Source organism: Pleurodeles waltl, chromosome 5 (genome assembly GCF_031143425.1).
Source record: "Pleurodeles waltl isolate 20211129_DDA chromosome 5, aPleWal1.hap1.20221129, whole genome shotgun sequence".
Taxonomy (NCBI): domain Eukaryota; kingdom Metazoa; phylum Chordata; class Amphibia; order Caudata; family Salamandridae; genus Pleurodeles; species Pleurodeles waltl.
The window spans coordinates 203,238,457-203,737,254 of record NC_090444.1 but is presented as its reverse complement, the minus strand read 5'-3'; the positions used below and the strand labels follow the sequence as shown (position 1 = coordinate 203,737,254).

The 498,798-nt window shown below is 43.7% G+C and overlaps 1 protein-coding gene across 1 annotated transcript; it reads right to left on the bottom strand.

Annotated features, from left to right (window-relative positions):
• Window positions 1-69,330: 69,330 nt before the first annotated feature.
• On the bottom strand, window positions 69,331-464,568 carry PTPN14 (protein tyrosine phosphatase non-receptor type 14). Its single transcript, XM_069233899.1, has 19 exons — window positions 464,241-464,568; window positions 372,567-372,889; window positions 312,031-312,200; window positions 256,000-256,097; window positions 244,630-244,697; window positions 210,876-210,946; window positions 206,409-206,496; window positions 204,287-204,375; window positions 198,669-198,756; window positions 195,735-195,817; window positions 167,689-167,746; window positions 145,235-145,313; window positions 142,329-143,818; window positions 126,518-126,655; window positions 105,496-105,714; window positions 91,215-91,343; window positions 82,877-83,111; window positions 80,454-80,617; window positions 69,331-70,514 (listed from the first exon to the last, which is right to left on the bottom strand). The coding sequence occupies exons 2-19, from the start codon at window positions 372,741-372,743 to the stop codon at window positions 70,386-70,388; spliced, it is 3,573 nt and encodes a 1,190-aa protein (XP_069090000.1). The 5' UTR covers window positions 372,744-372,889; window positions 464,241-464,568; the 3' UTR covers window positions 69,331-70,385.
• Window positions 464,569-498,798: the final 34,230 nt, after the last annotated feature.

Genomic DNA, 498,798 nt, shown 5'->3' with positions numbered 1-498,798 from the left:
CATATCTATTAATCAGTGAACGAAACAATGTACACCTGAACGTGCTGTTTATAGGTACTGAATTAAAAAAATCTCCAACCGCATTTAGTAGGCAAAGAAGGATAACGAAATACTGTATTTCAGGAGAGAGTTTACACACTGGGTCATAAGTGTACTAAAGGATCGTAAAATGTATACTGCTCGGTGACAAATAGTTTTGCGGGTGTTATAAAAAAAAATATGAAGTCACAGTTTCACCATCTTCAGTGGCAGTGCTGCTTAGAATGTCCCTACTGTGGTCCATGTGCCAGAAGCTAATACTGATTTTCACGCAGTGCAGCAACTCACAAATTGTAGAAGTCACAGTTTGTGAATCACACAACTGGTGTGCCCTTAACATCAGTATGCCTCTCCTCAAACAACGGCCTGCAGAACCGCACAAATAGGCTTGCTGTCACAAAGCTGGTGGGGCTGGGGTAAGACCACCCAGGTGGCAACACTGTAATGGGGAGGGAATCGCACACTGGGTGGCAAACCTGTCCTTCCAAGGAAGAGCAAACAAAAAAACTGTAAGCTCAAAAAGACGAGTCTGCTATAGGGCGTATTGGAACTCTCCCCCGCCCCCCAAAAACTGTAAAAATGGTCGAGATCAAGATTTCATGGAGTACCAAATTTGGTACTTCATGTAAGTATTTTTATAGTTCATGACTGTCCGTCACATTGTTTTTCTTATATGCACAATTTGGCCTCATTCTTTTACAAAATGTTCTCGAGCATATTTCCAAATGCATCACTCTCCACCTTCACTGACTGAAGTATGGCTTCCTAACGTATGCAATTTAGAGTGGACATATACCCATCACCAATTTGAAATGGTGGTCACTTGATGCCGCTTGTGTGTAGAACACTCCAGTTAGTTTAATTTATTAGCTGGCAGCCAGAACTCCCTTCACAATCGAAGGCTTTCAGAGCTGCCTTTAAAATACAGGGCTTCCTGGCAACCTGTTTGAAAAACTGTACTTTAAAATGCTTTCTCATAGCTTATATTTTTCCAGACTTTTTATGGGGCAACCTACTCTCTCAAAACCTGCTAATTACAATTATCAACAGAACTCAGAGAACAGACATGGGATAGAGACAGCAGGAGGCGTTCACTACAGAAAAGAAAACAGCTAAAAGACTTGCAAAATAGTACAGATTTAGGCAACTCTGATTTTAAGGGGCAAGTTATTACAAAGGTCAGGCGAGAAGGTGCTGGGGTGGCCTGTCCCGAAATCCCGTTATGACAAAATTTGAGAACGATACTCAAAGGTTTAGGGGTAACCAGTAAAGAAAGTGAAGAACTGGAGTGATGTAATCACATTTCCTTGCTTCTGAGATGAGACTTAGGCACAATGGAGAACACGCATTGGAGGGGAGAGCAAGGATGTTGGAGGGGAAGATTGCATTACAGTTACCCAGCCTAGATTGAACAGTTGATTGATGGCGATGCAAATTTCAGATAGTTTTTGGTTTTATTCTGCTGAGTTACAGAAGTGGGAGAACAAGTGCAAAGACAAGTCTGCTAATGTCAAATCAAAGTTGTGTGGAGTCCAGAGTAAATTCAAGAGATTTCACAGAAGAGGGAAAAGCCAGCGTGCTAACCAGTGTGATCCAGGGAGCGACAGAAAATACTTTGAAAGCTGGGGCGATCAGTCAGTTTTGGAAGGATTACGTTTAAGAAGGTAAGAAGGTAACAAGCTACTCAGTTATCCATTTCATCCTATATCTTAGAAGATGTATGTTGATCAGCAACTGCACTTGGATGCTCAACTTTGTGTACAGGTGAACGGAGATGCCTTTGCCATGCATATGCTCTCCAAGATACTCCAAAATGTTATTTAAAAAATGAGTTCCAAGATCGAGCCCTAGAGCAAACCCTAAAGGATGATGATAATAGCCGGCCAAGAGGTTTCCATTTTCACAAACTGGAAACAATGAGAACAATGCCAGGTCCAAGCCCCACAGGCCCAAGCTGGTAGCCATAATGAACAACAGCCTCTTGATCGATGCGGCTGAGAGATTGAGCAGCACAAGCAAACAGGCAACTCTCATGTAGTAGGTGCAGGCTTCCTCTCTACCCAGATGGTGTCAGACTCTTCTTCACCAAGGTAGGACGACAGATTGATAGAACTGAAGAAGAGAATAGGAAGAAAGGTGGTACTGAAGTTGGAGTTCTGCTCATCTTTCAATGAACTACAGAAGGCCAACAGGGTTAGAACCTAATTAGATTTGAGGCAAAAAAGTAAGCTTGACCAGACCTATGATGAGCTTACCATAGTGTGTTTTGTACGGACAGGCCATGACCAGATTTGAAGAATTCACAAACAGTACAAGTGATTCAAAGAGTGGCTAATTTATAATGCCATGGTATATAAAAAGAATATAGTTTTGAATATTTCTGAAAATGTGAAATTGTTTAATGTGTGATGGTTTAACTTGTGTCGTATGATGTCTGGGTAAAATGTTCTATTTCACATGTTCTGCGTTTAGTTCTGGTATTTTATTGTGGGTACTGACATTGCTAGCTATAAGGCATATGTGGGGATTATTGCCCGTTTGTTTGGAATGTGTGTTGGTTGAAATGTTCTGTTTGTGTGTATATGTGACATATGGTGGGAAGTGAGGTTTGGAGCAAAAAGTGATAGCCAACTATATGGCATAAATGGTATGTTGGATGTATGAGCTGTGATGTGTGTGGTGTGTTCTGTAGGCTGTGTGTGGGGTATACTGGTAAAGGGGCTTCTGAAAAACAGGTGATATCTGACAATATGCCATGTGGGCTGTAATGGGTGTTTGAAGGTGTTCTGTCTCATCTTTTCTGTTGATGTTTGTGTCATGAAGCTGCTGCTCTAGCAGTTGTAGAGTGAAAAATAAAGATGGGACAGTATAAAAAGAGAAGAAGTAAAAAATAGGAGAAAGTGAAGAAATGAAAAACGGAAGAAGAAATTATGAAATGACAAGAAACAAAATAATGAAATATAAAAGGAAAGCAGAAACCGGGTTAGATGAAAAACTGAGGAATTAAGAAAAGAATGAAGAAAGGAAAAAGAAAGGAAAGGTAAAGATGAAACAAGAAACCAATGGTGAAGAAGAGAAAGGTAGGAAATAAATGGAAGCCAAACATTTCTTTCAGCATGCAGGGTACCACTGCATTGGCGATTGAGAAATACTTCTGTGCTCCAGAGTTTCGATATTGACATGAAACCTGGCAAGTTGTAGAAGCATGCTAGAAGAAGCTGTCTTGGGGCTTATTTTGAAGGAAGGAACAGACCAATTGCTCAAGAGTGGCATTGGAGGTGTCCTTGCATGAGAATGATTGCCTCGAAGAGCGGGCCAACAAAAAGAGCTGAGGCAGGATGAACTTTCCCTGGGTCACCGCTGTGACCCTGGGAAGGCATGCGTTGCTCAGGCAGAAGGTGAAGTCTGTGAGACACAAATATCCCTAGTGTGTGAACTGCAGCTTAAGTGCCTGTGGGCACTCAGGAAAATCAACTGCATTCTATTTGGACCTTCTCTCTAAAACATTAGAGCACATGCATGTGTGAGGGCCTAAAAGCACCATGGCCACATTTGCCAGTCTCAACTGATGAACCACAGGGCAAGAGGAAGTGCTGTGCCACGAATGGGACATATCCTTCTGATTGGAGAAGACATCGATCTGCCCGAGAAGCAGAGTATGAGAGAGGAGATAAACATATTAAGAAAGTATTAGAGGTGGATGGAAGCCAAAGTGTATGGTGATAGAGAAAAGGAAGAGATAACAGGGAACCTTTGGTGAGAGAGAAACTGAGGTAATGAAGGTGAGATGAACTGAACAATGTAGGTGACTGAATGCATGAGAAGTGAAGATGTGAGGGAATCTGGATGATTTGGGTGACGTGAACACCAGAGGAGATTGTCATGGTATTCTGCACATTATGCTAGCTTTAGTGTACAATGGTCCCATCAAGCGAATTGTACACATTCTAGGCATTATAATGACTCTAGGTCTAAGGGGATCCTCATTGGCATATTGTGGACATTCTAAGCATCAGGATGACCATTTTAGCATATTTCAAAAATTCAAGACATTATGGTGCCACTGGTATATAGTTGTCCTTCTAGACATAGTGTGGACATTCAAAGTATTATGAAGGCCCTGGCATAAGGTAGAATATTTTGACATTTTGTGCGCATGATAATTGCTGTAGTATGAAGTGGCTTATTATGATATGCCAGATCCCACGCATAGTGGTGGCCACCGCATTGTGGCTGGTGTGTGATACATATAAACATATTCTGAAGACGTAGGGTAGTAATATATATGATTACACAATGAAAATCACAAGCTGATATCTAGGGATACACTGGATGTAATGAAAATAAAAAGCTAAAGCTTGGTCGAGAAAACATTATTCTAAAACATTTAGCAGTTTTTGTGTTTTGTGGCAGTAGACAAAATAATCAGTGGTATTAGGGAACAAAATGTATGTTTTTAAGGACATTGGAGGCAAAATCGTTGCCTTTTCAAAATATAAAGTGGATATTCAACCGATCATTTATGATACATAGAAGAAATGTATTGCTGTTGCTATTTCCTTGGTGCCACTGGGCATTTGCTGCTATGACCGTCTTTTCATTGTTCATGTGGAAGGATTTCATCATCTATACTAAACAGTTTTTATGACATCATCAGTTATATGACCTAAGAAATAGCCTGCAGACCGGAAATATAAGACTGTTGCAGCTTCTTATTTAAGTCCTGCCTCATAAAAGTAGATTCTCAGTCACAATATGAGTGAAAATCTATTTTGGAGTGCAGAACGGAAAAATTAAGAGTTGGAAGCTAGGAGTCAAGAAGGATGCTCAAAATGATATTAGACCATGTCAAGCTACATACATAGATTCTTTGAATTGTCTTAGAGACAGATTGCTTTTAGCCAATGTTACATAAATAGAACAGATAAAATATTCTACTGGTTTTCAGCTAGGTTCACTCTAATCAATTACCATATACATACATACAACAGTGTATCTGGAAGTGACTTTTTGTGGGAGGCATAATGAGAGCTAGATAAAACTGGCAACCAGCAACCGCCAAGCATGTGTGCATACATCCCTTTATATGTGCCAATATCATTAACATACCATTGGAAAAACACAGTGAGTTATGGTTCTAGCTCAAACTCAACAAACTACAGGAATTTGCAAATTATTTTTTGAAATGCAGGTCATTACTCGGACCACCCAATGTGCTACGTATGCTATCACATGTGACATCAGTGATGACATCACCACTACCATCAATGATGGAATCACTGCTTGATTGTTTAATGTTGTTGTGTTTTTTTTTTTTTTTACATGTAGTGTTGTTTACTGCTTGTCCTGTCTCTTTTATCTCTTTTTCTATTTTATTATTGATGTTGTTATTATTTGTAATACGCGTTTAACCTCTCTTCTGCGATCCTGCATATGAGAAATTACCTCAATGTTTCTTGTGTTTTCATAGACGGATTTTGTGAAATTATTTTTATTTTTATTTTGTGTCGGTGATTTAAGTCTACTATTTTTGTGCTGTTTGTGTTTCTCTTTTGCCGTTGTTGTACATTGTTTTCCCCAGTGATTTCTTTTTAGTCTGAATTTAAAATTTTGTGTTTTTTATGAGGTGCTTAACAGGTTTTGGCTGTGTGCATAGGAGCCTCAGCAACTAATCCCTCTAGCCAGGCTGTACAACCAACCTGGTCAGGATGGCCAATCCTTTATGCATAAAGCCTTTGGCCATGTGCACTCATGGCTGTCCGCGGGGCCTGGCCCGTGGCCCTGGCCATGCATGCCACTCACTGCTGGTAGGCAACTACTGATTTGTGCGGCTTTTGATAATGCCCAACAGGATGTGGGCTTTGAGCCAAGTCTCCTGTGACCTCCTTTGTCCACCCGCTGCACCCTGCCAACACCGCTGTACATGCTCTTCGCTTGTGTGCAGCAGGGGTTGCCCACATTGACTTTGTTGCAGCCCAATTTGTATTTAGCTCTGTTTTTGTGTTTCATAATTTATTTTGCTAGATATAGTGATATCAAAATTATGTCATCAGTGATGTCATCAATTGCGTCATGTAAAATGTCATAGTGCAAGGAGGCGGCATACGTTTGTCCAGTAGTAGAGTGAGAATCATAACTCACTTTCTGTATTTTTTCAGTAAATGTAATTTTTTTTTAAACTTGCGCCTTATTACCGACTCCCACTCTGTATGGCCGAAGGCTGTGTATAGCAGGCCATGCATGCACAAGCTTGCATACAGCCGGGCCCTGCACCAGAATTGGTGTGGAGAACCAACCTCTACAGTGCATGGACTTTGGCCATGCGATGTATGGGTTGGGTGCAGTGTGTCACCTCCATCCATGTCTTTTGCCCAGCTCACACCAGCCAGCCCACTCCTCCTGTCCAAGGTTATCAGCTGTGCACAGAGGGGATTGTCCATAGGGCCTGGCCTGTTGCCAGGTCCTGCTTCCAACGATGTTCAAGGAGGCAACCTACACAATGCATGGCCTGAGGCCATGGGGGTGGCAGAGGTTGTCCATAGTACCTGGCCCGCAAACCTCCATGGGCAGCTAACCCTCCTGCACACGACCTTCGGTTGTGCATATTGGGTGTTTGGCCTCTGACTAGGTCCTGGGCCTGTCCATGCAAGGGCAGACAGCCCTAGTTCGAATTTTTTTTTTTTTTTTTTTGTAAGATTCTTAAAGCGGACCCTTTTCATTTGATGATGTTTTGTGTAAAACCTTTTTTTTAAACTTTTTTTTATACTTTTGGTAAACTTTTAAAAACTATTTTACTCTTTAGTAGAAAGCCCCCTCCTTTTTCAGGTGCTAGTTCATGGCATGGGAGATGATACTATGAGCCATTTCTCTGGGACCTACATTTTATTTTCCATTTAATGAAGTACGTAGAAAATATCTGTAATCTTGGATCTAGTGCTGGTTTGGGGGTTGTCCGACTGGTACAGTCATACCGTGTGAAGATCAAGGGGCACCCTCTGCATGACAAGCTAAACTGAGAAGAGATATTTGTGTGCCTGCCATTTTTCATGATGGTGGTGTGTGAAAAAAATGTCGACGTTAGCTGTTCTCATCCACCTTTGTTAGAGTCTTAGTACCATGAATCAGAACCGCATTGAAAGTGTGTCCTCAGTCCAACCATGCCTATTCTGTAGACTCTGCAAAGGATCTACAAATGCTTGTAAACCATTGAAGAGGTGTGATTGCTGCTGGAGAATGTATAGTTTTATAGTCCAATATTTATTGACTCATTTTCACACATTATTACACTTCTTTCCACATATTATACTCCTTTATATTGGAGTGCTCTGCATAGTTTTTTGCTATGTTTACCTTTTTAGGATCCAATCCTTTTTACTTCTTTACAGTGACGTTTGGACAGGAAGAACTGGAAAAGGGTTACCCAGAGAGACATTCTCAAGACATAATGAAGAAATGAAAGACGTTAACACTGAGCTTTCAAGATTGGCACCAGCATCAACCCGATTTTTTTTTTTTAAGTGTTCCACCTGGAGAAAAAAATGCCCTCAAAGTATGTGAAACGCTCTGTTTGTGATCAGAAGCTGAGCAGGGGTAATTGAAGTACTTTTTTGGGCCATCTTTGATGGACAAGCATCTTAATGCTTAGCATACATAGCAATTCAATGTCAAACGAATGAAGCGGAATGCAGAAGGTGCAAGTACGTCTGCTTCATCACTGTAACACCGCATCCCTCCTGGATAGAGTTTGCTGGAAGATGTCCTGCAGCAGGAAAAAGATTAGACCAACCCTGCTTGGTGACTGTCCGCTTCTAGTGCTTGGTGTGTGGCAAGGCCATCTTTATGGAGAGCAAAATTGGAGAGAACGTTAAAATCGAGACGAAGGCATGCAAAAAAATAATTTTACCCTAGTTCTTATCCCCTTGTTCCACTTCCATTTTTCTTTTCCCAAAAAAAGCAAAGCTCAAAATACTAAAACCATTTTTAAAAGACAAACAAAGGTTCTTTTAAAAATCAACTTTAATAAGTTAAATAAATATAATGTTTGCTATTTGTTTTGTATGAGAGTGAATCCAAATGAGAGTCAGAGCTATTGATGAACACGAGGAGAGATGTGTGAGTGAAACGGTGGTCAAGAAAGTGCGAGGCTTTGCACAGTGTGGTTTGGGCACAGGGCCTGGCCTACCATAGGCAGCCAAGCTGTGGCGTGTGTGGCCTTCGGGATGTGCAACAGTGGTCGCCCCCAGGCTAAATCGCCATGGACAGCCAACACAAACCCTGCTGCTCACTGTGTTTGTGCACAGAGCTTGGATCATACAACCTGGCCTTTGACTTGGCCATTTTTATTTGTTTTTTTAATTCTTGGTTCCTTCTTCAGAACCACCGCAGATCCAGGACAAGTTTCCTGCCCAAGTGCCATGAACCCAGGGTGCACTTCAAGAGGTTATGCCAGCTGAAGCTGATCTTCATTTTGTGCTACCTGCCCAAAAAGCTTTCTGGAACCACATTACCTTTGTGGAACCCCACCACAGCTTATGTCGGCCATGGAATATGGTACCCTGGGTGGTACTGCAGGCCATTACTGCAGTTTTGTGGGTGTTGCAGATCTGTGGTTCCTCAAACAGTCCCACGAGTTCTGTGACTTGTTGAAATTATTTTTAAATTGACCTTCAGGGGGTGTCCTTTTCAGGTTCTCATTTCAATAGCATGCAAGTCAGGGTGTACGCACCCTGCCCCCTTACATGGCTTTTTTATTTATTTAATTATTAGATAGGACGCAGGGATCTTGCCCCGAATCTCGAACAGGTCCCTGCAAGAGAAATGTGTCTCCTGCAGCAGCTTATCAGATAACTCCTATTCGTGGTACTAAGAATGGAACCACAGGTTCAAAAATGACTATGGTAGAAAAAGCTCCCTCATCCAATGGGATTCCTTTATTTTCTAGAATTCCAGCCTCGTGGAGGATTCGGAAATCCCAAACGCCCAAGACATACCCTTTAAAGCCAAAATGCTTATATGTCAAAAACTGCTCGATAGTTTTACACCAAACCAAAAAAATACATTTTTTTCTGAGTAAAGGTCTAATTTGATGCACTGTTCGGTGTACAATCCGTACAGTGGTTTGGCAGTAAGCAGGGGCAAAATTCCTGTAAAAGCTAAAATGAGAAAACAACTTTTTAACCGCTCCGCCTTAACTGTTTCCCCTGCATAAATTTGAACAAAAATCATCATTGGGCACCTTAGTTGGCAACACCAAGTGACAGACATATTATATGCATATCTGTTAATGGGGTCAAAAGTTCTAGGCAAATCAAAAACGTGACATGAAGCTGCATTCAGCAGCTGTGGTGGTAAGGCCCCAGGGGTGCACCAGGATAAATGGAGCTGGGGCATGGCCCCCATCTACTTCTCCCCTAATGCCATGCTGCCATGCTTGTGTCTGCCCACACCTGTGAGACACGGAATGGGAGCCGGAGCCGCTGAAGCGGTCGAAAGCTAAACACTAGAGCCATTCATGAGAGTTCACCGGGGTATGTAGCGCATAAAGCTTCGAATGGCGTCAAACGGAGGGCATCTGGCCAGGGCCGACATACAGATTGGGCGCCATGTGACTTTCTGGGTGGTAACAGCCCCTGGCCAGTGTCCTACTCCCTTGGAGGTACGGCAGGTGGGGAGCAGCCAAGTGACCCAGGTGCTTGTCGCTTCGGGTGCTCCCGATGGGAACAGCACTCTTACCTGTTGACAATTCAACGACGTAACCATGCCAGCAGCCACAGCTATCACTGCATGGACCTTGATACTTCAGTCTGAGCCCTGTATCCCGCTTGTGTTTACAACAGTACAGAATCGCATTGGTATCCAAGGGTCTAGGGTGGAGGCAGCCGAAGCCTCCCAGGCAGCAGATCAACAAAGGAGGAGGTAAGTGGCGTTTCCATTCTTTTTTTAAGCCACTCTAGGTGTCAAAGTTCCTTCAGAGGTTACCTACGATTGCTGGTAAGAAGCACAATATAACAGCTACTACCTCCTAGGGGATCTCTGCACGCGTATCCCAGTCATAGCATCTCCAGCCCTAGTATACCATTATGGAACTTTCATCTACCCTTTCATCACCGATCTTACTCTCCAAGCGGAGACAATGGGAGACCTTGTAAAAAGAGGAGGCATTAGATAAGGAAGTCAAAGATAAAGCACCGATGATCTCTGGAGGAAGGAAAACACAAGTTTGTCTACCTTAACTAAATCAATACGAAAGTGTGCTACTAAGCATGTTAATCTCACTTCTAATCCATCATCTGAACAAAATAATGGTACCCCAAGGCATCTCTGAGTTGGAAGTAGATGTCGGGCCAAAGAAATATATTGAGGGTTTATTTTCTACCAATCTGGAGAAGGGCCCAAAACACTCGTCCTCACCTTGCCTCGGCTTTTTGATAAAATCTTCGGAGAGGTGGGCCTCAGGTAATCAGGTCTCCCAGATCAGTCTGGACTCCTTGGGACTATCACCCCAGCTTCCCTGTTGAAAGGCCCATTGGTATATGGCAGAGTTACATCAGGCATCTGTAACTTTGCCTATAGACATTTAGCCCTCATCATCCTCTTCCCTTTTGGATGTAATTCTGTTGTTGCAGAAGACTGTAAGGAATCCTGGAGACTTTAGTGATGGTCAGTTCCAACCAATAACCCTATTCCAACCATCGGAAAGAAATTCATACTGAGCTACCTAAAGATTTTAGCGGTTTTCCTACGTTAAGGGGCCCCATTAGGGTAAAATCCCTGGCAGAAAGTCAGCACAATATAGGTTAGAAGAACCAGGAGAGCGGCCTGCAAGGTTTTGCCGGTACTTCTAGCCCATCGTTAAATAGGAAGGGACATTACACCCATGGATGTGTCAAATTATCAAATTATTGCCTTTTCCATGTTTGGAGAGCAAGAAAAAAAACCTGGGCTAAAGTAGGGAAGAAGGCCCAAAAGAAAAGCGAGAAGGTGGAATCCGTTGAGTCCCCACAGAAGTGCTTGAAGCATACACAAGAGCGAAATCCTAACACTCTCCCTAGCAGCGTGTCAGTAGTGCCAGGTTTAGAAGAAGTACTACACCATGGAGGAAGACAATCTATTAGGAAGGACCAGAGCGCAAAAAATCAACAAATAAAGTATGATAAAAGTTTCACCCTGGGTGGCGTGGAAGCCTAAAATCCCACTAGTGCTGAGATAAAGAGAATCAGTCATCCCCCTCAAAGAGAAGGTTCTTGCACAGAAACCTGGGACCCACTCTTTGCTGTTTGATATAATACGCAGGGAAAAAAAGCCATAAAAATGTGTCCATTGAACAGCTCTCTGCTGTCTCTCTTCCAACAAATTCCTGCACTTTCTGGGTTCTCTTCTGGAGACATAGAGACATATTTATCAGCTCCTTTGCGTCGCTGTTGCACCAGTCAACGCGGTGCAAGAGCAACGCATTTGGAAAATGAGATTATGAAGCCACCTTTTGTGGCCCTGAGTGGCTTCATAAATCTAAAGTAATGCAAAGCAGTGATTTTCACTGCGTTACATTACTTGAGATTTATGAGCCCAGGAAGGCATTTCCATGGGTGGTGCGTGGGTGTTCCCACGCAACATCCATAGATTTTAACTCATTCCCAGACTTACAAGAACAGGTAAACCTGTTAATGCGCCAAAAAGATGCACCTCCCAGAGAAATGTTTCTCTCCTCGTTTTTGCCTCTTTCTGCATTCTGCAGCACACAGAAAGAGGAAAAAGCTCTGGGATTGTTTTTGTGGAGGAAGGTGCCCCCTGCTGCACAAAAACAATCCTGCAGGTAACGCATACACCCTTGCACCATTGTGTAAGGGTGCTTGCATTGGTGCTATGGAGCACATTGTGCGCTAGCGACAGGAAAAGGCCATGAATGTGCCGTAGTGCCTTAAATATGGCACATTCCTGCACTTTCCCTGTCACGTAGTGCAGTGCAGCAAGGTGGCTGTGCTGCATTGCATGACTTTGTCATAAACATGGCCATAAGTTAATGTGGGTTTTCAGGTCAGGAAGGTGGGGTAGGGGACAGACAAAAATAGAATTCACATCACGTCTGTTTGTGAATACGGTGCTTTGTGCCAAAAAGGAACTCTGTGGTACCAGGTGTGGTGTAAAGTTCCCAGCGGACCTCCACCTATATATGAGAAGCGCCAGCCCTATCCTTAGCTACCATGGAGGGTTAACCCTAAAGCAGATGGAATCTATTGTAACATCCCACACAAGGTGCTATACCAAGGTGTGACCAGCTTTGCTATGCGACGGATCCACATCCCCTTGTGAACCTGATAGTTATAGCAAACAATAGGGCACTGGATTATAGAAGGTCACTTAATAGATATGAGCAGAAAGATCAGTACACCCCATTGATGCATGTCCAGGGCTTCCAAGATTGAGATGATTGGATAAATATGAGCTATAGAGAGTGGTGTGCTCTTGCAACCTGATCATCCTAAAATGGAACATCCATAGGTATGAGAGAATAAAAAGGAGAGGGTATATTGATTAACTATTACGTTTATATCATATTGTGTTCCTGTAGCAATTCTGGTTGTGAGAGTACAAAGTTATCAAGGGTGTTGTAGCTGTCAACTGTTTAGTTAGTAAGCGAGGGAAGGGTAGAGCTTTGGCAGGGATTCTGACATTAATCTCCACCAAGATAATTAATAGGATTATTGATGGAATCCAATCGTCTAGTGGAGTGCAAATCTCAATAGTGTAGGTTTGGGTGAATATGAAAGAATGTAAGAAGTTCATGTTAATAAATATATACATTCACAAGGAAGAGTCACAGAGAACAAATAAATGGATAGTTGATTTTGATCAAGCATCAAGAAAATTCCCAGATGGAATCTTAATTATGGCATGCAATTTTAATGCACTACTGTATCTGAGGCACTCAGATAAATCATTGCATGGTGATGTTAGACCATTATAATCTACCATCAGCCACATTCCCAGCAGATGTGGTCAATATGTAGGGGGAGGTGCTTGGTCAATGGTTGGCAAACAAGGGCTTCTCTGTTTGAATGGCCGCTTTGACAATGATACCCCTGCAGCACAGACCTTTTGTTCAGTTCGCTATGACTGCCCTATTGACTATATCTTTGTTCCAGCTTGGCCTCTACATAGACTTTAAAGTAATGGATTACCAGGGAAGCTATCATTATGCAATTTTTGGCCACTCTTTGGTTTGAGTAGTCTGAGGAGGTTGATAGAGTTTTGTCTTTGGGAGTTAGGCCCATATTTATACTTTTTGACACAAAACTGCGTTTGCGCAGTTTTATGTCAAAAAGTATAGCGCCGGCTTGCAGGACTCCAGGATGCCAGCCAGGTGCCAAGTTTATTGAATGGCGCAATCCGGCACAAAGACTGGGCTAAGGTCAATGAAAATGACATTAGCCGGGTGGGGGTGTCAGTATGGGGGGAAGGGGTTTTTGCACCAAAAAATGACGTTTAGCTGGTTAGAGGCAAAATAAAATGCCTCTAACCAGCCTAGCGTAATTTCCTGATGCAAAACCATCCATACCACATGGCTCCTGTCTTAGAAAAGACAGGAGTCATGCCCACCACCCCAATGGCCAGCACAGGGGACAAGGGTCCCCTGGGCATGGCCATTGCACGAGTGCCATGTAGAGGGGCCCATTTCAGGGCCCCCAATGGCACTTAAAAAAACTTTGGAAAAATACTTACCTGTACTTACCCTACTTACCTGGGATGAGGACCCCCCATCCTCCGGTGTCCCTCTGGTAGGCGAGTTCCTGTGGCTTTGGGAGGGCAGCTGTGGACCCATTCCATGGTGTCTGATAATGGAAACGGCTCCACAGGTCCCCTAACGCCTGCCCTGACCCAGGGATTAAATAATGGCACTAAGCAGGCCTAGCGCCATTATCTAGGCCTAGTGCCATTATCTAGGCCTGCCTCCCCCTGTGCATCATTTTTGCACTGGAGGATAAATAAGACGCTAATAATAAGAGTAATTTTTTGGGTGGGAACACCCACCTTGCATCTCATTGACGCAAGGTGGTTTCACGCATCCAAAAAATGACTTTAACTCCAATATTTTGGTGCTAGACGGGACTAGCATCAAAATATAAATATGGAGTTAAGTGTGCGCTGAATTAGAGTAAAAAAAATGACACTATTTCAGCGCACACTGAGTATATATATGGGGCTTAGTTTTTCTCTGAAACTTACAATGTGCCTAGGCCTATGACATCTTCAGCAGCTGACATCATATCAAGCTTTATAATGTATTGACATTGATCCTGTGGAAAATGAGAATAGAATATCTTTGGTTCAACAGGATGATGGAAATCTGTTGTAAACATGTGAATCGCAGTAGTCATACATCATGGATGAAGGGGCCAGAAAGGGCTCAATGGTGGTTTGACTTGTCTTGTTAAAAAATGAAAAACCATTTGAGGAAGGTATCTAAATAATACAGGCAAGGTCCCTTAACACTGCAAAAGAGGAAGTGAAGTGTTTGACCAATCAGTAGAAGGCAGCTAAATAATGCAAATACACCTGTGTTTTTCCTTTACAAACATTGGAACTAATTTATAGCTGTGATTTCAGTTAGGCGATCAAAGATCATTTTGGCAGAAAGTTAATAACTCTAGTAATTGTCATTTGAAGACGCTCACTTGTATGACTGCTGGGGATACCTGGGTATCATAATTGGATGATTTATATTAGCCAACAGTCTGGTCCTACCATTGGTCCAGACCCCAACTGGTTCTCGGTTAGAGAGATTAAGTTGATAACCGAATGTCTTGATCTAAGCTAGGGCAGCAGGGCCAGATAATATATCAGCAGTAATAAGACAAATAGCACCTTGTGGGCAAGGATTTATGCACACCTGTTTGGATGGATAATTCTGGGGTCTGTCTCCTCACATAGAAAGGCTCAGTGGTCTATCCCATTTTAAAAAAGGCAATGGGAAATTACCCGTGCATTATAGATTATTTAGCGTTTTGGATATTTCAGAGAAAGGTTTCTCAACAATCTGTGGAACGGCAGCACAGCCACTGATTTGTGCCAAACCTTTTATTTCTTTGGAAATGAAATGCAAGGCATTGTCATTTACAATGCATTTTGGAGCTCCTTCCACTTTAAAAACACTTTTAAATAAATGAATGGCATCCACAAAAGAAAAATAAATAAACTTTAAAAAAAAATAGTTGATCAGAAGAATGAGGAATCTCTTATCCGATGACAACAAGTGGAATGGCCCAGCAAAGTCCAGGGCTACTTTATCCCAAGCATTGGAAGGCAAATGAACTGGAGACAATGGTTCGGTAATTTTCTTCCAAGGTTTGTCTGAAACTAAGCATTGTGGACACATTGATATGGGAAGCCACTCGCTTATCCACAGCCACCACCAGTAGTTCCGTCATATCTTCTTGCATGTGGCAGGTATACCCAGGTATTCATCTTAACCTAACCTCACAAAAAGATCACGGATACCTGCAGGTGGAATAAATAGCCCATTCCTCATACATACTCTGTTCTCACTTGAAAGTTCAGGTGATATTTGTTGAAACACTTTCAATTCTCCAAATAAACTCTTTTCCCTGGCCAACCTTTTTTTTGAATGAACTTAACCACTTTAGATAAAACCTGGCCTTTCTCCATAACCTCCTGCCATTCCTTCTCTGATATAGAACCAGCACACCCCTGGGTGGCATCAGTGATTGCAACAACACATTCATTCTCCAAGTCATCATCCAAAGGTTCATAAACAGGCAGCGGGAGACACGACAGGGAGTCTGCACAGAGGTTCTTCCCTCCCTGGATGTGTTTCACTGTCACGTCATATTCCGGCAGTTTGAATAGAAGTCCTACCAGGCGAGCAGATGCTTAAAAGTAATAAGTAAACTGCAGCTTCCCAGATGTAGGTTTTAAACTTTTGCACTGCCCAAACACGTGAGGGCTTCATGTTCTATAGTACTATAGTTAACTCTTCTGTTCCATGGTTTTCATGAAAATGAGGATGTCATCTTGGAAAGGCTGCACATTAGGTATAGCTCCAAACAATGCATCGATAATTTTCTGGAAAACGCTGGCCACAGAGGCCAGGGCAAACGGCATGCATAAGGACTTAAATGCCCCGAAGGATGTAACAAAAGTTGTAAGTTCTTTAGGGTCATGACTCAGGGCAATCTGGTGGTACACAGAGCGAAAATCTATAGTGGAGAAATATTCAGCATTACCCACATTTGCGAACATCTTCTGAATGAGTAGTAAAGGGTGGCAGATCACCAAAATGTTCTGGTTGAAAGATCTTAGGTCCCCACAGAGTCTGAGGTCTGCTGAACATTTTTTAGTTAAAACAATTGGTAAACCCAATCAGAACAGTCAGTAAGCTGAGTTACCCCTTCAACACATAAAGAATCCAAAAGAGCTTTCAGGCCACTCCTGATAGTCAAGGGTATTGGGAGTACTTGACACACTACGGGCAAGGCATTTTCCCTAAGTTTAATTTTATATTTGAAACCCCTAACAGTCCGAATCTCATCCTTGAAAACATCAGGAAACTGTCAAATCATTGTTTCAAAAACATCATCAAAATCCGAACAAATAGACATTATGGGCAAATCTCCCACCACAACAGGCGGATTACATCCTGGTCTGAGATGAATACTTAGCTTGGCTAAGTCCAACCAACCCACAATGTTGCATCCTTTGATTGCCACATACACCTTAGTCCACATTTGTATACCCAGACATTTTGAATTGCATGAAAGTAGCCTAACAATTCTATGTCTTGCTCCCCTAATCTCTTAGGTCTGATGTCAGGTTTAATCAGTTTGACCAAATCCAACAATTTGCATGGAAACTAGTGTTACTAAAATTGTGACAGATGCACCAGAGTCAGCCATCATCAATATATCTTAACCATTATTGGTGTCTTGGCATAGAGGTCCTTTGATTTTTTTTTCCACTTCCTCCCAGACCAGGGGTATCTACTGTGAGGCACACATTGGTAAATTTCTCAACAGATTCTTGTACATTTTCATCTTCATGCAAATAAATTTAAGCAATTTTGACTATATCACCACTTCTCAGGCTTTTAGAAACTGCTTGAAAATGACCTGTCTTCCTACACCGATTGCATTTCTTTCCCAGTGCTGGACAAGAAGTATTTTTCCCAAATGCCCCATACATCCACATGTAAACAGTTGTACTGATTCTTCCTTGGTCTAGCATTGTGGTGATTAACAGCACAAATCTATGTTACCCTTGAGACAAAGATAATAGGAGATAAACCCTGTTGACGAGATCAAACTTGAGCTGGTACAATAGATCTTTCTATACTCTTGGCAATGTCTATTGTTTCTAACAAGGAAGGATTTCGACAAGTCAGCAGGCGCTCCTGGATTTTCTTTAGACAAGCAATTGAAAGCAAATTGGTGCCTTACATATATTCCTACATTGTTTTTGAGTTCACAGATTTCAGCGAACACCCTAAGTAGCTGCTGTATATTGCTCCACAGTCTCTTCACTCAACTGTTTACATTTAAGGAAGTTGTGCCTCTCTAAAAGAATGCTTAATTGTTCTTCAGACTGTTTCGCAAGACTTGTCTTAGCTTCCAGATACACATTCCGTATTACTCTCTCTTGAACTGGTGCTGGGATAACAGGTAAGGTGTCAAAACCCCTCTTCTCTGCTGTTCCCAGATGATTAAAAAGCAATGGCAATTTTGTGGTTGAGTTATACCTACTGCCATCAATTGCTGCAAGATACTTTTCAAAATTCGGATCCATTATTTCCACTTGATATCTGGTTTGCCTGCTCTTTGAAGAAAAGAAGGTGACTCTATAGCTACTTGCACAGTTGCGGTACTAAATTAAACTAAATGCACCCACTTGACACTCAGAGCAGCTCTTGCAGTGCGGATAACAGGTACATATTGCCGATAACAACGGCTTTGTAAAGCTGTACAAAACAATTAGGGTAAAGCAAGCATGGCAACTGAAATTATGAGAACAGTTCAATCCAAAAAAGAAAATGTGATATGTTTCTTGGAAATAGCTCTGCTTCAAAATTCAGACAACATAATAATCCCAATCCAAAATGGCGCTTTGCAAAGTATTATGCAGTGCTCCAAATTGCAAGGAATGCTGGGAAAACAATATTTGTCATAGCGCTAATTCTGGGGACCTCAGTGAGGTGAGACAATGAAACGATCTGAGCGTGGCTGCTTGAGTCTTTACATATGGCAGAAACAACATGTTTACACTCTGCACTGCTGCTGATAGATACCTTGCTCTTCAGTGCACTCTTCTTTCATGCTCCAAATTATTCTCCCTTTGTATTGTTTAGTGTAATGATGAGTTGGGGAGTCAAAATATGGAGAGCAGTGTGACATGGGAGTCACAGCACGCTGTCCTCGCGGCAGGGTTCTTACTCTTCACTGCGGGGTGTGCGGTCAGCGCAAATTCCAACGGCTGACCAAATTGAATAGTCTAAATTAAACGGTTAAAATGCCCTAAAATAGCGGAGCGACACTTCCAAATGCAACAAACTGACCTTCCAGGATGTAACTGTCCTTAATACCAGTTAGTCTTGTCCTCAGAGGTGTGTCTGAAAAATAACAACCCACTCCTGGTGCCAATATGTAGTATGGATCACTGTTAGAAATGGGGTCTCTGATTGGCAGTCAGTTTGCATTCTGTCCAAGAATGGACCCTCACTCTAGTCAGGGCAATGGAGATACACACTTAAGATAACCCCTGCTCACCCCCCTGGTTGTTTGGCATAAGTAGTCAGGCTCATCTCAAAGGCTGTGTGTAAAGTATCTGTACCAAAACACACACACAGTAAGACGGTGAAAACACTACAAAATGGACACCACACCAGTTTAGAAAAATAGCCAATATTTATCTAACTCAAACAAGACCAAATCCAAAATACACAAGTAAAGTTATGAATTTGTAACAATGGAAACGTTGTTGTTACACAAAGTACCTGGTTTGCGCCAAAAATAAAGCTGCATGTGTGAGCGTGCATTGGAAAAGTCAGAGATGCGTCGACTCCTTACTCGCAAGTGAGACCGTTCATTGTTTCTTCTCCGGTAGGCGATGCGTCATTTTTCACTCCTGCAAGAGAGGGATGCGTCAATTTCCGGACGGGGCCCCTCGAATCCGCACAGGTTCGTGATGATTCTCACGCCCAGCGACGATGAGTGTGAAATCCGGCCACACAGTGATGGAAAAAATGTGTTGCAATGGGTTGCGTTTTTTTAACGCTGTGTTGCAGGTGGTGCATCAAAAATTTCCACGCACAGCTTCCTGGGTGTGTATTTCAGTCCTTTGTCCACCAGCTTCACCTTTCAAGGGCCCAGGGACTGGATAGGGCACCACTTGGCAGGGCAGGAGTCTCAGCAGAGAGTCAAAATGATGGCAGAGGAAGTGTTTGGTGGGCCTGAGACTTCAGAACAGAGGCAAGCTCAGTCCAAGCACTTGGAGACACTTCACAAACAGAAATTTACCACAAAGCCCAGTCTGTCCTTTTTCAGGCAGAAGCAGCAACCACAGACCAACTCAGAAAAGCACAGTCACAGGCAAAGGGGCAGTACTCCTCCTCCTCCAGCTCTTCAGCTCTTCTCCTTGGCAGAGGTTCCTCTTGGTTCCAGAAGTAATCTGAAAACCTGGGCTTTTGGGCCCACTACTTATACCCCTTTCTGCCTTAGAAGTACGCAAACTTCAAAGGAAAGTCTCTGTTGTTCACAAGATTCTGCTTTGCCCAGGCCTGGCTCCAGACTCACACCAGGGTGTTGTAGACTGCATTATGTGAGGACAGGCACAGCCCATTCAGGTGTAAGTGACCACTTCTCCCTCTACTCTAGCCCAGATGCCCATCAGGAAATGCAGGCTACACCCGAGCTCCCTTTGTGTCACTGTCTAGGGGAGATTCTCAAACAGCCCAACTGTCAGTCTGACCCAGATAGGGAATTCACAAGCAGGCATAGGCACAGAATGGTTTAAGCAAGAAAATGCCCACTTTCTAAACGTGGCATTTTCAAACTGACAATCTAAAAAACAACTTTACCAAAAGATGTATTTTTAAATTGTGAGTTCAAAGACCCCAAACCCCAATTATCTATCTGCTCCCAAAGGGAAACTGCACTTACAAGATATTTAAAGGCAGCCCCCATGTTAACCTATGAGAGTAATAGGCCTTGCAACAGTAAAAAACCAAATTTGGCACTATTTCACTGTTAGGACATGTAAAACACACCAGTACATGTCCCACCTTTAACATACACTGCACCCTGTCCATGGGGCTACCTTAGGGGTACCTTATATATACAAAAAGGGAAGGTTTGGGCCTGGCAAGTGGGTGCACTTGCCACTTCGAATTGATAGTTTAAAATTGCACACAGACACTATAGTGGCAGGCCTGAGCCCTGTTTACAGGGCTACTCATGGGTGGCACAACCAGTGATGCAGGCCCACTAGCAGCATTTTATATACAGTCACTGGGCACTTCTAGTGGTGCACTTTACTAGGGACTTACTAGTAAATCAAATGTGCTAATCATGGAAAAGGCAATTACACATACATTTTACACAGGGAGCACTCACACTTTAGCACTGGTCAACAGTGGTAAAGTAACCAGAGTAACAAAACCAGCAAAAAAAGTTCAGCACACAGTCAAAATATGGGAAGCAGAGGCAAATAAGACAGGGAAGACCACGCCAAGGATGCCAGTCTACCAGTCACAGCGTAGAAACACCAAAACGCAGACTGTGATCAAAATAGAAGTTAATTGCTACATCAGACCCACAGCCTCTTGAGCATCCAGTCAGCTTGCAATCCACAGGCAACTGCCATCACCCCTGAATTCCAGAACTCACCTTCAAATACCAAGGATGCATACATAAACAATGAGATAAGGTAATTACCACATCGAATGTAAAAGAGGGTAACAATACTGCATATACAGTAAATGCAGGTAATAGTGAATGAAACATAAATACAAAGGAATGAAGATGAAAGTATCAACTAGCCTCTATAGGAACCAGGTTACATACTACACTCATTTGCCCGATCCCAAGATACATAGGGAATTTCTGAAAGTGAGCCTGGGCTGCAATCCAATGTTTTTCAGACCTGGGTGGCATATGGGTGTGTGGGAAGAAAATTGCGTGTGTGTTCTTTTTTAAATCTTAAATGTTCATTGTGTCATGTTTTTAAAGAATGTCCTTTTTTATAAGGCTGTTCTATTTAAGTTTTTAAGACACTTATTTCTAAAATATCAGATACGATTCAGGCTTTATGCAATTGCACTTCTGCCCAATATGCGATTTAGTGATGTAGCAGTAATAGTTACACATTTTATATTCTTTATTAAATAGGGCTTTTAATACCAGATGGTTTTCCGAATTGCTTTAAGAAACATGTATTAACTTGTTTTTTTAATGTTTTATTGGACAGATGTCCCAATAAATGTATGGTTACTACTACTTTCTTCACCATCCTGCACATGACCCAAGGTATGCCAGTGCATAAATACTACAGCTATGTTTACTTGATACATTTTTGTAAAACTCTTCAGAGGAAAATGTTTTTGAGAAATGCTAAAATCCATAGGCAGTCCTTGATTTGTTTAATTATTTCACAAGTAGATATTCAGAATTGCCTGGAAAGCGTGTATCTTTTTAGCCAATTTCTTTGACTATTTTGTTTTAGAACATTGGAATGTTGAGAGTTCCATTTCATACAGTTCATGAGACAGTACAGTAAATGTCAGGAAATTAGGAAGAATAAAATCCAAAACAAAAAATTGAAAGTGTGAGCGCGTCTGGCCTTATTTGGTCTTTTATAATTTATTTATAAGGGGACGCATTAGAGGTTTAATGGACATTTTGACTGTGCTTAGAGTGATTCCACCATCTTGCCTTCAATACTCATGATCAAATAAACCACAATATCATAGGCAACAATCAATTTATCAGAAAACTTGAGTCAGTAAACTTCAAGCACCATGACCCATGTGTCCATGAATAACCACACCTTTAGTAAAAGTTGAAAGTTTGTTTTCTCAAATGAACAATGCTAACATCACGTAAATTAGTCTCAATACCAAATGATACACATTTTTGAATAACACTGGCTGACCAAATCGTCAAAAGAATCTCAATTTAACTAAAGCATTGGCAATTAAGCATTCAAGAGTCACAGTACAAATCAATAACAACAACTGAGCAGCAGAAATAGCATACATCTACATTCAACAGGTGAACAAAATCAATCCTTGATTAATAACATTGGTTAACATTTGGGCTTACTAACTAACCTTCCAATTAGAATAGCATGTTTGGACTTCATGCAAAACAAATTTTAGTCAAAGTTGATTTGGAAAACATCTAACTAAGGCTCTAACAAAATAGCAGTTGGTACCTAAAAGAAAAGAACAAAAAATCTAAAGCAAAGACAATAACATTATTTTATAACTCTCCTCAAATGGATCGGCAAGTTGTGATTTCCCTTTGTCATTTGGAAATCCGTCTGGTCATTATCAGCAATGGGCAGGGTAAAAGAATGGCTCAGCCACGGGTGGGCTATAAGTTAACTGAACCACATCAGGGACATCAAACTAAAAATCAACATACCACAATTACTCAACGAGGATGGTTATTTAGCTATGGAACATTATTAACAAAACTTCTCTACAAGGATGGTTAGGGGAACAAAGAAATATCAGTAACTTCTCAGCTCCTTGAACAGTACCGCCACAGGGTAAAGATGGCATGAAGTGGGCTCCCTCCACAAAGTGTTGTTCCGGATATATTAAACTCTCTAAAGCATTTTCTCACATCGCCATTGGTCAGAACATCGCATGTTCACAGTGGATCCAATAAAATTAAAAACCTAGTTCTAGGATATAACTAAACAGTCTTTCACAGTCGATGATTGGCTCTTCTCCTCCTGTTCCCATCGTCAGGCTCGTCGGGTAACCATTTTGTTGCAATCCTTGCTTCAGTCAGTGCATCCATTATTGGATCCTGAGAACATCTTCTCACGCACCAAGTTAACATAGTAACATTTTCTAGCGCAGTATGTCTCCACAAACAGTTCTCATGAGAAAGTTTAAGATATTTACAAATCGCTTGGTCAGCACAGTGTGAGCAGTGAGAAATACTAATTCTCTACATTCACGAAACATTTACGAACATTTTATTAAAACAATGCAGCTTGACATGAGGTTTTGTTGACTAGGCCTACACCTCTAAATTAGTCAACGCCTATTGTCATTAAAACAAATACATAACATTAATATGATCTTCTCATTTTATTCTACATGTACATTTATTTAACCAAAAATGTGAGCTCATTACTAATCATTACACATGTCACGGTGTGGCCACTCCAGTGGGCACATTTTCCAAGACGCACATTATTTTCTATGTTAGCTAAATTTATGTAAATTCTTAGCTAGATAATAAATGCAAACTCATTAGTGATAAATTCAGCTTTCACAAAAGATAATCCGAAAGACTGACCAATGTGATGAAAAAAAGAGAATGTTTGTACTGATAAATATATCAATGATATATTTCGCTATTGAAAAATGTCAACGTCTAAATCTCCTCAAAATGAGGAGTGGAGAGGCAGTGGTCGATGATATGTTGCCATCAGATAGCAGAGCTACCTCCATCTGCAGACGCAGGGTCAGTGTCCTGGTAACCAAGAATCATTTAAATGAAGAAATGGTACCCCAGCTGATGGAGCCAGTGCCATGTCTGTCATGGAACACATCTGATGCCGATGGGACTGTACTGCCTTTGGAGTACCACTGAATTGTAGGCACTTCTGGTGGAATTGTTTCACCAGGGAACTGATAGCCATTAAAGGGCATGTCCCTGAAGGTTGCTTGTGACATGTGAGAAGCCAGTGGACGCATTCAAGCGTAGCAGGATAAATTGGAAACCATGGCCATGAATCGTACCTCTATCTCTGCAGAATCCAGGCCAAACATCAGAATTTGTTTGAAAGTGTCAAAACCATGATTGACCAAATCAGAGTCATCAGATCATGTGTTCAGGTAGACTGAAAATAGTCATTCTCGCCACCTCCCACAGAACATGGACACAGTGGCCAAGATAGCACATAGGGGCATATTTATGAGAAAGTGGTGCATTGGTCCTGATGCATCACTTCTTTTGCGATGCCCTTGTCCCTCCTAATGACACCATGGTTGCGCTGTATTTACAATATGGCACACCATGGCAGTCATTACCACAACAGCAAATGAATGTTTGATGCTGTTGTGGTGCTTTGCTGCACTAGCTTAAAAAATGTTGACACTGGTGCAGCAAAGCACAGGGAGGTCCATTGATGTTAACAGGTGTGTCATTTTAACACCTGCCTTGAGCAGGCATTAAAAATGCTGGAACAAATGGTGCAATGAAATCCAGTAAATTTCTCTGTGCCATGTTTTCAGGCATCCCTGCGTCAGAATGCCCCCCCCTGGCATACATTATGCCTGGCACAGGGGTTGCTCCACTTTGTAAATCTGGCGTGGGGGAAAGCTCACCTGAGCTCCAACTTAGCGTAAAAAAAAATGATGCTATGGCAGCGCTAAGGCAGCGCAAGGGGCATGTAAATATGCCCCATAGTTTGCAGAGAGAAGGGTTAGGCTGCCAGAGGCAAAAACGTTTTGGCCAGTATAGTCCGGTTCTTAGACTCAAGATCTAGAGGAGACATAGGAAAGGCATTGGGTTCAACTTAGCAGAAGACTTTTGGATCAGTACATGCTTGAGAGAGTGGTATTATTACATAAAATTTCGGTTACAAGGTGCAGGCTTATGAAAAGCTTTTCATAGGAAAGGCTTTTCTCAAGCAGGAAGTACAGGTTCCAAAAGAGCCACAGAGAAAGGGAACAGGTGGTTTGAAAACTGGAGTGTTAGGTTGCAAGGCGTTTCTTACAATGACAGATTTAGCCTCAGAGATGGGCACACTTATGCCCAGATTTAAGAAGCTCTAGTGTCACATTAGCGCACCATATTTACAAAAGTGGCGCGCGACTTTGTAACCCCTTGCGCCACATTATGCCTTCACCAGGCATAAGGTATGCAAGGGCAGCGTTCCCCCATGAGGGTCAGGGAGAAACAATGGCGCAATGAAGTCTAAAAGATTTCTTAATGCCATTTTTTAATGCCTGCTCTGAGCAGGCGTTAAAAAGAAGCACAGCATTTATTAAAATGGGCCTCTATGTACTTTGCAGGACCAGCGCCAACATTTTCGGCGCTAGTCCTGCAAAGAACATCGATAGTGTCAAAAATGTTGACGCTATTGCCCCTACCCTGCACCATGGTGTGCCGTATATTAAATATGGCGCACTCATGGTGGCAGTAGGGGGGGCTCTAGAAGAGTAGCACTGAATTGGGCGCAGCACCACTTTTCTTAAATATGCCCCTTAATTCCAATGCATTTGCTCCTTTTTGTACCAGAAAAGTTAATTAAGAGACGGCTTTTGGAGGATACCCAGAGGGGTAAGGAATGTCTCCTTCTAGAGATGTATCCAGACAACTTGTATTTTGAATGCCCAGGTAGAGGCCATCATCTGTATTAGAAGAGTGCAGGAGATTGTCAGTCTGAGTAATAGTCCTCTGTATTTATATAGGGGCATATTTATACTCCGTTTGCGCCGAAATTGCGTCGTTTTTTTTTACGCAATTTCGACGCAAAACTAACTCCATATTTATACTTTGGCGTTAGACGCGTCTAGCGCCAAAGTCCATGGAGTTAGCGTCATTTTTTAGCGTGGACACCTACTTTGCGTTAATTATATGCAAGGTAGGCGTTCCAGTCTAAAAAATCGACTCCGAGGCATGTGCGTGGGATTTATACTCCCAGGCAAAATTCACGCCCGGGAGTGGGCGGGTCAAAAAAAACCGCATTAGCACCGGATTTTAGCGCCTGGGTCAGGGCAGGCGTTAAGGGACCTGTGGGCTCAGAATGAGCCCAGAGGTGCCCTCCCCTGCCCTCAGGGACACCCCCTGTCACCCTTGCCCACCCAAGGAGGACACCCAAGGATGGAGGGACCCACCCCAGGGACATTAAGGTAAGTTCAGGTAAGTATTTGTGCGCAGCACCACTTTTCTTAAATATGCCCCTTAATTCCAATGCATTTGCTCCTTTTTGTACCAGAAAAGTTAATTAAGAGACGGCTTTTGGAGGATACCCAGAGGGGTAAGGAATGTCTCCTTCTAGAGATGTATCCAGACAACTTGTATTTTGAATGCCCAGGTAGAGGCCATCATCTGTATTAGAAGAGTGCAGGAGATTGTCAGTCTGAGTAATAGTCCTCTGTATTTATATAGGGGCATATTTATACTCCGTTTGCGCCGAAATTGCGTCGTTTTTTTTGACGCAATTTCGACGCAAAACTAACTCCATATTTATACTTTGGCGTTAGACGCGTCTAGCGCCAAAGTCCATGGAGTTAGCGTCATTTTTTAGCGTGGACACCTACTTTGCGTTAATTATATGCAAGGTAGGCGTTCCAGTCTAAAAAATCGACTCCGAGGCATGTGCGTGGGATTTATACTCCCGGGCAAAATTCACGCCCGGGAGTGGGCGGGTCAAAAAAACCCGCATTAGCACCGGATTTTAGCGCCTGGGTCAGGGCAGGCGTTAAGGGACCTGTGGGCTCAGAATGAGCCCAGAGGTGCCCTCCCCTGCCCTCAGGGACACCCCCTGTCACCCTTGCCCACCCAAGGAGGACACCCAAGGATGGAGGGACCCACCCCAGGGACATTAAGGTAAGTTCAGGTAAGTATTTGTTTTGAATTTTTTTTGTGGCATAGGGGGGCCTGATTTGTGACCCCTACATGCCACTATGCCCAATGACCATGCACAGGGGACAGAAGTCCCCTGGGCATGGCCATTGGGCAAGGGGGCATGACTCCTGTCTTTGCTAAGACAGGAGTCATTTCAATGGGGGTTGGGCATCGTAAAAAAATGGCGCAAATCGGGTTGAGGCGATTTTTTTGCCTCAGCCTGACTTGCACCATTTGTGGACGCCCATACGCCATTTTCCCCCTACGCCAGCGCTGCCTGGTGTACGTCGTTTTTTTTAACGCACACCAGACGGCGACGGCGGCTAACGCCGGCTAACGTCATTCAATAAATACGGCGCCCGCATGGTGCTTCAGAATGGCGTTAGCCGGAGCTCATTTTTTTGGCGCAAAACTGCGTTAGCGCAGTTTTGCGTCATAGTCTTTATCAGGCACTGGAAGAACATCAGAAGTGGATCTAAACTGTCCTTCTTATGGGTACATCTCTAGAACCTACAAAGTATTTGTGCCAAGGGGTTCTCTTCAAAACAGGCCAGAATATTTTCTTTTGCTACTCAGATAATGCCAGCTAATTTCGAAGGTCTATCAAAATGGGCTTTTGAAGGCAGTGCGGATGTAGGTATTGTAGGTGGCATCTAGAGCAAAAAGGTCAGAAACTTGGAGGGCACCGGCTTCATTGGAAGCAGCATCAATTTCAGACCTGTAAAGGCAGGGAGTTGGTGGTGGTGGAAAATCCATTAATCCAAGTGAGCAACCCGGTGTGCAAAGAGCACTTAGCTTTTGTGGGGAGACTGTCTGCTGGTATCTTGAGCCCTGTTTATCTGTCTAAAAAAAAAACTTGGTGAAAGAAAGGCGACTTGTTCATGAATACATCTTCCGCAGCATTACAAGTATGTGTTGGGGCAGTCTATACCTATAGCCCTTAAAGCTTGGCTATACGAGCATTAATCAGAACACAGCATGGTCATAAGCTTGCCTTTATCCACACAAGAATAAGTGGCAGGAGCCTAAGTACAGCACAAGCATTAGTGCCTCCCTTAGATAAGAAGTACTAGAGAAAAAAACACAGTTTATTATGTAATTTGGGATGCTCGCCAGTGACTATAGAGTGAGAATACTCCTCATACACCATTAGTACTTTCTAGTGAGAATTGTACTTTACTCTGGAGAAAAGTGACTGCCCCTCGTACTCTGGTTGAAACAGAAGCATCTGCAGTTGTTCTGAGAGTTAAGGAGATTATTTAATTGAATAACATATATTCCAACTTTGCCGCTACCCTGCTTGTGCCTGCCACCTGCGTCTTTATGTCCCTCGAGCCTCTGTGTGACTGCATTACGATCCCGACGCTGAGCTCTGTTGGAAGCCGTAGAAAACACAGAATCTGTGAAGTAGCAGGAGCAGCAGCTGAAATTGTGGAACTGTGTTGGGTCAGAGTATTAGAGACGGAACTCAGAGTTCTTGTTGTGGAGTAAGTTTGTTACTGGTTTGTTGGCAGATAAAAAACACAGTGGCCCTCATTCTGACCCTGGCGGTGTCTCACCGCCAGGGCAGAGGGCAGAGGAAGCACCGCCAACAGGCTGGCGGTGCTTCCGGGGCATTCTGACCGCGGCGGTAAAGCCGCGGTCAGAAAAGGGGAACCGGCGGTTTCCCGCTGGTTTTCCCCTGCCCCAGGGAATCCTCCATGGCGGCGCTGCATGCAGTGCCGCCATGGGGATTCCGACCCCCTTCCCGCCAGCCTGGTTCTGGCTGTTTTCACCGCCAGAACCAGGCTGGCGGGAACGGGTGTCATGGGGCCCCTGGGGGCCCCTGCAGTGCCCATGCCAGTGGCATGGGCACTGCAGGGGCCCCCTAACAGGGCCCCAACAGGATTTTCAGTGTCTGCCAAGCAGACACTGAAAATCGCGACGGGTGCAACTGCACCCGTCGCACCCCTTCCACTCCACCGGCTCCATTCGGAGCCGGCATCCTCATGGAAGGGGGTTTCCCGCTGGGCTGGCGGGCGGCCTTCTGGCGGTCGCCCGCCAGCCCAGCGGGAAACTCAGAATTACCCTTCCCACGAGGAAGCCGGCTCAGAATGGAGCCGGCGGAGTGGGAAGGTGCGACGGGTGCAGTTGCACCCGTCGCGAATTTCAGTGTCTGCAAAGCAGACACTGAAATTCTTTGTGGGGCCCTCTTACGGGGGCCCCTGCAGTGCCCATGCCATTGGCATGGGCACTGCAGGTGCCCCCAGGGGCCCCACGACACCCCATACCGCCATCCTGTTCCTGGCAGGTGAACCGCCAGGAACTGGATGGCGGTATGGGGTGCCAGAATCCCCATGGCGGCGCAGCAAGCTGCGCCGCCATGGCGGATTCCCATGGGCAGCGGAAAGTCGGCGGTACACCGCCGGCTTTCCGCTTCTGGCCGCGGCTGTACCGCTGCGGTCAGAATGCCCGGCGGTGCACCGCCAGCCTATTGGCGGTGCTACCGCCGACCCCGGCCCTGGCGGTATTTACCGCCAGGGTCAGAATGACCCCCAAAATCTTTAAAAGTTGATCAGAGAGAAGATGAACGGATTGTAGTAAGTGAGTCTATTATTTTGGATTCCCTACAGAATTAGGATCTACCTTTAGGGGAAAGGATGGATAAGAATATAGGGGCGGGGGTGCTGTTACCGGAGCCTAGGTTAGCTTCATCGCCTTCCCTCTTCCCCCCTGGGATGAATAATTACATGATGGATGAAAGACCCCTGTTTTATACTACATTAGAGAAAGAGGGGTTAGAAGGGGAAGGTAGAGGTATACCCAGAATGAATACTTCCTCTCCCATTCCTAGGCTGTCTGTTTTAGGTTTAGATACCACCACAATCCCAGTAGCATCCTTATTAGAATTATTGTTTTGAATGCAGAAATCCCTACAGGCCATTTTAGAAGTATTGACAGTGAATAATGGGCTAAAAAACAACTACAGGAAATTACGGAAGAGTTGAAACAAATAAACAGCTGTATGCCGGTACTGGTGAGGCCAGTGCCAGAGAAAAGGGACCAGGAGGTGGGTACGCCTGTAGAAAGTAGTGAAGGAGGATACAACAAATACAACCAATCTACCATCAGAATATATCTCTAAACAGCCCATGCTGGTGATAAAAAGGGGTTGAGGTTGGGGAGTAAGGGGTAACATACCCTACTTTAATATATAAAGAAGTAAACAGAGGAATATTAATAGGAAAAAGCCCATGAAAAGAGGGGGAGGATTGATCAGCATAAGAAATTAGGAATAGCCCTATGACGGAGGCATGAAGTGGGCATCTCCAAGAAGGGTAGTGCGACTTAAAGGAGACCTAGAGTTGTAGACACAGAAGACATGCAGTTAGCAAAGAAGAATAGGTAGCCCCATAGGGTCATAAAGAAGGAAAATAAGGAAGTTACTGGCATCAAAAGAAAGGTAATTAGTGAAAAAAACAGGGGGAAAGAAAGTTCAAAACAACAGGCAAAGGATTTCCCCTTATTATTATCTAGGGGTCATGGAAATATGAGGAAGGTTAAGGGTTGTAATGGAAGTGAGAGTTTGTGGGTATACTTGGTACCCTGGGGAAGGGAGATTGGGAGGAAGAGGCGGAGGAAGCTTAAGCCCTTGAATCGCTCTTGCCCCTTAGAAGTTATGGGCAAATGTCCCAGCCTATATGGGATCAGGTCAGAGGATGTAAGGTAAATAGCATTTCTGACAAATCTTGTAGGGAATGAGGTGACAAAGGGCCGTGACAAAGGGCCTCTTTTATTCAGGATGTGTTAGACAATTGGTATTGTGAGCGGAGAAAGAATTAGAGAAGGAGGGCATAAGACTGGTCCAAGTGAGGGAATTGGAGAATGTAGAGAGGAATTATAGAGCCCTCAACTGTCATGCAGGGCTTCTCCCAGATCAAGTACAATATCGTCTAGTAGGTTCTCAAAATTCAAGAACATGTGTGGAAGGAAGCAAGGGCAAGCTAAGTGTAACCATAGTAGCTGACCCTAAAGGCCCAATGTTGAGGAACCGTTTCAAGCCACTTTTAAACCCCCTTGAAGATTATAACGGGGCAGTCAAGTGATTTGGACTAGGGATCAGCTACTTCGCACAGCCTTTTGATTTTTTCCTTGAACTTAGGAGGAAATAAGAAACATTTAAAACAAGATTTATTTAAAGAGGTTGGAAAAGTACAATATAGTGTGTTTCCAGGAAAGTTGGATTTGCGAAGAACCTGAACCAGTAGATGGCTTTTTGAAACTCTTTAAGGAAGCCACCCGTTTAGGCCCAGGACGACCATCAGGGGTCTTGATTACTTTGATCTCGACTAGAATAGCCAACAGATTAACAAAGATAAAAACTAAAAGCCATTGGCCGACCTTTATAATGATATTGGAGGGTCAAGGGAGCTCACTGTAATTAATGTATATATCCAGCCTGGGATGACAGAAGATTATGATACCCAGCTGTGTCTGCTTGAGGAAGACTTGGAGGCAATATGTATAAATAAAGCAGAGCAGTTGTTATTGATTTTAGGAGATTTTAATCATAAATTAGATCCAACAATTGGTGATAAATTGCATAAACAGTTGCTGGCCGCTGCACACATGTCGCAAGCTATTTTCTCTAGATTAGAGGGTACGGCATGGATTGTTTTGCGTCAATGGATGCATGAACCCAGACTGCCCTGTAAAGCAGACCCTTCGAATAGGTAATCAGGTTTGCCCTATTGACTATGACTTTGTAAATGTTTGGCATTTCAAGATAGTGGTGGGATTTGAAGTCATGCACCTAGAGGGTAGTGATCACTGGTCACTACAGTTAACACTCAGGGCAGGGAATAAAGATTTAATAGAAAGAGTGGTTGCATTCCAGGTAGAGTACCCGCGTCGGATAATCACCTGCATCACAGAGAATAGCTTAAAAGTACTCAATGATCTGATGATAAATTATAGGGGTCTCAGTGTGACTGAGATCCGAAGGATGTGTTTATGGGATATGAAAGGGTAATCGAACAAGTGGTAGATTGCCCAAAAGTAAAATTACAAATAATGCATGTTAGGGACAAGTTAGATGGGATTATAAAAATACTTTGTATAATCAAGAGTGTAGGATTCAGAAGTTGAAGGTGCAGACTTTGGAAGAGGGAATTCAGGAAATGCGCACTAAGGGACTAGAACATAAGCTCCGCATAGTAAAGCTAGGCTATAAAAATATTATGAGAAAAAAGAAACAGGAGTACATAAATATGAATTGGCATGATATGTTAGATGTGATAGGAACCCACAATATTAGGAGGTTTTGGCAGTTGGTGAGGGAGGGGAAAGCCTCTGGGAATATGCGGTGTTTGTGGGAGAAGGAGATTGGAATAAGCATTTGAGCAATTTATATGGAGGGAAGGATGTCGAATTAGAACAGGAGAATAAAGTTGAGGTAGGTGAAGACATAAGGTCATATTTTTCCCTTCAAAAGATAAAAGAAATAATTGTGGTTCTTAAGTTAACTAAAGCTGGCCCAGACAACCTCCCAGCGATAATAATAAAAAATAACATTGATTGGTGGGCAAGAGTTTAGACAAAAGTTTAGTGCCCAACATATTTTATTGTGGCTCTTAGATGAACAGAAAACGTTTTTAAGCCAATTTTTAGGGAATATAATGTTATTAACCGGGATCAAGCTCTTAACCTAGTGCTAGATATGAGATTTTTGAATGTGTCATGTGTAGGAAAGTACCATCTTGCCTGGCATGTTACCCCCATATTTCACTGTACAGTATATATGTTGTTTTAGTTGTATGTGTCACTGGGACCCTGCCAGCCAGGGCCCCAGTGCTCATAAGTGTGCCCTGTATGTGTTACCTGTGTGATGACTAACTGTCTCACTGAGGCTCTGCTAACCAGAACCTCAGTGGTTATGCTCTCTCATTTCTTTCCAAATTGTCACAGACTAGTGACCAATTTCACCAATTTACATTGGCATACTGGAACACCCTTATAATTCCCTAATATAAGGTACTGAGGTACCCAGGGTATTGGGGTTCCAGGAGATCCGTATGGGCTGCAGCATTTCTTTTGCCACCCATAGGGAGCTCTGACAATTCTTACACAGGCCTGCCACTGCAGCCTGAGTGAAATAACGTCCACGTTATTTCACAGCCATTTACCACTGCACTTAACTAACTTATAAGTCACCTATATGTCTAACCTTTACCTGGTAAAGGTTGGGTGCTAAGTTACTTAGTGTGTGGGCACCCTGGCACTAGCCAAGGTGCCCCCACATAGTTCAGGGCAAATTCCCTGGACTTTGTTAGTACGGGGACACCATTACACGTGTGCACTATACATAGGTCACTACCTATGTATAGCGTCACAATGGTAACTCCGAACATGGCCATGTAACATGTCTAAGATCATGGAATTGTCACCCCAATGCCATCCTGGCATTGGGGAGACAATTCCATGATCCCCCGGGTCTCTAGCACAGACCCGGGTACTGCCAAACTGCCTTTCCCGGGGTTTCACTGCAGCTGCTGCCAACCCCTCAGACAGGTTTCTGCCCTCCTGGGGTCCAGCCAGGCCTGGCCCAGGAAGGCAGAACAAAGGACTTCCTCAGAGAGAGAGTGTTACACCCTCTCCCTTTGGAAAAAAGTGTCAGGGCTGGGGAGGAGTAGCCTCCCCCAGCCTCTGGAAATGCTTTGATGGGCACAGATGGTGCCCATCTCTGCATAAGCCAGTCTACACCGGTTCAGGGATCCCCCAGCCCTGCTCTGGCGCGAAACTGGACAAAGGAAAGGGGAGTGACCACTCCCCTGACCTGCACCTCCCCTGGGAGGTGCCCAGAGCTCCTCCAGTGTGCTCCAGACCTCTGCCATCTTGGAAACAGAGGTGCTGCTGGCACACTGGACTGCTCTGAGTGGCCAGTGCCAGCAGGTGACGTCAGAGACTCCTTCTGATAAGCTCTTACCTGTGTTGCTAGCCTATCCTCCTTCCTAGGTAGCCAAACCTCCTTTTCTGGCTATTTAGGGTCTCTGCTTTGGGGAATTCTTTAGATAACGAATGCAAGAGCTCATCAGAGTTCCTCTGCATCTCTCTCTTCACCTTCTGCCAAGGAATTGACCGCTGACTGTGCTGGAAGCCTGCAAAACCGCATCAAAGTAGCAAAGATGACTACTGCAACCTTGTATCGCTGATCCTGCCGCCTTCTCGACTGCTTTCCTGGTGGTGCATGCTGTGGGGGTAGTCTGCCTCCTCTCTGCACTAGAAGCTCCGAAGAAATCTCCCGTGGGTCGACGGAATCTTCCCCCTGCAACCGCAGGCACCAAAAGACTGCATCACCGGTCCTCTGGGTCCCCTCTCAGCACGACGAGCGTGGTCCCTGGAACTCAGCAACTCTGTCCAAGTGACTCCCACAGTCCAGTGACTCTTCAGTCCAAGTTTGGTGGAGGTAAGTCCTTGCCTCCCCCACGCCAGACTGCATTGCTGGGTACCGCGTGATTTGCAGCTGCTCCGGCTCCTGTGCACTCTTCCAGGATTTCCTTTGTGCACAGCCAAGCCTGGGTCCCCGACACTCTAACCTGCAGTGCACGACCTCCTGAGTTGTCCTCCGACGTCGTGGGACCTTCTTTTGTGACTTTGGGTGAGCTCCGGTTCACTCTTCTTCGTAGTGCCTGTTCCGGCACTTCTGCGGGTGCTGCCTGCTTCTCAGTGGGCTCCTTGTCTTGCTGGGCGCCCCCTCTGTCTCCTCACGCAATTGGCAACATCCTGGTCCCTCCTGGGCCACAGCAGCATCCAAAAACCCTAACCACGACTCTTGCAGCTAGCAAGGCTTGTTTGTGGTCTTCCTGCACGGAAACACCTCTGCAAGCTTCTTCACGACGTGGGACATCCATCCTCCAAAGGGGAAGTTCCTAGTCCTCTTCGTTCTTGCAGAATCCACAGCTTCTACCATCCGGTGGCAGCTTCTTTGCACCCACAGCTGGCATTTCCTGGGCATCTGCCCACTCCCGACTTGAGTGTGACTCTTGGACTTGGTCCCCTTGTTCCACAGGTACTCTCATCTGGAAATCCATCGTTGTTGCATTGCTGGTGTTGGTCTTCCTTGCAGAATTCCCCTATCACGACTCATGTGCTCTCTGGGGAACTTGGGTGCACTTTGCACCCACTTTTCAGGGTCTTGGGTTGGGCTATTTTTCTAACCCTCACTGTTTTCTTACAGTCCCAGCGACCCTCTACAAGCTCACATAGGTTTGGGGTCCATTCGTGGTTCGCATTCCACTTCTAGAGTATATGGTTTGTGTTGCCCCTATACCTATGTGCTCCCATTGCAATCTATTGTGACTGTACATTGCTTGCACTGTTTTCTATTGCTATTACTGCATAATTTTGGTATTGTGTACATATATCTTGTGTATATTTGGCATCCTCATACTGAGGATACTCACTGAGATACTTTTGGCATATTGTCATAAAAATAAAGTACCTTTATTTTTAGTATATCTGTGTATTGTGTTTTCTTATGATATTGTGCATATGACACCAGTGGTATAGTGGGAGCTTTGCATGTCTCCTAGTTCAGCCTAAGCTGCTCTGCTAAGCTACCATTTTCTATCAGCCTAAGCTGCTAGACACCTCTTCTACACTAATAAGGGATACCTGGACCTGGTGCAGAGTGTAAGTACCCCTTGGTACCCACTACAAACCAGGCCAGCCTCCTACATCATGTGCCTTAGGTCGATTTTTAAATGATTTTTAAATGAAATACGAGGTTCCTTAATGGGGCTCGCTGGTGCTCTTTAAGGGATGAGAGAGCAAGTATGCGAGGTATAATTAATTAAAGGTAATTTTATAAGGATTCAATTATTTTTAATAATTGACCATATGGTAAGGAATACACAAATGTTAACCAATATGCATTTAGGATTAGGTAGATTTGCATCCCCAAGAAATGTAATTAGTTGCATCTTAGGGAATTGCGCAAATTGCAGTAATATTGTATAATGCTGCCTTGTATGATTTGTATGTATGGATGTATGTATATAAATTCTTTAGTTGGCTTAAAAGTATAAAACACAATAAACTGGACAATAGTTCATTAAAATGATCTATTAAATGATACATTCCCATACAGTGTTCTTGGTTCATTCCAGTTAATATTTACCATAACCTCATTACATAATTCCAATAATTACTCTAACCTCAAATACAAATTTCATTTTCCTACTAATTTTACAAAGTGCACTATCCTGCTTATAATTCTAATGAGCCTTTGGTTCTTATAATTTCCATGGGGGCAAATTCTAAATAAAGTAACATTGAATGAGGTTCAATGTTTTGAACCTCATTATAACCAAACAAATGTCCTATATTACAATCAATCAATATAATTTTTAAAACAATCAGTTTATAGACTCTTCACCTAAAAAAGTGCCATCTCTTGTTCAACTTCATTTCCTACATTTTATGGGACTCTATAAGACCAGTTAAAACCTCTTGTAATCCTATTAAAAATCGGCCTAGCACACGTTACATTCAAAAATCTCATATCTGCTAGTAATTTAAGCGCTTGATCCCGATTTATAATATTATATTCCTTAAAAATTGGTTGTAAAAACTTCCTACTCACTTCTTAAAGCCACTGACAATCCAAAAGTATATGTTGAGTGCTACATTTCTATTGTAAGTTACATGTTCAGAGGCCCTGGACATCCTTAAGAATAGCTTTTGCTTTAGGGTCTCTATAACCTGGGGTTAACCGGATTCTAAACTGTAACACTGCGTCCCTTAATCTTGGGTTGGGTAGGGCATCTATATAGGGGAAACTATCGGGATTCCTCCATCCACCTACCATAAACTGGGTGGAAATTTTACATTCCAGGTACTTCAGATCTACTTCTCTTGCCCTCTCCTTTACCATTATACGTAGAGTCTGCTTCTAAATTTGATCTCCGCACCACTGGGTGGCAGATAAAAACTAAGAGGACGCAAATCTTTTCTAACCGTCCTCTCACTTGTGATGCCCAGTGTAACTCACTTGTTATTATTTCTTTTTTACACATTCTTGTGATCTTAGAGATTCCCTCATCTCTTATGCTTAACCAAAATTTCAACGAGGCTTGCAATCCCTGGTCTGTCCATGCCGTAATTTGACATTCTGCTGTTATAGCATGTTTCATGCTTGAAGGAGGCAACAATAGCATATGCTTTACACATGTGCTTTCTTCTGTCTCCCAATTTAATTTCCCAGAGAATGTTAAAACTTCAACCCCATATTGAAATTGAGGATGTACCATAGCGTTGAAGGCAGAGACAACCGTCTGAAGGGATGGTCCCCCATATTTACTGCTAAACTGTTTCAATCCCCAAACCGATGTTAGAGCACTATTCTTTAGAGCTTCAATATGATCTTTCCATCTCAGTTCTGAGTCAAACCACATGCCTAAATATATATTTATTTAACCTTCTCTACTTTTTCTCCTCCCAGAAAGTAGGTAAATACACTCTTCTTTGTCTCTATTGACATTATTTTTGTTTTATCCATATATACTACCATTTTTTTTCCTTTGACAGTGGTCGATCGTTGAGTGGCCTTGTTTAAAACCACCTTGCGCTACTGGTATCAAATCATTTTCCTCTGCCCATGATTTAATTAACCCCAGTAATAACTTTGTAAATTACTTTTCGTCTTCGTCTAATAAACTTATTAGGCGATAGTTTTTTGGTTGTGTAGGGTCATCCTTTTTATAAATTGGTCTTGTAATGGCACCCTTCCAATTCTCAGGGAAACAGCAACAATCAAAGATTTTATAAAACGTAGCATGAAAGAATTTAGTCCACCAATCAATTTATTTTTCATTATTATTGCTGGAAGATTGTCTGGGCCCGCAGCTTTGGTTAGTTTAAGTGCTACAATAATTTATTTGATCATTGTAGGGCAAAAGCTGATCTCATGTCCCTACCAATCATCCTAGTAACTCCATATTCTTCCTCTGTATCGGTTCCTTTATATACATTACACAGATGTTTATTCCAGTCCTGTTCTCCAGCTAAACACTGCATGGTTCCTGTAGTTTTCCCCTCCCTTATCAGCTGCCAAAAACCCCTAATGTTCTGTGTTCTTATCACCTCAGTCATCGTCTCACAATTCATATTTATATATGCCCATTTCCTCTGTCTTATTATTGTTTTATGAATTCACTTTGCTTGGCAAAGCTTCTCTTCTATATCAGTAGTGTTTCTTTTCTTATATTCCCTTTCTAATTTCCGCACCTTCCACTTCTGGCTTCTACAATCCTGGTTAAACCATATATTATTATTATTGGTCTTACATGCTTCTCCCTTCATCTTTTCCTCTTGCCTTGTTTTTAACTTTACTTTTAAACAGTAAAATATTAGCACAATTCCCCTGTTATAAGCCTTAAACATGTATTTCAGATCTTCCTCCATTCTGATGTTTGTATAATTTACTATCAATTCATTAAGTGCTTTTCAGATACTTTCTGTAATTCGGGTAGTTGTCCTACGAGGGTAATCTACCTGCACTATCAGCGCTTTTTCTCTTTCTTTTTGGGCGTTATTTGCTGACTGGATTGTTAACCGTGAGGGCCAATGATCGCTGCCCTCTATATGCTTAATTCCGAAGTCCAATACTTCTCCAAAATGCTAAGTATTTATGAAGGCATAGTCAATAGGGCATGCCTGATTGCCTATATGGAAGGTCTGTTTTGCTGGACTATCCGTATTCATACTTCCATTTATACAAAATATGCCTAGGGATCCTAGAGTTCTTACAAGGGACAAGTGAATAGAGATGCATTAGGAAATACTGAATTTTATGAAGAATGCATTACAATTTAGAATTGATATGAATTAATAACAACTATGAGGTTATAAGCTATGCTCCATGTCAGTTTCATGAATTATTATATTGTGTGTTATGTTTTATGCTTTTATGGCTTCTTATGCCGAATAAAGAATTTATTGACTGACAAGGCCACATAAGGTGGCCTTGCCTGGCTTGATAAATCTGCCGTAAGAGTTACGTGGTGTAAGACCAATGCAACTATTTGATAAATATGGCCCAGTGGGTCAGAAATCCTTTTAGGGTGTGGGAGGGGTTGTTATTTGGTAAGGTTAATGTCATGGAATGTGTACTACCCAGAAACCCATAGCACAGGCAGTGGAAACCCATTTTAATGTGTGCAGATAAGAGGTAAAATCCATGTACATAATAGACATGGATGCCCAAACATAGATATTCACAATATATTCCTCCTGAATTAGGGGTTAGTTTACAAAGTTGAATACTGCTGGGGGGCGGGGGCAGATATTTGGCTAATTGGACAAAGACTGCATGATAGCTCATGGTTACCTATCAAGGTTCAGAGGACCCTCAGAGATGTGTGCTCATCATCACCATCTATGCAGGAGGCCACTACTGCATGTAAGGTACAGTAATTTAAATTTATAAAGTGCAGCTACTAACTAAAAAGGTGCCCTAACTCTTACATAAAATTACAGCTAAAACCTTGCCGAATGACAATAGCTGTTGAAACTTGCACTGCAATAGAAGCAGAGAATGCCATGTCTCTGCTGCCTTCACTGAAAAGGCACGGCCACCCAGTCTCACACACTTAAACATAGGAAATTAACAAAAGATGGACTTGGGCAGATCTCAGCTTATGAATTTAAAGATAGCAATGAAACTTCCTTTGTAAATAGCGAGGACCCTTTCCATGGAAGGTACAATGGACAATACAAAGTGATCTAGAAGATACTCTTGCAAACTGGCAACTAATGAAGTGTGTTCAATGCTGTGCTGCTCTATGCCGAGTATGCCTGGGGATGAGGCCTGACTATGCATGTGGCGCAAAACGCGCATTCAATGAACTATATGCACTCCTAATGCACATTATGGGACTAACCACAAGCAGTTAAGTTCCCCTTTATTTATTGGCTCAGCCGTGCCCAGCCGAGCTGTGTTGTGCTGACATCATCAGTAACATGATGGGGCTGAGTGGCTTACTTCATCCCATCCAACCTTAGATGATTGGGGTCAGTTCTAACTGGATGCAAGCAAAATTTGTGCAGTCTCTTGCTAGGTGCTAGGTTGGGTCTCAGTTGATACCTCTGTCCAGTATGCTCTTAGGAGACCACTGTTTCGTCGTGACCTTCCCCTTGAGGTGCGGGTTCTCCATAAACTAGATCCTGCTCCTGGCTGGATGGGTAACATTCTTCACTCCGTTTTTCTGGAGAGGTCAAGCTCTCCTCATCTGGGAGTGGTGGCATGAAGGGTGCAAATGTTTCTTCTTCTTCATAGCCCCCTCTTGATGACCTAAGCCTCATGCGTTCCGGAACCATGAAATATTCCTCGTCACCACTTCTTGGCCTCTTCAAGTGCTGACCATGGTCCCCTTCACTGCTGTTACAGTCCATGGCCCCCTCTCATTGAGGGTGTGAAACTTTCACCTGGGGTGTTGATCACCAATCTAGTCATCAACCCTATAAGAACGTATATGAACCTGGTCACCAACCCTCAGGTGCCTATTGGCAGCTCCCCTGGTCTTGCTGGCCTGGTTGCTGGTTTTCTCTCTTCTGGTTTGCACTTATTGAGTGATGGGGGTTGCCACCCTGGTGCCATTGGGATGCTATCCCGGGTGGGTCCCTGGAACATCAGGTGCAACGGAGTGCATTTTGTTGTGGAGAGGGGCATGTTGCGATAGGCTTGTAGAAAAACATTGTAGCTCCCATTCGCAGTCCTAGCCTCTACCAACTGTGGCTCGCAGCGTTCAAAGTCCTTATCAACCTCCCTACGGTGTTTTTTGCCTGAGGCAATTGTGGTGTTATTTTCTGATTTTTGGTGCCTAATGTTGACAGGTATTGGCTGAATTCAGCTCCCTGAAAAGGGGGTCCAATGTCAGTCTTGATAGTGGTAGGTAGCTCGTAGGCTACAAAAGTCTTTTTAAGTAGTGGCTTGACATATGAGAATACAGTGGTAGCCACTAACTCCACTATCGGGTATTTGGATCGATCATCAGCAATCACCATGGTCAGTCCCTCATAAGGGAAGCTGCCAAAGTCTATACTCACTCTCTCCCATGTGGTCTGTGGTGCCACGTCTGTCAATATGGGGGGCCGGTGCTGCTGCGCTTCCGAGGAGCTGACATGTTGGGCAGGCGCGCACGGCCTCCTCTATTTTGCAATCCATCCGAGGAAACCAAACTTTGCTCTGGAGTCGAGCTTTGTTTTTTACCACGCCTTGATGTCCTTCAAGTGCTAGGGCGATGGTGTGATCTTCTAACTCGCTGGGGATGACAATGTGCTGGTCCCTCATTATGATTCATTCTGCCATCAGACTGAGCTTGTCCCTCACCTTCCAGAGTTTGGAGAGTCTGGCCTTTTCACCTGGTTCCCACTGATTCACGTCCTTCAGGAATAATCTCCATGCATTGCTCATTATGGCTTCCTCCACGTGCTTCAGTCTGTCGTCACTAGTTGCTGCTTGCTTGATTTCTTCAACTGTCAATGCCTTTGGGCATGCTGCCATGGTTATCATGTGAACAAACTCTTCCACCCCAACATCACCCTCTCACTCCACTGACAGTTGTCTCAATAGAAAGTCTGTGGGATTGCCCACTCCCACCCTGTAGACTACGGTGAGGAGGTATGGTAACAGTTGCCCCGTCCAGCGCTCAATCCGTGGGAGATGGTGAGGAGCAGTCCCCCGCAAACAGACTCAGCAATGGCTTGTGATTGCTGCTGGCACACCCACTTTATGGCCAATGCCTCCCACTCGATCTGTGCATAGAGATCTTCAGTGGCTGTGAGTGCCCAACTCACAAACAGGAGTTCTTGCGTCAGGACAGCACCTAGTCCCACTGGGCTGGCATCAACCACTACTTTGGTAGCCTTTTCCGGATCATAATAAGCCATTGTGGCATCTGCTAGGAGAGCGTTCTTGATGTTGAAAGCTTCCTGTTCCACCTGTCCCCAGGACCGCTTGGCTCCAGCCTCGGTGAGTGCCCTGACAGGCTCTGACAAATTGATGAGGTTTGGGACAAACCAATCACAGTAAATTGCCATGCCCAAAAAACTGCAGACCTCAGTCAGGTTCTCCCAGGCTGAGATTTCCTTGATGGCAATCGACTTTCGGGAACCACTTGGTGGCCCTCCCATGAGAATACAAATCCAAAGAACTCCATCTTCGGCTCGCAGAAAGATCACTTTTCTTTGTGTAGGGTCAGCCCATTTTCCTTCAACTGCTGTAAGGTTGCCTTCAGTCGCTTGTCATGATTCACCAGAGTGGATGAGAAGATTAGAACATCGCCACTGATATTTAACACTCCCTCAAGGCTTTAAAGGGTCTTCTTTATTGTATTCTGGAAAACTTAATCCATTGACAAAATGCTAAAGTTCAATCTTTTGTAGCGGCGCCGCTTCAGGTGTGGTGAAAAGGTGGTTATATATCGACTGTCAGGGTGAAGTACTAACTGATGATATCCTGAGTTTAGGTCCAGCTTGGAGAACCATTTGGCCCCGTTGAGGCCTGCAATGATGTCGTCCATCGTTGGTGTTATGTGCTGCTCTCAGCGAATTGCCTTATCGGGTAGCCTCATGTCTATAAACGCCTGATGGATATGTTTGGATTTTTTGGTGCTCACCACTGGGGACACCCACGGGGTGGGCCCCCGACACCTTTTCAATCACATCCATTTTTTCCAGCTGTTTCTACTTACTGACGCAAATGGAATGGTATATGCTGGTGTCTTAGTGCAGTGGGTTGGATTGTCTTACTTATGTATAGCTTAACAGGAGGGCTCTTCCGATGCCCTGTCCTGTGAACAGTTCTGGAATTGTTCAAATGTGCCATCCACTTGCAGGACATGGATTTCCTTTGCAAAGAGCACAATGCCCAAATCTTCAGTTGTGTGACATCCTATCAATGTGCCTTCTCCTTCTTCTGTGACATGAAATCTTGCCTTCACTTATCGTTCTCCATGTCATACCAGGGCCTCCATGGCCACTACTAAAAGTGGTTCTTTTCCTCCATAAGCATATATCGGAGTCTACCTTGTAATGAGAGGCAGGCAGGGCTATAGCAACAAGTATTGTCGGTGTTTTCATCACTTCCACTGAGGCTCCTGTATCGATCAAGGCTGGCACTGTGGTGCCTATGACCATTATATTTTAGCGGGGCTGTGGCCTCCTGTCCTTACTGGAGGAAGCACTGGAGGAGATGAGGAACACTTCTTCCTCTTCATCCACTTTGTCCCCAGCCACATCGTCAGGTTACTACTCTTGGCTTCTGGTGCATGTCCCTGGTGGACTTGTCAGTGAATGATAGCTGTCAGAGTGCTCTGGTTGGTGGTTGTCGACCCTGACCTCTGCATCCTCCTTCACTGACTCTGCAAGCCTTCACAAAGTGGTTTGGTTTGTTGAACGCCAAGCATGTGCTGCCATCTGCCGGATATCTCTCCAAAGGGTGGTTTTCTAGGCTACAGTTCCTGCATGATGCTTTGAAGTTACTGGTTGCCCTTCCTCTGTGGCTCATGGATCTAATGTGGATTGCATCTACCACCTCGGTCTTGACTGTGGTCTTCTTATGTGTCACCCCTCCTTTCAATCCTTTGTTGAGGGCCACCTCCACTTCCTTTGCCCTGGCACTGGATAAGCCATATGTGTGGGCTAAAATCATGCCCTCTACCGTGATCCCTTGTTGACATAGTGTTAAGCACCTGAGGTGTGCAGACCGGCACCGCTGTGTTAGTTGGGCCTGGACTTCCTTAGACTGGTCGTCATCTGTGCACGTACTTATTAAAGTCCTTATGCGAGCATAGAATGTGTCTATTGAACTCCCTTATTTCTGACTAGCCTTGCATAGTTTAAATCTCTCGAAGTCTAGGTTAAGTTGGGGATCGAAATGGGCATTGAGGGCTGTGATAGCCGCGATGAAGGGAAGTTGCTGAAACAGTGTGTACATTTTGTCACCCCAAAAGTGTAGCAACAGGGATCTTTTGTCTTCAGCATTTGTTTCCCAGTTCACTGACAATGATGCTAGAGAGCCTATGGCGGTGTGCACTGGCAGTGGATGCACACCTCGTGCTCCCACTGCTAGTGCATTATCTAGCTTGTTGGTTGTTTGACTATCTGGGCCTTGTGTCTTCCTCCGTTGCTAATGTGGAATTTTACGTATTTATTTTGGGTTGTGATGTGGCAGAAGGTTCTCTTTTGGACTCCATCTAGTTTCATCTCATGTTCCTTCTTCCCTTTTTTTTTCTTTCTTTGGTTTGTCCTCTGAGTTGGTGTTTGAGCTATGGGGCCTAGGCTCCTGCAGAGTGCTGAATGCTTTTATGTCCTCCCATTCTTCTTCGTGTTGCGAAGACTCAGGTATGTCAGTGGCCAGGCTGGAGGCTGTGGTGTGATTTCTGGGGAGGAGCATCGGAGTTGGCTGCGGTGACGCACCACTTCCACCAGAGGTTTGCAGATCTGGGCAGTGTGACCGACTTTGCCCTGCATCTTCCTGGGCTTCAGCTGCGTGGGCAGGTGTTCAACTAAATCTGGGGCGGAGCTCTGCACGGATGTGGGCCTCAGCAGCCGCTCTTTCCTTGTCATCTTCACCTTCATCACCAGTGTGCTGTTCTACACCGAGTATACCTGAGAGTGAGGCTTGGTTGCACTTGCAGCACGTAGTATGCATTCAATGAAATATACACACTCAGGGATTCACATTATGGGACTAACCACGAGCAGGTAGATTCCCCTTTATTTATGAGCTTGGCCGCACTTGGCCGAGTTGTGTTGTACTGGCATCGTCAGTATCACGATGGAGCGGGATGGCTCCATAAAAAAAATCCAACAATGCTTAAAAATTTCAAGGCCATTGTAGTATGTCTGGAAGCAGCATTCAGGATTATTTGTAATAGTTTCAACAAACCAATCAGGGGTAGCATGCATCACTCTCATAAGCCACCGATGATCTCCATATATCAACCAATGAAAGCCCTTGTTGCTCTCATTGATAACTGGACACTTCTTCATACCTTTTAGTGGTGAACATTGTCACGCAGAAGGCAAGGAGTAACCAGGGCTACATTTATACCAGAAGATATTACATAGCAAAACTTTTACTCCTGTCTATTGTCAATGGGCAGTGCTGAATTCCATAAAACAGGGTCAATGTTCCATGCTTACAACATGTGCAGCAGTATAATGGACAGAAATTGAGGCACTCTTTTGCGGAGGCAGAAAATGTGAACCATAAATCCACTTCCTGGCACATGGTCCACCTCTGTAATACCCATTCCATGGCGTACCCCTAGTGTAGCCAAGCAGAACGTAGCTAAAAGTAAAAATGTGCTTGCAAGGGATTGAGTTAAATAGCATTGAGCTGGGGTGAAAGTATGAACTGTTCCACTTGTGCTATTGTAGCTGCAGGCGAAAACACACTCTTTGCACTTGGAAGCAGGGCTTTTACCACAGCCCCCTACCAAATACAATAACTACAGATTCGACCAAAGACTGCTAATCACACATATTCATGCGAAATAAGTAACACACCAGCAGCGACTTGTAAATTCAACGGTCATACATTTCTCAAGAGAGGAATAAAAATATAATTTCCTAAACTGGAATAGCAATCTGCTCTTGGTGTGATTCCTCATTTCCTAATGTTTTCCTGCAATTGTTTGGATTCGTGAGTATTTGGAAAACATACTATAAAATATCAGTAAATGTGGCAAAATTGCTTCGGAACTGCATTGCAATAGCGTAATCACTCAAACGAAATGGCAATAAAACGATTTAATCATAAATGTTATTAAACTGATGTTTACACAGTTTACCAATAGGTTGTTGTAATATGAGCACTAGCACAGTGCTGGCTGGGTTTTATATGTTCCCGGCCGCCTAAGCAGCCAGGATTCAGATTCATCTCTTCTGCCAGCAGGAGGCTGCACCATTAAAGTGCACTGGTCACGTGCTCTGCACATTAGAACCACATCCTCCAGAACACTTCCACTGTTAGTGAACAAGGCATCATAGGCTCTCTTTTTCTATTGAAATCACATACTACACAACATTAATTGATATATAGCTTTTAATTCAACATTTGTGAGTTCAGTTTCATAGGGTGGGCTGTACTGGCAGCAGGTAAGGGTGACGTTTCTCACGCACCTTCAGCAGCAGATGGCGCACGGATACACTTCAAAGAGTGCCAGGACAAAATACTAACTAGAGCACACTCGAGCCCTGGGCAGGCTGGCCGGGCTAGCGAAGGAGTGCAGGGCAACTTGTTCTCATGAGTCTCTTAAGAGACTGCTGTCCTATAAAAAATGAGTCATCAAGTCAGATGAGCACCTACGATGAAGCAACATTTTGTATTCACAAGCATGAATTCACACTGGCAATGCAAATTCTTCACAGGTAACGCTATACAACTTTGGTGTAATACTGTGTGTAAATCAGTGCTTAGTTTGAGCAAGTCATTTACAGTACTCGGCACCCACACGTTCTTCTCAATACGGAATCTAATGACAGTCTACCACATGTTGACACTATCACATTTTGAAATTAGACAAACACTGTGTAATAATTCAATTTACAGTAAAAATTAATAGTAGCTTTCATCAGTGCCATTTTTATAGCTTTGGATGGCCTGGAGTAGTCAGAATTGTCACACTTGTGAAAGAGAAATTGCTGTTAGTTATGCTGGTACTGTCTTTAGCAGTGCTAGCGAGGGCAATGGGTGGGTGCGGGCCTCCCCAGAAGGGTCCTGACACTTACATCTTTTCAGGGTCTTTTTTTGTGTTTATTTTTTTTAACAAACTAAGCACTGGAGCAAATCTTTTCACAAGGGCAGCAAATGGTCGTTCTAGGACAGACGCACCTTCAAGCTTGTGTCTATTAATGAACTTTTGCAAGGCACTTTGCTACACTGGATATGATTGGATATTTACTCCTAAAGGCAGAAGTAAATCTGTACCCATGGTGGGGCTAGAGATGTAATCCACCAAAATGTAATCAGTGCATGCAGGGCATGAGATTCCTTAACAGGAAAACAATAGACCCAGTTTACACTCTGGCTGTCTGTAGTCTGTTAATCAGGGCAGTAGAGGACATTACGTCCGCCTCTCTGATGGACCCCTGTGTTAGTTGGGCCTCGACCAATCTGGGGCCCACTGGCATTCTTTTCAGGTGACCAGAACTTATTTTTGCTCATCGGATATTTCCGACATTTCCAGGGAGCAAGAGAGGGAAAAAGAAACAAAAGGGAAATAATGGGAAAAAGAAAGATAGAAAATCATACACAAGGAGAGAGGAAGCAGGAACCTGCAGGAGTGAGCTAAAGGGCCAGGGTTTGCCTGGTAGTCGGTTAAAGAGGCACGAGTTGGGGTCCAGGTGGTGCATCCTTGGTATTTAGCGTGTTGACATGTAACAGCGGCTGCCATGGGCTTCTGAACAGAACTTCGGTCACCAACACTCATTCTTTTACAAATTAAGCACTGGGACTACCACATGCCAAATTTAGAGTTCACTGCCAACCTAGGGTGATCTCTGTAATTTCAGAAGAGCGGCTGACATGGCTGTTTCTCTGAAGGTACCTAGAGTTTGGTGGACTGCTGCTGTCGATTTAAACACCCTTTTATCAAACATTTTGTTTTTGAAAACAATATTCTGCCACTCACAGTCAGGGAGTCTTTTTCCTAGGTGTTAGGGGTGATCTTTTTTATTTTTTGACCCCTATGTTCTCAATTAAGGAATGCAAAAGTTCTACGTGCAATTTCACTTTTGCATTGCATGAATGCATGGCTAAGTGAACACTACAACATTTACACATGGATACATATGTGAGGTGCAAGGAATTACAAAAAGGAATTCCTTAACATCTAGGAGAAGCCATAGATTCCTTTTAGAATACTACAGTGGTCAGACATTTACCACAAGCATAGGAGGGAACCGGTGGGGGGGGGCACATTTCGGACTACTTTTGTGACTCCGGGGCTTTCTTTTCATCCTGGCAATCGCATGTTAGTTGAAGACGGGGCGGGGAGAGATTGAGGCAGGTAATGGCGTATGGGGTGGGAGTGTAATGAAGTATTTGTGGGGTGGCATATTTTGGAAACGGCAGACTGCTCAGGGGGTCAAGCACTGCTGTAAGGCAAGGGAGGCAGGAGGGTGTGCAAAATTGGAAAAGGTATCCGCCGCCCTTACGTCTCATTCTAATTAGAATTTCGACTGCTTTATTACATGGGCTCAATTAATACACATTTAATATTTAGAAATGTAACGTTTGAAAAGGTTTAAGCTCTTACATTTCTACACAGTTCTTATCCATTCTCTGTTTCTTTGCAACAACTGATGATTTTTATTGAAACATTTTTCTGCAGAGTTTACTTCCTGCATCAATTGTCCATGAATCTGCTTCGACTCTAAAAATACAGAGATGCTCTTCACGGGTGCAGTGAACTCCTCATCCTCCCTGTGTGCCTAGACTGTCTAATGCAGCCTTCCACTGAGACCGCCTGTGGAGAAAGTTGGCAAAATGGGCGTTTCGATCAATTCCACCCTCTCCATAAACTCACCATCGAACACATTGAATGTCCTGGGACGTCTTAAGCCTAAATCTAGTCCGAAAACTGTTATTCTCCAACGCCTTGTTTAAAACTTTGCGATTACTTCATATATGCTTCCGTTTATCCAGATAACGAAAAATGGCAACACCGTAATCAGAATCTACTAAAACTGCAGAGTTTGGTAAAAAAAGTACACGGAGTATAAACATACTGTTTCTGTTGATATGAGCTCCTTTTCACCTAAGCTTAAAAAAACAATAACAACTTGAGATTCAGAATTAGGCTTTTATTGTAGGGTTGGGGTTGCTTTGTCATTCTCCTTAGTCTCCATCTACCTACTCACCTGCAGTGCAAAATCTCTGTAAGCACATTTGTCTTAACTTACACACATGGAAGGTTTAAGTCCAACACCTCTGCTGCACGTCTTCACACCGTAGTAGAAGAAGCAGTGTCTTCTGTTGATGGTCCAGTGGGGAAACCAACCCAGTGTCAGGGGAAATGTCCTACCTCCTGTAAAGCAATGTACAGATTGTTATCATCGTAATGTTGGGGTAAACAATCCCCATCATCTTCATAGATATTTTCGAAGGCCGGCTGACTTGGGGGGCTGAAGACAAACCAGAGGGAGCCAAAAAAGTGCCAACGATTCTCAACATAGCCTTCGTAAAGGCCTTGATCTGCTGTGATATCACCGATGACCCAGGGAGCTCTGGGTTCATTGGCATCGTTGCATAACCAGGTCCTCGGAAGGAGTTTGTAGCTAGACTGAATGGCACCTTAATCTCCTTGCAGTTTCTCAGGTGGAGAGTGGTGGAATGGGGATAGGTCTGCTTGGCCTTCTTGTGCTTCCGCTTCTAGTTACACTCACCCAAAGACTTTGACCTCTAAGATAGCCTGTGGCAGGGGCCCATGCCACTGACTTCGAGCAGCAGTGTCACTTGTGCAGTTTCTTCTTCCGGTGTTTGGCAATGGACAGCTTCGCTTCCAGATCGCCTTTTGTTTTAGGAGGGTGCATTCATATCGCGACTAGGAGTTGTGCCCTGAACACAAACACCAGAGGCACACTTCTTGCAGGTCTGTCATTGACTGTTTTTTATGCAGTCCCTACAAGATTTAACACTTCAAAAATGTTTTTGAAGAAAAACACTAGTCCATAGATGAGAAAGAAGCGGGAGCGGAGCTCCGGATTCACTTGAAAGGCTGGAGCGAAAGGAATGCACATCGGTGCACAGACGAGGTGCTTATACTGTATGCAGCTCTGTTCATCACTTCGGGGGTGGAACGAAGTCTATGCAAGGCCAGAGGACACCACCTATAAGTGCGTTGGAGCAATGATGTTTAGGGCTTCTTATTCAACCTGGCATCTGGGCATATTCAAAAGGTGAGGAACCTCCAGTTAGATGCTTCTGTCAGAAAGTAGCAATACATCAGCCGCTTCTCTGCAGTCTTCTTGACTTACAAGCTACAATTCTGTACTAAGATGAAAAGGTACTCTATTATGTGCAATATCATTAGGAAGATTCTTTAGTTAAAAGCAAATTCAAAGCGGAGCTTGGTGGGTGCTGGAGCAGACTAAAAGAGTGACTTGTTATTGAAAGATACATACAGGCTGTACTGTGTGTCCATGAATGCGACCAACAAAGATGACAAGCTAGTTTGTGATCAAATAGTTATGAATACTAAAACAAAGCTATACAGGAAAGGCTGTGGGTGGAAGGTGAGGCTAATCTTAAGGACATTATTGCTATGGTAAAGAAAGCTGAACTATCAGAACGATGCACAAAGCCACAATGGCACAGGCCAAAAAGATGGTTGAAGTGGTCAGCAAAGTGAGTGATGGAAAACAGAAGAAAGGATCTACAGGAAGACGATATAAGGAAGGGGAAAAAAAAAAAGAATGGACGTTAGATCGAACAAGAAATTTGTGTTTTCGTTGTAGAAGTGTGTTCCATTCTGCGAAGTTTGAAGGATGTCCAGCTAAAAATGTGAAATATTTAGATTGTGGAATAGTAGGTAATTTTGCGAGAGTCGACAGAAAGAAAGAAATTCAGCAGTAACTAAAAGAATTATCAGAGGAGAGTGCAGAGGATGCAGACAGTACTACGCAGTTGAGGCAAGAAAGTGTGGTGCTGAATATTGCTAGGAATTGTTGCAACAAACCTATGTGTTGGGTATCTTTTGGTGGGGTCAGGCTACAAGTTGCGCCTGACTCAGATTCCCCATACACTATTATATCAGAAAGTACATGGCAGGAATATTTTGTGACTAGTATTGAGAATCAACTGGAACCTCCAGACATAACTCCAGAGAGCTACACAAGAGACAGAAAAGATATGGTTGGATTGACTTTCCGTTTTTAAGTTTAAACAAAGGTAGGCAATGTGTAAATTATATGTAGCCAAGGATGGACCATCAGGTTTGGGTTGGAAGGATCAAAAGAAGTTACATATAGTTTTAGATCCTGATAGTGTAGAGCAGGTGTTAGTGATGTGTGATGAAGAAGATAAAAAAAAATGGGTGTTACATGAATTTCCTGGAGTTTTTTAAGGGAGTATTTGTCAGTTGAAAGGATTCACACTTCGTAGTTGACTTAAAGAAGGAGCAAAACTTAAAATTCATAAAGTACGTAACATCCCGTTTAGTGTACGAGAGGAGGTGAAGAGGCCATTGGAAAAATTACGAGATTCTCAAATTATAGAACCGGTAGAAACATCAGAATGGGTTTCACCATTGGGTGTGGCACATAAAGCTAATGTCTAAGTGCGTTTATGTGTTGATTTGAGGGGTTTGAATGATAATATCATTGTGGATCAATTTCCTTTACCCAAATTGATGCGATGTTGTCCTCAACCAGAGAAGCCAAGTGGTTTATCACTTTGGATTTGTCATCTGTGTATCATCAAGTGGTGTTGGATTATCATAGTAGGCATTTAACAACGTTCTGTACACCATGGGGTTGTTTCCGTTTCAAGCGCATGCTGTTTGGTTTGGCGTCAGCGGTTTTTCAAAGATTAATGACCCAATTATTTGGACATTTACCATATGTTCCATTTTTTCAGGATGATGTTTTAGTTATGGGGAAGAGCAGAAAACATCATGATGAAATGTTGATGAAAGTTTTAAGCATTTTGGAAAAAAACAGGTTGACAGCAGAGAGTAGCAAGTGTAGGTTTGCACAAAGAAAGGTTACCTATTTGGGACATGAGATAAATCAGGAGTGGATTAAACCTAAAAAGAAATTAGTGGAGGCTATTGTGAATGCTCCTTCACCTAAGTGCAAAGAGATCCTTTTCGGGTTTGGCTGAGTTCTATGTGAATAGAACTCATCAAATGAGAAAGCTACTTAAGAACAAAGTCAAATTTGAATGGAGTGATAGTTATCAAAAAAAACTTTTCGAAATGTAAAGAATGCAATTGCCAATGCCCCGGTGTTACAAGGTTTTGATCCAAAAGCATGCTCTATTGTTACCACTGATGCTAGTATTAAGGGACTAGGAAGCATGTTAACGGGTGAAAGTGGTGAAGAGTATGCTGTTGCGTTTGCTTCCCACTCATTATCTCCCACAGAGGAAAAGGTATTCAGTAATCGAGAGAGACACTTTGTAATGTGTGTGGGCTTTAAGGTATTTAAAAAAATGATTTGGGGACAAAAATGCATTTTAAGGTCTGACCATAAACCTCTCACAAAATTGTTAACCACTGAAGGTTTATGTAGGACATCTGCTAAAATAGCAATGTTCTCTATGAGACTGCAGGATTTTTTGTATGAAGTGCAATATGTACCCTGAGTTAAAAAATTTACGGCTGATTTTTTTTTAGCAGAATGCCAATGCCTTTGAGGGAATTGGATCAAGATCCTTGGAATGAATGGTGTGTGCCTGGGATATTTACTTATGATATTGGAGGTTTGATACAAAAAGAATGGATGCTGGAGTACGATAAAGATGAAGTGTTGAAAGAAGTAAAGACTAAAATAATGCATGGATGGAGTGAGGATAAGAAAGTTAAGAATGACTTGAGAGCATTTTGGGAAGTTTGAGATGAATTAAGTGTGGATGATGAGTTTTTCTGTAAAGGTGGTAAGATCGTTCCTCTATATGGAATCAGACAGAAACTCATCTCTATTGGTCATGAAAGTTATTCAGGCATTGCTTGCACTAAAAGGGGCATCAAAGTACTCTATTGGTGGCCAAAAATAGATTTGGAAATTGAAAGGTTTGTATGTGAATGTATGGATTGTGTTCTGAACTGCCATGGGTTAAATTGCATTGGACATTTTGGGTCAAGTTACAAGGAATGAAGATACATGTCGATATATAGTGGTTTTGGTGGATTTGTTTTCAAGATGGATTGAATTTTCAATAATTCAGAGGAAGAATGCCAGGACAGTGATAGAATTCTTAGAAGAAGTATTTTTCAGGGCAGGATTGCCAAGGGTCATCTTGACGGACAATGGCGTTCAATTTAAGTCAGAAGAAATGACATTTTTGTTAGGTTGGCTAGTATAGAGCAGAGGTTTACAGCTTTATATCACCCCAGGGGGAATACTCTAGTTGAACGTGTAAATAGAGTATTCAACGGTATTATTCAAATGGCCAGTAAAAGAAGTAAAAATTTGGAAAATGAGCTTAAAAGGACATTATGGGTGTAAAGGGTGACACCTCATGAGATTATTGGTCAGAGCCCATTCGTTTTGATGGGCCAGAGTTCCTTTTGCAAGGATTAATCCGGGATGGAAGCAAACAAATGGTTTGAAATACGGAAAATGTAAGGCAATGCATCATGGATACGCAAGAAAAGAACAAAAGATATTTTGATAGCAAATATGGTACCAAGGAAGTGCATTTGAAAGTGGGAAAGTAGGTGCGGATTAAGTCTGTCAGAAAAGTAGGCAAGGGTGAGAGTAGGTTTAGCAAACCTACAAGAATCAGGAAAGTTATGAAAAATACTGTGGAACTGGAAGATGGCAGCATTTGTCATATGAGTGTCATTGCTATTGCGATGTCTGGAATGAAAGTGATTGACTTGTGCAAGATGCTGTGCATGATAAGAATAGTAGTAGGTATTGGTGGTTGAATGTCACAGTGTGAGAGTAATAAGATTAGTGATGTGCTGGAGGATGATGCTGATCGGGACAGTGGACAGTTTACGATAAATGTGAATGAAGATGGAAATAATGTTAGGAATGGAAGTATGATGAAGGAGATGGTGAAAAGTGGTGATGAAATGAAAAGTTTCTTTGGGAGGGTTGTAAGAAAACCTAGAGTCTTCGAAAGTTTTGTATGTGATTAAAGTGCCTGGTATTATGTTAGGTTGTAGGTAAAGTTTTGTTTTATTTTAGTTTTGTTTTTAAATAGTTTTTGGTGCCTTTTGTTTTATTAAAGGAAGAGGGATGTGTAGTAATGATAGTAGAATATTCATAGGAGCGGGTGGAGTGGAATCCTCTACACGGAGAATACGTGGAGATTGGAATGTAGGTGTGGAATTCGAGGGAAGGGAGCTAATGGTGCTGGATGTACTTTTTGTATCTCTGCTATACTGTGTATCTTATATTTACTTCAATAAACTTGGAGTTGAAGAAGTGAAGTATTGGAGATCATCTCTACAGTTTCCCAGAGACCTTACTGGATAGACTGTTGGTGGTGTTTGCTGAGGCAATTGACAAAGGAAAGCTTCTGCACTCAATGAGGGAAGGATTAATAACAAAAATCCCTAAGCCTAGTAAGGACCCCTTGGAGACAGGCTCCTACCAATCCATCTCTATGTTGAATGTTGGTCTTAAACTCCTTAGCCATGTACTGGTGCAGCGCCTAGTCCCATATCTACCGCGGCTGATCCATGACGATCAATCAGATTTTATCCCACACAGAAATACCCTTCGTAATTTGCATCATTTCACGCACGTTTTGCACCCTCCGGGACTACAAGATGATCCATATGCACTTGCCTTTTTAAATATTGAACAGGCATTTGATTCAGTGAAGTGGGAGCACAACTGGCAGGTGCTGGCCAGGCTGGGACTTGGCCTGTGCTATATTAGATGGGTTAACGTACTTTATATGAATCCACGGGCGAGGGTCCATGCTGGATGATATTTATCGGCTGAGATATTATTGCAGTGTGGCACAAGGCAGGGCTGACCCCAATCCCCTTGATTTTTGCCATGGCAGTTGAGCCATTAGCATGTAGACTCCCTCAGACGCTCTGGTGTTGGGGAATAACTGTGGGAAATACTGAACACACAGTCTCATTGTATGCAACTATGCCATGATCTAACTGCGACAACCGGGCATATCAGTCCCAATATTATTAAACATAATGACTGAATTCTGGGAGATGTCAGAAATAGCTGTCCTGTTTCTGCTTGTACAACTAGTAGGTCTGCCACTGGAACATCTCCCCAATTCAGGATTGCCATAGACGGTTGATAAGTTTAAAATACTTGGGTACCTACATTACACATGATCAGAACTAGTTCTATTACTACAATATGGGCCATGTTCTGGCAAACATGCGACCCTCTATCCAGTTCTGGAACACATGACACCTTTTGCTGATGGGGAAAAGAGCACTAATAAAAATGGTGGTGTTTCCCCAGTGTCTAGATGTTATGCAGAATGCTTTTTTATGAACTACCCTGTGCAGTGTTCAGAGAGCTAGACACATTGTTATTGGAGCTCCTAAGGCAGGGCAAGCGTTGTTCAGTAGGTCTGTCCACCCTTAGATGTGAATGGGATAAGGGGAGCATAGAGGTTCCAGACCGAGAATGGTATTACCTGACAGCTCCATTGCAGGATGCATTTCATTGTTTGGATGAGGAACCTAATTGGGAACGATCCCTTCAGGCGGGCACCCACGCTAACCACCAGTTCAGGGCCCCTATGATATGGGTTGGGGGATTGCCTTTGGAACTCCCAGATGTAATTTTTTCGGTGGGTAGTGTTAGACCCGACATCCTTGGCGTGGTCTCCCCTAACCTTTTGCCTCTGCTTCCTAGGTTGCTGCTAGGTGCTGGACTCTGTTTTTGCTGTTTTTGTTACTCTGGGCACTTTACCACTGCTGACCAGTGCTGAAGTGCAAGTGCGCCCTATGTGAAATTGTATTTGTAATTGGCTTTTTCATGATCGGCATATTTGATTTACTAGTAAGTCTCTAGTAAAGTGCACTAGAGGTGCCCAGGGCCTGTAAATCAAATGCTACTAGGGGGCTTGCAGCACTGATTGTGCCACTCACATGAGTAGCCCTGTAAACATGGCTCAGACCTGCCACTGCAGTGTCTGTGTGTGCAGTTTTAAACTGCCAATTGGACTTGTCAAGTATACCCATTTGCCAGGACTAAACCTTCCCTTTTTATACATGTAAGGCACCCCTATGGTACGCCCTAGTTAGCCCCATAGGCAGGGTGCAGTGTATGTTAAAGGTAGGACATGTACTGATGTGTTTTATATGTCCTAACAATGGAATATTGCCAAATTCGGTTTTCACTGTTGCAAGGCCTCTTTCTCTCATAGGTTAACAATGGGGCTGCCTTTAAGTATCTTTTAAGTGCAGTTTCCTAGGGAGAGAAGATTGAGATCTGGAGTTTGGGGTCTCCGAACTCACAATTTAAAAATAGATATTTTAGTGAAGGTGGTTTTTAGATTGTTAGTTTGAAAATGCCACTTTTAGAAAGTAGGCATTTTCTTGCTTAAAACATTCTGTGACTCTGCCTGTTTGTGGATCCCCTGTCTGGGGCAGACTGACAGTTGGGCTGTTTGTGAATCTCCTCTAGACAGTGACTCAAAGAGAGCTGGGGTTTAGTCTGCATATCCTCATGAGCCATCTGGGCTAGAGTGGAGGAAGGAGTGGTCACTTACACCTGAATGGGCTGTGCCTGCCCTCAAACAATACAGTCTCCAACCCCCTAGTGTGTGTCTGGGGCATGGCCGGGGAAAGGGAGGATCTTGTAAACAACAAAGACTTTTCTTTGAAGTTGGGCAACTTCACAAGCAGAAAGAGGTACAAATATTGGACCCAAAACCCAAGACTATATTTCCTCAAGATTTGCTTCTGGAACCAAGAGGAGCCTCTGCCAAGGAGAAGAGCTGAGGAGAAGTGCTGTCCCTGCCTGTGACAGTGCTTTGTTGGGCTATCCTGCAGTTGCTGCTTCTGCCTGTGAAATGGGAAAAGACAGGACTTTGTGGTATATTCCTTCTTGAGAAGACTACCCAAGGGCTTGGACTGAGCTTGCCCCCTGTTCTGAAGTCTCGGGACATCAAATACTTCCTATGCCAGCACCTGGACTATCTGCTGAGAGTCCTGCCCTGCTAAAGGGGAGCCTAATCCAGTCTCTGGGCCCTTGAAAGGAGAAGCGTGTGGAAAACCAAAGAAAACCAAGTGAACCGACTTTGGACGACTCTGGACTGACGCCACTGCTGAATCCCGTGACGCCATTTGCAACCAAAGCTGTGGTCCTCGCTGGAGTGAGACGACCCCGCAGGCCTGACGCAGCTGAAGTCCGTGACTCCGTGACCGCCGGATACCGACTCCACCGGAAGTGCGCGGATCCAACGCTTTGCACCAACCCCGCCTCACCTACACCACTCTGCAAGGACACAACGCCTCTTCGTGACGCCTCTGCTCCACAGCACTGGAACTGATGCCGCCTCTGATCCAGCAACACCGCAATCCCCGATTCCATGCACTAGCTTGTTTACTCGTTTTCACAAGGTACTGCACCTGGGGGTCCATGTGACTCCGTGACCAGAGCTATTAGCGTCGGATTGTTGGGAACGACTCAGTCACTACGCCGTGATATCACCTAATCGAAGCATTTATGTTTCTAGGTGCTATTTGTGTGTTTAATCTTTGGAAAATCATAACTTGACTTGTGTATGTGGATTTTTGTCGTTTTGGTCTTGTTTTGCTTATATAAATATTGGCTAATTTTCTAACCTGGTGTTTTGACTGTATTACTGTGTGTGTTAGTACAAATATTTTCACACTGTCTCTGGGTTAAGCCTTTCTGCTCGTGCCAAGCTACCAAGGAGGTAAGCAGGGGTTAACTGGGTGTGATTCTCCTTTGCCCTGAATGGAGTGAGGGTCCTTGCTTGGACAGGGGCCAACCAAAGACCCCATTTCTAACAGGTAAGATTTGGGTGCAATCGGTGAGGTAGGTTTTGAGAAGGGAACCATATGCAGACGACCTCAACTAGATTGCTAGATTGATGTCTGTTGACAAATGGCAGGAGGGAGGGTGTCTCATGTTATCAGATCTTTATCCAGAGGAGTGCTTTATTTCTCTACCAGATGCCATAAACATATTTAACCTGGGCCCTGGCCAGATCCTCCATTACCCACAGCTCAACAGTAGCCACCAACACACACACTGGTAACTCTATTGTCAATGGCAGGTGGCCGCAAGCTCGTTATTCATTTACATCATGCATTGCACTCCGATAGAAAGCTAAAGCCGCTTCGCATGGAGGAAACATGGCAACAATTCACCAAGGAACCCCTTACGAGAGATTGGTCCAAAATACATACAGGAGTTCACAGAGTGGCAGTGAGCACTAGGTTTAAGCAAATTCAATGCAACATAGTCAACATGACGTACTTATCCCCAAAAAGGCTACATTCTATATACCCCTCAAAAGGGCATGTCCTAAATGTGAGGTTGGGGGGCTGATTATACTCATATGATTGGGCACTGTCCACTACTGGTCTCCTTTTGGCTCCAGATATTAGCCCAGCTAGAGAGTGACGGGCTGGGACATTCCCCACACAAGTAATAAATGTTTATTGGGGCTCATCCACGAGAATCCAAAAAAGAAGCTCAGCAGACGCTATGCAATACTTGGCCACAAAGTGGCAGAGATATATAGAAATACATTGGATGGGTTTATGACCCTCAACAAGGGAAGCCTGGGAGAAAGATTTAGTGGAATGGGCAGGTGCAGGTGCACTTGATTAAGATGAGACCGGATGAGAGAGCGCAGGATGTCCTGATGGCCTTGGCTATAATGACACAGGCCCTGTTGGAACCACCAGATCCAGTCCCACACACTACAACAACAGTGCATGAGCAGGGCAGAGAGCACAGGGGCGTAATCAAGAATTCAAGGGCTCAGTCCAATATACTACATATTCAAGAGAGTAAAGCTAATTCCATGGAAGCTACGGGGTGGGTAAAGAAGGAGTGGGGGAGCATCAGGATGTTAGATGGTTACATGCAATGGACAAGAGAAGAATTACAGTATTTTTATTTTCATGTCCAAGGTGGTGTGATACCTGCTATACAGGACCTGATATGTATCATATTAAACTGTCAAAGAAATATTTAAAAACAAACGGTTGCTATGTGGGAAAACTTAAATGTTTGTGAATCCAGATGCTGCCCAGGGCTCAAGGAGAAGCAGTACTGCCCAGCCAGAGAGGGGTTGAGGAACTATATTGCGCTTCTGATGTTCAATTATATAGGAGTTATGGATCCGGCAGTGTATTTTATTCCTATACCGAAGTGGCCATTTATTTGCTCTGCCTGCATGAGATAAAAAGACAACTAAATGAGAGATTGTGGTTCCAGTGAAATTGTTGATATTGTGATTCCCTCTCAGTCCCACCCCTCCACAGAGTTCCTGGGCGTTGTGCTAGGAGCACAGTAGCCAGTGTTGATTATCCTAATATTGTCGCCTCCAAAGCTTGTGATAGGCTATACTCATTGACGGTTTGCTGGATTTGAGCTGCGTTCGTAATAAAAAGATGTAATCCTCGGAGACCCACGTAATACCTTGCCAGCTATTTACAGAAAAACAACCAATGCAACTCCTCTCAAACGATTGGGATAATTTAGATATTCACTTTTCTGTTTAAAGTCAACATAAGTAGTAAACCCACTCCTTAGCTTAAGCGAGGCCGGCAAATCTTTAAACCACTTCTAGAAGACTATTAGAATGTGATGCAAGAGAGGTCTACAATAACTACAACCAGTACTTAGGGCGAACAAAGCAGTTAATTCTAAAACCAGGCGATGGAGGCAGCTAATAAATAGGACAACTATTCTAAAGCAATGCTATAATAAGTGCTGTGTGTGCTACCTCCAAAACGATCTTATGCATTAATCATTATCTTTTTTAGAAGGGTGGCGTGATTCAGAAGCACATGGAAATGGCGAGTGTTGCAGCTCTTCTCTCTGTCAACAAACGTGTCCCCTGCTGAAGACAGGGTGGCCACTTGAGATTCTAGCTTAGTAAAATATTTCACAGATTTTGTATTATGCGTACCTTTTGTATGGAGCTGAGTTACAGAAGGCACATTTGACCCCCATTACATACGCATCTCGTTTAAATTTAGAGTGCATGGCCCTCATTCCAACATTGACGGGCGGCGGAGGCCGCCCGTCAATGTTGCGCGTCAGGAATACCGCACCGCGGTCCAGAGACCGCGGAGGGTATTCCAAGTTTTCCCCTGGGCTGGCGGGCGGCCGCCGAAAGGCCGCCCGCCAGCCCAGGGGAAAACGACCTTCCCACCATGAAGCCGGCTCGTAATCGAGCCGGCGGAGTGGGAAGGTGCGACGGGTGCTACTGCACCCGTCGCGTATTTCACTGTCTGCTATGCAGACAGTGAAATACATTTTGGGGCCCTCTTACGGGGGCCCATGCAGGGCCCATGCCGTTGGCATGGGCACTGCAGGGGCCCCCAGGGGCCCCGCGACTCCCCCTCCCGCCATCTGGTTCCCGGCGGGAGAACCGCCAGGAACTGGATGGCGGGAGGGGGAGTCGGAATCCCCAAGCCGGCGCAGCAAGCTGCGCCGGCTTGGAGGATTCCTTGGGGGCAGCGGGAAACCGGCGGGAGACCGCCGGTTTCCCTTCTCTGACCGCGGCTAAGCCGCCGCGGTCAGAATGCCCCGCGGGGCACCGCCGGCCTGTCGGCGGTGCCACCGCGTCCCGCGGCCCTGGCGGAAGTAATCCGCCAGGGTCGTAATGACCACCCATGTCTTTTCACACACTAAGAGTGCTACAAATTCTAGAATACTATTTACACAGTACCAATACATATGAGTGTAGTAACCACGTTGTCCACAAGGGGTTTTAGTAGAAGACCGTTTTAGTTGGACAGAAGAGACTGCACATAAGGACACCCGAGGACCGCGACATCGAACACTCCCCTGCCATTCCTCCGTTCAACATTTTCCACATTCCAATACTGAACATTATCATATCACAAACACATGCTGATCCTAGCACATATGCAATGAGATAGCCAGTGCAGAGACGTAGCACTGACTACTACATTATTCTCTTTCTTTAATAATATAAAATACCATGTTTGAACATACAGCAAAAAATAAGAAAAGCAAAGTAAACTGCATACGTAAAATGGGCATGTCTCTTAATATAAAATAACTAGCAACATAAAACAAAGAGTAACAAAAATGTAAAGTCAGACCTATACATATGATAAATTATAAATGTTAAATTCTTAACATAAAAACATTACTATAAGTGGAATAGTAACTACTAGCACCCAACTATACATAAACAAAACCACGGTCATGAAATTTATGAGATAAGAACAACATACAAATACCCACATGGACACCTGTAGACATCAACGATTTCTAATAGGAACCTTCCTCTGACGACTGCACTTTTGAGCACTAAATGGATTCCGCACTACATTGTTTTAATTGGTTGTGTTTTTATTTGTAGTAACCATGTTGTACACCAGTGGTTTTAGTTGAAGATTTATTCGACAGAGGAGATTGCGCTTAAGGACATCGGAGGACCGCGACAGCAAACATTCAACTGCTGTTCTTCCATTCAACATTTTCCACGTTTTAATACAGAACATCATCACATCACAAACCCATGATGGCCCTAAGAGATATGTAATGAGATAGCCAGTGCAAAGACGTAGCACTGACTACTACAATTAGTTACAGAAAAAAATAAATTTATAAAGGGGAGGGAGGAGAGCATACTGCCCGGCATACTAGTACACAATTCGCCAAGATGGATTGTGGAAAATACAGTGCACAATATTGTTCAGTTTAGCTCAAAGACTTTCGTATTCACCATTGTTAGCGTAGCCACTGCTGCGTGTCTCCAATCATATGTTTAAGGATACTTGTCTTTCGTCATTTGAGGGCAGCAGCTTAAATTTGGGGGAGCTGGTAATGCTGCTCTTAGTCTTCTCAGGTTTGTGCGGTCCCAGAGTGCAGGTGCATGCCAATGAGCTTGTCAGCCCATCAAGTCAAAGAAGCCAATCACAAAACGGGGGAGGGAAAACACTGCCCGACACACCAGCACGCAATCCACCCAGATGCACTGTGCTAAATGCAGTGCATGATAACATTTTCTTTTGTTGAAAGTCTTTAGTATTCAACATTGTTGATGCAGCCAGTGCTGAGTATGTCTAGACCCATGTTTCAGGATATTTGTCCTTCTTCCGTAAAGAGTAACACCTTACCTTGGTGGGTGCTGGCTATGCTGTTCACAATCTTCTCCTTCGCCCAATCACAGAAGGGTAGGCGGTGCACAATAATCATTCAACCAAAGTGAGTGTTATCATGCACTGCATTTACCACACTGCATCAGTACCTCCCAACTTTTGTAATTGGCGACTTTGAGTTTGGTCATGCCTGCTGAATAGCGAGTATTAAATAATGTGCCAAACCAATGAGCGAGATGTCCGACCTGCAAACCTGTCAAAGTAATAGGCAGCTATTTTAGTGAATTCGCAAATTATATTAGGATTCCACACAAGAACTATTAAATAAGAAATTCTTTTGAAATTTTCTTTAAAAAAAACTTTATTATATATTGTAAATACAATGAATAGCATTATTTTACAAAATGGTTTAATACAAAGATTTCATAGTTATGGGTGTGAATATAAAACTATTTACAAGACAAGGCAGTGAACTGTATACATATAAAAGGCACAATCAGTGCTTTAACAGTGTTCTGCTGCAGAAAAAACGAGACAATGTTCATATAAGAACATGATATACATAACAAAACAATATATGTGCTTTGTTGATTAATCAAGAACAGTTTCGTTTTAAAAAATAGAAACAAGTGCAAAAAATACTGTCAGATGAGTCACAGCCTTACAAATAATATACAACTGAAAAGGTATAAGCTTATTAATTGCTATGAATAACACATGTTGCTATTTTGATATCACATGCATAGTTTGAAAAACAGTGTCTAGGTCTAAACATTTAAGTTGTTCCTTTCAAGGCACCAGGACACCATGGCAGCATGACAGACCCCTTTTCATTTGGGACAATCTCTCTCACATCTAGGGGTGGCCACACCTAGTACACCAATGGAACTTCAACATGACATTGCACAGATACAAATCAAATCACATAAACAAACGAGGGAAAGAAAGAATAGACAATTATAATCAAATGTTTAAATCTAATAGCACATTCTGTATTATATATCTTCTGCATCCCAATTTGAGAAATTTTCTAATGCAAGGTAATATGGCACAGAACCAACCAAGGGGAGTTTGGCTAGAATGTTAAAGCCATAGATAAATTACAGCCTCAAGGTACCTGCTGTGCTTATCTTTTATCTGATTCATTTCTGGACCTTACACAGCTGCAAATTTACCTTGGCTTAGTGCTTATTTATTTGGACGTTTTATGTAGTACTGCATGCTGCCTCGCAGACTTCAGAGCACTGTAAAAAATCTAGGATGGAGGGCAGCAAGCGTCCAGTCGCCTAAAGGACAAGGCTTCTATCAGCTAGTACTCACTACTATTAATACTGTGCTCTACTCAAAAGCTCATCAGAGTAGTTCTGTTTTGGGGAGTTAACTGAAGTACAGGTAAAGTTTTGGTCCTTACTGTTGCCTTAGTGTGTTCTGCGGCTTATCTGGTGATTAAGTACATTCTGAGTTGCAACAATCTGCCTTTAGAAAATCTAAATGAATAGAGCACTTTTGTGCCAATACTTTCCTCAAGTAGCAAAACAAAATCTTCAGCACATTGTTAACAGTTTGAGACAGACTAAGGAGAAAATTGACTAAACAGCCAGGAGGGTTCAATTTTAGCAAACACAAAGGCTTAGATTAGTTTAAAATTAAATAATTGTAAGGGTGCAGTGTGTTGAGATTTGCATAGTTACGTGGCAATTGAAATTTAGTTGTGGTCTATTAATTTTGGATATTGCCCAAGGTAAATCAAGCCTCTCAGTGGAATTTTATACATATCTAGGGGCTTATCTTGGTCAGTAAGATTACGGGGATGTGAACTTCAGATTTCCCAACAATCATGGTGGTATATCTGTGAAAATACACTGGGGGCTTCAGGGGCAGTGCATATTAATAGGAGTGCTTAAAACACAATATTTTTCAAACTCACCAACATTTTTTAGACTTTAAAAACAGAGATGAGTGTGTGTGACTGTGTGCATTTGTGTCTTTGTGTATGTAAAACTCCTGGGTGAAATATGACAGACATCTGACTGTACACGACTGAAAGCACATGTATTCTGCAGTATATAGTTAGGGTAAAGTTTGTAAGGGGGTGGAAAATCCCAAACAACGCCCCTCAAGCGATATCCCTGTACCTATCCCAGAAGGTTGAGAAAGCTGGCTTAATTTACACATTTGTATTTTACCCTCACAATGTATACATTTCAGTAATACGTTCTGCTATTGGCAAGACTACAGAGCCTGTGTAATACAAACAATGCAGTCAGGTATTTAGTGGTAGAAGGTGAGCCCTGAATGCTCTGATGTAAAGAACTAAATTCTGAGATTTACAACAGTACGTTGTCATCAGGTAAGATTTACTGTAAGCAACCCTTGCTCAACTGATACTTTTAACAGGGCCGGCGGTACTTTGTGACCACTCCCAAAGTTATGAAACACTAATAATTTACTAACAATCTGAAAACAAGGCTTTCTTATCTAAGATACAGGGCAATACACCCTTAGAAGAAAGCGAACAATTCCTTCCTTAGCCGTTGTGATGCATGTGCATTTTATTGACAGAATTCACAAGGCGCACAACCTTGTGTTGCAAGTCAGTCGAGATCTCCCAAGAAATCTAGTATTCCAGGAAAGAAACCCCAGTTCAATGCAAGGAAAATGGGTTCTTGTTTTATTCAATAATATCTTCCACTCTCCCTCTGGCACTGGCCAAGTATTCAATGCAATCCGCTTTGTTGAGCAGAGACTATTCACAATGCTACCAGCAATTGTATAGAAGCAAGGCTTCCACAAAAACATGCTTTCTTTTGTACTGTAGGAAATCACATCATGAGACCCAGTTGTAAAATATCTATGCTGATTGATTCTGTCCTTGAAACAATGTGACTGTTGGTTGTTCTAGGTGCATGAAATGTATCTGGTGTCACTCACCAGTTTCCTTATTTGTGTAAGATACTTACCTCATTGTCTAGTGGATACTCACAGTGCCATGGAGGAATCGAAAGAGATTAGAATTTAGCAAAAGCTATGATGGAATACATTGTAGCAATAATGCCACCTAGCATCCCGGAATTCTTTCAACAATATGTTCAGCCTCACAAGACAAGGTGGCCCTCTTAAGGCACGAATCTCCTTCCAGTGGCCAGAGGGAAGTGTCACCTACTTAATGTTCCAGATTGCTCCAATTCCGGACCATTGATACAGGCAAACTACATTCTCCTCCAGATCACAATAAAACAGGACAGCAAACTGGGGAGCTGTCCTGGTGTTGAAGGACTGCAGAGCATCCAGAGTTCTGTACCTCTAACATGCACTTCCAATAAGAGTATCTCTGCTGGGGAAGATCCCTGATGAATTTGTCTAAGCTTGGAAAAACAAGATTAGCCAGGCACCTTATGCATAGATCCTATAAATGAAGGGGACGTAGTTTCAACAACATTAAACAATAGTACCAGGCTGTCCAACTCAGGTTTCTGATAAAATTGGTATTCACAGAAACCAAGAAACACAGGTTCTTTATGTACCAACAGTCACAGGTATCAACATATGGAAATCAGATTGGCTAGAAAAGGGACACGTCCTGGAGACTATACTCTTCACCAGTGATAAAGGTAATGCTGGCAAGTCTGAGATGTGGTGGCCCGGCAGGGGTTGACAAAGTTCATTTTATACCTTCACTCCAGTTCTGGAAAATCCGGCTATTACCCCAGCTCAAGAGCTGGGAGCACTTGTTGACTGGAGGGCAAAGGGCTGCTAGAGAGTTACAGAAAATTTTCAAAGCAGGCATAAGATCCCGTGAAGGAGAATAAAAGTGAACTGAGTGATACTTAATGAATGCCAAAATTAGACCCTAGGTTAGATGAGTGTTGACCTCATTCGAAAAATTCCACTCAAAGACTTTCATTGTGGAGTGCACCATGATTACTCCCCTGACCAGTAACATCAAGTGAGTTGAACTGATTTACTGATTCATAACATGACGTTAAAAGTGTGGCTACCCTGACAATGTTTACAGCAGAGTGTACAGTCAACTTCCTTCAATGACAAAGTTGCCACAACTCCAAAGATTAACAATTGCATTTCAATAGTGTTTAGGAACTAGGCAGATTTTCTACACCTATGTGTATATAATGGACAGTGCTAGGGTTGTTTAGGAAGCAGTATTACAGAAGCATTTCACATTAATGTAATCCATATACCACTGAACACTGTGGCGCACAAACATGGTAGCAATTATGAATTCACTCAACGCAAATACAGTTCTGCCAATGCAGAGTTATTTGTAGACTGTTGTGCACTAGAGACACCCAACAATGAAGTCAGATATGTTCTCTCTCCATATAACATTAACACAAAGCTGTGTTATTGAAAATGCAAACACTTTGGCTGCCTTTAAATGTCAATCGCGGAGATGCAAAGAAATGTTAAATGCCGTGCTAGCCCAGGTAAAAATCATGAAACTATTTGTTCTGGGTACTTAGATCTCCAAACAATAATCTTAGAAAAATAAGAGCAACGAGGCTGGAGCTGTACACTTCAATTACGCACATTATGTAGCTCTCACAACTACAATAATTTATTCAGAAGTACCTCAAGGAACTGGTGTGCCTTACTTTGCCAAATGCATTCTCCAAAACTCACATTTCCACATTTGTAGTTGCTACTGTTTTTTTTTATTTCACCTATAAGGTGAAAGGATACAGCTGGACAAAAAGGCATCTCTTATTACTCTGGTCGGGTATCAACAGTATACTCCAGAAACCCTGTGCAATATCTTTTGCATGTGCACTTGTATACAAAACTTCCTATTCTGATAAACAGGAAGCTAGGGAATTTTCAGTGTTGCACACAGTGTCACCCATTTTGCACACAAGGTGCTGCTGTACTGTTTAGGTGAGAACTTTGAGTACACCAGTGTGGGGAGTCCAAGTATGAAATTAACTTGATATCAGACAGAAACTTCCACGTTTTTACAACTAGAGGCACAATTTAAAAAAAATTGATTATAGTGTTTACAAAAAAATGGGTGGCATCTTGATAAAACGATAGTTCTTAAAAGTCTAAAAAAACGACTGAACTGTAAGCATTCTATGTTTGGAAGTTGACAAGATGTGAAAGCTCAGCAACACAAAAGGTTTAGCAGGAACTCTCACCATCACTGGTACCAACACCAAAACTGGTACACTATAATAAAAGTAATGGCAGGCACACCAATTGCAGAAACAACTTGCACATTATTTTGATTTAGAAGACAATGTAAATACCAAAGCAAATAGTTTTAAAGCGAAAACACAAAATGCTATACATATTCTAGTATTTTGTATAAATCCGTTTAGAAGAGGTTGTGCTAAAATTTTCATGTTTTTATTAAAACCTTTATTTATAAATATGTCTCTGATGCTTTAATTTATTTGTTTATTAAGGAATATTTAATTTCTTTCTCTGGTAGTCTTATTGCAGAATTCTGCTAAGGTGCACTGGAAAATGATGGGAGGTCATGAGATGACAATATGTCACCAAAATTAGGAATAAAGCTCAGTACATATCAAATGGAAGTTGAATATTCTGTGCTTTTCAACATGCAGACTGCCAGTTAAATTATTAAATAAACTAAAAATATGTGAATTTAAAATGTTCCTACATGAAAGCTGTGAACACAAAATAGACTGTGAACCAATAAAGCACTATATGTTTAGATTTGTAAGGCATTTTAGTTGAACTGTTGTATACTGTTCACAGATAAAAACAAGAGGACTGGTATTTTACAAAGTCATTTGGAAGACATTATACAGGACCTCGGTTGCTAAGGCAAGATTACTTAACAGCACAAAAATGCCCTGCAAGAGAATATGAAATAAAGCATCTCACAGGAAATCCAAAAGGATATTTAAACTCAATGCACACATACAGTTTGGCACAAAAAACATAATTCTTACCGATGACTCACTATACAGATGTGTTTACATGTATTTATACACAATTCTTAAAACTATCCTTTATTCTATTAAAAATATCAAAACGTGCATTTAAAACACTCTTGTCCATTGGAAAGAGTACCATAGCACTACTGTCCAGATATCTTTTATATATTTTGAACAAACAGTAAGATTAAAAAAATGGTCCTGTTGCCAGAACTATGTTTTGGTTGGCAAACTAGTTCCATTCTGGAAAGTTCTCAGCTGCTATCATTCCCTACAAATGGTAGAAGCAAGCTATAAAATGCTGATAACATCAACATTTCATACCTCTGATACTGCCTTTAATCGAGGTGGCACAGTCCACACTTCACTGGTGTTGGAAAAGATAATAAAGCAAAGAGATAGCAGGTGAGAATAAAAGGAACAGTTTAAAGAATTACTGTTTACAGCTGCTCAAGTGAAAACAGAGCATCTTTAAAAAACAAAAAACAAAAAACACACTAAAATCCAAGTGATGGGATTAAATAAACTTTCAGGAAGTAATTCCATTATGCAGAAGGCACTATAACGTAGCAATAACTACAAAAACAGGCATAGGTTTTATTGTGAGGCCCCTAAAATAGAATTTCTAGATGTGCAGGAATTACCAAAGAAGTAGAAACAAAAACCACCGGTGCTAGCTGAACTTTTGGGCCAATGCCTTTTGCTGATGCTAAACAGTATCAGCAACAAGAAAAGAAAAATGAGCCATAAAAACAAAGCTCATTTGCCAATGTATACAAATATGTGGTTCCATTCTTTAGGCAACATCTTTTTTGCACTATGTAAATATGGATGAAGGAGCATTTGTTTGAAAAGGTTTGATTGCAGTTTAGGGAATACAGATGCATAAGGCATCTTAATTATCCTACCTTTTACTTGCACTTTTACAAATAGACTGATTTGGAGTTTGCACAATGCATTTGTTTTAATACACTGAAATATGAAACCTCAGGGTTTGAAGGAATGTTTCGAAATGAAACACTTTTAACACTCAACCACCACTCAGTCAGCCTGAGAAATGCCCTAGATTAAGGCAGTACCACGTGAAACATTGCTGCTTTGGCTAGAAAAACATATTTTTGACAATAAACTATGTACTTTGCTTTCTTTATGACTTAAGTGGTGTACTGCACATGCTTCAAAAACACACAGTGAAGTATGTAATGTTAAACAGCATTTCAAAAATGTAGCAGAGCAGGTTACTGCCACACACACCAGCATTATAGTGTATTTACAAAACATTTTAAGGATGAAGGCCTCAAACAGAGGGAACAGGAATACAAATATTACAGAAGCACTGCCTACTCTTTTGTTTTGAAGCATCATGAAAAACTCAAACTATAATGGTGCTCACGCAAAGCATCGCAGCCATCATAGAGAGCACCACTTAAACAATGTTTTTTCTATACATGTAAGAGGATGTTAATCCAATTCAACATTTGAGAACACTTTTCATCCACAAAGAGCGCACTACTATGATGGAGGTAGCATGCTCTGATGATTTTGAAAATGATAAAAGAGAACATCCAACAACTTTAGAGTTATAACAAGTTGAACAAAACGAAAAACAATTTGAAGAGATAAGATATATTTGTTGATTCATCCATGTACAAACTAACAAAGAAAGATAGTTCTGCCTCAAAGAGCATAACTGCACTGATTCAAGGAAAGTTGGGCGGAGCAAGAACATTGACCATAGAGTTACAAGAGACGTAGCTACTCAGATAGCGACATCCCTACCTGGATCCATTAACAGGTGCATCATTCTCCAGGCTCCAGCTTTAATTCAGACTACTTGTAAATGCACCACGCATTAAAAAACAAGTTGAGACTATACTGACGTTTCCAACAGGACTGCATTGTTTTCCAGTGCTGAAGTCCACCCCATATACAATCTGTGATGCTGCACTTTAAACCATGTAGTGGTTTCTTTCTGATTCATTACAGCAACTGCTGTTCTACCTCTTCCCTCATGCAAACAATTCACATTTTTGTTTCTGACAAACATTTAGTATGTGTGTGTGGTTTCGCCTTACAAAGTAGCCTTTTCGTTTAGTTGTGTTTACAATCAAGTACACAAGGTGAAGGCTTTCCTATCGGTAATGCAGTAAAAGACCTGGATAAAATAGCAAAGTTATGTTCGAGGTTCAGGCAGTTTCTTCTGGGATTACACCTTTTGGCCTAAACCAGCAAAACTCAATTCCCTGAAACAGATTTAGTTTAAGCTCAGTGTCTATAAAAACAACGTTGGAAAAAACACTAACATGAAGCACAGCATACATATATTACTTCTTATATGGATAGTAGATGCATCAATCAACCCAGTTGTGGTTTGATATAGAAATCCTCACTTAAAATATTTCATAAGTTACTAAATTAGAGAAAGAAAATAAATTAACTTGTTTGTTAGACTTTTTAAAATAGCATTCCTTTGCTTTGTGGCATCCTAAATGATATTCCATTGTCTATCGCACAGTGTTAATTATAGGATGCTCCAGATGAGATACCATTCTTTCCAAGATATCTCCATTAAGGTGTCCATCAGATTTTTCAATTAGTTGAGTGGGTTAAATGAGTCTGGAATTTTGTAGGAACTGAATAAGGACATGATAGACAAAATTGTACTGAGCAATAGTCTGAACAAGAAACATCCTCTGTTCTCTCAGGTACCTCAGCATAACGGGCACATCCACGTTCTGTAAACACAAGAAAGAAAAGATGAACACACGTTGGACATGTGCAAGTCCTAAACCAACAAAACAAAGCCTCACATTTTACTATAGCTGCAAGACTCAAATTCTTGGCCCTCAATGTACAAAAATGTAATAACTAGACTTTACTGCCTTAATCCAACACCATAAACGTCTTGCATTACCCAGCTTTCAGAGAGTAGTTTACAACCTTTGCTTAGCACATTCTTAAAGTTGATCTGTTTAGCTTCTTTGGTTCTGCATAATTTCCATTAATCATGTAAGGAACGTTAAACTCATTTTTACATCTCCTATTCAAATCTACCAACTTTTCTAGTTTAATATGTACCTCATTTTTCTGCTAGGAGACAATATAAAAAGCAATTAAGAGGCCGAAACAAATAATTTTGCTTTGGTTAACATAAAACAGATACATCATAATTCCATGCAGTCATGTGTATCAAAACTACATGAATTAAAGGTAAACCAGGCTGTATCTCATTTCAGTAGCAGTCTAGTAGCTTCCATTGGCCACAGTAGGAAGCTCATTTTCTCAGAAGCAAATCTGTTTGGTACTTCTCTATATGAGCAAAGAACACCTTCCCAAAACACTCCTACTATGAGGCTTGATTTGGGTCAATTAGAAGATGCACAAAATTCAGGGAAGAGTACAGATACATAGTTATAGTGAGGGTAACAATAAGGAAAGATTTGAAAATAATGTAGGACAATAAAAAAAAATAAAAAAAAGGAAGGGTGAGGGGTTCGTCCCCCCCACTCCTGAGGTCTAGATTCTGTTTATATCTGCTTCATACACCTTTTTAGGTCTTGCCTGTGTGAGTGTATGTGTGCTAGTGCATGCACTCCCACTTGTGAGAGATATTGGGTTGAATAAGGGTCTTGGAGCCCACCCGTTGCTTTCCATTCACTGGTTGCATGGTCACTTTTCTGCTTCCTAATTGGCCAGCGCATGCCCACTTTATTTCCACTTCTTTCCTGTGCAGCATGGAACTACTGATTGATTTAACTTGATTAGTGACCTTATGCTGTCCATCCGCTGCTCATGCTAAGATTCAGATACTATTTTCTTTATCTGCTTCCCCTCCCAGCCCCTACCCGTTATACGTGTTGCTTCTTCCCCTCTCACCACCCCTGTGCTCCTATTGCTTGTGGTGTTTGTCCGACATTGTCGACAATGAACAAGGACATCCCGTTGAGGTGGTTGACTGGGTACGGTATGTCTGGCTGTGCCTTATCAGTCCGATGCGGGCTCGGAAAGCTCTGCCGCACGTCGGGCACAAGTAGTCTGCTGGGTTGGTTGGCAAAGAGTTGGCTATGAATTTGCACAGCTCACGCTTTTTCTGTGCCTCTGCAATCCTGCTCTACTCATAGGAGAAAGCGTCTTTGCTGATACAGCTTCGCCAGGCAGGGCGGTCTTACGGTAGGATTTCCCAGGAGTCCGGGTCAATGCCAAAGCTCTTCAGAGAGACTTTCAGCGTGTCTGAAGCGATTTTTCTGCCCACCTTGTGTGGGTTTGCCTTCCGCCAGTTCACCATAGAACAGTCTCTTGGGGAGGCGAATGTCTGACATATGTACAAGGTGGCCTGCCCACCTGACTTGGGCCCTCAGCAAGGTGTAGATACTTGGCAGACCAGCTTGAGAGAGGACATCTGTGTCTGGAACTTTGTCCTGCCAGGTAGTTTTCAGGAGCCATCTTAAGCAGATCATGTAGAAGCGATTCAGCTTTTTAGCATGGTGCTCGTACACAGTCCATGTCTCACAGGCATACAGTAGTGTGGGCAGTATGAGTGCCTTATACATCTTCAGCTTTGTGGACAGTTTGATGCCTCTGCTTTCCCACACTAATTCCCGCAACTGTCCAAATGCAAAGCTTGCCTTGGCGATGCATGTTTCTACCTCATCGTCAATGTTCAGAGATCTGGAGAGTGTGCTGCTGAGTTATGTAAACTTGTCAACAGCCTTCAGGATTTCTCCTTCAGCGGTGACAGTCGGTTCTGTATATGTCTTCTGCGGTGCAGGCTAATGCAAGGCCTCAGTCTACTTGGTACTGATTGCGAGGCTGAAACCCCTGCAGGTAGTGGAAAAACAGTTCAAGCTCTGCTGCATCTGGACCGAACAGGAAATAGTACACAGAATTCTCAACCTTGGTCTTGGCTTGTAGCCTCCGCAGGCTGAAGAGCCTGCCATCAGTCCTATATCTGATCTTGATGCTGGTTTTTCGTCATCGCAGAAGTCATCATACAGCATGGCAGAAAACATCATTCTGAACAGCATGGGTGCCACTACACAGCCTTGCTTGACTCCGTTGGTGACGGGGAAGGCATCGGAGGAGTCTCCATCATCCAGTACTGAAGCAAGCATGCAGTCGTGGAACTGGGGCACCATACTGATGAAATTGCATGGGCAGCCAAACTTCTCCATGATCCGCCATAGGCCCTCACGACGGTCTGTGTCAAAGGCTTTGGTCAGGTCCACGAAGTTCGCATAAAGGTCCCTGGTTGTTCCTGGCACTTCTCCTGTGGTTGACATGCTGCAAATATCATGTCCACTGTCCCTTGGCCCTCTCTGAAGCTGCACTGACTCTGGCAGGTGCCATCTTCCAGGTGTTGAGTAACGCAGTTGAGGAGGACTCTAGCAAGGATTTTGCTAGCAATGACCAGGAGAGAGAGTCCTCTATGGTTGTCACAAGACTGCCTGTTTCTCTTTCTCTTGTAGAGATAGATGATGGAGGCATCCTTGAGCTCCTGAGGGATAACTACCTGTTGTCACATGGTCTGAAAGAGCTCGGTGAGCTTCTGTAACAAGACTGGTCCCTCTGCCTTGTAAATTTCATCTGGGATGGAGTCAGAGCCCGGTGATTTACCATTGGAGAGAAGCTTAATTTCTTCCTTAACCTCTGATTGCTTTGGAGGTTCTGCCAGGGAGGTGTCTTGCGGCATGCGGTCAATGGCTTCAGCATTGATAGAGGAAGGCCTGTTCAGGACACTGTTGAAGTGCTCAGCCCATCTTTTCAGGATGGCGTTTTTGTCAGTGAGCAGGGTGGGCCCGTCGGCACTAAAAAGTGGTGATGTTCCTAAGGACTGTGGCACGTAGATGGTCTTCAGGGCATCATAGAAACGCTTGGAGTTGTTGCTGTCAGCCTACTTCTGGATCTTATCTGCCTTTCTGCCAAGCCAGGAGTCTTGCATCTCTCCGAGCTTTGCTTCCACCTTGTTTTGATGTAGTTATAGGCTGCCTTCTTGGAGGCATATGTAGTATCTTGCTGGAGGGATCTGAAGGCTTCACGCTTCTCATCCAGCAGCTTCTGAATGTCTTCATCATTGTCGTCAAACCAGCCTTAGTCTTTGCGTGTGTTCTGGTCCAAGTGAGTGATAGCGGTGTTGTAGACTACATCTCTTAAAGCTGCCCAGTCCTCTTCTGCACTGTTTGTGCTAAAGCTGAGTTGGTCAAGCTTACTATCAAGGTCCTAACTGAGGTTGTGGTGCACAGAGTGCTGTTGTAACTTGCTCACATTCAGTCGCCTATTGGTCTTTTTCCCCTCCGGGTGCCACTTGGGCTGGATGTGCATGTTGAGTTTTGAGAAGATGAGTCTGTGGTCTTGTCTAGCAGTCTGCCCCACACATGGCCTTAGTCACTAACATCCTGCCTGTTCCTTCTCCTTACTATTACGTAATCAATGAGATGCCAGTGCTTGTTGTGTGGGTGCATCCAGGATGTCTGGTTACGGTTGGGTAGGCGGAAGACTGTTTGTGATCAACATGTCATGAGCTGCGCAGGTCTTCAAAGGTAGATGACCATTGCTGTTTCTTTTGCCGACTCCATTCCCCCCAATGACTCCCTCTTCATGTCTGGTAGTCTGCACCAACTCTGGCATTGAAGTCGCCTAAGATGACGAGCTTGTCCTTCTGGGCCACAGATGCAATGAGGGACTCCATGTCTTCATAAAATGTGTCTTTGATTTCCTCTGGGTTTGTCATGGTGAGGGCATATGCACTGATGAAGGTGGGGTGGTGCTTTCCTTTGAGGGGGAGCTGCATAGACATGAGTCGATCGGTGAATTCTTTTAGGCGGCTGGCTAATTTGCTGGATTAGATCAGATCTGATGGCAAAACCCACTCCTGCTTCACAACGTTCATAGCTGCTACGGCCACTCCAGAAAAAGATATAACCGGCTTGAACTTCTGTCAGCTGGCCTTTGTCTGCGAACCTGGTCTCGCTGAGGACTGCAATCTGGATGTTGTACACCTACCGAGTTCTCTTGCGACAAGTGCTGTTCACCTCTCAGGTCTGTCTGTTTTAGAGCTATCCATGAGCGTGCACACATTCCATGTGCCAATGGTGAGCGGAGTCACCAATATTTTCTTCTTAGTGATGAGAACGCATAGTTGGGATCCCCGCCTGCCACGGCAAGCAGGCCAGGGGTAGGGTGAAGCAGGCTATGTTTAGGGCACCTTTTCTAGCCCCTTCCTCAGATCATGGGGGTGAGCAGAGTGATCCTAAATAGGGCTGCTCAGACACCCAGGGAGCTGCCAAACTCCACTGCTGCTTCGGTCCAGTAGAAAGTGACCCATTACCTGGGGTGCCTGTGTGTGGGGTTGTGGCTTCCAGTGTATCCGCAACTGCTGCTTCGTCACTCACCCATCACCACAGGACTTGATGGAGGGGATGGGGGGGGTGATGTTTTGACTTGCACGTGGATTTTAGTGAGGGAGAGTTGCGCAGCTCGTCATCCTCACTGCCTCGTCCCCCACCTATCTTGATCCAGTGGCGGGACATAGCTGAGATGATTGGAGATGGGTCGGGTGCAGTGGATGGCCAGCAGTGTCCTAATGTGCCTCACTGCACCCTATATGCGCTCCATAGCACTCTGCTGAGTCCACCTTCCTGCCCATTGAACCAATCTAGTGATTTTCTCCGCGCAGTCAGTCAGATCTAGTCTTCGCATGCATAGGTAGACAAGCCCTAACTCACCGAGGGTTTCAGAACTGTCGGCTACCTTTACCTGGTTTTGCCAGCCAGTCGAAGCCATTGCCCGGGGTGTGGCCGATGTTGCATGCTAACAACTACGAGGAGCCACAGGTGAGAGCTGAGTGTCAGGTGAGGAACACGGTGGATGAACTACTCCGAAGAGCACGACGTGTTCCCCCTCAACAGAGGTACTAGCTCCCCTTAACACCACATAATCAGCTTTTGGCGGCCTAGCTGCAGCGTTACTGCACCTCACCCCGCGTCCAATAGGTTCAGTGAAATTTCCTTCACTTTGACAGATTCCTACACTACACTAGCTGCAAACAGTGCCTTCTTGTCGCACTGAGCCACTTCTGCATTGGTGAACCACTAGTGTCTTCCAATTGCTGATTTCCTCAGAGAGGCATTCATTCACCAATGAGCCGTTCGCGCTGGTGAACAACAGCTTCTCTCTCTTGTAAGGTGTCTGCTGCGTGGACTCAGAGCTCTATCTCCCTTTTTGTAATCCTAAGCCTCGGGCTGTTCTGTATTGTGCTCCATTTGTTGAGGAATTTTACTGGTATGTTGTCGGAGTTTTGCAAAACCTGACTGTTTCACCCCTGTGGACATGTAACTTGATTTGTCTCTCTCCCTTCAGACCTCTTCTTGAAGCAACACCACCACCTACTGGATGACCGCTAGTTAGTCTTGCAATCATTAATTATGGGAACTTTGCCTCATTAATTTATGGAGATAGATAGTGTGAAACAACACTGCATACTATAGTGCCATACATACCTCACATTGGCTACTATTTACTTCGGCAGTATTATTTAGTTCATGTTTTGTAGTTTTAATTCATTTTATCCTTTTTTGCTCTTTTCTTACTCACAATAGTGGCTGCAACTAGGTCAGAGAACTACTCTCATTTTTAGGTCTCATCTGTCAACAGCGCATGCAAGGGGTATTATTTACTACAAGGGGGCTAGGAACCCACCCACTGCTGTTGCCTCATCCCTCCTACACTCTCCCATTGTCTGTCTGCCTGCCTTCCCCCAACTCGCTATAACAAAAAAAAGTTCCCCGCCATAACACAAAAAGCAATATGGCATGGCCAGCACTGACAGTATCATAAAGATGTTTTTTTTTAAATTTCCCATTCCCTACCTTGCCCTCCCTTACACCCCTTGTCCATCTTGCCAACCCCCACAGGCCAGAAGAAGAAACAACCGCTAGGATGCACCCAGAGCTTGCTGTGCCATAGCACTTTTTCTCAACCTTTACTTTTTGTCAGGTTGCACAGCCGTTCTGCTGTACAGCACGGCTAAAAATCATTGGCAAAGCCAACAGCTGTCGTACATGCAAAACCTATTGGCTTTGTCAATGACTAACTGTTGGGTAGGAGAAGTGGACTCAATTTTTCAAGTTTACTCCAAATGCGAACTAGGAGGGTCCCTTTTGTGTCTGCTGATCTAACTGATATTCTTGATAAGAATGGATTTTATTGAATTGCGTCTTTGCGCATATGTGCTGGTGCAAATGGTAAAACAAAGGCAAATTCCTCAGAATCAGTTTTACATCAGATCTGCTCCCAACCCCTCCTCTAGCTTAGGTGATTAGACATAAGGGGTAAGTCAGCTGTCACTGCTTAGCTGAGAAGACATCTCTTTTGCTGCAGCCTCTGCGTTTTAATCTGGTATTGCCCCCAAAGAAGAGCCATCTCTGTTTTAGGTAATATCTGAAGTCATTAGATGGACTGTGGCGGCCCATAAATAAGATTGTGCATATGGTTGTGCATATTTCAGAAAGTGTGTTTGCTGCAGTAAAGCGTGCCTCCATATCAAAGTTTCAGCCTCTTTTTCGATGATTTTCTGAAGCACCTCAAATGTAACTTGGTAAAATAAATGCTTTCTATCAGAAGGCATGCTGAATCCCTCTGCCTATATTGCTAGTATAAAGCCAGACACTCTGAGCCATGATTGGTCTTTTATAGAGAACTGATTTCTATAAGTGTATGCAGTATCATAATATGCCTGAAGTTTTCCAGAATTTGCAATCCTCCAAAACTGCAGCACTGAATTCCTTTATTTACTTTCACCATCTATTCTCTTTCCTGCGGGGGAAACTGAGGTAAGAAAGCACATTCTAGCTGTAGACAATATCTTCACATCTGATTAAACATGCCCTCTTTCACACAGACACACTTGTGGAGATGGTTTTATTTACGTCCTATTCTAAGTCTGAATTGTGTAATGTAGCAGGCCGGTGCGTTTTTCCTCTCTGGCTGTTTAATCTTGTCAAGCACCTGAAGGTCCTCTAAGGAAATAATGTTTGAACAAGGATGACATCCTTGTTTTCTACCACCTTCACATCATACAGATAACATGCTCTTTGAATCATAGCATTTTATGAAGTACCCTCATTTGGTAAACTTTCTTTAAAGGAGTATTTGTTCTGCAGTCATTTCAGGCTCTCTCAAACTTATCTGCCCTCCTTAGCTGCTTATCTGGGGCAGATTGTGGTTCGGAAATAAGATCATACCAGGAGTCACTTGGAAGTGGATTTTGCTTAAGTGGTCTTTGCAATGGAGTAGCCAACATCCTTCTCTAATGTCCATATATTTTTCCTTGCTAAATTTTTCAAAGAAGGATTGGTCTTGAAAACACTTCACACTTCATATTTGAGGCCTGTGATGATTTTTCGGTGCTAAATTGTGTATATTTTTGACCCAAGTTTGATGCAAGTTTTTCAGGGAGAATAGTATAGACTTTTGTGAAGGCTCTGTAATTGACATCATCCTGATGCCATTGTGAGCTGTGTAATTTAATATGCTTTTCTAGGCACTAAGCCTTTCTCTGTAAAGATGGCTCAGGGTGGTGTTTTGTGTGGGATTTAAGATCATTTTAAGTATGTGTCATCCATTGCCTCTGTTTTCATATCGTCTAAATAAAACTATTATTGAGGTCCATGGGCTTTGCTTCATCAGAGTCAAAGTGCATGGCTCTAGAGCAAGAAACACAGTCTAGGATGTCTTCGAGAACAATTACCAAGCTGTTCTTTGTCTGGATGCCAGCAACTATGCAGCCCTGTATTTCTCTTTACAAGTGTATATGCTGTAAATATACAAGAACCCTGTGCACTAAAAACTGAGATATTCTCACATGACCTTAGGAAGAAAGGAGGTTTATCCTTGAAAATGACCATCACCCACTGCTTGGTTAAGAAAATGCACTGGTCCACAAAAAGCACACCTGATAATGTGAATTACCAAGGCAAGGGAAATGGTTAAATAGTCTTTCTTTAGCATATAGGTTACAAAGGATAAATATTTTTCCTACTGTGGTGCCATGCCCTACAGTCTTCCCTTAGCTGACGCCAAGAGGTTCTGCTCTTAAAGAGCAAGCTTTCTTCAGTTACATGCAAAATGTCAGTCTTGCACAACTTCCTAGAACTACTGGTGACCAAAGGCGTGATCGCCTACCCTGGAGAAGGGTTTCAGTCCCTGGGCATATAGCTACAAATGGCTGTCAGAAGCTAAATCTACGACATGAGTGAACAGCACAGATATACAAAAGGCCGGTATAACCTCAACTTTAGCTACCAGTCATTGATGAGAAATGCATGTGATAATTATCTACAACATTCATACTACACATCCTTAGCAGCTAACTGTGTAACAGAGAACCTAATTGGAATATAGCACACTTCACACACTAACTAGGAATACATTTAAAAAAAAAACACACACACACACAAAAAAACCTAGGAATACATACAGAACTGAATTTTTCTTCTAGACACATAAGGAACCCTCCTGTGTAGGTTTGTAAATTATTCAGTACGAATATTTTGATCCACCTTTGGACAATATACACAGTAAGTTGTACTTGTGTAAAAACATTGTTTAAGTCTGAATATTCACTCTTGCGCCTAAGTGGATGCATATAGTACTGTTTAGAACAAAATTTGTGGGTGTAAGAAAAATGGAAAGTGGCACTGATGTAGGAAAAGTTAGAGGGGTGTAAGGCTTATTTGATGATGATTGTGAGTGAATTAACAGTGATGATTTGCCTAACTGTGAAGTTAGGTCATCTTAAGAGGTACTGCAAAACACCCGTCTGCTGCTTAAGAATCAACACATCAAATAAATGGAATATAACAGGCTTAGTGGTGGACACCTTAAAAACATCATGAATGTAGGTAAAGAAAATAATTAAGTCGTATGGCATGCTGCCTCTAACTATCCGCTTTCTATAAGCTCTTGGAGATGTACAGTAAAGTGAAAATGTTCAAAAAGAAAATGGAAGTTGATAATTCCCCATACAAAGTGCACTAATTATCACTATGTGACTAAAATATAACAAAAAGCAGATGTTTGTATTAAGGTGACTAGGCTGGGCCACAATAAGATGAGAACCTAAGAAACTATTGTCCGTTTTTACTTTCTACATTACACACATTTTTTTCACCACAACTTTCTCCTGCTGGCCTTCTTTTTTTAGTATAATTCCACGCTCCACCCCCTTTGAGTTCTATTCTCAACTTCTACATGATGAACTCAATTTACTTAATTAAGTGTCTGTAGTTTGGCTGATTGAAGCATTTGTTCAGGTCATCACCATTTGTCGAGTAACTAGTTTCTCATTGGGTTATTCAGAATTAGGTTTCTGGTTTTGAAATTTACCATTATTAAACTACGGTACAGAATTTTCAGGACCATTTCGGTAAAAGGCACACCCGTTTGCCATTAGATCCGCTAAACATTTGATGTGGTGCCTTCAGCTGTTTCACAGGTAGATATTGATAAGCTGGGTGACATCCAGAGATCGACAAGGGTACTCCAGGCTGGGCTACTAGATTCTACATGAACAATTAATTCATTAATGAAGGAACTAGCATAGTTCTGTTACCTAAGTCATGTCACCAAGTTACTTATCTCTATCAGGCAGCAAAAATATGTCTGAAGCAACAACTTACCTCATTGTGCTCCAGAGAGCGAATCATAAGTTCCGTCAGTATGACCACGCCAGTCCGCCCCACACCAGCACTGCAATGCACCACAATCGGTGGGCTGCAAGTCTTGCTACTGTCCAACATGATGTTCGTATGACGTCGTACTGACTGTATTTCATCCAAATAAGCTGTGGATCAGAAATTGTAAGCATGTGATTTCATCTACAGTCTCAAGTGGTTCCACCAATGTCTAATTCATCAAACTAAATTGAGCCTTTATGGCTGCCTACATAACCTGATAAAATTCTGCTGTTGCACATTAAGAATAAGTTTAGTAGCAAAATAACACTGAGGTGGCAAGGGTAATATTGGCAATGTTGACTCCTTGACCCTCTTTCCCATTGCTTGTCTGCCCTGTACCACTCCTCCGTTTCAGCATAGCAAATAATCCCAATAATGGCTCAAACCTGTTCATAGAAGATAATAAAGCGGTGTTCAACACACATCTATCTATCAACCACTGAACACTAGAATATCTTCATAGCCCTGGGTGTGGTTACGCCACTCCAGCACAGAAAGCAAACTATCTATCCCCAAATCACCCAGCCAGAATCTGATAAACTTGACTAAAGTGGGCCACAAAATAGAAAACATTTGGTGCAAATCTAGAAGAGGGAGACACATTATAAATCCATGGAAGGATAACAAAGAGCTGTAATACAAACCATGATGCCCGCATCAGTGAAGAATAAAACAAATCTATTTAAGATCTCCCAGGTTATTTATGTACCTAAGAGCCTGTAGAGACAATAGTCCGCCCTTACAATTTTGTGAAAACCTCGATTTCTTCACTGTGAAAACTAACAGTGAAACATCAGTGACCAAAGACCTGAAAGGAACATCCAAAATCAAAGATTTCGGCCTTCCAATGCGCTTGTTTTCAGAAGCGAAAACTCATCTCAACATTTGGCTCCAGACAATTGATTAATACAACGTTTTTCATGCTGTACTGCCCCCACATGGTAAATCATGCAGCGCAAACTCTGGTTATCTCTTCTAGAGGCACCCGACAGACCCTAAGGACTTCACTGACTCCCCCTATTGCAACCAACTATGCCATCACCCCTAAGTGGACTTCAGGCACTTAACCAAGGGTAACTAAATTCACCTTTCCAAGCATTTAATAAAAAGTCCTAACCAACCCTAAAACAAAGAGCAACCCTAATTCTACTGGCTGAGCCACAATCGATAAAGTATCCCCTGCCAACCATTAAAAGGATATTGCAAGTAACAGAGAAATTCCAAGATCATATTAAGCAACAAGGGTGAAGACCGTGTTCCTTTATAAGGTTATGGAACTCCGAAGTGACTTGCAATGCCCTTATCATGTACCGCAGGGGGTACTTCATGCCTTATAATACCTGAGCATTCGATCACCTTCCCGAAGACCATTAAATCTTTGGTGCATGGTTCATTTGAAGAGATAGCATGCTTCCTAACACGAAGAATAAAAGTAGAATCTCTAGTGCAAAACTGGAGACATCAAAAAAAGCTGTCAGATATTTGTTAAAAAAAATATTTGAATCACTTTAATACAAGTCACTTTTTCCAAAAATGCAAAGTAGATCAGAATTTGTAAAAAATATGCAGAAATATTTTAACTTTTCTATAATTGTCTAGGGAGTGCTAAAAAATATACATGATGAAATAAATATCTCCTTTCTGCTTGTCACTATACAACTAGAAAAACAGAGCAGAAGAAAGAAAAGCAGCATTTTGTTTTTCTCCTTAAACAGCTGCTTTAATTATGCTCCGTGACATGACCTGCCTTTCAACTTGGGTGCTGTCTCTAGCAGCAGGCATTATGATGTCAGAACTCAACTGTAATAAGTTATTACAGTTGAGTTCTGACGTCCTTTCTTTATAATAGGTGACTGGGTGTATCACAAGTTGGCAATTATCAAGAAATTAGAGTCAGTTATATTTATACAATGATTGCAGCATCCCATGTATTATAAGTTTGATTATGACCCATTTCTCCAAGAATTACCTTCTAACTTGAAAAGACTGAACTGGCTACTGAAAGAAATCCAACTCTTCTGATCACCTTAGTAGCAGAGGGGAGTGAATCAATCCATCATCTGCTGGAACCCATTGAGCCTGATCCTACATTGTCACACCTAAGACAGAAAGCTATCCCAGGCAGCAAGTCTAAATTCGTATATGGGTTTAATATTGGCAAAAGTAATTATTTCTGCAGGACAAGCTGCTGCAATCCAATAATTAAACAGTACAGCAATACCAGCAAGTATGATGATGTATGCCGGGAGGGCTAACTGTACACAACAACTTCGAGTCACCTAATGATGCGGCAGGAACACTGGTCAACAGCCTCACATGTAACGCCTGTGAAATCAAAACAGAGCTTAGGAAGAAATGTAACTTACACAGGAAGCCCAGGATGTCTTCTGGACAGCCTTGATCTGGCCAATCTGTGTACTGTAAGTGCCAGACTGTCCTCTCCTGAAGAGAGACCAGATGCTTAACTTTCAGGCCGGTAGTTGCATGGCATCCAGAGTCGGTACGGAACTTCGTTGTCACCTTAAACTTCCCATACGTAGCCGAGCTGTGCCGGGAGCCCAGTTTAGGCCAATAGCGGTGGCTCTTGCATCGACCTCCCTCCTGCAGAAGAAACACACTTATTCTGATAGATGCAACATAAATCTTCCTGTAGGAACCAAAAAACTCTGCTTGATTTGAAGAATGTGTCTAAAGTAGATATCTTTCACTTTCGCTCTTTACAATTTGCCATCATACAGAAAATAATTCTCTCAAAAATCCCCATAACTATTAATCCAATAATTTTGTAGGAAACTGGCTCCTTATATAGTGGACCAAAACGAGGTACACCGGGTAAAGACTTCAAGCAAACCCCTATTGGCTTACAGAGGCAAAAAAATGCTAACACTAAATGCTCTCTTTTGTGGTAGTGCGAGCAAGCAATTTAGGCTTATCAGAGGGTAGTACAAAACATTTGTTGTACTCACAGAGGCAATAAATGAGACACACATTCAAAAATAAACCTAAGACCAATTTAGAAAAATAATACATTTTTATGTAACTTTTGATACCAAGTACTTCATTATCAAGTAAGTACTTTTTTAAATATCGATTTTAACAGGTAAATAAAATGTTCACTCAAATGTGTCTTCATGCAGCCATGCTTTCCTATGGGGAAAAAGGCATATGTTGCATACAGTTATTTATAGTCGCTTTCTGGGTGTCTCCTTTAGGACTTAGGGTCCTAGGAGGCCAAGCTCCAAAGTACCACCAGCAATTACTTGATACCTGCTCTGAGGTATCTGAGTGCAGTGGTGCTGGTCGAGTTGGTAGCTTTGCATACTATGCCGTACATGTACCTCTTACTGGTTGACTGTGGCGTCAGGCTGGCCAGACAGCTGCAAGACATTGGAACGGACTTTGCTGCTCTGCTGCCTGTGGACTGGAGGGGGGGAAGGTCCTCTACTCCAAGGGAGATTGCTGGCAATTTGCACAGGGCTGGCAGTTTACCAGGGTTATTGGCAGATGCTCAGCTGCAGGACCAGTCACTTTGTCGCAATGGGTAAGACTGGTGCAGATAGACAGGGTTTGGTGCCAAAAGTCCACAGCAGGTCTTCTGTTCTTGCTTTCTTGAGGCTCTTCTTTGTCCTTTTCTTCTGGATCCATCGAATCTGAGTTGCTGGCATCAGGGGTGCCTCCTAAATACTCAATTAAGGGGTACCAATGGTAGTGACAGGTAGTAGCCAATGGGCTGCTTATCTTGAGGGTGACTTCTGTCAAAATTGCATCGGATACCAGGCAAAAAAAAGGGGTGACCATGTCAAAAAGGGGCTCTTTCCTACAAATGTAACAAAATCAAATGAGGCCAATGGGACAGTAATGTCGACACCAGTGACTTCTGCTGACCAAATCATATAATAAATATTTTGAGACTTCTACCAGCCTGCACTGGAACTCCTCAGCAGTCCAGCTCCAGTGCGATACTAGACATGCCACAAGAAAGTCTCTTTAGCAGCATGGAGCATTTTCACATTTTATACCCCTGCAGACATTTATTTAATTTTCTCACGGACAAAACTGGAACTGGCCTTTGGTATTTTAGTCTCAACCCTTTGAACTAGCAATCACCGACTGCCTGTGACTGGAGACTGATTATTGTTCTTTCACTAAAGCAAAATAAACAGCATTTTAGCTTTAAACACGTTTCCATGTACAATGTTTCTGTACAAAATAATAAATGGAAATGCATATGTAGTTGAACTTCAGTCAAAGCTTAGAAAATATGGGACATTTTGACAAGTTGTTAGAGGCTATGTAGGACACAGACTCCGGACCACATCAGGAAGGGCGCTAGTTTTAGGTGTCAATGCTTACTCCTCTTTAAAAAGATTCTGATGCAACCTATCAATTGACCATTTGCAATAGAGAAAGTCCATCGACTTCACTGATGGACTGAAAAACGTGTTGGTTGTGGCTGTGTATATATATATATATATATATATATATATATATATATATACACAGAGAGAGAGAGAGAGATATATGACTGACTGAAATTAAAAAAACATAAGCTAATGAATTCTTGAGCATTTGCTTTTAGATCATAATTGGTGTAATACCAAAATACCTTAAAGGGCTAAGGATCTTATCCAGTAACTATCACGAGAACATATCCCTAAAGGGATACATGAAAGCTATGCTGCTCCTACCATCAGATCAGACCATTACAATAGTCTACAGGAAACAAGATGGCATCTGGCATAAAATCTATTCACAATCTGCCTAGGTAGCAACCATGCAGTTCTCTGTTTAGTATCTATACCTCGCACTGATGAGTACCTCATTCTAAGGATGCCTGGTCCAAAACTACACTAAAACTAATTCGGCTTCACCTACCCCCCTACACTGTTTCTAACACTCCCAATGGTCTTTAATGTATTTTCTTTCCTACAACTGGAAAAATTAGCTGCATAGAAATGGATTTTGGTGAGGTCATTAAACAAACCACATAAGAATCACACTCTCGCCACAGAAGGCGGACAACTTCAAATGTGTGATCCAAATATTCTTAGTTTATTTCTTAGTAAAGAAGGTTTACACTTCCCCTAAGAATTGCAGTTGGAAAACAAAGCGGAATCCATTTTAAAACTCCCACTCTCAATTAATTTTGGCTCTTTCCTCCTTCGTGTTTCCTGATAAAATCGTTAAAGTTAATTGCAAATTCCCAACAACAAATTGCAAGACATATTTTATTCAGAGCTCTCTCTGGACCAAGTGGGAAGACAAAAAAAAGGAGCTCATCTTTGTTTTCAGGATCAGTCTAATTTCATGTGATTGTCAAATACTTCATGTGTTTTTTAAACACTTTGGGGGTCATTATGAGTTTGGCAGACAGAAAAAGGCTGTCCACCAAACTCCCACGATCAGGTTACCACCAGTGTGGTCCCCTTCCCGCGGGCCCCATTAAGAGTTTCCAATTGGCCCACGGGGAAACGGCCTGCAACACTGATGCCGGCTCATAATTGAGTTGGATGCAATTTTGTAGTGAGTAGGGTGCAGGAGCATCCGTACCGTCAGGGCTGGCCAGGGGGGGGGCCTGCACTGCCCATGCCAAGTTCATGGGCAGTGCAGGGGCCCCGTTTCCACCACTCTTTACATGGCGGGCTACCGCCATGTAATCACCAGTTGAGAAGGGACTCAATTCCCAGACAGGGCTGCTTGCGGATTAGGACCCCCAGCCTGATGAAAAGTCGTGACCTGGCATTGCTGGCGTTGCGACCGTGGCATGACCGCCATGGATGTAATGCGGCTGCTGGACTGCCACATTGGCAGCGGTTCGACAGCCACCGCGACACTGGCGGTCTCAAGACCACCAGGGTCATAATGGTGCCCTTTATGTGCAAATGCTGGAAAAGCAAGAAGCTCATAATAGATAAATCTGGCACTGGCATGTTTGCATTGTATGATAAACGTAGAAGAATAAATAATGAGTTACAGGCTCACCCTTTCTCACATTAATTTCATATTGTACAGAAGTATTTCGATAAGAAATGGTAGATGTAAAGAGCAGCAGTACACAGCACTCAATACATAAGTAGTCCGCAGCTTATGGTGACAATGTACTGAAAAGGGTCAGGACTGGACGAGTGGTGAATGTTCAACATAGGCATGACACTACTTCACTCATCTTCATGTTTCGCACTGGTAACTGCACTTACACACTGTAGACCAGGTGAGGCCACCAATCAAAGTATTTTGGTGGAAAGGGATGCAAAATTCCACACACTGACATATCACCCCAGTGGTCAGATGCTTACACATGGGCCTCAATTATGAGTGCCTCGGTATTGGTGTGTTATTTATCACATCTGATAACTATACCTTGAGCACAGTGTTTATTGGATGCAACAAATGGCGGCAATTAAGAGGTTTCCAGCAATAAGATACATATTTTGGTACCTACCACAGCAAAATACTCATTTCCCAACGTATTTTGGGCACCTTTCCACAGACAATATTGTGAGCTTTGACCTTCCAATAGTGGCAGATGGCAGAAAACTAAAATGCAGAAAACGTGAACCCACTCATAGTTGCAAAACTCGTTTAACAGTTGTTACCATGGGTGCCACAAATGAACACAGCACTTGTACACAAGGCAATACAGTCTGCCAAATGACCAACTAGTGAGTTATATTTATAAAGTACATTCTGCAAAATCAATAGCCTTTAAGCACTGGTCATCCAAAAACTGGGGTAAACCTAGGAAAAAAATGTGTAATCCAGTGCAAATTAAAGCATCTTGAGAGCCTTACAGAGCATTCAATGTTCATTCATGTTTGGAAAGGAAAGCAGTTCAAAATGTTAAGTCTCAGAGACTGAGACCTGCCCTTTTGAGATGTACGTGTGCACGATACTACAAAGTTCAGATATTTTAAAAAATGGGTTTTGAGGGTGAAGTGTTGAATAAATTAGCAAGGTCACTGGTGGGACACTGCACACAGTATTTGCTAACAGAGATCTAAAAAATCGAGTACTGATAAAATTATTTGGTGTAGCTAAAATATGATGGCATTTTATAAATCCAACCTAATGGGTTTCTATCCTCGTCTTTCTTCACTTCACTTGGTTATTTAATCCCCTGTTATGCGTTTTTGTCATTTATAAATTGCAAATAATTTGAAATTCCGTGCTTTGCAATTATATTTATTTATTTATTTAATCCTCCTTTGTGCGTTGTCATTTATAATTCGTAAATAATTCAAAATTCCATAATGTTTTGGAAATATTTTTTTCAGTAATGAAAATAATTGCAAAACATTATGGAATTCCGAATTATTTACAATTTATAAATGACAAAAACCCATAATTTATGATTACATAAACAAAAAGTGAAGAAAGACAAGGATATCAGCCTATTAGCGTGAATCAGTAGTGCTGGAGGGAGACACTAACATGAGAGAGGAATAGTGCTGAAAAACAGCACGAAATTACACCGATGATCAGAAGGTGACACCCAACTAGCATGCTAACTATGAGGCATAAAGGGATACCAGCGAGAATTAAGGTTGAAGTGAGAGTTTCACAATAACCATTTTCTAAATCCAGCCACAAATATGGAATATTCCAGGTTCTTAACAGCACGTTTATTGCTTCTGGAATCCAAAAAGGTGCAGATTAGTGCAGTAGTCCATTTGGGGGTGAAAAATGCCCCCTGCGGGAAGAAAGTACATCATTTCGGCTGGAAAGCACCAATTCTCCTAAATATGTATAGATGAAATAAGGCCAGTCTTGACCAACTTCTGATGGTGACACTAACAAAAAGTTGGCATCAAATCCAACTCCCAGGCTTTTTCTCCTCCTACTTTGGTGATGTGTTCTGCAAAGTAGTAACAGAAGAACACAAGTCAGCCTTGGTATTCATTCCCTGAGAGCCATTGTGTCTTTGTTTAGCAGGAATTGGCTAAGATGCATCCATCTTCCTACATCACATGGGCAATTGAACCCTGGAGATACTGACAGCTAAATATAGTTGTTTTTTTTGTTGTTTCACTGTAGATCCAGTCAGAGGTTCTAACTTAAACTAACAAGGTGGTTAGACAGGACGGCAAAAGCGGTGAGCCCTGGAGAATCACAGTGCTTCTCGGTCACACATTTGAACATTACAATGCTCGCTTGTAGTTTTCTCAGGTCCAAGAACATAACTGGAAACAATTCTACAGGGTCCTCTTGTGGTGGTTGCTCTGGCTGAAAGAAGAGCATGGCCTACCTGTCAAAGCTGACAGACCAGTTTGGATATAGAAAGCGGGCTAAGAATGTGTCTTTTTATACGTTTAATAAATCAGTCCCATGCTATGGGAGGGTGAAGAAGGAAGTGGAAACTGAGATGATAGCTTTTTAGAAACGTATTGTTTTATACAGAGTCTTCACTTCCTGATGGCACTTTCCATGGACATAAGTCTGCCTGGAGCGTGAGGACCTACTCTGGCAGCCAAGTTCGTTGCATGAGATAGTTTACTCCTCGTACAGGAAGCTGTTGAGAACACAAGTAGTTTAACATTGGGGAACAGAAAGAGTAAATAACCTTTCTGGATTCAGACTCATGGAAAACTAGTGGCTATGCGATGCCTTAACTCTACAAGTCCTGCCAGAGCCCACTTTTAATGCATTATACTTCATTGTACAGGATGGGCATAAAGTAAAACTATGCAGAACCAAAATCGTATCCGGCATCAAAAAAATGTGATCAACCTTTGAGGTATACAGGAACAAACGCAACCGTGTGCTATCAGGGATGAATGTAATCAGCACATGTTATGGACCAGACATATTTCTCCAGTGTTGTCCCAGTAAGACATTTATCTCGGTTGCTGTAACCAGTGCAGACCAAGGTTTGGTTTCTAGCTTTCTGTCCCTGACTGGTCACAGAACATTCATATCATTGCAATCCGCAATCAGCACAGACTAGAGGATGCATCTATTTATTCATGTAGCCACCCTCAACACCTCTAATCTCAGTGACAGGTAGGAGGACATACATCCAATGCATGAAGAGATCTACCATCTGACACATCCATTGGACACCTTAAAACATCATAAACTGTCTTCTCAATAAAACCCTGGATAAAAGATGACTTTAACATAGTCCCTTCCCTGCAGGTCCTTCTCTCTTGTCCCTAAGTGGTCTCTCCTATACACAGATATGTAGGCAGAGAATCGTCCATTAGCACTTTATCCAGCACAGGACACAGGTTGGTGGTCACCCTAAAATCCTTTAAGGGATCTGCAGAATAGCCTAAGGCATATGACTGATTTGATCTGCATGCATCCCGTCTCTCACTCATCTTTCCACCACAACACTATTTATCGACGAGACCCAAGACAGGATCAGAGAAACACTTGTCTACTACACCAACAACCTTTGCCGTTCCTGCACAGTGGAGCGATACAGCCACCTGACAACATGCTTTGGGTTCTCATCAGATTATGAAGCTCTATACAAATGAACTACAATACAACAGAACTGTAGACATGCATGGAACATGAATGGCAACACCAGAGCTTTCAGAACATATTTCTGCAATTTTCTATGTAAATTTCTGTTGCACTTGGGAGAAGTTCCAGATATGAGTCTAGCAGTGAGTGTAAAGTCTTGAAATGTTTGAGTTGCAGAACTGTAATGTGCATACACACCCAAAACCCTCTTTCAAGAGATACCACTAGCACATGCTGCACAACCCTTGGTAAAACAAACCACTGTTAATATGCCTGAAGTATCTCCCTTATTGGCTACAAAAAGTGAATTAGGGTCAGAGGCTAATGGTAGGTGTGGTGGATCCATCTCTACTCCAAACTGGCCAGGAGCCACCAGACTAACTTCAGCTAACCAACAAGTCACCAGTCAGTGTGAACGTCTCTCCAACTCTATCATAGGCTTCAGGCCACTCAGTAGACCATCCTTTTAATATCAGCCCTAACTGCTTGTAACTGGGGGTAGGGCATGCCGGAAATTCATCATGCTTGTTTTCTGGTACAAACATGTTTGATACACATTGAATGTCTTTCAGTGCATTCTTGAAAGAGAATTAATCAGGATGTATAGAACTGAGGGATATGATTAATTCATGTATTCTATGCCCTTTGAAGAGCAGAAACATCTACTAAAACATGATGAAGCGAACAATATATAGAAAAGGAAATATTTACCTGTGACACTGTTAAAGGATGTTCTTGTTTCATCAGACTGAGTTGATGTAACAGTTTATTATGTGCCAATTCTCACAAAGATGAAGCATTGCTCTGCTATTATTAGTGGAAATGTTTCTCTGTTTTCCTTGGCAACAGATTCAAAAGATTTCAAGAAAGCACATTTCAGCAGGAACATCTGCTCCGTGCACCATGGTGGCTGATAAGAAGAGTGGGACGCCGATCTGGCTGTGTCTGAGCTTAGAAGCACATCTGACCAAGCATGCCACACGGTTCTCAGATTCCAGTGGAAATATCTATGCTTTGTTTGGCACACAGAATCCATAAACTGAAGGAACAGCCTGCCACAATACAATTCCAGCAATAAACCACTTCTAAAAAGACAGGAAAGTGATCAGAGGAAAGGAAAGCGTATAATAAAGGAGACACAAAAAGAAAACATATCTTTCTACTACAGGTCTTGAGAATGGTGGGGTTCCCACAGTCACACTGCAAAGCACTGTGCGTGGCAGTTTCACTTACCTCTTCAGCAGTGACCATGGCTATCACGTTCACGCCTTGTTCCCACACCATCTGCCAGAAGTCATGACACGTTTGTGGCAGTGGTCCCTGAGTGCCTATGTAGTGCCACTCTTCTCCGGATATTGACACCTAGGAAGAGGAACAATTGAAATTCACTTTACATTAGAACTTAATTTGTAACAAAATAAGTGTCAAGGTACTTGTCAGGAGACCATTGTAGCTTGCACCACCCATCGCACTCCGAATGAGAACTTAGACTACTTATACATTAAAAATGACCAACACCTGCCCCCATGAAGCTATTTTTATAGCTTTGGATGGCATGTAGTAGTCATTTTAATGTATACATAATTATTAAACAACTGTTGCGTTCATCACAAAATCAGACAAACAGCGCCACTAAGTAGCTGGCTGGCATACGTCCCGCTGTTAACAATTAAGTACCGGTGCTGAGCAGTGGAAACCACCGGCTCAAAGTAAGCACTGCTTCACAGTTCCATCTGTCATGACAGGCTGATAACATTCTATCTCATGGCAGATGTAATGGCATCAAAGCTAAATATTATCTTGAACTGACACACACATTAAGAAGTCGTGCATTATTTTATCATATGTGTTTTATGATGCAGGAATGATAGGCCAAGTGGATTCCTCTGTTGTATTTCCTATGTTTGTATCACTTGATCTTTTGGCTGGAAGTCCTCACCAGACAGTGGCCTTTATGCACAATGAGAAAGATGCCGAGCCACGGGTTTCACATAAGTATGCTATATGTTTTTTAAATATGTGGCATTCAGGAATTCTGGAACATGCCCATGCACTATACGATTTCAGAGATGTATCACTGTGCTGTGACTAACTGCCAGATTATGACAGTGGCTCCCAAAGCTAGGAGACCTGATTTCCACACATATAAAGCCGTAGTCACCAGAGGTACAGACAGAAGCAGCATTACCGATTATTCATAACTAGCTCCGAGGTGTGTCAGAACACTGAGCACAACAGCATAGCGGAAGGAAGTAACAAAGCAGAAGTCCTACCCAGACATGACTTGCAGGTGTTAACAAGATGGAGGTGTTTTTACTCTGTGCAGCTGCACAAGGGAACTTGCACTTGAGATAACTACCTTCCAAACTGGCACCTATAGCAATGTTGAATTCAAAATGCATATTCCTTATGGGAATTATATGTGGCAGTGCACGTATGTAGGAAGTTGGCTCTGTATGCACTATTTCAAAGTAAGGAATAGTATGCCCAGAGTCCAAGGGTTCCCCTTAGAGGTAAGATAGTGGCAAAAAGAGATAATTCTAATGCTCTATTTTGTGGTAGTGTGGTCGAGCAGTAGGCTTATCAAAGGAGTAGTGTTAAGCATTTGTTGTACATACACAAGCAATAAATGAGGAACACACACTCAAAGACAATTCCAGGACAATAGGTTTTTGTATAGAAAAATATGTTCAAGATTTACATGTAATACTTTAAATGAAAGGTATTGCAGGCAGGTACTTTAGGAACTTTGAATTAGCAAAATAGCATATACAGTTTTCACATAAATCACATATAGCTATTTTAAAACTAGACACAGTGCAAATTTCAACAGTTCCTGGGGGGAGTGAGAGTTTGTTAGTTTTTGCAGGTAAGTAAACCACCTACGGGGTTCAAGTTTGGGTCCAAGGTAGCCCACCGTTGGGGGTTCAGAGCAACCCCAAAGTTACCACACCAGCAGCTCAGGGCCGGTCAGGTGCAGAGGTCAAAGTGGTGCCCAAATCGCATAGGCTTCAATGGAGAAGGGGGTGCCCCGGTTCCAGTCTGCCAGCAGGTAAGTACCCGCGTCTTCGGAGGGCAGACCAGGGGGTTTTTGTAGGGCACCGGGGGGGGGGGGGACACAAGTCAGCACAGAAAGTACACCCTCAGCGGCACGGGGGCGGCCGGGTGCAGTGTGCAAACAAGCGTCAGGTTCGCAATAGGAATCAATGGGAGACCAAGGGGTCTTTTCAGCGATGCAGGCAGGCAAGGGGGGAGGCTCCTCGGGGTAGCCACCACCTGGGCAAGGGAGAGGGCCACCTGGGGGTCGCTCCTGCACTGGAGGTCGGATCCTTCAGGTCCTGGGGGCTGCGGGTGCAGTGTCTTTACCAGGCATTGGGTCTTTGAAGCAGGCAGTTGCGGTCAGGGGGAGCCTTGGGATTCCCTCTGCAGGCGTCGCTGTGGGGCCTCAGGGGGGTCAACTCTGGCTACTCACGGTCTCGTAGTCGCCAGGGAGTCCTCCCTGTGGTGTTTGTTCTCCACAAGTGGAGCCGGGGGCGTCGGGTGCAGAGTGCAAAGTCTCACGCTTCCGGCGGGAAACGTGTGTTGGTTCAAAGTTGCTTCTTTGTTGCAAAGTTGCAGTCTTTGTGGAACAGAGCCGCTGTCCTCGGAAGTTCTTGGTCCTTCTAGATGCAGGGCAGTCCTCTGAGGCTTCAGAGGTCGCTGGTCCCTGTGGAACGCGTTGCTGGTGCAGTGTCTTTAGAAGTGGGGAGACAGGCCGGTAGAGCTGGGGCCAAAGCAGTTGGTGTCTCCGTCTTCTCTGCAGGGTTTTTCAGTTCAGCAGTCCTCTTCTTCTTAGGTTGCAGAAATCTAGTTTCCTAGGTTCTGGGGAGCCCCTAAATACTGAATTTAGGGGTGTGTTTAGGTCTGGGAGGGCAGTAGCCAATGGCTACTGTCCTGGAGGGTGGCTACACCCTCTTTGTGCCTCCTCCCTGAGGGGAGGGGGGGAACAACCCTATTCCTATTGGGGGAATCCTCCAAAATCAAGATGGAGGATTTCTAAAGGCAGGGGTCACCTCAGCTCAGGACACCTTAGGGGCTGTCCTGACTGGTGGGTGACTCCTCCTTGTTTTTCTCATTATCTCTCCTGGACTTGCCGCCAAAAGTGGGTGCTGTGTCCAGGGGGCGGGCATCTCCACTAGCTGGAGTGCCCTGGGGGTAACACGAAGCCTGAGCCTTTGAGGCTCACTGCTAGGTGTTACAGTTCCTGCAGGGGGGAGGTGTTAAGCACCTCCACCCAGAGCAGGCTTTTGTTTCTGTCCTCAGAGAGCACAAAGGCCCTCACCACATGGGGTCAGAAACTCATCTCTAAGCAGCAGGCTGGCACAGACCAGTCAGTCCTGCACTGAACAATTGGGTAAAATACAGGGGGCATCTCTAAGATGCCCTCTGTGTGCATTTGTTAATAAATCCAACACTGGCATCAGTGTGGGTTTATTATTATGAGAAGTTTGATACCAAACTTCCCAGTATTCAGTGTAGCCATTATGGAGCTGTGGAGTTCGTTTTTGACAGACTCCCAGACCATATACTCTTATGGCTACCCTGCACTTACAATGTCTAAGGTTTTGCTTAGACACTGTAGGGGCATAGTGCTCATGCACCTATGCCCTCACCTGTGGTATAGTGCACCCTGCCTTAGGGCTGTAAGGCCTGTTAGAGGGGTGACTTACCTATGCCATAGGCAGAGTGAGATTGGCATGGCACCCTGAGGGGAGTGCCATGTTGACTTAGTAATTTTCTCCCCACCAGCACACACAAGCTGGCAAGCAGTGTGTCTGTGCTGAGTGAGGGGTCCCTAGGGTGGCATAAGACATGCTGCAGCCCTTTGAGACCTTCCCTGGCATCAGGGCCCTTGGTACCAGGGGTACCAGTTACAAGGGACTTACCTGGGTGCCAGGGTTGTGCCAATTGTGGAGACAATGGTACATTTTAGGTGAAAGAACACTGGTGCTGGGGTCTCGTTAGCAGGGTCCCAGCACACTTCTCAGTGAAGTCAGCATCAGTATCAGGCAAAAGGTGGGGGGAACTGCAACAGGGAGCCATTTCTTTACAACGTACAAAAAAAGTAGTCGTCTAGGTGTGATGCAAATGCTGCAAGAAGACATGCCCCTTCACAATCATCCGGGGCCAGACTTAAAAAGGACATTAATTGCCAAACTGGTGTAGATAGACATCCGACTACTTTTCCCCAGTTCAGCCAGGCGCCAGGAAACACTGTGATGAGATTTAAAGTGGTCCTAAATTTCCATGTAATCTAACATCACACCACCTTCTCCGGACTGCTACAGACATTATGACGTGAGCAACAGATTGGGCTCACATACAAAATATCCACTCAACAATGTGTACACTATTCTATATAGTGCCACCGATGCCAAATAATATGTGGGGTCAGGGGCGTAAAAAGTGCCCCAGAGCCCCCCTGGTGCGAGGTCCCCCCCCCCCCTCCCCAGCACAGCTCCTGGCCTGACTGAGTCTTTGTAGCGGGCCCCCTCTAGTTTCGTTATGACACTGTGTGTGGGGTGCTCCTCCCTCCCATAACAGAGCCCTAAAGCTACTTTTGACTCTCCTAAAGAACTAGAACTTCCCCGGGACACAGTAGTGTATTCAGCAGCTATACAGGAATTTAGGCAAGGAGATATATTTAACAAGCATTTTCAATGCAACGGGTCTCGCATTTGTTCCAGTTAGAGCTATTAGCTTTGTAAAGCAAAACAAAACGCAGCTCGATCGCGCTACGTAAAATGCAGCGCAGCGTAACAAACAGATAAAGTAGTCCGAACTCCAGGCTGAAAACATCGAGCCTCGTATGTTTTTGGTAGTTTACCGGTGCTGTGTAGGTGGGCTAAACACCGAAAAAGGCATGACGTATGCATGCCTTTCACAAATGAAAGTAAGCGGATTTTAAAAGGCAAGTCTATGAACCAATGTAAGTGACTGACGTGGCATGGGCGTGGTTTTAAACCCAAAGAGATTACCGAATGCACGGAGAACTTTGTGCTCGCCATAAAAAGGACAGCAAGTCCTAGCAGAGAAAGGGGGTTCGTCTGACACTCCTGTGCATCCGCCTGTAATTCAGAACGGGCTGCTTCTGGGCTCCTTGTAAAGCATTTTTCTCAAGTCCTATTCATTTTTTCCTCAAAACACAGCAGCCATGAATAAGTAAAAACACAGGATGCAAAAACTGAAAATCAAAAAGTTGAAAATGTTTCACGAAATTGTAATTTGTTCCAACCACGAGATGCGCCCGCTCAAACCTCCAATAATATATTCATAAGGCATGATACCAAAACATAGGGAACATGACTAATCAAAGTAATCTTTTCATATTTGATCTTGCAATCTATTCCTTCCGTTAAAGCGTTTACATACATATGTGGACAGGACACATTAAATTAAATCTTTTTTAATTGCAGGACATCTGTAATCGCAAATGAATCCCCCTTCACGGAAAGCTATGCTGTGACATCGTTTTTACAATAATTGCAAACTATTTTCCATAAAGACCATTATTCTAGATAAAAGTAAACTAAAGCAAAAAAAAAAACAACCCTAGTAGTTCCAGCTTTGAAATATTTCTGTTCAGAGGTTTTCATTTCCTCTTAATTTACTGAGCTGGAACATTATGGTTTCTCCACTGGGTGGAGCTAACGATCTGTCTTTGGCGTCTACATTCAGAAACCATAGTTTGGCACAAGTCCTACATTGTTATGCTTCTTCTAGTTCTATTTTAAATTGTCGCATGAAACAGATCTTCAGCGCGAAAACATGTTTACGTATTTATTGTATTATGTTTTTCAAAAAGCCCCACACACCTTACGAACGATAGGTCGCACAAGTTGTTTATGTATTTTAGGAACATCTATCAGATTTAACAACAGTTCTCAATATTGTGATTTACATTCAGTATGTTTGGGCTTTATACACACACTTTGTTTCGAATGCAAGTAGAAACAAGCATTTGCAATGCAACGGGTCTCGCGTTTTCTCATGTTATAGCTGATAGCGTTGTAAACTCCTAACCCGACTTTTCACCTATCGGCAAAAGTGCATTTATGTACCTAACCCGAAAAAGTGCAATTAACTGTGTAAAGCGCTCGACTTCTGCCAAGCGAAATCGCGCTAGTAAAAAGTAGTCCACGAGCCGGACAGAAAACAGCGAGCCTTGCATGTTTTCTGTACTTGGTCGCTGCGCTGGAGGAGGACTAGCCACCGGAAAAGGTATGATGTGTGCATGCCTTCCACTAATGAAAGCAAGCAGATTTAAATATGCAAGCCCACGAACCAATGAGAAAAACAGACGTGAGGTCGACAGGGCTCCGAGCCCTTTTCTAAACCCTAAAGCGTCTCGCTGCGATACGCATGCGCGAGCACATGCAATGCAGACTCGACCCTAATAATACAATGCACAGAAATGCACAAGTCATGCGATTTCCAATTACTGAACCACTTGTCACCACAGACAAGTTTTATATTAATCTTTGAAGGACTAAAAGCCATCATTATTTGATTGACATCAGTTGTTTTTCATTTTTTACATTTCTTTGTTTATTTTCAAACTATATTATGCGGATCGGTCCCAAACCACAATTGTGACATTTAAGAACGCCGAAAGGGCCGTCTCTCGTGAAAGTTGTCTGTCCAATAGCGCGCTCTCAGAAAAAAGACAGCTCTGAATAGTTCCATTTAAACAAAAGCCAGGATTGCCAAAGTAAAGCATTGACTACCTCGGTCTGCTTTTATCAAGCAGTCGGAGAAAAAGAAAAAAAAGTTAAAAAAATAAAATAAAATAAATAGGGTTAGGATCCGTAGTTAATGAATTGAATGGGAAATAGCAAGTATAATTTTAATTTCTATGATTTAACATTTTAAACAGGTAAGAAAATGGCATTAACTGTTTGCGACATTTAACACTACTGCAAGTATAGCTGCAGATAAGTTGTAAAGTCAAAACTACAGAGCTATTGAACTGCCTTACTTACACACGGTGCTTTTAAAAAAAACTCCCCATATCATTTAAAAACAAGCATTGGCAACCCCATTGGGTTTAGCTTCTACTTAAATGGCAGTGATTTACGATTGTTGATTTTGATTGTGTTATTATATTAACTGATTTAGCAAATGGTAACCCTTTGCCCTTAATCCTATAATTCAGTCATTCCAATCATACACTACGTAACTGATCCAAAACACCAACAAACTCCACAGTTCTTGTTCTCACAGAAGCTCTGCAAATATTGGACTGGCTTCAGCCCAAAACATATCCGAGAGTCCTCCATGCACTTCATATATGTAAGACAGAATGCCATTCTCAGGCATTCTTCCAATGACTTCAGTCCCTGAGTACTAACTAACCATCTCAGGAGTAGGAGGCAGGCTTTCTCCGTAGTATGCAAAACCAGGCACACTGTGCGAAAGAGTCCAGGCAAGCACACATTGGTTTATATGGATAAAAACTAGACCACCTAATGCTCTAATTTTTATGGTAGCTTGGTGGAGCAGTTAGGCCAATCTTGGAGAAGTGCAAAGCATTTGTTGTACTCGCAGTATCAATAAATATGGACACACACTCCAAGAAAGAACTTGAGACCAATTTACAAAATAACTTTAGATTTTATAACATTTGTAAGACCAAGATCATCAAAATCAGGTACGCACTTTTTAAGTTATGATTTTTCAAAGTTTAGAAAACGTCTTGCTTTTATACATAATTACACACAATGGGAATCAATGGGAGAAAACGTAAAAAATACATGTAAAATCAGGCAAAGCGTTTACCAATGTCTCCTTTTGCTTTTAGGTCGAGGTCGTCAAGACGTCCTGTAGGCCAGCCGGAGGAGTCCAGGCAGTTTCCGGTTTTGGTGGCAGGAGCTGTTGATAAGTCCTTGGAGCTGGTGCAGGACTAGTGAGGGAGACCACTTAGAAAAGCAATGCACAGGTGGACTTCAAGGTGAGTCTGGTGGGTCCCCTTGGAGTGTAGAGGTCGCAAGGGGTGGGGGATCCTTAGAGCACAGCTGGTTCTCCGGTGCATGGCCCATGGAGGCCGGGTGCAGAGCAGACAGGTGAGCAAAGAGCTGTGCGCAAAGGTGTACTTGGAAGCAGGTGACAGGTCAAATTGAGAGGGGAATGCATGCCAGCAGGGCTAATCTGGGGGGTGGTTCTTACGTATCCTGAAGTCCCTCAAATGGGGCTTGGTCCTGGTCCTTTTGGAGTCCGGAATGGACTTTTCTTCTTGGTGTCCCGCACCCCGTGCTATTGCATGGTTCAGCCCCTAGAGGTCGCAGTGCCACCAAACCTGGCATATTTGCAGGATTTGTCCTCCGGGTTAGTCGGTGAAATTTGGTCTGGCTCACAACAAGGTCGTAGCGAAATCTGATCTACCTAAGGGAGGATCCCTGGGACACAGAACACGAGTACCCTAGACAAGGGTGAAGGAGAGTGAACACATTTCTCAGGCTTGCATCTTCACATTTACTGTTTGCCATCCTTATGTGCGGGTTATGTGGGAAGAAACTACTGGTGTGCAGGGACTTCACCTCACTATTGCACCTAATACGAGCACCAGGTACACCCCTTTAACTTGACCCTTAGGGTAGTGAAGTCATGCAGACCAATGCTTACTTAGGAAGGAGGTATGGGATTAGACACTTAGTAAATCAACCAATATAAATAAATATACAGCCAGTATACAATTGTTGAAAGAAGTACTTTACTCACAACATTTATAACTCAATACAACACATAATTTTAGAGATAGCAGCAAAATATTACTGGGGATGGATAACGTACACTGATTACTATAAAAACAGTCATGGCTATTGAACTGGGACAAATCCCTTTGTATATCTCATTCAACAGTCTTGTAATCTGTCTTTGGGGCTTCCCATGCAAGGGTTGGTATTTCAGTAGTCTCTAGGAAAGAATGAACTGGTTGTGCGGCAGTATTTCATGAAAGTCCTTCCCCACTAAATAGGGACATTGTCTCCACCTCCCAATGTGTCCATGTTCCATAATCTTGTGACAACTGAGAATAATACATAACTAAGAAACTCTCTACACCTGCAATGATATGCAAGACTGACTGAACAGTACTATACCGTTGCCACTTCTCCACAGGCTGGGGACATAGAATGCAGCCCATGCAACATTGCTTAGGCTATGCAGGCCAGCAACCCTAAAAAATGTGATGGCAAAAGAATGAAAGAACAAATCCTAAACTTGGCAAAGAATCATAGAACATGATATCCTTAGCTTGGAATTTAGGAAAAATAATGCACTCTCCGCATTGGGATAATTTGTGATTAAAAACAATGATTTCCCACTCCAACAGAAGCAAAATCGTACCTCTCAAACAATAAGGCACCAAATGAAAATAAATGGCACGAGACCTCATGCCAACCCATCGGAATGCCTAAACCACTACAAAATCCTGAACTCAACACAGACTGCAAAAGCTGTCTAAACCATCACAGCTAGGTTTTTCCTTCTTGCCACATAGTTACTAGAGTAGTGAACACCACCACTGCTGATGGTAAGATCTGTGAGGCATACATCATTAAGAAGTGACAAGTAAAGCACAACTGACCTGGCTTAGGCAGAAGGCTACGAGATCTGAACCAGTATTGTGAACCAGCGGTGAATGACAACCCACTGCACATTATTCACTCGCACATAACAGTTTGGAAGCTTGCAAAAATTGTCCCACACACTCATGCCCACACAAACAAAACCCTTCACTGGGTGTAAGCTACACCTTTCTGGAGGTAGGGGAACCAAGACTTCCCCAACTCTGAAGGACCTTGGAGGGGAAAATCCACAACTAGAAATCCAAGCCTCCATGTGAAAGTGCCAGGACACCAAGTAAAAGGTGAGCACAGCACTACACAAGTATTCTGCAAAATAATAATACCCATCATAATTATGCTTATAGGGATAAATTAAGTTTCTACCTCGGGGTAAATTAAGTTGTCTCAGGTTAAATTAAGTACTATCCCTAAAGGGGATCGAACTTCTCATCTTTCGGGACCTATTTGCAGCAACAGAAAATGGGTGATTGTGCCATATTCCTGTCAACTCTGTCAAGCTTAGGTTTTAGTGGCTCAGCATTGTTTTGGCACATTCTTATTCCCAAAAAACAATTATAATCAGCTCCTCTTTGAGAACATGGTGGTAATCTCTGAAACTCAGAAAAATTGCAATTACCAACATAAATTACAAATTCCGGGTGATTATAGCTTATTAGTATTGTGCGATACGTGTAGTAATCCACTTGGAAAAACTGATGGGAACATCACTAAAGTATCACCACCCAAAAGAAAGATGAACATTTACTGCTCTCAGTCATCCAAGTGGAAGGACGAACACAGTGCATTAGAATGCTTCAGATGGCTAAGGTCACTACTTGTGCAGCTCCTGTACAATTCCACTGGTAGAAAACAGAGTTTTCGTTTATTTTAATAAATGAGCATTAAAAATCTTTTTGACAGTACTGTAGGCCAGCACTCCCAAACAAAATACTAACATTAACGCTCTATTATACAGAACCCTATGGATATAAGCGCAACTCTCGAATGTAAATGGGGACGGTTCATACCGTACTGTGACAGTATCCCAATGGCAATAATCAATGTAGGATAGCGAGAAAAGATTTTGTTGTCTTTAAAAAGGAACTGAACAGGTATATTGTTTCTTAGTTTCCACTAGTAGGTATTCTAAATGTGAAAACAATGCATTTAAATAATTAAAGAATGTTATAGTTAAATAAGAATGTAGTGGCCAAAACACGGCTGCATCTGCCAGCCCATTGAGCCTTGTGTATTTAAGCATCTTGTGCATAATGTACGGACCAGAGTGTGTATTTTTATACCTGGTGTTAGATTTATACATATCAAGTCATGTTTGTGTAATGAGAAAAACAGCAATAAAACGCAAATTTAATACACAGATGTCATACAAAATACATATGATATTTAGAAAGCCACAATGTATCCAAAGTGCAGTGTAAATTATTATACCGAGTGTACACCAAGCACTTGTATCAGGAACAAAATATTCATCATACCCTCCTTATGTATTACCCCAACCTTACACGCCGTACAGTTCTAATGGCTTGGTTTTGTATTTCCAGTAAATAGATAACAAACAGTCAGAGGAAATAAAGACACGTGTTGCCACTATTGAGTCCCCTCCTCACTGCCCTCAAACAGCAAATCCACCTAGCTTTCAATTGTATTCATGCCATCTCTATCCCCACAACTCGGATTTTTGAGGGACATGGTCAATGTAAAGAAATTTAATGCTGTGAGTATTCATATGGTGTTTGCAGTAGTGACTCACAGGAAGACAAGTGGCATCATTATTTCTTACTGCTCTGATGTGTTCTTGAATCCTACATTTAACTGTTGACTCATAGTGCAAACATATGTAAAATGATGCAAACATCGATGACAACGTACACAACATGTGTGCTATTGCAAGTAATAAAATGGGTAATTCTGTATTTACGTATTGTGTTGTAACAGAACTAAACAATATGTGGTCGTCTGTTTACTTTAAAAACATTTTGTTTATCAATGTAAGTGGCAGTGCGCTTTTCCCAGTTGTTTAATTTGCTTGGCATTCATGCTTGTGATGGCTACACATTGCGTTTTTGACAGCAAAAGTAGCGGGAGAGAGACTACCCATTTGAACTAAGGAGAGGGTGCAATGTTTTAACCAGTTGCTGTCATTGCTGGTTAAGTTTGTATCAAAGTGAGTTTATCAGCATTCGTTCATCCAAATATTAAATATGGCATACTTTCACAGGGAGAAATTGGCAGAGGATCTGTTTAACACAGGTTTTAGTTCTACACTAGTATTATTATAGACAGGAAAGCCTGTAAGAAGGGTATCACAGATAGATAATTCTTGATTCTTTAATTTTTCCAATAATTCTAAGTGGTGGGATGGGATTACGCTAAAAGAAATATCTAAAGAATAGGAAAGTCCCTAGAGAATTAAGAATAATAACATTCTTCACATTTGATGACTTGGATGAGGATTTGCTACAGAAATGGGAAAAACCTACACAATACGTCTTATGTAATGATGGGAATTCTGATTAAACATGCAGAACACAAAGCTAAAAGGCTCAAATAGGAGACTGAAAAGTTGGAGAAGAAAATTAGAGAAATGAAGAGGGCTGCTGAAAAAAACTACTATATACTCAAATGCATGGACACCAGATGGTGGTCAAAGAGAGAAAACTTAGAAAGATTTGGCTAGATAAGGATTACTTGGAGGGCAGAATTTTGACCTCTGCCTGTAAACGTGACAATATCAACAGTACTTGTGAAAAAATGCTGTCTAAAACACTGGCAAACTAAAATGTAAGTGGAGAGAGTAGTCTTGAGTTATTCTCAATAGAAGAAGCAGAACCTAATTATTTAAATGTCCAAATATGAAACCCAGGAGTGGTTCTTTTTTTTTCTTGCAAGTAATTGGCTAATGTAATTTGACATTATTTTTGCACATTTATGCTCAGGACTAACATTTATGAAATAAGTTTACAACAGGAATGAAATGCAAATAGAAATAATTGAGATGCATTTTATAAGCACCCTCTACATGGATCATTGCCCTTGTGATATGAATATGATAAGAACCATTGAGGTACGAAAGTTGCACATATGTCCACAGAGTTCTCTTCAGGAGAGTCTTTAGAGTACTCTAAAATAAGCATTTACTTTAGTTTCAGAAGAAATATTTGAATCATACATCATTTATATTACAACACAAATGAAAGAAGTCACACAGCCCGATAATGTTATTTGTACACTATTGAATATCACAATACTGAAGTATGCCGGTCACTAATATGTGCATGTCATTAATTATCAACTGAAAACCGAAAATCAAAGCTATGGATTAGGAAAATACATACTTCAATGCACGTTATTATTTATTGTTTCTCTTTTCCTCTGCCATTTGATCAATAAGGTACCAGGATCAAGATATATGTATCAGATATGTATTGTACATTACATTAGTGAAACAGATGTATGGATATTTATGCAATTATGATGCCTCTTTGATACTGTGTTCCTATTGTGAACAAATGTTTAGTCTTATCTCAGAGTTTAGAATAGAGGCCTTCTTAACTTTATATGTCTTTTTGTATGTTAATTACATTTGTAACATTTGTAAAGAGTGTGTGCATTTGTTTTACAAAACAAATATGTATATGCTCTTTTCAGGCCTGAAGAAGTTCCAGGTGGTGGTGGACCGAAATGTGTTGAGTGATGTTTTATATTCGCCAAAATTAATTTTTGAATAAAGAAAGATTTAAGAAGAACATTGTGTAACTGGACTCCTGTATCTATTCCTAGGCTGACATTCATGCTTGTGCAGGATACCTAATGAGTTTTGACAGCAAAACTCAGGCGAGAGGACACCTCAACAAATTGCCTTTTGAACTAAGAAAAGGGTACATTGTTGTAATCCATTGCTTTCATTGCCGGTTAATTTTGAAAAATTTACATTAAGCTATATAGTGGTAAGTACTAGGACACTGACTTCTACGAATGCTATTCCATCACTGGGGTTATTGAAGGTCAGTGCAATTTATCAATCAGGTAGACATAAAATGTGTCTTAAAACAAAGAGTCATATAAAGGTCTATGTGAAATTCGAACCAGAAATACAGTTGCAGAGTTCTGGTATATCTCTTGTTCCACAAACACACTAAAAGTGGTCTTTAACCAAGGCTCTGTCTCTGCCCTCTCCTTTCTTTCTATGCACACTTTTGAAGATATCTTGTTGTTTAATTCCTTTACTATCTCTTTGGTGATGAGATTAAAATCTTAATTTGATCCCCTTCCTTTACAGACATTGTGAACTGCACCACAGCTCTTCTACGTTAAGATTTACGCTAAAATGTACGCAAAGATCAAACCCATTGGATTCTCATTGTTCAGTATACAAACATTTTCAATCTTATCTGCTTTCCACTAGACTCCTTTCTTCCCTTCCCTAATATTGAGAAGTGCACCTCGTCAGTGAAATAAGACTTAACACATTAATCGTAGCAACAGTCATGTCTGATCACTGCAGCCTACTATTCATCCATAAAAAGCACCTAAACATCAGTATTCATGCTTCCTCTTCAAATATACTGATCATTGTCCCAGCCTGAGTTAATTCCTGGTAGATCTTCATTACTCCTCCTTCAAAACCTGTGAAAAACTCATCAACTGTCTTATATGGATCCTGTTCGTAAGAGCCACGCTCTGTTATTTTTATGCTGGACCACAGAGATACTATGCCTCACCCACTCTAACCTCTTTTGAAGGTACTTGGTTTTCCCAATGGTTTCCAAACTAACAAAAGCTCAATGAAAACATGCTAAGCCCCAAAACAGACAAATTGATAGACACTGTGTATTTTGTTGGTGGGAAAGAACAACACCTATAGCTATGTGGTACCAAAATATGTTTACCTTTATGTGGGAGGCATTGATGTAGCCAGTATTATTTTCTTTGGATGGCACCAACTCAACTCGATTTTCCTCATATGGAACAACCTCCCTGATGCGATTGCGCTCAATGTTTTCTGGAAGATTTGCTGTGGTGAAAACTCCATCTGGCTTTTTCTTTGGAATCTGTTCATATTCAGTAAACACCATGCCCTCCTCCAGCCGTGAACGCAAGATTTTACACTGTAATTAAACCACAAGAACACCAAATGTGATCATCATCCAGTTCAAGGGACAGTCACTTACACAGCAGTAAACAAAGATGCCCTTCACTTTGACCTTACGGTATAGCAGTTGAAGTGTCATTAAAAGTTCCAGGTTGAATATCCTGATGCACATTTGTGCCAATCAGGTCATCTTTTCATCCTAAAGAGGCTGATTTAATATGGAAACGTAACAGTTGAGTTCTAGAGGTCTATATCTTTATCAAAAATGCACAATTCTTCGCCAAACAATGTAACTTGCAAAGATATACATCTGTAGTAATGGGGGATGTGGACTGCAACACATGACTGGTCTGCCACTTCCCATCCTGCTACAATGTAGCAAACTCCAATCTGTCCTCGGCTTTGGTTGCCACTGCAAAATACTTATTGTCTCTGTCTGCACCACCTTTTTTGGGATCTTAACAAAAGAGGGTACAGTCCATCTAGCCCCTTTCCTCTTATGTGTAGGATTTATTCCCCTAACAAGGAGCTAGACCATGCATTATAATGGTGAGAACAATGAGACTGACTGTTAGCATAAGGGACCACACTCTTTCTCAAGCCTTTGCATCATTCACTCTTCAATTCATGTCCTCTCTTATTCACCTATAAAACATGTAGTCTGTACAGAAAAGAAAGATGAAACTGTCATGCACGTATTACAATACCAAAGGTTAATAATTTTGAGAGCACAGCAGTAATCGTAGGTTCAAAGCTTCATTCTAAGATGGCTTTCAGCATATCTCGGCCAATGTGAGCATGGATACAAAACCAGGTATGCACAGTGCTTAAAGTAAATCTGTGGAGTAGACAAAGTGAGTGTTAGAACGTGCTAGTGAAAATTAACTCGCATTTCCTTACGTCTCACTGCAGGAACAAGTACGTCTAGAAATGAAGTAAGTTTCCATGGCGAGTGACATTCCATAATGTGGAATGTCACCCAACTACTCCACCTCTCCATCTCTCTCTTTTTCTTTTTTCTTTAACATGCCCACTGATGGGCATAAGGTTATTCATGCTTATTATGTCAGCCAGTCCTAGGCTGCTTGTGTTCCACTTCAGAGAGGGCCTGGCCTGGCAGTTCGGGCTGGACTGTCCCCACTGGAGCAGGGTCAAGAGTGATTTGCAGCATCTTCTGCAGAATAACAATGGACTGGATGCTGCCCCAAATAATTACCAGTGGTTGAGATTATTTCAACTATTCCATGTATCGCTTTTTTGTATAATTCAGTGTGTCACCCTGACTAAGATGGGCATGTCCAGATATGGGTCCTCTGCACACTGTCACTGGAACCAAGCTCTACATGGCTGATGAGCCCTAGTCAGGGTGAAACCAGTCCTAGGTTGCTTGTGTTTCGGTTCAGCGATAACCCGGTCTGGCAGTTTGAGGCTGGACTGTTCTCACTGGAGCAGGGTCAAGACTGGATTGTAAATGAATGGGGCCAAACTGAGATGACATGGAGTGCAAAATAATGATGGACTGGGATACAGCCCGACAAATTGCCAGTGGCTGAGAATAATGCAAGCATTCCCTCCATCACTTTTTGTATACTTTAAAATAAAATATGGTGCTGTACAGGAACCAAACAGGATGGAATAAAGAATCTGCTCCACATGTGATTCCCTTATATACCGCACACCAAATTCCAGCTCAATACTCATTAAAACCAGAAGCAAAGAGTCATAAAAAGGCCATCATAGATCAACTAAAGTGTCACAGCATCATATTACCATGTTATTCAACCATGAGTACTTTTAGATTAGAGAAAGTAAAATGCATACACACAAGTGGTGCAAAATGCTCACAGTACGGGGCTGATGACAAACAGAAACAAATAGGAAACACATTAAGATATTTCGAATGGGTTCTCTAGTAAAACAGCGCCTGGATTACAGTATCTAACCACTTTCTTGTTTGTAAAATTTCAGTGCACCTATATGAGACTGCACCAGGGGTATAAGGATAGTCCTGGACTCTGTGTGGCAAGAATATTAGATAATCAAAAAACAATTCATCTGATTCTGTTTCACAATTGCATAAAAAAAATTAAAAAGACTCTGCCCTACTGAAGATAAAGCTGCTAAAGGATGGCTTTTCAAGGTGAGAGCTAGTTCAGGAATGCATTCCTTAAGTCTTCCCCTCATCATACAAGTCGCTAGTTCAGTTCTTGGGGGAGAAGGAACAAGTACATAAGTAATGATCTGTGCATGTTGCAAGCCTCTTATTCACGAGAACATGCTGCTGCCATGTCCACAATTGCCACCTCTCCAACTGCAACCCCACAGAATTAATATCACATAAAATGATACCTATGCAAGAAATGGCATTGTCTGGAAATGAGCCCCCATCCATATTGTTAAACTAGAAAAGGTTTCCTTTCGTCTCCTCAAGAAAAACACGAAATTACCATCCCTATAACTAGTCAATGCAACTGGTAGCTTTTTGCCTATTGCTGGTTTCACAATAGATACATCTACCCACAATGGTGGTACATTTGTGTCTCTCGTGCCACAGTGTCACTCCTTTTGTGAAGTGCAATAATGATTAAAGCTTTGTTGCTAGTCCATGAGTGCCATCTTCCTGAAAATCTGAGAGACTCCTGTGGTTCAGGAACTGCAGCTGCATTCTTCTTCTCACAGAGCTTAAGTGATTACCATGCTGTTATCATCAATGCCCTGTTGCTTGATAGTGTTATTTGAGAAAAGGTTTCTTAGCAGATTTTGGACCCTACAGAAATGATTGCGATTCCTTATGTTTTAAGAATTTCATTGGATGACCCCATCAGTCCAGTTCCTTTTGCAAGTTCATAGGATAAAATACTATCAAAGAACTAATGTCAGGCTAGAGTTTGTCCGATTTATCAGACAATGAAGAGCCATATCTCTATGTGGAAAAGCACAAGGAACTGTTCTATTTCCATCATTGTGGACATCACTACATTCGTCAATCTAGCAGTCAAAGAGAAGTATACAACTTTACACAATGGGAACACTGCAAAATTCCATCCTCCATGATAAACAATCCTAAAAGTTTTCCGAGAAAGTTTTCATACTTTTAAAGTGATGAAGGATCTTAGTCATCCGTGGTTTATTATTTTCAAGAGCTTGAAAAAAGATTCAAATTACTTATCCTAGATTTATCTATTCACCACAGTTCATTGATTTGATTTTTCAACCAAGGTTATGCATATTGTAAGAAAAATGGTAATGAAAAAAGTGTTTGGCAAACTAAATTTTGGCAAATTCAGGGCACTGATAACTTGTTCAGAGCATGCCTTATTTCTACACATATTATAATTTTAATTAAGATTGTGCAAAAAAACAACTTGCATGAGCGTTGTGCCTCTTGAAGGCTTAAGAACATCATCAATTGTAATAATTGCTTCGAATGGAACATACAATTTAACAGCATTTTATTAAGATGGTATAGCCTTATGGTCAACAAATGCTGATATCACTATACACATTATTTTGCATCAGAACAGGACGTTCATTTCAATCAAATTATAAAATATATCCATGGTGCGTATTCTTGAATGTGCCTATTCATGGTGAAAGGAGATTTAGAAACCACTAACAGCAGGTACACTTTTGAGTCTCATAGGACTGATTACTGTCCAGGATGGACTATCCTAATGTAATGCACAAGTGGTTTGTATGTTACCGTTCACAAGGTTTCCTGTCACAAGTTGGTAAGTTGGCATTGAACCTGCACTGTGTCAGAGGGCCCAAGATAACCTAATTCTGAGCCACATTTTACTTAAAATTGCATAAAATTATCAATGGAAAGAGGCAAATTATTGTAAAAGTTTTTTCTGGCCACCTGTCTGGAACTGTTTGAGGTGTCTTGATGCCTTTAGTGGATTGGGACTGAAGAACAAAGCCAGGCAAGACCTCTGGCGAAGGAAAAAGCTGCACTAAAGGGCCATGCTTGAGCTCAGGCTACCTGCATGTTTTCACTACTATAGGTGGCGGATTCTTGTGCCTTTTCCTTCTGAAACAGAGCATCAATGTCAAGCGAAATGTAGGGAAGCTCTGATTTGGTGAGCCAAGATAGTCTTTGGTTTGCAGTAAGACAAGGACACAAATGAGGATTTGTTTCATCTCTTGAAACAACTGCATAGGTCTATAATGAGAAGGGTGAGATTTAACAGTAAATGCAAGAAAAATGTTTTCCACGTGCTATACGAGTGAGAAAGGGCAGTAACTTGGCCCCTATCCTACTTAATGTTCTCATTAGTGAGTTGCATCAACGTCTATTAAAGTACATGACCTTCTCAAACTGTTATGACATGAGTTTGAGATCTTCAGTATGAAACAGAACTAACAGTAACTGAATTTTATGGCAAGACCGGAGTCTCCTATTATGCATTTTCTTTTCTTGTTTATTTAATAGCAGCAGTCAAGAAAAAACAACTCCCAGAAGGCCAAACAGGCCAATGGGAGACAAACAGTAGTCAGTAATATCCACCAATCACAGGGCATTAAACCCCTAAATACCCATCCTGACTGTGAACAGCCCTCTTTTCTTGCTGCTCGCAGTCAAGATAAGTATTCAACAATTCTGCTCATTTTCATTATTTATTATATGTACTGTTATTGTGGTATATTATAATTGTCTCTTTGCGCGCAGTGCATGATTTAGTATTTGTTTTCCTCTCAAGTCGACTTGTAGCCGCATTTCTTTCAAAACGCGTCTTCCCTCACGCGTGCGATGTTAATTATGCTGCCGGCATTCTAAACTGCCGTTTTCTCTCACCGTGACTCCATTTGTCATCGGCGCTTGAAAGAAACGGCGGTTTGCGGATATTTCCCCGTCTGAAGAGAATTTTTCAACCTTACCTGCTTGCTTCCACTCCTGCTGTCTGCCTTCGTCTTACTGAATATCCTCACCGGGGCCTGCCCTTTTCTCCACCCCTAGGCGGAGCCAAGTTGGTCTTTCCTCCGGTTGAGGAAACTTTAACCCCTTATTGCCCTGTTTTTCTCCTAATTCCAGTTTTATTTATCTATAATGGAAATGGAGGGCTCCCCATTGAAAAAGAATGTCTCTGAGGAGGATGAACAAATGAATGAACCACTGAGTGATTTTATTCAATGCTCTGCAGAGCAGGCTGTTTCAGACTCTATCAATAAATTATCAAACTTTTTGAAAATTCTATACTAAACTTGGTTTCTAAGACGATTTTGGCCCATTCTGCAGGGGAAAGCAGAAAACGCTCTATCTCAAAAAATATTCCTAAAATGGCGATAGTTAGTGAGGTTTCCTCACAAAAGACAGAGGACGGAGCTCCTCACATGGCTCCTTTAAAGGAGGGTTCTTCAAACATAAAATCTAAATCGTCTCTTAAATGCTCTAGAAAATCCAAGCATATTACTGGACCTATTGTGATTTCCAGTATCCTGGATACTGATGAGGATGGTCCGGATTCTGTCTCTGATGCAGACAAATCTGATGATGCAGACTCTGAGTTTCCTCCTCCAAAGAAGCGAAGCTTACGGTGCAAGAGGCTGGTCAACCTATGGTAATATCTGATGCGGAAGGGGTTCCTATGTTTAACCCAAATTATATTCACCACCCTAATGCAACATAATGGTTTCCTGCGGATCACGTGGGGAATTATGCTGCATCCAGACTACGCACGTCTTTGGACATGCAAACCAGGGCTAAACTCCGTTCTGAATGCCCTCGACCGTATTTACCTTCCAAGATTACATCTACCCCAGCCATTGACCCTTCTCTTATTACTTTCTTTACCAAGTTTAGCAAAGACCCACGTAAGGGTGTGGGCAAAGCATGGTCCACATGCCAGTATAAGCTTTTGGATGTGGTGGGTCCTCTCACCTGCATATTCCACTTGTCTGAAGCTGCTCGTCAAGACAATTGTCCCATCGATCCAGTGGACTTGTTGTTAAGGGTCCGGAGACCCTTTTGTTTGCTAGGCAATTCTAATGCTGCAATTACCCATGAACGAAGGAAAGGCCTTCTTCTTAAACTGGATCCTAAACTAGTCAATCTGTCAGTATCAGACCCAGGCATCAAGGCAGAGGGGCTTCTTTTTGGGGATTCCTTCATCAAGGAGTCAAGTAAATATGTGTAAACCTTTGCCTCAATGGACAAGGCTCAACAGTCCCTCAAAAAGATGTTTTAACAGTCTGGTTTTTGCCAGGACTGGCAGAGGCAGGAACCGCTTTGCCAGCTGTTCCTACAACAACTAGGGTTCCCGTGGTGCCTTCAATGCCTCCAATAAGGAATACAGACAGCAATTTTATCCACAGAGGGGACGCGGTTTCCGCAACAAAGGCAAACAAGCTTCCAGACTTGCATCCCAAACCGGTAAGTCCTTTTTCTGGCCTTCCTATCATAGGGGGTCGTCTTCTTTTGTTTCTTCCAAAATGGCAGTCGATAACATCAGATCCATGGGTTATAAACACTGTTCAAGGTTACACTATCGAGCTCTACTCAGAGCCTATTCAGCTTCAATTTCCTCAGCCTCCCACATTCTCCCAAGAGATGACGTTTGCGATATCGGTGGAAATCCAGGCTCTCCTTCAGAAACACGCCATTGTTCCTTGCCAGTTAGACCCCACAGGTTAAATCAGTTCAGTTTTTCTTGTTCAAAAGAAGAACAAAAAGATGCGGCCAGTCATCAACTTGAAACATTTCAACCAATTTTTCGTTTATCGTCACTTCAAAATGCAGACAATTCTCCATCTCAGAGATTCTCTTCTTCAAGACGATTGGATGGTTCGTTTGGACCTCCAGGATGCCTACCTGTCGGTTCCTATGCATCCAAATTCCAGGAAATTCCTGCAGTTCGAATGGGCAAACCAATCTTATCATTTTTCCTCCCTACCTTTCGGTCCCTCTTCAGCTCCCTGGTGTTTCACAAAACTCCTGAGGCCGGTCGTAGCTTTCCTCAGAGTACAAGGTGTCAGACTAATCATTTATCTAGACGATGTTCTTATTATGAATCAGAACCGTTCTTTACTCCAATCTCCTCTTCTCTTGACTTGCACTCTTCTCACCGATCTAAGCTTCCTCATAAACAACGAAAAGTCTCCTCTAGTTCCAGTCCAACGCATAGAGTTTTTAGGTTTTCTCGTGGATTCTGTCTCAGCTACACTTTATCTTCCTCCTGCAATAGTAAAATCCATAAAGTCTGAGATTCTTCAAACCTTACGCAAGTCCCTTATAACCCTCAGATCTTTAGCAAGGATTGTAGCCCTTCTTTCCTCTTCCATTCAGGCCATTTGTCCGGGTCCTCTTCATTACAGAGCCCTTCAAAGACTCAAAACACGTCATCTTCAAAAGGGTCTGGCTTATACGGACAACGTCGTCTTAGATCACGATTCTCGCGCAGAACTCCAATGGTGGATAGACCATTTAGACGCCTGGAACGGCAGGACTATAATTGCATCAGCCCCAGATCTAGTATTAGAATCCGATGCAAGCCTCTCCGGTTGGGGAGCCCAGTGTGGTCCAATCTCGACTGGAGCCACATGGTCTCTTCAGGAGTCACAGTTGCACATCAATTGTTTAGAGATGCTTGCCGGCTCCTTTGCGGTCAAAAGCCTGGCAAGAGACCGGGTTTGTTGTTCAGTTCTTCTCAGGATGGACAACATATCAGCGGTCAGATATATCAACCGTCTGGGAGGCACAAGATCCAAACCTTTAGCGGAATTAGCAAAAGCGGTTTGGGAGTTTTGTCTTCAAAGAAGGATTTCGGTCCAGGCAGAATATATCCCAGACAATCTCAATACGGTAACGGACTGGCATTCTCGTCACCTTCAAGATTCCAGTGACTGGAAACTTAATCTCGCAATTTTTCAGGCTATTTCTTGCAAATGGGGTCCATTCCAGGCAGACCTTTGTGTGTCACATCTCAATACTCAGTTACCCCAATTCTTCAGCTGGCGTCCAGATCCGTTAGCTCTAGCCTTCAATGCTTTCTCTCAGGATTGGTCACTATCTCTGAACTACGCCTTTCCTCCTTTCATCATGATAAGCAGGCTTTTAGCGTACATCAGACGTCAGCGAGCAGTAGTAGGCCTCATAGCTCCCTTTTGGCAATCCCAAATGTAGTTCCCTTCTCTTCTAGAGTTGGCAATAGATCCCCTTTTTCCTCCCTCCCTCCTTTCCGGACCTTCTCCCCAACCCCCTTGGTCTTCCTCACAACTTCATTCTAGACAACCTTCTCTCCCTTTCAGCATGGAAATTGTCGGGGATTCCCAACCAGTCCCTGCTATTTCGGCAGAAGGTTCAAACTTCATCGAACATTCCTGGGCAACAGGCACAAAAAAGGCCTATAGCTCAGCATTGTCCATATGGCATAGCTGGTGCGTGGGAAAAAGTATCAATCCCCTTTCAGCAGATGTAACTTTTATAGTTAAAGTCCTTGCAGCTGAAGCTAGTAAGGGTAAGTCATAACGTACTATTAATCTTTACAGGTCGGCGATTTCTTCGTATCACCCTTACATTAACGGTAAGCCTGTTGGGGAACATCCTCTGGTTTGTCGTCTGCTGAAGGGAGTAAAGTTTTCCAATCCTCCTTTACCTAAATACAGTTTGTTGTGGATGTTAATGTTATTTTTAATCTATTTTTATCTTGGCCTGATAACACCATGCTTTCATTGAAAAAACTGCCCAGGGAGTTAGCTATGTTACTATGTCTAGTCTCATTTGAACGTCTTTCTGATGTTAGAGCTCTCGACATCATTACCGGTCATCTTACCCCTTCCGTGGTTCTATTTAATGTTCATAGACGTACAAAATCTAATTTGACAACAGTATTTTACCCCTACTTTCCTGACCACCCTAAACTTTGTGTAGGTCAATGTTTAAAGATAAATGAACAACAAACAGCCGATTTGAGATCTTCCTCAGCATCCCAATTCCTCATTTCCTTAAAAAAAACATTCAAACCTGTTTCCTCCCCAACTCTAGCCCGTTGGGTTAAATGGGTTATGTTCTTAGCGGGTATCGACACTTCCTCTTTTGGTGCTTATTCTGCTAGAGGTGCCATGGCTTCCAAAGTTTTTTGGTCTGGCTCTCGTTTGGAGGACATTCTCAAATCGTCTGACTGGTCTAATGATAATGTGTTTAAAGTGTTTTATTGCAAACCTGTACAACATGCTGGTTTAGACGTTATTCATTTGCTTTAAACTAGCATAATATGAGCCTCCGGTCTTGCCATAAAATGTAGATTTTCCTAGGAAATGCATAATACTCGCCTCTGTGTCTTTAATAAAATAATAAAGACTTTCCTTCATAAATTACTAGGAAAATCTACATTAAATAGCATCTGTGATTTGTTGGGCACAAATCTGTTATAAAACTGAAGGAATGTTTAAGAAAACAATTACAGGACCTGATAGGTTTAGCAAAAATATGGTCTGTTCTGTAGTTAAGATGATATTAAAAACTGGAGGAACCCTCACAATACTTCTGATTAAAAAGTGAGAATATAGATGAGAAAAGTAAACAGTAGTGGCCTCCTGTATTGAACCGTTATAGTGGGAAAATTACACAATGCATGAAAATACATTTGGTAATAGTAGAGTAATATTTTCAAGTTGTATGTTTGTAGTATTTGTGCAGTAACCCTAAAGAAAGAAATACTGTTTTGGAGTGACAGCATTAAACAGGACCATGCATTCCATTTTACTGCAGTCTTTAGTTATAATATTGGAGTTTTTAGCAAACGCTAGCAGTAGGTATGATAGTAGTGGTGTGGTAGCACTGTAGGGTTTAGAGTAGGTAAATGAGGGGGAAAAGACCCTCCTCTTAACCATGAGATTTTTTTGCCCAAAAAGCCTGTGATTTTGAAGCAAAGGGAGAAAAACTGAAATTAAAAAATAGTAGTTTTCCCCACATATAATTCTCAGTGGAAAGTGATAATTCCTTTCTTATAGTGTGATAGAAACCGTTGATTATTATTGGCGTACATTGTATCAGTAGTATAAATGTGCACTATGTCATGATTTGTGATGTACTTTTTTCGATGGTTACTAAATAATGTGACATTACAAAAAAGGCCTAGAACAAAGGAACTTCCACAGGATGGATGAGGAAAAAGGATTTTTCTTTTAGAAAAACCCTCACCCACCAGGTTTACCCATTGGTGGCATGGTTCATCATTGGGTTTCTTCCCGTTCCGATACGGAACAGGGCGTGCTGCGTTGAACAGAATAGGTGGGAGCACTGTTGTAGTCACGTCAATGTGAATCAAATGAGTAATAGGAGTGGTGGGGTCTTGGATAAGTTAAAATAAGTTAAAAATACCTGCCTCCTAGTGATTCCAATGGTTCAATACACCTCCTGGAGATGGTATGGTTAAAAAGGGGCCGTGGTCACTGTGCCACTGGATTCAAGCTTGTCTGCCTGATGAAGGGTGATACCGTGAAACCCTTGGCAGTTCGGGCTGGACTGTTCCCATGAGGAACAGGGTCAAGACTGATTTGCATATGGCTGGGTCCAATTTGGGGTGGCATGGTGATCAAAAGAACGATAGATTAAACCCAGATCTGTGACTGGGGGTGAGCGTTTGCATTGTTCAGCACCCCGTCCATCATCCTTTTGTGTTGTTAAAGGATCAGCTGCATGCGGCACGGAGTTAATTTCTTTTTTTAAATATTATTAAGTCCCCATCCACCCCCCTCCCACGCGCCGCCCCGCCCCCAGTAATCCGCGACTGGTTCAGAATAGATAGAGGCCCCCCACGCACATGGCCCCCTACTATCCCAAACATACCCTCCTCAGTTCAAACACTCAGAACGTCAAGGAGATCAATTCTCACAATACCGCCCCCATTTTATAGGACCAGGCTAGAGACACCCAAGGGCAAGACAAAAAGACAATCCCAAATTCAATGTACATCCGAACAAGATCAAGGGAGGATGACAAGGAGAATGAAGAATACAGAGAGTCAGGAAAACCAAGCAGGCCCAAGCAGCCGCACAGTCTAATAGTAAATCTAGGTGGCATACCACTAATTGATCCACAGAAAAGCATCCTTGAGAAGGGTTTAGGTTTCGTCCCAACTGCCCCTCTGGACAAATTCAGATTGTGCATAGAAGTGAATGATATTAATAGGAAAATTAAGATAAGATCTTTTTTTCGAAGGTCAACCTGCGGGTACTTCAACCCAGGGGGACATAGGCATACGCAATTAATCATCCCTCACCCCCGTTAACACATCTATCTCAGTAGAAATTCTTGCTTTTGAAAAAGCAGTCCTGAACAATATCAGTGAGATAAACCCAAGCACTTAGAGGGTGTTCCATAACACAACGAAGGATGAGAAAAAAGCCTTAGAAGGAATTGGCTAACAATGCTAACATAGTGATAAAACCAGCAGACAAGGGGGGGTGCCATTGTGATCCAAACCACAGAGATTTATTGAAAATAATTTCTGAGACTGTTGGGCGATGAATGCAACTACGAAAAACTTAAGGAGGACCCAACTGAATTTCTAAAGACTGGGATTAGTAGTGTGGTGGAGCAAGCTCTAGCACACAACTGGATCTCCCAGAAAGAAGGGGATTTCCTAATCAATAGGAATCAGGTAACTCCATACTTCTACACTATCCCTAAAGTCGATAAAAACCTTGAGACACCCCCTGATAGACCTATAGTATCACCAATCAACTCCATCTTGGAACCCCCGTCCCGTTTTGCAGATGCCTTTTTGAGACCCATAGTCCAAAACCCTGACACCGCACCTACCTCAAAGATATGAAAGACGTACTATGTCTCTTAAAAGACAGACTCATCAATCCAGAAACTGAGATACTGATAGGACTGGATATGGAGAGCCTACACACGAGACTCCCTCACTATAAAACATTATGTATAATTGAGGAGGTTATCTTTGACATAGACTGGGACTACCAAACGCCACAGAAGGTGGTTAGTGAATGTTGTTTTTGGGCTCTAACGGAAAAAAAACATTTTGATTTTGAAGGAACTCTGTACCTTCAGAAACATGGGACCAGCACATGAAGCACCTTCGCTCAGAGCTTGCCGGGCCTTTATGTCCACTATCTCGAGAAACAGAGAATTCTAAACCCTGCTAACCCATACAGAGAGAACATAGTATTGTGGAAAAGATATATTGATAATATACTGGTTATCTGGAAAGGGGAAGCTGCACAGGTCGTGATATTCCTAGAATGGCTAAACAGACAGGAAGAGTTCCTGAGATTTACTCACACAATGAGCAAGGAACAATTGGTCTTCTTGGATTTAAATATTATAGCCACCCATGGAGCTCTCAAGACAATCACTCATGAAAAACCAACAGCCAAGAACTGTCTACTTCTTTATGATAGGGCCCACCCCCCGCCACTTGAGAGAGAGAACCTCCCATTTGGACAATTCCTACAATTGAGAAGGAACTGCTCAGAGATATCAGATTACAAGAACCAAGCTCAAAATTTGGCATCGAAGCTGGAGGCAAGGAAATACCCCAACAGGAAAATCAATCGAGACATGAAACAAGCTTGCAATAACAACAAAGAAGCTCTGTTGGATACCCCCCTCAAAAGGAAAAGGAAGAAAGCCCAATATGCATTACAACATACAACATAGCCTCCAATCATGTAAGCAAGATTATCAACAAACACTGGCATATCCTCAATAGTGGCTCATTGAATATCCCCAAACCCATGTTCTCAAATAAATGGGGGAAACGTCTTAGAGACATGCTTGTGCACACCTGTCCATGTAATTTCTGTAAGAAACAGGACGGAACCAACTACTTACCACCACCCACAGGACACTACCCATGTGGGGATTGCAATGTGTGCCATCTAACGAAAGTCACCAAAAAGGTTAACTCCAATGACAATACTTCATGGGACATCGGAGACTTCACCAACTGAAACACTCAGCGAGTAGTATACATGATCACTTGCCCATGTAACCTACACTATATCGGGATGACCACCCACAAAGTAAGGACTTGCATCTGTGAACATCGTAGTAACCTGAGATGTAGACGGGCTACTACTAAATTGTCCACTCACTGCATAGAGAAAGCACACACACTACCAGTGGGTTTTCCTGGAACATTAAAGAGACATTAATTGTGAGCCCATACTGTTGGAAAGAGAACAACAGTGGGTCTATAAATTACACACACACACACACACCTCATAGGACTTAATGAGCACATCCCATAGAGCCAGCTGATGAAGCACTAACATCACAACGGCTATCACTCAGTTATACACCTCTGATAAGGATATGTACACCCTAAAGGCTTGGTAAGAATTTACCCATTGTCTATTGATTTCTTTTTGCCAAATGCACTTTTGCAGCGCCTTTTACAAAGTGCCACAACATGTAGCTATTTCCTCCCTTCCCTTTCCATAATAAGTAAGAAAAGTAATTTCTGGAAAGCATAGAAACCTTAAAACAAGTATTATTTATTTAAAAATAAGTAAAGCCTTTTTTCTGTAGTCACATGCACCATGACTGTGCCCTTATAGACCTAGGTGCCAAAACAGGCACTCCCAGGGACACCTAACTTCCAGGGCCCTCGCTTACCTCCCTTTTGACCATGAGAGGCTGCCATCTTGGAAGGTTAGCGCTCTAGTGATGCGATGTGTCATAACGTTGCAGGTATTTTTAACTTATCCAGGACCTCACCACTTGTATCCCTCCTTTGATTCACACTGACGTGACTACATCAGTGCTCCCACGTGTTTCGTCAGTCATGCCCCCTTCCATAGCGGAACGGGAAGAAACCGAATGATGAAGCATGCCACCAAGTGATAACCCTGGTGGGTGATGGTTTTTCTAAAAGGAAAAACCTTTTTTCTCGTCCATCCTGCGGGAGTTCCTTTTGGCTGGGCCTTTTTTGTAATGTCACTTGGGCCATAAGGAGGGCAGGCCCAGCTAGACAACCTTCTTCTCCCAGTTTGTTTTTCGAACTACGTACTGTGACCTGTTCTTGCTATTTGCTTTGGAAGGCTTTGTGCAAGAAGCACAGGACCTCAATTGCAGTTCACATTTTCTCTGGAAGGTAGTGGAGGACTTTTTATAATATGGTATAAAAGATGGAATTTCCATCCATATCAAGACAAGCGAAAGAGGGCGAATAGCATTACTGAAGTACAATTAAACCTGCTTCCTCCAACACCTAGTCATTTAGCAACAAGCGGCATCAATTTCAAAGTCACACTTTCTAATGTATTAAAGACAGCTATTCGCTTCAGACAGAAGTTCACAGTGACGCCAGAAAGCATGGTCTTGGAGAGTCACACCAGTGTTGGGTGATCCCACCAACAAAATGTCCTGAACTAGTACTCAACTTAGAAGTGAGCCCAGGGAGGAAAGTAGTATGAGCTGCCTTCAGATTTACCCGATGTGAAGTTGTCTGACGTCCTCCATTGAGAGCACAAAATTACAGCCATGTGTTCCACACAAACTGGTGAAACCTAAAAAGCACTGGTGCACAGCCCTCGTCTTCAACTGATCTCCAGAAAAGCAAGTACAAAAAGCTATTAAAACCTCCTTAAGTCTTTGGCGAGGAAGCTGGACTGGAGAAACTCACAAAATCTTTCAACCCTCTTATAGTCAAATCCCACAGTGTGCATTACGTCATCGTACTTGCCTAATAATATTATGAGAGTTGGCAGTACTTTAAAGACTTTATTAGTGGAATGAAAGAATTTTAAAAAAGCATAATAAATAAAAGCAAAGCAAAAAAGAACACAAAATGAGTGAGAGAAAATAATTCCAGAATGAATGCTTTTTCCACATATTATATGGTCATACAGTCTTCTCTCTGCTGAGAAGAGATATTGCAGGTGGTAAACATCACCTAACTTCTCAGTTGTTTATGAGGGGAGGAGTGTTTAAGCCTGAAGTAATCAGTATACAATTACAGCAATAGCCAAAAAGTGACAAAATCATAGGAATTTAACTTTCACAAATTGTGGTTTTGCATAGTTTGTAACAATGAGTTTAATGCTTCAAATAATTTAGCAGTTTTGCTTTAATTTACAGCTGCTGCAAATGAGGTGCTTAGGCTCCAGAACTGAAAACATATACTAACAAAAAGATTAGGTTCAAACAAAAAGCTCTGGGGTAAATGGATTGAAAAAATGGCAAAATAGTAACCCCTACTACATGCTTAAAAACGCACAAAAGCAGTTGGATTTTATTAACTCTAACCTATTGTCGTAGCCCAAATGTCCCCTTTTCTGAGAAAACTTGATTTGTTCCCTTCACCCACTAGTAGCCTGTTCTGGAACTTGTTTGACCTGCCTCCCCAATCCTATCTTTAAAAACATACCATGGCTACCTTCAGCAAGCCTTGCATCTTGGTGATCAGATACTTTTCCCTGACTCAATCGGGACTCCATCCACAGAGACTCTCTTTTACTTATTTTGATGTTTTGAATCACCCCAACATGTACCCTGTAAGCCACGTCTTTGCACCATGCATACTTCAGTATAATGGTGTGATGTGTAACAGGGTAACTTTACCCAACTTGTGAATTTATGATAGCTCGGAAGTAATAAAGTTAACTCTATTGCAAATAAATTATCCGATCTAGTCAAAAACCTCATTAATAACTTCAGTGCAATCTTTAACATGGGTTAATGTGGTCCACCACATCACATGCTGTGGATAGCTTCAAGATAATAGTGGTCATAATCTAGCTAGATGCAGAGGTTAGATGTCCCAGTCTTCTTTCCCGCACTGGTCTGAAGCCTAATTAGTGGTCATACAGTGCCTTGTTTTGTTCCATATACTCTCGATGCTACCTTGAGATTTCCCTCCCTTCTGCAAATTTTATTTGTCAGAGTAGAGTGGAGTAAACTGAGGTGCAGTGGCATACAAAGAGTTGTGTACAGTGTTGTATAGTGGACTACAGTATCGTAGAGTGTAGTGTTTACAGTGGCATACAGTGTAGGACAGTGTTATACAGTGGAGGGAAAGGATACAGGGCCAAATGTACTAAAGCATTTTCCCATAGACACAGAATGGGTAAAACCCTTTGATACATCTGGCCCATAGACATGAGTAAAGTGTCAGAGAGTGGCATACAGTGTTGTAGAGTGGAGTTCCACAGAGTACACTAGTGTGTGAAACAGTGGAGTGGATTGTTGTTTAGCAGTGTAGTGAAAGGTAAGGTCACGTACAGTGGAGTAGAGTTGAGTGAATTGGTGTAATGTTGTGTGGAGTAAAGTACAACAGAGTGTACTGGTGTGTCGTAGAGTGGCATGGATTGGAGTGTACTGGTGCAACATAGGTAGTAAAATGTTATAAAATGGAGTGTGGTCTCTTACCTTAGAGTGGAGTTCTGTGTCATATAGAAAAGTGTTGAATAGTCGAATAAAGAGTTCTACATTGGAGTGTACAGGCATACAGTGAGTATAGAGCTGGACATTGGAGTGCCATGATGTGTGGTAGACTTTTATAGAGTGGAGTTATATAGAATGAAGAGGAGTGTCATACACTGGAGCGGCGTAGAGTGGATTACAATAAAGTGGAATAGCATACAGTGGAATATTCTAGAGTGGAGTGGCATAGAGTGGAGTACTGTACAGTGGAGTGGAGTGGCGCAGAGAGCAGCAGGCTATAGTGGATTAGCGTACAGTGGAGTGGCATACATTGAAGTGGTGTTGCTTAGAGTCGAATAAACTGTTATAAACTAGAGTGGCATCTCATACAGTAGAGTGGAGTGCTGTGTCGTACAGTGTCTGAAACCGCCGTAGAGTGGGGCAGATTGTACAGGCATAGAGTTGAGTGAAAATTTGGACTGTGGAGTGTACGGCACTAGAGTAGCGCTTAGTAGAGAGGAGTTATAGAGAGTTGAGGAGAGTACCCTGGAGTGGTGTGGAGTGAAGTAGCACACAGTGGAGTAGAATTAATTGGAATAGCGTAGAGTGGAGTGGAGTAGCGTGGAGTGGAGTACTGTGGAGTGATGTAGAGTGTAAGAGCGTACAGTGTAGTACTGTACAGTGGAATGGCATGAAGTGTAATAACATATAGTGTAGTAGCATACAGTGGAGTGGCGTACAGAGAAGTGGTTTAAACTGGAGTTGTGTAATGTGGGGTGTGCAAAGGATAATAGTACACAGTGGAGTGGGGTAGAGAGGGATACCATACAGTAGATGGGCAAAGACTGAAGTTGTGTGCAGTATAGAGTAGGATGGAGAGGCGGAGAGTGGAATGGCGGAGAGTGGAGTACTGTGGAGTGGCGTAGAGAGGAACAGTGTAGAGGCATACACTGGAGTGGTGTACACTGGAGTAGTGTACAGTGGAGTGGGGTACAGTGGAGTGGGGTACAGTGAAACAGCATATAGGGAAGTGGCGTCCAATGGACTAGTGTAGAATGGAGTGGCACAGAGTGGACTGGTGTACACTGGAGTGGTGCAGAATGCAGTAGCATATACTGAAGTAGCATACAGTGGAACAGCATAGACTGGAGAAGTGTACAATAAAGTGGCGTAGACTGGAATAGCGTACCTTGGAGTATTATTTAGTGCAGTGGCGTACAGTGAAGTGGTGTAGTCTGGAGGGATGTACACTGGAATGGGGTAGAGTTTAATAATAGAGTGGACTGGAGGCCAATGGATTAACGTAGAATGGAGTGAGGTGGACATATACTTGTGTGGTATAGAGTGGAGTAGCATAAAGTAGAGTGGCATGCAGTGGAAAAGCATATAGTGGATGGGCATACAGTGGAATGGCATACTCTGAAGAGGCATAGAGTGGAGATGCATACAGTGTAATAGCGTACAGTGTAGTGGCATAGAGCGGAGTGTTGTACAGTTGAGTGGCGTAAAGTGTGATAGAGTATGGTGGAGTAGCATACAGCAGATTACCATATAATGTAGTGGTGTAGACTGGGGTGGCACACATTGGAGTGGGGTCCAATCGAATAGCGTGGAATGAAGTGGTGTAAAATGGAGTGCCATACAATGGAGTGGCAGAGTGGAGTAGCATGCAGTGGAGTGGCACACAGTGGAATAGCATGGGTTGGAGTGGCATACAGTGGAATGGCGTAGAGTGGTATAGCATACACTTGGGTAACATGTAGCGGCGTGACACACAGTGGAGTGGCGTATGCTAAAGCGCCGTACCGCAGAGTTGCATACAATGTAATAGCATAGTGTGGACTGGTAGAGTGGTGTTGTGTGTAGTGTAATAGCACAGAGTGGAGTGGTGCAGAGCAGAGTGTTGTACAGTGGAATGGTGTAAAGTGTAAAAGTATATATTGGAGTAGCGTACAGTGGAGTATAATAGAGTGGTGTAGACTGGAGTAGCGTACAGTGGGGTGGGGTAGAGTAACAGCATACAATGGAACAGCGTACACTGGAAGGGGGCCCAAATGAACAGCGTAGAACGAAGTGGCGTAGAGTGGAGTGCCATACAATGGAATGGTAGAGTGCAGTGTCTTACAGTAGAATGGGATAGAGTGGAATAGAGTATAGAAGTAGCATCCATTGGAGTGCACACAGTGGAGTGACGTAGCCTGGAGTGTTGCACCTTGGCATTGCATACAGTTTAACAGAATAGAGAGGAGTGGCATAGAGTGGAGTCCAGTAGAGTGGAAGTGGCATAGATTGGAATAGCATATAGTGGAGTGGCAGACTGATGTATGTGAAATTTAGCAGCAATATAGGTTATGGTGTGCAGAGTGATGTAAAACAGCAAATTGCACTGCTTTGCGTTTCTTCAGATTTACTAATAAACGAAGGGCCACGCTTGGTGGCATCCTTTGTAAATCTGACTTAAGTATTTCATTGCCTATGCAACAATATGTGTGATGCAAGGGTACCACAATCCAATAATACAGCTAGACCTTAGTTATAATATGGGCCATTGTATACCATGATAACTTTGCAGTATACTGTGGTACATGGCGATGACAATCCAGTATATAATTGGGTAATGGCTGTTTTTTTAGAATGAAAAGGCAGCCATATTGTTTTTACTACACTTTGGCTGTGTTTAGTGTTAGAGCCTTGGATACAGATAAGTACTAAGTCCCTACCAATTACTATTTTATAAAAGTGGTAATAGGGTATTTCATTTATCTTTTTTAATATATTTTAAAATAAATTTACAGTCATGTGGTGCCATGGTAGTTTCACAAAATTTAGTGAAATTTTGCACAAGTGCTGAGGTGACAGATGTCACTAAGTTGAAATGCCTTATAACTTAAAAGATACTTACCCTGCAATCCCCAAAATACATAATCTCTGCACCCTAATATATAGTCATGACAAACTTCACATAAATCCGTTCATGTTTTCGTGCAACATCAAATACAATAGTCTATGGAAAATGCATTGGTGTAAAAAACGTGTTTTGGGGCCCATTATCTTAGCATCCTCTTAATGATTCACCACAAAAATGTACATCATCCAAAAATGTAGAAAATGCCATAGGTCTGGAAAGTTTTGTGGTGATTCATTAAACAGGCGGAAAGCTATAAGGGAGGTAATAGCTGAGGAATTCCTATATTTGGAGATACTAACTATAACTACACAGTGGCAATCAGATTTATTTATTTTTTTCTATTGTATGTGTTGTTTTTTTTTTTTACTGGTTTACATAACAATGTGACCATTAATGTGTCTTTTAGTTGTTCATGTAGTATATTTGAAACTTTACATATGCAGTCTAGTTTATTTTTTGGGTTTCCTTGCTATATTTAATAGGATTGTGCTACAAGATATCAATAAGTTGAAAAACCTTATAAATTAACAATTACTCTACTCGCACAGAATCATCTACGCCACCTATGTAATACTGCAAAATTTCATATAAATTCAGCTGACGTTTTTGTGCTACGCGAAATACATAAGTCTATGGAAATGCATTGGATTTGAAGCCTGTTTTAGGACCCCCTTTGCATCCCCTTGACCAAATGCAGTGAAACTTTCAGTCAGGTAGCAGATACACGGACATTCCTCAAACAGGTGCAAAGTTATAGAGGGACAAACTCATAAAATCCCTATCTCTGATTACCCTAACTAGAACTACAGAATGGCTGAGCCATAATATTACATATGTTCAACTTATCTTAACTATACTTACTTTGCATGTTAAAGGCATGCACAATAAAGGTATATGTGTGGTAAGGGCATATGCATGGTACACACGTGTTGTAAAGTCATACATATATATATATTTATTTATAAACATAGAATCACCACTGCACACGCACGTCGGTTAGAAGACTCAGAAGTGTCTACTCACTATCACATGGACTACTGCTCTATTCCTCCTCACCCACCATCCACTGCTCCGTTTCGATTTTGTTTTCAGCAATGTTTGCGCCACGGCTTTGAAGTGTGCCTATTGGTTTAGCACACTTTATGTTTCAGCCCAAAAATGAAAACCTATTTCTTGTCCTATACATTGTGCCACCCAATATCCTTTTATTTCTTGTTTTCTTGTATTTTTCTTTTAGACTGATGATTAAGTTGCCATGTAATTGTTTTTGCACCACTCCTTAACAGAGACGCGTATAAAATGCTATTGCTTTACTCATTTTACTAATACGATACCTATTTTTTTGCTGAGCTTATGATCCTTTGAAATATTAATGACAGAACTGAATTTTCTAGAACTTGAACCCATAAACCGGAAGCAAAAATTCACAACCACATATAAAAAGATGCAAATATGTTCAGAAGTCTTAAAAGTGATACACAAAGAAGCCTATTTGTTAAACCTTAAATCAGTGCAGGTGATGCACAGCTAACAGAAGAGAGACAATAAACAACGTTTAAGAAGAAACAATCTTACCATCTCATCCGTTGGCATCTTGGCAGTGTCATCCTGGTTATCCTCAGGCACTGGGACTCGGGCCACTGAGAGCCCATTCAAGGCTGCCCGCATCAAAGGCCGCTTCTGTGTCTCAAGGGTTGCCATTTTCTCCTTACTCTAAATAGTTGTGACAAGAAAAGGCATGTTTTTCTCTCAGAGTGATTATTTATAATCACACCAAAATGCAGGAATGTGTGTATAATCTTCAGAATCTGCACCCGCCACACAAAAGTATGCTTGCTAACACCAGAAGCAGAAACTTCAAGTACAACCTTTGTTCTTCATTAAATGCCCAAGGAGCAGCTGCCTATAAAAGCATATTTCGAATCAGACTAGAAGCCATAAGAATATATTTAAAGCAAATATAATTCTTGAAAACAGCGACTATCTTTGAATCATGGTACAATGAACAATCATGAATGCCCGTAGTGACAATATTGTAGTGTAATTATATGTGGAGAAAATCAGTGCCTTCCCACATTGCCACAACATCTTTTTGAGGATGCCATTAAAGGAACTCATTGGACTGCCAGCCCTCCCCAAATTTAGAAAAATCAAAAGGCAAAACTTTATAAATTCAGAAGTTTGAAATTTTACAGCAGAAATATAGAAGAGAGGATTTCTTAAAACCAGATTTGTAAAACATCTTCAAAATAATCGAAACTTTGAAAGGAGTTTCTAAATATATTCTCCATTGTACTGTTTAGACACTACCTTAAGGTTTGCAGATATCGATTTCTAGATATAAAAAACAAGCAAGCGGTTGGAAATGGACAAATACATATATACATCAACAGACACGCAGAGTACTGCTGGGAAGTTAAAAGGGAGGTTCCATACAAGTAAGTCCCAGCCAACGATCACTCTCAGGAACATTCTTTTGGGTGCAGATGAGGACGAGCGGTTAAGACTGTACCCAAGTTTGCTCTCTTTGGGCTTAGATTCCCATCTTGAAATGACCTGGTATAGTGGATTCTAAAACAGTAATAAATTCCATAGAGTAATTAAGGCCTTCTTTTACAAAGATGCTTAGAAAATAAGAGGAAGCCAGACAGTTTTAAGGCCTCCGATACATCAAGATATTCGAAAACCCTGCCTAGTATTTGGCTGTCACAAAAGAACTTATACAATTGCCAATTAGGAAATCTAAATTAGATGTTGTGTACCAAAAAAGTAATTTATGAGGAGCCCGGGCTTGTTGATTTGGCTCAACAAATAAACTGAATCATCCCAGTTATAAGAAAAGGGTCCTCTGTGTTACTATGACAAAACAGTTCTTTTACAGGAGGGTGATTGTTGTATTTTCTTTTTTTTTTTTTTTTTTTTTTTTAGGGAGCAAGAGTTGGAGGTGGGGTGTTGAGTAACAGACAGTAGGGGAACACTTGCAACTGATGTTAATATGTTTCAGACCCTGCTATAGAACTCTCTGACAACACACAAGTTTGACCCACTTTATAATTAGGTCGGACCATGAAGAAGAATTTTAAGTGTTTTTAGAATTCACCCATTGACTTGGTTAAGTCAGAATCTCTCATTTTATTTTGTATGTACTGTGTGCGCATTGACACTTCAAATTCATTTTGGCATTGGCACTATGCACTTTTTTTTTCTGAAATACCCATGACAGGTTCAGTCATGTTTTGATCTTTGAGCACTTTTGAGACTAAGCTTATTATACTGAAAAAATGTCTTCTGCATAAAAGCCTCCTAGGATGTAAAGTGATATATATACTGAACAAAAGGTGCAAAAACGTAGAAGGAGTCAAGATACAGGAATCCTGACCCCATATGCCACATGGAGGGACCCCTCTTGGGCGAAAAACTGCCCTTTTTTATCTGATTCGCGGATTTGAGGATCCTCCTCAGATCCTAGGAAAAAGCAAGGCCCTGATTGGCTTGCTGCAACCGGACACAAATATTAACGTGTTTAAAAAAAACATAGAAATTCACTGAAAAAAACAAAGGGTACAGGGATGTTTTAGTTAGGCTGACGTTTCATTCATACAAAGCCATAGAAATTCTGCAGTTATAGTTCTACAAGGGTGGAGGGAACACACTTCCTCTCATCCCAGCACAGTTCACACCACTGCATCCCGGTAAATGCAAGACGCTTACTTCAACGTTGCTGTAGTTTTTCAACTAAGTTGGTGCAGGCAGTGTGGTTCTCTCTAGACACTTGTTTCTGGGTATAGCCATTCAACAGTAGAGAGCAGAAGTAGCAGGGAGCAGGGAAAAGTCATCTGGGGTTGCTGGCATCCTGCCCAAGTCTTCACAGGCCACAGTACCACTCCACAGGCACACAGGTGCATCCCAGGTGAGCTTGTCAGCTCATTGGCTCAGGGGAGCCTTTTAAACACATGTGGGGAGGCAGTACACTTCACCCCATTGCATCCTAGTAAATACGGTATACTTACTTCAACGTTGCTGTAATTTTTCACCTAAGTTGTTGCAGGTAGTGCTGTTATCTCTAGACGTGTTTTAGGGTTTAGCCTGTCATCAGTAGAGAGCAAAAGTAGCAGAGAGCAGAAAAAAAGTCATCGGAGGTTGCTGGTATGCTGCCCAAGTCTTCACAGGTCACAGTACCACTCCACAGGCACACATGTGCATCCCATGTGAGCTTGTCAGCTCATTGGCTCAAGGGGGCCTTTTTAAACAAAATGGGTTGGGGCGGGGAGGAGTACACTGCCTCTCATCCCAGCACAGTTCACTCTATTTTCTGTAAATTCACACTATTTTTCTCGGCCATAGGAGAAGTCGGACATTCTGAGTAAAACATGTACTCCCAACAGGAGCAACCTGTCAGTTGGTTCCCTTTTGCTCTACTGCAGCCTCCCAGAGTGTTTGAAAGAACAACTAGAGTGCCAACAGCCTTACTTATGACAAAAGTGTGGCACACCTGAAGTCATCTTGATTGACTCAAACTGGTAAAACTTAAAACATTTAATTTAGAAAGGAACAATATGAGGGGGTGAAATTATGGTCTGTGCTGTAGAAAGAAAAATTAGGACACTTTTTAAGTGAGTTCTCAAATATCTTCCACTTCTATTTCATTAAAACATTCTGACATGAAAACTGAAACATGCACTTTCAACATGAGCAGCAGTTTGCCAGTTACCTCCCTGGTAATCAGCAGCTTTACTACAGTGTTCTAATGAACAACGAGAGTGCTGCCATTCTTAATTTATGCCAAAAGTGTGAACACCACCTTGATGGAATCAAAGTGGAAAACTGAAAGCATTTTCTGCTAAGGATACTGCTGTAAATGAGGAAATTAGGAAACCATGTGACAAATAAGTCCCCTAAGATGGACACCAGAGAAAAAAAGAGCCCAAATGTAGCACAAATATCACCTAAATGTAGGCCAAGTATAGTCCAATGACAGAAGTGTGCAAAACACAGTTGTTTTGTTTTTTTTGACACTTTTATTTAGCACAGACTTGACCCACATTTACTGGAATGCTTTACATGAGCATCAGTTATATTACAAAAGGGCATATTTATTTTGGTTTTAGGCATCAGGAGATGAAGTGATTTGCCCAGAATCACATGATGTCGAGTTGACTCCGCAACTCAACCCAGATTTCCCAGTTGCAAAGTCTGCAGCTCTGGCCGTAAAACCACATCCTCTCCCCAAAGCACAATGTATAATCAAGTGATAAATTGGATAAAGTGTTTTAGAGCACTAATCATAATTTCTATGGGGAAAGGACCCTTTCATTTTTATATATTCTAAAGGAAATGCTTTAAGTATTACAGTTTTGAATACATCAAGTTGACGTAAGGCATGCCACAATTTTGTAATAAATATAGAATGTTAACAATATAGTTGTTTGTTAAAATACTGTGGGGAGGCAGATGTCAGGGGCACAGAGTCAGATAACTGTGGGCATGGAGGAGAGTGCAGAGAGGAAAAGTTGACCATGCTGGGGAGATGGGAGGGAGAGTGACTGCACAACGGACCATGAGGGCAGGGGAAAAGGGAGGGGGAAGGGGCAAAAAAGCAACCATGTAGGATTGGCAAGAGAGGCTGTGGCAATATATCAGACCACTGAGGGCAGAAGGAAGAAGCAGTGGCAGTATAACCATACATGCCAACAGACCCGATTCAGGCAGGAGACTTCTGATGTTTTTAAGCCCAAAAGGGATTTATTTTGTCTGTCTCCTGCCTATTACCTCATCTTTTTCAATGGTAGTCAATGGGGAAATCTATTCCCTGGGGCTTTTTGTCAAAATCTCCCTCTTACCAAGTGAAAAATGTTGGCAAATAATGAACATTGGATCAGGAGGAATGGGGTTGGGGTATGGACTCGGATAACAGAGGGCAAGAGGGAGATGGGAAGGTGCACCAAACTGACCTTTTAGGGCAGGGGTTGCATAAGCACAATACACCACACAAGGCATGCAGGACAGCAGTGCGGCACAACAGACTATGGAAAGCAATAAGGAGGGGACAGTGCCATTCACATGGACAACAGAGAGCAGAGGGGAAAGAGGCAAGGGAAGCAAGCTTACCATACTGAACAGACAGGAGGCACAGTTGCATCATAATGGACAATGAATGGCAAGAGGTAGGAAGCAGGGACACTACTGCGGACCAGACAAAACAAGAGGGAGGAAATATGGCCTGCACATGGAAAATAGAGGGCAGGGGGCAAGGGGAAAGGGCAGGAGCAGCAAGCTGACCATGGAGGGCAAGCGGGATGGGTACTGAAAACACAACAGGGCAACAGTGAGACTATAATGGCACACACACAGACAACGGAAGGAAGGTAGAAGGGGTTCAGGGGCAGCAAGATGATCACACTGGGTAGATGGGAGAGGAGGGGCTGTGGCAGCACAACCACCTTGGTGGGCAAGAGGGAGGGGCAGGGACATGCACAAAGAACCATGAGGGACAGAAGGGAGGGGTAGGGGCTGGATACAGACGAGAGGGCAAGGGAAGGGGCTTCACAACAGACCATGCAGGGTAGGCAGGAGGAGGAGTTGCAGAACAATAGAGCATAGAGGACAGAAGTGAGGTAGGCATCAAAATGAACCATGGATGACAGGCGGAAGGGGATAGGGCATGGAAACTGGACAGGCAGGGTGGACGATGCAGAGACAGGCAGCAGCCATATGACCATCTGACCATGCTAGGCAGGTGGGAGGCTCAGTGGCAGTTCAACAGAACCCTTGGAGTAAATAAGAGGGACAGTGACAGATCCATGGAACACGGTGGGCAAAAAAGACGGGAGCAGGATGGCACTAGGTCATAACAAATGGTGGGAGGACATGGACAGATGCTATATACTTGAAAAGGAAATATATAGAGATCGAGGCAAAGAAAAGAAATACGAGAAGATATGGGGGTGGGAGGTGGGCGACGGGATAGGCATAAAACTGAACCTGTGGGAAAAACCTAGGCCCCGGAGTATACTGCCAGTAAAGGAAGGAGAGATGAGAGCCAGGACAACACTCCAGAGTCACAAAAGGGTTAATGGAAACAGAAGAGTGTAGGAATAGAATGCCCTATATTGTTAGAACTCCACAGGAAGGAGGGGGGAAAAATTCATAAACTGAGAAATGTACCGGGGGGGTGGTATGGGGAGTTTCAGTTCTCATTATATATGTCTTACATAACTGTTTTGTTTCTAGAGGTGCATGCAAAGCACTGTTACATTCTGATGTATAACACAAAACTAATAATAAAATGTGTTTAAAAAAAAAAAAAGAAGGAAGCAGGGGCATGCACACAGACATCAGAGGACAGGGGAAGTAGGGTAGGGCCAGAAAGTTAAGCACAAAGGCTAAGCAGACGAGCAATAATGGGCCATAGAATAGTGCAACAGCGGGCAAAAGGAGTGGGCAAACACAACAAGCTAAATGGAGGGTAGTGGCGGCACATTGGACCATGCAGGGCAGGAGTGAGAGAGCTGGTGTATGGACTCGGATAACAGAGGGTAGAGAGGAGGTGGATGGGGCCGCAAGCTAACTGTTCAGAGCAGGAGGGAAGGGCAGTGGCAGAACAACAGCCACACAGGACTGTAATGAGTGAGCGGGGCATGGACTTGGACAATGGATGGCAAGGAGGAGGCGGAGCAGGAGCAGCAAGCCTGGTTGGGGGCAGCACATTGCCAGGCTAGGCCCTGTATCCAATCCCAACCACCGTCCCCCACCGTGCATTGTGATGGGCACCTTACTTAACGTTAAAAAAACATAGAAATGCACTAAAAAAACAAAGGCTAAAGCAACGTTATAGATAGGAAATAGAATAAAAGAAAAGCTTAGAAATTCACTAAAAAAACTAAGGTTAAAGGGCCGTTATAGTTAGGTTCGGATTTTACACACACAAAACTACAAAAACTGGCTATATATATCTATCTATCTATCTATCTATCTATATATATATATATATATATATATATATATATATATATATATATATATATATATATATATATATATATATATATATAAGGCCGGTGCAGAGCAGTGGGGGCAGAACCCACCATAAATCCCAAGCAATGCTGTGTCACCATCACCAAAACAATACTCACACTCCCAGGGATGAAAAAGTTTATTCAAAAGGCTGACGCGTTTCAACTTGTGTGAGACTATGTCAAGTGAATTTATATGTTTTTAAAAGATTTTATTTCCTAACTATAACGTCCCTGTAAGCTTTGTCTTTTTTCAATGAATACATAGTTATAGTCAGCGTTATCTCAAATAACTATAATTAGTGTCCTATGGTAACTATAGCTTGCGCCCTCCCCCATACACAGTTTTTTCGTCAAATATTTTACTGCAAATATTACATTTATATTATCAATAATGTAATCAAAGACGTTATAAGTGCCATCATTTGTGGGTAATAACCAGTGCATGGCGAGGGCGTGAGTTGTAGCTGCCTTAGGGTACGAGTTATAGTTAGATGAGTTAACTATCACTGACAAATTTATAATGTTTTCCACGTTTAAAATGTGAGCCTAACTGTAATGACCCTGTAACCTTTGTTTTTTTCAGTGAATTTCTATGGTTTTTTTAACGTATAGTAATTTTCATTACTATATGTTAATCCAACCACCGCCAAGCACAGCCTTAGACCGTGCACAGCGGCAGTTAGCCAAAGGGTCTGTGGCCAAACCCCTATATAAAAACTCTGCTTTTTGACAGCAGGACCTGCTTTAATGGTTCCGCTGTCAAACAGCAGAATGTTTGCTGTGGCTTGGCTGCAGCTGCAGCACTACAGCCAAGCCACAGCAAACAGCTATATCCCATGGGTTGGCACCCCCGGAACATACGGCCCTGGGGGGTGACAGTCCACAGGGCCATCAGTGGCTCCAAGAGGGGGGCCGCGCAGCCACCCCTCCAATGAGAATAGCCCCGGGATGGTGGTCCCTGGGGCATGGGGGTCCCATAGGGACCCTCTTTCTTTTTTTAAAGATTTGCACCTGGGGTGGTGGTCCCCAGGGCAGCGGGTGGCCACGCGGCTCCCCCTCCAAATAAAGTGTAGCCCTGGAGGGGAGGAGGTGGTCCCCAGGGCACGGGGGCACAGGCCCCCCCACATTAATTAAATGGATAGCCCTGGGGAGGTGGTGGTCCACGGGGCTGTGTGGGAGGCCATTATGCATCTCCTACTTACTTTAAAACATTTTTGCCCCGGGGTGGTGGTCCCCCCTCCCTACTCTTATTTGCACATTTGCCCCGGGGAGGTGGCAGTCTCTGGGGCTTATTAAAGCCCAAGGAGGGGGCGGGGGCAGGTGCCTCCCTCCTCTATAATGCCCCCAGGACCTGGCCCACACACAGCAAAATAAAAAATAAAAAAAGCATGGACACCAGATTTTTTTACATCTTGGAAAAACTTGCTGATCCATCCGTTGATTTTTCTGATTTAAAAAAAAAAAAAAATGATTTTTAACCCCTTGCGGGGTCCCTCAGGTACCACAGCACTAGAGCTAAGGGGTCAGGGTGACCCTGCCCTGACCCCTTTTCTTCATTTTTCTGGGACTCGGCTTCAGTGTTGCCAGCCAATCAGATATCAGCACGGGGACAGTTGGACCAGAGTCCCTGTATATCTATATTTGTTTGCCTTAAATTTCTCTAAAACTACTGAACGGATTTGCACCAAATCACAATAAGTGTGATCTGCATAACAGAACCTAGCTTTGTGCCAAATTTGGTGTAATTCCATTCAGTGGTTCAGGCTGTAGGCATGTCCAAAGGTCCTATAGAAAAATAAATGGGGAAAATGCGTTTTGGGACCTCCCTTTTTTCTCAGCCCCCACTTGACAGATCACCCCAAAACTTTCAAGACAGAAGCTGAACTTAGCAAAGTGTATGTTTTGAAAACTTTGTGTAAATTTGTCAAGCAGCGTTAAAGTTATAGGCAGTAACTAGGTCCTAGCAATAACTACCTAGTGGAGACCTCCACTAGGTAATGTACATATACATATACAGGGAGTGCAGAATTATTAGGCAAATGAGTATTTTGACCACATCATCCTCTTTATGCATGTTGTCTTACTCCAAGCTGTATAGGCTCGAAAGCCTACTACCAATTAAGCATATTAGGTGATGTGCATCTCTGTAATGAGAAGGGGTGTGGTCTAATGACATCAACACCCTATATCAGGTGTGCATAATTATTAGGCAACTTCCTTTCCTTTGGCAAAATGGGTCAAAAGAAGGACTTGACAGGCTCAGAAAAGTCAAAAATAGTGAGATATCTTGCAGAGGGATGCAGCACTCTTAAAATTGCAAAGCTTCTGAAGCGTGATCATCGAACAATCAAGCGTTTCATTCAAAATAGTCAACAGGGTCGCAAGACGCGTGTGGAAAAACCAAGGCGCAAAATAACTGCCCATGAACTGAGAAAAGTCAAGCGTGCAGCTGCCACGATGCCACTTGCCACCAGTTTGGCCATATTTCAGAGCTGCAACATCACTGGAGTGCTCAAAAGCACAAGGTGTGCAATACTCAGAGACATGGCCAAGGTAAGAAAGGCTGAAAGACGACCACCACTGAACAAGACACACAAGCTGAAACGTCAAGACTGGGCCAATAAATATCTCAAGACTGATTTTTCTAAGGTTCTATGGACTGATGAAATGAGAGTGAGTCTTGATGGGCCAGATGGATGGGCCCGTGGCTGGATTGGTAAAGGGCAGTGAGCTCCAGTCCGACTCAGACGCCAGCAAGGTGGAGGTGGAGTACTGGTTTGGGCTGGTATCATCAAAGATGAGCTTGTGGGGCCTTTTCAGGTTGAGGTTGGAGTCAAGCTCAACTCCCAGTCCTACTGCCAGTTCCTGGAAGACACCTTCTTCAAGCAGTGGTACAGGAAGAAGTCTGCATCCTTCAAGAAAAACATGATTTTCATGCAGGACAATGCTCCATCACACGCGTCCAAGTACTCCACAGCGTGGCTGGCAAGAAAGGGTATAAAAGAAGGAAATCTAATGACATGGCCTCCTTGTTCACCTGATCTGAACCCCATTGAGAACCTGTGGTCCATCATCAAATGTGAGATTTACAAGGAGGGAAAACAGTACACCTCTCTGAACAGTGTCTGGGAAGCTGTGGTTGCTGCTGCACGCAATGTTGATGGTGAACAGATCAAAACACTGACAGAATCCATGGATGGCAGGCTTTTGAGTGTCCTTGCAAAGAAAGGTGGCTATATTGGTCACTGATTTGTTTTTGTTTTGTTTTTGAATGTCAGAAATGTATATTTGTGAATGTTGAGATGTTATATTGGTTTCACTGGTAATAATAAATAATTGAAATGGGTATATATATTTTTTTTGTTAAGTTGCCTAATAATTATGCACAGTAATAGTCACCTGCACACACAGATATCCCCCTAACATAGCTAAAACTAAAAACAAACTAAAAACTACTTCCAAAAATATTCAGCTTTGATATTAATTAGTTTTTTGGGTTCATTGAGAACATGGTTGTTGTTCAATAATAAAATTAATCCTCAAAAATACAACTTGCCTAATAATTCTGCACTCCCTGTAGATAGAAAGATAGATAGATAGATAGATAGATAGATAGATAGATAGATAGATAGATAGATAGATAGATAGATAGATAGATATTGTTTTGCAGACCCACACACCAGCAGCAATGCCGTGATCGGCTGGCCACTACCTGAGGGGAAAGCAGCAGCTGACATTTTGTGCATTGGAACTTGGTACCAGGAGGAAGGAGCCCTGACCCAATGGGACTGATGGAGGAGTCTGTGAGGGACCCCTGCATGGGAAAGAAATATTTTGTTTTTGAGGTGCAGGAAGATCCGCCTATCCGCCTAAATACAAACCCACTCAAATCCTCACAAAACCACTACCACACCCACAGACCCATACCGCAACTCACACCCCACTACCACATCCATTCACGCACAGACTCACAGACCCACGCAGCCACTCATACATCCACTAGCACCCATTCACACACACACTCACAGACCCACAAAACCACTACCAAGCAGTCACAGACCCACACTGCCACTCACACTCATTCACACACTTATACACCCACCCACAGATCCACAAAACATCTGCCAAACCCACTCACAGACCCACAACACCACTCATACACCCACTCAGACCACAAACCTTCCCCCATTCCCACTCGCAGACCCAAAGAGCCACTCACACACACATTCACACAAACATACCCACAGACCCGCAAAACCACTACCACGCCCACTCACTGACCCACACAGCCAATCACACACCACTAAGACCCACACAGCCACTCGCACACCTATTCACACTCACTCACTCACAGACCCACAAAACTGCTACCACACTCACTCACAGATCCACACAGCCACTCACACACCCATTAATAAAACACACAATTAGACCCACACAGCCAATTACACACCCATTTACACACTCGTACACCCACAAAACCACTACCACACCCACTCAGAGACCAACACAGCCACTAACAAGCAATCCCACTCTGAGACACACAAAACCTCTACCACACCCACTCACATACCCACAAAGCCACTCATACCCACTCACACATCTATTCACACAATCAAAAACAAAAAAAACACAACACCCACTTGCAAACCCACAAAGCCACTCACAGACCCATTAACACTCACAAACCCACAAAACCACTCACACAATCACTCACACGCCCATTCACACACCCATACAGCCACTCACACACCCACTTGCACATTGTAGTAAAATTTATATTAAAGAACAGTGAAATTCACTAAAAAAACAAAGGTTGCAGGGGCATTATAGTTAGGTAATAGCATTAAAAAACCTTAGACATTCACTAAGAAAAACAAAAGTTACAGGGATGCACACAAAACCATAGAAATTCAGCAGGTATAGTTATCTGAAGTTACTATAACTCATGCCTATGGTAACTATAACTCGCACTCTCACCATGCACTGATAATTACGCCATATATTACATCAATCATGAATTCTTCTATGAAATCACTGATAATATCACTGCAACAGTTGCAGTGAAATTAGTGATGAGAAAACTGCACGGCAGGAGCGTGAGTTACTTCAGATAACTATAACTGCTGAATTTCTATGGTCTTGTGCATTTTTAGTGATATATATACACACACACACCCTGCAACACTCTCACTCAACTCTAATTGCCCCGGTAGAGCTGGCTCCTCTCCAATAGTTGCCTCGGTTTAAGGTGGAGTTGCAACTTGGATTTCAATTTCTTATCCCTTGCATGCTGAACGCTGTATTCGCATGCTTTAATAAATATAACTAACATCAACGGAGCTTCTGAGAAACAGCTACACAATCATAGCCAGAATAAAAACTCTTAGTCTTGTAATGTAGGCAAAATATGTTACTCCTCATGAAAATCTCAACTCAAGTCCTTTTGGGCAGGTCTGTTTATGCATCTGAAACTTGATGTTTTTGGCAAACCATTTTGAAAGTATAATGGATGTAGGAAAATACCACTGTTGGCATGGTTACCCCATAACTTTTTGGCTTTTGTTGATGCTAGTTATGATTGAAAGTGTGCTGGGACCCTGCTAACCAGGCTCCAGCACCAGTGTTCTTTACCTAAACTGTACCTTTGTCTCCATAATTGGCACAGCCCTGGCACAGAGATAAGTCCCTTGTAAAGGGTACCACTGGTACCAAGGGCCCTGTGGCCAAGGAAGGTCTCTAAGGGCTGCAGCATGTATTATGCCACCCTGGGGACCCCTCACTCAGCACATGTACACTGCTTCATAGCTTATGTGTGCTGGTGGGGAGAAAAAGACTAAGTCGACATGGCACTCTCCTCAGAGTGCCATGCCCACAACCCACTGCCTGTGGCATAGGTAAGTCACCCCTCTAGCAGGCCTTACAGCCCTAAGGCAGGGTGCACTATACCACAGGTGAGGGCATAGTTGCATGAGCACTATGCCCCTACAGTGTATAAGCCAATTCCTAGACATTGTAAGTCCAGGGTAGCCATAAAGAGTATATGGTCTGGGAGTTTGTCAAATACAAACTCCACAGTTCCATAATGGCTACACTGAATACTGGGAAGTTTGGTATCAAACTTCTCAGCACAATAAATCCACACTGATGCCAGTGTGGGATTTATTGAGAAATGCACACAGAGGGCATCTTAGAGATGCCCACTGTATACCAGTCCAACTACTAGTGCTAGGCTGACCAGTTTCTGCTAGCCTGCCACACCCAGACGGGTTTCTGGCCACATGGGGTGAGTGCCTTTGTCACTCTGTGGCCAGGAACAAAGCCTGTACTGGGTGGAGGTGCTTCACACCTGCCCCTGCAGGAACTGTAACACCTGGCGGTGAGCCTCAAAGGCTCAAGCCTGGTGTTACAGCGCCCCAGGGCACTCCATCTAGTGGAGATGCCCGACCCCCGGACACAGCCCCCACTTTTGGTGGCAAGTCCGGAGGAGATAATAAGAAAAACAAGGAGGAGTAACCCTCCAGCCAGGACAGCCCCTAAGGTGTCCTGAGCTGAGGTGACCCCTGCCTTAGGAAATCCTCCATCTTGCTTTGGAAGATTCCCCCCACTAGGATTAGGGATATGCACAAAGAGGGTGTAGCCACACTCAAGGACAGTAGCCATTGGCTACTGCCCCCCAAACCTAAACACACCCCTAAATTGAGTATTTAGGGGTGACCCTGAACCCAGGAAATCAGATTCCTGACGACCTACAACAAGAAGGACTGGTGACCTGAAAGCCCCGCAGAGACGACGGAGACGACAACTGACTTGATCCCAGCCCTATTGGCCTGTCTCCAGACTCAAAGAACCTGCGCAGCGACGCATCCAGCAGGACCAGCGTCCTCTGAAGACTCAGAGGACTGACCTGCACCCAAAGGACCAAGAACCTCCTGTAGACAGCGGCTCTGTCCAAAACAGCAACAAAGAAACCATCTTTAAAAGGTCTCCAGCCTCACTCCGGAAGCGTGAGTCTCCAACACTCTGCACCCGACGCCCCTGGCTCGTGTACAGAAGAACCAACACTGCAGGCTGGACCCCCAGGTAACTTCATCGACGTGAACACCCTGAGTCGACCTCCCTGCACCCCCACAGCGACGACTGCATAGAGGATCCAGAGGCTCCCCCTGACCGCGACTGCCAGAAACAAAGGAACCTGACACCCGGAAGAAGCACTGCACCCGTAGCCCCAAGGCCCGAGAGAAACCAACTACTGGTGCAGGAGCGACCTGCAGGCAGCCCTCACACTTGCCCAGATGGTGGCTGGCCCGAGAAGCCCCCCTGTGCCCTGCCTGCATTGCCAGAGTGACCCCCGGGTCTCTCCATTGATTTCTACCTAAAACCCGACACCTACTTCACACCCTGCACCCGGACTCCCCTGTGCCGCTGAGGGTGTATGTTGTGTGGCTGTTTGTGACCCCCCCACCCCTCTAGTGCTCTACAAACCCCCCACCTGGTCTGTTCCCCAAGGACGCAGGTACTTCCCTGCTTGCAGACTGGAACCAGAGCACCCCTGGTCTCCATAGGCGCCTATGCTATTTTGGGTCCTACTTTGACCGCTGCACCTGACTGGCCCTGTGTTGCTGGTGCTAGGTGTTTGGGTTGACTTGAACCCCCAACGGTGGGCTGCCTATGCCCAGGAGACTGAACTTGTAAGTGCTTTAATTACCTGAAAAACTAACTATTACTTACCTCCCCAAGGAACTGTTGGTTTTTGCAGTGCCCACTTTTAAAATAGCTTATTATCATTTTTGCCAAAAGTGTGTACATTATTGTTTTAATTCAAAGTTCCATACTTGCCTATGCCAAGTACCTTACAATTTATGTACTTACTTGAATTCTGAATCTTGTGGTTCTAAAATAAATTAAAAAAATAAAATGTTTCTATATAAAAACCTATTGGCCTGGAGTTAAGTCTTTGAGTGTGTATTCTCATTTATTGCCTGTGTGTGTGCACCAAATGCTTAACACTACCCTCTGATAAGCCTACTACTCGACCACACTACCACAAAATAGAGCATTGGATTTACCTATTATTGCCACTATCAACCTCTAAGGGGAACCCTTGGACTCTGTGCACACTATCTCTCACTTTGAGATAGTATACACAGAGCCAACTTCCTACAATGGAGTACTACAAATACTGAAATACAATTAGATGTTCTGTCTACATATTTCATAAAGCAAAAGTAGCCAGGGTTATCAAGCTCAATGGCAAGTACCTTAGGCATTTTGAAAAATGAACAGTTTCATATAAAAAATTATTTGAATGCTAGTTCACGTCAACTCAAGGGTTTTCTGGAATAATAATGTTTCATAAATTGTGACTTTTGGGGTCTTGAAAAATTAGATTTGACCTTTCGTATATAAGATAATGGGTGACTGGCTATATGGTTGTATGGAAATTTGGTTTAATGGAGGGGACGTATTACAGGATCACAAATGGTAGGGTCCTAAAAATGTTAATGTCTGTGTTGAATATTAGCAGGCTTACTCAAAGACGGTTAGTTTAGAACATGATGTCTTTAATGTATGCTCTGAAATTACATTAGATGTGTAATTTCTTGACCTAGATAACGTGCTTGTCTGCCCTAAAGATAGATCCCCTGCTACATAACACACTTGGAAATAATAAAACCAAAATACATTTGCCAAAAAAGGCTCAATCTTTACAGACCTCGCAGAATTCCTTATGAATGTGTTACTCAAGAAGCCATTTTATTTCACAAACAACAAAATCTCCTAGATGTGAAATTTTCACACCCTTTGAATTGTTCAAGTTGTGCATGTCAGCAGGGATTTCCCAGGGTACTGTCCTGCATACACCTTCACAAAGAAGATCCATCGACCTCCAATCCACAAAACATATGGCATGGGGGAAAAGAAAGCAAAATTTTACTACGATTTAGTTAACTTTTGCCAACTTTATAAGCAACCAAGTAAGGGGATTGGATACTGGAATTCCAAGGCAGCTTCAACCACAAAGCCAAACGGTAGCAGCTATATGATGCATATATCACTCCTCTTTTCAGGCTACTAAGGCTTACCAGTGTAAGAGACAACCCATAAGTAATCCTTGATACAGTCCTATGCTCAACCCTTTATTTCAACTGGTACTGAAAAAATGTAAACAGTGCATAACCAAACTTTCATAACACAAAACATATAAATGGTAAATTTGCTAACATTTGCAATTAATTAATAATCAAAGTATACACAAAACCAAAATAAAACAAGTCCAATCAAACCATACTCAGCCTTAAAGGGCAGGGTGAGTTCAATTTGAAATATTGAATTAAAAGGTGTACCTCTGGCACAGCAAATACACTTACTCTAAGACGAATCTCTCTTTCTACGAAACTATCTTCCAGGGAAAACATTTCCGAAACAGGTCTTTCTTTTACTGGTTCTTTTTTGACCCGCTCTTTAACACTTGTGAGGTCTGGTTCGGAAAGTGATGGCCCAAGGGAGGGCCCATTTGCTGTTACTTGCTCAGGTCGAGTCACACCAATGGCATGGGATGGACCCGGACTCCTGGCCTCCGCCCTTATCAGTGCCATCATTATCCTATCTTGTTCATTCATTAAAGGTCCATTGCTAATACTTTTTCTTGGTCCGGGATAATCAGGAGGGGGTTTGTTTGGTATTCTAGCCAATGCCGCTTTTAACTGAGCACTGTATTCCATAGTCTGGCCATGGGTGGCAGGTATCTCAGAAACAAGCTCTGTACTTTCCTCCTCCCCTTCACTTCCGCTACTGTGTATTACCATGGTAGCATCTGAAAAAGTTTTTTTGTGATTGCAGGGAGGAAGCTGCTGGATCACATGGGGCTTTGGCATTGCGTCTACTGGCTGCAATTGATCTCGCAATGTATTCCTGCGTGGCAGAGGTGCATTTAAAGTCTTTAATGTCATTGCCTCTATCCCACGTACCATGCTGCTGATGACTTCCAAGCTGTGCCTTTTGTTGACAGATTGGTGATGCTTGGCTGTCATGAGTGGCTCACTCACCTCTTGCAGGGACTGATGAACAACAGGCGAGCTATCCTCCTGGAATGTCTTAACGGATAGCTGAACTTTGCGGGTCACAAGATCTGGGCTACTGCCACTGACATACCTTTGACAGTGGCTTGCTAGGTCAGGCGTGCTGGTGGCAGGGCGAGGACGTGGATATTGAGTCAGTGGCCTAGGAACAAAGGCCCTTAACAAAGGTGCTGTACTTTGGCACTGATTACTGTGCACCTGCATGTTTGTGAGTTCCGGGGTACTAACTGTATGGGATATGGAATTAGCAGCTGTCTTGTCTGTCATAGCATTACTCTGATTCACTTGCTCAAACTGAGGTGCAGCTGAGATATAACCACCCTGGTGGTTATATTGTGCCGTATATGGCTGCCTTTCTTGCATCTCTGGTTGACTGTAGACCATGTCCCCATGTTGCTTATATGCATTTGTGTTTCCAATGTTGAGATTCCTCAAAGACTGGCTGTTGCTTTCCATGTAAATAACTCCTCTTTTCATATGCCTCATAACAGTGTCGTAATCCGGCGTGGGTCTATAGGAAGGAACAATGATTGCACTATGCCTATGGCTGGGGATATAGTCTGGTCTCATGATGTCACTTCCTGGGATGCTGAGGTTGGAAGACATTGGTGAAGCCTGAATGAAGTTTTGTGATCGGTTGAGTGAGTTCATGCTGTGGGTGCTGCACACGCTTCCATTTGGCACTGTTCCGTTAACATAGTTGAATTCAAGGGCACACCTGTCCAAGCTTGACTGAGATCTGAAGTAGAAAGCGTCCTCATTTCCATGAGAAATGTTATCTGAATATCAAAACAAAAATAAAAGAATTGATTATTAAGTGCAATAAACCAATACCACAACATTTCACTGAAGAGGCAGAGGGTACAAGGAACATATAAAAATTTAGAAATGAAACATAAGGAAAATCAAATAACCATGCAAATAAGGAACTGTAAACAGCTAGGCACAGGGTAATCACCATCTATATGTTATAGCTTTTGCCCGATATAGATCAGATCATCAAAAAGCATTATGTTATATGCCTATGGGTCAGAAAAAAATGCCAAGGGAACACGCCAAACCATGGGAATGACTTCAAAGCTCAGCTAGACACCCCACTAAAGGTGAATGTAAAAGCAGCTGACCTTCTGTGCCTGTTAATCTGTAAAAACACAGCACAAAGTCTATATTCAGTTCTGGGTCATCATCACTTAACACTGATTTAAAAAACACACAGTTTTGCACTGTTCATTCCTATGTGGAGGGCATTCTAAACTCTTTCACTTTCTTGCTTCGATTACTTATTTCTATTGAATCACACCAACCACTCGTGTTTTAATTATTACACCAGATGGACAATATTTCCCTTGCCTGTTTCTTGTGCAGTAGTTCAGGAGACAAGGCCATGCAAGGTTTTTTAAATCACTATTATGAGCAATATTGTAAAACACTGTAAACATACTTCTCAATTCTTAATGGTTTTTGCCTTTAGAACGACCACATACCATTCAATGTGGCCTCTTCATTATAGCAGGCTAAAGGGAGGGAGGCAAGTGATAAAGGGCTACATAATAGCACTCATGCTACTTTAATGAGGGCTGCACTATATTGAACTCCTGCTCTCTCAAACCTACAGAAGTCCTATAAGTATTGTGGATGTGGACCCATAGGGATCAGGCCAGCTTCTAGGGGCTTCAACATTTTTGGCAAATTCATAGGCTTTTCTCCAAGACATTATTATCATAATCATTAGATATAAACCTCAATCTTACTGGGAGTCAGTGTCTATGTTGTATTTGATTTATGTTGCCCACTGACTGAAACATTAAGTGGCAGAAAAAATATTCTAATAAAATAAAAATAGGGCCCGCTGAAATTTATCAACTATACAAGAAACACAAAACAATATACGAGATTGCCTTTATCAAGAATTATGTCACATGTAACGTAAAGATATTTCTAAATATTCTAAAACAATATTTCACATAACATTACAAAGTTACAGAGCCGGAAAGGAATGCAAACCAAGGAGAAGAAATGGAGCAAGAGGAAGCAAACAGAACAGGAGAAGAAACTCAGTCAGTATTAAATGACATCAAAACTAGGAGTCTGCACATAAAAGGCAGGAGGACTGGGAGATAGTTCAAAGGACACCCCAAGAGCTATAGACGATGAGGCAGAATGATATCTGTACATGTAGGTTAAGTTTTAAATACCTTGTGATGTGTGTGGATCGGAGTAATGGTCTCCAGACGGGGGATGCATAGGAGGGAGAATAAATGGCTGCTGTCTAGCCTGAAATTAATGCAAGAAAGACAAAATACAACAGAGTAAGTGAGACACTGGAAATACAAAGCAGCTTCAACCACATAGCCAATGGGTAGCAGCTATAGGATGCATGCAGCATTCTGCTAAAGTCCCAATGTCATCCTAAATCAAGAAAAATGTGAACAGTGACTTGTGGCTCAGATTTAGTGCTAATATTTCCATGCAAAAACCAGCAGTTGTTTGGTAGGTTTCTAGTTTAGAAAAATAAAAAAGTAATGTCACTCATGTTTTGTTCAACAGAAAATTACATGAAATAGACTACTCGGTAATTTAAAACTAAGCTGAAATTAGCAGAAAACATAGGCTCTGACCTTTTTGTGCTGCACTTCAAGTTGCTTACCTGTAATAATAGCACCCTGGATACTCAGGCCTTTTTTTTTTTACCTACGTGTAGTGCTGTGCTGGAAGTTGATACCTGTAACGGTGGTGCCCTAGACGCTATGATGTTTTTAACCTATGCAATCGTATTGCACCTGAAGCTGGTACCTGTAACAGCGGTGCTGGATGCTAAGACCTTTTTCACTTATACTTAGTATTGCACCTGAAGTTGGTACCTGTAATAGTGGGACCCTTTATGCCCAGACCTTTTTCACCTATGCTATAGTGTTGCACTGATACCTGTACTATTGCTATAGTGTTGTACTGACCCCTGTAGCAACTGTGCCCTGGATGCTTAAAAGCTTTTCGGTATAGTGCTGCTCTTGAAGTTGCTTTCTGTAACATTGGTGCCCTGGATGTTTACACCTTTTTCACCTCTCTCGTGCTGCCCTTAAAGTTGCTAATTGTAACGAGGTGGGGGCCGGATCATCAGATTCAAGCGCCTCCACCACAACCAGGATCAGGACCACTTGTGTGTCAATGTGGTTTCCACAACAGTTTTTAAAGGGTTTCCTAACTACAGGATTAGTAGCTGCATGAACTATAAGAACCAGACTGGAGTGAGTATCGATCGACCCTGATGTATGCTTGCTTAGAGCCAAGTAGAGTTAAAGAGAACCATAAAACGTTCATGCTTAGACCAGATATGTACTTTCTCCTCCTTTACATATCTCATTAACAATCATTTCATTGTGATGGCCTCTGCATGCTAGATACTTCTGTCACTCGAGGTTTTCCTCCCAGTGAATGAATGGATTGGTGCTCTCAAGACTCACCTACTGCATCTCTCTACTGACTGGTCTCCCCAGGACCAGTCTCTCTCCTCTTAAATCTATCCTACATTCAAAGAAATGATCATATCTCACTGATCCTGCTTACTCTCAGTTGACTGCCCATCGAAGCAAGGGTTTTATACAAGACTGCCCTCCATACATCCATTCCACACTACCTGGAGCCCCCCTGCCCCCCCCTCCGGGATCACTTAGGCCGGATGCTGTGCTGAGGGGCCCCTGCACTGGGGGAGGTGGGGGGGCATGTTATGCCACTGGATCTGCAGGGACACCAGACCATCGCAAGATGCTGAAACACTGCTACCTGAACCCCCAACCTCTAAAAAGGAGCTACTCATGGCACAATCATTCTCAGGAAGCACGGCCAGGACATGGAACTCCTCACCTCTGTACCTACGCACCACTACTCCGACGGCTGTCTTCAAATAAGAACTGAAAGCCCTCCTCCTCTAAAGACAGTTTGTGTAGTCTCAACAATGTCCCTTATCATGGATTTATCTACTCGTCTCGATGTGAGCATCTCTAGGCAAGCTGCTGCTTCCAGTGATGTAGACAGCCCACAAATATATAAGCTGTGCATTTGTAAGACTTGTTAGTTTGTGTTTGTAATCATGTATCTCTGCACCATTGTTTATTGTAAAGCGCTTTTGTGCCTTTATGTAACGTCCGTGCTATATAAAAATCATGAATAAATAATCCAGTGGCTGGATCGTCCTGCGGGCACCCTGATGTACCGTTCAGACATGCGCAGGTCCTCTAGCACTAGAACAGGCGTCTCTCCCGGAGGGCCACCCTCGACACTGTCGAGTGCACTTGTGGTTACACTGGTGTTAAGATACTGTTATGATGCAGAATGTTCAGCAATGAGCCCGTGTCCAGCACAGCAACAGAAACTGTGGAGGACTCACAGACTCTCACCGAGCTCATGGTCACACAGGCGTGCAATAACATGGCCGTGGCGTCCGCTAAGTGCCCTCATCAGCACCAGAGACTCACTTCCTCTTTTTTTCACAGGACTGTGTTGCGAAAATAAAGTAACTATCCACTTAGCGAGTCAACTGGAGTAAAACCCTGAACAGCAGAGCACTGAAAGAGGAGCAGGAAAATGCAGCAGTCTTTGTTTTACAATTATGAGCATGACCTCTGACCTGGCGCCACTCTGCGACAGGAACCAGGCACAGCTCCTCTCAGTCCTAACTCGAAGTGGTAAAACATTTCATCACCTGTGTTTTGCCTCCAATGTAATTAGACAATTCAATGACTGGAATACCCTTGCTCCTTGTGCAGGGGTATTTCACAAGATGAGGAGTGCACTTTCAGCGGTAATTCTGGAGGCAGGGCGCGGGGGGAGCGTAACACCTCTGCTGCACTCATCAGCCCATTTACAACAAGCAATGGTAAAGCCAATGGGTCTCGCCTTTGGGACCTATTGACTTTGCCAATAGATTCTGGCAATGGTGTATAGCATCCGAAGAAAAATAAAATGATTTTCCCCAATCGGTGTCGCATCTGCGAAAACATTTTTAAGAAAGTAAAAAGATTCAATGACGCAACCTCTGCTAGTGGCAGCTTCATTTTGATAGCTGCACGTATGCATGAAAGACATAACAGAGAGCAAGCGTACGAAGTGGATAAGACAACTGGGAATTCCAAAGAGAACAGAAGGCACAAAAGGAGACCGGGTAAGATCCTAGTAGAAAAAGCTATAGCGTGCGCGCGCACACCGAAAAAGAGAGATCAAACCAAACGAAGGCATGTCATTTGAAAAAACAAACAAACAAGATATTAAACAAAAAATAAATAAATCACTAGTACTTATTAACAGCAGTAAACATGTATGCGTAACAACACCCATGCGCCCACCGTATGCCCTTTAAACACAGGACACAACATCGAAAATCTTCAATGAGGGCCGGCAGCCCTTTCCTTTTGAGTTTACATTTTCCGATGCTTCACAGGTCTATCCGCTAGAGGGCAGGCTGCTCAAGCATGAGCGGATCAAGGCAGCCAGGAATGTACTGTATCCATCATGGTACCGCTACTTGCATCTCCTTTGATTTTGCTAAACTGTACTGATGACTTATTTTCAAATCGAAACCCGGGATGCCATAGGTTACAACTGCTACATTAATGCAATTCACACTCAATAAAATACATTATTTTTAAGAGGCTTAATTGAAAAAGAGACGAACAATCTAAAAAAAAAAAGCTGCTTTGAAGAAATTAAAACCCATATCGGCTAATGGAAATGGGCTTTGATGCTGTTTATAGCTCCAGGGCACTAGCTAACAAATCAGTGTGGTTATGTTTTGGAAAGATTCTGAGTGTGTGCCGCTTCCAAGTTCCAAAACCAATGTGGGTGAACACAGTACTTTTTAAGATTTATATTAAATACAATAGATTTCACAAGCACGGCGCAAGAGCTGTGCATGCGAAACCTATAAATGAGCTAGTCATGTGCCACACTGAGTGCGCGCCACCAACTTAATGTCAATAACACACATGGAACTTGTATTAAAGACTGCTTCAACAGACGAAGGAAGAGAGCTGTGAGTGAAACACAGGGCCATCTCTAAACAATATTTATGGTGTGAGGCACCTAACAAAATGCATGATTTTAAAGTGTCTCACAGGCATGATATGCTAAAAAGGCTTGAAAAGTAACCATTTTGATTGGGAGGCCAGTATAAAAGAGCAGATGGATTTAGCTTGCTGACATTTGTGCAATGTGCAGGTTACAAACTGGCATTTTATTAATGCAGGTTCAGAATTTCAACATTCCGAGGACAATAAAATGAATACAATTACACTATTTAACAATAGCATCTATATAGGGCTTAGAAACCTGAAGTACTAAGCATCGTATAAACACAATTTGTTGTAATAACAATTATCATTAGAACTAACAATATTACTAATGTTTTTTGTGATGCTTTATTTTCTTCTTCAAAATGAGCTAGAGGCCAGCTTAGCGTGGCAGGAGTTGAAACAGGTGAGATTGCTATGGCTGTACTCGTCCACCTAACGAAGAGTAAGATATGTTCAGGTTCTTGATGGAAATGTGTGCTGATTATTTGCTTACAATGGATTTCGGTGGCGGAAGTCTGTAAGCGGTCATCCAGGAACCCTGGCTGCATTTTACTATTCAAGCAGCCAAAGGATTGTCGGACTAAAGAATCGGAAGGCTGAGTGGGTCAGGAAAACATTGTAAGATCAGCTGTGAAAATAACTGGAACTTTTATAAAGACTTTCCCTTCATGTAAACAAGCAAGCAATCGAATGCAGGCAAAAAGAAAAGCAGGTGAAAGGAAAGCACTGGCATTTTGAATGTTATGTAGTGAAAAAAAAAATCCCAGGCTCCAATAAAAGTAAACAAGCATTTGCAATGCAACGGGTCTCGCGTTTGCTCATGTTACAGCTGATCGCGTTGTAAACTCCTAACCGGACTTTTCATCTATCGGCAAAAGTGCTTTTATGTACCTAACCCGAAAAAGTGAAATTAACTGTGTAAAACGCTCGACTTCTGCCAAGCGAAATCGCGCTGGGAAAATAGAGAAAAAGTAGTCCACGAGCCGGACAGAAAACAGCGAGCCTCGCATGTTTTCTGTACTTGGTCGATGCGCTCGAGGAGGGCTAGCCACCGGAAAAGGCATGACCTGTGCATGCCTTCCACTAATGAAAGCAAGCAGATTTTGATAGGCAAGCCCACGAACCAATGAAACACACTGACGTGACGTCGACAGGGCTCCAAGCCCTTTTCTAATAACTAAAGCGTCTCGCTGCGATACGCATGCGCGATCGCATGCAACGCAGGCTCGACCCTAAAAGGGTGCCAAACGGGCAGCACCAGTGAAAAATTCCCTCGGGATTTGTCATCTTGAGAAGCTGGTACTGAATGGTCCTCAAGTGGGGATGTCAATGCTAGCTGATTCAAAGGGGGGCTGATGCATACACTTTTAAAGCATATGGCGGGTGAGGAAATGGGCCCAGATGACAAACATAAAAACATTTTGAGGACATTCAACAAAAGGCAGCAGTGCGGTGTGTAGTTTCTCCTAGGGAATGAGTATTTTCCACCACATTAGAGTGCAGTGTACATTGTACTCCATTACGTGTATTAAACATGTTCTTGAGACATTGCTTCCGCCCCTCTTCCGAGCTTCAAATCCTCTGTTCGCACGTCAGATACATTAGAATGACGAACGGAACAAAGTGCATTTGTCTGCTTGCTGCAATTCTCTGAGAATTGGTGGCCTTTGGGTGATTGTATCACTTTTAACAGTGCCAGTGTCTTGAGCCATGAGTTTTATAAAAAAAAAACAGAAAACTGTTTTTCCCGGTGACAATTTGCATACTCACTAAGTTTTTATGTTCCCTGATTCAGTGGTGAAACCCCAATTGTGGACTCGAATGAATGAAACGCATTTATTAAGAGTGAACAGCTCCCTAAAAAAGCATTACGTCACTATCATCACAGTTATTTAAAAACACAGTTTATAACCCCTTCCGGAATCATGTATGCTTGCCTTCCAGCCACAGAAGGTTGACAAGACAGCTCCATAACTTTGGTGCTAGAAAGGAAAAGGCTCCGTCCCTGCCTAGAATATTGTATTTTTGGGATCAGAGCCAAGCTATTTCCAGCTGAACTTAGGGCATGGCTTGGAAAGTACTGCCAAATTTTTTCTTGAATAAATATCAGTGCAGTCTATCAACTCAGCCACATTACCAGACACCTGGAAATCTGCCACGTCATGCGCCCCTGCTCAAGAAACAATCTGCTGACCCAGCCATGCTTTCAAACTAAAGACCCATCTCCCTCCTCCAGTACTGGGCTATACTTTGCAAAGGTCTTAGAGAAACTAATCAACTCACACCTCACCAAACACCTCAGCAACTACCAGTTCCTCGATGTCAAGCAGGCCCAAACACAGTACAGAAACAGCACTCATTGCTGCCAGAAACAACATATGTATGATCGCTGACAGAGAAAATAGAGCAGTCCTCATTCTCCTGGACCTCATTTGACATTGTTTCACTCCCCACCCTCCGCAGGGGTCTGCATGAAATTGGCATCCAATGACCTGCTCTCCGCTGCATCTGCTCCTTCTAAACAAATCGTACACAAGCTGTCAGCCTGATACCTAGTGGCTCAAGGCTCATCGTTCAGCCCCATCCTGTTCAACACATGTGAGCCCCCTGCCTAACATCTGCGCACCTATCAACATCCTATCCTGTGCCGACAATATGCAATTTATACTCTACCCTATCGGACAAGACCCTCAACACACGAAACAAGGCCTGTGTGATTAAAGTTGCTAACTGGATGAAAGCCAACTCTCTTGGACTCAATGACAAGGCAAAAGTAGTGACCTTGGCACTAAACTCTCACAGAAGATTCCAACTGGTGGCTGGCAGAGCTTGAACCCACACCCACACCCAGACACCACCCCGGGAACTCCAGAATCCTCATCAAAAGTAAACTGGACAAGACAGCACAAGTCAATGCAGTCACTCCATCCTGCTTCACGTCCCTGAAGATGCTGAGGAAGATCCACAAATGGATCCCAAGCAACACTAGAAAAACAGTCACTCACACACACCATAGTCACCAACAAGTTGAACTACAGAAGTACCCTCTGCACAGGGATCACCAGGCAACTCACCAGTAGACTACAAACCCTCCAGAACCTGACACCCATCCATAACCTCCCACACATAACTTACATCACACCTCCAGAAGCTCCACTGGCTCCAGACACACAAACACACTCATTTCGAACTCCTAATACACACATGCAAGCCATTACAGAACTTAGGCCCCTAATACCTGAAAAGCTGCATTTCCTACTACCAACTACCCAGTCACCTCTGCTCTGCATGATTCCTACTCGCACACATCCCACGCATACAAAGAACCAGGAGAATGGGCATTATGTTTCATCGCTCAAAAAGCGTGGCACGACCTCCCATTCAACATCAGAACCTCCTCCTCTCTTCTAGAATTCTGCAAGAAGCTGAATATCTGGCTTTTCAATTAACCAATGAGAGAGCGTAGTTTAAATATTACATATTATAGACGTGAAATGCTTATGTCTAACAATGCTGTATTAATAAAATATTCATTGAAGCGTATTCATAAATATGGAGAATTGTTCATATGTATAAACTAATGTCGACTGTAAGAAATAATCGTTTATAGTTTGCCTAACTGAGCACATTAACACGTATAAAACTGCATTCATTGGAACCATATATCCTAAGTTAGCGTGAGTCGAGAACTAGCTGTGTAACTCTCATATTAAAGCATATTTTTCTGTTTCTCCAGTGTGCTGACTTGCAAAAGACCATGACCCAGCGATTGTTCTTTTCCCTTATTAGTTTGCAACATCACCCAACTCTCCCATCCGCATGCTAGTAGCTTTCATATAGAATTATGCGCTTTGAAACATTATTGGACACTTCCAAGGACAACGAGACGAGGGAAAGAGAACTTTTAACCTGAGACGTGTGCCAAGATGGTGAAGTAACCCCGGATATGCCACCTACGAAATGTCGATTATGAAGACCAATCAAAAGACGAATTAATATCAAGAAATGACAAATGCATTACTTAATGTATAATTTGATAGGTTGACAATGGTAGGGTGTATTGACTGACCAATAGAATTTTGGGGGAATGAATTACGAAAAAGGGATAAAAACCCATGACACAGGAAATAGAACACATTAGGTAGGGAATGATATCGATTGCATCTCGAAACTCTGTCACTCTATTTGGTGACCTGAGACTTAGAGAAAACCATCCTTGCCCATTAGACTGCCCCTACACTTTTTTCCTTATGAGGAGAGTGTCTTTGCTTTAAAACTTAGATAGACTGACGGCGATCTAACTGATGTCCTGAAGACGAAGACTAATCCTGAATGCTGACCTAATCAGAGGAGGGTAATTATATGTTGCTAATGAAAAAATTCTTTATTTGCCTTTCTTTCTAGGTACCAACTGCTGTATGTTTTTTTTATTTAGAAACCTTAGTTAGATGTTTCCAAATTGGTGTTCAAAATTGTTTTGCATGACGCCCAACATGCTAATGCTAATTAGAGGTTAGACGAGGTATTCATTTTGACTGACAAACTGACGTGACTGACATGATGCTATGCTGAACTTGTATCTTAGAACATTTAATGTATTGTGATCTGGTTATACTCATCTGATTATCTATGCTTCTGATTTCTGCACTATCGAAAGCTTACTGTGGCTGTCATCTTGTAATTGTGCTTATATGCTTCTTGACTTTGAGATTTATACCTTTGCTACTAGATTGTAATCAAAAGGGAATAAAACTCATAAAACTTCATTAAGGTGTGGTTATTCATGACTGAAAGGTCATGGGTGCGCCGAATGTTTATTAATGCCTAAAACAAGATATATCTTGGTGTTAAATATTGACAATGTTATTGACATATTGATTGGTGTTTTGATTAGTTATCTCGTCCTACGGTGTCTCACCACTGGGTCCAAAGATTCATTGGCCTAAAACGAGTCCTGATGTGTATAGATTAACATAGACAGACGCGTTAACAGTTCTGGTAGCAGAGTACGGTTTGGCCCTTGGGGCCCCTAGGACGGAGTTTTTTTGTTTAATTTGTTTTCTTGTGAAAATACAATTTGGAAAGATGATGAGTTGCTAGATTCGCCATGGGCTTTCCCGGGATCTCGGAGCCTGCCTAAATGAGTTGGGAATGTTCTCAGCGCCATAGTATGTGTGGTTAGGGTCTTTTGCGCTTATTAAATCTTATGCACTTTGCAGGTGATTGTGAATATTTGAGTGTGATTAGGCCAAATTAAGTGTTGTTTAGAAGGAGTGGGCGTACTCCACAGTATGAGAGTAGGGAAGTCGGCATACTTCATGTGAATGCAGCGCTTGTTGCTCAAAATTATCCACGTGGTTGGTTGTTGTATACGGACCTATTGAGGTCTAAGACTCCGGAGTATGATGTTAAAATGGTTTATGTCGTAATCTGTGCGGTTTAATAGGTCAATCGGGCGTGGTTGACAAGTCGAGTTTCGAGTTATGATGCATGTGTGTAACCTTCGATGGAGATTTGACAAGTTCTAAAGTGCACTAGAAGGAGTCATTGACAAGTCGAGAGTAGGATTTGCAGGTCGAATTCTGCTTGCGTATGAGGGAACTGAGAAGGAGAGAGTAGCGGCCGAGGCTTCAAGTGAAATCTCTGTAAAGTTATGAAGCGAATGTGTTACCTTTCCTGTAGTAAACCGGCAGATTTGTGTTGTCATTTAAGTGCTAGCAATAATTCGCATTAGTTTGTATGAGTTGTAAGGAATTAGCGAGGTGTGGACAAGCCGCAAGACTTTGTCAGATGCAGTGTGTGTGACGTCAGTGGTGCCGCGCTGAGATAGGTCAGATGCTGAGAGGGGTCGCGCACGGATTGGCTGCCGTTCGTGAGAGGCAATAGGTTGAGTAAAGGGTAGGTGAAGAGTGTCCTGGGAACAAAGCCGTTTTCTGGCTAAATATCAAATAAAAATGAATTTTGTTAAGGCATTTAAAAGCGCTTTGAAAGGAGATGTGTATATTGTTGCAACTGATGGGGAACCTACACCACCTGAGGGTACACCAGCTTACACGGTTATGGAGGAATAGGGTGTTGCACCATGTTTATGGATAAAACAATGGCGCAAATTAACTGAAAAAGAGGGGTGTCTAGCGTTTCGGGAACATGGAACGTTCAATCAAAAGGTGTTAGAAAATCTGAGGTGGATGTTAAGTACGCAGAAACCACCTCCTCGACCAGCACAATATGAGGCTTTGGCAATTTGGGACCTGATGGCTCTTAAACATAGACAAGAAAGGTTTCACAGAAGATTGACAAGAGCAGAAAAGTCCTATGCAGAGGCTAGATGGGACAATGAGAACAAAATGTGGAGACGAGGAATAGTGGATGGGTTGAAACTGTTTCCGGCAATAACCCAGGGAGAGGAGACACAGGGAAAGAAAGCTTCCTGCAAAACTGACAAAGAATTAGGCAAACACAAAGAGAATAAAAAATCCTGGGAAGAGGAGGATGATTCAGATGATGAGGCGTTCATGGATAGATTGTTACATGATCGTCCGCCACCATACGCGGTGAACGACAGTGCTCCAAGTACTAGCTTGGATCCTGGGAACCAGATGAAGGAGAAGGGTGTTACTGATACAGTGCAGACTAGCGATATAGCTTTGATACAGAATGGTGTCAGTGTACCCACTGCACCAGACTCGCCGATACAGTTACAGCCTCCACCACAGATAAAAAGAATTTATCCCGATGTTCCAGTACTCGAAACTACTACAAACTTGGTGGTGCCGCCAGACCCGATACATACAAAGCCAAGGTTAGTACAGATCGAGTCAACTTCACAGTTAGTGTCACAACCGCCACAACTGATACCTGGGTATAACCCAGTAGCGGGTCCTTTGAAAGAACCTGCACCTGGATTATTAGAGCAGACTTATGGTGTTGAAGCTCCAAGAAGCTTGGGAGCAGGCCAGACACCTGCCGCTATATCACTACCCATTACGGTTGGTCCCCCGGTGCCGTTATATGCACAGGAGAAAACAAGGACGTGTGAACAGGGAGTTATGACTCATGAAATGATAAGAGGAGGGCCTATTAGAACTCCACAAATAATGGCCCAGGGAGGACAGGTTTGCGAACAATCAAGACCCTTAATGGACCTTAGTCCAATAGGGGCACCTCTTGAGGCAATGCGACAAGCAGGGTTGGGAGTCCTGACTCCCCAAACTATGAGTACAAATACCTCATACACTCCAATGATACATGCAGGAAATATTTCACTGCAGGGTTTTACAGTACAACAGTTAAATGAGTGGTTAGAGAAAACTTGCACATCACAAAAGACTACAGCGATTACAATCGAACCTGAAAAAGAAAAACAAGATGAATACCTAAATCTAGTACGACTAGGAGCAGAAGCTGCTAAGTTGGTGGATGGAACAATGGGAGTAAATAGGTTGGAGTCTTACACTGAGGCAGAATTAAGATACTTATGCCCTAAAATTACCAAAGAGGTAGGCAAAGTACACCAGAAATTAACGAATTTGGCAGACAAATACAATATCGACATTGGAAACACGAAACATTTGAAATGAAGTTATAGATTAGATTTTGACACAAAAGACTTCGAACACGAGATCTGCATGCATGAAGACACATTTGAAAGAGTTGCTGCAAAGCGCACAAATTTGGGGAGCACTAGAGAAATGGGAAGGCCGATGGATGAAGAAAAGAGATAAGGAGAAAAGAGATAGTTCGAGATCTAATGAAACAACAGTCACACCTAATTTAGATACAGTAAAGATCCTACCTATGAGAGAAACAGCTGGTGGTGTTTTGGTGCATGTGCCTTGGTCCAGGGGAGACATTTTGTCTTTTACGAATGACTATCCTAGGTTAAGGGAAAAAACGATCGAGTGGTATCAACAGACAGATAGATTCGTGAAGCTTGCAAAACGTCTCTGGGAAGATTTAAATACATTGTTTGAGATTATTATTTTTCCGCCAGACTTGTGGCTTGAGTGCAAAAGAGGGGTAGATTGGCCCACAAAGGAACTGGCAAGGGATAAGGTGACTGGAGCACCTTCTGAAGAGGTGATGAAATATTATCATAAAGTAATTGAGTTTTTGAAACAAAAGGTGTCGCCGAAGGTGACCGATTGGCAGAAAATCGACCGGACCTCTCAAGAGGTTAAATAGTCAATACATGCGTATTGTGAAAGGTTGTTGAAAGCATTCAAACATTACAGTGGTACTGAAACAATTGAACCGAAGGACATGAACCATCTTGTGTTCAGATTCGTCGAAGGGCTGAGACCGGAGGTCAGCCAAATGATTAAAAATCATCTGATTTGTTGGCAAGCTAAACCGATTGATGAAGTATTACAGTATGCGAAATACTGTAGTGACGAAATTGAGTTGAAGCAGAAAAAGTTGAAGGAGAAAGTGATGGTGATGCAGATAAGGGCTGCACAAGCTGGAATACAGGGAAATGGTGTTCAGCAAGTGATACAGCAACAACCGCAATTGAATGGTGTGTTTCAAGCACAGCCGAGAGGTAGAGGTCGAGGGTTTGTGAACCGTGGTTTGGACATGAATAATGTTGTTAATCAAAATGATGGTCAAGGAGTGAAAAGGATGTCACCATGTCATGCGTGCGGGGGCGTGGGACATTGGAAACGGGATTGTCTGAATATAATGCAGGATGGTACGGTTCAGCAGAGTATCAATGCCGGTACACTACAAAATTCACGAGGTCCAAGAATGAGACACCAGAATCAGAACTATCAAAATAATTTGGTGCAAATGTCAGGGGTGCAACCCATGCAGCAAATACAGATGCCGCGTTTCCAAACAGTGCCAGTACAACCAATACAACAGCAGATCCCTATGGTGCCTAGACAGCAAATGCAGTTACCCCTAGCTCCGATGGGACAGCAACAGGTGACGCTTCCTCAGCAGGTCACAAATCAGGTAACAAATCAAAACAACACTGTACAACAATTCCCATTACGAGGTGAAGATGATATGAATGAGGATTGGTCAGATGACTGTTCAGACAGTGAAGAGTGCAGACTCGCAGCATCCCTAGAGGTAGACCAGAGAGGCCCATATGTGGAGGGAAAAGTAATGGGCTATAAGGTCTCATTTTTAGTTGATACGGGAGCTACACGCTCTACGGTTCGCAGTGCAGAGGTACCAAGATTACCTCTCTCGGGGCGCACCATACGAGTGGTCGGTGTGGCTAACCAGTACCTGACTAATCCAATAACTGACCCAGTGCAGGTTGAAATCGGTAATTTCCAGGGCCTGCATAGATTTGTTGTATGTGATTCAAGTCCAGTATCCTTATTAGGAAGAGACTTATTGTGCAAAACCAAATGTTCAATTACCTGTTCCAATGGTGGAATAGAGGTTCAGACAAACAGTGATGATGAGGCAGATGAGGGTCAACTCATAGAAGAAGGAGGAGAGATGAATGAAGATTACCCTCTAATTACTTTATTCCCAGTGTTTACCCTGATCGATCTACCTGCTGACCTGCAAGGATCAGTAACAGAGAAAGTATGGGATTTGACTGGAAAGGAAGTTGGATTAATCAAGGGGGTAGGTCCAGTCAAAGTGCAGATAAAGCAGGATGCAGTGTTCCCACAAGTACCACAATATCACATGACTCAGGATGTCCTTATTGAAGTGACACAGATAATTGCGGATTTTCTCAGACAGGGAGTTCTGAAAGAGGTCTTGAGCAGTCCATGTACCTCTCCTATTATGGGTTTGAGAAAACCCTGTGGGAAAGTTCGAATTGTGCAGGATTTGAGAAAAATAAATGAAATTGTGATAAAATGCTGCCCTGTGGTTCCCAACCCAGCGGTAATAATGTTCCAGGTTCCTTGTGATGCTGAATGGTTTACCGTAGTAGACCTATCACAAGCGTTTTTCTCGATACCACTTCACGAAGACAGCCAGTTTTTGTTCAGTTTCAAATTCCTGGATAAGGTATACAGTTGGTGCAGAATTCCTCAGGGGTTTTCTGAGTCACCATCCATCTTCAATCAGATATTGAAGAAGGATCTGGAACCTCTCGTGTTACCTTACAATTCGACTCTTATACAGTACATTGATGATGTGTTGATTGCATCCAAAACCAGAGACAGCTGCAAATATGATACCATTGCATTATTGAATAATTTAGGGAAAAACGGACATAAGGTGTCACCTAAAAAGCTGCAGTACTGTCAAAAAGAAGTGAAGTATTTGGGGCATCTGCTTGAAAAAGGGTCCCGAAGAATATCAAAAGAGAGAATAACAGCTGTTTTACAAATGAATCCTCCAACAACAAAGAGAGATGTCAGGATGTTCTTGGGAATGGTGGGCTACTGTCGCCAGTGGATACCCAACTTCTCGATTATTTCAAAACCATTAATAAAACTGACAGGAAAAGAAGTTAAGGATGAACCGTACACAATCACATTAACAAAAGAAGAGCTTGAGTCATTTTTAGAGCTGAAAGAATGCATGTGCAGGGCTACAGCATTAGGAATGCCTGATTATGAGAAACCATTTCTGTTGTTCTGTCATGAACGTGATGCTTGTTCTTTGTCTGTTTTAACACAGGTCCATGGAGATGCAAATCGCCCTGTAGCATATTTTTCAGCTACTTTGGACCCTGTCGCAGCAGCCTTACCAGGTTGTTTGCGAGCAGTCGCAGCAGTTGGTCAAAGCCTTTCACAATGTGAGGGCATAGTCATGGGATACCCTTTGACAGTTTTGGTTCCACATTCTGTTGAAATTCTGCTGACACGAACTAAGACACAACATATGACAAATGCACGACTTACCAAATATGAGACGATTATTCTGGGGTCACCCAATGTTACGTTGAAAAGGTGCACTGTGCTGAACCCGGCAACTCTACTTCCCAATGAGAATACAGAAATAAAAGATGGGGAAGAGTTTGAGCATGATTGTCTGGAGGTGACTGAGCTTAGTACCAAACCTCGCTCAGATATACAGGATACCCAGTTAAAGGAAAACGATTACATTATGTTCGTTGATGGGTCCTGTCTAAGAGATTCAACAGGAACCTTGAGAGCTGGTTATGCAGTATGTACCATATCTGGTATAGTCGAGGCCTCCTGGCTCGAGAAAGTGTTTTCTGCACAAGTGGCAGAATTGATAGCTCTCACAAAAGCCTGCCATGCTGCTGTAAATCTGAAAGTCACAATCTATACAGACAGCAGATACGGATTTGGAATTGTACACGATTTTGGTCAACTCTGGTTACAGAGAGGGTTTATGACATCCTCTGGTTCACCAGTGAAAAATGGAGAACAAATAAGAGATTTGTTACATGCGATTCAGTTGCCTCTTGAAATTGCTGTGGTGAAGTGCAGTGCTCACACCAGATCACAAGATTTTGTGTCAATGGGGAATGGTTATGCAGACCAAGTTGCCAGATTTTGTGCATTAAACTGTATATCTTTTAAGGAGCAGTGGGAACTGTTACCACAACCTGAGAATGACACAACCTTAAGCCTAGCATTACAAGTGGTTGATACCTTAGACGAATTAAAAACATTACAAAGCCACGTTGGTAGAGAAGAAAAACGTTCCTGGCAGAAGATGCAGTGTGTACAAAGAGCAGATGATATTTGGGTGTCAGAAGAGGGAAAACTGGTTTTGCCAAACAGTCTTCTGTCACAATTTGCCTGACTGTACCATGGACAGGCACATTTAGGAAGAGATGCCATGATCAGATCCTTTAAGATTGATTGGTTCAATCCAAAATTCAGACATGCCGCAGAAATTACTTGTCACAGGTGCGTCATTTGTCAACAGATGAACGCTCGAAAAGGAACCGTGGTAACTTTGAGCCACATTGGGAGAGCTGGTGGTCCCTTTAATAAGATACAAATGGATTTCATTGAAATGACTGTTTGCGGAGGTTTGAGGTACGTGTTGGTGATTGTATGTGTTTTTAGTCATTGGATTGAGGCATATCCCACATGTAGGAATGACAGTCTTACGGTTGCAAAACTACTACTCAGAGAATTAATACCCAGGTTCGGGTTTCCGGTTTCTATAGAATCAGATAGGGGAAGACACTTCGACAATGAGGTGATTAAACTTCTGTGTGCCGCACTCAACACTGAACAAAAGCTGCATTGTAGCTATCGCCCTGAAGCTTCAGGACTAGTCGAGCAGATGAATGGTACTCTGAAATCAAGAATAGCAAAAATGTGTGCAGCAACAAACATGAAGTGGCCAGATGCATTACCTCTACTGCTGATGTCTATGAGAAACACGCCAGATAAGAAAACAGGATTGTCCCCACATGAAATACTGATGGGCAGAGCAATGAGGTTACCAGCAGTACCTGCAAACGCACTTGTGAATATTACAGATGATATGGTGTTGGATTACTGCAAGAGTTCCACCAATCAGCGAACCAGGACACTCTCTGCAAGCTGGAGATTGGGTGGTTGTCAAGAAACATGTGAGGAAATCGTGTCTTGAGCTGCGTTGGAAAGGGCCATATCAAGTAATACTAACAACAACTACTGCTGTAAAGTGTGCCGGGGTTCCCAACTGGATACATGCCAGCCATACAAAAAGGGTAACGTGTCCTGTTGAAGAGGAACTTGAAAATTCCGGTACAGCAACTTCAAGAGAAGAAGTCTCAGAGTCAGAGATCAGTCAAGAAAGATCTGAGACTGCAGGAGAGCCCGCTGAGAACAGCCGTGTCCCTCAAACTATCAGTGAGTTCGAGAGAGGTGACAGAGTGCCAATCTCAGTGGAGGCAGCTGGAGAACAAAGACAAGAAGAAGTTCTCCCAGAAGCAGACGATTACAATTCAGAATCTGAATACAGTGTCGAACAAGAAGGAGAAAGAGACGGAGAAGTGGTAAATTTGAATCAGAACGAATCAGAATCTCCCGAACAAATCCCAAGCCTATCAGGAGAAAACACCATATCACCAGAGGAGGGTGCTGTCCAAAGTACTGAAGGGAAACGCCGAAGTAAGACAAATAGAGGTGACCATTGGCCAGACAAATCACACTTTAGAATAAGAGAAATAGCAAACGAAACAATAATAGAGGAAAGCGATACCTCACGAGCAGACGATCTGAGTGAAGGAGAACAGCAAGGAGAACGAAAATTAAAAAGAAAAAGAATAGCAAACAGAAGATATACTGGTCCTGAATGGGCATATGCTACAACCTCTGAATGGCAACAAGAATTCTTAGCGTTCTGTTTTGATCGAGAAATACCTGGCCAGTACTACGGTACCTGAAGAATATACAACAAGAAAGCTGAGATAAAGATTGAATTTGTAAAAGCTGAAAAATAATAATTAAAGAGTCTTAAGAAAAAGAAACTACCGGAAAGTGACATTAAACCTGGATTTGACTTATAGAAACCTGATTACGACAAGCTGCGAACCTGAATTGACGAAAAGGGTCCTGGAGTGAGTGAAGACGCTGTAAATTACACAGAAAGAGTTTGCTGCTCAGAGTTGATTGTTGATCTGCTATCCTGATTCTATACAAACATGGCTTATAGTAACAAAGGGAGTAAAGTGTGTGGTTGGTTAGGACTTATGATAGGTGTCGTATGTGCAATAATGATTGTGGGAGTGATTGTAGGAATGCCATGGAGAGAGAGTGAAACCATTAATGCAACTTTAAAACCTGAGACTACTACTACAACTAATAAACTATCACCATGGGAGAAATTTGAGCAAGACGCAAGACATCTGCATGAGGGAACTAATACAAAAGGGGAACTTTCTACTAATGTTTTCTATCGCTTACTAAATGAGTATGTGGAAACTATGGATGCGAAAGACTTATGTATGTACTAAAATTCCTTCATCTGTGCAGGAGGGAGTTACTTATCATAGCCTCCCTCTTACGTATGGGATCAGCTGTAGCTTGCTACTAACAAGATTTTATGATCAAGAGCATGTGCAATATTTTTATTCAAACTTAGATGTTGTGTTTTCTTTTGTGCCTGTTATTGAATTCTTAAATAAGCTAGCTAAAGAGCATGATATAAAATTAGTGAGAGGATTCTTTGAGCCAACACTAACATTTGGAACTGCTTATGCACATCGCAACAATTTAACATGCTTACTGTCTCCTGTGGAGAAAAGCTTTTTAGATCATACAGATGATAGACGCAAAGCATTAAAAGAAAAATTAGAAAAAGGTTTAGAAAAACGCACTTATGCAAATGATTACGCTTATACTGCAATTAAAACACAAGGCAAGTTAGCTATAGATGCATTACACGTAGGTAGACTCTGTATACATAGACCAAAATCTGATCAAGATAATTTGTTTGTGGGAACGAGTGAATGTAGGCATGTGTTTTTGTTCCAGAGCAAATGGACCTTTATGTTAAATGGACAAGACCCAGCAATTCCTGGAATCTACTACGTTTGTGGGTTAAATGCATATTACCGTCTCCCTAAGGGATGGTATGGGACATGTTATTTGGGAATAGTATTCCCAAAGATTTACCAGACTGATGACTTAAAACAACTACCTAAAACGTCTGAATTACAACATGCCAGACAAAAACGAGAATAAGTGGCGGCTGTCATTGGTGACATATTTGGAGCTATAATCCCTTCAGTAGGGGTTATCCTAAATTCTATGAAAATTCAAAAGTTGTCTACTATTGTGGACAAAATGCTGACAAATTTTACAGGAGCCATACTCCTGATGGATACTGAACTTGCTGCAGAAAGAGCTATGACTCTTCAAAAGCGGCTTGCTTTAGACATTCTTTTAGCAAAGAGTGGAGGTGTGTGCAAAATGCTTAATGAACGTCATTGCTGCTCATACATACCTGATAACAGTAAGAAAATTAGAAACATGCTCACTAACCTGACTAAAGATAGTACAGATTTGAAGGATCTAAAAGAAACTGGTGTTTGGGAGAAATTTGGGAAGGGAATTGCCCGAGTGGGAAGCTGGTTTACCAACATTTGGAATGGGGTACTTGCAAAAATTATGATGGGATTATTAATTGTTCTGTTTTGTTTATTGGGATTTTGGGGAATATGCAAAATTAATGACAAGGTAAAAAGAAATTGGACTAAAAGAACAAAAAGAAATGAAGAAAGTGAAAGAGAGAAAATGAAATATGGGAAAGCTCACATAAAGGAAAAGATGTTGAAATGCGTATTATGCGCAAGGTGAAAAATTAAGATCTAAAGATTGTGTGATGACGAGCGTCATCAGAGGAGGGACTGAGAGAGCGTAGTTTAAATATTACATATTATAGACGTGAAATGCTTATGTCTAACAATGCTGTATTAATAAAATATTCATTGAAGCGTATTCATAAATATGGAGAATTGTTCATATGTATAAACTAATGTCGACTGTAAGAAATAATCGTTTATAGTTTGCCTAACTGAGCACCTTAACACGTATAAAACTGCATTCATTGGAACCATATATCCTAAGTTAGCGTGAGTCGAGAACTAGCTGTGTAACTCTCATATTAAAGCATATTTTTCTGTTTCTCCAGTGTGCTGACTTGCAAAAGACCATGACCCAGCGATTGTTCTTTTCCCTTATTAGTTTGCAACATCACCCAACTCTCCCATCCGCATGCTAGTAGCTTTCATATAGAATTATGCGCTTTGAAACATTATTGAACACTTCCAAGGACAACGAGACGAGGGAAAGAGAACTTTTAACCTGAGACGTGTGCCAAGATGGTGAAGTAACCCCGGATATGCCACCTACAAAATGTCGATTATGAAGACCAATCAAAAGACGAATTAATATCAAGAAATGACAAATGCATTACTTAATGTATAATTTGATAGGTTGACAATGGTAGGGTGTATTGACTGACCAATAGAATTTTGGGGGAATGAATTACGAAAAAGGGATAAAAACCCATGACACAGGAAATAGAACACATTAGGTAGGGAATGATATCGATTGCATCTCGAAACTCTGTCACTCTATTTGGTGACCTGAGACTTAGAGAAAACCATCCTTGCCCATTAGACTGCCCCTACACTTTTCTCCTTATGAGGAGAGTGTCTTTGCTTTAAAACTTAGATAGACTGACGGCGATCTAACTGATGTCCTGAAGACGAAGACTAATCCTGAATGCTGACCTAATCAGAGGAGGGTAATTATATGTTGCTAATGAAAAAATTCTTTATTTGCCTTTCTTTCTAGGTACCAACTGCTGTATGTTTTTTTTATTTAGAGACCTTAGTTAGATGTTTCCAAATTGGTGTTCAAAATTGTTTTGCATGACGCCCAACATGCTAATGCTAATTAGAGGTTAGACGAGGTATTCATTTTGACTGACAAACTGACGTGACTGACATGATGCTATGCTGAACTTGTATCTTAGAACATTTAATGTATTGTGATCTGGTTATACTCATCTGATTATCTATGCTTCTGATTTCTGCACTATCGAAAGCTTACTGTGGCTGTCATCTTGTAATTGTGCTTATATGCTTCTTGACTTTGAGATTGATACCTTTGCTACTAGATTGTAATCAATAGGGAATAAAACTCATAAAACTTCATTAAGGTGTGGTTATTCATGACTGAAAGGTCATGGGTGCGCCGAATGTTTATTAATGCCTAAAACAAGATATATCTTGGTGTTAAATATTGACAATGTTATTGACATATTGATTGGTGTTTTGATCAGTTATCTCGTCCTACGGTGTCTCACCACTGGGTCCAAAGATTCATTGGCCTAAAACGAGTCCTGATGTCTATAGATTAACATAGACGGACGCGTTAACACCAACATACCACAGGAAAGACTAGACACACATACCTGCTCAGAATCAGGAAACCCTTGCGGGTGATAGTACGCTTTACAAATAAATATACCATTATATAATTTAACATTGAGGCCACCCATTACCCCTATGTTTTCTGTTTGTTGTACTTGTGAAACAACCATGAATCAAGCGAAGAATGTCAACTTAATTTGTAGCCTCCAATTTCAGATTCCTCCACATTTACAGAACATTTTAAAATTTTCAATTCTGCTTTATTTTTAATTAATTTGATAATAATTTTATAAACAGTTGTGGAACCCCAGAGTAGTTTTTGCAGATCCCAAAAGGTCCACAGACCACAAGATAAAAACTGCCGCTATAAAGAGTTTGTTAATACCACTTTCCTTCCTTGAGTGCACTCTGAGATCCTGTGTTCTTTTCCCATCCTGTGGAGCTCCCTTTACAGGCAATTAAATTCTGGGAGTGCCTGTACGAAAGTTCTAGATCATCAATTAAGGAACTCCAGAGAGAACCTCATCTATTCATGAGAAAACCTTTACCTGAACTGGTGGATAAATTAAACATTGTTTAAATCACAAATGGGGAGCAGGAAGGCACCACCACTCCCAGCAGGATCTTCACCAATATGCACAAACATCAAAAACTATCTGAACTCGCTATTAATGAGAGGTACCAGGACTCAGTTTAGGAAGACAGGATTCAAGCTAGGTTTTCAAGTTACCTACATAAGACGCATAATAATGAACTTAAATAGAATTAATTATCATAACAGTTTAAATTTAAACTGACCTAAGTAATGACTTTATAAAAGAGAGAGAGAGGGTAAAAGTTTGGAACTGTGGCATTCCAAAACTGGTCTAGAAAAAAAGATGTGATCTGTCCATCCACGAGTCACAATATTGGTCCAATTGAGAACAGGTCTGACCAAAAGTGTGCAGCAATTTCTACTGGAAGGATGCACATTAAAAATATAGTTCTAGAAATTTCAATAAGCTGGCAAATAGGTACACTTTAACAGATCACTCGACAAATTGGATTTTTCTGAGAATGCGTCTTAGCTCAGTCTTCTATTTCTATAAGCACCATAAATACACTTAATGGTATACATAAATTTTATGGCTGTATCCAGATATACATATGTTTAATAGACCATGATTACCTACCTGCTGGTAACTGCAGAGTGGAAAAATGTTTGGTAATTGGGTTACAGGATATTTGTCCCACACTGCAGCAGTACTGACACATTCTGTTAGTGCTTCGAGATGCAGTGGTAATACACAAGCTAAACTGGTAATATCACATAACTTTCTGGAATTTTCAGCTTTTTGTTGTCAGAGAAACATAGGAGAACAACCAGAGGAAACATTGCTTCCATCACATACTTTACATTACTGGAGTCAGAGGTATATACTGCAGTTAATGGTATTACTGGCTTAGTCCTTTACAACCTATTTATCAGCCAAGGTTGTAACTGGTCATAAAGTGTCATTACACATTTTCTCTGAAATACATTTGTTGGTGTAGTACCCTTTCAGTGGTTTTTACAAAAAGAAATGCTGTTAAGCTCCAACACTAAGTCTACTGTATCTATGTCTGGACCAGAAACATGCCCTTTGAATACATTGTAACATAAAACAACTACAAACAGGCTCAGTTGCCCTGTGCATCTATCAACAAATTCAACACTGGTAACCAGTTCAATTATATTTCATTGTGTTTGCTTGTTGTGATCTCTCCTTCAAACCATTTGCTCTGAAAGATCTGCTCCTCTGCTACAAAAGTACAATCAACCTACCAGGGATGTTGCACTCCTGTTGGGCCAACGTCTGGTAATTGGAGGAGAACTTGACTGTCTGGATTAAAAAAAGGAATAAATTACGTATATGCTTAAAAGTGTGATGAAAAGCTCATTTTGGTAGCAAAATATGAAAGGTTTTATCTTGCGGCGTACAAGCTGAACAGATGGAAGCATTTTACTTTGACTTTATCAGGTGTTACGTTGCTTGTGAGTCACCAGCCTTAACGTCAAGAAAATAAGTAGTACATACCAGTGAGAATACCGGAGAATAAGGATATAGCCATCAAAACCACTGATGAATGGGTCTGAAAAAATGACCTAAATTGTGCTTTTTCCTAAACAAACGTGACTGAAAAATAATGTGACTGACAATGGGAACCCATACATCCACGAATTGTGAACAGTTTTTGCCTACTCATCGCTCAATAGTGCTTACCAGTACTCTCCAGCCAGCCCCTTAGATACTAGGTATCTGGATACTATGTTTATCCCTGTTCCTGGGAAAGGTTCTCCCACATAAAGACTACACCTCCAAATATAAGAACCAGAAATCAAGGATATGGAATTAAACATTTTGGGGGGAAAAGTCTGATACCTTTAGCTTTCAAATATAAATGGCATTTGGGGAAACTGTATTAGAATAGTAATGGTTTCTTTCTAGATTAGTTTATTGTTGTTTGTTAGACAATCTGTTCTACGGAGTATAAAGTGTGGATATTTACAAAGCCATGCAGCTGTCTGTGAATTAATGAGTACACCAATTTATGTGGAGTGAACTTTTGTTCCATCGCCTGTAGACCTAATTACAGGCAGAAACAGATATGGCCAGGGTGTCACTGATGTTCCAGAGGTACCCCACCATACCTGCCCCACATCGATAAAATGTCAATGACAAGGCCGGAGGCCCCTATTCTTTTGGATTAGCGTTCGTCAGACCCCCAGCCATATTTATTTACATACACACGAAACATTTAAACTGCATAAAAATGTGCACAGTAACCACATCATTTACATAATATTTACATCCTGCTTACAAAAGAGACCTAACCTTGACAGAGAGACTAATACATGGGAAACACCTAACCATAACCCAGTTTCTTGTTCCTGTGCAACCAACAAACCTAACTGTTCTGAGTGAGATTATGACCGGTTCTGTGACCATTCTTCTTAAAATCCCTCTATTCAGAGGATGGGTCCCTCCTTGTAGGAGAACCCAACATCCCTCTCCCCTACCATGAGCTCTCCTGCCTCGGGGGCTCTTGTGGAGGGGACCCAATTGCCCTTAGGATATCTACCTCAGGCACCCCCTACTCTCCAGTTCCTCACCTCCCCCAAGGATCTTGCGCCAAACTGCGATTGCGCGGGGGGTTGGATAGGAAAGGACCACATGTCACTGACCACCCCGTGCCACTGCTACCTCCTTCTGACTTGCTGTCAGCACACCCCTGGAGGGTCCAGTGATGCAGATGTTAATTTGGCATAAAAAGGAATGTTGTAAAGAGACCTAAAGTGTCCCCACTGATCACAACCTCACCCGCTAAACTGAATAAATACGACAGATCAACATCAATTGACTACTAGAAAAGAAAAGATGTTAAGCATGACTGTACAACCACACATTTTCTGCAATGTCCTAATCATACCTGGAAAAGAAGAAAAAAGTTTAATGTATGCTCTCCATGACCAGTCTCGTACGCTTTGCCCCATACGCCCCGGGGCCCCTTGCTCTGGGGATGGTGGGTGGGGAAAACAGAGCTCAGCCTGTGCAGCTCCCGGAGGGCAGAAGCGTTTTGTTGGGGGCGGAGCTGCAGGCAGCGCTGTGTGAGGCTCGTCACTGCAGTGGGGCATTGGGATACCTGTAGCTTCCAAGTGTGTGTGGCAATGGGCAAGATCCAAAAGAGCAGCTCACCACCGTGCAGCCCTTTTTAAAGGGAAAGGGTTGACCTGAGCAACCCAGAAGCACTCTAATGCTTCCGGGGATGCTCATGGCAATCAATCATTGTCTGCGCCCTGCCGCCCAGCTCGAGGCTAAACGCTGCAACCCAGGAAATGGTCCCTGGCTCCCCCGCCATATCGTCCGCTCTCCTGAGTTGGGAGAGTCTCTGGAATTGTTTTATGTACATAAATCATTTTTAATATCTTTAATTGCTGTATTTTTAATTCTGAATAATTCATAATACGTTCTTTGATTATAGTGAGACAGAGAATGATTTCATAAGGATTTTAGAAGTTTAATAGGATTAATATGAAGTTATGCTTTGATTCTTTAAAGAACGATTTATGAAGATGTGAAGCACAAGAAGGAAATATATTTTTCTTGTTTGTCAATTGTTCTTCAATGTACTAAAAAGAAAATCCCAATTGAACAGTACAAAAACAATTTTGCAAATATTGTAGTGCCAGTAGTTATTCTTGTGGCTTAAAGTTTGTGTGCTACTGATTTATATCTCGTTCAGCCTTCAATGGGAAGTTCTCAGTGTGTCTGGTTTGGTGAGCAGTGACATATGAAATTGTATTCCTTTGCGTAGATTTCAGAAAATTGGATGTAAATTTCATAAAATTCTGCTTTCACAGTAAAATTTCTGGTTTGTCAGTATCTCTTGTGAGTTTTTTCATGGAAGCGTAAACCACAAGTAAAAAAAAAAGTCTGCGAGATTCCGATATGACACTTAACAAACAGAAAACGTCTCTGTGCGAACCACCTTACTGCTGAAATCTTGTGAGACTTTTTTAACTAAAGGTGTTTTCTCACTTAAAAAGTTACAATAACTTCAATAATGCCCAGTGTCACGAAAATTCAAGATTTTGGCCACATAATTCAAATTTCGCTGAGGCCTAATCAGTTGCTTCGAAGCTATTGCCCAGTAAGTGGTTGACTGACTAGTCATTTGAAATCTGTTTTAGATCTTTGGCCAATATTGCTTGACGTCAGTGTTGTACACTTGCACTGCACAATGTAAAGATGTGTCAGCAGACAATGATCTAACAGCTTGTTTGTTAGCTTGAGATTGGCGAACCAAAAATCAGCTCACATTTCTCTAAAAGCTTCTAATAAGTCTGCCAGCAGCCTTCTCTGCAATACAGTTGCCAACATTCGCATGACACAGTGTGTGCATTCAGAAAAGGCAACATGTTTCCAGTTACCTTTTTATTTCCAAACTTAAAACTTTCTTGCACTCTTTTGTTGGTAACTTTACTCTACTGCATTACTGCCTTTCTCTTCAGTAGTTTTGCCCGTTGTGCGGCTGTGTACTTCTGTCACCATACCCTTGTTCTGTTCATTTCCCTGACTGCACTGGTGCATGCTCGTTGTGTGATTCTGTAGGCGCCTTTAAGTGGTGCCCCGCTAGTATATGTTTAAGGTTGTCAGCGCAGCATCAACGCTGGCGCGTCACGGCCTGAAGGCGTAATTAATGTCAGGAGCGGATGCGTTTTTGAAAAGCTGTTAAAAAGCCCGAGCTGTCTTCACAGCTTGTACTACCATCACAGGTTCACTCGGGCAGTCGGACGTCCCCGTCTGTGGTGTTTGATGTTACCATCTGTTGGTACATGCCATGCCTCGGCATCTGCAAGAGCACGTCCAAGTTGTGGCCGCATCCTCGAGTCACTGCAGCTAAAAAAGCGCGCATGGTGAGAACCCAGCCATAAAGACGCCTTTGTGTAAGGCACACATTTACAGCATTCTAGCTTTCACTCCTTAGAAGTCAAACTTTTATTTTATTTTAAGATCAAATGAAAGCGTTATTTTTAGCCCACTTACATTGCCTTAGGGGTACAGTCAGTAACGGTTAGTTCGGAACTGTCTTGGACAATTCAGTTTTGAAATCTCCGGCCGAGAACAAGAGGTTCTCCTATCAGTGCTGCCCATGAAGGGACCCGCGGTGAGAGAGACACAGTCTAGTCTCTCCGCGGGGGATTCGGGACAGGGGAAGTGGCGCACTAGGCGCCTGATTGGTTAAGGATAAGTGGGGGTGGGGGTTAGAGTAGTTTATAAGGGGGGTGGAGGGTGGGGTCGGGCCTCTTTGCGCGCCGACTTAGGAGAGGGAAGGATTTATTTTAGGAAGGCGAGGTAAGGAGTATTTAGAAGCCAGGTTAGGCCTTCTTTTCAGGGAAAGGTTCTCACCCGGTTGTCAGGACACCGGGACGCGGGCAGGGGTAGCGAGGCAGGCAGAGGAGGGAAGGGAGGGTGGCCCCGGGGCAAGTGACGCAAGCAAAGGCGTGTGGAGCGAGAGGCCGGGGAAGCCCATAAGGGCGGCGCCGCGCTAGTGGAGCCGGCCCCGCGGGCATTTGTAATTTTGACAGCGCGCGGAGCCGCGCGCACAGAGAAGCAAGCCGGCTCCCCAGATCGCGGACAACAGGGAGCGTCGGGTTTTATTAGGGTCAATTACGGCGGGCGGCGAGCACATTTCCCCGCGGGGGGGGGGCGCAAAGATCAACGGTGAACCGCACGGGGCGGCGAGGGCCCCCTGGGTAGAAAAAAAATAAATTTTCATCACAATTGTGTATTTGGCATTTTGAGATCGGGGTAATTTTTGCCGGCAGTTCCCGCCACCCCCCAATTCATATATAGTCAACAAAAAAACAAAAAAATACATTGCCAGCAGGTTAAGTGCACTCCCAGGCCCCAGATATAGATAGACATACAGGCACCCAGAGCCAGGCAAAAGGGGACCGAGTGTGGCATCGGACAGGCAACTGATAGGGCAGGCCGGCAGTATGGCCACAGGCCACGACGCTGAGGCGGTGAGGGCCGCACTGCGCGTTTTGGGCGAAGCGGGCAGGGCAGATCTGCTCAGGCCAGGGGTTTTAGACCAGGCTTGGGTCGGGATGACACGCCCCACCAGGGCGGCATCTGGCCGGGTCGCGGCCGCAGTAGCGGCCTGCGAGTCGCAGGAGTCTGACGGGGAAAAGGATGAGGGGCCCATTCCCCCTGGGCAAGGCACTGCGGCCCAATTAAGGTACGGGGCTCAGAGCCCTCTGATGTTCGGCGAGGAGACACAAGCCTCTCAGGGCAGGGGCACAGATAGCGCACAGGCGGGTCCCGACCCCGCAGGCACGGGCGGCCAGGCGGCGGGGGAGGCCGGGGGGGAAGGACTAGGCAAGGAAACAGAGCAACACGCACCGGGGACTAGCGGGGTTTGCGCCCCCCTAGATTTGTCATATCACAGAGGGGAGGCACCCAATCCAAGTTGGTTGGGGTCGCCACTGAAGAAAAGAGGCAAGTACGTCGGGAAGAACAGGGGGGGGACAGGGAGGGCCAAGGCGGCGCCCCGCCAGGCCAGGGGGGGGAAGTCAAGACACCGCAAGAAACAAGGGCTGGGACGAGCCAGGTTTCGCACACACAGGGGAACTGGGAACAGGCAGATACATGGGATTTGGAGGCTAGAATCAAGGAACAGCGCAGGGTGGTATTAGAGACGGAGGCCAGGTGGGCACAGCTGTGCAGAGACAGGGAAGAGGCGAGCACACACAGCGAAGCAACGCCTATAATCAGAGAGGCCAGAGGGCAACCAGGGACACAACAGGCAGGTCAAGAGAACGGATCCTGGGTATGGGTACCACGGGTAAGAGGAGGGCAGGGACAAGAGGCTAGAGCGGCCGAGGGGTTAGTCGGCGCAGGGAGACCCAGTGACGCAGACGGTCATGGGGACAACAGGGCGACAATGTCAACAACAGAGGTTGGCAAGAGGCGGTGCACGCCGACTGGGCGCAAGACGGCCCAAACACGTTGGCACGAAGCACTGGAGGGGTCTATGGCGGCCCTCTCCACACCAAGGACGCCGTCACAAGGACCTGCCTTACGCGGGCAGGGATGCCAACGAGGGTACATCAACCAATGTGAGAGATGTGGGCCAACACAAGGGCCAGTGGGAAGGAGATGATGTCTTGGAATTGGATTATGAGGAGGAAGGGGACGAATGGGAGGATGGCGAAGTACGCGATTGGGAGGTGAGCGCTGTGAAAAAGGGTGGGGGACGAGGGCGCAAGAGCGGCGCAACCTCTTCTTCGTGCTCTGTGTTACAGGTTACAGCACCTTTGGAAGGCCCCACGGGGAGTAGACAAAGCATGCAGCGTGGCAGGAGCTGGAAAGGAGTACCAAGGAACCTGGGGGACACCGCTGGAGGTAAGAAATGGTGGTCAGTGTGGGGCGAGGGGGGACAATACAGGAGGCTACCACCAGTAGGTCCATCGGAGTAGGCGAAGGGTCAGTGCTGGAGATAACAGGCAATAACATTACGCAAAAGGTGTGCGAGAACAAAGAGAAAGAGGGTACCGCCTCGATAGATACGGCAACAGCAGGAAAGGAGGATAAAGGGGACAAGGTGGTAGAAGACAAGGAGGGGGGAAGTCACGAGAAAAGGCTGCCGTACATGGGTTTGGCCATGCCGCTGGGTTCACATGTGGCCGAGAAGACAAAGAGTAAGATATGGAAACACGAATACGTGGATGTGTTTAAACTATTACATAGAGACATACAGGCGAAGGAAGGGTCTAAGGAGGAAGAATGGGAGTTGGCACGCAGGCCCAGGGTACCCATAACAATGGATAACTGGACGTCGGCCTTTTTGATATTCACAAGCATATACTGCGAAAAATACCCAGACAGGGCTATCGCCCTTTTTAAATACATGGATATAATTAGAAAGGCTCAAATGCATTTTGGGGGTTTCGCGTGGTTAAGTTACGATGAAGAATTCAGGGCCAGGGTAAGTGTTAACCCAGAAAAACCATGGGGCGATGTAGACTCAGAACTGTGGATGCAATGGATGGCATCAGCACAGACAGCGGCGTCCACTCATACGGCGAGCGGATTGCCGGTGACCTACAGGCCCTTTCAAGCGCGCCCCGCCCATGGAGGGGCGGGCACTGCAACTAAAACAGCGGGGGCAAACACGGGGGCTTGCTGGAACTTTAACAAAGGTTTTTGTTCCAGAGCGCAATGTAGGTTCAAGCATGACTGCTCCAAGTGCGGGGGCCGTCATCCAGTCACACAATGTTTCTCATTATCCAGCCCAGCGGAACAGTGGAGGGCCTCTAGGGGGAGAGGGGCTCATGGCGCGCCTGCGCCAAAAGGGGCCTACACCAGTTAAACTGGAATTTCTGCGGCCATGGTTGCGCTTATACCCGGATAGGGATAAGGCACGGCTTTTGGAATGGGGCTTTAGAGAAGGTTTTAGATTAGGCTACCAAGGCCCACGACAAAGGAGATGGGCTGACAATTTGCGGTCAGCCAAGGAGCACCCGCAGATTGTGCGCAATAAAATAACAAAGGAGGTAGCTTTAGGCAGAATAGCAGGCCCATTTTACGAGTGGACAAGTGATGCGCTGATGATATCACCATTGGGAGTAGTGCCCAAGAAAGCGCAGGGAGAATTTCGTTTGATTCACCACCTGTCATGGCCGGAAGGGACGTCAGTAAATGATTTTATTGCCCAAGAGGACTCTAAAGTAGTTTACGCGTCAGTAGATGATGCGATAAGGCTGGTTTTAAGGTGCGGTAGGATGGCGGAAATGGCGAAATGTGATATTCAATCAGCTTTTAGATTGCTTCCTATCCATCCAGCAGATTTCGACCTCTTGGGCATGCAGTTAGAGGGCAACATCTATGTGGATAGAGTTCTGCCCATGGGTTGCTCGATATCATGCGCACTATTTGAGACATTCAGCACCTTTTTGCAGTGGGTTTTTGTGAAGACAAGCGGGCATAGATGGGTGACACATTACTTGGACGACTTTTTATTCGTAGGAACGGCGGCAACGGGGGCCTGTGGGCGGGCACTGGACGCGTTTCAGAAGCTCGCACAGCAGGCGGGAGTGCCTCTGGCCCCAGAAAAAACAGAGGGCCCCGCGCGGATCCTAACATTCTTAGGCATCGAACTAGACACAAGGATGCTGGTCGCCAGGTTGCCAGCGGCGAAAGTGAGGGAGATACTGGAGTTCTTGGCAATGGTGCGCACTCTGCGCAGGATGGAGTTGCGAACAGCTCAAAAGCTTTTAGGTTACCTCAATTTTGCTTGTAGGGTAGTTAGGGTAGGTAGGACCTTTTGCAGGCGTTTAGGACTTTCCATGTCAGGTGCCGTACTTCCGCACCACAGGATACGAGTGTCATTGGCATTACGAGAAGACATTAGAATATGGGAGATTTTTCTGACAAAGTTCAACGGAGTACCGATGTCTTTTGGAGAGTCAGACACAATATGGCAAGTACAAATTTTCTCGGATGCGGCAGGAGCGTCAGGGTTTGGTTTATACTGGGATGGGAGGTGGTGTGCGGAATCCTGGCCAACATCCTGGAGACAGCAAGGGAGAAGCATAGCGTTCTTGGAGTTTTTTCCCCTTTTAGTGGCACTAGCAGTGTGGGGACAGGAATTAGCCAACAGGACAGTGATTTTTCAAATAGACAACATGGCGGTGGTAGAGTTGGTGAATAGACAGAGAGCTAAGGACATCAGAGTTTTGCGCTTGTTGCGGCAGTTTATGCTTCTATGCTTATCCTTGAATGTCGTATTTAAAGCTACACATATACCAGGGATTTACAACGAGATTGCAGACTCCCTATCTCGTTCACAGTGGCAGCGTTTCCACGAGTTGGCCCCAGGAGCAGAGCAGAACAAGACTGTGGTCCCGGCAGACATCTGGGATTGGGGGGCATGACGATCACAGGGCTGGTGGAGATGTCGTTAGCGGTATCCATGCGGCGTAATTACAGACTGGCATGGTTGGAGTTTCAATCTTTTGAACAGTTTGTGGGCAATTTTTGGGAGCAAAGCTTGTCGGTATTGGAGGCACGGACCAGACGTTTCGTGCTGTTTCTGATCAGGGAGGGTTTATCTCCGGCAACAATTGGCGGAAAGCTGGCTGGAGTGTCTTTTTACGGGAAACTGTTTTTCGGTTATGATCCAGCACATAGTGATTTATTGGGAAAAATGCTGAAAGGATGGAGCAGGGTCAGAACGAGTGGGGACAGACCAGCAAGAGAGCCCATCACTTTCGAAATGTTAGTTGAGATGATACAGGTGTTACCAAGTTGTTGTAGGGATCAAGACGAGGTGGGTTTATTTCGTTTATGCATGTTGTGGATGTTTTTTGGGGCGTTCAGAGTATCGGAGTTGTTGGGAGTGGGTAAGGATGTTGGAGTAAGGAGAAAAGAGGTGTGTATACACAAAGAAAGGTTGGGAATATGGCTAAGACGGTCCAAAACGGATCAGCTGGGTAAGGGAAAATGGATATGGCTAGAGAAAGGGGGCGTGGAAGAGGCTTGCCCGGTAAAGGAATGGGTCAGTTTCAAGGCGAGGTGGCCAGGAGCAGGAGAATCAGGGGTTTTTATGCATGCGTCGGGGAAAAAGTTAACTAGTTACCAGTTGCTACAAGTGATGAGGATGACTCTTATAAGGATAGGGCGGCGCGCAGGAGATTATGGAACACACTCATTCAGAATTGGCGCAGCGACAGAGGCAGCACATATCGGTTGGGATTGGGCTAAGATCAAATCCATAGGGAGATGGAAGTCTAGATGCTGTGAGCGTTATGTCAGGCCGTGATAAAGGCAGAACAATCAGGGGGGGGGGGGTGAGTGACAGTGAGTTTACCAAGGCAGAGGTTACAATGTTTTTTCTTTGCAGGCTGTGTGGCCGGGCCAGAGAAGGAAAAGATGACGACGTGGTTGGTCGGCCATTCGTTCGTCCATTGGGCGGCTAAATTTGCGGAGAAGCAAATTTACGGCAGATCGTTGGGACTGCCCAGCAGAAGCCATGAAGTGCGTTGGTGGGGCAAGAGTGGTATGAGGTGGGGGAGCCTGCTCCCTTTTATCACGGGTAACTTGCCGCAATGGGGATGCCCAGATCTCTTATTGATTCACTTGGGAGAGAATGACTTAGTGAAGCTATCGGGACTCACTCTGATACAATTGATGCAGAGGGATCTGGAGCTCCTGAAACGGAAGCTATGCGGGACAAGTTTGGTTTGGACAGAATTTGTGCCAAGAAGGGCATGGAGAGGGGCGATCAACCATGGAGCCATTGAGCGGGCTAGAAAGAAATTGAACAGAGCCATGAGAGTGTTTTGTTGGGCTCAAGGGATCAAGGTTTTAAGACACGGGGACATAAAAGAGCAGGAGCAAGCCTTATTCCGCGATGACGGGGTGCATCTGTCACAGATAGGTAACGCGTTCTATATCACAGAACTGAGATTAATGCTGGAAAGCATATGGGGTACGAACTTGTGTACCCGAAAATGAAAGGGGTGGGGCAGCGAAACGCCTCACGGGTTTCCCTGGGTGGCAGGAGATGGGGGAGGGTGGAGAGCCAGGTGCGGGTTTGTCCACCCTTCCAGGGGGAAAACAAGGAGGTGAAGCATCCGAGCAGGGAGGGGTAGGCTACAGGCAAGGAAGGCATGGGCGGAATAGGGGAGCATATACGGCAGGAAAATTGAAGGGAGACATTTGTGGAGAAAATGAAGGAGAGGGAGTTCTAAAAAGTTAAAGTTTGCTTTAAAAGATATACAGTTAATGTTTTGAAATATTGTTGTGTTAAATCCAGTTCTAATAAATGACCTTTTACACCAACAAGAGTGTCACGTATGTATGTCCCGATGAAGGGACCCGCGGTGAGAGAGACACAGTCTAGTCTCTCCGCGGGGGGATTCGGGACAGGGGAAGTGGCGCACTAGGCGCCTGATTGGTTAAGGATAAGTGGGGGTGGGGGTGGGGGTTAGAGTAGTTTATAAGGGGGGTGGAGGGTGGGGTCGGGCCTCTTTGCGCGCCGACTTAGGAGAGGGAAGGATTTATTTTAGGACCACCCACCCACCCAGCTTAGGAAGACAGGGGGAGGAAAGGTTTATTCAGGTAGGGTAGATAGGTCAGGTAGGTTTGGGGTCAACAGTCATTTAGGACAGGTGAGTTGTGAAGAGGTAGCAGGAGATGGGGGAGGGTGGAGAGCCAGGTGCGGGTTTGTCCACCCTTCCAGGGGGAAAACAAGGAGGTGAAGCATCCGAGCAGGGAGGGGTAGGCTACAGGCAAGGAAGGCATGGGCGGAATAGGGGAGCATATACGGCAGGAAAATTGAAGGGAGACATTTGTGGAGAAAATGAAGGAGAGGGAGTTCTAAAAAGTTAAAGTTTGCTTTAAAAGATATACAGTTAATGTTTTGAAATATTGTTGTGTTAAATCCTGTTCTAATAAATGACCTTTTACACCAACAAGAGTGTCACGTATGTATGTCCCGATGCACTGTAACATGGGTCACAACTCGCGGGGCAGCGGGGGAGGGGTGTCTTCAGCATCAGTAGTTATTAAAACACATTGAAAAAAGGCCCTGCCGGTGTCTATAATTACCTCCTTAAGTTTACTAGAAAAAAAAAAAACACTGGTATATTTTTTGGACAATCTGTACAAGAACCGCTAGGGTAATCAAAATCAGTGACGGAGTCTCTGTTACATTTCAGAAGTTTTAGTTCAAGATGCATAGTAAATATATCCTTATATGCTATTAGTACGACCTCATATGTTTTTTGTCATTTTCTTGCAAAATATGAGTCTTGTATAGGTCATACTGAAAAATGAGTTGCCTCTAGGTGTCTGTGTGGTGAAAAGGTGATCGCAATGGGGTTCAATTGAGGCTAAAGGCAAGTCCAGTTTCTTAACTTTGCCCACCAGTAGCCTCAAGTAGGGGTTCCTTCTAGAGAGTATACGCCAGACCTCCACGAACACATCCTGTGATCTTTTGCCGTACAATGACAAAGTGTGAGGATCCATGAGAAATCAATGACTTTCTACTGAGTTGCCCATCTGTATGTGCATTATGTAAAAAATAAAACTAATACACAAACACAGATCAATCCAAACTATCCGACATTTTTGTGCTTTCTCACTGGCACGTGCATTTCACCCATTCTAATACCTTTAGCGCCTTGAAATTCTCTGCAAAGGCTCGACAATGATAACTCATTGGAAAACACAGGAAAGCTTCCTATTTACTTTACTTTATGTACATTAGGGAGATCTGTCTGGTGTGTGGACAGATGAATGACCAGCCATGACTTACAAGACATTACTGATTTTCTTGACCTCAATGCCCTCTCCATATGGCAATTTTATTGTATTTATTTTACTCTACATATTATAAATAGTGGTTACCCTCCCTAAAATAGTGGAGCACTGTACTGAAAGCATCATGATGTAGCAGAAGCATACCGAACACGATGAACTGTATGTAGGGCAGGTTGGTGTGAGTTAGGGCAGTTCCAGACTGGATTATAGAAACCAAGATGTTTTGATATGTAAGTGTGACAGCACAACACAGCACAGTGCAACTTTTACAGTTCTTATTTACACCTTTACATTTTTTACATCACAGCAATTTCTGTGTATATTTGTGTTGCGACTATATCATAAAACAAGCATTTGCAATGCAACGGGTCTCGCGTTTGCTCGTGTTAGAGCTATTAGCGTTGTAAACTCCTAACCTGACTTTTCACTGGTAATGAAACCTATCGGCAAAAGTGCATTTATGTACTAACTGGAAAAAGTGCAATTAACCGTGTAACAGTGTCCATATTATGTAAAGCGCTCAACTTCTGCCAAGCGAGATCACGCTGGGAAAATAGAGAAAAAGTAGTCCACGAGCCAGACAAAAAACAGCGAGCCTCGCATGTTTTCTGTACTTGGTTGATGAGCTCAAGGAGGGCTATCCACCGGAAAAGGCATGACATATGCATGCCTTCCACTAATGAAATCAAGCAGATTCTAATAGGCAAGCCCACAAGCCAATGACAAACACTGACGTGACGTGGACAGGGCTCCGAGCCCTTTTTAATTACTAAAGCGTCTCGCTTAGCGAAACGCATGTGCAAGCGACACAGGCTCGACCCTAAAAAGTCCCTCTATAAGCCTACTGAAATAACCACGGCCCAATTTTATTGAAGCACAAGCCGAACTCAAGGCTTAACTGCAATATATTTAGAAAATAATGCATTTATGGATCAAACAGATAAAAAGTATCAATAAGAAGGTCTATGATTGAAAGGTAGATAGTTCGAATCAGCAGGAGTTTAGGTGGGGGAGAGGGGACACTACAACGTCCACTTGTCTCAGGTAGAAAGGTGTTCTGTGATCGATGTGATGGCCTGTCCCAGTCTGTTCTTTTGTTATGATCTAAGCTCTAGAGCAAGATGGTATTTGAGCAAATCCAAAGTAACTCTGTATTCAACTGTAATGACTGGGTTGCTCTGGCTCGCATTTCTAATTTTCTAAAAAACAATTTAGATTTCGTTTTGGACTCCACTTTGAAATAACAGAACGCTGAGATAACGTTTGCCTGCTGCCAACGTGTTAGCACTGTGCTAGCCACTAACTGGATGTGGTGCTTTGAAGCAACAGTTCTGAGCTTTTAGGAACAATTCTGCTTCTTCTGACCCATCTTATCTTGCTTGATAGGGTGCCATGGCTAGTAAGCTCTGTTCACATAGATTCTAAGCACAGGGTAGAAAGTAACAAGAAACACTCAAGCTTTAAACAGTATGCCAGATATATCCACTGCTTTCCAGTCCAGGAACTAATCTTACATCTTGTAGGAACTCAGGCAAGTAAGAAAGTTCTTTAGCTTGGCAAAGGCATGTCTTACCTCCAACAATGGTCAATGAGGTTGGTATAGTAAAGGAAATTTAGCTCAGTAATAGATAGTTTCCACCACAGTATTTACCACACCTTGCATATCAGGAATGCCCACAGACATGCAAAACGTATCACGTCTTGAAGAAAGCATCATGCAGTCATCACGTTGGATTTCCTAAAGCACTGAGACACTCATATCCTAGGTAGCTTTGAATATTTTATGAGTCAAGCATTTGGTCTTCACAAGCAATTGAGTTCTTATTCACATCATTACACTCCCTGGGGCATATGCTGTCTTGGGCTTCAGGGGTTGTAGTCCCCTAGAACTGCATGTGTACGTGCCACATGTGTCTTTTTCTCTGTTGCTTGCAGCTCATCTCCAGCTTCAAGATTTAAAGTATAGCCCTTATGATCTGGGCATGAGGTATAGTCAATTCTCAAAGCTGTGTAATAAGGAGTTCCCTTTGGACCACCTATCTAAATTAGGATACTCTAGTTACAAGATTCCATATCATGCCTCGGCTCACACCAAAACTGGAAGACAGAAGTTTAAGGATGATGTCCAGAAACTCAACCCAGAAACAATGACAGCAGGACCACACAGAAACATACCTTTTATACAACTAAACTAGCCTCATGAAATTCCACACATAATATGTCTTCTCCCTTGGTCATTCCTTAAAGATTTCAGGAGATCATGGAAATTACTTTCTCAGCACCCACCACTTCCTCTCCAGCAACCTCTACAGTAACAGTAAGAAGGTGGTACATAGAAACTTGTCAACTATCAATGTTTCATTCGACTCACTCCAGGGTATCGCATAAATCAATGATTCAGATATCATCACACCCTGAGTCGATAACGCATATGTTCCCCCTTTATCTACCATCATTCCCTTCTCTCTTTTAATTAATCTATACTGCTTTCATTGTCTAGAGTTAAATGCTTTTATAGCAATGCTTTCAAATGTGTCTAGAAGAAAAAACACAAACAATAGCAGTCTACAATGCCTTGCACCTCTCAATTCACATTGTGCCTCTCCACCCCCATCTTTTCGCAGAAGTACCGTCCTCAACAGTATATTTGCTGTTAAGCATGCTATTAATACTCACATCATCATTGATCATGTTCCTCACCTAATCATGCTTACAGAAAATGGCTCTCCAATTACAAAGGTAATCCTCTTAAACATGCTCACAGATGGTTACAAAATCGTCTTTAAAAAGAAAAAAACCCAGGCACTTGCAAAGGTGCAGGGTCATCATGTATCCACAAGATCAACATTGTGTGCAGCAAACTTAATAGCCCATGTTATCTGTATATGGTCCATTACCTTACATCACCTACCTAATAATCAATCATCCACACAAAATCTAATTGAATCTTTCTAATCTGACCTTCTGGACCTTTCACAGTTCAGGATATCCTCCTTATACCATCCTTTCATGCAGAAAGCTTCCAGAATTGTAATGCAAAAGATTGTAAGATGGAAAAGGAAAATGTTACTTCCCCAGTAAGCATCTGTTTGTGGTAATTAGTGCTGTAGATTCACATGCTTAGCATAATCATGTCATCTAGTGTTGGGCTCTAAGCGAGTAAGTTATTTTTCTTTGAATAAAGACTTTCGAGTCACAAGGTAGAGTGACTCCTCCTTCTGCTGGTTATGTGCATGGGCATCAACTTCATTGTTAGACTGTTTTCCCGCTAGGCAGGTGAGGATGGAATGGAAGCACAGTGTAGTATATTAAGATCTCCATGCTAAATGAATGTGTGATAACTTGTAAAAGTAACTCTAACATGCATATATGTGTCCAATGTGGGGCAAGGGGGGGGGGGGGGGGGGACGCATGTGAATCTACAGCATTACATGCCACAAACATGCTTACTGGGTAAGTAACATTTTCCATTCGAGGCACGTGTGCCTGTAGATATACATGCTAAGCACAGATTGAAAAACAATCGTCTTCAAAAAGCGGTGGCTAATCTGTGGTGGTTACAGTTGTTTAAAATAATGTACGTAGAACCGCTTGGCCAACATTAGCTTGTTTACAGGCCAGCACATCTACAGAATAATGTTTGGTAAATGTATGTGGTGTAGACAATGTAGCCGTTTTAAATATATATATATATATATATATATATATATATATATATATATATATATATATATATATATATATATATATATATTATATATATATATATATGGAAAATGTCACTTACCCAGTGTACATTTGTTCGTGGCATGAGACGCTGCAGATTCACATGCTGTGCATTATCCTGCCATCTAGTGTTGGGCTCGGAGTGTTACAAGTTGTTTTTCTTCGAAGAAGTCTTTTCGAGTCACGAGACCGAGGAATTCCTTCCTTTCGGCTCCATTGCGCATGGGCGTCGACTCCATCTTAGATTGTTTTCCCCGCAGAGGGTGAGGTAGGAGTTGTGAGTATACTAGATGTGCCCATGCAATGGAGTAGGTATGTATGTACATAATGTGTAGTAAAATAATATCTATTTACAAATTTACAATTTTCATTCAACTAATAACGGCTACAGGCTCCAGGGGAGGTGGGAGGGCGCATGTGAATCTGCAGCGTCTCATGCCACGAACAGATGTACACTGGGTAAGTGACATTTTCCGTTCGGTGGCATGTGTAGCTGCAGATACACATGCTGTGCATAGGCTAATAAGCAGTAATCTCCCCAAAATGCGGTGGTTTAGCCTGTAGGAGTTGAAGTTGTCTGAAACAATGTTCTTAATACAGCCTGTCCTACTGTGGCTTGTTGCGTTGCTAACACATCCACACAGTAATGCTTAGTGAATGTATGAGGGGTAGACCAGGTGGCTGCCTTACAAATTTCCGTCATAGGTATATTTCCAAGAAAGGCCATTGTGGCGCTTTTCTTCCTAGTGGAATGTGCTCTTGGTGTAATGGGTAGATCTCTTTTTGCTTTAATAAAGCAAGTTTGAATACATTTAACTATCCATCTGGCGATGCCTTGTTTGGATATAGAATTACCTGCATGAGGTTTTTGGAAGGCTACAAACAATTGTTTTGTTTTACGAAATTGTTTTGTTCTGTCAATGTAATACATTAGTGCTCTCTTTATGTCTAATGTATGTAAGGGTCTTTCGGCTACTGAGTCTGGTTGCGGAAAGAAGACTGGGAGTTCCACTGTTTGGTTTAGGTGGAATGGTAATATGACCTTTGTTAGGAATTTGGGATTTGTACGGAGAACCAATTTATGTCTATGTATTTGTATAAAGGGTTCTTGAATAGTAAATGCTTGTATCTCACTTACTCTTCTAAGTGATGTGATAGCTATTAGGAAGGCTACTTTCCAAGTTAAGTATTGTATTTCACAAGAGTGCATGGGTTCGAAAGGTGGTCCCATGAGTCGTGTTAATACAATATTAAGATTCCACGAAGGTACTGGTGGTGTCTTTGGGGGTATGATTCTTTTTAGTCCCTCCATAAATGCTTTGATGACTGGGATTCTAAAAAGCAATGTTGTATGTGTAATCTGCAGATAGGCAGATATTGCAGTGAGATGTATTTTAATGGAAGAGAATGCTAGATTAGAGTTTTGTAAGTGTAATAAGTAACTTACAATGTCCTTTGTGGAGGCATGCAATGGTTGAATCTGATTAGTGTGGCAGTAGCAAACAAATCTTTTCCATTTGTTTGCGTAACAATGTCTTGTTGTAGGTTTTCTAGCTTGTTTAATGACCTCCATACACTCTTGTGTAAGGTTTAAATGTCTGAATTCTAAGACTTCAGGAGCCAGATTGCTAGATTGAGCGATGCTGGATTCGGGTGTCTGATCGGTTGTTTGTGTTGTGTTAACAGATCTGGTATGTTTGGTAACTTGATGTGAGGTACTACTGATAAGTCCAACTGTGTTGTGTACCACAGTTGGAGAGCCCAGGTTGGTGCTATGAGTATTAGTTTGAGTTTGTTTTGACTTAGTTTGTTGACCAGATAAGGAATGAGTGGGAGAGGGGGAAAAGCGTAAGCAAATATCCCTGACCAACTGATCCATAGTGCATTGCCCTTGGATTGAGGGTGTGGATACCTGGACGCGAAGTTTTGGCATTTTGCGTTTTCTTTTGTTGCGAATAGGTCTATGTTTGGTGTTCCCCAGTGGAGGAAGTGATCCTGTAGGATCTGGGGATGAATTTCCCATTCGTGAGTTTGCTGGTGATCTCGACTGAGATTGTCGGCTAAATGGTTCTGAATGCCTGGAATGTATTGTGCTATCAGGCGAATGTGATTGTGAATTGCCCAATGCCAAATTTTTTGTGCTAAGAGACACAGTTGTGACGAGTGTGTCCCTCCTTGTTTGTTGAGATAATACATTGTTGTCATGTTGTCGGTTTTGACAAGAATGTGTTTGTGGGCTCCCAGTGGCTGAAATGCTTTTAATGCTAGAAACACTGCTAGCAGTTCCAAGTGATTTATGTGAAGTTGTTTTTGTTGATTGTCCCATTGACCCCGTATGCTGTGCTTGTTGAGGTGTGCTCCCCACCCAATCATGGAAGCATCTGTTGTGATCACATCTCGAGGCACTGGGTCCTGAATGGCCGCCCTTGGTTTAAATTTATAGGGTTCCACCATTGAAGCAAGAAGTCTGTTTGGCGGTCTATCAACACTAGATCTTGGAGTTGACCCTGTGCTTGTGTCCACTGTCTTGCTAGGCACTGTTGTAAGGGCCGCATGTGTAATCTTGCATTTTGGACAATGGCTATGCATGAAGACATCATGCCTAGAAGTTTCATTACAAACCTTACTGGGTAGTGTTGGTTTGGTTGTATGCTTGATGTTACATTTTGGAACGCTTGGACTCTTTGTGGACTTGGAGTGGCAATCGCTTTTTGTGTGTTGAATGTTGCTCCCAAGTATTGTTGTATTTGGGATGGCTGTAGATGTGATTTCTGGCAATTTATAGAAAACCCTAGTTTGGGTAGAGTTTCTATAACGTATTGCGTGTGAAGAAGACACTGTTGTTGAGTGTTGGTTTTTATTAGCCAGTCGTCTAAGTATGGGAATACGTGCATGTGCTGTCTCCTTATGTGAGCGGCTACTACTGCAAGGCATTTTGTGAATACCCTTGGGGCTGTTGTTATCCCGAGCGGTAACACTTTGAATTGATAGTGTACGCCGTGTATTACAAACCTTAAGTATTTTCTGTGAGAAGGATGGATGGGTATGTGAAAGTAGGCATCCTTGAGATCTAATGTTGACATGTAGTCCCCCTTTTTTAGTAAGGGAACCACGTCTTGAAGTGTTACCATATGGAAGTGATCCGACTTGATGAAGAGATTCAGTGTTCTGAGGTCTAATATAGGTCTTAACGTTTTGTCCTTCTTTGGAATTAGGAAATATAGTGAGTATACGCCTGTTCCTTTTTGATGGTTGGGTACTAACTATATTGCTTGTTTTTGTAATAATGCTTGGACCTCTATTTGTAATAGGTCTAAGTGTTGTTTGGACATATTGTGTGCCCTGGGGAGCACATCTGGCGGGAAATTTGTGAATTCTATGCAATAACCATGTTGGATAATGGGTAGGACCCATGCGTCCGTAGCAATGTGTGTCCAGTTTTGATAGTATGCGGTAAGTCTCCCCCCTACTGGTGTTAGGTGTTGGGGTTTTGTGACATTGAAGTCCCTGTTTGGTTTGGCCTGTTTTAGGTGGCTGGAACTTCCCCCTTTCTCTTGGGAATTGTCCACCTCTACAGGGAGTGCAGAATTATTAGGCAAATGAGTATTTTGACCACATCATCCTCTTCATGCATGTTGTCTTACTCCAAGCTGTATAGGCTCGAAAGCCTACTACCAATTAAGCATATTAGGTGATGTGCATCTCTGTAATGAGAAGGGTTGTGGTCTAATGACATCAACACCCTATATCAGGTGTGCATAATTATTAGGCAACTTCCTTTCCTTTGGCAAAATGGGTCAAAAGAAGGACTTGACAGGCTCAGAAAAGTCAAAAATAGAGAGATATCTTGCAGAGGGATGCAGCACTCTTAAAATTGCATAGCTTCTGAAGCGTGATCATCGAACAATCAAGCGTTTCATTCAAAATAGTCAACAGGGTCGCAAGAAGCGTGTGGAAAAACCAAGGCGCAAAATAACTGCCCATGAACTGAGAAAAGTCAAGCGTGCAGCTGCCACGATGCCACTTGCCACCAGTTTGGCCATATTTCAGAGCTGCAACATCACTGGAGTGCCCAAAAGCACAAGGTGTGCAATACTCAGAGACATGGCCAAGGTAAGAAAGGCTGAAAGACGACCACCACTGAACAAGACACACAAGCTGAAACGTCAAGACTGGGCCAAGAAATATCTCAAGACTGATTTTTCTAAGGTTTTATGGACTGATGAAATGAGAGTGAGTCTTGATGGGCCAGATGGATGGGCCCGTGGCTGGATTGGTAAAGGGCAGAGAGCTCCAGTCCGACTCAGACGCCAGCAAGGTGGAGGTGGAGTACTGGTTTGGGCTGGTATCATCAAAGATGAGCTTGTGGGGCCTTTTCGGGTTGGGGATGGAGTCAAGCTCAACTCCCAGTCCTACTGCCAGTTCCTGGAAGACACCTTCTTCAAGCAGTGGTACAGGAAGAAGTCTGCATCCTTCAAGAAAAACATGATTTTCATGCAGGACAATGCTCCATCACACGCGTCCAAGTACTCCACAGCGTGGCTGGCAAGAAAGGGTATAAAAGAAGGAAATCTAATGACATGGCCTCCTTGTTCACCTGATCTGAACCCCATTGAGAACCTGTGGTCCATCATCAAATGTGAGATTTACAAGGAGGGAAAACAGTACACCTCTCTGAACAGTGTCTGGGAGGCTGTGGTTGCTGCTGCACCCAATGTTGATGGTGAACAGATCAAAACACTGACAGAATCCATGGATGGCAGGCTTTTGAGTGTCCTTGCAAAGAAAGGTGGCTATATTGGTCACTGATTTGTTTTTGTTTTGTTTTTGAATGTCAGAAATGTATATTTGTGAATGTTGAGATGTTATATTGGTTTCACTGGTAATAATAAATAATTGAAATGGGTATATATTAGTTTTTTGTTAAGTTGCCTAATAATTATGCACAGTAATAGTCACCTGCACACACAGCTATCCCCCTAACATAGCTAAAACTAAAAACAAACTAAAAACTACTTCCAAAAATATTCAGCTTTGATATTTATGAGTTTTTTGGGTTCATTGAGAACATGGTTGTTGTTCAATAATAAAATTAATCCTCAAAAATACAACTTGCCTAATAATTCTGCACTCCCTGTATATGAACCACAAAACCCTCCCCTCTGGTATTGTGACTGATAGGTGGGTCTGCTTTGCGAGGTGGAAGGCTCTGGTGATGGCATTCGAACCCCCCCTTTAAATTGTGGCTTTCTAAAAGTGCCTCTGCTCTGTGGGGAGTAGAGCACGCCCATGGCTTTGGCCGTGTCCGTGTCCTTCTTTAGTTTTTCAATTGCTGTGTCCACTTCCGGGCCAAACAATTGTTCCTGGTTAAAAGGCATGTTTAACACTGCTTGTTGGATTTCTGGCTTGAACCCAGAGCTTCGTAACCATGCATGCCTGCGAATGGTTACTGCAGTGTTGACTGTTCATGCTGCTGTGTCTGCCGAGTCTAATGAGGACCTTATTTGGTTGTTGGATATTGCTTGTCCTTCTTCCACAACCTGTTGGGCACGTTTCTGGTGTTCTTTGGGCAAGTGCTGTATAATGTGTTGCATCTCATCCCAGTGTGCCCTGTCGTAGCGAGCAAGTAAGGCTTGTGAGTTTGCGATTCGCCATTGATTGGCTGCCTGTGCTGCCACTCGTTTGCTCGCTGCTTCAAACTTCCTACTCTCTTTGTCAGGCGGTGGAGCGTCTCCTGACGATTGCGTGTTTGCCCTCTTTCTCGCTGCTCCTTCAACCACCGAGTCTGGTGTAAGTTGCTGTGTTATAAACACAAGATCCGTTGGGGGAGGCTTGTATTTTTTTCTCCACCCTAGGCGTGATAGCCCTTCTTTTAACTGGCTCCCGGAATACCTGTTTCGCATGTTTGAGCATGCCCGGGAGACTTTGTCAGACTTTGGTAGGAAGTGTGGGAGGATGCCAAGGTGTTGAACAGGAAATCATCCTCTATTGGCTCAGAGTGCATTACTACATTGTGGAATGTATCTGCCCTTGATAGTACCTGCGTATATGCAGTACTGTCCTCTGGAGGTGGCGGCTTTGTTGGGTAACAGTCTGGACTGTTATCTGACACTGGTGCATCATACAAGTCCCATGCATCTTGATCATCCTGCGTCATCCCTATATGCGTAGGTGATTGCATAAGAGGTGTTCCCCCCGGAGACAACTGTGGTGAGTGTAGTGGGAAAGGTGGTGGAGAAAAACTTGGTGGTGGTGTTTTGTCTCTGGCCACCTTCGCCGTTGGTTGCATTTCTGACCCTTGAAATGCCAGTTTTCTCTTTGTATTAATTGGAGGAAGAGTTTGTATTTTTCCAGTCTCTTTCTGGATATGCAACCTTCTTTGCGTATGGTCTGGCTCACAAATACTTATTTCCTGCTCAAATCTGTGTTTTTCATGCATTTGGCTGGTAAGTCCTTGCTCTTCTGTGTAAGAGCTTCTTTTCGGCTCCGAAGCAGATTTTTTCGGTACCGATGTCTCGGATAAAGTCTTTCTCGGTTCCGACGTGACTTTTCTCACCTTGGGTGAGTCGAACTCTTGGTGTCGAGATTTTTTGGTGCCGGAATCTCGACCGGAGTCGGAAGTCTTCGGCAAATCTCTGGCCTTTTTTTTTCGGTGCCGATGCTTGGTCACCTTCTTTTCGATGGGTTAAGCCATGGCCTGCTGGCGGTGGCATCCCCTTGGCCTTAACGATCTTTGTGTGAGTCTTGGACGGGGCAGTTTTACTCACTGTTTTCTGCATTGTCGCGGTTCGCTCACTTTCGGAATCGTCAGAGTCCGTCCCCTGGATGGAAATTCTTTCCTCCTCCTCTGCGTCAAGTTGTTCTCTTGGTGTCGACGCCATTTGTAGTCTTCTCGTTCTTCGATCACAAAGGGTCTTTTTTGATCAAAACCCTCGACAGGCCTCACAAGTATCCTCTCTGTGTTCTGGTGATAAACACAGATTACAGACCAGATGTTGGTCTGTATAAGGATACTTCGAGTGGCACTTCGGACAGAAGCGGAAGGGGTTCCGAACCATTAGTCTTCGTCGATGGATGCGTTCGGGCTGACCAGGCCCCGCTGAAGAGCGGAAGCCCCGAAGGGCCGCCGGAGCGCCTCTGCGATCGGTGCCGATACGATAACACTAACCCGGTACCGAGCGAGAACAATACCGTAGAATTTTCGATATTTAGCTAACTTTCCCGATTCGAAATACGGAGCGAAGAGGAACATGTCTGAACCCAATGGCGGAAAGAAAACAATCTAAGATGGAGTCGACGCCCATGCGCAATGGAGCCGAAAGGGAGGAATCCCTCGGTCTCGTGACTCGAAAAGACTTCTTCGAAGAAAAACAACTTGTAACACTCCGAGCCCAACACTAGATGGCAGGATAATGCACAGCATGTGTATCTGCAGCTACACATGCCACCGAACATATATCAGCTATAGGCATATTTACTAGAAAGCCCATTGAGCTCTAGGAGGGATTGGTTTAGCTTTAGCATAACATGTTTGGATGCATTTGACAAACCAGTGTGCCGTGCCTGACTTAGAAATGGCTGCCTTTACTTTGTGTGGTTTTCAAAACGCAAGGAAGAGTTGTGTTTTTCTAAATGATTTGGTTCTATCAACATAATGCATAGAGGCTTGTTTTACATCTCGGGTATGTAAAGCCCTTTCCGCAACTGAGTCTGGTTGGAGAAAAACATTGACCATTCAATAGATTTATTAAGGAGCAATTGAAAAACCACCTTTGGAACAAATTTAGGATTGGCATGTAGCACCACCCTATTGCTATGTAGTTGGAAGAGGGGTTCTTCTAACGTTAATTTCTAAATCTCACTGACACATCTGAGTGAAGTTATTGGAATTACAAATGATACATTCCAGGACAAAATCTGAGGCGGGCGAGGAGTGGAGGGGGGTCAAATGGAGTGCCTATCAATCTTGTTAGTACAATATTTGATTCAAAGTACGGGCAGGTGGCATTGTAGGAGGAATAAGTCTTTTAAGGCCTTTTGGGAAGGCTTTAATAACATGAATCCTGAATAGAGAAGTGTGTTGTCTATTTTTTAAATAAGCGGCAACCACCGCCAGGTATGGATGTAAAACCTAGACCAAACAGAATAATCAACAGACAATGTCCTGAACACTGGGTTTTAGAGGGTCAATTTGTTTGGAATGACAGAAGTGGACAAATCTTTTCTACTTTGCAGCATTACAAGCGCAGGTAGCTGGTCTGCGGGCTTCCTTAAGCATGTCCATACTGGATTGTGGTGGGTTTAAATAACCAAACTCTAGGACTTCAGGAGCCAGATCACAAGGTTGAGGGATCTGAGTGCCTGATGTTTACGTGATTCTGCATGACAAGGTCCTGACTGTTCAGTAGTACTTCGTGGGGACCTGGTGAGAGCTCTACCAGTGTGGTGAACCATGGTTGCCTTCCCACATGGGAGCTACTAGGATGAACGAGAGAGGTGTCTGCTGAAGTTTGCAAACCACAAGTGGGAGAGGTGAAAAAGAGTAGGCAAATATCCCTGACCAACTCATCCATAGTGCATTGCCCTTGGACTGTGGGTGTGGGAACATAGAGGCGAAGTTTGGGCATTTTGCACTTTCTGCTATGGCAAAAGGTCTATTTCTGGGTGACCTCAACACTAGTATGGGAGTAGAACTTACAGAAAGAGCTCCAATTTGTGGACTTGTTGACACCTCTTGCTGAGGAGATCTGCACAGTTGTTGTCCGTTCCTCAAAGATACTCAGCCAACAGGAGGATGTTGCATCTGAGAGCCCATCTCCAAAAGATCTGGCATAGGTGAGAGAGCTGTGAAGATCTGGTGCCCCCTGCTCTTGGAGATAGTACATGGCAGTCATGTTGTCTGTTTTCAATAAAGTGAGGGAGAAAGGCTGTTCGCACTAGAGGAACAGCTAGCAACTCCAGGTGATTGATGTGGAGATGCTTCTGACTGAACATCCAGTGTCACTGGCTAGTGAGATCTTGTGAATGTGCTTAAGCCCGTGAGGGAGGCATCCGTTGTAATGGTTCTCTGAGGAACCAGGTCCAGGGAAGGCCGTCCTTTTAGGAGATTGTTGGTGGTCCACCACTGGGGAGACTGGCAAGCTTGACAGCTGACCAAAACTAGATCCTCCAACTGACCCTGTGCTTGAGACCATTGGTCCGCTAAACACTCTGGCAACAGACCATGTTGAGTCTGGCATGAGCTTCTATGGCAATGCATGAAGCCATCATAACTTGGACACGTTAGGACTACCCTCAGTGTTATCTGCTGGAGAGGTTGAAACAGTGGAATAAGAGTTTGGAGGGATTAAATCCTGGCTGCATTTGGGTAAGCTGTACCTCATTGTAAATCGGGGATGCCTACTAGGTAGTGTTTTAGCCATAGAGGCTGGAGATGGGATTTGACTGCATTGATGGTGAAACTGTAAAGATGATACTTCAGCCAAGATGATTTCTTGTTCTTCTTTATTTCTTATGAGCCTTGTACATGACACCTCCAGCACAGCTCTTTCCTCTAGCTACCTTCCACCTCTTCTCTCCCTCATCTGCTCATCCCCCTACATTCCATCTTTTACATCATAGACCTTAGACATTCCACCCCACAGCCTGCTTCATAAGACAACTTCAAAGAAACCTAGTTGCTGAAGTAAAGTTATGGTGGTAAGGAGTGTTGGAAACACTGATAATGAGTAGCGCTTTTGATAAGCCAGTCGTCTAAGTATAGGAAAACATGAACGTTCTGCCTGCGCATGTGGGCTGCTACCACTGCAAGACATTTTGTGAAGACCCTGGCAGTGGTTGTGATCCAGAAGGGTAGCACCTTGAGGTGGAAATGTTGGATGTTTATTAGGAACCTGAGGTATCACCGTTGCGTTGGGTGAATAGGGATGTGGAAATAGGTGTCTTTCAGGTCGATTGCTTCCATGAAGTCACCTTGTTGTAGTAAAGGGATGACATCTTGAAGAGTGAGCTTGTGACATTCTCTAAGAGGATGTTTTGGTTAGGGGTCTGAGGTCGAAGACTGGTCTCAGGGTCCTGTTCTTTTTGGGAATAGGGAAGTAGAGTGAATAGACCCCTGTGCCTTGCTGGTGTATTAGCACTGGTTCTATGGGCCCTTTTGTAAAAGTGCTTGAACTTCTTCCTTGAACAACTGTTTATGTTCTAACAAACGTTTGTGATGTGGAATGTTTGGAGGTGTGGAAGTGAGCTCCAGATAATAACCATGTTGGATAATATACAATACCCACTGCTCAGAAGTGACAGTCTTCCGGGCAGCAGGAAACCTTTGTAATAGTTCCCCAACAGGTGTTGTGTGGTTGGGGAAATTCTGAGCCAGTCAGGGATTTGTTGTGGAAGCAGAGGGCTTGGTGAAGCCCGATTTTCTTCTGCCCCTAAAATTGTTGCCCCTGTAGGTGCCTCTCCAGTAACCCCTGGCAGAGGTGGTTTGGGTCTGAGGACGTTGGTAAGATATGGTTGTATCTGTGGAGATCGTTTTAGCTGCACCATGGTAAGGTGAGCAGCGAAAACAGCCTCTTTGGGATGATGTTTTTAATGCTCCCATGGCTTTGGCCATTTTATTGTCTTTATTTTTTTGAGCACGGTGTCCACCTGAGGGCCGAAAAATGTTTCAACACAAATGGAAGTGCCAGTATCTTTTTCTGTGCTTCAGGCTTGAAACCTAAGACCATGAGCCAGGCGTGACCCCTGAGTAGCATGCTGGAATTAATGCCTCTTGCTGCTGTGTAGGCTGCATCCGAGGAGCAGTGGATTGAGGTGGTGGCAATTAACTTGCCCTCAGAGGTGATCTTGCATGCTCTCTTTTTGTATTCATCTGGAAGATACTGGAGGAGCCCGTCCATCTCATCCCAATGTGCTCTATCATAGCTCAAGAGGAAGCCAAAGGAGTTAGCAATTCTCCATTTGTTGGCAAAATTGGCAGCCATCCTCTTACCTGCTGCAGCTATCTTTTTACTTTCTTTATTTGGTGTGGCGCCCCACCAGATGTTCGTGAGTTCACCTTTCTTTCTTGACGTAGGTACTACCAGTGAGTTGGAAGGCAGTTGGCCTTTAATACATGTGGGGTCAGATGGAGATAGTTTGTATTTTTTATCTTCCCTCGGAGTTCTAACACATGCTTTGACACATTATTGAAGATGTCTGGTGTGTGTCTAAGCATCCCCTTAAGCATTGGTAGATACTGTGCTGGACCCTTTCTAGAGGCGAGGGTTTCCAATAAAAAATCATCCCTATAGGGGCGCTGTGGACCTCGACCTTGTGGTATGCAGCTGTTCCACCTATGAAATCATAGTATGTAGTGGTATCATCTGGAGGAGAGGACTTGGTTGAGTATAGATCAGAGTCTGTATCAACCAACAAACCAATGTTTCCATGTTTTAACGGACAGAGCACAAGCACTTCAGCACTGGTTAGCAATGGTAAAGAGTACAGAATCCCAAAGCCAACAAAAACAGACTTAGCAAAAAGTGGGGGGAAAGGCTAAAAGTCTGAGGATGTCCATGCAGAAAGGTCCAGGTCTAGAAGGCTGAATGAAAATTCAGTAATCAAGAAAAGGCATCAAATCAAACTTTGTGTCTTCAAATTGTGATGTACTTTGATTCAGCAGCTCCTAAAATTGGATTCTGAACATACATGTGATACTCCACTGCTTGCTCAATTTGTGAAGTGCACGAAGGTATTTAACACTCCTACAAGAACTATGTTCACTGTCTTATGCAAAACACAGTAGAACATAAATGTTACAGGTCTTTTGACTGTTCATGCTGATGATAGACATAAAAACCATATGAGGTTCTATTGTCTTCGTAGTATGCACACAATTTGTTTTAAACAATGACTCACTCCCTACCATGGCATTTAGCTGTCAGTTTACCAACTTGCTAGGTCAAGATTGCCATTGGTTTGTAGGGAGCAAGAAACAATGAGAAACAATTACACAGATTAGATAGGCCAATTCAGAGTGTACCCACATTTTAGCATTCTTAGACAGACATAGCTTTATAAATGGATAGCAAACCTCTGCTTTTCACCCCACTTAATAACAGAACGACCAAACTTGAGTCTGCTTCTATTGTTTTTTCCACTACTGTTTGCTGAAATTCTTAAATATTAAAACAAATAAATCTGCTTATTTACATTGTAGATCAGAAATGTCAAAGCATACAATTTAAATACCACAGATTAAAGAATCATTAACACACGATTGGCTACTTACTCAGTAAAAATATTATTTTCCTTGTAGAAGGCATGCCTTGCAGAAAACAACCTCGAAATATACTTTGCATTTTCAATATCATCCTGAAATATAAAACAAGAAGCAATGTGTATAGTGATATTAACTGTCACACGTTCGACAGAGCTGTAAAACTTGAATGAAGTGATAATGTCTGCTACAACCCAGGGCAGCTGCCACTGGCACAAGGATTATGCCAATACCCTCACAGCCTCAATCATCACCAATTCTTCATCCAGCAGATTCCACTCTAGTCCTAGTCAGAGCATGGAATGCCTTGGGTGTTCTGAAAGAAATGTCAAATCTCTCCAATAACACTAGTTATCAACTTCGCAGTGACTGACTATCTGTTTTTCAACTGTTCTTTCAAGAATCCTCTACAGGCACCAGTAGCATATCTGGAATCTCATACTAGGCATTATATTGCTCTTTACCCCACTTTTAGCACTTTGGAGACACTAGATTTAAAACTGAAGCTGTATATGAATTGAAGTAAATGATGAAATGGAGGGTATCAGACAACCAAGACAGCAAAGAAACTAACCAACATTTTTTGCACCTGAACTGCTTTTTGAGGGTTTTTTGCTGCCCATATAGACATGCTGACCTCATGCTTGGAAAAGGACGCCTCCTGTTGCCCCTGGATGATTGATGTGGCTGGTGCATTTTTCGCTATTCATTTCTTGGAAATGTAATATTGCTGATTGTGCTGATAGTCCAACTTGCTTTCTTGGATCCCTTTATAGTAACTCCTCTTCCTGCACTTGTCACTTACAGGAAGAACTAATGAACTAATCTTGGATCTTCGCCCAATGAATCGTGGTTGCAATTTCAAATCAGTTATATAGAAGTGCAGGTTTCGAGACAACAGACCTACACATCATAAAAGAAGGACACTGGTTACAATGGAGTTTAAAGGCCTGATTTAGATACTGACGGATGGGTTACTCCATCACCACGGTGACTGATATCCCGTCCACCAAATTCTAAATCCCATAGGAAATATGTAAATCGGACCCTACGTCTTCATGCTTAGATGACTGGATAATGTAAGGTGACAACGGTTTGTGTTTAGATCCCCATTAGGTTTTCTTAGTGGATTACAGATTACAATGGCAAGCACTGTTCAAGGGAGACCATCAGTTCATTACAAGAAAGGGAAGTGCTGAAACAGCTTGAATGAAAGGAGTGGCAGCCATCAAATTACCATTCATACAGGTATTGACGTTATGCATCAAGGTCAGCCATCTAGCACCTTACACGAATACAAAAACTAAAAAGCCTATTTAGCTTTTTGACGGACTGGGTACTGTACCAAAAATGTGGGCAAGCACACCGTTAACCAGGCTCTTGGTACAACATGCTCTATTTAGAATTGAGGCAACCACCATGTTTTTGAAAGTGGAGCATACAATGGCTGCTGAGGTGGAAACCTTTCACCGACAGATCAACAGATATCGGACCACTGGTCAATGAATATCAGACAGTCCATCCTACTGGGTTGTGTTGTCATTATGTCCTGCTTAGGACCCCCTGGCGGTCCTACACAGGGAAAAAGGAATGACCCAACACAGATGGGGAGAAAGCTTCCAGTATCTCAGGGTCATTCATTTGTTTGTATTTCTGTAAGAAGCACCCGCTTTGAAAGTTTGCTTTTGAAAAACAAACAATTGCTGTGTTGATGCACTGAGCATGGCAGCCACTCAGGAATGTTTCAGTGCCTTCAGCAAAGCCACCGTGATGGTGGCTCTGAAGCCACAGAGATCTCCAATTGCATGCCAGAGAACTCTAAATATGGTAGCTTGTACTCTGCCAGTGCAGCACAGTGCATCCATCTCCTGAAAGAACAGTGCCCAAACAACCAAACAATAAATAAACACCAAGTGTAGTCCACTTTGATACTATTCCCTCAAATACCTGAACCCAAAACAACATGCTAGCAGGAACAATATTCCACCTTCCCATAGCAATTGATATCAAACATTCACCCAATATTTTATGTACAGCATATTTCTTACTGTGCGATAGTTATAACCGAGCCACTCACAAAAAGTGATAGGATATTTCTGTTACAACTTGTTGGCTATGAAATAGCAAACAACTAATGTCCAATAGAAAACCACATGATTAGATTGAGACCAGCGATATTTGGTATTATCAGGCAAAGTAACACAGACTTAGCAGAAAGGTTACATTTTTCATCAATCGCTAGCTATATAAATGTATGCACTTGAAACATTTAAACATCATATGCACCAGATTCTCTGACTCATGAGACATCTATTACAGGTCAAACTATCTAGTGTAAACCAGCAACTTTATTTTGACTGGGGTGTAATGTAACCAGAAGGATGAGAAATAAAGTGTTAACCGGAAGCACATGAATTTTGGTATAGGCTGAACCAGGTAGATCCTGTCTACCCCCACTTAATATTCCCACAAATATTTCATAAGCAGGATATTCCAATATTGTGTATAACGTTTTGAGACTTTTTAAGCTGCTCAACCTCAGTTTTCACTCTAATTGTTAATAGATGGAGAGCAAAACAAACTGCAAGTGTAATTTGTTGTAAGTTTTTAGTAGTGTGCTAAACATCACTTCAGTCTACTTCACTTAGCATTTAATTGTGTACATATCCATAAGACAGCTCTAGGCACCAGAGACATCATGCACATAGGCTTAAGGTTGAATATTGTTGTTTATATTGATGGATAGCATGGAACAAAATCAGACAGTAGTTGTATGAGGCAGTATGACAGGAAGATTTTGTAGAGTTCTATTTGGTTAGTGTGATTCTTCATCATCTTGTGTGTCTGGTCAATTTAGTAATGTTATAAACCTAAATCAGTAAAGTTCAAGATAATGAAACTAAAAAGACAAACAAATAATATAATTAAGTTATAAGAGATGCTAACCGTGTGATAAAGAACGCTCTCCTCCTTTTTGATCACCTCAATGACAACTGTCGATTTGTTATGAGTTATGTTCCCAATATCATTCCACCTGCATAGAAAAAAAAACTTTGTTAGGCTCTCAAAGATAACAATGTGCATCAAGACAACAGGCAATTACTCATAGAACCCTGCTCACAAGCAAACACTGACAGTTACCAATTAATTTCTGTCAAGATCTAATAACTGGACCTGGGCTCATATTACAGAGGTGCTCTGGGAGTGCAACAGGCATTCCCATCGGCTTTGTGCACCCCGGAAGCATTCTGGTATTACAGAAGGGGGCGCATACACTTGTGTGGCTCCTTCTGTAGTACAAATAGCGCTGGCGCATATGTAGGACCAGTGCCATCAAGAGTGTTTTTCATCATTTGCATGGGGGCGTGGCCTCATGTAAATGATGGAATCTCCTTACCTCTGCACCCACACCATTTTACCAACGTGGGTGCAGAACCAAACATGCTTTTAGGCAGCACACTGATAGCGTGTGACGAAAAGGTGGTGCACTTTTAGTGCGCCTCATTAAGGCAGCCCTCTGGAGGTGACAAAGTGGGTCCCATAGAACACCCAGACATCCCCTTGCAGGCGGGTGTAATCACTCACTGCACCTGCCTGCAAGGGGATCTCTTTCCCCACTCTCAAAAGTGTAAGCAGGTTGCTGCCTCCACAGAGAAACACAAATCAGCTTATAAACAGCTGCTCCATATTTCTCTTGAATGCACTGCCCTGAGGGCAGAGCATTCTTTCTTATAGGCCGCACTTTCTCTGTTAAGGTTCACCAGGGTGCAAACAGGACAAGTGCACCCTATCTGTAATAGGGATGTCAATGATTACTTGTCTCAACATAGGCTGCCTGTCACTTATGAAACACTGTATCAGTACCTCCTTATCATTCTCTCTGCTTGTGGCGGGACAGCCACTTGTCTCCTCATAACGGGGTTTCTGAGGATCCAGCACCTGAGGATAAAGGAGGCCCACTAACTGTTCTTCTTTTGAACCAATTGGTTATGCTGTAACTTTGATTTCCTCTGGCTCTTTGAGAACTGCAACGTCCTATTTGGTACTAGGTTCTCTGGCCCTTCTCGGCTAAATGCCACAAGACTCTCATTTCTATAAGTGCTTTGGTCTGTTCTTGTACCTGCTATTGTTGACTGAGATGGGTATGTTGGGGTATATTCATGGGGCGTTTGGGCTATGTGTGGGTGGAGGAATGTGGGGGAATTTGTTATTGGTTTACATCATGCTTGCTTGTAGGCACTAACGGAGTATACTTTGCTTATGTCTGTTTGCTTACGCTAAAACATCCTAGCGGGTGATGTCTCTGCCCTACACAGATCCAGGTTTCCCGCTTCCCTGCATGGCCCTAAACTGTGCCACCTGGAATATTAGAGGCTTTGGTAACCCACATAAGTGACACCACTTTTGTAGCTTATCTAACTTGTCATAATGTTACCATGGCCTTTCCTAAAGAAACACATTTGGCCCCTGGTTTGACTACGCCTCTAGCTGGGGTTCTGGGTTAACTACAAATACTTTGCCTCTTGCTCGACCTATTCATGCTGGGTGGCAATATTGATTCACAGGCCAATTTATTTTGCTCATCTCTACACATTTTTTGACCCAGAGGTTTGATATATATTAGTTCAAGGGATGGTTGGCCCTGCACATTTTTCTTTGGTGAACGCCTACGCTCCCAATGTCATTGTTTCGGATATTTTCACACTCAAAATCGTGCACATTCATTGTTTAAACACTCCGGTCGTACTTTGGGTAGGAAACTAGAACGCTGTACTAGATCCACTAGATTAGACTAGGGGTTTGCTGTACACAGAACAAGGCTGGAGTGCTGTGGCTGCCCTACTCCATGCTGTTGATATGGTAGATATGAGGAGGGCAATACATCCACAGACTAGTGCGTACATGTTTCACTCTTCAGTAGATGACTCCTCCTTCAGGTTAAGTTTGATGCATGGTTTACTACCAAAGACATACTCAAGTGGCTCACATATTGCACTCACATGGCACACAGGCTCGCAGACCACTCCCAGATTATGCTAGTTCTGGAGCCTCCTGTGGATGCTCATGCCACTAGCCTTTGGTGGCTTCATCTTGACAACTTGTTGGACAGTACATTTAGGGAAGAAATTCAGCAGGACACTAGAAATTATTTTAGTGAAAATAATGGCATTGAATCCTCTTTTTTGTCTCTTTGGGAGCTCTATAAAGCAGTAATTAGAGGGGAATGCATCAGTAAAAGCTGTGGTTTCCTCAAGTCACTCAGGAGTGAGCTGCGACAGCTCAAACGTGATATTACGGCACTAGAGGAGTTATATGATCAAGATGGGGGAACTCATACTTTAGAACAAATGCAACTCAAAATTCAGGAATATAAGGAAGTAGCTGATAGGGAGATTCACTTCTGTGGCAAGTATCAAGCAACCCATAACTAAGAGGACAGAGAATGACCCAGACACACGCTTGCATCAATGATTCACCCCAAATGGACGGCGTATCATGTTACAGAACTTGTGGGGGAAGATGGGCGGATGTTATAGGTCTTGAAAGCTATTCTGGAGTGCTTCATTGTTTACTATAAACAATTGTATTGCTCTTGTACTGAGGATTCCTTCTCAGATATGCATGTGTTTTTGGTGATGCCCGGCTGGCATGGCTGTCCTCTTCTCAGAGGGAGCCAAATTGTCAACTGATCATCGTAAAGGAGATTAAGGGAGTTATTACCCAATTTAAGAATGGTAGTGACCCCGGGAGTAATGGTCTCCCAGCTGAAATTTATAAAGCTTATGCTGAAGACCTCGCCCGATACCCCTTCTGATTTATGAAGAGGCCTTTCAGATTGGCCCCCTCCCGGATTCTGTGGTGGAAGCAATCATCATTGTGTTATTAAAACTTGGTAAATCCCGACCCAATGTAGCTTTTACCAGCCCTTGTCCCTCATCAATGTGAATGGTAAAACCTTTACGAAGTTGCTGGCCAGTTGACTTTTACCCCTGATGCCTGCCTTGGTCCAGCAGGATAAGTCGGGATTTATACCCAGCCGCTCTGCAGCAGACTTATGCATCCTTTTTTACTATTACATACCAACTGGACCTCCACCTTGAGGTAGTTGGGGCCTTTTTTAGACACTGCAAAAGCATTTGATTCAGTTGAATGGTGCTTTATTCTCACGGTCCTTGTTCGGATAGGGGTGGATAGGGACTATTTGCAGCTGGTCAGGCTCCTTTATAGCACACCGCAGGCTCGGATATGAGTTAATGGCTTAACGGTGGAGCCGTTTTTGATTGAGCAGAGTACAAAGCAGGGGTGTCCTTTGTCAACCCTCCTCTTTACCTTTATTATAGAAACACAGGCCTGCTTTTTGCGGAATGATCATCATAATAGGGGTATAAGATTTGGCAGACGGAACATCCTTATCTTTGTATGCAGGCAATGTCCTCCTTGTTATGAATCCTGCTGACAGTTTGCATCCCATTATCCGAGAGCACTGCTTAAGGACGCAGGCCTGTGCTCTAAATTAATTGGAATACATTACTCCTAGTCCCTCTTCAAAGATGCCACCACCAGACTAGAGCTGGACTTCCCTCTCTGCTGGACAATGACGCCAATAGGATATCTGAGCAATATATGTCACAGGCATTTAGATACTATCGTAAGGGCGAACTATGGAACATGCATTTCTTGGATTACTGATTCGATACAGTGGTGCTTTTGTTGGTAGCTGGTAGGAAAGCCCTAATGGAAATGGTAGTACTTCCAAAACTACTGTAATTGTTACACAAAACATCCCTAGCCACCTTCACAGGGCATTCTTCTCCCAAGTATGCTCCCTAATGATTATGATATCGGTGGGTTTGAGGCGCCCAGTTTTGAGTAAAACTATTTACTTGCCCAGGCTCAGTTTGTCCATCACTGGATCCACAATATCCATTGGGCGTCTCAAGTGGATCTAGAATGTGGCCTAGCAGACCCAGCCCTCATTCAGGTACATTTCTACTGACAGATTTCTTGTCCAGACAGGGAGATTTACAAGGTTAAAAGCTTGAGCTAGGGGCTTACTCGGCTGTTGGACTCCAGTAGCTGGATTGTACCAGTTTGCTGAGCAGGCTGAGATTGCTCATTTTATATATCACCATACTGATCCTAACTCGGTGCTCCTTTCTGTTTTAAAACATAAAAAGCTTAAATATATGGAAGATGTATTCCCTAATTGTACGTTCCTCCCTTTGTAGGACTTTGTTGACTTGACTTCCTCTCCCATGGTAGATTTGCTCTGCTATTACAACCTCAAGCATGTCTAAACAGGTTCTCCCCACTTTCCTGATGCTCTGGTAGATTGGGAGCCTTTGTCTTTTCTATTGACAAACCCTTCAACTAAGCACATGGTTGCCCACACGTTCACCATGCTGAGTTGGGCGTCCTCGGAGTCAGAATAACATGCGCGTATGTTATGGTCCGCAGTTGCCTGAAGATGTGGCTCCAGTAGCCGGCCAGGTATTGTCTGTTTTATAAAACTTAATTACCATCTGATCGCTTTACAAATAGTGGCAATTATAGTGAACCACCTAGAATTAAACAGGCAAAAACAAACAATAGTTGTGCACAAGTATGGCGCTCTACACGTATTAACTTCTGCACAGTGAGGTACAAACCAGTACCACTTTAACTAGCCTATTCTAACAGACTCTGCTTCTTTCTCTCCCAAATCCTTTCCCCAGACATGCTCTCTTTTTTTCCAGTCTTCCCTTCTCGGTCTCTGCACTGACACTTTTTTGCCACAAAGTTAAAGAAAAAAATAAAACCAGCTGATGAAGGAAAAATTATTATACTATTATATTGCTTCGAACCATGTGCCAATGGCTTGAAAAAAAACCCAAGCCAATTAAAACCTCAGTGCACATTGTTCGAGCTGATTCAAATCAACTAAGAAGGAATCAGACAGTTTAAAGTTTGGTTCAAATGCCCCACGGTCAGCCTAAGGGTAGGTCTTACTCAATCAAACTTGAATGACTTGACCCATAATTAAAGTGCAGCTTTCCACAGCTCGCCAGTCCTCAACTAGGGAACTCTTGGGATTCTCTAGCAAATTACATTTCTACAAACTGCACTTCTCACTTTCAAGTGAGAAGGTCAACTGGAACCTAGCACTTCTCTTAAAAACACATGCTAGCTCCTACCTGAGTCTACACAAAAAATTTCAGATGCCGTAAGCAATTTGGTGTAAAGTTAGAATTTTACAAATTCAAATAACATAAAGCGAAACGTAAAGCAAGTTAACAATGGTTATTACAAATGTGAACCAAGGTCAAAATCTGATGAAAATGAATCAGTGTCTTTGTAATGTCTTACATATTGTGGGACAATTCTCCTATCCAATTTCCAACAAGAGACATTACTAAGATATTCCAAAAGGGTGCTGCTGAAGCCAAATGTTTACAACACAATAACTTGCATCTTGTTAGTCCAGTCCACTGCTTCTTGTGTGATGCATAGTTTTTCATGAAATACCCTTAACCAACACATCCCTGAAGGATGGACCAATCCAGTACTAAAGCTGTCAACCTTACCGGTAAATTACTGCAGATCGCTGCACACGGTCTTTAATGAAAATCCCCCTGAAGAAGACGCTGAGAGTGATATCATTTCCGTGATTGTCCTGTATAAAAAAACAATAGATAAAGGATTCAGTATTTGGCCAAAGGATGCAAAAGAATGGCTTTATGTTTGCAAACTATACGTTCACGTTGCTTACTGGACAAGGTCACCAGTGATTTACTGGAAATACTCATATGGATTGTTGGATGCCAATTAAACTTAACTATGTCAACTTCTAAAATGCTGTGCATGGTAACAGAAAACAAATGCTAATTTTTCACAAAAACATGAAAGATAACAACATAAATAAAAAAAATAAAAAAAGCTGGGAAGGGTGACCTCTATTGACTGACATTTCCTTTCCCATCATGAGATCCCAGTAGAAGTTAGATCTAATGACCATTACACTAAAACATAAATACTACACAAATAGTTTCAAGAAAACAAAAGTATTATACAAAAAACAGCACATTGCTGAATCCACAAACCACCATCCCCACTCTTGTCAAAACTTTAACACACTTGGAACATACAACACATACACTGTTCCTTTGTACCAATTCACTCCTGTACCAGAACAATCACACAAAGATCCCAACCAACGATTTTAACAATGCCATCGTAGCAACCTATTAAAATGACTTTTAACTCGTAATTAACCTGTACATTTACAAATAGTTGAAAGCAGACCGCGTACAAAGAAAAGGCAAATACCACGTCTTCTTAAAGCCAACAATGGCAAAGCCAATTTGTCTGGCCTTGGCAGGCCTGTTGCGAAGGTTATTTATGTTTTACATTTTAAATGATTTGCCACAAAAATTAAAAAAATAAAATGCTCGCCACCTAAACATGGGGGTCATATAAGTTTGTCAGAATCTTTTATTTTTATTTTTTAAACAAATAACCAGTGCATATAACTATAACAGAACAGGACAGGTGCTTCTTAGCTGACAGCTACGCCTATAAGAGTTATAAAAATAAAAATAAAAAATAAAATTGTTTCAGTTCTAATGCAGCTTACAGGGAAATACGATTCTTCTTTTCGTCACTCACGGTGCAAGACAGCCAATAGTGGAAAGCAGGCTAACAAACTGACACAAGCTGCGGTGGGTGGAAGCAAAATGTGATTAATCGAACAAGACCAATGGACGAAGAGGGCAAAGCCAAGTTCCCTGCATGTAAACTTCTATCCAAGCTTTTTATTTTTTATTACACGAGGATGACGAACAAGCAAAAATTGTCACCTAGGCCAGAACAAAAAACAAAACAAAAATAAACCTGACTTCGAAAACTGACCAACAATACATCAGGCTATGCTTTTCAGAGACACCTTTCATTGTCCAGTGTTTCTTCTGAGCCTCCCACCCACCAAGATCACGGCAATATGATTGGTGGTAGTATCAGAAAAGCAGCTGTTTTTTTGGCCAGCTCACCTGCTATTGGAAGATAGAGGAACAGCACAGGAGCAAGTGGGGAACTGGATGCAAACCCTCTGCACCGAAAATCTTAGAAGAGGATATGAATAAAATAATAATGAAATACGCACATAAACACCTATGAAGTGAGTAGTGTCCACTGACATATTGCTTAGTATAAAATTGCAGTCCGGGAAGTCTGGCTGTGGGTACCAAAAGGGTGACCAAGGCCAGTAAACATTGTGGCTAGGAAAGGAGCTGGGTTTGGGGGTGGGCCTGTGCATATGAAGCAGAAGGAAGGATTGGCATTCCACTACATGCAGCAGGTTCAAATGGGGGATTTAAAAGGGATTTGCTTGGATATCTTCTGTCTTCACTAGGTTTGGTCTCTTAATCCGGAAAATGATTTGAAAACCTTTTGTATTGCACAAGGCTAAATGTTTTGAATTAATATGAATTCTACTCATTGAGGGATGATAAGCTATCATTGATTGCTTTGTGTCTGAGCAGCCAGGCTGTAAGCCGCTGATACAGTAAAACACTACCCTCCTGCCTTGCCGACTCACAACCTCAGTGTGGCTGGTTGTGCACTGAAGCCAACACAGGACAAGTGCCTCAAAAGGAATGAGAGTCTCTTATTGTCAATGTTAAGAGAGTCCTTACTACTTCATCACGTTACCTTAACTGGGAAACTTTCTTGCCCAAATCCGTCTAACTGTTCAGCTTCCTTGATGTACTGCAATTCAGCATCAGCTTGCGACAGTCCACTACAATGCAATAAACAAAACAAAAAATATCATCAGGAAAGAGTGTAAAGTCAGGTTGGTGATAAATCCAGAAACAAGAGGTTTCCTCGCTGCATTCACTCATGTTAAACTGTGATCGTATTTACTCAGAACCTTCACAGATTAGATCATCTTAAACTGGCCACTATATTTATAATTGTGGACGAGAAATAAAAAAAATCTACAAATGGTCCAATCTGGAAGAGTTCCTTGACTCTGTACAAATGTACAAATGTCAGCCATAGTACTTCAAAACCACAAGAGAATGTTGTCTCTGAGGGACCGGCATGCTTCCAACCAACCAAGAGAAATCTGTCAGACCAACCCATCAACATAGCTAAAAGAATCTCCAGACAATCACTGATGACCTACTTTTTCCACAGTTCAAGTAACTCATGTACTGCACTCAAGAGCCTCCTGATATGCAACAGAAGCCTGTGCTGGCTTTGACAAACCCGTACTCTCCTCACGCGGACTCAACATTGTTGTGCCCTATCTGGACCCACTTTCTGTCCTCCTCCCTAGAGATGGGAGAGATGTCTCTACTTGAGTCATTTCCTCTGGGTTTTCTTTTAATCTGCTCAACAGAGCCCCTATTTAGTATATTGAACCTTGTTGCACAACTTGGCTGCCTGGGTTGTCCACGCACCCTGTAGATTTCCACGGTTATTCCACACCTCTATACCCATCTACACAGACTCCCTTACACATTTGGGTCCTGCTGTCAGCTCTAGATATGCACTCCCCATTCTTTTATATATTTCTCCTGCAACAGCTTCTGCCTTCCCATTCAGTCAGACGGTCACTCTCTACCTAATGCTGCACGTTGGTGGTGTGGATTACAAATTAGTGTTTGTTTAGCCAACCCTCTAAACTCTGCAGCACTCCAGGCAGTGAAAAAGTCCTTATTTATCTCTGCGTTCTCCTCCATCTCCTTTTCTGGCATGACCTTTATACACATCCTCCCTGCTTTGTCTCTAGCACCTCAGACTTTTCATAATCTGTTGCTTCTTTCTGCAGCGTCTGACCGTGCAGTACCTTCCACTCGCCCTTTGTGCTCCTATTCTAGCCCTCGACACTCTTTCACCGGGAGCCATATTTCCCTAGCCTTCTCTGTGGATAGCACAATGGGTGCTGTCGTTCACAGATTGAATTTCACTTCCAAGCCTCGGGTACATTTTCTATTCCAGTGGTTTTTAATCTGTGGTCCCAGGACCCCTGGGGGTCCACGAGTTCTACACAGGATATCCACAACTGTTTTATAAAATTAAATACTATTAAACCAGTACATTAAAAAGAATAAAGTATATACACAGAAAAGGCAAACCTGAAAATATGAAAACATTTTCTATATTTGTGAACAGGACAAAATATAACAATATTTGAGCGCTTGTCTGATGTAGTTTCTGTATTTTTATGTATTTTTTTTAGGTTCAAATCATAGAAAGTGCTTAAGCTCGGGGTGCTCGGCTTCCAATAATGATTCACCGCGGGTGAAGTCAATAGGTTAAGAACTGCTGTTCTATCCCACATACTACAAACGTATAGGCAACTTAAATAAATCAGTGATGTGCCTATTTAACCATGTTTAACTTGAGTACAGGCACTTTACTCCTGTTTCGCAGGTAACTGAGTTCAATTTTGCACAAATAGGGTCCAGAAAAAGGCAGAAATTCTGGAGTGACCACTCGGAGAAAGCATATTTCCTACAACCACTTTAAGTTCAGTTATATTAAGATTATGCATTATTGACAATGCCTTTCAGTACGCCTCTGCCATGCTGGCCTCAGTCCCAAATCTCTTTACTGGGGAAACAAATTGCCAGACTGTAGCACTGTAAATGTACTCCGGTCCTTCCTGAAACTGGAATGTAACAATGACATGAAGTATGTTTTGGGCTGATGGTAAGTCAAAGGAAAAATGTACTCCAACTATAAGCATCTCTAAGATGGGCAAGCCACTTCATTGTGCCCTTTTCAATGCAGGCTGAGACCTCTTGCTTCTACATGGTAAGTAATGAGCACCCGTGAAGACTAGCGCTATTCTAATTATGCATTCTTGATGAAACCCTATACTGTAGGTTATGCTTACTGACAATACCAATGTAGACATCAGTTTCAGGAAGCACAGTACTACTATAAAATTACATGTGTCATGACATAGGAATTAGTTGTATTGGGCCATGAAGGGAAATCCAGATCTGCTCACTTCAGCTCTCCACGGGATTGGCAGGTGGGGCAGTAGGGGTTAAGATGCTAGTGAAGAATGCTTCCAACTCCTACACTTTACAAACAATCTATGAATCATCTGCATAAAATGGTGACGTGGGAGTGGACATCTAACCTTTCCCACTCAGGAGACAAACCTGTACAATGGGAGTCGGGTATGGAAAAAGCAAGGGCTGGGGCTTTGGGAATACTTAGATCCAAGATACTTTTTAAAAAGATAAGACATACCTAATGCCCAAAGTCACTTACTCCACAAAGAAGGTACCAAAGAGGCAATTCATAGTTCTCTAGCGAGTCCTCTGCTGATGACCGGCAGGATGATAGTCTGTAAGCTGTGATTACTTCTATTAATTCCTCCTCTAAATTCAGCAATATACATGAAGGATTCGAGATAAGCACTGGTAGGGGAAGGGCTAGGACTCTTGAGAAATATAGTGTTCTATTTTGTTTTTTGTATGTGATTGCCCAAAACACCCTACTCCTCAAACCATTTGGCCGCCAAATCAAAACGAAAGGAATATACTACTGTAGGTGGGAAAAATACTGGATTGCAATTTTTTCTCCAGGGTCCATGGCATTTTCTCCAAAGAAACAAAGGACCTAAAAGTATGTGCAAAAAACATGAAGGGAGAAAAGTCCCCTTGCACCATCCCTACAAACCCCACATTGAGGGTATCAGGGGATAAGTAGCCGAGCTTAGACTCTCATACATGAAAATATTAAAAGCTAACAGAAAAGGTCACGATTATGGAAAAGCAGTGTGGACTCTCTAGCAAATGGGAGTAACATGGCTTCCACTGATGGATTTCATATGGAAAATAACATCACAAATCTATGTTTTGTCTTGGTTTCCCCATGATCCCAGGAAGATGGACAGAGTCTACGGAGAAGCAATGACAATTCTAACAGACAATGATAATAAGTAGCTGGACACCATGATCACTATGCACACCGAAGCATGCTTGGAACACCAACCCTCTACAACTCCAGGGGAGCTGCAGATATATTTTCAAATAAACATGGTCCAGTGCAAAAGCATTTTCTTTAAAAAGGCCATGAAAAATATCAGAACAGCTTAAGAGATCTCCTGCCCAGTCAATCAGGAGTTTGTTAGTCACCTATAGAGGGATGGGTTCCTTACAACCTGTGGTTTACGAAAATGTATGGTTTTGTGAAGTATCCATACATTAGGGCAGTGTTTAATATCTATGCCCAAAGGAAAGGATTCAGAAACTAGCTTTGTTTCAAGATCTTTCTGAAAACGCTCACCAGTGCAGACTCCAAACATCAGGAGAAGGGAAGCTACATAACGTTTTCCTGCAGCCTAATGAGTGACCATGACTCACCACAATTGCCCAATAACTAGTTTAGGGATATATCCAACATAGGGTATATTAAAACCTATGCAGGGTAACCCGTCTAAAATAGCTTTCTGTAATATTATATTTGTCTGAGAAACACAATTTTGCTGAAAACCAAAAAAAATATCTACACATTTGTCTTTACATGCGTGAATAGATACCAATATCTGTGTTGAACCAGTAGATAGCCCTACAAACCATATCATGCAATGCCACAACTCCACAGCTCCCAAGCCTTTAAAACGAAGAAACCTGCATACATAACCAACAACTCTGGCATTTTACTCCCAGTTTAAAATGCAGGTGAAGAACCGGAAGGTATGCTGTACCTTAAAGCTATCCACAAACTTCTACACAAATTAGGGAGTGAATGGCAACATGAATCATGAAAAGACTTTAAAGAGTCAAGTTTTCTACAAAAGCAGAGCAACCTAACCAACTAACGAAAACACTGTCAGTCAAATAGAGATCATGTGTTTTGCCCTGCCTCTCGAAGTGTTTAGGTAGCAGATGGTTAAAATCTTTGCTATTAGGCTAATCATGCCATGGGCTGCTATGAGAAGGTTACCACTGAGGTCATCTCTTGGTATGCTTGTGTTTGCCATCTACCCAAGAACAATCAACGGTGAGGTTAACACCAGAGAGAGCCTGATGTACCAAACCATGGCATGAGATATGTGGTGCAGCAACATTTTGACATTATCAAGCGCCACGGCCTTATTCTTAATCACAAGTCCTTCCACCAGAAACAAAATACATGGCTTTACTTTACCTGTGAGCTTTGTATTCCAGGGCTACCTTCTGTGTCAGCTCCTCCAGGACAGTTTCATCCTGAGCCCAGTCCTAGAGAGAAACAAAAAGATTTAAAATGGAGGAAACCGATAATCCAAACACTGATGAAGGAATATCAAAACATCGATGTCACAGATTTGAATCCCAAAGTTGATTTTTTTTTTTAAATCAGGGCACGTCAGAACTATTAAAATATTTTGATATGCAACACCTAATAGTTAACAATTCCATTCAAAGGTGAAAAGGAAACAACAGCATGGATAGGCAGCTGTCCCACTGTTAAAATTGTAAAAGTCGAACTATGAACCCTGAGGACAGAAGCTTCTTCAGGAGTCCCTCTCTAACATCATATGTAGTCTCTGGGACTGAACTAAAAGCATAAAATCTGTGGATAACTAACGGATCCTTCCTCCTCCAGTCTGTATCTGCTCCAGGAATCCAGAGGCCAGGGCTATAGCAATTTCACCCATCAGTGGCATAGTCAGCCGTGCCCCACAGTGAAGAAGCTGCATGTGGTCTATCAGTCCTAGTATCTCAGTCTGAGATCTCTTGCCCGGCAACTACGACAAGGAGGCGAGCACGTCAGGAGGAACTTTTCAACCCCATAAGTAAGCTAAGAGTCATCTGGTGCAAGGTGTACTTTTGTAGGTTGGCAAAGGTCTACAGTTAGAACGGATAAACTGAGCAGGGTGAAGTTCAAAAAAAAAAATTAAAAAAAAAAAGAACTGTGTTTTTTGCCCGAGCACCACCAACTAACAGTATTCAGAAGCATACACTACCCTAGATATTTTAGCTAGTATTCCAATATGTCAAACGTTAACCAGATTTGTGGACCACTCAACACTAATTCCGAGACCAGAAGGCGGGAGAGGATGTACCTTTAGAGCATACAGATTGTCGGCCAAAGCTCGAGAGATGCAAGTAATGTCAATTAAACTGTGTTTAGTTGAGGGTCAACATCTTGATCTAGTACATAACCTTATTTATCAGTGCTGACAATGGTTTACACAGAATGGCGCTTAACTACACAAAGATTAACTAGCCAGGTCTTTGTTTCCAAATGGGGATTGTAAAGTCCCTAGGCAAACTGAAGAAAAGCCCCAAAAGCGTTATCACAGTGCAATAGCAGACCTGACAAATTATCATTACAATACCGAGCATGCAGGGGAGCACCATCATTACTTATAATACTATTGCTTCACTGGCAGTTCAAGCATTAGCGATCAGATTTACAGTTTTACTGTATAAAGAAAATGTTAGGGCTAAATATTTGTATTTATGTGTTTCTGGTACAGGTTTCGTTTAACAAAGCCTCCTGCCATTCTGCTCACTGAACTCAATCTTTCCCACTACGCTAGTCATGGGCAAATATGGCTTTTCGCCAGAAGTCAACTGGACTGGGATACAACATTATAACATTAATTTCTCCAAATCATCTTCACAATTTAGATGCGCAGCAAACAGCATAGCTCTTTGACAATGAGGCTTAGTCAGACCCTACATACTCCTACACAAGTCGCACAACACATCAGACTTTTCAGAAGGACACATCATGTAGAAATGAGAAAAGAGTTCACTGCAAGAGGGCTATGATTCAAAAGAGGCTAACACATGAAGCTCAAGGTGACATCTTGTAATAGGCCGCCAAAACCACCCAGGCCATGTGCAGCATCAGATGGCAAATAGTGTGCTCCCTGTGGAGGTCCACAAGTGAGGTTTGTTGACCTACGAGCAGTATTTAACCTGCCAAAGTGGACTGTTGGTCTCATGTTAAGTTCACTGCCAACATGGAGACTTTAGGAAGAATCAAGTAAGGGGTTAACTTTGACAGAATTAAATGGCACCAAACTGGCATCTAACAGAGGGCATATGAAGAGGGTTTGATAGTAGGGTATATTAGCCTGGCCAGATTTTTAATTTTTGATGCAATGTCACACTCGGTTGAACAGGTTCAAGGAGGATGTGAATGCTGTTGAATCATGCAAGGTTTCAATTGTGTCACTAGTGACGTTAATAGGTTTCTAATGATTTCCACCGTTGTGAGGTAACTGCAGATTTTTGTATTAACATTTATATCATGGGTGCGAGAAGGGTGACCAGGAGGATGCTCCACTGGCACTATGGGAGGCTGCAATGCTTGGAGGTCCTCAGGCTTCATGGCCTTTCTTCTAGCAGTATGGGTATGACCTTTCCCAGTGTGGTTCTGGGATGGCACTCTTTTTCCTCGGGAGACAATACCATCTACTAGTAAAGGGGGCAGCAACTTGGCGAGGACTCCTGATAGGTATCAGGAAAGGAGAGCAGACAGGTCCCATGAGTGAGATCATTTCATACAGCACACTCCTATACACCTATTTAAAAATATCTCCTGTAAATATAACAGGAGTGCATTGATAGTTTTTTCCAGACAGACTGTAAAGGCCAGCCCTTTCCTTAGCAAGGGCTTGTTACTGGTCCATGTCACCACAGCTTTAAGGAGTCAGATCGTGCAATGGTAATGCGTGTGCTTACTATAGAACATTACAAGGTGAAGGCAAAAATGCCCTGGCACACATGTTCATCAGGCTTATGCAGAGACTAGGAACAATGGTTCAATGCTCAAAGGATTGTCACTTGCATACAGAGGTCATGCATGACGGTTTGATGCTCTCATGACACTAATGTCTAACCTCATGTCCTACACTCCCAGTGCCTCATATTAAGAGGGTTGTTGGAATCACTGGATGTAGTGGTAATGCACGTACCAAGTTCTATGAAACGCTTGTGCCCGACTCCGCAGAGCCTTCACGGCTGCTATTTTTGCTTCCTGTCGCTGGTGTTGGGAAGAAAGGCCTTGTCAGGTGTCAGAAGAGCTTCAATGACTTGCTGTTGTTTACTGGGATGAACCTCTGATAGTGTTGCCTCTAAGCCCCCTTTCAAAGGCATGAGCAGAGGGTATCGGGCCAGGAGGTACTGGTTTCTTGTGATTCCTGCGCAGTCTGCTTCCTGGGAGGACAATCCAAAGCGTAATGGGGAGGGAACTAAAAGTGCAGCAATGGGTCTCCAGGGTGCCTTGTAGGCCACTTCTTGTATTCGCTGGGATATAAGAGGCTAGACGCAGCAAATTTTATGTATGGAGACTGGTCCTTATATCATGTTAGGTGCTGCATCTGGGATCCAGTGAAGTAATAAGCTGTTTATTCACCCTGAATAGTAACCACAGCAGCAGGCATGATATTGTGCAAAATATCTGTCAGAGTGCATTAAATTGTTTGTTTTGTTCCAAGATTTATTGTTTTAGCACACACAACACTCTTGAAACGTTATGTTTTTTACGTATTGTTGTCTGCACTAACTGAAACCTAAAAACCACAAAAAACAATATTTATATTAAAATATGCAATCCCTCCATCGCCATTATGCAACAGATTGATCGCTGATATGCACCTGCATAAAAATCACAGGTTTCAAAAATCATTTGATAAATTATTCACATTGTTCACAGTAGCAAATGTTTCTACATGATGTCTCTGAAAATGATGCATAATAACACATAAATGGTGTCCCATATTCAGTAGGTGCTTCCCTCAGTGAGTATAAAAGCCTGACATTGATTTATGATGTGCCCGAAGCACCTTTTGGGCCTGTCTCATCTTTGGTTTGCAACTTCAAAAACGCCTCTGTAAAGAAATGGCTCCCTGTTGCAGTTACCCCCCACTTTTTGCCTGATACTGATGCTGACTTGACTGAGAAGTGTGCTGGGACCCTGCTAACCAGGCCCCAGCACCAGTGTTCTTTCACCTAAAATGTACCATTGTTTCCACAATTGGCACAACCCTGGCACCTAGGTAAGTCCCTTGTAACTGGTACCCCTGGTACCAAGGGCCCTGATGCCAGGGAAGGTCTCTAAGGGCTGCAGCATGTATTATGCCACCCTAGAGACCTCTCACTCAGCACAGACACACTGCTTGCCAGCTTGTGTGTGCTAGTGAGAACAAAACGAGTAAGTCGACATGGCACTCCCCTCAGGGTGCCATGCCAGCCTCTCACTGCCTATGCAAGTATAGGTCAGTCACCCCTCTAGCAGGCCTTACAGCCCTAAGGCAGGGTGCACTATACCATAGGTGAGGGTACCAGTGCATGAGCATGGTACCCCTACCGTGTCTAAACAAAACCTTAGACATTGTAAGTGCAGGGTAGCCATAAGAGTATATGGTCTGGGGGTTTGTCAAACACGAACTCCACAGCACCATAATGGCTACACTGAAAACTGGGAAGTTTGGTATCAAACTTCTCAGCACAATAAATGCACACTGATGCCAGTGTACATTTTATTGCAAAATACACCCCAGAGGGCACCTTAGAGGTGCCCCCTGAAACTTAACCGACTGTCTGTGTAGGCTGACTAGTTCCAGCAGCCTGCCACACTAGAGACATGTTGCTGGCCCCATGGGGAGAGTGCCTTTGTCACTCTGAGGCCAGTAACAAAGCCTGCACTGGGTGGAGATGCTAACACCTCCCCCAGGCAGGAGCTGTAACACCTGGCTCACCCCTTTGTCACAGCCCAGCAGGGCACTCCAGCTTAGTGGAGTTGCCCGCCCCCTCCGGCCACGGCCCCCACTTTTGGCGGCAAGGCTGGAGGGAACAAAGAAAGCAACAAGGAGGAGTCACTGGCCAGTCAGGACAGCCCCTAAGGTGTCCTGAGCTGAGGTGACTCTAACTTTTAGAAATCCTCCATCTTGCAGATGGAGGATTCCCCCAATAGGGTTAGGATTGTGACCCCCTCCCCTTGGGAGGAGGCACAAAGAGGGTGTACCCACCCTCAGGGCTCGTAGCCATTGGCTACTAACCCCCCAGACCTAAACACGCCCTTAAATTTAGTATTTAAGGGCTACCCTGAACCCTAGAAAATTAGATTCCTGCAACAACAAGAAGAAGGACTGCCTAGCTGAAAACCCCTGCAGAGGAAGACCAGAAGACAACAACTGCCATGGCTCCAGAAACTCACCGGCCTGTCTCCTGCCTTCCAAAGAACTCTGCTCCAGCGACGCCTTCCAAAGGGACCAGCGACCTCTGCATCCTCTGAGGACTGCCCTGCTTCGACGACGACAAGAAACTCCCGAGGACAGCGGACCTGCTCCAAAAAGACTGCAACTTTATCCAAAGGAGCAGCTTTAAAGAACCCTGCAATCTCCCCGCAAGAAGCGTGAAACTTGCAACACTGCACCCGGCGACCCCGACTCGGCTGGTGGAGAACCAACACCTCAGGGAGGACCCCCGGACTACTCTACGACTGTGAGTACCAAAACCTGTCCCCCCTGAGCCCCCACAGCGCCGCCTGCAGAGGGAATCCCGAGGCTTCCCCTGACCGCGACTCTCTGAAACCTAAGTCCCGACGCCTGGAAAAGACCCTGCACCCGCAGCCCCCAGGACCTGAAGGACCGGACTTTCACTGCAGAAGTGACCCCCAGGAGTCCCTCTCCCTTGCCCAAGTGGAGGTTTCCCCGTGGAAGCCCCCCCTTGCCTGCCTGCAGCGCTGAAGAGATCCCTTGATCACTCATTGACTTCCATTGCGAACCCGACGCTTGTTCTAACACTGCACCCGGCCGCCCCCGCGCCGCTGAGGGTGAAATTTCTGTGTGGGCTTGTGTCCCCCCCGGTGCCCTACAAAACCCCCCTGGTCTGCCCTCCGAAGACGCGGGTACTTACCTGCTGGCAGACTGGAACCGGGGCACCCCCTTCTCTCCATTGAAGCCTATGCGTTTTGGGCACCACTTTGAACTCTGCACCTGACCGGCCCTGAGCTGCTGGTGTGGTAACTTTGGGGTTGCTCTGAACCCCCAACGGTGGGCTACCTTGGACCAAGAACTGAACCCTATAAGTGTCTTACTTACCTGGTACAACTAACAAATACTTACCTCCCCCAGGAACTGTGAAAATTGCAGTGTCCACTTTTGAAATAGCTATTTGTAAATAACTTGAAAAGTATACATGCAATTGAAATGATTCAAAGTTCCTAATGTACTTACCTGCAATACCTTTCAAACAAGATATTACATGTTAAATTTGAACCTGTGGTTCTTAAAATAAACTAAGAAAAGATATTTTTCTATAACAAAACCTATTGGCTGGATTTGTCTCTGAGTGTGTGTACCTCATTTATTGTCTATGTGTATGTACAACAAATGCTTAACACTACTCCTTTGATAAGCCTACTGCTCGACCACACTACCACAAAATAGAGCATTAGTATTATCTCTTTTTACCACTATTTTACCTCTAAGGGGAACCCTTGGACTCTGTGCATGCTATTCCTTACTTTGAAATAGCACATACAGAGCCAACTTCCTACATTGGTGGATCAGCGGTGGGGTACAAGACTTTGCATTTGCTGGACTACTCAGCCAATACCTGATCACACGACAAATTCCAAAATGGTCATTAGAAATTGATTTTTTGCAATTTGAAAAGTTTTCTAAATTCTTTAAAAGTCCTGCTAGGGCCTTGTGTTAGTCCCTGTTAGCATTCCTTTTTAGAGTTTAAAAGTTTGTTAAAAGTTTGAATTAGATTCTAGAACCAGTTTTAGTTTCTTAAAAAGTATTCCAACTTTTAGAAGCATAATGTCTAGCACAGATGTGAGTGTGGTGGAACTCGACACCACACCTTACCTCCATCTACAGATGAGAGAGCTAAGGTCACTCTGTAAACTAAAGAAATAAGCAATGGGCTCCAAACCTACCAAAGTACAGCTCCAGGAGCTTTTGGCAGGGTTTGAAAAGGCCAACCCCTCTGAGGATGGCAACACAGAGGATGAAGATAGTGACTTGGAGGGAAATTCCCCCCCTCCAGTCCTACTTAGGGAGAGCAGGGCTTCTCAAGCCCTGACTCCACAAATAATAGTCAGAGATGCTGGTTCCCTCACAGGAGGGACCAACAACTCTGAAATCACTGAGGATAACTCCAGTGAAGAGGACATCCAGTTAGCCAGGATGGCCAAAAGATTGGCTTTGGAAAGACAGATCCTAGCCATAGAAAGGGAAAGACAAGAGATGGGCCTAGGACCCATCAATGGTGGCAGCAACATAAATAGGGTCAGAGATTCTCCTGACATGTTGAAAATCCCTAAAGGGATTGTAACTAAATATGAAGATGGTGATGACATCACCAAATGGTTCACAGCTTTTGAGAGGGCTTGTGTAACCAGAAAAGTAAGCAAATCTCACTGGGGTGCTCTCCTTTGGGAAATGTTCACTGGAAAGTGTAGGGATAGACTCCTCACACTCTCTGGAAAAGATGCAGAATCTTATGACCTCATGAAGGGTACCCTGATTGAGGGCTTTGGATTCTCCACTGAGGAGTATAGAATTAGATTCAGGGGGGCTCAAAAATCCTCGAGCCAGACCTGGGTTGATTATGTTGACTACTCAGTGAAAACACTGGATGGTTGGGTAACTGGAAATGAAGTGTATGACTATGTTGGGCTTTATAATTTGTTTATGAAAGAACACATTTTAAGTAACTGCTTCAATGAAAAGTTGCATCAGTATCTGGTAGACCTAGGTCCAATTTCTCCCCAAGAATTGGGAAAGAAGGCAGACCACTGGGTCAAGACTAGGGTAACCAAAACTTCCACTGGGGGTGACCAAAAGAAAGGGGTTACAAAGCCTCCCCAGGAGAAAGTGGGTGACACTAGAAACAAAGAAAAAGAGTCCCCTGTAGGCCCCCAAAAACCAGACCAGGTGGGTGGGCCCAGAGAGACAACCCAAAACAAAGGTGGGTACCAGGGTAAGAGCTGGGATGCCACTAAGGCATGGTGCCATAACTGTAAACAGACAGGGCACCACACGAAGGACACTTCTTGTCCCAAAAACAAACCCCCTAGCAAAATCCCAGGGGTGACCAGTGTAGCCATTGGGGATGACTCCTCAGATGAGGAGGTCTTCATAGCCTTCAACTGGAAAAAGGGCCCAACAGGTGAGTTGGAGATTCCAGAGGGAAGTAGACACTTCCACCACCTACTGGTGAATGGAATCCCAGCCACTGCCCTGAGAGACACTTGTGCCAGTCACACTATGGTGCATGACAGGCTGGTGTTCTCAAACCAGTACATCCCAGGTGAGACTGCCAGAGTAAGAGTTAGCCCAGACAGGGTCACTTGTAGGCCAGTGGCTTTTGTGCCCATAGAAGTGGGTGGGACTTTTAGCTGGAGAAGGGTGGTAGTCAGTACAGACCTCCCCCTTGATTGTCTCCTTGGAAATGACTACCCAGAAGTTAGTCAGAGCCCAAGAGAGGAACTGGTCCAGTGCCAGTCCTCTCCCAAGGATTCTGGAGTGCCTACCTCTGCAGTAAATGCAAGTAGGCCCCAGAAGAAAAAGAAAAGGAAACAGAGTAGGAAAGGTGGACAACCTTTAGCCAAGGTTCCAGCAAGCCAAGGAGATTCTGCTCCAGTAGGGGAGAACTCCAAAAGTGGCTCTGATAAAGTCCAACCTGACCCACAAGAAGTCCTAGCTAGTCAGGCAACTGTTAAGCCTGAGTGGGTGGCTCCTCAGCTAACAGAAGAAAGAGTGGAAGAAGGGTGTTCACTACAAGATGTGGTAACCCCCCACTCTAATACAGCAGACAGGCACCCTGAACCCAAAGAAGCCTGTAACTTAGCCCCTTCCCTTGTAGGTGAAGAGCTAAAGGTGTGGTTCTGGGCACTGACAGCTGTCAGTGGCCTCTGCTGGGTGTTAGCCTTTATGGCTGCACTATCCTTGGCATGGTGGTCTGACCCCATGCCAAATAGCAAGTTAGGCCCCCTGACCCTGTTGGTCATGGTGGGGTTACTCCATCTCTGGGTAACCTCTTTGGGTAAGCTAGGGGTGACCCTGGCTAAGATAAGATTAGCAGAGGTGGATACCTCTAACCCCAAAATAGAGAGAATGGGTGAAGACATAAAAAGCACAGACAAGTGGCAGTTCAGACTAGGTCCTATCACTGTGGAAGTGGGTCAGTTCCCCAGAGGGAATGACCTAAACAGGAGGATGTAAGGCAGAGTAGGCCCTGCAACAAACCAGCCTATTTCCTCTACTCTTCCTCGCCTGACAGACTAGGAAGACTCTCCCAGCTTTGGCTGAGTCTCCTGGCCTGTGGGCTGGGGGGGCTTGTGTAAAGAAATGGCTCCCTGTTGCAGTTACCCCCCACTTTTTGCCTGATACTGATTCTGACTTGACTGAGAAGTGTGCTGGGACCCTGCTAACCAGGCCCCAGCACCAGTGTTCTTTCACCTAAAATGTACCATTGTTTCCACAATTGGCACAACCCTGGCACCTAGGTAAGTCCCTTGTAACTGGTACCCCTGGTACCAAGGGCCCTGATGCCAGGGAAGGTCTCTAAGGGCTGCAGCATGTATTATGCCACCTTAGAGACCTCTCACTCAGCACAGACACACTGCTTGCCAGCTTGTGTGTGCTAGTGAGAACAAAACAAGTAAGTCGACATGGCACTCCCCTCAGGGTGCCATGCCAGCCTCTCACTGCCTATGCAAGTATAGGTCAGTCACCCCTCTAGCAGGCCTTACAGCCCTAAGGCAGGGTGCACTATACCATAGGTGAGGGTACCAGTGCATGAGCATGGTACCCCTACCGTGTCTAAACAAAACCTTAGACATTGTAAGTGCAGGGTAGCCATAAGAGTATATGGTCTGGGGGTTTGTCAAACACGAACTCCACAGCACCATAATGGCTACACTGAAAACTGGGAAGTTTGGTATCAAACTTCTCAGCACAATAAATGCACACTGATGCCAGTGTACATTTTATTGCAAAATACACCCCAGAGGGCACCTTAGAGGTGCCCCCTGAAACTTAACCGACTGTCTGTGTAGGCTGACTAGTTCCAGCAGCCTGCCACACTAGAGACATGTTGCTGGCCCCATGGGGAGAGTGCCTTTGTCACTCTGAGGCCAGTAACAAAGCCTGCACTGGGTGGAGATGCTAACACCTCCCCCAGGCAGGAGCTGTAACACCTGGCGGTGAGCCTCAAAGGCTCACCCCTTTGTCACAGCCCAGCAGGGCACTCCAGCTTAGTGGAGTTGCCCGCCCCCTCCGGCCACGGCCCCCACTTTTGGCGGCAAGGCTGGAGGGAACAAAGAAAGCAACAAGGAGGAGTCACTGGCCAGTCAGGACAGCCCCTAAGGTGTCCTGAGCTGAGGTGACTAACTTTTAGAAATCCTCCATCTTGCAGATGGAGGATTCCCCCAATAGGGTTAGGATTGTGACCCCCTCCCCTTGGGAGGAGGCACAAAGAGGGTGTACCCACCCTCAGGGCTCGTAGCCATTGGCTACTAACCTCCCAGACCTAAACACGCCCTTAAATTTAGTATTTAAGGGCTACCCTGAACCCTAGAAAATTAGATTCCTGCAACAACAAGAAGAAGGACTGCCTAGCTGAAAACCCCTGCAGAGGAAGACCAGAAGACAACAACTGCCTTGGCTCCAGAAACTCACCGGCCTGTCTCCTGCCTTCCAAAGAACTCTGCTCCAGCGACGCCTTCCAAAGGGACCAGCGACCTCTGCATCCTCTGAGGACTGCCCTGCTTCGACGACGACAAGAAACTCCAGAGGACAGCGGACCTGCTCCAAAAAGACTGCAACTTTATCCAAAGGAGCAGCTTTAAAGAACCCTGCAATCTCCCCGCAAGAAGCGTGAGACTTGCAACACTGCACCCGGCGACCCCGACTCGGCTGGTGGAGAACCAACACCTCAGGGAGGACCCCCGGACTACTCTACGACTGTGAGTACCAAAACCTGTCCCCCCTGAGCCCCCACAGCGCCGCCTGCAGAGGGAATCCCGAGGTTTCCCCTGACCGCGACTCTCTGAAACCTAAGTCCCGACGCCTGGAAAAGACCCTGCACCCGCAGCCCCCAGGACCTGAAGGACCGGACTTTCACTGCAGAAGTGACCCCCAGGAGTCCCTCTCCCTTGCCCAAGTGGAGGTTTCCCCGTGGAAGCCCCCCCTTGCCTGCCTGCAGCGCTGAAGAGATCCCTTGATCACTCATTGACTTCCATTGCGAACCCGACGCTTGTTCTAACACTGCACCCGGCCGCCCCGCGCCGCTGAGGGTGAAATTTCTGTGTGGGCTTGTGTCCCCCCCGGTGCCCTACAAAACCCCCCTGGTCTGCACTCCGAAGACGCGGGTACTTACCTGCTGGCAGACTGGAACCGGGGCACCCCCTTCTCTCCATTGAAGCCTATGCGTTTTGGGCACCACTTTGAACTATGCACCTGACCGGCCCTGAGCTGCTGGTGTGGTAACTTTGGGGTTGCTCTGAACCCCCAACGGTGGGCTACCTTGGACCAAGAACTGAACCCTGTAAGTGTCTTACTTACCTGGTACAACTAACAAATACTTACCTCCCCCAGGAACTGTGAAAATTGCACTGTGTCCACTTTTGAAATAGCTATTTGTGAATAACTTGAAAAGTATACATGCAATTGAAATGATTCAAAGTTCCTAATGTACTTACCTGCAATACCTTTCAAACAAGATATTACATGTTAAATTTGAACCTGTGGTTCTTAAAATAAACTAAGAAAATATATTTTTCTATAACAAAACCTAATGGCTGGATTTGTCTCTGAGTGTGAGTACCTCATTTATTGTCTATGTGTATGTACAACAAATGCTTAACACTACTCCTTGGATAAGCCTACTGCTCGACCACACTACCACAAAATAGAGCATTAGTATTATCTCTTTTTACCACTATTTTACCTCTAAGGGGAACCCTTGGACTCTGTGCATGCTATTCCTTACTTTAAAATAGCACATACAGAGCCAACTTCCTACAGCCTCCTTGCTCGGAGGACCATGCATGAAAGCGAACAAAATAAAAATACTTCAAAACCACAAACGATTATAGCTCTGAGGAAACCACGCTCCAGGCTACGGTACTGTGTTTATTCTGCGAGCCTTGCCTTGTGCGCTCCTCACTTTGCCAGGAAAAGTCTGTCAGAGAGGAAGGTGCTGAACATGGCAGCGCACATGTCTGCACAGTGGTACACCTGTGGGGGCTCGTGATCGGCCGACTGCTTAGTTCAGCCGAATGAACACACACAAAACAAAACTTTCCCACACCAAACCAGCTGTCCTGTCTCACATCAAAACACATTCCACCCTCCGCCTTCCCGACGTTCCCTTGCATTCTTTTCATAAAACTGCTTATCGCGACGAATATTAGTAATTTGGTGGATCGGCAATATGAATAATTTGTGCAAAAAGGTACACACTTTCCAAAGATTTGTCATACACTTTCAATGTTTTCTTGAAAAATGAAACAACCATAGGCAACAACACAGTGTATCTCACCATACAGTAACAAACAATTTAAGTATACCTTGAACAACCATTGGCACAGCCAATAGGTCTCGCCTATGCAAGTTCTCTTGCCTTTGCCAATGTGTTTTAGACATGCTGTACACCAGCATGGCTTTTGCCCAGCATGGCTGAAAGTAACGTAGACGAGAGCCAGGTGGAGTGTTGTAGAGTGGAATGGGGAAGAGTGGACTAGAGTACTGTAGAATGGAGTGGCAGAGTGTGTCAAGTATTGTAGTGGCATAGTGTGGAGCTGCATAGAGTGGCATACACTGGTGTGGAATAGAGTAGAGTGGACTGGTGTAGAGTGCATTGGTATAGAGTGTTTCAGAGTACAGCTGCATAAAGTGCAATGACTGAGTGCAGAGGCACTGAATTCAGCAGCATACAAAGCACCGTCCTAGAATGCAGTGGCATAGATTAGAGTGGTGCATAGTAGAGTAGAATGGTGCAGAGCAGAGTGGCACAGAGCAGAGTAGTGCAGAGTGGAGCACTGCACAGTAGAGTGTCATGGAGTTCAGTAGTGAAGAGTGCAGTGTCAGATTGCAGTGAAGTAGCACGCCATAGACAGCACCAGCACAGAGTATAGAGTTGCAGAGTAGAGTGCAGTGGCATAGAGTGCAGTGACGAGAGCAGTTGTGTAGAGTGCACTGGCGTAGAATGCAGTGGTTATGAGTAGAGCGCAGTGGCACAGAGTGGAGTAGAGTGGTGTAGTGCGCAGTGGAGAGGCGCAGAGTTTAGTGGCAGAGGGTGTGGTTTTGCAGAGCAGAATGTCAGTGTTCAGTACCGAGGAGTCGAGTGGCATAGAGAGCAGTGGCGTAGAGTAATTAAAATATGCAATCTCTTCATCTCCAATATGCAACAGATTGATCTCTGATAATACACCTGCATAAAACGTGAGTTTCGGGACAGAAAATCACAGGAGGTTTCAAAATTCATTTTATAAATTATTCACATCGGTCATAATAGCAAATGTTTCTTACATGATGTCTCAGAAGTTAGAAAGTGGTGCATAATAACACATAAATGGTGTCCCATATTCAGTAGGTGCTTCCCTCAGTAAGTATAAAAGCCTGACATTGAGTTATGATGTGCCCGAAGCACCTTTTGGGTCCGTCTCATCTTTGGTTTGCAACTTCAAAAACGCCTCCTTGCTCGGAGAACCATGCATGAAAGCGAACAAAATAAAAATACTTCAAAACCACAAACGATTATAGCTCTGAGGAAACCACGCTCCAGGCTACGGTACTGTGTTTATTCTGCGAGCCTTGCCTTGTGCGCTCCTCACTTTGCCAGTCTGTCAGAGAGGAAGGTGCTGAACATGGCAGCGCACATGTCTGCACAGTGGTACACCTGTGGGAGCTCGTGATCCACCGACTGCTTAATTCAGCCGAATGAACACACACAAAACAAAACTTTCTCACACCAAACCAGCTGTCCTGTCTCACATCAAAACACATTCCACACCCTCAGCAATGAGTTATTTATGCAAAAAGGAACACACTTTCCACAGATGTTTCATACACTTTCAATGTTTTCTTGAACAAATGATACAAACATTGCTAACAACACAGTATGATCTCCCAATACCTTAACAAATAATATCTGTACACTTTGAACAAGCATTGATACAGCTGATAGGTCTCGCCTATGTAAGAGCTATTGCCTTTGCCAATGTGTTTCAGACATGCTGTACACCAGCATGGCTTCTGTTCAGCATGGCTAAAAGTTAGTAACATAGACATGGAGTGTCGTAGAGTGGAATGGCAAACAGTGGAGTAGAGTGTTGTAGAGTGGAGTGGCAGAGAGTGTCCTGTATTGAAGTGGCATAGCGTGGAGTCACGTATAGTGGCATAATCTGGAATAAAGTGGACTGGCGTAGAGTTCAGTGGCACTGAATTCAGCAGCATAAACTGCAGCGTTGTAGAATGCAGTGGCACAGAGTAGCGCAGAGTGGAGCAGAGCAGAGTGGAATGGCATAGAGCTGAGTAATGCAAAGGGCAGTGATGTTGAGTGCAGAGTTGAGTGGCATAAAGAGCACTGACATGGAGTGATGCAGAGTAGACTAGCAAATAATGGTGCAGAGTAGAGTACAGTGCTGTAGAGTGCAGTGGTGCAGAGTGGAGTAGTGTGGAGTGACACAATGTTCAGTGGCGGAGAGTGAAGTATTGCAGAGTGGAATGTCAGTGTGGAGTGAAGTGAAGTAGAGTGCCGTAGAAAGCACTGGCATAGAGTATAATGATGCAGGGCACAGTGCAGTGGCATATACTGCAGTGAGAGTGCAGAGTGCTTTGTCGTAGAGTGCAGTGGTTAAGACTAGAATGGCGTAGAGTGCAGTGGCATGGCACAGAGTGGAGTAAAGTGGCGTAGAGTGCAGTGGCATGGCACAGAGTGGAGTAAAGTGGCGTAGAGTGCAGTGGTTAAGTCTAGAATGGCATAGAGTGCAGTGGCATATAATGGAAAGGCACAGAGTGGAGTAGAGTGGCGTAGAGTGCAGTAGCATAGAGTGCAGCAGTGCAGAGAATATTACAGTGGAGTACAGTGGATTGGCCTAGAGTGCAGGGGCATTAGAGTTGAGTGTTACACAGTAAAGTGCATTAGCATAGGGTATACTGGCATAGAGTGAAGTGGCATTAAGTGCAGTGTTGCAAAGTGGTGTAGAGTGAAGCTGTGCAGAGTAGAATGGTCTGGCCTAGTCTGTAGTGGTGAAGAGTGCAGTGGTGTAGCGTAGAGTGACAGAGTGCACTGGCATTCAGCAGAGCGGTACATAGTAGAGAGGCGTAGCGTAAAGTGGCAGAGTGCAGTAGCGTGGAGTGGTGCAGAGTGCAGTGGTGTGTAGTGGTATAAAGAGGAGTGCAGAGTAGAGTGGCGTGGAGTGGTGCAGAGTAGAGTGGAGTGGTACAGAGTGGAGTATGCATGATATGGTAGCGCATTGCCATTAAAGACAACACATTTTCAATTGAAATGAACATTACATTTGCACAGTCTTACAGTTTTACTAATAAAACGATACTAATAAAACTATACAATGCACAAATCAAAATGTGTGAACATTGCATCACTAAGTGTAATGACTTGTTTTGATCATATTAAAATATTTATTTCCAACACACTTCGGAAATAACCAAAAATGTGCTTCCTTTGTGCTACTAACTCTGATATATTCTGAAATACTTATACATTTAATTTAAATGTTGTCATGTTCTAAAAAAAATACTCTTTCCTAACAGTAACCAGCAACATTGTCACATAAATCCTCTCACCTTGAAGTCAGAGAACGAAAAGCAGTCAAGCGCCCTCAGAAGAAGCACCTGACATTTTAACTTGGCCGTGGAATGTACAGCAAATGTGACAAGATAAGAAGATTTACAGGCCTGTTTACAGAAAGGGAGATTTCATAGGAGGATACAGTAATCTCGGTTTAGAAATGGGAAGGACAAACTACACCGGGAAAGCCTAAAGCAAATAAAGCCAGCAAACAGAAAGCCATAAAATATGATTTACAAATCACAAAGCCAATGGTAATCAACAGGCGGATTTGCATTCCTAGGTCAAATTTCTGAAAGTCCCCAAGATGTTTTTGATAACTAGACAGCTGTGTTGTCTGGTAGGCTGTGACCTAAAAATTGGATTTGGACCCATCACTAAGCTATATAAAAAGCATAACCTTGAAGAAACATTTAGTAATTTTACATTCCACTGCCATATAGTATACATGTAGAGCAGTGCTTCCCAAACCTTTTACAATCACGACCCAATTTTTAAACTGAAACTTTCACAACCCGCCTAGCTTTAATGGACATGAGGTGGTCAATTTTCGAATGTAAGTAAAGCATCATGCAGTAGTGCACTGTCTAAAATGGTCACTAAATTTGCATAGACATACTGTTTTACTGCTAAAACAATATGTACAGTTTCAGTGAATATTTATTATCTGCGCATCAGCAAGTATCTTGATTTGTTTTTATCCTAATAAAATTTTTGATTCCATAACACTTCTGAATTACAAAAAATGTGCTTATTTTTGCTTTCCTACCTGCTGAATGTCTACATGTAATTTACAGGTATTTAGATTTTGTTGTGTTACAAAAATGACATCCTATAGCCTTTCCTTTTGCAATCCCTGTAACAACACCAGGGCAGTGCGCGCTCTACGGGCGGCTAGAATGCAAAAACCCAGCACTCTCCAGATAATGTAATTTATGTATTGTGCGGATATGTTGTTGTTTAACCTTTTGCATTGCAGAGTTCAATCCTGAAGACTTATTTTTAAGGTGCTTATAAATACTGTTCATTTGCAATGTATTACTGCAGGCTTTCAGAGTGTGTCAGGGTGTGGTCCCTTTCCACGGCCTTCTAGAAGCTTTCCCTGCAGCATGCCTGGGTGTGGTCGTGGGCTGGGCCAAGACTCTATAAAAGGGAGCCAGCCCAGCTCCACGTGCTCACTATTCAGAGGTCCCGGTGCAGAGCAGCAGCAACTTCCTGAGCTCCTGTTCCGGTGGCCTATTCTGATCTTCCAGGCCTCTGCCTTCATTCTTCTTTGGTGATCCTTGTTCAGGGAGGGAAGACGGAGGTTGGGCTGGGCCCCCGACTCCGTTATCGAGGACGCTCGAATTCTTGGGCCTAATTCTTGCATGATTAAAAAATTACTCTTGTGCGTGTGAAGTTGCGCTTGGGCGTTTTGCGGCATTTGCATGTTGTTACTCGAATCGGCAAGACGCGCGATTCTTTCTCTGTGTTTAATTCATGTTAATCATTGTGCGTTACCACTTCTTGACAAATACATGGTGGCCTTCGAATCGGCAAGACTCGCGATTCGTTTTCTTGTGCTTAACCCTTGATATTCATTGTGCGCTACCATTTCTTGACAGTTACATGGTGGCCTTCGAATCGGCAAGACTCACAATTTGTTCTCTAGTGATTTAACCCTTTGTATTCATTGCACGCTACCATTCCTTGGCTTTTACATGGTGGCATTCGAATCGGCAAGACGCACAATTCTTTCCTCGTGTTTAATTCATGTTATTCATTGTCCGCTACCATTCCTTGGCAGTTACATGGTGGCATTTGAATCAGCAAGATGCGCGATTCTTTCCTCGTGCTTAATTCATGTTATTCATTGTGCGCTACCATTCCTTGGCAGTTACATGGTGGCATTCGAATCAGCATGACGCTCGATTCGTTCTCTAGTGATTTAACCCTTGGTATTCATTGTGCGCTACCATTCCTTGACAGTTACATGGTGGCCTACGAATCGTCAAGACGCGCAATTCGTTTTCTTGTGCTTAACCCTTGATATTCATTGTCCGCTACCATTTCTTGACAGTTACATGGTGGTCTTCGAAACGGCAAGACGCACAATTTGTTCTCTAGTGATTTAACCCTTTGTATTCATTGCACGCTACCATTCCTTGGTTTTTACATGGTGGCATTCGAATCGGCAAGACGCACGATTCTTTCCTCGTGCTTAATTCATGTTATTCATTGTGCGCTACCATTTCTTGGCATTTACATGGTGGCATTCGAATCGGCAAGACGCGCGATTCTTTCCTCGTGCTTAATTCATGTTGTTCATTGTGCGCTACCATTCTAAGGCATTTACTTGGTAGTACCCGAGTTGACAAGTCGTGTGATTTATTTCTGAATCTATGTTGTGTTATTCATGGTGCACAATCCTTCTATGGTGTTCACTACCTATGTAATAATCTGCAATGTGCGCAATTCATGTTCCAATATTTTGAGAGAACAAAAAAGGCCAGAGTTTTAGATGTAATGTTGTGTGTTCCTAGTATGTGTTCTCAAAAAGGATTCATGTGATGGTTCAGAACTTATTAAGATTGTTTTCCTGATTCTCATTGCAAGAGAAAGTACTTGAATTTGAAAGTTTCATTTAACCCCTCTTGATTCCCTCACAGGTATCCAGTTATCTTGAAGCCTAGTCATTTTAAGTCTAATTCTTAGGTTGCTCATGTTTTTAGAATGACGATGCTTAGAGTCATAGCCTAGTATTGATTTTATGAGATGTAATTTTGTTGTTGTGTGTTTTAACCTTTTGCTTCATACAGGTCTCCTTCCCAGCTGTTCCCTTCCTAATCCCCTTTTCCCCACTTGGACTCTCTTAGACTCTGTAACAAATCTAATCAGAGTATTGGAGCTGTCTTGTGGTGGAAGTGTTGGGAACTTGCACAGACCCAGAGGATCTGGTGACTCTGACATCCAGCAAGACTGTTGCATAGTTTACTTAACTTTTCTTTCTCTGACTGGAAAGCAAGAGATGTTTGTAAACCCCTATCTCCATGTTAAAAAAAACACAAGCACCAACTTACAGAAAACATAATTTGACACCTGACCTTTGTTTTTCTTTTTTTTTTTTTTATTAATTTCTATATTGGCATTTCAACAATCGCAAACATATAAAAAAAATACATTTCAGTTTAGTATAAACATTTGTGAATTAATATCAAGCTGAGCAGTCGTGGACATACACTACAAAGTGGCATTCTCATATCTGTCGTTGGTTATCAAGTTCCAAGCAAAATCATAACAAACAATGTGAAATTCAAGTTACTGCCCCCCGCCCCACCACCACCTCTCTTATTTAAAAAAAATTTTTTTTAATAGCCTATACCTCTCAGTATAGGTACTAGAGGTACATCTTCAGGCCCAGTGAGAGTACTAGCAGTATACCCGTGACCACTGATCATCCTATCTAGTGGGAATGTTCTCGCCAATGCCAGACTTAACAGTCCCAGAGTCCCATATCCAATGTTTTGCTATAATAGGTCATCCCCCAAAAGCGATGTTGACTCCTGTGCCATTATACCCCAGGAGAGCAGGTCTTCTGCTACCTTCTCATCCCACCTTGTCCTTCTCATGATCTGACCTCAGATTTTGAAGAGCAACAAATGTGACAAGATCAATACAGATTTTAAAGGCCTCTTTATTTATCGCCTGGACCTTTGAGACCCATCAAAAATTAGCTCAATGTAGAAACATCAAATCTGAGGGATAGTCTAGTAGGTTAAAGCAAGCACTGCATATAGTACGATGGGACACATCATGTGAGGTGGGGTCTCAAAACATGTTTTCTTCATTAATTGTTCCATAGAAAAATTAGACACAGCTTCAACCCAAACAACTGAACAGAATTACAACAAATTTAGTAGAAGGCTACCTCTTTGTACAGAAAGCATGTGTTTTGTGATTTGGTGTAAATTCATTCAGTAGTTTTTGAGAAATGAATGGTCAAAAATGATGTAGATTTGACGCCACAGAGGATCAGTGGGGTCAAGATATTTCAAGATGAGATCTGATTGGCTGCCACAACATCAAAAAAGATGTGGCAGCAGCATTTTAGGACTTGGAACTTGTCCCCTGTCCCAAAACAAAGCACAGAAAAAAACTAATAAGCAGGCATGGGAAGGATACCCTGTGCCCCAAGCCTGGTGGGGAGGGGATACCAAGGGGGGGGGGGAGAGGTTATGTTTTTAAAAGAATATGACTGCAAATTTGTGGTTGATCTACAAATCTGCAGTACAATGGGAAAAAATGTAAAAAGCTCTATAAAAAAAAAGAAACCCGGGTTGGTCCAGGGCCCGTTGCATTGTAATTAATAGGGGAGGGTGGGTTATGTTTCCTTACCCGAGCATCCCTAGGCCCCGGGGACCCCATCCCCAGTGCCATATTAAATTGAGGGGCAGGGGTGCACAGACCCCAACCCGAGCCTCTGCGAGGCACCAGGGACCCCATCCTATGGGGCCCATAAACTTAATTGGGGAGGTGGGGACGGCACCATCCTCAAACCTGCTTGAGGCCCTGGCAACTCCTTCCAGTGGGGCCATCTCCATTGCTGTGCCCCAGGGACCTTATCCCCTAGGACATCATAGATTCCCTGCCTGTAAGAGCACAGGCAAGAAAATATAATGTGCTCCCACTTGATGGGAGCAAATAGCTGCTCCAGTCTGGTCAGAGCACAAACGTTTCTCCTGGCCCACGTTCTCGCAGGCATGGAAACAAAGAATTGCTCCCACCCGGCTTGAGCAAAATAAAAAAAATAAAGACAAACAATTGTCAGCTCAGGCGCAGGCCCATGGATTAGGGTCACTTGCAGGGAACTAGAAGGGCATAGGGGCACTGAGATTCCCCCTGCAGCACTCTTTGAAAACTAAATGTGTGGGACTGGATCACCTACAAAAACTGAAAAAGTGAACAATCAATAAGCCGCTCATTGATTTCACTGTTCCTAGCCAGGACCCCCCAATAACGCCCTAGGGCTTTATGAAAGTACCTATTGTCTTGCTGTCGGTGCCCGTAGAAGAGGCAGGGGCACCACCATTTTTTTTTAATGTTGTGGAGAGTTGCAGCATGTATAGCTTGCCCCCAGCAACATTAAACAAACCAAAAAAAAAAGAAACGTTAAGTCTCCTGGGTCAATTTATCCATGACCCCAGGAGAAATTACAATATTTTGCTCTCTTCTCTTCAATTGGAGTGCTGGTACTTCTAGTAGTTGGTTTTATGGTTGATTGTTGTGCCTTGAAAAATGTTTAAAAACGACTAAAAGATATGTTATTATTATTTTTTTTAAAGGCTTTATTCAAAATATTTTATGATAATCACTTTTAGTAAGCATTGCAATTAGCGAATTCATGAAATACACATTTAATTAGAGATATTGGTGATTTTTTTTTTTTAAAAGCCAGAATGTCTGCCTTACATACAAATACAACCATGATATTGCTACACAGTCAGCCATGTCCACACGATTGGACCACAGGCCGTGCACAGCACGGGGTTAGTCATCAGCAAGGAGTGGGGTGCATGGCCTGGACATAGTCCAATCACAGGATGGAGAAGATGGGAAGGTCCGTGAGGAATCTGGGTTAGACAGCCCCTACAATAAAGAGTGTCGCCGTGTATGGGTAAACTGTTCTTTGCATGAAACCTTCTATCTTTCCCAAAATGCTCGACTCAAACTGATCAATCTATACATGCTCCACAGAGCATACCTAAGCCCCGCAAAGATAGCCTCTATTTACACCGGTGCAAACAGTCTCTGTCCTCGTTGCACAGCACCAGAAGCAGGCCTACTCCACATGCTATGGACTTGCAGCACAGTGAAACACTATTGGGAAGAAATATTGAATACCCTCACAACAATATCAAACAGAAGACTCTCACCTACTCCAACAGCAATAATACCAGGGGGTTTCTCTAGACCACATAAGAAAAAAAACGTGAACAAGTTTATAGATCTAACACTGATACTGGCCAAACGAGAGATCACAATGCACTGGAAAGACCCCAAGGGCCCACAAACTCTAAGATGGAAAGAGGCAATGATTAAATGGGCTGGAGCTGAGGGAGAGATATTGCACCAGGAAGTGGCAAGGGGGGTGGGAAACCCAGAGGGTGCTCAGGGGTGGGATGATTTGCTCGATTGCCTGAAAAACCCATGTGAGGACAAAGAGGACCAAAGTTCAACATCGGACACAGACTAAGTGGAAGACTAAACACAGAAACGCAAACACACACTGATCACACCAACCTAACCAAGCTGGAAACATGTGGGGAAACGACCAAGGGGTTATGTAACAACATCCAAGAAAAGGCATTGTGAGGGAAAACAAACTAATTAATAAAGCCGGAGTGGGGACAAAGGGGAGTTCAGGGGTGGGGGGAAAATAGGGACAAGTTGTAAACGTTTTTTCTACTTGCAAGAAAACAAATAAAAAAATAATTAAAAATAAATAAATAAATAAAGCCTTCTATCACAGATTTCTCACCTTTTGAATAGATACCAAAGCAGTACCTATTTGGAGGTGGGCTTGTGAATGGACTCAAACCAGAAAGTCCTGTATGTCTGAGTAGGTGAAACAATCCTCACAGCCAACCTGGCTATCCAGACAGTAGTGCTTTGTGAACGTATAATGCCCATGTAGCGGCTTGGTAGGTGTCCACGACATAAACTAAGCATACCAATGTAGTGGTGGCATCTTTGGCCCTGGTGGAATGAGCTCACAGTCCTTCCAGAGGCTACTTTTCGGTCAATACCTAGCAAATAGTAATGCAGAGCACAATCCAGTGGAAGGTGGCCCTCTTCTACACAACCTTGTCTGTTCTTCGCTCCAGCAAACCCCACAAAGAGCTGATAGTCCACCTGGTGTTTTTTGGTATGATCAATGTAAAACCTCATAGCTTTTTTAGGGTCTGAATGATGGAGTCTCTTCTCCTTTTTAGAGGGGTGAGGTGGAGCCAAGAACGTCGGTAGGGTGGTAGTATGACCAACGCTGAACAGCATCACAACTTGGGATGGTGGTATGACCAATGTGGAACAACATCACAACTTGTGGAAGGAAGGATGCTTGCATCAGCAGAACCAGTCTGTCAGGGAAGCAAGTGGTGCACAGCAGATTGATACATAGTCTGAAGATTACTTATCTGCTGTGCTGAGGTTAGGGCAACAAGGAGCATTATCTTGAGGTTTGGAAGAGCAGGGGACAGCTCAAAGGGAGCACACATTAAATATGTGGGGCTCAAGATATGGTCCAACTGCAGGAGGAAGGGACGGGAGAAATAAATATTGTATACCTTTCAAAAGACGCATCACAACAGGTGATTTAAACAACAGGGGCTGGTTCTGCAACTGTAAAAAGGCAGATACACCAAAAGTTACCTATTAACTGTGACCAAAGCAAAACCTTACCAGGCAACAGATGAAACAAACACCAGAACGTTCGCCAACTTGGCCTGAAGGGGTCCATTTGGAATGTGCTGCATCAACCCACAAATGTGTCCCAATGACAGGCATACAAAGTTTTTAATCGAGGGCAACCAAGATGACAATTAACCACCTCCAGAGCAAGGTCAAAGGCTTCAGCTGATGCCACTCACTCTCCCAAGCATGAAGGTTGAGATTGCAAAGGTCCGGGTGCAGAACCCTACCCTGTTGCTGCAACAGAAGGTCCTCCCGGAAGGGCCACCTAATCACAGAGCAGATGCTCAAGCCCAGGAGTTCTGGATGCCATACTCTTTGCGCTGAATTCGAGGCCACATGGTAAGGCTTCCTCTTTTATTCAGAACAGAAAATAATGCATGTTTGAATAGAGAAATGAATGGGGCCGGGTCAGACTCTGCTAAAAATTGCTTAGCACCCTACAGAACATAGACATAATTCTATATCAATAAACACATATTTGAACAAGTGCGATTTATTTTGCTGCCTAAACCCTCCTACGTGTTTACAGAGATTACTAAGACTTGGAATTCTAAACTGAGTTCTGTGTCCAAGGATGAAACAAACAAGCAAAGGACTGATATTTCATGACAGATAACGATGGGCTACATGATTTTGTGTAAGAAAAAGAATCTCATCTGGCATTGGAAAAGCTATATATTTCATTTTGCTCCTCAGACTAGGTGATAACTATTGAACAATCCTAGAATGATTGCATATGTTGGTGCAGATGCCTGTATCTGTTGAAAAGAGTTACGTCCTGGGATGGAAGACATCAATCCTTCTGAAAACAGGCCTGCATGAGGTGACCCTGACTCAAGAGAAGAGTGTTCATATTTCTGCTTATATTTATAGCTGTTTCTTTGTGGTGGAGTCATACAAAAGCTACACAAAAATGTAGTGTAAAAGAAAAAGGTCTACATCTAAAGCTTTTCTTCCAAACAGAGGAGTCTACAGTACATTTATCAAACAGTGATCATGACATATGTTGCTTAAATTAATACAAGTTCAAACTGGGAAATCAACTACGCTGTCATACTGTAAAAAGAAAATTGTGTTCACCCAGCCAGAGCACTTTACTATGTTCAGACACTGAACACATTTTCTTCAGTAGTTACGAGGCAATATCAATGGTACGCACTGTCTCTACTGTTGCACATCTAACTAGCCAAGTGTTCTTTCTGTATACAAGACTCTTCAGGGATTTCTTTAAATTAAAAAAAATAATCTATGAAAGTGTGAACTTAACTCTGCAGGCTTCATAGCCTGCCCACTTATATAAAGGAGGTGGAAATACACTGTGAACAAATTTGAGTAAAGGGTTTCATAGACAAAGTAGTCTACAGCAGAGGTGGAAAATACACTGTGATCAGTAAGATAGGATGGTTTAAACACTGAGGTTAGATTACATAGCGATGGACGTCAGTTAAAGACATAGTTGTACAGAGATGAAAGAACCTAAAGACAAACAGCTTAGTGAGAAAATATAAATTTTACATTTCAGGTTTAAGTAATGGTTGTAGTTTGAAGTGCAAACTCAGCCTCAGCAGGCTTCAGGGTGCTATACACTTGAAGAATAGGAGTATTATTTGTTGAACGGTAACAATGCTAAATGGAGCTCATATGTGGCTGTATGGATAACTGTGTAAAGGGAAAGTGGTTATAGCAGTAAACAACTCCTCCTGACCCTTTAGGTTTATGAGGGAGTTGTCTTAATTATCCTGACAGTGGGTTACATATTATAAGCATGTCCTTAGTGTTTTTTAAGTTTCAAATATGTTTTATTATTATGGTTGCAAAGTAAACAAAGAGGCCTATTTGCAAACTGCATTTTATGGTATTTAGTACTTAAAAAAGTACTACTAATTACTATTCACAAGCCCTCAAGTGTAAATCTCCACCTCTCTACCTTTCCTTTAGGGAGATCCTCACACACGTAAGTTTACTATGTATTACGTAAGTAGTAGTAGTAGTAAATGTGGAAGGACACGGGGAGAGGCTGGAAAAGGGGGCATACTTGGCAATAAATGGGAGGGGTTTAAGGAGAATTATATGGGGTTTTACAAATAAGGAGGGGTTTAAGAAAGAACATGGACCCATCCACAAGAGTAAGCCTATTGCTATTCACAAACTGCGCTTCTAAAGCTAATACAGGAAAAAGGGGACCCACACAATAGCAGATTAGTCCAGCCAACCACTGGTACTGCAATGGCCTCCCACAGAAATAACAAGCATTTGCAATAGACTTTTCTTGCCACATAAATTGGTCAACCCTGCCTTATAATTTGGTCTTTTAATGCCACGTAATTCTAGTGCCCCTGCACATAACGAAACCCATTGCCCTAGGACCACCACAGGCTGAGTTATGAGCAAACATGTTTTGCAAAAGTAATGCCCTGCAAAGCATTATGGGTTGAGTTTTCGTGCTGCGAATATTGTACTATGCTGACTGTAATGCTCAGAACAACCCCTAGAAGACACCACAATAAAAATAGCACTTCTAAGAAACATGGTCATGGACCCCTATATTTAGCCCCTAGAGGACAAAACCACATGAAGAGAATTGCAGAAAGTAATGCACTGTAACCATATATTTAGCCCCTAGAGGGCATAGTGCATTACACAGGCTAGCAGGCCTCCTGCAATAAAATAACAAACAAGGCCCTTAAAACGAAATCAGTGCCAACTGCAAAACAAAAGTTCCAATCATGAAAGAACTTAAAAAGACACTGAATGGTAGGAGGAGTTATTATTTTGTGGTCCCCACTAACCCAGTGTGGGGATCCAGAGATGATGTAGAATAAACAGCACATTGTGGTGAATGCTTTGAAGGTGGTCCCATTGTCATGCTATCATGTTATGCTGTCATGTAATGCTAAAAACTGTTACGTAAAACTAACCATGCAAAGCATTATGGGGCGAATTTTCATGCAGGGAATATTGTACTATGTCGATATGTTGATTGTAATGCTTAGAACAGCCAGCCCCTAAAAGACATCACAATTAAAATAGCATTTGTGAGAAACATGGTCATCTAACAAAGTTAGCCCCTAAAGAGCATAACCATATGAAAAGAATATGGCAGAAAGTAATGCAGTGTGAGCATATATTTAGCCCCTAGAGGGCAGAGTGCCTTACAAATTTTCTGAGCTAACAGGCCTACTGCAATGATATTACAAACAAGGCCATTAAAACACAAACGCCTCCCAGCTATAAAATAAAAGTTCCAACCATAAGAGAGCTTAAAAAAAAACTGTGGTGGGAGGGGTCATTATTTTGGGGTCCCCACTAACATAGGCCCTCATTATGTACATGGCGGGATGCCCCTCCGCCAACCGTGCCGGCGGTCAGAATCCCCGCCAAATAATGACGCATGGTGCCTCACCGCCAGTGACCGCGGCAAGGCTCGCCATGCGCCATGCTAGCGGTCGTTTAGTGGGGGTAGATGCTGCTCAACCCTCACCGCCACGCCTATAAGGAAGCAGTTATAGGCGTGGCGGTGTATGGAGAGGCGGCAATGGCAGCGGAGCAGCATCCAGGGAGCCCGTTCCCTCCTGAAGCAGTGCGATGGAAAAGGTAAGTGCTGTCCAAGAGGGAAGGAGGGAGGGGGTGTGTCTGTGTGTGTGTGTGAGTCCATGGGGGGGGGGGGTGCGTGGGTGTCTGTGGGGGGAGGAGATGTGTGTCTGAGTGCATGTATGCATGTGTGCATGTCCGTGAATGGGTGAATGTGGAAGCGGGGGTATAGGGGGGCCTGTATGTAGGGGTGGGGAATGATGATGGTCGGGTGAGGGGACCTGCATGGGGTTTTGGGGAAGGAGGTGTGGGGGCGATTTTTGGAGTTCAGATGTGGGGGCTGTTATAGGGGATTGGAGAATGAGGGGGGGAGGGGTCAGGCATGTCACATACAGGTGACAGGAATGATTATTCCTGTCACCCGTATGCTTTCCAACAGGGATTACCTGGCGGGGTAACTCGCCAGGGAATCCCTGGCAGAAATGGGATAATAATCCCACTGCTTGCCTTGACTCCACCGCTAGGCCGAATGTGCTCACAGTCGGCCTGGGGGTGGACTGTGGCCTGGCGCTGGATGGTAGATGGTAGCCGGTCTAGTTTAGTTTCGAGGATTTGTAGAGCACATGGCTACCCGAAGGCCTCCCGGCGCTGAGGAAGATCACACGGTAAGAGGAACAGACCTAAACAGGGAAAAATCCAGTTTTCAATTTTCTACAAAAAGAAGATTCTAACATGTTATGGTGAAGTTCCAAGGGAAGGGAGTTCCAGATCTTAGCTGTTCTACAGGCGAAGGATATACCTCTCCATCTAACTTTCTTAGCACAAATGGAGTTACTTAAAAAAGCTGAAGAAAATCTGAGTATTCTCCAGGGGGTATAGGGAGTGCTCATTCATCTTAGGAAGACTGGACCCTTGTTTCGAAGGGCTCAGTAAATAAAACACATAGCTTTAAAAATAATGCGTTGTTCAATCGGAAGCCAATGGAGGGAAGTCAAGGCTGGAGTGGCAGATGAATGTCTGGGGATGTCTGAGTAGGTGAGCAGCAGCGTTCTGCACCACCTTAAGTCACTTTACAACATGCGAAGGAGAGCTCAGGAGCAGTACGTTCCCATAATCGAGACGTGAAAGTATCAGAGCATGAGTAAGAAGTCTTTTGGCTGAAAATGGAAGTAATTTAAAGATTTTCCTAAGGGTCCTAAGCCAGTTCACTACTATGTTCATAATATGGCGGTCTGAACTGCCATGCCGTTGGCGGTAATGACCGCCACCGCCGGCGTGGCGGGCCAGACCACCATGCTCATAATGAGGGCCATAGTGTGGGGACCCAGAGATGATGTAGACAGAACGAGCATGTAGTTGTAAACCTTTTGGTGGTTGTCCTATTGTCCTAGGACCACCACAGACTTAGTATTGAGCAAAAATGTTTCTTAAAAGTAATGGCCTGCAAAGCATTATGGGGCGAGTTTCCAGAGTCCTGTGATTATTATAGTATCGGCTCTCCCGCTGTTTCGGGAGCGCCACATTGAGGATTTCTGTTTTTTTTTTAACGTAAAGCATTTATCAATTACAAGAGTTTTTGTGAAAGCTATGGAGTTTGAAGGGGAGAGACAAAAGACATGACTCTGATTAGGTAACTGTAGGAAAGTGCACTCTTTCTTGGCATGGTTACCCCCATTTTCAGCCTGTTGTCAGTGTGGTTGACTGTCTCCACTGGGATCCTGCTAACCAGGACACCAGTGGTTATGCTCTCTCCCTTCTAACTTGGTAACTGTACCTTTTTCTTCCCACAATTGGCATACTGGTCCCTCCCATGTAAGTCCCTAGTGTATGTTACCTAAGTACCCAGGGCACTGGGGTTCCAGGGGATCCCTGTGGGCTGCAGCAGTTATCCTGCCACCCACACGGAGCCCATGCAAAGGGTTTTGCAGGCCTGCCATTGCAGTGTGCGTGAAACGGGTGCATGCACCCGTTTTCACTACAGGTCACTGCTCAAGGTCATTGTAAGTCACCCCTATGGTAGCCACTAACAGGGGTGCCCCCACAAACTCCAGATCCATTTTCCTGGACTTTGTGAGTGCGGGGATGCCATTTTACACATGTACTGGACATAGGTCACTACCTATGTCCAGCTACAGAATGGTAACTCCGAACCTGGGCATGTTTGGTATCAAATATGTTGGAATCATACCCCAATACTGTTGTAGGTATTGGAAGTAAGATTCCATGCACTCTGGGGGCTCCTTAGAGGACCCCAGCATTACTACCACCAGTCTTACAGGGTTTTCCGGACAGCCCAAGCTGCAGCCACCCCCTCAGACAGGTTTATGCCCTCCTGCTTGATCTGATCAAGCCCAGGAAGGCAGAACAAAGGATTTTCTTTGTGAGAGGGAGGTAAAACCCTCTCCCTTTGGACATAGGTGTAACTGACCTGGGAGAGGTAGCCTCCCCAAGCCACTGGTATGCTGTGAAGGGCACATTTAGTGCCCTCCATGCATAAACCAGTCCACACCGGTTCAGGGACCTCCAGTCCCTGCTCTGGTGCGAAACTGGACAATGGAAAAGGGAGTGGCCACTCCCCCATCCATCACCACCCTGGGGGTGGTGCTCAGAACTCCTCCAGAGAGTCCCTGGGTTCTGCCATCTTGTTTCCAAGGTTGGCAGGGAACTCTGGGAGCATCTGAGTGGCCAGGCCAGGCAGGTGAAGTCAAGAGCCTCTTCCTGATAGGTGCTTACCTGGCTACGTGACCAATCCCCCTTTCAGGGCTATTAAGGGGCACTCTCTTGGGTGGGTCCTCAGATTCGGCTTGCAAGATTCCAGCAGGACTCCTCTGCAACCTCCACTTTGACTTCTGGCCACTGAAACCGCGACATGACCCTCCAGGAACCAACAGTGCTGCAATCCACAAGGAAGACTCTTCAGCAACATTGTTTCCACGGTCCCAGCCAGCTTTGCAACATTTTCCCAGCTGTGCATTCGCAGACGGCAGACACTCTTCAGCCTGCACAAGAAGAAAGAGGCAAACTCCCGTGGAGTGAAGGAGTCACTCCCCTGCATTAGCAGGCACCTACTACAATGATGACCGGCTGCATGGATCCCCTCTCCTGCTAAGCTGCGTGAATCCTGCATCACGGGTGGTGGTCTGGAGTGGTCCCCTTGGTCCTCTCCACCAGATGTCCAACTTTGGTGGAGGTAAGCCTTTGCCTTCCCACGCAGGATAGTACCCCGGTGCACCGCGTGTCTTGCAGCTGCCAAGGCTTGCTGACATCTCCTCCAGGGTTTTTGAATCAGAGACTACCCTCAATGCTGCCTCAGGATCAGGAGACAGGCTTAGTTTTTGGCATGGCTTCTGCACTGGATAGAAACAGTGGGCAGTTGGTGCCAAGGTCAACTGTGGCTTGTGTTAGGCCTTTGGCGCAGGAGGAGGAAGCGGTATTGTCTCCAAGACCTCTTGTTGGTGCTAACGATGGCCCGAAGGCAGTGGTGACCGGAGGCCTCTTTATTAGCCTTTGGGTCCCACACCTGATCCCGCTGCGGTGGTGCTCACCATGTGCACAGTGTTGGTGTGCAGCTGTGGCTGCGAGACTGTACTCATGGTTGATGTCTGTGGGTGCTGCCTTGACTCTGAGTCCTGTTGCTTCACAGACTTCGATTTGGATTGTGAGCTGGCCTCAGGACTGAACTGGGCTAGTGGTCTCCTGAAGCACCGGCCTCCAATTCTTCCTCAACATCTTATTGGGGGTGTCGTCTCCTTCCTGTCACTGCATCCTCCGGCAAGCCAAACTCCAGTCACATTGGTATTGCAAACTTTACTTGGAACGGAAGGCGGAGCAGGCCCGACAAGCACTCTTGCCGTATTCCAGAGAGAAGCACATGTTACAGACCTTGTCGTGGTCAGTCCAATGGTACTTACAGTGGCACTGAGGACAGTATTGAAAGAGTGTCCTTTTCATCACAGCTCTCACATTTTTGTTGAGAAGGCACAGAAGATGAGGACGTGAGGACCCACAAAAGGGAAAAATATATATACTCATGTATATGTGTATGTATATATGTTTCTAAATATATATACATATATATATATATATATATATATAGGATTTCACTTATCTTATATATACTTACCTTGCATTGAAAAGGCATGAGTGGTAAAGGCATTTATGTAGTAAAGGCATTGCATGTTAATGGATGCGTGGTAAAGGCATTCTTTGCAAACGCATGAGTTAAGACATACAACTGGTTACCATAGCTATGGGTACATACTGAATGCAAACAAGCATTGGAAAAGCCAATAGCTTTCGCCTATCCAAGGTCTATTGATTTTGACAATGTTTTTAGACATGTTGCACAGCAGATCGGGGAACTGTGCAACATAGTTGAAAGTAAAGAAAATAATAGTGCTGTGAGGGAGCCAGAGCTTGCTGCATTGGAGTTATGTTTTTTCTTTAATTCAAGCCACATTGAGAGTTGAGGAAACGTAGTATTTGGAGACATAAACCACATTCAAAGGAGAAAATTGTTTTCATATTTGCATGGCATTTGTTACCAGTTAATGTGCCTAATCTGTTACACTTGAAGAAGGGTTCAAAAGTTGTTCAAAGCAAGATCTTTGTGTTTTAAGAGTATGGACGGATTTATGAGTGGAGATCATGGTAGACAGTTCTATGAGATTAAGTGGCAATAAGCCAAAGAGGCGTAGGACAATGTAACTATAGCTCCCACCCTAGCCATGCACTGCTAATTACCCCAGATATTACAGCACTCATGACAACTTTTTGGGCAAATTATTGAAGAAAAAACTGTGCATGGCGGGGCCACGAATTATAGTTACTTGAAATAAATAAATATAACTGCTGAATTTCTCTGGTTTTGTGCAAGTAAATTCAATACTTAACTATAATGTCTCTGTAACCTCAGGAAAGCCGGGTCGTAAGGCGCAGGCCTATGGTGGCTATTGTCCTATTAACAGGAGCCCCTATGCTGGGTTTGGACCAGGTCCACAGCAGGACATCCATAAGGTCTTCATTGAAGGGCAAAAGGGGCTCTAACGTAGAAGCCTCAGGCTGGAGCACCTTAGTCAGGAACTTGGTTCTGACAGCCACCGAAGGCAGCTCAAGGCCCAAGACCTCAGCTGTTCTCTGCACCATCATGGATTAAGAAGCCACCTACTCCGTGGCCACAGTAGGGAGAGCAAGCATACCAGTGTCAGGGGAGGTATCCAGACCGTTTGCTTCACCCAGTTCTTGAGCCCATTCCATAGGGTCTTCTAGCTGGTTTCCTAAAGGGTCCAGCGACCCTTCCATACTCTCACTGATCTCATACCTATAGGAATAAGGGTCAGGATGCGATCTAGGGCTCAAGATCCTTGCAGAGTCTGAATCGGCATTAAGCAACGCTGCTTTGTCTCTGTGTCGGAGTCGGCGATGAGTATAGGATCGATGTGCCCTTGGGTCCGGACACCATCAGGAGCATTGATGCCGGAAACGACAGCGGGGAAGGTCGCAATGGTATGAAAGATGCATGTTCGGATCCGGAAGTGTATCCTTGGATGTCCCTTGCAGCTGAGGTTGAAGCCGCTGGAACGGAACTCGAATTGGCCCCACAGGGCCGGACTGCCCAAAGATGAGGCGCATGGCCTTAAAAAAATTCCTTTAATTGGGCAGGGGTGGTTCCAGCTCCAGAAAACTCAGGAAGGCGCAGAGCCGAAGATGGAGGCCTAGAGCGAGGACATTCCTTCTCTACCTGTCGCACCGGCCAACCGAGGGTGTGAAAGTCGAAGAATGCTTCTGCTACTTTGATTTCTACTTGTGCTTACCCGAATGTCCAGCAAATTTTGAATGGGACGAGGAGGAGTGGCGATGACTCCACGAACGGCCTCAGGGCCTTCCTATCGACCAAGACTGGGAGCGATGCGGAGCCGGACACTGAGCCGCAAGCAGCTCTAGGGACTGCTTTCTTAAAGCCTTCGGATTCATGGCCCGCCAGATGGAGCACAACTTTGGATCGTGGTTATGCTCCAAGCACCAGAGACACACCAGGTGCGGATCAGTCACCTACATCATGCAGGGACAGGAGATGCAGGGCTTGAAGCCGGTCTTCCTTAAGGAAATCTTGACAAACCAGAAGTCAAAAAACTTCGACAAAAAGTCAAAAAAAACTGTCAGAAAGCCACTGTAAGAATAGCTCTCTGCGGATCTGCGTGTATGCTGGTGTGGAAAGAAAAGAACTGATGTCACCGGGGTGGCGTCTATATACGACCTCCAGCATCAAATCCGGCGACCACGATGCCAACGACGGATGCAGAGACAACCGACGCCACCTATTAGCGTGCAGGGGTACAGCTCGAAGAAAAATCTCTGGATCCAAACTGACACCTGGGGGAAATTCTAAGGTAAGGAATCTGCAACTACAAGTCTCTATCAGATAAAACATTTACCTATTTTCCACTAAGGCCATTGCTAACATATTTGCTTATAGAAAACGTACTGCGGCCCTCTCCAACAACTGATGTACCACATACAGAGCAATAAACTGCACTTGGTGTCATTTGTACCCTAAATGACATTCAAATCTATGATCAATACCTGTTTTTATTATATCTATATGTTATCACAATAATCATAAGCCACTCACATATCGATGTGAGTGATGGGAGTACATAATTACTCAGGAGAGACTTATGATCTGCTAAGAGACAAAACAAAAACCCTGAACACCCACCCTGGATCACTGATGCCATGTTCACTGGGTGTAGGCATGGAAACCTGTTCAGACCAAGAGAGAAAAGTAAACATGGACATGGGGCACAGCCACAGAGGACATCCGTAGCAGTGCAACTTTTTTTGTAATGCAATTATTTACAGCGAATAGCACTGAGCACTCTATGGTAGCAACATAAAGACTTGAGATGACTGGCATTTAACAATATGACCTACGCATACATAGCTACTGTTCTGAGTAAAGCTATTTATCAATCTAAAGGATCGATCACAATGCTTATATTCTGACAAATGGTGCCATGGAAAGAAGAAAAAATAAATAAAAGTACAACTTAAGTTTATTCTCAAACTGCATTCGATGTAAGGTCATTCATTAAAGTTGCTAAACTTTTTGCACATTGTCTGTATTGTGTAAAGAAAAGAAAACTCCTTACCATTGGAAACAAAACATATTCCCGGAGAAAGTCTTGGGATTGAAAGTTACTGTAATTTCCAAAGTCAGCTAAAAGAAAAAGAAAATGTTTCAACTCACATCCGATTCTGCAAAATTCACAAAATTACACTTCACAGCAAAAGTCGGCATGATAATAAATGTGACAATACAAATCTGGGCACACTAAGTAAAGGTAATGGTCTTCACAAAACAATATTCTTTTTTATTTCAATGTTCATTCTGAAGCATGTCATAGCAGAGTGAAAACATTCAAATATCAATTATTTTTCAATATTTAACATTGTGGTGTGAAGCTTTTACGTAGTATCGAAATTGCTTAATTTCTATTGTTAGCCGGAGTATTACAATGAATTATTTATTTTACAATATGTGCCTTTGGATAGTTTGTAATGCTCTTCCTTTGCATTATTATTATTATTGCATTATCACGCCTGTAAATTACTAAACATTTCCTCTGCCACTTAGACCCTCATTATGAGTGACCCGGTAAAGGGCCTGTTTTTTTTTATTATATATATATATATATATATATTTTTTTTTAATACCAACCCAGATACCAGTGGAACTGGTACTCCAGTCGACTACGAGATGGACCTCCAGGGTCCACTAACAAATCAGGAATTTCCAAGAACAACCGATAATTGTGGGTCCTGTTTCTCCAATAACCATTCACTTTGTGCTGTGCTGGACTTTAACCCAAAGCAGCCAAAATCTGTGTGCGAAAGTCGAGAGATGCGATACTTCCAAGACACATTTGCGTTCCAGGCTACCGTTGATACATCATCTAGTCAAGATATATAACTAATGTTGTCAGAAATATTTTTTTTAGCTCTAATCCATGTAGTTGCAATCCTGCCAACCAACAGTGGGCTGCTGGCAAGATAAATTAGTTTTGAACAGATATTATGTATGTCAGTAATTTGAGCAAGTTTGTTTTAGAGCAGCAGAGTTCTATGGCAGTGGTTCCCAACCTGTGGTCCGGGCACCCCCCGGTGTCCCCAAAGCATTCTCAGGGGGTCCGTGACTGCTAAGAAAATTAACTACTATTGACAGATTAATAAAGTGTAAATAAACAAAGCGGCCTAATGTACAATTGAAAATTTTAAAACGTACTGTAAATGCCAAGAAATTTGCAATTGGAAGCTAAAAAATAAATTAGCATCCTCAGATGTATTCGTGGGGGCAGTGCAAGGGCATCAAACAGAAAATTGAATTTAGAAAAGCTCCAACCTTACTATTAAAATTAGATTTTTTTATTTTATTTGTTTGCAAATTAAATAAAATATGTTATAATTTGTGTATGTGTTTGATGTAATGCATGTTTACGTATTTTTTGTGTATTGTTTTGCGGTTTAAATGTTCGACAGTGTTTAGGCTGGAGTGCCTGCCTTCCAGTAACGACTCAGTGGTGGGTCCCTGGATTCCAATAATGATTCAGTGGGGGTCCCCGGTTTCCAGTAATGATAAAGTGGGAGTACACAGAAGTAAAAAGGTTGAAAACCACTGTACTATGGTCCTATTGCGAGTCTTGACATTTTGCAGCCCCCCTAGTTTTGTTGTGATCGCAAAACATTGTAAGCACAAATTATCTAACAAATGGCCAAAAACAAACTCATTATTGTCTGGTCCTTATCAAACTCAGCAGTTTACCCTTTTAGAACAGCGCAGTTTATACATTACTAAATTAGTTTAATTTCTAGGGCCCACCTGCTTTGGATTTTCCAATCTGGGGATACTGTGAAATGTAACTAAATGTTTCTGCTCAGTTTTAGAAATCACAGGCTAAAACTGTTCAATTGTTTAAAAAAATATATTTTGCTGACTGAAGATCGATGCGGGATATCTAGGACCATTGGCAATAGTTACTTGTACTTTATATTGATATGCATATCGAGACTCTTGTTTTTAGCACTGGGCGAAACATACATTTTTTTTAGCCCCACATCAGATTCAACACTTTGATATCTCAGAGTATAGCACCTTATACACTATTGTACCAGTCTGTAAAATCTTGGGCTCACTTGCACCGTTGTAGTATTCTGGAAATGCTGAGAAATTTAATTAAGTGCTTCTATTCAGCCTCCGAATCCTGTCATGCACTGTCATGATTTAAAATCTTGGTAAAAGGTGAAAGAGGTGGCAGACAGATGTGGTTCTTGAGGTTGTGTTTTAAACATACTCAAATGTTGTCATGAACTCCAAATTGAATTGTGAAGCCTTGCTAGAGAAAAAGAGGAACTGAGCATTACTTATGATTAAGGCATAAACAAATTGAATCATATGTATAGTGTTAATACTCGTATCCACATTTAAAATACCAATGATGCCAAATCAGTTCCCAATTCTGGTCTATCCATAAGGGCCTGAATGTGTCCTAGTCGGGTGTGAAGGAGGATTCATAGTGGAAAAAGCTTTCTAGATTTATAAGCTTTGAACTGATTTTCTACTGACGAATAGATTTGCACTTTATTTCAACTAAGTTTAGAGCTGCCTGTGCAGTACTATGATGGCTATAGATGGGTGTTGCATCCGCCAAAGGAGGTGTACATTTCTGACATGCAAAGTAAACCCGGGGCAAGACCTGGTACTTGCCATGAATTATGGAGCAAGAAGGAGGGCTGGTCTCATTTGGATCCAAAGAAGAACACTTTGAGGGAATACAAGAAGAAAATCAATAGACAACTAGGTCAAATGAATTCATGATAAAACTATGCCCCTGTTAAGTGAAAGGTCATTCCAGTAATGACTACCATTCTAACTTTTATAAATTTATCTCACATAGATGTGTGTATTTGAGGGCGCTGGTGTGGTTTAGAGGGATCAACTGCATTTATCATCAGAGAATACGTATGGTAAGGTATAGACAAAAAGATCATTATCCTACCTTTCTGCAATCTGGATCTCAGTTATTGTCAACTGTGGCTCATTCAACATGACTTCGCCATGTTGCTGGGAGTTCATCAAGAGGTACTGAGTCAACAGTTTGGAGTGGCCTTGCACTGTCTATCAGTATGAGCATTCAAGAGCTAGTCGAAGGCAGCACTGAACATTTCTGTTTCCTGGAGTTACATGGATCAACGACACTTTGGTTCTTATTTAGATATGGTGTTCAACAAATGACCTTGTTTTGGGGTTTGTATTCCCAAAGACCTGCTCTTCTTTCTTCTTTGAATTTTGCTTGGCAGTTTGAGTTGAATTTAACTCATCTGAGGGATCTGGATGGCCTGTACTGCAGCATCAATTTTATGGAGCTTATCTGCACCTTTGCTTCAGTAGCCTAGTGCTTGGTGAAGAGAATAAGAAACAGGACAATGGCCTCCACTCGAGCCAAATCGAAACTTTTTAGAGTTACCTTTAATATGAGCCTGCTTTTTACAATTAAGGCTTACCCTGGTACTGCGCCTAACTTCCTTAAATCTTGCTGACAATCATTTTCTACAATTTATCCATGTTGATAAATTGTTTGCATTTAATGGGGACTCTTACCAAACTAGCTAATCTTTGCAAAGTTTAGTTATTTTTGATCAATTTATCTAGAAATCTTAAGCAAAGGTGCTGCACAATCAATGTCTAAATAAGTAGGAGTTGTGGCTGCTGTAATATTTTTGCTGTACTGATGCACATGCCTTGGGTTTTTCCAAATCAGAGGTTTTCCTTGAAGCGGTTAAGTAATCTGTAATTGTGTAAAGGGAATCTATAATTATGTTGTGCATTCATTATAACACTGACACACTGGTGCCGATCTGTAAAGTAATGCAAGACAACGGACATCATTGTGATTACACTTTAGCCCTATATGCTAAGCAGTCCAACGAGCACACAAACACAAAGCCTTTCAGTTGTAACAGGGCAAAACTAATTAAGACTATTGCCGGAAACAGTGATGCCAAAAAACAGGAGACTGTAAGCCCCTAACCCAAGGAAAGGTGGTAACTCCATCTATACTCAACAGATATTTTGTGTTTTATCTTAATTATGACCGGCAGGCCTTAAAGAAGGATTGGTACAAATTCACATGACAGTTCCCAGAGAAGCTTAAAGCTGCAGATTGTGTGATATAAGAGGTCTTACTTGTAAAAATGCTTCTTAGTTTAATTTAATATTTTCTTCAGAGTGCTAAGATCAGTTTTGGAAAAACATAACTAAAGTCCCATTTCATGAAAAACATTGATAATACACATGATGGCTTACCCACGGGTTGAATATGACAATTCTGTAGTATAATTATATTTTGTTTGTAGGACTACGTTTTCTGTAACAAGAGCATTGGTCTCCAGCATAGTATCTGAATTCACGATTATCAAATCAGCTTGCTCTCTGAATGAGATGTCCTAACAGGGCAATGATCCAAGTCTGGATTTCCCGAGTGAACGGCGTCGTAATTGTTCCATAGGTCCTCTGTAGGCCCCTGGTCAAAAGGTGCCTCACCACGGTCGACACCACCAACAGAGTAACCTTCCTCATAGGTGTGGGGGGAACCCACTGATGAGTGTGGTGGCATGGATGTTGTGACATAGAAGGTGTTGGCAGTAGTGGAGGTGGTGGTAGAAGTGCAGGAAGTGGAAAATAGGGGGGATGGCTGCTGCCGCTGTCCTTGCATTTCTTAGCCTTAGGAGCTGCAAGAGGTTATAAAGCTGACTGCTCCTCAAAAGTTAGTTTCCTCTTCTGAGGCAAAGTGTTCGAAGGTCGCTTATACCATGTTCTCAACTCCTCCTGCTGCCTCTCCTGCAGCCTCTGTAAGATAGGTTGCTTCAAATCCTCAGAGCCCATAGTTGATGGGCTTTTCAACAATGGTTGTGGCTTTTCCCAGAGGTCTCAGAGCCGAGGGTAGCCTTGCCATGGGCATATAGGTGTGTTCGGCTTTAAAGATGCTGGAGGCTTGTGAATCATCTTGTGCCTAGATGGCTGAAGAGGGTTAATGTTGGAAGTTGGGAGCAAAGTTGGCTCAGCAGCCCTTGGCTGGTGCCACCCAGAGCGTGAAGGTGTGGAGGGTACCGAAGGCTGTGTGCTCTAAAGATTGGAGGACTCAATACTCAACCCCAAGAGAGTGGTACTTTGATTCTACTTGAGGCCTCCTGGGTAGGTGTGTGCGTGTGTGCAGACCATACTTACAACCTTTGCACAGGTATTAGTTCCATGGCAGGAGGTGGCTGAGGTGAGAAGAATTTCTTGCTCTTTCTTCTCCTGGTCCAATTCTGGGTAAAAGACCTCCTCTGCACTGGCAATAGCTGATGAGGTGGAATGGCCTTAGGGCAGGCATCCTCACCTTTCTCGACGTAAACCTTTTCTTTGATAATGTGGTGTCCTCAGAGCCTTGCGCCTGCATCTTCTGATGTGCCCATCTTCTTTTTCGTTAAGACCAGAGGATTTCTAAGTGGAAGGTGAGGCAGGCCTGGCACACGGTGTCGTCATGGTTGAGGGAGAGGCGGAGGATGAAAAACCTTGTTGTGATTGGACCACGGGTATTTGGAGAGCCAGAGAGACAGTATTGATATGGATTAGATTTGGTTTCTCACTGCTGCGAGTGCTGCCTTCTCATAGGATTGCATTGGAAAAGCCCTACCTTATATCTGTATGGTATTGCCTGATCTATGATGGGTAGCATAGGCATGTTTGGTATGGTTGTGATGGTAGTGAGAAAAGCTGCTTACTGGTGTAGATGGATTTTTTTTACCATTATAGAAATGCCACTTCTAGAAAGTGGACATTTCTCTGTGCTTATGACTCTGGTGTTTTACAGCTTGACTCCAATCCACGTCTGGGGCAGAGTGACAGCTGGGCTTTGTGCATACTTTTTAGGCATCCTGTAAACATGGAGGGTTGAGGTGTCAGAGAGGTGCATCTGCATACTGAATGGTCTTCCTGGGGTGAGAAGGCTGTGCCCTAGCCTCACACAAAGGGCTTGTTTACCCCCCACTGATGTCTGGAGTCTGTGCTGGAGGAGAGGGGGACACACCTAGAACCAGTTAGGACTGGTTGGAACCTCTTCTCCCCACTTTGAACAGTTGTGCAAAATGAGTATAGATACAGGGGGCTTTCCCAATGTTAGAGAGCACTTTTGGAACTGGGACCAAAGCTCTGCCAGAGAGGCTACTGTATTGTGCAAAGGACTCATCTGGGCTGCCCTGCTGCCTGGTTTCTGCTACGTGTCACAAAGGACCCATCAGGATCGTTGTTCTGCTTGTTGCCCTGCTGACCATCTGCTCCCCATAGGTTTGGGCTGGACTGGTATTACTGGACTGATTGAAGGTGTCGCCCCTGCCTCCCTGTTTGGTGTTGGTCGCCATGTTCGCTACTGCCTATCCTTGTGTGTCAGAGTGCCCCAGGGAGCCCAGCGCCTGAAGAGTGCTGCTTTTCTGCCCCCCCCGGAATCTTCTGGTTCCAGCGCGTGAAGGGCGCTTCATCTCTGCTGCTGGACGAAGCGCGTGAGGAGCAGTGTGGACATCCCCTATCATTGTTCCGATCACTATGAAATGAGCGCATGAAGAGTGCTTCATAAAAGTGCCCCCGGGACACAAGAAGGAACTGCCTGGTGAAGGATCACGGCCACGGCTCGGCTGAGGAAACAGAAGCCAGCTGGTCGCAAAGTGAAAGTGAACTGCCAGCAGCCTCCCAAAAACAGCACGGACTAAGCATGCTATTTTCAAGTACCCCCGGGGCCAGGAGCACGTTAAAGAGTGCCCCGGTGGCAGAAACCGGCACCTCCTAGGGTGCAATCACCACGTGGCCCGGGCGGCTCTCTGAGTTCGTCGCGAAAGGACCAAAGAAGGAGTTGTCTCCCCCAGGGCTGCGGGCCCCACAGGTGAGGCCACCCCCCACCACATCACTGAGACTACAGAGCTGGCTCGCAGCACCTGACCCAATGGGCCGGTCACCAGGTAGAGGTCGATTGCAGTTCTCCTGGCTCTCAGCACTCGGACGCCATCCTAGCAGCCCCTTACCCCCGCAGTTGCCCTGCGCGCATGCCAGCAGGTGCCTGAGGAGCCCAGGAGGGCCCCCTCCCTTTCCTTACCATGTGGGCCCTCTAAGGCTGGGGACACCCCTTTCAGGGGTCCACAGAAACTCAGCCAGCCGGGCGGGAAGGAAAACCCTTGACGGAGGTCCTGTCCCGGCTGCGCCATTACCGCACCATACTTTTCGTAATTGAAGCGCAGGAGCTCCTCTATTGGGACGACAGTTCCCAGGTGTAGGAAGTTGGCTCTGTGTATACTATCTCAAAGTAAGAGATAGTGTGCACAGAGTCCAAGGGTTCCCTTTAGAGGTAAGATAGTGGCAAAATTAGATAATTCTAATGCTCTATTTTGTGGTAGTAAGGTCGAGCAGTAGGCTTATCAGAGGGTGGTGTTAAGCATTTGTTGTACACACACAGGCAATAAATGAGGAACACACACTCAAAGACTTACTCCAGGCCAATAGGTTTTTATATAGAAAAATATATTTTCTTAGTTTATTTTAGGAACCACAGGTTCAAGATTTGAAGTAAACACATACAATGCAAGGTACTTCACACAGGTAAGTTAGGAACTTTAAATAAAAGCAATATCAAATACAGTCCTTGTTAGAATGGCAATAAGCTATTTTAAAAGTGGACACTGCAAAAATCATCAGTTCCTGGGGGAGGTAAGTAAAGGTTAGATTGTGGATAAGTAAGACACTTACAAGTCTCAGTTCCTGGGCATAGGCAGCCCACCGTTGGGAGTCCAAGGCAACCCCAAAGTTACCACACCAGCAGCTCAGGGCCGGCCAGGTGCAGAGGTGCCCAAAACACATAGGCACCTATGGAGAACAGGGGGTGCTCCGGTTTCAGTATGCCAGCAGGTAAGTACCCGTGTCCTCGGGGGGGCAGACCAGGGGGTTTTGTAGAGCACAGGGGTGTGGGGGGAACACAAGTAGGCACACAAAACACACCCTCAGCGGCACAGGGGCGGCCGGGTGCAGTGTGCAAAGCAGGTGTCGGGTTTTAGATAGGAAACAATGGAGGGACGCAGGGGTCACTTCTAGCGGTGCAGGCAGGCACGGGGGGCTTCTCGGGACAGCCACCACCACCTGGGCTATACAGAGGGTCACCTGGGGGTCACTCCTGCACTGAGGTTTGGTTCCTTCAGGTCCTGGGGACTGCGGGTGCAGTGCTTGTTCCAGGCATCGGGTCCCTTGTTATAGGCAGTCGCAGTCAGGGGGAGCCTCTGGATTCTCTCTGCAAGCGTCGCTGTGGAGGTCCAGGGGGGTCGTCTCAGGCTACTGACGGGGTCGCAGTCACCAGGTAGTCCTCCCTGTGGTGTTGGTTCTCTGGATCTCGAGCCGGGGGCGTCGGGTGCAGAGTGTGAAGTCTCACTCTTCCCGCCGGAAGTGTGAGTTCTTTGAAAGTTGCTTCTTCGTTGCAAAGATGTAGCTGTTTTTTTAGCAGAGCCGCTGCTCACAGGAGTTTCTTGGTCCTGGGGGTCAGGGCAGTCCTCTGAGCCTTCAGAGGTCGCTGGTCCCTGTTGGATGTGTCGCTGGTTGCAGGTTTTCGACTCTGGAGACACGCCGGTAGGGCTGGGGCCAAAGCAGTTGTTGTCGTCCGTCGTCTCTGCAGGCTTGTAATTCAGCAGTCCTTCTTTGCAGTTCAGGTTGCAGGAATCTGATTTCCTGGGTTCTGGGGTGCCCCTAGATACTAAATTTAGGGGTGTGTTTAGACCTGGGAGAGCAGTAGCCAATGGCTTCTGTCCTGGAGGGTGGCTACACCCTCTCTGTGCCTCCTTTCTGTGGGGAGGGGGCACATCCCTAATCCTATTGGGGGAATCTTCCAAAACTAAGATGGAGGATTTCTAAAGGCAGGGGTCACCTCAGCTCAGGACACATTAGGGACTGTCCGGACTGGTGGGTGGCTCCTCCTTGTTTTTCCTCATTATCTCCTCCAGCCTTGCCGCCAAAAGTGGGGGCAGTGGCCGGAGGGGCGGGCATCTCCACTAGCTGGAGTGCCCTGGGGCGCTGTAACATAGAGGGTGAGCCTTTTGAGGCTCACCACCAGGTGTTACAGTTCCTGCAGGAGGAGGTGTGCAGCACCTCCACCCAGTGCAGGCTTTGTTCCTGCCACAGAGTGACAAAGGCACTCTCCCCATGTGGCCAGCAACTCGTCTGGTTGTGGCAGGCTGGCAGAAACTGGTCAGCCCCACACTAGAAGTCGGATTGGTATTCAGGGGGCATCTCTGAGATGCCCTCTGGGTGCATGATACAATAAACTGCACACTGACATCAGGGTGCATTTATTGTGCTGAAACGTTTGATACCAAACTTCCCAAATTTCAGTGTAGCCATTATGGTCTGGGAAACTCCCAGACCATATATTCTTATGGCTACCCTGCACTTACAATGTCTAAGGTTTTGCTTAGACACTGTAGGGGCATAGTGCTCATACACATATGCCCTCACCTGTGGTATAGTGCACCCTGTCTTTGGGCTGTAAGGCCTGCTAAAGGGGTGACTAACCTATGCCACAGGCAGTGTGAGGTTGGCATGGCACTCTGAGGGGAGTGCCATGTTGATTTAGTCATTTTCTGCCCACCAGCACACACAAGCTGTGCGGCAGTGTGTATGTGCTGAGTGAGGGGTCCCCAGGGTGGCATAAGACATGCTGCAGCCCTTAGCGACCTTCCCTGGCATCAGGGCCCTTGGTACCAGGGGTGCAATTTACAAGGGACTTGTCTGAGTGCCAGGGATGTGCAAATTGTGGAAGCAAAGGTACAGTTTAGGGAAAGAACACTGGTGCTGGGGCCTGGTTAGCAGGGTCCCAGCACACTTTCAATCAAAACTTAGCATCAGCAAAGGTAAAAAGTCAGGGGGTAACCATGCCAAGGAGGCATTTCCTTACACCGGGATACCGTAATTACCCTATAAGGAGCACAAAAGCTCCTGTTCAAACCATTTGTGAATCATATTACCACTCATAGGCTAATATAAGTGCTTTTATTGTGATGTCTTAGAGGGTCATTCCGATATATGCCATGTAGGGGGGTTTCCATGATATGTGCCTATGGAGGGACAGCCTGGCATTCATGATAATGCATTTCCTATGACATCTACCTGTTTGGTAATGGGGATGACAACCTGACTACTGCTTATGTTGCAGGACAACCAGTAAGTAACCTATGTGTTTTATTATGACTACTGTTGGTTTTACAGAGCAATAGTACCTGAGTAATCTTCTGACAACTGCTTGTGTAGCAGGGTACTACTGATAATTGTTATGTTTGGTCTAATGATGTTTTGTGCAATACAGTTTATTTTTACATAACTTGATGTTGCGTTTCTTTTGTGGTGTATTTATTTTTTCACATGTGTTGTGCAATCGATTTACACATTGCCTCTGGGTTAGGCCTGACTGCTCGTGCCAAGCTACCAAGGGGGTGAGCAGGGGTTATCCTGAGTGTGTAACCCCCCTCGCCCTGACTAGAGTGGGTGGGCTCTGCCTGGCTTAGGTGCATACCGTAGCCGACCAGAAACCTCATTACTAACAGTTGCTTTGTGCCTATTCACACCTCAACAGACTGTTTGAACAGAATAATTTCATTTAAAAGCATGCATTGTGTATGCAATACATTAAATCTGCAGCTATACCAGGTATAAAATAAACTGGTTGCTTTCCTCATTGCTTTATCAGGGAAAGTCCACTGGGTGGCCCTACAATATCCCATGCTTAACATGCCCATAAAGGAAATCCTCTGCTATTCAGACTCAGCCAACCATTCACCCTTGCATATTTCCATGTCCTGCTCTCTTTATGTCCTTACTCCAGAAACTCTGCGTACTGTTACTATGATGATATCCGGATTGTGTTCATATCCAGCAACACATATAAAGAACTCTCTTGAACGGAGGTTGAGTCTCCCCTAATAGTACTATCAGGGAGAGGATGTCTATGATAAAATACGTTGGGTGAGGCATCCTCACCCCAAAAAAACATATCATCTTCTTTAGATAATCTGGTTCTTCTGGTCACTCTGATCTGAGATCACATTTGTTTTGGTTTTGTATGATCATGAGGAGGATGTGCGATGATCATTGGCCTCTTACGCTCCTTTTGTGATGCAACTCATAAAAAATACCAATGGTTGAAGAATGCTGATCAAAAACCCACTATCTGTAATGTGGTACTGTATTGGGAACATGTCTCTGACAGACATCTGAAGCAATCTGTAGGTGAGGCCTTAAAAGTGGAGGGGTGCCCATTTTTAGCAGGCATAAGGTTGTGTTTTTGCTAGGATTTTTCTTTCTGGGACAGTGATTTCCTAAAAAACTCAAATACAATTGTACATATTAACTGCAGAACAGCAACTACATTTCAATCACTACGTGCTCAAAGTGGCCAATTTACCTTGTACAGCTAGGCCAGCTAGCCTGATTCCAAAATCTACAGAACAGCGTAGTCTGCCATCAAGGACGTCTTTCTTCACTTGCAAATAATACTGATACCTGTAAAGGAAAGCAATAACGTAGGTTTTGTCACTAAAAGATATGCAAGTTTTCATGGCATTTTTCCAAAACAAACAGTGTACATTAAGCAGTAATCATTCTTTATCGATATAGTAGTTGAGATGTAACCCCCTTGGTAGTGAGGTGGCCACACCCCTGAATCATCATACTGTTTAGATACTCCCCAGCTTGTGAGAGAGGAATCTGTGTTAATGGTCACCTGAGGGACAGTTCTGAGAAAGTCTTGCCCTGCAACAAATTATTGTTGTTAAATCCACTGTAATGAGCAATAGGGGATGGCCTTCAACAACACAAGATCTTCCCAATGACTCACCCCTCCCCAACTTGTGACCACAGCACTGAAAGGCACACCTGCAAAAGGTAAATGTGGAGCCTGGCATGGGGGATTATGGAGATGCATGAGTCCATCGCACATAATAAGCATATTACAGTTCTAACTAAGCAGACAATTGGGCTGAAAAAGAGGTATTATCGCCTGAAATGCCAACACTTTCTTTTGGCTGAAATATACTTTGATTGTAATAGCGTTTATGACAGACCTTAGAAAGGGCCGGACCTGAAGGGGTTGAAGGAGGGACTTTATGGGATTGCGAAGCAGGGAGATTGCAGGATGAGTGTGGGCTAGACACTGCTGACCACCTGCGCTTTTGATCAGGCAATTTACGAGGTAGGAGAACACACAAGTGTTGCCCCTTCTTAGATGTGGGGCCATTACCACCCTACGAATACCACTGGGGCAGTGCTAACACCGAAAGGCAGCACTATGAATTGGTAGTGCTGTCGACTTACCGCAGAGAGAAGGTAGCCCTGGTGGGCATGGATGGATGGTTTTGTGAAAGTAGGCGTCCTTGAGGCCTAACACCATTATGTGGTCTCCTTGTTGTAGCAGAGCAACTAAGTCCTGCAGAGTTCTCGTGTGAAAACGTTCTAATAGGTTGTAGGTGTTGAGGGGCCGGAGGATTGGTCTGAGGAAGATTTTCTTCTTGGGAATGTAGAAGTAAACAGAATAGACGTCCTTGCTTCAGTAATAATGGGGAACTCTCTATATTTCACCCTTACGGAGGAACGTCTGCACCTCTTCCTTGACAAGGCATTGATGTTCCCTGCTGAGAGTATGTGTGCGCGGAAGGATGTTGAAGGGGCGGGGAGTGCAAGGTGTTGTATGCCTAAGCTGTGTTGGACCACTGCCAGAACCCACTGCTCGGAGGTGAATTTCTCCAAGCAGGAGAGGAAATTGTGAACCCCTCGAAAAGGTGAAATGATAGGGGGAGAGGGGCAAGTCAGTCTTTGGAGCCTCCTCCACTCCTACTCTTGTTGTTATTGCCCCGTAAGTACCTCTGGCACAACCCCTGCCTGCCTACTGATGGAAGGACTGCTGTTGCCTCTGACAGGAGTGTGGCTGGTCAGGGGAAGTGGCCCTACCTCCTCCTCTAGCCTGCCGCCTCTGAAATGGCCTCTAGCAGCTGGAGTTGGAAGGAATCCATTGAGTTTACTATGTCAGTGCCGTCCCTTATTTTCTCCAGTATCTCATTAACCTATGGCCAACATGAGTCTTCCTCAGAGTGAGAGGTTAAGGAAATGCTGTTGGACATCTGGCTTAAACTCTGATAGCAGAACCAGGAATGGAGTATCAAAAGGGTGATAGTATTGACACCCCGGGAAGCTGGGTCCAAGCATTCAGGGTACAATGGATGGTGGCGTTGGACCATCTCGAACACCATCTCCTCCTCCCTCTTTCTGAACTTCACAGAGAGATGTTTAACCACTTCCTGCCTCTCATCTTACTTGGACATGCCAAAGTGGAAGAAAAGTTCAACAGAGTTGGAAATACGCTATTGGGTAACTGCCCCTATGGCCCCTCTCTTGCCCCCAGCATCGAGCTTCTTGCTCTCTTTGTAAGGTGCCAGGGCATCACCTGTGGCTAGAGTACATGTCCTTTTTGCAAGCATTATGGATGACTAGGGAGTCGAGGGGAACATGCCTTGGATGTAAACAGGGTCATGAGCAGAGGGCTCATATGTCTTTTCCACCCTCGGTGTTAATACCCTTTCTTTCACAGGCCCCTTGAATGTCATACAGGTGAATTTATTGTGAGCAGAAACTACACCTTACACTCTAATTACAGAATGTCTCTACTAGGTAGTTCTCTTCCTCTTGCATGTTCAACTTGAGGAAGGTCACAACGCATTGCATGACATTTTGGTATGCTGTGGTATCCTTGGCTGGGGTGGTTTGGTGGGAAGGAATGGCCTTACAGTAGTAGTCGAGATCTGGCTCACCTGCGTTATCAATATTGTAGTCGTCCAAAGGGTTAAGCTTTAAGTCCTGTCTCAAAAGGTTTGCCATTGGAATCATCAGAACCAAAGGGGCTTCCTGGATCAGAAAAGGAGCGTAGAAACCCCTTAGGTGACTCTGGTAGAAGCAGGGGGTGTGATGTGTGTGAGCACATCAATGGAGGTGGAGGAGGGCTAGTGCCCCTGACTCCAAGACTCTTGGGTAGTGGAAGGGAGCCTCTGATGCGACTTCCTCCTCAAAGGCAAGCCTCCTCTTACAACGCATAGCCTCTGCTGGCTTCAGCAGAGGTGGTTCACCTGAAATTTTCCTGGTGACAGAATGAATGAAGAGATGCTTCTTCCTTGAATTTCGTTCTTCTTGGAGCCTTTTCAGGAGGGACTGCTGTGAATCCTCAGAGTCAGTCGTTGATGGTGCCCTCTGCGTCAGAGACAACGGAGGCCTGGAAGCTGGTGTCAAAGGCCATTTCGGCACCAACCTCAAGTGTGTCACGGCTTGTCTGTGGTCTTATGCCACGTGGGACTCAAAAGCTGATAGAGGGGTCAAGGCCCTTGGATGGGTCCTTTTGCAGATGCGAAGCCTTACCAAGTGCCAACAGGAGATCGAAGGCAGAAGAGGCCTTGCAAGTGGTAAACTCTTGTGTGAGTGGTTCTACGCACCAGTCTCCTGAGAGTGGTGCTCTGCCTAGGCAGGGGGCTCTTCCGAGGCTTCGAGTGTGTGTCAAAGTTTGCCTTACTCCTGCAACTGGGCATAGTCTTCATTTGAGGGCCACTGGTGTTCGGAGTTAGTAGCACTTCCTCTTCTTCTTCAAGGTTGGAAGCACTGTAAGAGATGGTCTCCGGGATGGGCGTGTCTTGGTGCAGCAGAATGCCAGAAAGGACTGCGTTCTCTCCTTCCTCGGGCTGAAGTGGTCTTGTTTGCCAAAGATGTCAGGACTATCAGCTGCCAACTGATGATGCATCTTGAACTACACCCACCTCCTCTCCCTTATATACCATAAGTTCTTCCTCAGGTGGAAGGCGAGGTGCGATTCACACAAGGCATCGTCATGATCTGGGAAAGCCAGAGATTACAAACCTCATGCCAGCTCAACAACAGGCACTTTGCATGGCACCGTTGGCAGTTCTGGAACAGCATCCGTTCCTCACCTCCTGAGAATCCACTCTCTCTGGTGTTTAAGGTTGATGAAAAGGGTACACAACCCTGGCATTGGAGGCCAATCATGAGGTCATGAATTTATAAACTAAGCATGCACGGTCACTCAACTCAGTAGCACACACTGATCTAACCGGAGAAATGGCTTTACTGTGGCCCCTTTTTAAACAGCCTTAGTGATTGTAAGCCATGGTAATTACTGCCATTGTTTATAGAGGCATAAAGCAATGTCAGAATACGGTCAGGGCTTGGTGAATATTCCCACCACCATGCTGATGTTCTTGTTTTGGCTAGCAGTCAAATCAGGAAAGCCTGGTGCACAACACACACCATCATGCATGGAGTGCAACAACAAAAAAACAGGGATAAATAAAGGGTCCAAGGCACTAGGAGAATCCCTACAAGTACTTTTCCTGAGGTGCAGAGGCACCTGCTGATAAAATGGGAATCTCTAGAGTTTACATCAGTGGTAGCATCAAGGGAATCTTCGAGTAAATGCACTCTTACACTTTTGAGTAACTTTACTACTTTTTGCTATTCGCCATTTACAAGTGTAAAGTTTCTCAAAAGTGCGGACTTGCATGTCTCCACCCCATGAAATAAGAGTTGGGGGTCGGTAAAAATATCAAATTCAAAGGTGAAGTTACTATTATTCATGAATTTTCAACCATATTTGACTTGGGGAGACCGCCACAATCACAGTGGAGATCTCCCCACGATAAATTATAGGGAAAAGTAAAAAAATGAATTAAACTTAAAAAAAAAATTAAAAAATAGAAAAAACATTTTTTTTGTTAAATATTAATGTTCATTTCAAATATCTGTTTTAAAAGTAAAATATAAAAATGTTACAGCATTAATAACTTAATGTTAAATTTTTAAAACATTGATTTTTTGAATTTATTTATTAAATAAAATTATTTTTTTCAAATTCAAATTAAAAAAAATCCCACCTAAACTAAAAACAAAAAAACAAAAAAAGTTGTTTGTTATTCATTAAAAACTATTAAAATAGATGTATAGAATTAATTCAAAGTAATGTAATTATTTTAATACAGTTTAATGTTACATTTATTATTGAATTTAAAAAGGTTCAAAAATGTAAATAAAATGCTGTTCTATTTATAGACATTTTATAACACTAAATAAGTTGTTTTCATGTTGAAGTCCCTACCTCTGTTTTTGTCTATGGGCGGGTGTTGCAGTACTAGGGGTTGGCCGTGTGTGGTGATGGGCTTATTCAAGCTCTGAGCTGGAGCACATTAACGACTTTTTTGGGTTCTTTTTGGTTGTATTATGTATTGATAAGGAGTTTGTGAATAGCAATGGCCGTATTATTTTGTGGGTGGGTGCATGTCCCTTCCTAAACCTCTCCCCAAACACGTTCTTTGACCCCTCCTTTTAGTCTCAATTTTCCAGCCACTCTCTTCTGTACAGCTCACGTTTGCTACTAAAATGTACACTTACGTGTGCGGCGGACTCCACACAGAAAAGAAAGGCAAGGCGGAGACCTCCACACGTATGTGACGAGCAGTCTATAGTTCCTTAGTAGAACTATTGTAGAGCAACTAAACACCCTAACCCTTTCATCTCACTCTTGTAGAGGGCTGTTTTCGCTCTGTGTAACGCTTTTCCGTTTCCCCTTCCTCCGTTTTTTCCAAACGTCTCTTTCGCTCGCTGCTTGAGGCAGAAAAATAAGTGCCGGTACACCGCACCAGAAACCACTGGCTCAAATTAAGCACTGTATTTGCGATATATTTAAATGCTTTCCAGTTAGTCGGTGAGCATACACCGATTATCTAAATCGGTTCCGATCGGTGGGCTGTAATCAGAGCTTCTGTTTTTGCTACAAAGGCCAATGTTATGTTTGGGGGGGGGCGCCCCACAGTTCTCGGCGCACAGGGGTGTTTTGTATGTCTAAACCCCGTGCATGCCGGAAGGTTCCAACCTCCCTGTTTATGTGAGCGAGATGGTATGGGCGCCGTGACGCAAGGGAGCTAATAAAGTGTTTGACTCGGCAGGTGGGTTGGGACTAAGACCCCCGGCCGAGGAAGCGTAACGATCTACCTGTGTGTCCCGTGTCCATGTCATTTCAACCGCGCGTTTGCGGCCCGCGCGTTACTTACCAGAATGTAAAGCCCCGATCGGCCGGTGCACTTCCATGCGCGCTGCGCACGCAAAAGACAGAACAGCCAACAGCATAACAGACTTTGTAGAGCAGGACACAAGTGGTTAAAGTAGTTTGACGGAGTCAGTCTGCGAGGAAGCTTTTCTGGAATGACAGTGCCAGTTTGCAAGAATGTTTGCAACAATAATAAAATAAACGGTTCCACACGCCTGCCAAGTCTGTGTTTAATTTCACGGGGGGAGGGTGTTGATGACAAGTTTGAACACAGTAAAGTACCAAGGCTATCAAGTTCCAAAACGGCATTCAGGCAGCACACGACTGAGAAAACATGAACTTGAATTTCGCCGTATTGCTTGTGCACTGCAGGAGATTACAAGTAAACAGTGTTACTCATCTGATTATCAGGCAACAGCGCCGCCAGTCATTTACGACCGGATTCTCAAAAAAAAAAAAACCTCTGAATTTAATCCCATAGGTTTACTCCTACATTTGGAAATTTACTTCTGCAGTCTTACTCCTAAATCTGAAGTAAATGTAGGACGTTTTTGGAATCCACAGTGAGGTCATAGAGTTCTAGAAGTACTTCTGACAAGCTGTGACCCTCACATTTTCACAGGAGTAGTTCTGGAATGCCGGGTGAATTTCAAGTTACTCACATGGGAATTTCGCATGTGAAGTGTAACTATAAGTGGTGTATACTTAAGCATGCTTTGAAAAAGTCAATTTGTACATCCGAACATTCTGCTTTGTGCTCTCAAAGGTAAATGTTTTTTTTCCATCCAGAAACTCTTCCTACGTTCCCTACACACCTTTTCACTTTTATATGCGTTGCGCCTCCTTATTCTCACCCTGGAAGGAATTAATAATGCTGCTCCTGACGGAAGGAATTAATAATGCTGCTCCTGACGGAAGGAATTCCTTCCATCAGGTATGTATGGTGGAAATGTGCCTTTCAAAAGACTGAATATCCTCAAGTTCGCAAGTCCACAGATGTCCGTCTATTCAGGCTGCAATCTGTGCCCTGGTATGCCAACAATAAACCCCCTGAAATAGATTTGTGCAAAGGTACATTTATTACTGCAAATATAGCCACGAGGGTAAATTCGCGTTCTCTGGTGCATCTAAGTTCAGAATGTAACAATGAGGCCCTTAAAGTTTTCTTCAGTATAAAAAAATCTAAAAGGAGACTGATTTCCAATGAATGAGCCGCCCTCATTCATTCAAAGCCCCATCATTTCTAAACTAAAATATACATAGGGCTTTTCACACACTGTGGTAACGGAGATACAAAAACAATTTGGACATTTTTATGAACAGGAATGCAGATGAATGAAGCATCAGGGAGGGCTTTTAAATTCAAGTTCCCAAAGCAGACGAACCTCCAGTCTAAGCAAGAGCAACAAACAAGAACACCATAGACATTCTCAGGTTGACAGCAGCCATAATTCCAAAAATACTGAGAAGCTTTAAAGAAGAGAGGTTGAGCAGAAGCATAAATTGTGTGCAAATAAACTTTGCATGTAGCATGATCCTTCTCTATGAGTCAAATTTTGGGATGTGATATTGATTTTTGTTTACTTCTATGGTCATTTCCAAGTTGCTTCCCACCACCACAAGCCGAAGAGCTGGTTTTGGATTTTGTTACAGATGAAGAATATGCTTGTGTGACAGTCCGCCTGGTGTTCTGAGGCAACCAAGTGAAGATCTTTGGGTGCATGTGCAGAATGTGGATGCAGGAGGTGCACACTGCGCGGACTTAAGCCATCATGTTGAGCTTGGTCCTAGCCACCAGGTGGAGTCCCTCAGGGAGATCTTGTTGCTGAAGACTAGTACTTCCGTCTTGTCGGAGTTGAGCTACGGCAGTTGGTTCGCATCCAGTTTGCTACCATGGTCATGCAGTTGGTTCTGGCAGTGGTTGTTTTGACTGTCAGGGAGAGGATGTGTTGGGTGTCATCGGTGTAGGAGATGACGGTGATATCTTGTGATTGGATGATGTTGGCGAGTGGTGCCATGTATTATGGTTAAAAGGGGGGTTGAGGGACTCTTCCTGTGGGAATCTGTATATCAATTACTTGGTCTCTGTGTGGAGTGGCAGCCTGACCCTTAGGGTTCCTCCCATGAGGAAGGATCAGATCTATTTGAGAGCGGATCCTTATATGTCAATTTCATAGTCTTCTGATGAGGGTGTTATGGGAGACCGTGTCAAAGGCTGCAGAGGGCTCAAGCAGTATGAGGGCCACTGTTTCTCCTTAGTCCAGGATGTCTTGAATGTCATCAGGGGCTGCGATTAGTGCTGTTTCGGTGCTCTGGATTTTTCAGAATCCTGACTGAGTGTTGTCTAGAAGATGGTGAACTTCGAGGTGGCTTGTGAGTTGCTTGTTGACGCTCTTCTTAATCACTTTGGCTGGACAGGAAATCAGGGAGATGGGTCGGAAATTGCTCAGTTGATTCAGGTCAGCTGTGGGCATCTTGAAGAGGGCAATAATTTCTGCAAGTTTCTATTCACCGGGAAAGTGGCAGAAGTGATGTTGGTATTAATGATGTGGATCAGGGTGGTGCTGACTGGCGATGTTCCCACGCTGTAGATATGGTGGGGGCATGGGTTTGTTGGGGCCCCTGAGTGGATGGTCTGCATGATTTCCGCTGTGTCATTTCTGGTGAGGGTTGTGAGAAAGTAGCCTCTTTCTAGCCTTGTTACCCCCACTTTTGGCCTGTTGGTGAGTGTATGTCAGGGTGTTTTCACTGTCTCACTGGGATCCTGCTAGCCAGGGCACAGTGCTCATAGTGAAAACCCTATGTTTTCAGTATGTTTGTTATGTGTCACTGGGACCCTGCTAGTCAGGACCCCAGTGCTCATAAGTTTGTGGCCTATATGTATGTGTTCCCTGTGTGGTGCCTAACTGTCTCACTGAGGCTCTGCTAACCAGAACCTCAGTGGTTATGCTCTCTCATTTATTTCAAATTGTCACTAACAGGCTAGTGACCAATTTTACCAATTTACATTGGCTTACTGGAACACCCTTATAATTCCCTAGTATATGGTACTGAGGTACCCAGGGTATTGGGGTTCCAGGAGATCCCTATGGGCTGCAGCATTTCTTTTGCCACCCATAGGGAGCTCTGACAATTCTTACACAGGCCTGCCACTGCAGCCTGAGTGAAATAACGTCCACGTTATTTCACAGCCATTTTACACTGCACTTAAGTAACTTATAAGTCACCTATATGTCTAACCTTTACCTGGTAAAGGTTAGGTGCAAAGTTACTTAGTGTGAGGGCACCCTGGCACTAGCCAAGGTGCCCCCACATTGTTCAGAGCCAATTCCCTGAACTTTGTGAGTGCGGGGACACCATTACACGCGTGCACCACATATAGGTCACTACCTATATGTAGCTTCACAATGGTAACTCCGAATATGGCCATGTAACATGTCTATGATCATGGAATTGCCCCCTCTATGCCATCCTGGCATAGTTGGCACAATCCCATGATCCCAGTGGTCTGTAGCACAGACCCTGGTACTGCCAAACTGCCCTTCCTGGGGTTTCACTGCAGCTGCTGCTGCTGCCAACCCCTCAGACAGGCATCTGCCCTCCTGGGGTCCAGCCAGGCCTGGCCCAGGATGGCAGAACAAAGGACTTCCTCTGAGAGAGGGTGTGACACCCTCTCCCTTTGGAAAATGGTGTGAAGGCAGGGGAGGAGTAGCCTCCCCCAGCCTCTGGAAATGCTTTCTTGGGCACAGATGTGCCCAATTCTGCATAAGCCAGTCTACACCGGTTCAGGGACCCCTTAGCCCTGCTCTGGCGCGAAACTGGACAAAGGAAAGGGGAGTGACCACTCCCCTGACCTGTACCTCCCCTGGGAGGTGCCCAGAGCTCCTCCAGTGTGCTCCAGACCTCTGCCATCTTGGAAACAGAGGTGCTGCTGGCACACTGGACTGCTCCGAGTGGCCAGTGCCACCAGGTGACGTCAGAGACTCCTTGTGATAGGCTCCTTCAGGTGTTGCTAGCCTATCCTCTCTCCTAAGTAGCCAAACCCTCTTTTCTGGCTATTTAGGGTCTCTGTCTCTTGGGATTCCTTAGATAACGAATGCAAGAGCTCAGCCGAGTTCCTCTGCATCTCTCTCTTCACCTTCTGCCAAGGAATCGACTGCTGACCGCGCTGGAAGCCTGCAAACCTGCAACAAAGTAGCTAAGACAACTACTGCAACTCTGTAACGCTGATCCTGCCGCCTTCTCGACTGTTTTCCTGTCTGTGCATGCTGTGGGGGTAGTCTGCCTCCTCTCTGCACCAGAAGCTCCGAAGAAATCTCCCGTGGGTCGACGGAATCTTCGCCCTGCAACCGCAGGCACCAAAAAGCTGCATTACCGGTCCCTTGGGTCTCCTCTCAGCACGACGAGCGAGGTCCCTCGAATCGAGCAACTCTGTCCAAGTGACCCCCACAGTCCAGTGACTCTTCAGTCCAAGTTTGGTGGAGGTAAGTCCTTGCCTCACCTCGCTGGGCTGCATTGCTGGGAACCGCGACTTTTGCAGCTACTCCGGCCTCCGTGCAATTCCGGCGGAAATCCTTTGTGCACAGTCCAGCCTGGGTCCACGGCACTCTAACCTGCATTGCACGACCTCCTAAGTTGTTCTCCGGCGACGTGGGACTCCTTTGTGCGACTTCGGGTGAGCACCGTTTCATGCATCCTCGTAGTGCCTGTTTCTGGCACTTCTCCGGGTGCTACCTGCTGCTGAGAGGGCTCCTTGTCTTGCTCGACGTCCCCTCTCTCTCCTGGTCCAATTTGCGACCTCCTGGTCCCTCCAGGGCCACAGCAGCGTCCAAAAACGCTAACCGCACGATTTGCAGCTAGCAAGGCTTGTTGGCGTTCTTTCGGCGGGAAAACACTTCTGCACGACTCTCCACGGCGAGAGGGATCCGTCCACCAAAGGGGAAGTCTCTAGCCCTTTTCGTTCCTGCAGAAACCGCAGCTTCTTCTGTCCAGTAGAAGCTTCTTTGCACCCGCAGCTGGCATTTCCTGGGCATCTGCCCATCTCCGACTTGCTTGTGACTTTTGGACTTGGTCCCGTTGTTCCACAGGTACCCTAGATTGGAAATCCACAGTTGTTGCATTGTTGGTTTGTGTCTTTCCTGCATTATTCCTCTAACACGACTTCTTTGTCCTTAGGGGAACTTTAGTGCACTTTGCACTCACTTTTCAGGGTCTTGGGGAGGGTTATTTTTCTAACTCTCACTATTTTCTAATAGTCCCAGCGACCCTCTACAAGGTCACATAGGTTTGGGGTCCATTCGTGGTTCACATTCCACTTTTGGAGTATATGGTTTGTGTTGCCCCTATCCCTATGTTTCCCCTTTGCATCCTATTGTAACTATACATTGTTTGCACTGTTTTCTAAGACTATACTGCATATTTTTGCTATTGTGTATATATATCTTGTGTATATTTCCTATCCTCTCACTGAGGGTACACTCTAAGATACTTTGGCATATTGTCATAAAAATAAAGTACCTTTATTTTTAGTATAACTGTGTATTGTGTTTTCTTATGATATTGTGCATATGACACTAAGTGGTACTGTAGTAGCTTCACACGTCTCCTAGTTCAGCCTAAGCTGCTCTGCTAAGCTACCATTATCTATCAGCCTAAGCTGCTAGACACCCTATACACTAATAAGGGATAACTGGGCCTGGTGCAAGGTGCAAGTACCCCTTGGTACTCACTACAAGCCAGTCCAGCCTCCTACATTGGTTGTGCAGCAGTGGGATAAGTGCTTTGAGACTACTTACCACTCTTGACATTGTACTTTTCATAAGAGAAAAATATACAAAACAAGGTCAGTGTATATACACATAGCCAAAAAGTTTTGCATTTCCTCTTTTCACTCTTTTCTAAGTGCTGAAAAGTACTTCTAACTTTCTAAAAAGTTCTAAAAAGTTTAAAAAGGTTTTTTCTCAGTCTTTCTAAAAGCTCTGACAAACTTTTTCTCTTTTTCTATCACTTTAACTCTCTCTAAAAATGTCTGGCACAGGCCAAAATGTTGATCTGTCCAAACTAGCATATGATCACCTTAGCTGGAAAGGAGCAAGGAGTCTCTGCATAGAGAGAGGTTTGAGTGTAGGGAAGAATCCTTCCTTGGAATTGTTACTTAACATGCTTAGAGAACAAGATAAGGCAAGAAGTGCCCCATCTGTTGAAAAAGTAGCTAATGGTTCTCAATCTGATCCAGGGACTCCCCCAGGAAAAGATTCAGGAAAGAAACTTCCTAGCCTGCCCATTACTAGACAGCCTCCTACAAGGGTTGTCTATTTCCTGGTTGTCCAGGTGGCAGTCTTGGTAGGTGGTGGGTAGGTTAGCAATGAGTTCTCTGGGTCTGGGTTGGTGTGAGAAGTTGCTGTAGATGTTTGTGGTTTTGCAGTGGAAGAAGTTGTATAGGTTGCCACAGAGTTGCTGGGAGGCAGCGATGTTGGAGATAGTGGCTGAGGACTATATGAAATCCTTAATGATCAAGATCTCCTTGCAGCTGTTACAACTTCCATCGATGTGGTCCACTAGTGCTTTTTTTCCTAGTGTCTCTTATTTGCTGGTGATAGCATCTGAGTGTAGCCTTATAGGTATTTCTGTTGATGGTGTTGTAGCTGGCTTTCCATTTCCTTTCTAGCTGTTTACAGTGTTTTATGATGTCGCAGAGGACTTCTGTGTACCAGCTGGTCTGCTTGTGCGATCTACTATGCTTGTTGGGTTTGATGGGTGTGAGGGTGTCCGCGCAGTTCATGATCCAGTTGATGAATTTGTTTAAGGACTTGTAGAGGTTGTTTGTGGGGCTAGGTTGATCCATGCTGAGGGCATTGAGTCAGTCTGCTTCTGTGAATTTGCCCCAGCTGTGGCCAAGAATGCTGAACCTGGTAGGGATGTTGACTTGAGGTGTGTCGATTTGGAAGTGGATGACAGAGTGGTCAGTCCACGAGTGGTGTGGTGAAGTTGTATTTGATTCTGTCACTCGTGGTGAAGATGGGATCCAGTGTGTGTTCTGCGTTGTGTTGGTTCTGGGACAACCAGGGTAATTCCAATGTTGCTCAAGCTTTCGAGGAGTACTGTGGAGCAGAGGTCGTTTTGGTCTTCCAGGTAAAAGCTAAAGGTCACCGAGGAGAATGTCGGGTCTGGAGTTGGTGGTGAGAAGAGCAACAAAGTTGGTGATGAGGTTGGTAAAGGTGGCTTGTGGTCCAGGTGGTGGAAATGTGAGGGTTTCGTTCAGGGTGAAGTTTTCTGAGATTTGCAGCTTGAAGTGCAGGTGTTCCATGGATGGGTTGGCGTCCTCTGTGTATGTTGTGCACTTGGTGGATTCCATGGAGATGACAGCGAGTCCCCCCACCTGGCTTTTGAAGGCGGTACCGTTGAGTGATCTTGCAGTCTGCTGGGACTGCAGTGGTGATGTCAGGAGCCGATGAGGGGCTGAGCTAGGTCTCTGTGATGAAGAGGATGTCAGCTGTTTCGTATTCTGCAGGCCCCATATTTCAGTTGTGTGTTTGAGAAGCATGCGAGCGGTGTTGGCAGGTTTGCTGTGGGTTGTGGTGTAGGGTGGGGGAAAAGGCATTGTTAGTGCTTGTGTGGCAAGTGTGTAGGGAGGGGGTGTTGAGAGCGTTAGTCTTTGCATGGGGGTGTGGCAGCTGGAGAACCAGCAGTGGATGCAGGTAAAAGCTCCTACCAGTGTGTGAGGCATGGCATGGCAGCAGTTTGGGGGAGAACGGCATCTGAGGTCTAGTGACCAAAAGAGAGCTGAGGAGTAACACTGGGTGGTGACTGGACCAGGGTTCCTGGCGCTGAGAGTGGTCCAGGCATGGACGGGCACAGATGTGCTAGTCTTTGGCACACCTTTGCATCTGTATTGCAGCTGCCATTAAGTAGGTCTTGGGATGGGGACGAGTGTAGGGTACTGTGATGCCATTCTTGTGCTGATGGGTGATGGAGAATGTAGTCCTCTTGCTTGGCTGCTTCTTTAAAGACGTTTTGGGCAGGAAACTCAGTAAAGTTACTTCCTGTTCAGATGTATCATGGGAAATTCAGTTAGGTCACCTCCTGTGTAGGTAGGTGATGGGATATCCAGTAATGTTACTTCCTGTGCTCAGGGAAAGGAAGTCATCTTTTTTGGCTTCTTCTTTTAAAGAAATAAAATAGAAAGCCTTTTGGATCTTTGGTATTCAACATTTTGACGTGATAAATGCTCACAAGAGTGCAATCCACAATATTAAAGTGACCGAATCATCCTTTAAGGACGTTCAACGTGTCCAATTCCAAATTATAATAATAGCGATTCGGAATTTGCCCTTTGCTTTTGGAAGATTAAAATACTCCCCAATATCCTCCGATAACAGGAAGCATGGAATTGTTGCTTTACAAAAATTAAAGGTAACTTTGCATGTTCACAGCCTGCACAAGTATATGCCTATCATACTGTGAATGAAAACAAAAATAAACTGACGTCTTCACTTCTATATTTACAGTTTAAAGTATGCATGCTTGTTTGCATATTTAAAACAAGCACTGGCAAAACCAACAGGTTGGACTTTAATGCACTAGCACATAGAAACAGAGACATGCACAAGTGTGCACAGACTATTGCACTGTATCAGCTCAGCAAGAACTCTTTCCCTTTCCAGAACAGTAGCATTACTGGATTCCTATTCTGCTTGGTAGGAGTGACAAGGGGTTTATCTATGGCCCCAACAACGCTGTGTTTCAAACTGCATTGAGAACATGAGTATGTCTGCATAAAACTGCATTTAAGCTTACGGGAATACAGTTACAAGGAAATCTTGGCTAAATTTCCATTTTCAGCCCTGATACATCCCAAACAGCAGAGTTTCGTAGCTATGGACCTAAAACCCACACTTTTGAGTGGGGACCAACACAATCTACTTCAACAGTACACAAGATGCCTATTGTAACATTTTGATTTTAGAACAAGGCCTAAGGACAAATTAAGGATCTATGTGACTATTCAGTTGGAGACTGGTGGTGGTGCCTCTCCCGGGTTGCCTAGTAACAATGATTGCTTTGTTTGAACCTCCCCATATTTGGGACTGCTTACACTGATGTCTTTCATGTCTGCCTATTTTTTTGGCTGCAACATATGCCTTGCTCTCCTAACTGTGATTTTGATTGTTCATCTTAAAAATATAATTTAAGATTAAAATATATTTAAAGGGAACCAAACGGATCAATACCAATCAAGGATAGGTTGACTATTATGTGATGAATGGTGCTCTACACCTGTGACTCAGCAGCACATGAAGTATTCCCCTGCAAGGAATTCTCTATTAACATCTTGCAAAGCACAAGAGGAAAGAGCAAGGACGTTGAGCAAATTCCAGAACTGTTCTCCTCTCTGTTTTTGTAAACTATTTTCTATTTGTTCAAACAGATACTTTGGGTCCCACCCGGTCCTCCCATACTACCAATTCAACAAGCTCAACCTCCCTCAGTTTTTCATCTTTACAAGAGTCTGATGATTGATTGAGATGGCAAGGCTGGTAGTGTTCTCTAATAATATATGGACGACCACAAGCACTATCTGAAAATATCACCCTAGAAGACATCTACCACCGAATATCAAAATAGATTTGCCTATAAAGCCACCTTCACGTTTCTGCTCAACCTTCCAAAATATGGCAATGTTCTGCCCAACTTCAGGCACTTTAAATTACCCTAAACAGCACTGAAACAATTCCAGTGCTCCCCACATAATCTGCTTTAAGGTCTGCACCTCTGCACGTGTGCCTAAAACAGTTAAAACAATGAAACTAACTGCACACGTAGAGAACAGTAGGGCAAATCACTCCAAACAGACTTCAAACGTGTTGTACAACCTTGCGCCCTCTAAATGCTGGATTACAGCAATTAAATGCTTTACAGCCTGTCTGGGGCTTCCAACTGAAACCGTAATAAATGCAGTTGCCAGCCGCATTATTGGTGCCGGATGTTTCAACGGACATTCATTATCGTTGCCCACTTTCCTGGCTGCTCCTGTAACATTTTAAAATGCCCGGCCTATTGCAAAGTGATTTAACATGAAAAACCTGCCACACTAGCAAAGAAACTGCACCTATTTGCAACGCCATGCCTAGCAGAAGCAAACCCGACTTGCATCTACACACTTTAGAAGGCATTAAAGAAAGACACTGGCACAGACACTATTCCAATGGGCGCTTCCAGTGTACCAGCAGACCTAGTGTTCCATTGCATGATGGAAATCATTTTGGCCTGTAGTATAGGGCAGCGAGGGGAAGAGGTTGAGGCAGGGCCACCGCGCGAGAGAGAGTGTAATCCATCTACATTTTGGAAAGAAAGTCATCAGACATATTACACTGATGACATTTCTGCTTTTAAGATACATTTCTAAATGTAATAAATGTATTCCTAAAAAACAACTTAGCATCTTTCCAAAAGACACACTTTTATCAAATATATACTATTAGCTTTATAAAAACAAACATGGCGTTCCCAAACAAACTCTTAAGGTCATGATCAAAAACTGACGTGAAACAACAACTTTTTATTTCTGGTAGCAATGTATTTGGTAAAAGTTACCCCTTCAGGGTACATCCTGCCATACAAGTTCAGGGTTTGGCCATCTGAACCTTTCTGAAGGATAGTAGACATAGCAGTACTTCCACTTTAGCAACAGGTCATTCCTGCATAAGTACTGATTCTCCTACTGACATCAAGGCAGAAAGAGTTTCAAAACTGAGTTGACACCCCGCAATTTGTCATATATAAGTTCTTTAAGTCTGGAAAGTTGAATCCCCCATAGTAGCTCACAGATGAGGGGATGTTCCTTCTGGGAACTTTCAAAGGAAAATGGCCAGCTGCAATAGCTGACCGGAATGCATTAAGTAAAAAAAACACCAACTGAGCCTTCTTTCCCATTCAGACCTGTGCCACTTAACTAAGCTATTCCCCCAAGTCCTCTGGTCTGGTTTGAAAGTTTCAGGAATAAATCAACCTTCCCATTATTCCATTATGCCTCCAGAACCAAATGCTTGTGACCATCAATCAGAATGTTCTGAGATGGATGGAGAAAGACTGGAGGATTATAAAAAAAAAAAGTTCCAGACGAACCAGAAACCAAACTTGAGTTTTCCGCAGAAGATGCCAAAATCACATCCTGTAATTTTACCTGGGCAGCCTCTCTGGTGATCATTGTAAACGTGGAAAATAAGTAGTTGCAACCTCTCTCTCAATCTTGAAGCTAGGCATCCACTGCCATAGCTAGCTTAAGTATTTCTGAAGTTGACAGGAGAGGCGATAGATCTGTCTTGCACAGTCCCGATCTGATCATCAGTTGCTGGAAGATATACTGAGCCAGCATCTTATCAGAGTCTCTCTCAGGTTCCTCAAGTTCCAATCTGCTATCACATCCTTTGAACCTGGAAGATATTCTGACACCCACAAGACCTGCTTCTCAGGGGAGAAATGCCAAAAATCCTTGATTAGTCGAGTCCGCACTCTCAACTTTTTCCACCTAGGCGACTGATAAACCCAATTACAGAGCCCTTGTTAATGCATAGCAGAACACAGCAGGTCACATTGTTCCTTGCTTAGTCATTTTAGCACATACAAACACGCAATTCCAAGCAGTTGATGTGCAGTTGATGTGCAATCATAGCTCCTAGAGTGGACAACCCTACACTGGTGGAAAAGTCAAAAGGTCCCCCATAGCTGGCTTCCCAGCCCCTGCGACTAGCTGGCATCCAACTCTACAAGTTCTGGGACATTCCCTTAGACAACTCAGGCATACCTCCAGGTCTTCCCTGGCAGTGAGGTTGCTGCCAATCCTGAAGAAAAAGGTATACATCCCACTCCTTGGCTTCACAGAGTTACATGGTGTGAAAAACAAGGGGAGGGGATGTTGCATTTAGCAGATAGCTTCAAATCTAAATACATATTAAACGCTGGTAATACAGAGAAACACCATTTAGCAATTAACTAATGGTGGACCACGAAGAAAGAAGATGGGTTACATTATGATGGACACTTTAAGAGTAACTGTAACCTGTGATTGGTGAACTGCCATGAGGCTGTTGTGGATGTCATTTCCTGTTTATAGTGAATGTAGTTTTGCTTAAAAGATGTTGTTTAATATCCAGGAATCGGCTTTTAATTGCTTACTGGTGTGGGAATGAAGAGAAGAGAATGAATTATCCCTGCCTCCCATCCTCACTTATAATCAATTGCCGTACATGGCTGTGGGAAATAGCTTGCTGGTACATGATTAAGGCTTTCAGTTTTCATTCTGTATTTTTAATTACAAGGGGAAAAAAACACAAGATGGGCATTCTTTCATGGGATTTTTAATGGTGTCAGTCATGATTGCCAGGCCAGTCAGTAGAAGAGCAGATTAACAAACAGAGGACATTAAAAAAAGGGTTCAGCATGGCTGAAAGTTAGTGGTGTGGAGTGTTATAGAGTGGAGTAGGGGAGTAGTGTTGTATAGGGGAGTTGTTGGAGTAGCGTTGTAGAATGGAGAAGGGGGAGTGGAGTGGTGTGGAGTATGGCAGAGGGGGTTGGAGTAGATTGAGGTAGTGGACTGTATTGGATTGGAGTAGATTGGGTGGATTGGATTGGGGCAGAGTGGGGTGGATTAGAGTAGGGTGGAATGAAATGGAGTGATGTGGATTGGATTGGGGTGGTTTGGAGTGCGGTGAATTAGATTTAGGCTGGTGGACTGAACTTGAGTGATACGACTGGGGTGGGGTGGATTGGATTTGGGTGGTTTCGATGGGGTGAATAGGTGTGGGGTAGAATAGAGTGGGGGGATTAGATACTGGGGTGAATTGGATTTATTGGAGTGGGGTGGACTGGACTTGAGTGGGATGGATTGGACAAGGGTGATGTGGACTGGAGTGGGGTGGACTGAACTGGGGTTAGGTGGATTGGAGTGGGACAGAGTGAGGTGGACTGGAGTAGGCTGGAGTGGAGTGCGGTGGATTGGAGTGGGGTAAATTGCAGTGGGGTGGACTGAAGTGGCGTCGATTGGGGTGTATTGGACTGAAGTAAATTGGAGTGGGGTGGATTGGATGGAGTGCTTGGAATTGGATTGAGTGGGGTGGATTAGATGGGGTGAAGTGGAGTGGGGTGGATTGGAGTGGGTTAACTGGAGTGGTGAAGGTGGAGTGGTGTGTGGGGATTGAAATAGAGTAGGGTGGATTGAAGTGGATTGGATTGGAGGTGAGGGAGTGGACTGGATGTGAGTGGACTGGATTTGAGTGGGGTGGTTTGTAGTGGATTGGAGTGGAGTGGGGTGGGGTGAATTGGAGTGGGGTGAATTAGATTGGTACGGGGTGGATTGGAGTGGGGTGGACTGGATTGGAGTGGGGCAGAGTCTTTAGAGTAGGGTGGACTGGAGTGGGATAAACTGGATTGTTGTGGGGTGTACTGGACTGGAGTGGGTTGGATTAAGGTAGTTTGGTATGGGGTGGATTGGACTGCCATGGGGTGGATTAAGGTGAATTGGACTGGAGTGGGTGAATTGGACTGGATTGGGGTGGGTGGACTGGAGTGGGTGAATTGGGTTACAGTAGATTGAAATGGAATGGGATGGAATGGATTTGAGTGGATGGATTGCAGTGGGGTAGGTTGGACTGGAGTTGGGTGGATTGGGTGGGGTGGGTTGGACTGATGTGGGCTGGATTAAATTGGACTGGGGTGAATTGGACTGGAGTGGGGTGGATTGGAGGTGGGGTGAAGTAGGGGAAATGGATTGGGGTGACATGGTTTGATTGGAGTGGGGCAGAATGTTTTGGATTGAGTGGATCAGGCCGAAGTAGAGCGTACTGGAGTTGCGCCAAGAGTTGCGCCGATTGTTTTGGATTGGAGTGAGACAGATGGAGTGGGACGGTTTGGTTTGCAGCGGGTCAAATTGGAATGTGGCGGATTGTTTTGGATTGGATAGGGGTGGAGTGGGGCAGACTGTTTTTGATTGGAGTGGGGCAGAGTGGGGTGGGGCAGATTGTTTTGGATTGGAGTGGGAACGATTGGAGGGGGGCAGATTGCTTTAGAATGGAGTAGGGCAGTTTGTTGTGGAATGGAGTGGGGCTGACTGGAGTGGGGCCGACTGGAGTGAGGAATATGGTTTTGGAATGAAGTGGGACAGACTGGAGTGGGGAAGATTGTTTTGGAATGAAGTGGGACATATTGGAGTGGGGTAGATTGTTTTAGATTAGAGTGGGGCAGATTGTTTTGAATTGGAGTGGGGCAGATTGTTTTGAATTGGAGTGGGGCAGATTGTTTTAGATTGGAGTAGGGCAGATTGTTTTAGATTGGCGTGGGGCAGTATGTTTTAGATGAGTGGGGCAGATTGCAGTTGGATAGTTTAGTTTGGATTTGATTATGTAGAATGTTTTGGACTGGAGAGGGGCAGATGATTGTTTTGGACTGGAGCGGGGCAGATTGGTGTGGGGCAGATTGCAGTGGGACAAACTGTTTTGGATTGGAGTGGGGCAGATTGCTTTGGATTGGAGTGGGGCAGATGGTTTTGGACTGGAGCAGGACAGACTGATGTGGGGCGCACTGCTGTGGGGCAGATTGTTTTGAATTTGAGTGGAGTAGATTGTTTTGAAATGGAGCGGGACAGACTGGAGTGGGACAGATCATTTTAGATTGGAGTGGGACAGATTGTTTTAGATTGGGGACAGATTGTTTTGGATGGGAGTGGCCAGACTGTTTTGGATTGGACTGGAGCAAATTGTTTTGGAATGGAGTGGGGCAGATTGTCTTGGATTAAAGTGGGGCAGGCTAGAGTAGGGCAACGAAGACAGATTTGAGTGGGGTGGGTTTGGAGGACTGAAGTGGTTTGTGTGGGTGAATTACATTGGTTTGGGTTGGGATGGATTGGATCGGAGTGGGGTGGACTGGGGTTTACTGAACGATTATGTATTAAAATATAATTTCAGAAATTAGACATAGGAAAGAAACAATGTTGATTTGAAACGTTTAGTACACAATATCATCATCTTTTGAGAACAGTGAGCACAAGCCAAAAAAATGAGTGCAAATTGAGAAAAGAAGACATGGCAAAATAAAGAAAACAAGCTAAATATAGAAAATAAAACTTCAATATTTCTGTCCTGCTGGGCACAATTTTGCAGGTCACATGCCTTCTGTTTAGAGGACCCTAAATGTTAAAAAGAAGTACCTCAATCAAGTCGGAAGCAGCAGACGGGCACTGACAAAGATGAATCAATCAGTGCTTGCTCCCTGCTCCACAGACAGAAACGGAAATGATGCTAGACCTGCAGTGACCAATTACGAAGCTATGAAGACAAGTGCAATACAAACCAACAAATGGTAGGCAACAGGCGGTTTCTAAGCCCACTCTAAAATTATAATAGTCTGGAACAGACAGCGCATGCGCAGTCTAGACATGACATAAAAGGGGACACATTGCACAGAAGTGCAAAAACACAGAAATGATGGATTGAATAGTTGAGTTTATCGCAGCCACTGGCAATTGCTCTGACTACATTCTGCTGCACCACTCCAGATAGAAACCAGCAATATGCAAATCAGACTCTGTTCAGACTTGGAATTCCCAGATGTGGGTCTTGTCCGCACTGTTCCCTAGGATTCAAGTTGCATTTCACTACAAAGATCCCTCTGTGGGTGCTGGTGTTCCCCCAACTAGAGAGGGCTAGACCTGGTAGTTCAGACTAGATCGTTCTTATTGGAACAGTGGGCCAAATCTCCCTTGTATACAACCGGACTTTTCCAGGATTGGCACAGTAGCAAAACAAGCTGAATGGAATACACTAGTAGTTGAGATTGATTCTTTCAATTGTTACAGTAAGACAGAGCCCCAGGCTTCAGATTAGAGGGTAAAGTGGTATCCTGTGCCAGCACTCATCCCCACTGGCAATCAGATAGGCTCTGCCCAAATCAGGGGAGGATTAAGTAGGACACTGATATACTGCAGTCATTTTTGCCTGATGTCTGAGTGTGTGCTACTAGATGACAAAATGTGACGGAAGCATTTCATTACTACCGTTGTGCCACCTTCTCTCTGGGACTGATACCATGCCTTTCAACTACACTAAATGATCATCTGTAGCCTCATTTCGCCAATGCATTTAGTCACCGGATACATAAACACGTTCAGGGTAGTCCTGCCATTCATTTCAAACATATCAAATAATCTCACTATTAAATAAATAACATATTTATAATTGTTTATTCACTACTAAATTAAAGATGGTGGTAGGAAATACAAGTAATAAAGGGATTGATTTAGAAATTGGCAGCGGGTTACTTCGTCGCAACAGCGACAGATATCCCATCCGCCTGAATCTAAATCCTAATGTATCCAATGGGATTTAGATTTCGGCAGACGGGATATCCATCACCGTCGTGAAGGAGTAACCCCTCTGCCAATATCTAAATCAGGCCCTAAACCTTAGTACTCTGTCTGTAGTCGGCCCTTCCTCGTGAGTATAATCTGTGTCTTCGCGTAAAGTGTGATCAATTACGTAGTTTTATTTTCCTACTAGCCACTGATTGATAACAGCTTGACTCATCATTGGAGCCAATTATGCGTGTTCAGCTGTGCCCTAGATAATCAGTCCCATTATATTGCTGTAACACAATTACTTCCCCAACAACTCTCCCCTTCCCCACTAGGCAGACAACAAATGATCTCATACCTTTACTTATTTGAGACATTTATAAAAGTAGATGCCTAAATTGTCATGTTTCTTCCTTATGTATCTCTATTTGTATTAGTCGAACAAGTGTAGGGCAGGTTGTGAGAATTGTCATCTCCTTAAAACCTTTCTCCATATACTGCAGCACCGGCTTTCATATTGACAAAGTCTTTATCCTTTAAAAGGTGCCAAGACTCTCCATCACATATCAGACTTTTGATACCACAGACTGAGAGTGAGGGAACTAGGCTGTCGCCTGTTCCCAGCTAGGAAGAACTTTTGTCCTGATCAATAATAGGGAGATTATGTTCCATTCAGGGTTTCCTAGTCAGTGGTTTTCGGAATTGAGAACCGTATGATTTCTTTGGGGGCAGCTAGAACCGCCTACGAAATAATAGAATGTTTGGGGCAGTCTCATCATATGTGAATTGGATGTCCATGTTCACCAAACTCCCTCCATCAAACAGCCTGAAGTGTCTCTGAACATCTTATTAAGCTTTCCAGGCATTATATAGCAAAGCACCATCCATTTAAGTGATGTTTCCCAATGCAGTACGGATTTATTATTCACTGTAATAAACCTCCTTAAAACCTCCCGTTTGCAGGGCAGAATATCCCTATCTGAGATTTAGAGGATGCTAGTCTGAGCAATGACCAGAGTTAACTAAATTGACTCATGTGCAACTTGTGCTACAATAAGGGGTGTGTACTAGTGAGGTATGGACTGACTGAACCTAAGAATATAATTAGTGTGTTGTCTCATCAGAAGATGCTAGTTAAAATGGGTTAATGAGCTGATATCTTATACCCTAGAGAGTGAGTGATATCTGTCTGAGAATAGACTGCCATGGCCCTGTCACGCACATGCAGCAGCCATTTTTTAAAATCTAAAACAGCTGAGATGGATTTTCATTAGAGTATTGTTTCGCTGCCCTCAATATTATTTAAGATTTGAAAATATCAAACCTAAAACCAATGTTGCTTCAAATGGTAGTTGTCAATGATAAGTGGAGATTCCATTCTGTATCTGTCAGTGATGTGGGGGAAGTAGAACCTATCAGTCACCTGTGAAGGGTCTAGAGCACAGCCGTATGCCAAGGAGCCACTCACTTTGTTGGACCCAAAAAAAACACTGGTTTGTGGGATCTTCTGATGAATGGTGCAGTGCAGATTAGGCGCTGGAGGTCAGCATCAGGGCTTCAGATAACGGAAAAAAACAAGCACAAATCTAACATTCGTTACACGTTGGGTAACAGAAATATAAAGTAGGAGGAATATATTTCGAGAATCTGCACTGAAGAAATTATCACTCTCGTTCAGGGTGTGTTGACTGCAGAGCCCCATCAGCATTTCTTTTAATGTCATGCAAGTGGGGCCCTTGAATAAGCGCCAAGAACAATGAATAGTCTTTGTGAGCACCCACCGGGGGTCACTCCTCTGCTCATTGACACATACATGGGCATCTCGATACACAGGTTAGGTTGGTAGGTTTCTGTGACCATCTGCTGCGGGGCACGCCACATATCACCAGCAATGTTTTGTAGTAGGTATGGAAAAGCACAAGTAGAAAACAAACATTGGCAAAGCTAACTGGTATGGCTTTTGCGGACTGGTGAGAAAGTATAATTTTCTTTTTCTTTTTTATTCCAAGCATAAGCCACAAATGTAAAGGGAAGGGAAGAAAACAGACCCTCTAAACGTAGATACAAGGATTTTAAAAAAGTAATGAAAAAAAGATTAGCAAAATATTCACCAACTAGTACCGGCCCTGAAGTGCACTCTTTTTAGGCACATGTTCAAAGTCAATATGCCATGAGCCATTGTCCTATGCTGTATGCTGTGGTGGGTAGAATCAAAATGTGTTTGAACAGATCCATGGATAAAGGTGGCTGACCCAAAGCCCCTCTGTGTGCCCTAATATGTATTGATTTTTTATTTATGAATTTTTTTGAATACACATGAGTTTGGTGAGACAGCTGAAGCAGTCTCTTAACCAAAGGTAAACAGGGGAAGCGTGCTTAAGAAACACAATGAACACTGGCATGGCTCTGGGCATATGCATTCTTGCCCCATCTGGCACTGCCTCACATTCTTCTTTGTCAGTAACCTAAGAAGAGACTGGAGCCTGCAGTTCTGTTTTTCCTATTATTCTTAATGGATTTTCAGATGAATTCAACTGCGACCTCAGCGCCAGGATACCCTCCCGGGTGACAGTGAGCTTTACAAATACACATAACGTAACCTAACTTAACCTGACATGACTTACTTTGCTCTCTGATACAGAAAAACGACTGAACAGAAAAAATGGCTGCACAGAATTACATCAAATTTGGCAAAAAGTAAGTACTTTACTTACAAATTGTGCTTTTTGTGATTTGGTGTGAATCCCTTTAGTTGTTTTTGAGAAATTCATGCTTAAAGAGGTGCCCTGAGAAGGCTCGGAGGGGTTACAAAATGAGGTATAGCTTGACAGTTATTCCCATGAGACTCTGCCAGAGTCCCGTACTACCGCAAATTCAAACATAGGGCCCTCTTATTGGGCAAGGAAGCATTTTCTCCTGCCAGTCATTTCTGTACTGATTTGATTGGCTGGCCATAGCCCTTAGAAAGTGTTGCAACTGTCTATACTGAACCAACAGTTACCAATCGATCTGATTGGCTGGCTGCAACCAGGGTTTTAGGGAGCAGGATAGGGGCACACTGGCACTTGGGGGGGAGGCAGAGAATGGGAGAGGGGGGCCCAGAGGGACTCCCCCATGGGCCAAAAATATACCTTTTCTAATACTGCAGTACTACCACAGGACCCATTGTGGCCCTCCTATGAGGTACTGGGGTACACCCACAGAAGCTGCTGCCTAAGCTTCAGCCACATGGTGCTACTGTACCATGTACTGTCGCGTGGAAGCCGCATGGTACTGCTGAACCACTGTCCGTGGGCAGGCATCCCCCGAACTCCTCCGCTGTGCAGAACGCTTGGCTGTGCACGGGGGTTAGCTGCTTGGCCTGCCTGGAGCTACGCCCTTCACGCAACCTCCCAGGGATGACCAGCTCCTTGCAGACACCCAACTAAAATGTAAATTAGCACTTGTATAGCGCACTACTCACCCGTTAGGGTCTCAAGGCGCTGTACTCATACCGCTATGGAACCCCTCCTGGCTTTTTTCCCTGTGAGGCGCCCACTCCTGAGCACCCCCAGGGTGAAGCCAGGCATCCAAGCGCTGTTGGGGCCGTTGTGGAGATTAAGCAAGCTATTGCCCAGAGTTGCAGAGTGGGACCCATGAATTAGATTAGGCACCGAGGCGAGAATTATCTGGTCAAGGGGAATTGAGCCCAAGACCTGCCGAAGCGGGACTTGAACCCTGGTCTTGAGCCAGATCTCTGCTTCAGGGTCTGCCACTCTAACCATTGAGCCACACTTCTCCACTCACATTTGCATTTTATTCATTTTGTTTGTGGGTACCGACGTACTCCCATAGTGCCGGCCACTTAAGCTTCAGCCCCATGATATTGCTGTACTGCGGAAACTGAAGCTTGCATTATACATTACCCACCCCTGAGCCTTAGAGACCCTTTACTACCTTATACACTACCCACCCCTGAACCCTAAAAACCCCTTACTACCCCATACACTACCAATCCCTGAACCCTAAAAATGACTTACCACTCCTATGCAGTTCCCATCCTTGAACCCTACACACTACCTAAAATCCCTCAACACAACCCACCAACTAAATACCAACAAACCACCCGTAAATGCGTAGTAACTCACCTCATTGTCATGGTACTTCATTGTAGTGGTATAATACGGTGATGGCAAAAAACGTCATTTGTGATGTAATCTGCCACATTATGTATATGGTCATGAGCTGTGAATTTGTGGTTGGAAAATGTATGAAAGCAGTGGACAATGGAAAAGGGAGGGATGAAAAGGAACTTGCAAGCGTGAGATGAAGAGAGAGGGAGTGTAGAATGGTGCCCCTTCGGACCCCTGCCCGCACTTCATCTTTAACAAAGCCGACGACATCATCGCCCCGCACCTCCAGACCGTCATCAACTCTTCTTTTTCTTCTGCTACCTTCCCCGAATGCTGGAAGCACGCTGAAGTCAACGCCCTACTAAAGAAACCTACGGCTGACCCAAGCGACCTGAAAAACTTCCGCCCCATCTCTCTTCTACCTTTCCCAGCCAAGGTAATAGAAAAGACCGTCAACAAACAGCTGACCACCTTCCTGGAAGACAACAACCTGCTCGACCCTTCACAAACCGGATTCCGAACCAACCACAGCACGGAAACCGCCCTCATCTCAGTCACAGACGACATCAGAACCCTGATGGACAACGGTGAAACAGTCGCCCTCATTCTCCTCGACCTCTCGGCTGCCTTTGACACCGTCTGTCACCGCACCCTAATCACCCGCCTACGCTCCACCGGGATCCAAGGCCAGGCCCTGGACTGGATCGCCTCCTTCCTCGCTAACCGCTCCCAAAGAGTTTACCTCCCTCCGTTTCGCTCAGAACCCACCAAGATCATCTGCGGCGTACCTCAAGGCTCATCGCTCAGCCCGACACTCTTCAATGTCTACATGAGCCCCCTCGCCGACATCGTACGCAAGCACGACATCATCATCACCTCCTACGCCGACGACACCCAACTTGTACTCTCCCTCACCAAGGACCCCGCCAGCGCCAAGACCAACCTACAAGAGGGTATGAAGGACGTCGCAGATTGGATGAGGCTCAGCCGCCTAAAGCTAAACTCTGAAAAAACGGAAGTCCTCATCCTCGGCAACACCCCGTCCGCCTGGGACGACTCCTGGTGGCCCACGGCCCTCGGCACCGCACCGACCCCCGCAGACCACGCCCGCAACCTCGGCTTCATCTTGGACCCTCTTCTCACCATGACCAAGCAAGTCAACGCCGTGTCCTCCGCCTGCTTCCTCACTCTCCGCATGCTCCGCAAGATCTTCCGCTGGATCCCCGCCGACACCAGAAAAACCGTGACCCACGCCCTTGTCACGAGTCGCCTGGACTACGGCAATACCCTCTACGCCGGGACCACCGCCAAACTCCAAAACCGCCTGCAACGCATCCAAAACGCCTCGGCCCGCCTCATCCTCGACGTACCCCGCAACAGCCACATCTCCGCACACCTGAGACACCTGCATTGGCTCCCAGTCAGCAAAAGGATCACCTTCCGTCTTCTCACCCACGCACACAAAGCCCTCCACAACAAGGGACCGGAATACCTCAACAGACGCCTCAGCTTCTACGTCCCCACCCGCCCCCTCCGCTCCGCTGGCCTCGCACTTGCTGCCGTCCCTCGCACCCGCCGCTCCACGGCGGGTGGGAGATCTTTCTCCTTCCTGGCGGCCAAGACCTGGAACTCCCTCCCCACCAGCCTCAGGACCACCCAGGACCACTCCGCTTTCCGGAGACTCCTAAAGACTTGGCTGTTCGAGCAGCGATAACCCCCCCTTTCCCCCCTAGCGCCTTGAGACCCGCACGGGTGAGTAGCGCGCTTTATAAATGTTAATGATTTGATTTGATTTGGAAGAAAGAGGCCGACCAATCAAGACGACGCACCCTTGGAGTTCCACAACCACGTCATTTAGCAGTGCTGATGGCGGCCCTAGCTGATCTGATTCACAAATTAAGAAAAACATAAGAGGTACAGGCTAGCTCAAAAGAATGTAATCCATTTGGACTATGAACAATATGTGTATTGCTTTGCGGCGCGTTGGAACTTGGGTAGATAATTAAAAAAAACAGAGAGCTCTTTTTGTTGCTGCAATGTTGCTGTGCAGGCCAAATGTTCAGAAAGTTTCTGCCGAAACAGAGCGCGTGTTGTAACCCTCTGTATCCAATGATAAACCGCAAAAGAGGGCGGGGACATAAAATGGCTAACTGTTGGCGAGGTCTGAACTGAGGGGGACAGTAAGCAGAGAAAGATACCCACAAATTATTTCTTTCATCTTGTTTTTAGCAAGTGTGTCTTCCGTGCCCTAATCAAACGCACAGTTAATCTGAAAAGCAGGAATGTGCCTCGAAAGGAGCCAGGCCCGCTGGTAGAAAGACTGGCGTCGGCCTGAAATTTATCTCTTCGCGCAGACATTCAAAAGCTAATCTAGAGAAAACTGACTCAGACCGGCAACCTCCGAACCTCGCGCAGAATCCCACGGATAGCCAGCCGTGTCAGGCGCTGCAGTCTGTTCGAAGTGCTAGATATGGTCAAACTGTCCGTGCAGATTACGTTTGCTGTTTGTAACCAGGGGTGGAGGGCGTACTACAGACTCACCACATAAACAGATGAGCTGCAGGTGTCCCCTTGCAGCACTGGAAAAATGTACCTTCTAAAATGGGCGCCCCTTAAAGCTTTTATAGCCCTTATTCTCTATAGAGCGGTACAGTGGCATACCGCAAGATGATGGTCCCCCCTGCAGAATGTGATGAGGCCCCCCCCAGTTCCCATTTCTCATAGACATTCATTTGCCTTGGCCTGAATGGAGCCCCCACCGCCCCCCTCCCCCCCCCCCCCTCATGGTTGAGGGCCTTTCTGTGCCGGAAGGTCATGCGTTATCATGAAGCGGTATCTTTACTGGTACAAATTGCTTTGAGGTTTTGCAAGTCTACTGCCTACGACACTGAATGCATAATCCATGTTATGGGACTGATCTGATGGCACTCTGTTTTCTGATATGAGACCCACTCTGTTAAGCATAAAAAACTACATTGCCCACGGTGAGTGCCAGTGCATCATCTGCACGTGGTCCTTGTCCTGGGGACCTATTTCACTAGATGCTTGGGGATAGACCTCTTCCTCCCAGACTCTATCTCAGTTTCTCCATCCTTCATTCTGGCTTCACATCCCGCAGCCATACACGTGCCTGGTTTGGAGGTATTGGCCCGATACTGGTCCAAGCTAAGTGATCACTTGGATAGTCTGTTCATTGTTAGCGAGTTTGCCATGAGGATGTTTTGTTTGTTGCCCTTGACTTGGATCTAGCGCACCCCTTCTGGCTCCAGCCTGATCCCACCTTCTCCCATTGTGCTCATACAGTTCTGCCTCCCTCTAGAAACACCTTTTAAAGTATTGTTTGCCATGTGAACTCAAAAGACAGAGAATGTCAGGAACGTTCATAATACCTATACAGTACAAGGCCTAGCAGCCCCACAATAGAGCAGATCGCATGTTACACAAGTTGGAATGTTGAAGCCTCAATTGTGTATGTGTAGCAGTAAGTAGTAGAGAGCATCCCTCACACTCTTTGATTCACAAAGCTGTTAGATACAGTAGCTCTCAGCAAATAAGTCTTACCATAGCAAGCTGTTACATTAAAAAAAATAAAACTTTTTTTGCAAGCATGTGCCACAAAAAATACAAAAAAGAAAACATGTCACTGGTAGGAGAACGATGTCCCTGCAGAGTATAGGGGTGTGTTCCATGCCCTGGATATAATGTGAAGATCTGGACCTGTCCTATGAACTGGTGTGACACACCAAATGTGCACTCATTGTGGGCAGAGGACTACTGTCCCTTTTCGGTGTATAGCACATGGAGCAGTGGCAACAGCATAGAGTGTTTTGGAAGGGTTAGTAGTGTGACCACACATTTCTACATTTGTCAGTGGGATTTAGGCCTGCCTGCCTGCCAGCCTATTAACCTCAATTCCTGCAATTATGTGTATTCCCAGAACCTTACCTTGGCATCCTGTGTGTATGTCGAGTGCATGTGTGTGTGGTGCATGCTTCACGTGCATAATACTAGGGCTGTGAGTGTATGTGTGAGTGAGACTGAGTAGTCACGTCTTTGGGATCACAGCCCAAGATGGAGTATGAGGACTGTTCTCCCAGAGAGTAGAAGTACATTGTTTCCATTCCTGTCTCTGATAAACGAGATCCAGACACTGAAGGTAAGAGGATGGACACAGGGCTACCATTTGGAAAATCCATTAGGCATTTTGTTAGAAGAGACTGCTGATTAGTCTTCCTGAGCACTGCCATTTGGTTGATGGAGGGATGTAGAGTGGGAGTGCAGGTTCTGCTGTGGGAGGTGAGGACAGTTCTAGGTCAGTCCTACCCTTTTGAATTTCCCTGATTACCACTTTAATTGGGCGGATGACAGCTAGGTGTAGAATCATCACACCTCATTGTGCCTTTCTTGCTGATGCTCGAATTTAAAGACATCTGCAGTGCTGCTAACTGTGAGAAGAATTACTCTACATAAAGGTTGTATTTAGTGTGTAGCCTGAAGAGGACTATTGAAAAAAGAACCACACCTAACCGGATCTGCAATTTGAGACAGTGCATCCACATCTCCTTCTGGAAAAGGTGTATAAAGGTGGTACCCCACTTTGTTCCAGTTCCAAGTCCTTCATGAATAGGGAGGGAAACTCACAGAATACTCGAAAGTCTGCAGAGCAAAAAGAACTGGTGTCTGCCTGACAGCCTCCTGGAATTGAGGGGACGTCACCTGAAAATTGCATTTTCTGCAGAAGGAGCGGAGGATCAGACTGTGGTGATTAGAAGCTAGCATACCAGTTGAGAGAGGAAAGGAGCCTACCAGTAAACTATACAAGAATATTTGAAACAGTGATACCACCACGTTGTTAAGACAAATGTGGGAGGTCTTATCGGTGGTTGTAAGGAGGACAATGGTTTCTCTTGAAGCAGCAGGACCACAGAATAAGGCACTAGCACAGGCAAAACCTGAAACTGCACTGAAAATTGTGGAAGACAAATACAAACTGGAAAGTTCCAAAAAGGGCAACTAACTGTATCACTGGTGAACAGGTCAGAGAAGGATTCACGGTCATTATGTTAGGAAGACATACATATATAATAGAAATGCAGTCACCCTCCTGTTGAGGACATTAGGAGGCAGACAGAACAGAGCTAGACTAATGAGATTGATTATTAAACACCCATTTTGATCCTTCAAAGACAGGAAAAAATGAGAATTACTTGGAGCTTTCTAAAAGCATTTATACTTCAAGGCAGATGAGCCACTCGAAATAAAGCCCAATATTTTAAGGGGACTATGATTCACCACAAGCACGGCAGAACAGAGGATCTCTGTTGGCCCACTTCATGGACATTGAGGTGCAATCGACTAACACAGATATCAAGTTCTTTAAATCACAGGGATTATACTTTTTCACTGGGGAGTTTTCTAAATATTCATGAGATAGCTGCTGTCCACAGTGATATGGCTTTTCCAATTTGGAGGAGATAACAGAAATGCCAAAATCAATGTATGGTACAGACGTGGTGGTCTTCCTCAAACCATGCAAAATTTAGCAACAGAGTAAATTTTACAGGTCTACAGCCCTTCTTGATAATGACCACAACCTGTACATAAGGATCCTAGCTACAGCACTACCCCCTTTTGCGGATATAATGCGTGAAGAAAAATGAGGAATTGACTGAAACAAACAGCCATTTGACAATAGTAGGAAAACGTTTATGTTTTTCTAGAAGAAAAAGATCCATTGGTGTTGCTGACTCTAGATGCAGAGAAAGCCATTCTACAGGATGGTCTGGAACTTTTTTTATGGACAGTGATGTCAAAATTCTGTATGTGGAGGACCTGATAACGATGTCCATGATCTACATGCTCTCATAAACAAGAATCAGGATCAAAGTAATATTCTCAGACATATATATGGTTCAGAGTCACAAGGCAGGAGTGCCCAATATCACCACTGTTGTTCACACTCGTCATTGAGCCATTGTCTACAACTGATGAGGAGCATAAGGTGTATGGTCTTCAGTGTAAGAACACACAAGACATAATTATTTGCAGATAATGTCTTAGGATGCTAGATCTATTGACACAATTTTTTAGGTGGTGGGGCCAGTGCTGACCAGACCTGAAAATACAGAACTTATTTAAATGCACCATGATTAAGAGTAGCAGCGTACTTAAAAAGCAGTGGCACCCCTTAAAATCAAAACAGCTCTTTGAAATACTTGGGATAAAAATAACCCACCCAGGGGGGTAAAATTCTGTAAAATATCTATTTGTCAGAAGGATGGAATGCTTCATATATTTACTTGCACTGCATAAAAAAATCCACTCGTACCACTTAATGCCATGCAGTGAGGTGACCAATTATGCCAGCATTCTGATACCATAGCTCATGTTATGTCAGGTTTTGAATCCAGGTCGCTTTACTTCTTTCCAGCTCTCACAATAAAAATAGAAAACAGAACTTATCAGTCCCTGCAGAAGCATTGTCTAGACTTTGTATGGGGGGATAGTCCCAGAGGATCTCTCAGAAAATTCCAAGATACCCCCAAAGAACAAAGGGGGTTTGGGGCTCTGGGATATCAAAAATGAGTACTGGGCCTCTCAGGTTATGATCCTAAGGGAGCAGTCACTAAGGGCTTTGGCCCATCACTGGGTTCAAATAGATGGGTGGTGATAGGAAGGTCACAGTGGGATGTAATCTGAATACCCAGAGCACTGCGTGTTTTGTTGTTGTGTTTTTTTTTTTTTACTATAGTCAGATTAGCATCCCAGCATTAGATATACAGGACTGTATGTCACCCTTCAAAACTTACATCTTTCCCGTTTCCCACTGAAGCCCATCACTACAACAAAGGTTTTACACAAGCTTGCAAGGGTGCTGGATATAAAATTGGAAGGATGGCGAATCTATGATACAAGCAGATCTATATGAAGGAGGCCAAACGTACTCCTTTGAAAACTGTAAAACAACTTTTGCGGCATCAGAGCGCAAGATATTTTGATAACAGCCACTACAGCACTGGGCTCTGCACCCAAATGAACAGTCAATGTGGAAGCTGACAAATTTTGAGAAACTCATGATGACATTGGAGGGACTTAAATTAGTTCTTTTCAGGCATGTCCAAACTGATGTCAAACCCTGCAACACAACCCCAGGGGAGTGCCATGAAAAGTTGGAATCCACATAAGATAGGGATATTTACGCACACAAAACCATAGAAATTCAGCACTTAAGAGTTATCTCAAGCAGCTATAACTCATGCTGTAGGGCAAAGTGTTGTAGTTATATTATCAATGATGTCATCGAAGATGTCATGACTGTAGTATGTGAGTAATCAGCAGTACATTGTGAGGGCACGAGTAATAGTTACCTTAGGGCAGTGGCTCCTAAACTGTGGTCTGGGGACCCCTGGGGGTCTGCAAAGCCTCCTCAGGAGGTCTGCAACTGCTTGGATAACTAAATAATATTAACAGATTAATAAAGTGTATATAAATAAGGTGGCTAAATGTACAATTGAAAATGTTTTAATTTATTGTAAATGTCAAATGATTTGAAATTGGAGGCTAAAAATTAAATTTGCATCCTCCGAGTGATGGGAGCACTGCAGGTGCATCAAAGAGAATATAGTAAGGACGATATGTGGCTTCAATTAAATTTATAAAAGCTCCAACCTTCCTATTATAATTAACATTTTATTTTTTTTCATATTTATTTGGTAATTAAATAAAATGTGTTATCATTTGTGTATGGGTTGGTTTTGTATTTTTTGTGTATTGTTTTGCGGTTTAAATCATTTGCAATGTTTAGGCCAGGGTCCCAGGCTTCCAGTAATGACTCGGGGGGGCACATCAAAAACACGCTACCTAGGTCAGTTAGTCTGGGGTCATCATGCTCACAAAAGGACACTATACAAAAACATGCAGTGCACTAATCTCAACATAAACAAAAACAAAACATTCAACAAAAATCTTAACTTACATCAAACTCTGACCAAATATGCCATTCTATTTGGTTATTACAGTAAACAACAGCATTTATTACCACCAATTAAACTGCACCAGTAAATGGTAAGCTTACCAACCTAGAAAAGGAATAAACAACTAGCTCTACCGATCTCGCCAACAAAACACCATACCATACACCCATAAGTTAATAAATATGACTTGCATACCTAGCAGAGCAGTAGACGCTATTGACGGCACATTAAGAAAAACATATTATGAAAATGGACTTCAAAGACCTTCTCAAAACCAAGTTTGGAAGGCATTCAGGTGCCTGTTAAAAATGCAAGGCAATACATGATGATTCAAATGCTTGCTATAATGCTTGATATATACTTTTAGGAACAAGATTTTAGTTGACGTTCTTAGACAAAGTCTCAGTTAAAAGACCCAGACTAAATCTTAGCCCCCGCTCCATACATTTGGCCATCAGCCTCTCATCTATAGTTCAGAAATGAGGGTTGCCATTAAAGTGTAGGTGAACCATTGTGATTTTAATATGGTGGGGCTTTCTGTACTGCTGAGCAGGAAGGGCTGATTTCCCAAACAGTACTCTGCATGCCGGTTGTAGCTGGGCTTAAGGCGTTGGAAGTTTACACTATGTATAAAGGAAGCACCTACAATGTTTCTCCCCCTTCCAAGAAGATGACCTAGAAGCCCAGTGGGGCTGCACCTCAAAATCCCACTGCAGCTGCTATATATACTCAGCACAGAGGCTTGTCCGACCGCAAAAGACAGAATGCACCCAGTTAGGCAGATACACCTGCAGATCTGGCATGAGATACACAGGCCAATCCACGTTATCTATCAGGCCATTAGTAAGACAGACAGACAGAGACAGACAGATAGATAGAGACAGACAGACAGACAGACAGACAGACCCCCCTCTCTCACACCCAATTTGAACTCATCCACTTTCAGGGGGTATGCACTGCCACTCTGGGAAGCCACGTTTCATTGACAAGTTGATGCCTTTCTTCCCCTTCTTTGTGAAAGTCTATGCAGAAAACAATTAAACATGATACAGTGTAACATTCTGTCTGGCACCTCTTGTTTTTTATTGACCTGGAATTGACAACAAAAGTCATAATAAAGCAAATAGAGAAGAACATTTCAAATGTTTCCAAAGCACTGACATCTCCTAATCCTCTCTTTCCATAATTCTGTCCACTGAGCGTATTGCAGCATAAGACTTTCTAAATTGTCTGAAGTTATAGTTCTGCCCCAGAAGGTGGAGAGTTAAACATGCGACCGGACACTGCATTTATCTTGTGTGATTACGGTGCCAAACCCTCTACTATCTCAGCTTTGGATAATGAAGTGTGCAAAGGGAGTAGGTCAGTTACCAAGCGAAAGTGTAAGAGCACCTGGGCCCATGGGACAACAGTTGTACACCACAGTACCATAGCAGACTCTATACAACGTTATGTATGCATTGATAATCACAGAGCATGAAGCTGGTTGAGAATTAATGGAGTAATGGTATTAGGAGATATCAAGATTATGTACATCAAGGGTGGGTATCCTTTTTGAATTTCACAATGATTTCACATATTTACATTTTAAGCATATGGAGATTAAGTGATTTGACCAGAATAACATGATTATCAGTCGAGTGCCAATGCCAAGATTAGAATGCACTGTCCAGGTTCGGTCAGCAGCAGCTCAGCCATTAGACCACCTCTTCTCCCGTGCTCCAATAGCCACTGACTGTCAGAGAAAAGACCTCGCGCACCAGAAGACCTTATAAGAGCTAGAGCCATGCCAAAGCCTGCAAGAACGGCAGGGGCGCCTACATTGGTTTAACACAAGCTGCTCAGATACCACCATATGCACCCTTAATAACAGATATGGCAGGCTCAGGACTTCCCTTCATACGTAACGATGAGTGACTCAACCATGCTTTCCAAGTAAAAAGGTAACTTAGGGAGAACATAAATATGTCACTGATGAAATGCAGTGGCTAGTGGTGGCATATTCAGCAATGCAATGACGCAATGTGATGGCTGGTGGTGGCATGCTCTGTAAGGGGAGGACATCTCGCCAACGCAATGCAATGGCTGCTGCTGACACGATATGCAAGGCAAGGCCATCTCACTGACGCAATGCAATAGCTGGTGGTGGCGTGTTCCGCAAGGCGAGGACATCTCGCCGACAGTGCGATGGCTGGTGGTGGCATGATCTGAAAGGCGAGGACAGCGTGCTGGGACCTGCACTCTGCCTTCTACCCTTGAAATCCTGCAATCATTATCCCAAATTACAAGGAGCTCTCGACTGCAGTATGCAATCACAATGCCTCCTAAATAATAACCTATAATTTAATCCGGGTTAATCCGAAATACCAGAAGTATTAGTGTGCACAGCGCACTGACATACCTTCAAAAGGAACAAATGGAGGAAACATTATCCGTTCTCCTCTGAGATCCTATCAGCAAGGGAAGGGCTGGGGTGAGTTTAGTGAAGAAAGAGCAAACTGGACAATCCGCTTCATAAAAGCTGTATTTGAAACACTCGGCTCCTATATTCCAACATTTTAAGCCAGTAACAATACAATGGCAGCTGCTGAAAGATCTCTAGTCGCCGTTCTGAATCAGCTTAGAATTAGAAAGTGGCTCTGCATCTTCGGAGCTTCGCTCTGCTATAGGTCTGCGCATTTCATAGGGGCGCGTGTGATTGGAGCTTTGTCAGCTGTGATGCCTCTAACTCACATGTAAGCATCAGTACCCCAAGGTGAACCTCCTGGGTCCATCTCTAGGAGAAGGACGGTCTGGTAAGTGGCGTGCCTCTCCACGCGCTGGGGGCTTTACCAGGGCCGGGCAGCAGGAGAGCTGGCATGCACAGACGTCCAGTCCACACCCCTCTCCGAAGCCAGGATGAGATGCTCGAGGTCACGCGCTGCCCTCCGTGCCGTTCACGAGTCAGAGAAAAGGCATGGCCAACATTTCTCGAAAAGCTCCCAAAGGCACTTTAGCATTTAAAAACCTACAACTATAGACGTGTGATGAGTCATTACTGCGGTTAGTCGGGACAATAAGGGTAGTTTATCTAGCTTACATATGCACGAGCTCCCATACATGCCAACGCCAGGAGCCTATTAAGTAGAACTGCATGAAAGGCAAAGACGTGTCTGACCACGCACCGAAAGGTAACATTCTGAAGTAGTATGAGGGCACTGCCAACTGAGCAGAAGGTATAATCACACACCTTTTTTTTTTTTTAAATAGACTCCAGAAACTTCTTCCAGCGGCAAAAAAAACACGATAAATAAAAAAATGAAGACCTGAATCCCAGTCAGCCCGTTCGGACTGAGTATTGTGCACAGGGCTGAGCACCGTGAGAGGCAAATACTCATAGGAAGGTTTTCCATCCATGTAGATCATTCTCAAGACCCCTCCCAGGACTGATCACTGCCTCAGCCCTATCGGCCTGTCAAATGCACGAGTCTGCTGGGAAATGCAGGCCTGTGGGCAATGCGGCTACTGCACAGGAGTGTCTATCCTGCAGGTCTCAGGTTACAAGCCTGGCAAGTACCTTTGTGGGTTAAAGTGCCTGCAACTGATGCCCGTGGCTAAACAAAGGCTCCTGGCTGCCAATCCTGGTAAAGGTAATTGATGGGTCAATGCACCGTGTAATCTGACCAGTCACCATTTGCAATACTGTTAATACATTCCATAAGTAGTCGGGTCACGTGTTTAAGCCCCAACAGAGGCGAGGAGGCCTCTACCTTTTCATCATGGCAGATCTACTTTCAACGGCATAGGGTACACAGGACTGCTACAAAAAACTGAAATGTTCCCTGCGTTTCTTAGGAAGTTTGCTATACCATCAGTAAGGTCTGCATTCTTTTAACGTAACATCATCCATACTTAGCCTGATAACGGCTACTTACTTCCAGGTCAGAAACTTCTGAAATTAAAATACTGACACCACTTGACAGTCAGGGCAGAGCGAGTTGAGAATGAATGGGCAAGGAGCCTGAGCGCCTTTCCTACCCTGATACACACTGATAGGTGCACGCACTACATTTTACATGACATCCCCCTCCATGCTTAGCTGCCCAGGCCTACAAGCTTTTCTCTTTTTTTTTTTTAACTTCTCTTTATTTTATTATCAACCTAGAGACATGCGCTGAATGGCCAAAGAAAACATATGCCAGTCACAGGTCATGAGGAACCTCAATAAGGAAACGCCTACTTCCCTTTTTAGAAAGTTGGAAGACCTCCATCACTAAATAAGACAAATATTCTATCACCCTAGGAACACAAAGTGTGTGTGGGCGGGGCAAGGGGAAGCGAGGAAGATTTTAAGGACACACACACACACACACACACACACACGAAAGGGATTTCGGTCAGCCCTCTTCATTTTCTGGTCTGTTCAAATGCCGTTCACTACAGCATACTACATTCAGCATGAGGCAAATGGGTCAGTACTCTTCAGCAACTGGTTCTTTTCTCTGTGAGTGACAGCATTTTTCAGTGCACATCTGCCTAAAAAAGTAGTAAACATAGGCAGGACTGATAGGATAAACTCTGTTTTAATTTCAAGAGATTTTCATTTATTTATTTTTGCAATCAGTTACTTTCTACTTCTTGTTTTTTTAAAACATATGCACGCCACGTTTAAACAGCAGATTTTTTTTCTGTTAAGTACTTTCACACATTTGACGACTGCTGTATTTGTTTCCAAATAAAATATCGCAGGCTTGCCAAAAACAGTCACTTGGCTTTGCCAATGATTGTTTCGGACTGTTAGCTCTCTACAAGATGGCTATAAAAGTTGTTTCCACTTAGTCAAGTTTAATAATGAATCTCTCCAAAGCTGCTTTTATCTCCCGCTGCTGCTGTTTCCCCGCTGTGCTCCTCAACAAACTTCTTTCTCTGGCAGGTTTGGGGCTGAACAGCTCAAGGTGATGTCTCCTTAATAGCTTGCCTGTCAACTCTACTCTCCTGTTCCACCTCGCCACCATCACACTCTAGCTCATGGAAGCATGCTCACTTGACATTTTCAAGCAGCTCAAACAAACCCAAAGTACGCAATAACTTCGCTTCCCTAGCACTCTTCTTCACCAAAAGTATGCTCATCCTACATTGATGATCTCCAATAACCCCACCGCTAGCTGCTTGGTACAGGGCAGTACGCAAGTGAGGCCTAAGAAGACACCCTCCGATACGTAATCTCCGTCAGTGCCCAATTTCCTCTCATTGGGCTACCCTCCTTCACCAGTTTCTGCAGCACACCAGGAACGACGATCTTCCACCCAAAACTGGCCCACGATAGCCTCGCTATCCGATGCTTTAACAGTGAGCCTTCCTCTCCATACGCTCCCAGCGCATTCCACCCTTCTCCCCTCGCCAGTAGGCTCTAGCCACACAACCCATGTCTCGACCCGTGAAGACCTGTACCCCCGCCACCTCACTCCTCATTCCCTTTTACACCCCAGTTTGCAAACCAGACCCCAATCTTCACGGTTATGGCAATACACCCTCAACTTACTAACGCATACATTGATCACAGCTTCGTTCACGCCATATTCCCCCGACAGGTACACCTGCTGTTCTTTTACTTGTGTCCAAAATCCTAAAATGTGTATGACTATGTATGCCCAAACAGGTCATTATTGCAGAGTGTATTTGCTGATATATCTACAAAACCTAATAAAAACATTTTTTCGTAACAAAAACAATTACTCTCTAGCTCAGTCCTGTCCACAGCATGCTTGAAGAAGTCATGCTCTCCGGGGAATGCCTACCAGCTACATCGCATGGTCACACCGACTCCTGAGATCCTCATCAGCCTCGATTAAGCCGAAGACAACCATCTTTCGTGTCAGGGAGGAGCTTCCAAACCTCAACATAGCAGTTACCCATCTGCACTAGAAAATGCTCAGCACTCTTCTCCCAGTTCGTACCAGTTGTTCGCTCATCCCTGGCTTGATGAATCCCACAAGCGGCTCCAGCAAGAGGTCAAAAGAGACATCAACTAGAAGCAATACAGGTGGCTGTCTCACACCAAGCCTCTGCCTCCCCGGATGATTTAATTCTTCTACATTATCTTAAAAGCCAATGAACATTGCTTAAATAGTAGTTCGCCCAGGGCAGTTAAAATGCATATGTTGTTTAGAAAAGTTGCTAAGGTGTTTGTAAAAACACTGCTCTTACTGCGTCCCTCTCATGAACCAAAATAGTATTTAGTGTTCACGTGGACTAGAGATGATACAAAGTTGCAGCCCTCTGGTTCATATGCAGGCGTCCCCTCCTGCTGGAGGGTTATTTCAGACCCTGGGCTGCAACGCCAGCTCCCATAAACACAAAGGAAGGAGTAAAATACTTAGCTTTGCGCCCATTATTTTTTAGGAAATAAATACAGATATTATAAGCCATCCATGTAAATCTGGCTGGCCAAGACCCCGTTGCAACACCTGTGCCACCTAGAAGCACCTTATGGGGGAAACAAAAGTTCAGATTCCAGCAAACTGAACAAGACCTGTTTCAAGTTTATGCATCAAGCGAACCTAAACAAGGATTCTCAAGCACGATGCCCCTTCTCAAAGTTTACGTCACTTATCAAACGTCGTTCACACAGAGATACAGAATATACACTTTCTGCATCCAGGAGGACAGAAGCTTGGCTTGAGGTAGTCGTAGAATAAGGTGTGTTTCTACAGTGTCTGCTTAACTCTATGGCTAATATCAGTCTATTTGGAAGGGGTAAAAATCAACATCCTGCACAGGATGGATAGGCATAGAGAATGGAAACCCCTGACTCCCAATTCATCCAATAAATGTGGTGTCTCACAGGGATCCAAGTTTTCTAATAAACAAATGGTACTGACCTCAGGGATGTTTTGAGGTTACACACCGAGAATGTACAAACAATATGCCAAATCCAAGAGCCCACAAAGGGGTCAATAAACAGAGGATTACAATCCACGGTCAGCTTATTCAAAAGAATATAGGAAAACCACCGAAAAGGTCTTGCTGTGTTTCTAGGCAAAAATTCTAGGAGGAGGATCAAAAATGATTTACAAGTTTTGTGAGGCAGCGACAAAGAGGCAGCAGCCTGGGACCCTCTAAGTTGGCTACTTTGCAGCCTATTTCAAATGTCTTTCTCTGCACTATTTCCTTCTTCAGAATTTTTCTAAGGTCTCAGAACGCTACAGGGGCTTGAAGATCAGCCGATGTAAGAATCTTTCATGGCCATGGTGTCATGCTGCTATGTTTGTGAGCTCATTCCCCATGATCCTAACAGTAAAAGCTGTGCAGGGAGGTGGCCTAGTGGGTGCAGCAAGAAGGCAGGCACATCTCTGTAGAACTCCCACCCAGCGCCAAACAATCCATCACCATCCTGCCCTGCTCAGTACTGCGGCGCCAAGACCGCAGCAGCTGTGCACCCCAGCCAATTTCAGAGGGCCTAGAGGCTGGTGTGGTGATAAGGGCCAGCCCAGAGGAGTGACAAAGCAGGTCCACATAGAGCCATGTGACTCAGCCCTAAAGTACAACAGGGTACTGATCAGCATGTGTGCTTGCGCAGGGGACCCTGAGATAACTGCTGAGAGGGCACTGCCTCTGGGAGGCCGTTTTGTCCCTTCCATCCTCAATGACAACATTGGCACAAGACGTGCCTGACCACCGCAACCAGTGCCACTTCAGTCCTAATGGAGACAGGTGGTCTGGGTTGGACTGTTACTGCTCGAATGTAGCATTTTGCATGGGGAGCGAGGGTTGTTTGAGCTTCCCTCCTGCACTTCAGTAACTCGAGCACTACATTGACAGGACTGTGCCCTCAGGCAGTGGGTCTATAACTGGGGGAGCACCCAGACAGGGGATAGCAACAGGGGCCTGTTGTGTTTTGGGACGGGGAGCCCATTTTGTCCAGCCCACAGCTGTGGCCCTAGAATTCCACTGGGGGTGCCCCTCATGCTAACTAGTGATTTGACCATTGTGACTCCGATTCTCCAGCAAGAAGGCCCCAGGCGGCACCCTACCACCCCTTGCGGATGACTGGTGGGCCCTATACACATCAGTGGACACAGTGATGGCAAAAGACAAGGCAGCCCCAAGCAGAGCAACCTGGATAACTTCTCCAAGCCACTTCTTCACAATGGCGAACCAAGCGCCCAGCTCATGGAGGAGATGGCCCAGTCTGAATTGCCCCAGATGGATGCCTCGTTAACTACACAACCCTGCTGTAGGCTATTCAAGACTCTAGATTCACCCTTACTGCAGAAATGTGAGAAGTCAGAGCCAATGTTTTGCTACTCCACCAGGACCTCTGCAACACAACACAGTGAACCGCATCTTGAACCTTGAAGATATGGTAGTCAATATGCAACAAACAGTCCATAAGTTGCAGTCAACAGAATGGAAGTTGGTGACCAAAGTAGAGGATGCAGATGTGTGATCATGCCTAACAACTTACATTTTGTGGGATCCTCAGAGAGGCAGAGGGCTCCCATCCTCAAATATTCCTCGAGACCTGGCTCCCTACATTCCACCCCAGAGATCAACTGTCACCCTACACTACCAAGACAGGGACTTAAGAGGCTGGGACAAGACTCTCTTCGAACTGTCACAAATCCTCATAATCCCAGACTACATTAGATTGTTCCAGACCCAATCTAAGTCCTTTGAGCAGGTGAGCAAAAACTCCAGGCCATGCACTGAGAACATGCTCCTGTTTCCAGCCAAACTACTCTTCCAGAACAAGACTATGGGCCTGATATAGAATTTGGTGGGCGAGTTACTTCATCAGAAACGTGATGGATATCCCGTCCAGCATATTACAATTCCCACAGGATATAATTGGATCGTTATACGGCAGACGGGATATCTGTCAAGTTTGTGACAGAGTAACCCAATCCACCAGACTCTAAATCGGACCCTCTGTTCTTTGTACACCGGGAAAGTGCATGGAAATGGACCAAGGAGCGTCTTCTGCAACATGGGAGCCCTCCACCATGGTCAACAGACAGAGACCCAACGGTGGACCTGGAGTGGGGTTCCATTAACGTCTGCAGAAAAAGACGCCGTTGCTCAAGTAAAAGGACCCAGAGAAGAAGAGTAGGTCAATGAGAGGACACTTGTGCCACTTCCCAGACTCAGGCTACCTCAGACATGGATGATGGCGGGGTCTCTCCAAGGTCCTGCCAGGCTGACAGAAGGGAGCTGCATCTCCATGTGCATCCTGGTGAGCACTAGCAAAGTTTCACATATGCGCTATCCTGAAGTTCCTTCAGTTACTGGTATAGATGTTCAAGTTCTTGGGATGATATCTGGTATCAGAGTTTCCTTGTTGTTATCTTACAATGTTCTGTTTCAATGTTAAAGGTAGGCATTACTGATAGTCTGGCAGATTTATGATAATGATTTGGAATACCAAGGAGCTCCTAGACAAAAACAAGAGATGAAGAGAGGGGCAGTGTTTAGTTACAAAAAATGGCAGACCTGAGCAATCGTTCTCTTTCAAGAGACACATTTACTGACCTCCAATTGTCATGTCTTAGTAAGATACAGGAATACAGGGGTCTTTCATGCTGGTTTTACCAGGGGGGGCGTGGGTTGTAGCAGTACTGATTCATAAGAGATGCCCTATCTGTATCACATAACCCTGGTTCAACCCGCTGAGACATTATGTACTCCTAGAAGGAACTCTAAAGGGTAAGCTTTGGGTGGTGGGAAGCGTGTATATTCCCCCTGCTCTGATTAATAATTCATTGCAGGACTTGTGCGCGGCTTTGCTTCAACCCCAACCTGGGGTTTTCCTATCGGAAAGGGACTTTAACGCTATCATGGACAGGTCCCTCAACATGACCTTGGCTGCCTCATCCTCCAGACCCCATACTATTCAAATATGGGCAACCTCTCTAGGACTTAGACACATGGTGACATTGGCATCTGCTTGAGAAAATATATACTCACTGCTCTGCCTCACACCCAAGAGTCATTCTAGATTTGACTATTTCTTTATGCTGGTAGACTCATCCCCATTAGTTATAGTTGGCCATGTGTTACCCCTGGCACTATCTGATCGTGCTCTAGTAGAGATCCTGAGTCAGACCCCAAGGATCTGGTCCCTCAACCCCCAGTGGCTGAGGAAGAACTCACTAGTTGATCTCCAGATGGTCATAATGGATTACTTTGATTTGAACCAACATTCTGTGGACTCCCCGATTAACCTGAGGGAGGTCTTCAAGGCAGCAATCTGAGGATGAGAATTTGTGCGGTCCGGGGCATGGACTCAGGATTGTGAGACAGCTCAGCTTGAACACCAAATTCTCCGATTCTGCACCACTGGGCCCCAACCCGTACACTATTCAGCGCTTAGATGAGCTCCACCAAATGCCAAGGCGGGAACTCATAAACAACACATGTGCAGCTGACACATTTGCTAATTCTCATCTATATGAACAAGGAAACAAAGTGGGTAAACTGATTTACTGGCTCTCCCAGAAGCAGGAGAGCCCCAGTGGGATTCCAGCAATCTGAACTGTGTAGGGACATCTGGTCCATTCCTCAGCTGCGACTGCAGAGGTCTTTGCGGGCTACTACCAAACCTTCTGTGACGATAGACTCAGACTTACCCATCCACCTGCTCATGTACACACAGTGGATAGAGTTATAGGCACCACTCACCCTTAAAGAACTTCAGGTGGCCATTACAGTCTTCTTCTCTGGCAAAACACCCGGCCCCCAACAAACTTCTCACTGAAAAAGTGTTGTGTTGTTTTTCTTACTTAAATGACTGCTTTGGTACTGATAAGCATGTTACACTTGTTTTCTTTGGAGTTAAGCCTGGCTCCTCTTTGCTACAGCTACCAAGGACTGAGCAAAAGTTTGATTTAAAGAATCCTAACTGGACCCGACAAGGAACAGTGACACTATTACTTGGTGAGGGCTTTCAATCACCCCAAATAATAACCCACTTTTCTCACTCACTAGAAGAGAGAATTAGGGTCAAACTGGCACATCTAACCTTCAAATCTCTCAAATGTTATCGGCCTATGTATATATACAACTTCTTAAAATAATTATCTGGCAGCTCGAAGGATCGGAGAAGGACAAAAATGTTTTTACTCCAGAACAATGTAAGTTCAACTCCTACACCGCTGTTTAGAAATCATTTAGTTTCATATACAATTAGCATTGCCATTGCACTGCAGAACATACACAAATACACATTTACTGCAAATAACTGACTTTAGTTTAAGCAACATAATTAATTACTGCAACATTTACTATTTGGATATCCGATGGTGAGGTCATTTTGTCATGAGGAAGATGGGATATGGCTTTGTAGCTCCACAAGATGTTTCTCTGATGTGTTTCAACTTCAAAGCAGTTTTTGTATGAAGCAACATGTTTCTGAAGAACTAAAACAGAAGTTTTCGACATAGGTCTTGGAGGACCATATCCACACGTGATTTTTAGGATAACCACTGCATATGCAAATTAGTTCAATCTAGAGCATGTAAATCTATAATGCCTGTAAATCCTGAAAATGTGGTAGTAACTTGGTCACCGTGGACTTACATTGTGCACCCCTGAAGCTATAACATTGGAAGCAAGAGCATGGCAAACTATAAACATCTATGCTTAAAAAATGTAATGTCAGAGGTGTGGCTGAGATGGCCAACATGGTGGATGCAATTTGAGGAGCTCCCTCCTGTCCACGCTGTGGCCACCGATTCCCGGGTGCTGGTGTGCCCTTGACTGGTCAGGGAGGCCACCGTGTCTCTGCTGGGCGGTGGCCTGAGTAGCTGAACTGGCTGCAGGGGCTGTGAGGGCCCAAGCTGTGCCAGACCCACAGGCTGCCCGGGAGGCGCAGTGCCCAAGAAGGTGGACTGCACCTGACCTGGCTCTTTCAGGCCCAGTCTGCCTGATAGCAGCAGCTTGTGGCCCCGGATGCCACCTGCCTCAAATTCCCAGTGCCTCAGGCAGTGAGCGGCTGTCCCGGGCAGCGCTGAGCGGCCAGAGAGATACGGCCCCTCTCTGGGACCCAGAAGGGGTGGCGGAGCAGGCCACCTGCCTCTGGATGTCTCAGACACAGATGGCAGCCCTGTTGAAGGAAACTCAGGGGCCGATTCGGGCCCGGCGTGATCCTGGTTTTGGACGCTGGTCCTGGAGCGGCAGAGGTGGCATTGTGGGGGCAAAGGAGGAGCTGGAAACAGGGGTGCTTCATCGAGTGATTAGGACAGGGCTAACTTGCCTGCAGGAACAGTGCATCAGGCACTGGGCCCCCCATTGAGTATTTTGCTTTACTTGTCCTGTGCATGGGGGCTGGAATGTGTCCTGATGACCGGGGTCTGGCGGGGACGCCCAGTTGAGGGAGGCTGGTATTGATGGTCCCTGCCGGACTGCTGGGAGGTGCGCACACTGGACTTGGCCCCACACTCATATTCTGAGAACTGATTTGGCTGGCTGAAGAGCCCCTCCTGCTTCATGTTGGGTCGCAAGGGTGGACATGGCTGCTGGGGTCTGGTTGGGCCCTGTCTGGGTTGAGCACCTGGTGCCCAGGCCCACTTGAGGACCCTTCCCTTACCATCGGCTGCCTGTTCCTTCCAGACTCCTGGTGCCAGGTGCTGTGCCGCACTCCACTTAGATCCAACTGCTCGTGCTGCCCAGGCCCCCTGGTGCAAGCGGTTTGGCCCCTACCGGTATTCACTGTGGGGGAAGAGGGGTGTAGGGAATGGGCAAGAACCTCCCCAGTGTCAACACGACGAGAGGGCAGTGATCCGTTAGTCATAGCTGTTCCCGCTGCTTGATCCGCCATCGGTGCAGCGCCATGGGTCGTGGCAAAGGACAGCCCGGTCAAGCCAAAATGGACAGGTACACGTCCGTTGTTGGACGTGCATGGGGAGCATGGGGGGGAGATCAGGATGGTTCTACACCTGGTGGCAAAATATACGTCAGTCTTCAAGCTACTGCTAATTCCAAGGCCACCCTGGAAACAAAAATAGGGAGGTGGGTGCAGATATTTCTTTGCTGTGCCAGGATTTGCGCCAGAATGTGGAAATGGTTGCAGAAGCAAAATCCAGGAACTCAACTGTAGAAGACAAAGTCAAGCACCTCTCATCCGAAATGACCCGCTTGGCTCAAGATGCAAAACACCTGCAAGACAGCACAGAAGATGTGGAGGACACCGCTAAGCGCAATCATTCGCGCTTTGTAGGCTTCCCGGAGGACACAAAGGGGCAGTCTCCAGAGGACTTTCTGGAGCACTAGTTCAAGTCTTGGCTTGCACCCGACAGTCTTTTCACTTGCTTTGCCACTGAAATAGCGCACCTCTCCCTGGCCCAAAAGTCCCCCACACCCAGGGACCCCTCCTCGGCACATTTTTTTAATTATAAGGACCGCAATGCAATTCTTCAAGGAGCTCATCTTGCCAAAGAAATTTTGTTTCAATCGAGCCGCATCTTAATTCTTCCTACCTACACTCATATGGTGCAGACCATGCGGAAATACTTTGACCGAGTCAAGGCAAAACTCCACTTTATGCATATCTCTTACATGCTGCTGTACCTACCCAAATAACGGATCATCCACCAGTCCAAGACTGTCTTCTTTGACTCCCCAAGGGATGCTTGGACATGACTGACTGAGCGGCCCCCACTGAAGGCTAAGTACATGCCCCCATGGGGCCCTTCAGACTCGCCGCGGGCAACGAACCGTGCCCCGAAACCACCCCTCAGCTCCCGGTGGCGGTAGAGGTCTCACCGGCAGCTGGTGGGGTCTGAGGAAGAGGATGCGGCCTCTGACTCAGATGGATGAGGGGACAGTGGTGATCAGATCGGGGCCTCAGAGGCCTGACCAGTAATGGATCAATCTGCCCCCAAGCCCTCTGGTTGACTGTTCCAATGGTGTCTGAATACTGCATGCACGACAGCACCGCTATATCCTTAGACATTCTTTTCACGTGGATGGTCAGGGGTAGTGGGCGGGGCCCCAGCAGAACGCCTGCTTACTATCTCACCCTGAGGTTCATAGTTAGTTCTATGGTTCTGTTGGGAATGGGCAACAGAGGCTTCTTCCAGGAAGAAACATAGAGAGGGGGAGTTGTGGGGTGGGGGTGTATTTTTCTTGTTATATTGTTTTGTTTTAACTTTATTGACCTGCTCAGCCACCTCAGGTACCGTATAATACAGGGCACCATGGAAGGCATTGTCCACAATATTGTCAACCTCTATGTCCCGTCCACCCTGCGCCACTCCACAATGGTGGTTGTCAGGGAGTTGACTTTAGCTTCTCCCAAGGAGGACTATTATAGCTGGGCACTTCAATGATATTATGGCGAACAGAGACTGATTTAGCCCGAAGGGAGGAACTCAACAGTGTGGACAGAGCCTAGCATGGATCACAGACGTCTGTCGTTCGTGGAACCAGGGGTACACCAATGCCTCTGCGGGTCACAGGTCCATGTCCAGCATTGATTACATGAACCTACCGGTGGGAGAACCTTGCCCGATACACCGGGGCCAAAGTATTGCCGCACGAGCTGTCCGACCACGCTCCTGTCATGATTTGTTTTGGTACACCTCCTGGGGGAGACCACCCGTTCTGGCGCCTGAATGCCTGGTTCCTTGAGGATGAGAATTTGGTTGAAGTCCCCAGTACTGAAATTACTAATTTTCTTGGCTTAAATGAGGGTTCTGTAGAATCAGTGGGCATTCTGTGGGAAACTACAATGCGTAGATGAGGGGGGTAGCTCATTCCTATGTGCAGGGCGTTGAACATGATAAACTGTCTCAGATCACTGACTTATAATCTTCTATCCTGGCACACGACCAAGCAGTACCTCACATCCTTACTGATACTGACAGGTGCCAACTAGAGCTCAATAGACAATCTCTCCATCAGCTTAGTCTCAATGAATCCCAAAAGTGCAGGATAGCCTCGACGCGACGTGTTTCTGAATGGAGGGACAAGTCGAACAAACTGCTCCATTGGCTGGCCACGCACCAAGATGCATCTCGCATTACTCCCCGGATTTGTAGGGACTCCAGGGAATGGGGCATGAAATCCTCAGACAATGCAGAAGTGTTTGCTAAATATTATGAGGACCTGTCCGCGCCCAAACCTTGCCAGGCCCAGGAACTAGAGTGTCCCTTGGTTGCAGAGTTACCATAGCCTCATTTGTCAGCCTCACAGAGAGAGGGGCTGAAGAGTGCTATTACATGGAGGAGATTGGAACAGCCTTGTTGGACTTCAATCCCAGCAAAACACCAGGACCCGACGGGTACCCAATGGAGTTTTACCATAAGTTCAGCATTGACAACTCCACACCCCTCCTAGAGATGTTTGGCATGGCATGGCATGGCATGGTGATCACGCCACAATAGTAGTGCTGCCCAAACCCGGTCGGCAGCCCTCCTCTTATGCTGCCTTCAGGCTGATCTCCCTTCTCAATAGCAAAGTCAAGATCTATGCTAAAATCTTGGCCAAAGGGCTCCTGACTGCTATCTCCTCTCTCATACACCCGGACCAATAAGCGTTAATCTTGAGCCACAGCACCAGACATTGTATCGAACGGGTGTCGGTGGCCATGTCCTGAATTAAGGGACTGGCAGGCCCAGCGGCTCTCCTTTTAAAATCGGCTTTAAGAAGGCCTTCCACAATGTTGCTTGGCCCCCTCTGGAGGATACACTGAGCCACATGGGCTTTGGGGAGCGATTCCGCTCTTATGTCAGGGTCCTGTATGTGCAACCGACCTCTAGAGTACGTCTCAATGGTGTGTTGTCACATGAGTTCTGGGTCCGGCAGGGCACCTGTCAGGAATGCCCACTCTCCCTGCTACTGTTTGTCTTGGTTATTGAACCCTTGTTGACAGGGGTGAGATTCAACAAGTACATTTGGGGCTTTGACTGGGGTCTTGCACAGGAGGGCCGAATCGCCCTGTATGCGGATGATGTGCTGTTGTTCATGTCCCGACCAGCCGACACTGGCCTCAGGGTCCTCCCGATACTACAGCTCTATAGAGAGGCGTCAGGCCTAGGCATCAATTGGAGCAAGTCTCTACTGGTCCCACTACAGAGAGATCATCAAGACTAAGACTGGCAAAATCAGATCCCAATCAGACAAATCAGCTTCCATTATTTGAGGACTCACATTTACTGGGAGCCAGGCCTTACCTGGAGCCGGAGTTTGGGCTCCATGATGTGCAAGGCCCGGGAGGACATGAAGTGCTGGGCTGCTCTTCCTCTGGACGTCATGGGCAGAGAGGCACTCTTTAAAATTCAGATTCTACCAAGACTTCTTTCTGTCCTGCAGAACTATCCAGAACTTATCCCTCAGGCGTGGTTTGATAGCATACAGGGGAATGGGGAGAATGTTCATTTGGGTAGGAGGCCCGTCAAGGGTGGCCTTCCGAAAATGAACCAGAGCGGCATACAACAGTGCCCTAGCCATGGCTGACGTAAGGCTTTATTACTGGGGCGGCCCAGCTCCTCCCTATTAATGATTGGCTGCACAGAGGGAGGGAACAAACCAGCATATAGTGGGGAATCGGCCCTCTCAGGCTTGACAAGGTAATGGTGATCCTCTATGGAGACCCTATTCCTGATGGGCTTCCTGAGGTTACTCAAGTGGTGTTACGTGCATGGCAGGCAGTGCTTCGTTGGACTGCGTGGCATCATAGGTTTACTCAGGAGACTCCACAGTAGGGCGGAAAATGGTTGGGTCAAATGGCGTCACTGGAGGGATTTTGTGGGTGGGACAGCATAGGGATTTCAAAATTGGGGGACATCTGGAGAGGAGACCACATAAGGCCCTTTGAGGACCTTAAAACTGACTTCAGCATGCCGTCCTCCCAGTTTTTTCCAAAACTGGCAGCTCCAACATGCCCACTCCACTTACCGTTCTGTGCTACAGGACGTACGGGAATACAGCCCTCTAGAATGTAAGCTCCTAATGGGTCACATGGGCAAGGGTAGGGTGTCCTATATTTAATGCTTGTTGGTGATACACTTCCTCGAGACACTTGAGACCCTGAGGCAGAGATGGGAGGGCAGAGGTGGCGAGTTGGACAAGGCCAACTGGAGGGATGCATGTATAGCCCCATTCACATAGACGATGTCAGCGAGACTATGATTGGTGCAGTTCAAGTTACTCTATCAGGCTTACCCAACACCCATGCGGTTTTGGCGGGCGGGGACTCCTCGGAGTGCCACAAGTGTCATGCTACACCTGGTGACTTTTTTTATATGGTGTGGAGATGCCCTATCATACAATCCCATTGGAAAACCCTCCTGGGGATCCTTTTGATAGTCACTGGGACCCCTATTGTCTTGCTTTCCTGGGTATTATGGAGGATGCGGGTGGCATCTGCAGTGCTAGGTCAGTGACTGGATTGCGTATCCTGCATGCCAAACACAACATACCTCACCACTGGACATCCCATGCATAGCCTCCCCTTGGAGGAGGGGCATGGGTTGGTGTGGGAAACATGAAGAACTGATTTACAAAGTTAGAGGTTGCCCTTAAAAATTTCTAAAGGTGTGAGGTAAATGGTGGGATTACAATGGACTGATGGGTTAGTTTTTTCCGTGCGAGCATTCTGCAAGACGTTTTGTTTTGTTAGTTCTGGTTGAGGTGTGTCTTGTGGTGGCAGGGAGAAACGGAATGACTCTCTTATACTCCGAAATGTACTGTATATGGCTGATGCTTGGCAAGTTAAATCAATAAGGTTTTTCCATTTAAAAAAAAAGTCTAATGTTCTAGCTAAAGACTCATGTGTTCACCTTCCTTTCAGGTTTTCTCAAACTACACATACACTTCAGCAGAACAAAAACAGTTAAACACTCACTACTAGAGGATAAGGGCCAATGCAAATAGTGTAAACCAAGCAGTGGCGGCCTGTCCTTTAGGGCAGAGGGGCCACGCCTCCCCCACCTTTTGCCCTCATGAAGAGTGTCAGTCAGGCTGAACAAAGGTCAGCCTGATAGACACTCTCCATGTTCAGCTCAGGCAGCCAGGAGCAGACATGCGTGATTTGCGCAGACTCCTGGCTGCCTGAGCTGAACTTTGCTGGGCTGAGGAGGTCACAGCTCCTGTGAGCGTGACCTCCTCGGCTCAGCAAAGGTGCCTCGAGGCCCTCCCCTGGGTGACGAGGAAAGCGTCACTAATTGACACTCTCCCTGGGCGCTTCAGGTTTAAGCCCTGAAGTGCCCTGGGCGAGTGTCAATCAGTGACACTTCGTCACAGAGTGGGGTGGGGTCAGCAGTCTCACTGACCCCATCCTACTCTGTGACGAGGCTGGGACTGCTGCCTTCCCTCATTGGCTGACCTAAGGTCAGCCAATGAGGGAAGGCAGCAGTCCCAACCCTCCTGGGACCTGGAAGCTGAAGGGAGTGGGGGGGGGAGTGGGGGGGGGGGGGGGGGGGGTTGTGTGTGTGTGTGTGTGTGTGTGTGTGTGTGTGTGTGTGTGTGTGTGTGTGTGTGTGTGTGTGTGTGTGTGTGTGTGTGTGTGTGTGTGTGTGTGTGTGTGTGTGTGTGTGTGTGTGTGTGTGTGTGTGTGTGTGTGTGTGTGTGTGTGTGTGTGTGTGTGTGTGTGTGTGTGTGTGTGTGTGTAAAAGAATGAGTGCGTGCGATCTTTTAAAATGAATGTTTGGTGCGTGCGTGCATGTTTGAATGGTATGAGTGTTGTTAATGGATGTGCGTGCGTGTCTGTGTGTGAAAGAACGAGTGAGTGTGTGTGTGTCCCGCCCGCCCCCCTCCCTCCCTCCTAAAGCTGCCGGCTGCCACTGAAACCAAGTTCAGATGACTAGCCCCATTTGGAAACATAATGACTGAGGAGTTTGGACCTGTTGTAAGAAAAGACTGGTTGCAAAAGAGTGGTTACAAATTGTGCACCAACTTTGTGCTATGCAATTCATGTATAAATCATTCGCATCACAATTTCCAATAGTAGCAGCAGGCAGAACAACCTTCCTAATGAATGTTAATTAGGCAGGTCACCATTTAATATAAGGATGGTGTTCTTGAAGGAACAGCTGACAACAATCCCTGTGTTTGTACTGCCAAATGAGAAACTTTTTTTAAGCAGACCGTCTAAAATCATGTTTAGGAACACAACGAAGGCGAAGTACGCAGAGGTCCTTTGTACTACTGGGCTTTCTCCTCCCTCCCACCCTACATACCCCCAGGTAATCCAATACGATTCCCAAAGGGGAGACTGGTAAATAAGGACAGTTTCAATTTTGCTAATCTGTTACCACCTCCTTTGAGGAGCCAGTAACAATTCAATTATTTGTAACCACAAGTGCAGTCACAAACCATTAATACATACAATTCCAAATCACAATTAGGAGGAGACACCCCTTTCAAGCCAGTTCCTAACTGTGATTAAGAATGGGTAAATCCATTCTGCAAGTCTAAAATGCTGTTCTGATTCGTACAATGAGTGTATTAGCTAGTACAAAGCCAATTTGTGGTCACAGGCCCTGTGATTTTGTCAATCACAGGTGTACAACCACAAAATGGATTTGTACATATGGCCCATACTTCTCCTAGCTTTCCTCCCCTTTTATCAGAAGTTTAAAATTCCCTACACAATTAACCATGCCAAGCCCAGTGCTGCAGTCTGAAATACTGGAATCTGCAGAGACAGGTGTACAATACTAGCTCAAATGGAATCAAGGAAGAGTGATTGAACAGTGTCCTTCCACTGGCTACTCAAAGCCACCCCCTACACTTATTATAGAACTATATACACTGAAGCACATTGGCCCATTGCCGTGAGGGGCCCATTGCAGCCCAAGTTTTACTGTCTATGACTTGATAGCTATGGGTTCTCCTTAAATAGAACCCATGAAACCCATGCTCCATACAGCTGAAAACTCTGAATTAATGTCTTACATATACACAAGCAGAAGCCCCCCACCTATCAGTGACCTACCAAATATTATTAAGGAGAACATCAAATGAGAGAGGTTATAAATTGCAATACAACCTTTTGTACACAAGTAATTACTTGTATGTGCACATTCAATGTAAGGTTGACAGTAAACCTCTCAGAGGAGTTCTACAAGGAACATATAGGTGTCACACTAAAAATCCAACTGTGGTGCATGTCTAACTCTACACAACTTAATTAACAACTTTGCAAAATAAAATTTGTTGGAATTTTCAAGATGAAGCCTTACAAAAGGAAAGGGAACAAACTAACGTTCGGAACATTAATTTTATGTCTACATACATATGTGGAAAAGGGCCTTAATTTAGCTATGGAAATGCCAAATATGTCTCTATACTGGGTGCTTAGTCAAAAGAAAAGCTGAATTCACTAATAATATAATGCTGTGATTAAAAATAACAGGAGGACAAGAAAAATTAATCAATGTTCAATTCAAATGGGGTACAAGTTAGAAAAAAAGACTGGTTCAAAAATTAATATAATTCAAGAATACTGTTCAAGCACATGTAGTGTTAAATCAAGCGGTGATTTTTATGTGCAAAAAGGTATTTAAACTTATAGACATGATTCCACAGCATTCAGAAACGAGACAACAGATTATTTATTTTTTTATTTTTTTTAGTTCTTAGTATGTTCACTTTTTGTAATATGAACAAATTCTGAATAGCTGGATTATTAGTTAAGAAACGGAGTAATAAAAATGGACATAATATCAACCATAACCCTAACATTGCACTCACTCACATCAATGATAACAGTGTGGCTGCTATGTCAAACAAAGAAATTTAACAATTGGAATGGAAATTATATTTTATCTCAAGTGAGAGATTTTGACATTTGGATGTTACAGTGCTAGGATTATTAGAACATTATCACAATTTTAAAAAATTGCGCAATCACGGTAAAGAAGTATGAGAAACGAGAGTGTAATGTCTGCTTCATAACACTCCAAAGAAGTACCGCCTAGATGTGAAAGGGATAAAGCAGAAGGTGATGACTGGTGTAATGGTGTCAGCTACATACAGACAACTGATTTTGAATGTCGCTAATAATGGTTGACTATTCTTTTTTCCCCCAATAAAAAAAAAAGACTCTAAATCACTGCAATAACAACGTAAGGAAGGAATAAGAAACTAAATTATAGTAGGATTGTAGTGTGGTGTATTGCACATTTCTGTAACATCTTGCTATCATTCGTCAGTCAGAGATCCACATCTGTTAAATCATTATTTCTGTGAGAAAACAACATGGTGGTGCACACCCACCAAATCCCACACTACATCATCCCAGTATTTTGTGTGATTTCTTTTCCTTTTATTAAAAAACATATATTTTTATTAATATTTATGATATCAGAAAACGAGGTAGGCATATTGTCAATTTTTCTATTAATATATCCCACAATAACGATAATACAGGCCATTACAGTATTGTAATGTTAATCAGATATCAGTATACAAAATTTGAAACACAGCATTACATAGTTATCTAATCTTAAGCATCACTCTCATGGATAACATGGTGTTCTGAGTGGAGAGAGAAAAAGGGTCAGGGAGGGAATATACATGACCAGAAATAGGAGTCAAGGAGGGAATATACATCACCAGAAATAGGAGAAGAGGTTATTTCAAAGGGATTTGCTCAGTACTCATATTTATCCATAATAATGCAAAGGAAAGCACAGCTGTGAAGTATTTAAAATAGGTAGGCTACCTACGTAGACTAGTTTGGTAAATGTACCATATTGAGAAGCTTGATTTGTTTATATATTTTGCCACTCCCTTAAACACACAGGCTGACACAACAAGCAGGCAGACTGCAAAATGACAACTGTTTTGTAATAAATTTCAACCAACTTCCTAAAAAAATTGTATTCTAAATTCGCTTTGTGATAAAAATCACTCCAGCAGCCAGTCACTCAATCTATGAGCCTTTTATCTAAGGAATGAACAGTAAGCAGTATCAAAAAATTGGTATACACACCTGGTACTCTCTTGTTGCAGATGGGAAACATTAGGCACATAGAACATGACACCAAAAAAAAGCAAGTATTCGTTGGCAAATTTGTCGAGCTGCTTCTTGAGAGGTTTTTGCAGATCTACCCAGCGCTGATGGTGGGCCTTGCTGAAGAACCAGAGGCCAAAGTAAAGTGTCTGGAGAAGAAAATGGGAAATAGCAGTCAACAGTTTTATTCCATTACATCAAAGAATACCCAGAGAAACCATTATTTTTTAGCATAGGCCACAAAACTCTGCGGTATTTTCCACAACGAGCAGAGCACAGCCATTTGTATCAATTAAAAGGAACAGGTAATCCATGACCACTACTATTCCTTCAGTTTCACAATCAAATGATCGGCATAATGCAAAGTAAAGTGGCTCATTGACATAACTGATATTTACATATATTTCAATCATGCAAACCAAGCGGAGTAGCAATATGATGTAGATTAATTTAGGGGTTACAGGTCGTATTTACAATTTCAGGCAGAGGATGAGTATGTGATTTGCTCAGTATCACACAATTTGCAGGGAAGAGCCAGATGAAGTATTGCAACCCAGGCACCCAGGAGAAAAAAAACTGTTTTTCTTAGTGCAAAGCAAATTATGGGAGGTCAGAGGCTTCATCCATCAAGCTCAAACTTAAATGCCTGGCTGAAGTCATGAATAAAATCTGAAAAGATTTTATTTTTATTGTGTAGCAACAACATACCTTTAAATGAAAGCACTTAATTAAAAAAACAAGCAGGACTTTTCTTGTAACTGTAATCATCACCCTTGCACAGCGGCCTTTAGATAATGTACATCTGCCTCAGGGGATAGCCAACGCCAGGGTGTCTTTTACTCCAAATGATCCAATACTAAGTACCATTCCAACAGAACCTTCTGTGCAACTGTTCATATTTAGGACTGATGTGTGAAGATAATCCAGGAACTTAAGGCTTGCCCCTTGTATTAATAAATAAGGCAGCAGAAGACTGCAGTGCCCAATGTTTATCAGTTAAATTGATTCACTCTCTTCAGAGTTGCATTAAGTCCCAAAAATAGAAGTATCGCAAAATCCAGCAGAAATACCTAATCTGACAAACATACAAATTGTCAATCTAGCACGTTCTAGGCCAGGAGATGCAAAAACCAACAAGGGCCCCTGGCAGTCAGAAAACAACAATGTATTGAAAGCTTCTGGGTTTATAGTTGAAGGAAATTTGGGATGGTGTCGGCAGGTGTAGCCCACATGTTCTGTGGCTAGCACATGATCTCCAGCCCCTCCCCATCACTGCAGTCCGGGCTTAAGATGCTGCAACAGGACCTGCTGATGAAGGTTTTGTGAAGTGGAGGGGGGCGTTGGAGTCTGCAGAGGCTGCCCATTTATGGCAGAGAGGACTATGGGGTGTATCTAGTGTGACCGTAACGAGCCAGAGACGGTGCACAATTAATCCCTCGGAGACGCTGAAGCTCATGTAGCGCAGCAAGAAGTACTGTCCTCATGCATGATTAGGGAGAAGCTGGAGCTGAACGCTGGAGGGTGTGTGACGAAGTCAGACGGGCTAGGGACGCTGAAAATTTAGTCATGCTGCCCTTCATGGGCTTTTTTCTCAATGGTGTTTGCTGGCAGTCAGAAGTGGGTACTGCTAGCCGTGAGGAGTCGGGGTAAGGTAGATTATTGCCTCTGTTTGCTGCTTAGCAAGCTGACAGCTGTTGCAGTTCTATTGTAACTTTATTGCGTTGCAGTAATTGCAAAGCAGAAGTAGAGGAGAAGCAGAGCATATTGGCTAAAACTCAAGCAGCTCTTCATGTGGTCTGGGGTGGACAAGGAACTGTGCTTAGATGTTCTGCAAAAACTCCATTAATGTAAGAGGAAGCTGCACTCCTAGACTATGGCTACTGACATTTCAAACTCTTCTCCTACTCTGGGGCTAAGAGGGCAAGGAGATGCAAGCAAAGTCGGCTGCTGCCCGGGCAAATCGCAGTGTCCAGTTTAGAACAATCTACCACTATTGGAGCTCTGTCAGAGACTCAGATACCACTATCCCTGCCAGGCTCTGGTTCTGCCCTTGTTGCACCATCTGTTCAGAGTCTATCACTGTCATCTAGCGTAGAATCAGACTGAAGCTTGCACGATGTCCTTTGGTCTGAGACCGCTGAAGGATCGCAGTCCTCAAAGCAGCAGGGTCAGCAGCACGAACAGAAGCAGGAGGTTGGGGGAGTTTGGAGCCAGTTTTGACTAGGATGTTAAAGGCATGCTTAATACAATTTTGGCTGAGATCAGGGAATTAAGGGCCTCACAGGCATTTGAAATCACTGTATGAGAGACAGTCTAAAATTGAAGAATGTACATCACAACTTCCAGAAAGACTGAAGGAAGCAGAGTCCAGGATATCTGAACCTGAAGATAAAGTTGTCACTATGCAGAAAGAAGTTCGCCAATTTCAAAAGCCAAGATGTCTCTTGGAAAACATGAGCAAGGAGCTAGAAAACCACACGCGATGCACTAACTTGCACATAGTGAGAGTACCGGTGGAGTGAGAGGGACAATCACCCCCAAATGGGTGGACTCGTTTAATAAAACAACAATGCTGCCTGAGTATTCTGGGGACTTAACTATAAAAAGGGCTCATCAAGTTCCGGCCCGACGTTCTCCTAGCTCAAAATTTCCATGTACCATATTGGTCAAATTCTCAGATTATCAAACTAAAGAGCTAATTTTGGCCGCAGCAATTGAGAGAAAACAGTTTTCAATTCTGGAGACACTTCATTGCTGCATTTTTTCTGACATGTCAGCTTCAGCTCAGAAAATTCACCCAGGATTTCCCGCCGCACCACGGCAGGTGGGAAATCCTTCTCCTTCCTGGCGGCCAAGACATGGAATTCCCTCCCCACCAACCTCAGGACCACCCAGGACCACCTCGCATTCCGGAGGCAACTCAAGACCTGGCTCTTTAAGCAGCAGCAACTCCCTCCCCCTAGCGCCTTGAGACCCTCACGGGTGAGTAGCGCGCTTTATAAATGTTTTTTGATTTGATTTGATTCAGCGGATCGTGGTAGAAGAGATATTGGAAAAATGCTAGATTCATCAAGAGCACAGGGTGCCCAGACATCCATAGTGCAACAGCAGAAGCTGAAAGTGTTGGTAATGGGGCAGTTCCATGTGTTCCCTAGCCTTGGAGAGCCTCAGGAGTTTTTGCAGAAGATTTTGAATACGTAATTAATAATGCATAATGAATGCATTCCTTCTTTTTTCTCTCTCTTCTATTTTCTTTCATTGATATCTTCAATATTTGATCCATGCTTGGGCGGTGGGTGTTTGTACGTTTCATGTGTGCAGTTGGGTGCAAAGTCATTACCCCCTGGTTTCTTGGGGAATCGAGGAGGAGGGTATTGTGGGCAATCTCCCCTGCCTCAGAGGATTTGGGTGTTTTTGGGGTCACTCAAGGGTTTTCAGATTTTTTGGGTGGGGTTTGGTGTAGTAAATTGAGCAGGCTTGAAGCAGGGTTTACACTGTTGGGAGTGAGTGATACAGGGACATCATTAGCAAGCAAGAGTTAACTTTGTGAGAGGAGCGATGCAGGGGCATTACCAGCCAGCAAGAGGTACCTTTGTAATGGGATGTGAAATCAGATTTATATCCTGCAATGTAAATGGCGTGTCAAATAGACAGAAATATGGAGGGCTGATTAGATGGATGGGTTACTGTTCCCCGGATGTACTATTTCTACAAGAAACCAATCTCAAGAACAACTCCCCAAATATCCATATTCCTAAGCAGTATCCTGGAGCCTATTTTGCTTCGGCTGATCTTGCAGTAAGGGGGGTGGCGATTAAGTTGGGTAAGGGGCTTGACTAGGTGGTTAGTGATGTAAGCAGAGATCCACAGGACAGATGGCTATAGCTTAAGGTTGTTGCAAATGGGGTTCCCTTAAATCTGGTTGACTTATGTGCCTCCGTCTTTGATGAAACAGATTCATTGCTGCAGATTAATAATATTGCTATGGAGCAGTGGGACCATTAATTAGAGGAGGTGATTTTAACTTCATGCATGAGTTAGCCTTGGATACTTAAACAACTCAAGCCCCATTCTAAAAGCGTCATGAATACTCTTAAGCATGATTTTCAATAATCGATCAATTGAGGTGCAACCATCCAGGCATTTGTCAGTATACTTGCTTTTCACAGCAGTACCACACTGCCTCACGCATTGATTTTTTTTAGCTTCCCATCCTCTTAAGAGGACGGGTTCTTATATATGAGCTAACTTCTTTTCCGATCATGTTGGTTTCTGTCACAGTGGTGCTGGAGGCACCAAGGGGTGAAAGGCCAAGGAAGCAGCTGGACCAGAAATTTCTATCAAATTATGATTGGTTCATCAACACGAGGCAAAATATCCAGGACTATTTCCAGTTAAATAGGGGCACGGCCTCAATGTTTTCTGTCTGGGAAGTCTTTAAGGCTGCAGTAAGGGGTCAGATTATTGCTTATAAGACACAGCAAATACATAGAGCGCAGAGAGCAAATAACTCGGCTGCAATCTGCAGTAGACAGAGCCCTACAGATTAAGAATAGGTATTGAGGTGTCCCTTACCCTCCTACAGAGAACTATCCTGAAAGATCTAAGCAAAAGTTGAGGTAATCAGTAGATCCAGGGCCACTGCAACTGTACCACCAGCAATTATATGAAGAGAGTCAATCGATCAGGAAATTCTTGGCCTGGGGTTCACGGGTGAGGTGGGAAGCTGTGTTTTTGGGGGAATTACAAAATCCTGCAATAGGAGAAATAGTCTTGGAAAAGGCAAAGGTCTTCCAAGTTTTCTTACAGCACTATAAAGCTGTATACGAAACTAGCTATGCAACCTCGAAGCCAAGCATATCCCAACACTTTCAATTCATGCGATTACCGCATCTGCTGAATTCTCAGGCTGAAAAGCTTTTCCCTACCATATCTGAGGCTGAGGCACAAGAAGTTCTTGCCACCATACTAAGTGGAAAAGCTAGTGGCTATGATGGCTTTATGGACAAATTTTATATAACTTTTGCAACTGATCTAGTACCTTTTTTGACCAATCTGTTTAGATTTGTAAAGAATGGTGGTGAAGTCCCTTCTCTTTTTAAGAAGTTCACAATATATATATTTTTTTTAAGAAAGGTAAGAATCCAAGGGACGTCAATTCATATCGGCCTATTAGTTTACTTAACGCTGATTATAAGCTTTTAATGAAAAAAATAAAATTCTAGGCTATCAACAGATTGTGCATTTTTTGATGTCCCATTATCAGGAAGTTAGTCAAGATATTCACCAAGCCTTACATTTGCTTTTCGGGTCCAAACCTCTGGGTATCGGCAATTGGTATATACTACTACGCAATCAAAGGGTGCAGCAACATCTGCCTAATTTTTTTTTTTTATAGAAAATTTGGTTAGCCACACAGTATCACCTTTCGGAGGAGGATTGGCAGATGATTTCGCTAGTAGGTCATAAGTCTTTAAAAGGTCGGCAAACTTTAAAATTATGTTGTTCTTATCACAATGGAGGGTCTATTATACTCCAGCAGCCCTTCACAGAATGTTTCCTTTGGTCGTGGACTGCTGCTTTCGGTGTAAGCAGCAGGGTGCTGGGGCCTGACTTCATATTCTTTTATTCTCATAACATGCTAGCACATTTCTGGCAGTAGTTTTTATCTTCTGAGTTGGGGCCTCGGCCTCAGATTAGAATTGGAACCTTAACTGGTACTGTTGGGGCTTACCAAGCAGGGTCAGTACTTTACAATTAGGAAATGGGGACAGATATTCTTATCAATCGCATTGTAGTGTGGTTAGTTTCATGTATCCTTTGCGCGTTAGCTTTGGGCTTTAGGCCTTCGTGCACTTTGCCCTGGATGTATTTTATTCCTTTGCTCGCAGCATAGAGCCTCTGTGCACTTTGCTCTAAATGCTTTTTATTCAGCTTCGTACTGTTATTTTTCAAATAGCCAGTTCTACGGTCTTGTTTTATTTTCTTCTATCACACTGTTTAGCTTACTTCAGCACCAGAGTTCTCAAACAATACATTCTTGCTCGCTCTGTGCTCCAGTCAAGGATACAGTCTGGTACATTGCCGATAGACGTGGTAGGAATTTAGTCTTTAGGGTTCGTAGAAAGTATACATTCTTACGTAGGGAGGTTTCTTAGAACACCGGCGTGATAGTTATAAAAACACTTCCTATTCCTAGTACACGTAAGAGGGAGATTCCGACCAGGGAACCACAACAAGACGCTGACTGCCTCGTTGCAGATGCTGAACCAGATCACAGGTCTTTGCTCAGGTATGAGGGTTGATGGTTTCCCAGGGAATCTAAAAGGCAAGCTAATAGCTTAACATGCTGGGCTCTAAATATAATCTATTGAGAGAGAATAGAATCTATTTACACCATGATAGCATTGTTTTTATGTTTCACTCTCATAGTGACTATTTCAATCCTACTGTGTTGTGTGGTTCTGGTTATTGCGGCTCATGCCTTAATATCTAAAATACAGTCTTTTTATTAAAAACAATCTATAAAACTTAAACTGTCTTTGTCATTTGTATATGAGATCATGCGGTAAATGAGAGAGCTGGTTGGGACCTGAGTGACCACGACTTCCCTGAGAAGTTCTATAGATGTCATGCGCTCGGCTGCCTAATCATCCCTTCCCCTTGGGAGAGATGAGGCACTGCTAGTTAGCCGGAGCAAAACCGGATTGAAGGTAGCAAAGGTCCTTCTAAGTGGGTAAGACTCAGTCCCCCACACCAGGAACGACCCTGCTACCCAGAAATCCAGTAGTCTCATTTAGGATAATGAGAGCCCACGCGACGGCATTTTCCATAGCCCGCTCCTTGATGCTGCAACTGTGGCAAACTAATAAGGTTTCATCATATCATGAATGGCTGAATAAAATGTGTAGAACAAAGGTGTTTGAGGAGGTTTATGCCAAATGAGTCAGGGGCTTAAAGAAATTCATCGTCTCTTGGCACTACCTTGACTTAATCCAAAAAGTGGGTCCTGTTTTTTCTTATTAACCCTAGCTGGGATAGACGGATGACCCCGTTCTTTCCTAGGGTTTTTCATTTGTGATATTATACTTCAATTGAATACTCTTTAAGTATGAGCTAGGAATGAGGCCTTGACAATATTACAGTACTTTAGATGTTTTAATATTCTACATAGGTGGCAAGTTTTCACTATCAATGGCACTTGGTCTGTCTATGAATTTGGCTTTCTATGAAATTTTAGGCTTCTTGTTTTTTTCAGTTAAAAAAAAAAAACAATTCTGATATTCTATTTATTTTTATTACGTAAATTGTGATGAACGATGTATGATTAATTGTTTGTATTTGGGATTTCATAGCATGCCTGCACTTTACTATATTCCAGGTATTTAATGTCCAATACCTCATTGGATCCCTGCGTTAGCCTCTTGATTATTCTAATGCAAACTTTGCACAACCCTTGATTTCTAGCTCAGACTGGCGTAGAACAACTTCATTTTTAATGGTTTTTATAATGTATTGTATTCACTTCCTCTGATGATGTGTATAATGTTTTTAACTTATACAAGTCTGCTCAATAAAAAATATTTTTTTTAAAGAAGGAAATGAGGGAATACACCATGCTTTTAAAAGCAACATACCATCACCGCCAAATATTTTGCAGATTTTACACCAAACCCCTGCATTAAAGGCACCCAATCAATGTCATATCCCAGTGTGCATTATACGCGAGAAGGCTATAAATAAGGAGGCTGCCCAAGCCGAAGGTGACAGAGCGTAAAGAATACATGGGCACCACAGGACGAATCACAGAACCAATAAATGATCCATTCCTGACTGTCCCCTTTGCAAAAGGTAGAGAATGAAACCCTCACTATGTATTAAAAAACAAGAAGACCATTGCCAATTTCCTACACTCAGTTGGTGCAACTTATCACGGGCTGTTATCCCTTAATGAACCCTTTTTATGTAACTTAGCTGTAACTAGCGATCATTCTAGCAGTCAGTGATCGTGGATCTCAGGACCTGCTTCGGTAAAAAGGTCTTCAAAACGGTACTGGGGAGTCGTAGGCAAGTAATAAAATAGGCAGGGCGATATTTAGACATATCATAAAAGAGCACAGAATAAAATTACAAATGAAGGGCAATGCTTCCAGGTACAGAGCCGCAAAGCAGAGACCCCATTCATAGCAAGCAATCACCAAGTGAGGAAGTAGCATGAGATTACACAGCAACAGGTGAACAAGAACCAAAGCAATGTTGACATAAGTTTTAACATCGCTCAACAGGTAGGTGTTTGGGACATGGCTCAGTTAAAAGTGTGCACATATACCACTGAAACATGTTACAATGGGGAGGAGATAGTTTATCTGATAATGCCACACATTTTCTTGCGTGGGTGTACGGGTATGCTAAGTTAGGTGGAATGGCAAACTCGTGCATATATTCCCTTCCATAAGAAAGGGCTGTCACCCACGGTTGCCATTACTAATGACTTCCAGCAGATAACTGCTCCACACCACATGAGCTAAGGTATCACCAATCTCAAATCTAGACTTGATACATATTGTAACATACATGCGAGGTGGTGTAAAATCACATCTGATGTTATCACAGCATGGATCCAGCAGGGGTGTGACCAGTACAATTAATACCAGAAAATGTGCGCATAGTAATCCGGTAAGGTTGCATTTCACAACCAAACAACATTTCCTTTTTGATGCTTGATGAACATGTCACATCAAGGACTGATGGAGAAAGGCCACACCTCAGCTCAAGGAATAATGACTATTTATGAAGGTGACGAGGGAGAAAGTAACGCCGCATGCAAGTTAAACATCAGAATAATTATTTAGTAAACACACCAATTTAGTAGGAAAAGATTGCGGAGTATTCTCTCAGAAAAATATATAAATGACAACAGGAAGGGCTGGAATGTAGTGGAATCCACACCAACGAAAGAATAGCACAGAATACAGGGAATTTAAACATATTGTGCTTGTTTCACTGCACTTACGAACTTTACTGTAATGAAAAAGGTGCACCTCCAGCCTGGCATTATTGTGCGCATACACACACCAAACGCATTTATAACACAGACGCGGAAAAAAGTGGTTGATCTAGGTAGAATGTTTTGTAGGTGTAGCATACAAGGGCGCATAGAAACCTCACATACAGTGAGGTTTGAACAGTGAGGATGTGAACATGCAGCACCTCCATTCCCTGGAAGATGGTGCTGGGAAGGAGTCCCCAAAGACAAGGAGGGGTGCATCCTGGCACAGTATTGTCCCATAGGGGTCAAACGTTTTTCCTAAGGCTATGTAGTTACCTCCCTGTGTCCTGGTTATTCTCTCCTGCCGATGGACTACAGTGGTGGTGTGCATCAGGTGCATTCAGCAGCGTTGGTGAGTTACAATCAGTCTCATTGCCCTCCGTGGAATTCTGTAGTACCAAACCAGTGAATCATCAAACATGTCCACCTGCAGAAGATCAGCCACGATGAGGGTGCAGTTAAATGAATGGTACTGCAATAACGTTTGGGCAGATGGGTAGTAGAATGGTGGCTGACACTTGTACAGTACTTGTATCTGTCAAGTGATGCTGCCAGTCATAGTAGAGTCTACAGGTACAGCAGCTGGGGTTTCATGTGAATGTCCCAGCTAGGGGTCAGATTGCAATTCATGTCCCTGGTCTTCAGTGTCCCAGCCTACACCTGTAAATGGAAGATGTGTACGAGTATAGAGAAGCTCATCGCTTCCTGAAATAAAGGTAAGACAGAAATGCCCGCCTCAGACTCCTGCTCATCAACATTACCCCATTTACAGGCTTTGTCCATAACATTTCAATCAAGACAGTTAGGTCAGTAAATTGGCAGAAGACCCTAGGGTAAATCTTCAACTAGGCTCATGGTCATCTGCTGTCAACCAGCAGTGAAAATGATTATTGCATCTATGGTTTAAGTGTTTAGCAGTCGATACTCGGCGTCAGCTGGTCTTGATGGAAAACAAGATGGTAGGACTCCTCAAATGAAACATGATTTGCAAAATGCCTTGCGAATCAGTCAAAGTGATAGAGTAGATACTCAACAGAAAATGTAGTTCATTAATTCATCCACTTAGTACAAAAAAGTTAAAATCAAAAAGCAAGTAACATTATGAAAGTCGTTGAAAGATGAAGGGCTCACAAGTAAACATCAATTATTAGCAAAATAAACTTTTCCCTTTTGAAAAAAATCTAAATATATTAAAGCTTATGACTTAATGTAAAAAGTCATATAGTTTAATAGCAGAGTTTATTTCTGGACCTCTTTCTGTTAAATTAGAGGAATGTAGCCCAAACCAAAAAGAGGACAAGATACTTCAGACACTATTTTAATATCCAAAAGCATACATAACAAGCATACATAAACACATACATAAACACAATCCATACATCTAATGTAATTGAGTTACAATTAAAACAGGAAGATTTCATTGAACTTAAAATGAGAAGATTTAGAAGTTACTTGTAATAACGTGCGGAAGAAATTTTCACAAGTCACCTCTTGCTGTTATTACTACTTAAACATTGTATTTTATTTAGAATAGGTTGTTATTTAAATCGGTTGCATTATTGAAACGGAACGCTGACGTTAAAACTGTTGGACTTGCAATAAAAAGAGAAGCGATTTACAACGTTATTTACCTTCCCAAACATATATATAATAATGTCTGTGAAAAGGTTTGAAAAAACATTAGAGTCATACTTAATATTATTAGTCCATTTAAAATGGCAAATATTTTCTTGGGGAAGTGTGTCGACAGATTAGTCTATGAAGATCAATCAATTGATCTATTACTTACTTGCAGTTGCCTTTCAGCAAATTACTAATTAGAAGAAAGCTGCAAATGTTCATTTCAAGTTCTGGTGGCATGATGTAGGTTTTTAGTTTTAGGATAGACAAAGCATATGTAACACATCACTTGCTATTAAGAAACATAACTTGAGGTCATCTGTTACAACATTTAATAACAAGTCTTGTTTATTACCAACGGGTATCAATAATTTTAATGAAGTGAATAAAGCCCCATAACGTAAAACAATTTATTTTAGCATAACCAATATATTGAATGAAAGTTACTTTTACCTGCTTGCACCTTATATCTTAGGTTTGCAGTCCTAATGGACTTATTGCTCTAAAGCAGAGATGACTGCATTCACATATCATATTCACTTCCTTCCCCTTTATGTTTTTACAACCTGAGCTTATTTCTTTCAAGCTGTATTATATTTGGCTATGTCAGTTAGAACACGTTTTGTTATAAACTTTTTCAATGTTGATTTCTCTTTGATGTTACTGTTTACTGGAATGTTTACAACAGGCTTATTGTATTCTTTTTATGATATACAGAGATTATGCGTTTATGATGGATATACTATTATGAATTCCCTGATAGAGGTTTAAAACCAAAAAAAAAGTGAAACAGTGGGTGCAAAAGATCTTTGCACTGTAATCAACACATGATACCTTGAGAATTTCGTGTAACCATCATCTTCCATCGCCCGTTAAAATATTGATTCCACTAAAACCCCACTCCTGCTAATAAACCAGAACCCTGGTTTTATTCGTATGTGCGTCTATAGACTGCTTGCATTTCTGACCTATTCTGGGATAACTGCTAAGAAAACATGAGGTATATAGTCAGACCAACCAAATATCGTTCCGTCCAAAATGAGTAGACTTGCGCAAATGTATGTCATTACATCGACTTGCCACTATGTCCGACCCACTTAATCGATCTACCACTACGTCAATGAGGTTTGTGCGTAATGTAATTAGCTACTATGTCAACACAAATGTACTTATGCATGGTGATAACATGTTTATGTTTTGAAGACTCCTAAACATTTTCATATGAAATTTCGGCCTGGTGAAATATGCTGAAGGATGGTTTGTGAATCCCACGAATAATTAACATTTCACTCGGCAGGATGGAAAAAGTCACAATCATTATTGTACTAGCAATATATTAGGAAACAGTCCTCTTCCGTAATTACTGAAAATAAAGGCATTTTTTTTTTTTTTTTTTTTTTACAATTTGCCCAAGTTCTTGAAGGAAGCAAGTGACACAGAAAGTAAATTGAAAATTCTTCCCTGCAGGGGTGAATTTATAGTTAGTTCACTAAACTATAACTGGAGTAGGTCAGTGGTTTTTTGGCTTTTTAACGCTATTCCAAAATCTAACTATAGTATCACTTTAACAGTTGTTCTTTTTAGTGAATATTTTACTTAAAAAAATAAAAACTTGCCAACTAATATATAATGGCACTTCCGATGATATGACTTCTGGTGTAGTGCCACAATGCAGTACCTTTCAGTGTAGAGCAGATGTCTTCAAACTGGGGAGCCTCAAGTGATCCTAGGGGGGGCACCAGACTCTGGCCAAAAAGCAACATTACACAGATAACAGGCCTTTGTTTTAAGCAGAAGCATGTTATTGCATTTTTAAAAGGTAACAGTAACAATACTGAACTGCAATGGTTAAATAGGTCTAGACATATTTAAACATTGCCATCTTTATAAAATAATCCTGAGGGGGACCCAATGATTTTTATTTTTGCAACTGGGGGAGGAAGGGGGCGTGGCATTAGAAAGCCTGGAGGCCACTGATGTAGAGGTATGAGATATAGTGACATACAACCATTCTGACTAGCCCCTAGTGTGTAGTATAACAAACCCAATAGGTCTCACCTATGCAAGAGCTATTGGATGTGCCAATATTTAGGCTAATTTGCATCATGGCTGAAAGTCAAGAACAAAAACAATCACAGCAGTTTAAAAAAAAAAATCAGTAATGCTGCTGCATAACATGGATTCAAAAAAGACTACTGACAAAGCTGAAAGACTCTACACAGGCAAGACCTACTAGCATTGTTAATTCCTATGTGCTTTGCATTTTCACTACTACAGGCTTTTATGTTATTTTTATATTTTAGACTGGACTCAAAATGAAGCCCAAGCTAGTGGCTTTTCCAATTTTTTTTATGTAATTTCTTTCCAAATCTCCCATTTCTCGATGACCTTTAAAATGATGCAATATACCTGTTGTAAACACTATATTTGTGAAGTTTGATTAGATAGGGCAATTACCATTTTTAAAGCATCACCGAAAATTACGTAGATCAGTGGTTTTTAACATGCGGTCTGGGGACACCTGGGGGTCCACATGACCTCTTTAAAGGGTCCACGATTGAATTAGAAAATTAAATAATATCAAAATTAAGTATATACAAATAATGAAGCAAAACTGAAAATGTGAAAACTTTTGCAAAGGTGATTGTGAATAAAACGAAATATTCCAATTTCTGGACACTTGCTTGGTTTATACATGTTTTTGTATTTCTGTGTATTGTTTTGCGGTTCAAATCGTAGAAATTGCATAGGGTAAGGGCCCCCTTCCAAAAAATGACTCACTGGGGGTCCTGTCTTGAAGTAATGATTCAGTGGGGCCCACAGCAGCCAAAAGTTAAGAACCTCTGCTGTAGCTAACAGGAATCTTTCAACAGAACAAGTGCTGAGGTCCTATTCTACTACAGAAACATAGCTGTGGGTAAAGAAACGTGCAGAACACTACATTAACATGTTTTAAATGCTTGCCCAGGTTGGTTTCTAATTAGGGTAATTCACTGCAATCTCGCATGTGAATCAAAGTTAGTTTCAGCGCTGTATTTTTTTGTAATTTAAAACTACGAGGGTTCCATCAGGCGCCCACCGTTTTAGCACAAGGTTGCAACACATGGTAGCCAGGTGGTTTTATTATAAGGAAGGCAAAACGATTCCCCGCTTGCCTTTGAAAATAAACTCTTTGTGAAGGTTAGAGTCTGAACACAAACGCACAACCCGCCCACATTCCTCTCATAGTGGAGGTTCATGTTTTCCTTGATCGTGTTGCTTCTTGTCCTGAGGTGAACATGGAAGGCAGGATTTTTGGCTGCATTCTGTTGTTTTGTTTCTGCTGCCAGTTTAAGAAATAACCGAGGGCAGGAATGTGCAGGCAGAGTTACACCTGAGGTGAAGCCAAGGCAGAGAAAAGGCCAACAGACGAAATTTTGAACAAAACATTCGATATTCGCCTCTTTCACCATCTAAAAGTTATAAAAAATACTTTTGAAAGAAAACAAACACCGTGCAATCCGGCCACCAGACCACTGACCAAAACAAATCTATCTTTGCCACAGTATAAATGATTTGGTCTGGATTACTGTATTTTGGCTGTACTGTATACTAGAAAGCCTTTCAAGTCCCTGACATGTCCTATTTCAAAGGAAATTTCGTCGGACCAGCTGTGGAAGCACAGTTCTGATGGAGCCAATGAGGATTTGGGTGAGAGGTGGGTGGGGGAAGGGGTTTAAGGGCTAAACATTTTTAGGTCCCCCTTTTAAAAAGGTGATACATTTTTTCATCACGTAAAATTACTAGATTGCCAACTGTACTAAGTGCGGCCACTGAAAGACAAAAGGACCCTCGTCCAAGGAAAAACGAAAAACATGCTCAACCAGTCCCAGTTCTCACTAATTGTGTTTTGTATTCATTTAACAATTCAGGGCTGAGCAATTTTGTCTTATTGAATTTGTATTTTACTTTGGCTGTTTGTAATAAAGAAAAACATTATTGGTGCCTAGGTTTTCCTTACAGGATCAAGATCCTTACGGAACCATGCCTGGGCGCGCATTTGTTCAAGTTAGAGCTATTAGAGTTGTAAATTCCTAACCGGACTGTTCTTGCCACATAAATTGAAAATGAAAAGTAACACAGTTTCACATAAGCGAGCCGATTTAAAGTGCCATGGCATCCATATGAAGCAGCACACAAAGGAAAAAGAAGTTCACGCACAGTCAAACATGTCGGCAAAAGTGCAATTAGCCATGTAACAGGGGTGATGTCCAAGGTGATAACAAAACCGCCCCAAGGAGGGACAAATGTAAAGCATTTACCAACAAACAAAGTATTTTTGAAGGGCATGCCCATAAACGAGTGATAGTGATGGGCATACAGTGGGAATGGTTAAAAGCCCAGGTAAATACCAACATGTCGGAAAAGCAGCACTTGCCTGCTGCTTTGCTCGAACTAAAAATATTACTTAGACCCTACTACTTCCACATGTACGCCAGCAATAACATCATTCTTAACACTAAATCCTAACCTCACGAAAAGGTTTAATTCTAATGCCAACTTTAAACTATCCTTAACCCTAAAACAAAACTTTATTTTATTAAATTCAATGCACTCCTAAATACTGAGGTCAAGGGACTGGCGGCAAGACTGCGCGTAATTATTGCTAAATTGGTCCACTCAGATCAATCCTGCTTCATGCAGTCCAGATCCACAATTCTGAACTTACAGATACTCTACAGGGTCTTACACATGACGGAAGCCCAACATAGGGAACAGGCGGCGCTCCTGTCTCTCGACTCCCGGATGGCCTTCGACAGTGTGGAATGGCTGTATATTTTTGCGGGCCTCAAAAGGTTCGGAATGGGTCGGTGGTTCTTGTCGTGGATTAGACTGCTGTATCGGGAACCGGTAGCCCGGGAGCGGGTCCACGCCACGCTGTCGCGGCCCTTTCCCCCACCCAGGGGCACCCGGTAGGGGTGCCCACTCTCTCCCATTTTGTTCGCCCTGGCACTTGAGCCCTTGGCGGAGTGGATCCGGTAGGATCTGCAGATTTGGAGTATAGACTCGGGTGCAACATGAGAGGAACGTATCTCCCTGTACACAGACAACATTCTTCTTTATGTCACACAGCCCTGGCGGTCCATCGACAGGATAATGCAGATCTTTCGCATCTTTGGGGACCACTCCGGTCACCAGATTAACCTGCGATAATTCACTGGTCTTCCCCCTGAATGGGGCCCGCCCCTCATGCCCCCGGGCTGAGCATGCCGGTCTGTGTGGAGGGTTTCAAATACCTGGGGATATATGTCACTAGGGATCCGGAGTGCTTTCTACAAAAAAATACCTCCAACTTCAGCTTGATAGATTTCACAGTGATGTGGCCCATTGGAGGACGTTACCTCTTTCTCTCATGGGTAGAGCAGCCCTCTACAAAACAATGACACTACCCCGTCTCCCAGAACACTCCCTATAATATACCAGCAGAGATGTTCCGGAGTTTGGACCGGGATATCAGACTACTGTTGTGGGATGGTGGGTGTTCCCGTGTAGCCTTGTCGAAACTGAAGCTTGGGGTGTATGAGGGTGGGCTGGCAATCCCGGATCCCCTTCGCTATTACTGGGCGACTCAACTGGCCAATATTAATGATTGGGCCTTTGCGGACCAGGAGGACCCGGCGTTTCGGGTTGACAGACAGATGTTGGGTAGGGAGGATATGATCCCACCCTTTATGCTCGCAAGAGTTCATGATCACTGCCGGCACACACTGCAACAGTGGTGAAGGTTTGGCATGATGCTACCCATTATTTGGGATGGGATCAACCTTAACAGCGCAGACTTCACTGTGGAGTAGTGACCTGCTCGGGACCTAAAGACCTTTGGTGGATTCCGCAGGTGGTCCCTTCTGGGGATCGAGCACCTGGGGGATGTCTGGAGGGGTCAGGCACTTGTGATGTTCGAAGTCCTAAAACAAGAATATGCGATGGCAGGAACGGAACAGTTTAGGTACCTGCAGCTGCGACATGCACTGAGCCGGAGCATAAGCAGTTGCCAGAGGCAGCTCCCCTGGAGGACCACCTTTTAACGGAACCACTGGAGACCAAGGCCATTTCTCAATTATAAAAGAAACTGTTGAGTAATTCTTCGCACCCGATGACAGCCTTACGGGCCAAATGGGAGGCAGATCAGGGTACATTAAACGATGAGGCCTGGGGGGAGGCGAGGCAGGGCCCCAGGGTCGTGGTGATCAAAGCACAGTTTAGATTGATCCAGGTCCGGATTATACACAGGCCATACTATTCCAGGGTGGTGTTGCATAAGATGGGTAGGGCACAGACCGCGCAGTGCTTGCGGCAATGTGGTTCAGAAGGCACCTTCTACCACATTCTATGGACATGCCCCGCGTTGCAGACTTACTGGCAGGGGGTGGCTGGGGAGGCAGCCCACGTGCTGGAAAGGGCAGTCCCGCTGGATCCCAGGCTGTTCCTACTGAAAATAGTGGGGGAGGAACACTGGCCGAAACAGCAGGCTATATGGTTGGCCATAGCAGCAATAGTAGCTAAACGCAAAATAGCGTGATTGTGGGGTACCGAGTCCCCGCCTAGTCTTTAAGAACGGCGAACAGATCTCGACTGGTGTTTTAGTGCAGAAAAAGTTATCTATGAGTGAAGGGGTTACCAAGGGAAATGGAAGAAAATTTGGGAAGGGTGGGGGCGTACAGGGGCAGGGAGTAACCTCTGTTAGCAATGCCTTGGTGGGTGGAACGACACTGAGCTGGGTATACCACTACATGCTACCGGGGGGATGTTTGATTGTGATGTTATATTTCGACACCTGATTACTACTGTACTCCTACTCCGAGTTGTTGATAAATGATGGGTCTTTCATGGTGGTATGATACATGGTGCAATGGCTGTTTTGTCGTTCAATAAAAATATTTTGTAAACAAATTCAATGTACCTCTAAATCTTTGACATTAACACGTTTTTCTACGGCTAAATTTTAATAAAAATTAATAAAATCCAAAAGAGAAAGATAACCTAATATTCTTAGATAATGTAATATTTACATTTACAATACATAAAAATACAATAAAAAAACAAAAGCGGTACATCGCACATATACTGTCCTTTTCTGATTTGTGAAATAAATAAAAAAAATAGGCAGCAAATTGTATGACTTGTATTCTTTGATGTATTTTATTTTTAAAATAGTGTTTTATTTGTAAAATAGTGTCTTATTTTAGATATCTGTTTTACGTTACTTTAATAGTTACAGTTTATTTAACTGATTTTTACTTTTTAACTTGAATGAATTTCTATACCATCCTTGGAAGGCGAAATCAATTGTGGAAATGTCATGTCTCTGAGAAAGGACTGATGTAACAGTAGATGCCTCTGATGGAGTTGGACTGATACTAGGTTGACATTATGGGCTGTATGATCCCCTACCAAACAGTTATGTGTTACAAGCTCATTTATTCACACCCAAGGAAGAGGAACCTCCATGGTAAATCTTTGAAGTCTGACATGACTGAGTTCCCTCAGTTTCCTTGGGTGTGACAGCTATGGCTGTAAAAAGCTCCTGAACACACAAGGATTAATGGATACCCTGAAACATGTGTAGTCCCACGTTTCTGGGCTCCTTTATGGCCTCAGCCATATGTCAGTGCTGCTTCTTACTCTCTCCTCTCCCTGCACAGTTCATTTGTTATCAGTATTGTGTGTTTGGTTCCGAACAAAAACGCCAATGGAACATGAAAGTGCCCTTCTTGTGCATCCCTCTAAGATTAACCTAGTTTTAAGGATTACCTTGTGGCCTAAAAGAAAAACAAATACCGTGAAAAAGACTGTGTCCAGGAACACGGCCACTCCTCAGACCTGACCCAAAGGGATGCGCTGTGTATGCCTGATCCCAACACTCTATTGTGTGCTCTGGCAAAGCTAAAGCCTAGCAAGAGACTGGTCGGCTGATGTGCTGTAAGACCATATAGACAAACACCCAAATAGGATTATCCATGTCTTCTATTAGACTTGAGTCAGATGAAATGTGCACATCATGGGATGTTTGATGTCATGTAACTGAACAGTAACTTAGGGAAGATACACTTTCATCTGCTCTGTTGACTCTGGCCTGGCATCAACTGCCTTATAGTATATAAGTTGAAACTATGAACAAAGTTCACTCTGACTTCACCAAAGTTCTGTACAGCTGGACAGAAGGATGAGGGTCACATACAGATGAAGCAATAGCTGCTGTTTACACCAGAGGAGGAAGACTGTATTGTGAGCTTAGAACTTGCATGTTATTTTGAAAGAATCACTAAGCTTGGCTACTGTAAGCACTGCTATGAGAACACTGCCACTAGAGGAGGCTCTTCCAGAGAACGGAGTGCCACTGCCTAATCAGAGTCAGGATACTTTCTTTATCAGGGACTCATAGGTGCCAAGTGTTGTGTGCGATTCCCACCTGTTCTAGATAATCTGACGAGATTGTGATTGTGGCAGAGATAGGCTAGACAGACTGCAGATGGAACATTTCTGGTTGGAGATTTCAGGGGAGCAATGCGTTACCCCTTACAAGACATCCTTCTTCCTGGCAGATGGTGATGAGATTCCACCTTGTGTCTGGCATTTGCAGGACAGCAAATTGTTATGAGAACAGGTTGTTGGAGTGGGCCTGTGGTCTTGTATGAGTAGCAATGGCAGATGGACTTTAAAAAAATGGGAAGAAAACCTTTCTAATGTTAGCCAATACCATGCCACTTCTACAAAGCCAACAGAACTCAGGGGCAACTGGGAAATCCTTCTAATAAGTATTGCATGCTGTGGAACCTCAGGCGCCAGATGCTACTGGGAGATTAATGAATACTAAGAATCACTTGTTTTGACATTCATGACTTATTAATGAGGGGTAGCAAAGGTTTATTCTCAAAGGTCACGTGTTGTAACACCCAAACATACTTAACACTAGAAAGACATGAAATACATGTAATGTCCAGGCAGAATTATAACAAGAAAATATTTAATCCACAATTGAAAGTTCATCAACATAATACAATTGTTTTTCTTTAGCTTCACATTAAATTACATTGAACACAATCAATGTCAACAATGTAGCTCTTCAGTTTGTACAAGGAGACGCTGCAAGAATTATGCTATCTGTGGGTGTAGTTCTAATTGTATAGAATCACACAGGTGCAGCATCCCCTATTCACGGAGAAAACAAAGTTTGCTACAAATGTTTTGCAAAAGTGTGATTGTCTGTGATAACAGGTAGTAAATCTGTGGAGCCAGGGGACTCGGACACATATGGGCCAGAGTCATTTTTCAGCTGTCTTGTTGGTGATGTGAATCTGGGTCGCGGCTAGTGGAGCAATGTCCTGGATGATCCTAAACTCTTGCATCCACAGCAGCAAGAGAACTTGACAGATATTGCACAAAGAAATGGAGGGTTGTGTGTGCACATGCTCTTAAATGCACTATGACCTTTAGAGTGGTAGGTAGGAATCAGGGAAAACCATGGGAATGGAGCAATACGGTCATCAGCACTGCTGTCAGCACACAAGCAGCACACCGGTTTTAAAGGGCAGAAAAAGCAGCTTGGACATCCCAGAGCTATAATGCTATAATGAAAGCATACCCTTAGACAGATACTTTGGGGGGGTGGGGCTACGCCAAAGGGTTACTACAACATTAAATTGTATTCAGGGTGCCAGGGTGACTCAGGATGTTGCTTTCCCTACAGTATATTTTAAGACCAGGCACGATACAGTGAGATTATGCTAGATGTAACACATTTGGCTATATTTTTTTAAGTACTCTAGCTATGCATTTATTTCTGATAAACAGAATGAATTGATGACATTGTGAATATTTCAGAAAATGTTTCAAATTGTGTTTTGAAAGCACTTCTGGATATTACAATTACCTATGGGGCTGAGCATTATCCACCCAGGCACCTTTAGGGAAATACATGGCATAATGCAAAAACAACCACTGATAATAATTGAATGGATTTTAAAAGCAGTTGTGAACACATTGGCAAAGGTTTGAGTACACAGGCATGGTGCGCACAAAAATATGGTCCATTCTGCCATTCAACACTGCGCTGGCCGTAAACTGACTGCTGCAGGCGAGACCTCAATAGAACAGTTAAGCAGGACAGAAAGACAAAGTAGGCTTAGGTTTGTTGAGGACCATGGACACAACTCAGTAAGTGTGGCAATGTGCCCACTTCAACTAGTCGAAGGGAGCTAGACTCACCAGGCAGATATCTATCCATCCATCGGGCCTACTGCTTAACTTGTGTGGGTGGTTTTAGGTGCCAGGAACCAGGACTCAGTTTTGGGGGTCCATAGTCAATTTTCATAACAGATTTTGACCCAAATAAGAAGGAGAGGAAGGGATATGAAAGTTAAAAAAGAAAGAAAGGGACACAGTAATAAAGGGGGCTATTAGGGATGAAAGTGCACATGCAAGAGTAAAGAAAAGACAGAGGAAGAGTAGGGTGGCAGAAGAAAGACATGAGGTGAAATCAAAACTAGCCAGCTTTAGTGTTAGGCATGCCTTGTATTGAGTAATGCTGTGACAGCCCCTATGAAACACCTTCTGCCTCAGCACTAATATTTTTTACAAAGTAATTATTGTGTGGACCCCAAACAACTAACAGAGTTGATAATTTTGTATCCAGATCCTCACTCTACTATCTTTTTAGGTGGCTGCCTGCAGAGTTCTTCCAAGTTGACAGAGCAGTTAAAGAAGGATCAAACAAGAAGGGAAAAAATATCCCATCTTCTTCAAATGCAGCATGCCTAGATTAATTGAAGCCCCCTTTTACAGTTACTGTGACAGCCGAAAGTAAAAGGTCTTCTCACAGTGCTGGATACTGAAATAGTGAATTCTGGGAACTTACATTGGCTGAGGCAGGTTCCTGGTTATTTTGGGGTGGGCTGAGAAGTCGTTGTGTTTGGAAGCCCTTAGGCTTTCTCATTATATCAAGATTAAAGATTAGGAAACACTGATGATTAACATTATTCTCTCTTGGCGTTAGCGGCTGTTAAAAAACGATGTACTTTTGTTGGGCCCATAGACGCGTTTGCGCTCATGCCCACGATCTCCTGGGCTATCTCAAAAGCCTGGACTTTGAGACTCTAATGTGTGGACACAATGTTGTCAAATCTCAGTGCCAACAAACGTGCAATTTTTAGTGCCCTTTTCAGCAACACTGTGTGTCTATATCACCATGTCCCAATCTCAGGGTCACGGTGTGTCTCCCAATGTCAGTGTCAATCACAACGTCCATGTATCAGTGTCCCCACATCATTGTCCAAATGTCAATGTCCCTTTAACAGTGCCGGTGTCTCCATGTCAGGCGTCACTTTCCCATTTTGTATCCATGTGTCAGTCTCCCATTGCCACTATGCTCATCGTAATGTCTGTGTCATTGTCACAGTGTCACTAGTCCAATGGCAGTGTACCACGTAACATTACCTGTCCTAGTTTTAGTGTCTCAAGGTATCAAAGTCTCTATACCAGTGGCAGCAATGGAGTTCTCACTGTACATGCTAGTGTTCAACATTGCTAACCCTCTGTTCCTGTGTCTATTTATACACATCACTGCACGTGTCAGTGCCTATGTGTCAGCACCCCTGTGTCAGCACACCTTCCCCTCCACTGCCCCCCCACCCCCCGGAGTGTACATGTACAGTGCTAGTGTCCGCATGTGTGTGTCTCTACCAGGAGTAACCCTGTGTCAGTTTTAGGGCTCCGGTGTCAGCCACCCAAGTGTCAGTGCCTCAATGCTGGTGCCCAGTGTTGTGTCACTTCCTAGTATTAGAATCCATGTGATGCATCCTGCTTCATTGTCTCAGAGCTGGTGCTCCAGTGGCGGTGTCTAAGCTTTAGTATTTAGCAGACTTGTCAATGTCCTGATGTCAGTGTTAGTGCATATGTGTCAGCGTCTCCCTTTTATTTCCAACTGAAAGTGTTTCAGTATCAAAGTCAGTGACACAATGTCTGTCTATCCAGTATCAGTGCCCCGGTGTCTGCGTCCGTCATCGATGTCCACATGTTAGCTCTTTGGTGTCATTGCCCATCTGCCAATATTAGCATCCTAATGTCAGTGGCTTTGTGTCACAGTGCACGTTTTCCCAGGCAGTGCCACTGAGGCAGTAACTCTTGGCAGTGTTAAAGTGCTCGGTGTCCATATTCATGTCCAAGTATCTGCTTCTGTCGTAGTTTGGACTCTTGCTTTGAACAAGACTGCTGGTTTAAGGATGGCAGTACTTTTGTTTGTAGGCGACTGCGTCTTTCCAACAACAAGTCGCAACTGTCATACCAACCTTACCGGCTCACTAGCAGCACCTCACCAGAAACACAATAGTAAAAGGTGATTTATGGCAGCCGTTTACGCATGAACTCAAAAATAAGATATCTCAGGGTTTGTCGTGGTTAAACGGAAATTACCCTTTTCTCACAGATATACTATGTCTCATACAAACACAGGCAATGACACAGATGCAGCAAAGTTATAATAGCTTTTTATTTAACATAACTGCAATTTGTGATAAGTTGCATGGACTGCAATGATTAGGATAATGAATATAGCAAGTAACAGTATTGTGAAGAAGAGAGTCCTTGTTATGAAGACCCCCACCATTTTGCAATACATGAAAGAGATATATAAGATGGAATATGCCCTATTACCCTAATGTGAATAGGCCTAACCTCCTACCTAAAGGAGAGCTGGGTTTGCTAAACCTAATCTGCCAAAGCCGTGTCCATGAGAGGAGCCCCCAACCCTCGTTACCTTGGAATGAGGTCTCTATCTCAGACTCCGTAGGAACATGAAGACTGGGTCAGCGTCAAGACGACTGCATCGGTATCAGCGATGGTGGCGATGCCCTCTGGTCGGAATCCCTCTGATTATCTGTCTAAAGTGTGATGTATTTATACAGATCTACAAGGTCCCCTGACGTAGGTGTATTTCTAAACAATAGATAACAGGCATGCTTGGGACGGCAATTAATATCACCAATCCCTCGAAGGTATAGAGAGGGAAAATCCCTAAGTGTGAACACCTACTGTTTGTTTGTCTTTGGTGCTTGATCTTGACGCCTTGGCGCGGTGACACTGATAATGTAACTCATAACAAGTGGCCTAACTATAAACAAGGCAGCCATCTTAGAAGAAATAAATAATTAAATGGGCTAAGACAGAGCAAGCTAAGTAGGTTAAAAGTCACTAGGTGACGGGGGCACGAGTCTACAAGCCAGAGGCTAAGCTAACTCCTGCTATCTCGTTAAAACAAACTAGGATTCACTACACCCTCCCCATTGCCGTAACAGGTATGATGAAGGTACAGGAACCCAAACGCTAAAAAATTGCGCCTGAACTAAAAGCTAAATGCTAAAATAAGCCAAAAAAGCATTCGCATGTGTTAAAAATATGTTAAAACAATTCTCTTTAAAAATACATACAGAGATGTTAATGTCAACTATGACAAGTACAGCGTGCAACAGCAAATGTCAATTTAATTGCATAATTTGGAATCGGGAAATGGCAAGTCAATTCATCAAATTATGTGTTATACGCATGATCTTGAAGAATGTCATCGAAGTCACCAGTCAATGATCTAAAAAATGAGTCAACATCGTCCGAAGTTAAGTCTAGTGCTGGGCGGACAAACTGATCCACAGAGCAGAAGTGAGCCGTATTTCCTGGTGTATCGTTACTCGTTGCAGTGTCCTCATCCATGGTAGATCTCACAACGGAAGGCTCATAGGTGGCCTCGCGGAGCAACCTCCGGCTCAAGGGGCATGACCGTGTATGAACCCTCATCGGGGACATCAGCAGTTCGTAGTCCACAGGAGATGTCGGTGCAACAGCAAGACAGACCATAGGCAGATGTTCAAAGAGACACCATATGCAGCGGAAGACTGGTTGCACACACCAGAGAAGTGGCCGAAATGACAATGACCAGTCAAGCTCCAGTTCCACCAGCAAAGGTGCACCGAAGATCCGAACCATGCGCTCACGGCACAGTGGAGTTGGCGGGAGCGGCTCCATTGCTCTGTGTTGCTGGAAAGAAACAACCACTGCGAATCAGAAGAAATAGCAGTAGTAGTCCGCCAATTAAAGCCAAAATAATTGGAAAGCCACCAAACACACTTGAAAAGAGAGAATGGATGGCTGACGGGATGACTCCGAAGACAGTCTGGAAGATGGACACGAAACCAGACCCGACAGCCTTAAAGAAATGAACAATCCCAGTGGTGCTTGAAGCATTGAATATTCTGGATACCAGCTCTCCAAAGTGTTTGGGGAAATTGGTATTTAAAAGGGATTGTATCTCGGCTGATGATCTCGCAATCTGGAGAGCATACGTCTCTTTTGCGGATGTCAAGGCGACCTGTTTCTGAAACAATAGCGCCTTTAGCCTACTCAGCTTGTCATAGTTCACATTAATAGTATCTATGTGGGGCCACATGTCAGATACTTTTATCTCTCGTGTGGGGGGAAACAAAACATGTCCACAACACGTAACGACCTTCGTGACCGAGATTGCGTAGGCAATTCCAGGTCGCATGCCGCAACAGCTTTGATCGTTCAGTACCACATAACTTCCATTGGAAAGTACATGAAACACTGGACGAATCAAGGGGAGAGGAGTACGCTTCAGAAAACAGGCTAAATTCGCGACCCTCGCATTGCAAAGACCGTGAAGAGACACCTGTTTGCATATCATAGAATGACGAACAGCAGTCTCACATTCACTTCCGCTAAGAAAGACCTCTCTGTCACCGTACAGACATCTATAATCAAAGGGCAACTCCCACTCTTCCTTAATAAAGCTATCTACTAGCTGCTCATATCGTCCCACTGCAAGATGTTTCAGGCAGCTCGAGAAACGAAAGGTCGAAATCTGTAAATTAATAATGCTGTGTAGGAGCCAGATAGTTGAAGGACTCTCTGCTACTGTGAAGGGCAACTTATCTAATTTCTCTACTTGAAGCAGGGTGAAAGTAGCCTCCCTTTTAGCCATTGTCTCTTGTTCCCTGGAAAAATTAAAAGCTGTGAAGAATTCACTCCCATTAATGTACCTCCATGGAATGTGGCCACTTTTCAGTGTCTGCAATGTCCAACCCAGCTGCATGATGGAACGTAGCTGCGTTTGCCCATGATATAACCGGGACAAGTCAGTCTGAGTGATATCAATAGCAGACGACACTATATTCGATAGTGAATAAATCCTGTTGGACAACGTGTTCATGCCATTGTCGACAACAGCTAATGTTTTTTCCAAATTGTCCTTATCTAGTTGCCTTAAACGTGCAGCAGCCTCAAACTGGGAAAGATTCCACATTTCATTGTACATAGCATATAAAAACCGTTTCGAGCGCTGTTTTCTAGGACCTAGCAGAAAATCCTGTAAGTCTATATTGTCATAAACAGTGTTCAGGTGTTTCTTAACCGCTGCTAACGTGTTTGTTTGCACCCATTGCTGGCACAGCTTACCCACACTGTATGTTGTAACTATACCTGTATGTTGACCTGATATAAAGCAAGGGTCAGGCCTGTTAATTGAAAAAAACCCTGAAGAGTTCAAGAAACGCCTTTGACACTCATTAGTGTCGGGGGGCCATACCAACCACCCGCCGGGACTGGAAAGTGAAGAATTATAGATACCAGCCTTAACCATTGCATCTAGCCTGTCCTCTGTGATATTAAGGAAGTGCTGCCAATCTTTAAATTTTGCCGGAGTAGGGATACTGGGCGTGTTCAGATCTTTAATTTTTGCTAACCCCAGACAGGAGGTCTGCTCAATAGTGTCATTTAGGAAAATCATTTGCACAGGAATCAGGAATGCTCGAAACAAAGCCTCCCTGCCCTGTATCTGCCAATCTTGTGTTCCCCATACACTTTTCAAGTCAATAGTGCTCTTCCAATATTCGTAACCCTCAATCGAGAGCCGGGAAACAAAGGGATCTGAATAAATCAGTTTTGTATCTGTTAGCAAAACTTTCCTAATTTGTGCCGGAGGTATTTTAAAATAATACGACTCTGCTTTTTTTGTATCAGGCCCAGAAAAGTATGTAAATTTATCGCTATAATACTTTGGACTCCCCACCTGTGGTGTGGAACAGTGTTCCCACTGTGTGTAGTTCAAGAAAGGCCTGTATCTAGTGGCACGGTGTAGGTAGGGATGTCCCCAATTGTTATAGCAGCCAATTTCCCCATAATTCATTGTATAATCATATACATCATCACTTTCAAAAGCGGAATAGTCCTTCATTTCAGTTAGCATGGAATCAACTGTTTGGACATCCCAATCATCAGAGACAACATTAGGTGTAATAACATCAGACATTGAAATTTTGAAAACGTATGGTATTTGAATAATCTCTGTAGGCCCGTATACAGGGAGTGCAGAATTATTAGGAAAGTTGTATTTTTGAGGATTAATTTTATTATTGAACAACAACCATGTTCTCAATGAACCCAAAAAACTCATTAATATCAAAGCTGAATATTTTTGGAAGTAGTTTTTAGTTTGTTTTTAGTTTTAGCTATGTTAGGGGGATATCTGTGTGTGCAGGTGACTATTACTGTGCATAATTATTAGGCAACTTAACAAAAAACAAATATATACCCATTTCAATTATTTATTATTACCAGTGAAACCAATATAACATCTCAACATTCACAAATATACATTTCTGACATTCAAAAACAAAACAAAATCAAATCAGTGACCAATATAGCCACCTTTCTTTGCAAGGACACTCAAAAGCCTGCCATCCATGGATTCTGTCAGTGTTTTGATCTGTTCACCATCAACATTGCGTGCAGCAGCAACCACAGCCTCCCAGACACTGTTCAGAGAGGTGTACTGTTTTCCCTCCTTGTAAATCTCACATTTGATGATGGACCACAGGTTCTCAATGGGGTTCAGATCAGGTGAACAAGGAGGCCATGTCATTAGATTTCCTTCTTTTATACCCTTTCTTGCCAGCCACGCTGTGGAGTACTTGGACGCGTGTGATGGAGCATTGTCCTGCATGAAAATCATGTTTTTCTTGAAGGATGCAGACTTCTTCCTGTACCACTGCTTGAAGAAGGTGTCTACCAGGAACTGGCAGTAGGACTGGGAGTTGAGCTTGACTCCATCCTCAACCCGAAAAAGCCCCACAAGCTCATCTTTGATGATACCAGCCCAAACCAGTACTCCACCTCCACCTTGCTGGCGTCTGAGTCGGACTGGAGCTCTCTGCCCTTTACCAATCCAGCCACGGGCCCATCCATCTGGCCCATCAAGACTCACTCTCATTTCATCAGTCCATAAAACCTTAGAAAATCAGTCTTGAGATATTTCTTGGCCCAGTCTTGACGTTTCAGCTTGTGTGTCTTGTTCAGTGGTGGTCGTCTTTCAGCCTTTCTTACCTTGGCCATGTCTCTGAGTATTGCACACCTTGTGCTTTTGGGCACTCCAGTGATGTTGCAGCTCTGAAATATGGCCAAACTGGTGGCAAGTGGCATCGTGGCAGCTGCACGCTTGACTTTTCTCAGTTCATGGGCAGTTATTTTGCGCCTTGGTTTTTCCACACGCTTCTTGCGACCCTGTTGACTATTTTGAATGAAACGCTTGATTGTTCGATGATCACGCTTCAGAAGCTTTGCAATTGTAAGAGTGCTGCATCCCTCTGCAAGATATCTCACTATTTTTGACTTTTCTGAGCCTGTCAAGTCCTTCTTTTGACCCATTTTGCCAAAGGAAAGGAAGTTGCCTAATAATTATGCACACCTGATATAGGGTGTTGATGTCATTAGACCACACCCCTTCTCATTACAGAGATGCACATCACCTAATATGCTTAATTGGTAGTAGGCTTTCGAGCCTATACAGCTTGGAGTAAGACAACATGCATAAAGAGGATGATGTGGTCAAAATACTAATTTGCCTAATAATTCTGCACTCCCTGTATATCGAATGGAACTTTGTCCCACACAATCCCATCAGTAATTGGTATTGCTGTAATATTTACAGGGGACAAATCTCTTCGGACCTTATGTGAAGAATGATGTGGTGTTAAAATTTCATGAACAGGCTCCACTGAGGAGCGATCAGGAATATAGTGACCATTTATGAGCAAAAAGAAGACAGTCACAAAACCAATCCATAAAAATAATGCAATAAAGGTCAACCAGAACCACAGGTAGTTCCATGGATAGATCAAATAGTTCTTTTAAAGCCATCGATACAGCTTACTACTTTTTGAAATATTGTCAATCACTGTAGAGGATGAATCCGAAGAAAAATCATCAATGTCAATGAAATAGCCAAAGGTAGTCTCTGCAAACACAGGAGCCGCTGTATTCTGATCCACCGCACGTGGAGGCTCTTGATAGACAACGTCATTAGTCGTGGAAGTGTTCGTGTAAAATACAGCCAAATCTTGAAACGGGGTGGTCACTGAAGATGTGACTGGAACCAACAAAAGTTCATTTTCCGCCCTCCCCATGGTCGAAGACGTGTCTGGAACAACAGTTGACATAGTTGCATAATCAGTAGTAGTGATATTCATCCTACTATGTAGACGGATGTCCTGTTGGGTAGTGAGAGGGGATCGGGAACCACCCAAGGAACCTCCTGGTCTACTGTGAAGGATCGGCCACATGGTGTAATTTGATGTCATCAATGGAGATGAATCTGTTTGATTTAGAACCAGACAGTGGTGGCAATATGACAGTCCTGGTGCCTTTTATTCCCAAGACTGGTACAGGTGCTCTGTATGATGGACCGAACTCCTTTTTCACAGCGATCTTCTCACAAACCAGATCCCCAACGTTAGGAATCCAGCCAGTCGAAGTTTTCGCCAATTCCCTTATTCCAAAGGTGGCAGCATTTGCAGATGATTTATCATCACGAAATTGTTGAAGCTCCTGTAAAACCGTGAGACGTTCTTTTATGTCAAATGGTGTTTCTGCTGCCACCATACCAGGGGTATCAAGACCTGGGACATACATAGGTATCCCAAAGAGAACCTCATATGGAGAGCGTCCCCCCAAGGACCGTCTTGGCACATTATTCAGTGCTCTCTGGACCCCATATAGGTGGTGTAACCAACTGCGGCCTGAACCTAATACTCGAGCTGTTAAGGACTGCTTTAGATCACGATTCCGCCTCTCCACGACCGAATTTCCCTCGGGATGGTATGGTGAGGAGTAATGGAGTTCAACACCCATCGTCCCCATGGTATGGTATCCCTGAATGCCTTAGAGGCAAATGCAGGGCCCTGGTCCGAATGGAATGCTGCAACCGCATATGTACCGATAAAGATCAGCAAATCTTTTATAACAGTCCGGGCGTCAGCCGACCGCTGTGGCCATACCCACAGGAATCTAGAACAGGAATCCACAGCCACTAAAATGTATTTGTATGCACCATCAGGCTGTAAGGGACCACAATGGTCTAGGTACACACACTGAAGTGGCTTGTCTGACACTAAGAGGGATGTCTGCGGAGGGCGTTTGATATTAGAGCCCTTAATCTGCTGGCAAATGTCACAGCAAAGGACATACTGCTTAGATCGTCTGCATAGACCAGGCCACCAGTATCGTTGCTGTAGAATTGTTATTGTGGCCTGTATACCAGCATGTGCAGAAGCAACACCCTCATGTGCGGCTGTAATCAGCTTTAATCTCTGGTCTTCATTGGGGATCACTCGATCTCCAACCCCAGGAATCGTTGTATAAGCAACATTCTGTACACTGATATGGTAAGTATAGTTGGTAGGGTATCCTTTCGGAAGGGTCTTGCCTGCAGCCGAAGCTTTAACGGCAATCAGTATTTCATTATCCAATCTTGTCCGAGAATGAGTCACTGCAACCACAGAAGCCGTAGCTACTGATGCTTTGGCCGCTTCATCAGCCAATGTATTACCGGCAACGTGTATTCCTACACGTTGGTGTCCTAATGTATGAACTACATGGACACATGTTAGCTTATTCTTAAGATCAGCCACCCTTCCCCACAATATTTTGTGTTTAATGGTGTTCCCTTTAGAATCCCTAAACCCGTTCAGCTTCCAATGATTGAGATATTCATTGTATGACTGGACGCAGTAATATGAATCACAGACTATCAAAGTCTGGCTTCCTGTATCAGTATGTTCGAGCACTAGAATAAGAGCTTTAAGCTCAGCCAACTGGGCTGTGCAGTCCCCTAAGGTCTGCGTGTAGGTATTGTGAGGGTGGAAAACTCCATCTTCCATCACTCCGCACACAGCTGCGCAAGCTGCCGAGTACTGATGTTTAGTACCTACAGCCGGTTGTACTGAACCGTCAGTATAAATTATAGTTTTATAACTGTCCAGTGGTAAAATATTGAGAGGAGCGGGGTACTCTTGTTGATAGTGGAGAAATTCTTGTGTGTGAAGTCTTGGATCAAATATATAATCGACATCAGTTGCGGTCAGAGACGTTGCCCATTGAATCCAGCGTGGATGTAATGCCTTAGCGTTCGGAACGCTTGCTTTAGTGACAGCCTCTAAGGCCGGCACCGGGGAGACAACAATAATGCGTTTCCCCTGGGCAAGTGGCCTCTCTTTTATGACGGCAATCTGAACTGCTGTCAGAATCTTTTCCGTAGGTGCAAAACGTTGTTCAGCATTTGAATATAAATGTGATTTATATGCTATCGGCACCGTGTCATCCTCATTAAAGGTGACATAAGTAAATCCAAGGGCACCAGCAATTATTCTGATGACCAAATTTGTTTTATTGTCACGTGTATGTAAGTGTTTAGCTTCAAGCATGTCCCGTTGCATGTCCCTAAGGATGTGTGTGTGTTCAATCGTCCATCGTCTGCTAGAAAAATTGGGCTGAATTAAGTCATAAAGTGGCTTGATGTGTTCTGCATAATCTGGAATGTATGTTCTGCCAAAATTGAAGAAACCCAGTAATGACTGTAATTTCTTAAGTGTATTCGGAGGCTGTAGTTGAGCACACTTTTCTAGGAAGTGCAGGCCAGGCTCTTTCCCTCATTTGATAGCTCATTTCCCAGGAACAATACACAAAGAAAGGCTATCTTGCTTTTCTTAAAATAAAATTTATAACCGAGGTCTGCAAATCCCAAAATGATCCGATCGACCCTCGCAAGGTGAATGTCGAGGGCGTCGTCAGTGAGATAGATATCATCCACATAGGACAATGCATCGGAATCAATCTCGTGCAAAATTGATGTTACACGGGCTGAAAACAGGCCTGGGCTATTTTTATAGCCTTGAGGTAAACGACAAAAGCGTTTCTGAGAGCCAAACGAAAATGCACTTAGGTCCCTACTTTCATGTGCTAAATTCTGGCATACGTGCGTGTATGACTATTTAAGTGTCTATAATCAACTACTATTCTATATGAATGATCTGGCTTTGCAACGGCGAATAATGGATTATTCATCGCAGACGTACAGGGCTCAATTACTCCCTGGTACTGAAGTTGTGATAGTATCTCCTTCACCGGAGCTTTTGCTTCATGTTTAACAGGGTATTGTGGCTGCGGTTGGGGTGTAGACCTAACGGGAATAATATGACAAGGAGACTCCTTGTCCCAACCTACATGATTACAGTATAGTGCAGGTGCCTGCACTAAAGCCCATTCAGCAGCATAGGCTTCTTTTGCTGCTTCCGGAACAAGATCGGAGAAAGAATGCAAAATGATATCTTCCCCATGCTGGAGCTTGCGGACATGTTCAGGTGGCCAGTCTCTCTCGGCCAATAGGATATCACTAGTAAGTTCATCCCAAAATATCACACTAATAGTACGTTCCACGTCTCCCTCTATCTGGATTGTTAAATCATAAACCCTATCGGGGGGAAGAACGCGGCCATCCGCTGTTTCAACCGCGATGTAATCGCTAGTTGCTGTCGCATCCAGATGATCTTTCAGACTCTGGCGACATATCGTGACCTCTGCCGTGCGGTCTAACAGAGTCACTGCCCACCTCTTGTTCCTCAACAGCGTTCTCAATACTACTGCCATTTTTAACTGTCAGTGCTGCCACTTTCTTCTTTTTAAACTGTGGCTTTTGCTGAGGAGTCTTTTCTTCTTTTTTAATGGTAGACTGTAGTGAGTCTTTTTTTTCTTTCACGTATGCCGGACATCGATCTTGACGGCCCCCTCTCTCGCTACGTCTATCCGGTGCGTCCTGAAAGAAACGAAAGGGACGTGAATCAGTATATCTGTCTGGAGTTCTAATGTGCTCCCTATATCTGAGATTATACCTCCTTTCGGAGTTCTCCGGGTGTGGAGAATCAGCTCTCTTATTTCTTCTTTCTTTGAAATCTTTTTGTTTGTCCCAGCGCTTCTTAGAGCCCTCTTGTGCCTGCTTCGTACCCTCCTTATGGGTGGTACCTTGTATCTCAATTTTTTTAGGTTTGGCTCACAAACTATCCCGTCCTATACTAGCATAGGTATCGGAAATTATTTTCGGTAGTTGTCTCTCCTGTTCCTGATTTGGAGTTTCCCGGAGACGCTGGCGAATTGCCAGTGCTAGCACTTCCCCTTTAATATTACTCAGTATTATTGAGGAGACGGCGTCAAAGTTACGCATTAATTTCATCCCCAAATCCAGGGCTTGAACAGCCCCATGTTCATTTTGTATTTGTTTTAACACTTCCGGTAAATTGGCAAGTGTTGGGGTACCATGTGTGGTAGTATATATGGCAGTGAATATTGTACCCCATGTGGCACAGTCATCCACCGAGGTAACCATCCCAAACGGCAAGCACATAGTGAGCAATCTATGTTTTTCCTGTGGTCCCGTATGGGGAAACACAGCTTCCAGCTGATTAGTTTTCTGGGCTATCCAGAACGGTATTTTTTCCCGTTCCGTGGGCACTTTACCCATAATAGTATGCACTGTTTGTGGATTAATCCCAGTAGCCAATTGATAACCCCTAGCTACTAGTAGTGCTGGACGCGCTGGTGTAGTGTTCAATGTTCGCATTACGAACTGAACCAATCGTCTATATAATGCCACTAATTCATTATACAAAACTCGTAAATCTGCTATCGGCATATTCTGTATGCCCGGGTGAGGTGTATATGTGGCGAACATAGGCCAGGTAGGTCTCTCGTTACCTAAGGGACCTAACCTCACTCTTCGTAGTACATGTGGTAGGGCGCCTTCAAACCAGTTCTGATGCTCCTGATATGTGAGCGATATTTCATGATACTGGTATGCTTCGTACCGTACAGGTACGTTCGCAACTTCATATGTGTGAAATGTGTGCGTTCTTTGGTCAACCTCAGGAAAGGTGACCCAACAGTAAAACGTTTCTGTTTAGTATGCTTCAGTTGCTTCTATTATCAGAGTAACATCCCCGCCCTCATCTGTAAGGCCATGCGCTAATAAATGTTGTGTTAGTGCATGTCTAGCATTTGCAGGAATGTCTATGGTATTAGCCATAGTTGTTTATAGAGAAACGGAACACCAGATAGGGGAAGTATTTTCCTTTTTATGAGTTCGAGCTCGAACAACCTACAGCTTAATTAGGTGTTACCTTTTCAGCTGAGGAGGATTCTCCCAAAGACCACGGACGTCTCCGTATAATGGTACTGAGGGTACCTGTTGTCTGTGAGACAGTGATAGTCAGGGTATCCGTAAATTAGTACCTAAACACCATCGTTGGTGGCGCCATGTCATAGTTTGGACTCTTGCTTTGAACAAGACTGCTGGTTTAAGGATGGCAGCACTTTTGTTTGTAGGCGACTGCATTTTTCCTACAACAAGTCGCAACTGTTGTCCCAACCTTATCGGCTCACTAGCAGCACCTCACCAGAAACACAATAGTAAAAGGTGATTTATGGCAGCCTTTACGCATGAACTCAAAAATAAGATATCTCAGAGTTTTCCGTGGTTAAACGGAAATTACCCTTTTCTCACAGATATATTATGTCTCATACAAACACAGGCAATGACACAGATGTAGTAAAGTTATAATAGCTTTTTATTTAACATAACTGCAATTTGTGATAAGTTGCATGGACTGCAATGATTAGGATAATGAATATAGCAAGTAACAGTATTGTGAAGAAGAGAGTCATTGTTATGAAGACCCCCACCATTTTGCAATACATGAAAGAGATATATAAGATGGAATATGCCCTATTACCCTAATGTGAATAGGCCTAACCTCCTACCTAAAGGAGAGCTGGGTTTGCTAAACCTAATCTGCCAAAGCCGTGTCCATGAGAGGAGCCCCCAACCCTCGTTGCCTTGGAATGAGGTCTCTATCTCAGACTCCGTAGGAACATGAAGACTGGGTCAGCGTCAAGACGACTGCAGCATCGGTATCAGCGATGGTGGCGATGCCCTCTGGTCGGAATCCCTCTGATTATCTGTCTAAAGTGTGATGTATTTATACAGATCTACAAGGTCCCCTGACGTAGGTGTATTTCTAAACAATAGATAACAGGCATGCTTGGGACGGCAATTAATATCAACAATCCCTCGAAAGTATAGAGAGGGAAAATCCCTAAGTGTGAACACCTACTGTTTGTTTGTCTTTGGTGCTTGATCTTGACGCCTTGGCGCGGTGACACTGATAATGTAACTCATAACAAGTGGCCTAACTATAAACAAGGCAGCCATCTTAGAAGAAATAAATAATTAAATGGGCTAAGACAGAGCAAGCTAAGTAGGTTAAAAGTCACTAGGTGACGGGGGCACGAGTCTACAAGTCAGCGGCTAAGCTAACTCCTGCTATCCCATTAAAACGAACTAGGATTCACTACACTTCAATATTTGTGCCTCAAAGTCTGTGATCAATTTCGGCAGCCACAGGCTAGTACCCCAGTGTTGTACATTTCCAGTCAGTGCCCATGGGTTAGTGTCCTTGTCACTGTCCTGGTGCGGTGTCCAAGCATCTGTATTTTAGTGTAAGTATCCATTTTTTAAAGTCTTAATGTCGCTGTCCATTGCCCCTGCATCAGTGTAGGTGCCCCCATCAGTGTAAAAGCATCACTCTTTCAATATCCTTGTGCAAGTGTTGGTGTTCCTGTGTCTGTGCCCCAGAGGCTGTGTCCTTCTATTAGTGATGGTTTGAGAATTCTGGTGTTCCTCTTTAAGTATGCAAAAGTCAGTGTTGGTGACTCTACAACAGTGTCCTATTGCCAACGTTTGTGACCCATATCAATGTTCCAGGTCCAATGTCCCAGGTCAAAATCCCCTTGTCAGTGTTGGTGTCACTGAGTCATTATTCTAGCATCTGTTTCCCAGTGGCTGGATCCCGGGATCAGAGTCTTTGTGTCAATGTACTTATGTCAGTGCCCATACTAGTATGCTCTTTGCCCCAGCCGTCATGTTCGTGTCACCTTGCTGGTGTCCTACTGTCACTCTACTTGTGTTGCTGTATCCATTTCAATGTTCCCCATTTCAATGTTGGAGATAAAGTGACTAAGCCAGTGACAATGTTGGTCCCCCCGCTTACCAGGGGCCCAGTGTCACTGTTAGTGCCCTAATGTCAGTTTTAAGATGTGTCAGCCTGAGCCCCCTCTGTCATTGTACGAGCTATAGAAGAATTAAATCCTTGTTTACTTATAAACTTCTTATTCCATCCTGTGTGCACTTTGAAACATCACCGGGGTGAATGAGCCCTGGAGGCTAAGGACAAAGATGAAGAGTTCAGGTAATCAAAAAACAAAATGCACCTGGGTTGAGGGGTATTTTAGGAAAAAATGGCTTGAAAAACAGTTGTGAAATATTGGGGCAGATTTAGTAAATGTTATCACAACCCAACACAGCAACTTCGGAGGAGAAAGCAGTGCAGAACAAATGTTTATAAAATGTCCCTGCCGATGCCCTCTTCCCCTGTGCTGGAGCAAAATCCGTCTGCCTAGCACAATTCTCACACACCTTTGCAGCACAGTGAATAGCTGAGTGTGACATAAGCAACACATTGCCTATTAGTTTCCTGTACAGAGTAGCTATATATGAAATGTTAGGAAAAATAAAATAATCTGTCCAACTTTGCACCTACTTCAAGGAGGCGTTATTGTTTTACGCAAAGTCCGGTCTGGCTATCTTAGTACATCGGCTGTTGCGCTATTTAAAAAAAAAAAGAAAAGAAACACAAACAAACGCCCATATTTGCACCACGAAAAGGGTATCTTTCATGCGCTGGAAAGTAAATGTCCTTCCCAGACTTTGGAGCAGCACAAAGTCTTGGTAAACCTGCTGCAATGTTTTTCCTACATAGAGAGACAGACCTACCTCAAAGAAGCACTGGCAAAGCGAATATGTCTTGTATTAGAGACGTACTGGCTTTGTCAGTGGTTTTTAGCCACCTTATACAGCATTCACAATGCAGTGCAGAATGGCTAAACAAGAAAAAAAAAAGCCTTTGTTGAGACCCGCTTTGTCAGTTTGTAGGTGGAGCACCACCCATGCACAACTACAAATTAACACACCATTTCTTACCTTTTTATTTGTTGATCCGACTTGGATCAGCAATTAAAAAGAAAACAAATATGCAAAATTATTTTTAGTAGAAGAGAGCAACTCCACGGGTGCAGGTGGGGTAGCAAAACAGAGGGTGTAAGTGGAGGAAGAAACAGGCAGGTGGGGAGGGGAAGCAGTGGATAAAAGACGTAGGGCACACCTGTGGAAGCTTCACGGAGGATAGGGGAGTTAAAAGCAACATGGAGAGCAGGGGTGGAGAGGAGAAGGAATGGTCAAAAAAGAAGGATGGTGTGGATGGGTAAAGGAACATCGAGGCGCGGGGGGCAAAAGCAATACGGAGGCTGGGGTGAAGAAGCAACGAGTGAAAGAGCAACTTGGAACACATAGGGGAATAGCACACGGGCTAGAAAGCAACAGGGAGAGGACACTAGAGTGAGTGCAATATGGATAGGGTGGAGAGAAACATATGGGCAACAGTGACCAATACAGAGTGTAAGGGAAGAGAAGTACACAAAGGAGACAGCCTGAAAGCAACTCTAGAGTCTTTAACAAAAATAAAAAGTAGTTGCCTGAAAAACAAGCAGAGGAAGAATAGAAGTCAGCCAATCAAAAGAAATGGGAGAGGCTATACTCTATTGGAGGGACATGCATAAGATAGATACGCTGGGACACAAATAAGAAGCAGGCAGGTGAGTGTGACAGGAAAAACAACCAGCATAAGCAATGGACAGAATTCAAGCCCCTGTATGTTCTTTGTAAGCCCACAATATGTATTTCATAAGTAGACAGCTGTGCAGTCTGATAAATTTGACTTAAAAAGAGAGAGCTGACAAGAAGCACATGCCTCCGTTGCTAGAGGAGGAGGCCTACACTGCACCAGAATCTTGCTCTAATTTCTTAATCAGGTCATCAACATCATTACAATCACTGAAATTGTACATCTGATTATTTGCCATTACTCTTAAGGATGCCGGGAACCTTAATTGGGCCGTTGCCCCCAGTCTTCTCAATATATCGATTCTTTTTCCCAGCTCCCATTGTTTATTTAAGGTAATGGATGCAAGATCCGACCTAACCTCAATCACCAAGAGTGATTTCTTCTTCAATGCCATCTCCAAAATACGTTCCTTAAGCCCATATGTAAGAAAGTAAATCAAAATTTTCCTTGGCCTGTCCCTACTGGGAGGCATTTTTGCGGGGACCCTATGTACCCTTTGAATATCTTTTGCAATGTCGACCTCAGCATCCTCAAATTTTATTTCTTGTTTTATTAATTTTACCACAAATCCCTTCAAGTCATCTCCCTCCAATCCCTCGGGGACTCTGAGAAACCTCAGGTTATTTCTCCTTTGATTGTTTTCCAAGGATTCCAACTTAGCCAGCACCCCTGCTTCTCCTGCTTTCAAACCCCTTATTTGCTCTTTATTTTCTTCCACAGTAGCCCTCAGATCACCAACCTTTTCCTCCAGGGCAGCTGTCCGACCTGCCAAATCGTCTATTTTTTTGCTGAGATCTTCACAAAGATTCCTGATCTCATCCTGATTAGTTTTAGATGTCTTAAAGCCGCCCTTCAATTCCATGGCTAAAGCCTTCAACATATCTGTAATAGAGTCACTGGATAGATTTGCATGCTCTCCCCCATTCAGAAGATCTATTCCCCCTCCAGCCTGTATGTCAAATTGACTGACCCCCTGTCCTCCTCCAGCAGATCCGGCTTCCCTAAAACCGATTCTGGGGATACTTTGCTGCATCGTGTCCCCGTTGACTGTTGGAATAGTTATAACCCCGCTTCCCGGCAAGGGCGATACTGCCTCTGCCCCTTGCACTATTGACATTTTAGGGGTTCCAGGTAACACCCTAAAATAAGTCCTTAATGAGGGGGTGACCCTTATTTTCCTATTTGTGGCGGAACCTAAATTACTCAAAGTAACTTTCCTCTTATTAATTTGCTCTTCCTTACTCCTCCCCGTAATCTGCTTCTGAGGATTCTCGCAAGTTTCTACTTCTATCCGCTTTTTAGCCGCCTTCGCACTCCGCAGGAAATAGGCTACCCCACCTCTGCCAATCCTAACTCCTATCTTCCCTTCTCCTCTTCTGGCCCCGCTCAGAGCCACCCCCTCTGCCTTATCCACCATGGGACCTTGGGATGCCAGGAAGATAACGCTGTTCCTTAATTGCAGTCTAATGTTTGTAGAGCAAAAGGTACCTCCAACACTCCTTCAGCGTTCTTGCTCGACTCTTGCAGCAACAAAACGCCTTCCCACCTTCTCCTGAGCCTTTTCCTCTACTGGTGCAGCCAGTGCTGACTCTGCCACACCTTCCCCAGAACGGAATCCTTGCTGCTGCTTCCCTTCCTCAAAGCACCTCCGGGCCAGTTCTCAACAGGGGTGCTGCCCGCTTCTGTTCGTGAGTGCTCCGTGCCCCCGACACCTTCAAAAGGGAGGAAGAACCATCCCTCGAACGCGGTCACCTTCTTGCCGCCTCCTCTGACCCCCCCAGTAAGCGGCTAAACTTGCTTTAGCATGTCCTTACTCTGAGCCCTGCTGAGCCCTCCGCACCCAGCCCCTCAGTCGGCAGCCATGTTCTCCACCGGTCGGCTGGTTATGGTGATAGGAGGCTCCGAGTCCTGCATGATGACCCTTCATAGGCGGTAACGCCGGTATATGAAGATAGGGAGGGTTCTCCCGGGGTTGGTAGGGAGGGGATGGGTGGTGACGGGGAGCACTGGGTGGAGAGTATTAAAGGGAAAAAGGAAAAAAAAAGGTTCTGGGTGTTGCTGTGGATAGAGAGGAAGGTGGAGAAACACGAGATCTAACAGGGGCTGTGGGCCCCCTTGAGGGAGGATGTCGAAAATTGATTTGAAGCTCCTGTCCTGGAATATTAATGGCCTCCGGGTGAGGAGTAGACAAAGGAGGATGGTGCAATATTTGAAGGACGCTCAATTTGACGTGTTGATCCTGCAGGAAACCCACCTTTCCAAGGAAGAGTGTGTGGAAGTTTTTCGACCATGCAGATGGGTGCAGCAGATAGCTAGTTCTAATTATGCAGGGTTAGTAAGGGGGTAGCCATTATAATAAAAAATCATGCTAATATATCTTTTGTTGAGGGTCCAGTGGATAAATCAGGGAGATGGGTTGTGGGGAGATTAACGGTGTATGATTTTGCGTTTACTCTAGTGGGGTACTACGGTCCTAATCGGGATGATATAGCCCCGTTGAGAGATCTCTCACTTTTTTTTCTCCAATATTGGGATCCTATTATATGGGTGGGGGACTTCAATGTAGTATTGAATTATGAGTTGGATAGGTCTTCACGGAGTAGGTTGATAATTAACAAGAAAATGCATGCTCAGGTTCGATTGATGATGTCGCAATTTGGTTTATATGATGTTTGGGGAGAAAAGAAGGGGCGTGAAAGAGGTTATACTTATAACAACAAAAAATACAGATATCAATCTAGAATTGATTATTTTCTAATAGATGAGAGTTTAAAAGAGGCTGTGGAAGACGTTTCACATATTGGGGCTCATCTATCGGCTCATTCGGCGGTGAGTTTGAAGCTTAATTGGCTTGGCAACAAAAGAGAAAGAAGGTGGAGTTTGGATAGAACGCTATTATTGGATGACGAAGTTGTAGCAGAGGTACGGAGAGGGACTGAAGAATTTTTCAATCTTAATAAAGGATCAGCCTCGCTTGCCGTAGTATGGGATGCTTTCAAAGCCTTTTTGAGGGGTAAGCTGATAAGCGCAGCTGCATATAGGAGGAAAAAGTACTATGAAGAAATAAGCAGGTTAGAAAATTTGATTCAGCAGGTTGAGAAGAGATTGACAGCTATGGACCTTGAGGAGGAAGAAGTTAGTCAGTTATATAAACAAGATCAAGAGGCTCGATTGGAGTTAGCAGCAGTGATAGATAATCGAATTAGAATGAGATGTGAGGCCAATAGGGTGTCTAATTTTGAATATGGTGAGAATAGCGGTAAACTGTTGGCCTGGAAGATAAAAACCAGTATAGTTCGGAATCGGGTGGTAGAAATTCAGGACGGAATTTTAGGGGAGGTTAGGAAGAGTAAGAAAGAGTTGGAAGACACCTTTTTAAAGTTTTTCAAGGAATTATACACTGAGGATTTAGAAGTTTCAGCAGAGTCGGTGAATGGATGGTTAGAGGGATTAGAACTGGCATCCCAAGTTTACATTTATCTTTAATTCAATACCATTAATGTTTAGTAAGGACTCTTTAAGGAAACTTCAAGGAAAAATCATCAGTTTCATTTGGGCATCTAAAGGTATACGTATTTCCTGGAAAAAAACTGGGAAGGAGGAAAGAAAAAGGAGGGTTAGCTGTGCCAGATATGCAATATTATGTGCAGGCTTTCTTCCTGAAGAATGCGAGGGAGACCTTTAATCACCCACGTCGGTCTGAGCTGGGGCAGGCTCTGATTGCAATGGCAAAGGATAATGAGTCACAGACAAGCTTTATGTATAAGTTTGGAGACCCTAAATACTTTAAGAAAGTCAGACTTAAGGTGTTACAAGATCTAGCAAGACTTTGGTATGCGGTCAGGAGGGCCACTAAATTGTCGTATTATAGCAAAAAGGCCCCTATTTGGGACTCCCCAGGGTCACCGAAATGGACTAAGGATGCATTGGCAATACCTCTGAAGGCAGCAGGTTTTTTGTATTGGGGACAATTTTGCTATAATGGAGAGGTAAATCATTTGAAAACCTGAATGGAGAGGTAGGGGGTAACCTGTCTGTATTCAAGTACCTTCAGATTATCAGCTGGGCGAGGGATTTAAAAGTGGAGCTGGGAGGCACAAATGAGTTGGAAGACCAGTGGCATTTGGAAATTCCACTGAAGAAGGAGGTGGCCAGATGGTACTGGCTAATTATGGATATCGTGGAGTGCTTGCCGGAGCGCCAGCATAAAGATTTATGGCAAGTATCCACTACACTTTTATATAATACTGTCAAACCTGCTGCGTTAAAGAGGAATCATTTGTTTTCAATTCACAGGGTTTTCTAAAATGGATCAGGGTAATATGGTCAGATGCATAAAGTGTGGGACCCTGGCAGCAGACGACATTCATATGTTCCTGGAATGCCCCAAGCTCAGTAAATTCTGGGCATAGGTTGGTGATGCCATCAGTGAAATACTCTCTATAAGACTCAAGGTAAGCACCTAGCTTGTGATTTTTGGATGTTTGACAGGACCTCAGCTGATTAGCAGGGATAGCTCTAAACTGTTATTTTATATGATACTTGTGGCAAGAAGAGAGATCTGTAAAAAATGGATCGATGTCTCATCCCCGACTCTTATGGATTGGAAAGATGCTTTAATGTATAACTTGAAGCTGGATACGAGTAAGAATAGTAAAAAAATAGATTCTGGAATCAACTGAAGCAATGGTGGGGTCTGGGAGAGGATGGGGGAGGATAGGGTGTACATTTGGTCTGGCACGGTCCAATGATTAAACATGCCTCTAATATACCACCATCGGCCGTTATTGGTAAGTGGAGTGGGTATAGTGAGGCCATATTCCTGGGCAGGTAAGGTCTGGCAGACTTGGGCAGCGGTTAATCATAGTACACTCTGCATTGAATGACCTTCCCGCCTTATATCCTCTCGTGGTGAGAAAGGATGGTATGCAAATGAGGACCAAAAAAAAAAGAAGAAGCACGTGCCTCTGGTGCATATATTATAGTAATTCCTAAATTATTATGATTATCCTTTCTATCACAATACTTTTGGTAGACAACCAGCAGAAGCATCTCAATTATCATATGAGAATTAGGGAGAGATATTAGTTTAGGAAAAGGCTTGAAATGTTCTTCTCAATGTAAAGCATGTCTTCGATATTGACTTGCAAGCTAAACATATTTTGAGGTGAAGGAAGTGGTAATATAATTAAAGCTTTTGCCTTGAAAAGTATCTCTTGACCTTTGCCTGCGAGCCCTGCCTGCTGCCAGTTGCATTAAGGAAGGGCCAAACAGTAGCACGCAGTATCCATGCCCCTTGTGGCTACAGGCTTGGGTGAAAGGCAGAAGGGATGTCAGCTCTGTCCATGTCATGTATATACATATTTTCATAATAAAATACTACAACTGCTACAGGTTTCCAGGGAGGAGGGAAGAAGACGCATGTTAATCTGCAGCACTACATGCCACGAACAGATGTACACTGGGTAAGTGACATTTTCCGTTCAATGGCATGTGTAGCTGCAGATACACATGTTGTGCATAGACTGAAAAGCAGTCCCTCTCCCAAGTAAGCGGTGGTTAGCCTGTAGGAGTTGAAGTAGTTTGAAATAGTGTTTTAAGCACTGCTTGACCAATATTTGTTCGTTGTTTCGATAACACACCCACACAGAAGAATTTAGTAAATGTGTGAGATGTGAACCATGTGGCTGCTATGCCTATGTCTGCCATTGGTATAGTTCCTAAAAATTCCATTGAAGCTCCTTTCTTTCTAGTTAAATGTGCTTTAGGAGTTATGAATAGTTGCATTTTAGCTTTAAGATAGCAAGTTTGAATTTACTTTACTCTCCATCTGGCCAATCCTTGTTTGGAAATGGGATTACTTTATGAGGTTGTTGGACAGCCACAAAAAGTTGAGATTTTCTAAAGTCTTTTGTTCTATCTATATAATACATGAGAGCTCTTTTATTATTAAGAGTGTGGAGAGCTCTTTCAGCAACCGAAACTGGCTGTGGAAAGCAGACTGGCAATTACACTGACTGATTAATGTGAAATGGTGAAACCATTTTTGGTAAAAATGTTGGGTTTGTTCTAAGTATTATTTTGTGTTTATGTACTTGGAAAAAGGGTTCTTCTAAAGTGAATGCTTGAATTTTGCTTACTCTTCTTAAGGAAGTAATTGCTGCTAGGAAAGCAACATTCCATGAGAGAAAATGAAGAGCGCAAGCATGCATGGGTTCAAATGGTGGACCCGTACGTCTTGTGAGCACAATGTTAAGATTCCATGCAGGAGCTGGTGGAACTGTAGGTGGGATAACTCCTTTAAGACCTTCCATAAAAGCTTTTATGATAGGAATTCTAAACAGAAAGGTATGTTTGTCTGTTTTGAAGGTAGGCTGATATTGCTGTTAAATGAATTTTAATAGATGAATATGCAAGATTTGCTTTCTGTAAATGAAGCAAATAACATACAATATCCTGTACTGATGCTTTAAGTGGATCACTGTTTTTAGATTGGCAATAATATACAACACGTTTCCATTTATTTGCGTAGCACTGCCTCGTTGTAGGTTTACATGCTTGTTTTAGAATGTCCATACATTCTGGTGGAAGCTGTAGATATCCAAATTCTATGATCCCAGGAGCCAAATCGATAGTTTGAGCATACTGGGATTGGGGTGCCTGATCTGACCCTCGTTTTGAGTCAACAGGTCTGGTCTATTTGGAAGCTTGTGATGTGGTACTCCTGACAGATCCAAGTGTTGTGTACCAATGTTGACGTGCCAACGTGGGAGCTATGAGTATCATAGTGAGGGAAGTGTGACGGATCTCGTTGACCAGAAATGGAATTAATGGGAGAGGGGAAAAAGCGTAAGCAAATATCCCTGACCAATTGGGCCATAGAGCACTGCCCTTGAATTGAGGGTGTGGGTCTCTGGATGCGAATTTTTGGCATTTTTTGCGTTTTCGCTTGTTGCGAAAAGGTCTATGTTTGGTGTTTCCCCACATCTGAAAGTAATGTTTAATTACTTGTGGGTGAATCTCCCATTTGTGTATTTGTTGCTGCGTCCTGCTTAAGAGGTCTGCTAGCTGATTGTGTATCCCTGGGATGTATTCCACAAGCAGGTGAATATGATTGTGAATTGCCTATTTCCAAATTGTTTATGCTAGGAGTGACAATTGGGATGAGTCCCCCCCCCCCCGTTTTTGCAGATAATACATTGCTGTCATGTTTGTCCTTATTAAGACTGTTTTGTGAATAATCTGTGGTTGGAATGCTTTGATGGCCAAGAACACTGTCACCAATTCCAAGTAGTTTATGTGGTAAGTTTGCTGGATTGACTCCCATTCTTCCTGTATTGCAAGATTGTTGAGTTGAGCTCCCCAACCTGTCATTGATGCATCTGTGGCACAAGGTTCTGAAAAGGCCGCCTTTTGAGAAGTTGCAGAGATTTCCAAGTTTGGCGGTCCAACAACACTAGATCGTGTAATTGACCCTATGCTTGAGAACATTGTTGCGAAAGAGACTGTTGCAGTGGTCTCATGTTCAGATGTGCATTGGGCACTACTGCCATGCATGAAGCCATCATTCCCAACAGCTTCATGACAAACCTTACTGTGTAAGTTCAACAAACCTGCAATTGGGATATGAGTGTGTGAAACACTTGGAACCTTTGTGGATTTGGGTAGGCCAATGCTGACTGAGTGTGCAGAATTGCTCCTAGATAAGGTTGAATTTGTGCAGGCTGAAGGTGAGATTTCTGGTAATTGATTGTGAACCCTAATTTGTGTAGGGTATCTATTGTGTATTGTGTGTGTAGTTGAAAGTTTGGTGTTGGCTTTCATTAACCAGTCGCCTAGATAAGGGAAGACATGTATGTGCTGTTTTCTGAGATTTACCACAACTACTGCTAGACATTTTGTGAACACCCTTGGCGCTGTTGCTACTCCAAAGGGCAGTAACTTGAGTTGATAGTGCTTGCCTGCTATCACAAACCTTAAATACTTGTGGTGTGCTGGATGTATAGGAATGTGGAAGTAAGCATCTTTTAGGTTTAACGCTGTCACGTAATCTTGTTTTTGTAATAAGGGATTGACATCCTGTAAAGTGACAATGTGGAAATGTTCTGACAGGATATACTGATTTAGAGATCTGAGATCGAGAATTGGTCTGAGAGTGCCACCTTTTTTGGCATGCGGAAGTATAGAAAATATACTCCCGTCCCTTGCTCACTGATGAGAACTATTTCTATTGCACCTTTGAGTAGAAGAGATTCTACCTCTTGTTTTAACAGGGCAATATGTTCGAGAGAAAGCCTGTGTGAACGGGGTGGAATGTTTGGTGGAGTGGAGATAAGTTCTAGGCAATAACCATTGCGGATAATTGACAACACCCATTGATCTGTTGTAATTTGTTGCCAGTGAGGATAGAAATATTGCAGCCTTCCTCCCACAGGAGATGTATGCGGTTTGGGGATGTAGGGAAAGTCACTGCTTTGATGAGGTAGAAGCACCTCTTGCGACAGGGGATTAACCTCTGGATCTGAAATTGTGTCCTCTATAAGACCCCCTGAAAGGTCCCCTGGGATAATACTGTAGTCCCTGTTTTTGTTGGGATGTAGAGGCCTCTGAAACTTGTGGCTTAAAACCTCCTCTAAATTGAGGTTTGCGAAATGAGCCCTAAAAAGGTGTCGTATAAAGGGCTCCCATGGCCTTTGCTGTCTCAGAGTCCTTTTTTAATTTATCAATGGTTGAGTCCACTACCAGTCCAAAGAGTTGCTGCTTATTAAAAGGCATGTTGAGGGCCGCTTGTTGTATTTCAGGCTTCAAGCCTGAGGATCTCAATCAAGCATATCTTCTTATTGTGATGCTTGTGTTTATTCCCCCAGCTGCTGTATCAGCTGCGTCTAGTGCTGATCGGATCAGATTATTGGCAATAGCTTGTTCCTATTCCACTACCTGCTGTGCCCTTTTCTAATGTTCCTTTGGGAGGTATTACAGGAATTCCTGCATCTCATCCCAATGTGCCATGTCGTACCTAGCTAAAAGGTCTTGGAAATTAGCACTGCACCACTGATTTGCAGCCTGAGTTGCTACCCTTTTGCCTGCTGCATCAAATTTGTGGCATTCTTTATCAGGGGGAGGAGCATCCCCTGTGGACTGGCTATTTGCACGTTTTCTGGCTGCACTGATCTCAATGGAGACTGGTGGTAACTGTTGTGAAATGAAAACTGGATCAGTTGGTGCCGCTTTATATGTTTTATTTATTCTAGGTGTTAACACACTGGCCTTCTCTGGTTCTTTAAAAATATCATCTGCATGTTTCAGCATACCAGGTAACACTGGCAAACAACATTGGTATCGTTTGTGAGTTGAGGAAAGAGTGTTAAATAGAAAATCCTCTTCTAATGGCTCAGAGTGCATCTGCTCACTATGATAGGCAGCTGCTCTGGAAATGACCTGATTATAGGCTGTGGTATCCTCAGGTGGAGACGGTCTTCTAGGAAACAAATCAGGATCATTGGGTGGGATTGGGTCGGAGTCATACATGTCCCATGTTAAAAATACTATCACCCATATAGTCCCAAAGTGAAGAAGCATGAGATTGTGTGGATGAAGTGGGTGGTGGTGGTGAAGAGGAAAGATGAGGTGAATGTAGTAGAGAAAGCTGAATAGTCGTTGGCTTTTCCTTATGTGTAAATATCTTTGCCAGTGAAGGGCCAGCATCCAAATTCTCCTGGAATGCTAATTTCCTCTTTGTGATTGGAGGAGGAAAGGCAATAATCTTTCCAGTCTCATTCTGGATTTGAATCCTCCTTTGTTTTTGGTCCATGACCTCAAGAATAGGTCTAATGTCTGTGTCATCTCCCTCCTGTTCTGAAGATGAAACCTGTTTTCTGCCTCCTAATGAATGATCCGAAAGCTTGGTGGCAGTATGCTTCATACGAGCCAAAAAAGTGGTCTGAGCAGTAGGGAAAAGTGTTTTCGGCTGCGAAGATGCGCTTTGATGTTTCGACTCCGAAGAGGAGCGTGGATGTTTCGGCTCCAATACAGAATGATGCCGACTCGGTTCTGAAGCAGAAGCCTCCATCTTTCGACTCCACGCAGAAACAGGCTTAACAGTCCGTTGTTGGGAGTGAGTCTTGGCCTCTTGGCCTTTTTCGGTGCCGAACCCAAGGGTCGGTCGACGATTTGATGTTTTCGGGTTGAACCATGGCTAGGTTAACAAGCAGTGGTATACCCAAGGCATTTTGTGATTTTTTAGTTTGTTGGGAAGGGGCTGGTGTACTCACATACTGCACCGCAGGGAGTACCTAGCTGTCCTCATCTGAATCTCAGTTTTAGCCAGAGTCTCGAATGGAGTCTGCCGTCTGTGCCTGTTCCTCACCAAAGATGTCGGGCGTTTACTCTGTGGACTTCGAAGCCATCTCCAAACACCTCGTTCTTCGATCTCATAAGGTCTTCTTTGATCAAAAGGACCGACAAGCCTCGCAGGTCTCTTCTTGGTGGTCTGGAGAAAGGCAGAGGTTACACACCGAATGCTGGTCGGTGTAGGGGAACCTGGCGTGGCACAGAGGACAGAATCAGAATGGAGTCCGATCCATGAGCCTGTGACACAGTAGGTCCGAAGAGGCCCGAGAAGGGCGTGGGCGCCTGAAAGGGCGTTTATTCAAACACAACGCTACAATTGGATCAAGTGTAGTCAGAAACCGTGTTTGAAAAGTATATTGACGTTAAGATAGAGGAAAGAGAAGTTCAGATTGTACCGCACATAAAGTACCAGAGCGAGAGGGAACACGCCTGAACCCAACGGCGGAAAGAAAACAATCTAACAAAGGAGTCAATACCCATGCGTACTATCAACGAGAGGAGGAGTCATTTGATCCTGTGACTTGAAAAAAGCTTCTTTGAAGAAAAATATCTTTTAACACTCTGAGCCCAACACTAGATGGCGATAAATGCACAGCATGTGTATCTGCAACTACACATGCCATCAGGAAAAAATATATATATATATATATATATATATATATATATATATATATATATATATATATATATATATATATATAAATAAAAGTGGTATGTTTTAACAAACAAGTTAGTTACCTTCAGTAATGCCTTATCTGGTAGAGACTTTATCTAGCTGCAGATTCCTTACTTTGGATTTCTCCCCAGGCATCAGAGTGGATCCAGACAAGTTTTCATGAGCACTACCCCTGCATACCGGTAGGAGGCGTCGATCAGCTCCATATCCATCGTTGCCCATGCCAGAAGTGATGCTGTGGTACCTATTTAAGTGCCACCCAGGCACGCTGGCATCAGTTTCTTTTCACAACTTTCTGCATCAAAAGCTCGAAGCCATGAAGAACACTGACCAATGGTGTGTCAAAACTAGGGACCTTAAAGGTATAACCCTGTCCCTAGAAATCCGTTCGTCAATAGGGGAGGATTGGTGGGTCGGTGAGGAACCCTTGGTTAGATATAGTCTCTACCAGACAAGGCGTTGCCAAAGGTAAGTAACCTGTTCATCTGATATGCAGATTCCTTACCTTTCGATACATACCCATCCACGGAGGAGGGTCTGCAAACCAATTTGAATTGAGAAAGTTCTGCTGGATCGAATATTCAAAGTGCCTATCCCTACGGACCCGACTGTCCAGGCAGTAATGTTTAGTAAATGTGTGCAGAGGGACCAATGTTGCTGCCTGGCAGATCTCCGGGACCAGAACTCCGCATGCTAACGCAGTGGTCTAAGCTTTAGCTCCGGTAGAATTAGCTTGCAAGCCCTCAGGAGGTTGCTTTTTGGCCAAAAGTGAGTAGCAGATCTTGATGCAGAGTGCAACCCAATGAGAGATGGTTAGCTTCTGCACCTCCCAACCTTGCTTCACACACACATACCCCACGAAGAGTTGGCCGTCCACCCAGAACTCCCAGGTATGATAAAGGTAAAATGTCAATGCTCTTTTTGGGTCCACAAATAGGAGTCTCTCCTCTTCCTTAGAAGGATGTGGGGTGTGTAAAAAGTAGGCACGGTGACTGGCTGACCTATATGAAAGAGTGTGATCACTCTTGGTAGAAAAGAGGCCCTTGCGTGAAGCACCGGTTTATCACGATATATAGACAGGTAAGGAGGCCTAGATGGCAAGGCCTGCAGCTCACTCACTTTACAGAGAAATTGAACTGCCACATGGAAGACTGTTTTCAATGTGAGATGCCTGAGGGGACAATTGTGGAGAGGGTCAAAAGGAGCACACATCAAAAAAGTTAGAATCAAATTAAGGCCCTACTGGTGCATAATGAATGGGGAAGGAGAGAAGAGATGACTAAGAACTTTGAGCAACCTATGTACAATTCTGGACTTAAACAAAGAAGGTTGAGCAGGCAACCACAAGAAGGCATAAATGGCAGACACATAGCCCTTAAGAGTGCCAAAAGCAGAGCCCTGCTGGGCAAGGGAAAGAATGAAAAGTAAAACCTCAGAAAGAGGAGGAGAAAGGTGATCAACAGACTTTTCTGTGCACCACGCCACAAATTTCTTCCAACAGCAGGCATAAACCACGTTGGCGGAGGGACGCCTGGCTGCCAAGATGGCATTACAGACTTCAGGAGGAAGGTCAAAAGCTGTCTATTGCTGCTGCTCAATCTCCACGCAATAATGCTGGGATTGGACAAATTCAGGTGAAGAACCCTCCCTTGCTGTTGTTCTAGGAGATCCTCCCCAAGGGGCAGTCTGATTGGAGGATTAATGGTCATGCTCAGTAGCTCGGCATGCTAAACTCTCCGTGCTCAGTCCAGAGCCACAAGGATGACTTGGTCCGAGTCGGTCTTGGTCTTCTTGAGAACTCTGGGCAGAAGTGGTATGTGTAGAAAGGCATACAGGAGGCCCGAGTTCCACTTGAGACAAAAAGAGTCACCAAGCAAAAGCTGCCTTGGAAACACCCACGTGCGAAGGTACTGAAGTTGCACTTTTTCAGCAGAGGTGAACAGATCTAACCAAGCTTCTCCTCTACCTTGTGCCACCTCCAAGTGGAGAAGCCATTCATGATTTGCTGGGCATCTTCAGCTGAGTTTGTCTGTTCTGGCGGCTAGAGAGCCCATCAGGTGTTAAACCACCAGAGATATGCCCTGCTGTTACAGCCATGTCTAGAGGTGCAGAGCCTCTTGACAAAGGGCCCATGGCTCCATCCCACCCTGTTTGCTGCAATACCATGTGGCAGTGGTGTGGTCTATGAACACCTGCACTACCCTTCCTTTAATGGAGAGTAGAAAGGCTTTCAATGCCATTTGGATCACACAAGGCTCCAGCAGGTTGATGTGGAGTCCTGATTCTGCCGGAGACGAAAGTTCTTGGATCTCAACCTCTCCCAGAAGGCCGCACCATCCCAGACGTGAGGCATCTGTCACTATTGTGTGATATGGTTGGGGAAGGGAGAAAGGTTTGCCTCTGACCCAATCGTGTTTTGTTACCCCATACTACAGGTCTTTAGCAGTTCCCTCCAAGACCTGGGCTATGTCAGAGAGATTCCCCTATGCTGCGCCCACTGGAACTTTAGGTCCCACTGCAAAGCCTGCATATACTAGCGGGCATGTGTCACTAGCAGGATGCAGAAGGCAATAAGGCCCAGCAGCCTCTGAGTCAATCTCACCAAAATCCAGGACAGAGGCTAAAACATTGGTATCTTAGCCTGAATATCCTGGACTCGCCATTCAGGAGGATATGCCCAAAACTGCACTGTGTCATGAACAGCTCCAATGTAAAGGAGCGTCTGAGAGGGAGTCAGGTGTGACTTCAGCATGTTGATCATGAACCCAGTTAAAGCAGAAGGTCTGCCATAGTCCGGAGGTGTGAGATGACAGCCTGGGGTGAGCTCACCTTCAACAGCCAATCATCAAGATAGGGGAAGACTGGCACCCCTGATCTACGCAGATGAGCTGCAACTACCACCATCAACTTGGAGAACACCCAAGGGGCGCTGGTAAGGCCAATGGGAAACACAGTAAACAAAGTGCTCGTGGCCTACCACAAAACGCAGGCAACACCTGTGGGCAGGCACAAAGGGGATGTGGAAGTAAGAGTCCTGCAAGTCCAACACTACCATCCAGTTTCCTGGTTCCAGGGCAGATAAGGCCTGAGCCAATGTAAGCATTTTGGAACAACCATGGCCTACTTCTGGCACTGGAACCCTCTCTATTGCTCCCTTGGCCAAGACAGCAACAACTTCCTTGTGGATAAGGGACAGATGATCCACCATCATCCGGTCATGAGGTGGTGGCCTGGAGGGAGTAGTAGTCTCCAATAAGAAAAAGCAGGTAGTGCCAGTGAATCCTGCCGCCAACTGGGTGCCCATGGGGATAAAGGAGAGGACTAGGAGGCTTTAGAGGCTTCTGCAGTTGGAGGGGCAGCGGACTGACCAGAGCGCAGGCCACCTGAGCCGGGTAGGTACTGCTCTGTCAGCCACACAGAGGCTGGTAAACATGCGCAGCATGGTGACTGGGTGGCCTCATCTCCATGGTATGTGCAGGATGCCTTTTGTTCCTGTGTGTGTGTGTTGTTGGTGTGTGTGAGTGTGTGTGAGTGTATGTTGGTGAATGTGTTTTGGTGCGAGTGTGTTTTGGTGTGAGTGTGTTTTGGTGTGAGTGTGTGAGTGTGTGAGTGTGTGAGTGTGTTTTGGTGTGTGTGTGTGTGTGTGTGTGTGTGTGTGTGTGTGTGTACAGAGCGGCACATTTCTAAAGGTTGCCCATCTTTAACAATGACATTAATTTCGACCTGGCCATCAGGTCGCATTTAAGGCCACGATTAATTTGATACCTTACATGACCCAGTTTAGTAGTACCAGTCAAACGTTAGCCGGGTCAGGATGCCAGGCAGCCCTGTGTTAGCCAGAGGGGCTACCAACTTAACCCACAGTAAAACTGCAATTCGCAAGTGTTGTTGCTAAGACATATCTGACATATGTCTTATTTAACAAAATACAGTTTCCTGCCACGTGACTCCACAGGCCTTCCTTAGGGGAGACATATTTAGCATTAAGCCATTAGCCATTAGCTTTGCCATTGGATTGAATGGCAAACTCGAACTGGCAGTGAAAAAACACTGTCTTTCCAGTCTGCAGTAGCCATTTTGTACCTTGTCACACAAAGTGTGACACAAACAGTGCTGCAGCAACTGAGCAGACACTCTGTCTTACATGCCCTGGGTACCATATGCTATGGACTTGTAAGCAGGTCAGGACTCGCCCTTTGGGTGTAACCAATTCGACATGTACTCTGTATGGGGTTGAAACACTGGCACTGAGGTCTGGTTAACAGGCCTCAGTGCATTCTCAGAGGCGAAAAACCAACAGCATCAGTCCAAAAAAGTAGGGTGAACACAAAAAAAACCAACCATTTTTAAATGAGTCTTTTGTCTTTTGACTTCTCCATGGCAGGTGATGGGAGTATTTTTTATGTATTCTGCACGACTGACTAATTTCAGTGGTTTTGTGCATTTGAGTCAAAATCATGTCTGTTTTTTTAAGTAAATATATAAGATTTATATTACACTTTTTTGCCAATCCTCACTGAGTATGTTTTTTGGCTATGCACAGCAATAGTATGTGCAACGGCCTGCCCTACTCAACCAGCAGTGGGCACAAAACCCACTTAGCACGGTCTCCACTCTGGTGCAACAAGACTTTTTGGTTCACCAAACATACCACTGGCATCTAGCTCTCCATAGTCAGCCTGTTCGCCACTGCACACATCATTTGTCTGTGTGCAATGGAGGCTCCAGCCCTTTGTTTTTTATATATATATTTTTTTATTTTGTGTAGAAAATCACAATTAAATTGTGACTTCTATGCAAAATGGTGCATTTTTTCAAAAGCATGAATTACATGGTGGGGACATAATTGTGATTTTCCTTAAAAATCTTGATTTTACCCTGCAATTAGACTTTTTTTTCAAGTTTTTTTACATCATTTTCCATGCCTTTGTGGGTCCCCTAGAAGGCCGCCAGTACAGGCCACTTCCCATAGTTCCCATTAGGCCAACCTATCCTCCAGTGCTGTGAAAAGTTTTTACACAGCATGAAAATCTTGCTTTTCAAAATGGCAGAAAATAATTAACTTCAATTACCTGACAATCACATTTGACAAAAAATTCAAAATGTGATGGACAGAATTTGCAATTTTCCAGCTTGCTCTATTTGACAGCACAGATGCACAAAAGGCTTAGCATTTTAACAATGCTTGACAACTTTTAAAAAAGTACTTATAGCTCGAAAACTACTGAACAGATTTATATCAAAACAAAGAAACCATGTTTTTAGAGTAAAATGTTACTTTCATGCCAGATTTGGTGTAAATACATTCAGTAGTTTTTGCTGTAGGAACAGGCAAAAATTCCTGTGGGAGTTAAATTGGAAAACATATTTTTGCATCACATCCAGCCCAGCCCCCTTTTTAGGGAGAGCCTAGGCAGCGCATATGCTCTGCCTCTCAACATGGTGTGATCTATATATGTGGGCTTGCACCACGCCCATCACTTTCATTTGGTCTTTGGCCTGCCTTTCAAAATTCCCTTGATTCCGTAGGTAAATGCTTTATGTTTGTACAGCCTTGAGTCTGCTTTGTTACTGCCTGGGAGACTTACTGCGTTACATCGATCATTGCTCAATTACCCATATACCTTATTGTGGCTCATCAAGTTTTTCTTTTGCCTCACAGCTTCGCGCTGCGTGGCCGTATGTTGTTTCTTCCTCTTCCTTCTTTTAGGCATGCCACTGTTTCTTTGTGGTATCTGCGCACAAAGGCTGCAAGCTGGAGGGGAAAACTTTTTTTTAATTTAATTTTTTATTTATAAATTTAATATAGCACAAACTCGCTCAGAGGACCGCTTTACATGAGTACGGGAAATTTCATATAGCACAAACTTGATCTGAGGAGCACTTTACATGACTACCACTTATGTACAAGTTTATCACAGCAGGAGAGCCAATACTACAATATTCACTGCACTAGGGAAACTCGCCCCTAAAAGCTCTGCGGGGCATTTCTTTTTCAAAACATTTTTGCCCAGAACTCAGCCTGGAGTGGTCCTACGACAATGGGACCACTACCAAACTATTCAGCACAATGTGCTCTTTCTGTCTGGGTCATTTCTGGTACCCACACTAGGTTGGGGTGACCCCAAAACATTAGCCTCTCCCACCAATAAATGTCTTTTAAAGCTCTCTCATGGCTGGAACATTTGTTTTACAGCTGGGAGTACTTAGTGTTTTAAGGGCCTTGATTGTAAAAGTTTTGCAGTAGGGCTGAAAATTTGTAAGGCACTACGCTCACTAGGGGCAATATATATGGTTACACTGCATTACTTTGTGCCATTCTGTTTTGATGTCGTTATGCCCTCTAAGGGCTGACTATGTGGTTTCATGACCATGTTTCTTAGAAATGCTATTTTTATTAAGGTGTCCTCTGGGTGCTGTTCCGAGCATTACAGACATGATACTATATTATTCGCTGCGCTCGCCCCATAATTCCTTTTACAAAACATTTTTGCCCATAACTCACCACACGATGTGCTATTTCTGTCTAGGTCACCTCTGGGTCCCCGCACTAGGTTGGGGGACCCCAAAAAAACAATATAAAAAACATAATAAATAATGACAGTATTTTTAATTTTTGGTGCAGATAGAGGAAGAAGGTAAATGGAAGTGCTTTGGTTATATGCAGTGCCACTGGAATTATGTGGCAGAGAGGACCAAATTATGAGACAGGGTTGACCAATGTATGTGGCAAGAAAAGTCCAGTAATGAATTTACAATGCCAATAGCTCTAACTCAAGCAAATGCGAGACATACTGCATTGCATATCTTTGTTATCATTTTTCCTCTGCACCAAAGAGGACTACATTTTGCAAAACTTAGCTGACTAAACTTTTTGTGACCCAAATCCCATACAGAACAGTCCACTGAGTCAAAAATTGTAGGCAAGTCAAACAAGCATTGGCAAAGCCAATAGGTCTGCCTGTGAAAGCTACTAACTTTGGAACTGTTTTGTAACCACGCCGTACAGCAGAATCTATGCTTTGCAGAGTGGCTAAACCCAATTTTTAAAAAGCACTATGACGCTGACAAGGATAATGTACATTTTTGTAAAAGCATATTGGAGCTGGATGCATCATAGTTCTTTTTATCATTATTTTTAGCCATGCTGCACAAAGTTGTCAATGCCCTTGCTGTACAGCAGAAACAAAAGCTGGTAGCAGAACCAATAGTCTAAAAGGAAGGGACTTATTGGCTTTGCCAGTGCTTGTTAGGTTTCACCACATGTCCATGTCTTACTGAAAATACATATGGATGCAGATAACATCTGTTGTCACAATATAAGCAGATAAAATCTGTTGTCACAAACACCAATTTCAAAGGAGACAAGGGTTTGTGGCATAGTACAATTATAGCTACAAATGACAATAGATACAGCAAGAACGAAAGGAAAGAAGAAAAAAATAAAATTAGTACCTAATTCACAGCACAGTCAGTGAAAGGACAGCAATCATGCTAAAGCAATCTGTACTTGGTTTGAGCTCCAGCTGAAACAAGCGGAAGAGAAGCCAGAATGCGCTGGCCAATTGGAAGGCAGCAAACAAGAGTGCCACTGAAGCCCACAAATGTTAAGCAATGGGCAGTCGGCAAGCCCCTTGTTGTATACAATCTTGCTCTCAAGCAAGTGTGCATGTACTGTCACAGGTGAGACCTAACAAGAGCGCCTGAACCATATATAACATCTGTGGGTTCAGCCATGGAAGTGTACATGGACTTAATAAAGTTGGTGAGTGGGCAGACTAGGTGCAGGTAAAAAAATAAAAAAAAGTCGAACCCATGAGGCAGTCAGCCTCATGTACAAGTGTCAGGAATGATATGTGGAAACTCTGAAATCTGGAAAAGGAGCATACAGTATACCATCACCATGCTATATACTCTGTTTTTTCAAAATAAAATAAAGGTGCAACTTTCTCCTTAAAGTAAATATACGACATCATATATAAAAGTGCACTAGCTGTGAAAAAATGAGCAAAACAATCTATAAATCCTTGCCTGTGCTGTTAAACATTCCAAAGCTTCACTAACTTTGCTTATTCGTTCTTCAACACAAGCATTTGCACAGCCAATATGATGTGGCTATAAAAAGTTGAGCTATTGGCTTTATCAATGCTTGTTTAATAATGGGATTTACCCACATTCGAAGACATGAGTCAAGAAGCATGAGCACAAGGCCAGCTGTTTTGGAGTGAGTTTGCTATGAAAGATTGTGCATTCCAGGTTGGAAGCTCTAACGTGTACGAGCTCTGAAACGTGTGTGCATGCATCAGGACGCAGAGCACCTTTTTTTGGTCTGGTCTACAGACAGCTGTTGAAGACCACCTGTGGACAATACCAATACTTACAGTGGAGCTTGGACTAAAACAATGTTTTCCATTGGTTGGATTCCTTATCACTCATTTGCTTGATTCTATTCTATAACTTTCCTTAGTCTTCTTTAACATCCTGTTTAGTGAACGACTTGTACGCTATCACTGCTCACATTCAGAAAAATACTTTTTTTTCTTTATCTCTAAGCACTCCGTGGAAGTACAGATGTTTTCTGGCTCTCTCCCTCCTATCCTGCCTCTCCCCTCAAAAAAATGCAACCCCCCCCCCAAGCCTCTCCACAAAGAAGCTCATTCATTACTTCTCCCCACCCCTGTAGCCACTTGACTTTTTAGTCATTTATCTTTTTTCCATTAAGTCTTTTTCTAAAATATTTTTCCTTTTTATATTTTAAGCCCCATCCCCCCTCTCCCTACGCTGATTCCATTATTCTGGAAGCTCAGCACCCACACCCCTGCCTGCTCCACCACTGCTCCTCCCCCTTCTCACTTCACATCACTTTTTTTTTTTTTTTTTTGAGGGGACAGCAGCTGCAGTCTTCTCTGCATTTGGAAGGGCTAGCAGCTGCAATTTGCTTTAGAAATGTGCATTTGCGTCTGGTTGTTTACTTTTGGTCCAAGATGCCATCCGCCATCTTCGGATGGTAAATTACAAAAAAACAAAAAAAGTGACTGAATCATGACGTATATGCGTGATGCATGTATGTAGGTTGTGATGCGGTGCCACTGTAGTACCTGAACACATAGGCATGAATGGGTGATGACATGTGCATGCACACAACATTGTGACTTTCTTTTTGCTAATGCTCCACATTATTGATAAAAAGCACTGGCTAACAGAATAGGGTGGCACTGCTTGATTTGTTTGCGGTTCTAAAATGGTAGACGGCCATTTCAAAACAGTAAATTAAAAGTAAGAATGTTAACAACAAGGTGCGCTGTCATAAAAAAGGGAGCAGGTGTCCCATTAGCACGCTGCAGCGGTGAGGCCCTTCGGAAACAACTTCATTTATGTTATTAATTTAGCCATGGGGAACAGGACAGAGAGCTTCAGGGAAAGGACTATAGAGAAAGCGTGTGGAGGGGTAGGGGAACACACACGGGAGAAAGCAAGGTAGCACATAACCTCCCATGGAGTGCTCAAAATAAATCATAGCCCCCCTGAAGTCAGCAGTGGAAGAATACAATCCATCCTATCACAACACAGCAGGAAAAAATTGGCCTGGGTGACAAACACGAAAATAGGGAGGACAGCCATCGAATAAAAGGGAGGCACCAGAGATCGACAACAAAGGCATCCAATCATGAGCAAGGAGCTGAACCAAGGCCTACTCTAAGTACATGTGCTGGAAATCATAGGTCTGCCCAGACAACTACTGCGGTCTACAGCTGAGACCTCAAAAAGGGTGTGGACTCTGAAGTTATTTTCTCAAGTGTATAAACAGCTACCGGCACAGTGAAAGAGGGCTGGTACCTTAACATCTTCTAGGGCAAGCTTAAGATATATTTCTCTGGACGTACCTAGTAGACTTTTTACCAGCCAGAAATTTAAAATATTCTGTTTCGGAAAGATAACATTATTTTAAGAAAGTGTTGTGTAATGGTGGGCTTTAAAGAAACAGTGCAGCAAAGATCTAACATCATGGATTTCTAAGCTTACTAAATACATAACCATTCCAAACTGTTTGACACAAATTGCTCTCGGTCTAAAATGTACCTTTTCCAGAGGGTGGCATCCATACTTTGTGAAGAGCACATAACCTAAAAGGCCAGCATAAGTGGTGGTTAGGGGGGAAATGAGGAAGTGGTGCTGGTGAAGCATTCTATTACAAAGGGCATCGGGGCTACCTCTTGAACATGCATACTTCTCAACAAAAAAAACCACAAGGGTTGCAGCAAGTAATGACGCATGCTGTGCATGGGCTGTCATGCATTCACGTTCATTTGATGCAGGCTGGGCATTCTAAGATGGCCAACGTGTTCACAAATGCATATGCAGGCTTCCAAATGCATTTTTTTACTCTACCGATCCAACATGGCCATGTCGGAACGTTAAACTAAAAATAAAAAAGCATTGGTAAAAACCAATAGGCCGGGTATGGGTCGTCAGCCTTTTGGCTTTGTCAAAGGTATTTTTTCCCCCGTGTTTTTGAAAAACGTTATTGTTGGGTGAGCTTTCACCCCTCAACATTTAAAAAAGTAAACAAGTGCTAAATACAGTAAAAAAATGTTGGTCTCAAAAACACATATTGCCATAGGAGCCCTTGGCACATAATGGAACTTCTTTATGCGTGAATGTGCTCCTTAGGGAAAAAAACAAGGATTTAGCCACTCACATAGAAGTTAGCTCTTAGCTGATGTGGACTGACCCAGTGCCCCATTTTGTACGCTTTTGTGGATGTAACAAAAAAAGTAAATGACGCAATAACAGTCCAATAGATGTTTATTATGCACATACTTTCAGTAAAAGAAAAAAGGTTCTAGCTAACACCAGACTTAAAAGTAAGGTGGATGAAGCACTTGTAGGTGAAGCAAGTGGCCCAAATAATACTTGCCGGCGGCAAATGAAATAACATTTTTACAAAAATAATGTGAGACAGGGTGAGCAGGGAAACACTAACGCGAACAGGCAGAGGCGCGGAGAGTTAACAAGGAAATTGCAATATGTTAAGATAAGAGGTCGGGGAACCTTCCAGTTAAAAATCAAAAGCAAGAATTTAATGCCACTACATGAGTGGACTATTTTTTCAAGAACTCCACATTTGCGAAATTATGCAAAATTGTCCTAGGTACAAACCACATTTGTTCTCTATATATAAAGTTAAAGGCTTGAATGTGAACATGACCATTATCAAAAAAGTGCTTAGTAGCTGTGCTGTAAGCCCTTTGCCACCTAAAATGTCAGTCTAGTTTCTATTGCCTTCTGTGAGTTTTATAAATAGCTTTATAGAAAGAATATGATAAACTGTGGGATTTCACAGGAAAAACACAGTTGAAATAATAGGTTGATAACAATTTAACAGTTTGAAGCAAACCTCAGTCAGCCAATTCAAAACCTCCGAAACTTTATTTAAGAATGAAATGAAGGCCTTTTCTTTCAACAAATCTTTAAGCTGCAGTAAAGAATCTGTGAGGGGGAGAAAGTATGTATGCTTATGCTAATTTCCCCCCTGCACCCATGTGCAGAACTGGCAACTATCTCCAACAGATTTCACAGCAGCAACATCAACATGTTGGACTGCTAAAAGGATGCACAGAACAAGATTTCAGTAAAATGTTTCAGCAGCTATCCTTACCTCTCGTAGCTCCAACCTCTGGGCCACCGCCTCCAGGCACTCCTGCCCTGTGCTTTCCAGCAACAGTGTCCACTCGATGTTGCTATTGTCCAGCAGCCGGATCCGGGTGACAAAGCAGTTTTTGTTGAGGACATTGTAACGCTTGGCCCTTCGGAATTTTGGTAACTTTAAAGGCATGGTTGCAAGACCATAGGAGATTCCCAAGTCACTCCTTGGGCTTCCTCCAAAGGTGCTTAGGGGTTCCTTGGCTGATCACGCCTCCAGCTTCTCCACTCTCAATGAGGGGGCAATTGTCCATGACTTTTTTAATATCATCTTACTTCCTGTAAATAGCAAGTGAAACGTATGGTTAGTAAACATCGGGCTAACATGCAGGATCACTAACAGGTTTTCAAAGCATACTTTATGATGCATGCTTTCAGATTCTCTTTGATATTTCTATCACTGCGCTATATTGTTTAAAAAGTTCTATGTACAGTGCACTGTTGAATTATGTCTAGCTAAGTGCTTTACAATTATACTGAATGAATAAATGAAGTCTTAAATATGAGTTTATATTCCATAAAAGAAATTAAAAATACATATATAAACTAATACAACTGAAAGAGGCATTGCTCATTTTCAATTATAGAGCCTGACCGATCAGGCCATGCACTCAAGGTGTCCAATTTTGAGTTTTATTTCAATTTTAACATTACTATTCCGTAAACTGTCTAGTCAGAATCAAGTAGGAAAGAGCGCTACCTGGAAAAAATACAATTCATTTCAAACATAAAGTGACATATGAACGTTAAAAAACAAAATTATTTCTATACTAAAGCATTTGTGGAAATGTGCTACTATATGGATAAAAGTAAAAAAGAAATAAGATATAAAAAACAATTTGTTGTTTTTTTCCAAAGCAAAGCTGGGGCATACACATTTTTGCCTAAGATGGGAGACACAACTATTTCATGATGAGATGTTATTCAATAGCCCAAAATGCAGAAAAATAATGTCCTACAAGCAAAACTATGCACAAATTAAAACATATAAATGTGTTAAAGTCCAACATTTGGTACCCCAAAAACACATACTATCTCTCCTCCTATTTACTACAAACAGCTGAACCTTCAGATTTTTCAAATGAATCCAGTTTAATAGGTAAGCAGCATCTCTTGCTAATGTAATTGCTGGGGGGCTCGCTGAATCTATCTGACGCTTGATTTGACTAATCCATGTTCTGGCCACAGATGCGTGCACATACATCCGTAAACACATCTGTAAATTAAAAACATATTTCTTTGCTACCAGGAAAGCAATATAAAAGACTGAATGTCAGTAACACAAAGGTATGGATAAGAAACAGAAGTAATATCGGGTTGTGGATCCCTGAAAGCATTAGGAGGGTTGCTTTTGCAATGTAGGGATGGTTCCCTTACACATCTCGTATATGATTTTTGAAAATCTTAGCCTAACAAATTTACAATAAAAACTTCATCAGCAACCAAGGCCCATATGTACGAACACATTTTACCATAGACATAGAATGTGTAAAATCCTTTGAAACATCTGGCCTTAACTCTCTTTGAGCCGAACTGAACCAGGCTGTAAACAAAAACATCTTCTGGTTAACCACATTCTCTCTACACCAGGTGGAACACCTTAATCACACTGAAAAAATATATGAGTACAGCACCTTCAAAACAAAAGCAGCCCAGCTCAGCATCATAATTATTTAAAAACACACTAGTCTATAACATGCTTCACTAGCTTCCAGACAATTGCTGAAACAAATGTCAGGCTATGCCTTGGGTGCAAGGATTACGGAAACAAAGGCCTGCCTTTCTGTTGCCCCATACCGATTTCATAAATATTAAACAGAAATGCCCTCAGGAGCATAAAAACGGTACCTTTTCGGGCCAGAGTTTTGCATTGAAAGTCTTAAAATCAATATTTATGAAACTTTGTGTTCGGAATGTGTTCTTACAAATGAAGTTACTTCTGCCACTAATGTGATATTTCTATAAACACAAGTTTAGGGGAGAGGGTCCGTCTGCAGGCTTCTCTGGGCAGGATGTGCTGTAAAATGAGATTAAAACTCAGATAACTCTTTCTGGTAGACTTTCTACAGGTAGTTTGACGAGAAGCAAAGAACCCCACCAAAGTATTCAAGGAGAAGATTGTTTACTATTCTAAATCGCCTGCTCATGAATATTGGGGAAAGTGCGATATCGGGTACACCTATCCTTAGACCTGGCGAGGGGGGAACCAAAAACACAGGCACGTCGTGCACGTGCGTGAAATGCGGCCACGTGCTCAGCAGAGGTGGAAGGGTGTCGACAGAGGAGACGTTTCAACATACCCACATGGCCTTCTGTCGTGGCGTCTTGGTTGGTTAAGGGATCAACGCGTAATTCTTCCGAAAGGCAGTATGGGCGGAGCGCAGGGCAGTTTTCACTACATCTAGGGCATCTTTCTGCGAACCAGGTGGATGCAGGTGTCCCCCAGATCATTCCTCCTCCAGGCTAACGCGTTCCAAGTCGGTACAGAACGGCGGGGCGGCCACTCAATCACACGTTTCCATCGTCTCATCTTACGCCGAACGCTGACCTACATCTGGGAACACGTTTTTATCCCAGGGAGGGTTCTCTTAAAATCGTCTGCTTCCACCTGGGCGTGTCCCACTGAGCTCATTTGCTTTTAAGACTACTGCCAGGTCCAGCGTGTTTACCCAAGGTGTAAGAGATAAACAAGGCGGTCTGAGTTTAAAAAACATCGGTTTTCTCATGCAGTGACAATATCGTCCTCTAAACCATGATTTGCAACATAGTCAAAAAATGGCATCGACTTGACGCTATGTTAAGCGACTCACACGAGCGATCAATGGAACGGGTGTGCATTTAAGTTTCTAGCGCTGCGAATTACGTAATTAAAGAGCGAGGTAGAACCGACACACAACTTCAAATGGGGAGTAATATTTCGACTGGGGTTATGTAGTTACGATTAACCAGGAGCTGCACTAGGTTTGGGCTGCAGGAGCTGTGCAGGATGGTGGGTTTTCAGCACAGCCACACCGCTCGAGTCCTATCCTCGCCCCACACCTGGGCACACGGCTGGGTAGGGAGCGCTGCTCTTGTGCAATCGCTGGAATGCTGGAAAAAGTCCAGGGGAAGTCGGCGAACACACGGACTGGCACAGAGATGACGATTCCTTTCTCACCAACAAAGGTCATCCAACTTGCACCTTTTAATATACAGTTATCGTGATAGCTTAGATTTTCAGAACATGTTACACTACTGCTAGTGCAAACAAAGATTAAGTTCTCTTTTCTGAAATTTGTGTATAAGCCACTAAAACGCTTGACAATGCGCTTAATTGTGCGGGAGCTAATCCTGTCCTATTTAAAGTGAGAGCAGGGTTGAAATTCCAGTAACAGGCATCGACAGAGCAAGCCATTTTGGGTTAGGAGCAGTTAGTTATACTGCTTTCTTAAGTATCAGTGAAACAGAACAGACAAGCTCAGCAGAAGCAGCGCAAGCTTCACTCAGGCATGGGACCTAACCAGCGCGCAAGTAAAAAAAAAAAAAGTAGGGGGGACCACCCAAGATAGGCAGTATGCAAGTAGCATCATGGCGCATGACATCACAGTGCGTGACATCGCATGTGGCGTCACAACCCATGACCTCACAGGAAGGGAGATGGCAAGAAGTCACATCCGATCTTTAGACCCAACGCATATGTTTAGCAGGTCTACCTTCAGTACATTTGAGCGCATTACAGTATTTAAACAAACAAGACTTTGCGTCAGGCTTGTGCCAAAAAAGTGATGAAACCCTGATACAAAATCTGAGCCTCAACGTACAAGTCTGAATTTTAAATTATCTTATGGGGCTAAGGCACCTGCTGCAGAGATCTTTCTGTGCCCAGTAAATCTCAGGGAACAATAACAGTAAGAGAACTATGGAGTTTAACCTATTTGCTGGAGAGGTCTGTGTTTAGTCTACCCAGCTTTGAATGAATGTTACATAGTGGCTCAATCTGTCGCCTGCAAAGCACATCATGTAACACACAAATGACATTTTTATTTAATGTTAATGGATAAGTGGGTTACTGTCGTTAACACAGATACGTTTGTTACTTGCAGTTGATAAATTATAATCCTATCATAGCAAAGTGAGCTATGAAGGACATTTGGCTCTTGCACCAAGTATCCCTCACTGTCTTATGTGACACATCCTGTATATTGATTTATTGACAATCTATAATTATGTGTACGTGAGATACAAAGCTCCCTGACACCCTGCACAGGGATGAATGGCGCTATAAAAGAAATTTAAAAAACAGCGGTATTTAAATTATTTGTGTAAATACTGGGACACATCGGATATTCTTACAGTGCATGCATGGCTCATACACAGGGACTGAAAAGATGTCAAAAGCATGTCTCTTAAGTACCTGTGAAGTAATAATAAGCTGTGAGCCTTTGTTTCCCCTCCATTGCATTTGCATCTAGGTGTGAGGCTCCTGACGGCTCCCAGCCAGGCTCTCCAACAAGAGGAGGCCTGATGGCCCCTTACCTTCTGCCGCTGTTTTAGACCCAAATGGAATTTAAAATAACGAAGCCCCCTTGCTTGCACGTTGCTGCTCGGGACAAAAGCAGACAACGCAGGCACTGCTAAATGTGTCCCGGTGTCTGAAAATTACACCAGGACAAGTTATGCATATTTCTGTGGGGCCCAACGTCTTGGCAGCGTGGATGGCATACACCCGCCGAAAAGAGTGGGTAGACACAGTCTACCCGCATGTGCCCTAGACTTGTGACCTGGACCTAACCGTGAACACTTCCCATTGCCCACACAGAACTGGCACAGCATGCACAGCCACAGTGCAATCCTCCTGGGTTAAGATTCCCTCACACTAGAACAGGGAATGCATAAATCCAAGACTCTATTACACAAAGCACAAGTACGGCCAGGGACAGCTTTTAGCATGGGTAAGCTGGGCCCATGCCCAGGGCACCGACCTTCAGAGGGTCGCATTCATTTATCTGCCTACAGACCATGCAGCAGTTTCCCTTTGATCTGCTCCAGGGTTCATGCCACACTGCAATTAATCATTCTATTTTTTTTTCTTACACAGGCTGCAGGAGCCCCTGTTTAACATGTTCTCCCTCTCCCTTTGCCTTCACACCTCCACCCCTTGGCCCCCAACATACATTAGTGAGCCGAGCTATGGGTGGTTCAGGGGAGGATGGGGAAGCTTGCGTAATCAGCCAACACCTCAGCAAATGAACACAACAAGCTCTGCTGTTGTCTCTTTATGTCGAGCACGCAAGCACTCTGGCCTGTTGTAATCTATCTGAGGGCTTTTGACCACGCCCACCGCACGCCCATCACTATCACTCGTTCATGGGCTAGCCTTTCAAAAATCTTTTGTTATCCTTGGTAAATGCTTTACGTTTGTCCCTCCTTGGGGCAGTTTTGTTACCACCATGGCTCTTGGCATGTTACATGGATAATTGCACTTTTGCCAATACGTTCGGCTGCAAGCAAACTTCTTTTTCCCTTTGTGTCTCTTCACACTCATGGCAGCCGTGGCGCTTTTAATCGGCTTGCTTATGTCAACTGTTTTACTTTTCATTTTCAATTTATGTGGCAAGAAAAGTCCAGTTAGGAATTTACAACGCTAATAGCTCTAAATCGAGCAGACGCGAGACCTATTGCATTGCAAATGCTCCTGTTAGCAGCAGTGAAAAACATGAGGTCTGAGGAAGAGGGGGTGGCAAGACAGCAGCCAGCCAGGCACTGAAGGTCTCAGGCTGGAGCAAGTGAACTCTAACTGATAATTCTTGTTTTCTAAATGCTAATAATGTTTGGATGTACAAAATTAGAGTCTGATATATAGTGGGTTGTTTATTAAGTTCTACAATTTCTCTTTACCTTCTAGTACTTGCAGTTTTGTTTGTCCTCAGTATAAATACAGGGTTCTAGTGCCAGGATGCAAATAAAACATGCATGCGAAAGTGAATGCAGTTAATGGTTTGCATTTTGTGTATCTTTTATAGCAAGTTGTAGGCTACAGCTAGAACGAAATACAAATGGGGAGGTGGCGGGTGAAGGCGGAGGGGAAGAGGCACATTTGATTCCACTCACGACACTGACTGAGTAAAGGTCAGTCCTGAGTACAGCACAGGCAAAAATAAGCCCAGATCCCAGAAAGACCCTCAGGTAAGCTGCACTAACACTGACAGAATTCACAGTTCAACTCCTGCAGCACACACATTTGAAAATAACCCAATGACAAAGGTTTCCTGCAACTGTAAACAAACAGACTAACATATTAGTACATCAGGTCATCTGCATGGTTTACCAGTTTCAAAAATTATTTTTTTATTTCAAGCAACATGATACACATGTTGGTCGATTCATGAGCGGAGCAGTGCAAGGTCAGCGTAATGCTGTTCTGCTCACTATGTTCAAACTGTAGACTGAAGTAGGGTGGACCACGATATCAAACACAGCAGACAGGCACAGTTGGACCAGCATTGCTAGTCGCCCAGGGCACATCCACCGCAGTCCTTCAGTTCCATCTTATGGATATTACACTCATTATACATTTCCCCAGGACATCACTCCCCACCCCACTCCAGATGGATTTCGTGCAGTTTTGTAACCACCGTTTTAACGCTTTCCCTAACTAATGGAAATCCCCACATTTGGCTTTGACTTACTTAGGTCCATCAGAGTACGTCTAGTCAGCAGCGCTTCCTCTTTCCTCTTTTAAAGCAGAGGAGCGTCGGCCTCTGCCTAAAATGCCCCACAGAGCTTAAAAATAAAATGGTAATAAAATAAATTTATTACCATTTTATTTTCCACCCTCCCGTCCAGAACCGAATTTCAGGGCGGGGCCACTGCTGCTGAGTGGCAGTAGTGAGTTGTGCACAGTTTAAAGTGTGCATGTCTTTTTGGCTGGCTGGCTTGTGACGGCCAGCCAGACATGCGCACTTTATACTTCTCTAACCCAGCTGTCTCATGACAGCTGGGTTAGAGAAAGCACAGGCCTCCAGTGCTCTGAGAGAGGCTGCTCCCTCCAATCCCGATGCTTCTTTCATACTGGTTACCAGCATGAAAGCAGTGAAAGCAGCGCCTGTATTGCTTAAAGGAGTTAGCTGGAGCCCGAGGAGGCTGGAGGGAGGATGAAGTTGGACGTCGTGCAGCAAGCAAGGTAAGTGTTTTTTCCTTCTTATTTACAGACACCACTCACCTTGCATGCATGCAAGCACCAACACCACATGTTCCTACATGCCAGCCGCCGCAGAGTCTAGTTTTTTTTTTTTTAATAATGTATATATTGATTTGTGTGTCTAAAGAAGGCTTTTTAAAGATATAATGATACCAAGACCTTGACTAAAGAGGAACATTTGAACTACACTGGCACAGATGTGTACAAATCTAGAAAACAGGGTGCTTAGGTTTGCCTACACGGTTATCCAAGAAAATGGCACTTTCCATAAGACTTAATTAGTTATTTTATGAGCATGCACTAGCAGGGAGCAAAGAAAACACCAGCTTCTGCCTTTACCACTTTAAAACCTCCAGAGTGAGGAGGTTAAAAATCAACAGCACATATGAGTGGAAATCTGCCAAGCAGATGTGAAAAAACTCTTTGAAGAGATACACGAAGCATCTGCTCCGCATTTTAGAATCTAGATAAAGGATGTTTTAAAGCAAAAACTTTAATGAGCATCATCTTCTGTTAACAGATACGATCCAGAGCTTACCAACATTCTGCAATATAATTTTCACGAAGTTAAAACATGTTAGACTCCTGCAGAAATGACCCGTTCAAAGTCGCCGGTATTCCGTTTTAACTGCAGGTTAAACAAATTCATATTCTATCTCTCTACCCAGGTCAATCTGAAAAGCAGAGCTCCAATTTAATAACCACAGTTCGAAATGATCTGCTAAGATTTCAAACACTAAATAAAGAAATGGGGAATTAAACTATTACACAAGGTTAGCTCTATCAATTTAACATTTTTCCAGTTGAAACATATAGCAGTCGCTTAGCTACATACATTAAAGGAACCATTGTGTTCCACCCACCATTTGTGGAATCATTCCCAGAAATAAGATCTTTTTAAGGTTTAGCCAAGATTCTTTTTTAAGAAAAGTTCAAACAAAAGGCTTTGTATGATTAAGGCAAATGTGCAGAAGTTAGAGAGTTTGGGAGTCTAGAGAGGCTTATGAAAATGCTATTTATTCCCAGATGGAAGTTGCTCGGTAGGACACACGCACTGCAGCTGAATTTCTATTTGCGGACCACCAGGCAGTGGACAAAGGACAGACTCCGCAGGTCATCTTTTGTGAACTGTGCACAGTATTGAACAATTGAAATTAGTGGTATTTAATGGACATACAAACACATCTAGACTACAAAACCAAAAAATGTACACAATGAAGCTGATGCGCCAGAACCATCTGACAGATATCCCCCACCCAGCTCCTTGTGGCACACCCACTCAACCATAACCATCTGACAGGCGTTCCCCATCCCTTTATAAATATATATATATATATTTAAAAACAGATGTTAACTAATTTTAGCCCAGCACCGTTTTGTCTTCTCTTGCTCTCCAGCCCTTGTAATAGTTTGTGTTAAAGCAGTGTCACTTAACACAAAATGTGGGTAAATGTTACTTGTTTCCACAATACAACACTGCATAGCACAAAAGTACTACACATGCACGCTTGCCAGTCAGGGAATGTCAAAGATCTGATTGTCAGAAGTGATGCTGAAAGATGTTAAATACAGGTCAATGCAACAAGTACTACATCAGGATCCTAAGACATATAAAGTACCTCTTATACTCTTGTGTGCAGTAATGCCAAGTTATTTTTCAACAGACACTTTTAAATAAACATAAGCAGGATAATCATCTTTCTATATTTCATCTTCATGCACAAAATGGGTTTTAGCGGACTGTCTTGTGGCATCCTCTTTTGGTCTCACCTACAGATAACTATTAGCTGTCTGTTGTTGAAGACCTATTGTGGACAGTACCAATACTTAGAGTGGACTTTAGGTCGGCCCACTGCTTACCACTGGTTGGCTTTCTTGTCAGTCTCATCTGCCTCCTTCATTTGATAGCCGTCTTTTCTTATATTTGTACCTCATCTGGAGCATGTTGCCTCCCCATCAACTTGTTAGCTGCTTCTCCTGTCCTGCCCCATATATATTTGTTTTAATTTCAAAACTGTTGGAAATTGGGCTACTGGTTGAAAGGGGTGAAACCCTCCCCCAAGCACCAACCACAATTTCTGTTAGGGTGAAATGCAAGCAAGCCCCATAGTAACCTGTGCTTAACCCTCTGGCAGCTCGGTACAAGGCAATCAGGTTTAACTTTGAGGCAACGTGTAAAGTATTTATGCAGCACTTCAAACAGTAATACAATGAAAACACAAAACAAGACATATCTCACACCAAGTTAGACAAGCATTTGCAATGCAACGGGTCTTGTGTTTGCTCATGTTAGAGCTGATAGCGTTGTAAACTCCTAACCCGACATTTCACCTATCGGCAAAAGTGCATTTATGTACCTAACCCGAAAAAGTGGAATTAACTATGTAAAGCGCTCGACTTCTGCCAAGCGAAATCGCGCTAGAAAATTAGAGAAAAAGTAATCCACGAGCCGGACAGAAAACAGCGAGCCTCGCATGTTTTCTGTACTTGGTCGCTGCGCTCGAGGAGGGCTAACCACCGGAAAAGGCATGACATATGCATGCCTTCGACTAATGAAAGCAAGCAGATTTTAATAGGCAAGCCCACGAACCAATGAAAAAAACGGACGTGAGGTCGACAGGGCTCCGAGCCCTTTTCTAACTACTACAGCGTCTCGCTGCGATATGCATGCGCGAGCGCATGCAACGCGGGCTCGACCCTAAAAAAGAGAGTACAGTTGAATACATTATTAGAAACCGGATCCACAAATATTCAATCCGCAGAACTGGAGATATGCAATTTCAAACTTTTAAGTAAAAACAGTGTATAGAAGCACAAGGCGCCAACCGGATCGAGATAAAGTCACAAGTTCAGGTCAACTGAGAAGGAGGAGGAACCAGGTACAGTTCAAGTCAGGCCTGCTGACCAAGAGTACCTTAAAATCTGCAGAGAGTTGTGAGGTGCAGCATCAAGGATGTATCATGCAGCAGAGGCGATGTATGGTCCTGATGTGGAGTTGCGGCACGCTGGTTCTGGGAAGCTGCGAGGCTGAGATGCGAGGTTCAGCGTCATCGTCAAGGAATGCTGTAGACAAGAGGCTTGAGATGTGAAGGCCTACATTGAGGATGCATCGCGCAGCAGTGGTTTCAATGAGGCTGCGGGCTGCGATGTGAAGTCCTGCATCAGAGATGTGTTGCGCAGGGGTTCCATTGCAGAGTTTTGTGAGGCATGCATCGTGCTGTGTCGGTTCTGCTGAGACTACAGCTAAGCTGGCAGAACACCTTCAGGCCCACCTCCAAGGGTCTACGACTGGGGTGACACCACTGGGGAGGGTAGGACTCACAGCAGACAGAGTCCAGGTGCTAGTTTCAAGGTGGTTGGAGCCTACTGTCCTGAGGCTTTGGCCAGTAGGCCAGCCAACTGGCCCTTGGAGTCATTCTGGCGGTCCTGGGTAAAAGAAGCAGGCCCAGTCTTTTTCACTCAAGCAGGAGGCAGCAGAGCAACAGAGTGGCAGTCCTTTTTGCAGCAAAGCAACACAGCAGTCCTTCTGAGTGTATTGAAGAGTTGGGTCTGAGGGTCCAATATTTATAACTCATGCCCACTTTGAAGTAGACGGCCAGGAGGTTTTCAGTCCCAGAGGTATTTGTAATTTCCTGCCTCTCTGCCCTGGCCCCATATTGTCTGGGTTCACAACAGATCAACGTCAAACCCTTTGTGGGTGTGCTCAGGTACAGCCTTTGTGATGTGCAAGTGTGGTGGGTGACAGCTCCTCCTCCTGATGAAGTCAGAGATGGTCCATCTAGCAAATACCTATCTTCCCTTTGTTTCACTATCTGGAAGCAATACACAAAGACCAATTACCAGCTACACATTTTCATGTGACCCAGGATACAGGCAGAAGACATCAAATGGTTGGGACAAGAAAATGCCTACTTTCTAAAACTGGCATTTTCAGAATTTAATTTAAAATCTGACTATCATTAAAGAGTGCTTTAAATTACATTTCTTTAGACACCAAACTAGCATTCCTACCTGCCTCCACTTGAAAGTTATGACTTATTAAATGTAATAAGTTAACCCAATGTCCTCCTATGAGAGAGCGAGGCCTTACAGTAGTGAAAAACAAATTTAAGAGTTTTTCGCTTCCAGGGCATGTAAAAGTTAAAAGTGCATGTCCAACTTTTTAAATATACTACACCCTGCCCTTGGGGCGGTTTAGAGCCTACTCTAGCAGTGACTTTTATGTAATAAAAAGAAAGGTTTAGGTCTGGCGAAAGGTTTATTGTGACAGATCGAACTGGCAGTTTAAGCAGCATTCACAGGCTGCAATGGCAGGCCTGAGACATGTTTAAAAGGCTACTTAAGTGGGTGGCTTAATCAGTGCTGCAGGCCCACTAGTAGCATTTAATTTACAGGCTATGGGTATATGTAGTACCACTTTTCCACTGGACTTACAAGTACATTTAATGTGCCAATTGGGTGTAAACCAGTTTTACCATGTTTAAAGGGGAAAGCACAAGCACTTTAGCACTGGTTAGCAGTGGTAAAGTTCAGAGACAAAAGGTCAACAAAAACGAGATCAGCACAAAAAGGAGGAGGAGGGCAAAAAGTTTGGGGGAAGCCCACCTTCAGGCTGCCAGGTCTAACAAAAACCCTTCTTGCTATTCTGTTGCTCCCCACCGTTCTCGCCCGCTGATCCTTTCACTCTGCAGTGGTAACTTGCTTTCCACTACTTGGTCTTGTGTGTGGCCTCTGCCCATTCCTGTTGCATCATTCTTCAAGGACCCGCACCTGCAATTTGCTACTGGCCACTGCTTTGTCTTAGTTTTTTTTAATTTTGTTGGACTGGCATCATTTACCTTGAAACTCTAAATTAAAAAGTTGAGAAAAGGCATCCAAGGTTTGACACCTAGCTGCACGTGGTGATTCATGCACGCCTTTAAGGTTGCAGGCACATTTTTTGTTTTTATCGGTGCTGCTCTACGTCAGCAAACACACATATTTGTTTTTGGCTGTTGAAGAACAGCAAGGTGATATGGATTCAATGCTTCCACTGAAAGTTTGGGCCCCGATTATTCCTTGTGTATGTCCGGAGACCCCCATGATCAATTTGCACCAATCAGAAAGTGATGACATTCTCAATAACATTTAAGAATGTTAGTATCACATTTTCTGCATATATTAGAAGTTTATACTCTTTCTACCAATTTTTATATCCTTTAATCTTTTCTACCACTTCTATAGAGACTGCAAAAGGGTTTTATATCAAGTTTGATATGTAACAAAAAGGTAAAATGTTTAGAAATATACTAATTTGTCACGCTGGAGCGCCAGTATCTTTAATTAAATATACTACTCTAGTGATAAAGATTGGACAAAAATCCATGAGTCATATGTAAACTGTAGAAAAGAAAGCCATCTTTTTTACTGTCAAACAATTTAGCAGCTTCTGAAATTAGAAAAGCTTGAAGCCTCTAGTTCCTTTCAGGAATGTATATCCGATTAACAATGTTGTTGTAGTTAAACCTCTCTGTAATCAAGCCATGTTTATTCATGTATATTATTTCCTAAAAGCAGACACCTGATCTTGTCGCCTAGGTTTGTACTAGGATTTTTTAATTTACTTTTACTAGAACTATAGATTTATAGCATGTATATTCTTGAATAGCTCTCCCTTACTTTTAAAACAATGTGATCTTGCTGATTTTCATATGTGATGGAAAAATCAGTTCTGGATATTATTATTTAGGTCATGTTGTTGAAAATATTATATTAGAATTACTTATTGAATCCAACACAGAAGAGAAGAGAGTTTTGTGACTGACTGCTGATGTTATACTTTGCTTTTACAGTCTACCCAAGAAAGTCACATTCTCTCGACTACCTTTAAGCTTTCCTTCAAACCCTCTGAGATTGTCCCTCCATACATGAAGTTGCTGAGACTCCTACTTTTTATTTAATGGCCATGCAAGACTGTCCATGCAAAAATATTGAATACATTTTAAAGAAAAGAATGCCTTAAAACCATCCACTGAATGATGTCACAGTACATCTCAAAACCCCAGCAGACATCATCAAACAACGCAACATTGTGGAATGTTTATTGCTGGTGACTGTTAGAGGTGCTGAACTGTGCAAAAGGAGATGTATGTTATTTTTTTTCCTCTTCAATGTATAGACCCTTTAAAAAACATACTCCTAATTCTAAATTGCTTCAGCGGCTGCCCATCTTTGCCAATTACTCTCTGACTGCACAAAGTAAAGTTACTTGTGGGAGGCAAAAGACGTCAGTAAGACTGCCGTCCAAAGGGACATGCGCACTTTACACATAGTGCACAGCTCCCTGCTGCCACTCAGCAGCAATTGTCCAACCCCATCCTGATACTCAGTTGAGGATGGCTTGCTGAAAAAAAAAAAAATGATAATAAATACACTTTATTAACATTTTATTTTTCTGCTACTCTGGGGCATTTTTTAAGTGGGAAGACGCTCCTCTGTTCTCACGGAGAAAACACGGTTTATGCAAAGTGAGTTAATTATGCCTTACCCAGTTAGTTAAGCTTGGAAATCTTAAACTGAGAAAACACTGCAAGATCTTGGCTTAAATGAAAAAATTATCATTACGTCTAGTCTAACAGGCTGGTGAAGATGAAAAACAGAGGGCTGTGTTCAGCGAAGCACCGTCTCTTAGTCTAGCAAATAAAAAAAAAATACAAACATGGTATGTCAATTTAAAACAATCATGCAAAATCCATATTTGAAGCGTAGTACTAATGTACCTGAATGTCATACTTTAATGGAGCTGGTTTTGTATTAATTGATCTGTAGCCATATGGGCCATGGGACAGTGCAACACACAATAAAACTATCTTTAATTGCATCAGGACACAGCCAAAAAAAGCTGTCCCAAATGTTACAAAAATATTCAAGACAACCGACATACTGTATGAACAAATAGCTCTCTTAAAGAAAAATTATTTCAACAATAAACTAAGCTGCATTTTATTCAGCCTTAACCGAGGAATACAATATCTGCTGCTCTAGCAATTTTCAAGACCTGGTGATAGCCAAGACCTTTTGGTTTTACTAAAGTTACATATATTATATACTACTTATAGGGACTTTCAGCTAACCCTCTTCATCCATTCTGTTGTTCTGTTGTTGTGGAATTCACATTTTCGTCCTTACACTACAGCATACACCATGGAGCAATGGGTCAGCCACCTTAAGCCACTGGCTAACTTGACTGTTAGTAATACCATGCTGCTATTTCACAAAGTGTGCAGCCACACTGAGCTGACCCATTCAGTACCAAGGTTTACTAGGACTTACTGTGCTTTGCAATGGCAACAAATTAGCCAGTGTTTATTATTTATTTTTTTATATTGGTGAGGGCCCAGCAGCTGCTTAAAATTAAAGTTAAGCAAAAAACATGACAAAATAAAACAAGTACTGACAAAGCAAAAAGGCTAGAAGCCAACCAGATCTACTGGCTTTGCCAAATCTTGAAATTAGTTGCAGATAAATGCCTTAATATGCTTAATTGGCTATAACGCATACACTCTGTTAACCCAGAGAAACACTTGAATAGAAAATAAAGATCAATTCATAGCTATCATATTCTCCAATACATCCAACGAATACTGAATTTCTGAAAATGAATTTTGGTAGAAGTGCCAGGATGTGCTATTAGAAAGCCCTTAATAATACCTAATGCAATTTAATTGTCTTAAATATCTCTATCGGTAAACAACAGACCACCGCTGGGTTCTATGATGTCTGACAGAACCTAGGAGACTCAAACAAGGGTAACATGTTACCACTGTGCACTGATGGTGATACACGCTTCAACAGTCCTTGGTTGGCACTGCTTCTGACAGTTTGTTAAACTTGTTAAGGCTTTGACTCAAGCCACAAAACAGTCATTGGGAAAGCACCCGCTGACTGCAAAACAGAGGTGATTGAAGCTATTGAATGCTCGAACAGTTTGTTCTGTCGGTGTCAACCACTGCTGGCAACGCCGTCTTCTTGATGCCCACTGTGCCAATTGTGGAGCCATAACAATCGGCAATGCCCAGGGTATCTAGTGGCTCAAATTATGAGGCAGCCTGAGCTGGATGAGATGGTGTTCTTTCAAGTTTCAGAGCGCCTCACTTAGATCTTCACAATGGCAGCACTTCAAAGGGCCCAGGGCCTGCCAACTACTCCAATGCTTCTCACAGGTCTTTGGCTTCAGCACAGCTAGTAACAATGCCCAACAACCCTTGGCCCAGCGGTCTCCCTGGGTCGGAGAGCTGCACGCAGGCTACTGATACGCAAGGCCACACCTGGCTCAGTCATATTCTTTATTAGACCAACAGCCATTTGCTCTTATCACCCAAATTTCTTGTAGTGTGCAATTAATAGGAGGTACAATTACATTTTAATATTGCTATCTTCCTTGGGAACATATGTAACATTAGGTATTTACATATGTGCTGGAAACAAGCAATTCCCAATTTTTTATTCAGCACATATTCATTATAACTGCATTTCTGAACACTTTGAAGATTCCATTAATGAACCTGTCAGGGTACAGGGACGTCTGTAATCTGAAGGAATCAGTTGCTTTAGTAAGTTTCCAAAATGAGATTGCTTTTTTTTTCTGGTCGGGCTTCACCACCCTCATGATTTCTGGGAAAAAAATCATAACTAAAACACAAACATAAATACATTCATAAAAGAGCTGTCGGTCATCCCTCTTCATCCATTGGTGTGTTTAAGTGTCATTCACATTTTGCTTTAACCCATCACAGCATTCAGAATTTGGAAGTGGGCCATTCTACCGCATCTATGGCTGTGAATAAGTTATTTCAACCTGATCCTATGTGCCTTGCCACCTAAAAAGTAGTGTACTTCAGTGTTAGAGCTGGTATTCCTGGGCTTATGGCCAATTCCTTTACTTTTATATATTTGCCAATATGTTTGGCAAGTTGAATATATTTACAAATAAGTACAAATAAAAACTGCTTATTTGCCAAGATCAGACCTACTGTCTTGCAATGCTGGTTATAGATGTACTTTACCTACCTCTGACAACAGAGGTATGTTGATCTTGTTTAAACTTACAGATGCAGATTACTACAGCTAAAGCAATGAATGCATTTACATAGCTTGTGATAACAGAAAATGGCAACTCTGCCCCTGCTTCCTAGTACTTCATAGGAGTGTGCAAGAAATTCCACTCCGCTGGCAGAGTTGGCAGAATTTTGGCCTGTCCATGTTATGCTTATAACTCGGAGTTCCAGCCAATTTCCGCCAACTTCCACGTGGCAGAGTGTTTTTCTCACGTGGCTTGCCATTGGCAGGTTGGCCAACGAGCATTGCCCTTAGCGCAATTTTCAGGTTCTAGAATGGCACACAGCGAGATTTTCCCAACACCAGAAGTCGCAACAGATTGCAGTGAGAAAGCTGCGCTTCAGTAGACTGTCTACTTGAGCGGGCGGCAAAATCAACTCAAGCGGCAGCGCCCTCTAGTGCACTGCGTGGAGTCATTCATGCTGATTTTTCAGTGCTAAATGAGCTTCCGGCACAAAAAATTTAAAAATTAAAAAATCAGCGCAACGTGCTGATTTCTGTCTGTTCACAAAACTGTGCTGAATCTCGGAGTTTTCATGTAACTCCGCAAGTTCTGCCCCACCCAGTACTTAGTAACGTGCCCTGCATCAAATGCCGAAAAAGCTCAAGTTTAACAACACTGCTGCAGTACTCTTCTTAGAAAAGCCAGAGCTATCAGACAAAAAAATACCGGTTTATCTCCACCATTCTCCAGGGTAACCAGCTGAGAATTGCTGGAAGCAAGGTGATCACACGGAACTGCCTTCTAGTTGTACCACAGGGTAACAAAAATAGTTTAAATAAAACAAGATACAATCAGGGGAGCAGATGACAGTGGAAAGGCCAAGGTTTGCTGGGGCCAAGAGGGAACTGGAGTGCTGCATAAAGAGGAAACTGGGCAGAGTAGATCAGCTTGCAGGTTTATTTCTGCTTTTGAACCTGATTATTCAGCACATAAATAAGCATCTCCTGCTGTAAATTTGTACATTTCCCTCTCCTTACTAAAAACGTGCTAGGCAGGATGGAGGGGGAATGGGGTCACTGACAGTGCTCCTTTTCTGTGGTAGGCCTTAGGATGCTTGGGGACTGTAGGTTCTGGATTTGCAGGGTGACTGGGGGAGATTTGCTCTAGGGCAGTGGTCCCTAACCTGTGGTCTGAGGATCCCAGATAATCTGCGAGGCCTACTGAGGGAGTTGCACGACTGTTAACCAAATTGAATATTATTAAAATACAATCAAATTATTAAAGTCATTCAAATAAAGAAGCAAAATTGAAAATGTGAATCTTTTCCTATATTTGACTGTGAATTAATATTTTAACATTTGTTTGGTCTATACTTATTTTGTATACTGTTTTGAGGTTCAAATCATAAACAATTGCTTAGGCGGGGGTCCACAGCTTCCAATAATGACATAGTGGGGTCCCTGGAATCCAGCAATGATTCTTTGGGGTTTGTGGAGAGGTGGGGGTGGCAGAGGTTAGAAGGTTAAGAGCCGCTGCTTTAAGGTAGTGTTTCCCAAACTGTGGGTTGTGACCCGATTCTAGGTGGTACCTGAAAGACCAAGCAATAATATGACTTTAAATTCTGTATTTATCTTCGAACATTTGCTGCGCTTCAAACACAGAGGTCAAATATCAGACTAAGTCTTCTGACACATTGCTGCTTTTTTATTTTTTTCCATGGGGATTGGTGTTTACAAACCGCTCTCAATTTGCTGTCAGAAAAATAAAACATAACGTGAATAATGTGACAATCTTGCTGGGGTATCGGGAGGGTGAAAGGAAAGGCTGTCAGTTTTTATAACACACAACAAAATATAAATTCTGTAACTGGACTGTGCACATTCAGCACTTAGGGAAACAAAAACAAAAATCACAAAAAGCACATTTTTTTGTAATCGGCAGTGTGATGGAAACAAAGATTTTAATAGGATCAAAACAAACCAAGACATTTTACTTGGTGATGCACAAATGATAAATATTCACTGAAACCTGATTTCCACACATTATTATTTGAGTGCAGTACAGTTTTATCAGTGAAACTGTATATTTGTGCATATGAAGTGCTCATTTCAATGGAAAATGTGCTGTCTGTAAATGACAGTGAGCTACCACTCGATGCTTTGGTTCCATTTAAAAAAATATCCCCTGTCTCATATCCATTGAAGTTAGACGGGTCACAACATTGTCATTCTAAAAAGTGAGTTGTGATCTATAAAGAAATTGGGAAGCACTGCTCTAGAGTGATCAAGGAAAAGCCTGCTTAGCCACTGTACAAGGCAGAGAGACCTGACAGCTGTTTTTCTTTCAGGTTGGTCAGAACATCCCCAAAGCTGTATGAGAGAGGAAGACCAGAAAGGAGCTTGCTACAGTTCTATCAAAAGACATTTGTACATGGCGACATTGAAAGAAAACTAGGTGATATCACCTACAAGAACCCACTCATTATAACCAGTGTCACTTGGTACCCCGGGGAGTAAGTGTGTGTTCGTCAAACCATCCAAAAATGTGAATCGTGCACCATATGAGCTTGGTTAGGTGGTAAGTGGAATGCTTCCCTTGTACAGTGTTTTAGAGAAGGCAAAAAGCTAATGGAATATGCTGGCAAGTCCTCGAACAACTAACCCTCCTAACATGGGGTGGCAACATTCAGACTTCATTGAGCTTAAAACAACACAAATGTATTGACTGTTTGACATCGGTTACATTAGGTTTGAATGAAAACCTGGTACAGAGCAACTTATGATTCCCTACAGTCCAGAGGTTAGGTGTTGACAATCCTGTCTTTCTATTTTTATAAAAAATAAAAAATACATCTAAAAACATACAGTTTATATATTAATTGCCCTACATTTTATTTTCTCATGATTCATTATATCTGGGCCTTTTAGCTGCAGTATATTCAATTTTGTGACTTTTTTGGTTAACCCAACAAAGTACAAATAACCCACCTTCCTTAATGGTTCCAAGGAAATTGGAATCCCCAAATATAAAGAAATCAAATCATTAAGCCAGGATTCTTAGTGTGTATTTATTTCTGCTTGTTTCATATCAATTTATTTTACAATTGTAATCTCATTTATTTCAATATTATATACATATGTATGGCACAAATAGTCCTATGCAACCTGGGAAAAGGGCAAAAGATAAACCAAGAAACTCACATTCGCAGTCATACTGATTAAAAACAAAAAGGACATTGTGTGTAAGGCAACTTATAGCCAAATGAAGAAAACCCCAGAAGGAAGAAAGACAAATACTAATCCAAGCACATAAATCATATATATTTACAATGTCCTCAATATCCAGAAAACACAAAGCTATAAGAATTAATCTATTTCTGGTTTGATACATTTATTAATTAATTATTTGCCGATATAGAATATCCATGAGCCATAGGTCACAAAAGTATTTCTAAAGGGAGGGGTTTGAAGTCCAATAGAGCGTGTTTGTCCTTGGTGATAGTACCTTAGTCCTTTGTGATGGTGCTGACGTGCGTTTCGGTGAAAAGTGACTGCATCTCATGTTGATATGGAGAAGTCTTTTGGATTTATTATCTTGACACAGTACACCAAGGACTCAATGATAGGATTCCTTGGGAAAATGCGATCCTTTGCGACTTCCAGTCTGTTTTTGTTGTCTTTACAGCTTCAGAACAATAGTTCAATAGACACTTAGGATCTCCTTTTGGATCAAAATAATGTGTCACCCCCTTGAGGTGGTTTCTTTATCATAAAGAAAAGACAATTTGAACTCTGTAGCTCGGGGCCCCTGACTAAATGATTTTCCTCTATTAGAACATGGTGTCTTTTTATTTTGTTTTCTGTCCGTAGGAACCATCCCAATATGGAGTATGCATTTGCTGCTTCACTAGGTGGTCTGGCCCAGTTCGTTTTAGAACTAGGCATTGCTCCGTTCCGGAGTAACGACATTCATGGAAGTTGGGGATAAAATATATTTTTGGTCCAATTACAAAGTTTGTTTTATCCCTGTAACTCAGCACTCCATCGTTAACGATACTATCCAATTTATATGTGGTACTCCTTGCTCTTTGCTCCCCTTCAGAATGTACATTCTAATATGGCGGCCGCATTTCTCCACTTTTTATTCAGCTCTTGCCGAGTCCGGCATCCAATAAAGAATCTTTCTGCATAGAGGAGAAGGCATTTCCGGGTAATATACTCGAGGCTCGGCAGGTTCCTGCCTCGTGGATTAAGCGGCGAGCTCCTGGACAATGCCTCGCAGTTTACGTGTGGGAGTACTTATATGTCGAGTTTCTGAAATAAACCACCTACTCCGAATTAGATCATTGGAATGCAGGAGGTAAGGAAGTAACAGGGAGTGTTCAGAGAAATTTCTGAGACAAGGCTGTATGTAATACAGAGGTTTTTAATATATCTGATAAAACAATCTCACTCTGATATTGAGTTCATTCCAAACTGTTTTTGTTTCCTATATCATTAATTTACCGAAGGATCTCTTTCCGTGAGACGAGGAGGAACATTACCCTCTGCGAGGGCCTCAAGCCCTGTGTTCCCCTTCTATATCAGTAAGAAACCTGTGCTCTAGACACCTTCACCATCTACCTATGGTAATCTTTTGGTAGCACTTGAGTCAATTCTAAATTATATTGCACTAGGCTGCCGGCTATATCCACTAAGGAAAGTCCTTTTCCTTTGGGAAGCACCAGATGCATGATGGGGCAGCAATTAACACATGCATGAGAGAATACACCAGGCAATAAATAATGCATGTCCGAGTGCATGTAGACACACTTTTGGATATCTACCAATAAAGTGGTAGTCTCTGCATGATGGTATGGATCATTTGTGGAGAGGGAGCCACCACAAACAGAAAGGATTTATTTTGTTCATATTCCTTTTTTTCTTGCTTTTTTTTTTTTCATTCTCTTTGTCAAGCCATTAGCTACAATGTTAATATTTTAAACTGCAGGTATATAATCTATGAATGTAATAACCTCTACTGGAATGGCTTTATTCTTATAATTGTCGTTTGCCCTGAAGAAGGTGAGTGACTCTTTGTGGTCACTTTTCAACGAAACACGCGTTGGCACCATCACAAAGGACTATGGCACTATCATGAAGGACAAATACATTCTATTGGACTTCAAACCCCTCCCTTTAGAAATACTTTTTGTGACCTTTGGCTCCTGGATATTAGTCTGTATTAGCAAAGAATTAATGAATAACTGTATCAAACCAGGAATAAATGAATTCTTATAGTTTTGTATTTTCCTGATATTGAGGACTTGTAACCAAGTGGCATCCTTAGTATATATGATTTATTTGCTTGGATTAGTATTTGTCTTTCTTCCTTCTTGTCTTAATTTGGCTATACATTGCCTTACACACAATGCCCTTTTTGTTTTTAATCAGTATGACTGCGATTGTGTTAATGTGAGTTCATTGTTTTATCTTTTGCCATTTTCCCAAGTTGCGTAGGACTATTTGTGCCATACATGTGTATATAACATTGAAATAAATGAGATTACAATTGTAAAATAAATTGATATGAAACATACAGATATAAATACACATTAAGAATCATGGCTTGACGATTTGATTTCTTTATATTTGGGGATTCTAATTTCCTTGGAACCATTAAGGAAGGTGGGTTATTTGTACTTTGTTGAATTGTTTTCCCTTTCCCACTTCCACATCGTCTAGTTGGGGAACCCTTGTCTTGTTTAGACTTTTTTGGTTAACAACATTTCTTTCTTGACGATCATACAAACACCTTTTGGCAGTTTCCACACTTGCACTGCTGGATGATTTTTACTCTTTCTTTAGCAATGGAGATAGAATCGATATTGATTTTAAAAAAAACGTTTCTATGTAAACCTTTTCTTTAAATTTCAGTACTTTTACTGGCCCCTTCAATGTCGGATATATTTGTTGTTACTGTTTATCAATTATTTTTCCAACTATACAGCCTGGTGTCTCAAGTTTGCTGGGTTATACAATGGAGGCATCAGTGCATAATTTGAGCAAGTTGTTGCCTATAGAGGCCACCAGTACTTATTTTTGGAGACCAGCACATATTTTTCTACATCTGACATTTAACAAGAGGAAAAGCGGGAAAAACAAACAACCTGGTAAGATGGAGGAAGAGAAAGATGGTAAAACCATCACAAAGGAAGAAAGCAGTGAGAAAAAGGAGTAGTGGATTAAATAGGCATGAGGTGGATTTAAGACTAAGCTGATCTGTCAACATTTAATTGCACCAGCCATGGGTTTCTGAGCAGAGCTTTGGGCACCAGCACTCATTACTTTACAAATTAAGCACTGGAAGGCTCTACTGTCTATATTATACAAACAATATCAGTGCAGTCTGCTCCAGTGCAAGACTGAGAAGGTGCTCTATGGCATTCAACATTCTTTCAAGCAAGTGATGCGTTCTATATTCTTCCAGAGTCCCGTTCCATGGATTTACCAGTAATCAAACATTTTATAGCATGTTAACAAGAACTTTCAATTCTATTGAGGACACAGAGGCGAGGATTATGCAATCTATTTCATTTACTCAAACAGCAGCCAACTAAGAATAGTAATGGACCAAAGTTCCATTACAAAGAACTACAATGACCATGGTCCTTCAAAAACAAAACAATCAATTTGGTTAATCAACAATGGCAATACAGATAGAGGTATAAACAGTCTCAAGTATCGTTGAGCAGCTTCTTCTTGCTGTTAGTACTCCATGAACGTTCAGACTCTTCAAAATGTTACTCCTGTTTCTAATCTGCAACTGTCTCTGCACTCTGTGATAAAAGGGAATGGGAGTGCCTGCAATAAATTGTGTAGTGTACTACTGATTGTCATTCGAGTACTAAAACGGTCTGATTTCTTGGGTGATGTTTGTGGTCTCTCTAGCTTGTGCGTAACAGAAGCAGATCATCTTTGTTTTAAGATACAGCTTTACCAATAATATGTTTGATATACTGTTCTGGGACGTGCTAATTTCTAAGTCACAGTAAGTATGCAATACTTATAGTTTCTCAGTGTTACACTAAGTCCCCCAACTGTTATTAGTAAGATCTTCGGTGTATCTGGTCTCCAGGATTCTGGTGGAAAATAATTTTAGCATTCTTCTAAATCCAGGGTGGTTTACGGTGGCTCATATCTGTGCTACGAGTAAGTTCCAGTTTGGTAATTTGGAGGGAGAAAGAATTACTGCTGACAGTTTTCTCTTTTTTTATTGGTGAACAATTAGTTGTGTTTCCAATCTGGAGTGTAGAGTCCTTTTGTGGGAGCATCTCTTAAGTTTCATCTGTAGAAAATATTGGTGCAGTTCAGTTTATTACCTTGAGTATTAAGTAGTTTTGAGGTGGATCATCTGACAAAAGGCACCCACGGCAAAGCCTTCGGAGCCTGTGAGATATGGTTGATAATCGTAAGGTACAGCAGTTATCCTGCCATTACATTTTGAATTCTATGGAGTCATCTTATAACAGATGATGATGGTCCATGGTACAGTCCACTGGCACTATCCAGAAAAAAAACAAGTGAGGTGGCTTACAGTTAAGGGAAAATGTGTCAGTGTCCTCTTGGTGCAGAATATGGATCTATTTAATTGATTGGCTTGTGGCAGATTGAGCCCATTATCGGAGAAGAGCACTCTAGATTAAAGTGAACTCGAATTTGGAGGACCCCATCCTCAGTAATGCCTTATTGGGGATTCTTTTACCAGGTAACTGGGCAAATTCATCACTACCTTTACCATCATAGCCAATGGAAAACTAACTATTAAAATGGACTTCACCCTTATGATTTTTGCTAGGGTTGGTCAAGGCAAGGGCCACTTGGCCAACTGATCATCTTTCCAAAGCCCCTAAAGCCACTACAGGGGTCAGGGATTTGAGAGGGCCAACAAGTGGTAGGGCTGTAAAAAAATGAAGAGACTCCTCTCCAAAGATCCAGACTGGTGTCTGAACAACTGAGGAGCATTTTAGGACATTCCAGACAACATCACAGGCAGATAAACAGTTGAGAATTATACTTTCTTTCCAATTAAGAGGAAGACCGACTTTGTTCACTCACATCTGGTGTCTTCTAATGGGATGCTTGAGTACGCCAGACTATTACAGGCTTTCATTTAGAGAGTTCAAAAGGAATCCCTCCTCAAAATTATGATGAGACCTTACTCTTTGACCATTTCAACGACTGAGCAAGGCGGAATGTTCAAGATGACAAACATGGAAAATAAAGGGGCATTGGTCCTGATGGTTTTGCACCCAGAGGCTTCATCAGCAACCTGTTCCTTGTAGACAAGACAAAAATGGGATACAGTAAGGTTACCCACTTACGTGAGTTCAAAGAGTGCTTGTTATAAAGACACTTCAAGATGGAGGTAATCCCTCTTCTCAAGAACGTTCATCTGGGAGACAACTTGATTGTAAGAATGGATTGGAGTACCCATATTTGCCCCTCGCTGCAGGTCTTTTTCTAGTCAGTTGGAGAAGGTACATGTTTGTGTTTGTAGGCCTGCGCTATGGTCTGTCATTGACAAAATGCTGTTTCATAATCCTCCTGAAGATGGTAGTACAATTTGTAAAATCCACAGGTATGAGGCTTATTGTCTAGACCCAGCTGACTTCAATTGCAAATTTGCTTCCAAAGTCTGGCTTTGAAATCAACAGTGACTAATTGGGTCTGATACCCAAACACAAAATGATCTAATGTTTGCCAAAGTTTTGTTTCTGGATATTCCAAAACATCTTCAAACTAATGTAGTGAATTATCAGGAAGCCGCAGAGTCAGGATCTCCCTGCACCAGCTGGCCAGAACGGATATACTTTTTAGTCATCTTCAATTCAAGCAATTTTCCTAGGTCCCCTATGTTACGGGGTGTTCTAGAGGCTGAAAGCCTTGCACCTGAGGAAGGGAGCAACCGGATTCAGTTGTTGAACGAACCCATGAGAAAGATTTAACAATTGCTGGATGACTGGAATGGCTGGGCAATTTGTGGTTCAACTCTGGATTTAATGATAGAATTGGACACGAGCCACTTAATTTGGGAAGCTCTATTTGGGGATATTGGTACAGGCGAAAGGTGGTCAAAAGAGAAATCAAACCTACCTATATAAATTGCCTGGAGCTGCTGGTGGGCTTGTTTGTAGTTAAGTGTTTCCTTCAAAAAATGTGGAGTAATGCTTTTTACTAAATATAAAGCGTCATTAGTAAGATATAGCAACCCTTTTGGCAAAATGAGGCTGAGGATGCTGGCAGAACAAGGCAAGGATGTTTGACATTTCTGCCACGGACTGGGAGATCTTGGTGAGGGTTGAGTAACTCCTGGGGAAAATAATCTAGATTTGATTTGTATATACATTCCAAACTCCAGCTCCTTGAAGCTGATAGCCTTAGGATGATTTTGATGAAGATGTTTACATTCGCATAATTTATAATCTTAAATCTCGACTAGGCCTGGAATAATTTATGAGATTTCCAACTGATTTTCTTTGTTTTGCCCTTTTATCAGATTCGGATCAATTTTAGGATTAGGATTAGTGAAGCAGGATTTATGACAACCTAAAGGCAATATAGACTTTGCAAGAAGAAAATGAAAGTTGTGGAAGTCTTCTCGTGCTTTGGTGCTGTAACTGAAACTTTTTTTTGCTCTTTAATTGATGTTTTCCCTAATGTCCTGTTTTGCTGGGAAATTAAGTTTGGATATACCGTCACCTCCAAGTCCTTAATAGAATCTAAACTTATCTTCTTAATAGCTAAAATACAGTTTAAACAATGATGTGAAAGTTCAGAAAAGCAAAGGCCACTCAGCTATAAGAATACAGAAATAAAAGAATGACTGCATTCACAGTATACACATGCAGGCCTGGATTCTACGCATGTGCTACATATGGGCAGAGTGGGTGGAAAGCATCCATGTGGGCAGCATGCTTGCATCAGTTAACTTGCTTCATCATCCTACTGGAATCTACATCTCAGGGTATCCAATCTATGCCACGATAGACAGAAGGAGGAGATGTTTCACAGAGGGACAAGAGAAATCATAAAAAGCATTATAAAGTCAGATAAAAACGGGAGTCATCACCAGGATCCTTGGGATGAGATAGGATAACTAATACATTGTTTTTTTAAGTCCGTCAACTAAAGTTGTACAAAATATATAATTTCATTTTTTAAACAAGCTGTAGTGCTGATTGTTTATTGCTCTTGTTTCTCAGTGATGCAGTAGAAAACAATGCCCTCACCTGTGTAAATCTTGTGAGGGGAACGATTCCATGGTGTAATGCTTAGCAAAGGATACTTCAAAGGTTGGGAAATGCCCCGCGGGGAGGGGGCAGTGGCCTGCGTACCTTTATCCTCCTTTTAAAAAAAATATTTGTCATACTGTACACTCATCATATGGGAATTACTTAAAGCAGCTTAGAAGCAAAGAAATGTTTGAAGCGCCGCTGGAGGAAAGTCTAAAATACGTGCAAACCCTGGCCCTACATTGTGGACCAACTAGGGGCCGTATTACACATACTGCCCTGGAGGTGCAATGGGTATGTGCACCCGCTTCGTGTGTCCCAGGGAACAATAGTATTAAAGAAGGAGATGCTAATGCTTGTGCAGCCCCTTCTGTAATGCTTATAGTACTGGTGCATGTGTAGCATGTGTAGCACCAGTGCTATATTCAGAGGGAGTTTCCTCATTTGCATGGGGGTGTGGTCTCATGTTAATGAGGGAATCACTTTGCCTCTGCCCCCATGCAACATAATGGACAAGGAGAGAGGGCAAACAGGCCCTTATGAAGCACACTTTTAGCATACCTCTTTAAACCAGCCAACTGTAGGAGCCGAGGGGTTCCCAATGAGCCCCATACAGCCCACTGCAGGCAGGTGAGGCACTCACTGCACATACCTGCTAAGGGATCTCTCTCACCTCTTTAAAGTGCAGGCAGCTTGCCACCTTCACTTTGGACTGGCGGTTTAGAAGCTGCCCTGAGTTTCATAGTTCACTGAATGCACTACCACCGGGCAGGCACGAGTTTGCAGCTGTCCTAGGGGCAGCACATGAATAGTATTAGGGCGCCCTGTCCCTGTTTGTTCCCGGCGCAAACAAGGGCCGCACCCTGTCTGTAATACATCAGTGGTGCAACATAAGCCCCCGCAGTGCGCGGGGACGACCTCCAGGTACCCCTTCAGCACAACTAGCAAGTGGTGGGCCAGGGAGGGGTGGGGGGGCCTTCATGTACTTTGCAGGAGACCCCCTCAAATTTTGTTATGCCACTGTAATACGGACGCAGTAATCTATGATCAGCCAGAATAAATGTAATCAGCTCCCAAACCTTCAGATTAATGGGGCACAGACACAGATCCACGTTGGTTGCGACCTCACTTTTAAGCATAAAGTTAATACATACATATTGGTCGTTTTCCATTCCCTCTGGATGAGAGAGGTGGTGAGGGTCAGGGGATCGAAAGGGACATGACTTCCAGGGGGGTGTCACACTCATAGCATCTCCAGGTGCAAAAAGCTACAGGGATAAGCGCTCGAGTGAAAATATTTTTTTCTAGCCTGTTCTGCTTTTGGTACATTTAATATCCGTTATGTCTACTAAGTACTTTGTTCCAAAAAAAACACAGAGTTAGTGTTTTACCGGTTCAAGTAAAACTGGCACGCTGAACCTAAGGACAATATTTGAAGTATCCATGGTTACCTAAATTTAGAACTTCCAGCAGTTTCCTTTCTGCTTCTGTTGATTACGCTTTTCCACAAAGAGGCTGGAAAGAAAAAGTCACAGCAACATGTGAAAAAACACACAATCTGAGTTTAGATAGTCAACCACGGTGGATAGGTTTTATTTCCACATTTAACCGAATGAAGGAAAGTTACACAAAGAGCCAGTGTTAGCTTTGAGGGGTGGGTAGCAGTCATGAGAGGCTCAACCTATGAAAAATGCACTAATGAGGGCAATGGAGCATTAAGGGTACTGTGTTCCTCTTCCAGTTCCTCTATTGCAGGGCCATATTGAAGCAGAAAAATTAACCAAACAGTTCCCAAATCACAGTTGCCTCTTTCTTGGCACTGTGCATGTGATAAGACTACACACTATCTATAGCACTTTATGGGTATGGGCTGCTGTGCTCGATTACATAGATGTGGCACTCTAGGACACAACACAAAGCTCATGCTTTGGTTTTCTTGCACCATCATCATTGTACTTCTGATGTCAATCCACAAACTCATAGATTTTTTAAACACTGAACCACAACAAAACACATTTTATGGCTTTTAAGATGACCACTACCTGTATAGCGTTGTGATATGCTGGCACACTGGAGCAGATGGTGCGCACTGACATAGGCATTTGTGAAAAAAATGCATTTTGTATGAGCCAAAAAGAAACCCCACAAAATATGAACCCCGGACCCATCATGTTACCAACTAAAATTTATCAATTCAACTTCCTACAGCTAGTTCTACACAACACAAGTCACCCTGCCCACCTGACAGCACCGCCCCCCACAACTCAAAGTCAAACTCCAAGCACTTAAACCCCACCTTTTTAAACACCATGGGACCTCAATAAACCCATTCAGACCTCACACCTACACCTAACTTGTTGAGCTCATGCCCATTCCCTAAAGACCTTGATCCTTAGGCATGGGCCCCTCATCGAGTGCGGAGGAGCGTCGCCCGCTAAACAAATGCACCCAAAAATGCACCAAGATCTCAAAAATAAATTGGTAATAAAGTTTATTTATTACCACTTCATTTTTCAGCACCCCCTCCTGAACCAAATGTCAGGATTGGGGGGTGCGAGGTGGGGGGGGGAGGCTGCTTCTGAGTGACAGCAGCAGGGAGGTGTGCACTTTAGTTTAAAGTGCGCATGTCCCTTTGGCCAGCTGTTGTGCGACAGCCAGCCTGCCATGCGCACTTTAAACTTCTCTAACCTAGCCGTCTTAAGACAGCTGGGTTAGAGAAAGCACAGCGCTCTTGGGAGTGCTGAGTGAAGCCGCTCCCACCAATCCTCACGCTGCTTTCATGCTGGTTACCAGCATGAAAGCAGCATCAGGGTTTGTTAGTGCTGCTTCCTGGTCCCCACGGCCGCGTAGGAGCTTCCAAAAGCACGAGGAGAGGAGGAAGCTGAGAGGAGAGGAAGGTAAGTGCCTTTTCTTTAATTATTATTGTACCCCCGCTCCCTCTGCCATACATACAAGCCAGCCGCCACTGTCCTTAAGATAACCTGCACAGCAGGAGTTTGGGGCAACCACATCTTCTGGTCTCCTTCGACCTTTAGTTCCCCACTCGGAATGACAAACTTCTGTGGTAATCTCACTAGCATCCAGAAAATAAATCTCCCCTTCACCATCAACATCATGCGCATTCATAACATTGTCTCCTACCTCATGTGTTATTGCTATATAAATATACTTCCACAAAATTTGAATTTGCATCATGTCCTTACCGGACTGGATAACTTTATTCAATTTCGAACAGGAAAAAAATGAAAACTTATACCCAGTAATCTTACTGAGACAGCTCACCTGCATGGGCCCTGTTTAAAGGGTACCATTGGCCACCACGAAATCAGCCCTCCTGGCTGCACTAATGAGGGAAAGCAAATCAGCAAGTACATTCTCCACATCGCTACATGCTGGACATATCCAGTCCTTCCAGAAGGAACAAGAGAAAGAGGTCAGGCCACCCACACCAAGACCATAAAGCACATTTGTCTCAACAATCCCATGTTGTATCTGGATTTGTGATGGGTACAAGTGGGATGAAGAGCAATTGCAAAATATAGGAATGTAAGAGGTATCCAAAGTATCTATTAATATTATCAATACCACAAACATTTGCCAAACAGATATGGGGCTGAAAAACTCACTCTCCCTCACAAAAATGGTGTCAGGGATCAGCATAGAACAGACGTGGCTAGCAGCGATATGAAATAAATACAGCTTGCATTTTAAACCATGGAAAATAGACATACAGGGATGTAGTGAGGATTTAATGTGTATTAATACTCTGCATGCCCGAGGCTTACTTTGTAATTCTTTCAGTTATATAGGTAAGATTTGTGATTTATAATTACAGATAAAAAGGAATGTTCTGGAACATAAATATTTAACACATCAGTAACGATTCTACATTTAGAAAGAGATGACTGATACAGCATCTACTACTGATTCATACACTGACAAGCCTGAGTCAATTGTAATGGCAGACGAGGTTAGCAAGCATTGGTAAAAAAAACAATAGGTATCGCCTTATGGACGCACTGGCTTTGCCAGTGTATTTTGCCAATGCTTGGTTGCATTGGAAAACATTTTTTTTTAAAGGGCATGCTGATGCTGATCATTCCCTAGGTGTGCGTATGCCTCAGGAATTATACATGCGCTATTATATATATATATATTTTTTTTTTTAACCAACCCAAGACAGTAGACGCAAAGGAGGTGCTTCTAAATGACTGCCTGAATGGCTTATGAGGCACTTCTGTTTTACACCCGCTAACAGAAGGAAGCAGGAGAGAGAGACAGGTGGTTCTCGGGTGATGGGAGCCTGTACCCTGAGTCAAAGGGCTACTGTTAGTGGTAGGACATGCAAGCAAACCTGTCAGCTACCAGCAGTACAGTAAACTGCATAAGTACATAAACCTGATAGGTATGTTGCATACAGGCAACACCAGGAGGTGTACAAGTCACTGAGCTGTTTTTCCAACATTACATAGCAACTTTTCTTATTTTACGCAAATATGCTGGATTAGTTGCTTTTTTGTTTCAAGGAAACAATTTTAAAAAGCAGAGCATGCCAATTCAATGTGTGCACCGATTTTAAGAAACTTTCTTTTAAAGACATGGCAGTCCTTTTAACCTTATAATCACTCAGCTATCAGGGCAGTCCGTTTGCTGAGACTGCATTGAAATGTATTTTTGTGTGTGTGCTACCATTAGGTATTTTTTTTCTAGCTGTGTGGGTCACATGTCTGTTAATTGCATACTGAAAGTTTGGATGGGGGTGGCTAATTGGCAGTGTGAGGTCCAGCCGGTGCAGTTGGCAGGCCCCCAAGTGAGGGCCTGCTCGAAACTGGAGGGGTCGGGGGCCAGGCCATCTGTAATTCCTCTGATCTGAGTTCAAGTCCCAGGAACTTACAAACAAAAGTGAATGAGCTTTATTTGTATGGTAATTAACTAACCACATTATTAATGTAAAATAATCACACGACAATCTGTTAACTTGGTGGTCACATGGTACTGTCTCACTAATATAGGATGATCATATGACTTCAAAGTGCCTGGCACACCCGAGACTCAGTCCTGCGTTTCCTCTCCACAAAACCATTTTAGCCAGACACAGCAGTTGCAGAGATGACGTGCAGTATTTGAAGCCCCAGCATGCTATTACTAATGGCAGAATATGATTATTGATTATTAGCTCTTTTTATTATGCTACACATTTCTATAATGCGGACACCCAGCCATTGATTGGCACGGCCTCACAGCGCCTTGAGGCAATCAGGAGTACTGCAGCCAGTCTCTTTCAGTACTGTTATTCATATCGAGTTTATGCTTTTGAGAAACATTTTTTTTTTTACGCACATAATCTGCTTGTTTTGTTCACTTAGTATTGAGAAATAAGCATGTGACAATACTGTTGGGTGATTCGATGACTCCATTTCATTACTTATGTGTAATCACATGACTGCTTCTGACTACTGTAGCCTGGTCATGTGACCCTGCGTCGTTATTCAACATGCCACCCACTACCTCTTACGTAACCTTGCAAGACATATGGTGATGAAGTATACACCTAACATAACAAAGAAGTAGAGTTACAATGCTCAACACAGATGACCTTAATTCAGCTATGCCATTATAAATCTTCTGGCTAATCTACTAGTTACTACCATTTTATGGCAAGAACGCAGGCTCATATTATGCATTCTCTTTTCCTGTTTACTTAAATAGCAGCGCGGTCAAAAACTACAAATCCCAAAAGGCTAAGAACAGTGGCCAATGGGAAACGAAACGTAGTTCTAAGCAGCCCACCAATCAGTAACCAATGCACCCTTGAACTAGTTATCTTGTCCACGAACAGCCCTCTTTTCTTGCTGCTCGCGGTCAAGATAAGTACTTTTTATAAATTATCCCAAAATGTTGGTTGTATTTGTTTCTACAGTGTTTAATTCGGTGTATTTTTTCATACGTGCTGTTGCTCCACGTGTGCGCCTCTCAGATGGCTTGTAGCCACACGCCCAGTCATTTGCCTGCTGCGCTTTGCTCGCGCTCTTCACAACCGTCTCCTCAGCTTGTGTCGCCATTTTAGGACGATGACGGTTGAGCCGAACGCTTCATTCTTTCCTTTCACCTGCCATTACGGAGAGTTTTTTACATTCCTGCTCCTGTTTCTCCCTCTTTTCCACACTTGTGGCTACTGCTTCGCCCCCAGGCAGTTTTCCTGACTCCGGCTGAGGTCACTCCCTTTTTCCCCGCCCAGAGGCACAGTTTTGCGATTTCTGCCGGCAAGTGCAGATTTTAATCCTTCCTGTGCCGTTTTTTAGTCAGTGTTCCTGTTTTCTCATATTTTCAATGGAGATTGATAGTTCCCCAACGGTAGACTATATAAATGAGGAGGATGAATTGGTCAAAGACAATTTGAATGACTTTATTCAAGCATCGGTTGAACAGGCAGTTTCTGCCTCTATGAATAAATTATCAAAGAATCTAGAAAAATCAGTGTTTAACCTAGTGTCCAAGACGATTTTGGCCCAGTCTCCAGGGAATATCAGAAAGCGCTCTCTCCCCAAAAATTCCTCAAAAGTGGCGCTATTGGTTGGTGAGACTTCCTCACAACAGACTGAAGACGTGGCTCCTCACAGGTCTCCCTTAAGGGAGGGGATTATCAATATTAAATCATCTTTCAAATGTTCTAAGAAGTCCAAACAGATTTCATCCTGTATAATAATCTCTAAGATACTGGACACTGATGACGAGTTGGGTGATGCAGCCTCTGAGGCTGATAAGTCAGATGAGGACAATGATGATCCTTTTAGAGTTCCTCCTCTGAAAAAGTCCAAACCCTCAACTTCAGTCACTCTCAATTCTGTCACAATTTCTGACTCTAAAGGAGTTCCTATGTTTGATCCAAACAAAATCCATCACCCTCACTCATCTGAATGGTTTCCATCTGAACATGTTGGAGTGTATGTGGCCTCACATCTGCACACTCCTTTGGACAAACAGACTAGAGCAAAGTTACGTTCTGAATGCCCTCGCCCATCTCTTCATTCCAAAATTTCATCAACTCCAACTATTGACCTGTCTCTACTTACTTTTTTCACCAAATCTGGCAAAGACCTAGGTAAGGGAGTAGATAAAGCATGGTCCACTTGCCAAGACAAACTCTTGGATGTGGTAGGCCTGTTAACACGCATATTTGACTTGGCGGAATCGGCTAGGTTAGAACATGCCTCTGTTAACCCAAATGAATGATCTTTATGGGTCCAACGTGCAGTTCGCCTGTTAGGCAATGCTAATGCCTCCGTGTCTTTAATAAAATTAAGAATTTCCTTCATAAATTACTAGGAATCTACATTATGTTCACTAATTCTGTGCTTTCGTGCAAATTTGATATAAAATGTTCTCATGTGAGTTGCTCTGTCAACTATGTAACTGTCTGCATGTTAAAGGTTCATAAGAAATTCTTCTTCTGTGAAATGCTCTTAAGTATGAAACTGTTTTTATCCATGGCAACCATTTGGGTCTTTTTTGCACTAAATAACACTACACAAAGAAATAAAAATGTATATAATATTGCCGACCCTGATATCCCAAAAAAAAAAATATATATATACTTTGACGTTGCTTTTCACGTGGTAGCTGCTGCAGCAGGCAATAACTGATCTAGTGATCTACTCGGTTGACTTGGTGGGTTATTGCACCTGCTGCAGATGCCTGTGGGAGCTATGCTGTGTAGCACATAGCTAGCACACCCTTATTCCACAGCCTCTGTCCGGAGAGTCTTATCTTGTACCTAGCACGTGCCCTCTTCTACAGTCCTCCTCGGTACCCGTGGGTACCAAGAGGCAATCAAGAACCCTTGACCGAGCAGCAGAGCAGGGGTGCACGAGCAGGTGATGTTAATGCTCCCCTAAAGAAAAGAGCGTGAAGTCCGCCGGTCACAGTCCAGGTTTGAAAAGCTGTAACACTGAGTGAGATAAAATCGACAGCAGCTACATTCAGCACCTAGAAGCCACAAGACTGTGCAATCAAGCATTATAATGATAAACGTCAGGTTGTTAAACTGCCTTTCTTAGGCCACCTAATGTATGTCTATCTCAGGGCACGCCTGCAGTGCATCCAGGACACAGGAGTGAGAACCAAGCCTGTGCTGACTTATGCAGGCAGGTGCCGACTGTCCTGTGTGTGCGCCGCCTGCTCTGCACCAGAAGTGTTTTATCCTGAAACGATGCAAGTGCAATGCGACTGTATGCTCAGTAGTCCTAACGGCAGTGTATATTCACCGTAATGCACCTGCGGCAGCAATCTGCGAGCAGTGTGACGATCACTGGGTAGCAGGGACCTCGGAGCCAGAGTACTCATCCCCTGGGCCTGACCCTGGTTACAGGTGCGGCTTCAGCAGGGCTCAGACTCCACCAGGCCTGGCTGACTTACACGATCTGTGTTCGGACATCAACGCGCCCCGAAGCACTTGTCTGGTGTGCACTTGGTGAAGACAGACTGGCACATCTCTTTCCGACCGCCTTTAGATCTGCAGGCAGGGAGGGCTTCTATGCACCCACGCGCCCAGAACCGCTCCATACACGGCTTACGCTCCCGCTGGTAAAGGGGTTCTTTGTTACTGCGGTGCTATTGTGTGACGTGGTGGGAGGGTCACTGCAAGTGTGCTGCAGATCTCTGTCCTCCAATGTCCACGGCACAAACTATACCGTGCATGAATGAAGCACTAAAGATAGAAACAATTAGGGAGCTTCTGCATTCGAAGAGCATTACAAAGCCACACACCATATGAGCAGAGGGCAGAGAGGAGCGCGTCTATTACATCCGAGCGCGTGTGCCGTGTGATGATGCATTTTGTTGCACTGGCAGCGATGTTTGCGTCGCTCCATACAGACTTGCATTGGCTCCCCTAGGAGATAGTGCACGCGGGCAGTGGAAGGGCGGAGACTAGGCTGCACATCTCTTGCTATGTTCTTTTAGCGGGTAAGCATGCACTGATGAAGCAATTGCATGTTCTGTGAAAAGCAAATCTTGAACTGCTATTGCCGGTCCTGTACATATTGCTTGTATGAGAGCAGTGTGCACTGATGACTGTGTACACACCATAATGATCTCATCACAAGCGCCCAGGAATATACAAGGAGGACCAATTCACGGATCGGTAGCTTGCCTTAGCAAACAGCTACCTATGTTTTTTCTCCTTAGAATTATAGCAGTCCTGCTTAGAGGGTCTGGAACTGTCTAAGTTAGAAATGATCTGCTGCTGAGAAGTGACGCGACTGCCCCTTTAAAGGTGTAGCAACCTTGATGGGAAGTACAGACACTTCCCCATTAAACTCAAACTATAGCAAATCTGGTAAATGCCTTTGCTGTCACATGAAAAGTAAGTGTCATTCTGAGAAATGCAGGCATTGTTACCCATAGACACAACTGGAAGAACATCAGATCTAAGAATTTGCCCAGAAGGACCACTAGGTAATAACTGGGTTTGGGATAGAGGATACTCTTGTGTCAGACTATGTCAAAACACTGGAAGACACCTACAGACTAATGCAACAATACCCCCAGACAGCAATTCTCTACATTTGAAGATCTCTCACAAGTAAACTGGCTGTCATATCTGTGAGGTGCACAGTCAATAAATGCAGATCTGCAGTACATGTATTTAGTGTAAAACATTTGCATACATATCTTGCAAATCCAGGTACTACAAAATCAAGGCTTGCCTGAGTAGTGTGGTGCACTAATCGCCAGCTAAACTCAGTGTCAGTCAGCCTATTTAATTTAGAAAGTAGATGGGGCAAGTGGGTATTTTACTGGACTAATTAATTTCAGTAACATTTTGTTAATAGGACAAGTTACATCTCAATTACACACTTCTGAAAATGGGAAGGGAAGCAGTGTTTGAGAAACGTGCACATTCATGCAGTGGGAAAAGAAGAAGAAAAAATAAGTTTCCTGAATGGGAGCAGTGGAAGGATACCAGACTGACAATCAAAAGGTTAAGAAGCTATGCGGTAGGAGAGGGACAACCACTATAACATAAAGGAAAGACACTGAATAAGAAGCCAGCAAATGATAGTGACAAGAAAGCCAATGAATCGTAAGCAAAGGGCAGGTTCTAAGCCCACTTTACATTTTTGGCATGGTCCACACAAAGGCTTTCGTCTACAGACAGTTAAAGGCTGTTTGGTAGGCAAGACCTTAAAATCAAAATGAGTGCACAGTTTACAAAAGAACATGATGCTCCTGCTGTTCATAAGTCAACCGAGCTAGCAATTGTACAGCTAATTCAGTGAGACAATGGGGGCTTGGGGTAATATATCTTCAAATTAGGCAAAAAAAGAGACATTACACAATTTGTTTTTAAGTTTCCCAATGTTATTACTATCTGATGCAGGGGTCTCCATCCTTTTCAGTAATAAGAGTTACTAATGTTCAAAGAAAATCATACTGAGCTACTACTGATATTAATGCTGTAATAGTGACGACAAGTGACCAGATAAGATAACATTATTGGGCAACATATGCAAGATTTCCACTAGTAATCATGTCAGTGCATCAAGCGGAGTTGGCAGGGCTTTGTCCATTTGGAATACCTTACATGGGTAATAGACAACAGCCATAGCTGCAATTCCCCTGGCACCAAGGTAATAATGTTGGTAATAGGTATCCCCATAAATTAGCACTCATATATCAACTTCAAATATGTTGTAGAAATTCAACCATTTTTCAAACAACAGTTTATGAGTTCCGGAAATACATGCATTTTTGCTGCTTCTCAATTTTGACATACCTATATTAATTCAGGTAAGCAAAAGCTTATTTTATTAGGCTGGACAGCGCACAGGAAAGCTACTTACAGGTACCTGGAGAGCAATTGGTGGCTCACGAGTTACTCGTTGGAGAAGCCTGATCTGGTGTATGGTTCAATGCAGTTTAATTGGAATCCATTTTATGATAAAGCATATGTAAGTGTTTTGTGCAGCTAGTGTCATGAATATCGAGCTGTTTGGATGCGACACCAGGCAACTGTTTAGTATCTAGTACTTGGCAACGCCACCTTGCACGTCTGAAGCTTTCAGAAGATCTTGGTTCAGAATCCTCGTTATTGTACAATGTAATCTTGCAGAAAGTTCTGATCATGGCACCAGCAATCAAGTGGCTCAAATAAAATCCAAATTCTTATGCACAGTAAGCCCAGTAATAAATGAAGTTCCATTTCACTCAACTAGCACTTGGTTACTGGGCTCCCTTTACAAGTGGGTGAGCCTTCAGTACTCCTAAAAACAACTATATCAACTCCACTTATCCTAAAACCTTGCTGGGCTCCTGTCTGCATCAGACATGCTCTCTCAATTACTCATAATGCTCAAATGTTTGTTATGTACCGCAAGAACAATGAAAGGCTATGAGCACAAAAGCACTTTCTAAGTAAACAAGGGGGTGCCAGCCAGTAACCACAGTAAAGAATGAAAGGAAAAATGGCTTGCGGCAATGAAATATCAAGGTTCAAGTGCTACAGTGCCCAATCAAATCATCTACTTAAGTCTTGCCACTTGGGTTTAACAGACCAACTTGTGACATGTCCTGACAAAAAGTTGCTTGATTTGTGTGTTTTTTCTTTTTTAAATTCAAAACAAAATAAAATAGATTTGTAAGAGTACACAAATAACTGAAGGCGTCAAGGTTCTAAAGACTAGTTAGTTCAGATGAGAGAAAAGACATAGGAAGACCTCTGTTCTAGGCATGTGCGGGACCTCGGTTTATAACGTAAAGAAACTGGTTTAGAGGGCTTTTTTTAAAGGATGTATGATTCGTCAAGCTGGAAACATGACTAGGAAGGGAGTTCAATTGCTGTGGCCACTACCAAATTTTGATTTTCCAAGTGATGCTGTCTAGTAAGTACATACCACTAGTACATAATTCTAAATGCTCCAGGCCCTGATCTATGTAGGGCACTGTAAGCAATAAGCAAAGATTTAAACACCATATACGTTTTCACTGGTAACCAGTGCAGCTTGTTCAGTTCTGCCAAGACCAAAAGGTATCTGGGAATGTCTAATATCAGTCTCGCTGCTCCATTCTGTACCATTTGTAGCTTGGTTAAAGCCGACTTGTTCATGTCAAGGTAGAGCACATTGCAGTAATCAAGTCAGGAAGATATTGGTGCCAGAACCACTTGTTTGCGCTCAGGTACGGGGTAAAGGGGTAAAGGGGAAAACTTTGGGAAGAATCCTAATAAAGGAAAAGCAGGTTGAAATTATGCAAATGACCGGTCGGTCAAACATCTAATTTCTGTCCACGATCACTCCAGATTTGTTGCTGTATCAGTGGGGTAGGCACTGATACCAACATCCCTGGCCACCAGTTTGTTGTTCCATATAGAAGGTTGATTCCCAAAGATTAAGACCTCCATCTTCTCTCCATTTAGTTTTAGAAAGTTATTTTTATCCAATTAGGTATTGTCTTAGTTGGTTAAGGTGGCAGATAAGGCCTTGTTATCTTTTGTAATAGACACAATTATGTGAGTGTTATCAGCATATGAAAGTACCTGTAGCCCAAACATCTGAATCAATTTGGCTAGTGGGGAAACATATAGATTAAATAAAGTTGGTCTCAAGGAAGATCCCTGTGGGTCCCCACATGGCAGGGCAAAATAATCCAACTTTAATTGGTTGACGCTCACAGCGAGAAGAAAAGATTTTAGCAATTGTAATGCTGAGTCTTTTATACTTAGTTCATGTACTTAACCTGCCAGAAGGGTCAGGGAGATGGTATCAAAGACTGCGGACAGATCCAATAGGATCAGTACCGCAGCCTGCTCTGCATCGACCAGGGATTTAATACTGTCCACAGCTGAGACCAACGCAGTTTCAGTACCATGGCTGCTCCTAAATCCAAATTGTGAAACATCTAGCAACACTGTTCCTCAACATGGGACATGAGCTGTGCATTTAAATGTTTTTTTCAGAATTTTAGCAGGTATAGGGAGCAAGGAGATGGGACAAGAGTTTCTTAGATCATTGGGAACTAGACCAGGCTTTTTCAATAATGGTCTGACGCAACCTCTTTTCTACAAACCTGGGTAGCATCCTGTACTGATAACTTCATTATGATTGTTGTCAGGGGAGGAGCAATAGTGCTAGCTACTAAATGTATTAATTTAGGAGGGCACAGATTAAAGGGGGACCCTGACTTTATATGAAGGAGTTGAAGCTCTATTTATTCCACTGTCACACGTTAGGTTTTGGGGTGGGGTTGGGGGGGTGGGGCGTTTTTGGTTTTGGGGAGTGGGTGAGGGGTCAGGGGGTTTTAGGTTTTAGGGTGGGGTGTTTTTGGTTTTGGGGAGTGGGTGGGGGGTCAGGGGGTTTTAGGTTTTGGGGTGTGTTTGGGGGGGTGGGGCGTTTTTGGTTTTGGGGAGTGGGTGGGGGGTCAGGGGGTTTTAGGTTTTGGGGTGGGGTTGGGGGGGTGGGGTGAGGGATGTAGGGTGAATGGTGCCTATTGCTAATGATTTTATCAGGAATGCCTTTACAACGAAATATCGTTATTAAGGCATTCGTGGTAAAATCATTAGTAGTAGCAACGAGGTCGGTGTTCCGACCTCGTTGTTAAGGCAGTAGTTTTTTTTGCAGTCGTTGTTTCGTCGTACAGTTGTGGACTATGGTATAAAAGGAATGACAAGTCCATTTTTGAGACAGGCAGGGAATTTGCTTTGGGCGAGTGGGATGTTGATGAGGTTTGTCGAAAGAATGCATCATGAGAGCCAAGATCCTTGGACAAAGATGGGGAAAGGGATCATCAAACTACTTGATTTTTAAAGTTTAGAAAAGTTGCCATCCGAGATTGCTTTAAAACTGGGCCAGTTAAAAGGATGAATCCTTCAAACATCCCCTGATAAAATGCATCAGTAGCTCAGATACAGTTCTCATTTGCGCCATCTTCTATCAACCTAGCACTAAAAAAACTCGAAGCACCCTCCGTTCTTCCATAAAACAATACAAAACAGCCATGGAGCTACACAAGTGCTATACAGAAACGACAGATGAACTTACATTTTTCCAAGCCTTGCAGCTTACAAGGTTCTCTTAAGCATGCCACAAACACCGTAACTACTTTTGAGCTAGTCCTCGAGATGTCTCACATTGCTTATACAATATTTTCGATATTCAGCATTAATTCACTGTTCTCTGCTGCCAGTTACCAACACTATGTATTCCAATTATCTTCTCAATCATATGAAAAAGTTACTGGTCCCCATCTCTTTAGGTATATGTACCTGAAGTGTTCCTCCATTTTAAGATGGATGACTCGTAGAGTAGCCGAGGGGACAATCAGATCTGCGGGTCATATGTAGGAAAGTGATGCGCTTCTCATGGATGCTGGAAGGCTAGTACTGGTGGTGGGGCGAGGACTGGACAGTTATCTGGAGATCACTCTGGGTAGGAGGAGCAAAGGTGGTTTCTGATAAGCTCTTTAGGAAATGATTTCAGCAGCAAGATGGGTCTGCATGCACCGCCTGTCAAGGCGGGCACGGAGTGGCTCGGGCAGCAGAAATCCGGTATACTTCAAGATCCAGGCTGAGAACTTTGTGGAAACTGGCCGGCTTGCTGATGAACACAGTCTTTCTGAAGGGGCCTTTTGTCGGGCTCTATGGGCTTCATCACCAATCTGAACTGGACATATCGTGCGCAGTAAAGGGCCGTAAACGAAACGTGGGCCTGGTAGGAATCCGTTTGTTCATTTACACAAAGCCTCTTCTCTTAATCACCGTGGCTGTCACCTGTCAAAACATGACAAAATACAGGGTCGACATCATGGGCTGCACACGCCGGGAGAAAGAGCTGTTTATACAGCCACAACAAAAGAAGTGAAGGACGGAGGCTGTAATTCCAAGGCCATGCAAGGCTTGTCCCCTGGCGGCCCTGACGCAGGATGAAAGCGCGCACAGAAATATCAGACGGCTGATGAGAAACGAGATACTGGACTTCGGCCGCGGCCCAGTGGTTTATGCCATGTGAGCGCGCGCATTGTTTGGGCAGGAAATCGGATGCAGCAATGAATCTAATGTCCAAGCGCTTGTTCTTTTAACCTTATCTCACAGAAGCAGTCGTTGGCCATGCAAGAGAACTGGCAGCGCGTATTATTATTTCCCAATAAATATCTGCCCGCCGCCGACTGCTACGTTGTCATAAGTAACGCGTTTCATCTTAAATGCACAACATTCGGATAAAGATAAACTGAATATCTTCTGTTCCAGTTCACTGACGGATTAGTAGCGACAGAAGTTCATCAAATTAACACAAACAGAACTAAATGTATTCACATAGCGCATAGTTTTCAATTTGGCATTGCGGTACACAATAAGCGCTACATGTAATGGTACTTACATTATCACCACTCTCCCTTCCTCACACACCCTGTATCTATCGACAAACGCTAGGATGACGGCTTCTCTAAACCTCCCTCCCTTTCAACAAATGGAAGGCTGAGGGATCCGCCTTCTCTGTGAAGATGGCTTGCCTAAGGAACTTAATGCATGAAAAAATAACAAGCATTGGCAAAGCCAATAGGTTTTGTATATACCAGATCTACTGGCTTAGTCATTTTTTATTTTCAGACACGTTGCACAGCAGCACTAGCTGCTGAGCAGAATGGCTTAAAGGGTAAAAAAAAACGCTCTATGACGTGGCCAGTGCAGACTGCACCACAGTGCTTTTTTCCCTTTAAGCCATTTTGCACAGCAGCCTGCACTGCTGTGCAATATGTCTAAAAAGCACCAGCGGCAAGCAACACGAGGTGGGTGCAGGGGAGGAAGGAGGGAACAGGAATAACAGGCCGGGGGAAGCAACATTAGGGAGGAGCATGTGAGAGCATGGGAGGAGGGAGGGAGTGGCAACGGCCAGTGAGAGGAGGAAGAAGGGAGCAACACAAAGGAGCTGCAGGTAAGGGAGAAGCAACAAGGGTCAGCGGGAGGAGGGTGGTCGGGAGATCATAGAGAGCATTGCAAAAAGTAACAGAAAGTTACTGGGAGGAGCACACAGCCAGTGGAATGACACGGGCTGCTAACAGGAAGTTATGCTGGGTCCATGCTCCACGGCAGGGACCGAAGCCCTGTGAGAAACTAGGAGGAGGGGAGCAGCTTGAGGAAGCAGGAGGCATGACCAATAAGAAGCAAGGAAACAAGAGTGAATTGGACGCCAACTATTGGTAAGAATTGGTACATAATGAGTGTGCTCTAAGCCAGTTTTAAGTTTGTTTTGTAAATAATAGATTTCACTGACAGCATGTGCGCGCTGTTTAGGTCAAACCTAAAAACGGACAATAGCTTGGGGCCCCTAAAATGTGGCTCTTCGTGTTCACATAATCACACAAGGCAGATGTAGGGATGCATGTCTATTCATAAGCACTCAGCAACACGCCATGCATTTGCATAGTGACCATCACAGTACTAAGTTTGAAGCATTTCTTTGAACCTCACACACCACAACCAAATTTTTATCACAGAGGTTAACCCCCATCAAACACCAGGTTAACCATTCACGCCAAAAGAGGAAGCAGAGAATTAGGCACACTGGAGCACTTTGTAGCTTTGTCATAGGTATGATGAGCAAAATACATTCAACAAAACAATATAGGAAGCCTCTGAGGCATAGTCAGCTCTAACTACATTATAATACCCGGCTCCTCCGCATCCTCTGCCTCCTCCACCCTGGCCGGGCGGACCCCCTCCTCGGTCCTGACGGGAGCCAATGGCAGCCCAAGGGCGCTGCTAGGGAACGGCGCGGCCAGGGGCTCTGACTCTGAGGAAGAGCAGGGCTGCGAACCCTTCCTTCCCCGAGGCAGCTCCAGAGAGCCCAGCGTGCCTGCAGGCGTTAAACCTAGTCCCCGCCCCCTGAGAGAGCAGGTGCTACACTGTGCTGCTGAGTGACATACCCCTCACTTGCAGTGTTCGTTTAGTGGGCTGTTGGATGGCTTTCCGTGGTGATTTGCATTGGTACCCCTGCCCTTCGGAGCCAGTCACAGGAAGGAATCCAAGGTTAGTACAAGACTCCTGAGTAAGAAAGTGTGTAGGTGAGTTAGGCTGCCCTTAAGGAGTGGAGATACCAAATGAGCTGTTCCAGCCGATGGTGAGGCCTGGTGTATCCTGCAGGCATTGTACGAACTCTCAGGGTTAGGAGACGGTGGCTCACACCCACAGAGATGTGCCCTAACCCCCTGACTTCCTCGATCAGTGGCATGTGTAGAAGGCCATGCGCTGCAGCAAAGTCCAGGTAGGAATTTTGCAGCCCAACAACACATTGTAAGAGTCCATTTTATTGATTAATTTTTGCTGCCTTTTTTTCCCCCCAGTCAGCTCCAAGACTTAGGACCTGCCACCCTTGGTCCCATTGTGTCCATGACCTACAGGTCATGACAGCCATAGATGAATGAGCTGAGGCTCCTCCTGCAGAGATGTGTGTGTGGGTCACCAGTTGCTATCTCTATATCTAGTTCTATATAAATTGTAGGATTTTCAGATCCCTTCAAGCTCTAAATGAGGCAGTAAGTCTTTAGTACGCCTGTAGCTTATGACAAAAAGATGTAGTCCACCCTGGCCCTTGGAAAGGGGTTGGAGTATAAGTGCTGGTTTTACTATTCGCATTCACTTCATATGAATCTTGGGGAGGTGCATTCAAAGCAGTGCCCGGAGACTCAAGAACACTCCTTTATAGGTCCTCTTAGTGATAGTGCTAATTGCGTGAGTATGCACTGCACAGTACTGTGTCTCTGCCTGCCAAAGAGTACATGGTACTGTAACTCCACTCAATTGCAACTGTAGTTGCATTTATAAAGCACTTACTAGCCTTGATGAGGCATTGAAGCTCATTAAGCCGGGCAGCACGCTGCTCCAGAACCCAAGGTCAGTGGTTTATTTAGTGGTCATTGCTGATTATTGGGATACATCTCATGCTCTGAAGATGCTCATTACATGCATTTACTCCACTTCCTTCATGATGGATTACATTGGTAGGTGTTAACTGTGATCATTAGTTGGGGGGGTGTGTGATTGATGCAGATGGTAGATGGGATTAATAGAGGACCTAGAGAAGATTAGGTATTGCTAGGCTGCAGGGTATGACTTTCAATGGAGGACAGGTTGTGTGTGATCTGTGAGATGAGGTATGTTCAATTTGCAGAAATAACCTGACTGTTAAACTGTATTAAAATCTTTAACTTTATTTTCCCTTTGGGTCCACTCTCAATTAATGTTGATCTGGTTGACAGCTGACTCCTTAGCTGGTTCCATACTCTCTGGATTTTATTTATTTATTATTTTGGTGTTGTGGGTTGTGAAACAGAGGTTGCTGTCAATAGCAAATCAAAGTGTCTTTGTATTTTAAGAAAGCTCAAGGGTGTGGAATTTCTAAAGCCCGACGCCCAGGACATATTGTTTGGGGGCAAGGACTACAATTTTTTATGTTTATTTTGTCTTTAGGACAAGTAGGCCCAACCTCCTGCAGCACAAAGTCTTTGACTGCCAGTTTACAGTACCACATTATGGATCAGGAAGGATCACTGTGTGCAGTTAAGGTAACATTTGTGTCCGTATGTTAATGCTGTTCATGCTGTTCAAGCTTGTATTTATAGTTTGTTAATGCAAAGCCTTTATGGTTAGGGTGAGCACTAAAAGGAAATGCAAGCTCAGACTGCACTACGAGAGTCGGTCCATCATAAAAATGTGTACACACATTTGCAAAGTTCAACAATAAGAAGCTATGTATTATGCTCCCAGAATGCTCTCTGATCAAATGCAAATATTTCAAGAAGCTTGAAAGCAAATTTGATTCTTTCCTTTCAAAAAAATATTCCTCAAAAAATGCTACTAGGAAAAAATAAAATTTTGCTAATCTACCGTGACATTTTAGGTACCATTTCTTTGAAGCATCATTTAGTTAAATGTGTTGATGCATGCTAAACAAATCGTCATGGAAAATCAGTGTAATCATATTTAACAAGATTATGGAAAACATGAAAATAAACAAGCATTGGCAAAGCCAATGTGTCCAACATTGGTGATTAGCCTCTTGGTTTTGTCAATGCGTATCTTGTTTTGACATGATTTTTGTAAAGCTTTATTGTTGTGGGAGCTGACGGGCCTGCATCTTTATAAGAATTATAAGCATCAAGACAAAATATGTTTTAGTGTCAAAAGCACACATTGTTCAAAAGTTCCTGGCACTGAACAAAACTACTTTGTGTGCAGATATGCTCCTTGTAAAAGAGCAGAATGCGGCCACTCACAGCGAAGCCAACGATAGATGGAGAGATAGAATTTTAATAAAAACAAAGGTTCTTGTTCAACTTTAGACCTATTTAGGGGGTCCAATTCTTAAAGAAAGCCACAGAAGTGCACTTATGTTATATGTCCTTGTATCAGTGCAGATTTTTGACTTCAGTGAATTCACAAGAATTTACAGATGTAGACCAGGAAATCGTACTCCTAGAAAATATTTCTGAACTGCATTTTAGCACAAGCAAATATGCATGCGTAGATTTGCTCATGCAAATACAAATTCACTTTCCACCAGACACTTACACCCGCCCTGCCTCCCAGGAGAAGATTCACGTCTGCCTTTGTCAGGAGTACATTTCCAAACTTTCTCAGTTAGAAGAAAGAAGATCAAAGAAGAGCTAATGGAAATCCCTAAAAAAAAAATGCAAGTTAGTAGGTTTACACAAATTCAAATGGGCATTCCATCCCTGGAACTATTGCTCACTGCTACTTTCAGCCCCAGTATGTGATCTGTGGAAAGGTGGTAAAAGGAAATTACTTGTATTCAAATTGTACTATTGTATGAGCCCTGGCATAATCAGAGAGGCTATTATCAGAGCTCGTATATAATTAAATTGCTGCCGTAATGTGTCTCCACACTAATTGTCACCAAAGGGACAAGTGGAGTTGTTTTTTACAGGACAAGTAAATTTATGACGCAACCCCCCCCCATGGACAAGTAGATAGTTTGTTAAATTCCACACCCCTGAAAGCCCCAGTTTAATTTCGTGGAGGTCAATCTGATAAACCAGCAGATCCCAACCTGTGGTCCAGGGGGGACTGTGACACATTCCCAGGGGGTACGCAGGCCTAAGACAGCAAGAAGGCACTTCTCGAGCTGGGGGCCTCTGAACAAAAATACGAGTGTGTTTTTTTAATTTATTACTTCATTTGTGCAGCAGTTTTAAGAGCACTGCAAAGTTCCTTGTGTAGCCAGCAGCTTTCTGGCAAAATTGAAAGCATCAAGATTACTACTTTTGTCACAAAGATTTTTTTTGTTACAGTGCAGTTTACAAGGTATACTCGTAATCTAGCACAGTGAGCTATGAACAGCCATCAAAGAGCTGAATCCAAACTGAATGGCACAAATTAAAAAGGCCTTTTTTCTTCAGTCTTTCATTATCCTTATGCTGCTAAAAAAAAGGTTTGCTTGCGTAGAAATATATTCTTATTATTAAAGTCAACACTAACCACTGTGCTGTTTTAAATCCTGCGTTTGTGTTTCTCCAGACCAAGCACTCTAAGAAAATGCCTACCAGTGTAGATGACATGTGAATCCTACACCTTGAAGTCCCCTATAAAGTGTTCCGACACCCACCACTCGAATGAGAGGTGATATAAAACAAATGAATTACATGTGACAGAGACTATGGAGATATGAAAAGCCCTTATGGTTTTACTTCCTTTCCCCACCACATATTTGAGTGAAAAAGCTTTAGTCAGATCTTATGTAACCAAGAAATAAAAACAGAAATCGCTTGGGGCATGTAGAATCTGACCTGAGGATTCAGCCTTCCTAATGACACCAAACATTAAAAGTTAGTCGCTGAGATGCAGTGCCAACCATCCTATTACAATTTTCTATTTTTGCGCTATTTTGTTCAACATAAAATAATTATATCTTTAGTAATTAGAGTATTTGTTTGGTGTGTACTTGTTTGTGTATTTTTGTGAATTACTGATTTAATGCTTTAAATTTAAATCAGACAAATTGCTTGGGGGTCCCCGACTTCCAGTAGTGTTTCAGTGGGTATACTCAGGAGTCAGAAGGTTGGGAACCACTGTGATAAACCATTCCTGAATCCAGACTTGTTTGGAGCTACTTCCAATGAATGTACTTGATAAAGGTGAGTTACATAACTCAACTACAAAATATGGATGAAGGCAAGCCAGTCTTCAGGTCAATTGATGTAGTCGTTTGCAGAGGCTCAGGCAGGGTTGGGGGTAGTCAGTGCATTTGTGAATTTTCATGTATTTGAGCAAGTTCAGGGTTATAGGAAACGTTACGTTATACGTCAAATATAACAGTTATGAGAACAAAACTTTGGGGTGCTCTGCACGTTGTTCGCATCTCCCAATGTTCATCTATTCAAGTTGATGCCTGTTGGAGCGTTGAAAAGCAAACAAATGCAGTACGGTTTTATTGAAAACTCCATCATGTTGTTAGAACCCTTTTCAATGACTACTGGTGGCTTGTGCTGAATGTCGCAGAAAGATCAAGAAGGGACAGGAAGTAGGGTTACTGTTGTCAGTGATTATTTGGGTGTCACCCTCAGCCTGGAAGGTCATGGTGTCTGTGCTGAAGCATGGTCTAAACCCTGACGTGTAGTTAAGGAGGAGGGAGTTGGTGTTGATTACATCTTGCAGTTGGTTGGTACTGCTTTATAGTTCAGAGAAGGGTAAAAGTGTGGTGGGTTAGTAAATGTTGAGGTCATTAAAGTCAAAATTAGATCTTTTTCAATAGCGGGGATTTGTCCTGTTTTTAGAGAAGCTACATTGTGTGAGAGAGGCAACAGCTAGGTTTAGGGAAAGGATAGATGTTTCTTCGGGCAGTGCTTACACATTTCCTGCAGGGGAGGAGCCACTCTTCGATAGAGCAATGCAGGCAGTGCTGGAAACGGAAATATAGCAGTCTAGATACTTACTATCCCAGACAAACTGTTAGTTCTTAGACGTACTGGCAATCTCCAGATAAAAGTATTGCCCCCAGGTGAAAAGTGCAGGTATTCTCCCTATTAAAGAAGCACTAGTACTCAGTGCCTTAGAGGAATTGCCCATTTAGAGGACTGAGTGGAGGTCTTGTGGTTTTTAAAATGTCCCCTGGAAAAGACCAGTCCCACACAGAAATCTTTAAGGTTTTTTTTTTTTTTTTTAACTTCCTACCTGTTCTGTCTGTTGGAGAAGGGACACTTGAACATTTGGCAGTGGCCCTGTCCATTTCCTGCCTTAGACTATTATCGCCCTAGCAAGGCGAATCCCCGTAAGTTGTGCTGGGTGTACACCTTGATAGTTACAATTAATAGACTTACGCCCGTGGGGAAACAGTAGATGTAATTCTGCTCAGGAGGGAAGGGGGCAAGCGCCGGGGTTGTGCTTGTACTTTCACAGAGGACATCACTATCAAAGCCCACACAGACCTGTGAGGGTTTTGCCTCCCTCATAGGACTTCAAGAGAATAAACAACTCACACTGTCCTTATTGGAGCCTGCCAGAGATCCTGGTCATTATTAACATTTTCATGTATTAGGTGCTGTGTGACATTTGCAAAATGCTTCAGGGAGCCAGTTCTTCCATCAGATTACGTAACAGAAATTCTACTATAATCACAGTTTGGGAAAACACCTGCTCTGCTCTACAGGTAATTGCTATCTCCTGCACAGCATTTACATAAAAGACCATAGAGACATGCAAAGGCATATACTCTCTTGTGAAGTGTAAATAAAAATATAAAATGTTAGCCAATGGCTAAAGTGGGCTGGCCCACTGCCTAATTCTGAATGCTGTAGTGGGCAGAAGAAAATATGACTGACACAAAAACAGAGCAATGGATTAAGAGGGCTGGCTGAAAGCCCCTAAATGTAAGTATTTTATGCAGATGTTTTTGGTAAACGCAACAACGTCAGACCTAAAATTCTATAATCACAGAAAACTATACAATTAACTTTTTTTTTGTAAACACAAAACATAATTTTAACATTTTGAAGATGAGCTCCTCCTATGGCGGTTTCTTGTGCCAAGTAACTTTTTTTTACATTGCTATGGGTTTATGAATCAATGGAATGTGCTGAAAGATATGCTCTTTCTTACACACACATAAACATGAGTGAAATGAATCATGAGCTAGTGAGAGGGGCATGTCACAGCATGCACACACTGGAAGGGGCAATTTATCATTTGCTAGCGAAGTGTAAATCATTTTACTAAGATATTATGGCAACATTTTTGCACTCACAAGCAAAAATCCTAAACCTCCCCCTTTGACTCCCTTGATAAGCCATCGCGCTCCAGACTCACTCACTGAGAGCTCACTTCTATTTTTATCGAGGTATTGAAGTCAACGACTAAAGGTACAACTCATCACATTTCCTCAAGCCACAGGAATGCTGCCGCACATACATCAGCGGCCCCTTAGACAGCGTTTATCAGCTGAGTCAATCCCAAGATTAGGGATCAACACATATTTACCTGTTTTGCAAAGAACGGCGTGTCACGGGACCATGCTGTCATCCTCCCCCGAAATCCACTCACCATGAAGGCATCCTTGTGGTAAATTCCTAAGAGTACATTGGGATTTTCTGCTTGTTTTCCCAGCGAGAATGCCACTTATCTTTCAAGGGGTGCATTTCTACCCTCTCAATGCAGCCTCTCTGCTTTCAAAAACTTGCAGTGTTAATGTAAGAAAGAAAGGTGTAGATGTTGGGACCAGGGTGCCACAAGCACAGCCCAAGAAAAGCTATAAATCCAGTTAAAGATTAGTGTCCACACTAATCCAAGACCACAAATACGGAATAAGGGACATCAATCATAGTTTCACTCACTGGTGATGTCACGTCATGTTGCTGGGATCTGCACCACTGTGGGGGATGAGACCTTTTTTTCCCCCCATTGCCCTGAGGCTTCACCTACTAAGGGTCCTGAGCAACTGGGCCAAGCACCCCTTCAGCACTTGACTCTCAGCAGTAGTGCTGGTCGCGCAGTCCGGGAGTAGGGGGTGATAGATGCAGGAAGGTGATCCCAGGCTCACTAGTAAAAGTACCTTCAATAGCAGCAATACATATTTGTCCAGCCAAACTCCTTCTTTCATGACAAAAGAAGTATTTACTTAATAACACAAAGTGAAATATGACACACACTTAACAATACACACAGCCCCCTGGGGTCAGGACTCTGGTGTTCAAAAAGCAGGTCCCTGAGCCCCACTTCCCTCTCCCTAGCAGTATTGTTTATATCCCATAAACTATACGTGACATTCCGGTTAGGCCCCAGTGGTAGTCAGAGTCTCAGGAGTCCAAATGCAGCCTGATAAAAGTCAAATGTGTTCCGGTGTCAGAAGCGCTATGTAGAAGAACAAGTACCCCACAGGACCTTCTGGCCCTGCGATCAGTCTTACATATACAAAAAAAAAAGGTAACTGCCTGCAATCTTCTTACCTATGCGTGCTCAAATGCCATACCCAATAGAAATATTAAAACATTAAGAAAAAACGCCTCACAAACCAAATGGTGGCATGCTTTATCATAGGTGTTTTTCTCACCCTAGTTGGTGAATACCGCTTTGGTGGGCTCAACACTACCGGGCAGCTCTTATATATTCCAAACTTCTGTTCAGCTGGTGTCTTAGCATGCTCAAACTAGCAAAACATTCCCTTGTAATAAAAGGATATAATTTTGTCTGCTGTGAGACAGCCGGTGTCCCCAAACATCATAGTGATACGACCCCAGAGCAACTGTGCACTGAGCTATAGCTAGTGTCGCAAGAATCTTCTCACAGTCGTTCAACCAGTGGGCGTCTGCATCTTGTAAATTATTAGGGCACCCTTGCATCACCAGCGTGCCACTGGTGTTCAAAAATGGCCAGTACATGAATTATATCTCAAAATAATGTGTGGATTTATCATTAGTCATACGACATCTTCAAAGTATGCATCCACTTACTGCGTGGTATTACTGCAGTGACCTGCTGAAGGTAGGGTGACACTAATACATATACAAAGAGATGTACAACAAAGCATGCAGTATTAGGAATTATTCTTTAGGGACACGTGGTTTTCAGTTTCTTCCTCTGTATTCCTCTCTTTTTTTGTCTCTTTTTTTGTCTCTTTTAAGTACTACTTATTAGCATTATTTAACTCTGTTCCCCGCACATACATAAACAAAATTATACAGAGGACAGGGACCACCGTGACCCCCAAATGGCATAGACCCTGCCCCCATTTTTTAATCACTATGTGAAGGGTACAGCGTCACTGATTTCACCTATCTTCTCAGCCACAAGAGAGGAGTGCTCCAGAGTCAGCGGCCATTTTGAAAGCCCATGATGCTTCACGTGACGCATTGCTAAGCAGATACATTTGCCCAAGCATCGTAGCTACCTGGGAGTTGTAGGCCCTCTGTAGTATGCTTGCGGCTTCGTGATGAGCTGAAGTCTAATACTTGGTCCTGCTCTGTCCGGGACCTGCTTATATCTGGAAGTAGTTGTGCTTCCATTTATTCACATGCCCGTTGCTGTAATTCCCGAGGTTATTTTCTTTTATTCAGCCAGGATGAATAATACAGGACTATTTCCACAAAGTATTTCTGCTGATAGTCTGTAAATAAATCTACTATCTTTGTTACATACACATCATTATCATATTGGTTTGTTTCGTTTTGTGGTTATTTGTAAGAGGCTCAGAGCTATCACCGTATACAGATTTATCTCATAGGAGTAAACATTTGGCAAATGGGGATACCAGCTCGGATCTCTTATACGTGGGTCCTGTCTTGCTCCAATCTTCCTGCAGAGCTTGGTCACCTTCCTCTGTTATAGTGTACATTATGCTGCATTTATGTTATGCTTTCGAATCCAATATGGGTGCCAGAGACATATATTCTTGCTCGAAAGCCTGTTACTCCATCTGTTTTGCCATATCTTGAAGGATATCTTGCGGAGTGCATTGACCACAGTTCAAAGAGAACTGCATACTGTTTTGAAAGCACTTGGTATAAACACATGGCCATGCAGTAATAAGGAGGGTATATTTGTATTGCAGTTGACTCCAAACTGTGTCATCATTAAGGCATTGAATCTCTGATCGTATTCTGTAAATCTTGCACGGTTCGTAATATAGAAGCTTGTTCGGTAGTCCAGTACTACTTCCTGAGATGTTTTGTAAGATTACCCACTGCAAGAGGTTGTCATTATGGGCCTTATTTTTGGTAAACAGATTTTACTGAATTCCAGCCCTACTCTTTATGATTCTTTTATCAGCCCCATCTCTTTCCAGAGATGTGCCCAGGACCCTTTCCAGTGAGTGCCCTTTCTGAATCGAAGACCACCCTTTGAAGTGTACTGATTAGCCTGGCTCTTCCTCCTCAAGTGTATATTTCCAACCAGCTCACATGAATGCAGCAATCCACAAATCTGAATGGGTGGGGGGGGGAGGGATTTCTCTTCTACTGCCTCATGCTCCCCATGTCAGCCCTTGGTCTCCCAAAAGGGAATCTAGAATCTTCCATCCATTGTACCATTTGTCGCTACACTTAATACCAGTTATGAAACTAATTACTGAACCGATAATGCTAACATCTCCATCCATGACTGCAGCCATTACATACATACATCGTCTTTGATACTTAAAACACAACTGATGCTTCAACAAGACATGGCACACTCCCATTCATCTCTGTTTGACTTACTAATCTCCTCCAAGATGGGCTCAGGCCACATCCTTGGAGGCTTTTCTCTAAGTGAGAAAAGCAGTTGACTCAGATGTTGTCCCTTATGTCACGTGGAATCATTCATTGGCAAAGGTTCTTCAGTGAACAGAACATTCCTCTTTCACAAAGGTGGTAAAATTAAATTTCAAATAAGCAACCAGTTTTTAGCCAGAGTTGCCACCTTCCCAAACCCTGTTCCTCAAATCATGTTAAAGTAACTTAGGAGAACTGGATTAGAAAAAAAACTGAATAGAAAACACTTGGAGTAAAATCTCTGATGACACATCTATTCTAGGACATAGATCAGCAGATACCATTGCGCCCAAATCACAAGCAAACTCCCAGAAATGTTTTTATAAAAAAAGGGGTGTGAGACATGTTTAAGTTGCTTCTTACAGGTTAAGGCATCCTAGAATTTCCTGTAGAAAGCCAGGAAGGTTGATGCACACTAAGAACTATGCCCTACCCAGTTAAACAAGCATTGGTACAGCAACAGCTCTAGCCTTTTTAACCAATTGGCTGTGCCAAAGTAAGTTGATGCTGAATAGCAGCAGCAAACAACAGAACTGATTTTTGTCAATGCTGCTGCATCAGCACAAAAAGAAAAAAGGTGATGCATACATGACACTATAGAAGCCCAATGTGATGATTTATGCGTGTGTACACAGCATGATGCAACCACCATTTTTTTTTATTTACCATTCCAAGATGGCAGATGCGAACACTAGAGCAGTGAATAATAAAAAAAAATTAAAGTCCACAATAGCTCATATAATGCAATGGGTTTCGCATTTGCTCGAGTTAAAGCTATTAGAGTTGTAAATTCCTAACTGGACTTTTCTTGCCACTTAAATTGAAAATGAAAAATAAAACAGTTGACATAAACGAGACGTTTCAAAGCACCATGACCGTCATGAGCATGAGCGCGAAGGAGACACAAAAAGATAAAGACGTTTGCTAGCAATCAAACGTATCGGCAATTGTGCAATTTCCTGTGTAACAGGGGCAGTCTGCAAGGCGGTAACAAAACCTCTCCAAGGAAGGCCAAACGTAAAGCATTTACCAATGATAAAGGATTTTTGAAAGACAAGCCCACGAGCCAGTGAATGTGATGGGTGTGTGGTGGGTGTGGTTAAAATACCACAATTCTAACAACAGGTCAAAGCGCTTGCATGCTCGACCTAAAAAGGAGCAGCCCAGCAGCAAATGACAGATGCCAAGACATCAAAAGCTTTTAAAAAATATTTTTTTCCAAGGACATAGGAGCAACACAGGAGCACTTCACAGCGAAATTAACATAGTGTGGAGAAAGCAAAGTGGGGGGTTGTCAAAGGAGGTGCTTAGGACAGTTTGAGAGCAATTAAAAAGAAAAAAACGTCAAGTAGAGATGATGGAGGCAATCAGCAAGCTCCATGTTGGGGGGGGGGGGGAAGTGAGCTGCACATGAGGAAGAGAGCAAGAAAGCATGCATTCTCATGGATTGCTGAAAGAAAAAGAAACAAGTAGTTACCAGAGTGTGATCAGAGGAAGGATGCACGTATTCTAATCAAAGGTAAAGACGCTATGGTCGAGAAACCGGGGGGTTGGGGAGGGGCAAGGGCAAAAGGCAATAAGTGGGAGTAGAGTAGGGGATGAGGCAAGCAACGACAGGGGAGTGGAGGTTGGGCTTTGGGAACAAGGCAAGCAATGACAGATGGGATGGGGAAAGCAGCGAAAAGCAGAAGGTGGACAGGTCAAGCAAAAAGTGGTTATGTTCAAGCAACAATCTGGAAAGGCAAGCAAAAACAATGACGCAAGCAATGACACTGGCTGGGGAGAGGAGGTGGCCTGCAAACACATACACTCTAACCGAGTGCCTACACTGCACCAGGAAGCAATACTTGGGTCATGCTCTTGGGAAGGGACAAACACATGAAGAGGAAAGGAAGTGAAGCGGACACATTTCGACCAAAAAAAACACAAGAACATGAGAGTGATGATGAAGCTAGTCAATGGCAAGCAATGAGTGGGCTCTAAGCCCCCTGTTAGTAGATAAAATGTCTCACACCATCAGCGCATGCGCTATCTCAGGTAAGATCTGAAAATGCTTCTTAACACTTGCTTTACTTCTTAGACTATTGTACAGGGACAGAAGATATCAGACAGACCTCCTTGCATACATTCAGCACAGTACAGATATGCCACACAGCTGGCTATTGCCAAACTTACATAACCACTTGCCACCATGGCACACCTCACAAGAACATCCAATGAAACACACTGGGCATTACCTGCAACACATCTAACACTGCCTAATTTGGCCACATACCCCACATACTGTGGGACCCCAAAAGCAGTCACCATTTCCACCCAACTACCCTCAATATACAGCACCTTTCCAATTACACTTATGATTTGCCTTTCTCATAAAGAATGTGCTACAAAGACCCCCTGATGTCCTTATGCGTGCAACATGGCACAAATGTCATAGCAGGCAAAGTGCTGCCAGTACACAACCACCCAAAATACACCACCATCCGTTTTATATCCATTCGGGTAAAGTTAGTTTAAGCATACCAGATCATCACATGCTTAACATTTCATCATAGTAAGTTACCTGACTAGTTATGTTGATTTGAGAACAATCAGTATAGATGGGCAATGAACGAACTATGACCCAACTTAACAAACAAAATGTAAGTCCTTCCATACACCCATATACACATACAACAGGCCACACAGCTCTTGACCAAGGATCAAACTCATTTTACTTTGACTTTAATCAACACAAATCATTACTAGATTTCGGAAATCTTTAATAACCATACATAAGCAAACAACCTCACACAATCAATGGATTGCACTCCCAGAATCGTATAAAAAGGACAGACAGATTAATCAAAAGCTTCAAATCCAACAGTATATGTCTAAGGCTGCTAACATAAACTCAGCTGAGCCAAGACTCAGGCCCTTATTACGAATCTGGCAGTCGTGGGACCAACAGACTTGCGGTAGTTGTCGGACTGCCACCAAAGCAGCGGTCCGGCCTCCCCATTATGACTGTGGCAGAGCTGCCACGGTCCGATCGCAGGCACCGCCAGGTTGCCGTAGGTCGGCGGCCTGGTGATGCAGGTGGTCTTAATCTAGCAAGTAGCACTGCCCTAGGGATTATGAATCCCCTAACCACCAGCTTTTGCATGATGGTTCCACTGCCATGCAAAGGCTGGCAGAGACTGGGTGCCGGGGGCCCCATGAGGGCGCCTGCACTGCCCGTGCACTTGGCATGGGCAGTGCGGGGGGCCCCATGGTCAGAACCTTGGCGCTTTTCACTGCCTGAATTACAGGCAGTGAAAAGTGCAACAAGTGCTGTCACTCCTGACGCACCGCAATATTGCTGCAGGCTCTATTACAACCCGGAGTCAATGTGGTAGCCTGTTTCCCACTGGCCCAGCGGAAACTCATTATAGGGCCAGCGGGCGGAAAACAAGAGTGGCAGTTTTCTGTCCTAAAGAGTTTGGCAGGCAGCTTCTGACACCCCCAAACTTAAAATGAGGGCCTCAATGTTCTTACATTCAGTGAGATGTTTGTTTTTGTTGTGTGCTTCTCTTTGTAGCCTAATGCTGTTGTCTAGGCTGCACCTTAACTATCTTAATAAAAGGATTTTCAACAAGAGCATGTATCAAGTGCGTCTTTGTACAAACAAGTGAATGCTCCTATGTAACTCAAGGATGTTATGCATACATTTCAGGAACCTTCTAGCACTGCTAATGTTTGGATTCAACAAAAAAAATCAAAAGGCACTGAATAAAAAACGTCTATCTTGGCAGTACACCTCATATGACTTTACAATTGCAATTGCGTTTAATCTTTGGAGATTGTGCTTTGCTTTCACATTAAAAAAAAAACCTCCTTACTTCATTGATAAGAGCCGGCTGATAAGGCTCTCTTAGTAATCTCTGAGTAAATTACAGCTCTCACACAAGCCTTAATCGTTCTTAATATATGTACAAGTCACCTACCTTCATAAAGACTCCCTCTGGTTCATGTTCAAACGGCAGCCAGCGGTGCAGAGAAAATTTCCAGCATGGCATCTTTGAAAGTGTGTTGATAACAACCACGGAATCAATGTTGTGGCCTGTAACCTCTATGGAATGCTACTTACATCTTGGTGCCTTGGAGCCTTCTCCTTGGAATCAGTGTCAGGATGTGGTTCAGCCCTACTTTGCTTTTTTATGTTTGCATTTTGCCATTGACTGAGAGGGAAACGGATTGCTCGCATGAATGGCCCTTAGATATGGACTGACCTGTGACAGTGACTTGAAGCAGAGGCAGAACCGGGACCTAATCTAAGACCACAACTTCTTATTGTGCACGGCGACGTACAGCTGGCCTTCTGGTCTTAAATGGAATTCGGGTGCATTAAGGTGCATTTATGACACAACTTAGAGTTGTTTCCTGAGCCCAGACTCACCTTGTGTGGGTTCATGACTGACAATAGCTTCCTACAGTCTCACCACAATTTGAAATCTGTCGTTTTCGGAGGGAACATCATTCCCTAGCACACTGTTGAAAAGTTTTAGATTTGTTGGAAGACTGACCAAGTAGGAAGTGGGCTACCGATTCGCGTTGGAAGGCACAGGAAACAAATAACTCGTATCAGAGCACATATGCAGGTGGTGCCACTCTGGGGGGCAATGGGGCTCATAGTGGCGAATGGGAGCCCTGCTACATAATTCTCCAGATCCAGTCTGGTACTCGAGGGATAGTCGAAGGCAAGTGAAGTACGCATCAGTCAAGATATTTCTCTGCCATAATACAAGTTATGTTTTTTATTTGCAAATGACGAACGTATGGCAACACGTGTAAGTCTGACAGCTAAGTGGAAGGATCTCTTACAAAAGCAAACGACCAACAGCAGAATATGTTGATATTTAGAGTACTGAATACGTTGATATTTTGAGTACTGCACCATGCTAAGTGGTGCTGCAGCGAGTCAGGGGCTCACACGCATACATATGCACTCTCTTTGAGAGACCGACCTGTACTTAGCTCACCATGAAATGTGCTTCAGCTGCTAAAGGTTTAGGTAAGCCGGCGTTTGATAGCAAATGGTAACCGACTTGGCAAGACGGCCGTATTCCTTACCTTCTGCACACGGTATTGCACCTTTGTGCCTCAGCCCAGGCAAGCCGGAAGCCATCGGTTCGATAGCCGGGATAAACGTTGTGTCTGGCAGCTGCATTTGCCGGGGGGCACGATTAAATAAACCCCCTTGGAGCAAAAAATAAAGGCGCACGTGAGGGCCTAATTTTTTCATGATCACATGGTCGGCGATTCTGCTCTCGTGTGCTGAACTTTAAATACTGTGTTCCTGCGGGATGAAACAGAACGCGCAAGACACGTTTTATGGGCATGTCTAGACACCACTGTTTACGCCATGTGCCTGCAGCTTGCAAAACTGTGGCAACAGGCAGCCGGCGCTGTCAAAACAACTTACACGTTCACAGGACGCAAGGAGCTTGCAGGTTCCTATACAGGGCAAAACTAAGATAGACGGTAGCTGGTCGTGCGTCAAGTACTGGTACTTACAGTCTGACTGGTACCTACACTGACGTACTCTGCCCAGTAAGCCAGCTGAAAGGCGTCCAAGGACTCTTACATTCAGATGAAAGATCACCATATTAGGGCAAACACAAACCCGTTCCAGCAAGAGAGGCTCTCTCGATGTGTGGGTACCGGAGAGCGCCATCTCAATGTCAACACTATTGGAAAAGGACAAATCTTGTTCAGGTAATAACACATAAGGCATTCTGGTTTATAACTTGTAAAATGTAGAAGATTAACAATGCAATTCCAAAGCGTGTTACTTAAAGTTAAATACATAAAGAAGCCCGACATGGCCAGAGTTCAAACACCAGGTCAGCCACATAGGTGGCCTTTAAATCAGCTCGTTTCTTTGCATTTATTTAGCAACAATGTCAGAGCCTGTGTGGCCTTCACATGCTGGTGGCTAGAGCGCCCCGCGAGAATGCACTGTCTGTGGCAATATCAGTGTGGCTAGTGCGTATGAGAAATCCCACTCCTAGTAGTGAGCCAGCATACGAGCAACAAGTGCTAGAACTATGTACGTTCCTGCACGCGGGCAACACCGCTCAGCATAACGTCCGAGAAGGTGTGCAACAAATCCAGGAACAACGTCACAGCATTGGTGCATTAAGTGCTCTAATGACAAAATCTGCGCAGGAAATCAAACACCAGGCTAGCATGTTCAGTAATTCTCAACATCAACCTTGGCATACATGCATTAAATCCAGCAGCAGGCCTCACAAGTCTGCAAACATTAGGAATCCCAACAAAGGACCAGTCTGCCAAGCAGTACACAGAGCAGAAGCAACACACAGCAACAACTCCAAGAGTATCACCAGCATCTCTGTAAGAACTTCCAGACCAACCATCACACGGCTGAGCAGGCCAGAGCTGTTTTAGCATCCTTAGAACTATTACAGAAGAGCTTTAGCAATGTCTACTAGAAGTAGAAGCCCCAGATCATTCTCAATATGGATGAAGCAAGTCACAGCGTAGTCCCAAAAAATACCAAAGTAGTCTCAGCGGGTCAGCAAAAGGCAATAAGACAGGCAGTAGTTCTAGGAGGAATGCTGTAGTACCCCTATGCCCTTCTCTCGACATACTTCAGCAGTCCATGCTCCATAAACCTCAAGCCTTCATATCCTTCAAGCCTAACCGCAGTACAACTCTGTTCACCAGCTGGTGTTTAAGAGTTGAAGATAGCTAGAGGGAAGGAAATGAGGGAACATTATGATACGGAGATCCCCAGCTCAACTTCATTCATCTCACTCCTCATTTCTCTCATCATCAGACTGTGACCTGTTTGTGAAAGATAAGGCCCATATTCATTTTTGAAGGCTGGATGCTATTTTTTTTAAACATACTTTAATACACCAAATATCTGTGCCCCCGCCCCCCCCCAAAAAACCAGATTATATATATATATAAAAAAAATCAAATTGTGACTGAGTTTATAATGGCAGGTTTTCTTTCGCTAACATTGGAATCTGTACCTAGCAAACACGTTCCAAACATTTCACATAGCTAACTCATTCGTCCTTTACCAACGCATCCTCCAAAATGCCCCCACAGTCTCAGCCTAATTTATCACCACTCCGACTAATAGCTGAATGGAAAATCAGCTTCTTCCTTCATACACTGCCCTTGATGTCCATGTCCCTCGCTCAATTCTCTCAATTTATTTGATTTTATGTTTTTGTAAAGTGCTTAAAACTATCTTGTTGTGACCTCGGAGTGCTTTGGTTATGGGTACTTAGGGTGCAGAAGGCTACAAAAGAGCACTGTGCCATAACCTGATGGTGGACAACCGGTTGATCACGCAGTCAGTGGCTATGAGCATGCCTGCGGCAAGCCTGCCACAATTATGACCCCCAACTAGATAACAAAGCCTTCAAAGAGTATAAGCCTTGGGAGAAGACGCACACCCAGCAGGACCAGAATGAAAGCCAAGGTCAGTCCTGGCAAAAATGTTCAACCTAGCCCCACACTGCAGGAGACTGCAACAAGAATGGGGTCATGGCAGCCTACTCAAGTTCCAAAGCAGTCGCACTGGGAAAAGGCCAATGGAATATATGCTAGTCCGTTTCCAAAACCTAGTCCTTGGCATCTGACCACTCATGTTAATTTTTTGTAGATCTCTTTCAAGTCTTTCGTCCATAATGCCTTTGCTTGCCCACATATGCCCATTCACATTTCGCTCCCCCACTGAGAGCTACTTGTACCCAGATGTTCTCCACAATCCAGCACCACTAATGAACATCCTCTCTTCCAGTCTCACTCCTAGTTTAATTGGGGTGTCACCCACAGTCTGTAGGGTATTTTGCCCATCTCCTCCTTCGTTTACTTTTTGCTCTTCTTCTTCCCTAGTGTCTCGTGCACATCTTGAGCTCTGGTCCAGTCCCTTGCCCACCTAACCTTCCCATATATACTTTTATTAGGGCCCCAGTAAGACTGATGGGGCCGGATCTGCAAATAATCTTGAGAGCAGACTGTGCAGGGGGGCATTATTTTTGTAACACGACAAAGGCGAAGGAGGCCCATCGATGTGCGGTTTTAAATCGGCAGGAACTCAGTAGTAAAAAAATTTAAAAAAAATTCAACAAGGCAGAAATGGTCTACATGAAAAGTCTACGTTTCATACTACAGCTCTTAAATTATATATTTATAAAGTTCATTCGAGTGTTTTCAAAACATTGCTCCAAAAGTCAAGAGAAGGATTTGTCCCTTTGAAATCTGACCGTTTACCACCCCCTGGACTCCCTCCCGGCACACTAAATAATGCCCACCCCTCTCCCCCCACGGCTTGCAATTTAAAATAGGCACTCTAGTTTCGGTCTCCTTATTTATGAGCACCTGGGGTTGCATGCACTGGATAGATGTGGTCGCGCGTAATGATACTGTTAGGAAATGAGCTCCGCCATGCAGAGCGGGCGGGGAGGGCTACGCCCCCGCCATTAACATCCATCAGCAGCCAGGTGGGCGAACACACGTCCTGCGACGCTTTGAACTGTGCTGGGGGGATGCATCGCCTCACGAGGGGGCTCAGGCTACAAACTCAAAGGTTAACATTTTCTTATTAGTATGTCACAAGCATGGACGTCATTTAGGGGTCACAGATGCGATCCCCAGCTTGCCCCTTGCGGCCCCTGGCCTCAGAGGTGGTAAAATCAGTGCCAGGAACACAGGGGAAGCTCGTCCTTGCATAGGGATCCACTTTCTTATTTTCAATCAATTTTTTATTACATTAATAGGGAATAATGGACTATTCGCTATTAGTGTGATTAAACACGGAGTGCAGTTAGCTGGAACATGACCCTCCATGGTAGCTGAGATAAGTAAAAAACACATTTATATATATGTTTGTGCATGCTTGCGGGTGAGAGTGGCCTTATGTAAAAGAGAGTATGTGTATGAGTGAATGTGTGTAAGCATGTGTATGTGTGACTAAAAGTTAACTTGAAATGGCGCGTGATGCCATTTCCTCTACCCCTGGCATTTTGGTGAATTGGCGTCCATGGTCACAAGGTGTGTTTATTTCGTCCGTCATTTTGCGACTTCTGTCGACTTACCAAATAGAAAACACAAGCATAACGCCATGTGTAGGCTGTTTGTTTGAAGGATCAAGAAAAAGATTACTTTATCACCCTTTCCAAACCCAAGAAAGAAACGTATGCTCACTCGGAAGGCAGCATATTTATTCAGGAAGAAACGTGGGAGTTTTGGACAGCCTGTGGTGCACGCAGAGGACACATTCCCATCCCACCTCTCCATCACAGAGGGCGCCTGGCCTTCACAGCCACCCCTCCCGCTGCTTCAGACCAGCACAAAGGGTACACTTGTCCACTGGTAGCCGGGCCAGGACAAGGACGGGTCAGACAGAAGGTGCCTGGCGCACACCGAGATAACAGCTAATCCCACAAAGCTTGAAAGAATGCCAACTATTTCTTTTTGGAAGAGGACTAAAAGCACAAATCAACGGTGATTAAAGATGATTCACTCTCTTGGAAGACACACTCTATTTTCATGGAAGGAAGCGAAATGGTACTTTCCCCAACCCCTATGTATCAGCATAAACTGTGAAACCAAAACACCGGGAAGAATCAATACAGGATTATGGCGAGCCTTCTAAAACAAGTGCTTTATGATGAACCAATCAAAGAGGATTTATGATGAACCAATCAGTCAATTTTCTTTAAACTGTGAACCACTTAGGCCAAAGTTGCTGCACTTAATCCTATAGATTAACCCGAAACTTCAGAGGAGACCAAAGGGGACAATGTGCTCTACAAATACCATGTAACAATGATAATGCAGTCCAAATAAATAAAAAAAAAGCACTTCCCCCACCTCAGCAAACCACTATGACCAATTACTATACCGTCAAGGAGGGTGAAGGGTTACTACCTTTGGTGCTGTGTGCATATGACCTCAAGTGTGTAATCCTCCGGTGCATGTTGTAATGTGGAGAGGCATCAACTGCTGCAACAACAACAAAGAAGTGGGCAGAATGCTTGAATTAATAGCCACTGGAAATTACTCTGGGCCGCATCCCAATCCACAGTTTTTCGCCTATCATGCTACCTCAGTTTGGGCCCATATGCCTACAGCTGGGTCCAAACTGAGGTGGCATGGTGTGCAAAATAAGGATGTATTAGAATGTGGACCGAATAATTACCAGTGGCTGAGATTAATTCAAATACTTCATCCATCAATTTTTTGTATACTTCAGTGTGCTACCCTAAGTGGGAAGGGTATGCCCATTTAGGGCCTTGTGCACACTGTGTCACTGAAATCAAACAGTACCTGGGCTGATTAGCCCACAAAAGGGCGAAACCAGTCCTGGGTTGCTTGTGTTCTGGTTCAGTGAGGACATGGCCTGGCAGTTTGGGCTGGACTGTTCCCATTGGAGCAGGGCCAAGACTGATTTGCAAACAGATGAGCCACAACTGAAGTGGTATGGAATGCAAAATAACGATGGATTGGGATGTGGACCGAGTAATTACCAGTGGAGGGGATTAATTCGAGCATTCCAGCCATCACTTTTATATACTTTAGGAATGTCGAGAGGGTCAAAGATGGTGGCCGTTTTCGCTCCTTGTAGATATGGTTATAAATAAGTTGTTCAGATTGTGTACTTCAAATAAGTGCTCTAGCGTGGTTGGTGCCGTCTCCTCCCTGAGTAGTTAAATGGTCTATCTAAGCGATTGATGTTATCCCCCCTTAAGCCTGTGCGATTGCTTTTCTTTCTACCTTGAATAGAATTTATGGCATTGTGTCTGAAATAAACAGAGCATGTGAGCAATTAGTTGGCCATGGAATGTTAAGCTCTGTACTGTAATCTAATTGCGTTTGATTCTGTCATCTGCCAAAAACGAATTCATTAGAAGAAGGATTAATGGCAGCTAGCCATACACTTTAGGCCTGATTTAGATCTTGGCGGAGGGGTTTCTCAGTTGCAACTGTGATTGATCCCCAACCCGCAAAAATCTAAACACCATTGTTTTCTATGGTATTTGGATTTCGACGGATGAGATATCCGTCACCATTGCAACTGAATAAGCCCTCCGCCAAGATCTAAATCAGGCCTGTTGTGTGGTATCCTGGATAGGTCCTTTTGATCAGCAGACCTCAACTATTTAGTGTTCTCTGCTTCGAAACTCTTAGGCTTCGGAGCCTTCAGAAATTGCCTGCATCACAAATGACCTGAAATACGTTATGCACTCATTACCAACTGCCATGGCAGTGCATGTCCATTCCTGGCTTTGACCTGGTGCGGTTTTGCATGGTTGAAATAAACCTATTTAAATGCCTGGATTGGAGTATGGCTTCTTCCCACCTCCGGAACATTTAAAGGTGATAGATGTGATGTTGAACGTCCTAAAACAGGACAGACAATCCAGATTAATCTGAAAAAATCATGCACAGATTTCTATTTATTTTTCCTTGGAAACAAAGAACTTCTGAAGTCGTCTAGCTCAAAAAGTACACAGGGATGTGGAATTCCTATCCCCCAGTGCCTGGGTCATATCGTTTGGGGTCAAGGGCAACAAGTTTTCATGTTTATTTTGTCCTTGGGAGAAGTAGGCCGAACCCCTTCCAGCACAAACCCTTTGGCTGCCAGTTTACAGAGAATTGAACTGCCTACAGTTGAAGTAATAGGAGTCGTTAATGCTGTTCGATCTTCTATTTACAGCTCATTAATGAAAAGCCTCCAATATTAGGGTGAATGCTGAAAATAAACGTTTTAAGGTCACAGTGCACTACTGACAGTGGTTCCAGTAAACAAAAAAAGTGTACACATGTTTTGAAAAGTTTAACAATATGAGACTAAGTATAATGCTCCCAGGATGCTCTCTGATTAAATGCAAATGTTTGCTGAAGCTTGTTAGCAAGGGTGATGATTCTTTACTTTAAAATAGAAATATTGGGGAAAAAATGCAAGTAGGAAAAAAAACGTTTCAATACTATGACATTTTAGGTGCTATTTCTTTGAAGCGTCATTTAGTAAAATGTATTGATGCATTTTAGTATTTCCAAAAAATATTCCTAATGGAAAATCAGTGTAGCCACTTTCAACAAGATTATGGGAAGCATTAAAAATAAAAGGGCACTGGCAAAGCCAACCGATCCGACATTTTTTGTGAGTCTTTTAGTTTCATCAATGAGTGTCTTGTTTTCACATGGTTTTCGTACCACTTTATTGTCATGGCAGCTGCCAGGCACTCACCATTGTAACAAACACTGCCAAAAAGAAAAAAAATGTTTTGGTCTCAAAACGCACTCATTACCACCAGTGGTGTAACAAAGGCCCTGCAGCCCCCATCAAGGGGGCACCCTCAGCACAGCACCTGCTCTGACTGAGTCTGGGGGGGCGGGGGTTCCTCCTTGTTTTTTGAGGGAATCCCCCTCCAGTTTTGTTACGCCACTGATTGCCACAGTAGTTCCTGGCACTGAACAAAACTACTTGGTGTGCCAGTATGCTCCTTGTGGAAGAGCAGAATGCGATCACTCACAGTAAAGACAACCGATAAATAGAGAGAGAAATAGAAATTTAATTTTTAAAAAATGTCTTTGTAACCGCTAGACCTAATTAGGTACCCAATTCTTAAAGAAAGTCAAAAAAGTGCACCCATGGTATACTTCTTTGAATTAGTGGCCTAAAAAAAAAAAAAAAAAAAAATTACAGATGTAGACCAGGAAATTGTACTCCTAGGAAATATTTGTGAACTGTATTTTAGCACAACAAATATGCATGTGTAGATCTCATCATGTGAAAATATATTGAGCGTTTACAAGTTTACTTTCCCTCCAACCACTTTTTCCCCAACCCTGGAAGAACTTCTTCTGCCATTGTCAGGAGTAAATTTCCAACCTTTCTCATTATGGGAAAAGATTAGCGAAGAGCTGATGAAAATCCTTAAAACATGCAAGTTAGTAGGTTTGCAGACTCAAAAACATTCCAGCCCTGAAACTATTGCTTACTGCTTTTTTCAGCCCCAGTATGTAAATCTGCGGAAATGAGGCAAAATAAGGAAATTGCTAAAGTAGGGTTTACAATTGCAAGTATTCAAGCCCTACTATAGTAGTAACCCTGGCATAATCAAAAGAGGCTATTACCAGAGTTCTTACATAATGAAATTGTTGCCATAATTTGTCGCCACCCTACATGGCACCAAAGAGACAAGTAGATTTTTTTACAGGATAAGTAGATTTCTGAAGCAGGCTGTCCCATGGACAAGTAGATATTTTAATAAATTCCACACCCCTGAGTACACTTTCAAAATCCAAACTAAAACGAGTAGTGCCATTACAAGTCCATGCTCAGCAGCAGAGCGCTGCTCCAGGCGCTAACTTTCATAGTTAGGCGGGAGAATCAATTTACTTAAGGTCCTAAGTTTATCTGTCGGATTTTGCTCAGTGTGCATACATTTGCTGTTTAAGCTTTAAAGAAGCTCAGTTACATATGAATAAGAGACCAAAACTGCTAAGCATTATACAAACCAAAGAGCATAAACATATTACGAATTATCAAAATGTCGGCCATCACATATTTGCGTGTCTTCAAATATGTCCATATAATTGATCTTTTACCCTGAATCTCTATACTGAATTCTGACCTTTTTCCTGAATTTTTACAGTCACTGCCAGAAATGACCTCCATGCTATCATAAAAGAATACTCAACAACCTACTCATTGCAATAACGGAATGTACTTGCATAACAAAGGACACACAAAAAAAAAAATTGGTCTCTTTGATTCATAATATGTACAACACAGGTATACTGAAGCCATGCTGGAGACACAAACACCATATAGTATCAGAATCCTTCAACATATCATATCATGTGTACCAACTTGTGCCTCTTTAAGCCAGTACCTAAACAAAAAAACATGGACAATCTGATGGCATCATTTGCAAAGGAAAAAGTTAACGAGCACTGGCCTTGGTAAACTTGTGGATTTTTATTATTATAAGCATATATTACAAAAAAGAAAAAGAAGCATTTGCAAGGCCAAAAAGTATCACCTATGTAAAAGCTATTATCTTTGCCTATGTCTTTTAGTCATGATGTGCAGCAGGGTGGCTGTTTAGCGCAGCTGAAAGTAAAGTTAGAAAAAAAAAGCTTTAGGACGCTGTCAGCACTTTCCGCGTCATAGCACTTTTTTTTTTCTCCTTATGGTGAGTAGGAGAGCAACGAAGAATGTGAGGGTCGAAGGTGAAATAGAAAATTGACATGGACAAGGGTAGACAGCTAGCAGCAATAAAAGGGACAATAAAGCCAATGAATTAGTTGAAAGCAATGGGTGGCGGAAATCCCTCATAGTACATAATGTATTTCGTAGCGACAGCACAGGCGCTGTCGGCCGACAATACCTAAAATGCAACTACCTAAATGTTGTAGCTATATGCTTGCAATTAGAACAATAATACTGCCATTGCATGCAATTTTAATACAGCAGTATGGCTACTTCTTACAGAACAGGAAGAAGTATAAAAATACTTTTTCACACTTGATGCACATCATAGGAAAACATGATTCTTACTGGTGCTAACTAAGTTTACTACAGGCTTTGACTTATAGTGCCATTTTATTTTAGACATACTTTAATCACACAAGAATAACTATAAAAATATAAAGATTGGGAAGAGAAAAACGCACTGGCAAACTAAAGTATTGAAACAATAATGCAGGTACCAATGTGCACTTTTTTTTGCACTTTTTGTTTTAAGGTATATGTACGCATTTAGTGAGGAAAATGCCTTCAACCACAGTCCAAAAGAATCAGTGGCTGAGATGGGCTGACCTATTGCCATATGCTGGATGCAGTTGTTAGGGGAAGCAAAATCAGAATGAACACTGATTCCATTAATGGCTAAAGAGTGCCGCTTCAATGAATTCATCCGATCCCATGGCGATGGCAACACGGCTAAGGCCTCCTCTAGGCCTGGGCTAAACACTGGACATTCGAGAGTTCAAAGGACTTTGTGAAGAGCCACATTAGACTATTTGGTAGCAACAGTGACAATATTTCAAATGCATCAAAATATTGCCTGTATTTGCATATCTATATTTCCCAGTAACTAATTTAAGAATACTGTACAGCAGTAGTGAATTCTCCCTGACTTTTCAAAATTCTAAAAGTCCTTTGGGTCCCCAATGGTAGGATGACGCTCTATACAAACACTACAATGCAATAGCAGAGGCCAGCCAATGGTGGTGAATAGGTCAAGTCCATAGGATCAGAAGATTTCAACAGTTATACATGGGCCACTTCCTCTGGTAATGCTTAGGGTTGTGCGCCAGGCTCCTCTGCAGGCTGGAAGATACCCCAGAGGTATCAATAAGCATTTTAATGATACCTGAATGGTATGACTTTCCCAGTAATGGGGAAAATGACACAAAGCTCTGCCAGAGTTAGGAGACTTCAGATACTTCTTGAACACGAGTGTTTTGTGTGGTCTTTAGTGTGATGCTAAGTATATTATACATTTGGGTCCTTGACCTTTAGAGCATCTTCAACAGACTTTGATAAATTTAACATTGGATCGACTGATGAATCAGGAGTGACTTCATTTTGATTAATTGACCAGGAATTACTTATTCTGATGTTTTACAGCTACAAACCAGTCTTTAATCAAATAAACATTTACAAATAAAATGATTTTGCTTCAGCTCTCAGCAAACAAGTTTTTCCTGACCCTGCATTCAATTGAGAGCCAGTATGGTGCCTTCAGAGCCTTGTTTCCAGTAGCTCAAATCAGGAATCTGTGAAGCTTTAGAAGTTACTTATTGAAGGCACTGGTGCAGACAATGTCTCAGTAGTCAAACATCAATTGCGCAAGGGAGCAGACAGTTCTAGCTGATTTGCAAACAGGCTGCATGCCTGATGCTTTGTGAACTGATGAAGAAGCAGGTCATAATTCTTTAGGCCACAATATATTTCATTTATTTCACCAAACACATGGGTTATAGACATACTCTTGTCAGGAAGAAGACATGAACGGCATCTCCATATGTTTGTAAAAGTAGATAATATAGGTAAAGGAGATAATATAGGTTGATAATGTCTAGTGGGAGGAGATAGTCAACAGAAAGAAAAAGTGACGGAGCGGACATCCAAGTCTCCCCAAAGGTTACATTCTGGTAGGATGAGAGAAGAAAGCAGTGGGTCTTGCGTTTGCTCAAGTTAGAGCTATTAGCATTGTAAATTCCTAACTGGACTTTTCTTGCCACATAAATTAAAAATGAAAAGTAAAAGAGATGACATAAGGGGGCGGATTCAAAGCACCACAGCCGCCATGAGAATAAGCGCAAAGGTGAGACACAAAAGGAAGGAAGGATTTGGAATGCAAAAGGTCTCGCATTTTTTTGAGTTAGAGCTATTGGCATTGTAACTTTAGAACTGGACTTTTCTTGCCACATAAATTGGTCAATCCTGTCTCATAATTTCATCTTTTTGTGCCATGTTTTGGTGGTCACTGGCAGCTACTGACATCAGACACGTCTCAACAGAAATTGGAAAAGAAGGCCGGAAAAGTATTTTATTTTAATTTTAACAGAATGAAAAGCCTTGCAGCGTTAAGAGTTCTTGCCTCGCATTTCAACAAAGCTCTAACTAGGTTGACAATAGCAGAGCAGCCTGAGAAGATTTTTGGCCCCAATAAAGGAAATAAGCAATGCTCTGTGTGTATGTCCTGAGTGCTGGCAGGGAGGGGCCCTGGAGATAAAGGCTCTGCGAGGCAAAGCACATCATGTTTCTAGGTTTAGCTACGTTCTACCAGAAAGGGCATACTGTGACTTTCTGAGCAGTGAACTAAACCATAGTGTGTTTCTTTTGTAAAATAAGCTTATTTTAGGAGCCAGGGGTAAACGAGGACAGCACTGGAATAAAGCCACAACAAGTGTCAGCGACAGGGAGGAGGTGGGAGGAACGGAATGCTACAATAAAACACAGGGAGCTACCAGCCTAAACACCACAGTGAAAAGGCAGCAACAAAGAAATAACCAAAAAGTCTGTCACAGCAACAGATTAAAAAAAAATCAAAGTGAAATAATACAGTAGATGGTCATTGCTCTGAAATAGAAAGAGGGAGAAAAAGGCAGAACTGACCACTAGCGAGCAAGAATTTTTAAAAGGACACTGCAACCAACAAATGAAATCACTTTAAGTCATAAGAAGTATACTAAAAGTATACACGAGGTCGAACACTTGCGCTTGACCTAAAAGAACTTTGCTCGCAGTCAAACATATCATCAAACGTGCAATTATCCATGTAACAGGGTCAATGGCCAAGGTAGTTTTAACACAGCTGCCCCAAGGAGAGACAAATGTAAAGAAATTACCAATGATAACAAAAGATTTCTGAAAGGCAGGCCCATGAACAAGTGATAGTGATGGGCTTGTGGTGGGCGTGGTTAAAAGCCCACAGATAGATTACAACACGTCAAAGTGCTTGCGCACTCGACTTTAAAATTAGTAGGGGATTCAGGTACACCTTTCCATTTTGCAGAGTTCTGAGGAGGATTGTGTAACGTACTATGCCATACCCTGCCAACAAGTTCTGAATGATCAAAGACATGGTTAATATGTCACATATGCCATAGGTTGTTTTTGAAGCTTTCTAGTGCTACCTAAGGTCCTCATATTATGCTAAATCTTGACCAGCAATAAAGGTTTGGATAGTGCAATATCTTATATGTTTGGAGTAGTTTTGTGGTTTCATCTTCTAGGGTTTGCGGGAGCTGGAAGTAAGAGATCAAATATATTGATCAGGGACACGGGATGCAATTCTTGGTCCAAGAACAGATTACACCAAAACAGCATCATAAGAGATCTCCAGTTGCACTATTTCAAAAGAGAGTTAATCAATTTCAGTTTTTTTTTCTTTGAATGCTCAGCTTTGAAGTGATAACTAGAAAAAGAAAAGTACTACCAAGATGCAAAAAAAAGCAACAAAAAAAAATAAAGCAGGACCTTACAAACTAAGCACACATGACATAGGACAATTTATGATTCCCTCAACATCCATATGTGGTGTCCTGATCTTAAAGATGACATAATATAGGGGATTACCCTATATTCTGTAGAAACTGGTCCAGGAACAGTACAGACACCACAGTTCTGTCGGATTTGTCTGAAATGCAATGAATGTATCTAAGGAGGGTAGTATAAGTCCTTAAATAGGTGGGCGAACCACTGCAAGGGATACACACACAGACACTTTTAATGGAGACTGATGGTGGTCAACCACAATGGGTGACAATAAAACTTAACTCCACGTTATAAACATCAGAACTCAAGAAAGTGATCCATGTTTAGTGAAAGCAGAAGGAGTGCTCGTGCAGGGTGAGGATGCCTGCAAGATATACAATTTAAAATGAATAAATTACATTTGATAAGGCCTTTTTCAGATCACAATAGCTTTCATTCTTCTTATATGTGACCCAAACAAAGCAAAAATAAACTGCCAATCACGAAAGAATTTAACTATATGCTTCTTTCAGGTTTTCGGTTGCAAGCTGTAAATGTGTTATTCATTACAATGACAAGCTTTCAGTCACACCGATTCACACCATTTTCTTCTGTTGCAACAGTTCTGTTTATTACAAGTTAATATCAGGGCCAGTGGGATAAATATCTTCTCGTGCAAAGTGTTTTCACGAAATTAAAGACTTGCAACATATTCCATAGCAGGTTCTAACTCAAATACTTCAAGTGTTATTAAAAAGCTGTGCACTGGGTACAAAGGGTGCTCTGTCTCGTTTAAGGAATTAAAGAGGGGAGAATATTACCTTGACTGATTGATTGGTAGGGGGCGAGGTCTTTTATCAAAACAATTCCACTTGCTGAAATGTAAGTCAATAATCATTTATTCCTTCTTTGCCTAAAAATGTATTTTTCCTGGTCATGCAAACCCATGTTTATATCACATGCCTTGTTCCCAAAGAGGCAGCGGTACCAAGAGGGCACTAAGTCTTCACCAGTTACAGCTATTATGCATCTCTTTTTAAGACCTGCTTTGTTGAATCAAAGCGAGACGTGCATGATAAACAAGTAATATACAATCCTGTCCTGTGGGGCAGGTTCCTTCCAGAGGCAGAGCTGGCCTTTGCTCGATGAGTATCCTGTGCAAAACCAAACTTAGCTCCCATCCGTCCTCTTGAATTGTGTGAAAAGTGTAAGAGAAAGGAGAGCCAGGAGAAGAAAAACAGTAAAAATGCAGACAGACCTACGCAGCCTCCAGAAACAGCCTTTAAATGGCCTTTTCTGGAGCGAAGCTGGAAGAAGACTGCTGCGGAAAGGGCTGCTGAAGGCACAGCCCAGCTCGCACGTGCTAAAGGCCGGCCCTGCTCAGAGCTCATAATGTGAACACAAAATAGATCCAAAAGTTAGTGTTAAACATAAGTAAAGGTGTTCAGAAAAAAAAGAGGCACATATTTTATTTCAAAATATGTCACAATATAGGCTTGTGTGTTTTGTCCAGAGGAACATTGTTTTACAGAAACTATTTCAGTCTGACATAGAAAAGTATCCAATGAACCTGTAAAATAAAAGGTTTTAAAAAGTGCAAGTAGTTTTCATTGCACTGGGACACCCTTTTGTATCCATTTGTGTTAAAATGCAAGAGCTAGATAATGCTTGCAATGACGAAAAGAAAAAGTGTTAGGTGGGGTGATTTATTTAATCTCGTCCACTGGTAATTGCTCGAGCCGCACCCCAGCCTACTGTTTGCCTACCAGGCCACCTGTGACAGGAACCAGCCATATGCAAATCGGCCTTTGTCCTGCGCCAACAGGAAAAGTCCAGCCCGAACTGCCAGGCTAGGTTCCCTCTAAATGGGAACCCAGGCAACCTGCGGCCTAACTAAGCTTTATCAGTGGAGTACAGCTTGAGTCCTGTGGCCCAGTGAGGACGGTTCCAAAGTCTGGAAATGTCAACCACACTTAGGGCGTTGCATGGAGGGGAAAAAGGTGAGAGTTGGAACGCTGAATTAATCTTAGTCACTGGTAATTACTCGGCAATAGAAAGCACACACAGCAAGTTTATGTAAATCACAAGTGAGGGATCATTTATGGTCACCACCAACCTTTGTTCTAAACTGAAATCAAATCTCAAGAGGCCAAAACACCTCCAAGTGTAAAATACCCTGAAATCTCTAAATCATACATTCAAACATCATTTCAACCATTGAGTGACCAGTTTCTCAAATGCTTCATGGCATCACAGACAAAGGTGTCTACGAAACTACACAAAAAACAATCATATGGAATTCATGAAGAGAAAATCTAATTGATTGTTGAGCTACTAAAAGAAGGAGATGGTAAATGAAGAGTGCATACATTATATCTATAAACCCTGTCAAAAATACAGAAGTTGCGAACATAACATTTAAACTTAGTGCTACGGTAAACACTGTAGGTAACAAAAACCAGTATATTTGATTGTAAAAATCCTTGTAGAGTACTAATCTAAATCGTTAAACAGGAACAGTAAGTGCCTCACTGGACATACAAAAATATATTTCACAAACTTATTGATGCGGCATGTGACAAGTAAACATCTCACGCTAAATCTGTTCCAAGTATGAATCTTAAGTTTGCTTCACAAGAACAAAATCTGACAGTCATAGCAAGTGAATGAGTGGCACTGAAGTACGTTTTTAGCAGCAGGCATCCATTCAATGTGCTACAGTTCAATAACTCCACGTGCACAAGACTGATGAAGCATCTTAGTGGTTTAGATGAGAAATATCATAATCATACTAGAGCTGGTAGGGATCATAGGTACAGAGAACATCTCACTCAACTTGCCTGTAGTACCTACCTCAACCTTATTTTTTTTCATAAACCCATCACTATGCACACTGGGATAACATAATTTGGAAACTGCAAGTATTAAAATATGATCCCTCAAGGCTCTTCGCTGTCACCTATCTTTCAATATTTGTACCTGATCACTTCTCTCACATATACATTCATGTATAGCCTTATTCATACATGCATAACACCAGATGGAAAACAAAATCAGATAACAAAATGCATTCCAAGGGATAACAGACAGCTTATAACACTTTGAAACATAGTTAACCAACAACCCCTTAAAGATTTAATGAGCAAAAATTGAAATATTGGTTCTCACAATGAACAGCCATCTTCACTAATGAAAATCATTATGCCCAATTTTAAAACACCTATTTTAAAATCTGCAATCTGCAGTATTCCGTTTTGTAGCCACATAGAGGTACCAATGACTCGCACACTGAGAGACTTTCTATGGTTACTGATTGCAACCAGGATAATCCTGCAAACTCTTACCAGGAGTTTGTGAATGCTGAGCCTTTAAATATGGTGCTCCTACTTAATTTGGAGTAAATGGAGGACAGCAAGATCATAGCTCCCAGAGGTCATATCAGTCCTCTATATAGATCGGGTCCCTTTCCTCCTCACGATAACTGGCAAGTATCGACCCTAGAAGACACGACATTTGAGTATATACAATTATTTTAACTATCAGTCTTTATAATATGGTCAAGAGACTGATATTGGCTAGAAAGTGGAAAAGTTAGGGTGGAACATTGATCGGATCAATATTACAGTGGAATTACATAAAATACCCATGATTCACATCACCTATGCCACACTGAACTTCCATGCTGCAAAGATGCAAGCCAAACTAGCGTCAATCAAGCTGGCATGCTAGGCCCAACTCAACTCAGTTTGTTCACAAAATGATTTCCATTCTAAACTCCGAGAAGGTATTGTGGATGTGATACTGACAGGAGACACCTCAGTTAGTGTACATACGCACAAAGAGGAGTCACTTTTAAAAGTGGGGACATGGAAATGTAGTCAAAGGACGATAACTAAGCCCTATTTTAGATAGACAAGAATTATAAGAGGGAAAAAATGAACTAGGATCTCAAAGTCAAGCAAATCTAGTAAAAACATTTAGCCTTGGGTGAATGTTCCCTAAGAGAGTTTTGGAGTTATGATACTTAAGTCTGAATTTAGAATTGCATCTGTTAAAAGCAAAAAGCATAAAACAATCTTGAAGGCTGTTTTAGAGACAAGCAAATCAGAAATTGTTTTCTCATATTTTTAACGCTTAAGTGCAAAAAGTGTAAAAATGGGCCGATCAGCCACCACAGAGCCCACTGAAGGGATCTTGAAAAACACTAATCTTCCCCAGCTCAGTGCACAATGCAGTTTTTTGGAAAAAAAAGGAGTATGGCTTTGCCCAAAAGAAACAATTGTACATGAAACAGATGAAAGGAGTGCAATCTAATGCAACACGCATATAAAAAAAATCACTTTGGGTGATATAAAGAACAAGGTAAACATGTCAATAGGGCCCAAGGCTATCAGTAATAAGAAGCATCATACTGAAAGCTGACCAAGCAAACCATTGAAGGGAAGGGACAGAAATAACAGCAAAAACAGAGGTAGGTGAATATTAAGTGGATGTGGCGATTACAGATGTATGTGGGCCAACCTTACACCTACACTCCATGCACTTACATATGTTTGTTCAGCAGTATAAGATTTTGAAGAGTAGCAGTACACAATATTCTGAGCGGGCGGGTAGTGTATAGACACCTGGGCTTGAAAGTGATGGGTAAACTCTGGAATTACCCGTTTTTTCCTGCCTGCCTCTAAAAAATAGTCTCCCATTGTATGTTCTTGCCTAGGTCAGCTAGTGCAAGATTTTGCAAGGAGGTTATCCGATATTTGTTACGTGACATCATGTCAAGAGTTGCCAAGATAGTAGCTGCATATTTGAAGAAAGCACTAAGTACAAAAGGAAACAAGTGCAAACAGAAACCATATATGAAGATTCTTAGGTGGTTAAGAGTGTCTACTGTTTGCCCCGGAAATTAAATGTTGCACCAATGAACATGATAATATTTGGAAACTGTTCAGTTACAAAGGGGACATTTACAAAACTGGAGGCAGATGGAATTCTAGGAAGCAATGATACATTTCCATTATTTTCAAATTAGGAAGTGTCCGATGTAAAGCATGGCAAATGTGAATTCCACTGAGAGAAGGCAATCACTGGATCTTGCCATCAACTTTAATGCTGGGGTCCGGGAGTGGAACTGAAAAATACTCCTTCAGAGTTTCACTCTACATCAATCCATTCTTCCTACATTGATTTTTCTCCATCTGAGAGTTACTGGAATCATAATTAGCGAAGGAGCAGTGAATTCTAATTGGTGACTTTTTCTGTATTCAACCACCAACGGTGGTGCTAATTTAAATGTTTCAAAATTTTTTAATACCATCACTTTTGGTACCCTGATACAGTGATAGAAATTGGATAGCATCAGGACAGAAAGACAAGAATCAAGATGTATCTCACCCAAAAGGACATTAGGAACAATCAATCAATCAAACATTTACAGAGTGTGACACATCTCCCGTGAGGGTCTCGAGGCGCTGGAGCTATACGCTGTTGCATAGAGGAATGATCATTTGAACATCCAGGTGTTTAGTTCTCTTCTGAATCGCTGGAGTGACAGTGCGGTCCTGAGGTGCCGGGGGAGGTGGTTCCAAGCCTTGGCTGCCAGGTGCGAGAAGGAGCGTCCTCAGCTGTTTCCTCGACGGATCCGTGGGGTGCCTGCAAAGGAGAGTAAAGCTGATCAGAGGTGTCTGGGGCTGTCTCTGTGCTGTGGTTAGTTCGAAATCCAGATTGGGAGGGGTCTTCTAGGTGTTGGGTGAGTTGCTGGTTGATCACTTTCTCAAGGACTTTTGCTGTATAGGGGAGCAGCGAGATGGGCTGTTAGTTCTTCAATTTGGCTAGGTCAGCTGATGTTTTTTTCAGGAGGGGCCTCACTTCACCGTTTTTCAAGACGTCCTGGGAGGAGGCCGTAGTGATGGAGGTATTCAGGACCTTCTTGAGCTTGTCACAGATTGTCTTGCTTTCGAGGTAAAAGACGTGGTGGGGGCAAGGGTCCGGGGGTGCTCCAAAGTGCATGGGGTTCATGATGGAGACAGTGTCTTGTGTGATGAGGAGTTTCCAGTGGGCGAGGTGTTCGGGGTTCATGTTTGTGCATGTGAGTTGGTTGATGTTGTCGGTGGCTGAGGGTTGGCGTTTGAAGTTTTCGTAAATAGCCGAGATCTTGTCATGGAAGAAGTATGCGAGGTTGTTGTACAGTTCCCAGTAGGGAGTGATGTTGTTCTTGGTGGCTGCAGGATGGTGAACTCCTTCACGATGGCGAAGAATTCATTGCTGTGGTTTGTGCTGGCTTTGATGCGCTCTGCTAGTGCGTTTTGTTTTAGTTTCTTTCAGAGGCAGTGGTACTGGTTGACAACACCCAAAATAGAGAAAATGCAGCGTAACTCCTAAGTTTATATCAAAACTACAACAAAATCTCAAGAACAATGATGTAATAGAGCATGTTACCATTGCCAAGAGGGAAAAAAAATAGGGCTCGTTGAGCACAAGGTTAGTTGGGAACCATACAACAAGCATTTGCAATGCAATGGCTCTCGCGATTGCTCGAGTTAAAGCTATTAGCATTGTAAATTCCTAACTGGACTTTTCTTGCCACATAAATTGGAAAATAAAATAGTTGACAAAAGCAAGTCAAATCAAAGTGCCACGGCCGCTGTGAGCGCAAAGGAGAGACACAAAGGGAAAAGTTCACTCACAGTCAAACAGATCGGCAAATGTACAATTATCCATGTAACAGGGTCGATGGCCAAGGCGATAACAAAACCGCCCCAAGGAGGGACAAACATAAACCATTTACCAATGATAACAAAGGATTTTTGAAAGACACGCTCATGAACGAGCGATAGTGATGGGAATTCGGTTGGTGTGGTTAAAATCCCACAAATAGATTGCAACACGTCAGAGCGATTGCGCACTCGACCTAAAAAGGACAGGTTTCATGTCTGGAGGTGCAGAACTATACTGCCTGAAAAGATAATGTCAGCATATTGCAATACATTAGAATGGCAACATCTAAACATCTGTCTCAATGGTGTGAACAGATGGAAAGGCATATCTATTACATGGTGCGTCCAATACCGACAACTGTGTTATTTACTAAGGCTTTACGCAGATGCTCGCCCAGTGCAGATCATTGCTCCCTCTTACCATTAAGAAATCCCATGTGGAATGCAAAACTTTGTCCACACAAACCTCAGTAAAACTAGGTCCTAGAATATTAAATGCATAAAGAAGAAATTGAATACATAATAATCACATCTTGACAAGCCTAGACGCTAACCACGAGCACAGGAAAACTGTTAAACAATGGCCATAAGCAAGACAATATGCTTGCAGTAACCCTATTCACCTTTGTTCTCGCCAATGTACTGGCAAAGCTTGCCTGCGTATGCCCCTTACTTGCAACCTAGAGGGATAGGAGGTTTTGCTGCTAATGTACACACAGGATTTAATATGATTTGATCAAACCCATGCCGATTTACAAAAGTTACAGTTTAGTTTAGATACTAGGAATCAAGATGAGTAAAAAGAAAATAGTGCATAATTGGAATATAAACGGGCATTAGTAGAGGAAATCATGTTCTGTAGTTATTTACAGATGATACAAAATGTAATTCTAAATTTGACCCAACAAATCTATGCACTGAAATGTAAAGTCCAGTATGTAAGATCAAGTCTGCAACTATTCCATCAATAGTATGGAGGTCACATTACCCTACAGTTACTAAAGGTTTTTGGTGCGTATGGGGCACTTGGGTGTAGAGGTGTAAGAACAAATCTGTAACAAAGTCAAGTATTCTGTACCGGGTCTATTGAGATTGATCACGGTGCGATGAGCCTCACTGCAAGGAAACAGACCCTAAACCACTGGTTTAGAGCAAGTCATCCAAAGTAGGGCTTGATCTGGAAAGAAAGTGAATGACTAACAGTCAGCATAGCGAAGTCTAGCTGCATTCATAAAAAATGAAATGTTGTTTAAACTGGAAATAACGTAAACCTGGTGCCACTCTTACTATCAAAAATACTAGGATGCTACTCACCGCCGCTATAACTAGAACCTAGTTCATAGCGCTTTAGGCACGCTCTCTCCCGGGCAAACGTCGGTACCTTCAAGATCAAGATATGAAGGGGTATATCCACAACAATATAGTAGGTCTCCAATGCAGACTAGGGTTCCACCTCGGTACACGAAATTTCGATGATGACAAATTCCACTGCTCACTTCTTGCCCCCGGTTGGGCGAGTACATAAATACACAGTGTCATCAAGGAGACTCGGAGACAAACTCCTACTAGGTTTCTGACCAGGCTGACCGAATTTACGGAAGATGTTCTTCTTGGAGTGACAACTGTATAAGGACCGTGGATATGGCCCTAAATTTGGCATAAGGGAGATTCTAGCATGATGTGCAGTGCATTAAATGGATTTTTGCAACAAGCTACAGATTGATTTAGGTGTACAGTATTATTGGTCAGCAACATTCAAACAATACTATTTAAAATGAACACCAATGTATTCTGTATAGTTTACTTTATCATTGCAGTAATACTCAGAAGCGAGATTTAAATAACATATTGGTGGGTGGTAGTGATTAAGACATTATTTCTGTGGCAATGGCTTATATTCTCTCTCTAGAAGACTGTAACAGGAGCTTAATTTATGCATAATTTAAATTGTGATAGGTATAACAAAATTCCTTTACAAATTACAAAGTTTATGTTGTATTAATAAATCTTAGCCACAGCACGTAACTGAATAATGAAGAAATTGGAAGATGTGTAGTCCGATCTAGCCAGGTGTAGACAGTAAGTGGGAATCAGTAGTTAAATGAGGGCTGAACAAATCTCCAAACAGCAGAATGACCGCAAGTCGCATATATATTCCAATCAATGTAACATACTGTCCATGTCGCATTCCGAGGCTCCTCCTGGTGTGTTACTAGCATGCAGCCAATGTAACATACTGTCCATGTCGCATTCCGAGGCTCCTCCTGGTGTGTTAATAGCATGCAGCCAATGTAACATACTGTCCATGTCGCATTCCGAGGCTCCTCCTGGTGTGTTAATAGCATGCAGCCATTAACAGGTATTTCCAGACCTCAAGGCAAAATTAAAGAGGAGGACGACGGATCAATTTAATTGGCCAACGTGGACAGCAATGTCATTGACAAAAAACAATTGACAGAACAAGGATAGGGCAAGCTGCACCTGGCCATGGAATAAACCTCTTGATTAAAAACATTTTTTTTAAAACAATATTCTGACGAGTTCAAACAAAGGGTGAAATTGATAGAAATATCAAAGAAATGTGTCCCATGCAGCTAGTAAATCCGTTTATTCGGGCCTGATGGTGAAATACTCGCCGAATACCCGGAGCCAATCTACACCCACCGCTGGAAGATAACAGAGGAAATGATGCTCTTGGCAGTCACTTTACATATATCTGGATTTCCCGGGATGAAGAACTGCTCGGAGAATTGAGCGAGTGCTAGAATGATAAAACAGTACTTAAAACCCACCTAGCTCCCAAGCAAAACTATACTTTATCAAAGTAGATGGAGTAGAAGTGTTTCAGCAAAAACTGGTGTTCTGCTCACTCACAAGGCATGGGTGAAAGTGCATTTTCAGCACAGGGTGGCTGAGCTGCTTGAGCGCTCGCCGCTGACAAATGTAGTGATCGCAAGGTAGTAAATTCACACCCGGCATGGCAGACAAGCCTCCCACTCTCCCGCGAGAGTAAAGGCGAGTACCATGAATTAGGTGTAAGTAACCGCTAGGAAGTGCTTGAAAGAAAAGCGCTATTTTATATAGTTTATATGTTGGCACAGCCTCCAGTTACGAGTCTGACACATTTGCATCAACAGTGGCAAAGCTAGCGAACGTCACGACATCACTTGCAAACTTCAGGCTACCGAGGAAACCTGTAATCAGCTTTAGATCTAAAGGTTTAATACCCCCGGGACCGTGTCAAAAGTGCAAACATGTAAGCAAGAACACATGTGAAATGTTAGTAAAAAAACAGAAACAACAGTCGTATTTTCCACATCTAAGTGCATAGAACATTTTTTCCTCTCGTGTTTTGATTCCTCTCACAAGGTGACGGCAGTTTCCTGTTGTACAAATGTTGCGGGGTCGGACGGGAAGTTCATCCCTACTTGCTGTCCCTCTGATCTTTTCTATCAACTAAGTGACAAGTTCCCACAGTGGCCAAAACTGCCCGACTCGGATGTTTTCTTGGAGGTAAGAGGAATCTAGCACTCACTCTTCTCGGAGAGGGTATCTTTACAAGTTCTAAGGCAAGTACTGACGACGTGACAGGCCAGGCTGGGTAATGATGAGCAGAGGTCACATGAGTTGTCTGTGGAAGAGAAGTGGAGAGTGTCAACAACAGAAAGGACATGGCCCCAAGGTTTGTCTCTGTAGTGATGAAATACAACAGCCCTGTGCCTACGGCCTAAGGACTGCAACAGAAAGGCTGTCGCGGGGCCCTAGAGTGCAGCATCCTTCAGGTACTTAGAAAACACTACAGGCACTAGTGTGTACCTCTATGTTGCAATTGCAAAACAGAGCATCTACATTCATTTTTAAAGGGCCCATCAGGTGAATGATGTCATATTAGGGCATAAAACCCAAGCAGATATCAAAACACAAAGGAATAGTTCTGGAATGCCTACTGTTGGTGATTGTTAGAGATACAGGGCTGGGACAAAACAACTCATTTTTCTCTACTTTGGATGGACCAACTTTTAAGTATAACTGTGTAATATTGTGCATGAGTAGGTTCTACTCCAGGTGAAGGCAGTGTGTCTTCTAGTTCAACCTGTAAAAGGTACGGTGGACTCCCTATATAGGACGTATTGATTTTGTACCTAGTCAAAAAAGCAATGGGGCTCAAATATTCCATTATTATTGGATAAGGGGGTCGAATCCATGTAATGTGGCATTATTCATCAGTGGCCTCCTCACTCCACTCTGGCAAGATGGTACTACCAGGGCGGACTAAGCCTCAGCTGTGAGGAAATTCTTAAATATAATCAAATTCTGCATACTACACGGATTCAGATCAGAATGTTAATTAAAATACCTTAGAGTAAACCACAAGGATTTCCTTTAATGGCTGGTACCTTTGGTATGAATAAAAACATGTAATTATGGATGATCTATAAGTATAACTGCCCTATCATCCTTAGAAGTGCCAACACGTTTCTGCCCACTCCTGCGCACAAAACCTGGTTAGGGTCATTCCTCAGGGATCCCCAATTCATATGATCATTTGTGTACAAACATACACCAGGTGATGGTTCCCTAATTTCACCTTGGATTTTGAGCCAATTTGGGGAAAAAGTAATTTTTTTGTCATAACAGCATTTTAATAACGTCCTTAGTGCAAATTGTGAGACACATACACAATTGACAACACTCCTTAGTAGGGGATGAATGTATGCCAGACAGGCAACATACAAACTTGGTGGAAAAAAGGCCATAGTAATGCAGTCCCACAAACAATAGGTTGCTAGGGCTGTAAAGCGCTGCGTGGGTCTGACCTGGAGACATTTGTTTTAAGATGAGGTATAAAAGTAATGAGTAAGTTACATGTCAGTCACGGCATTGATTGTATTCCTAATTTTTTATGATGTGGCTCTTATGAAGGATACTATCTAACCCAATTATATTTGGATGTTAGAACCAAATTCTTTAATCAAAACAGGTCCATGCCCCACTAAGGAAACTGCTACACTTCTGGGTGTCAGCACTCCGATCTCCACAGTACATTAGGTGTTCTAGGACAGCTTGCCATGTAAAGTTTGGGAATGCTCAAAAACTTGACAGGCTGTGGGAATTCACAAATTATTATCTGATGCATCAGCTCCACGGAAACTTGCAAAGTTTTATTCAGATCAACGTCAAATTCCTTTAATAGCCTGGACATCCAGCATTACTTCATCAGTAGGGTGCTTTTCACTGCTCCGAATGAAACACAGCCTTTCTTTCCTATCTTGCGAGTCCCACACCTCATCACAAAGAATTGTTTCCAGTTTCATGAAGGAACCGTGTATTGGAATAATACAGAATTTAAACAAGCATTTTTAAATATTATGGGTTTGACCTTGCGCGATCACCACTCCAAAACCAGGCAGCGGCAAATACATATCCCTCCCCGGTTACCAAGAGCGGGTTGGACATGCATGTACACTACTCTACACAGGAGGCATACGTTCACTTTCTCTCATCCCCCTTTCACTGGGTTTGTGAGTCTTCCTCTCAGACTCGAAGAGAGCGCCTGATGAGAAGAAGCAGGCTTATGGCAGTGTGCATGTCCACCGTGAACCTTCTCCAAGACCAGGAAAGGATGATTTCGGTAAACTTGCATGCTATTGTATGAATGCTGGATTTGCATTGGGCCCTGTCTCTGTCAATTTTGAGAGAAACCGTCTCAAATGCACACAAGGAAGAAGAGTTGAATATATTCTGCACAGCAGGTGTAGGACAGGGGGCACGTTCGCCTAAACCGGCTCTGCAAAACCAAGGAAAGATGCATCTGGCCTAGTGAGACAACTGGGTTAACATGCACTCAGTAGTACATGTGCTCTCTACGGGCCACCTCTGGTGTCCCTAGATTTCCTGAGACATACTCTTACAGCCAGGATGTTAAAACAGGCGACATGCATAAGTAGTACATGTGTAACAGTGTGTATGATCACCCAACCAGCTCGCAGATAACCAGGAACAATGAATCCCACTAGGGTTTAGATACACAGTCCGGTGAACATGTGCACTGTTGTACACTCACTGTACAACATAATGCCTTGGTGCACCACAAGCACATTTTAAACGGACCCCATCCCCCTTAAACTGCAGGCCAGGGCCTTGTCCCCAGAAAGAAGGTTAAGTGCCAGGATCTGAAGCATCAGCTGTTCCTTGCTAGAAGCCGTTTTAGGAAACACCAACATTGCTTTCACAATAATAGTGCCGTATGCCCTTATTTCATATCTAAAAAAACATATTAGAGGGGAGACAGGCAAGATAAAGAAATCAGAGAATACTTATGACATGAGATATACTTCTATTTTCCACAGAGGTTCTTCTTTGTGTGCAACCACAGGCCTGATATACAACAAAATCTTGATCAAATGCTTAGCCTGTGTATCTCTTCAGAACAATACGTAAATGTGTCTCCAACTTTCATTTCCGAAGCAGGAGAGCAAACTGTACTGCAGCGGTTCCAAGACACACATAAAAGCAGAAAAATAGGTTTCTTGGCATACAATCTCACAGAACCGCGGAGCCTTGGTGCTACCCTTTAGGTAAACAGAAGTAAAAACACTTTCAAAGCTCATTCACACATCGGTCGTTATGCCCCGAATGGACAGCATTCATTCCTAATCAAAGCACAGAACAGGCAGACGGGCAACGCAAATATTCAGCCAAGAATGTGCACGTGTGCGCCAGATGCATTGTTCACGGCCCAAAGGCAGCACCAATTTAAACACAGATTATTCAAATAAACTGCGCAGTAGGCAGATTACCAAAGGTTCAGATCTGTGATCCACTTGCCAAAAAAAAAGATCTATTAATTGCTGTCAATATTAACCATTGAACCAAATAGAGAACAGAATCGGTCCCAAGAAGGTACTTTGATAATAACAGTTCCGGGTTTTGAACACCGACTAACGGAGAAAGAGAGCTGCAGACCGACCAACCAGGTCAGCAAACACCAGTAAGGTGTCTGTAGACATGTACCCATCATACAGTGTGAAGAGAAGCAATCCTTTCACTTATTGGTGTGCCACATAACCACCTTGTGGCCCATCCCGGACATCTTCACCCAAACCCCAGGCACTAAGAGAAGGCTTGGGTATCTGAATGCTCAATTAGCAAAGTCCGCAAACGTTTGCAAAATACTGGCCTTTTTTTTAATTTGTGCACTCAAAGTAGAAGTGTCGGGTATCATTCTACAATGAGGTGCACATTTACAAATCTTTGCAATGCAGAGGGATTCAAGAGTAATTGTGGGAGGGGGCACAATAACACGTTCCAGGGGTACTCCAGGAGAATTTCCACATATGATCAGGTGAAGGGATTTCCGCATGCATAGCTGTGCGCAGTGGGGTGACCACTTAACTCTAGGTCACTGTGGACACTGTCTCCAGGCCTGAACTTTTCACATACAAATCACTGATTTCAGGTGGGTTAGTCTGATTAGTTCAAAGACCGCAAACAAGATTACAACACCAACAATCAGTTACAATATCACACAAGTCCATGACTGGAAACAGTCTGTAATGCCCTCCGGAGAGGTGGCCACCTAAGTAAACAGTGTGCAGCCTGTGAAATTCTCTTGCATGAGTGTAATTGTTCAAATAAAATTTCCACAGGAAATCCCCGGACAGAATCCGTTTCTCCCGCATCTACAACTATTTCGTTGACTTCCCCAATGTAGCCTAGAAACAGATTGAATCCCTCATTGACAACAATACCTCTGTGACCATATCTTGAATGAAAGTAGGCCATAGAAATGTGTGTGCTGCTGCATACAGATAACTATGTGGGTGTCCAAAAACCTCCGGGGCCTCCACACCATGGGAAGCCCACTCGCCCCCATGGTAACAGACTGGCTCACACGAAGATCTACCTGCAAGTAACCTTTTTATGAATGCAAAACCACAGTTTGTGAATGGCGAAGGTGGCTGCCAGCTCATAAAAAAAATATTATTACATGTATGGTGAACTTCATGTGCAAAAGTCTTGCAAATCGGGATCACCAACTCTACCTGGCTGCACGAGTATTGACAAAATATGCTGTTATCTATTTATTGACATGTCTGAATTGATGACGATCTTGTACAACATGTGCAACTAACTAAACAAACTCAAGAGTTACAATGCTCAAAGCAGCTAGGCAGAAATGAGCCACAGCACTTCCAATCCGTACCCCAGTAACATCAAATGCACAACCTGACAGCACCAGTTGCAAAGGTACTGCTGCTAGAAGCAGAAATAACTAAAGACAACTTATCGGGTAGCACCCTGCAAGTAGTCCCAAAAAATTATTGTGGTGACAATGGTTGATTTTTCTTGTTCTTCCTTAATGTAGATTTTCTCAAACAACACGCAAGATACAGCCAATGTGTTTCGTTCTCGAAGTGAACTTCTTTAGAACAAAATTATTCCATTAGGATCCACAATAATCAGTTTCCATATATCTCCAAGTAACGCTTAAGTCCAGATTTTCCCAAACTCATACCCATATTCAATGAGTTAACTCTGGCATTGCCATTTATATGGGATCTGCAGATCACAAGTTTGAATCCCAGCAAAGCCCACTCAACCCTTGGATGTTCCCAAGTTAAATACCATTACAGTGGTTGCTATTAACGCTGATGCCAGTACGCAATGGATCTACAACCTAGAAATAGTGATCCCGAAGCATTAAATGGGACATGTCCAAAAAAAGGCAAAGGTTTCTGACACATATACTGCATTATATATGATCAGCCTTATTCTGCACCTGCTGAAAGCTCTTCACCTACACTAATTCAGCTCTGTGCAGAGGGTATCTCATTAATCCAACTGCACTGAGAAAACTACACTTTATCCAGGAAATGTGTCTTGAATATATGGGTGGTGCCAATCTTGTTAGCCCACTAATTTATGTAGTTCAAATAGTTTTTATTGCTGACTGACATTAACTAATTACTGTAATTTTTATCCAACCAGTCCTAAAGAACATATAATTAGTGGGTAGGGGACGGGTAGAAACACATCAGATTGTTCAATGAATCAGTCCGAAATTCGATCAGAAAATGTTGTTTTCGTTATTTCTTTGTTAAGAAACATAGTTGCACATATCCCTAGAAATACACGTATACTCAGGGTAGTGCATAGGTCCTCCAACGCAAAAACAAAAGCACAGGAGTGACTCCAGATCACCGTCACAAAACACAGAAGTACTCTTTATTTTTTGGGCTATGGTTAAACATCTCCCCGTCGTGGGAATTTAATCAAATTCCGCAAACGTAAAGATCTTTTGTGATGAAGGGCTGCAGAAGTAAGTCAAAAAACGTATTTTCATGCCGCGGTTCCATCTTGCTATCAGAGTTCATAAGACTGCTTGTTCATCATTATATTTGTATCTTAGACAATAGACTATATGTTAAATTTTAGCTGAAAAACTGATTGAGGTTGGTCTTATTCATGAATGATTCAGAAAAAAGGTACCAATGCCAAGTATAGCTTATATAGTTTATACATACAGACCCCAAGTCAGGCAATAAATGAGAATTGTCACTGGTGTGGGTATTATGACTACATCGGAGCCGCCAAATGGCCTGAAGGCTGGGAGTGTTTGATTCATTTATGCACAATATGTCCCCCAGGCTTCACATGAAACACATTTCATTAAAATAAAAACAATTATCTGGAAAAAAAACATTTTGCAAAGAAAGGTTCACCCTGTACCTGTATGTAATAAGTAAACAACTCGTTACATAAATCAAATAATTCAAATTGAGTGGGGAAGGGGGCGGCACCAACCTATCAATGAGCGAGACGTCACCCTTTAGCTTCACTCTCAAGACTGTCACTCATTCTGCTACCCATCACTCCAATGGCCTAATTTGAACCACCAACATTTTACTAGGGCTACCCATACAAACATCCCCAACACGGCCCAAATAAATCTTAAGGTTTAGTGCCAGCTTCCAGCAAAATGGTAAAACAGGCTGTGCTCTGTCTCCCCGATCTACACAAAGCAGTTTAAAAAAAGAAAGTCAATGGTGTCATGTAAAAAACAATTATGTATTTATATATGAAATGCACTGGAGGTAAAGGCATGTTATGCTACTTTATAAATGAAAATACGGATGGGAAGCATTTGCGTAAATAAGAGATTTTAGAATAAATAGGATTACACAGTAGTTGTGCAAACTAAATTGCCTCTAGATCTTCCTGCTAGCGTAGAGTGTATGCACACAGTGAATTCAAAATTGAAAAACTTTCTTGTGTCTTATTTCAATTATTTAAGGTGTGTGTACATCAAGAACCTAACCACTGCGCGACAGAGCACCACACATAACACTCAGTCTAACAGAACAACATGAGTCAGCTGGACGATGAAGAGTTTTACCATACTTATTTTCTAAACGGAAGTGTTTTCAGGTCTTTTGGAACCATAATGGGATGTTGGAGAGCCTTAGAGTATCTGGGAGAAGTTTAAGTAGGTTAAGCACTAGAGTCCACTTCGAGGAGGTGTATTTTTACATCTTTCTCGAAAGATTGCAAGTTGGTGTTGGGGCTCTGGTTATCCGGAAGATAGTTCCTGGGTCTCAGAGATCGGCAGGAGGCACAGTGGCTCAACGTCTTCGCCTTTTGTCTTTTTGATTTCAAGTATGAGGTGAGATTTACTTCTGGTGTCTCTTTGGCACCCAGTCCACTGGAGTTTGTCGCGAGTCAAGCAGCTCATAAATTCTCACACTGTGCACATTTCCATAGACAGGAGTCTTAGCCAGTAAAAAGGGCCTTTCAAGCTTCCGCGTAATCAAGGGAACTCTGTATCTGCACTTCCCACATACAGAGAGTGGAAGCCTGCAAATGCTTCTGATATTCCTAACATCGATTTGCAACTGAGCACCAGGGTATATTGTAATAATCTGTACAATGTTCAGATCTGCCACCAGCTCTTTGGCCGGGTGCCCCGTGAACTGTGCTAGTCTACGCCTACATTTCAGCTATTTATTTCTGATCTGCTACTTGATCACGTGTCTCCTGCACCGAGACATCCAGTGAACTGACCCATTCAAAACCAACGTACAGTATGTTTAGTGATCTGTGAATTGCTGGGGGCGTTCATGTCCCTACTGCGAGATGCTTGTCGCCTTCTGCAACTGGGTGCATATACTCTCTCCGGACCTGGGTATCCCCAAATACCATCTGTGACAGACTGCTTCCTTGCTTTTATTATTCACCCATTCTACCCATCTTCTATCCCGTTAGCAATCCTTAGGCCATCCTCGTTATTCGTAATGTAGGGCCAGAGTCACCACTTCTGGCAAGCCTTCGGTGAAGAAAATCAAGGCTTCTTGTTAAGTTACGAGTATCTAGCTGAATACTTCTGGCACTACAAAGCACCAACACATACCCGCTTCTTCACACAAACATCCAACCACAATTCAGACCCTCAAACCCTGCTCCGTAATCTGAGAAGCACTTATGGCTCATTGTGCCACAACTGGCACATATGTATCCCTGGCATTGGTGAATGTCATACACATAACCAACATTTCATACCCACAGTCACAAGCTACTGTCCTAAATACCACACACCCTCTGCTGCATGAGACTGGCCACCCAATACCCCTATACACCACTTCTGTTACAAGCAAATGCCATGCCACACTGCATGTTCTTTCTGCAATAGTCGTGTAGTCACCCAGACCTAATCAAGACTATAGGCAAAACCAACGTACTCCCTTCTTGTGTTTGCTCCCAAAAGCCTCCAAGGGTAAGCAAACGGCGCGTCGAAGTCACATGAGAGCAAACAGTGAGCTACATAAATAAAAAATGAAAACTAAAATTTTACACTGGGAGAAAACTGCCCATGGCAAATCTGGGGATAATATTTCCTGAAGGTGCAGAAGAACTGGAAGCCTCTCTGTGTCAGAAAAAAAAGTCAAAATCTCTTGAAAATGCCAAATATACACGTCTGCTTATATGTTGCACTTATCGTTGTTATGAAAATAGATACTTAAGAGAATGATAGACCAATTCACTGCAGGGCAATCGATGTCAAAACATGTCAAACATTGAAAACAAAAGAACATATACAAACTGTCTGCCCAGTAGCCAGGTGTGACTTGCTTCAAATTAACAAGAGTTATACAGTCAAAGAGAGTGCTGCCATCTTATTCCCACAAAACACACATTGTCTACCTTTGCTAACAAGCATTTCTTTCAAAGGCGAGTGTGGAACATGCGACAGCGCCCTGACTTAAAATGACTCAAGAACCTTCCTTCCTGAATAACGAGGATGGTACAAGTCAAAACGTGTCCCTGTCCACGAGCTTCAGTGAAGTCAGGAGTTTAATGCGGAGCGGATGTCAACAGGTAGTGGATTCCCATCTGCAGCGTAAGGATCAATCAAAACTAACACAAACAACAACTGTCTAACGCAGATGAAACAAGGCCTAACTCAAGAAAACCTCCTAACTCACGGCTTACTTGATTAATCTCCATTTGAGTGTGACGATGCCTGTCACACTCAAATGGAGTGTGACAGGCATCGTGTAAAAGTTACCATAACATTATCTCCAAACAATTTTTATGGTTTATTCTTTTTTGGTATTTTAAACTGGATGAGAAAGCAAAAAGTACCATTGAGTGAGGTTGTTTTGTTTTTGAAGACGGCGTTCAAAAATCCAAAACATGTTAAATTTCCATTCATCCACAGGATACATTGTTTGAACTATGGTTACACGTGTCCTTTTGCTAGGCAAATGGGAGTAGCTCCGTTCAACGGAGGTTTGGTTGGCACGTATTGTCTAAATTAACTCAAACAACAGCAATCTTACATCCGACTGGGCCATGTATCCGTAACATCCTCTGACAGGAAGCAGCGCATGGCGGGATGTTTACAGCAGCACGTGTTAATACCGTGACACAGAGTAAAAACAAAACAGCTTCAGTCGTTGAAATGCAACTGCGCAAAGCAGGGTGCCTGCAGTGCGCAGTAAAAGCGGTCCACCTGCCAATAGTATACATCCGCACGCGTACAAGTGCACGGGCTGTGCCAACCTGCTGCAAACGCACGACAAACAGCAAAGCATATTTCCATTACTCAGGCGTCCCCGCATTTGACGAGCCCAATTTGCATTTTACACGCCCTTCCGTTGAGACAAGAGTCTTGAATTTCTCATGGAGTTTCGTGCATTTAAAGGTAATGTTAGAATGCGCCCCGTTAAAACTCTGACCCTTTCAGAGGTTTGTCACTGTACACTCGCGGTTGTTTTCTGATGAGTCCTACAATTGAAGAAACAAAAGCACACAACGTAAAGACGCGTCACCACTGTTTCTGCAAAGCATCTGCAAACCAGTGCACATCCGTTGGCAGCTGTGCTCGTGGAATAAAATGCAATATAAAAACGGCCACGGCTCGGCCTCGTTGGCAGTTCCAAGAACGGAGCGAAACACCGGCACACTTGCAGAGTGCAGTGGTCAAGCCACCAGAAAGTGTGGATGTGCCCCAGAACCCCCCCCTGCTGCCCAGCGAGTGGGCACTCACAGCCCCAAACAAAGAGACAGGTGAGCCCTACAGACCCGGCAGCGGAGGTTCTCGGGCAACAAACACAGCTTCCTAGCACGCCGAAAAAGCTGCTACTGATGTAAATAAAAGGGGGCTCACCTGTTTGTATGACGCTCCCCACTCATTCCGCCTCCTAACAAACAGCGCTCCTTCGGCGGATGAAACTCTCAGCCGGGGTTTAAATGTCCCGTCCCTGCAAGCACCAGGAGGCCCCAAGCCTCGTCTAGGAACCCCACGGTTGCAGCGCCGCCCCCAGGAAGCGCAGGCACTACTTTCTGTCCCCAAGGCCGGAGCGCACAATGAGCCCGGACGCCTCCGCCCGGCGCAGTCAAAGTTGCAGAAGTTCGGCTCTGGAGGGGCGGCCGGCCGGTCGGTGGGGGCGGCGCTCCGCAGGCCCGGCCCCCTCCAGTCCTCGGTGTGTATGTGTTTCCCGGGTGTTCCAGGGGGCGGGTCCTCCCCGTGACGTCACGCCTGGGGAATGCGCGGAATGTGCGGCGGCCGCTGGCCTCAGCCGTCGGGACTTTGGTTTCAAAGAGGGAGAAGGGAGGGGATTGGAAGCAGCCGGGCCACCGTGCAGCTGGAGTTTCAGCTTCTGAACTCCAAAGGATAGGTGGCGTTCTTCAGTTTTACGCCTTTTCTAAACTGAGGGGACGCAAGTCGTGCTTGCAGGCTCTCGTTATTTCAGGATGGGCTCCTATTTTAACAACTGAAAACATGTTTTTTGATACTTTTATTTCGAGTTCTAAATTACCAATGATGCTAATGCAAGCAATAACAGCATTCGTTATGTATTATGGGTGGTGTGGTGTTGGACATTTGTAACACCCATGGACTGATAGATGTTTAATAGGGACGCACCCACTGGGTTGGGGGGGGGGGTTGGAGGGAGTTAAGGGGTGGACAAAAAAAATAATTTAAAAAAATGTATTTTCCTTGTCGTGCTCGCTGCACTGCTCCACTCTGCTCCTTGGGTGGGGGGAAGGGAGGTGTTGTGAAGCTTGGGGGGAAAGGGCGGTGTGGCGGGCGTAGGGGGACAAAAAAAAAGTACCTTCCTGATCAGGCCGTACCGCTCCCCCCTGGCTCCAGTACTTGCAGGCACACAGGCTCCTACCTTGCCCTGCAGTATTAGAATTTGGACAGAGCTGGGCGCTCTGAGACAGGGTGGTAGCCTCTGCCTGCTCACTCCAACCCAGCAACACAGTGCCGGGTTGAAGAGAGCCCTGTGCGCATGTGTGTGGCCGGCCCGAGACAGCCGGACAAACATACATGCGCACTCCATCCCTCTCATCACCCGTGGCCCCTCCCCTTTTACAATAAAACCATAATAATGATAGTTTATTATGGTTTTATTGTAAAAGGTTTGCAGCTGCTGCTGCTGGCTTGGGGTGAGGGGGTACGACACGCCTTCACCATAACGGGGGAGCCACGCCTGCTAATTATGATGATAAGCATTTAAAATGCAATAAGTTTTGCATTTGTGAGAGTTAGAGCTATTGATGTTGTAAATGACAATGGTGGTCATTACAACCCTGGCGGACGGTGCTAAAGCGGCGGTAAGACCGCCAACAGGCCAGCGGTAAAACTTTTGCAATTACAACCGTGGAGGAAACCGCCAACAAAGACAGCCACTTTAACACTCCGACCGCCACGGCGGTACAAACAAACAGCGCGGCGGTCACCGCCAACAGACAGGCGGGAGACAATGTACCGCCCACACTATTACAACAGGCGAATCCGCCACCTTTTCCGGGGCGGATTCACAGCGGACAAAAACACGGCGGAAACAGGAATCCTGAAGGAAAAACGCTCACCTCTACACACCCCACGAGGAACGAGGACGCCATGGATCCGGAACTCCAAATTCTAACTGCAATAGTCTTCCTGCTCCTCTACCAGGAGCACGAACGCCGGCGGCGAAGACCACAGTGAGTACTGCACCTACGACACAGGGGAGGGGGGAGGGAGGAGGGAAAATACAGTGACACACACACGCAATGCGCAACACCCCCACCCCCACCCTCACCCACGACAACACACACACTAATACAGCATGATACATTACAGTTACACCCCCCAACCCCTCCCCCCGGAAGAATGCAAAGACAAAAGGAAATTAGTGTAACCATTGTAATATATTAAAAGCAAGTAGGCAAAAAAAAATATATACACCATGTACAAAATATATACCAAGCATAGTAGTCCAGGTAGTGCTCTAATAAAGTCCGTGGAACACTGGGACCACACGGTATGGGCGAGGCCCACACAGAATCCCCGACCATGACAGAGAGAACACTGCAGGGGCATCAGAGAGCAATAAAACAGGCACCTCAGGGGGAGGGAAAGGGGGGCACCTCAGCCGGTTGAGTGCTCAACACCAAATCCAGGAGAGGGCCACATGCCCACTGTTACATCCTGGGGAATGCAAAGCCACAGTCTCTCAAGTCTCTACAGGGGGTGGTTTGCCCACTGTTCAATCCTGGGGAGTGCAAAGCCACAGTCTCTCAAGTCTCTACAGTGGGTGGGTTGCTCACTGTTCAATCCTGGGGAGTGCAAAGCCACAGTCTCTCAAGTCTCTACAGTGGGTGGGTTGCCCACTGTTCAATCCTGGGGAGTGCAAAGCCACAGTCTCTCAAGTATCTACAGTGGGTGGTTTGCCCACTGTCCAATCCTGGGGAGTGCAAAGCCACAGTCTCTCAAGTGGATAACAGTCTCCACTGGTTCTGGAGGGGGCTTTGTGCCCAGAGTGCTTCATCCTACTAAGGACAGAGGTAGTGGATGGATCTCTCCACTGGTTCTGGAGGGGGCTCTGTGCCCAGAGTGCAACATGCTGCTGAGGACAGAGGTAGTGGATGGATCTCTCCACTGGTTCTGGAGGGGGCACTGTGCCCAGAGTGCATCATTCACCCCGTGATGGACTCAGTTGCGTAAGTGCACTTGCCGCTCATGGGCCAGCGGTGCTTGAGAAGGCCATGCCCTGTTCAGCGGTGTTTGAGACGGTGGTGCCCTGTTCAGGGGTGCTTGAGACGGCGGTGCCCTGTTCAGCGGTGCTTGAGACAGCGGTGCCCTGTTCAGCGGTGCTTGAGACGGCGGTGCCCTGTTCAGCGGTGCTTGAGACGGCGGTGCCCTGTTAAGCGGTGCCCTGTTAAGCGGTGTTTGAGACGGCGGTGCCCTCTTCAGCGGTGCTTGAGACGGCGGTGCCCTGTTCAGCGGTGTTTGAGACGGCGGTGCCCTGTTCAGCGGTGCTTGAGACGGCAGTGCCCTGTTCAGCGGTGTTAGAGACGGCGGTGCCCTGTTCAGCGGTGCTTGAGACGGCGGTCTCCATTGCAGGGATTCAGCTGCTGGCTGGCCTTCATGGCCCAGCTGGGCTTGTGCTGGCGGGCCTGTCCTGGGCAGATGGGCTTGTGCTGGTGGTCCGGTCCTGGGCAGCTGGGCTTGTGCTGGCGGGCCTGTCCTGGGCAGCTGGGCTTGTGCTGGCGGTCCGGTCCTGGGCAGCTGGGCTTGTGCTGGCGGGCCATTCATGGGCACGTGCTGGCAGGCCTGTTCTGGGCAGCTGGGCTTGTGCTGGCGGTCCGGTCCTGGGCAGCTGGGCTTGTGCTGGCGGGACGTTCCTGGGCAGCTGGGCTTGTGCTGGCGGGCCTGTCCTGGGCAGCTGGGCTTGTGCTGGCGGGCCTGTCCTGGGCAGCTGGGCTTGTGCTGGCGGTCCGGTCCTGGGCAGCTGGGCTTGTGCTGGAGGTGGCCTCCTGGGCAGCGGGGATGATGGCGTCTTCTCCGCCGTGCTGCTCTTCCCAGACTTGCCGGATTTCTTGTGGCCCTTCCCCACCTTGATGGTGTCACAGCTGACTCCACACTCCCACCAGGACCCCTGGGAGCGGCTTTGGTGGCTGGAGTCTTCCCGCTCTCCCACCGGGCACTGGCCAACTTCTGATGCTTCACAGGTGGGGGACTGTCTGTGCTGTGGCTCCGTGCCACACTGGCTGCCCTGGTGGCCGGTGCACTCCAGATTCCGGTGACTATAGGCACCACTGGTCCCGGAGATGTTGTGGCTGAGGTGCTAGTTCGGGACCTAGGAGACGGACGGGGTGGGCGAGGTGTGGGAAAGAGGTCAAGGTTGGACAGGAAAAGTTTTTGGGACACACTGGGATAGGTAGCTGGAGGGGGTTTGGGAGTGGAGGAAGAGGTGGTGGTTGTAGGAGGTGTTCGTTTGCTGACTTTGGGTGAAGGTGCATGCGCTGGAGGCTGTCATGAGGTGGGTGGCTGTTGGGTGGGTGTGTGCCTGCATTTGTGTATCTTGGAAGGGGGCGTCACTGACACACTGGGAGAGGACACAGGGGACGTGTGAATGGTAGTGGGGGTGGTGACTGCACGTGAGCGGGGTGTGGTGGCGGGTGTGCCGGTGATGGTAGTAGTGGCTGTAGAGGTAGTGCATGCAGGTGAGAGTGTAGACGAGACTGGGAGGGAGGAGGGAGATGAGGAGGAGGGGGACACAGTGGAAGCAGTGGATGTTGGTGTGTCTGCATGTGTGTGATGCTTGCGTGAGTGCCTGTGGGATGTGTGGTGCTTATGTTTGCCTGAGCTTCCCTTGTGTGTTGACGTGTGTGCATGCTGGTCTGTAGGTGTGCTTGGGATAGGCTGAGGTACAGGGGATTGGGTCTGGGTGGAGGAAGTTGGAAGGGGGAGGCTAGACACAGGGACAATGGCTGCCATCAGTGCTGAGGCCAGAGTTTGAAAAGCTCCCTGAAGGGCCGCCTGACCAGAATGAATGCCCTCCAGGAATGCATTGGTTTGTTGCAACTGCCTTTGTACACCCTGGATGGCATTAAAATGGTAGACTGCCCAACAGTGAGGGACCTGAGGAGGTCAATGGCCTCATCAGTGAGGGCAGCAGGTTTGACTGGGGCAGGGCCTGAGGTGCCTGGGGCGAAGGTGATGCCCACCCTCCCTGGTGAGCGGGCACGGGGCGAAGGCTGAGAGGCTGCTGGGAGGGCGGTGCTGGTAGGGGGGGTGGCGGCTGTACCTGTAGATGGGGGTGCACAGATGTTGCCGCCACCACAAGGGAGCTCCCATCAGAGGACGAGTCCGTGTCACTGGTGTCAGCTCCTGTCCCCGCCGTGGAGCTCCCCTCGCCCTCAGAGTCCGTAGTGTGGCCCTCCATGGCCATGTGGGATGCAGCCCCCTGGTGCACCGGTGCCACTGCTCCTCCGCCTGATGATGCTAATGCACACAAGAACAGGGAGACCACAAAAAGGGGGGGACAACAGAAGAAAGACATGTTGAGTGCATGCATTACCGCTACCGTTGGCGGACACGACAGACACAGAAGCCCCCTGCACTACGCCGTGCTCTTGGGCTCCACTGTTTAATTCCTGGGAAATGGCCTACAAGGCTAAGGACGACATCTGCACGCATAGATGACACAGGGGCATGACTAGGTGTACTTGGCACTCTACAGAGGTGGGCTGGCGTGCCACATGGCCTGCCTTACGGACGGACCTTGCCTACGGAACTCGCCCTGGCCTAGGGGAACCCACAGCCCACCTCCCCCACCCAGACACCTCCACTGCGCGCAATGTCAGCAGAATGAGAGTGTACTCAGCCCCATGTGGCTGCTGTGATGCCCTCAAGGGCCCATCCAACTCCGGGTAGGCCACCGCCAGGATCCTGAACATCAGGGGGGTCATGGTGTGACGGGCACCCCTCCCACGTTGTGAGGCCATCCCCAGCTGAGCCTCCGCCGTCTTCTTGCTCCAGTGGTGTATGTCCTCCCATCTTTTCCGGCAGTGGGTGCTCCGTCTGTGGTAGACCCCCAGGGTCTGGACGTCCTTGGCGATGGCACGCCAAATATCTTTCTTCTAGTGGGCGCTGACCTACATGAAATGTACAGGGAGAAGAGTAAGTAATTACCAACTGCACCGTCAAAGTGATTGGCCCCCATCCCTACCCTTGGCATGTGGCACATGCATTCACCGTCTTTCATGCATGCAGTACTCTCCCCCCTCCTTCTTGCATCCAGCCCTCTCCAAACAGGCATAGCCCATACAACATGCTCCCTGTGTACTTACCTGTTTGTCTGGAGGACCGTAGTGTAGCGTGTACTGGGGAGGACCCCATCCACGAGTTTCTCCAACTCCTCCGATGTGAAGGCAGGGGCCCTTTCCCCAGAGACTCGAGCCATTGTCTCTTCCAGACCAGCAGCACTTGCAGTGTAGGCCCTTTCCTGTCGAAGATCAGGTATTGAGTGATTGAACAGATAGAAAATGGCGGTCACGTCCACAGCGGTGCGTACCGTCACCGCCGGCGTACATCGTCATTGGCTCCTGGGACCCATAGGGTCCAATGTTAACCAATGCAGCATTGCGCCGCGGTCTTCGACCGCCTACCACGACGGTGTACAACGACAGCGCACTTACCTCACATCCCATTGTCCCACTTTAGAGGTCAGGCAGCTTCCATTTCAGGGGCCCACATGGCTTCATTTTCAACTGCGTCACACATACCTAGGCCTACACTCAACACACATACAGGCCACTTTTTGAGTATGAATGGTGTTCTGGGTAAACTGTGGGTACGTACCTCTGAGTTGTTTGACTCTGTGCTCGCTGTTGTTCTTCATAGGCACCGTCCGCTGGGACATGTGAGGAGATGGCGGCATCCTCCGGTGTACCGACCGTTGATGGACCTGTCGACAGTGGAGGAGCGACATGTGATTATCACATACAGGCCTGACGTGCCACAATCCAGGAACTGTGTACCCAGTTGGAGCCAGACCTGATGTCAGCAATCCGCCATCCCACAGGAATCCCCCCTCAAGTGCAGGTGCTGTCAGTGCTCAATTTCCTTGCAAGTGGGTCATTTCAAACAACAGTGGCCATAGCATCAGGGATGTCCCAGCCTATGTTTTCCAACGTGTTGTCCAGAGTGTTGTCTGCCCTTCTGAAACACATGCGGAGCTACATCGTTTTCCCTCAGGTGGAGGATTTGCCTGCAGTGAAAGGTGATTTCTATGCCCTGGGACACATCCCCAACATCATAGGTGCCATTGATGGGACACATGTGGCTTTGTTCCCCCCCACAGGAGTGAACAGGTGTACAGAAACCGGAGTTATCATTCAATGAACATACAGATGGTACGTTTGGCAGACCAGTACATCTCCCATGTGAATGCCATGTTCCCTGGCTCAGTGCATGACGCCTACATCCTGCATAATAGCAGCAACCCTTATGTGATGGGTCAACTCCAGAGGCACCGTGTGTGGCTATTAGGTGAGCACCTGGAAGCAAGACAGTGGGAATGGTTGTCTGGGTCTGGGGATATCCCTACAGGTTAGTGCATGTATAACAGTTGTCCCTCGCCATTTGCAGGTGACTCTGGTTACCCCAACCTGTCATGGCTACTGACTCCAGTGAGGAATCCCAGAACAAGGGCAGAGGAACGCTACAATGAGGCCAATGGGCGAACTAGGAGGGTGATCGAGCGGACCTTCGGCTTCCTGAAGGCCAGGTTCAGGTGCCTCCATATGACAGGTGGATCCCTATTCTACTCACCAAAGAAGGTTTGCCAGATCATCGTGGCCTGCTGTATGCTTCACAACTTGGCTTTGCGACAACAGGTGCCTTTTCTGCAGGAGGATGGTCCAGATGGTGGTGTTGTGCAGCTGTGGAACCTGTGGACAGTGAAGACGAGGAAGCAGAGGAAGAAGACATGAACAACAGGGACTCAGTGATCCAGCAATATTTCCAGTGAGGCACAGGTAAGAATACAAACCTGCCTACTACATGTACTTTAACACTACTACCTCTCTACTGTCTGTCGTTTTCACCCAGTGTATGGTCACTGAGTTGTCACTTTCCCTTACGATTTCACAGATGTGGGTCCCACGGATGTGGTGGGCAGTTCATCGTCCATGCTAGTGTCAGGGGCCCCTTGTGGTGCCACAGTGTCCCTCCTGGTGTTCACGAGTTCCTTTAGCACCCCTACAATGGTGCCCCGGGTGGAGCTGATGGTTCTGAGATCCTCCCTGAAGCCCATATACAGTTCCTCCTGCAGGCGCTGGGTCTCCTGAAACTTGGCCAGTACCATTGCCATCGTCTCCTGGGAGTGGTGGTAGGCTCCCAAGATGGAGGAGAGGGCCTCGTGGAGAGTGGGTTCCCTTGGCCTGTCCGCCCCCTGTCGCACAGCAGCCCTCCCAGTTCCCCTGTGTTCCTGGACCTCCATCCCCTGGACTGTGTGCCCACTGCCACTGCCCCCAGGTCCCTGTTGTTGGGGTGGTGAGTTAGCCTGGGTTCCCTGTAGTGGTGGACACACAGCTGATTGACGTGTCCTGGGGACGGAGGTATGGGCCTGCTGAGTGGGTGCTGTGCTGGTGTTTCCAGAGGGGGGAAGGTCTGTGGTGGCCTGTGACTGGGTGAGGGGAACCGACTGTCCCGAGGTCCCCGATGGTCCGGGCTGGTCATATAGATCCAGTTGGACAGAGCTGCTGTCATCACTGTGGGCCTCTTCTGTTGGTGATGTGGACATGTGTGGACCCTCCTGTCCGGTGATGTTGGGTAGGGGTCCTGCAGGGGTATAAAAGGATGGTTATTACATCTGTGGTGTCATGGTGTGCAATGGGTGGGTGAACGTGTACCCCAGTGCTTGCCTTCCTGTGTGGGACCTTGTGTGATGATGGTTTAGGGGGGTGTATGGGTATGTGCAGTGGGCATGCTTTAGTGATGGGTGTCCATGCTTTGCTTGGTGTTGGGATGGGTGGTTTGTGATGTTGGGACATATGTGAGGAGTTGGAGTGCTGGGGGTGAGGGTGAGGGTGGAGGTATGTGCTGGCATGCAGGTAGGGTGGGGGATGTAATAGTTAAGATTTGTCTTACCAGAGTCCATTCCTCCACCTACTCCTGCGAGGCCCTCAGGATGCAGAATCGCCAAGACCTGCTCCTCCCATGTTGTTAGTTGTGGGGGAGGGGATGGGGGTCCGCCGCCAGTCCGCTGAACCGCCAGGTGGTGTCTTGAGACCACGGAACGCACCTTCCCCCATAGGTCGTTCCACCTTTTCCTGATGTCCTCCCGATTTCTTGGGTGCTGTCCCACTGCGTTGAACCTGTCCTCTATTCTTCACCATAGCTCCATCTTCCTTGCAATGGAGGTGTGCTGCACCTGTGATCCGAATAGCTGTGGTTCTACCCAGATGATTTCCTCCACAATGACCCTGAGCTCCTCCTCCGAGAACCTGGGGTGTCTTTGCCGTGCCATGGGGTGGTGTAGGTGATGTGTGTGGTGATAAGTGTGCTGATATGTAGTGGGGTGTGATGACGCAGAAACAAAGGTTTTACATTTATTAGCGCATAAACGTAGTGCTGCAATAATCAAGTGTGACTTTAACCGAACTAATAAAGATTGTACGGGGACAAATGTGCCCTCAGAGTAGTTCGCCAACATTTATAAGCGTGCTTTATATAACGTGATGTATTAGAATTGTACTAATCTGACATAACGTAAACGTGTGCCATGATTTGCTTGTTTGAAATGTTTTAACTTAGCCTAACTTTAGTGGAGACTTCGGCCTAGTTGCCTTGTCTCACGGTTTAGATGCTCATATTTTTCTGATGTGCTAATAAACGTGTATTCTTGCTTGAAGCTGTACTTTTCCAGTGAGATCGGTTCACATGCTTATCTTTAAGGTTTCGTGCCAGCCTGGCACCTTCTTCTTTGCTCCAAGGTCAATCTGCAGGTGCAGACAATGGAAGCTCTGAAAGTGAGTTAATTGGTAAAATATGTTGCAACTTACGTTCCCGACTCCAAGGATAAGGTATGCCTAGGTAGAAGCTTGTGAATTGTTGTTTTTGATTGGACAATTTGAAGCCAACCTATGAACCCTCCAATGGAAGACCCTACTGGATTTGAACTGTTGTTTATTTAAACCTGGTGCACAAGAAGAAAGCAGCCATTAGCCATTAGCCATTACCCGCCATTTGCAGGACATTGCAGCCATTATGGCTCATCTTGCCGACCTCGTCATTTTGCCATCTTCTACGATGCCAATTGATGTTCGACGCCATTTTGAATGAGACTTTGATGCTTTCTCTAATCGAGAGAAAGAGACTTTAAGTAATTCTCGCCCTAGAGACTTTAACTTTGATTTACCCCTTTGCATAAAGTAGTAGTTTTGTCCTTTTATCTTGCCGCTGTGAGGCAATTGCCCCGTCCACCGTGCCCCTTTGCGCCCGTCCCATGCTGATCGAAACCGGTACCTGTGAGACGAAGACTTCCTTGAATGCTGATTGAATTTGGTAAATATGAAAGGAAAATGTACAATTGCATTGTGTTTCTTTTTAGGTAACCAACTGCTGATTTTTGATAAGAGCCCTAGTTAGGAGTTTTCCAAATCAATGTTGCTAAATTGTTTTTGCATGAAATCCCACATGCAGATGCTAATTTGAGGTTAGATGAGGATTCATTTGATGCACGATGCAATTTGAGACCTTGTTATGCTGACTAATGTATGCAATTAGCCCATTACAGATTATAGTTTTAGTGGTTTGCGTTGCTATTATCGAATGCATTGTTATTCAAATGCTGCATAGATTGCATCTTTTTCGCCGTTATGGACAGCTATTAATGTTCATTTACATATATCATTTGGTGTTGAGACACATTTATATCGTGCTAGCTTTGTTAATATAGGGAAATAAATTCATTAACTTTGAATGAACTGGTGTGGTTATTCATGGCCGAAAGGTCATGGTTCGCCGAAATGTTTTCTGGATTAATTGTGAAGTGTTATGTTGATCAGGGCATTGCTTATGTTCGTTATTGATTATTGATTTGATTAAATTGACTAATCTCGGGTGAAGAGAGCCCCACTTGGTCAAAAGATTCATCGACCCAAGAGCGTCCAGATACAGGTAATTTATTAGGACGGAACGCTCTATCAGTAGATGGTAGCAGAGGATGGTTTCGATCCATCGAGACCCCACTCAAGAGGTAACGGTTTCGCCCTTTGGGACCCCACTCGAGAGGTAACGGTTTCGCCCTTTGGGACCCCACTCAAGAGATATATGGTGTTGAATTGACGGTTGCGCTCTTTGAGACCCCACTCGAGAAGTATATGGTGTTGAATTAGATTTTTCTTGGGTAAAACAGATTGAGAGAATGATGATGCCCTAAGTCCCCCGCGACTTTCCCGGGATCTCGGAGCTTGCGAATGGAGAGAATGGAGGTGTGAAATCAGCGTTGGCGGTACTAGTGACGGTATGAGTGAAGTCAGGATTTTGCGCTTGCACAGCTTATTGCCGCAGATTGTTTGAAAAGGTTGCGAGGATTTTAGAGAATAGCGGAGGTGCGACTCCGAGTGTGAGAGTAGGGAAGTCGTCGAACTTCATGTGCCTGTGGCGCTTTGTGCAGAAAAAGGTCCACGTGGTTGTTGTTGTTGAGACGGGCCCTGCGAGGTCAAGAGACTCCGGAGTATGTTGAAAAGTGTATGAGACACTTGTTTTATGTTGTGGTCTGGTCGGTTTAATAGGTTGACCGGGCGTGGTCAACGAGTCGGTACATGTGTTAAGGGAGTGAAAGAAAACTTCGACTTCGGGCTTTGACAAATTCTAAGTGCACTAGAATAGATCACTGACAAGTTGAGAGCAGAGTCTGCGGGTCAGAATTTGCTTGCGAAAGTGGGGACCGAGAAAGATGGAATAACTGCCGAGGCTAGTGAAAAATCCCTAAGGTCCTGAAGCGATTGTGTTACCCTTCCTGTAGTAAACCGACAGATCTGTTTTATTATTATTTGGTTGCTCGCGATACATTCCAGAAGTTGTTACGAGAGGAGCTGAGTGAAGGAGGACAAGCCGCGAGGCTTTGTCAGCCGCAGTGTGTGTGAGTGTGACGTCACTAGGAGCCGCGCTGGGATAGGTTGGTTGCAGAGAAGGGTCGCGCACGGATTGGACGCAGTCCGTGGGGCTCGATTGGAAGGGGAAAGGCAAGCGAAGAGTATTCCGGGAATTAAAGTCACTTATTGATTACAAACTTTGTGAAATAAAAGACGAGAAAATGAATTTTTTTAAAGCATTAAAGAGTGCGATGAAGGGGGAGTCTTACATTAAAGCGAGCGTAGGAGAGGAGACGCCACCCGAAGGTACACCAGCTTACATTGTAATGGAGGAAAGGGGGGTAGCTCCGTGCCTTTGGCTAAAGCAATGGCACAAGCTGACAGAGAGACATGGGAGCGTAGCGTTCCCGATCCATGGGACATTCAATATAAGGATCCTAGAGAATTTGAGATTCGCGATGTACGACATGAAGGTACCTCCAAGGCCAGCACAGTTTGAGGCTCTAGCGGTTTGGGAACTAATGGCTAGACAGCAACAGCAAAAGAAGTTCGAGGCCAGGATAAGAAAGGTAGAAAAGACACTAGCGGACGCTAGGTGGGATAATGCACAGAAGGTGTGGAGGTCAGATATATTGCAGGGGATAAAATTGTTTCCCGCAATTGCTAAGGAAGAAGAGGCGACAGGCAAGAAAGCTACCTGTAAGACAAACAGGAGGTGTTCCAAAGATAGAGAGGACGAGGAAAAGTTAAGGAGAGAAGACGAGTCAGAGGATGAGGAGTTCATCATGCAATTGCTGGACGACCGTCCACCACCTTATGCAGAGAGTGAACAAGGTCCAAGTACCAGTTCTGCCCCTCCGGCACCGGTACAGAATAATGAAACTCCGAATTCAGAAACGCCATCGGGATCTAAGGACCCGAGTTTACTGTTCACCCCGCAGATACCGCAGGTTAGGAGAATATATCCAGATGTGCCTATATTGAAAACAGCAGAAAATTATCAGCCGCAGGTCCCAAGGTACTACAGCAGTGACAACAGTACGGGAATGATTCTAGATCCAACCGTAATGGGAGTACAGAATGGTCGCAACCCAACATTGGCACAAGCTGAATCAACCCAGTTTTTGATGCCTCAAAAGCAGATGCAGGGGGGAACCGCACATGCTCAGATGACGGGGAGTCAGACGGGCATGCCGGCAATGATGACCCATAGTGTGGGAATGAACATGCCTCAGAACCTGGGGAATGGACAGAACCCAGATGCAATATCCCTACCCATTACTGTAGGTCCACCGGTACCTTTGTACATTCAGCCTAACTCAGGTATGAGCGGTCAAGGATCAGTGGTGCAGAATGGGACGGAAAGGAGGTGCATAGAAAACACTCCAGAGACAACTCCGATAGCGGCTCTGCCAACTGGATCTGGGTCCTTGATGGAGTTTAGTCCCATATGTGCTCAGTCAACAGTGGTGAGGTTGAGTCCCCCACTGATGATACCGCTATCATCGAACACTGAAAAGTTGCCGCAACCATCAATGGCAGTCGATGTGAATGCTACACTGATGGGGTTGAATGCGCAACAGCTGACGCAGTGGTTCAACAGTCTGAATTCCACACAAAGCTCAGCCAGTGGGAAGGGAGAAGACTATCTGAATAGGGTCAGGTTGAACATGGAAGCAGAAGAATTGGTGGAAGGGACTATGGGTTTGAAAAGGTTAGAGTCCTACTCGGAAGAAGAGCTGAGGTATCTATGTCCCAGGATTACGAGAGAAGTGAACAAGGTACATAGAAGGTTGCAAGAAATAGCTGACAAAAACGGGGTTGAGATAGACAAGACAAAACACTTGAGCAGGAGCTATAGATTGGATTTCGGGACCACAGACTTTGAACACATGAGGTCAGCAGGCATGAAAATGCACCTTAGAGAATTGCTGCAGAGTACACAAGTGTGGAGGTGCTTAGACAAATGGGAAAGCAGATGGGCAAAGAAAAAGGAAAAGAAGAAAGACAGTGTCCCAGAGCATAAGGAGAAAAGACCACAGAGTAGTGATGCAATAACCATGTTACCAATGAGGGAGACAGCAGGGGGAAAATTAATACATGTACCGTGGCACAGAAGCGACATTCAGTCTTTTACGGATGATTTTCCCAAACTGAGAGAGAAACCGATTGAATGGTATCAACAGACTGATAGGTTTGTGAAGCTTGTAAAATGTCTTTGGGAAGACCTGAACACCCTCTTTGAGATTGTGGTTCCGGCAGATTTGTGGGAAGACTGCAAAAGGGCTGTAGGTTGGCCGACAAGTGAACCAGAGAGAGACAGGGATACGGGTGCACCATCACCTATGGTAATGAGCTTGTACTATAAGGTGATTGAGCATTTGAAGACGAAGGTTGCCGCGAAAAATGTGGATTGGCAGAAGATTGATCGAACTGCCCAAGAGGCTAAAGAGTCGATTCATGGTTACTATGAGAGGTTGTTGAAGGCGTTCAAGAACTACAGTGGCACGGAAACAATAGAGGCGAAGGACATGCTTCATTTTGTGTTTAGATTTGTGGAAGGGCTGAGACCAGAGATAAGTCAGATGATAAAGACGCATTTGATTTGTTGGCAGTCGAAACCTATTGATGAGGTGTTGAATTATGCGAAATACTGTAGCGACGAAATTGAAGTGAAACAGAAAAGGTTGAAAGAGAAAGTGATGATGATGCAACTTAAAGCAACTCAGACAGGTTTGCAAGGGTTGCAAGGGTTCCAACAGCAGATACCGCAGCCGCAGGGAAATATGGTGTTTCAGCCACAGGCGAGAGGCAGAGGCAGAGGAGGCTTTGGGAGTAATGGTCCGGATTTGAACACTGTTGCGATTCCGAATGGTGTGCAGGCAATGAAAAGGGTGATGCTGTGTCACGTGTGCGGAATCGTCGGGCATTGGAAACGCGAGTGCCCGATGGTGGTGCAGGAAGGTGCAGGTGTTGGTCAGCAAAACAATGATGTCAATGCATTCCAGACAATGAGGGGACCAAAAATGAGAGGTCCAAACCCAAATTTTCAGACCATAAATCAGCTGCAGGGATTACAGCCCATGCAGCCGCAGCAGATGCAGATGCCCCGTATGCAGATGACGCAAATGCAGCCAATGCAACAGCAGTTTCCCATGGTACCTAATCAGCAAATGCAAATATCTTTGGCACCAGTGAGTCAGCAGCAAGTGATGGTTCCTCCACAGGTCTCGGGTCAGGTGATGAATACAAACGGCACAGTACAACAGTTCCCATTACACAGTGAGAATGGAATAAACAATGTATGGGAGAGTGAAAGTTCAGATGAGGAGGGAAATTGTGTGCTTGCAGCATCCTTGGAAGTTGATCAAAAGGGTCCATATGTGGAGGGAAGAGTTATGGGTCATCGTGTTTCATTCTTGGTTGAAACAGGAGCCACACGTTCAACTGTTAGGAGCATTGAAGTACCAAATTTGCCACTCTCAGGGAGAACAGTTCAAGTAGTGGGAGTAGCAAACAGGCACCTGACGAACCCAATCACAGATCCAGTACAAGTCAGAATTGGTAACTATCAAGGGTCACATAGTTTTGTGGTATGTGACTCAAGCCCGATAGCACTGTTAGGGAGAGACCTATTGTGCAAATTGGGATGTTCGATTATGTGTTCGAACGATGGAATTAGAATTCAGACGAGCAGTGATGGGGAAGAAGAGGACAGTGTAGAAGGGGATGAGATGGAAACTGTCGATGAAGAATATCCTCTGATTAACCTTTTTCCGATGATAACTGAATAAGATATTCCAGCTGAATTACGGGAAACAGTCGGAAAGGAAGTGTGGGATATGACAGGAAAAGAGGTGGGATTGGTGAAAGGAGTGGAACCAGTGAAAGTGACCGTAAAACCCACTGTAACCTTTCCCCAGACCCCACAATACCACATGGCACAAGACACCCTCATGAAAGTCGCCCAACTCATTGACGAGTTTGTAAAACAGGGAGTACTGAAAGAAGTGTTAAGCAGTCCATGTAATTCACCAATCATGGGACTAATAAAGCCGAGTGGAAAGGTCCGAATCGTGCAGGACTTGAGGAAAATAAATGACATCATAATTAAATGCTGCCCTGTAGTACCGAATCCAGCTGTGATAATGTTTCAAGTCCCTTGCGATGCCGAGTGGTTCTCAGTCATCGACTTGTCACAAGCATTCTTTTCGGTGCCTCTTCATGAGGACAGCCAATTTCTCTTTTGTTTCAAATTCTTAGACAGAGTTTACAGTTGGTGTCGAATTCCTCAAGGGTTTTCTGAGTCACCGTCAATTTTCAATCAGATTCTAAAGAAAGACTTGGAAGCGTTAGAATTGCCATTCGAGTCAACCCTAGTACAGTACATTGATGACTTACTGATTGCATCTAAGACAGAAAGTGGCTGCACAGCCGACACCATTGCTCTACTGAACCATTTGGGAAGGAATGGACACAAGGTGTCTCCTTCAAAGTTGCAGTTCTGTCAGAAGAAAGTGAAATACTTGGGTCATCAAATAGAGAAAGGGCCACGGAGAATAATGAAGGAAAGAATAACAAGTGTACTTCAAATGAGTCCACCAAAGACAAGGAGGGAGGTGAGGACGTTTTTGGGGATGGTGAGCTACTGTCGCCAGTGGATTCCCAACTTCTCAACTCTAGCAAAGCCTTTACTGAAACTGACCCAGAAGGATGCCTTGGATGAAATTGAGCTGAAAGGAGATGAGATGGATGCTTTTATTGAATTGAAAGAATGCATGTGCAGGGCTCCAGCTTTAGGTATGCCTGATTACACAAAGCCTTTCACATTGTTTTGTCATGAACGTGATGCATGTTCTTTGTCTGTCTTGACCCAAGCCCATGGTGGCATAAACAGACCAGTAGCGTATTTTTCAGCTACTTTGGATCCGGTCACAGCAGCACTGCCAGGGTGTTTGCGCGCCGTAGCAGCAGTTGGTATTAGCCTCACTCAGAGTGAAGGAATAGTGATGGGACACCCATTAACAGTCATGGTCCCTCACTCAGTTGAGATACTTTTGACCCGCTCCCGAACGCAACACATGACTGGAGCAAGACTCACAAGGTATGAAACAATAATTCTGGGCTCACCGAATGTGCAGCTGAAAAGGTGCACTGCGTTGAATCCAGCAACCTTGCTTCCCGGTGAAAATGCTGAAATTGAGAACGCTGAAGACGTCGAGCACGACTGCCTTCAGGTGACTGAATTTTGCACAAAACCCCGACCTGATATTAAGGATACTAAGCTTGATGAAAATTACCATATTATTTTTGTTGATGGTTCATGTCTAAGAGATGGGTTGGGAATTTTGAAAGCAGGATATGCTGTATGTGCTGTAACAGGTGTCTTGGAAGCGTCCTGGCTCCAAGGAGTCTGTTCCGCACAAGTAGCAGAGCTTGTAGCCCTTACAAGAGCATGCCAACTGTCAACATTGATGAAGGTTACCATTTACACTGACAGTCAGTACGGGTTTGGAATTGTGCAACTATGGTCACAGAGAGGTTTCCTGACCTCTTCAGGGTCCCCAGTGAAAAACGGGGAGAGAATAAGGGAATTGTTACACGCCATTCAGATGCCAGCCGAAATTGCAGTGGTAAAGTGTAGTGCTCATACAAAAGGACAGGACTATGTTTCCCTGGGAAATGCATATGCGGATCAAGTCGCAAGATTTTGTGCCTTGAACTGTATATTGCTCAGGGATGAATGGAATTTGATAAGTGAGCCAGAGCTCGAACCAGCTGAAGCATTTGCCTTGAAGGTCGTGGATACAATGGATGAACTAAAAGCATTACAGAATAGCGTCAGGGAGGATGAAAGAGTTTCCTGGATTAAGTCACAATGTACAAGGAGACCAGATGAGTTATGGGTTTCAAATGAAGGAAAATTTGTTTTACCAAATTGTCTCTTATCGCAGCTAGCGCGGTTCTATCATGGGCAGGCTCACCTAGGGAGAGATGCCATGATAAGATTGTTCAAAACTGATTGGTTTAACCCCAGATTCCGTCAAGTTGCAGAAGCAGTTTGCCATTGTTGTGTCATTTGTCAGCAGATGAACCCAGGAAAGGGAACGGTTGTGAACATGAGCCACATTGGTAGGGCGAGTGGCCCGTTCAGCAGAATGCAGATGGACTTTATTGAGATGCCTGTGCATGGAGGTCTGAAGTATGTGTTGGTGATTGTGTGCATTTTTAGTCACTGGATTGAAGCATACCCCACACGTAGAAATGACAGCCTTACAGTTGCAAAACTATTGTTGAGGGAGTTGATACCACGTTTCGGATTCCCGATCTCTTTAGAATCAGATAGAGGAAGTCACTTCAATAACGAGGTGATAAAGTTACTTTGCGCAGCGCTGAACATTGAGCAAAAACTGCATTGTAGCTATCGCCCTGAAGCCTCAGGACTGGTGGAACAGATGAATGGTACACTGAAATCAAGAATGGCGAAAATATGTGCATCGACAAATTTGAAATGGCCTGACGCATCGCCTTTGGTGTTAATGTCAATGAGAAACACCCCTGACAGAAAGACTGGATTGTCCCCGCACGAAATTCTCATGGGCAGGGCCATGAGACTTCCTGCAGTTCCCGCAAACGCGCTTTTGAATATTACAGATGATATGGTGTTAGACTACTGCAAAGGTCTGGCTGACGTGGTTCGCTCTTTCTCTCACCAGGTGGAAGCAACCACCTTGCCACCGATCCAAGGTCCAGGACACACACTGAAAGCAGGTGACTGGGTCGTGATAAAGAAGCACGTGAGGAAGTCGTGTCTGGAACCCCGTTGGAAAGGCCCTTTCCAAGTGATCCTGACGACCACTACTGCTGTGAAGTGTGCGGGAGTTCCCAACTGGATTCACGCCAGTCATACAAAGAAAGTGTTGTGTCCCGCAGATGAGGAAGTTGAAGCGCTGGAACTGCCAGTACCTGATAACAAAGTGCCGAGCGCTGAGACAGAGCAAAACAGAACTAGAAGCGAACAGGCAGAAATAGAGGAGAGAGAAATATTGTCTGAGGACGAAACAACCGATTCACTTGGGGAAGACCAAGGAGAAACCTCAGACAGCGACGAAGCAGCTGAAGGTAACAAAGAGCCTGAAGCAGCTGAAAGTGACAAAGAGCCTGAAGAAAGTAACGGTGACAAAGGGCTCGAAAGAGGTGAAGAAGCAGGAGAGCCTGATCAGAGGAGGGCTTTCCCAGAAGCAGACGGTACAGAAAAAGAAAAGGAAAACCTGATTGACTCCCCAGAAGGAGGGGACAAGGCAGAACAGAACGAAACTGTTCAAACTTCCTCAGAAGAGATCGCAGGTCCTTCAAGTGGACACAGTACAAAGAGAAGACCAAGTATATCACCAGTAAAAGTAAGGACTAGAGAAACGTTGAACGACAGTGAAGGGCCAAGAGTGAAAGAGAAAAGAAAGGAAGTGTCTGTCGTGGTACCAACATCAAGTGAAGAAAAAGACTTGGCCAAAGAGGAAAGTACCAGTGAGGCAGAATCAAAGAGAGATGCAAAATTGAAAAGGAAAAGGATACCAAACAGGAGATATTCCGGTCTAGAATGGGCATATGTAGTCAATGACGATTGGACCGACGAATTTGTATATCTTAGCCTCGAGAACGAAGAAGAAGAGATACCAATAGAAAAGAAAAGTTTTATGGACACTATTGATTGAAAAACTGATAAATGACATTGCTTGCTATAATCTAACGTGATACAACCAGCTGAGACATTGCTAAACCGGATGAGACATTTGCTAACTTGATAAGACTTTGATAACCTGATTGACTCTTAAACCCGATTTGAGACAACGTTGCTAACTGATAAAAGACTGAGTTATTGCTGAATTGAGACAAATGCTGCTAACCGATAAGTGACTGGGCTCCTGAAGAAAACTGTGTGAACATTGCGCTCGTTCAGCTTTGTAACTAATTGCTTAATCGTTTCTTTATAAGTGCTTCTAGCTCTCTGATTCTACACAGATCATGACTAAGTACGCTACACAAAACAGTAGAGTGAAATATTGTAAATATGCGTGTATAGGCTTGATAACTGCATGTGTACTAATAATAATGGCAATAGTGCTTGCAACGCGTGGTAAGGGTGAGAATGAGAAAATTGATGCTTCTACTTCTGCTCCTGTTACTGTCACTGAACTAACCGCATTGAAAAGACTAGAATTAGATGAGAGACACTTGCATGATAAGAAGGAACTTTCGTATAATGTTTTCTATCGCCTACTAACAGAATATGTTGAGACTATGGATGCGAAAGATTGTTATGTGTGTACACAGATACTGACATCGGTAACGGAAAGGGTGACTTATCACCACATGCCTCTTACATATGGGATTACATGTAGTTTAGTAACTTCTAGATTTTATGGTCAAACTAACATACAGTATTTTTACTCAAATTATGATGTTACCTTTGCATATGTTCCTATAATAACGCAACTAAGCCAGATTGCTAAAGATTGGGATGCTAAAATAATGAGGGAATTTTTCGAGCCAATGCAACCTTTTGAAACAGCTCACGCTCATAGGGAAAACCTTACCTGCTCGCTCTCTGCAGTAGAAATAAGCTTTTTAGATCGCACAGATGATAGAAGGGCACAAATGAATGCGAAATTAGAAAAAGAGCTAAGTAAGAGGACTTCAGTAGATAATTATGCTTTTGCCGCAATAAAAACACAAGGAAAAATAGCTTTAGACGCTTGGCATGTAGGGAAATTTTGTATATATCGTGGTGAATCTTATTATGATAACATTTTCGTGGGAGCGAGTGAATGTAAACATACGTTTATCTTTAAGGCCAAACGGACATTCATGCTGAACGGACTTGACCCTGTCATACCTGGTGTATATTACATTTGTGGGCATAATGCCTATTATCGTCTTCCAAAGGGATGGTGGGCGAGATGTTATTTGGGTATAGTGTTCCCAAAGGTTTATCAACTGGATGACCTATCGGTGATTCCAAAGACGTCTGGATCTCATCATATCCAGAAAAGAGAGACCGCAGCTGCTGTGGTAGGAGATATATTTGGAGCCATGATTCCTTCATTGGGAGTTGTGTTGAATTCCATCAAAATAAGAAAGTTGTCTACTATAGTGGATAACATGTTGACAAAGTTTTCAGGTGCTATAATCCTGATGGATGCTGAACTTGCAGCAGAAAGAGCTATGACTCTTCAAAACAGGCTTGCCCTAGACATTCTTTTAGCAAAGGATGGCGGCGTTTGCAAAATGCTTGGTGCGCGTCACTGTTGCACGTATATACCAGACAACAGTGTGAAGATTAAAACAATGCTTGCAAATCTAACAAAAGAGAGTGCAGACTTGAAGGAATTGAAAGAACCAGGAGTTTGGGAGAAGGTTGGAAAGGGAGTTGCTTCAGTGGGAAATTGGCTTGGTGGCATTTGGAATGGAATATTACTAAAAATAATACAGGGAATTCTAATAGTACTAATTTGCATCTTTGGGATTTGGGGAATAAAGAGGGGAATACTAATGATCATGGCAAGAATTAAGAGAAGGAAGGAAGAGAAAATGATGAAAAGAATGGCAGAAGAATACAAGGCAAGAACAAGGGGAACTAAAAGGCAAAGAGAACTGACAGAATTTTAATGGAATAAAATTTGTGGGAATGGTTTTGTGTGATGACAAATAGTCATCAGAGGAGGGATTGATGACGCAGAAACGAAGGTTTTACATTTATTAGCGCATAAACGTAGTGCTGCAATAATCAAGTGTGACTTTAACCGAACTAATAAAGATTGTACGGGGACAAATGTGCCCTCAGAGTAGTTCGCCAACATTTATAAGCGTGCTTTATATAACGTGATGTATTAGAATTGTACTAATCTGACATAACCGTAAACGTGTGCCATGATTTGCTTGTTTGAAATGTTTTAACTTAGCCTAACTTTAGTGGAGGCTTCGGCCTAGTTGCCTTGTCTCACGGTTTAGATGCTCGTATTTTTCTGATGTGCTAATAAACGTGTATTCTTGCTTGAAGCTGTACTTTTCCAGTGAGATCGGTTCACATGCTTATCTTTAAGGTTTCGTGCCAGCCTGGCATCTTCTTCTTTGCTCCAAGGTCAATCTGCAGGTGCAGACAATGGAAGCTCTGAAAGTGAGTTAATTGGTAAAATATGTTGCAACTTACGTTCCCGACTCCAAGGATAATGTATGCCTAGGTAGAAGCTTGTGAATTGTTGTTTTTGATTGGACAATTTGAAGCCAACCTATGAACCCTCCAATGGAAGACCCTACTGGATTTGAACTGTTGTTTATTTAAACCTGGTGCACAAGAAGAAAGCAGCCATTAGCCATTAGCCATTAGCCATTACCCGCCATTTGCAGGACATTGCAGCCATTATGGCTCATCTTGCCGACCTCGTCATTTTGCCATCTTCTACGATGCCAATTGATGTTCGATGCCATTTTGAATGAGACTTTGATGCTTTCTCTAATCGAGAGAAAGAGACTTTAAGTAATTCTCGCCCTAGAGACTTTAACTTTGATTTACCCCTTTGCATAAAGTAGTCCTTTTATCTTGCCGCTGTGAGGCAATTGCCCCGTCCACCCTGCCCCTTTGCCCCCGTCCCATGCTGATCGAAACCGGTACCTGTGAGACGAAGACTTCCTTGAATGCTGATTGAATTTGGTAAATATGAAAGGAAAATGTACAATTGCATTGTGTTTCTTTTTAGGTAACCAACTGCTGATTTTTGATAAGAGCCCTAGTTAGGAGTTTTCCAAATCAATGTTGCTAAATTGTTTTTGCATGAAATCCCACATGCAGATGCTAATTTGAGGTTAGATGAGGATTCATTTGATGCACGATGCAATTTGAGACCTTGTTATGCTGACGAATGTATGCAATTAGCCCATTACAGATTATAGTTTTAGTGGTTTGCGTTGCTATTATCGAATGCATTGTTATTCAAATGCTGCATAGATTGCATCTTTTTCGCCGTTATGGACAGCTATTAATGTTCATTTACATATATCATTTGGTGTTGAGACACATTTATATCGTGCTAGCTTTGTTAATATAGGGAAATAAATTCATTAACTTTGAATGAACTGGTGTGGTTATTCATGGCCGAAAGGTCATGGTTCGCCGAAATGTTTTCTGGATTAATTGTGAAGTGTTATGTTGATCAGGGCATTGCTTATGTTCGTTATTGATTATTGATTTGATTAAATTGACTAATCTCGGGTGACGAGAGCCCCACTTGGTCAAAAGATTCATCGACCTAAGAGCGTCCAGATACAGGTAATTTATTAGGACGGAACGCTCTATCAGGTGTTGTGTGAGGTGCGTGGAAATTCTGTGGGTGATGGTGTTGTGTGCCTGTGGATGCTGTTGTTCTTGCTGGTGCTGTCTCTCTCTGGCCTTCTTTCGGAATTTTTGGTCGTAGGGGTTTGTGGGTGATGTGGGTGTGTGTCTTATATTGTATTGGATGTGTGGGAGTGGTGTGTGTATGTGTATCAGGTGTGTGTATTTTGAATTGTCCAATGTGGATGTGTTTTGTAAAAGTGTGTGTATTTTGAGCAAGGTGGTGTGTACGCCAATGGAATACCGCGGTTGAAAGACCGCCGTGTGGATTCATGTGTCGTGATAGTGTGGGCGTATTTCTGTTGGCGAGACGGTGGAGGATTTGTTTTCGCCAGTTTGACCTTTGGTGTAGCGGACTTGTGTGGGTGTCTAGATTTTGGCGGATTCCGTACTGTGGGTCATAATAGCTGTGGCGGAATTCCGTGGCCGCGGCGGTGTGTTGTCGGTCTTCTGCACGGCGGTAAGCGGCTTTTACTGCTGATGTTGTAATGACCACCAATGTCTTTTACCTATGTGTTTTGTTTTGGAGTGTAGTGGATGTATGAACAGAGACGAAGCTGCAGCACTGTCTAGAGGACTACGAATGAGGAATTACCACTGGGAACGGACACACAGCTGCAGCACTCATTATAGGATTTAGAATGAAGGAGTTACCGATGGGACCAGAGAACAGCTGAAGCACTATCTAGGGGACTAAAAATGAGGAATTACCACTGGGAAAAGAGAAGCAGCTGCAGCATTGTCTACAGGACTAAGAATGAGGAATTACAACTGGGACCAGAGAATCAGCTGCAACACTGTCCAGAGGACTTAGAATGATAAATTACCACAGGGACCAGAGAAGCAGCAGGCAGCACTGCCTAGAGGACTTAGATTGAGGAATTACAGACGGGACCAGAGAAGTAGCATTGTCTAGAGGACTAAGAATGAGGAACTGCCGCTGGGACCAGAGATGCAGCTGCAGCACTGTCTAGCTGACTTAGAATGAGGAATTACCACTGGGATCAGAGAAGCAGCTGCAGCACTGTCCAGAGGACTTAGAATGAAGAATTACCACTGAGATCAGAGAAGCAGCTGCAGCATTGTCTATAGGACAAAGAATGAGGAATTACCACTGGGACCAGTGAAGCAGCTAGCAGCACTGTCTGGAGGACTTAGAAAGCGGAATTACCAATGGGACCAGAGAAGCAGTTTGCAGCATTGTCTAAAGGGCTTAGAATGAGGAAGAACTGATGGGACCAGTGAAGCAGCAAGCACCCTGCACAGAAAATTCAGTGAAGGTGGACGTGCTCAAAGCAATCAGAGCAAAGGCTTTGCAAGTGACCTGATGCCTTACCTAAAGGTGGTGCCAGATATCCCTCTATGGGCAAGCAGCATATTACAACATTACCAGGGCAGCGAAATGGCACCTTGTTCACCTAAGTTGACCACCTCAACCACATATCATGCAGTTTCCAGTCTTGGACTTGCGTGTGACAACCTGATGCATTCTGGGGGATGTAGTCTTGGTTTAATTCCACTGAACTTATTAGGACAACCATACCAGACAGTATTGATTTGTACTTGAAGAGCTTAGGGATAGAAATAGTGTCCTTATGAAACAGAGTGAGCAAAATGTGAAGCAAAATATGCTTTAATGGCACTGTAATATGTTTGTACTAGTAAAAGTAAAAATATGAAATATGCCATACTTCACTCCTCATGCTCACATTTGTACCACCATGAATAACGAAACCTGTCACACACATCCCTGCAATACAAATGCATTGTGGCGTGCTTTACAATGGCAGTGTGTGAGATGCCAAGATGAACAGCCTTCCTCACCCATAAATGAATAGTGCCCGTTAAGCACCCAGGCATGCAGTACTTTGGCAAGATGATGTAAATAAATGTATTCCTTGTGCGAATGTGAAGCAGCACTGTTAGAAATGGGGTCTCTAGTTGGCAGTCGGTTTGCACCCTGTCCAAGTGGGACCCTCACTCTAGTCAGGATAAGGGAGATACCCGCTCAGATAACCCCTGCTCACCCCCTTAGTAGCTTGGCATGAGCAGTCAGCTTTATCTCAGAAGCAATGTGTAAAGCACTTGCACATAACACACAGTAATAAGTCAAAACACTACAAAAGGACACCACACCAGTTTTAGAAAAAGAGCCAATATTTATCTATATAAAACAAGACCAAATATGATAAAAATCCAACATACAGTAAGAAAAATATGAATTCTGCAAGGTTTACTCAAAACTACATTTCCTTGAAGTCGATAGCTCCACCTGGGGCTATCACTGCGCCGTGATCAACAAAACCAACAGTTCAGGCCGGCTGCGGCGTTGCAGGCCAGCTACGGTGTCGGGAAGACCCACAAACTGTACCTTGGATTTGCAGGGCATCGTGATCCTCGCGGTGAGCTCTGGTGAGCGGCGTCACTGACGTCGTGGTGTGGGTTCCGGAGTCAGTGTAGGAGTCGTCGGGCCCTTGAGGTCACATGCGTTGCAGATCGAACTCCAGGCTGATGAAGTCAGGTGCGCCGGCGTGGATGGCGTTGGGGCTGCGGTGCGAAGCGGGACAATGCGACGTGTGGTGTCCACAGGTCACGGTGCAGGCAGTGGCTCGGTGACAGCGTCAAGTGGCGTCGGTGAGACCAGGGCTGCGGTGTGAAGCAGGGCGGTGCGACGTGCAGTGTCCACAGGTCACGGTGCAGGCAGCAGAAGCGTTGTTTCTGAAGCGCTGTCATCGGTAGGCCCAAGCCAGCTGCGCAGGATGGGACGGTGCTTCGTGAACCTCACAAGCGGTGTCCACAGGCCACGGTGTATGCAGGATGCCTGGTGATGACACAGGAGTCGATGGTGCTTGCGTCGCGGGACCGTGACTGCGGTGCGGGATGAGACGGTGCTTCGTGTACCTCACGAGCAGTGTCCACAGGCCACAGTGCAGGCAGCGGCACCGGTGTCAGCAGGAGCGACGTCGTCGGGGATGCCCAGTTTGTGGTGTGAGCAGGTAATGCCGGAGTGGGGGCCCACAGGTCGCGGTGCGAGCAGCGGCTCGGTGAAGTCGTCTGATGATGGCGTCAGGGAGACCAGGGTCACAGTGCGAAGCGGGGCAATGCGACTCCATGTGGCGTCGCCAGGTCACGGTGCAGGCCAGCAGCGTTGTTGGTGGCGTCGCAGTGGTTTCTCCTCTTGAACAGCACAAAACACACAGTTCCCAGTGCTGCAGGTCGAAGAAGCTGAAGTCTTTGGTGTCCCTGAGACTTCCAACAGGAGGCAAGGTCTACTCCAAGCCCTTGGAGAACTTTCTCAAGCAGGACACACAGCAAAGTTCACCCTTTGCACTCTTTTCAGGCAGAAGCAGCAACTGCAGGCCAGTCCAGCACAGCAACACAGCAAAGGGACAGTACTCCTCCTTCAGCTCTTCTCCTGGGCAGAGGTTCCCCTTGATTCACGAAAGATTCTAAAAGTCTGGGGTTTTGGGTCTTCTTCTTATACCCAGTTCTGCCTTTGAAGCTGGCAAACTTCAAAGCAAAGTCTCAAGTGTTTACAAGAACCTTCCTTGTCCAGTCCTGGCCCCAGACGCACACCAGGGCATTGTGTGAGGCAGGCACAGTTCTTTCAGGTGTGAACGACCACTCCTCCCTCCCTCTCTAGCTCAGATGGCTCATCAGGATATGCAGGCTACACCTCCCCTACACCCCCACCCCCTTTTGTGTCACTGTCTAGAGGAAAGGTGTGAGTCACAGAACGGTATAAGCAAGAAAATGCCTACTTTCTAAAAGTGGTATTTTCAAACAGACAATTTAAAAACCAACTTCACTAAAAGTTGTATTTTTAAATTGTGAGTTAAGAGACCCTAAACTCCATATTTTTATCTACTCTCAAAGGGAATCTGCGCTGTAAGGATATTTAAAGGCAGCCCCCATGTTAATCTATGAGAGAGATAGGCCTTACACTGTGAAAATGTAGCAGTATATCACTGTTAGGACATATAAAACACACTAGTATATGTCATACCTTAATCATACACTGCACCCTGCCCCTGGGGCTACCTAGGGCCTAACTTAGGGGTGCCTTACATGTAGTAAAAGGGAATGTTGAAGCCTGGCAAGTGTGTACACTTGCCAAGTCGAATTGACAGTTTAAAACTGCACACACAGACACTGCAATGGCAGGTCTGAGTCATGTTTACTAGGCTACTAATGTGGGTGGCACAACCAGTGCTGCAGGCCCACTGGTAGCATTTGATTCACAGGCCCTAGGCACCTCTAGGGCACGTTACTAGGGACTTATTAGTAAATCAAATATGCCAATTATGGATAAACCAATCCACAGTACAATTTATATGGGGAGCACTTGCACTTTAGCACTGATAAGCAGTGGTAAAGTGCGCAGAGACCATAAACCAGCAAAAACAGAGTCCAAAACCACGACGTCAGAAGGCTAAAAGACAGGGGAGACACACCAAAAAGCTGCCAGGTCTAACAAGCACACATCGATATATGATTGAATGACAGGAGGTAGGTGGCTGCCTGCAACGGCATGCGGCTGAAAGGTGAAACAGAGGTCAGCGATGGTGTAAACAAATGGAAAATATGATCACATCCAAGCTGACGCAAGACGCAGCCTGTAAACACAATGCAGCCACACAGTTCGTTTTCCTCCCTCAAACATCATTTCACTTTGTTTAACCTCGAAGAAAGCCAAATTGAAATGGTACAGTGTTCATATGCTAATGCTACATAAAACAATTCCCTCTGTAGACTTTCAGAACAGGTTCAGCGAAGATTAAGCCCAAACTACACAGTAGAGTCGTGCGATTTACTGTCCTCAGAAAAACCAGCAATCGAGGCCCGAAAGCACGCATTAAAATAAAAATAGTAAGTGAGAAATCAGCCTAATGCTGACATGTAACTTCAACAAAAGTAACTCTGCTTTGTTCTAAAGGACTGCAGTTGGGATTAAAGGCAAAACTGAAATCAGGGCGGAGAGAGGAGGGGCCATCACATGCTGTAACAGGAGGAAGTGTGAACGTAGTGTGATGGCCAGCAAAAATGTTCTCTTAGTGAATTTGCCTGGGAGGGAACTAAGCACACAAAGGAGGGACATTAAGAAATATGCCCCAATAAAAAGGAAGCATTTAAAACAAGCATAACAAAGAACGAATGGTAAGAGTGGGCGTGGTTAACAGCCCATAGATTGAATACAGCATGTTTTGCAGACAGCCCTGCGCGCTGCCTAGGCTCAACCTAATAAAAGGGGGGCACTGTTGTCTTGCACCAGAACAGAGTTACTAAGAGCACGCACTGAGTCTGTGGGTGTTAATTGCAGCACTCCAGAGCCTGGGCCCCAGCACCACAGAATGGCTTTGAGAAGGCAGCCTCTCACTCACCCACTGTGCTTCTTTAAGGCACGGGGCTCTCCGCTCATCACCCCCCACTACATTGCATACTCACCGCTGCCATAGGTAACCCTCTCTTCTCCTACTTCTGTCAGTCATTTCTGCAGATGGCTCACAACCCTGAGCAGTGTGACACTGTGGCAGAAAGAGGGGTTTATGGCCCCTGGCCTATATTCTGAGGCATTGCCACAACAACAACATGGGCACTGCCCACTGATTCCCTGTAAGGCATCACAGCGCTCTCCAGTGCCCCCAACAAATGGCATTACAGGCCGCAGGCAGAACACAGATACCCCAGTATGGTTCGTCTTGCACTCTCCTAGATGAGATAGATAAAATCAGAGTCCAGTTTATACAGGACTTTGTATCAACAAAATTAAGAGAACAAACCCTTCAGGACCCTGGGCAATTGATGCAAGACATCCTTATGTTGGAACACTCCAAGGCATTCTCCAAAGCCCGAACATCCTAGATGAAAGCACAGCCCTCACAATGGTCCTGTCAATGGTATGGTTGCCCATTCCCACACACAGGAGACTGCCATGCCATGGGCAAGAAGTGATCAGCATGTGTAACACTGAATCCTTATGCCAAGGTGTGTCTGTCAACACGAGTGCTAAAAAAACAACCAGAAAAAAGCAGTAAACAGTAAAGAACCTCCGCCAAGTACTCTGGAAGATCATGACACGGGTGAGGAGGAGGGGGAATGCACACTACATGTCATTCCAGCACCTCAAGTGAAGATCACTCCAAGATCAATGTAGGTCTCACGTTTGCCACTAATGTAGAGTGGGATACGCATTAAGCCATCCTGAGAACCTTAGTTTTGGTGAAAGTCAATGCACTGAAAATAATTGACCTGTGCTTTGGAGGCCTTTCGGTGGAATCCCCAAAAAGGGCTGCTACTGTCCAGGTAATTCCACATGCTCTATATGGGCCCGAGCCTGATGCAACTGACCGATGTATGGACTAGGAGGCACAGGTGACCCTCTGTTCAAAGGCTTATCTGGGGATCCTAAGAAATGCAATGATCCACACAATAAGGCTTGAGTTGGGACTAGATTCTTGGACCCTTCTGGCCATATCTGGAGTGCTAAGGTTTCTATGAAGCATCAAACAATGTAATAGTTGAGAAAAAACTATCTTCTTTGATGCCGCAGGACGTTATGTCACACTCTGTCGAAATTTCACTACTCATTGTTGATGCTGTTACAAGTGCCGATTTGGGAATAAATGTTTTAAGATCAATGACTCTATACCTTTCAATAAGGTAAATGGTGCCCTATAAAATGAGGTAACGGAAGGCTAAGTAGTCAGGGATAGGGTGCACCTCACAAGAAAGAGCTCGGACCATATTATTGGGAATTCTGACAGTGCAGAGATTTTTCCCTATCTGTACTGGTTTCCAGATGAATGATTAGGAACACAAAATTTCTATTCCGGATAAGAATAATCCGTGGTTGGAAAATCTCTGGTTTTAGGAAAATAATTTTGGAGAATATTGGGTACTGTTTCTAAATTCTAAAATTTAAGTATTCCTTAATTAATCTAATTTTAGATTGTCATCTTTTTATGTGAAAGGGAAATAATTCTCTGTCCAATTTTAAGGACGTATGAATTAGACCAGGTAGTGATGCACAAGTCTCTTTATTGTCAATGAAGTCTCTAAACATATCAGTTGCAAATGCAAGATATATCTTGTTGTTACAAAAGAGGAATTGTTTACAGTGTTTATGGTTTTAGGGGTTTTAGATGATAAATACTGGCTCAATGTATAGTATTATAATTAATGAATAATGCTAAAAAGCTTATGTGGACAAATTCATTTTGGGTCAAAGTGCATGTATTTCTAGAAACTCATATAGGCTACTTGGGAATTTTCATTGTTTTATGTGTTTGTTCTAACACAGTGGTTCCCAACCTTTTGACTTCTGTGGACCCCCATTTTATCAATACTGGAGCCCGGGGACCCCCACTGAATCATTATTGGAACACGGGGACCCCGAGGAGTCCTTACTGATAGTTGGGACCTAATATTATTAAATGTTTTAAGCAGCTGCGGACCCCCTGAGGATGCTTCGCAGACCCCCAGGGGTCCCCGGCCCACAGGTTGGGAACCACTGTTCTAACAGGTTAACTAATAAATTGTGTGATATTCCTCAACTGAATTAATGTTGTTTTAATTTATTTTGCGTTGCCATAAGAAATAATTCTTTGAAATAACACTTTGCTCTCTTTATATGTGGAAGTATCCAATTGGAATTATGTTTGGGAAAAAGCAATGAGCTATTCCAAGCCCATATATCTTTCTTTATTTGTTTATTTATGTAGGTGTTTTGTAAAGCTCCATGTGTCACATTTCTGTTACCTTGGAGTGCTAACAACATGCACGGCTATGCAGCTTAATGATTACAAGCTTAAAAAGGCCATCATTTCATTCACACAGGCCATTTACACTTGCACTTTTCACACAAACATAAAACCACAACTGTACAAAAAGCAATGCAGGAACTGTGCAATGGTGTCAGTTAGTTGTATTTATGTACTACCGGACACTGTATTCTTTTGGCTTCACGGTAGCAATATAATTGTACGTTTTATCATTATCGAAGTCAAACCAGCATATAGAGAATGCACGTTAACCTGCTGAGCTACCTTAATAGTTAACCAGCAGAGATAAAACTTGGTCCCTGACCCAGGGAAAACTGATTGCTACTAACACGAAAACCAAACAAGCATCTGTAATGTAATAGGTCTCGCGTTTGCTTGAGTTAGAGCTATTGGCATTGTAAATTTATAACTGGACTTTTCTAGCCACATAAATCGATCAACCCTTCCTCATAGTTTTGTCATTTCCTGCCACATAATTCCAGTGGCCCTGCATATAACTAATGCAAATAGAACAGTTGATGGACGGAATGCTGAACAATGCAAACATTCATCCCCAGTCATAAAGATCTTGGTTTAATCCATTGTTTTTTTGCTCACCACGCTACCCCAGTTTGGACCCAGCCATAAGCAAATCAGTCTTGACCCTGTTCCTTAAGAGAACAGTCCAGCCCGAACTGCCAAACCAGGTCCTCCCTGGACTGAAAACAAGCATCCTAGGACCCGTTTCAGGGTATCGCCCTTCATCAGCTAGGCTAGTTGGAATCCAGTGGCGCAGTGAGCAGGGGACCCACGTCTGAGCATACCCTTCCCACTTGGGGCGGCAAATGCAAAAAGAACAGATGATGGACAGAATGTCGAACAATGCAAACATTCACCTCCAGTCACAAAGATCTGGGTTTAATCCATCGTTTTGTTTTGCTCACCACGCCACAACTGTTTGGACTCAGCCATATGCAAATCAGCCTTGACCCTGTTCCTCATAGGAACAGTCCAGCCCGAACTGCGAAGCCAGGTCCTCCCTGGACCGCAAACAAGCATCCTGGGACCGGTTTCTGGGTATCACCCTTCATCAGCTAGGCTAGCTTGAATCCAGTAGCGCAGTGAGCACGGGATCCACATCTGGGCATACCCCTCCCACTTGGGGAGACAAATGCAAAAAGAACAGATGATGGATGGAATGCTGAACAATGCAAACATTCACCCCAGTAACAAAGATCTGGGTTTAATACATCGTTTTTTTGCTCACCATGCCAGCCACCCCAGTTTGGACCCAGCCATATGCAAATCAGTCTTGACCCTGTTCCTCATGGGAACACTCCAGCCCTAACTGCCAAGCCAGGTCCTCCCTGAACCGGAAACAAGCATCCTAGGGCCTGTTTCAGGGTACCACCCTTCATCAGCTAGGCTAGCTTGAATCCAGTGGCGCAGTGAGAACGGGACCCATGTCTGGGCATACCCTTCCCACTTGGGGGACCCATGTCTGGGCATACCATTCCCACTTGGGGCGACAAATGCAAAAAGAACAGATGATGGACGGAATGCTGAACAATACAAACATTCACCCCCAGTCACAAAGATCTGGGTTTAATCCATAGTTTTTTGCTCTCCACACTACCCCAGTTTGGACCCAGCCATATGCAAATCAGTCTTGACCCTGTTCCTCATGGGAACAGTCCCGCCCGAACTGCCAAGCCAAGTCCTCCCTCGACCAGAAACAAGCATCCTAGTACCTGTTTCAGGGTACCACCCTTCATCAGCTAGGCTAGCTTGAATCCAGTGGCGCAGTGTGCATGGGACCCACGTCTGGGCATACCCTTCCCACTTGGGGCAACAAATGCAAAAAGAACAGATGATGGACGGAATGCTGAACAATGCAAACATTCACCCCAGTCACAAAGGTCTGAGTTTAATCCATTGTTTATTTGCTCCCCACACCACCCCAGTTTGGACCCAGCTGTATGCAAATCAGTCTTGACCCTGTTCTTCATGGGAACAGTCCAGCCTGAACTGCCAAGTCAGGTCCTCTCTGGACCGGGAACAAAAATCCTAGGACCGGTTTCAGCCCTCTTCAGCCAAGCTAGCTTGAATCTTGTGGCATAGTGACAAGCTAGCCTAGCTGATGATGGGTGATAAACTGACACCGGACCTAGGATGCTTGTTTCCGGTCCAGGGAGGATTTGCATATGGCTGGGTCCAAACTGGAATGGCATGGTGAGCAAAAAAACTGATGGATTAAACCCAGATCTGTGACTGGGGGTGAATGTTTGATTTGGTCTACATTCCGTCCATCGACTGTTCTTTATGCATCTGCATATAACGAGAGCATTTCCATTTTCCTTCTTCCTCTATTTACAGCCAAAAGTTAAAATGCTGCCATTTAGCATCCTACTTCAAATCTGCCATGCTAATTCCAATAGAATACGACTTTCACCACCCCACCATCAAGTAATTAAGTAAACAAGCGATCCTCCCTTGCTGTCTGCACCAGATTGCAGGCAGACACACTCCAAGGAAGGGCAGGAGCAAGGCAGGTGAGAGAGGTTGCGGACAGCCCACAAAGTCCAAATGTGACCAAGATAACAGCCTGATTTATAGCCTGGTTTACAGCTAAACTCAGAGCTAGAATGCTCTGCAAATAAAAAGGGAAGCTTCCCGGGATACAAACAGGAAACTAAGTAAACAAAAAGTCCCCTACAGACCAGATAAATAGGACAAAGTGTAATTTTACTGTAGTTGGTCCCTGCTCCCACACAGAAGAAGGAGGGATAAAGAGGCATGACAGACCACTAGCAAGCAAGAATTTTGTAAATGCCACTTAAACTAACAAATGAAATAGCTTTAAACCCACAGTAAGTATACTAAAGGTATATGCAAGGTCAAACGTTTATGTTCAATCTAAAAGATCTCTGCACACCAAGCCTTTGCCTTTGTTGTTAACATTAACAGGACAAAAAAGGTGCAGGATCATGTATATTTAAACTTCTTTTTCAATAATATGGTGTTCATAGGTTTTCACTTTTCGAAAAATGTTATTGGACAAATTTAAAATGTTCTCAGCGATAGTCAAAAATGCCCTAAAAGGGCCCAGAGGCTGTTTAGTCTATACTGAAACCACAGACGCAACCAGACCTTGTTCTATGGTCTGTGGTAAAATGACACATTACTACCGTACTTGAAATTACTGAAAGCACACGTGGGAAATGAAGAACATTTTGTCTTGTCAAATTTCTGCAAGGAAGCACAGCCAGATGTGTGTGGTTTTTGCTGTCCAGTTGTGCTTCTGATTCAGATGCAAACTCCTGCTTCCCTCGAGACAGTCATCACTGCCTTGGTAAATGAAAACACTCTTTGCGCTCATTCCTCTGTCTCTAGCCCAGAACATTTTGAATGGGGGTGGCTCTGGCCGTGGGCTGTTTACTAGTTGAAGGCATGGTCTTAGAGAAACAGCTAGTTGTGCTGGACAGTATTCGTGAACTCCTTGTCCCTGGGTGTAATGGAGATAATTGTATCCCAGAATAGAATTCCGGACCACAAAGGCTTGGTTGGGTTTCACACTTTTCACTGCAATTCTATACTCTATTCCTGTGAAAAAAATGTTGCGGTTTGTTGCTGTTTGCAAAGCAGAGGAGGGGCCCAACAAACTACTATGTTACAAATAAATGAATGTATCCAGCACC

Excerpts from the sequence above, each read along its gene's own strand:
- PTPN14 (XM_069233899.1), bottom strand. The coding sequence starts at position 372,743 with ATGCCTTTAAAGTTACCAAAATTCCGAAGGGCCAAGCGTTACAATGTC. Across the intron at positions 145,314-167,688 it reads ACAGGAGTGCAACATCCCTG|GCTAGACAGCAGCCATTTAT; the intron begins GTAGGTTGATTG and ends CATTAATTTCAG. Across the intron at positions 91,344-105,495 it reads TCAATGCCTCCCACATAAAG|GTGTCAATATCCGGAGAAGA; the intron begins GTAAACATATTT and ends TCCTCTTCCTAG.